Source organism: Micromys minutus (genome assembly GCF_963924665.1).
Source record: "Micromys minutus genome assembly, chromosome: 9".
Lineage (NCBI taxonomy): Eukaryota > Metazoa > Chordata > Mammalia > Rodentia > Muridae > Micromys > Micromys minutus.
The window spans coordinates 52,485,424-53,022,423 of NC_137978.1; the positions used below are offsets into that span (position 1 = coordinate 52,485,424).

At 49.6% G+C, this 537,000-nt stretch overlaps 11 protein-coding genes and 1 pseudogene across 14 annotated transcripts; 9 read left to right on the forward strand and 3 right to left on the reverse strand.

Moving 5' to 3' along the window:
* Nucleotides 1-49,931: 49,931 nt before the first annotated feature.
* CAPZB (capping actin protein of muscle Z-line subunit beta) lies at nucleotides 49,932-145,787 on the forward strand. 2 transcript variants are annotated; one of them, XM_080921938.1, is made up of 10 exons: nucleotides 49,932-50,050; nucleotides 95,876-95,965; nucleotides 112,966-113,087; nucleotides 117,344-117,457; nucleotides 134,458-134,599; nucleotides 134,942-135,058; nucleotides 141,041-141,106; nucleotides 141,758-141,834; nucleotides 142,862-142,973; nucleotides 144,990-145,787. In XM_080921938.1, the coding sequence occupies exons 1-9, from the start codon at nucleotides 50,048-50,050 to the stop codon at nucleotides 142,962-142,964; spliced, it is 834 nt and encodes a 277-aa protein (XP_080778064.1). In that variant the 5' UTR covers nucleotides 49,932-50,047; the 3' UTR covers nucleotides 142,965-142,973; nucleotides 144,990-145,787. The 2 variants fall into 2 exon arrangements, with proteins under 2 accessions (XP_080778064.1, XP_080778065.1); XM_080921939.1 differs by lacking the exon at nucleotides 142,862-142,973.
* A 6,007-nt stretch (nucleotides 145,788-151,794) lies between these two features.
* SLC66A1 (solute carrier family 66 member 1) lies at nucleotides 151,795-162,577 on the reverse strand. The gene is made up of 9 exons (XM_080921969.1): nucleotides 162,530-162,577; nucleotides 159,768-159,890; nucleotides 159,014-159,179; nucleotides 155,574-155,703; nucleotides 155,117-155,204; nucleotides 154,605-154,747; nucleotides 154,358-154,450; nucleotides 153,515-153,700; nucleotides 151,795-152,317 (listed from the first exon to the last, which is right to left on the reverse strand). The coding sequence occupies exons 3-9, from the start codon at nucleotides 159,175-159,177 to the stop codon at nucleotides 152,240-152,242; spliced, it is 882 nt and encodes a 293-aa protein (XP_080778095.1). The 5' UTR covers nucleotides 159,178-159,179; nucleotides 159,768-159,890; nucleotides 162,530-162,577; the 3' UTR covers nucleotides 151,795-152,239.
* Nucleotides 162,578-162,657: 80 nt separating this feature from the next.
* Nucleotides 162,658-170,493, forward strand: AKR7A2 (aldo-keto reductase family 7 member A2; the record flags this gene model as incomplete). The annotated part of the gene is made up of 7 exons (XM_080920583.1): nucleotides 162,658-162,979; nucleotides 166,131-166,318; nucleotides 166,484-166,588; nucleotides 168,363-168,459; nucleotides 168,626-168,725; nucleotides 169,263-169,392; nucleotides 169,754-170,493. 7 exons carry the CDS (start codon nucleotides 162,658-162,660, stop codon nucleotides 169,913-169,915), a joined length of 1,104 nt encoding a protein of 367 aa, XP_080776709.1. The 3' UTR covers nucleotides 169,916-170,493.
* A 4,902-nt stretch (nucleotides 170,494-175,395) lies between these two features.
* LOC308424687 (ubiquinol-cytochrome c reductase complex assembly factor 2-like) lies at nucleotides 175,396-175,806 on the forward strand (the record flags this gene model as incomplete). The annotated part of the gene is made up of 1 exon (XM_080921812.1): nucleotides 175,396-175,806. The coding sequence occupies one exon, from the start codon at nucleotides 175,396-175,398 to the stop codon at nucleotides 175,804-175,806; it is 411 nt and encodes a 136-aa protein (XP_080777938.1).
* Nucleotides 175,807-182,912: 7,106 nt separating this feature from the next.
* LOC308424339 (protein mago nashi homolog) lies at nucleotides 182,913-183,348 on the reverse strand (annotated as a pseudogene). The gene has a single exon. The product of its transcript is annotated as a protein mago nashi homolog (transcript).
* A 2,309-nt stretch (nucleotides 183,349-185,657) lies between these two features.
* Nucleotides 185,658-193,073, forward strand: LOC308424340 (aflatoxin B1 aldehyde reductase member 3; the record flags this gene model as incomplete). The annotated part of the gene is made up of 6 exons (XM_080921262.1): nucleotides 185,658-185,859; nucleotides 189,149-189,336; nucleotides 189,542-189,646; nucleotides 189,868-189,964; nucleotides 190,176-190,275; nucleotides 192,782-193,073. The coding sequence occupies 6 exons, from the start codon at nucleotides 185,658-185,660 to the stop codon at nucleotides 193,071-193,073; spliced, it is 984 nt and encodes a 327-aa protein (XP_080777388.1).
* Nucleotides 193,074-194,604: 1,531 nt separating this feature from the next.
* MRTO4 (MRT4 homolog, ribosome maturation factor) lies at nucleotides 194,605-199,549 on the reverse strand. Its single transcript, XM_080920958.1, has 8 exons — nucleotides 199,279-199,549; nucleotides 197,512-197,570; nucleotides 196,801-196,904; nucleotides 196,173-196,254; nucleotides 195,839-195,906; nucleotides 195,456-195,607; nucleotides 195,034-195,110; nucleotides 194,605-194,936 (listed from the first exon to the last, which is right to left on the reverse strand). Exons 1-8 carry the CDS (start codon nucleotides 199,304-199,306, stop codon nucleotides 194,778-194,780), a joined length of 729 nt encoding a protein of 242 aa, XP_080777084.1. The 5' UTR covers nucleotides 199,307-199,549; the 3' UTR covers nucleotides 194,605-194,777.
* A 47-nt stretch (nucleotides 199,550-199,596) lies between these two features.
* Nucleotides 199,597-222,739, forward strand: EMC1 (ER membrane protein complex subunit 1). The gene is made up of 23 exons (XM_080921058.1): nucleotides 199,597-199,732; nucleotides 201,030-201,154; nucleotides 201,676-201,741; nucleotides 201,943-202,036; nucleotides 203,562-203,690; nucleotides 204,989-205,115; nucleotides 205,637-205,786; nucleotides 206,100-206,267; nucleotides 206,397-206,468; nucleotides 206,793-206,855; nucleotides 208,308-208,430; nucleotides 209,177-209,273; nucleotides 209,556-209,678; nucleotides 211,112-211,311; nucleotides 211,445-211,594; nucleotides 212,299-212,460; nucleotides 212,997-213,116; nucleotides 213,453-213,590; nucleotides 214,551-214,724; nucleotides 215,221-215,431; nucleotides 217,107-217,191; nucleotides 218,511-218,640; nucleotides 218,774-222,739. Exons 1-23 carry the CDS (start codon nucleotides 199,635-199,637, stop codon nucleotides 218,951-218,953), a joined length of 2,985 nt encoding a protein of 994 aa, XP_080777184.1. The 5' UTR covers nucleotides 199,597-199,634; the 3' UTR covers nucleotides 218,954-222,739.
* Nucleotides 222,740-224,001: 1,262 nt separating this feature from the next.
* UBR4 (ubiquitin protein ligase E3 component n-recognin 4) lies at nucleotides 224,002-329,587 on the forward strand. The gene is made up of 106 exons (XM_080921716.1): nucleotides 224,002-224,225; nucleotides 231,386-231,483; nucleotides 233,040-233,143; nucleotides 233,970-234,099; nucleotides 234,197-234,336; nucleotides 234,937-235,039; nucleotides 235,173-235,314; nucleotides 235,448-235,572; nucleotides 236,980-237,104; nucleotides 237,834-237,893; nucleotides 237,975-238,165; nucleotides 240,618-240,717; nucleotides 240,825-240,962; nucleotides 241,337-241,454; nucleotides 242,264-242,451; nucleotides 243,514-243,673; nucleotides 243,752-243,837; nucleotides 246,768-246,937; nucleotides 248,071-248,353; nucleotides 248,919-249,054; nucleotides 249,251-249,330; nucleotides 250,076-250,204; nucleotides 250,828-251,010; nucleotides 251,142-251,264; nucleotides 251,351-251,580; nucleotides 253,270-253,391; nucleotides 254,274-254,371; nucleotides 255,045-255,202; nucleotides 255,671-255,880; nucleotides 257,183-257,284; nucleotides 257,517-257,617; nucleotides 257,852-258,050; nucleotides 258,913-259,101; nucleotides 259,532-259,595; nucleotides 260,867-261,058; nucleotides 261,569-261,639; nucleotides 261,720-261,867; nucleotides 262,223-262,450; nucleotides 262,945-263,115; nucleotides 264,420-264,602; nucleotides 265,345-265,503; nucleotides 265,822-265,974; nucleotides 266,309-266,536; nucleotides 267,265-267,422; nucleotides 268,920-269,091; nucleotides 269,416-269,617; nucleotides 270,526-270,689; nucleotides 271,171-271,387; nucleotides 272,568-272,784; nucleotides 274,611-274,674; nucleotides 274,978-275,112; nucleotides 275,966-276,140; nucleotides 277,066-277,206; nucleotides 278,058-278,179; nucleotides 278,992-279,103; nucleotides 281,625-281,755; nucleotides 281,865-282,042; nucleotides 282,429-282,533; nucleotides 283,918-284,055; nucleotides 284,602-284,776; nucleotides 285,801-285,897; nucleotides 286,454-286,561; nucleotides 287,189-287,305; nucleotides 288,203-288,412; nucleotides 289,639-289,788; nucleotides 291,210-291,437; nucleotides 292,092-292,170; nucleotides 292,535-292,780; nucleotides 293,391-293,559; nucleotides 293,898-294,042; nucleotides 294,694-294,779; nucleotides 295,942-296,029; nucleotides 296,276-296,469; nucleotides 298,512-298,751; nucleotides 299,068-299,206; nucleotides 299,747-299,872; nucleotides 299,960-300,088; nucleotides 300,862-301,205; nucleotides 302,600-302,690; nucleotides 302,935-303,019; nucleotides 303,202-303,329; nucleotides 304,113-304,242; nucleotides 304,331-304,488; nucleotides 304,764-304,873; nucleotides 305,304-305,445; nucleotides 305,738-305,819; nucleotides 306,075-306,248; nucleotides 307,965-308,086; nucleotides 308,762-308,959; nucleotides 309,540-309,620; nucleotides 310,406-310,493; nucleotides 310,916-311,043; nucleotides 311,962-312,069; nucleotides 312,447-312,566; nucleotides 313,173-313,363; nucleotides 313,679-313,852; nucleotides 314,139-314,238; nucleotides 316,507-316,725; nucleotides 317,442-317,555; nucleotides 319,194-319,336; nucleotides 319,706-319,831; nucleotides 320,953-321,147; nucleotides 323,191-323,415; nucleotides 325,984-326,074; nucleotides 326,714-326,876; nucleotides 329,216-329,587. Exons 1-106 carry the CDS (start codon nucleotides 224,050-224,052, stop codon nucleotides 329,278-329,280), a joined length of 15,546 nt encoding a protein of 5,181 aa, XP_080777842.1. The 5' UTR covers nucleotides 224,002-224,049; the 3' UTR covers nucleotides 329,281-329,587.
* An 86,906-nt stretch (nucleotides 329,588-416,493) lies between these two features.
* Nucleotides 416,494-454,560, forward strand: IFFO2 (intermediate filament family orphan 2). Of its 2 annotated transcripts, none has more exons than XM_080920949.1 (9): nucleotides 416,494-417,191; nucleotides 444,054-444,114; nucleotides 445,319-445,414; nucleotides 446,608-446,748; nucleotides 447,803-447,942; nucleotides 451,406-451,526; nucleotides 451,638-451,730; nucleotides 452,510-452,640; nucleotides 453,607-454,560. In XM_080920949.1, exons 1-9 carry the CDS (start codon nucleotides 416,542-416,544, stop codon nucleotides 453,710-453,712), a joined length of 1,539 nt encoding a protein of 512 aa, XP_080777075.1. In that variant the 5' UTR covers nucleotides 416,494-416,541; the 3' UTR covers nucleotides 453,713-454,560. The 2 variants fall into 2 exon arrangements, with proteins under 2 accessions (XP_080777075.1, XP_080777076.1); XM_080920950.1 differs by lacking the exon at nucleotides 416,494-417,191 and adding an exon at nucleotides 443,832-443,953.
* Nucleotides 454,561-460,060: 5,500 nt separating this feature from the next.
* On the forward strand, nucleotides 460,061-486,953 carry ALDH4A1 (aldehyde dehydrogenase 4 family member A1). Its single transcript, XM_080921003.1, has 15 exons — nucleotides 460,061-460,166; nucleotides 472,402-472,495; nucleotides 472,584-472,676; nucleotides 473,481-473,528; nucleotides 474,123-474,278; nucleotides 475,568-475,717; nucleotides 475,795-475,869; nucleotides 476,965-477,152; nucleotides 479,174-479,247; nucleotides 480,357-480,553; nucleotides 480,866-480,913; nucleotides 481,678-481,830; nucleotides 482,423-482,544; nucleotides 483,258-483,376; nucleotides 485,272-486,953. The coding sequence occupies exons 1-15, from the start codon at nucleotides 460,108-460,110 to the stop codon at nucleotides 485,382-485,384; spliced, it is 1,689 nt and encodes a 562-aa protein (XP_080777129.1). The 5' UTR covers nucleotides 460,061-460,107; the 3' UTR covers nucleotides 485,385-486,953.
* Nucleotides 486,954-490,351: 3,398 nt separating this feature from the next.
* Nucleotides 490,352-505,376, forward strand: TAS1R2 (taste 1 receptor member 2; the record flags this gene model as incomplete). The annotated part of the gene is made up of 6 exons (XM_080921455.1): nucleotides 490,352-490,542; nucleotides 492,576-492,876; nucleotides 495,529-496,305; nucleotides 497,664-497,873; nucleotides 503,031-503,154; nucleotides 504,448-505,376. The coding sequence occupies 6 exons, from the start codon at nucleotides 490,352-490,354 to the stop codon at nucleotides 505,374-505,376; spliced, it is 2,532 nt and encodes an 843-aa protein (XP_080777581.1).
* Nucleotides 505,377-537,000: the final 31,624 nt, after the last annotated feature.

Here is a 537,000-nt window from a genome sequence, read left to right on the forward strand (position 1 = left end):
TTCACAGCAATTGAACACTGACTGAGACAAGCATACAACAGACACAACAGGTAGATAAATATGCTGCCTTCGTGTGTTGATCCTGCCCAGAACCAGGGCCTTCAGCGGCACAACAGCAGTAATAAGCAAGGCAGGATCTTGGCTCCTAAATACCATTTTCTGGGCCTGTGTGCCTCTATGTCCCCAATTTTAGTGGATGCTGGAGTTCAAACCCAGGTGGGCTGGCACTCTCCCCACTGAGCTATGTCTACAACCAGATACCATTTTCTTTTTAAAATTTTTTAAAAATGATTTTATTTACTTTGTGTAAGCAAGTGTGCCTTTGCTGTCTTCAGACACACCAGGGCATCAGATCCCATTACAGATGGTTGTGAGCCACCATGTGGTTGCTGGGAATTGAACTCAGGACCTCCAGAAGAGCAGTCAGGGCTCTTAACCACTGAAACATCTCTCCACCCCCCAGATACCAATTTCTAAACTGTCTTTGAAGGCTCCTAAGTAAAGCACCATTAGCTTGAAGTGGTCAGACATACCTTTAATCCCAGCAGGGGTGTCTGGGACAGCCAGAACTACATGAGACCCATCTCAAAAATAAATAAATAAATAAGCACCATAGGTCTTTAGAAAAATGACTGAGACCCCCAACCTTTGCCAGGGGAGGATACAAAATAAGCCTAGAATATTTCAAGTCACAAAATAAGGTTATTTTCAAAGAAGGACAGCGACATGTCCAAAAAGCCTTTGTGTATGTGTGTCTGTGTGTCTGTGTCTCTCTATGTGTGTGTGTGTGTCTGTGTCTCTGTGTGTGTGTCTGTGTCTGTGTCTCTGTGTCTGTGTGTGTGTGCCTGTATCTCTGTGTCTCTGTATGTGTGTGTCTGTGTCTGTCTGTGTCTCTGTGTCTCTGTATGTGTGTGTCTGTGTCTGTCTGTGTCTTTGTGTCTGTATGTATGTCTGTGTGTGTGATGGAGTCTCACTATGTAGTCTGAGCTGCCCTCAAACTCACAGAGGTATATCTGCCTCTGCTTCCTGAGTGCTGGAATTAAAGGTGTTTGTCACCACACCAGGCAGTGAAGGTTTTTATTCTTGTGTATAAGCCCCTGTGAGTATAGGAGCATTGTGTGTCACACACACACACACACAGTCACACACACACACACACACACACACACACACACACACACACACACTCATGGGCAGAGGAGCACAGGAGCCCATGCAGAGGAGAGGCCAGGAGGTGTCTGATTCCCTGGATGCAGCATTACAAGTGGCTGCAAGCTGGCATGTGGGCGCTAGGAACCAAACCCTGGTATGTAGATTTATGTTAAGTCAATACATGATTGGACAGTGGAGAAGTAAGTAGAGAAAAGATAGGAAAACAGAAGAGGAACAGAGATTGAAGAAAACCAAAATGGAGCCAGGGAAAGCCGACTTAGATCCTGGTGGCAGTAATCAGACATAAGTAGACATAAATATTTAAAGGGATTCTACAGGTCTTTATCTCATATGGAAGGGCAGTTTGTATTTGATTGATGCAGATTTAAGGTTTATACACTGTTTTTAGTTGATTAAACAATACTAGTTAAAATAGATAACAAACTCATGGTTCTGAGTCAATAAAAAATGTTTTGAGATATTTCAGTTAAAGATGGCCAAGAGTATTCAAGCCTTAACAGCTTAAAAATGTTTTTTTACAGTCTTCAAAAATACATAAATATGTCAGAAATCCATAAATTATGACAGTTGATGTTACTTATCTTTTGTTGAGACATATCTGCTCCTTACAGTTCCCCTTTGGTAGAATTAATGAAGAAATTGAGCATTTCTACCTTAAGGTGAGGTATAGTTTGTGGCTAGGCAGCCACTGGGCAGAAACCGCCAATTTTGTCAACAGACTAATACTGTCTAGAAAGGGACACTTTGTGCAGAATAGTCAACTGATAATCTTTGCTGAGCCAAAATTATCAGCCCTTCAAGATTTCTGCATTTCAAAGTCTGTCAGTGATCCAGAAGGCTGAAGACTTACTCTCACATGTTGCTAACAGGGGACGGCTAGTGGAGATTTGTCTCTACAACCTGTCTCAGCTCTAGAAACCGTGTTAGGCTTCCTTTGTTTTTAGATATTTGGCCATTCTCAGATTTCTGACAGTTGAAGACTAATTTAGTTTTATAGCCTATCCAAGGCTAATTAACTTTGAGAAAACGTAGTCATTTAGAATATTTTCAAATAGTAATAGCTGTACACAGCTTACATTTAAAGGTAAAGGTTTTTTTGTTTTTTTTTTTAAGTAAACAAAAAGAGTGATGTGTAGATTTATATCTTAAGTCAATATATGATTGGACAGTGAAGAGGTAGGTGGAGAAAAGGTAAGAAAACAGAAAAGGAACAGAAATTGAAGAAAATCAAGATGGAGCTGGAGAAAGCAGACTTAGATCCTGGTGGCTGTAATCAAACATAGGTAGATATAAATATTTAAAGGGATTCTATAGGTCTTTATCTCATATGGTAGGGCAGTTTGTATCTTTGTCTATTGGATGTAATCTTACTTTGTAGAGGGTTTGTGAATTGAGAATCTATTGTATAAACCCATTTGAAAAGTTACAGGGCTTTGAAGTGATGTTTGTGATGGGCAGTGGAGGAGAGAAGACACTGGAGCGGTAATTCTACCCAGTAGGGCAGGTGGAGTGAACCCCATAGGAAGGGAATCGTGGGAAGAGGGTGGCATGGACCGGAGTCCATGGGTTCGACTCCATACTAAAGCGGTGCCCTTGGAGTGAGACCTCGGGAGCTGATAAAAGGTTAAACGTCGTTTTTAATATTTACTGCAACACTGGTACTCTGTAAGAGGGGCAAGCACTCTTGCTGAGCCAACTCTCCATACCCCAACACACCCCAGTTTGTTGTTGTTTGGGTTTGCTTTGTTTTGTTCTTTTAGATGAATCTCACATGATCTTGGCTAAGCTAGAACTCACAATACAGCCAAAGCTAGCCTAAATTCTGTTTTTTTTGTTTTGTTTTGTTTTTTGTTTTTGTCTCTTTGTTTCTTTCTTTGCTTTTGTTTGTTTGTTTGTTTCTTTCTTTCTTCCATTAGTTTTTTGAGACATTAGGTTTTTTGTTTGTTTGTTTGTTTTTTAACAGAATGCTTCTTAAGCAATTAGTTTATTGAGTAGAGATAATCTTTCTAAATGTGGAATCCAATGATGGAGAAACAAGTATTTTTTTTTTTTTTTTTTTTTTTTTTTTTTTGGGTCAGGCAACAACAGGCTGAGTATCTGCTTCTAAACTTCTCCTGGTTCACGACCAGAGAAGTTTTGTATTGGTACCTCAAGTCTTGTTTGTATGGTTGGTTGGTTAGTTGGTTGTTTGGTTGGTTGGTTTTTTTTTTTTTTTCCAGGCAGGGTCTTAATCGACAAAGGATGACCTTGAACTCCTGATTCTCAGCCCTCGGTCTCATGAGTGCTCAGGGTTAGAAAACTGTCTGCTTCTAAAGTCACCTGGTAACTGGGGACACTAATGGATGGGTAGCAGAGGGTCTGTCTGTCAATCACTGAAACTCTAGGCAAATCCACTTCCCCAGCCCTCGAATTCTTGAGGCAGAACCTAAGGCCTCAAGCATCCAGGCAAACACTTTACCACTGAGCTCAGTCCTTTTACAAACCTCAGTGTGTGCACTTGCATCCAAGTTTTCTAAAGGTCCCCCACTTTTTTTACATTCTCAAAGGAACCTAATGTACCAGGAAAGTTTAAAAACAAAACAAAACACCTTGGTCTTGAGCCGAATACAGGTCGTGGGCAGGATGCCAATCTCTCCAGCAGGGGGCAGTGGCACCTGTAGTCACTTTGACCTTGACCTTGGTTCTGAAGAACCTCCAAGGTTGAGCAAACCTGATCTAACCCCAGAGCTCCAAAAAAAACCAAAACAAAAACAACCCCCCCCCCACTAACCTTCCTTTGCTTCTCTCTCTGGAGTTGTCTTTAAAATTCCTTTTCTGACCCCCAGGGCCACATTAGAGTCCAAAGCCAGTGAACTCAATGCTTCCCCAAGGAAAACTTTGACCAAACCATGTCAGGACCTTAAGGAAGAGGGGGGAGGGGTAACACGGTTATGTCTCCCCCTGTGTGTTATTCAGGGCTCTGTAGGCACAGAACTGGTAGTATGAGTCTAAAGAGACAGGAGGAGGATTTATTAGAATGGCTTTACAGGCTGTGGTCCAGCTGGTCCTAAAATGGCTGCCTACTAAACAGAAGGACCAAGAATCCGGTAGTGGTTCGGTCCACAAGGCTGGATGTCTCAGCTGGTCTTCATCACGTGCCGGAATCCTGAAGAATTTGGCTCTCGTGTCTGTGAAGGAATGACCTTCTCAAAGAGACCAAAAGGAAGCAGGCAAAGAGAGGGACCCTTCTTCTTCCATGTCTTTAGGCTCCCAGCAGAAGATTAAATGTAGGCCTCCCCACTTGAAATGATTTAAGTAAGAAAAATTCCTTCCAGCTGCTTGGGTTCTAGTTCATTCCAGATGTAGTCAGGTTGACATCCATGAAGAGCCACCATACCCCAGAAAGGGAGTTTAGTAGGGCTAACTCTCCATCCTTTGTCCCTCCATAACACTTTTTCAGGCTGACAAGTGACGGGTCGTGCAAGTTAGGTTTTAGACAGACAGAGGGAGCGAGCTACACAGAGAAGTGGAGAGATTCTAAAGGGTCCGGAGAGGTGTAAATGCAAAAATCCTGGGGCTGCAGCCTTCTGAGCTCTTCAGAGACACAAGGTGACTGGAATGTAGCACACAAGTCAGTGTGAGGGAAACACACACAGCAGTCTTGGACGCCCTGGCCGAGACTCCACCTTTGCTCTGAGTGGGATGGGAAGACATTAGAAGTGTTGGAAGAATGGCAGGCTTCCATCTCTTTGTTTCTGAGAGACAAAGTTTCCTTGTGTCACCTTCCTGGCTGCCCTCGATTTGTAGCTCAGGCTGGCCTTGAAGTCACAGAGATCCACCTACCTCTGCCTTCCAAGGACTGGAATTATAAAGTCCTTGCACCACCACGCCCAGCTTCACGGGTTCATTTTATAAGACCCTTGCTCGGCGCCGGGAATGGAACCGCAGGCACAAGGCCGGAAGCAGAACCAGACAAACCGGAACTCTGAAAAAAAATAATGGAAAAGGAGGTAGGCAGGGGCCTTGGATCCCTAGAATAAGACTCAGCCCTCAGATAAAGGTACTTGACGGTTAGGTGTGCTGTTGTAAGACTTTAATTCCGTCAGAGCCACATGGATCTCTGTGAGTTTGAGGCTAGCCTGGCCTACAGAGTGAATTCCAGGCCAGCCAAAGTTATGTAGTGAGAGCCTGTCTCGAAATAAGCGAATACAAAGCACTTGCTGCCAAACCTGACATGAGTTTGATTCCTGGAACCCACATGGGAGAAGGGAGAGAAGTAACTCCCAAAAGCTGTCTTTGGACCTAAATAAACATTCCCTTCTTCAAACATACATAACTACACACACACACACATGCTACACTTAATAAGTAAATAAAATGTAAAAAAGAGACAGCTTTCTATATTTGTAGATTCAACACCTATGCATTTGCCCAATTATGGGTTAAGATAAATGTAAAAATATGAAGTTGGAGAGTGTGTGTCTAGTGTGTATAAGGCCCTGGGTTTGATTCCCAGAATGACAGTCTCAAAAAAAAAATTGTGCTTACACTGAACATGTATTCCTTGTTATTCCCTAAATAACACAGTATTAATGCTTACATTGTATGAGGCCAGCGAGATGGCTAGGTGGACCGGACCGAGGTGTTTGCCACCGAGCCTGTTGACCAGAGCTCAGTCTCCAGGATCCTAATAATAAAGAGCAAACCCTGATTTCCGTACGTTTCTCCTTTGTTCTCTTCGTGAGTGCTTTGGCATCTGGGTGTGTATGAATGTACACACACACACACACACACACACACACACACACACACACACATGCACACACACTAAAAAATAAGTAAGTGCAATAAAACTTGCACATAGTTTTTTTTTTTTTTAATTAACACTATAAGAAAATCTAGAACAGGAGGATGTAAACGGTTACCTGCTCATCCTGCAGCATTTGGGTAGCTGAAACTTTTATGAGTCATGGGACCCAGGGCGACTTTTTAAGCTCCCAGTTTTATCTCCAGCTGTGCCCTCTCCCTGCTCGCTCTGTTCATTCACTGGAATGTTGACTTAGCCTGGGCTCCTTAGAAATCACAGCCTGAGGCAAAGCTTCCAACCTACACTCTATTAGGGAAAGAGGGAGGAGGAAAGGCACTGGGGCAAGCGGCCGGGCAAAGCAAACAGAAGGTGGTCCTGGAGCCAGCCACGCTTGTGCGCAGGAAAACATAGCTGGGTTTTCATTCACACAAGGATATCTCCCGAGACGCCAGACAGAACCCCGGCACCTCTGCCTCCTAAGAAAGAGAAGGCACAGGGCTGGGGAGCTGGCTCAGTGCATAAGTGCTTGCTGCTCAGGCATGAAGTCTTAAGTTCAGAAGCCCAGAACCCATGTAAAGCCAGATGTGGTATCTCACTCTGTTCCCCAGTGTGTTTATAGCTTGGGAGGTGGGGATGGAGACTGGAAATCCCCAGATGCTCATGAGGCCACGCACCTAGTGCAATTAAAGACTGTCTTCCACAGGGAGGAAGTGGAAAACTGACTAAAGGTTGTCCTGTGACCCCTGCACACATGTGGCATGTAAATAGTTAAAAATGAAGAAAGAATGAAAGAAAGAAAAAAGAAAGAGGGAGTGGGAGGGAGAAAGGAAAGAAGGAAGGAAGGAAGGAGGGCTGGGAAAAGGCTCTGTGGGTAAAGCACCTTTTGATGGTACCAAAATGCAGAAATGTTCAAGTCCCTCATATAAAATGAATAGTGTTTGCTTATAACGTAACGTACACTTAACATCTACTAAAAGAGGGTGTGCTTTGATCTTAGGACTCCCAGGAGACTGACAGGAGATTCCGGAGTTTAAGGACAGTGTGGGTAGATAGTGTGACTGTCTCTACAAAAGGAAACAGAACGAGACACAGTTAGTTCTCTAGGTCAGTGAAAGCCTAGGGACTCAACCCCTGGAGTCAGCGTCAAGGGAGTAACCCTGGTGACACCGAGAGTGACTGGAACCAAATTGTCCAGAGGCAAATGTGGAAGGGAGAGAACTTGATCTGCAGTGGGTGAGGGACTGGTCTGGGTGGTGAGAGTAGAGCATTTTTCATTTACTCCTTTCGACAGGCTCTGTAGATCAGGCTGGTCTCAAACTTGCTATTGTATGTGTGGATAGACCGTGGACTCATCTGTCGCCTCACTGTTGGGCTGGTGTGCCAGCACCACCAAGTTGCACATATGTAGTGCTGGGGCTCGAACTTGAGGTTCACAAGCACTCTACCGGACTGACTTAAACCTACCCAGCCCCACATGACATCATTGTGAGCTTTCTCTCTATAAGGAAACAAAGAGAAGAGAGAGTGACTTGGGGAGAGGGGCAGAGTCATAGTGGGCATGTTTTGCATGGGAAAAAAAATAATCAAATGATCACGTGTTCGCTTGGGCATGACAGTGATTCAGGAGAAGAGACAGGTAGATCTCTTGAGTTCAAAGCCAGCCTGGACTACAGAGTGAGTTCCAGGGCTACACAGGAAAAACTCTGTCCCCCCAAAAAATGGGGGTGGGGAAGAACCGACTCAGCAGAGATGCTAGAAGAAATAAAGATGATAATAGTGATGATGATGGGGAAGACTGAGAAGAAGAAAGGTGGGGGGACGGGAGGAGAAAGAAGAATCACTGAGATCTGGGGTCTGAGGACCTGGAGGCAGGAGGTTTGTTTTGGAGGGAAAGGGAATTCTGGCCATCTGGAATCTCCTCTCCATGGCTGCCTGTGTCTCTGGGGCCCAACTTTGAAAGCTGAATACTTACTTTCTGATGTGGTTACAATCCCCGAGCCTGCAATATGTTCCCAAGAGTATTTCATTAAAAGGGAGTCTGGTATGCATCTGTGACTAATTAATGCTGATCAAAAACAATTAAACATTAAATGTCACCGCTGTTACCTGGTTCCTCACCAATAATTGCAAAAGGCTGAATGTAATTATCAAGTCTTGACCTCATGAGAACCAAATTCATGCTAAAATAACCAAAGACCAAAACGGAGCTAATGAAAGGGTGGGCTTTGTGGATTTAAAAATGTACCCTGGGGTGGGGACATAGACCACGGGCAAAGCTTTTACCTAGCTATGCATGAGGCCTGGGGCTCCATCCCCAACTCTACCAAACAACAATACCAAACACCCCCTCCAAACATTTAAACAAATGTACCTACATGAAACTATGAAATGCTAAGTAACAGGGCAGAGGTTTCCAGGGGTTCTCTTCCTCAGCCTCTGGCTCTACAAAGACTTCTCTTCCCCCCACAGAATGGAAGCTCTATTCATCAAAGCAGTAAACGAGGTCTTAGATTTATTTTTCTTTTGTGTGTGTTTCCTTGCATGTGTGGGCACCACCTTTGTGCAGTACCAGCAGAGGCCAGAAGAGGGCGTCAGATTCCCTGGAATCTGATGTTATAGGTGGTTGGGAGCCGTGTGGATGGTGGGAATAAGACCTGGGTCCTCTGTAACAACAGGCAGAATGCTAACCTCTGAGCCATCTCTCGGGTCCACATTAAGCACTTTTGACAGTTCCTTCTATGCTAAAGGGTCTTCAGTGGCTGCTCTGTAAGCTAGCCAGAGTGGTTTGATCAGGTCTTTAACAAGGATTTCATTTGGGTTAGCTCCATACTAATCTCCGTAAGAAACACCTTGAGATTATAAAATATGAAGAGAACAGAATAAAATAAACACAAAGGCCTGCACACAATAAACTCTGTCTTCAAGATCTAGGCCAAAGTCTAGACTTTTGTTCCTCAGAGAGTATCCACGTATTGCCGCAGTACAAAGAAACTTGGGGTTAGCTCCGGGGTCTAACTCAGTGGCAGAGGGCTTGACCTGCACGTCTGTGGTGCTGAGTTCAACATACCCCATGCAAAGGAGAACCTGAGGACTTTCTCTGTTCTACACAATACTCTTGCTCCTAGTCTATTTCCTTCTCCCATCCTACTGTTTGGTATTGTTTGGAGATTCATTTATTTTATTTATGAGTACAATAGAAGAGAGCATTGGATCCCATTACAGATGGTTGTGAGGCACCACGTGGTTGCTGGGAATTGAACTCAGGACCTCTGGAAGAGCAGTCAGTGCTTTTAACCGCCGAGCCATCTCTCCAGCCCCTTGTTTGTTTTTAAGACAAGATATCTCTCTGTAGCCCAGCATCTCAGGCTAGCCTCAGACTCATTTGGGTTTCCTGCCCCTGTATACTGGAATTACAACGGTGTGCTTTTCTTTTGCCTCTCCTCCTTCCTTTTTGTTTTGGAAAAGAGACTCGGGTGAGCCAGGCTAGCCTCAGACTTAGCTGCTATGTATCCTAGGCTAGCCCTGACCTTGACCAGCCTCTGATTGCTGGGATTATGGCCACTAACTATGCCTTTGTTTTAATTTCCTGTGCTGTTTGTTGTGGGGTGATGTTTTGGTAGTTCTGTATTTTGAACGGAGGCTCCACACAATAGACAAACACTGTAAGCTATAAAGCTATAAGACTAACTCTTCTGAAGTGGTTTGTTAGTTTGTTTTTAAAGAAGCAACAGTGGCTTCTCAAGGCTGCAGGCCAGCACCACCACCCTTATGGTCCTAGTGAGAGACAAATTTCATCCAGCGGATCTCACAGATAAGCTCCTCTCCAGGGGAACAGTGTGTCTGTGGGGGTGAGATTCAAGGACAAAGACTCAAAGCAATGGCCTGGAACTCTGTGGCTGCTGGGATCCAGAAAAATGAGTCATGCCCAGTAGACCAGCAAAGGGATGGGTGGAGGAGAGAGACTGTGTCTGTAGCCAAAACAAAGAGAGTTGAGAACCAAGAAATGTCTGCACAAGGAGTATCCGGGTGGAAAAACAAGGAGGTGGTCGGGAAGGGTTCCAGAGACAACCCGGGTGTGTGTGTGTGTGTGTGTGTGTGTGTGCTGTGACTTTGAATCATATCCTGGCCTGGGCTAGATATGTCACTCCTGGCCATTAAAGAGAAGTCAATGGGCTGGCAGCCCTACAGCTCTTCCTCAACCCCTCTCAAAAGTGAGGCATGGGGTCGGGAGTGTGGCTCAGTTAGTAGAGAGTGCTTGCCCAGTGCGCACCAAGCGCTGGGTTCGTTTCTCAGCCCTGTGTAAACTAGGGTGGTGGGAGCCAAGGCGGAAGGATCAAAGTTCAGAGTCATCCTCATTTATTTATTTTTTTTTTAAAGGGGGAGCAAAGTCACCCGAGAAATAGCTCAGCAGCTAAGCACATGCTCTCTTCTTCCAGAGTATAAAGACTATAAATATGACTATTTTCCATCTATAATCATAAAACTGGATATTTATAACAAGGGATTCAACTCTTTATGTGTTGCTTGCTTTGGTTTAGTTTTTTGAGACAGGGTTTCTCTGCATAGCCCTAGCTGTCCTGAAACCTTCTCTGTAGAGAAGGCTGACCCCGAACTCAAAAAGATACTCCTGCCTCTGCCTCTGCTGGGATTAAAGGTTTACACCTTCATGCCCCTCTTGCAATTCAAATCTTTTCTTTCTTTTCTAAAGATTCATTTATTATATACACTGAAGCTGTCTTCAGACACACCAGAAGAGAGCATCAGATCCCATTACAGATGGTTGTAATTGCTGGGATTTGAACTCAGGTCCTCTGGAAGAGTAGTCAGTGCTCTTAACCGCTGAGCCTTCTCTCCAGCCCTCAAATTTTTTCATTTCTACCACCTTGTGTGTAAATATTTTAATCACCTCTTTCACCCAACCCCCACCCTGGTTTACACAAAGACTCTCATGCACTTTTGGAACTGAAGTGAATTAACCACTTTCTCTACTCCTTTACTCCGCTCCAGTCCCTTTACAACCAGCCCAACCTCTAAAGACTGTGAGGTCGGACAGCAGCCAATGGGAAAAGACACAGCCATTACCTTCCTCAGAAAACAAAACAAGTATCCAAGTATTCTTGCTCTGCCAAACTCATGCTTTTGAACAAAAGAAAAGTCTGCTTTATGGAGAGGCACCTCAATTGGAGTAGTGATCTCTTTATGAACCAAATGTTTGGTGTTGGTGTAATAGAGGCTCCCACTATGTAGCCTTGAACTCATAGAGATCCACCTGCCTCTGCCAGCCCAAGCACTGGAATGAAAGGCTTACACTAGGGAGCTTGGCTCTGAACTTACTTCTAACTCAGAGGAACTGCGTTAAATCCCCAGGACTCATGTCAGGTGACTCACAACTACTGGTAACTCCAGCTGTTACACTGTTGCAAGGTAGAGACCCAAAGACCACTCAGCACAACCCATGGCGGAACAGAGAGTCTGGGGTAAGCTGGCTGGCCTCTCCTGGAGAAAAACACTTCTCACAGAAAAGCCTTGAATGTATTTTACAGGAGATTTTTAAAGGCAAAGAACGGAGGGGGGAAATGCTATTCTGGTTGGTAGTTGAAGGGACAAGTAAAGCAAGCAAGCAGTTTAACAGAAGCCAAAACAGATGGTTAGCTGAGGCATTTTGGCCTGAAGAGTTTCTAGAACAGGGTTGGGTCCTTTCTCATGGGACTTTTCAGGGTGGGAGTAGAAAAATTAGGGAGTTCAGTTTCAGTTTAAACCAAAGTGCTTCCAGTTGAGACAAGATGGAGGAACATCTGCCCTGTCATAGACATCTGCATACCCACAGAAGCACATGCATTCATTAATTATGTTAATTATACATCATTAAGGATAATAAAATCATTCTTAACTCTTAGAAAAAAGGAAAGAAAAAAGGGGAGAAGCATGAAGAGATGAAGATCTTCCTTGGAACTTTTCATTTGGGGGCCAATGAGCTAGCTCACTGTCTAAGCCTCCGGACAGCCTAAGTTTGATCCCTGAAGCCCTCCACAGAAGGAGAGAACTGACTTCCAAAAGTGGTCCCTGATTTCCACACAGGTCTTGGCATACTCATGTTTCCTTTCCCAAACTATATACATATATATGTGTGTGTGCGTGTATAATTTTTTTAAGAAAGATTTAGGCTCTACCCCACAGTTACCTGGCAATAGTCAGGTATGTCTGGCTCACTATAAAAGGGACTGCTTGTCCACCTCCTCTCTCGCTCTGTTCTCTTGCCCCTGCTCCCCGTCTCTCCTCACTTCCCTCCCATGGCCAGCCTCCTCTCTCTCTCTTTCTGTCTCCTCCCCCTGCCCCCGCCTTTTTCTCAACTCCCCTCCCTTTGTCCAGAATAAACTCTGTTCTATACTATACCATTGTGTGGCTGGTCCCTCAGGGGGAAGGGATTCCTCAGCATGGGCCCCAAGAGGAACCCCCTTCCCCTACACCATACTGCAACTCCACCAAACATACCCCTTCCTCTCTTTCTTTTTATAAAACACAACAATAAATACAGAGAGAGAGGAGAAAGAGAATTTATTAGAGGGGGTTATAGGCTGTAGTCCAGCTTGTCCAGTGGCTGTGTTAGCAAAGGAAAGTTCAAGAAGAATCCAGAAATTGTTCAGTTCATGAGGCTGGTCTTAAGTACATGCTGGAATCTCAAAGAAGTCACCTCTATTGCCAGTTCATGGACTTGCCAATGAAAGCCAGGGCAAGCAGACAAAGGGACAGAGCTTCCCTCTTCCGGGTCCTTTATACTGGCTCCCAGCAGAAGGTGTGGCCTAGATTAAAGGTGGATCTTCCCACCTCTAAAGATCCAGACAGAACTGGGTCTTCCCACACTCTTCACAGAAAGTTTCTTCCGCTCTTGGATAAAGCCTTAGTTGAAAAGAGTGCCACCAAAACTGTGACCAAAGGTGGCGTTAATGCTTCCAGAAAAGTCTCAGGAAAAATATTGGAAGCTACAGTAGTGGATGTGGGGTCAGGTGCCAAAGGGCAGCATGGGGAGAGTCAACCTGTCAGTGTAGGAGCTGGAGACAAAGGGTTTTAGTCAGGGTTTTACTGCTGTGGACAGACACCGTGACCAAGGCAACTCTTATAAGGACACCACTTAATTGGGGTTGGCTTACAGGGTCAAAGGTTCAGTTCATTATCATCAAGGTGGGACCATAGCAGCATCCAGGCAGGCATGGTGTAGGAAGAGCTGAGAGTTCTATATCTTCATCTGAAGGCTGCTAGTGGAAGACTGGCTTCCAGGCAGCTGGGGTGAGGTTCTTAAAGCCCACACCCACAGTGACACACCTACTCCAACAGGGCCACACCTTCTAATAGTGCCACTCCCTGGGCAGTGCATATACAACCCATCACACAAAGTTCTCCCAGAACATGGAAGTACCAAAGTAAGACTAGATGACAAGGATCATTTCTAATTTAGAGATGGTGACGTTCTTAGAAAGTATGTGGTTGAAATCACTGCGGGAAAGGCATCACACGAAGCAGGTGTTCTATGAAGTTCTGAACTCTTCCATTATATAAATAAGTTCCTGGCCTCACTTTTCTAATAAACCGATGGTACCCAAATCAACAGAGAAAGGTTCTTTCCACCTTAATTTTAATTAAGAAAAATTAACCCAGCACTAGGTAGAAGAGCTAGCCTGGTCTACAGATAGAGTTCCAGGACAGCCAAGGCTACCCAGAGAAACCCTGTGTCAAACAAATAATCCAGTTGTCAAATCTACAACCAAGAATAACCATCACACTAGTAAAATCTTTTCTCAGAAGAACGGTTTTAGATACAAACAGTATATGATTACCCAGGAAGCAAAAAACAGTGAATTATTACTGTCCAAAATACTGACAGGGAGACTACATATTTTTAATTTGTAGGCTACATATTTTTAATTTCTTTTTAATTGGCAAGAACGTTAATTGATCAAGTGTGAGGAGCTGAGTTTGAAACCTAGAGCTCACATTAAAAAAAAAAAAAGTCAGGAGCCTAGAGAGACTCTCAATGGCTAGGAGCCCTGGGTACTCTTCTCGAGGGCCCAGATTTGGTTCCCAGCGCCCACACAGATTCTAGTTCCATATATCCGACGCCCTCTTCTGGCCTCCATTGGTACTGCACACAAGTACATGGACATACATGAGCAGCCCTGTGGCTCTGCCGCTCTGCCTCTGAGTCTGAGGCTTGTGGACCGCCTGGGTCAGAGAGAAGGCGCATAGCAGAACGCGTTCTGAGAACCGGGCGTCGAGAACCGGGCGTCGCCTTCTTAAAATATTTAAGGCAAGGAAGGGTCTCTGTTGCCTTTGACTCTGAGACTCTTCCCTCCAGCACCGGCACTCCTACCTCTCAGATCTCTTAGGCTATCCTCTCTACACATCCTACCCTGACTATTCTATTTAACTGTAATGTTGCTTTTTCTAGCGCTCCTGAGACCCTCCCAGGGCTCCGACATATCCTCTATCTGTCCCTTGAAAGACCTTTCTTTATGCCGTTTGTCCGTCTCCAACTACGGATGTACAAACCATCGTGAATCTTTCCTTTTTACATTTATCCCCCCGTGTGTACACACACACACCCTTGATACATGGTACCCGTGTGGGAGTCAAAGGAAAACTTTTAAGTGTTAGTTCATTCTTCTCCCTTGTGGGTTCCAGGACTGAACTCAGGTCCTGAGGCTTCTGTTGAACCACCTCACCTGTCTCTATGTTCTGCTCACCGCTGTATTTCTGGCACCAAAACCAAACAAACAAACCAAAACCAAACAAACAAAAAACCAAAACCAAGTGGTAGTGCAGAAAAGATGCTTGGTAATGTAAGTTAAAACAAAACCCAAAAAGGGTCCCTCCAGGCATTTGGCATGTACCTTTAATCCCAACCCTTAGTAGGCAGAAGCAGGTGGATCTCTGTGAGTTTGAGGCCAGCCTGGTCTACGGAGTGAGTTCCAGGACAACCAGGGCTACATAGTGAGACCCTGTCTCAAGCAAACAAATGAATATTAATAAAATAAAATAAAATAAGAAAGCAGACATAGAGGTCTGAGCATGGTGTCATAGCTCTGTAACCAATCACCTGTGGTGTAGTGGCTTATTGTAACCCCAGATCTTGGGAGACCGGGGATCCCCCCTGGGCAAGCTGGTTAGACTGAGCAAATACAGGAACTCTGGGTTCAGATGCAAACATACACACAAAAATGTTATTAGGTCTTTTTTTTTTTTTTATGTGCCTGGGTGTTTTGTCTGCATGTGTGTCTCTGTACGGTGTCCATGCCTGGTGCCCTCACAGGTCGAAGAGGGTGTCAGAGCCCCTGGAACTGGAGTTACATGTGGTTGTGAGCTGCCATGTGGATGCGGGGAACCAATGCTCGCTCCTCTGGTAGAACAGCCAGCTCTCTTGACAGCCACCACCACCACATACAAATATTTTACAGAGCAAAAACCAAAATCAGCTCCCAAATCGGCTGTTAGCTGCTGCCGTGCCACCTGGAGCACCTTACTGTACCTCTCTGAGCTATCTGTCACAGGGAAGTCACTTACTGCATCTTACTGGAGTCTGAGAACTAAGCAAACTAGTTGGAAAAGGGCTTGGCAGCTACCTTGCGGGTATTTCATAATGCAAACGATGTAGGAAAATGATTCTCAACCTGAGGGTCGCCTCTCCCTCTTTGGCAACCCTCTAGATCCCAAAATACTTACGATTCCTAATAATAAGAAAATTACAGCTATAAAGTAGCAATGAAAATAATTTTATAATTATAAAGTAGCAATGAAAATAATTTTATGGTTGGGGGGCATTGCCACAAGATGAGAAACCGTATGAAAGGGTCACAGCATTAGGAGGGTTGAAAACCATTGGTCTGGAGGAAGTGTCTTCCTCTTGTTGGCACTGGGTCCTTGGAACTCCCTTTGGAGGGTGGGGCTTTGTTTGTTCTCTCCTCATGACCTGTCCTCAAAGAAGCTCCGAATCCATGCTGAGCCAGAGGCCTGCCAACCACAAGACCACTTTTTCTTGTCCACCATGAGGTGGAAAGAAGTTCACCGGAATAATTTACCCAGGGGCAGGGAAAGGAAAAAGCAGCGCACGGTGTTTTAACAGGGAGACGTACCACATCACAGACAGGAAAACCCCACTGTGGGACAAGAGCCTTTTCTGAACCCAAATGTCTTTTCTTCCAACATGCCTTTCCCCTTTCCCCACCCCCCCTTACCCACAAAACAGGCAAAAAAAAAAAAAAAAAGGAAGGAAGAAAAAAGACAGTTTGAAAAATAGATCATGTAGAAAAAAGGTGGTTGGGAGGGAGTGTTTGAGGTAGGCCTTCAGCCAAAGTATTCTTCTTCTTACACCAGCCGGCTTCCAGAGTCAAGATGGGGAAGGGCAGCCTGGAACACAAGCAACCCTTCCCCAGGGAAGGAGCTAGAATTTTGGATTACTAATGGAGACAGTTCGGCAGGGCAGCTTTGATCTCTTTCCCAGTGTGGGCCTGGAAACCAAGGCGAACGGCTCTTGGTTCTTCGGCAGTCCCCTGCAGCTGTCTTCCTACTGGGGCGTGTGCCTCCCATTCAGTCTGAGCTGATGCCCCGGCCTCTGTGCCCTTGTTCTCGGTGACCAGGATCCTGCTTTCCTGCCCTGATCTGAGCTGAGCTGGGGCCTGAACATCCGAAAGGGTGAAGCGAGTCACTCACCGGCCTTTGTTGAGAGCTTGTTTTTGCCAAGCTCCCCAGGGAAGAAGATTGTATTTCTTGATTATTTTTAAACCTGGATCTGTGGAATTTGATTTGGACAGATGACAAGATGACAAAATAGAAAGTCACGAGAGGTTAGTGGCTCTGGGCATCCTCCTGAGATGTGTTGCTCCCGAGGGCTTCCTGGAACCCGGGTAGCGTAGGCCATCAGAGGACAGGGCAACCGGTGTTCTGGGTCAGCTCTGCAAGGCATGCACCTCACATCTGCATTCCAAAGATCCGCTCTAGCTGATCTTTGGGTTTGCTGCAGGATCCAGCTGTGCACTTGGAGATCCAGCCAGACTTGGTCCTGGGTCATGCGGGGCTCATGGGTCAGACATGAAACTTGACAGTTGTGACACAGTTACTATAAAAGCTCAATAGAAAAGATGCAAAGATTTGAGGCAGGACTCTAACCTAGCAGAGAAGGATCCAGAAAGACTCCTATCTATGAAGCCAGGTGAATGAGTTGAGGCTGGGGCTGGGGAAATGGCTGTCAGTAAAGTGTTCGCCATGTAAGCCCGAAAACTTAAATTCAGTCCCCAGAACCCACGTCAAAGCTGGGGGTGGTGGCCTGCAGCTGGGATCCCAGCTCTGGGGATATAGAGATAAGAAAATCCCTGGGAATTACTGGTCAGCCTAGCTGAATACGTGAGCTCCAGGTTTAGGAAGAGACTAAAAAAATAAGCTGGAGAGGAAGTGAAGATGACACCCAAAGTCAAGTTCTTGGCCTCCAAATGCCTGTGCACAAACACTCAAACACACACACACACATACACATACACACACACATGCACACAACACATACACATACACACATACACACACACATATATACACACTTGCACACATACACACACATGTACACACATGCACAGGCATGCACACATACACACATACACATGTACACACACACACACACCCTACAACATTTTAACGGAACTGGTTATATACAGAAGTAGCCAGGCAGAAGCCCTCGGGAGCTGAAGGGTATCCCACAGTGCTAATCAGATAGACAGCATGGTGCACAGAGCTTGCAGGCACGTTTGCAACTGTCGATGTGCCCAACATCCACAGTCAGGGTTAACTGCCTTCCACGAGACACAGTGCACATATCCATGTACAAGAATCATGTGTGTTCCTGCTCATGTAGTCTACCTTCTACAAAGTACACTAGTACTTCAGAGAAAAGTGGAAAGCAGAAGGTGACCCTAACAGCAGAGACAGACAAACATTTTCTGGACTTTGAAAGATGTTCCTAGGGCTGGAGAGATGGCTCAGCGGTTAAGAGCACTGATTGCTCCTCCAGAGGTCCTGAGTTCAAATCCCAGAAAGAAAGATGTCCCTGATCAAATCACTTCCCCAAACCGTCTTCCTGCCTTAGTCTATGCACATACTAGGTAGGACTCTAACCGTGTGCCATCATGGAAACTTTGCTTGCTTGGTTGGTGCATGTACACGTGTGCCTGCCTTGGCCTCACGAGGTTAGAGAAGAACCTGCAGGATCTGGTTCTCTCCTTTCCTCTGAGCCAGAAATTAGTTTTGTTTGTTTGTTTTGACACAGGGTCTTACTATATAGCCCAGGCTGGCCTTGGAACTCTCCATGTAGCCCAGGCTGGCCTCAAACTCACAAAGATCGGCCTGCTTCTGCCTTCCAAGTACTTGGATTAAAGGAGTGTACCACCCCCTGGCTGGGAACAAATTTAAAGCTGACATACATACATACATAGTTTATATGCTGTTAAAGTTTGTCAAAACTGGAGGTGCAGCTCAAAGACAGGCTTATCATTGGACTGGAGAGATGGTTCAGTAGTTAAGAGCACTGACTGCTCTTCCAGAGGTCCTGAGTTCAATTCCTAGCAACCACATGGTGCACATGGTGGCTCAAAACTATCTGTAATGAGATACGGTGCCCTCTTCTGGTGTGTCTGAGGACAGCTACAACATATATATATATATATATATATATATTTTTTTTTTTTTAAAGATGAAAAACCAAGTACTGGCAAAAATATATTCATATCGTTTTATGCCAAAATGCTTTTTAAAATCTATACATGTATCTCTGTTTTTTAAAAATAAAGTTGTAAAATAATGAACAAGGAATTCTATATAAACTGGAAAAAAAGATGGGCTTAGCATGTATCAGGTAGAACTCATGCTTCAGCATATGAACGAACTAAAAAGAAAAAGAAAAAAAAAGCAGAATAACAGTTCAATCTCACTCAGAGCAAATTAACATTTGTTCATTACTGCAAATGTTCAGTAGGAATGCTGTTGGCTTATGTCATTAATAAACCAAAATAGGCTCAAGAAAAACAAAATGGTAATTCTTTTTTTAAAATATAATTTATTTTATGTGCACTGGTATTGTGCCTACATGTATGTCTAGGTGAAGGTGTCAGACCCCTGGAAGTAGAGTTACAGGCAGTTGTTAGCTGCTGAGAATTGAACCTGGGTTCTCTGAGGGAGGAGCCGATGCTTTTGAGACAGGGTTTCTCTGTATATCGCTGGCTGTCCTGGAAGTCAGTCTGTAGACCAGGCTAACTTGGAACTTAGAGATCTGCTTGTCTCTGCCTCCCGAGTGTTGGGATTAAAGACCTGTGCCACCAAGGTCTGTCTACAATTGGTAATTTCTACATGGTGTTTATTTATGAGTGTGCATACACGTGTGTGTGTGTGTGTGTGTGTGTGTGTGTACATGGGTGGGCATGCATGTGGAGGTCAGAGACAACTCGTGAGAACAATGTGGAGAGGGTCGAACTAACTCATGTTATTAGGCTTGACAGAAAGCACCTTAACAAGTGGAGTCTTCCCAGCCCTAACTTGTTCATTCACAGATCCAGCCGTCAACCTCCACCCCAACACATCCCCCACGCCCACATCCCTCCGCTCACCAGAGCCTGGCTGATAGAAATGTGTGCTTCCTGTTTACAAAGGGATATGAAATATGCCGGTTAGGTCTGCCCTGGTGTTTTGCTGACTCTTCCTGCTCTATGAGATAGATTTCACGTGGTGCTGGAGTTTTGTTTATCCTTGGAAGGAACGGCTTGACGAGGTTTAGAAACTCACAACCCTGTGAGACCGCATCCGTAAGAAGTTCCGTCTACATTGTTCCTCGGGTTTGATTTATTTACATCTTCTACAAATGGGTTTACTAAACACACGTCAGGCGGTTTCTTTCTTTTTAAGGTGAAGTCAGGACTAAGCAAAACTCAAAAGACAAAAGAAATCAGCTGAATGAAGAGGCAGGCTAGGAGAGGAAGCTGCCTGAACACAGGTCACTTCAAGTTTCAAATGGATGAGAGAGACATATAGAAATCTCGCTCAGACCTTCCATAGAAGACCGCTTTTGTCAGAGGACTTTAAAGGATCGTCTAGGGACTGAGTAGAGAGAGAGCTCAGTGGTGGTTAAGAATGTGTACTGAGGGCTGGAGAGATGGCTCAGTGGTTAAGAGCACTGACTACTCTTCCAGAGGTCCTGAGTTCAAATCTCAGCAGCCACATGGTGACTCACAACCATCTATAATAAGATCTGATGCCCTCTTTTGGTGTGTCTGAAGACAGCTACAGTGTGTACTCACATACATAAATAAAGAATTCTTTTTTAAAAAGCATAAAAATGTGCACACATTGGGGTGTATATCATATATCCAAGTAATATTTGATACATATATTGTATAATATTTTAGTCCTTGTAAACATATATGACATATCCTCATTTTCCTCTCTTATGTTGCCCAACCTAGGCTCAAACTTGTTTGGTAGCAAGAATGACCTTGAACTTCTCATCCTCCTGCCTCTGATTCCCAAGTGATTCTATTACAGACCCTTGTCAACATGACCGGTTTCTGTAACGCTGGGGCTCAAATCCAACACTTCCTACATGCTAGGCAAGCATTCTACCATATGGCTTAGCCATGTCCACTAAAGGTCTCCCATGATTTGGAGGCTTTGTTCCCAGGATGGTGTCACTGGGAGGCAGAACCTTTGAGAGGTGGAGCCAGGTGAGAGGTGTTTCAGTCACTAAGGCTGTCCACTAAGAACGTGGTGCCCAGAGACCCCACGGTGTCAGCTTGCAGGCTGCAGTGTTTGGCGTGTGGTAGAGGCAAATGTGCCTCTTCTTATGCAGCTTGCAGGGTGGTGATGGGTAATGACAGTTGGACGCCTCCAAGTCTCTTGGTACTATGTGGGCCACTTAACATCTCTCTCTTTTTTTTTTTTCCTACATTGGGGATCAAACCCAGGGTTATAGGCAAGCTACAAGTATCTGTGTGTCACACATCATTTTCAGTCATTGAAGGTTGAGATCATCCTGGACGTCAGAGTCCATTCATTCATATACATACACACACACATACACACACACACACACATACCCCACATATATATTTCCCAAGAGTAAAGATTTGTGCTCATTTAGCTCCTAGTGTGTGGCACAGAGTAGATATCACATAGATGTGCCCTAATCCAGCACTTCCTATGGAGGGATCAACTTTGGAATTTGGGGGCAAGAGCCAGCACATGGAACACACTGGACCAGAAGGGCAGGACAGGAGAGGAACATTCAGGGTGGGCAGAGAGCAGATACGTGGGCCAGGCAGATGATGGGAAGGCAGGCACGTGATTAAATCAAAGACCTATTAAACAGGGGAGGACACCTAATTTGTATTTTTATTCTTAAATTTTAAAATATATGTATATGTCTATGCGCAGGTGTATGTATGGTGACACAGGTACCCTCAGAGGCCTAAAAGCTGTGCCAAATCTCTGAAAGGTAGAGTTACAGGTGGCTGTGAGCTACCTGACTTGGCTCTGATCCTCTGGTAGAGAAGTAAGTGCCCTTGACTACTGGCTGCCTGTCCAGCCCCTAAACTCTCTATATTTTTTAATTTATTTTATTTTATGTGTATGGGTTTGTTATAGTTAGATTTTCTATTGCTGTGATGAAAACCATAACCCAAAAGGAAGTTAGGGAGGAAAGGCTTTATTTGGCTCACACTTCCAGATCATAGTTCATCGCTGGCTGAAGTCAGAACAAGAACTCAAGGAGGGCTAGAACCTGGAGGCAGGAGTTGAGGCCATGGAGGGATGCTGCTTGTTGGCTTGTTTTCCCTGGCTTGCTCAGCCTGATCTTTTATAGAATCAAGGACTACCAGCTCAGGGATGACATCACCCACAATGGGCTGGGCTCTCCCTTCTTGATCACTAGTTGAAAAAATTCCTTACAGCTGTATTTCATGGAAGCATTTCCTCAACTGAGGCTCCTTTCTCTGTGATGACTCCAGCTTGTGTCAAGTTGACACACAAGACAAGTCAGTACAACTGACCCCTTGTCAAATTGATACACAAACATCACTATTAAGCCAAAACCCTTTCTTTCTTATTCATTCCCAGATTTCACGTTAAAAACATAAATAACCTTAAAAGTCCCACAGTCTTTACATATTCAAACTCATTAAAAATTCGTTTCCATAGGCTAAGAGATGGCTAAGTGGTTAAGTGGTGTGCTCTTCTAGGACCTAAACAACCACACAATTTATTTATTTTATGTATGTGAGCAGATTGTTGCTGTCTTCAGACACACCAGAAGAGGGCATTGAATTTCATTATAGACGATTGTGAGCCACCATGTGGTTGCTGGGAATTGAACTCAGGACCTCTGGAAGAGCAGTCAGTGCTCTTAACCACTAAGCCATCTCTCTACCCCCTCTAATGTATTTTTAAAAGACCATTCTGAGCCAGATGTGGGGGGTCTGCCTATAGCTTTAGGACTTGAAAGATTGAGCTGGAGAGATCATCACAAGTTCAAGACCACCTTTGGCCACATATATGATTCATTCCAAGCTAACCAGAGCTACAGTGTAAGACTCTTGTAGAAAAATTAAGCATTACTGAGTCCCTGCAGGGGCCTGAATTCAAATGCAGAAAATGAGTCCCTGCAGGGGCCTGAATTCAAATGCAGAAATGAACAGAAATAAAAGCAGCCCCATTAGGTGGTGACAGCAACAGTTCTGTCCAGAAGGGACAGTAGCTAAGACTCAGGTGCTGTGAGGGACAGAGAAAAATCTGCATTCACCGTTCCTGGGCTCCTTGTGGGAAACTGGGAGTGGGCCTATTTTGGTGCCACTTTCCTCAAAATGGCAGATCCAATTTGCCTGCTCATGTTTCTGCCTGACTTTATGAAAGATGGGAGGAAGATAAATTAGACCCCAACCACTCCAGAAGTGACAATGACCAAGCCCTTGCAGGACTCTATACCAGACCTCCAAAGTCCGAGACCAGGACCACGGCTCCCTGTACTTGGTTTGTGATTGGAAACCTTGTATTCACTGAAGGTCTTCCCTCCTCTCCATCCCCAAGGCTACTTCCGAAGCCTGCTGGACAAGTGCTCCAGCATCTCTTAACCTCTCCATCCTCCAGCTCCATCCTCTGCAGGAAGGCCTTAGCGAACATCCCCCAATCTAGACCCAGTCTTGTCTCCTTGTCCGCAGAAGCCACTGCCTGTCACTTCCAGGATGGTTCCCCAGCTCCACACCACAGTCAGCAAGGCTTTCTCGACCTCTGACACCCTCAGCACATGCAACCTTCCTGGTTAACTTAAGCATAACTGGGTACTTCCTTTGCCATGGAAACCTTCCCTAGCTTCTTTCATGCAATTAAGTCTCCCTCTATCACCACCAGCTCCGGTACTTGGACTCCAAGCGCTCCGGGTGTTCTGTGCTCCGTACCTGCCAGGTAGGAAACCCTCTCCTGGCTGCTCTAATGGGTTTACCTGTATCCCCCCACCTACACACACACACACACACTCACATACACACACAAAAAGTAAATTAGAAGGCTGGAGTGATGTCCCGGTAGCTAAGAGTACTTGCTTCTCTACTAGAGGGCCGGAGTTTGGTTCCTAGCACCAAGGCTCAAGGGCCAGGACCTCTTTTGTGCCTTAGCTACAGAGACTGGCACAATAGAAGGGGCTCAAAAACTGTTGAACTCGGTCCTCACATCACCATTGCACCCTCAGGCTCACTAGATTGTGAATGCACTTATTATGAAATGAAGAGAACTCCCAGGTTAGACGGTGTTGCCTTGAGCGCAAAGGCCTATGGGAGGCGCTCTCCGCTCTGTACCGATGGAACGCGCAGCCTGACTGGGAGCAGACTCTAGGTTGTTTCCAAAGAAGGTGAAAGGATGAGCTACTGCGGAAACATCAGGGGAACTGTTAGTAAGGGAATATTCTCTCTGGATGGACACTCTTGAAACAGACAAGAAGACGCGTCCAAATATGAGCTACTGATTGGACAGCAGCCTGCTTGTTCCCTGACTTCTCCCTCCCTGTAGAGTGTGGATCTAAAAAATCAGGATGCAGCCAACCTGGGATCTTGAAGGAAGGGGTTTCTAGTCAATTATTAGCCATGACGTTGTCACAGACCGGCCCTCTGAACCATGCCAAAACAATATGGAAAATGGACGGAAAGAAGGCTCCATAGGGAAGTGTGTATAATGTAGAACTGGGTAACAGATCCTGGAGCAGGACAACTTAAAGTAGAATTTAACCAGGGTGTGGAGGTGTGTCTGTAGTCCCAGGTTTGAGAGGCTAGAGGATCAGCGGTTCAAGGTTCTCCTTTGCTACATAGTGAGTTCCTGGGTTTCAGGAGAAGCCAGGTTTTTTTTTGCTGGTTCTTGTTTGATTGTTTGTATGTTTTCAAGACAGGGTTTTTCTGTGTATCTCTGGCTGTACTGGAACTAACTTTGTAGTCCAGGCTGGCCTCGAACTCAGAGATCCGCCTGCCTCTGCTTTCCTGAGCACTGGGATTAAAGGTGTGCGTTGCTGGTGCAGCCACCACGGCCCCCGCTGAGAAACCAGTTTCAAAAGCGAAAACTATCATGGTGCCTGCCTTAAGCACAGCACTAGAGAGGCAGAAGGAGGTGGATCTCTGTGAGTTCAAGGCCAACCTGGTCTACAGAGTGAGTTCCAGAGCAGAGCAGCCAGGGCTGTTACACAAAGAAACCTTGTCTTGAAAAACACCCCCCCCAAAAAAACCCCAACCAAACAAAAACCCCTAAAACTAAACCTTGGCTTTAAAAAAAAGGAAGACCTTCAAGGGCCAGAGCCCACAGCAGAACTGAAACCTGTCTTGGCCTCTTTAAGCTGACCTGACAGAACTACGTCGGTCTGGATGGCTCATGACCAACCTCTATTTTTCAGGGACTGGGAGGCAGAAAGTCCAAGACAATGAAGTGAACAAGTCTGGTGTGAAGTCAGGGTCTACTTTCCGGCTCATAGATGGTGCGTTTCCCATGATGGGAATGGGTAGAGGGGTGGAGGCTCTCTGACCTCTTTAAATATTTTTAAAGTTTATTTTGTAAGTATGCGTGTTTTGCCCACCTGTCGTCTGTGTACCAAATGCATGCCTGGCATCCACAGAGGCCAGAAGAGGGCATCAGATATTTTAGAGCTAGAATTATAGTCTGATATACAGTAGTGAGGTGCCATGTGGGTGCTGGGAATCGAACTCAAATCCTCTGCAAGAAGAGCCAATGCTATAACCATTGAGCAATCCCTCCAGCTTCTAGTATCGGGATTTTTTTTTTTTTTTTTTTTTTTTTGAGACAGGGTCTCTATATATCCATTTCTGGCTGTCATGGAACTCACTGTGTAGACAGGCTTCCCCTCACAGATATTATTGGCATCTTAATGGTGTAGATCTGTTACTTCCTTGAGGACTCTCAGGCTTCACAGAGTTGACTTCTCCCTCACGGAGTTTTGGCCGGCGCTCCAAGAGGTCCCATTCTGGGCTCCTTTTGCACTCACTCTGCATGGAGTGTGTTCTGTCCTTCCTCCACAGCCAAAAGAGGAAGGGTCCACAGGGACAGGGGAGGAGGTGGGAATGGGGAAATTACTTCAGAGGTCTGGAAGCTTTTATGAGCGTGGGTCTCCCCCAGTCAGATGAGGAACCCATCAGCATCTCTCTGGAGGCTGCCGTGAAGGTGTTCTGGAATGGCTGCTGAGCCTGATGAGGTGCCAGAGCCGGGCCCTGTCAGCTAGCTGGCTCCCAGAGCGGGTCTGGTCCCCGCTGCTGTCCTGGGAGGAGGTCAGGTGTGGCTCATCACATAGAAACCTTGCTGATGGATAAACTTCATGTGTATTCAAGCCTTATTCTGTATCCCTGCAGCGATAGCAACCATTCAGGCTGTTCCTGTCATGGGGACACCTAGAAGCACTCTTATCTGAGTCCCTGCACATAGCCTGTCTTCAAGGAGTTACCGTGGGGGCCTGGAGAGATGGCTCAGTGGTTAGAGCACTGGGCTGCTGTTGCAGAGGACTTGGGTTCGATTCCCAGCACTCACATGGTGGCTCATAGCCTTCTGTAAATCTAGACCCAGAGGATTTCATGCCCTCTTCTGACCTCTGATGACACCAGACTAGCATGTAAGCATTTCTACACATGGAGGCAAACAGTTATACACATGAAATAAAACCAAATCTTTAAAAAGAAAAGTAGTTACCTTGTTCTCAGAGTAGGTAGGTTGGAACCCATTGGCTTGTGGTTACAGACAGGATCCTGATTCATGGGATTAAAGGCACGCACTACTACTGGCCAGTTGTAAAAAAATAATTTAAGTGCTTGCATGTCTGTGTTCCTGCACGTCTCTGTGTGCGCACAGACATGAATGCAGGTGTTTATTATGAAGAGCAGAGGTTTTGGGTCCCCACTGAACCGGAGTTGCAGACAGTTGTGAACCACCTAATTTGGCTGCAGGGAACCAAACCGGAGCCCTCAGAAAGAGTGTTACATGCTCTAAGGTGGTTGGGTGACAAACCTCACCAGTCACCCCCTGTGGATTTTATTACAAATTCTATTTACTTGGGACTGGAGGGGATAGCTCAGTAGTTAAGAGCATCAGCTGGTATTTTTGTTTGTTTGTTTTTTGTGGTTTATTTATTTTATGTATGAGTACACTGTAGCTGTCTTCAGACACACCAGAAGAGGGCATCAGATCCCATTACAGATGTTTGTGAGCCACCATGTGGTTGCTGGGAGTCAAACTCAGGACCTCTGGAAGGCCAGCCAGTGCTCTTGACCACTGAGCCATCTCTCTGGCCCCCTGCACCAGTTGTTCTTGCAGAAAACCTGTGTTTGGTTTCCAGCAATCACAGGTTGTGGCTCGTTGAGGCTTCTAAGCAGTTCCAGGGGATCCACTGCTTTTGTTTCCCTAGGCACCTTGCATGAGTGTGGTATGTGTGCATATGTGCAAGCTCACACTTGCTGGTACCAGTGCCTGCAGGGACTAGCTGTTTCCGATCCCGAGCTGGATTTGCAGGTGGCTGTGAGCTGCCTGGGTGCTGGGAATCTATCTCCGGTCCTCTGCAGGAGCAGTATGTGCAGTTAGCCACTGAGCCATCTCTTCAGTCCCTCGTGCCTTTAAGGTTAGGCAAAGAGGGGAGCAAGCGGCTGTAGGAAGAGATGGACACAGAGGGTGTCTTCGGAGAACACTTGGAAAACCTCTCCTGTCCGGCAAAGCACACACAAGTCAGTGTCAGAAACAAAAGAAAGAGTCTCGCTGTTAAAGTGATAATTTCAGAAAGTAAATGGATTAGGGTTGGAGTTCTGTGATCTTCATGTGGTACCCTGTTACCTGATGTAGCCCTGGCTATGTACCTGTTGACCCCATCTTCTAACTGCTGGGATTAGAGGTGCACGCCACCACGCCTGCTTACCGAGGTGTCAAGGATGGAACCCAGGGTTCACTTATGCTAGGAACACCCTACAAACCGAGCTACATCCTCGTCCCTCCTTATTTGTAGTTTTTTTTTTTTTTTTTTTTTTTTTTTTTTTTTTTTTTGGTTCTTGTTCGTTTGTTTAATTTTATTTTAGAGGTAGCAGCCTGCCCAGCTCTGGGATTATGGGACTACACCACCATGCCCAGCATTACTTTTTTACTTAGATAATGGAGGTGTTGGAAAACAGAAACTAGGAGGGCCAACTTCCTCTTCACTGATTTGAGCAGCCTTGCTTTCCCTGTCAAAACCCCGGGGTCTCCGAGGGAGTGACGATGGGATGACGTACTCTGTGCCATTCCTCCAGGTGTCTGTTGGTGGTAAGCTTCAGGTTTCCATGGCGCTGGAGCCACAGAGGTACCGTCTTAGCTGCTTTGTCCCTTGACAGATTGAGACATAACCCAAGGCTGGCCTGGAATTCATTATGTAGCTGGAAGTGACCTTGAACTTCTTATCCTCCTCCCTCCACCTCCTGAGCGCTGGGGTTACGAGTGTGCACTGCCGTGCCTAGTTTATGAAGTGTGATGGAAGGAACCAGGGCTTTGAGTATGCTGGGCAAACACTCTTCTAACTTAGCTATATCCCCAGCCCTTTGGTCCCTCTCTCTTACTGATTCCCACAGGAGGAGAAGTTCCTAACGTAATTGATGGGCTGGAGAAAGGGGACTGAGATGTTAAACTTGCCCTGACTTGGATGGGGTTTGTTCCTGCCAAACCTGTTGGAATTCGTTGCTGATGTCACAGCACTGAGAGACAATAGGGCCTTTCGGAGGTGTCTGGGTCACGGGGGCTGTCATGAATGGATTCTCATAATCCTCCCAGGAGCAAGTTATAAGAACAGGCTAGCTGACTTCTTTCCTCCTCTTTTCTACGCTGTACCATGGGTCGGGCCACCTTCTGGCTCTTACCATAAGAGGAGAAGCCAGAACGGAGCTCTAGGGCTTTTAGGTCTAGGGCCCCAAATAAACCTCTTTCCTTTACACCTTACATGACCTTGGCACAGCCACAGAATACAGACCCAAAGTTTTCTTTTCTTTAGTTCTCTTGCACAGCCTGCCTAGTGCCGTTAGCCCTGTAGGCATGCTTGACTTCTGAGGCCTGGGTCAGCCCCTGCCCAGCATGGTTTTGGCTTGAGTGGCTAAATCCGCCAACTGTAGGATGGGCAATTAGACACACATCCATAACCCACTTCTTCATATTTAACCTTACTGTCCAGGATTTCTTTTTTTTTTTTTCAGTTTCATTTCCTAGATTCCTCTGTCTGCTCTTCCTTTGCTGTTGGATTCAACCAGGAAGAAGGGGCGTGTTACTTACTGGGCTCCTCCCACACACCAGAACCTCCATAGGGAAGTACTGGATTATGACCTCTAAAGCGGTTATCGAATTAGAGGCCTGAACTTGTCAGCAATAGATATAAGACACAATTAATTTTCATCTAATAACAGAAGCGACACAGTTCAGACGCATGTCTTGCAAAGAAAGGATGGGAATCCCTAAAAACACCGCATTGTCAAAGTCGGAGGCTGAAATATTTACATGGGGCCTTGGTGATCTGTAAGTGGTGGTTTAGGGCACACGGCCTGTTCAGACCAAACAGCGTTCCTGATTTTTGGAAACTCATCAAGGAATCCATGTTTACTTAGACAACTTGGATCCCAATGGGCTCTGTATAGACTGGATTCAATCCAAGGAGAAGCCATGGCTATGAGACATTCTTTCTTTTCCCAGGACCATTGGAACACAGACTTTTCAGCTCTCAGGGGCCCTCGGGAGGCTATCCGATGGTCTGTTCAACTGTCCGGTTCCCAGGCTGGACTCTGAAGACCACAGGCTGTCTTAGAACCAAGTCCCCTCGGTGATCGACATAGTGATCAGTGCTGAACATGGGAGTCTCCTCCATTTCACTCCCAAAGATAACACAGGCATCTGGGTAAAGGGTTGGACTTGAATTAAACCGGAGCATCTCAAAAGAGATGGGTCAGCTGTAAGAAACAGACTGTAGAGACACTGAGGCCAAGTCTGAGTGTCCAGAAAATACAACTGACTTCTACCCAAAGAAAGGAAATAGCTCCAGTCTTACAGGAAAAACAATGGAGGTTCAAGTGTGAGCACACTCAAGGCATGGGGCAAGTGTGTGTGTGTGTGTGTGTGTGTGTGTGTGTGTATGAGTGCATGAGTGTGAGTATGTGTCTGCATGTGCATGTGCAAGTGCATGAGTCTGTGTGTGTCTGCGTGTGTGTGTGTGCATGTGTGTGTGTGTGAGTGCTTGAGTGTGAGTGTGTGTGTCTACATGTGCATGTGCACATGTGTATGTGTGTGCGTGTGTATGTGTGCAAGTACATGAGTGTGTGTGTCTGTGTACATGTGCATGTGTGTGCTCTCCTGGAGTTAACTCAGAAAAAGATCGGGGTGTGAGCCGGCACTGCTGGAGGTGAGGCCGTGAGCGAGCGGCTGGGCTTCTTCCTTCTGTCTTCTCTGGTTCTTCCGTGTCTCTGATGGTTCAGTCAGCATCCCTATCCACCTCATGGGTCAGGTCTGACCGATCGTGGATAGCCAGTCTTTCTGTACCACAGGCTGTTGAGGGTGACTGATCGGCACTGTTCTGGAGGCTTGGCATCACCCCGAGACTGGTCAGTAGAACAGAACAAACTCCAGTTTCCGTATCTGGAGCTTCAGGCTCAATGAGGCAACTTTGGGGACTCCTCTGAATCTCAGCATCTCCTTGGGACTATTGTGTAAAAGCTGCCTTGCATGGTTGTGAGGAAGAATGAGAATGTACAGTTTCTGCACGTGGGACTTCAGCCAAGGACTCACTGACATCATCTGACATTAAAACAAAACAAACAAACAAACAAACAAACAAAAAACTAACCTTCCTTCTTTCTCCACGGCCTGATTAAACTTGGCTTCTGTAAAACACTTTTCTTTTCCAGATAATAATGTCCCATTGTGTAGCCAAAATGGCTTGGATCTCACTGTATAAGCCGGGCTATCCCTGAACTCATGGCCCTCTTGTTTCAACAGCCTGCGTGCTGAGATCACAGATGCACGCTGCCATGCCCAGCTTGTGAAACACTAAGCATCTTTAGAATTACATGTATGTATCAAGTACACTGAAGCACACACATGAGGGATCAGAGAAGGGATGTAGTTCATCTCTAAGGTTTGAGCAGCAGCCAAAGGAAAGTCACCAGTTTGGGTTTGGTTAGAGATCTGAAGCAGTCCACACTGCCTGTGTGTGCAAAGCTATGTTCCTGAGAGGAGGTTAATTTATTAATTTCTATCACCTATCTATCTGTCTGTCTATCTGTCATAAATCTATCTGTCTATCTATCATCTAATATCTGTCTGTCTATCTATCATCTATCTATCTAATCTATCTATCTATCTAGTTATCTATCATCTATTTATTTGAGACAAGGTCTCACTCTGTAGACCAGACTGGCTTAGAACTCACAGAGATCTCCACTGCCTCTGCTTCCTGGGTGCTGGCCCTAAAGGCATGCACCATCACCCCTGACTTAATTTCATTTGAAATCTGTAAGGTGTGTGTGTGTGTGTGTGTGTGTGTGTGTATGAGAGAGAGAGAGAGAGAGAGAGAGAGAGAGAGAGAGAGAGAGAGAGAGAAAGAGAGAGAGATTCTTGGAAATCTCATTGCATGGTTATGAACACCCTCTTGAGTTTTCTCCCTGGTTTTCTTTCTTTCTTTTTAAAGATTTATTTATTTTATGTATATAATAAGTACACTGTTGCTGTCTCCAGACACACCAGAAGATGGCATTGGATCTCATTACAGATGGTTGTGAGCCACCCTGTGGTTGCTGGGAATTGAACTCAGGACCTCTTGAAGAGCAGTCAGTGCTCTTAACCACTGAACCATCTCTCCAGCCTCCTCTCCCTGGTTTTCACATAAGCGTGTTTCTACTTCACATGCATGCTGGGAAAGGCATTTCTTCTAAGGCTTGTAATCTTTATTTATCCCAACTTCTTTCCCTGTCAGCATCTTAAGAAATCCACTTATTATACTCTATAGAACTCACATAGACATCTTTATATTTCCGTGTGTGTTTGTGCGTGTTTGTGTTGAAACAGGATTTTATGTAGACCAGGTCAGCCCAACGCTCCCTAAGAAGACAGAGAAAGACCTTGAACTTCCGATCTTTCAGTCTCTGCTTCCCAAGTGCTGAGATAGTAGACCTACAGCACTAGGCTTGGTTTATGCTGAAGCTTGAACTCAGGGCTTCTTGCACACTAGGCCAATCAATGCTCTACCCAGGGAGCAACATCTTCATCCTCAATTTACATTTCCAATTGGATTGCTTTGGTCTGCTGGGATTGCAGGCAAGCACCGCGATGCCCGGCACCAGTTCATGATGTTTTGTTGTACTTGAACAGACTCAAACACTTGCTGGGGACCAAGGATGGTTCCACGTAACAGGGCCAGCATAGAATCCCATGGAAGTCGGATCCTCTAAGGGGCTGCTTTTACCCATAGGAAGATGATGTAGCTACATGTGCAAGAAAGAAAAATAAATACCAGGAGGAATACATGCAATTATTTATGTTATTTCAAATTATGTGTAGGTGTGAGTGTCTGCGTATGCCATGTGCTTGTGAATGCTCTCTCTTGAAGAGGACCAGAGGCATATGATTTCTGAGAGTTGGAGTTATAGACGGTTGTGAGCTGCCCAATGTGGGTGCTGGAAACATAGTTCCAGTCCTCTGGAAGAGCAGCAAGTGCTCTTAACCTCTGATCCATCTCTACCGCCTCCACAGAAACAGTGTAGCTTATGCCCAAATGTCAGAGAAGGGTCTGTGGTAACAGAAATTGTACACAGTACTCAGACAAGAATGTAATCTTCCTCTCTACCTGTATTGCTTGGTTGGGTCTCGGTGGGAAAGGATATGCCTAACCCCGCTGGGACTAGATGCAGCAGGAGTGGGGGGTGGAGAGATGATACCCAGGAGGGCACTCCTCTGTGGAAAAGAGGAGTGGGCAATAGAGGGAGGGTTTGTAAGGGTAAGAGGAGAGGCATGGGGGGCTGTTATTGGAATGTAAAGTGAATAAAAAAAATAAAATGTTAGAAAATAAAAAGAATATATTCTTCATCAAGAATATAAGTCCTGGGGCTGGTGGCTGCTGCCAATCCTGATGACCTGCTTATATTGCTGGGAGGCGTGTGATAGGAGGTGAGAACCAACTCCCACATATGCATGGTGGCACACGTTCACACATGGACGATTTATAAAACATTCTGTCTCTCTGCCTGGTCTGATGGCACAGGCCTAGAGTCACAACTATTTCCAAGGCGGTGGCTCTGATTCAAAACAAAAAGTTAAACCAGGTGTCGCGGTGAGTGCCTTTAGTCCTAGCACTTAGGGGCCAAAGGAGGGACGATCTCTATGGATTTGTAGTGAGTTCAGACAAACTGGAGCTATATACTGTGAGACCTTCTCCAGCACAAAGGTGGTTGTGGAGAGAGTGCTTAGCATGAGAGAGAGCCTTGGTTCAACTCCTACTGCTGGAAAGAGAGAGAAAGATCCTGACTGGGAACCTGCTCACCACTGTAGCTCTAGGTCTTGCTGAGTCCTAGTAGACGATCGGTGATCACCTATTGAATAAATTCTCCAGACCCGCTGGAGAGATCTCCATTGGAGGACAGGCAGGAGACTTTGGATTCCGTTCCTATTGGCTTACACAGAACCCTGCCTTTGTGTTCCGGCTCTTTAGTTTAAGAGTCTTGTTCGGTTTAGACAGGAGAGCGAAGGGTTAATGTTAGGAGAGGAAGTGATTCAGGGTCAGTGAAGAATTCAGGGTCAGGGAAGAAGTCAGCAAATCATGCCGTCTGAAGTCCCCCCCACCCCTTGGTATTAAAAAAAAGAAGAAGAAGAAATAACATAGCTAGTTCTGCGCTTCGGAATGGAGCTCGCTGAGTCAGGGATTCAAAGAGCCTAGCACGGGGCTGGGAGCAGCAAAGGGATCTGCAGCAGATGTAGATGCCCCAGAGACTCGGTGTGGCTCGAAGATGCTTCCCTTCATTACTGCTGCTGGCTCAGGAATAAAGGTCAGGGACAGGGAACCAAGTCCAGTTCCCTGGAGCCCAAGACCCAACCTCTTTTCCAGAGAACATGAACCTCCTTCCACCCTTGAACTCCACAGAAGGCTCAGCTGCGTGTCCCAAGCGGGGAGTGTGAGAAGGATCTCAACGCCTGTTCATCTGTTCGAACCCATTTATTTCTGTTCTCTTGGCTGAACTTTCTGAACCCTGAAGACACTGGGCTGGGGCCTTCGTTCTGTGATCTGCTGAGCCTTTGTTCAGCCTCACAGAAGGGAGGGAGGATTGGTTATTAAAAGAACATATTCTGCGTTCAGTATTTACCCCGTATGACATTGCCTTGAGCCCTAAAATACCTCCAGATCGCCAGGGTGGAAGTTTTTCCTTCCTGTTTCTGTTTTGTTTTGTTTCGTTTCATTTGGTTCTGTTGAGGCTGTTTATGGAGACCGTCGCCATGGGGACCATATCAGAGCAGGTCACATGGAACTCGGAATCCTCGGGTTATTAGTGGCTTTGCCTTTGTACCCGGAAGCATGACTTTTTCACCCCAAACCATGTCTTTCATTTCTTATAAGCACTTACAGTTTCAGCTCCAAGTCAACCACCCTCCTCCCTTTTTGATGGATTGCCAGATTTCCGACCACAGAGGTGGTCCACTCCAGGAAGAGGAGGGATGGGGAGACTTGGCTTGGGGCTCCTGACTGGAAACTATATTTACCAGAAACCGTCTTTCCTTCAGCTACAACTTGGGTCAAGGTTTCAGGGTGTTGAAAGATGCACTATATAAACTACAAATCTAAAGGACCATGGCTGTTTGGTCCACGGACATGAAGATGGAGTTCAACAAATAAACACAGCTGGCGTAGGTTGGGCTTTAGCAAATACTTATCGTCTCCCCGCCCCCCACAATCATCTTCTTGGCCAGGAAGTAGTGGTAGTAATAATTATTACTGTTGTAGCATTCTCAGACGCTGCTAGTGGAGCTGTGCTATCTGTCAAAGGGAGAAGAAAAAGGACCACATGTCTTTCTGTTGATACTGAATTATTCTCGTGCTTCCTAAGAAAATAATTAGGAATGAGGATGGAGGTCTGCGTGCAAAGATGCTCAATGGTGGAAAAAGACAGTGCAACTCTGGGAGGCATTTATTATATCCTACTATTAATAGTGGTTATATATGTGTGTGCACGCATGAACGCCTGAGTGTGCATGTGTGATATGTGTGCGTGGTGTGGTGAGTGTGTGTGGTGTGTATGTGTGTGTTTTGTGTTTGGTGTGGGTGATCTGTGTGGTGTATGTGTGTGTGTGTGGTGTTGTGTGTATGAGTATGTGGTGTATGTGTGTTTGTGTGTTGTATGTATGAGTGTGTGGTGTGTGTGTGTGTGTGTGTGTGGTGTGTGAGTGTGGTGGTGTGTGAATATGGTGTGTGTGGTGTATGTGTGTGTGTGGTGTATGTGTGTGTGTGGTGTGTATGTGTTGTGTGTATGAGTGTGTGGTGTATGTGTGTGTGTCTGGTGTGTATGAGTGTGTGGTGTATGTGTGTGTGTTGTGTGTATGAGTGTGTGGTGTATGTGTGTGTGTTGTGTGTATGAGTGTGTGGTGTATGTGTGTGTGTGCGTATGTGGTGTGTGAGTGTGGTGGTGTGTGAGTGTGGTGGTGTGTGAGTGTGGTGGTGTGTGAGTGTGGTGTGTGTGAGTGTGTGGTATATGTGTGTGTATGTGGTGTGTGAGTGTAGTGTGTGTGATATGGGTGATGTGTGTGGTGTATTATGTGGTGTGTGTGTGTGTGTGGTGTGTGAGTGTGGTGGTGTGTGAATGTGGTGTGTGTGGTGTGGGTGATGTGTGTAGTGTATATGTGTGTGTGGTGTGTGTGTGTGTTGTGTGTATGAGTGTGTGGTGTATGTGTGTGTGTGGTATGTGTATGAGTGTGTGGTGTATGTGTGTGTGTGTGGTGTGTGTATGAGTGTGTGGTGTATGTGTGTGTGTGTGGTGTGTGTATGAGTGTGTGGTGTATGTGTGTGTGTTGTGTGTATGAGTGTGTGGTGTATGTGTGTATGTGTGGTGTGTGTATGAGTGTGTGGTGTATGTGTGTGTGTGTATGTGGTGTGTGAGTGTGGTGGTATGTGAGTGTGTGGTATATGTGTGTGTGTGTATGTGGTGTGTGAGTGTGGTGTGTGTGATATGGGTGATGCGTGTGGTGTATGTATGTGTATGAGTGTTTGATGTGTGTGTGGTGTGTGAGTGTGGTATGGGTGATGTGTGTGGTGTATTATGTGGTGTGTGTGTGTGTGTGTGTGTGTGTGTGGTATGTGTGTGTGTGTGTGTGTGTGGTGTGGATAATGTATGTGGTATATGTGTGGTGTCAGTGTGTGTGAGTAATGAGGAGGTATGGGGGAGAGGGTGTGTCAGGAGACTCCTTTCACCGAATGTTCCAGAGACTGAATTCAGGTTGTCATGCGTGTAGAACCCATAGTTTTACAAGCTGAGCCAGTTCACCAAGCCCATGTTTTGTTCTTAATCAAGATAATTCCATAAATAATGATGCTGGGTGGTTGGAGAGATGGCTCAGTGGTTAAGAGCACTGTCTGCTCTTCCAGAGGTCCTGAGTTCAAATCCCAGCACCCACACGGTGGCTCACAACCATCTGTAATGAGATCTGATGCCCTTTTCCAGTTATGTCTTAAGACTATGTACAATGTATTTATATAAAACAAATAATCTTTAAAAAATGTTACTGGAAAACCATTAAACATTCTGCCCCAGGAGAATTCTTTATGTATAAAGTGTCCAGGATGTGTTATCAGTTATGAAAAAAAGCAACCTCAAAACCTGTATGAGCTTATTATGGAAAATTATGCATATATGTGTAATTTATGGTAAATTATGCATATATGTGATTTATGGTAAATTATGCATATGTGTATGACAGGAAAAGATTAGTTTACACTCTAAAAAGAAAGCAGCACTTGTTTCTAGGCTAATTTTCTTCTTTGTGTGTGTGTGTGCTCTCATCTTGCTATACGCTTCCTTTTCTGTTTGTTTGGGTGTTTTCGCTGTTGTTTGTGGCTCTGTGTATCCAATTTGGGGCCTTGTACACTTTAGGCCATTGCTATACCGATGAGCTACCTCTCTAGCTTCGAGCATTAATGGGCACGCACACACACACACACACACACACACACACACACACACACGTAGCTTTTTTTCCCCCCAAAGACAAAGTGTGTAGGCTTGGTAGGCCTGGAATTGGCTATGTAGACCAGGCTGGCTTCTGTCTCACAAAGAACCACCTGCTTAGCTCCTGAGTACTAAGATTACAGGTGCACATTTCCGGGCCTGGCTTTGCCCATATTATTGAATGATACATGGATGGTGTCTTATCCTCTTTGACGGATGAGGACACAAGGACATAGGAGGCTCAGCCATCTGGTCCTTTATACAGGGAGCAGGAGGATGTGGTTATTTAGGTGGGAGAGACATAGGGCAGACTGTATCTGTTACTTTTCTGACAGTGTGGTTAAAAAATACCAAGGCCAAATCAAGATACAAAGGGTAAGCATCCATCCTGGCTGAGACGGAATAGTAGCCAGGGACAGGAATGGTGGCAGGAATGGTGGAGGGCACAGGAAGCTGAGAGCTCACATCCTCAACCATGAACACCACACACAGAGAGCAAACTGGAAGGTAGTAGGGTAAGGTTATGAACTCTCCAATCCTGCTGCCAGTGACAGTCTTCCTTCAGCAACTGCTCCCAAAACAGCGCCACCAGCTGGGCTATCCGATGTCCATAGATCTGAGCCAATGATACAGAATTTATGAATTCAGCCGAAGGAGAAGGGCGAACACGCATCCTGGACATGGGACAAGATAGGTTTCATAAACATGGAGATAGCAAGCTGGAGAAAATGGATGTCATTTTTGCTACCTTCCGTTGAGTGCTTATGAATGACAGGGGCGTGGATCTCAGGCCTCACAGCGTTCTGGTTGACGTCACAGCCCGTGGGGCGTGGTGGAGGCTCTGCCACGGCAAGGGTACAGAGAGCAGAGTCCACAGGAACCTGGAGCCCAGTGATCCTGTTCTAAACACCTCTTTGTTTGGACTGAGGTGGAAGAGTGAAAGAAAACGTGCACTTGGGGAGCTGACAGGGCTCGGTCCAAAGCCTGGCCTACCAGGAACTGAGCTGTAGGGTCCCGGTCCATCCTCCCGACTCTACCTGCCAAGGTCAGAAGAATCGAACCGCTGCACTTTCATGGTGATCCCAATGACATTAAGCATTCCAAACACATCTTTATCCACCGGGAGCTATGAACGGGGGTTTTCAGCCATGCATCGGGAAGACTTTAGGTGCCGGAATAAACACTCCTCAACCCTGATGTATCTCCTCCTCCCCCAAGCATCACCTGATTGGATGATCCCTTCTCTGGTTACCATTGGAAGAGATACAGGCTTCTGCATCTTGGTGTCTTCCCTTGGATCCTCTGCATTCATTCATCTAATGAACATGGGTCAGGATTTAAGGGACATATTACAGCTGTGCTTTGAGATGGCACCCTGTCATTTCCCTCCCTTCACATTGGTTCAAAAAACAGTCACATGGCTTAGGAAGGACTCCCATGATTCCGAGGGAGGCTGGACAATATGGACACCGTGCTCAGAAAGAGGGAATGGGTAAAGTGGTCACGGAACTTGTGTTGACTTACCTGACTAGAACGTAGGTGGTATGGGGCACACAGTGAAGTGAAGATAAAGGCCAGTACGCTGCAGTGGTCAGCCTGGCGCCTAATGGAGAACCTTGGGCAACGTGTTCAACAGACATGTTTCATGCTGTGCTGGTCCTTCAAGGTCCTGGACCATGGGTATCTGATCCTGTCTGGCAGGGTTTTGTTTTGTTTTGTTTCTTTCTTGAAAGAATTATTTTCATTATTCTTTGAGGCTGGGAGGGGGGTGGGTGGGGGGAGGTGGTGGTGGTGGTGTAGTACCCGAGGAGACCACAAGAGGACACCAGATCTGCAGGAGGTGGTTAAGAGGTGGTTGTGAGCTTCCTGGCCTGAGTGCTGGGAACCAAACTCAGGTCCTCTGCAAGAGTAGCAAGCCCTCTAACTGCTGAGCTGTTTACCAACCCATCTAGCAGGTTTAAGTTGCTGAGGAACAACGTTAATGACGAAGGCTCAGTCACCATGTCACCCCCATCTCCCCCCCATGTGCTTAGATGTGTCTCTTGCATTTTGTTCTCAGTCTGCCCAGCTTCAGACTTGGTGGTTGTCTTAGCGTGTTTCTAAAGACTATTCTATTCTATACCATGGCCAAAGGTATGTTGGGAGAAGGGTTTTATTTCAGCTTCTAGCTCACACTCCATCACCGAGGGCATTCAGAGCAGGAACTCAAGGCAGGTACCTGGAGGCAGGAACTGAAACAGAAGTCATGAAGAACACTGCGTACTGCCTCACTCCTCCTGGCTTGCTCACTTTGCTTTCTTAAAGCACCCAGGGCTACCTGCCTAGGGATGGTACCACCCACAATGGGGTCAGACCTTCCCATACCAATCATTAATCATGAAGATGATCCAAGGATTTATCTACAAGCCAATGTGACAGGGGGTGGGCATTTTCTCATTTGAGGTTCTGTCTTCCCAGATGATCCCAGCCTGCGTCTGTGAAGTTGACAGGACAAACCAGAACAGTGGCTCAGTGGCTCATTTCACCTGCGGAGAACAGCTGGCCCGTTCATCACTCCTTCTCCATCTTTGCAAATATTTTCATGTGCCTCAGGTCGGCCTCAAACTCCCTATGGCTTTAAGCTTCTGTACTCATGCCTCTACCGCTTGAGTGCTGGGCTTCCAGGCATATACTGCTGTGCCTGATACACTGCTGAGAACCAAGCATGGGGCTTTATATGTGTTAGGCAAGCACTGTATCGATTTGGCTACATCCCCAGACCTTCATGTAACTATTTTTACTTCATTCTGGATCTTTGTAACAACAGTGATGTAGAGGACCACCATGAATGAAAACATTCTCAGGTCTAGTCTGGCCCTAGAAGTTGAAAACCTCAAGGAAGGCCAACTTACCATGTGTGCCCTGTTGGTTCTTTTGAACAAAAATTAGGCTGATATATTTCATATTTTTAATTTTTTTATTTAAGGGGTGTGTGTGTGTGTGTGTGTGTGTGTGGTGTGTTCATGCACACCATAGGATGATGCAGTGCCCATGGAGGCTAAAAGAGGACTTGAAATCAGCTGGAAATGGAGTTACAGAATGTTGTGGGGTTCTGGAAACTAAATGCTGAAGCCAGGGCTGGTGCTTTTATTTGGAGACAGAGAGGGTATTATTATATAGATCTGCTTGACCTAGAACCTGTCATGCAGATCAGGCTGGCTGGAAGTCAAGGAGATTGCCTACCCTGCCTTGTTTGGATTTTCTTGTTGTTGTTCTATGTCTTACGGAGAGAGCATCTTTCTCTGCTGCCCAGGTTGGCCTTGAACTCAAGCACTTTAGTGGTTCTCCAGCCTCAGCCACCAGCCGCTGGGACCATCCCTCCCACCCCATGCATCCCAGCCTTTCACTCAACTACATTCTCAGTTCAGTGCCTTTACTACCCAAGATGTTGGGTAAGGTCTGCATCTGGCTTTTCACTGGGACCATTGTAGTGTCTAATCTGAAGGAGGGATGGGAGGAGTTGGAGCTGACCGCAGTTTACATCCCGGATGACTGGAGTTTTTCTGGGTCACCATTTGACGGGCTCCATTTGTGGTACCAGATTGTATCTCAGGATCTAATGGTTAGGGGGTGACTCATAAGCCCTACCTCAAGGAGCTGTGGAGTCATGGGACAAATGCTAAGGGCAAAGAGAGAAGGTATACAAAGTGCATGGTTTCCATGGGAACACACAACAGGAGGCTCCAAGCCCAGATTTTGAGGGTGTGTTGCAGAATACCATCTGGAAAGACAGGGGCTACTTATCCCAAGCCCAAGGTGAGAGTCATCCTTGGGTATATTATAGTCCAGCCCAACCTGAGTGGCTGGCTGGCTGGCCAGCTTAATTCACTGAACTTGAATTCTCCCCAGATGTTCATATAAAAATTCCCAACAGCTGGCCTGCATGTGAGAAGCCTTTCTACATCTCTGATCAAGATCTCCCAGATGGACAGGATACAAACACTTCTGGTCCAGCAGAATGCAGCTGGGAGTTCTCCTAGGTACCTATTAAAAAATCAAAACAAAAAACCTCAGGATGACTGTGACAAACCTCAGAATGAAGGATCCTCTTGGCACCGCAGCCTCGGGCTGTGTCACACAGATGGGTGGCCAGTGCTCTGGCCTCCTCCCCTTCATGGCTACATGTTCTGTCAGGATGCTGAGTGGTGGGAAAGGCTGACCTAAGTCAAGGCGGCCTCTTTTACTACAAACCACGGTTTTCCCTCTTCAAAAGAAGTCAGCGTGTTCTCCCCTCCCCCTCCCCTCTAGCATCCAATCCTGCTTTATGTCCCAATAAAGAGACATTTCTGAGACTCAAAAGCCTCCTTTTAGTCTTTGGTATACTCATCTTTACAAAATCTGGGGCTGGAGAGATGATGGGTCAGCGGTTGAGAGTATTTGGTGCTCTCCCAGAGGACCTGAGTTCAGTTCCCGGCATTTCCATAGCAACTCACAGCTGCCTGGATCTGGAGGCACACAGGATCCGATGCCCACTTCTAAACTCTGTGAACACCCTCACTCACATGCATATACCCCCACATGGACACATATAATTTTTTTTTAATTCTAAAAAAATTTTTTTTTTTAATTCCAGGCTGGCCTTGAACTTGCCATGTATTTAAGGATACCCTTGAACTGGCCATCCTCCTGCCTCCACCTCTCCAGTGCTGGCATGGCAGGTACAGGCCATCTGCTTAGCTCTATTTGGTACTGAAGACTGGTCCCAGCAGCTTCATGCACAGCAGGCAGTTGGTACCCTTACCAACTGAACTCCACCTCCAGCCCCTCATTTTTATTTTTACCCAGAATTCCTGGAATTAGGTTTTTTTTTGTTTTTGTTTTTAATTCTTTCTGCTCTCCAGCATCCTTTCTTCCTTCTTTTGGTAAGAGTCCTCCAATTTCTTCAGGTTATAGGGCCCTCACCTTTGCCGTCCTGGGGTGAGCAGCTCACAGCTGAGGCTGCTGACTGACACTATGACCTGACCACGTATGAGGGGGGAAGGGGGCGGGGGGGGGGTGACTCAGTGAGAGGAGTAGGGACACTGCTGCAGAGCTCAAAGAGCCCCAGGGTTTAGTGGCTAAGTAAGCCGGTCTGCAAAGCATACCGTTGGGGGAACAAAGGCCAGAAGAGCCCTGCTGTGTCATAGCAAACCAGGAAGATTGCCTTCCAGAGGGAGGAGCCAAGGGTGTCAACTGTCCTGGGGAGAAAAAGGAGCAGGTGATGGTTGATGGGTGAGGGATGGATACTCTTGGAGTTGTTTCAGTGGGTGAGGGAAGAGAACCGGAGGTTAGGAAATGGGGAGAAAGTACTGACTGTTCTCCAGCTGGACAAGGCAGTGGACGGGAGCAGGTAGATAAGCTGGAGGAGGTGAGGGTGTCCTAAAAAAACTCTTAAAAAATATTACCGGTCAGTGGTGGTACATGCCTTTAATGCCAGCACTTGTGGTTGGGAGGCAGATGCAGGTGGATCTCCTGTGAGTTCAAGGCCAGCCTGGTCCACAGAGTGAGTTCCAGGACAGCCAAGGCTACACAGAGAAACCCTGTGTCAAAAACCAAACAAACAAATGTTCATGGGGACTTCAGAGATGGCTCAGTGAGTAAGGGCAATTACTGCTCTTACAGAGAACTCAGGTTCAACCCCAGTACCCACAAGGCAGCTCACAGACGTTTATAGCTCCAGTTCCAGGGCATCTGGTGCCTTCTTCTGACCTCAGTGGGCACCAGGCACATCCATATATATAGTCAAAACATTCAAAACATAACAATAAAATAAACCTAAAATAATTTTTTTAAATGTCAGCTAGGTGTGGTGACACAGGCATTTTACCAGCAGTCAGGAGGCAGAGGCAGGTGGATCTCTGAGTTTGAGGCCAGTTTGGTATGAACAGAGTTCCAGGCAATCAAGGGCTACCTAGTTAGGCCCTGCCCCTTTCCCCCAAAAAGGGTCAGAAGAGTCAGCCTAGGTCGCTGAGGCAGGAGAATCATGAGCTTGAGGCTAGCTTATACTATACCTGTTCTTTAAATTTTTATCTATCTATCTATCTATCTATCTATCTATCTATCTATCTATCTATCTATCTATCTATTTGACGCAGGGTTTCTCTGTGTAGCCTTGGTTATCGTGAAGGTCACTCTGTAGACCAGGCTGGCTTTGAACTCAGAGATCCATCTGCCTCTGCCTCCCCAGCACTGGAGTTAAAGGTGTGTATCTCCACCACTCTGTTTAAGGCTATAGCTGTCTTAAAATAATAATAAAAGCAGAGACTAGGGGGTGGGCTCAGTATTTCCTGAGCATTTATGAAACACTAGGTTTGCTATCTAGCACTACAGAAGATTATGCATACATACATACATACACACATATATACACATGCATATATAATGCACACATGCAAGCATACATGTATTCATATGTAGATACATGCATGCATGCACACATACATACATGCATACACACGTGCATATCTGAGCTACTTTAGTAACTTGTGAAGAACATGTATTAAACAGTTTTCTTCATGACTAAATGTCTGACAGAGGCAATTATGGGCAGAAGGATTTTGGGGTACAATCCTTCGTGGGGAAAGACTTGACAGCAAAAGCTAAGATGACGTCACTAGATGCAGAACCTGCCCTCAGGGGCCCACCTCCTGCAGCACCTTTAATGGAGGAGCAAGTGTTCAGACACGGGAGCCCGTAGCAGACATGCTGTTTTCATACTGATACCAGCCCATCCAGTGACCTCAGGAAGCAGGTCCAGGCCTGTGAATGGGAAGTGGCTCAGGAGCTAAGGAAGCCCCAGCTCCTGGATAACTGCACTCACTAACCCTGATGTGATTGAAGAAGGCAGGCTAGCCAGTGGGGCAGTTTTGAGTAGTGGATGCTCAGACATGTCCTGGACCAGTCAGTGAGCGGTCATCTCCACATGCAGTGGGGAAGGCTACTTTCCATCTTGTGATATACTCAAGGCCTCCTTCTCAACCTGCCTCAACTCAGGAGATGCCCATGGGCAACTACTGGGTGTAAAAGGCCACGATGAAGGAGGATGTTGTGTGCCAGTCTTCCGAGGATACTCAGAATCTTTCACTTGGTTCTGTGGACAGGTACAAAAAGAGCCAAGTCAGGACAGCCTGCTCATTTCTCCTACGGTGATGTGGAATAGAGACGTAGCTCAGCAGGTAGCGTACCTGACCAGCCTGCAAGAAACCCTGGATTCCACCGCCCTTCCCTCAACACACTAATCAAACCAGGGCTGGTGGAACACACTGCTGATTCCAACTCTCCAGAGATGGAGGCAGGAGGATCAGGAGTTCATGGTTAATCCTCATCCACTCAGTGAGTTTGAAGCCTGTAGGCTGTCTCTTGCAGCCTTTGTGCCCACATATGAGGTGACAGTGAGGAGTTGGGATTTGTCAACCTGCAGACTGGCCCAGTAATCTGTCCCATGAATAAAAGGATGAGCTGGCCAATCAGACGTGCTCTTGGGAACCTGAACTATGAAAGCCATAAAGCTATTCGTTAATGGAAGTGGGTGCAGAGGGTAAAGACCACCAGGAATGGGCCCCATACTTATTAAAGCATTGACCAGTCTGGCTAGAAACTAGCTGAGGAGCTCTGTTAGAAGAGGCAACAGAAACAGAGGAAATAGGGCCTTTGGTGAGAGATGTTGCAGAGGCAAAGCAACTTGGTCACCACACCTGACAACCTGACTCCAGTCTCCGGAGCCCACCCAGAGAACCTGCTCCCACAAGCCCATCGAGGTATGTTTGTACACCGGTTTCCCACACAGCTGAATAATCTGAAATGGTGCTCCATGCTAGAGATAGAGGATTTATCCCTGAACCCTTTGGGGGTTCTTGTGCCTCCTATTATAATAAACAACTTTAAATGTTACTTTGTGTGCACATGTCTGTGTGTGTGCGCTCATGTGTGGGTCAGGGTTGGTACGAGGTAACCTTCCACTATATATATTTTTAAGATTAAAGCCTTAAAATTTTATTACATTTTGCTGGGTGGTAGTGGCACATACCTTTAATTCCAGCACTCAAGAGGATCTCAGTGAATTCAAGGTCAACAGCGTTATTTCTAGGACAGACAGGGTTGCACAAAGAAACCCTGTCTACAAAAAAAAAAAAAAAATCACGTTTACATATGTATGCTACATGTGTGTGGATGCTTGCAGAAACCAGAAGAGGGTGTTGGATTCCCCTGGAGGAGTTCCAGATGTGTGAGAAGTACCTGACATGGGTCCTGTGGAAGAGGTGTTCTTCCTTGCCTCACGACCCCCACAGTGGGAACGGCTGGATTGGCATACACTTTTAGGAGAACTGTTTCCTCAGTTCTGAAGTTGTGTTGAGTCAGGACTTGGCTTCCTGTTCCACAGGCTTTCAGATGCCGCTGCAGAACCTGCTCCCCAGTGCTCTTGAGGCATGCAAGACATGTTCTTTTCCATAGAAAGTCCTGCGGCAGCTTCTGGCACTGGATGTGTAGCCAGTGTTTAACTGCGGTCCAAATCTGCATTCACTGAAGGCACGTTCTTGTGATTCTGAGGTGTGTGTCTTTTGTAGTCCAAGCATCTTGATCATATCCTTTTCCCAGTATGGACTCCTTGTTTGTATTTTTTTATTCTTGCAACCATGTGCAGTATGTGTGGGTTGTGGGGGGTCCCCACTATATTCTTCATGATCTTCATGTCTAGGTTGAAACACTTTATCTGGAGTTTTTTATCTGGTACATCTGTGGCAAATCCAGTCTGAACCCGTGAGATTCCTTACCTTCCTCCTCCCCCTGCCTCAGGTCTGTAGTTTGAGGCTTCTGATAGACTGAGCACAAACCCCTGGCCAGAGTTATTCTCTTTAGAGGGTCCACCAGGTGACCAGGAAGATGTAACACCAAGGGTGATAAAAGCTGACAGCATTCCAGACAGAACTACACAGTGGGAACCCATGACTGCTGGGTCCAGCCTCACTGTCCCTGCATGGAGGTGGTGTTCTTAACTGCTGAGCTATCTTTCTAGATCCTTTACCTTATATGAGACAGTCTCTTACTGTAACGGAGAACACTGACTTAGCTAAGCTGGCAGCAAGCAAGACCCTTTTCTTTCTTTCTTTCTTTTTTTCTTCTCAAGACAGGGTTTCTGTGTACAGCCCTGGCTGTCCTGGAACTTGCTCTATAGACCAAGATGGCCTCTAACTCAGAGACCTTCCTGCCTCTGTCTCTTGAGTGCTGGGATTAAAGGCCTGCAGAACCACAGCCTGGCTCCAGGAAGCCTTTTCTATGTCTCTCCAACACCCGCAACCCAGCTTTTTAAAATCATTATTATTTTTTTAATTAGACAATTTTATTTTTTAAAAAAACATAAATAAATGTACAGATTTTAAAAGCAATTTTTGCATAAAACTATAAGAATATATTTTTATCAGTACTTGATTTATTTTAAAGGTTTGATAGTATGCATTGAAAACTTACTAGTTACAATGAGCATAAAGTACATGTAAAACAAAATGTAACATGGAAATAGTCAAAGTTTTCTTGGTGTGTAAAGATTAAATATAATGAATTTTTAATACCAAGATGCAACCCAGATTTTATGTGGCTGCTGGAGATACAGACTCAGGTCCTCATGCAAGTGTGGCCAGCAATTTAGCCCAGAGCTGTCTTTCCCCTGTTCCCTTCCACCAGCTAGTATGAGGAACCTCTCAAAGGGTTTAAAGCAGGAAAGCACTGTGCTCACACTGGGGCTATGAATGTGGACTCTGGTCCTAGAGGATCTCAAAGTAAACTCACCTTTGGACATGTTACTTAGACCCTCTGACAATTACATAGCAGTCATTCTACAAGGTAGAAGCAAAGATGGGGAAACTACAGAGGGTACACTTTGGATAAGGCTTTCTGGCAATCTTTTCTTCCGGTGTGACTTATTTCATGCTTACCCCCTGGTGTTTGCTGCTTGGTTCTTTATGATCTCTTCTCTTTATACCCATCACCAAGTGTACGCATCTCAACATCTTGTGCTTTTAAATACCTTCATATACCACTCACTAGCGGCAGGTTTCCACCCAGTTCTTTACTGGGCTTCTCTATTGAAGTTTCCAGTAGGTATCTCGGAATAGAATTTAACTCAAACAAAGCAGCGCTCACCCCTCCTCACCCCATCATTATTCCTCTTGCAGTCTTGCCCAGTTCAATGGCAAATCTTTTCACTATGAACTCAAATCCTTAGCATATTCAACTCCTTCCTACGTGCCATGTTGCTCCAGTAATACAGCAGGGGACACGAGAATACAAGAGTTCCTTGCCTTTTCCAGGACCTTACATCTCTGCTGCATGACTTTGGAGAGGCTCCTTATTTTGGGGTGCCCTCTTATGAGGACCTGGAAAGGGCTTAAGGCAGTCCACCACAGGGAACGTGTGATATTGGTGCTGTAGTGTGTGCACATGTATGGTGAATGTGTGTGCATGTACATGTATGTGTATGAGTGTGCTGGCCTGTGATTTGCATATGGAGGGAAGAAATCTACATCAGGTTCTTTCTTCATTTTGTATTTCACTTGTGCATTATTGTTTTGAAACAAAGTCTTACTATTCATCCCTGGTGACCATGAACTCATAGACAGATCTGCCTACCTCTGCCTCCTCGGTACTGGGATTAAAAGTGCATGCCATATATGATAAGTTATTTCTCTACTGGTGAAATGAGCCAATCCAAGCCAGATTAAAGTATACATAAATAGAGGTTTATTAGGAAACTACCCTTGGTTACCCTTGGGTGGGCAAATTCTCTGGCTCAAGGAACAAGGGGGAGGGAGATATTGAGGAGGGGGGAGAGAAAGAACACACAGAGAGGGAAAGAAGAGAGAGGGAATGGGAGGAGACCAAAATGTCTGGAATATATAGGAAAGAGCCTCTGGGGGAAGGACAGCCCAGGCCCTAGGCTGGAAAGTTCAGGGTAGAGGACGGGGTCTGCCAGATAGGGACTGAGGGATCCTGGGAGAAGAACCTGGAGGCCAGGTCTGCTTTGGTATGTAAAATATGCACCTTAGCCCCTAGTCCCGGGTCTGAAACCCAACATCCTATACCTCCATCTACGTTATTTTTTTTTTTTGACACAGGGTCATTGAATTTGTTTTCTCTATAGTCCTGGCTGTCCTGGAGCTTGCTACGTAGGCTGGCCTTGAACTCCCAGAGATCCTCTGGTCTCTCTGCTTTCCAAGTGCACAAACCACTGCAGGCCTTCTCACTGAATCTGGAGTTTGCCATTTGGCTAGGCTGACTAGTCACCAAGCCCCAGAGATCCTCTTGCCTTTCACACAGCATCAGGAATCACAGATAACACACGACTGTACCTGGCTTTACACGCTGTGGATCCGAAAGGTCCCTATGCTTGTACGGCAAGCACTTTACCCACAATGCACCTGCCTTGACCCAAATATGGGTGCTTAAAAAACAAATCCTGTGTGTGTACAATGTTTTTTATGTCTGTTTGCATGCAGGAATGTGGAAAACAGAAGGTGATCGATCTCAGGTTCCTTAGTCATTGAAATAAAACTGGCTGAGACACACAAATAGCTTTCTGGGGATCTCCCCAGTCACCCTGTAGTCCAGCACACAGCAGGATCACTGCATTTTGGGAACCTGGGTCAGAGCTTCTTGCTGTTCATAGAGAATTCAGGCTGGTCACAGGGATCTCTGCCCTCATTGTCCTGTATGCTGATGAAAGACACATGGTCTGCTCCACCCCTATCAGTCTGATCAAACACTTCCTGAGTTAAAGCCTCCTTAGACCATCCTTCAAGTCCTCACCATACAGAGCTTGTCTACCTGCTCTATCCACTCTGGTTTTCCACATCTCGCCCCCAACACTTTCCTAGGTAGGTTAACTGTCTTAACTCAGGGCAGGGATACTTACCCGCAAGCAGGAGGCTCTACTCCTGGAAGTGAAATCACTCCCACAAACTCTATGCCAGCATGGGCTATTTTGCTCATAGTTGTAATCTCTACAACCTGCCTACACAATGCTTGGCCAATAGCTACACAATCAACACTTCCGGTATAATGACTTTCTAAGCACCACTCCCTTCTCTGAACTCTGGTAATACCGGTATTTGTCATTCTTGAGGGACTAACTTGGATGCTTTCTCTGCTGGTGGCTGTCCCTACAAGCTTTCACTTGACTGTGAGCTCAGAGGCCTAGGCCTAGGGCACAGTTTGCCTCAGATGAAGTTTTCTGATCTCCTCTCATGACCTGCTATGACTCTAAACGGAGGGGTGAGGAAGCCATGTAGGGGGTTATTATAAGCAAAATGTGCAATTCTAGGTCTCCTGAGTTCTAGATTGCAAAACAAAATTTATTCTTTTGAACAGCTAATTTCTGGTTGGGGCTGCAATTCAGTGGAGGAATATTAGCTTAGTATGCCTGAGACCCTATGTTCAATCTTCCGACCTGAAAACTAGGAGGGGTTTCTGAGTCAATATGGTTTGAGAGAGCGACTCATTAGGGGAACGGGGTGATTCTCTACAGATGATGTAAAAAAGTATATGCATTTATTGAACCCAAATACTCTAATCTTCTTACCCGGGCCTTTCCTACAACTACTACTCTGTCTGGTGGCTATGAAGTGCGGGCAGGGATCCTTATGGCTTATCCACCTGTCATCTTTTGGTACCTAAAAGCTGCCCGCTTGGTCGTGATAGCAGGTGTTCAGCAACAGGGGCGGCAGAGCCAGGATCCCCCCCTGCCGGTTCCGCGCTCGCTCTTTGGGGGCCGGGCTTCGTCCGGCACACCAGTTCCGGGTCCGGGTGGGGCAAGGAGGGCCGGTCCCTTCCTAGTTTCAGCGCCTTCCGCATCCTCCGCCCAGGGGAACCAGTGAACCGCTCCACCCTCAGCTACCCCGCGTCCTGCAGCTGCGAGAAGCGTGGCTGACAGTCAGAGGAGGGACACAAGCAGGCCCTGTCCCTCCGGAACACCGCAGCCCTGGTCGCGCAGGACCCTTGCGCCTGGCCCGCCTCTCCCGTGACAGGGCACGCCCACTCGACCACAGGGTCCGCCCCCGTCTCCGCCCCCCGCGCGGCGCTCCATACTTGGCGATCGCTGCGGCCCCGCGCGCTCATTGGTCGCGAGCTGGCGGCTGGGGGGCGGGCCGGGCTGGCCGGGGCGGGGAAGGAAGGTGGTGGCTGCCCGGCGCGGGGGGGGGTGGGGAGGGGGGGAGGGGGGCGCTGACCCGGATGTTCACTCTTGGGCACCCGGGGAAGTGGAAGCGCCGGGCCCTGCTGCGGGGGGAGAGCCACAGACGCCGGGACAGGGACCGTCGCCGCCGCCGCCACCATGGTAAAAGGACCCCCCTCACGGCTCTATCCCAGGACCCCCTCACTGCGGGAGCTCGCGTCCACTCCCTTACCGACCCGCCGGCCGGGGGAGGGTAGGGATCCGGGGTGGGGGAGGGGCGGGGTCCGGGACCCTGGGCCGACGCCACTCTTCGAGTCTGGAGTGGGCGGCGGGAGGCCCTGATAGCCTATGGCCTTGCTCTGGGCTCCATGTGGAACCCAGTTCTTCTCCCTGCATGTCTAGGCTAGTCTCGCTTATCCCAGGCTAGACCTTCCTTCCTTCAGGAGCCAGGCCAGGCACCCCTCTCGCAGGCCTTCAACCCATGGGCTGAACTCGAGCCCCTGCCTCGGTCCCAGGGCCCAAGCTAGGAACGTGGTTTTCGCTCCAATGGCCCAATCTAGGCCCTCTTTCCCCAAACTCTTCTTCTCTCTATGACCCCAGCCTGCACCCCGACAACCCCTTTCCAGTGAACTCAGCCTAGATTTGTTTCCTTCACCCTCGTGGAATCTTCTCTCCGTGGTCCTCAAGTCTGGCCTCTCTATTCCAGCTGTGTCCCCCTCCTGCATCTCCCTGCCCCCGGCCCTAGCCGTCCCCCCCCCCCCCGAATTCTCACGACTTAGTCTAGCCTGCGTCAGCCTTGCGTGGCTCTCACCCTCACCCTCCCATCTAGACCCTGCTTGCTCCGTGTCCTGCTCCTGACCCAGGTGTCCCCTCCCCTGTTCCTAGGAGGCTCTTTCTTGGCAGCCTCTGGCGAGCGGGGGAGAGCCCCAACCAGGGTGGGGGTGGTCCGGGTGCTGTGCCTTTCCTAGGCTTGCCCCTTTCTGGAGAGACCGCTTCGGTGTGAGTGAACAAGCCGTCGAGGGAGAGAAGGGAGGCATCTGTGTATCCGGAAGGCAGAGCAGGGCATTTCCCTTGGGAGGCCCTAGAGGCAGTGCAGCTAATCCAGCGGGGTCTTGAGGGGCTGCCTGACTTGGGAGCCGAGTGCTGACGGTGGGTAAGCCAAGTGGACAGGGGTGAACTCACAATCGCTCTTGTGAGGCCGCAGCCCTGGGGCTGGAGGACACCAAGCTCAGCAGCCTAACCGTACAGCCTGGACAGGATGCATTCCAGCAGGCGCAGCCTTCCTTTCCCCCTGAACTGTCAGCTTGTAAGGGTCGGAACTGCTGATTTTGGAGGTGCTGCCGATCAGGTGAGCGGCTCACGATGTTTGTTTTGGTAATGAAGCCAGGCACAACATACCTGAGGAGCCTTAGGTGTGCCGTTTCCCACTCCCCCATAGCCCTGTACCTTCTCATCTACCTGGATACCTGCAGAGCAGGCTTACCATCTAGGTGGAAGGGCCAGATTACTACCTCACATGGCCAAGGAAGCCTTCCTTGTAAGGTAGACTGAGAGGGAAGGCAACCCACCTGTTCCGCGCAGTACCTCATAGCCTTGCAGGCGTCTCCCGTCCTGCCTGGTAGGTGTTTAGGAGTGGATTTTGGACCCTAGATGGTTTTGAGGAGCCCTGTTCCTTGCTTAATCAAGGGTGCAGCAAACTGGATTGGGGGTGACTAAGTCTGATTGGCTGATAAACTTTCTGTCTATTGATCAAAAGCATAGGCAAGACTGTTTTTTCGTGTTCTTGTTCTTGGCTGAAAACTGGTCTGAACCCCTGATCTTAGTCTGCATGAGGAAGGACTTGTCCAGGACAGTTTTGGGTGAGATTTTTTTTTTTTTTAAGTAGATTGAAGTTTTCCTATGTGTGCCCCCAGCACTGAAGCAGGAGAGGGTGGTGGAGTGGCCAGATGGGAATTAGTCCCCACAGTCCTCTAGGCCTTCACTTTCTCCGTCAGGTAGGTGAAGAAAAGCGGGCATGCATTGGAACTTATTCGCAATGTCGATCAGTCTCTTTGGAGAGCACTCTTGGCCTGCGGTGGTAGCATGCCTGGCAGCCTCCAGACAGCCATCTTCCTTGTATACGGTTGTATATCTGATGGAATGACACTGTTCAAGAGCCAGAATGGTGGGGTGCTCCAGTGTGGCCAGGGAGGGCAAGTACTTACCTCTGCAGACTCCAAGTGGATCTCTTAGGAAATGGCCATTGTGGAACGGCAGTGTAGCCTGCGGGCCTGATCCCCGGCTCTCTGGGGACAGAGAATTTGGTCTTGTCTTTTCTGCCCCTGTCTATCTGGTCTTGAACAGTACCTAACTCGGAAAGATCTAGCTTGGAAGGCTGGGCGTGGTGCCACCTACCTGTAATCTCAGCTGTTTTAAGGACTTCAAGGCCAGAGATCGCTTGGTGTGATCTGGGATGTTTCTATGAGCGCAGCCACTCTGGGGTTGATACTCATTGACTTGTTTTTCATGTACCGCAGTCCCAAAAGTGACCTCTGACTACTATGCTGGAACAATCCGATGCCCTGATGTGGGTAGGTTGGACAAACCAGAAGTGGCTGAGTAGGGCTGTATCATCAGTAACCAAGTAATGAAGATGACCATGGTTTTGTTTGCAGCAGGCTTGGTGGTAGAGCAAGTGGCTAGCCAGCTCCAGGGTACCCACTGAGGGGAGAGATTTTTAAATGCAGTTGACTTTGGAGTGGAGTCCATGATTTTTCTTGGAGTCAAATTCACTGTCCCTGTTCAGAGTGGGGTTTATTTACATTCCCTTAGCAGACACTCTTTTGACTACTGTCCCTAAGTGCTTCACAGTGTCAGAGCACCAGCAGAGCTCTGGCTTCTGACTTCAAGGTTCTTACTCTGAGTTAAGATGCTGGTGCTCAGTGGTGGGGCTGGAACAGCGAGAGGCCAAGGAGGCGCCTTAGGACCTGCTCTGGCTCACAGATGGCACTGATGACAAGAGCTGGTAGGAGAGGTCGCTCCTGTTGTTAAAAGGGGAAATCACGGATTAGACTCTTCATGCATCTCAGTGGTCTCCTCCTGTGAATAAGATCCAGGGAGATGCCAGAGAGATGCTCGGGTTAAAGGTGACTATTCCCGAGCTTGGGGAACAGAGTTCAATTCCAGAACCTATATACATACATACATACATACATACATATATATGTATGTATAAAAAACCAAGTCTTCCTCTAGCCTGCATACTCAATATAGTCCCGTCTCCCTTTTCCCAATAAGTAAATAAATAAGCAAGCAAACAATATAACTTAAAAAAAAAACTGCATAGTTCAACTTAGAGACCCCACGTGTGTTTGTCCTGTTCAGTAAATCCAGCCAGTTTTATTTTTGATAAGTAACCTATGATTATTAGTTGAAGATTAAGAAAATGGCAAACATACCTTTGAAGGTAGGTTTTTCTATTTGTAATTTGGAAGTGCTATACTGTTAGGGAAGTGCTCACCTCGCAGCACTGACTGGGTACCTATCTGAAGCTGCAGGGTACCACTGCTTAGGTGTGTGTGCATCATGAGGCTGCTGTGTGCTGCCTGTGTGCCGAGGAGCCAGCAGAGACCCAGGCAGACATGGATGTGGGCCCTCTGGCTTCCACTGGTGAGGGGCCTAGAATAGAGCGTGGGAAGCCAGGCAGCGTCACACACCTATGACTCTAGCTACTCCGAAGTTCAGGTCCAGTCTGAGCAACATGATGGGAGAGATACCTAGTGACTCTTTTCTAATGATAAGGGAGACAGTACTTACTGTCAGTGCAGGCTCAGAAGTGTGAGCTGTAGAGAAAGAAGGGAGCATGCAGCCTGAGCTGGGTTCCATACTCTTGGCTTTTTAAGTGTTCTTGGTCTGGTGGAATGAAGTGTGTGTGTGTGTGTGTGTGTGTGTGTGTGTGTGTGTATCCTGTATCCTGAGATGCAACCTTGGGACATGGTGGACACCACTGTCACTGGCCCAGGGTTCGGAAAGTGACTGCTCAGCCTGTTTTTGTTTAAGGAGTATCTGAAGCCTAGAGGGTTAGGTGAACGGTGCGAATTGCAGGCCTGTAGCTTAGACCCTCTGTGAGACAGTGAGTGTCTCAAGTACTGACTGCAGGAATAGGGGCTTGCAGCGGGTCCTCGATGACGGCTGGGTGTGCAAGCCTGGGCTAGTGTACTGCACACTCACTGGCTTTGGGATCAGCTAGTGTAATGCTGTTCCAGGCATTTACAGACTGTTTCAGTGTAAGGAGGTGGAGATATTTATGGGGCTCTTGCCATGTGTCATCCACTCTGCCAGAAGCTGTTGATTTTTGCCTTGCAAAAGCTTGATGAGGAAGGTTCAGCCTGGGACCACAGACAACAGTGTATAAGAAGCTAGACTTAGAGCTAGATACATCGGTGCACCCCTTTACAAATCCCAGTGCTTGGGAGACAGAAGCAGGCAGATCTCTATGAATTCAAAGCCTTCCTGCTCTACATAGCAGGGCTCCAGGCCGGCTGGGATACATAGAGAGATCCTGTCTCAAAAATCACTTCCTCTCTAAAAAAAGAAAAGAAAGAAATCAGATGTCTTTATGGGTGGAATCCCCTTTTGATTGAGGGGGCAAGGCCAGGTGACCGAATGCAGGAGCTCTTCTTGTCTGCGCAGAGCCTTATCACCTGCACCATGCCCTGGCTGCCTGGTGCTCTGGAAGTCTTCCTTGGCACTGAGTAGGAAGGTAGTGAGAGCTGAGAGGTGGCTGCCTCTCCCTAGCTGCCTTCAGAGTGGGGCGTGTCTGGGTGGAGTCTTGATTGCCTTTCTGTGTGACCTAAGTGAGCACCCCTCCTTCCTTCTCCTCAGTTCCTTAATGTTCAGCGTGAGGGGAACATTTCATATTTCATATTCACCAGGAAAAGGAAATGGTTTTAAATGTATCTTGTGTGTGTGTGTGTGTGTGTGTGTGTGTGTGTGTGTGTGTCGAGGTGCTCCATAATCTGTGTGTGGAAGACAGAGGATAACTTTGGGAAATTGGTTCTCTCTTTCCATCATTGGCCCAGAAATGGCATTTAAAAAGCAGAGTTGTTGTATTTGTAAAAGATTTATTTATTTATTATATGTAAGTACACTGTAGCTGTCTTCAGACACACCAGTAGAAGGCATCAGATCATATTACAGATGGTTGTGAGCCGCTGTGTGGTTGCTGGGAATTGAACTCAGGACCTCTGGAAGAGCAGTCAGTGCTCTTAACCGCTGAGCCATCTCTCTAGCCCGAAATGGCATTTTTAATACACTTGCCACATAGTAAGTTGGGGCGATAGCTACTCTGTCATATTTTGTATACCCAAGTGTATGTGACACAGATGGAAGCTACAGTCCCTGTCCTCTCAGTCTGGAGAGGAAGAAAAGTGTGTTTAAGAAGTTATCCAGCTGAAAGGGAAACGTTCTCGGTAAGAACTCTGGAGGGCCATGTGTGCATGCTAGTCAGGTGTTCTCCTTCTTCCGGGAAGCCCTGTAGATATCCCAGTCCTCAGTCAGCTTGGGGGCTGGGCCTGAGGCCCAGGGAGACCTTGCCCAGCCAAAGAGGAAGGGGAGGCTTGGGTGGGGCACCATCAGCCTTAGAGTCCACTGCACCAAGTCCAAGGTCAGTGTGATGTCAGCAGGGTGGGTTTGAGTGACATGGAGAGGAAGTGTTCGCTGCCAAATGCCAGTGGCTAAGCTCAGGAGTTTGCATTTGGTCTGGACAGTGTGGAGCCAGTGACATTTCTCACAGGGCAGGTGGAAATTTGAGCAGGCTGGTGGAGCAATGGTGTTTTAGCTCGAGTCCTCTAGCCATGCTGTGTAGGGAGGTCCTGAAGATGGAAGAGGGAGGAAAAGAGGGGGTGGATGCCTCTGTAGGTGTCACCTGAGAGGTATCAGGGTCTGGCCAGGCTGGCTGTGGTCTGAAAAAGGCAGATAGGCACAGTTAGCTGGAGAGGTCTGCCATCTCTGGTTGATGGGCACATCTATCTGCTCCTCAGAGGTCACCATGCAGGCTCCTAATTGGGTGATTGGTCATTGACAGAACAGCTATTTCTGATCGGTTTAAATCTTAGATAATGAATGGGGCCCACAGAGCCTTGATAGACAGTTGACATGAGTGGACATTCTGCACGGTTAGCCCAGTGACGGCCAGCCTGACACCCTGACTACTGAGGTGTTCTCCAGTGTGGGACGCCCTATAAGAGCAGCAGGAGCTGCTTTAATACTCCATGCAGGGCTGTGAGACAGGCCCACACTACTCTCATGGTACGGATGAGGAAACCAGGGCCTGCCTAGGCTGTCCTGACTCTGGCCCTGTTCCATGTAGTCATTTTTATCTTCCTTTTTAAGGTTTATTTATTTTCTGTGTATGGGGTAGTTTTGCCTACAAGTGTGTCTGTGCACCACATGCATGCCTGGTTCCTGCGGAATTCAGAAGAGAGTGTCAGATCTGGAACTGGAGTTATGGGTGATTTGGAGCCATGTGGGTGCTGGCAACCAAACCTGGGTCCTCTGAAAGAGGAAGTCGTGCTCTGAACCATTGAGCTATCTCCCTCCAGTCTCCCCGACCCCCAGCCATTTTCCTTGTCATTTGTTCTGTGGACAGCTATTACGTCTACCCAAGTCTTAAGTTTCTGGGTGAGCTAGAGACACAGGTAGAAGCAGGGTGACGATAGTCACGTGGTGATGCTGGTGGGCCTTCCTGCCTTCCCTCTCCTGTGCTTCCCGCTGCCGCCCTGCTTCTGACACCTCTACCTTCCCTGTTTGGTCCAAAGCAGTGGACTAGTCATTAGCATCCTCCTGCCAGGGTGGTTACTGCCTGTGGCCTTGCCATGGAGAGGTTATTATGGGGATTGCCTGAGCGTGTATGGAAGCACATGTATGTAGGCAGTGCCTTGCATGGTTAAAGTGTGAGAGGCATGTTGGCTGCTGTTAAAAGATTATTTTTATGACCATGGGTAGCTGATGGCTGGCTGTTCACGTATCCTTCCAGCTGGTCTGGGCAGCAGCACCAACCCTTACGAGACTGCTGTAGTTGGAGTCGCTCACCCAAAGCTGGTAGCCTTAGGGACCAGCCCAGGTAAACCCCAGCTTGGTGAGAACTCCAGTCCAGTGCCTCTGGCCCCAGAGTTCTTACCACAGTGTGGGGCTCTGGCAGCTGTTCCCCCTGGCTCTGACCCCGAACTTCTGCTTAAACTGTTCCCTGAAACTTCCTCTTCTTGTGCTGAACTCATCAGGATCTTTTCCGAAACCATTATCTGACTGGCTGCTACTGTAGTGCTCATACATATAAAAAAAAAAAAAAAAAAAAAAAAAAGTGGGATTACATTTGCCAGGAACCATCTCTAATTTAAAATACAGCCTATGCCTCATGGCTAGGCTCTTCTCACCAGGTGTCCTCAGCTTGGGGAGCACAAATGGCGTGTGTAGTTGGTTCTTGACCAAAATGTTATTATGGTGTGTGGTTGTGGTCAAACTGTGAAAAATACCTTTGCCTGTACCAGCTCAGCTGGTACAAATGGCTCTTAAGCAGCTTCCAAGTAGCAGTGAGCTAGGGGAGTTTTCCTTGGAGCTGTGACTGGTAGGAGTTCAGGTCAGGCTTGTTCATATTGTCCTGTTGCTCAGGTTTCTCTGCTGGTGGCTTGGATCTTGTTGGGTCTTCTCTGCTTTTACATATTTAGTCTCCTCCTCTCTTGTACTTTGTACTTTCCTAAAGAGGGGAGGATCATGTATGTGCCCACCCTGTGGTGTCGCCTTGCCCTAGCAGGTTGGCCTCTCAGGGAGCCAATTCAGAATTTCTCCCTGTGCTGTGCACGTGTGCATAGATGAGAGACAACTCCTTCTACCTTTGTATGAATTCCAGGGATTGAACTCAGTTTGTAGGTCTTGCATGACAAGAACATTCCTTTACATGCTGAACCATCTCTCTGGCTAGTGTTGAGGATTCTGCTGTGAGCTTTCTTAGTGTACACCCTGCAGACAGCCCCTCTGGTGAAGTCGCATTTAGTCAGGAGCATTTTCACATGCATGCATGTGTAAACCATTGTTTCTGGCTGTCCTGAGATTTGAGGTGACAGCTTTGGGCTTGAGGTGTGCACTGAGGGTCCTAGAATTGGAGGTTGCAGGAAACTGCATGGTCAATTGTGTACCTACTCCTAGAGCTCTAGTTAGTCACAAGTGCCCCCTTCCTTCTGCCAGGTGGTGCCCACAATCTTGATAACCTGTTCTGTCAACCCCAGCCCTAGAACAATTTCCTCCAATTGCAGATAAAGAAGCAAAAGCTCAGAGAGAGTGGTAACCCGCTCAGGGGCCCCAGGGAGGTAGGAGCAGTTACCATGTGACTCCAGGTCCGTCCTACTCAAAAGCTCCTGCCAATTGGATTCTTCTGGGATGATTATTTTATAGATGAGAAACTGAAGCAGAATGATCTAGCCATTGTGACAGAGAAAGTTTGGGCTTAGTGTAGGAGGTAGACGTTTGTATTTTGGTTCAGGTTTTGAAATAACAGCTCTTAGGCTGGAGGTACCCTATCGTGTGGCTTTAGAAAGGAGCCTTCTAGCCCGGAAGCATTGGTGGTGGTTTAGCCTCCACCAGCAGGACCTGACCCAATACCAGGACAGGTCTTTTTGCAGAAATGCCAGCATCCATGGCTTTTAGAGTGACAAGAAAGCCAGCAGCAGATTGAGCCTTTATGACACTGCTTGTTGGGAACTGTTGGTGGGTAACCTCTGCAGGGTTCCTTATCTATTTCCTGTGATTCACATCCGGAGCCTTGGGCACTTGGTGATGTATATGGCTCTGGGCATGCCCCATTGACCATTTTTACTCGGCCTGCTAAGTTTGTTTATTATTTTTGGGAGGGAACCGATAAATCCCTTTGCTCCATTATGAGTGCTGCAACATTGTCCCTTTGTCCCTGGCATGTGTTGTGGCTCCATCAGTGTGTGTTGAATGACTGATTTGCCTATTAATGATGTGAACAGCTTCCCTAGATGAGGATAAACCATGTGAGTGCTGTTTTTTTTTGGTAGGTAAAGATGGATAGGTATAAAAATGGATAGGTGTAGGTGTGTGTGTGGTCTAGCATAGTATTACAGGTGGGGTGTGCAGTGTGAGAGCAGGACAGTTTGAGTGGAAGACCCTAGCGGTGTCTGGTTTTCTGTGGCTGGATTTCTCTCTCTCTTTTTCTCTCCTCTCCTTCCCTCGTTCCCTCCCCCAACACCCTTAGTTTTTTGAGACAGGGTTTCTCTGTGTAACAGTCCTGGCTGTCCTAGACTCACTTTGTAGAGTAGGCTGGCCTCAAACTCAAAGAGATTTGCCTGCCTTTGCCTCCTGAGCACTGGGATTAAAGGCCTGGGCCACCACTGCCCAGATTTCTTTGGATCTCTTAAACCCAACATTCATCTGGAAAGGAAGATCTGAGTGGGGATTGTCAGGTCAGGTCAGGCTGACAGTGTACCCCAGGGGGACACCTGTGATCCTGAGAGCAGCCAGTAGTGTGCTTGGTTGGCCTTTAGTTAGTTACAGGAGCTGCCTGCCATTCTTGGCGTTTCTCACCGATCCCAGGCATCCAAGGCTGTAAAAGGGCACTGGAGGTGGAAGGTCAGGATGAGGTCCTTGTCTGTCTTCTTATCTCTGAAATGGTGAGAGTAAAAGTTGCTGTTCACTAGTGTGATAGCGCATGTCTTTAACCTCTGCACTTGGGAGGCAGAGGCAGGAGGATCGCTGAGTTCCAGGCCAGCCAGGGCCACATGAGACTCTGACTCAAAAACAAACAAACCACCACCAACCAAAAAACCTCCACTAAAACCCAACAACAATAAACTGTTTCTATCCTGTTGTAGCTCAGTGGGAGAGTGCTTGTCTAGGGTAAGTGCCCTGGGTTTAGTCCCCAGCCGGGAGGGGGAGTGTTGGCAGCACTGTTTCCAAGGCATTTATGAGGATTGAAGGAGTCAGTGCAAAGCCAGGCGCATAGTCTGTTAACTCACTGCATGCTAGGAAGATCTCCAGGCTACAGATATCCATGAGCTTGTGTAACATGTTGTTAGACCCAAAAGGACCTTTGAGTGTGGAACCCCTTTGCTTGGTTTGTGTACTTGTCATGTAGTGTCACACCAACTCTCCAAACAGGCGGGCTGTAAACCTCACCAGCTCTGGGCATCACCAAGCATGTACTTGCACTGGTGAATGAGCTATTTATTTATTTATAAATGTTTATTTATTTATTGTATATGAGTACACACCAGAAGAGGGCATCTGATCTCATTACAGATGGTTGTGAGCCACCATGTGGTTGTGGGATTTGAACTCAGGACCTCTGGAAGAGCAGTGTTCTTAACCGGCTGAGCCATCTCTCCAGCCCAATGAATGAGCTATTTAAAATAGGGCTTTTGTTCTAGGTGGTAATATAGGGCACTCTGGGAAACTGGATTTTTTTTCCCTTCTCTGAACATGCGTGACCAACCTTGGTGAGCTGTACTTTGTGCTTTGAAGGAGCCAAGGAGTGATGCTTGTCAATGGTCCTTGTCGGCTCACCCTCGATACTAACCCTGTTTTCTGGCCCACTTTTTTCTCTTCTGAAGACGGCAAGTTTTCATGGGCACACTCAGCTTCTGCTCACCCATGCTGCATCAGTGAATTGTCACAGACTCACCGGACATCGCTGCTCCAGGAGCTTACTGTTTTGTTTGAGGGCACATGAGTCTCACTGTGTAGCGCTGGCTGACCAGGCTCACCTCCAACTCACAGAGATTCATCTGCCTCTGTCTCCCAAGTGCTGGGATTAAAGGCGTGAGCCACGACTCCATATGCCCAATTAAAGAGAAGGCAGGTTTTATTTCTGTGACTCTGTGCGCTTGCCACGAGATCACAAGAGGGCATCTGATCCCTTGGAGCTGGAGTTTGGGGTGTGTCTGAGCCGCCTGACATGGGTGCTGGGAACTGAATGTGGGTCCTCGGGAAGATGAGTTAGCATCAAGCTAAGCCACGTTTCCACCTCAGCATGTGTTTGATAGTAAAGCAGATAGTGCTGGGACTCAGGTAAGTAAGCAGGAAGCAAGACACAGGGAGGGAGATGAGAGAGGAAGGCAGCTTTGGGCTACTGATGGCGCCCCCCTCCAGATCTCCATCCTTCATGGCTGCTTATGTATCTGCGAGCTCAGACCCAGCACTTCGTTTCCGAGACCAGCTCCCCATCCGTAGACATGTGTCTATGTTGTCACAGGGTAGAGGATTAACAGGATAATTATATACAGTGCTGTCTCTCGGGCTTCACATATGGGCACTTGAAATAGGCTTTGTGTATCTGCAATGAGTTGACCATTTGTCATGTAAACTGTCACATTGGATTCGTTCTCAGAATCCCTGGACTATAAAACCCTGTAAAATTTCAGGGCAGAGTAAGGTGGGGAGGGCCCTGCATTCAGATTCCAGCGTTTGCTCTGGGGCCTCATCCTTACCAGCGTTGGGCCTCCCTCTGAGTGTTGCTTCCAGGCTGATTGTGCAAGGAGAGCACCAGGCTAGCCTTTGAGTCGTTCGTTACCGTATCTTGCCACACTTCGATCTGCAGATATGGAAATGGAGACTTGAAAGGTTATGAGATGCCTTGTGGAAGATCACATGGCTCGTGCAAGAACAAGGTGGTCTGAACATAAAATTATGTCCATGAGTACTTTATGTAATGTTTAAATCCTTACCTTATCTATTGGGGCATTTATCATTGTTTATGGTGAGAACGTTCAGAATTCTTTCTTCTAGCGCTGTCATTGTTTTTGAGGCAGGGGCTTGGCGGAGGCTCAGGTTGACCAAGCTGTACTCAAACTTCCTGTGTAGTCACAGATGACCCAAAACTTCAGTCTCCACGTAGAGCTCTGGGCACATGATACCATGTCTGGTTTCGTGTGGTGCTGGGGATCCAGTGCAGGACTTCCTGCACATCAGGCAGACACTCTACTAGCTGAAACACGTTCTCAGCCCCAGGAGAGATAGTTGTTGAAATTGTTGATCACTAGTTGCTAGGTCCCCAGGACGGGTCCTCCCACTGTATGACTAATTAGCAGAATGCAGACATAGAACTAAGGCTGACTCTTCATGTCCTGCACCATTTCTGTTAAATTTTAATTTATAAAAAACTTGAAATGGTCTTCTGTAGCCAGGACTAGCATTGAACTTGCTCTGTATCCAGGGATGGCCTTAAATGCCTGTTCTTTCCTCTGCCTCCCAGTTGCTGGGTTACAGGCACCGGACCCATCTTGGTCCTGCACGTTTGTATGACAAACTAGGCACTTTGTGGGGCTAGCTCTTACTCCAGTATCACTGAGGAGAGTAGTAGTGGGAGGAGAGACTGAGGTTTCTAAGCCTCAAGTGATAGGCTGTGGGTTGGGACAAGTGTGGGCGAGTGCTGATGGCACTGGCTGGCCCTTAGAGCTTCGCATGCACTGTTCTGCTGAGTTCCCAGAATTCTGTGCGTCTGAGCCTTTGCATTTAGGACATTCCATTGTAAGGTATATACACTGCTAATATCAGCTGAGGCAGGGCTTGGCCCAAATGCGCTGATTGCTCAAAGTAGAAATCCAGTGACGGCCTGATCTCAAACTAGGGTCTCTTTGACCTTTTGGTTCCTGATTTTTTTTTTTTTTTTTGTACTTGAGAAGTGTAGATAACAGTAACAGGGTGCTGGAGAAAGTGTGTGTGTGTGTGTGTGTGTGTGTGTGTGTGTGTGTGTGTATGATGCCTATTATAGACTTCAAAGTGTAGGGTGTGAAGACCACATAGTATTATGACATGTTCATGGCAGCCCTGGAGAAGGCATTGTAGCCAGTGTTCTATCAGAGGGGTCATGTGATTAAAAGGTCAGGTTTCTTGTCTTTACTGTGCTGTGGTGCAGTAGACAGACATCTCTCTGTCTGTTCTGTTTACCACCTTCCTTTAGGGAAGTCCCCAGGAGTGAAACTGTAGGGCAAAAAGGACCAGCACTTTTCTCCTATGCTTCTTCTGGTCCTGGAGCCCAGTGATGCCCTAGTGGCCTCTGTGTGGCTGCTGTTCTTTGGGGCCCTGTGGGCAACCTTGTTCTTCCCGCCTAGAGCAAGCTTCACTTCCTCCATGTGGCATGGTCTTGAGTTTAGATGGGCCCCTTGTTGCAGGGTCAGCCCTCATGGTTTCTCCTGTCTGGCTCTCTGCCAGAACTGTTGCTCGTTGACTTTTCTTTAAAATGGTTTCCTTTTGGGAGGATGGGTGATGGGGCTCTAACCCAGGGCCGTTTCTCATGCGTAGTCCACCGCTGAGCTTTGCCCTTTAGGCCTGGTCACAGTCTTTTTTATCATCTGCTTAGTATGTACATTGTGGTGGTGACTTGAGCAGGACGTCTCCCCCAAGTGTCTGGCATACCCTGTTGTTGGCTATTTGGGGAGCACTAGGAGGTGTGGCTTGCTGGAGGAAGCCAAATCACTGGAGCCCAGGTTTGAGGTTTCAGATTCTTTCCATACCCCGAGTTAGCTCGTGGTTCCAGATGTGAGCTGTCGGCTGCTGCTTCAGCTGCCCGGCACCTGCTCAGCCACCATAGACTCTAACCTTCTACAACCAGAAGCCCAAATAAACCCCCTTCTTTATAAGTTGCATTGGTTATGGGGTTTTATTACAGCAATAGGAAAGCAACTGACATACGCCGAGTATTTTTGTGGAAGATTCTTAGTGCTGCTAGTGAATTGATTGATAATGGCTGCTCAGGCCTATGGCTTCATGGCCTGTGTGCGTAGGGACTTCAACATTAGCAATGTTTTTAAATGGGCAACCCAGCAAAGCTTGCATAAGTGAGAAAATACACCACAGAAGCTATGAGAGGGGTCGTTTGTTCACAGCAGACGCTACAACAGAGACACAGCGCACGCTCTCGGGTCATTAGTTCCTAAATAATGCAACAACCATTTGCATGTAATGTCTGTTACAGTGTTACACGCAATCTAGAGTTGACGTAAACTGTACATGAGAGGCCCGGTGAGGCGACTCATACCTGTAATCCCAGTACTCAGGAGGCAGAGGCAGGGGCTCTGGGGCTCAAGGCCAGCTTTGAGCTATGTATCAAGTTCAGGACTGGACTGAGCCACACAAGACCCTGTCTCAAAAACAAAACAAAACAAAACAAAACAAAAAAACCCAAAAACACAGGACGAGGGGCTCGGTGACTAAGATCACTTACTGCTCTACCGGGATCAGATGGAGTTCAGGTCTCACTCAGATCCACACTGGGTGACTCATGAATGCCTTTGGATCTGACGCCCTCTTCTGGCCCCCGTGAGTATTGGAGAGCACATGCACAGACATACATATAGTGACATTTAAAAAAACAAAACCAAGTTTGAGGCCAGTGTGGTCTACATAGTGAGCTCCAGGACAGCAGGGCTCACAGAGAAACCCTGTCTGAAAAACAAAAACAACAATGAGACTGGATGCAGCGTCTGCGGTGCATGTGGCTACTTTGCTTAGTACTTTGTACAAAAGCAGCTTAAAGAACATTTATTTGGGCTAGGGCCCTACAGTGTTGGAGAGCAGAGAGCAGGGCAGGATGCATCTTAATCCACACAGGAAGCAGAGAGAGCTGTAAACGGTCAAAGGCGGCCCCGCAGTGATGTGTCTTCTCCAGCAAGGCTGCACCTTCTAAGAGTTTCACAACCTCCCAGACAGTACTGCCAGCCAAGTGTTCAGTACACGAGCCTGTGGGGGCTACTTCTCATTCACGCCACCGCAGGTGGGGAGGTGGGTGGTTCAGTACCCAACCCTTTTGGATACCAAAGGACCAACTGTACTGATTTTGGAGTTAAAAATAAGTTTCAAAGCAACTGTGTTGGTGCCTGGATGGAACCTGGCACCTGGTAGCTTAAGCAGCAGAGCAGTAGGGTTCAAGATCAGCCTTAGCTACTTGGTGAGTAGAGTAACCTGGGCTGGAAACAATAAAGCCACATGTGGTGGCACTGCCTATTATCCCAGCACTTGGGGGCAGAGGAACATTGCCAGTTCCAGGCCAGCCAGGGCCACATAGCCAGACATTGTGTGTGATTGGTGGTACCAGCTTCTCCATATTGTAGGACTCCGCTCACAGCATGTGTCGGAAGCCTGGCTTATGTACATCTTCCGGGGGATAGTTACAGTGCAGCTTTTAAAAAGCATTGGAAGCCATGTGTGATAATGCATGCTTTTCTCATCTCAGCCCTTGGAGGCAAGAACTTCAAGTTTAAGGCTAGCCTGGTCTGCGTAGCAAGTCTCTACCACAAATGTAATAAGATTTAAAGTCTTTCTATGTGTTTTATTTAAAGATGATTTTAATACACTTATTTCCTCTGGGGCTGGGTACAGCACACATGTGGAGATGTAGAGAGGTCAGATGTGCACCACATGCGTGCAGGTACTGTTGGAGGTCAGAAGAGGCACTGGGCCTCTGCAAGGTAGCAAGTACCCTTAGCTCAGGCTGTCCTGGAATTCTGTCTCGTCTCAGCCTCCCGAGCGTGGGCTGCAGGCCTGAGCCACTGCTCTGCTCTGCTCTTCTACACATGTCCTCTTATGTTTTGCAGGAGAAGCTTAACCCCTGTACATACTGGACATTTTCCAGCCAGTGAGCATGGGCCCGCTTTCTCCTTCCTCGAGAGGTGTGTGCTTCCTACTCTCAGAGCTGGTCTGGTTCGTCTGGAAATGCTGAGGCCCTGAGTATCCAGGATGGTTTTAAATGAAGGCTCCATTCTTGATAGGACAGAGTGGGTGGTTAGGAGGGCTCCTGGTGCTCTGCTGTCTCCTACCCCCACCCCCCACCTCCCCACCATGAATTCAGGCTTCACCCCAGCATCTGATATGGGTGTGCAAACAGATGTGGGGAGTTTAATGAGGGGCGCTTCATGAACCCAAATTGTATTTCAAACCAAAACAGTCCTGGTGATTTGGGCTCTCTGAACCAGAACTTCTGGCCTCACAGTATGGGAGGTAAAGAAAGCATCTAGCAGGCTAGAAAGGAGCTGTGTCATCTGTCCCTGCAGCAAAGAGCTGGATTGGATGGATGTCTTCCAGCGAGCTCAGCTGCTCGCCACAGGGGGCCTTCGCCACAGTACCTTGGGGCCACAGTCCTGGCAGTTAGGACTCAGAAATGGTTCCACTGACTTGGCTGATGGACGGGGCTTGGGCTTTTAGGTCTGAGCATGTTTAAGGTATGAAGATCGTTGCTAGATAAGCTTGTGAAGTGGAGGGGGCAGGGCATGTCTGTCCAGTGCTTGCTGGACCAGAGTCCTGTTACTGCGGGGTCAAAGGCTCAGCCCCTCTGTGGCTTCTCATTTCTGGTTTTGCTTTAGCCTGCTCCTGGAGCAAAACGTGGTAGGGATGTGTTTTTCTGCTTGGCCAGCCTCCAGTTCGATGCTTGCTGGATTTGTGTGCCCTTTCATCATTATCTAATGTTTTTCTTTAAATCTACTTTCGATTCTTCCTAAGTAGACCGACCCATCCATAAAATGGCCAGTGTGGCTCCCCTGTCAGATTTATCATAAAGAGGAAAAGCAGTGATGATCAAGCCCCACTCACTCACCGTTCTTGCTGTGAACCTCCCTCAGGCCCCTTGTCTTCTGGATCGCATCCCCAGAAATGCTGTAGGGTAACAAGGGCACTGTGTGAGGACCCTGAAGTCTGTGTGCTGTGTGTGCGTGAGGTCAAAGCATCCTCCTCTGTGCCCGCACCTCATTCTGCATCTTTGATATAAGAGCACTAGGATCCCTCCAGGCTCAAGAGTTGTAAGATGTCATTCACTTAGTGGATACCTCTGGTCACCTTGTCTCCTTGGAGGGCACTCTGGTGGTAAGGGAGCCCAGGATGCTGACCTCTATAAGCAGAAAGTGAGGAGGAAGGAAGTATTTTGTGTGCACTTCTTACTCCCACGTGGCTCTTCATGCTCCCCTCCAGGAAGCTTGCAGCTGATGAAGGTGATGGAGGGTTTTGATTCTCAACTCTCTGCACCTTCCTCCTTCCCACTGGGGGCAAGGATCACAGCTCTGTCTTCATGTCTGATGTTTCCTCCACACGTCCCCAGTTCTGAATGGGTGTGGCTAGTATTTCCTCTGCCCCTGCAACAAGGCTGTTCTTGGATGTGTGAACAACCTTGGCTCTCAAGCTATACTGTCTGCATTTAAATCCTGCCCCTTTCCTTTGAGTTTTGCATCTTCAGGCTTAGTGCCCTGGACCACTTCCTCCCATTACAGCCAGTCAGATGAGATGAAGTAGGGAATGCCTGTGCCTCACCTCGTGTGTAAGTCAGGCCTACAATCTCAGTAATGAGGGAGCAGGGTCACATAGCAGCTCTGAGACATAGTAAGTGCTCAGTAAATGGTATCTGTTCTTCTCTGTGGTGGTGTGAATTCAGGCAGTGCTGAATTCCAGGAGGAGAGGAAATAGGTGTTTTCTTTTCCTCACATTTGATTCTGGTTGGATCCAGAAGAAACTTCTACCTCACAAGCTGTTCATACCAGAAATTCAACAGGAAACCAGCGTGGACCATACTGCCCTGTTGTATGTGTGTGTACACACACACACACACACACACACACACACACACACACACACACACACACACACAAGGCTCTGCAGTTACAAATGTCAAAATTCAGTACATCATTCTAATCCATCTGGGCTCCTGTAGCAAAATACCTTAGACTGAATAGTTTATAAGCAATAGAAGCCCCCTGCTCTCGGTTCTGGAGGCTGGGAAGTCCAGAAGCAAAATTTGCTATTGTGGCTATTCATGCTCTTGCTGCTGCTGCTGCTGCTAGACGGGAGAGGCCAAAGGGTCTCCACTGCTTTCAGCATCTCAAGAGCTGCCTTCAGACTCATGATAACGGAGGGGACCTTGACTCCTGCCTCCACCTCCGAGGAATGGGTTATTGGTGCTCATAGTTGTGCCCTGGCTGCTCTGGGGAACATCCAAGTCAGGCTAAGATTTGTCTTAGGCACTTCTGGTAAAGTTGTTCAGTATCTTTTCTTACAGCATCTCTGAAAGGTACCGCACATCACCCCCACAATGGGTGTGACCTTGGTCTTGGAAGCTGTTGTTTGTGGCAGCAGGACTTGCTTCCTGGATTGAGTTCTGGGTAACTAGACCTTTGCTTGACAGACTGCAGGTGGAGCTGATGCTGTGCTGGCCTTGGTGGGGTCATAGGAGAGAGTTTTGACGTAAGCGTTTACATATAAAGGAACTTGACTTGCTTACTAATTAATAGGAAAGCATAACCTTGGTGCTAGAGAAATGATTCAGCAGTTAGGAGCCCTGGCTGCTCTTTCAGAGGACCCATTTGGATTCCTAGCACTCACATGGTGGCTCACAATCACCACCCTACAGTTTCAGGGGATCTGGTACCCTCTTCTGGCCCTTTTGGGCACTGCACATTTGTGCATAGACAAACATTCGACCAAAACACTCACACACATAAAACATTGATCTTTATTAAAAGTGATTGTAAGCCAAGCTTGAGGAGTGACACCATTTTGCTTGTTTACATTGAGACAAGATCCTCCTTTGTAGCGCTTGCCCCAGACCTGCCTTCCTCATCCGGCCAGGCTCTCTCGGTATTTGTTCTATTGAGAGCAAGTCTCACAGTGTGACGAAGGTGGTTCTCCTGCCTCACCCTGTTAGCAGCTGAGGCTAGAGGCTGATAAACTGGGTCTGGTTTTAGTTGTTTTAAAGTAGATGGCATAAACAAGCACCCCTCCCCCCACCCCAGTGTAGACTTTTTTCTCTCTCTTTCAGTGTAGACTTTTAGTCTAGTACATTTGTAACTTGCCTCCTTGCCAAGGCCCCTGGTAAATGCCATGTTGGAGAGTCAAAGAGCCCATCATCCTCACCCTCCTCAGATCTCAGTTTCCCTGTGTGTAATGGGAGTATTGGACTATGAGGGTTTTTACAAGTCCCCTTTAAGGTATCATTTTTAATGGCTGTGTCCCTAACAGGACCAATGGTCATAGTCTTGCTTATTGATTGCCCTGTGCATTGTACCTAGAATAGTGGAAGACAGGAGGTAAGAGTGTTCATTTGTTTGTAGTGACTTGCTTCCACCCACCCATCCTAGCTAGGTGCTGTCATTCTGATTTTATAGGTGAGGAAATTGAGATGCAGGGAGGTTAGGTAATTTCTTACCATTTTTCTACTGGCTATTTGTAGCGTTCAGTCCTTCCTGCCTTGCCAGTTAGTGCAAGGCTTATCCCCTGGTGAGTCTGTCTAAGCAACTACAGTTGATGGTTGAAAAAATAGATGCTGTTTGCTCCACATCTGAAACCCCAACTTTAAAAGGGAAGTCGCTACTTGCTTTACATCTGCTGAGGTTGGAGGCAGTGTTCTTTTGATTTAGGATTTAGGATCGACAGGCAGATGTCTGTCTGCACAAGCCCTCTCTCGGCATCTCCTTAAGCTTCCATTGCAAATAAGCATCCACTGCAAGCCTGCTTCCACTGCAGTGCCCTCTAGGGGCGCTGCTCAGTACAGGCTGGGGGAGTATGGGCTTCTGCCCGAAGCTCTAGGGAATGGTAGTGGGTGGGGAGAGAGAAGAGGCAGAACTGGCTCTGTCAGTATTCTCTGGTTGCCTGCCTGCCACAAAGGCTTTCATCCACTGTGAGACTGGATTGCTGGCTCAGAGTTAGAAAGTTAACCCTCCTACCTCTCCCAAGTGCCTTGCTCTCTCTGAGCCTGTGAAGATTCATTTCCTCATCTCCCAGCAGGTCCCGTGGATACTGTGGCATGCCAGGACCCCCAGGAGTGGATGCAGGAAAGCAAGCACTGCCTTGTAGCACAGCCTTGCAGTGAGGCTCACCATGCTGGCAACTTTCCTGGGGAGGCTTTGAAGAGAAAGTCAAATGCCTGGTCCCACTGCTCTTGGTTCAGCTTCCCAGAGATAAGTAGTTGGTTCACGCAGGCCAGTGAGACAGTAGATAGCGTGCAGATGCAGGCCTGGATGTACAAATAGACATGCAAGGTCTTTGTAGGCGGCGCTCCTTAATGGGCCTTTGGATCCAGATAGCCCTGGGCAGGAACAGGACTCCTCACTAGCCAATATCCACACAGCTCTGTCCAATGCTCAGCCCAGCTAGGAGTCCAGGAGGTGCCATTTCTCCCCCTCAACCCTTTACCTTTAGTAGGGTAGGACTTTTACACCTTAGAAACTGTCAGGGAGGGGCTGGAAGACTGAGGAAGACAGGAGGAGGTACTATTTCCAAGTGGGTTTCTCGTTTTCTCTCAAAGTACTGTAATCTCGGTTTTTCTGGCAAAAGCCGACTGATTGTTTATGAGCAACATATAAAGGTGTAACAGGGAAGGTGACAGTCTCCCTTTCCCTCCCCACTGTCAGAGGGATTGTCTGCAGGTATATATATATGTGCAACATTAGGGTGCTCAGGGCCCTCCGAAGAGGGTGTCAAGATTCCCTGGGACTGGAGTCAACAGGCAATTGTGAACTGCCATGTGACACTGAACCCCAGTCCTCTGCAAGAGCATCAAGTGCTTGTAACCACTGAGCCACCTCGCCAGTCCCCTTTCACAGCCCTTAATGCTGTCAAGTGGATTTTGAAAGTGTCGTGTCAGTTCATAGACCCCAGCTTTGTGTCATCTGCTGCCTCCTCCTCCACACTGGGTGTTTCTCTCAGCTTCTGGCTCCATAAGCGGCAAACTCTCCCTCATTTTTGGTTGGCAAGATGTATATTTTAATCTACTGTACTTATTGGCTATAGTCAGTGTTGCTTTCCCACCATTGAGCCACATGTGTTATATGCTTCAAATGTGGATGGCAGAGAGGGCCCAAGTGTACACGGTGGGTTACACAGCACCCTCTGCGTCCACTAGACAGGGAATTAGAGCTGCCTCATTTGTAGGAGTAAAGGCTGGAAGCCAAGTGCTGTGGGCTTGTCTGCAGTCCCCAGAGTCCTCTGTAATTTCCATGATGTCTTCCACTTTCAACTTTGCTTTTAAAGATTAGCTGTTTTCATACACACCAGACACCAGAAGAGGGCAGCAGATCCCATCACAGATGGTTGTGAGCCACCATGTGGTTGCTGAGAATTGAACTCAGGACCTCTAGAAGAGCAGTCAGTGCTCTTAACTGCTGAGCCAACTCTCCAGCCCTCAACTGCTTTTTAATTCAGTTGAAATTTGATCCATTATAGTGTGGCTGAGGGCCTAATTAGGCAGAAACCTCAGGAAATTAATAAAGAGTTCATGAGTTGTACACAGTGACTTTCCTTTAGGAGGGGGTCTCATCTCCTTTTTTTCCCATGACTCTCTTACCACACTTTAGTTCCAATAAGACTTGGCTAGAATGGCTGCTTTTCTGATGAGCCTCCTGCTGGGATGGGATGGGATGGGTTAAAAAGCCAGGCTTAGTATGTGCCTAGCTCTTGGGCCCCATCCATCCCTCAATCTACCCAGCAGTAGTGTCCTGGTGCTTATGCCGAATGCTGCTGAGAAAGTCCTATAGAAGGTCCTGTTGACATGAGTGTGGCTGTCATCAGTGTCTGTCCCATGACCTGGAGGAAGGGGGTGGCACATGCCAGCAGGCCCCTTGCTGAAACCATGCTGAGGCTCCACGTCGGCCTCTTTTCCTCTCCCAGTATAATTTCTGTGGTTTTGCGTTGGCTCATGGATTCCCAGGATCTGAGTGGTTCTGGCTTCAGATTCCTCTCTTTCCTTTCCCCAAATAGACCACGTGCATCAACCAAGTGGAACAGTCTGAGGGTTTCACGTGGCGAGGTGGATGGTCTGAAATGAACTCTGTAAGAGTCTTGCAGGAGGAGGGTGGTTCTATAGCCTGCCTGTGGGAATGGACTTGAAGGTTGAGTACCTGTGATAAAGAACCCAAGACTAGGGTCCTATTCCTCCTTTCTTCCTGGACTTGAACCCAGGCCTGTGTGTTAGGCGGGCACTCTGCCCGTGAGCTATGAGAACATTGTTGTCAGAAAGCTCTTGCTGCATGCCAGTCTGCATGAAACCAGAGAGCTGGTAGTTTTGGTTGGTTTGTTTTTGTTTTTAAGTTCCCAGTAGAACAGCTGGCCATGCTTTGGATGTACATCTGGTCTTCTCCTGAGAGTTTTATTAATATCCAGAGTTCATGTTGTCTTATGTTGCCTTTTTTTTTTTTTTTTTTTTTTTTTTTTTTTTAATCAGGCATTTGGGACTGGAAAGATGATTCCATGGGTAGAGGCACTTGCTGAGCAAGTCCGGCCACCTAAAGATTGATCCCGAGAACCTGTGGAAGGGTGGGAGGGGAGGTCTGACACTGCAGAGTTGCCCTCTGACCTCTGTGTATACATCTCCACAGTAAAACAAGCAACACTAATGACATGTAGTTTTCTTTCTAAGTGCAAAGGTGTCTCAGTGGCCCTGTGGCCACATCTCCTTGTGTCTGCCCACTTTCCTGTTTGGCATGGAAGAGTTAGGTTCCTTTCCTGGAAGAAAGCTCTCTAGTGTGATTGATACCTTTGGTGATAAGAATGCTTGCAAGCTGTTGCTTCTGGCCTTTCATCCATCACAGGGGCCAGGTGACGTTCCCTCTACTGGTAACTACACCCATTTTCCCAGCTTAGCACCCTGCTCATGGTACAGGCTTCGGGGCTGATGGTCATTCTGAATGATGTCATTCACCTTGTTGAATGAAAACAAGAACAGAACAGCCACATGCTCATCTGGGTCCTTCCAGAGTGCTGGCAGACCTACATTCCAAGGACACTGTCTTGGCCAGCACAGAGTCCATCTGAGTATCTTCCAGGCCAGGAAATTAGGATTCCAGGGCAAGTTGTATAGTTGGGAAAAATAAGAACCAATTCTCTTGTTGGTGCCGTATAAAGTTCCAGATGCTCCTCCCGTGTTCTCAGTATACTTGAGGCACTTGTCTCCCTCCCACCTCAATGTAGAGATGCCTCATGACCTCTTGGATGGACACCCTTATAAGAGGATAAGCTCCTCTGTACCACTCGGTTGGACTCACAGTTTGACCTAGGTTCCTATATCCTCACCCAGGATGCCTGTAGTTGCTCTGCAGCTTGGGAGCACTGCCAGTCCCTCTGGGCCCTTCCTTCCCTTCCCTTGTCTGGTGAATTCAGCTCTTCCTCTTACCAAGTGCCCATCTTTCCTCGGCACTGTGGTGTGTTCAGAGAGCTCAGCTTCTTGGGACACTGGGCACCATTTAAGCATAGCCTGGGCTCAGCAAGGGCTCAGGTGGCACTGTGCATAGGGAAGTCAAGTCTGGCCACAGTGGGTTCAGCGTGGAGTGAGCTATAGGCTCTAGCTCTGGAAATTGCTGTCTAGGCAGAAGGAATATGGCATCAGAACAGGAAAGAGCTCAGTGAGGGAATCCTAGGCAGATGATAAGGTAGGCAGGCCCTCCTTGTCCCCTGAGACCAAAGGCAGGTTTTTCTTTTTCTCAGGAGTTCTTGAAACTCATCAGCACTGAGAGCCAGCCAACTTTGAGTCTTAGGAAGCTTGCTCTGGCCAAGACACATGGAAGTAGGGAGGCTGGGTCAGGTGTGGCTCCATCAGGACATGGTTCCTGGTCAAGGCATTGGAGATGAAGAAAAATAACTAAATAGTTAGACTAATTATCCAGATGTTTCCTAATGCTATTACTGGTACATATTAATGCTTAATAAATACCCACTGATATTTGCAATGTAATTGCTCAGTTGAAGGTGATCAATTCCAAGTTTCATTTTAATATATATGTATTGAGGAGATGTCCCTTTCCAGTCATCAGAGATGAGAAGCCACAGGAGTAAGATGGTGTGGAGACTCGTTGTCTGCCCCCGATCCTTAGCCTTGTCACTGACTGGCCCTCCCAGGGCCACTGTTGAGCTAACCCAGGGAGAGCAGACCCAAGCCTTTTCGGGCCTAGCCACTGAGGCAGCACACATGGGTGGTGTCACAATTCTGCGTTTGCCACTGTGAGGTCCATCCCAGGGAAGCTCATGCATTTGTCAGTTAATGGGAGTGCTCATTTTCCCTCTGGGAGGCTCGTATGGTGTCTGCCTGTGATTTCTCCTACTTGCCTCCATAGTCTTCCCTTTCTCTGTCTCTCTTGCTTCTGCCCTTGGCCCCAACACCCTTGAGTCATGTCCCTGGGACTGAAACCCAAACAAATCCTAGGTATTTGAACAGTCCCCCCTTCCCAGCCCCCCAACTTAGCATGCTGAGTTGGATGGTATCCTTTAGGCCTTTCAGCAAAGCAGAAACAGCTGGTGGTAACAAGAGAACAGCCACAGCCCTCCCCGAGGCTGATGGTCCTGCAGTGTTGAGTATCTGTTGGTCAGTGATAACTTTTGCAAGCTTGGTAATTCAGCAGTTTCTCCTTGGCTACAGATGAGAGCAGCCCCCGCAGGCAGGAATGAGTCATGTAACAGCAAAGATGATTCTTACCAATAATAAACATCTTTCTGCCATTCCAGAGGCAAACATCAGTGGTCATGTCATTGGGGCCTGTCCAAAACAAGCGCTGTATTCATTTCTGTAGTTTAAATGCCTTCCTCAAGGTGCCTTTCCCTCACGCTGCCTTTCCCTTCTTTAGGGACACAAATTTCCTAATATCAGTATGAACATCAGCCTCAAAAGTGTGAAGGGATGAGAGTCGGGGTCTTCCTTCCCAGGACTCCTGAGCCAGCTTCTGCCCTTCTGGATTCTGTTTTCTCATCTGGGCAGAGAGTTCTCTTCGACAATGGTCTCCGTGGGCTCTTGGCTTGCACTGCCAGGGAGCAGCTTAGGGCCTTTGCATTCAGCTCCTGCAAACACACTGGCTGCATAATGCGCTTAGTTGGCATCATGTACTGCAGAGCCACACACTAAGGGGCTCCACAGTGAACTGTAAGGGAATTTCAAAGATAAACAGTTCTGCCTCATGGATGAGCCCCGGTGGGAAGAGGCCAGGATGCTCATGTTTGGTTCCCTGCCTTTCCTTGTGAGTGCAGGCACGTGCCATGGCTTTTGGTCAGAAGACAAGTTGGGGAAGCAGTTCTCTCCTTCCATTGTAGGTTCCAGGGACCTAGGGCAGGTGTTCAGGCTAGTGAGTGCTTTTACCTGCCGAGCCATCTCACCAGCCTAGTGGTCTGGTTTCTTAAGGCAGGGCACAGCAAGTGTGTCTTACTCCATGTTCTGGTGCTGTTTTGCATAGGGACATTGTCTCTCAGTTGTCAAGATTGCCACCTTTAGCATAGTGACATCATTGCCTTTACTTTTCTGGGCCTTGTTGGGGCTGAATTTTTGTCCAGTTGAAAAGAGCTGGGACCAGTGGCCCCATCTCTCTCTCCTGCCTAGATCAGACTGGAATTGAGCAGGTGAAAAGGCCTTGGTGTTCTGCTGTAGCTGGGCCCACAGGCAGCAGTGGTGTGTTGGGCACAGGTCCCTGCTTTGGGCTTTCTGACCACAGTAAAACAGGAAATGTGGGGCTGGGTGTGGTAGAACATGATTGGAATCCTAGCTCTCTGGAGACAGAGGGCATGAGGCACACAAGTTCCAGGTTAGCCTGGGGGACATAGCCAGGCCTTGTAACTTGGGCAGAGCCATTGTCTAGTATAGTGAGGCCTTGGGCTCATAACTGCTTCTAACTCGAGTTCCTTCCTACAACCAGTTCCTTCTAATCCACTGCCTTCTTACAACCTCCTTTATTACCAGGCAAAACACTCATACACATAAACAAATATTTTCTTAAAGAAGGAAAATATTAAAAAGAGGGAAGTGTGTGTGTGTGTGTGTGTGTGAAGTAATTGCCTTTTTTTTCCTTCTAAATTAAGCGCTAAAAGTTAAACTGGTTTAGAGTGTGAACTGAGACACCGGGACTCTGGCCTGTTCTGGCAGAGTCGGAGAGGGTTGTGAGTCTGTAGGATGCATGGATGAGAAACTGCATCTTTCCTCCTGTCCTGTCTTTCTCTCCTGCAGCTTGCACAGGCAGCAGGCTGGCGAAGGAGCTTGATCCCAGTTGTTGGGCAAACCTCATTTGAATCTCATGGGTTCAGCCTTTGACAGACCTTGTGACTCCAAGCAAGTCCCCAGCCTCTATTCCTTTGACTCTTTGTGTTTTCAGTATTGCCTGGGGTGGGCCCAGAGGTGATATCTGTCGTGAAGACTCATGTTTGGAACTCCCTGGAAAGGATGTCATTGTAGAGGGTGTCCCAGGAGTCATGCCAGTATGCCCTTCTGCCCCTAATCCTCATGAGCTGCAGTTTCAGCCTCGGCATTCCCACTGTGTGCCTGAGGGGGAGGAAGTGAGTTAAGTAATTTGGGAGTCTTACCAGACCTGCCCTAGTCTCATGACCAGCTGGCTCAAATGCCAGCAGAACTGCATGCTCACTGAGGCCTTAAAGATGAATGTTGTGGTCACACCCTGCTCTTAGAATAGTAGAGAAATTACAGACTTAGCAGTGCACCACAAGATAAAACTTGCCTCAAGCCACGGCTGGGCAAAGCATGTATTGTAGGGAGTTTCTCTGGCCTTTTATTTTTTATCTTGGTGGCTGTGTGTGTGTGTGTGTGTGTGTGTGTGTGTGTGTGTACACACGCTGTTTTAAATAAAGAAGAGGAGTTGCAGATAGTAGGGCAGGGTAGTTAACCTTGTGATTCTGGGAGGAGAGTCCAGCCCAGCCCCACCAAGTCCTAGCTGTAGAGTTTGGCAAGTTCTTAGCATCTCTGCCTCAGTCACCTGACCTCGGAAATGGAAGTGCTGCTACAGATCTTTCCTAGACAGTTAGACTGCTTGAGTGAGCTCACCCATGCAGTGCCCAGGATGCACCTGACCTGCTGAAAATCCCATCTGCTTCTCTTCCTATAGAACGGCCCAGTCATGAACGTATAGCGTGCTTTTTACAGAAGTGTGTGTACATGCATAATTGACATGTGGAGGTCAGAGGACAGTTTATAGACGCTGACTCTTCTACCATGTAGGTCCTGGGGCTCCAGCTCACGTCAGTCAGGCTTAGCAGCATGTGGCCTTACCCCTGAGCCATCTCAGCAGAGGCTCAACTGCTTTCTTTATGACTCCAGTTTTTCTCTTTTGTACTCTGCCGTTGTTGGTCATTTGGAAGACTAGCTTCTCCTGCTATGAATGTGCTGGCATGTGACACAGAGGCATTTTTTAACTTGAGACAGGCATGCAGGGCTTTGTCACTATTTCTCAGCTCCAGTCCTAGTGCCTTCCTTTGTTGACTGTCATCAGAATGTCCAAGAGGTCCCACTATTGTTCTTGTAGCCCTTAGGCTTCCAACTGTGGAGTGTGACCTTTTAGCCCTGCTCTGTGATACACAAGTATGGCTTGTGTGTGTCAGCCTCCAAGAGACTCCGAGGTCAGGCGTTTCTGTGGCCACAGAGCCGCTGGGGTTTCATCTGCAAACGAAAACCACCTGGCCAGCTGCGAAGGTCAGATGGGAGCCAGATGGGTGCCGGCAGGCAGGGCAGCCTGGGGCGATGGCCAGTGGTCTCTTTCCACTTCCCATAGCCTCCGCTGCCTTTGACCCCTGTTTCCTGGAATGCCAGGGTAGTCCAGGACTAGTCAGCTGCCAGTCCAGACATGTGAAGCAGAGCCAGGATGTGGTGACGGACACCCAGGTCTTGTGGGAGAAGGGCAACAGGTGAGTGAATGGCTTCCAGGGTCAGAACATCCATGACCAAAACAATGGAACTGGAGGAAAACTAAATAGCAGAGTTGTTTGGTGCAAGTTATCGAGCACCTGTTGCTGCAGAGCCTCCTTAGGGCATGGTGGCCCAGTGATAACTTGTTGCCAGGCTGGGTCATGTGCGGTGCAGTGGGGACGCTGGCATTATCATGGACAAGGGAAGGTGGGGCACCGCATCATTCTTTGGTCCACACAGTCGCAAGAACCAGGTCTGACTCGTGATTCGAAGAGGAGCAGATTTTCTCTGAGATTTGTGGATTAAAGGGGATAAGGGAGGCACCATGTTAATTTCTGTCTCCAGAACTCTTGGAAAGTAGAATGTGGGAGCTTCTAGTTCTCAGCCCTCTGCCTTCTGCTGCACTGAAGATTACTTAGCACACAGGACAGATGTGAGGTTAGTGAGAGAGCAGGCGATTAAATCTGTTTGTTTTAGAGAGCAGAACCGGGCATTGAACCCAGGCTCTTAAGCATCCTACTGATAGTCATTGATGTGACAAAGCATTGTGTTGGCTTGCAAGCTGCTGGGACAGTTTTGAGTAAGATTTATGAACTGAGCAGACAGAGGTCTACCTGGTCCTGGGCTTGGGGGGCATGTGCTTGTCAACTGAGGTCCCATGGCCGTGCCACTGCGTCCACACAACACTTGGAAGAAGATCCATGGAAAGTTCTGTTCCTGCTTCCCCAAGCCTCAAAGACAAGGTCCAAGGTTGTCTGGCCACATGTTAAATGCCTTCCCTCTCACTGAAGTTTGCAGAAGTTGTCAGTGCTCACAGCAAAGCTTCCTCATGAGGGCTGGAATCGGGACCATTGTAGTCAGCAGTGTGTCAGTTGTCATGTTTGGGACAGTGAGTTTGTGCTTTTGATAGAACACATATTCAGTGTTAGATTTTTATGTCTGGACTATAACCATCTGTAATGGGATCTGATGCCCTCTTCTGGTGTGTCTGAGCTAGATTTATGGTCCTTGTCCTTAATCCCAGCACTTGAGAGGCAGAAGCAGGAAGATTTCTGAGTTTGAGGTCAGCCTGTTCCATCTCAAACAAACAAAAGAATGTGTCTGGAGGAACTAAAGTCCCTCAGGTTGAGAAGACCCAGTTGACGGATGGGTTGTAGTGTTTGAGAGTCTAAGAAGTTCTGCTGTAAAATACTTGGGATTGAGATGTGTAAGGGGAGGAAAGAATGCCACCTTCCCTCCCAAGAAAAGGAGCTTTTCTTGGAGTCAGTCAGGGTTTTAACACTTTAAGCTCGGTTCTTTGTTCACCCTTGCCATCTACATCTGAGTGTTGACACTGCAGACCTAGTAATGGTTGCAGAAGCCCAGTCGCCTGCTTGTGTTGGAAGACCGGTCTCCACGTCTGCACAGCAGGGGCAGCTAACCTCTGTCCAGTGCCATCTTTGAGTAGAACATCGAAGGAAAAGAACATTCTAATAGCTTTTGACACTTAATTGCCAGATACCTCCTGAGAGAATCGTGCAGGCATCCAGCCTGTCTGGCCTCTAATCGCTAAGCTTTCTATGTGATGCATTAACATCCCTTGCTTCCTCAGCACACACTAATCTTAATGCTCGCTTTCACCCATTTCCTCCACTTTATTTGAGTACTTCCACAGCATCCACAGCACATCTTGACCCGGTGGCTTTACAGTTCCTGTTGAGGGAGAGCCAAGTGTTTTCGGTTCTCCAGTGCACAGTGTGTCCTGCCGAGCCGTGAATAGCTTAGGCATGTGACCCACCACTGCCGTCCTTTCCACTCATCTCTGCAGTGAAGCTGGCAGCTCCTGCCAAGCCAGCCTTCTCCAGGCCATGTGCCTATTGGCGCTGACCTGAGGATCTGGTGAGCCTCCCCGATGTACTGCGTATTCCTGCCCTGCTCTCGTGGCAACAGACTAAGCCCTGGTTGCCTTGCTCAAAGCCGCCACCGTTTCTGCCTCTAGTCAGAGAGGGTTGTGGTTTTGTTTTCTTTTTTTCTCTCATTCTTTCTTCCTTTCAGATGAAAATTCCCAGCATTCACTGTACAATGCCGTTCTGTAACATTTTAGTAACTGTGCAGGGTTGTATAACCATAACCACAGTCTAATCTTAGAATGCTTCCGTCGACATCTCTGTTCCCACCCTGCCCCAGGTCACCCAGGTCATTTCATATATGTGGACCAGCAGCATCTGTGAGCTAAGAATTGAACCTAAGACCTCACGAATGCTAGGCAAATGCTCTATCACCTAACTCTACCCGATTTATCAGAAAACATTTGCAAGGGACCAGGCTGTCACCCTGGCTATTCCCTTTGGGATGTGCGGATAAAGGATCTTGAGGGGTGGGAGGTTGCATTTTTTTCTTTTTTAAAAATGCTTGAGATTTATAGACTACATGGTCCATCCATGCACACAGACAATCAGGAAAAATTGGTAAGTGGGTGAACTTGTGCTTTACTTATGGAAAATGCAAAAAATAAAAAAGATTGCCAGGCCTGGTGGTGCATATCTGCAATTCTAGCTCTGGGAAGCTGAAGCAGGAGGATCACTTTGAAGGCCAGCCTGGGCTACACAGACGAACCATGTTGAAGGATAATTCACTCAGAATTACCCTTTATGGATAAAACCTCTTTTATATTTTGGGGTTTGTTGTTATTGTTTTTTGTTTTTGTTTTTTTTTTGTTTTTTGTTTTGTTTTTTGCAACAGCATCATCTAACTTCTTCTGGAAGCCTCCTGTTAAATTGCAAGTTGCAGTGTGTTATATTATCACTGTACCGTAACATACAATCAAGGTTGCCTCCACTTTGGGCTGTTAGAAATGTTGCTAAAGTGAACATGTTTTATGTCAGAGCCTCTTATGGGTCTTTATGGATTCCTGAGTCACAGGTCACAGGGTTGGTGTCCACCCCCTTAAATTGTTTTCCTTCCTAATTTGAAACTTGGTCACAAAATTACTCTGTAGCTATCTTGCCTGAATTCCATCTAGTCCATAAAATGGTTTGCATCCTGATTGGCTCCAGATCCCAGGAGGTACTAGGAAGAAAGAAATCGGAGCTTGACCTATGTAGAGATCTTTTTATGTGGAGCCTTGCATAGGACAGGGCACTGTCACAAAACCTTGCAGTCTACACAGCAGTTTGGCCCTTGGCAGTTTGTTTCCCTAATATAAAAGTACCTAACAGTGCCTGGCACTCAAAAGCTTCCAGAGCCACGTCCAAAGTGTTTAGTTTGGGCTTCCTCTGTTTTTGTTTGTTTCCAAGGTACCTGAGGAGGGATGAAATGGTCCCTGCAGTTTTATAGCTTGGTGGTGGCAGCCATTTGACATGCTACCTTGTCATCCACTGTGGTAGTTGCTCAGTGAGTGAAGCCTAGTGTGTGTCTTGTGCCCACTCCATACCCTCACCCTGTCAACAGGCTGTTGTTCCCTGTCTGCCATTGACACTCCTCTTTTGCTCCAGCCTCAGTTCAGTGCAGTGGTCCTGCATGCCCTCCACCCTTACTTGGAAGCAGGGTTTCTGAGCAAACTCTGGCATGCTCAGGGTGCTAGAGTGCTGTGAGTTCCTTCCCTGGATGCTCTGGTTGGGATACAAGCTGGGCAGGCAGGACATGCAGGAGTCAGAGCTGTGACCCACTTGCTGCTTTTAGCTTTGCTTGACTCTACAGCTGTTCTCTGATTTCGTTGTGTTTGAAAGTGTTGTGGATTTTTGTTTGTTTTGTTTTGAGGCCGGAGCTCACTGAAGCTCTGGGTAGCCTGAAATTAACAGAGATCTTTGCCTCCTGAGTGTTGGGATTGAAAGTATGTCACCACACATGGCCTTGAAAGTGTGACATTTAGCATCGTAGGCCGTCTTTGGGATGCAGTAGAGGAAGCTGGTGGAGTGGATGCAGACACTGCCCATGAGTCCCTCCTCCATCTGTTTGGTGCTTGTTGAAGCCTAGCTCTCACAACAGTCTTGGTGGCAGTCCCTTGCTGAGAATCCCGGCTTGTCATTTTGAGCAGTTGGCCTTAGTCTGGACTTAGAATCACCTTTTCACTGTAAAGAAAGGGTGGAGGGAGCTTCGAGGGTTGGATTGCAGAAGAGATGTTTGCTTGTTCTCACATCATCCCTGCCAGCATCCATTTCTGATGCCCTTGATCACAAAGATAACTTATTAATGTGCCTCCTGAATGAGTGTTTCTCAAGTACTTTCTAGGCAGCTCACTGAACTAGTCAGTAATGCATGTGTGTTTTCCTTTAGCTTGCACTCCCTGATCCTCCTTCTTCCCCCCCTCACCCCTGGATGTGCCCTGGCCTCATTTTCTGGGCTTCATGTCTGGATTAAAATCAGGAGTGACACTGGAAGAGCTGCAGCAGAAGTTCTGGGTGTTAGGACCTCATTCTTTCCCAAACAGATAGTCTGAGGAGATGGTTCAGGGTGCTCTTGCCTTGAAGTCATGAGGACCTGTAGCACATATCTGTAACCCATCGATGAGATTGAATAGATGGGAAATGGAGATGAGAGTCCCCAGAAGCTTGCAGGCCAGCTAACCTCGTGCAGTGACAAACGGAGGGAGACCAGTACCCAAGGTTGCCCTCTGACCTCTTCCTGCATGTGTATGTACACACGCACATGCACACTCACATTCACAGACACTTACTTCTAAGTGACAATTCTGTCAGGAACATGCTAAGTGGCACACAGTAAGTCCAGCAAGTTCCCAAGTCTGTTGTGCATGGAGCGCAGGTGGAGCTGGGAACAGCTGTGCTTCAGGTCTTTAGGTCTTAGAGAATGCTGTGTGGCAAAGAACTGGAGTAGGCTGGACTTGGGTCTGGCACAGCAGAGAACTGTTAGTGGGAGGAAGTACTATCAAGCGCCCAGTGCTTTGTGAACTGGCTGCCTATAAAAAGAGATGTCCCCTGGGTAGCTATCAGCAGGGACTGGAGTAGTCAGTGCTTAGGGGTTGTGTAGGGAGGGGACTCTGGAGTAACTAAAATGTGATTCTTTAAGAAACAAAGATCTTAACTCAAAATTCCTGCTACAGACTTTTCCCATTCCGTTCCAAGTGTGTGGCTGTGTTTTACAGGAATGGGGTGTCTGTGATGCTTTTAAAACTGTGATGGTATCCATAGGGATGGGACAGCCCTGCACTTCACCTCTTTCCCTTGGTTGTGGTGTCTATCTCTGGTGGACAGTTAAGGCCAGCAGGGTCCCATGGGATGCTGTTGAGGACTGGCCTCTATGCTCCATACTGCCTTGAACTTGCATGCTCTTGGAGGGAACTCACACAAGAATAAATCTGGCTGAAGAGCAAAGCTGTTTTCCATCATTGATTAGAAACGGATTCCTACACTGCCCCTTGCTCTGGAATTAATCCTGTGAGAATGAGCTAAGTCGTGTTTCTCAGCCAAAGGCCACAAGGGAAACAAGAAGAAAGTGAGCAAACCGTGCTGATGACTGTGACGGGCCTCCTGGGTCAGCCCTTGCTGGGGACTCAAGCCTGACACCTGTGTCCTTACTGTCTTGGGACTACTCCTAAGTTCCAGAGCTGAGGTGCAGACAGAGTCACTGCCATGGTCTGCACGCCTTGTACAGAGTCTCATGGGAGACAGTCTGTGCCCCTGCAACGTAGAAGGAAGAGATGTCAGTGTGGGAAGACTAGGAGGTCATCTTGGGAAACTTCCTCTTTTCCTTCAGCATGTTCTGGATGTCTTTGGTTCATTTCCTAATAGAATTTTCTCATTACAATCTGCCTTTCCACAGCTGAAGGAAACATCACATTACTGAGGTGCACAGGGGTACCCCCATTTCCTGCTTGAGCAGCAGCCACCTCAAGCACAGAGCTGTGCATGTTGTGTTTACAGAGCAGTGAGGTCACTAGGATGGCAGCAACACCTGCCTGTCCTGTGTCCTGTCAGGGCCTGCAGTCCCCGATTCTCCAGCTCTCCCAAAGTTACTCCAGCTGGCAGAGCAGTAACAAGGGCTTCCCTAAGCATTCCCACGGACCTTCAAATGAGTATGACCTTGGAGCCATGTGCCTCGGCCTCTCGCCTGCTGTGGGAGGTGGTTGGAGATGGGAACAAGAATCGGTGGATGGATTCTCTGTCTGGGGCTTTGTACAGAGCTGAGCATGTGTTGGCCATCCAAACACTGTTATTCTCTGGGGAGTCAGGGGTTAGGAGTGGAACGCCTTCTACCTATCCATGAGCAGAAAGCTGAGCAGAACATCCCCCTCCACCTCCCTGAACTTGGCCCTGTTCTATCTGGCACAGAATTTATAAGCTAAGTATCAAACGAACTTAGCAAAGCAAAGATGTTTTCTCTTTGTGTCATGAGTGAGTTTTGAAGCTGGCTTTGCTGAGGCCCCTGGGTAGCAGTTTATCTGGTTTCTCTGGGCTGGTGTGGGGATCCTGGATAGATGCCTTTCTAACACTGCAGTACTGGGACGTCTTGCTGTAACAGTAACCCTGCTGCCCCTGTGACTTGTCCCCTGATGTAGGGTTCCCTTCTCCACACCCAAGTCTCACCCTACAGAAGGTGCCCAGGCAGCTCAGGCATTCACCGGGCAGAGAGGTACACGCAGTCGAGGCACTGCGTATTCTCTTCCTTGGAAATGACTCCTGTGCTGGTTGGGCAAGTGTGTCTCCCAGTGCTCAGTGGGGTTGTGTGTAGCCCTGAGCTCATTGGAGTTTTTTGTGTATCCCAGTTCTCTGTGAGGTTGCATGCAGCCTGACAGCCATGTTTATCTGTGTTGTGACTGCTGGCCTGTGACAGGTGAGCTATATCCCCAACTAAGGTCGTTTACCATTAGTGAAAGCTGTCAGGGGCATTCATATCTGGATGGGAGGTTCTCTGCCGTGGGAAGTGCCATTCCAAGAAACCGAGTGTTGGCGTCTGTAGAGATTGGTTCTCCTGGCCTCTTTGTGGTTCCATTCTTACAGGTCCATGTAGATAGATGTATAGCCCAAGTCAGGAAACCAGTCCATCCTCCTTTGATCCGGCCTTGGAACCATCCTGGTCTCCCTGGGCAGAGTCTCAGATGAGCTGTGATGGAGAATTCAGCATTTTTCCTAGAGGTGGTCAGAGGTCTTCGGTTTGAAAAGTGAGACTTTTTAATCTTTTCATTGCCTTTCTGATTCCTGTTGACTCACATGTAAAGGTCATTGAACATTAAATGTCCCAGGTATGTATTAATCAGTCCCATTTCCTCTTAAAAGTAAAGCACAAAGCAGGAACATTGTTACCCTTACTTTCTAGGGAAGACTTTAGCTTGGAGCTTAGAGGCCTGCCCCAGGCCACGCACACAGATTTGGTGGGGTCCAAATCTGAATGCAGACCTCGCACATATGTCATTCCTTGCCCAGGGTACTGCCCACTTCCTCTGCAACTCAGTGGTACCAACCCAGATGTTGAATAACTTGCCAACCGAGAGATGGCAGGGTCTTAGGGCAGGGAGCATGGGCCTGTGGAACACTCAGGGCAGTGACTTTGGCTATGTGTTACAGTCCCAGCAAGGAGGTCAAGGCAGGTAGGCAGATCCTTTGGGATTGTGGGCTCACCTCCATAGACTACTTAGTAAGTCCTAGGCCAATGAAGGGCCTTGTCTAAATAATAAAATAAGAAAGGTTGTTTCCTAGCTCACACATGTACATTTGTGTACATGCATGTATAACTACACACACACACATACCAAGCTATAGCTGTAGTTTGCTGATGTCTCCTTGGCTGTGAGGTAGAGTCTCCTTCTGGCTGAGTGGAAGCTGTCCTGATGTCATCAGGGCTGCTGTAGGCAGTAGCCCGATGGTACTCACCAGCCCAGGGTTGGTGCCTCCCTGTCTACCTCTTTCTGCCCATTCATGGGTATTCGACCCTGTCCCTTAACAGCTTCCCTTGAAACCCTGCCCTCAGCATTCATTAGAGCTTCTAGTTTCTGCTGGTGGAGCTCACTAGCAAGGCATGTACCAGTTCAGAGGAGCTGTGTCTGCAGATGGAGGGGCATCAGGTCCTCTTGGAGAGACTGCTTTGGCTTAAAGAACCAAAATGATTAGCTTTGTGGCTGGTTTTTCAAGCCCTTGTTGGGGCCTCTTGTATGCCTTGAGGTAATGTTAACTGATAAACAGAGGGCAGCCGTGGCTTTAGAAACATTGGAGTCTGGCGCCAGACGGGATCAGCTGTAAGAGGGTCTTTGTGATTCCTGTTTCTCCTTGGAGATGGTTTTAGATGGTGTGGGTTTCTTTACAGGTGCTTCTTTGACATTGTGTTCCAGTCCCTGCACTGGTGATAGCATGGTTGTTTGTATTTAACAAATGAAAGAATTAAGGATCAGGAAAGTGACAGCCTTGTCCAGACCCCACTGCCAGGATCTGGCAGGAGTAGACTTGGCACCCTTTTCTGTCTTACTTTGGACAGATTTGCCAGGCTATCTAGGTCTTGAACAGCGAAACCAGGAAGTGTTGTTTCTTTGGGGGGGGGGGCATCTCTGCTCTGTAGGTCATGATATAACCAGAAGAGAGGAATACCAGGTCTTAGTTTAAATTTGCAAGCATGTCACATGTTGGTAGAGAATTGCATCCTAGGTGTCCACCAGCAGAACAGCTTTGTTGACACAGTGGAGTGGTGTGGGACAGGTTCTTGCAGGGTTCTGTTGTCTGCTGTTCTGTACCTGAGATTGACAGTTGAGTGTGGCACCCGGCCTTTGGGTGGGGACAAGCAGACAGCAATGCTCAGAAGTTGGATACAGTTTTCCTTCAAACATGGGCCTGGGAAGTAGGAAGAACTCAGCAAGTGCAGAGGTGCATCTGCCTGGAATGCCAGTGTTCCACAGTGTGCAGTATACCCAACGTCAGGAGGGAATTCAAAATGACCCGGCACAAAGGCACGCATGGCGGTTTGCACAGAGCAGCCTCGATCTGATCAGCACACATCGTGTGCATGTGTGCAAGCGTGGGTGTGAGTTAAAAGTTTAAAAATGTTTTAACATAGCCATGTGTCATCATCATTGTTGTTTTTCTTTTTGCTGTGCTGGGACTTGAACCCAGGGCTTCATGGGTTGGGAAAGCCGCTTTACCTCCAAGCTGCATTCTGGCCCACCCAGTGCTTATTTGATGCACAAGTACTGTGTTCCTTAGACCTAAATCAAGAAACAGCCCTGTTCTACTGTAGGTAAAATGCTTGGGTTAATGGAGCCCCCTCCCCCATTCTTCATATATTGCTGCTTTGGGGCCTGTTTGTGCTGTTGGCTGACGGGAGCTGATCTGTCAGATTCCCACCCCACTTTGGAAAGCTGTACAACTACTTTATTGGGGTAAATATTATGTAAAATGTATTATGTTAAAAAATATCCAAGTACTGCAAATTGCACTCAGGCTAGCTCATGAATGTGTTTAAGGGAAGGGTCTTGTCAGTTGGCTGCCCCTGCTGCAAAAGACTTCTCTCTGCCAGTGTATGTATGGACCTTTTTTCCAAACAGTGTTCTTCCAGGTGTGGAGTACAGGGACACTTGGATTAATTGTCTGGCCTTTGAGCAGAGACTCCTTGAGTTTCCCATACCATTGAAGTCGATGCAGACAGCACACATGCCATCTATTGAAGACATCTTGGGATTGCCCCTAATTATGTGTCTAGCTGCCAGTTGACGAAGTGGAGGGATTAGTTGCTGGTTACATGAAACCAGCCAGGATCATGCAGAGGCAGCAGCTGGAGACATCTGCGAACCATTAATGAACGGACCATAGGTGACGGCACCCTGTGGACTCTTCTGAAAGGGCCAGGAAACCATCAACCAGAGACACTGTCTCCAGAAAGCTTTAGTGTTTCTAAGAAATCACCTGTCAGTGGTGTGTGAGACTGTGGTTGTAATCCAAGGAGACAGATTGGTGGGGGAACTGCTCCCCCACCCCCTCCCCATCCGCCTGGGAGAAGACCCTAACTGTTGCTGATTGATTCTCTGAGCCGGCCCGCTGCTATAGGAAGTTAATGTTAGACTGGATACTGTTGGTTAGTGGCCTCTGTAGATGTTTGGGTGTGGAGGCTAGTCTCTGTCTCAGTGTCACTGTGCTCTGGCTTTAGGCCAACTGGCTTGAGCCTTCACTCACCTGTGAAACTGGCACCCTTCCCCAGGACATGGGCCTGGTCCTTGGTACTCAGCAACAGAAGTGCTGCTACCTCCTTCCCTTTTCTTTTGAAGTTGGTTTGCACATTGAGTTGGGTTTTGGTTTTTTGTTTTTGTTTTTTTATTTTAAGACAAAGTTGCTCTGTGTCCTGGAACCCACGCTGTAGACCAGGCTGGCCTGGGAATCATGGCATGTCTCTGCCTCCCGAGCCCTTGGATTAAAGGCACGTGCCACCATGCCTTGGGGAGCACTTCCTCTCCTCCTCCCCTCTCTGATCTCCTCCTGTGAGCCCAGGCTGTTGCATCATTCCTCTGGACAGAACTTCTGAGGTGCTGCCGGGAGGATGCCAGCCCAGCTTCTGCTTTCAGTCCACCTGCGAGCAGGTGGTGAGCACAGCGTTGGTGTTTGGGTCCTGGTTCACTTGCTGTGGAGTTGTCCATCTAGCGAGCTAGAAAGTTCCTGAGACCCCACTCAGTTTAACAGCTCTGTTTCCAAGACTAGACAGGTGATTGAGTTGATCTTGAGGGAAATTCTACTCCAAGTCAATGAGCTTGCTCATAAGCAGGCCCCAAAACATGCTGGCAGTGTGTGGCAGAGCCACCTGACCTGGGTGTTTCTCTTCTCTGCCACCCTTGTTGTCTTAAAGGCCGAGGCATAGAAAGCAGGCAGCCATCATCTGTAGGAGTACTGGAATGGGTCGTTTTAGGCACACAGAGCTCATGCCTGGCCCCCATCTGTGTTGAAGAGGAGGGTACAAGAAGGGCATCTGCCTTCTACAGAGGTAGAAGAGCCCAAAGTGGACCAGCTTGCTGCATGCAGAGTCTGGAGTCAAAAGGTACCAGCACAGCTGTGCCTCCTGGAGACGCTGGGAACTGTCCCTTTCACCAGCCATGCCCAGTGAATCCCAGTCTCCATGAAGAAACACCCTGAGTTCCACGGGTGGGAGCTGATACTGCAAACAGAAGCACAGCTAGAGTGACTCGTTCTGAGGCTTTGGGAAGGTCCATCGATGGTGGCTGTAGAACTAGACAGGAGCTGTGTGCAGGTTGCTAAGTTTCCGCTGGAACAAACATACTGGGAGAAGCACATGGAAATTCCCACTGTTGGGTCAGATGTCTAGGTGTCTTAGGACTCTTCTAAGCCTGTCACATTGGTGCAGTTTTGATAACCTCGGGTCGGCTTGGAAACATCTGGAACTAGGGAGATGGTTCCAGTGCTGTTCTCAGCTGCACCCTCTGTGGGACAGATGGATGAGAAGGCATCAGGGAGTAGGCTGCAAGGTGCTCCAGGGAGGACCTCTTGACGGCAACTGTGGAGTTAAGTCCGCCCCTGTCCTTCTGTCCCTCTTCTCACTGCAGTGGTACGGAACTGTTGCTCAGTGGCACACAAGGCAGGGGTCGTGTGGGGCAGATGCTGGCTTTCAAGTCTATGTGGAGTGACTAGGCACCTGAAGTGACACCCCCTCCTCCTCCCCAGAGACCCTTGGCAGCCCATATGGAAAGCCTGTGTCTAGTTAGAAACCAGGGAGTATAGGCCCTGGAGTGCCCAGAGCGTGTCCTGGCAGAGAAGCTCTGTCCTTATGCCCTGCTAAGAGCTCTGCAGTATGAGGAGGCACTGTTGAAATGACATTGCTTCTGCACCATGCTGCTCTCTTTAAAGGGTCCATTTTTCTGCCAAGGTAAAGCAGGGAATTATTTCTTGCACATGAGCTGGCAGGCCATTCAGGGACCTGAGTTCCTTCTTGAGACACTACCATCTTCTAGGGACATCTGCATGATCCCAGACGGTGCTAAATGATTCCTGGTTTGTCACGTGATGTTTGTTTGAGCCTGTTTTAAAAGATGTCACTGACCCATCCATGACAGCGTGCAGTAGACCCCAAAGTTTCAGGGGCATACTTTCTGCCCAAGCAGATGTTGTTTTGTCCTCTCAGTAGATTTTCCATGGAAACAAATGCCATCCTAAGGACACACTGTGTCTAGGCCACTGTCATCAGTGTGCCACCTAGGGGCAGTTAGTTTTTCAATAGACAAATCACTTTTCATTTTATTAAACCAAGAGGACCTGATGTGGAGGCTGGGCTTGCCCTCCATTCTCTCCCAAATAGCCCCCAGCACACAGTGTTCTGTGTTCTAAGGCAGAAAACAGATTCTGCTAAACAATTGCTTGCTGGGTCACAAGACTGTCCTGGAGGCCAGTCCTAGTCCAGTGAGACACCACAAGTCTGTGGTAAGTCAGCTCAGCCTCCAGGCGCCAGCAGCTTACCCCTGTGCAGTCTGTGAAGTGAGTATTCACTAAACCTCTCTGGAATGTAAACCAGCTCTGCAGGCTCTGTTTATATACAGATGCCACTGGAGTCCAGAGTCCAGATCGCCCAACCAGTTGGGAGGACCAGGCCCACTTCTACCTAGAAATACTAGTAGTGTGAGCTCCTGCTTCTCCCTGGAATTAGATATACCATGTTTCAAATGATGCTCAGACTGCATGTAATCTGCTTTTCAACCCCCTCCTGTCTCCTAGACAACACCTCACCCTCTTTGTTCTGCCCATTAACTGCTGACTCTGCAGTCCTCTGAGTATTCGTGAGGAGACCTCTTGCTGGTCTGTTCTACCCAAGGCTCATCTCCAGTGAGACTGCCCCCCAGTGGTCATTGCAAGAAACTTTGTGTGCTGCTGCCATCCACCAAGGTCACCCACGATTCCCTAGTGTCTCCAAAGTTCCTCCAGAGTAGTTTCTGTGGTCATCAGCTCAAGGACACCCTGGCCAGGCCATTCTGGCTCAGGGGCTTGTATTGGTGTAGTCACAGTGGGTGCCAGACATACTGCTAGGGCTTAGGGCCTGTCTGTCGTATAGGATCTGAGCTTCTTTTTCTGTGGAGAGAAGCTGCCAGCTTTATCTATCCTCAGACGTCACTCAAGGTAGGCTTGCTGTAAGATTGCCAAAGCTGACACAAGACACACCCCACGGCCGAGAAGAAAGGGCTGTGGACACATGTGAGTCCAGTAGGAAGGAGGCTGACCAGGCATGGTGGGTAGGGTAGAGTGCCGGGTTGTGGCTGACTTTGGGAAATCAGTCTCACAGACTCAGAGGGTGGTGACATTTCTCTGTGGACTCTCCAGGAGCTCTTAAACCTACACAGAGCAGTGGATTTTAAAGAATCCAGAGAAAGTAGCACAAAAACACAAGCCTTCCCCCTGACAAGAGACAAGAGCCACACTGATGGGGTGGTGGGCTCTAAGCCTGGTCCAGGCTAAGCAGGCTGCCTGTGAGAAGCTTGGGAATAACTGAGTACAGGTCACTCTTCCCACTCCAGACCGCATCTCATCCCCTCTGCTGACCTCAGGCCAGCAGGGCAAGGGTTCATCAGTCCTTCTCTTCCTTGTATACTGTGAGGGTGTGCTGTGACCCTGCAAGGTCCCCAGGGGCTGCCTCGGGTACAGAATTGCCCTCCCACAGTGTCCCTGGGTGTCCTCTGGATTTAGTAGTGGGCTTCATGTCCAGCTTTATCATTGCTGGGGGAGTGTGTGTGCAGCGTCCAGCTGGGGCTTATCACAGGCTGGGGTGTGCCCTGCACAGGAACTGATGATGCTCACTTTGCTCATGAGCTCCCTGGGGACTTTGTCTGTGTGTGTGTGTGTGTGTGTGTGTTTAGCAGGGCAGGTTTGGCTGTGTGCAGAGTAGTAATGACACTCAGGTTGTACAGCCCGTACTCCCGGGTTAGCTTGGCCTGTGGTGTTTGATTTGACTCTGCTAGTTCTCACTTATGTGGACATTATTTTACTTGTTGCCAGGTAATTTAGGCAGTTTTGTGACTTTTTTAAAGTGAGGAAGCTACCAGAGCTAGCACCCATATTCTTCTGTACCCTCCAGCTCCCCCCCCCCCAATTGATTTTCCCCTGCACTGTAAGCTCTGAAAAGACCAGGGACTTTGTATTCACTACTGAGCATCAAAAACAGAGTTTGTTACCTAGGTAACAATAAATAATTTTTGAGTGACTAATTGAACGGGCAGAAAGCTGTGAAAGGTGCGGTGGAATGGCCTTTCTTTGGCACTTAATTTTCATCCCATCCCATGAGCACCAGTGGGGTGGAAAGGAAAGCCCAGAAAGCTGGCTTTCTGAGGAGGGCACTTACAAGAAGCCATTTTAGTCAAGGGCTTGCAGTTTGCAAAATAAGAAGTAATTGAGGGGGCGCTGGAGAGATGGCTCAGCGGTTAAGAGCACTGACTGCTCTTCCAAAGGTCCTGAGTTCAATCCCAGCAACCACATGGTGGCTCACAACCATCTGTAATGGGATCTGATGCCCTCTTCTGGTGTGTCTGACAACTACAGTGTGCTCAAATACATAAAATAAACAAATAATAAAAAAAAAGAAGTAATTGAGGGAGGGCAGCCTAAGAAGATGGGCACGGAAACAAGGGTGAACCTGCATTTGCTGTGTCCCCACCATGCGTTCATGCTGTTTGCTCAGTTCTGTGAGAACTGGGATAATCTCATACCTCAGGGCAAATTCAGGGCCTGGCTCTCCATGTCCGCCTGGTGAATCCAGAAGGATGCTTTTATAGATAGGCAGGGCAGAAGGACCCCCACCTTGCATCTGCTCTTAGGAGGAGGAAGGAGGCGTCCATTTAGGAAGCATCTCAGAAGGCAAATAGGCCACAGATTGAAGTCACACAGACATCTCGCCACAGGAAGGGGTTCCTTCTCTGCTGCACCCCATCTTCACTTGCTCCTGTGGTATTTCTTTCTAGTACTTTATTTAGGGGGGTGGAAATCTGGCTCAGCAGTTAAGAGCACTTGTTGCTCTTCAGAGGACCTATGTTTGAGTTCCAGAACCCACAAGGTGACTCACACCTACCTGTAACTCCAGTTCTGTGGGATCTGATCCCCTCTTCTGGAACCAGGCATATGCAGAGACATACATGCAGGCATCCATATACAAATAAATATTAATATCTGTGTATGTGTGTATACATGTGTGCATATGTATACATATATGTATTATGTATGTCTGTCTGCTGACTACGTAAGCAACAGATTAACACAATTTGAAGCTTCACAGCATGTCTTGCAAGACCCAGACAACATTGTCTTCTGTCTCCTGTGCCTGTATAACTCTTCCCACAGTTATGAATTCTGTTTTCACTCTTAGGCTGTTGCACTAGTTTGAGGTGCACGTACATCCGTGTTTAGCAGACAAGTTCACCCATACTTGTTTCTGGACCTCATGAAGATAGGGGTGTCAACTGGGTTGTCCACAGGGTAATCTTCCCTACCACCCTGTTTTCTTAGTGTTCTTGATGCCGCTCCCTTTGGACCCCCAGGCTTGGTGTGACTCCTAGTGAGTGGCTTCGGTCCACTCCAATCTAATTTTAACTTTTTACGGGCTGTCAGTAGGCTTTCCCATTTTGCTTCACTTACGGGAAGCATTTAGTCATTTCCTAACCTAATGTGAGTTAAACGTCCTTAGCCCCAGAAATCTGTTGTGAAACATTTCTAGTTAGGATGGATTGGGACAGCACAGAGCCTGTGTGAGCTGAAGTGTGATGGGGTAGGACTGGCCTGCCAGCTGTGCAGACCAGCAGTCTGCAAGCAAGACCTCCTGTAGAGGCCCCCTTGGGGTTGAGTGGTGCACTGGGGTTTTGGAGTCTGAAAAGGCTGCCCAGAGATCAGAATGGTGCTCTTGCATGCTGGCTCCACCATCTCCACAAGTATTTTCGGGGTTACAGTTGTAAATGAGTATGGCTTACATATGTAAACCATTTCCTTTTCCCCAAACCCACAAGTTTTTAAGGCCTGAGTGGTCTTGGGTAAATGCATGCCTGGTGTTTCTGACTTGAGTCCTAGGAGCAAGCTCCCCTGTTATCTTCACAAAAATCCAAACCAAAACAGGCTCAGTTAGCCAGGCAATTGTGGGGAAGTCCTTTGTGTTGTTGGATGTTGCATGGCATTCCTGACCCCTAGTTATTAAGTCCTGGCAGCAACCCTTTCTCTCCCCTGCCATGACAGGCAAAGTGGTCTTATGCGCCCTGGAACAGCAGGTCACGTGGGAATGGCTAGTCCCATAGAGATCATCTCTGGGTAAGAAACACTAGTTCCAATTGAATCACTTAGAGTTTCCAGTCTTTGAGACCACTGTATTTACTGAACTCAGTCCTCTGGAAGAGCAGTCAGTGTACATAACAACCAGAGCCACCTCTCCAGCCCTGCCCAACCTCAACCCCTTATTTGGGGGCAGGGTCTCATGTGTCTCAGGATGGTCTTAATTTCACTACATAGGTGACAATGATAGTGAACTTGTGAGCTTCTTGTCTGCCTCCCAAGCGCTAAAATTGCAGGTGGTGCCACCATGCTTGATTTATTCTTCATATTGAACACAGGGTATGCAGGTACTCCCAGAAGTCAGAATTAGAGGGGTCCCCTGGAGCTGGAGTTAGGTTATTGTCATCCACCTGGTGTTGGTACTGGGAATTGAACTCTGGTCTCTGGAAGAGCAACACATGCTCTTAACCTCTGGGTCTCTCCAGCCCCTTAGACCAACGTTTCACATATGGGAGGTCTGAGTGATATTTACATAAGATGCTCCAATATTAAATGCATACTGCTGCTGTGTGCTGACACCCATATACATTATTACCCAAGTCACCACACCACTCTGAGAAGGTTAGAGTCCTTTCCCCCATCTCATGCACAACAGAGGCTGGTGGAGGTGAAGAAAATGGCCTAAGGCGCTATAAGAATGGAGATGCCCTTCTGTAGTCCGTGAGCTCTCTCTGCTCTACCCTGGACATGTGACACTAGCTTCCCATGCCAATGAGCCAAATCCATGCTACTATGGCCTTGACTGATATATCTTGCCATAAAAGTGCATGGTACAAGCGAGCAGTCTGTGGCCGTGGTGATTGAATGCCTCATTAAACAAGAGCAGCAGCAGGAGCTAGGGATGCTTTGTTTTCTTTAGAGTTTGTTCTCTGAGAATAAATGATCCTGTGCAGTGATCTTGAGCAAGGGACACTTTTTTTTAAGTAGTCTACCATGTATGTATGTGTGAAAATAGGATTGGCTTCAGATAGCTCTGTGCCACATCTGTGGTGGATATGAAGTAGACCCCTGCCCTATGCTTGCTGTGGTTAGTAGAGTTGAGATGGTTGTGGCTCATTACAGCCAAATGTGGCGTTCTCGGGATTCCCGTGTGTGTTCTGTGAGACTGTGGCTTCCTCATGTTGGGCTTTCAAAAGGTCCTGAGTTGGACCAGAGCAGGTATGAGATACAAATCAAAGCCTCTTGGTGTTGGGGATTCCCATGGCTGCCTGCCCTCAGAACACCCCACCCCAACCCTGTTCTCTCCATTTTCTCAGGCGCACTTTCCTCATGTAGTCCAGGTCTAACTATGCTGGGCCTGCTGTGCACCAAGTCCCCTTTGCTCTTCACTGCTCTTGCCCCACTCAGCCTCACCCCGCCCTTGATTATTTCCGTGTATGTATGTGTGGTGCATGGTGCACAGGGCCTTCCATGAATGGTAGTCAGGGGGGGATGAGGCAGCGCACAGTGTGTAAGTTTGGAAAGGTGCTCAGAGAGTCAGGCTAGCCCTGTACTGGGGCAGCTAGTATACAGTTCACTGTGCTGTATTTTACTGGCTATAGTGAGCCCTTCTTAAAGCTAATTCATTTATTTTGTGTTTGTGCACGTGTGCATATGCCAAGGTGCACGTGTGGAACTCAGAGGACAACTTGTCAGCAGCCAGTTCTTTTCTCCCACTGTGTCAGTCCTGAACTCGGGTGGCCATGTTTGGTGGCAAGTGCTTTTCCTTCTAGAAAGCTCTTGACTTTCAGTACTTCAGGTTTTGGACCAGTTTGCAAAGAGGCCTGGGAAGCTCTGTAGGTGCCGAATGGTGCACTTCAATCTCACCGTGCACTGTTGCCGTGGTTGCTTGCTTTCATCTCTGGCGGTGTTACCTGATGGTGTTCATCTTCAGCTCACAGCAGAGGTCACCGTAACTTTCTCCAAGAATCTGCTGGATAGGAGGGCTTGGTGGGCTGCTGTACTGCTTTCTCTCCGGGATCTCACACAGACAGGCTGCTCTGTAAAGAGGAACAGGCTGTCTGCACAGCATCCCTCCAGGCTGCAGGCCCATACAGGCCTAGCAGAGGGTCCTCCAAAGGGTCCTGAGCAGGCAGCATCTGAAGAAATGAAAGCCTTTCAAAGCTCTCAGTATTGGTGTAAGTACTTAGATGCTTTTCTTTTTCTCCACAGAGCGATCAGCAGCTGGACTGCGCCTTGGACCTGATGAGGCGCCTGCCTCCACAGCAGATTGAGAAAAACCTCAGCGATCTGATCGACCTGGTGTGTACCTACCTCATGTGTTCTCACTCAAGCCGAGGGAGGCGCACGGTCGCTCTCTTCTGGGCTCTTTGTGTGGAATTCAAAACACAGGAAACATTTTCTCTCCCAGGCCACACCCCACCCCTGGGCTCTGAGATTCTTCCTGCAGAGAAGATGAGTTTCATATGGTAGTCTTAACACTGAGCCCATGTGTATTGATAAAGTCCACAATATGCATTCATTATAAAATTAATTATTATGACCCCTTCCACGACTTACCTTGCTTCAGTTTCTAGAAACTTGAGTTTGGGCCACACCTCTGCAGGCAAGAATAAAGGTAACTGACCCAGGCGCCCACGCTGGGAGAGTTTCCTCAGCCAGCCCCAGACCACCAGTGTCCTTTCTAGTCTGAAAGGTTTAACAACAAAAAGTTTTATTACATCTGTTTTTTAAGTATTCAGCTCTTTTTTAAACTTTTTAAAAAATTTTAAACATACAAAATAATGGGCTTTAAGATGATGTTGCGTATGAACTGACACTGAGGTACAATTTGGAAAGAGCAAAGTACCCACTATTGCAACGGCCACAGGGATAATTGAAATCAGCCCCGGGAGGCCTTCCAACTCACCTAGATGATTTAATGGGGCTCTGGAGCCAAGTCTGTTTTTCCCATTGTGTCCGTGTCTTCCTGGAGGTGTAGCAGTGGGGCATCCCTGAAGGCAGGGGTTTCTGTTCATTTACTTTGATTCCATGGTTGGAGCTGAGAATATTCTCACCAGGAAAACAATGGATAGGAGGAGACTTCCATCAATCCTAGATAAAACTCTGCAGCAGCCTGAAGTCCCCAGTGCAACAATCTCTGTAGGGCTGAAGCTCCAGCTGTGCGCAGGTGTGTGAGACAAACACAGGCCTATAAGTGGGGTTGAGAACAGGAATTGGGGGGAGGGGACCCTCAGGATTGGGGCTGGGGTTGTTTCAGGAGCTTAGTAGCTCTTGAGAGAGCCAGCCACAGGCGGCTCATGCTGGACTTGAAGAGAAAGTGGGTATAAAAGATAATCTCAGGGGTCTCGTGAGCATATACACAGACACACATACATACACACATGCACGCACACAAGCATGTTATATCTGGATGGCAGCGACATCTAGGAAGCCAGAGAGACTTGAAGTTGGAGTGATTGTCCCATCCACCACTCTGTATGTTGTGTGCTCTGCCAGGTCCACTCTGGGAAGTGTTGACTTTTTCTTGGTCTGTGCCTGATCCTGTGTTAGATGAGGGAGGCCAAAGTTGGAGGTGTGACCAGGTCCCCCTCTGCTCAGCTATGAGAGTTGCCTTTTGAACTCTGTATGAAAATGTGCTTAGCTGACTGTCAGCTCAGTTATTACTGTAGTTTGGAAATAACCCTGCCATGGAAGCACGAAAGGGTGAGCACACATTTTTCTGACGGCTCTTGATGTTTAACGGGCTGTTTTGTTCTTATGGCAACTGAAGCATCGTGCTACAGCTGCAGCTCTCCCCTGGGGCCTCATCACTCATCTCTGAGATGTGTAGCTTTGCTGCAGATGCCAGTTTTCCTTAGGTCCAGGGAGGAACTGCAGCATGATGGGGAAGGAAGAAGAGGCTGAGAGCTGCGCCCCAGCAAATGCCGGGTCAGGGTTCTGCCTCAGGCCTCTTGTGCAGGCTGCGCAGACATAGGGCAGAGTGCCACAAACGACATCTGTCCTGGCACCGAAACTCACTTCCTCTTTTCCCTCTGTCTTCTACAAAACTGGACCAGGAAGGGGGAGAGAGGGACAGGGAGACCAGGGTTGGGGGTAGGAGCTAACAGTTGTTAACTGTGCCCAACAGTTAGGTTTGAATCGTAAAGACCTCCAAAGGAAAGGCTTGATTCTCTGTCTGTGGCACTGTTGGAAGGCAGTGGAACTTTTAAGAGGTGGAACTGAGTGGAAAGAAGTTAGCCTTTTGGGCAAGACAGTGGAGGAGGGGTGGGGACCCCGGGCCCCTTTTCTTTGGTTGTCTATGCATAAGGTGAGCAGCTTCACCCCACACTCCAAGTTCTGACCCAAGTGTCCCAGAGCCAACCAACCATGGAGAGAGAGAGAGAGAGAGAGAGAGAGAGAGAGAGAGAAAGAGAGAGAGAGAGAGGAGAGAGCTCTAAAACCACAAGCCAGAAGAAACATGTCCTAGCTCTAAGTTGTGGCAGGAATTTGGTCACAGTAATGGAAACCTTGCATACTTGTGTGTGCCTACATCTGAGCACAGAGTTTCCGTCTGATTTTTTATAATACCCCTTTGAAGGTCCACATGCCCAACCTACCTTTTTGAGAAACAGACTGCAGGGCGGTGGTGTGGCCCAGATAGCATCAAGAATGCTGGTCTTTCCTGCTCCATACTTGGCTCCTGGGTCACCTTTGAGTGGGCTTTTCCAGCAAGAGACTGAGCATAGCATGTCTTCATGTTGTGCCAGGTTTTCCTTGATTCCCTAATGTGACATTTAGGACATAGGAAAATTCTAGAAAATTTCTCTTTTTATTGCATTTTTTTAAAGAATTATTTATTATTTTATGTATATGAGTGCACTGTAGCTGTCCTCAAACATACAAGAAGAGAGCATTGGATCCCATTACAGATGGTTGTGAGCCACCCTGCGGTTGCTGGGATTTGAACTCAGGACCTCTAGAAGAGCAGTCAGTGCGCTTAACCACTAGCTATCCCTGTGACCCTGCTTGTTTTTGTTTTGTTTTGCTTTTGAGACAAGGTCTGGCTACATATCCTACTGTTGGCCTTGGATTTGACATCCTTCTACCTCAGCTCTCCTCCTACTGGGATCGGATGCAGCCATCAGCTGCCATGCCTAGGTGTAGTTTTAACTTGTTGCACTTTAAAGATCTTCTATGGGACATGAAGGACTTAGAGCCAGGCCTTTCAGGGTTAATTTCCACGGCTTCTCGGTGTGGCTTAAAAGGTGCCGCCTCTGTAGAGCCAGCCTTGGGATTCCCCTGGACCACAGACCCCTCTCAGAATGGGTTTGGGATTTGGGGTGCTTACTAATTTTTAATTGAAGCATGATGGATGTCAAGGTGTTAATGGGGCGCGACGTCTCAACAGATTAGGGTCCAGTGAAGCATGGCTCGTTAAAAGCATACCAACATTCTGCACAAGCCATACGTGAATGGAGGCCTGGCCTCTGTGTGTGTACTACATGTGTGTGGACACTTGGGCTGCCTTTTCTACTGATGACTTTAAACACGTGTTCTTACGTTTCAGTCTGTCATGCTCAGCATGACAGTTTTGTCTTTTTAAACTAAATTTGCAGAGTCCTCTCATTCTGCACACATTGTTCTGTGTCCTGTTGTGGCTCTGTCATTTGCAGTTTTAGTTTCTTCCCAAAGCTGTAAGTTCAGAAGACTCACACTACCCATGGCCATGTTACCGTGGTCTGGAGTCATGGGTGTCTTTAGTGGGGCTCACATAGGGATCGATCGCAGCTTTCCCGTGTGCTCACCTGCTCAAGCCAGTGAGGAAAGGAGCTGTTGGTGGGGATGTCAGGGTTTGTCTGTGCGCCCCCTCATTCACATATCAGAGCCAGCTTTCTGCAGAGGGGTTGCTCTGGTCCATGAAAGGTCTGGTTACAGAGTTTCATCAAAATGTGCTCTCTGCTTGGCAGCCAGTCCCCGAACCTCGGTTTGCCCTGCCCAGTCAGCACTGTCTTCTCCCCAGAATCACAGCCTTTGCTGCCTCGGGATTTGGTGCGTGCTTATTGTTGGGAATGACTGTCCTTTTGCAGATGGCCAAAATACCATTTTATTACATGCTAATTCCATTGTGCTAGAGGGAAACCGACTGATATTGGTTGCTAAGCTGTTTCAAAAATACCACACGCCCATGTGGACCAGGGATCATGTGACAGGAAGGTGCTCCTTTGACCTTCTATGGCCTCTCTCTGCACACTAGCGGCTAGATTTGGAACCTCTCTGCCGGGGTATATTTTGAGCCCTGCTGAGGAGGGAGTTTCTTTCTGCAGATTGGCACCCACCAGGCCATCCATCCATTGCCTTTTTAAGACTACGTCCAAAATAGCCATGGATCTGTTTTACCAGGGTGAGCAAGGAGGGCTAGTGTGCAGACATCAGTCACTATTGGGAGGTTTTGCTTTTGGTTTTGTTTTTTTCTTTTGTAATTCCTACCTATTTTCCTTCTTGTAGTAACTCAAGAGGCTTTGTTCTTAGGTGTTCCCAGACTTATGAAAAGGGAAGGCCTCACCTCTAATTCCAGTGTTAAGCTCAATTCTGCCTACTGGTGACAAAGGAGACCTGGCAACATAGGGTGCTTGGGGGTGGAAGACACTTGGCTCCTTCACTGTGGTCTTCCAAAATATGCACACGCTCATTTTCCATGGCCAAAGGTGTAATTATACCTGGCCATTTTGGTCTTCTGACCTGTCCTATCATGCCCCTGCAGACCTCGTGCCACTTGGATAATTTCTGGGAACTGTCCCAAGTGCAGTCACTGCTGGGTATGGCATGCAAAGATGCCCACCCTCTCAACCCCGTGGCCCTTTCTAGTTCTGGAGCGTGGCAGACTGCTTACTGTAAGGAGTATACTGAACGAACTTGGTTAGCAGGCTGGTAAGGCATCAGAACGCCTCTTCACCCACTGTCCACAGCCTGGCTAGCACACTTACAGAGCAAGGTGTGGTGGCTATGGTCCCAGGTGACAGATCCCTGAAGCTCTGTGGCAGGTAGTTTAGCAGCATCAGCTCCAGGTTCAATGAGAGGTGCTGCCTGAATGAAAGAGTAAGGTGGACAAGCACTTGGGCGACATAGGTGGGCCCACCTCTATGAATTCGGGGCCAGCCTGTGAGACTAGACAGAAAAGCCTTGTCTCAAAACAAACAAACAAACAAAGAACAACCCCCAAACCAACCCCCACTAAAAGAAAAGACAGAAAGCAGGTGAGAAAGACTTGACATTGGGTGTTAACAACGCTGGCCTCCATGTGCACATGTATGTGTGGGTGTTCCACCCCCACCACACACACACACACACACACACACTCACACACACACACACACACACACACACTCACACACACACACACAAGAACTTAACCTCTTGTGAGTTTAGCCTAGACGGTAAGAGCTGAGAGCCCACAGTGGTGCATCCAGTCCTAAACAGCTCTAGAATAGTAACAGTAGACTTCAGTGTGGTCAGTGGTCCAGAGAATTCCCCAGCCAGGCATTTCGTTCACTGTCATTTTAAGTCAACTACCCAGTGCACACTTGTGACTCTTGAGAGGGTCCCAGATTCAGATGGGAATTGATTTTTATTGTTCTCACATTTAGAATTTGACTCTATTCTTGGAGAAACAGAAGTCATGTCAGTAGAAGCTATGAGATGATAATTTTTTTATGGGCCTTGTCATGGGTAATCTTCACCGTGACCTTGCTTCATCTGAGGTTACTTTGTAAGGTATAGATGAGAAACTGAAGCATGGGGCGGTAAGGGCCTGCCTTCTGGAGTCCTGCCCTGTCCTGCAGTGGGCATGTCACAGCTGTGCTAACTCCCACTGTTCCCTTCCTTAAAGCTACCGAACAGTAGACAGCCAGCAGGCCAGGGACGGAACCGGTGATGCAAAGGCGGTGAAGGGAAACTGCCATGGTCCAAGTTCAGAAGCTTTGTTGGCAGCTTTGGGCAGCTGCAGTCTCTGCCAGGTTAGGGCCCGATGGTCTCATCCTCTCAGACTTGGTTCTGAGGCCCAGAAGCAGAGGAACCTCGCTGTGGGTACTCCTGTTGGGGTCTACTTCCAGCACTCCCTTCCTTAGCATAAGAGACACTGATTTCTCTCAGTCTGAGCCACAGTGCTCCCCTCTGTGGTAAATACACATAGAGCAGGCGCAGCCTCCAGCATTGAGTCCCCAGGGCTGCTATAGCGACGAGCGTGGCTGCCTAGGACTGGGAATGGGGTACCTCTAGCTTTGAGGTCTTGAACACACATACTTTGCCCCTCTGCGTTTCCTCCATTATAAGATGGGGCGGAGTAAGTGGAAGATTCAGGAATACACTTTCAAAGTACCAACGAGGGAGGCAGGGACGTTGATGCTGGCTTCACTGACCCAGAGCCTCAATTCTGCCCACCCAGAGGCTGTGCTCTTGCCTGGAGCCACCCTCTAGGCTGTGTTTTCACAGGTGCGCCCAACCCCAGCCTCAGGCTTCCACAGCAGGCAGCTCTTGATGACAGGGATTCAGCTTATTTAAGCTGGAGCTGGGGGGAAGGTTAGGCCTCCACTGAGGACCTTGGGTGGTCATGGGAACAGTCTACCCTCACTTGCCCTGACCTGAAAAGACAAAGCTTCCAAGTGGAAAGAAGCCCTCCACTCCAAATGGAGTTGAGGATCTGAGGGGGCAACCTGAAGCCTGTGTCCAGACATCTAGCTCTGTTCCTTAGCCTGCCCACTGCTCTTCATGGCTGCAGAGCGAGCACCTTTGTCCCAGTGCCCTGATTCTAGAAAGTGCTGGAGGTGGGGCAGGAGATGGGGTGGGCTACACCAGTTAAATGGTGGTTTGCAGACTCAGGTTGAACAAGGACGCACCACGCCATCCCACGGGTTATTTGTCTTGTCCTCCACCCCGGCCATCACCTGCAGAAGCCAAATCTTACAGATCCATTTCAGGATTTTCTCCTTCCAGATCATTGGAATCCAGATACCTAAGGCTGCCTCTGAGGGGTTTTCCTAGTCACCGAATGACCCTGTTTATAGCTTTCTCCCCTTCTTGTCCTAGTCTTCTTTTCTTGGAGGCTGTTGGAGCACCTCATCTGCTAACACCTACTCAGGTCCCTGACACAGAAAACACTCTATGGTGCCAGCAGCCAGGCATCACACCAAAGCTCCAAGCAGAGAGCTGGTTGATTTTGCACACTTCTTGAAAACAAACTTGTCCAGTTGGTGCCCCTCCCTGACCAGACAACCTGGGTTACTCTGCTTGCAGCTCAGGCTCCTGCAGAATTCTTAGCCAGGTGTTTCTAGGGTGCTGGTCTGTTTCAGTGTCTCAAATGTGAAGTAGGAAGTGTTTAGACACCTTAAAAGTGGGAGCCCCTGTTAAGCTAAGCCCTTGCCCTGCTCATGTGGCCTCAGTTTCTTCACAGGTGAGATGAGACATTGGACTTGGGCTGTAGCAGCTGCCTGTGTAGGTCCTGGGTCTCAATTCTTGTGCACTAACACCTAGTCCGGTCCTGGAATCTACTTTTCACTGGAGAACTATGGCAGTGTTCCACAAAGAACCTGTTCCGAGGGTTGTCTTCTGAAGGTGGGGACACAGGTGGTTTGTCCCAGACTCTCTCAGCTGACTGCTAACTTTCTGAGTTGGAATCAGCCCCAGCCCAAGTGACTCCAAAGCCAGTTGTCTGACACACAGCCATGCCCACAGCTGCTCCAGGAATAGCTGTTCCACTTCAGGTCACCAGCAGATGGCTGGCTCCGAATACAGATGTCACCATCAGAGAAAATGCCAGTAGGCAGCTGCTCAGTGTGTGTACAGTGTAGCCTTTACCTCCATGCTGCAAAGGTGTCTGGCCTCCATCATTAATGAAGAATGGCTAATGGGGATGGAGGCAGCCGTGGTACCCACACATGACCCTGAAGCCAGGTGCCAACACCAAGCAGCCATGCCAGTTGGGGCTGGGGTGGGCTCCAGACACACCAGGGCTTTGCACTGCTTTTGACAAGGTGTTTTGGGAGTTTGGGGCCCACCCTCCTATTGGGTCAGTGGCCCTCATCTGGCCAGACACACTGCTCTATGATCGTGCAGTTTTGTCCTGCCCCTTTGCTACATGTGTTTGTAGGCCTGTTGAGCTGGCAATTAAGGCTCATTAGAGACCCTGTCAGTCATAATGTGCACAGAGCCTGCCTGAGAGAGGCCTCCTGAAAGGCTGGGATGTTGAGCCCTAGGCCTCTGTGAAATTGGTCTCTGCAAATGATTCTGGATACTTGGTGTGCCACAGGAGAGGTGTGAGAGAGCTCTCTCCACACTGCAGACTGCCAGGTCCTGGTGGGCCTATTATTACCTTTTATGTAATTGAAACCTTTGCCTAAGAGCAAAATTGAAGTTACAGATGGTGGACAAGTATCAGATGGAGGCCCACAGTGGGGACCTGACAGCAGGCTGGTATAAGGAGTCTGAGTTGTCTTTAATCTCTGTCACCCCTCTTCCTGGAATGTATGGGAATACTTAATTACTATTGACTAGAAGTGAGAATAGCATTCCCAGTTGAGAACACAGCCCTCGGGAGATTTACACAAGGCTAGAAATGAGTATCCTTCACATAAGTTCCCCCGCCCCCAGTTTGAGGAGGGCTGTGTGGTAGATGTGTTCTAAACTCGAGTTCCTCCTGCCTTCCTATAGCAGAGATCCTCTCTGACCTTCCCACTTGCACACAGCTTAGAGTAATCACTGATAATTCATTGTATGCTGTGACCTCAAACCCCTCTGACGCCTGAGACACCCTAGGAGATAGTGGAGCTCATTCTTCCGAGTCGGGGTCTGATGTCCTTCATCCACTTCTACAAGGGAGTGTTAACAGGCCCGATCTTGGAGCATCTCCTGTGGGTAACCACAACTGTTCTGCTTGGAGGAGACCGCAGCTAGAGGACAGAGTTCTCAAATAGAAGATGCCTCTGAGTGACAGGCTTCATGCAGTCCACCTCGATGGGTGAGGTCAAGGAAAGCTTCTTGGAGACATTGAAGATGGGTAACAGTGGGAGGGAGCAAGCTGGTCAGAGACTGTGTGGGAGCAGATGCATGTCTATGCCTCAAACCTAGGAATTGAGTCTAGTGTTGGGTCTGGGTTCACTGTCCCTTGCCAGTCAGTAGCAGGCAGCAGGCACATGCTCAGTTTCAGATTGATGATCCACAGTTAGTCACAGCATGGAAACATGGTCTGGAGAGCCTACTGCTGTGGACCTGCTGGCCTGGGGAGGTCATGGTAGGTCAGGAGCATCGACCTGGCACATGGCACTTTTCTGTGCAATTTCATGTCATCTGCCTGTGCATGGGGATGCGTGACTGTCATGAATCCCAGCTCCTGGTTTTCCTAGACCCTCTTTCTCTTACTTAAAACAGCAGGAGAGTTCTTCAAGGTGCCTGTGGATGAATAGCACATCCTGGCAGTCCTCTGTGGCCTTTAAGGGATGGCCTGAGGCTGCTGAAGAGGTGGCAAGCACCATGCGTCATTCTCAGACGTGTATCTAAGAGAACTTGAAGTCAGTCTCACCAGAGCTCCACAGGCCTTGCAAATCCTCCCCCAGTTAAAGGCTCCTAACTGTGGGCAGGGCTCTTGTGTGTTAGTGTTTCAGATTCTATCTCTCAAATGCTTGCTGCTTAGCAAGGTCCTTTTCTGCTTGGGGCCACTTTCCCATCCACCTCCTGTTGGTTTTTATTCTGCTGTGCATAAGAAATTTAAGTTTTGGGAGTTGTAGAAAGGCTCTGGTTTTTGTTTATGCTTTTTTTTTTTTTTTTTTTTTTTTTTTTGGTCTTTTTTAAAATGTGAGCTTGTCATGACATTGGAAGGTGGCAAGGGGTGATCTGAGAACCTTCACTGTTTACGTTGATGCTTGAAGAGCTCTTTAGAGAGGGGATCAAGGGCCAGACTTTGGTTTGTCTGCACGCCAGGAAATATCTAGCGTGCTCAGCCCCCCTTTGGGCATAGATAGTTTAGGCAGCTACCAGGGAGCAGGTAAAGCAGAGGAGGAGGAGACAGAGGTGGCCAAGGCTGTGCTGGCTGCTGAACATAACTTATCTGCATGAAAACCCAGGTTTTGGCCTTGCCCTCACAAGACTTTCCTGTTCGAGATCTGCCTTTGGTGCCGTTGGAAACCAAAGAATGTAGCATCTAACCAGGAGGGTCTGGAGAACGTTCCCTTAACTTAGGTTCTACATTTTGATTGATAAGTTAAAAAACAAGAACAGAAAAGTGAGTTGGAGAAAGCTGGGCCTCTTCCAAAAACCAGACGCACAAAGTGTTTCCTCTCCAGGGCTGGCCGACTCCATCCTGGGTAGGGAGTGCTTAGATTGTCTCATAAACGGGCTTGGTTTGGGAGACTTGGTAAAAGTATAACATGCTCAGTCCCCATCCCCTGAATGTTTGAACTAGACCAGGAATGTGGGCTGGGCAGATTGGGGAGGCAGTTGTTGGAGGAATTTGGAGTTGGGATGCTTGAAGGAGCCAAGGCTTTGCCATCTCCCTACTTCCCTTTAAAGTCCATGTGAAAGGACGGCTCAGTTGTTAAGAGTTCTAGTTGTTCTTTCTTTTCAGAGGACCTGGGTTCAAGTCTCAGGACTCACATGGTAGTTCACAACTGCCTATAACTCCTATTCCAGGGAATTTGACGCCGTCTTCTGGCCTCTGCCATAAGTGTACAAACACTTATGAAGACAAAACATCCATACAAATTAAAAAGTACTTACCAGGAGTAGTGGCACATGTTTTTAACAGCACCTGTGAGGCAGCCTGGTCTACAGAGTGAGTTCCAGAACAGCCAAGGCTATACCGAGAGTGTGTCAAAGGAAAGCCAGTGTGCTGGGGATGTGGCTCTGTCCGTGGAGTACTTCCTAGATGGGATGCGTAGGATCTTGGTTCAGCCACCAGCACTTGGTAAGTTGGGTGTTGTGGTGTATGCCCATAGTCCCAGAATTCAGGACAAGAAGCAAGAGGCTCACATGTTCAAGATCATCCTTGGCTACATAGGAAATGTGGGGCTGACCTGGGCTACATGAGACCCTGTCTGTTTTGTAGTGGTTAGGTGCTAGCTGCTTGGCACTGCCATTGATGTCCTGTTGGAGCGTGGAGCTGGGAGACACTGGTCCTTCCTAGCTCACAGGGTATGTAATTTGTACTTGGTAGGGGCAGGGCCTCCACAGTTTGTAACTCACAGATACTGCTTTATACAGAGTGCTGTGAGCTTTTGATGAACTCTGAGAACCCTGTCCTGGGTGGCCATAGAGATAAGAAAATTATCTAAGCCATGAAATGTTCAAAGTCTAAAACAGAGCCAGAGCTCCTGATTGCCTGTGCTGGTAGAGCCCTAAGATAGAGAAAAGGGTGTGGGGCCACCACGCTTCCTGTCCCCGAGCCTGAAACACTAAGCTGCACCATGAGTGTAACTTACCAGCCTTGGAGAACTTAAGCCTCTTGATCCACTCACTTATGGTCTAAAGAGCCAGATCCCATGGCTTGTCCAGAGTTCTAATGCTGTGTCAGTGCTGGGCATCTCATCTCGGCATCTCATCTCCGGTTGCTCTGGGCCCTCAGTCACCAGGGCACTAGCCCACTATGGGAGCCATCCAGGGGCAAGCCTACCTTGTCAGCTGTCTCAAAGCCAGATTGGTGGCTCACTTAGCATTTTGAGTTGGGAGGGGACTTCTCACCCTTCACATGCACATATAATGGTATCAATAATGACCCTACAGGACAGGGTGTCCAAATGAGGTTTATGGTATGTCTTTCTGCTTAAGAGTCTAGTGCTCAGTGAAGAACAGAGGTGGGGCCTAGAGGAGCTGAGGCCACACCCTGTTGTGTGCTAGGGTTGAGCAGGGACCAGGTCCTGCTCCATGGGTAGTGGGTGCAAACAAACACTGCTACTCAATCCCTTCTCTGTCCTCCCAGCCTGACTGGGTTTGGACAGCTTGCTTTCCTGGCCTTCTGTGTCTTGCTGTGTGCCTTGCAAGGACCATTCTCACATTTGCCCTGGAGGTCTCTTGTTGCAGAGCTGTACGCCAACCCCCCTCCTGTTTGTTTGTTTGCTTGCTTGCTTGTTTTTACCATTCCTGCCATTCTTGTGTTGTCCCGACCCCCAGCCTCACCTCTGTCAGGTTTCTTTCCTGCCCCGCAGTCCTAAGATAGATGTCCTGTTGATATGCACCTTCCCATCTCTCGTCTGTCCCCATAGCTGGGCTGTGCTGTCTGTGGTGAGGGCAACCTCGCCACCTCACCCTGTGCCTGCGGCATATTTAGTATATGGAAAGAGTTTCTCGTAGGGTGCTGTAACCTCCAGTTCCTGGGTTAAGAGGCCAGCAATGGCAGAACAGTTTGGACCTGTGTTTGATGTCTCACTGTGTACTGTGTTCCGATGCTGACATGTCTACCTCTAGGAACACTCTTGTTGCTTTCATTGTTTTATTTTTTCAAAGCTTAATTTCGGGGCCTTGGGAAAAACAGAAGAATCAGGTTGTAAGCAGAGCCCCCTGCTGGCCATAGGGGTCTCTGGCACCACCCCCTTCGTCTGGAGTGGGGTGAGCCAAGACTCCCCAGCCACGGGCTCACCATCACTCATGCGCATGTGCACCCGAGTGGACAGGGCCTGCTTTCCATCCTTATCTCTCCAGTGGCGGGCTCTCAGCCAGCAGGCAGATCAAAAGATGGAATGTGTTCATTTGGCCATTTTTTAAAAAAAATCAAGGTCCAAAGGTTCACTTCTGAAAGGCAAGGGCGCCAGGGATTAGATTATCCTGAGAGTTGAACCACTCCAGCTTTTGTGCTTTTTTTTTTTTTTTTTTTTTTTTTTTAAGGGTTCATCTCAAGTTTCTTTTTCTGGTTGAACAATTTTTTTTCAACATTAATAACTAATGGAGAAGAAGAAGAGGCAAAGTGGAACCATATGACAGCACACACAGCCTTGCCCATGGCCGGAAGCTTCTGATTTGTGTCGCCTTTCATGCTATCAGCTGATGGGTTTGATAGCGGAAAAGTATGTGCGCCGGAGCAGCACTGTGATTTATCTCTCAGCCGAGCTGAACTGTGTCCCTGTGCCCTTCCTTAGGCTTGTGTGACTTGGGGCATCTTTTTTCTCAGGCCCCACGTGCCTCTTTAAAAGCAGGCCAGCAGGATGGCACAGTGGATAAAAGCATTGCCACCAAGCCTGAAGACCTGGGTTTGATTCCAGGGTTCCACATAGTGGGAGGAGAGAACCAACTCTCTCAAGTTCTCTGACCTCTGTGTCTGCGCTATGGCAGGGGCACTTTCCTCAAAAACATGTGTGTGAGTGAGTGAGTGAGTGAGTGAGTGAGTGAGTGAGTGGGTGGGTGGGTGGGTGGGTGAGTGGGTGAGTGAATGAGTGAGTGGGTAGGTGGATGTGTAAGTGAGTGGGTGGGTGGGTGGGTGGGTGGGTGGGTGAATGAGTGAGTGGGTAGGTGGATGTGTAAGTGAGTGGGTGGGTGGGTGGGTGGGTGAGTGAGTGAGTGGGTGGATGTGTGAGTGAGTGGGTGGGTGGGTGTGTAAGTAAGTGAGTGAGTGGGTGGGTGGGTGGGTGGCTGAGTGGGTGAATGAGTAAATGTAGTTTTAAAGAAAAAAATAGTCTCTATGAAAATCAGTCCTGGTGATAAAGGGAACAGACACTTTTTAATGGTTTATCATTACTATTGCCTGGTTTTTCTGTTGTCTCTGTGGGTCCCAAACTCAGTGAAGTCAAGAGATCCTTCTGTGTAGTTTGGACCACAGGCATGTGCCACTTTCCTGTCTCCTGTTAAAGCTTTCTTTGCTGTGCTTGAGCTGAACCCAAACCCAGGTGAGAATGTCCGGTAGTTCCTGCCGCTTAGCTAGTGGCTTCACTCTGAGCCCTCCATCCAGGCAGGGCCTGTCCCGGCAGTGGTGTAGTGTTACTATTCCAAGTCACTGGAAACTAACTTGAACCCTCAGTAACCTGGTTTGGCCAACACCGTTGATGTTAGATGGACGTTCCATACAAAAGCTAGTGATGGCGGGTAGGTCACGTGGGCAGTGAGGAGAGCAACCAAATGCAGGTTATGCTGACTTTGCTCCTCACCACCATGGCACAAAGTAGACTCAGGTGTTTTGACCTGGTCATTGAGTTCATTCATTGTGGCAAACTCAACAGGATTCTGAGACCCTGAGGAGTGGCACAGCCAGGGGTGTGAGCCATTGTTCTCCAGCATGCTCTCAGGAAAAAGACCCAAGCTTAGATTGAGAACCCTCTGTAGCCAATGGGACATGGTGCTTGCCTAGGGGTGCCTTTGTGGCTCCCTGGGCACAGCATTAACCCAGGAAAGTTGACAAGGGCAAGGAAGAATAGTCTCTTCTGGTGGTGTCAGGACAGCCAGCTCAGGAGCAGTCAGGGTCCTTGTACCATCCAGTGATGGAACTCTAAGAGAGCCTGGAGAGAAGTGGAAGTCCGGGATGGCTCTGAAGGAGACTTGGGATGTGACGGAGTTTTAGATTGAACAAATAAAGAGCTGTCCTGTGTAATATCTGAGGCATGGTCAGACTGAAATGGTCTTTCTTATGAATCTGATATTCACATTTAACTCAGCAGCCTACAGTCTGCACCACCAAACTCTCAGTGGGGAGGGTTTTATACAAACTAGCATGTTGAGGAGATAAACTAATAGGCCAATGTTGGGAAGGTGGAGGGAGGACAGGATGAGGGACAGGACTGACACATGGCACACACACACACACACACACACACACACACACACACACACACGGTACACCTGGGGCAGCTGCTCCCTGGCCACACTGTATAGTCTGTACTTGTTTCCAGTGACAAGCATAGTGTCCTTGCTCCAGACTAGATTGTCTTTAATCAGAAGAGGGACTCGTGCAAACAGAACTTGAAAATATGGCTCAACTTAAGAACTTGTCTTTCAGGGACCTGAGCAGTCAGAGCCAGCCAGCTGTGACCCATCCTAGGTACTTGTGTGCTCGGCACGTCCTGTGTCCTGCACGATCTCCATAGCTTTCCACAGCGTGCTGCCACGGTAGGGGCTTAGTTGAGTGTGTGTTCTTCTGTGGTTGGTTGGCTCTCATGGGCTTGCAGAAGTCCAGGATTGGCTCTTCAGGAGTGGCTAGTCTCTAGTTTGCCTGGTTCTGTTTTTCTGTCAGTTCTGTGACTCTTCAGGCTGGCATTGGGGATTTGGTTTGGTGGCGAGGTTATTTGTTTCTTTGGTTACTTGAGGCACTAAGAATTGAACCAAAGACCTCATGCACAGCAGGCAAGCACTCTACCACTGAACTATTTTCCCAGAAGTCTATCTTCTCATAACACAGGTCTTAAGTTATTCGAGTAGGCTTGAAACTCATTCTACAACCCAGACAGTCTTTGGTCTGAGGCTCCTCCTGCCTCAGCCTCCCAAGTATTTAGGCTTACAGAACTGTACCACCAGGCCTGGTCATACTTATGTGGAACTCATGGGTTCAAATCTTTCTCCTCCCTCAGCCTCCTAAGCATCTAGGATTACAAATGCACATAACTGTGTCAGCTAGAAATGGAACCTCTTCCCTGGCAGCTCCCATTGTCTTGCCAGCCTGGCTGGTGAAGGAGATCTGTCTTCCCAAGCATCCCTCAGCATCTGATGGCTGGCATTGCTGCTCAATATTAGCAGACATTAGTCCAGAGGACTAGGAGGCTCAAGACAGGACTTGACAATCTACAAGGAAACCCCAGCAGCAGCTCAGTGGCACGAGTGGGTCCTTGGTGGCAGGCAACAGCATGAAGGGTGGCACACAGGTGCCAGGGTCATTTTACTGGGCCCATAAAATACAGCTCGTGCCTCAAACCCAGCTAGGGTGTCCCAGGCGGAGGACTGTAGCTATAACTGAGCTGCAATGGGGGCTGGGAGGAGCTTTGTACTGTTACTGCTCACTGTCCTTAGGGACCAGAATGACATGGTAAAGGAGCTTCAGAGTCACCTAGCGCAGGATTCAATGTGAACCTTGGACAGCTTAATGACTCTGGGTCTCAACTCTAATCTATAAAAAAGGCAATGGTTACCCACTTCATGCCCTGGTATGAGCATTTAGGTAAAGAGCATACTTTGTGATACCTGCCTTAACATCCCAACAGGCATTTAGAGGTGACAGAGAGGGGTGTTGCCAAAGCGAACTTGGAAAATGACCTTGCTTGTTGGTTGGGTGAGTGCACAGGTACACGTGGACTGGGTTCTGAAAACAAGTGTGTCATGCTTTGGCTGGATGTGTGTCCCTCTCCTTGGGGCCCGATGTATGTGTAAGAGTTGGACCATCCCATGGAACAAGAGGTGCTTCAGTGCCAGGTGCCACTTTGTACACTGGGCTGTGATCTGCCCTAAGACAGTAGCATGCAGCATCAGAGCCTGGCTGTCCTAGTAGTGCTGGTGTTTAGGAGGGACACAAGGTCTGAGCTGCATGACACCCTCTGTTAGCAACCCCTTGTATGGTAAATGATGAGGCAGGGGTCCCTGTAAACTCAGGCCCAGAGATGAGAGAGTCAGGACATGGAAACAGTGTAGAAGTGACTCAAGCAGAAAGGCATCCACCTCTGCCAGGGCTGCCATCCCTTCCTGGAATATTCTCGTGAAGACTGATGTTTGTGTTGGGAGGCAGCTCTGGCCTGCTCCCTCAAAGGCTGTGGTGAGAATTGACAGCACCTGTGACTTGATCCAGCCCACCTGGGCCACAAAGCTGTTTCCCTGGCACCCTGTGCTGTGCAGATCAGGTAAAGCTGCAGGTGAGCTGACAGTACTCTGCTGTGCAAAGCACATGGACATCACCTCTATAGCAGATACAGCCAGCTATGAACAGCCTGGTAATGCTTGGCCAGAGGCCTGGAAAGAGCTGGAAACTCCACCCGGCATGGGAGCCTGTGGGAGTCCTCCAGAGCCCCGTTATTCTTTGAGTTCCTCACATTCCTGTGTATTTGAAGTGTTTGCCTTCTTCTCAAGGCCTGAGCTGGTATTTTGTCCACCAGAGACCAATACCCAGCACACACATCCTCCTACTCACAGACCACCCTGGTGGTCAGGTAATTAAAGCCACACCCGGGTTTGGAAAGAAGACTTCGTTGGAAGTCACGCTCCACAACAACTCACAACCAGGTTTCTTTATAGAGAGACATGGTTGGTGTTGTGCATATGTGGAGAGGAACAGACAGATTCTGAATTTTGGCAGGGCACTACAAGCCAGATGTTAACCTGGACCTGAATTGGGGGTTATTTTAATGACATTTCTCCCTGTCCTCTCTTTCTGCCAGGTCCCCAGTCTGTGTGAAGATCTCCTGTCTTCTGTTGACCAGCCCCTGAAAATTGCCAGAGACAAGGTGGTGGGCAAGGATTACCTTCTGTGTGACTACAACAGAGACGGGGACTCCTATAGGTGAGCTCCCGCACGCCACGCCCACCACACATCTGTCTGTCCTTCTTTGTCCTTCTCTCTGCTTCCATCTGACCCACTAGCAGGCATGTGTGGCCTTCCTTAAGCACCAGAGAGAGGGCCTTGGTGCCTTACAGTCTAATGGAAGAGCTGAACTGTTTGGGAGCCAGCTGCCCCAAGGGTGGCATGTCCTTCCTTCCCTTCTCCCTTCCTTTGCCATCACCATGTGGCCAAGTTGATATTGGTCCCCGCGTCTAGTAGCCGATGAGCATCTGTACTGTGATTCATTCAGCCAGTTCAGAGCTGCCTAGGGCCTTAGGGGGGTGGCCCAGAAGAATCTGTGGTCCAACTCCAGAATGACTTGGTGAAGGACATGGTCCTGGGTCTCACCATATATCCCATGCTGGCCTGGAACTCCCTATGTAGACCAGGCTGGCCTCAAATTCACAGAAGTCCTCATGCCTCTGTCTCCTAAGTGCTGGGATTAAAGACATGTGCCAACATACTTGGGATCATATTTTTTCAAAATTCCAAGTGTGAGAATCCCAGAACTTTCTGGGACTTCCCTAGGGATGAACACACTGGTTTTGGGCTTATTAGAGACCACAGTACCAGTGTTCTTTTTGGAGAAGGTTGCTGTTGGAGAAACAGAAAGTGACCAGGAAGAACAGTATGGGCTCTAAACCAGCACTGTTCCGACTAGGAACACTGAGACTTTGGCAATTCCTTGTCATCTCTGGTCTACAGAATAGAAATTGTAGTGATCATTCAGCCAGTAAAACATACAGAAGCATCCTGAGTGTTACCTGTGTTGCAGGTACTGCTCACAGCTCTTTTCCTGGAGTCTGTTGTGAGGAATGCAAACGGCTTGTAACGTTAGGCACAGGCATCAGGGATATAGATTGCAAACATATTGCTAAAGAGGACAGAGCAAGAGAGAAGGGCAGGGTGGGTAGCCAGTGAGAGCTTGGTCACAACTGTGCTCTAGAATGATTTTGTTGAGTCTGCACAGGTTAGGAACTTCCTTGGTCCCAAGCCCTGAGTGGAGACAAGCTCACTGGTGTCCAGAAGGCTATGAAGGCAAAAGAAAAGTCAGAGACACAGCAAGGCCTGTAGAATAGGGGCTTGAAGACCAGGCTGATGTTCTTACACACTGGAAGTATGGGGTGGCATAGAGCTTGTCCTTTGTTTGAAACTAAGAGAAAGAAAACTGGTTGTGGTGATGGCCCCTCCCACTTCCAGTGGAGGCCTCGATTGAGGGGAGACCTGGGTACAGATGGGTGGAGCTTGGAAGCAGAGTGACAGTTGGGAGGTGTGGTCACTGTCTGCAGAAGGAGTCGGAATGTGAAATGCCTGCTGGGTGAGTGTGGAAGTGCCATGTAGGTGTGACATGGAGATCTGAGAGCTGGGCATCCAGGCAGCACTGCAGGGCCCCACTGTGAAGCTGAGGCTCCAGCCAGGACAGAACTGGTCCCCAGCAGGTGTACGGGGCAGCCCTTGAGGAGACTTCTGTGATGGTGATAAGCAAGCGTGCAGCAGGCCAGGGAGCACATGGGCCACAGTGAAAGCCCTCACCAGGTGTGGGCTGGGTTAGGCTTCCTGAGAAAGACGCCATTGAGAGGACTGTCAGGGGCCACTGGCTCTGCTTTCTCTGACTTTAAACCTGAAAGCTCCAGGTAAGAAAGCTACTGTGCAGGAACGCAGGGAAGGATGGGAAGACCTCCAGCTGGTGCACCACTCCCTCAGGGGCTTCAGTTCTTCCAGGGCACCCTGTGGACCCCACCTCTACCCCGCTGGCACCAGAGGGCTCTGGGGATGGGAGCCTCACGGGGGAGCAGGGGGGTAAGGAGAAAGCTTGACTCCCTCTCCCCTTCTGCATCTGAAACTTCAAGGTCCTCTGATTTTTCTCCACACATTTCCATCCTGTGTTTGATCGTTTGCTTAAATAAGATCCTTATGGCGAGGCCGCTGCCAGCAGCGCTGCTTGAACCCTGTTAGCTGAAACAAGAAGCCTTCTGGGGAAATGAAAGGCCTGGCTTTTGAAATCCAAGCATTCCTGTCCATCTGTCTTTTCTCAAATGGCCTCCATTTAAGCTCTTAAATGTGTTCTGAGTGCCCCTTCCACTAGGAATATTCTGGGTAATGTTATGATTTTTCCCCTAGCTACAATTACCCTGGCTCCAGGCCTAACGGCTTGAAATGCCGTTGTAGTCTGTGAGGGAGGAGGAATGTATAACACACTTACAGACCTCTTATACTTCAGGCCCCGGTCCGCATGGTGATGGGTGCTGTGTCCTAGTGGGTTGCTTTGTTTTTAGTCTTGCTTTAAAAACTTTTAGCCGCATTTAGTGTGTGTGTGTGTGTGTGTGTGTGTGTGTGTGTGTGTGTGTGTGTTTTGCTTATGAAGGTTAGAACCTGAAGGAGTGGGTTTTGGAGATTGAACTCAGGTTGTCAGTCTTGGCAGCAAGCGCCTTTGCCTGAGTCACCTTGCAGACTCCAGGTTGCCTTTTGAAGAGAGTCATAGGCTGAGTCTTCTATGCCATATGAAGGAGATGGTGTGGGGAAGGGACTCTACTTACAAGTATGCCAGGAGGTTCTCAGAGGAAACAGAGTTGGGGAAGGTGGGGTGCAGGTCACAAGCCTGGGTTCTTGCCCACTATCCGACAGTGGAAGAGCCAAACCTCACTGACTTGTAAGTAGTGGTAACTGCCTGCACCTGTCAGCTGGCCTCGGCCATCTGAGGCAAGAAGCCTCCCCGTCCTCCCCCTCCTCCTGCCTTATGCTGTGGAGATAGTTTTATATCCCTGGCTGGACTCAGACTTGACCTTCCTGCACCTGTCTGACAATGGCCAGGACTACAGGCACGCACTGCCACCCCAGCTCCATTTCCTCCATTTCTGAAGGACCCTGCAGAGTTTGTCAGAGTGCCATGAAGACAGACTTCCTACAGGCCCTCTTTGTCAAAGACTCAAGCTAGTGCTAGTCTTGGGGTGTTGTTCCCCCAACTCTGTTGGGAGTGGTAGATGGGCTTGAACTTGGAAAGGAGGTTTCTTGTTTTATTTGGGAATTGAGCTAGGCACCCGACATGGAAAGGTTTCTAAAGGCCCTGCTCAGGCTGGAGAGATGGCTCAGCGGTTAGGAGCACTGGCTGTTCATCCAGAGGTCTTGAGTTCAGTTCCCAGCACCCACTGGGAAATGGTGGCTCACAGCCATCTGTAATGGGATTCAGTGCTCTCTTTTGGTGTGTCTGAAGATAGTGACAGTGTACTCATATAAATAAATAATTTTTTTTAAAGGCCCTGCTCTCTGTGGGTGGGTGGGTTTCTGTGGATAGGTGCATTTGTAGCCTGGGGCCCACAAGGGACTACACACAGCAGCTCAGCCCCGACTATAAGCTCGGGACCATCCCTGAGAACACTGCAGCCACCCCAGCACCAGCTTCCTTTTCACAGCTAGACTGAGGACCAGGAAGAAGCATCTGTGTGGACAGGTTGGGGGATGGGCAAGGGACAGCAAGCGTACTTTTCCTTCTTAACTTTAATCCCACATTGAAAGCGTATAAGGCTTAGTGACCCCTGGAAGAAAGGAATACAGAATGAATCCCTGTGGTAGGAACTCAGGGGTGTGTTCATCCTCACAGCATAAGGGCCTCTCTCTAGTTGATCACTTCTCCTCCCCCTCCATAGACTCCCTCACTTGCTGGAAAGGTCACTTTATTTCATATGTGTGGATGTTTTGCCTGCATGTATGTCTGTGTACCAGGTGCACGGCTGGTGCCTCTGGAGACCAGAGGAGGATGGTGGACCCATGGCACTGGAGTTCCAGGCCGTGAGCTGCCTAGTGGTGCTGGGAATCAAACCTGGGTCCTCTGGAAGAACAACAGCACTCTTAATGACTGAGCCACCTCTCCAGCCTTCCCCAACCTCACATGTTAGTTTTTTCTGAAGATGCAGCCTTGGGAACAAACAAGGAGACCTTCTTAAAACACCTCCCATTGCCTTCAGTGATGGAAAGTTCTGCTGCTGTGGCCAAGATGCCTGCCATTCTTTCTATCAGTTCCTCGAAATAGCAAATGGTAGCCTTGTTTTCCACAGGAGGAAATTGGGCTGCATTAGTCAGTCTGCCGGCTTCTGAACCTTTGCTTTGTAAGACTCTCCAAAAAGCCTCCTGGTGACTTGGCCCCTGAACTTCAGGCAGCTGAGCTCTGGAGCTAAGTGTCTCTGGAATGATTCATAGAGCCATCTCCTCCTTCCTTCCAGGTCACCGTGGAGTAACAAGTATGACCCTCCCTTGGAAGATGGGGCCATGCCATCTGCTCGGCTCAGAAAGCTGGAGGTAGAGGCCAACAATGCCTTCGACCAATACCGAGACCTGTGAGTGACCCTCTGCAAACAAGCTCTAGGGGCTTGGTTGGGGAGAACCTGTATGTGAGCCTGGGCTGAGCACTCTTCCTTGGCTCTGCTCCCTGGTTATCTAGCTTGCTAAAAGTTGGAGCTACCTGATGCAGACATGACCATGTTACTCTGTTACTGTTCACAGTTGTGGCAGGTAAGTGGGGAGAGCACCTACTGTGTGTATGACACAGGGTAGGTATTTTGCACCCTACTGCCTCATGTTCTCATTCTTTCAGTAACAGAAAGGTACTTTGAATGCCACAATGGCACAGTCAGTGTGCAGCACACACACAAAAAATAAGGAGTTTGTCCAGGGCAGGGGCAGAGCTGAGACTCAAACACAGCTGATCAATCACAAGTGCACAGTTAAAGGACAGTCTCTGTGAAGCTCAGGCTGACTGAATTTGTGATAGGTATGAGAACACACCACAGCTCTTCACTGTTAGAGCTGTGTTTGGACTGGAGCTCAGGGCCCAAGCTGGCTGTTCAGTTGCCAGGGCAGAGTGAACTGAGGTCTCAAGCATTCTTCACCCTTCCCTCCTTCTTTTCTTCCTTGGGTGCATGCATGTGTGTGATGTAGGCATGGGTGTATGTTTGCGTGTGCATGTACATGTGAGTGTGGATGCATGCACACATTGAAGGTCAGAGGTCAGTGCCAAGCATCCTCTGCTGTTGCTCTTCATCTTACTGAAGCAAGCTCACCTGTTCGGCAGCAAGAACCCATCCTATCCCATCCCCACCCACCCAAGTGCCAGAGTTGCAGGCCCACACCAGCATGCTCAGCTTTTTACGTGTGCTGGGCCCCCATGTTTTATCTCTATGAGAGTAACTCAGCGTTCCTGTTTCAGCTCCTTTGTGCTCTCATTTTGTCACCATGGCCCTGAGGTGGGTGGGATTTGACCCTGTATCTCTAGCATCGCTCAACCCTGGTCTAGCATAGAGGCAAGAAAATTGAAATGAGAAAAACAGCAGATTCGGATATCAACCCTAGGTTAGGCAGGAGAGGAGAGAGAGACGGGGAATCAAGATGGAGCTTGGGGAAGGTGATCTGGATCCAGGTGGACTTAATTGGCAATAGGTGCACATGAATATTTTAAGGAATTCTACAGGTCTTTTTATCTCTTATAAAAGGGCAGTTTGTATCTTTGTCCATTGGATTTAATCTTATTGTGTAGAGGGTTTGTAGATTGAGAATTTAATATATAAACCTACCATGAAAAGCTACCGAGATTTAGAGTCATGTTTGTGCCGGGCGGTGGGGTAAAAAAAAAAAAAAAAAAAAAAAAAAAAAACATGCTGGGGTGGTTGTATCCACCCGGGACAGAAGCAATGGGGTGGGTGGAGTGAACTGCCTGGGAAAGGAATCCTCTGGAGAGGGAGGCTCCATACTAGAGTGGCATCTGGAGTAAGACTGTGGGGGGGGGTCAATAAAGAGCTAGCCATCCTTTTAATATTTACTGCAACAGTGAGTATGGAGTAAGACAGTGGCACTAAGTCAAGTCACTAATCGGGGACCATGAGTGTAGCCGCCTACGGAAGTGAGTTGACATATTCAGACGTACAAGTAGTTCAGTAGCCAGAACATGGCCAGACTAAGGAGACAATATTATCCTGTTCTTTGCTTTCTGTTGCTGCCATAGAACACTGACTAAAGCCAACTTGGGAGGACGAGTTTATCTGTCTTGTGGGTTATAGTTAATCATTGAGGGAGAGGCAGAGACCTTGGAGACTCGCTGGCCACTGGCTCTACTTTCGTGGCTTGCTCAGTTGACTTTCTTACATAAGCCAGGACGTCTTCTGAAGGGTGGCACTTCCCGAAATGGCCTGAGTCCTCCCACTACCTCCACATTAATCTAGAAAATACCCCACAGGCCAGTCTGATGGAGGCAATTCCTCAGTTGAGGTTTCTTCTTCCCAGGTAACTATGTTGTGTCAAGTTGGTAAAACCTAATCAGGACAGATTCTCACCCAACCAACTCAAGTCCTTCGTTCATATATATGCATGTATGCAGGAAGCAGGTATGGGGAGTCGGTAAACAAGTAGGGGACAGCCAAGTAGTGACTCACTCACTGCCTTTCCAGGAGGCAACTCTAGAGCTGAAGACGAAGTCTAGGTAGGTGGAAGAGCTGTGGCACCAGTGTCCCCAGGCTGCCTGCCTGGACGTCACACACCTTGTCTCTGAAATGAGAAGCAGATTGAAAGCTTGTCATATTTCATAGCCTTTCATGGCTTTGTAAGTTTCTCACAGACACCTTAGAACTTTATGAAAGACAGCCGGGAGTGGGCAGTGCCTCTCTGAGTGTGTGTTAGGTCTCCACATGTGAGGAGCTGAGCTGCCTCAAGTGCTCCTGCAGAGCCCGTGGAGACCACCCAGCTTCATCAAGACCTTGGAGGCTGTTTAAGTCTGGTGGCAAGGATGGTTCTGAGTAGTCACAGGTATGAACATCTGGGTGTTTCTTCCTCAGTGAAGTGGTTCTGATGCATCGCCTTGGGCTGCCATTGAGGGCCAGGTCTAGATATGGACCACATTGTTATACCCTCTGCTCCCCTTGTCTCTAGCTCATATGCAAGGACACTGCTGAGAGGCTTGGTTGGCCACTGTGGTGGACATCTCTTCTGTCACTTATTAAGGCTCTAAGGAGGTAATACTTCCTGCTCCAGGTGCCTAAACCTCCAACTGTGCTGCTGGGCCAGAGAGGGGCAGCTGCTGACGCTCTTAGAGAACAGGGAGTCCCCCTGCCTGGCTGGGTACAGTGAGGGCAGCTTCTCCCCATGTGACTGGAGTTGAAGGTCACTGGAGGGAAAGTTTGAGGATTGTCATGGGGGTCCTACCATCCACTGTCAATCAGAGGCTAAGGAATTTCTCAAGAACATATGGGAGGACTTACATGAATGGCTCCACCCATTTCTGGGGCAGATATTAAGAAAAAATAATTATCTTTTTCTCATTTCTTAAGTACTCAGTCAACCCCCATTCTCAGCCTCTGGGTGTTGTTTATGTGATTGTCAATAGCCCTAGAGCCAGAGCCTCCTGCCAGGGCTTTGGGGACCTTTGTGTGGCACTGAGGGGTTTTCCACATTGTTGCCTGGGGTGCAGGGACAGCAGGCCATGCCTTTCTCGCCTCATTGCTGCTGCTTCCTATTACAAACCTGTGCCACAGGAAGACTTGGTTGTCACCCTGTGAATGGAGCTGTGGAGCCCCTCGGATACCTGCATTTGCCTTTTCTTCATGTTGACAAACAGACCAAACACACAGGTCCCTCTGGGAGGAGACATCCCACCCAATGCCAAACTGTCCCTAAGAGTCCAGGAAGTGGGCTAGCTTCAGGTCCACTGGAAGTACACATGTCTTCAAGCAAAGCCACCCCTTCCTGAAGGAAAAGGAACAGTTGGACATCTGGCACCTCTAAGCAGGCCAGGCCCATGCTGTTCCCAGGAAGGCTGAGTAACGGAAGCCACTGTGCCCTGGGTGGGGTATGTGAAAGCAGACCCATCTTCAACTTGTGACGGTCCCCAGTAGTTCAGAATTCTTGGATTATGGCAAGGTACAGAGTAGAGGCCACCTTCCTAGCATATGAGGAACGCAGGGGCCCCTGAACCTCAGGAGACTCTCCCTGATACTGGGAAGGCCATACTAACTAGACCTACTCATACGGGCTTCTCAGTACATTCCAGACAGAGTACAGGGACCTGGATGCCATGACTTTGCTGCCCATGAGACTGTGCGAACAGCATCAACACTGTGCATGTAGTCATGGTCACTCTGTAAGCCTGTGATCTTGTCTTTATTTCTAGAAGCTCCCCTTAGATGAGGGAAGAAGTGGGCAGGAAGTGTGTTGGGCTGCCTCAGACCAGACCAACCCTTTCAGAGACGGGGAATGCTCAGTGCCTCCCTGAGGGTTCTCCGCCATGAGATCCAAGGAGAAACTAGATTCTATCTTCAGGCCCCAGCTTTGATCCTGAGTCTGTAAAGACTTTGACTTTGTAGAGAGTTGGAGGTAATCATCCGCACATGGAGTCCGTCTGGGCGGAGTGGCGGCTGGGGCCAGGGTGGCTGCCTTGCAGGCCCTCTGGCTTATATCTCCCATGGGAATTTAGCACACATATGGGCTTGTGAACATTTCCCAATTAGGGATAAAGGGCTAGGGCCAGCAGTCCTCAAGGTGGACAGGGGCAAATAGGACCAGGGACTAAGCTGGGGCACGGCCTGACTGCCTTTGAAGTTCCTTAGTTCCCGTTTTCCCTGCTCCCTGCCCTCTCCCCACCGTACCTCTCCAGCCTTTCCTTCCCTCCACCATCCATTCCCTCCACCCTCATTTACTGCCTTTCTTTGCCATCCTAGGCCGAATAACCACAATAATTTTCCCCCTTCCTGGAGAGTACCCTTGACAGCAGAGCCCAAACAGCACCAGGCTTTAGATGCACTGGTTTGTGAAACTGCACGGAAAGCACCAGCCAGGTGTGCTGTGTGCAGTACCAGCTGCTCTAGGTTCTCTTCCCTTCTGTCACTTCCACCCTGGCCCTGGGATCTCTCTCCCCCAAACCCCAGGGAAGTTTCCTGTCTTTGCTGGTACAGCCAGCTCCATGGAGGGAATGCGTGAGAGCAAGCCAGCAGCGGCCATGCTCAGCCCTTCCAGTCCCAGATCTTGTCTAGCTCAGAATCAGAACTTCAGTGTGTGGCCTGAGACCTAACTCTCTGGGGAGGATCTTGAGCGTGAGTGCTCCAGTACAGGGTAATAGCTCCTCGCTGCTGGTGACAGGGCCTTCTCACCAGCCAGAGCCGCCACAGTAGGCTGATAGGAGCCCAACTTCATCACCTTTGTCTTTCAGGTTCTCAGGGAAGACAGGGACCTGCCCTACTCCAGCTCTCAGTTTGGATCTGGCCTGGCCTCTGGTTCTGCCCCAAACCAGATGTTCTAACTGAGAAGGGGTACTGGCACCACTGGCCTCCAGAGCTGATTACTCCCATCTGGACCAGACATCTTGCCCTGTACTCTGTGATTCCTGGCTCTTAGCTCAGAGCAGATAATACCTTCAAACATGCAGCTGCAATTTATTGGCCTTATAAGTTAATTTTAGGGGGTGTGCAATTGATTGAAATCAAAACTTAATGAAGGCCAGAGTCTGGGGGTCCTGGATCAGGGTGGAAAGGAGCCCTGTGTTCTTGCTTTGTCTGGGGTCTGAGAAGATCTTCAAAAGCTATAACTAGCTTTTCTAATCAACCCTGCTTTCCCGGAAGAACTTTACAGAGGAAACCAGGGCTGCCGTCCCTGTGGCAGTCCCAGAAGCCCACAGGCCTGCAGGAGTGTCGGGTGCTTGGTGGACGACCTTTCTGGGAACCCTAATTCCTGTTCTCAGGGTCTGACACTTGAGCAACCCTGGCCCAAGGAGGGTAGGAGGGAGGAAAATACATTTGTATGTGAAAGCTTGTCACCTTAGTGTCCTAAAACCCTGAAACTACATTTCCCTGGACTGTGTGCTATAAGGTACAGCCCTTCCCAGATGAAGGCACTCAGGGCCCACTCCTTTGGGACAGTTGGAAATCACAGGGAGAAGTTGCAGAGTTGGGAAACCATATCAGAGCTGAGGATGGTCTCCCCATCCTGAGGTTCAGACACCACTGTGAAGCCATCATCTCATTCCATGAGTCAGCACATGGAGGGCATGTTGTGGGGAGCTTGGCTCTTTTCTACCTTCCTCACTGAGTAGCTTGGGTGTAAAGTTGACTTTCTATGACACACACTTAGCTCCACTTGCAGCAGTTACCATGTAGAGATGCCTTCTGAGTGTCTGAGTGGTATAGGGCTATTTCAGTGGTGGCCTTGGCGCGGTGACAGCTATGCCATCAGTGCCACAGGCCAAACTGTGCTCAGCCAACACCCACATAGCAAGGCATCAAATAAATGTCTGGGAACTAGAGTTAATGATTCTTGTGAAATCTTCCCTTGGGGTACAATGAGGACACAGGCAGGCACTGATGGTTCCTATCATGGTAGCTGGAGAGGCTATTCAGCAGTCATTTATAGAGAACATCCCATGGTCTGGGCCAGGCTTTGTAGATTCAGCCAAGATAGAGTCAGACCCAGCCCTGCCTCACATGACTCCCACCCAGTAGGCCGAAGAAGCAGAAACAGGACTACAGACAGACAAATGGACAGATGTCTGTATCATCTTGTAAATACTGAAGATGAGTCACAGTGGATACTGAGGGAGTAAAGAGCAGGGACCATGCCGCAGAAGGTGGCTGACGACACAGCTGGGCTGATTATTAGGTCTTCCTTGCTTAGGTAGAGAGCTGGTTAAACAGGCCGGAGGCTGTGGTCCTCCAGAAAGCCTGCTGGTAAGACTAGCTTTGGCTGCTTGAATCCTTCATCTCTGGGACCAGCCTGCTATCCCCTAAAGAGGTGTAAACTGTAGTAATGGCTTGTACTGAAGCTACACATCCTGTATAAGATCCTGAAGTCTCAATAGCTGTTAAAGCAATGGCTCTCAACTTGTGGGTTATGGCCCCTTCTGCAAACCTCTGTCTCCAAAAACTTTTATATTATAATTCATGAACAGTAACAAAATTACAGTTATGAAGTAGCAACAAAAGTAGTTTTATGGAAGGCTGAGGGCTATTGTGGTGAATGGACATAGGTAGGTAGGGCTGGAGAGATGGCTCAGTGGTTAAGAGCACTGGCTGCTCTTCCAGAGGTCCTGAGTTCAACTCCCAGCAACCACATGGTGGTTCACAACCATGTGTAATGGGAACCGATGCCCTCTTCTGGTGTGTCTGAAGACAGCTGCAGTGTGCAGTGTATAGCTACAGTATACGTAGCTGTGAGTAGAGCTCTGTATTGGGTCCTTCGGCCCCTCCCAGCACATCCTTGAGCCATGGCATTGCATAGCTGTGAAGCAGGCAAGGCGGCCCACGATGTGCTCTGAGCAGTGGAGAAGGCATGGGCCTGACGTAAAGCAGTTTTAGACAGACTGCAGGGGGAGGTGCTTGGTCCCACAGGCACTGGCTCAAGGTGGGGTTCTGAAAGGTTCCATGGCTCTGGCTCTTCTCGGTCTGGCCAAGTGAGGTATAATTCAAGGCCATATGCTTTCCAGCACCAGGACTGCTGGCCCTGGACCTTGGTCTTGTGTTCAAAGCCCCCACAACAGGCTGAGGAAGAAGAGGGAACCAAATCAACATGAGGCAATAGAGAACATGCAAGAAAACTATAGAGCCGGTGAGACCAGCATGTAACAGTGGCCCTCTCCCTGTCACTTCACATAGGTCTGTGTCTTCGATTCCCAAAAAACATCCTGCCTCCTAGCACTGTCTCGGCTGTGTGAAGGGTGGGAGAGCTAAGGACCCAGCCCACTGCACTTGAGTTGTAACTGAATAGAGAAATGACTTAGTGAAGACCCTCTCCACCCTGAGAGTGAATTGAGCTTTCAGCTCTCTTGCGGATCTCTGACCTCCCCTCCACCCCCTCTCCATCCTGCTGCTGTCGGATGGGTATCGGCTTCGGTTCCCAGAGTCCCTGTAGAACTTAACGTTACACCCCCAGGAGACTAGTGTTAAAGAGCTCACTCCAGTTCCCATTGTCTGGTATTGTGAGACTGCAATCTGAGGATTGGTTGCCTTGGTGTATGTGCACTGTCAAGAGTTTCATCTACTTTAAGAAAAAATCAAATGGGAAACAGGAATATATGTAAGGGAGTTCATTTATGAACATGATCCTTCAGAGTCAGCATCAGGGACTTTGATTCCACCCAAATTCTGGGTCACACTCAGGTTTCTGCGGTTCTACATACTGGAATAAAACATCTCTGGAAGCCAGGCCTAGCTCCCCCACTGCCAAGGCTTTGTCTCTCCAGAGTGCCTCTGAGGCAGGCAGACAGGCAGACAGACAAATGGTTGCTTGGGTGAGGCAGGGGCTTTCCTTCCCGAATTCCTTGTAAGGATTTTAAGTGGCGTTCCCTGGCTTCTGAGCCACCAACGGGTTCCTTGCCTGCTCTTCTTTCCTGGTAGTTTTGATGTGTACATTTACATACAGCCTGAAGTTTGTGTGTCACTTTTGCCTGCAGGTAGGATGTTCCATGAGGCCAATCTGGTGTGGGCACAGAATGTAAGCCTTAAACCAACCATTCCAGACAACCACCCGCTGCCTACTTCCTAGCCTGTGGCTTATGCACATTTTCTACCTTTTTGGCACACAGTTTTGGTTTGCTTGGGGTTGTATATATGAGCTCACACATGCTTGTGTCCTCATAAGTGTGTAGGAAAGCTTGTGTGGAGGCCAGAGGTTGACATCGGATGTTTTCTTCTATTAATCTCCACCTTATTTTTTGAGACAGGTCTTTCATTAAACCCAAGCTCACTGATTAGCTAGTCCAGCTGGCCAGTGACCCCACACTACCATGGCCAGTTTTTATGGGGTTGTGGGAATCCCAGATCACGTGTTCATGCTTACCTAGCAGGCACTCAGTCCACTGAGCCACCTCTCTAGCCCAAAATGAGTTTTCCCCCTACAGAAAAAAAAAAAAAAAGGAGGTAATTTGGTAGTCCCAGAGCCTCGGTGTCACTCCAGGGAGCTGGCTGCATTTTTGTGAGGAGTGTCCCAACAGAGGCAGTGAGTGCAGCGTGGAGTATAGATGCCCCATCAGATCCCCAAGTCCCTCCAGTCACACTGCTATTTCCAGAGAGGTCTTCTTCATTTCCCTTCAAGTTAAAAAACAGAAGGCTGTAAAGAGAGGCCATAAAAGACCGCCGAGGCCCAGATGTGCACGTGCGAGCACTGGCTGGCATTAAAGTTGCACATGTCTAAGCTGATCGGTATGCTTGCTCAGGGGATCGTTGCACCTGTGTGTACTGGAAGGAATTTCCACAGAATACCTGCCCGATGTCCATGGGCAGACTGGGACATGTTCTATAAACTGGTAAAGAGCTGTTGATGCACAAGCAACAGTGACTAGGTTTCTGTATCGTATCTGAACTCAGCCATCCAAAGCCAAGGTTAATTTCTCTATTTTGTGTGTAGCCTAGACTAGCTCCCAGGACCATGGAGTTGGGATTTTGCTCACCTCAAACAGCACTTCATGTTTCTGAGGGAATGCCTCCTGCGCAGTTCAGAAGATATAGGAGGCCAAAGGGGAATAGTTTGCTGCTAACAGGCACTGAACTGAGGCCAGGACTGGTGATCTCTGTCACCTTCTGTCTCTAGATATCCTGTCCACCCTTAAACCGAGCTGGTGTAACCAGTCAGAGCAGCATCTATGACCCAGTCCTGGAGTCTTGGACATCTGCAAGTCTCTGAGCTTCACTCTAACACATGTGGGCAGCTCCTGGGTTCTCCTCTTGGCAGGAGTTTGTAACCAGATGGGCACACAGATAGGAAGCAGCCGGCTTCAGAACCTTTCCTGGCACACTCAGGCTCTTCTCAGTCCTGAGCGGAAGTTAAGTTGCTCTTACAGAAGGATGTGAGGGTAGTCCAAGAAGCCAACCACTGTTGGTAACTGAGGCTTGGCACTTTTAGTCTGGGAGGGACTTGAAGAAGTTACTGCCTGGGAGCTACAGCCTCTCAGTTCCTGGTAGGATGGTTCTGTTTTGTGGGTTTTTTCTCCCTACCACAAATTCTGTCATCAAGCAGGAAAGCCTTGTCCGTGTGACCTTGTCCCTGCCATGTCCACATGGTGATTAGAGTAAAAATGTCCCAGCAGCCATCTGTGACAGTCTTGTGCTGCTAGTTAGTGAGGTCTCAGAAGACCATGTCCATGACAGAAGGGTGAAGAAGGCAAGGGGAAAGTTTGAGAATCCAAGAGCAGCTGCCACTGCTGTTTGACAGTGTTACTAGTACTTGGTACCTGTGCAGCCAACCTCCCTTTGCACTGGACCTCTCAGAGGTCTTGATCTTGGTCTGTCGTCTTCTTGACAGAGGTGCCAGAGCATAGCCCCTGCATGTGGACCTCGCTTTCCTCTGCGTGGCCTTCTCCAGGCCCTCACTGTACTCTGTCTAGAAGGCCTGCTCACTCTCTGCCTTACTTCCTCTCATATGTTCTGAGTCACAGTGACCTCTGTGGGAGGGTGGCCCAGGGGTTGTGAGTGACAGCAGAATCTGAATCCACGTGCAGGATGGGAGGCAAGTCGCTGGCAGCAGGTGTCATTGGGGTGGCTGCAGGCTCAGCGAGTGCCTCGATGTGGACTGCTGAGCCGTGTACGGCTCTCCCGCCATAAGAAGGACCCTGGCGAGCTGCAGGGTGTTGGGCACATGGACGAGTGTTGGGAGGAGTGAGGACAGTGTGTGTGAGACAGGGTGGGGAGTGTGACATTTCTGTTCCAGGTGGTTCTCAAAGGCAGGGCTTTCAGCTGCACCCAGTATCCAAAACAGAAATGTTTGCCTTGGGAGGTATTAGGTGCCTTGTCCCTAGAACTGTGTGTAACAGAAGCTTTTGACAGATGGAAGATGTTATGACCCAGCTCAATCTCTACCTCTTAAGCTTTGTGCAGCCCCAGGTCCCAGGAGTAGGGCTGAGAGGCTTGTTCTTACCAGCTCCCTGATTTCCACATGAGGAAACAGTCTTTGGCACCATGTTGGTACCAATCAATATTCCTAGCTTGGTTTTGGCCTTATTTGGGGGGGGGGGGGGGGCGAGTGCGCACACGCTCGAGAGCTCGCACACCCATAGGCATCCTCATGAGAGGCCAGAGGAGTCCTCGGCTGTCTTCTCCCATTGCTCCTCACCTTATTCTCTCACTGAGCCTGAAGCTGGCCTTTCAGCAAGGGTAGCTGGCTAGTGAGTTCCCAGGGTCGGCCTGTCTCTCCCCAGCACTTAAGTTGACAGGCAAGCACACCTGTGGCTATGCCTAGCCTTTCTTTTTTGTTGATTGTTTTTTGAAACGGTCTTACTCTGATGCCTTGGCTAGACTGGGACTAACTCTGTAGAGCAGGCTGGCTTTGCCTGCCTTTGCTTCCCAAATGCTGGAGTTACACAGGTTTCCACTGCATCCAGCCTCAGCTTTGCTTTTCTCTCTCTCTCTCTCTCTCTCTCTCTCTCTCTCTCTCTCTCTCTCTCTCTCTCTCTCTCTTTAATACTTATAAAATATATAAACACACTGCAGCTATCTTCAGACACACCAGAAGAAGGCATCAGATCCCATTACAGATGGTTGTGAGCCACCATGTGGTTGCTGGGAACTGAACTCAGGACCTCTGGAAGAGCAGTCAGTGCTCTTAACTGCTGAGCCATCTCTCCAGCCCTGCTTTTCTTTTTTTAACTTACATTTTGTAATGTATTTATTTTGCATGGGTATACATATGGAAGTTGGAGGACAATTTGTGAGAGTCAGCTCTACCCTTCCTCCTTGTGAGCCCAGGGATTGAACTAAAGTTGTCAGGCTTCTCAACATGTGTCTCTACCTGCTAAGCCATGTCACTGACCAAACCCAACTTTTTATGTGGGTGCTGGCCACTCAAACTTAGATCTCTACGATTGCACACAAAGTTCTGTCACCACAGAGCTGCCTCCCAGCCCATACCTTTCCTTTCTTTCACACAGGGTCTTACCCAAGTTGCTTGAGAATCACTCAAACTCTAGACCCTCCTGCCTCAATATTCTGAGGGTTGGGCTTATGATGTGTGTAGCCATCCCGGATGCCTTAGCTTTATTTAATAACTCTAGCTTCAGAAGAAAATCCCCACTTAGCATCTTCGAGGATTCATTTCTTCCTCAAGCCTCTGACATAGCTGGGCCTGTAGGCCTGCGTCAGCATCGTGGTTATCTCAGATCTAAGTCTACTAGAGTCTCATGGCCTGATCTCAGACCTGTGGCAGTTGCCCAGGCAGAGGCCCTAGAAGCACAGTTAGTTTCTCAGATGGCGCTGGAAGGTCAGCTTCAGCAAGAGTGTCCTGGCCTTAGCCTTACTGTTTTTTTTAAAGGCTGTGGCCTGGGACTCAGTGCATGTGAAACCTTTATATTCAGACCTGGCCACTGTCCCAGGAGGCAGGATTGTGGGCCAGCTTCCAAAGCCACTCAAGGCCCATCTCCTCATTCCATCTGCAGCTCGGGCTGGCCAAGGCTGCAGATTGGGTGGGTCACAGTTACAGCTCAGGTTCCCAAAACAAGTTTCCATCCAAGGGCTCTGCACACCTCGGCATCAAACACTCCATAAAGTCCTCGGGGCCAGAATACTTCTTTTACTTCTCTGAAGTAGGTCATTTTAAGTGTAGTATGTTTTTGCTTTTTGGTTCCACCATGCAGACTATGTCGTGAATTCTGTCGGAGGTGTGCAGCTGGAAAGGGGTTTTCAGGGAGTAAACACCTGAAGACAAATCATGATCCAGCTTAAGGATTTTAAAGGAGGTGGAGAATAGGCTCATGTCAGTGCATAATTGTGACTGGTCTCGCTGGAAGTGGCCATCCCCTCTGAGGGTCTTGCCTGTGCCTCCTGCCTCATCCAGGTGCCCCTGGGTCCCAAGTCATTTAGTAGTTACTTTGTCATTCTCAAATGGAGGAACTATAGCTTCGTCCTCTGAAATCTTCATTCTAGCTACAAGACCACCCCACAGGTCTCTTCTCCTTTATAGACAGCAAGGGCACCAGGGCTTCTAATAAGGCCAAAATGGCTGGTGTGTCTGCTCCTCTGAGACCAGCAAAGATGATCACACACCACACACCACACACACACACACACACACACACACACACACACACACACACACACACACTGGTGATATGTCATTGAGTCTGCTGCTATGAGGCTTTCTGGGGCTCAGCTCTCTTCATGGCCCAACCTTGTCCATAGTGGCGTGTCTGGTTCTCCTGAGAGGTATAGTTCCTGTCTCCTGCTTTGAGCAGACCACTTGGCATTTGGGTTGTGTGTAGTGATTACACTCCCTGTTGCTTCCCCTTCCATGAGGGGAGAGGCCTGAGAAGACCTGTGCTTTCCTCTCTTAAGGAATGTTCTCCTGCCTGACTAGACACCTTGCTGTGGGAGCCCTGTGGTCTGTCCCTGCTGGACCCTTCTCAGTCCTTAGAGAGCTGAGGGTTTTGATGTCAGCACCTCAAGTTAGAGTTCAGAGTGGTATCAGCTGGAGCCCCTAACTTCTCAGTGCTTGGCCACATTGGATTCCAGTCTTGTTGACATGCAAGGCCTGAGGGCAGGCCTGGAGCCATGGCAGAGCCACCTCATTGAAATAACATGTTAGCATTTAACCAATATTAATACTATTTGACTCATTAAATGTACAAAGGCTAATCAAAGTGCTTCCATGTGTGCGCTGTTAGTTCTGGTGGGCAGCGCCTCCAATGGCTTCATGTGGTTTCAGACAACATTTTAGCACATTCTTAAAATACCCACAAAAGCCTTTATGTAAAAACTCATAAATGTGAACCACATAAAATTATTTGTTTCCGTGTTTCATGTCACCGTGATCAAAGTATAGTAGGTAAGAGTAAATTTTCAAAGCCTTGTTGAGGTTCTTCTTTAATTAATGCTTCACGCGCAGAGTGAGACCATAAACCGTACAATGAGGGAACAACTCTCTGAGTGCCTCGTACCCACCTCCCTTCTGACAGTGCATGCCAGCAAAGCTGAAGCTTCTGGATGGTTCCGGAATGGCCCTTCTAATCTCCCTGGTTTCGGTCCCTTTGTATTAGACCATCTCGTTGAGACTTGCAGCTGAGTGAGTTCCCTGAGGTCCCCCTTCTCAGTGTGTGGAATCAAGTCCGTTCTTGAATTGTTGGGGCTCTGTCTGAGGAACCGAGTCCCATCTTGTCCATCCTGTTCCCACACCCCAGTTCCTGGGGACAGGGAGTGTGGCCTCTGCTCTATGGCCAGTGGGGAACCTCCCAAGGGGACACCAGCCACTGTGGAGAAGGGCTGAGCATCAGCTGCCTGCTGAAAAAGCCACACTCGCTCGTCCTGGCATCGGCCTTTACAGTTACATAAACGCCTAGTTCAACAAAGACTGGAAGGAACTTCGGAAAAATTAGATTTGTGGGAAATGTCGATTTATGGTATTATGGGGTAATTTTTAAATTTATTTTTCTTGAAAAAAGTTTTCTAATTCAGGGAGGGGAGCCCACAAGGAGGTCACCCTTGGGCTTGCATTTCCACCTCCTTCAGTTCTAGAATTTGAAAGGCTAGTCCCAGCCAGTGTGTCCTTCAGGGAAGCTGAATTGGCTGAGAGACACTGCCCAGAGCAGAGAGCAGGCTTCTGGCTGGGGTACAGAGCTGAGACAGTCCGTTCCACCTTATAAATGCTTACAGAGCACTGAGGGTGCATCCCAGGGGAGTCACTGCAGGTCACCTGTGCTTTTGTACTGGTCACTGGATGGTGTTGACAAACGCTTTCAAGGTACCATGTCTGCTGGTCCCCTCCAGGGCAGCCTGAGCCAGCTCATGGAAATGGGCCTGTGACAAGAACAACACTACAGGAGGCTTTCCAAGCAGTGCACAGAGGAAGGATGGTGGTGGCCGGGACTCTGGGCCTGTGCTCTGCAGGGCCAAGTGGGCACAGCAGGAAAGGAAACATCCGGCAGAAGGACTTTTTACTCTGCTGTGGGCTGTGCCTCTCTCCTCGGCTTACAGCAGAGGCCCCAGAACTCGAGAACTTGAGTCAGAAAATCTCTTGCTGCCACCCAGTCTCACCCAGCAGGGTTATCCTAGAGGTGACTGGCCCATCTGTGCACATCCCAGAACATTGCAGAAAGCCCTAGTATGTGTCAGACAGCCTGTGAGACATGGCTCCTCAGGTCCTAAAGCACAGTAGTTTGTCTCCCTTGTGCCAGGGGGGACGACAGGGATGCCTGCAGAAGGTTTCTGAACAAGATAAAGTATCAGTGCCCTGGGCTGAGGTCCACGAGCCCCTTATTGGCCAGCATTCTGGATTTACCAAGTGATGGTCCTGAACACTCTCCTAGGTGCCCATCTGTGCCTGTGAGCCTCATAGGCTCTGCCCAGCACTTAACAGATGTCCACTGGGCAAGTCCGCTGTGTCCCAGCTGGCTGCTGGGCATCAATACCAGAAACTAATCCTCTTTCACAATAAAGGTGAAGACTGGGCCCAGTCCTCGGAGAGCCATGAGTGGAGGGCTAGGATTCAGGGGCAGAGTGGCGGCACCTCAGGGAGTTAGGAGTGGAAGGCAGAGCAGCCATTGCAACTGTACTGTGTGACCAAGGGGAGAGAGCGGTGTCCTTGGCAGGACAGGAACTCTGGTTTCGTCTCAGCCCTGCTCTGGTGTGTGTCTTGTTTGTGGGCGGTGGGGTGCAGGGGATGCATGTTTTCAAATCAGGGTCAAATTGTAGAAAAGGTATGACTTGGCCCTTGGTGCCTCCAAGATGCCCCTGTGGATGTCAAAGTCTTGGATGCCCGTGGCCCTCATACAAAATGACAGGGTAGTTACACAGGACCTACACACCTCCACTCCTGGATTTCAAGTCAGTCGAGGTTGCTTATAACACCACCTTTTGTTGCTATGAGACAGGGCCTTACTCTGGAGCTCTGTCTAGCCTGGAACTTAGTGTGTAGTCTGGCCTCAGACTTCGGGAATCTTGCTCAAAGTTTCTCAAATGCTGGGCTGGGCTGCCAGGCATGTGCAGCCGCGCCTCTGGGACTGCTTAGCACGGGAAAGCTCCGGTGTGAGTCAGCAACACACAGCCGTCTGAGCAAACCACGGGAAGAAGAAAGTCTGTGAACATTTGGTACACACAGCATCCTTGCTTTAAGCAGAGTAAGGATGTGGAGCTATAGGTAGGGAGCTGATCCCCAAAGACTCCTTTTTCTCCCCCTCATTCTCGAATGTTAGCATTTATCATGTGGCTTCTTTTTTATTGTATAACAATTTTTTGTGACCTAAACCACAGGTGCTTGTTAATTTTGAATATGCTTTAAGGATTTTAATATCAAAAGCAATAGTTTTCAAACCAGTATCCCAGCACTCAGGAGACCAAGGCAGGAAGATCTCAAATCCAAGAATAGCCTGGACTGACTTTTCTTGCCCAAAGCCACCCTCTCCACCTCAGATAATCATTTTTGGGTGTACACTCTCCTTTTTTACTTCACTGTCCCAGCTTCTAATCACCTTCCTTAGCATATTGTTCCTGACTGCGTGGGGTCTAGACAGAGCCAGTCAGAGCACTGCTGGCACCAGCCCATGTCTGCCTGAGGCCCACCATGAACCTGCTGTAGGGACTGAGGCTCCATCCCCATGGTGCCAGCCCCAAGCCCTAAGCTCCCCACTGTGCCTGTTTCACTAATGGGCTCCACCTGAGGTCAGACACTGGATTTCATGGTGAGGAAAATACTGGCCACAAGAGATGGGATTTTCTGGAGTTGTGCTGTTTTGTTATTAATGGAGTTTGAGGTCACAGCAGCTGGCCTCACAGATCTTAGCAGCCATCTGTCTGTCACCCTTGGATTAGGGACCCTAGCCGAATGGCCTCTGGTTCTTCCCCTTCCTGTTTGGTCAGATCTGTGGGCTTTTCAGTGTTGACTGAACCCAAGGAGGAAGTGTTGTCCCTCACACAGCCCTTCCTTTCTGTCAGGGTTCTAGAGCAAGGCACTCTGAATGTGTTGTGATGTGGAGCAGGTTATCAAGACAGCCTTCCTGAAAGATAGGAATGTTAAACAAGGTGGCAGTTGATTCCGGAAGCAACGTTTTCCAGTGATGACCAGCTCCGTGTGATAAGGAGGGATACACCGTGCTGAATCTTGTAACCAGGAGGAAGCTGAAGCTCAGAGAAGTTCAAGAGCTTGCCAGAGACAGAGCTCAGACTCAGAGACTGATTTTCCTGCCTTCTAAGATCTTGCGTTTCTACTCTGCGGCCCTAGGATGGTCAGGCCAAGTGAAAATGTCAGCTGGGATCTTGTGTGGAGGGTCCTTAATCCTAGACAGGTGTCTAGAGTGTCATCTAAGAGCATCATTGCTATAACAGTGTGGTACCCAGGCCAGAGGCCCAGAGCTTAGCTTGACTTGGCATCTAACGGTCCCTGTCTCTTGCAGGTATTTTGAAGGTGGTGTCTCATCAGTCTACCTCTGGGATCTCGATCATGGTTTTGCTGGAGTGATCCTCATAAAGAAGGCTGGAGACGGATCAAAGAAGATCAAAGGCTGCTGGGATTCCATCCACGTGGTGGAAGTGCAGGTACAGACAGCACCCCAGCTGGCGGCCGGTCCCCTAGTGCGGGTGCCTCACCCAACACTGCAGCTCGGATTCCCCAGATGCTTCTGCAAGGGACATGCTAGGATATGAGCCCCCACTAACTCCCAAACATGCCCAGAGCCTCGTGACTAAAGTCAGGGTGACATGATCGTTGTTGCTATAAGTCCCAGAGAACTGAAGACACAATGACAGTTCTGCCCTGTACAAACACGGAAATTTTATAAGAGGAATGGCCTTGGTGTTGGGCGGGACGGGTGGGTGGGACTCTGTGTCTCCCTCCTCAGCTCATGTTCTCAAGGTTACGTTCTCCACCTCGTCCCCCAGGAGAAGTCCAGTGGTCGTACTGCCCATTACAAGTTGACCTCCACGGTGATGCTATGGCTGCAAACCAACAAATCCGGCTCGGGCACCATGAACCTGGGAGGCAGCCTAACCAGACAGGTAGAACTTTCCATCCAGCCTCTCACCGGTGTCCACTGGTACCAGAAACAAACGAGCACATTGCCCTGATTAGAAAGAGCGTGTGTGCAGCTGCCAGTCCACCTGCTAAGGGTACAGTGGCACATCACTGCCAGCTGAGCTGCATGTGGCTGTACACCAGCTGTCTTTCAGGCCCACTGTAGTAGAACCGATTGCCAGCCTATCATCCACCAGGGCTTGGTGCCTTCCCTGCTCACGCTTGGCTGAGTTTGCTAGTGGGCAGGCTGTGGGCTCTGTGTGAGCTGCTCCCTGACCAGGTCTGAGCTCCCGCTTATTGGAAGCAGAGGGTTCTTGGTGGGAACTCGGGATCTGCCCATTCTCCAGCTTGGTGCGAGTGAAGATTGGCTGAGCCCTCCCCGCCTGTTGCTCACTTGTCCTTTGCTTGGGTGTCTCTAGCAGCCGTATTCTAAGGTGTCTTTTTCAGGCTGTGAGCAGAATGTACAACTTGAACTTCTGGCACTGCGTGCTCTGTCTCTCAGCATCTGTATTAGGGACTGCTAGATGCACCCAAGCAGCCTTCAGACCCCCGGCACTCCATCCAGAGTTCCGCGTTTATAACCTTGACAACTTCAGGCCCCCTTATATTATACCTGTCCATCTTAGGGGAGCACTTTATGCTACCTGTTCCGTGTGGCAGGGAGCCTTGTGCTCAGGGAACACAGAGGAGCAGACTAAACACAGCAGAAGTCCTCAGGAGGAGAAGCGCTTAGAAGCCCACTACACACAGCTCTTCCTTTTCTTGAATGTCTGGCTTCAAAAGACTCCCTTCTCAACAAGATTACTATCCTTGGGATTTGGAGGAGGCTCATTTCACAGTACCCAAACCAGCCCAGATAATTTTATTTTTGATAGCTCTTAAGAGAAGCACAATGGCAGAAAAGTTTCGGTTTATAACTTTCTTGGGTAGGTTTGTGTTCCTCAAACTGCACAGGTTCCTACAGACAGTTGAAAAACAGTGGTGTAAAAGCCAGTGCCAGCCTGCACATCTGGGGTCTACTGTGCAAAACCCTCATGACCTGTGCCTTTGTCAGAGTTAGAGGCCACAGGGAGCCCAGGTCCTCTGGACAGCTCATTCCTGCATGTGGACGTGCACCCTCCGTGTATCAGGCCCTTGACATAGGTGGGCCAGCCAAGTCCCTGGGCATCCAGCTTCGCCACAGCCACCCCCCTTCTCCCTGCTACCCAGTGAATGGGTGGGAACCCCTAAGTCCATCCGGACGCTACTTTCTGCCTTCCTTGCTGCTAGGAACTGTCTGTAATCACACCCGGTGTACAGTGACCTGCACACATATTTAGTCGTACGTCTTCCTAATGGTTTAAGTCAGCGCTGCCAGCCCATGGTCAGCATCTGGCTCAGTAGTGCCGTGCTCAGTACTCCTGCCAAGCCAAACTCAGCCTGCTGAGTGGCTGTCCTCAGCACACCTTGTCTTCATCTCCTCTGCTGCCTGGTGCTGCTTTCCTGAGGAAATCCGTGCTGCTGTCATCATCCTTAGGGCCAGAGCCATAACTCATCCACGGTGCATTAATGCTAAGGCTCGCCTCCATGTGAGTAGCTAGAAAGAGGAGGCTCCGATGATGGACAGATGTGCGACAACAAAGCAAACTCCCGAGTGGGCAGGGCAGCGGGGACAAGTGGCTCACCTCTGAATCCCACGTGAGGCCTGGACATTCTGTGTTTGCCTTGGGTGGCTGACTGGGATTCCAGGAAGGCTGTGTGGATCAGCATACAGCAGCAGACATGGCCGCATGGCCGTCTCTGTTGAGATCCTAGGCACTTAACAGGTGAGGGAACTGAGACCCACTTGTGCCGTTACATAACTGACTAGAACCAAAGTAGCAGATCCAGGATTTGAACCCACATGTGTCTAATACAATGCCCTTTCTCCCCTATGCTCTCTGGGTCTGCGAGTGATCACACACAGCAGTTTTGGCAATCAGTAGGCAGAGGGTTTCCTGTCACACATACCTACTCCCCGGTGTCTGGAAGGACGTTCACACCAGGCCCGTGTGTCAGGCACTGGCCCTGCACGTGGGTTTCGCACATTCCTCTATGAGCAGGTTCTTCCCCAGCAGCCTGACCCCTAGGTTTCCCTCATTTCCCAGTTTCCCAGGCCCCATGTACAGAAGGCCAGGACTGTTCTCAGGGGTCCCGTCCCAGGAGCAGTGCAGGTTTGCTCCTTGTCCTGTTTTCCTCACATGGCTTCTGGGAGTACATGGAGGGAGTCGAGAACCCTTCTTGGTGGCACCTGTCACTGTGATGAATGTCCCCGGCTGCTGCCCCAGCTGCTCAGGACACACTGCTGTGAGCATTGCCTCCCCTTTCACTGTGTTCCTTTGTTGCCTCCACTCAAAGCTGTCTCTTGGGAACATCTGTTAGATGGGAGGTGTCTTTTGGGGGTGGTGGGAATGGCAGCCCAGGCCTTCCTTGCATCCTCCTGCCATTTGTGTGGGGGTGGGGGATGTGGCAGAAGGTGCCCCTGACAGACTGCCACTGAGGCCACAGTGGGAAGGCCGGGAGCAAGTGAAAAGGTGTGGTATGCCCAATACTAGATAGGAAAAGGAAGCTGCCTGGAGAGGTCACTTGGCCTGTGACAGCAGAGACGGGGGAATGAGGCAGACCGTAAGCCTCTGGAAAGAGATCCAAAGACTCCCACTGGGGCAAGTCTACAGATGTTCGCTCAATTTTCTTTTCAGATCCTAAATATTCAGACACAAGGGTGCAGTATTGAATTGAGTGAGGAGACAGGGCTCACTGACCATTTCAAGAGGACCTTTCCCATCAGCCGCAGGCATTCCCAGGTCTTCAGGCAAGGCCTGGTAGCCAGCGGTCTTTGCCATGGCTCCTGATGGGAAAGGCCTCCCTGACCTTGGCTTGGAAGTTAGGACATGCAAGATATTTTTGTAAGAAGACGAACCCGTGGCCTTTACTTGCAGATGGTGGGGATGAAGGCTGGGGCAGACCTTTAGAGCCGGCCTGCCTTGGCAACTCACCTGCCAGCAGCAGGCTTCGGTGCCATCTGAGTGGTATGTCTAAGAAGAGTTGAGTCTTTGTCAAATGACCTAGGGCAAAAAACCTGACGTGAGACCACTACTCACAAGCCTGCCCTGGCTGTGGAAGGCAGGGTAAGAGACAAAAGGGCCAGGGGTGCTGGGCCTCTCCAGGAGGTGGAAAAGGTTGAACTGGATTCTTCCCAGAACTTCTGAGCCCTGAGTTGTGGTCTTTTTCTTGGCTTTCCAAGTAAACATATATAATATCCACCCACCAGAGAGGTTGTCTCAAAAAAACAAAACAAACAAACAAACAAAAAACTGCCTTCAGAATCCTTCAGAGCTCAAGTCTGTAGCCCTGTCCCCCCACAGCCATGTGAACAGACAAATCTTGTCCTTTCTAAAGGTCTGTGTGCTCTGTAGAGTTGATGGTCTAGTGAGAGCCCATGCCAGTCGGGCTCCGTGCTCAGCTTCCACATGCCCAGCTCACTCGGACTCCCCTTCTCCCTACGGTGCTGTGTGAGCATTGTCTCTGGCTAGGTGGCAGCCTCATGTCGATGGCATGAGCTGGGCACTTGGGCCACAGGACCCCGGGCACAGTGTGTGCTTTAACATGTGGCATGTGTACAGACACTGCATACGTGTTCATTAGCCTAGCATGCAGTGAAGGCGAGGACATGGATGCTGAGGTGAGCAAGGCCCTTTGCATCTGGACATAAGATAGAAGCAGCCACCTTGCTGCTGGCCAAACTCTAGAAAAGACACTTGTGACAGTGGGAAACACTGTCCACCCCCGTTTGAGGACCGCAGCCTCCAGATTCAAGCCCTTACTGTACTCGTATCTTACCCATCTCGGCCATAGAGAGGAGGAAAGGGTCTTGATGGAGGCAGACGAGCTGGGTCCTGACTCCAGACTCACTTGGAACCACCTTGTGGAACATCTGTGCCGCCACAGAACATAAAAATGTTTTCCTTCTGGCAGCTTCTTTTATGAGGGTGTAATAATATATGCATTACAAAAACAGTTCTGTTCCTGGTGGCTCGGCGTTACCGGCAAGCTGACCCCGGCCAGCTGTGGAGGGGGGGGGGGTAGTGGAGTGGGGGCAGGCAAGGGGCTATGGAAACTGCCTTTGTGGGCCAGGATCTTGAGCTTTGAGGCCCCCTGTGTGCTCCTAGGGAGTCCACCCCCTTACACACACACACTATTCCTTTGAGGGTCTAGTGGTTCTGGCCTTTTTCTGCTGGAAGGTGGCATTGGGACAAGTCACTGAGTTGCTCACGAGATTCTTACCTGCCCAGTGGTGAGAGCCCTTCACCCCTCCAGCTGTGCTCACCCCTCACTGTGCTCACCCTTGCTGCCACCATTCACTAAAATGTCCCTTGAGAGATTGAGAGACCCCAAAGCCTTCATCCCTTCCCTTGTAGAGGTAAGAATCTCCCTCTGCATTAAGCAGGGGACTGAGAGAGACTAGTCTGGGTCAGAACCCACACCGGAGTAGCTCCAAGCAGCCTCGAGGCTGGACACGGCAACCATTCCCATATGGGATGTTGGTTTCTGAGAACTCCTTTCAATAATGAATGGCACGGCCTGTCCTTTCTCTGAGGCGTGCTCCCCAGCTGTGTTCACTGCCCACACCAACCAGTTGTCTACAACAGTGATGTTCCACTAGCACCGTGCTGACCACACCCGAAACACTCTCACTTAGCTAGGTTTGTGAAAACACTTCACAGTCTAAGACTTCCTGGGTTCCCCTTGCCAGAGGATGCCCAGAAAAGTTCAGAGTCTAGACTAGGGAACCACACCACCAATGACTCTTACAGGCCGCCATCACCACCTCCTTTGGGCAGTTCTTAGCCAAATCTCCTGCCATTTCTGTTCTGCAAAGAGTCGTGTGGCTTTGGAAGTCCCTTGGGTCCAGACTATTATTCTACACTGGATTCTCAGCTTGAAGCATGGTGTTAAATGGCTACCCTACTGCTCCTCAGTGGTCCAGTGCTAACTATAGTGTAAGCAGATGCCTGTCTGGACAATTCCGTTAGAACCTATTGGGCCCATTCTGCTACTTGCAGTAACAGATTCCAGGCTGCTCAGCCCTGCGGAATCCTGGGATTACCCCTGCACACGACCTGGCTTTACCAGCTCTTCTCCTGAGTTGTCACACCTGATCTCTTAGTGGTCTTTGTCCCATCCAGGAGGAAGGAACTGGAATTACGAAGAATTACATACCACCATGTGGGTTCCAGGAATTGACTCCCAGTCCTCTGGAAGAGCAGCCCGTGTTTCTAAACCACTGAGCCATCTCTTCAGCCCCCATGTTTAGCTTTTAAAACACTTAGTATTCTCCTGGTTCCCTGTGAATCTGAAGATGGGCCGTTCTCGCTTTTCTCTGTTGCACCCTTGTCAGGGAGTTAATGCTCACCATAGGGAAAAACAGATCAGCAGCAGATCCTCTTACTTCCCTGCCGACTCCTCCGTTCATGCACTGAACTGGATGTTGGCCCCTGTGCTTTGTAATCCAGGAGTCTGACATTCTCCTGCACCACTAGCCCCTGGCCTTGGGGTGGTGAGGATGCTGGACAAGGGCTGAAGTCCCCCCTAGCCAGGCGTTAGCTGACAGGGTCCATGGCTGCCATTGCTGGGCTGGTCAAGATGTGGCAATGTTGGGATATAGGAGGATTCCAATGCCACACCAGGCCTCACCCAAATCTGAGTAGCAGTCTGTACCTGTCAGGATGTCTACTGACCGGGCTGTTTACAACCCAAAACTTCAGTCATTGGTGCTAGAAAAGTGGCCTTGTAACAACAGTTCCACAGAGCAACCAGCCGGCAGAGGACTGACACACAGGGACAGCCGCTTGGGGGCAGAGGGCTGAAGTGCAGTATTGGTGACTTGGTGGTGGCAGGCTGCTTTCTGGAGCTGCAGCTTTCTCTGACTAAACAGTGTGTCTTTGCAGATGGAGAAAGACGAAACTGTGAGTGACTGTTCCCCACACATAGCCAACATCGGGCGTCTGGTGGAGGTGAGTGGCTCCCGGTTCACCCTGCCTGGTGCAGCACAGGTTGGCCTGCTCCTCCGCTGCCTCCCTGTTGCAGCTGTTCCTGTCCTGCCTCCAGTTTTCTGAGTCTTCTTACGCCTTGGATGCAAGTGTAGCTGGGCTCCAGGCCCACCCACCCCAGAGCCTCTACAGCCTTGTTTCCCCTGATCGCTGTGTGTGAACAGTGATCTGAACTCAATGCAAACAGATCGTTGGAACACCAGGGGCCTTGTAGCAGCTTCACTGTGGCTGCTGCAGCCTTGCCTGTCACCACGTCCCGTTTGGAAGTAGGGGGTGTTGTTTGGACTAGAGATAATGTTCTCTGGTTTCACAGAACTGTTCACAGAGATGGTGGCCAGGCAGTGCTCTGGTGATGTGGTTAGACCAGCTCCCAGCACTGGTCAGAATTGGCCATCAGCCTCTAGGTGTTGGCTTCCTCTATGCCTAAGGATAAGAAAGACCCAAAACACAAATTATAGGTGGGGTTCTAGCAGTCTGGCACTGGCTCTCAGCACAAGGTAGTGGCCCCACAGCTCCACCCTGTGGCCAAGGCAGGGACTGCAGGCTGGATGGTGGCAGGTGGGTGTGGGCCTGGGTTCCCATTTGCTGGCTTCACTGACTCACCTCCCTTCCCAGGACATGGAAAACAAAATCAGAAGCACTCTGAATGAGATCTACTTTGGAAAAACAAAGGACATCGTCAACGGGCTGAGGTAATACCTCAAAAATGGGGCTTGATTCCCAGACTCCTTAGTGGTCTGAGGTCTTGGGCTTCCCAACTCCTCATCACAAGACATAGTCAGGGGCAGCTTTGCAGTTTGAAAGGCTCAGAAGTTGGCTCAGCACTTCCTATAACCTCTACCAGTTCTGGTCGCTGGGCTCAGACTACAGCAACCTTTGATGCCTTCACAGTGGAGTTGGCCACTGACCAGCTACAGAATGTGTGTGCTCAGACCCTTTGGAATTGGACTTGGGAGGCCCCATTACAGGTCGAAAGACACTGAAGAGAGCTGAGCAGCCTGGCCTGGGGTTCCATTTGGGAGGTCTGGGTTCTGCAGAAGCAGGCAGGACTCACTCTGGCCTCTGGTTCCATTGTAGTCTGAGTGGGAGGCAGAACCCAGTTGGGGACAAGGGAGGTGACTGAGGAGGGACCAAGATAGTATAGCACTGGCCTTGGAGTCATATGGCCAGGATCCCATCTAAGATCTTTCCTCTTTCCCAACTCCTTTCTCAGTGGCCTTGTCCCATCTGGGAGGCAGGGTGCCAACAGGGAATGGAGAGCTGATAGGGTTGGGAAGGGCTCTGCAGCCTGGCTCTGTTGTGAGTCTGTGGGGCCCAGGTTTCATTGCAGCCAACAGAAAGACAGGGTGTAACTTGTGAGTTTGCCCAGCAGGCTACTTTAGGTAAGATAGCCCCTCCCGTACCCAGTGGTCCTGAGTATCTGATCAGGCCTGACACGGGGGCCGTGGCACCAAATGCACCCCCTCCCACCAGGCCAGCCTCCACCATTCCCAGTAATGACAGAAACATGAGGATCATCTGAGCCTGTGTGAAGGCAGGTGCGAACCCCTAAAGACTGGGGCCGCTGCCAACATAGACCTCTGGCTTTGGTGTGCAGTCAGCCCCAGTGCCGTGGCGGCCTTTTTCTGTCTCTGCCTTTGCCCACGGCTGCCAGGCTCCTGTTCAGCATTGCTGTTGCTCTCTTGCTGCGGCTTCACCCTCTCTGAACACTCTCTGTAGATCTCTTGATGCTATCCCCGACAACCACAAGTTTAAGCAGTTGCAGAGAGAGCTTTCTCAAGTGCTGACCCAGCGCCAGGTCTACATCCAGCCTGATAACTGAGCCGACCAGGTACCCTGTGTGCAGGGCGCGAGGCCCGCCCGCCCACTAAACAGGACTCACCACCTGCCGAGACCCTGCCACTAACCTGTGTCCGCCCACAGCTGGTGGGCAGCCACATTAACGCATAGCCCCACATAGTGTGAACGTGTGTGTGGTGTGTGTGCTCTGCACTCTGGGCAAAGGCCAGGTTTGAGCTATTGCACCTGATGCTCAATCTGTGGCACTGTCACAGCCTCTCCAGCAGAGGGCGCTAGGTGCACGCACGCCACTGGCCCAAGGAGCAAGGGCTGTTTGCCCTGCCTTCTGCTGACTCGCCTCAGGTCTGATAGCACAGCTGGATCCTCCCACCTCCTCTACCTAGGATTTTGAGTTCCCGAGCTACATCTCAGAGCCCCTTGGGCCCCTGACTTGGAAGGCGTGGTTTCCCTCCAAGACTCTAAGAGTGATTGAACACTCCTCCCCAGGCCAGGCCAGCACACCTCCAGACTGGCCGCTGCTGGGCACTCAGTGCCCACACCCTCCCCTAAGGAGCGCAACTGCCCTCCAGCGGGCCTTGCTAATGGGAAGGAAAACAATCTTGCTTGTTGACAATGGCCAACAACCATGACTTGGCCTGTAAAATGCAGGTGTAGCCAGCATCTCAGGAGGGGCTTTAAAACAAGGCTCAGGACCCACAGGCCCCAGGGATGGACACCTAAGGCCCAGCCCAGACAAGGACCTGAGGGATTTACACCGAGGCTCCAAGCTGAGGACTCACCTGCCACTGTGGTCTGGATGACATCTCCAGGCCTCCCTGTGTCCCCACTGGAGAGAAACCTTTTAAGGGATACTCCTGCCATCCCTAGCAGACCAGCTGGAGGTGTCCTGAGGGGAGCCCTGATGCATGTGCCCCCTTCCCCACCCCCAGCTCTGCCTGAGCCTTCACACCACCCCTCACTGTTAGGCTAGCACTGGCCTCCGATGAGAGCTTGGGACCCTGAACGCCCAGAGGAGGCAAATGTACACTTGAGTGGCAGCGGCTCACACATCACCAGTGGTTTCTTGGCTCTGGTCCTGTCCTCACCATCTTGAAAATTCCTCAGGCATCCTCACGGGTTGCTTTCTGTCCCATTCTGTCTCATCTCCCCTCCCATTTCAGCACTTGAGGACGGACTTTCCAACAGTGCTCTCACCGTGTGAACTTGAGCTGCTTGTCAAGCATGTGCCCTGCCCCTTCCACTGCTTATGAGCTCTCAACAGTTGCTGCACATAGTTTACTTCGCTCTTAACTAACTGATGTGTTGTGAGAAGAACCATCGGGGGACCTTTCTCCAGCTCTGTTTCCTTGTCCGATCTGTAAATCAGGCTCACCGATGAGGATCCACCCTGACAGGGCTTCTGAGGATTGAGATGCATGTCCACAAAGCACTTGTAGCCGTCTCCAAGCCTTGGCGGCCTGGGCTTTGGTGCTTCCCTGCCAACCCAGTGTGCAACAACAGGGCCCTTTTAGAATGCAGACCTGCAGGGCTCTGCTGGGCTGGGTTTGCAGCCAGCAGCACTGACGTGAAGCACACACCCTTCTCTTGATCCCGGTGGTTCAGCCCTGCAAAGGCTGGTTCTGAAGCACTGGGTAGGGAAGAGGGGTTGCTATACCTGCTCCTTCAGGGCGAGGAGCCAGCCTCTGCTGCAGGTGAGGGGGTGAGGTGGATGCTTCATTAAAAGGTCCTCACTATCCAGAGCCTTCAACTCTCTGCCAGACACATGGGCGCAGGTGTGAGGTAGGCTCAGGCTGCATGGTTTCTGAAAGCTCCCAACAACTTGAGGCCTACATGCCATCCATGGACCTAGGGATCTAAAGGCCAGGTCACCCTCAGCCTGGGCAAAGATGACCTCTGTTCATGATGGCCAGCAAGGTACTGAGGTGCAGGCCCTGGGCTCCCTCCCCACTTCCCAGGATAGACTGCAGCCTGGCACCCCACAGTGGCCCCAGGCCACCTCCCTCTCATTGTTCCGCCTGCTGATGTCCTCTCTCCCCTCCCCCTGCAGGTCTGTGCAGACGTTTGCAGACAAATCAAAGCAAGAAGCGCTTAAGAATGACCTGGTGGAGGCCTTGAAGAGAAAGCAGCAGTGTTAAAGACCTCGGCTTCATGCTAACCGGACACGCCGTGCACTCATTAGGTTCCTTTCTTTAGAAAACTCGTTTTCTGCTCCTTCCCTCTTCCTTTCCCTCCCTGACAGGTCACATAACAGTTTGCATCGACCACGCCGCGCCATCTTCCCCCCAAAATAAAGTCCGATAACCACCTTCCTCTGGCTCCAAGGCCTGCTTCCCACGTTTCCATAGAGACCGTGTGGCTTTGTTCGCCTGCCCTCCTTTCCTTGCCCATTTATATTCACAGACGCACCGTCTGACCCGCTCCCTCCCTCCGTCTTTTTGTTACATTGGTGTAAAAAATGTAAAACAAAAAAATTTTATGAACTAACTGGTGTGTGAAAGAGAAGAAAAACTGGAGATCTGACCCGTGTGTGTTTGGGGGTTGCTTGGAGTTGGGGGCCAGGGGCCAGCTCTGGAGGAAGGACAGATGTCCTCAGCTGTCCTGCGCAGGTGCACCCTTGTCCCTAGGAGACCAGGGTGGGGTGGGGCTGGCGGCCGGCTGCTCTTCTGGCCAGGTGCTTTTCTGTCAATTTTTATGGAATGCAAAAGGAGTTTTTTGTTTTATTTTGTTTTTTTGTAAAGCTTAAACAAACAAAAAAAATCTACATCTTCTACTTGAGCCTCCATACTTAAAAAAAAAAAGAAAAAAAAGAACAAAAAAATAAATAAAAAGAAACTGGGACACAATCGATGCTGGCCTTGCGTTCTTGCTCACCTGCCTCTCTCAGACGTGCATGGCCTTCCCCGGGGACTGAAGGAGGGCCCAATGCCTGCCGAACCCTCCAGCCTAGCTACTCATCTCCCCTGGGTGTGACAGCCACATGCTTGCCACCCTGAGTCAGTCCTGATTTCTCTTATTTGGTCCTGTGTGAAGTACAGGACTCAATGGGACACCAAAGAGCAAGCAGGCCAGGTGTCATGACTCACACCTGTAATAGCAACATTGAAGCTGAGGCAGGAGGACTATGAGCTTGAGGCTGGCCTGGCCTAGCCTGGACTACATAGCCATGTTGTCCTAACTAGAAAAGAAAACCCGGTATGTCAGCATGCACTGTAAGTGCAGTACCAGGAAGGTAGTAACAAGAGGGTTGGCACAAATTCAAGGCCATCCTAGTCTTTACAGGAACTTCTAGGCCTGCTTGTCCTATGTAGTGAGACTGTCTCAGAATACTAAAATTAGAGACTGGGCCGGTGAGATGCTGCCTGGTGGGTAAGGGTGCTTTCCACCAAGCCTAATGGCTTGAGTTCTATCCCTGGATCACACACAGGAGAAAAATAAACACCAAGTAAGAGATGATGGGGTGACTGTTACCAAGCACTCCCCTAGCTCATGCTACCCTAGCAGTGTGTGAGCCTATGCAAACACACACACACACATACACACTGCTACTTTTAGTGCTGTGTAGTGGGGTGGGGAACAGCAGACAAGCACAAATCAATTAGTTTGTGGCTTTTGTTTACCTTAATAAAGTAATCTTTAAAGATCAGTGAAAAGGTGGGGCTTGCCCCAAAACCTTTCTGTGGGTGGGATAGACAGGCCTCTGTGTCTCCTGTATGCAGTGGGGACATGTCAAAGACTGCTTGTTGTAGCCTACTGCAAGGCCACTCCTCCGTTCCTTGTCACTGCACCAGCGGGAGAGCCATGGCAGAGCCCCTGGTCATTCTTAAGATGAAAAGGGAAGACCTGAGGGAGGGAGAGGACCCAGGCTGCAAACAGCTCTGGAGAAATCCCAAGGATCAAATGTTCAAGGCCCTTGGGGCTGGAGAGACAATTCCGAGGCTAAAAGCACTGGCTGCTCTCCTAAAGGACCCAGGTTTCACTCCCAGCTCCGACACAATGGGTGGCTCAGAGCTATCTTGTTCCTCTGGGCACTGGACATGAATGGGGTTGCCAGACATACAGGTAGGGAAGGCATTCTTGCATGTTGATTTAAAAGACCAAGGTTGGGCTGGAAAGATGGCTCAGTGGTTAAGAACACTGACTGCTCTTCCAGAGGTCTTGAATTCAAATCCCAGCAACCACATGATAGCTCACAACCATCTGTAATGAGATCTGATGCCCTCTTCTGGTATCTGAAGACAGCAACAGTGTACTCACATGCATGAAATAAATCTTTTTAAAAAGGTACCCTTTTGTCCCAGAAGGTAGGGTTGAATAGCTCTCTGGGTTTGTGGGTTCTCATCAGCTGGTAACATGTCCCACAGGCTCTCTAGCTGCCACCTGGGCATACACCTGGTGTCCCTTCACAGAACAAGAAACCCGTGGCAGAAGTCCTGTGTCAGGAGTCTATCTTGGTCTAAGGTCTAGCTGCACCTGTCTCTCCAGCTCTTGTACATAATGGCTCCAACCTCTGAGGCCCTAGACTTCCTGACTCAAGATTTCCTCACTCAATAGCCCAGTGGCTAAGGACTTCAAAGCAGGCCCTGTGCTGATACACACACACACACACACAATCTCAGCAGAGGGTGGAGTAGACTCAGAATTTTGATGCCCGGGACAAGACAATCTTTACCACGCCATCCCCACACAGCCTTGGTGCCACATGTGCGTGAAACGGCAGTGACAGACTGGTGATGTGCAGACTGAAAGAATTTACTGAGATGAAGGGACAGGAGAGCGTTTATTAGACACACAAGGAAAGATCAGCAGCAGGCAAGACAGAGAGAACTGTAGGAAACACCTGACAGGTTCCCATCACGGGGCCTACGCAAGCGGGCAGCTAATGCCACTGTGCAGGTGCTTGGGTCTTGTTTTCAAGACAGGGTTTCACTACGTAGCCCTGGCTGGTCTGGAACTCACTGTGTAGACCAGGCTGGCCTTGAACTCAGAGATCAGCCTGCCTCTTAGTGTTGGGATTGAGGGTATGGGCCACCACACCAGGCCAGTTGCTTAGCTCTCAATGGGTGTGACACCTGTGTAGGGCTACTTGGGGGTTAGGAAGACACATCATTCTACTGAGGGGCAAGCTTTACTATGGGTTGCTTCTCTTTGGGACCTGGATTTGCATGCAATGTAACATGCTTAAGTCACTAGAGAGCAAACACTGTTTTCTGAGCCTGCTCTACCCTGGCACTGTGGAGTAAATACACCAAGATAGATTGCAGAGCCGAGTATGGTGGTGCAAGCCTGGAATCCCAGCACTTGGGAGGTGGAGGCAGGAGCATCCTTGGCTACCTATAGACTTCAAGGTCAGCCCCAGGTACACAGATACTTGCCCAGAGGGCACGGAAAACTAGTTAGTGCTATTTTTTTCTTGCTCTATAAAGTTCTGTGTCTTCTTACTGTACTCCATTATAATATCTCTCTTTCACACTTTGAGAAAGGCTCTGCAAGTTGCCCAGGCTGGCCTTTCACTTGCTTTGTAGCCGAGGCTATCCTTCAGTGTATTCTTCCTGCCTTAGGCTTACCCTGTGCTGAGATCAGAGACCTGCGCCACCGAGTTTGGTTTTCTTTTCTGTTTCTTTTTTTTTTTTTTTTTTCTTTCTTATTGGGGGAAGGTAGTTGAGATCAGATCATCTAGAGCTGGAGTCACCAGCCGGTGTGAGCCGCCTGATGTGTGGGTGCTGGGAATTGAACTCTGATCCTCTGCAAGAACAAGGTGTTCTTACCCACCAAAACATCTTCAGCCCTGACCAAGCTTGGTTTCTAATAATTATTTTTATAAACCATAAAATGCAGACTATAAACATCTTATATAAATTGACAGAACTCTGAAATCTATTTACATTGATGTGTTTGTGCCTTATTTCAATGGACTATTTCTAGGATTCTGTTGTTTTTAAGACAGAAACTCATGTAGCCTGGGTTAGCCTCACAATATAGTTAAGGATAGCTTTGAACTCATCTTCTTGCCTCTGCCTCCTGAGTGCTGGGATTTCAAGCATGCTCCACCACACCATTTTGTGTCATCCTGGGGATTGAACCCAAGACCTCATGCATCCTAGGCAAGTCCTACATGTTACTTTGTGTCATTTAGAATGTCTCTTGGTAGATACTCCCCTGTCATTCTCTCTGCCTCTTTTGTGAAACTTCCCAATTTGGGAAAATGGGCTGGACAAATGTGCTCTGGGTTAAGTGTTACCCCTGCATAGATGCATCCCTCTGGGCCAATGATACCCTTCTTCAGCAGCTCACGACACAGTCCTTCTACATGGTTGGCCTTTGCACACTCTGGACTGTACACCCACAGGAATGTTGCAAGAAGTGACTGTATTCTCACTCTCTGTATGTACCTCCTTATTCAAATGTTAATACCGTACAGGTAACTCGATGACACCTTTCCAAATGGAGAGTCAAAGTCATTCTGTGCTTGCTAGTGACATGACAATCTCCACCTCTGCCAGAGCCTCCAGATACGGCGTCTTGGGTATTTTGTTAAGCATCTACTGTATCCTGGGAACAAAGTGGTGTACAGACAGATGCTTTTTGCCCAGCTGTCTGACTGGGGTGTGGAATTGGGGACAGCTGTGTCCTTAGAGCTGTTGGGCTGAGAGACAGGCTGGGAACTTACCACCTGAGCCCAGGGAACCTGTGGGGAAATCAGTCCCTGCCATGAGGTAGCAGCTTCGAGCCTTCCTGTTAGAGCTCACACCTGCTTACTTCCCTGGGAAGCCATGAAACTGATTTAGACAAGAATGACAGAGAAGGACTCGGGACTGCTCCTTCCTGGAGAATAAGAGACCTGGAAGCCATACTGTCCTAGTTGTGGGCGGAGGGAGCGAGAGAGATGGATCGATCCCCATGTCTGATAAATAACCAGAGAATCCTAGCCCAGCTAGGCCCAGCTCTTCTGCCTCCATCTTCTGCCCCTCGAAGCAAAGCCTTTGTAAATACTGTAGAGGGCCAGGCACCAGGAGAGGGACTTTCCCACAGAGCACCTCAGAGGAGCCACAGGCTTGATGACATAGACCTGTACGCATGCCCTGCACTCATATCAATGAGCTACAGTAAGACCCTGCCCCAAAACACCCACTTGCGGGCACATGGTCCAGCCTCCTCCCCGTCTCCCTATGAGGGAGACTCTCCTGGCACGCATACTTCCATTTCTGTGGCTGAGCCTGGTCGGAAACCAAAATGCCCACACACGAGGCTGAGGGAAGGCCCAAGGAACCTTTTGTATCCTCAGGCCGCATCAGGGTAAGCATCCTGCCACTCCTTGACCGGCAAAAAGCAGGAAGTGTGGGCAGAGGAGAAGACAGGGAAGCCAGCTGTAGAATTTCTAGCCCCCAGCAGCCAGGAGGCCATCATTTTACAGCAAGCAGGGTCCTGTGAGTCCAACTGGCTGTCCCCAAGGAGGTACAAGACAGTTACATCCCTTCAGATGGGGATGGGAATGTAGTCACCATTTTTCTTCATCCATGTGCCAGATGCCAGAACATAAAACTAAAGGTACAACTCATGCAGGCAGCACATGGAGGGGAGGGAGGGGGTCTGAGGTCAGTTTTTGGTGTTGTGGGAGAGGGAAACAGACTTAGGGAGCTGGCCCAAGTCACAAAGCTCACTGTAGCTAAGTCCGGGCTGGAGAGATGGCTCAGCGAGGTCCTGAGTTCAAATCCCAGCAACCACACGGTGGCTCACAGCCATCTGTAATGAGATCTGATGCCCTCTGCTGGTGTGTCTGAAGACAGCTGCAGTGCTATTCATGCACACTAAATATTTAAAAAAAAAAAAAAAAAAGGACCCTGAAGTTTGTGAACCCCTCACCTAGTAAAATAAGCAGGCCACCAGGATCTGCAAGCCCCCTACTCTGCCCCTACTTGAAGCACTGGAGTGAGCCTCCAGTACAGAAGAGGAATCAAGTTTTAGAGAAGCCGCAATCTTCCTGAGACTATGTCCTCTGTCAGACAGGCATTCCCACGGGCAAAGCACGACTCCCCCATGAAGGGGTGTCACCCCTCCTGGACAGATGCAGGAGAGCTCCTCAGGCAGGGCTGTTGTTTCATTTCCTCCTGCCTGTGCAGCTTCATGGGCCACACTGAAGCCCCAGCTCTTCAGGATTTGGAAAGGTGCCATCTGGACCTAGGAAAACTAGCATAGAGCCAAGTCCCAGGATGGTAAGGAGCTGCAAAGATCACCTAAAGCCAGCAGTGGGCTGGGAGCAGGGACCAGGAGCACCATATGCTGTAACTGGGCAGAAAAGCTAAAAAAGCACTCAGAGGTGGCTGCCCTGTTTGTCTCTGGCAGGTGGTCCCCGGCCCTGCATCTAACTTTCTGGACCTACAATAATGCATGAGTAAGCTGAGGCTGGCAGGAAAGGTGGCGTAACAAAGGCAGCTGAGCGAAATCTTCCTCCCTCCCTCTCTGCCCTCATCGCGCCTGGGCCCTGTCTCCTGCTGGCCTTGTCCTCCAGCTGTACTTCTGGTTTCCTTGTCTCTACCGTCTTCAGGAAGGCAGCAGCTGCCCATCTTCTCCACTTCAAAGGCGACCTTCACTGAGCTCCCTTATAGGAGACACTTGACCATACGCTTCGATTTGGGCTGCCTCACCCTACACAGCCTTAGCAAGGAGGGGGGGGGTCACATAATCATGTCAAGCCTCTGGTGATCCTCAACCAAATCCTGCCTTTAGCTATCTGCTTCTTCCAGAGCCTCAGGAAGAGAGCCCACTGGTTTCCCATTTGCCATATTCCACACCAGGGTAAGGTCTGCATACAGGAAGATAGAAAGATACAAGTTAGGACACCAATGGCCCAGGGAAGCTGCACATGGTGCAGGCTGGACTTTCAGGCTGGACTTGCCCTGGATCCCTGCCTAGACCCTAAGCACCATGGGAAGGAGCAGCAGAAACAGGCCCAGCTAGAAGGTACCATTTACTAGGTTGTGCCCAGTCAGAGGGATAACCCTGGGTCCCCTGGCTATGATGTAGTCAGGAGTACATAGTCAGATTGAGGTAGGTAGATGGGAGGTGGCCACACTGTCTTCTGGGGTCTCAGTTTTGGGTGCCCTAGAGGTTCCTCGGGCAGAGCTGTCTTATACCTGAGAGGTATGTCCCAGGATAGCACGAGCCAACTCCAGACCTGTCTGAAGGCAGGCATGGAGGGGAGGCAGCCAAGCCCAGAGTTCCAGGCCGCCTCCTCGGTCTAGTCCAGCAGAGGCAGTATCACCGCCTACACCTCATCCTTCCTGGAAGGAAGCTGTGGGGTCAGCTTGGGAGGAGAGGCTCTCTCTCTGAGGCAGCAGCATCGTCATGGCTCCTGTACACCAGGAACTGGATGGAGATCTGGGGACCAAGTTAAGGCACAGCAGGCACACTGGCTGGACCTGCTCCTGTCCCTCTCCCTGTTCCGCCTTGCTTTCCCACCACCCTAAGTGCCCTCCCTGATGACCAGGCTCTGCCATCAGGGACCTTGGAATAGGACCTCTTCCCCTCTACAACACTCAGAGGCTGAGCCATGTGGGCCCTCTAGACTTTAAGCCTTTCTCTCTCGCCGCATCCCACGGGGACTCACAATGTTGACACAAAGGACCATGTTTCTTCTTGCCAAGTGGGAGCCAAAACATATCTAGCTCAATCACTTGGCAAAACACTAACAGAGCACTGAGTACCAGACTGCATGGAGAAGCTGTGCAGACACGGGGACAGCTGGAAGCGGAGAAACCTGCAGGGTCTGACTGACGGTTTACCCTTGGCATCAGAGAGGAAGGGCGAATAGGAGGGAAGCCTACTCATGATTGTCTCCGGGATTTAGCTCTCCTTTTCAACCGATGGGTACACTCACTTTTCTGTGCCTCAGGGCCTTTGCACAGGCTGGGCCTGGACTCTGCTCCCTTGTGCCTGAATAACTTCTCCCCCAACCCAGGTGAGAGGACACTTGTTGAGGCCTCTGTTTCTCCCAATCAAGGACAGTCCAGAGGAGATTCACTCTACAGCACTGGGTGCCACTGAAGTTAAGTCACTACCCCCAAACCCAGCGCACATTCTGTCCTTGCTCACTGATGATGCTGGTCCTGGCTAGGTCCATCCATGATGGATGGGTGGGTGGGCGAATGAACAGACAGACGGATAGATGAATGAATGGGAGGGTGGGCAAGTGGGTGGGCTGACGGATGGGTGAATTCGTGAGAAGGAAGATGAATGAATGGACAGACAGACGGGCGGGTAGACAGATGAGGATGGAGGGATAAATGGAAGATGGATGAAATGTTGGATTGTAGATGAAGGATGGGTGGATAAAAGGATGTGTGTATGAAGAGGTGAGTGGATGGATGGATGGATGGTGGATGAGGTTGGGTGGGGAAATGAAGGATGGTTAAAGGCTAGATTGTAGATGGAAGGATACAAGGATGAACAGGTGAATGAGCTCATGGACAGGTGGAGGGGTGTGGAGGTAGGGGTGGGCTGGCAGGGACGTGCACACTGAAGCAGAGGTCACCTTACCCACACAACACTGCCATCATCAGACACTCTGAAGGATACAATGGTGTCAAGCAGCAGCACACCCAGGCTGCCCACGAGCCAGGGCAGGTGGTGCAGCAGGTAGCTGCCCTCACTCTGGCCCACCTCGGGGTTTTTGAGCAGCACGCTGAGCCCGTACAGAGTGTTCCCCAGCATCACCAGTGCAAACAGCGAGTAGGAAATGCCTTGGGTTGACTGCCGTAGGAACTGTGGGGGAAGAGGCTGAGTGAGACACCCCAAAGAGGGTTCCTGTCTACAATCTTAGCACTAGAGAGGCTGAGGCAGGAGGATCGTGAGTTCAAGGGCAAACCTAAGCTATACAGCCAGTTAGGAGTCAGTCTGGGCTACAGAGCGAGTCTCTGTCCCTAGAGGAGAGGGCGCTCATCACTCTGGTTTGTGACAGTCCATGTGCCCTCTATGATATATACTCCTAGCTGGTTTTTCATTATATGCCCAATGCTCACTATAGATCTGGCACTCAGAGCAGCCCTGTGCATGGCCAACTCCAAATCCCAACTCTAAGCACTTCCCCCAGGGCCACAGACATCACAGCTGTATGCCTGCTGCCCCCCCATCACAGCTGTATGCCTGCTGCCCCCCCATGCCCTCACAGACTCCTTCTCCTCACTTCCTGTTCACTCTAGTTTCTCAGCTCAGCAGTTCCCTTGCACCTGACCTCCAACGTTGCTGAGACACAGTCTCATGAACGTCTCCAGGAAAGGTGTCAAGGGGCTGATTTCCCAGAGACGGAAAGAGGTGCAGTCTGCTGGGTGACAACCCCCCATACCCCCCCATCCCCAAACCATACCACTCTTACCCTGGCAGCCCTCCTCCATGTGACCCCCACCCCTCCCGAGAACTCACATTGGTTCGGATCTGAGGCAGCCTTGAGAGCAGGTACAGCACGCTGGAGGCGGAGCCAATGACAAACCCGACGACCTCCTTCTTTGTGAAGGGCTGAGAGGGTGAAAGGGGGCGCTCAATATCTGGTGGGAGTTTTAGGGGGAGGTGGTCTCTCCAAGCAGAAGAGTAGCCCCCACAGCTTAACATCTATGTGACCGTGCAGGGGAAGGTGAGCCAGCCCACCCACACCCATCTCCTTCCTACCTACCTTATTGCCTGGTTCCACAGACAGGAGCGTCCGCCCCTGGAAGCCTTCCCTGGGGATAGCCACAGGATCCGTGCTACTCAACAGTGGTGTGATGCACACCATCCCCATGATGAACAAGAGCACAGAATTGATAGGGGCAGACACTGGATTGAGGCAGGAGAATAGCCAAGATTAGGTATCTGGGATGGGAGTCCCAACTTTGCTTCTCAGTAGCTGTGTGACCTTAGACAAGTGACCTAGCCTCTCTGAGCTCCAGTCCTGCATACAACAGTACCCTTCCCATAGGGATGCAAAAGAAAGACAGTCAGGGCAGGGGGGTCGGCACTCAGCCATGGGATCTGCTCCGTGACCCACACCCTCATTTCTGGCTCTGAACCAGAGAAAGGAGGAAGTTAGTGGAGTCTCCTCCTTGTGGCTTGATATATACATGTCTCCATCTCAGCCTACTTCACCTCAGGTCCCAGGCTTCGCAAGGGCAGCTGAGCCCGACCCAGGGTGACCCCCGGACTCACACGGAGAAGATCGCTTCTTGAACTTGTAATGGAAGTACAGTGTCAGCATGACCAGGTCGGCCAGGACGTAATACACAGCCGTGTAGGTCTGAGAGAGAAGCAGACCCAGGCACTGGCTGCAGTCCCAGACCATGATGAGACCGCCCCAGAACCCTCCACTACACCCCAAGTGGTGACCAGCTCTGGTCACCTCAGACTGACCCCAGTTCTGATGGCCACAGAATAATGTCCGTGCTTCCCAAGGAAAACCCCATTTGCTACTTTGAGGGCCCCACACTAGAAAATGAATTCGGGCCCACAACCCCTCAGAACCTGTGGTGTGATATGCTTATAGGAAAATCAGAATGGTATAGCCGCCATGGGGCGCAAGCTGACAGATTTGAAGACCCAGCCCTTCCTCCCCTAGCTATTCCTATGCGTCCTTTAAGCTGCCCTACTGTGCCTGGGCCCCACCCACCTGCAGGGGTAGCTGGTCTGCCAGAAAGGAGCCAATAAGGTTGCAGGAATCTCCACCTATCCAGCCCAGCAGGAACCACAGTGATAGGGCCTGGTCCATGTTGCCTGTCTTGCAGGCTTTGATGTACTGGCTGTGGAAAAGGAGGGGTTGAAAGCTCAGAGGCAATGGCCTAAGAAGGCTAATAAGACTTGGTGACAGTGTGACCAGAGTATGACTGGAGCCTCGGTGGGCAGGACACAGCCCAGGTGCTCACCCTCAGGTTGGAATCCTCAGAGGGTTTCTTTGATCTGGGGAGGAATTTTACCAGCGGGACCCCTCCTAGCCCAGGGAAACAGCATCTGTGTCTCTTTCCAGACAGATCCATCTCCCCCACTGTACCCTGGGATCTTCCAGAAGGAATGAAGGGTGTGTATAGGTTCTTGAAGCACGTGCTTAGCCTTGAGAAGCGTCTTGGCTTCTTTTTAAAAAATCTGGTTGGTAGGAGCTGAAAGCAGGGGTGGTGGCAGCCCAGGTGGGTCTGAGGACCGACCCAGCCCTGTTTTCAGGAGCCACTGATGGTAAGACATAGACCTATAGCCTGGTCACTCTCGGGCACAGCTGAGAAGGGTGACCAGATGCCTGTAGCTCTGTTTCACAGGCTTTTGGTCCCCAGACTGTTCCCCTGAAGGCCTGCACGCTGTGGCTGGGTTGTATGAAGCCAATGTGAGCCGCTGCTGCTAAGAGCCCGGGGTCTGGGGCAACGATTCCTTAAGTCCCAATACAAGGAAGGTTACATTTGTTAGCACACTGCATACTGGGGACAGATGGGCAGGCGCTCAGAGTCACCCTGGCCAGAGGTTTGTGAGGACTCCCGTTGTCTGTCTCCACACCTGGCTCTTTAGTCTGGCTCACCCGGGTCCTAGGTCGGAATCCAGAGCTTCATACATGCTAGGCTAGAGCTCTACCCCACCCCCAGCCCCTCAATGTTTTAAAGCAATAATTTATTACTGGGAACATGCATGTGGCACTGCATGCACACGCGTGGCAGTCAGGGGACAACTTTGTGAAGTCAGTTCTTTCCCACCCCCTATACGTATATTCTAGGGACCCAGCTCGGCCTGTCGGGCTGCCATGGCAAGTGTCATTTAGCCTGGTCTCAACTTTTTATTCTAACCATCTGTATACAGTCAAATAAACAGATGAGAAACTAAAACTCAGAAAGGGCTCGGGTGCAGAACAGCTGACAGATGCCTGCCTAGCAAGCATGAAGCCCAGGGTTCAATACCCGGCATTGCCTCAACCAGGCATTGCACACACATGCCACATGCATGCACATACACACACATCATATTCTGTTTTAAGAAGAAATTTAGAGGGCCCAGAGAGACGGCTCAGTGCTTAACAGCACTGGGTACTCCCGCAGAAGACCTGGCCCACCTGCATGGCTTACAGCTGCCTCTAACTCCAGTCCCAAGAGATCTGCTGCCCTCCTCTAGCCGCCACAGGCACCTGATGCATAGGCACACACACATGCAGGCTAAACATGCATACATAGAAAACAATGAGATGACTATTTGAAAATTAATTTAGAAAAAGGGAGAAACTCAGAGCCGGGTGCAGTGGCGCCAGACTTTGATCCCAGCACTCTGGAGGCAGAGGCAGGCAGATGCCTATAAATTTGAGGACGGCCTGGTCTACACAGTGAGTTTCAGGCTGAGGCAAGACAGTGAGACAGCCCCCCCCCCCCCGTCTCAAAAGGAATTACTTAACGATAAATAACTTGTTAAGGGAAGCTCATGAGACTAGAGAGGCATTTCCATGGTTGAGACTGCTTGTTGCTCAAGCAGAAGACCCAGAGCATGGAGGCCCACCAACACCCTCTATGGACACCAGGCACCTACATGTGGCGCACTTACATACTTACTTTCATACATGCAAGCATGTGGCACACTTACATACATGCAAGCTAAATAACTAAACAGGTGAGATAAACGTTTCCTTAAAAAGACAGCTAGTGGGTGGCGGCCACATGTGTCATCCCAGCAACTGAGAGGCAGGGGCCAAAAGGTCAGAACTTCAGGGTTACAAGGTCTCTCTGGATAGTCCCAGGTTGGCCTTGAACTCATGATCCTCCTGCCTCAGCCTCTACGGAGCTGTAAAGAGGGTGAGGGTGGGTAGGGAGTTGGTGCACAGGAACCACAGTATTGATGTGGAGGTCAGAGGGCCACCTTTACCTTTCTACCTTGTTTGACAGCTACACATGCCAGGCCAGTCGGGCCACACCGAGATTACAGACATATATTACTGTGTCCATCTTTATATGGGTTCAGGGATTCAAACTGAGATCCACACGCTTGCGTAGCAGGCTCTTTGCCCTGAGTGATCTGCCCCAGCAGACACACAAACATTTTTTTTTTTAAGATTTACTTTTAGTTTGTAAGTGTTTTTGCCTGCTTGTATGTATGTGCACCGTGTGCCTGGTGTAGAGGCCAGAAGGGGATTGCAGATCTCAAACTGGAATTCCGGGCAGTGACCATGTGAATCCTGGGAACTGAGCCAAGATCCTCTGCGAAAGCAGTAAATGCTCTTAACCACTGAGCCACTTCCCCAGCCCAAGAGCAATTTTTGTTGTTGGTGTTTATTTTCGGGTTTGGAGACGGGATTTATTTGTGTAGCCCTGGCTGTCCTAAAACACAATTTATAGACCAGGCTGGCCTTGAACCCAGAGATCTACCTGCTTCTGCTTCCCAAGTGCTGGGATCAAAGGCATGCACCAGCATGGCCAGCCCAATTTTTAAAATATTGACACCAGCCTTAGATGATAGAGCCCTTGGTGAATCCCTGAGGTCACTTCCGCCTGCCTCACCCTCTCACAATGCCCAGCCAGGCATGATGGTAGCTGTTCCTTTTCTCACACACCAGCTGCTTCCTGCCTAAGAGCTCATACTTTCAAGTTCTTCCTGCCTACAGCCCTTCATGCCTCTGCTGAGTGGCCAGGCGCTCTCCCTCGAGCTTCACGTAAGCAGACACTAGCTCCATGCCTGCTTTCCAGCTCGTACACATACTGGCTAAATGACACCCGAGGCCTAGAGCAAGGCCACCACCAGTAGGTGACGGAACCGCGTGTGAATACTACAGGCCCCTGTAGGCGCCCCATCTCTTGCCAGCTGGGCAATGAGGACCACAAAACTTGGGTTAAACTTTCCTGGCACTCAGACGGGAACCAGGAATACAGTGGTGCTCAATATATGGTAGCAAAGGGGCGGTGCTCAATACATGGTAGAAAAGGTTACTCAACATCATTCAACATGAGGTCTGGCCTGTGCTAGATCCCAGGCAGCCAGTCAAACTCTGGACTATGCAAACCCCGTGCAGTACATGAACTCCCACCAACGCCCGAAGCCCCGCCCCTCCCCCTTGCCCGCCCCCACCCCACTCCTGCCACACAGCCACATACTCACGGAAAGGTAGACGCAGCGAAGCAGAGGATGGAGACCAAGCCCAGGCCCACGCTGGCCTCATCCCAACCATCCTGGGCACATTCACCAAACACATCCCAGATCCACTGGATAGAGCCATTGGGGCAAACGGAATAGTTGCTGGCACCCAGTGTCCTCCAGACCATGGCTGCGGAAGGAGGGTCCCAGAAGAAAAGAAGGTGGAGATGTATAAACTCAGGCAAGGGGTGAGAGGCCGGCAAAGGTTTGTTCTCCACAAAGGTCCAGCCCACGCACAATCCTGTGACCGGCAGTTACTGGTCCTGTCTCACAGTGGGGATAGATAACAACAGACCCTACTTCATACAACTACTGTGTCCATGAAATGAGCTCATAAGTAAAGTGGGTGGGGCCTACAGGCCAACAGCATCTTTTGATGCACCTTGCAGACATTTAGGTGTATTTTTGTTTGGGAGGTCAGATCTAGAGTTTTCTGTGTGCTGCATAGGAGGTCAGCAACTGTCCTGTATCCCGGCTTTTTTTTTTTTTTTAACTTTGTAACTCAAAACAGGGTCTCACAAGTTGTCCAAGCTGATCATTGAACCTTCAATTCTCCTGCTTCAGACATCTGAGCGTTGGGATCACAGGTCTGCACCTGACAAGGACTCCGAGGACTCACTGGGGATAAGAAGGCGGCTCGTAGGGTTGCCCAGGTACCTGGGTAGAATGGCACAGCCCATGTTCCTCACAAAGCTTTAAAGACGTACAGGATACCTACCTGCAAGGAAGCCACAGCCCACGCCAGAGTATGGCTCGTTGAAGGAACAGGAAGAAAGGCGTCCTCTCAGTTCCTCGCCACCTTCACAGAGTTTCTATGTGGTGACTCTGAGTGCGTGACAACCTAGGGAGAACACGGCTTGGCTGGAGTCATCTCCAGTCTTGGCCCGTGTTCACACTCTGTGTCCTCCGCTTGAGTCTCATGGACCCTCCTGACATATTCTGGAGGAACCCAAGACCACAACAGGGAAGTCATCTGCCAGAGCCACCCAGCCAGAAAGCAAGACAGTCAAACGCCCATGGGAGAGGCTTCACGAAGAAGCTGCCATGGCCCAGGCTTCCCCTTTTGTCACAGAGCTAAGAGGGCGTTTCCTCACCCAGGCGAACCCACTACCCTACCTTAGTTCCCACTTATGTCAGGGAGGCCTGGACCCCTCACAAAGCTCTGGCTGGACCGGGACTGCTGAGCTTGCAGTGAGCAGGGCAGGGAGAGGAAGCAAGTCAGCTCCTTGTCCCAGGAAGCCCAGACTCGCTGTCCCAGTGTGACCAGCAACTAGAGCTGGGGGTGAGGGTGCCTCTGGTCACTGTCTGGCCAGCTCATTGTGGCAGCTCCAGTGTGGGACACAGGATGGCTGGAAGGTTCTTCCCTGGTCTTAGTGGCTGGTGTGGATGATATCAGCCCGGCCAATTTGGGGAACAACACCTGGGACCCACTGGACTCCTTCCCCCCACCTCCTCCTGTATTTTCTGAGTGGGCTTCCCCAATTCATCATACTTGCATACACTACCACCCCTCACAACCCCTAATACCCAGAAGGTAGGGAACACTGTCTCCATTTTACAAGTAGGGTTGAGAGGCTTCGGGCAAGCGAGTCAGCCTGTCTGACACTGTCTATAAACTGAGGCTCACAACATTCTTCTGGGCCAAACATAAAGCTATGAGCCTCATATCTGACCCAGTGGAAGTGATGGTCTGAAGATGAGAACCCAGTATCTTGACCACCGTGGAGCCTCTCCGCACCTGTGGAAGCAGGTGAGAGGGGACCCCGGGTTCAACAGCTCTCCCAGTGTCTTCAAAGACTCCTTGATACCAAAGTTCCATGCTCCAACGCTGAGCTCTATCCCCAACTATTAAGAAGAATTCTGACTCTCATGGTTCAGTCCAGAAAGGCAGACCAGGGAAACAATCTCCTAAATGCCAATTTTCTCTCCAACTCCAAGCAAAGCCAGGGAGGCGCTTCCCACCAAAGCAGACGTAGGTTCCATTTTGATACTGGATCAAGTTCAAAATCACAGAGGCAAGGTCCTAAGAACCCCAAGAATTACCCTCCTAACCTCTTCTCCTGCCCCAAGTCCTCAGAGTCCCAGGCACTGACACAGGCTCCGTCTTCCTCTAGGAAATCCTTCTCTACTGGATATCTGGTAGAGAAACCCCAACCCATTTCTAAACTGCCTTCTTCTAAAGGCCTTGCTGCTACCTCCTCCGTTCCCCTGAAATAAGATCCTGAGGAGGATGCGACTCTGTCCCTGTTAAACACTGTTCTTCAAGCAAATCCCCACCCCCCCCACCCCTCTCTCCCCTCGTCTATACTTCCCAGTTTCCTGGGTCTGGATGCACCAGCTGCACAACGAAAGCTCGGAAAATGTAAAAAAAAGGGGGGGGGGAACATGAAGAAGAGAAAAAAGAAAAAGGAGGAAAGAAAAAGACAGAGAAGAGGGGAAGAAGGAAGGTACACAAGAAGACATGTTAGGTTGAGCTGGCCCAGGACTGAGGCGTCCCTCTGGGTAAGTGCTGGGAGTTTCAGTGTTCTTATGCATAAAATGTATGCACAAAGGCCTCCTAAACTGACTGCAGGCAATGATAAAAACCCAGGCCAAACCTCCATTTTGCACGCTCTTCATGTGCTCTACCACTGAGCTACATCCCCCGGTACTATGAAGGATTGATTCGCATGGTTCACGAGCTGGCCAGGAAACCAGGTATCTCCTGCCACACCCAGCTCCTCTCCAACTCCAAGCAAAGCCAGGGAGGTACTTTCCATCAAAGCACATCTTGCACAGTCAACAGTAATCAGTTCTTGCCGTGAGCCCCCTCCTGGATCACAAAACCTGAAACTACACACTTCTTTTTTTTTTTTTTCTTTTCGGGGCGGGTGGGGATGGGGACGGTTCGAGACAGGGTTCCTCTGGGTAGTCCTGGCTGTCCTTTAATTAGCTCTATAGATCAGGTTGGCCTCGAACTCAGATATTCGCCTGCCTCTACCTCTCGTGGTGAGTCCTCACATTTCTAACCAACCCTCCTTGGAATCCTGCTGTGAGCTTATCGTGGAATGGGGCATTCTGGGCTCCCTACCTGCAGAGCTGGGGACAATGTGTCAAGAGAGCGCAAAGGCTCCGGGATCCTACCCATTCCAGGCCTCCAAACCAAGGCTCTAACTTCTTCCGGTGACTCTGCGGGTTCGGAGGGATAATGACAGGGCAGTAGCTGGGGCAAGCGCCGCGAGGCCCCCACCCAGAGCAGCGAAAACAAGGCCGCCCAGTCCAGAGAAGCCAAGAGGCCGGAAGACAGGGACCCGCAGGTGAGAAGTGGGACCGTCCCGGATCCTTGGCCAGGCCGGTCTGAGACCCAGGATCCCGCTCCCCAGGAGGGGACCAGCGCCGGGGACCGTACAGAGTGGAGGAGGGTGTAGGAAAGTCTTGTCTGGGTGCGCCTGCCGTCCCGACCCCCATCCCGGACCTGCCGCCAGCCCACTTCATCCTCACCAGCTCCAGATCCACAGCGGGTCTCAGCTTCAGGATCGGAGCCCGCCGGGGTCAGCTGACCTCTGCGACGCCCCGCCTCCAGCGCTGTGGGCGGAGCCTGAGGCTTCGGGCGCGCAAGCGCAGTCTCCATGCTGCGTGCAGTGTCCAGAGCTGTGGGACGCGCTGCTGTTCGCTGTGCGCGGCGCTCCGGGCCGTCGGTCGCGCGTCCTTTCGCCATGTCCCGGCCTCCGCCACCCCCTGCCGCCTCTGGCGGTCCTCTCCGGCCCGCTACGGTGCTGGGCACCATGGAGATGGGGCGCCGCATGGATGCGAGCGCTAGCGCCGCGACGGTACGCGCCTTCCTGGAGCGCGGCCACAGCGAGCTGGACACAGCCTTCATGTACTGCGACGGCCAGTCCGAGAGCATCCTGGGCGGCCTGGGGCTCGGGCTGGGCAGCGGCGGCTGCAAAGGTAACCGCTGCACCCGTCTCCCCCTCTCCCCGCCCCCCGCCCTGAGTAGAGCTGAGCCGGTGCCCGCACCCCGCGTGCACCGGCTAGGGTCTGCACCTAGGAGCTTCGTAAGCTCCAGTATCCTCATCTGCGTCCATCCCGAGCTCCCAAGGCAACTGGAGTCCTGAGCTAGTGAACCTAACTTTGTCCCGCCTCTCCTTAGAAACTTCTAGAGTTGCAGCTACGGGCGGGTGCGAGGAAGCTCCCTACCCTAATCTTTTTAGCCTGCTCTGGCCCTTTGCGTCCCTACCGCAATCCCTGCCCCCCCCAACCAACAGCCTTCCCTCCTACCCCTCACCCTCTGCCCCCCACCAGGCTTTGTGTTCGCGCCCTTCCCTCTTGCCCTCACGACCCCTGCGCTCCAGGAGCACGCTTATCATTCCGGTCTTTGGTCCCGATTAGACTTTGTCCCGTGCAGTTGACAGTATTTGTGGGTCTCGAGACCTGTGACAACTATGCCTAGAGCTCAGGTGGGGGCAGGGGTGGAAATAGGAGAGGGCATTTCGGCCTTCGTGCCCACTCTCTGTGCCAGATCTTACAACGGCAAACTCTGTAGCTCTGTTAGCTACGGTGGGAGAAGTGATTTCTCCACGGAGAGTTAAAAGTCGAGTTAAAAGTCTGACGAGGAAGACCGAAGCCGTGATTGCCGAGGAGTGCAGAAACGAGTAGCTTGTGGAGGCCCTGGGGAGATCATTAGGCAAAGTTCAGAGCACTGGGAATGCTCCCTACAGTGTAAGTGGCACTGTGCTGGGAGAAAAGTGCACCAGGGGCAGAAAGAAGTCTTAGCTGTTGGAAGATGGAGTTTCAGAGGTGCAAAGTGCACGTGTGGGACAAGGCGGTCAGTGGCGCGTGTCCCGGGTGGAAGGGGAGTGGAACTGCCCCTCATCTGCTTGAAGCTATTGGAGTCTCAGGAGGGTGCCTCATGCTTAAAGAGGCCTCACTTTTTCCGGTCCTGAGGTTCCTCCTCCCAGTTCCTACGCATTGGGCATCTGAGACTCAGAATGGGGTAGATTATGATAAGGGACCTTAGTGTGTTCGTATCTCTCGGAGCTGAAAGCTGTAGAACTCTCCTGGATGACTCTTGATAGTAACCGCCCCCCCCCCCCAGCCCTTCTTCTTTAGCCCATTTCTGCTTATTTCTTTGGGTCTGAGGACTCACTGGGCCAAAGTTCTCAGTGGCAAAAGTTTATAAAAAGAATGCCTTGGGGTTGGGTATTGTAGGGAAATGTTGTGGTCTTCTAGCCATTATCCTGTGAGATTAGAGAACTCCATCGGTCTGTCCCTCCGTCCGTCCATCAGTTCAGGGAGTTGATTCCTTCTCTGGTAAGAAACTGCTGAGCACTTAGGAGCAGCTCCAGTTCAGTTGAATGTACAGGCTTCTGAGAATCTGAGAGGGATTTTGGTTAAAATTGATGGCTTCCAAGGAACATATTCAGGCCCCTCTATCTCCTTCTTTAAAAAAAAAATTTAGATTTATTTTACCTGCATGTATGTATGTGCCTGCAGAGGCTAAGAGAGGGTACTGGATACCCTGGGACAGTAGTTACACATGATTGTAAGCCAACGTGTGTGGTTCTGGGAACATCTGGATACTCTGCAAGAACACTAAGTTCTCTAAACCACTGAGCCATCTCCCCAGCCCCTCTTGCCTAAATTCTTACATAGTCTTCAAGGGTCTCCCTGCTTTCAGGCCTGGCTCTTTCAGTTCCCTCTCCAGTCTTTATTTTATTTTATTTCTTATTTAATGTGAGTGCTGTGTGGCATGTACACCCGCATGCCAGAAGAGGGCATCAGATTTCATTACAGATGGTTGTGAGCCACCATGTGGTTGTTGGGAATTGAACTTAGGACCTCTGGAAGAGCAGCCAGTGCTCTGGAACTGCTGAGCCATCTTCCCAGCCCCACAGCATCCTGACAATACTAGTAACATCAAGTCCAATGTCTGAGCTGGTGTCTGAGCACCAGGGAATCTGTGTACTCATGCCTCAAGTCTCATTTTCCTGCCCTGCCATATATATATATATACACACACACACATATATATACATATACACACACACATATATACATATATATATATATATATACTCTTAATTAAAAATGTAGCCTTGTATGGCAAGCATCTTTATCTACCAAGACAACTTACTAGCCAACACAGAGTCTTTTAATGTCTTATTTAGGTACTTTCTCATTTAAAAAAAAAAAACTTTTAAAGGATATTATTATTATTATTATTATTGTTATTATTATTATTATTATTATTACTATATGTGGACAAGTGTTGTGCCTGCCTGTGTGTATATGTGCCTTGTACCCAAAGATGGTACTGGATCCCATGGAACTAACATAATGGACGGTTGTGAACTACCGTGTGGGTGCTGGGAACCCAGCATAGGCCCTCTGCAAGAACAAGTGCTTTTAGCTGCCGAGCCATCTCTACTGCCCCTTTTTTGTTCTCTTCATTAAACGTTATTTTTAAAATTCATTTGGTTCACATATAGCATGATTGTCGACGGGTAAGAAGTCAGATTTTAAAAACTCCCTAGAATTTTAAGACTCCTTTATTTATGTGTTTTATGTATGTGAGTGCTCTCGACCTGCATGTGTGTCTGAGGAAGGGGGCATTGGATCCCACTGCAGATGGCTGTGAGCCACCATGTGGTTGCTGGGACTTGAACTCGGGACCTCTGGGAGAATAGCCAGTGCTCTTAACCGCTGAGCCATCTCTCCTGCCTTCTACCTGGAATTTAAAAAAAGGAAAAGAGAGAAATGTAGTCCCCGTGCCTCCCATATGAGGACAGTTCCATTATTGTGACCTCATTTTACAAACTAGGAAATAGGAGCTAAGTTATGTAATTTAGCCAGGAGCATTCACATTTGCACAGCCAGTGAATAACTCTAATAAATCCTTTTCTCCCCTCTTTCTTCTATTTGTTTTGTTCTGAGACAGGATTTTTCTGTGTAGTCCTGGCCATCTTGGAACTCACTTTGTAGACCAGGCTGGCCTTGAATTTAAAGATCCTCTCACCTCTGCCTCCCGAGTCCTAGGATTAAAGTTGTGTGAGACCATGCCCAGCCTTCTAATAAATCTTAATCATTATCTTCCTGCCAGTGAAAATTGCCACCAAGGCCAACCCTTGGGATGGGAAGTCTCTGAAGCCTGACAGTGTCCGGTCCCAACTAGAGACGTCTCTGAAGCGGCTGCAGTGTCCCCGGGTGGACCTCTTCTACTTACACGCTCCTGACCACAGCACTCCTGTGGAGGAGACACTTCGTGCCTGCCACCAGCTGCATCAGGAGGTGAGGGAGGGCCCTGAGCGTGGAGAGATCACTATGCTTTCTTGCCCTGAGTCTGCCAAGACCATGAAGCTCTCTGGGCACAGACTCTGTCCCAGGTTCCTCACCAGGTCAGTCTTCTCTTCCTGGTTCCGTGGGCTGAACTGTGACAAGTGTTTTCCCCTGCAGGGCAAGTTTGTGGAGCTTGGCTTGTCCAACTATGCCTCCTGGGAGGTGGCTGAAATCTGTACCCTCTGTAAGAGCAATGGCTGGATCCTGCCAACTGTGTACCAGGTAAGGGGAACTTGCTGTGGTAGGGCCACCCAGGCCTCAGGGTTCAATTGATCCCTGAGTTTTCTTGTGCATTGGATACCAGCCCCCCTCCCTGTACCCTCCTCATAGCAGCCACTCCCCTCTTCAAAGCAGGTACTGCCCTGTCTCTCACCAGTGTAGCTGCTGCTCCTGTTTGCTCACTGTGTGAACACACATCCTGACTCTTCCTCTCATCCTGCACTTCAGCCTAGAACACACCTCCTCACCCTGAAAGAAGTACTCAGCTTTGCCTTAGAAGGCTCTTTCCTAGAAACCCCCTCACATCCACCCTCCCCAGGGGCCTCCAGTCTCTGAACCACGCCTTCATGAGAGAGTGTTCTGAATTAGTGGAATGATCAAAGAAAGAGGGTCAGGTCTGGGTCTAATCAGGCTCTGAGGCAGGGGAGCTCCCAATGAGCCTCGAACACCAAGCATCCAGAAACGTGTTTATTGATTGTTAACAAAAGGGTTTTGGGGGTAGAACACATTTCTCATACCAGAGCCCCTAATCTAATCTATGTTTCCCAAAGGAAAACGCCACACCCCTGCAGCCTTAGCCCTTATTGTGAACTGTTTGCAGTACTCAGTAACGGAAGACGCTCCTGGATTGCCAGGACCCTCTTGTGACCAAAGTCATACGCAGGCTGTAAAACGCCTTCAGAAAAAAACAACTGTACAGATAACAGAAGACAATCACTGTTTTCTACAGTGATTTCTTCATGGTCAGAAGGCTTCTAGAAAACAGTTCTTCTGATGTCTGCCCTAGATACACTGAAAAACAACGATTCTACTAGAACCCCGTTACCTCCGTGCGCTGAGCGCATCCTCGGGACGCACCTTCACCGCGGTCCCCTGTGGACTTTTGTTATTGTGGTTTATGTTGTGGTTCTGGTGAAGGCCTGGCTATACTAGCAGGTGCTATCACTGAGTGGCTGTCTGTGTTTGGATTCTATTATTACACCTCCTGGAAACAGCATTTGCTGAACTTTAAATAGTTGTAAATTCAGCATCCAGCCCATAGAGGAGGCCCGGAGATAGCCGTAGACTGATAATCCAGGCCGCCTTCCCCTCCCTGCACCCGACACCCTCTCCTGACCAGAGAGACTTTAGACATGACTGCAGCTGGATGGTGTCCGTCCAGAGTGTTCAGAGTAGAAGGCTGCGAAGCTGGGCATGGCGTCACACAGATGGGATCCAGCACTTGGAAGGCTGAGGCAGGAGGTTCACTAAGTTCAAGACGAGCCTGGGCTACAGAGCAAGACTGACTCATAAAACAAAAGCCAGGCTTACTAGGTAAAAATGCATGCTGTACAACCCCGGGGACCTGAATTCCCCGGAACTCACAGGCAGCCAGGTGTGCCTCTGTGCACCGGGGACCCAGTTCTCTGGAAGGCATGAGATGGAGATCATCCGGCTCCAGATTCAGTGAGAGACCCTGTCTCAAAGGAATAGAGCAGAACATTCCACATCCTCCTCTGGCCTCTGCACCCAGACACACAAAACTAAATACAATTTAAAAAGTGGAGGAAGGACCAGCAGGCCCAGGGTACAGGCTCTAAGTCCCAGCTACTGCGGAGGTTGAGGCAGGGGGGTCGATTTGAGTCTGAGAGTTTAACAACAGCCTGGCCAGTTTCACCAAGACCCATCTCTGAAAAAAAAAAGGCTTCCTAAACAGATTGTTTTTAAAAAGAGGAAGGCTAGATCCTGTCCCTTGATTTACCCACACTTTGCAACAGGCCCCTCTCCTTCCCTGCAGGGCATGTACAACGCCACCACCAGACAGGTGGAGACTGAGCTCCTCCCCTGCCTCAGACACTTCGGGCTGAGGTTCTACGCCTACAACCCTTTGGCTGGTATGGGCTGCCTGGGGTCTGGCCCTATGGGTGGGAGGGCATGCTGGGCCTGACTCTGCGGATTGCTGCCTTGTCTAGGCTCCCTCCTCTCCAGTTCATAGCTGGGTGGGATCTGGCAGCCTCTGGGAGGAGACTGGGCCAGGGTCTGACTGCAGCCTTCCCACAGGAGGCCTGCTGACCGGCAAGTACAGATACGAAGACAAGGATGGGAAACAGCCCATGGGCCGCTTCTTTGGGAATAACTGGGCCGAGACCTACAGGAAGCGGTAAGTTAAGGCTCTCTGCATCAGACGGGTAGGGCAGGAAGTCCCCGTAATCTTACGGGAAGTTCCTACCTATGCTTCTAGGGATGGAAACCACTACTGCCTCCCTTTTTCTGTTTCTTGATTCCTACAAGAAATAGCAAATTCTGGGGTTTCTTATTTCCTTCTTCCTACATAGGGAAATGAGGACGCCCCACTCCCACCCCCAGACCTTGTGGTCCTGAAAGCCTTCGCTACTCTGAGAAGTGCCCTGACAGGAGGGAAGGAAAGGACCTTGGGTAGAGGCTTTTGGACCCTGGGGCTGTACAGTATCTTCTTTGTTGCACTGGGTGAATGGTAGACAGGAGTTCCCACATCTAGCAATGGGCACCCCAGAAGCTCCTGATACCCTATAAGAAACTCAGCTTTCCCAGAGGGGTACAGCTTCTTCAATGCTACAGAATGGGGGTTGGGGGAGACAGTGGCTTGGTAGGCTCTCTGTCTTCAGTTCCCGGTGTGACTGAAGATTCTCAGCCCAAGCCACTCTCCCCACTCACGCAGCTTCTGGAAGGAACACCACTTTGAGGCCATCGCCCTGGTAGAAAAGGCCCTGCAGACCGCCTATGGCACCAGTGCCCCCAGCATGACCTCGGCCGCCCTGCGCTGGATGTACCACCACTCACAGCTCCAGGTAGCCCAGTGCCATGAACTCAGCTTCTGCCCCTTTGGGAGACCCAGGCTTGCCTTTCAGTGGTTTCTAGAGAAAACACCTCCTCAAGGGCTGGGGAGCTGATTCGGGAGCTGTGCACAGTGCTTGCTGGACAGGCATGAGACACTAGAGACAGGGTAGGCTTTTACTTACAGCTCCTCAGGGAAGAGACAAGAATAGAGTCACATATGTTCAGCCAGCAAAGACACCTTCAGTTCTTCCTGGGTGTTCAGGACAGATACACAAAGATCCCAGATCTTACCAGGGGACAGGCAAGGAGGGGCATGTAACAGGAGCCACCAGCTAGCAGAGTATGCTGAGATCTGGTTGTCTCCCCTTGCAGGGCACCCGAGGGGACGCAGTCATCTTGGGCATGTCCAGCCTGGAGCAGCTGGAGCAAAACTTGGCCGCCACTGAGGAAGGTCCCCTGGAGCCGGCTGTCGTGGATACCTTTAACCAAGCCTGGAACATGGTCGCCCACGAGTGTCCCAACTACTTCAGATAGATTGTCGTGACTCAGGATGCCGGGACTTTTCTACCCTGGCCCTTCTTACACAGTGCTGACCGAGTGTCTTCCCTGCTGGCCTCCATCCACTCCCGATTGTTTCCAGTCTGAATAAAGCAGGTGTCTGCCCTGGCTGCAGGTGGACTGAACCTCAGACTGTCTCCTCTGCTGCCCAACGCCCACTCCCTCCGCCCTGCCTGGGGACCCATGAGAAAGGGTAGAACCAGGAGCTAGGGCTTCAGAGAGCACAGATGGGGAGGGTCTCCTCACTATGTCCTGATACTGCCTCACCCTCACTCTTCTCCATGTGACAGAACGAGGCGGGCGTGGGTATGCACATCTGCTAATTCCAGCATTCGGGAAGCTGAGGGGAGGAGGTTTGCCCCACCTGTGAGGTCAGCACTGATCTATGTGAGGAATTCCAGGCCAGCCAGGGATGCTTAATGAGACCTCTCAAAAACAAACATAAATTTAAAAGGCATCTTTTTGAGTCTCTCCTTCTGAATCATCTTACTAAATCCTCAGAGGTAGAACAATTTAGATATAATATATAATATAGAAATGTAATTAAAAAGCCATCGTGAGTGTTGTGTTGTTAATGTTTATCAGAATTCTGTAGACTTGTTTCTGTTCCTTTGCGTTGAAAGAGGATCTCAAGGAAGTCCAGGTTGGCCTCATATTTGCTATGTAGCTGAGAATGACCTTGAACTTCTGGTCCTCTGTGTCCCAGGTATAGGGACAGACTTGTGCCTGGTTTAAGCACTGAGACTCAAACCCAGGGTTTCATATGTGCATGTTGGGTAATCTGACCCAGACTAAAGCTTTTCCCTTTTTTATCTTTTTTTTAATGGTTTATTTTTATTTTATGTACATTGCACCAGACCTAAAATTTTTGGATTCAAGTAGTTCTCCTGCTTGACCATCATACAGCTGGTACCACAGCCTGTGCTGTGCCTTGTGGAATTTTTTTTTTAAGAAGATTTATTTTTTTCATGTGCGTGAGTAAGCTGTAGCTGTCTTCAGACACACCAGAAGAGGGCATCAGATCCTGTTACAGATGGTTGTGAGCCATCATGTGGTTCCTGGGATTTGAACTCAGGACCTTTGGAACAGCAGTCAGTGCTCTAACCACTGAGCCATCTCTCCAGCCCATGGAATATAATCTCCAGAGTGGTTTCAGTCTTAGTGGAAGCCTCTAGACTTGTCATTGCTCAGTTTCTCAGCTTCGACTCTGGGCCTTGGTCCCACTTTTTTGCTGCTTTTAGGAGGTGGGTCTACTTAGGGAAGTGGGTCATTGGGGTTATGTTTCATCATATACTCAGATTCGCTGTCAGCCCAAAGCAAAGGCTGAAGCCAAAATTAGCCCTTGTGCTCTTCAGGGGTTTGTCTCTAACATGTGGTCATGGCCACTGAAAGCTAGCTAGTGCAAGCAAGTGTATCTCCTTTTTTCTCCCAAAATGCCTTGTGCAGATTTGAGGCACAAAGGGCTAGAGAAGAGAAATCCCACGGCCAGTAGTTGCCATTTGCCCAGTTCCATGGGAACTAGCATGGGGTTTGCCCAAGGTAGTGACTGCTGAGCTCCTGGCAGCAACCAGTACTTTGGCCCTGGGAAGCCGTAAGAGGCTCAGTGTGGGAGTCGAGACGAAGCCACCACTCTAAGGGACTGTCACAGGAGGAACCTTGTAGATAGGTCTGTTTATGCTCAGACACCATCCTGTGTCCCTGTACTCGAGATGCTGAGAAAAGACAATCATGAGTTTAAGGTTAGCTTGGGCTGCCTAGCCAAAACTCTAGTTCTCGTGTAAACTGCTAGGTTTGTTTTTAAATATGGTGGTGATGGTTTCGAGACCAGCTTAGACTTCATAGCTCTGGGCCATCCTGAGCTACAAGTGAGACCTTGTGTCACAAAAAGAAAGTCCAAACTACAAAAGAAGTTGGAGATCCAGCTCAACAGAAGTGAGACAAATAACAGACCCACCTCTACGTGGGACACAGAGTGGGTGCTAAGCACTGTGAAAACATTGCTGTACAAGCCGGGTTGGTGGCACACCCCTTCAATCCCAACACTCCAGAGGCAGGCAGATCTCTCTGAGGTCGAGGCTAGGCTAGACTACAGAGCTAAGGCCAGGGCAGTCTGTTAACACAGGGAAAGCCTATCTCAAAACAACTACAAAATCCCAGTGCTAAGTATTGGGACTTGGGCTGGAGAGATGATAGTTCAGTGCTTAAGAGCACTGACTGCTCTCCCAGAGGTTCTGAGTTCAATTTCCAGCAACCACATCTCAAACATCTATAACTCTAGTTCCAGGGTCTGACACCCTCTTTTGGCTTCAGCAGGTCCCAGACGTGTAGACGAAACTCATACACGTGAGATTTTTAATTGTATTTGTTTGTTTATGTAGGTTTTCTTTTTTTTTAATATTTATTTATTATATTTAAGTACACTGTAGCTGTCTTCAAACACACCAGAAGAGGGCAGCAGATCCCATTACAGATGGTTGTGAGCCACCATGTGGTTGCTGAGATTTGAACTCAGGACCTCTGGAAGAGCAGTCAGTGTTCTTAACCACTGAGCCATCTCTACAGCCCCTTATGTAGGTTTTCAAGACAGCATTTCTCTGTGTAACAGTCCTAGATGTCCTGGACCTTGCCTTGTAGACAAGGCTGGTCTAGAACTCATTAGATACACCTGCCTCTGCTTCCTGAGTGCTGGGACTAAAGGTGTACACACACCCAAAAATGTTTTTAATTTAAATATAATAGTATGAAAATAATTTATTTACATTGTAAACCCTCCTTTTGATGATTATTTTTCCTGTAAATAAAAGGTTTTAGGGATGAACACATTTATTCCCTAATTAGTAATGTTACATTCTTCCTGCTGCCTTGAGCAAAGGACTGTGGGTAACAGCCTACAGGAGCCTGTCGGTGGTGGCACATGGAGGGGTGAGGTGGGAATGAATGAGTAAGTGGAGGAGCACCCTCTTAGAGGCAAAAGGGAGGGGGATGAGATGGGGGGGCTCATGGAGAGGGGACCAGGAAGGGAGAGAACATTTGAGACATAAATAATTTTTAAAAAGAGACAGGGATAGTGTACTGGCTGGTTTTGTGTCAACTTGACACAGCTGTAGTTATCACAGAGAAAGGAGCCTCAGTTGAGGAAATGCCTCCATGAGATTCAGCTGTAAGGCATTTTCTCAACTAGTGATCAAGGGGGGAGGACCCAGCCCATTGTGGGTGGTGCCATCCCTGGGCTGGTAGACCTGGGTTCTATAAGAAAGCAAGCTGAGCAAGTCAAGGGAAGCAAGCCAGTAAGTGACATCCCTTCATGGCCTCTGCATTAGCTCCTGCTTCCTGACCTGCCTGAGTTCCAGTCCTGACTTCCTTTGGTAATGAACAGCGATATGAAAGTGTAAGCTGAATAAACCCTTTCTTTCCTCCCCAACTTGCTTCTTGGTCATGATGTTTTGTGCAGGAATAGAAATCCTGACTAAGACAAATTGGTACCAGCATAGTGGGGTATTCCTGTGACAGACAACCTGACCATGTTTTGGGGAGGACTGTGGAAGGACTTTGGAACTTTGAGCTAGAAGAGACACTGGGATTAAGAGCTCTATGGGACGTTCTGTAGGAGCTTGGAAGATAGTGTTGAGAACAGTGCAGAAGATGTAGGCCTGGCTTGTGAAATTTCAGAGGGAAGACTAAAGACTCTTATCAGGGCTGTTGCTGTTTTGATTGTGAAGATTATGTGGTTTTGGTTATCTGGGGCTGAAGAATCAGCTGTGATTAACAAGATACCAGAACTACTAAAGCAAAACCTTTGCATTACTGGGACTATTGATGCTGGTCAGCTGGAGCTAAGAAATTAGTGCTGATTAAGAAGAGACCAGCATCACTGAGGTGAAATCTGGGAAGTGTTTTCTGAGAGCACAAAGAGGCTGTGTTCCAGAGATAGCCAAGGTTGTGCCTCGTGCTGTGGCTGGACTTTGTAATGTTAGAGTCCCCCTGGTGGTACTGGTTTTGAAGGAAATGAAGGGAACATGAAAAGCAGCTGAGACTTGGCACTGTGAGAGGCCATGGAAGGCCATTGGTGAAGGTGCAGCCTCAGTTGCAATTAGTGCTCCAGGACTGACAGTAGTGTTTTGGAGATGTCAGTACCATGAGATAACCACCAAGAACAGCAGCGGCAGTGGAGAACAGACAGCTGGAGCCTAGAAGACAAGGTGTGTGCTACAAAGGGCAGAGCTGGAGAAGTGACCCAAGCCCTTGAAGGAGCCCAGAAGTTCATGAGTGGTTCCCAGGCATTGGATGGTTAAAGTTTGATTTTGCTTTTGACTGTGACTATGCCCTGATATTTTTCCCTCTTGAAGGAAGAAGTGGAGCCCATAGTTAAGCGACTTTGAATTGTAAAAAGACTTTGATTTTTAAAAGAGATTGGTTACTTTAAAGGGACTGCAATTTTAATATGTAAGAATTTGTAAAAACTGTGGCACTCAAGATTATTTAGATCTTGGAGATGAATAAGAAAGTAAGGGTTTTCCTAGGCAAATGGGTGGAACTAGAGAATATCATCCTGAGTGAGGTAACCAAGGCACAAAAGAACAGACATAATATGCAGTCACTAATAATTGGATACTAACCCCAGAAAGCTCTGAATACCAAGAAACAACTCACAGACCATGTGAAGCTCAAAAAGAAGGCAGGCCAAAATGTGGAAGCCTCAGCCCTTCTTAGAAAAATAAATAAATGTATAGCACTCTCTCAGAGTGGGGTACACTTAGACCTTAAATCATTAATAATTCAAGAGCTAAGAATGCAGCCTTGTGGCAATTCTTGGTATTTAAAAACCAAGAAAACTTTTAACTATTTTCATGTTATGTTTTGATTTATATGTACTTTATGCTCATTGTAACTAGTAAGATTTCAATGCATACTATAAAACCTTTTTAAAAAATCAAGTACTGACCGAAATATATTCATATAGTTTAATGCAAAATACTTTTAAAATCTGTACATGTATCTGTTTTTTATAATAAAGTTGTTTAAAAAAAAAAGTAAGGGTTGAGGCTCAAGTGTGTCAAGTTTACAAGGGGTCATTTATACTGGCTGGTTTTGTGTTAACTTGACACAAGCTGGAGTTATCACAGAGAATGGAACCTCAGGTGAAGAAATGCCTCCATGAGATCCAGCTGTAAGGCATTTTCTCAACTAGTGATCAAGGGGGTAGGGCCCAGCCCATTGTGGGTGGTGCCATCCCTGGGCTGGTAGACCTGGGATAAGAAAGCAGGCTGAGGGCTGGAGAGATGGCTCAGCAGTTAAGAGCACTGATCAGACTTCCTTTGGCGAGGAACAGCGATATGGAAGTGTGAGCTGAATAAACCCTTTCCTCCCCAACTTGCTTCTTGGTCATGATGTTTTGTGCAGCAATAGAAACCCTGACTTCGACTCCTCCCCCAGGGGCGGGGCAAATGGGGCCCAAGATGGCCGCTCTCTGCTACCGGCGTTTCTTTAAGCTCTGTGAGGAATGGCCAGTGGACCAGACCAAATGGGGCCGGGACTTGGGCGCTTACCTGCGGCAGCGAGTAGCACAGGCCTTTCAGGAGGGAGAGAACACCCAGATGGCAGAACCTGAGGCCTGTGATCAGATGTACGAGAGCTTAGCACGGCTGCAATCAAACCACTACAAGCACAAGTACCCTCGCCCCAGAGACAACAGCGTCAGTGGCGTGTCCATGGAAGAATACAAGCTGATCCTGTCCACAGACACTTTGGAGGAGTTTCAAGAGATGAATAAGAGCATGTGGAAGACACTGCAGGAGAAGTTTGCACCTACAAGGCCTGAGGAAAAGCATAAAGTCTGGACTCTGGTCCTGTCCTGGCCACGCACCTAACCAGTGTTAAAAAAAATAAAAAATAAAAAAAAATAAAAAGCACTGACTGCTCTTCCTGAGGTCCTGAGTTCAGCTCCCAGCAACCAACCACATAGTGGCTCACAATCATCTTTAATGAGATCTGATGCCCTCTTTTGGTGTGTCTGAAGACAGCTACAGCTACAGTGTACTTATATATAATAAATAAATAAATAAATTTTTTTTTTTTAAAAAAGACAACCACTAGAAAGATCTTGGCTGATTGTTCCTGCCCCTCAAGACACGGCCCAACCCAGGCTGTTTATAGCAGACATGTTACTGGAATCAGTAACTCCAAATGAAACTGCAACTATTTCCACCCACTAGAAGGGGAAGCCCTTACCTTGATAATATAGCTGATCACAGCAGCAATGGTGCTGATTCTGAGAAGCCAGTCTATGATTGATTCAGTTATCCTCAATGACTCTAATCAAGCCTACGAGGAGTGGCTGGGACTAAGCCAAAACAAAAGAAGCCAAAATAAAAAGTCTGTACTTAGTTTCAAACAAATAACTATCACTGGTCCAAACATTGCTTCTCGGGGTATATACACAGAATGCCCAGGCTTACTGCTTGAGTCAGTCAGCAGACATTCCTGTGCTGCCTTAGGAATTACATCAGCCCCAACTAAGAGCTTTTCTTGGGACATCAGGATGGCTCAGAGGGTTAAGACACTTTACACCAGCTAGTCATGGTGGTACGTGCCTTTACTCCCAGTGCTCATTCAGGAGGCCAAGGCAGGTTGATCCCTGTTTGTTCAAGGCCAGCTTGGTCTACACTTGGAGTTCCATGACAGCCGGAGCTACACAGAGAAACCTGTCTGCCCTCCCTCCCTCCCTCCCCAAAGAGACACTTTCCACAAAACTGAGAACTTGAATTCATGGTGGAAGGAGAGAACTGACTTCTGCAAGATATCTCTCTCTCTCTCTCTCTCTCTCTCTCTCTCTCTCTCTCTCTCTCTCACACACACACACACACACACACACACACACACACACACACACACATGAAATAAAGGACACCCTCCAGGCTCTAGTTACTGCAGAGATGCAGAGAGCAAAGTCTCCAAGTATAACCCCCTCTGCCCCCGACACTGAGAGCTTTAAGGGTCACTGCACTCAAGGGCTGAAGGGCCCAATACCCGAGGCCTGCACGTAGGCTAACACTAAAGATCCTCACTGCCTCTGCCTGCTGCCAGATACCGAACGAAATAAAAGATAGAAAAGACCATCTTTTGAAGAACTTGTGACTGATTCCCAGGGGATCTGGCCTTTAGAGATTGACAGACTCCTAGTCTTTAACTAAGCCTCTCAGAGTAACTGTACCACCATGCTGTTATCTGGCCTTAAAGGAGAAAATATAACATCCTGGGAGTGCGGCTCTGGTTGGGTGGATGCTCCCCAGAGGCTCCTTTCTTAAATATTTGTAACAGGTAAGAAGTACTCTCAGGGGCTGTAGAGATGGCTCAGCGGTTAAGAGCACTGACTGCTGTTCCAGAGGTCCTGAGTTCAATTCCCAGCAACCACATGGTGGCTCACGACCATCTGTAATGGGATCTAATGCCCTTATCTGGTGTGTCTGAGGACAGTGACAGTGTACTCATATGAATAAAATAAATATCTAAAAAATAAAGCATTTAAAAAACACCCTGTCTCAATAATGGAGAAAAGGAAATAATAGTGATTGGATTGCAGTGATTGAATAAAAATTCACCCCACTGGCTCATATATTGGAATGCTTAGTCATTGGGGAATGGCATTACTAGGAAGGGATTAGTAGCTATGGTTTTGCAGGAGTAGGTGGGCTTCTCTATCACTTCCAGTGGGGTTTTGAGATTTCAGATGTTCAAGCCAGGCCCAGTGGCTCACTCTTTATGCTGCCTTTGTATCCTGGTAGAAGCCAGGCAGGATAGGCTACGGCAAGCAAATGAGCTAGCCCTGTTTTATACATGGCTGCAAAGGGTATGCTCTGCGTAGGCATGGACCTCAGGGTCCTTGTCCCAGGATTGCTTCTTGCTGTTGATTTCCCTCACTAATCCGGCATGGTGTGGGGGAAACCCTCACTATCTCTAGATCCCTGCAGAATCAATATGAAGATATGCTTTCATGTAATAATGCTGTTTAGGCAAAATGAGGATTTCATGATTCTGATAATGATTTTTATAGAACTCCCCAATTGATTCAAGTAAGGGTAAACCCTCCTGCGATATAAAAAAATCTACAAACAGAGTTTTGTGAACCTTCATGTGTTCAAAGCAAACTGCACAAAAAAAAAAAAAAAAAAAAAAAAAAAAAAAAAAAAAGGCTTGGGACAGATTTATGACCAAGGGAAACATTCCTGCTAAGTTAGGAATGAGGCCACTAATCTCGGTAAATAAGTTCATCCACTAGGAGTGGGTTATTTATTATGCATGTAAGAACAGAAAATAAATGATTGACTCACTTGTTAATACAATACTTTAAAAAGGTAAGACACAAGACAAATGGCCTATCTCTTGGTAAAGCCTTATTAACCTAGGCTATAAAAACTATTGCTTTGAACTTATAATGAACTTGTGGAGCTAAAAAAAAAAAATAAGGAGTGTTCAGTTAGGTGTGAGTCTTAATGGGAAGACATGTAAACAATTTGCTGTAATTCCTTAAACCTTCCTGACCTGTGATATGAACTATTGCTTTGAACTTCCTATGAATTTATGGAATATACGAGTGCTTAGTAAATCATGTAGCCAATTCTCCTGCCGTACTGATTCTACCTGTTTATGATAATTGCTTTTGTGGCCTTGAGGTGAGAGACCTTTGTTCTAGAAGATATAAAAAGGCAAAGACTAAGTAATAAAGGTATGGGTTATTGGAGTTTCTCTCCATCTACCAACTAAGTGTATGTGTGTATATATGTCTGTCTGTATGTGCATATGTAGGTATGTATGTATGTTTTTGTATGTTAGTATGTATGTATTATGTATGTATGCATGTACACATGTGAAACAGATGAAACTGGCTTGTTGAAGCTCCCTTTCTGCTTCACCATTGAGCGTGTGTTTTTGAATATGTGATTGATTCTTTTTCTTTGTCTTTTTTGCCAGCCCCTTAAGAGTTAAAAGAGCTCAGAGTTTCTAGCTGGTCTCCAAGAATACCAACCCAAGTAACTAAGTTTCTTTTTCTAATAGCATGGTGCTACCAGCAGTAATTAACTGCCAGGTGCCTTCAACTCTGGCCCCAAAAGAGTAAAAAGGTTTTGGAATTTCTTGCCAGTTACAAGCAGTGTTGGTCTTGAGCCATCAGCTCTGGTTCCCTCCTCCTCTTTTCCATCCAATTGCCTGATGTGATCAATGAGGCCCCTTGGAATATCCAGTAGCTACCAGCTTTTGGCCTGTTGTACTCACTGTGTCCCACCTCAGTTTACACCTGGTGTTAAAGCTGGTCTTTGGGGCTGCAGAGATGGCTCAGTGGTTAAGAGCACTGACTGCTCTTCCAGCAGTCCTGAGTTCAATTCCAGAAAACACATGGTGGCTCAAAAACCATCTGTAATGAGATCTAGTGCTTTCTTATGGGGGTGTCTGAAGACAGTAGCAATACATTCACATACATTAGGAAAAAAAAAATCATAGTTAGTGAGATGGCTCAGTGGCTCAGTGGTTAGAACTCCATTCTCCTTCTGTGTCTCCTCTGTCTTTCTGTCTCAAGACTAGGTTTCTCTGTAGCCTTGGCTATTCTGGAACTTGCCCCTGTAGAACACACTGGCTTCACACTCATAGAGATTCACCTGCCAATGTCTCCCAAATGCTTGGATTAAGAGCACAAACCACCACCACCCATCTCAAGTTCTTTATTCTTTCAGCAATGCAACCGTGAATGTCTCAGCCATTCAGAACGCTCGCTGCTCTTGAAGGAGGCTGGACATTGGGTCCCAACAGCAACAATGAGGGTCTTACTACTGGCTCCTGGCTCCTCCTGCCTGTTATTCATATCACACACACATTCTCTCTCTCTCCCTCTCTCTCTCTCTCTCTCTCTCTCTCACACACACACACACACTCTCTCTCTCTCTCTCTCTCTCTCACACACACACACACACACACACACTCACTCACTCTCTTTCTCTCATATACACACACAACCCTTTTTTAAAAAAGAAAATTTATTTTTAGAAGATTTATTTATTTTATGTATGAGTGCTCTATCTGCATGTACACCTGCACACCAGAAGAGGGCATCAGATCCCATTGTAGGTTGTGAACCACGAGATGGTTGCTGGGAATTGAACTCAAGACCTCTGGAAGAGCAGTCTGTGCTCTTGACCAATGAGTCACCCCTCCAGTCCCCATAAAAACAAATCTTAAAAAAGAGAAAAGTAATGTTTTAATTATAAAAAGGAAATGCTTTAAATTTTTTCTCATTGTTATTCCTCAATGTCGTATAAAACTAGTATGTCTGTCTTTGGATTGGATTGTTTCTGGGTTTGAACTTAAATGTTGCTGTTTAAGCTGCTAACCTGAATTTGTATCTTCCAAAAATTGTGAAAATTTTGGCTTGGGGTTACCAAAGAATTTCCAGCATCTTCTCAAATGTCCCTGGAAATAAGTTCTGTCACTTTGTACCAAGCGTTTGTGCAAATCCACATTCTCAGCATTGGCACATAAAATCAAAACATTGATCAGTTCTGAAAAGCACTAAAGGGATGCTCAAGTTGAGAGCACCAAAGGGTCAACCGAGATTTTATTCTTTATGGGAAAGTTAACAAGTACATCTACCTCATTAGCCGGTCTTCTTCTGCAGCCCCGGCTGTCCTGGAACTCCCTCTGTAGACCAGGCTGGCCTTGACTCAGAAGTTCTCCTGTGTCTGCCTCCTGGGAGCTGGGATTAAAGGCGTGAGCCACCACCATCTGACTGGCATAGTCTTGAATAAATGGTATAATTGTTACCAAAGGAGTTCTTTTGCTTCACATTTATTTAGTCTGTGTGTGTATGTGTATGTATATGTGCCTGTGTCAGTGTGTATGTGTGCATGTATATATGGGTGTGAGTGTACATGTGTGCATGGTGTGTGTATGTGTATGTAAATGTATGCATGCCTGCTTGTGAGAATGTGTATGAATGTGAGCTTGTGTGTGTTTGTGTGCAAATATATGTGTGTGGGTTTGTGTCTGTGTTTGTAGATTTGTATGTTTGTGTGCATGCATACACACTTGTGTGAATGTGTATGTATGTGTATGAGAGTGTGGGTGTGTTAGAGAGTGTGTGTGAGAGAGAGAGAGTGTGTGTGTGAGTGTGTGTGTATGTGAGTACTGAAGCACACTTGCTCAAAGAGGCCAAGGACAACTTTCAGAAGTCACTTCTCTCTTGCTACCACATGGATCCTTAGGCTCAAACTCAGGTCCCACAAGGGTTCAGACTTTCCATCCACCAAAAATTACTCTTACAGTATGAAACACTTTTTGGTTTTGAGACAGGGTCTGTTAGAGTCTGCACGGCCTGCAACTTACTATGTGGCTGAGGAAAACTTTGAATTTCCAATTCTCAAGACTCTGTGTCCAAAGTTTTGGGTACAGGCTTGAAACACCATACCCAACTACAGTAACTTTTTTTTTTAAAAGATTTTGAAATTTATTTATTATGTAAGTACACTGTAGCTGTCTGCAGACACACCAGAAGAGGGCATCAGATCCCATTACAGATGGCTGTGAGCCACCATGTGGTTGCTGGGAACTGAACTCAGGACCTCTGGAAGAGCAGTCCTGCTCTTACCCACTGAGCCATCTCTCCAGCCCAATACAGTAAGTTCTTTAGGACTTATTATCAGTGAGTGTTTTCTTTATATTCCTGCTTTTCTATACCCATGTGACTGGAGCTGCATAAATATTTCTCTAACCAGTAGAAGTGGCAAATTGGAAAAGTTCAAAAGCCTTGTCCCAGGCAGGTCAGCTCTTGGACTATATTCCCCAAACCCTGTTTTTCATTGACTTGGGCACTTCCTTTCCTTAATGTTTTAGACTCAGAGACTCTCTGTGTAGCCCTGACTATCCTGAAACTTGCTCTGTAGGTCAGGCTGGCCTCAAACTCACAGAGATCTACCTGCCTCTGCCTCCCATGGTGGGCTGGGATTAAAGTGTAGACCACCACCGCCCAGCTACTAGAGCACTTTTTGTTGTATCAGTGATTTGAGTCAGTCTTACGTAGCCCACACTGTCCGGCAGCTGCATTGCTCAAACCTCTTGATCCTCTGCTTCTCCATCCCAAATGCTGGGTTGCAGGTGTGCCCTGTCACATCCGGCAACTGATACCCTGTGGGGACCAAACCTAGGCCTTTAAGTGAGTTAGGCAAGAGCTTTACAGTCTGAGCTACAGCCCCTCCCTCTATTTTTTGAAACAGAGTCTTGCTATATAGCCATGGTTGGCTTGGTTCTTACTGATAAGTTTATGATCAGATAAAGAAAAGGTATAGCCCGGGTTTCGGCACTAATGTTATGAAAACGGTCCAGAGACTGGAGAATGGGGATGTGTTCTATGGAGGTGTGGTGAGGTATGTGGGAGAAAGGGTGCCTCTGGTGGTCCCTTGTTGGGCATCCCTTCCCCCTGAGGGTTTAGCCACATGATGGTTTAGTACAGAATAGAGTTTCTGCAGGGCATGGGTAGGGGAGTTAAGGGCAGAGAAAGAGAAAGGAGAAGAGGCCAGTCATGAGCACATGGAGACAGAGGGGGATGGGAATGGGAAGAGGAGGGACAAAGGGGTAAAAGTACAGGAGGGCAGGAGAGGCCAAAGAGCAAGAGAGAGGAGGGTCCACCAGCCCCTTTTATAGTGTCAGGCAACTGTGGGGCGGAGCATCCCTGGCTGTTGCCAGGCAACTGTGGGGTGGAGTTTAGACAGAATGCTAACACCAAATTGTCCAGGCAGATCCTGTGGCAACCCTTTTGACTTAGCCTATGAAATGCTGAGTCACTATGATGTGGCTTTCTTTTTCTTTTTAAGATTTTTTTTATATCTATGAAATTTATATACAAAAGTTTCACATTCATAAAACCCTCAAAATTGTTGATTAAAAAAAACCCTTCCTTTAATTAAATATATAAATAACTTCAAAAACATTCCATTCAATTCGGTTTAATCTTGAAGTGTAGACCAGTGAGGCTCAACACTATCACTGCAAGTCTTGCACCAAATCGTAAAACACGCAGAGGCCTTCGGAATCCTTTGACTGATCGATAACAGTAGTAGAACCTATGTTTGATGTGATAAAGAAACATGATCATTCCCAGTTGCAATCTCAAATTCCTGCAGGTCAGGGGCCGGTCACAAAGTATCGTCCTCTTTTGTAATCTCACAGTCATCCATAATTCTCTTCAGTTCTTCCGTTACACTCTTGTGGTCATAGACCTCTTCTCTGATCATCACCTCATTTTTATAATTGCTGTGGTTAGCATATCTAAGCTTCCTGTCTGACTGAAACTCAAACTCCAGAAACTCATGCCCGAATTTGCCCTTGTTCCCGATGTAGTAGTGCAGGTAGAAATCACTGGTCCTCACCATTTTTTGCCATCAGTAAAACCCAATATTTAAGATTTAGTTTTACTCATATGAATGAGTACACTGTAGCTGTCTTCAGACACACCAGAAGAGGGCATCCGATTCCATACAGATGGTTGTGAGCCAACATGTCGTTGCTGGGATTTGAACTCAGGACCTCTGAAAGTGCAGTCAGTGCTCTTAACCACTGAGCCATCTTTCCAACTCCCCATGGCTATTTTTCAATTATTAATTTTTAATTGCTTAAATAATTTTTTAATTAATTAATCTATTTTTATTTTTGGCTCTGGAAAAAATGCTCTGACTCTGAAGCCCAGGCTAGACTGGAACTCACTGTATAGTCCAGGCTAGCCTCCAGCATGAAACAATCTTCTCAAATATGAGTCATCACATTTAATAAGTTCACCTGTTTTATGTGCAGCTGTGATGGTTTTGACAGTTGCAAACAGTCTGGCAGTCACCTCCACAATCCAGATACAGAAGATTCTCATCACTCAGCCAAAATCTTCATTACTTCCTCTCCCAGAGTTCCCCAGTAGGTTTTCTGGTGCTAGAGTATTATGGGATATTCACCATAAAAGGCTGCTTAGACATGGGTTTCAGTCAATCAAAAGCCTTTATTAGCTACACTGCATATTTATGATCAAGGTGGAGCACCAAGCGTTACTCAGGGCGAGATTTTGAACACAACCACCATATTCTGGGAGACATCTTTCACTTAGCAAGAACGGCTAGCCAGAGTAGGAACTATAGAAGCCAAAAAACAAAGTTAGTACATTTAGAAACTTTCCAAGAATAACAGACTTTGATGGGTTAGGTCTTTGTTTTTATTTTGGCAGGTGGTGCAGTCTATGTGCTGAGCATTACAGCCTGCATGGTACATCCACCATGGAGTCGGTTGTGCTAAGGTCTGGGGGCCTATTAAGGCCTCGGAGTCTGTTACAGAAGCAGGCCAAAGATTCAGGGTACTGAATCTTCTGAAAGAAACTGGCGTTCCAGATGGTTGTAAGCCCCCAAATGAGTTGGAAATTCAACCCAGGTCCTCTGGAAGAACAGCCAGTACTTTAACCGCTGAGCCATCTTGCCAGCTCTTTCGAGTTTTCTCTTCCTCCAGTGTTCTCTTTGTACCTGTCTTGTACGTATAGAATCATGGTGTCTGACTTCTTTCCCCAGCTGACATTCACCCGTTATCTGGAGTTCTCCGCTCAGTTCTTTGTCTCTTCCACACTTGGGGGACATTTGGATTGTTTCCATATTCCACCACTTACAACGGAACAACGATAAACTCTCCTTAAGTGCATGAGCACCACATAATCCTGGTGGGATTGTGCAAGCCCTAGCACTTAGTAGGTGTAGGCCAAAGAATCAGAAGTTCAAAGTCATCCTCAACTACATAATGGTTTATAACCAATGAGATAATATGTATATATATATATGCACACAAACAAACACATACATATGTATATATGTATATGCATATATGTATATATAATTTTAAAAAACAAAGAAACACTTGTATATGATCTTTTGTGTGAACATAGTATTTCATTTCCTTGAATTAAAAAAAAAAAACTAAACAGAAGAATAAATTGCTGAATCATTTTTATCTTACTCTGACCTTTGGTGTAATTATTCAAGGAGGTTCTGGTCCTTCTCTTTCCTCCCCAACCCTGGTGGAACCTCTCCCAAGTGTGTCAAGTTAATACTTTACCTGTGCCCAAACCTCAGCTCATCTATTTGTTCTTTCACAGACCAGGTCTCTTGCAGCCTAGGCTGACCTAACACTTGGTTTGTAGCCAAGGTGTTCTTTGAGTTCCTAATCTTCCTGACTCCACCTTCTTTTTCAAAGTGCATGGGTTACATTCCATGCCTGGAGTTAGTGTGTTCATTAAAACAGCAAAACAAAAACAAAATCTGCTGGGACAAAAACTGTAGCAGTCTTCCTCTATCAGTTTTCAGACTGTTGGAATTAAAGGCATGAAGTCACTCACCCCTAAACTTCTTATAGGAGGGGACAGAGATCTAGGACAGCTCAGGATCGAGGCAGAGAGTACAGACGGGGTGAGGGGTTCTAGGCTAGCCTTCATCAACTTAGCTCAAGGGGACCTACCACCTAGTACCAGGTGTCATGGGTGGAGAAGTCGCCTGCACCAGCCAGCACGGTCCCGCCCCACCTCTGCTCGCCCGTCCCTTGGGCGTGGCCACAAGCAGCTAGAAAAGTGTGGGAGCCTTCCACCCGCTAGAGCTGCCAACTGCTGGATCCAACATCCTCTCTACCCTCCACCTTCCGCCACTTCTTTACCATAGTCATCATGTCCGAGGCCCGGCCTGCCACTGTGCTGGGTGCCATGGAGATGGGGCGCCGCATGGATGTGACCTCCAGCGCCGCGTCGGTGCGCGCCTTCCTGCAGCGCGGTCACACGGAGATAGACACTGCTTTCGCATATGCGGAAGGTCAATCTGAGACCATCCTAGGAGGCCTGGGGCTCGGGCTGGGCCGCAGCGGCTGCAAAGGTAACTGTCACCCCTGAGTCCCCTTGTCCTCCTGGAGCTCTGATCTCCCCCTGTCCACCCAAGAGCTCCGAGAGCTGAAACTCTTCAGGTATAAAAACTCTTCAGGGACCTCTAGCTTTGCATTCCTTGCCAATCTCTTTCCACATCTTCTTCTGCAAAAATGACCTAAGAGCCTCTTCACAAGATGTGCCTAATTCTGGTCTTGCCTGGGACTTGTGGATACTATCTCTGGGCCCCTGGCTGTAGCTCAGCAGGCGTCCCTGACCTGTGGGACTCCTGAAACCTGCTTCCTTCTTTGCTAATCGCCCAGGATCCTGTTGGTCCTGAGCCTGTTTGTTAAGAGGGCGCCCTCCAGGGGCTGGAGAGATGGCTCAGCGGTTAAGTGCAGTCTCTGCTCTTCCAGAGGTCCTGAGTTCAAATCCCAGCAACAACATGGTGGCTCACAACCAGATCTGATGCCTCCTTCTGGTGTGTCTGACACACACCTCCTTCTGGTGTGTCTGAAGACAGCATATATCTTAAAAAAAAAAAAAAAAAGGAGGGCCATCTCCTTTACCAAGGTGGTGTGACCCTAGGAGCTAAGGGAACAGTGCCAGTAGTGGTGTGCCTGTCTTGAGCCCTTGACTCAGTTCTTTCCCTGCCTCAGTTTCTCAAGTGGCAGAACTACACTTTCCTGGGTGGTACTTTCATTATAGAACTCTTTCCCCTCAGCCACATCCCTCCCTCACAAATGCTACTATTGAATTTTGCTTCTTGATTCACAGCACAGTGGGAGCCAGAATAGTAGCAGATATGTGCACTCAGCGACTTGCTGGTTCCAGATCTCCGGGCTATCACCAAGGGAAAGTGATGGGTCGTTTCCTGTTTTGTGAAGAGTTCAGTATGCAGCTCAGGAGAGCCTAGGGCTTGCATGTAGCTCCTACCTTAGCCTCCCAGAGTGGCAGGGTTATACACATTACACAGTACCACGAGAACCTGGATCTGACTTGTGTTTGAGTTGTCTTTTTTGACCCTCCTTCCTTCCCCTGCTTGGGTTCAGGGCTGATTGGGCGAGAGCCAAAGCTGAGCTCTAAAGCTGATGTCTGAGCAGGAAGGGCAGGTCCAGTGGCAGAAAGGAAAAGTCCCAAGATGTGAGTCCTCAGGTCTCCAGGGCTTCCCTGACTGCTTTTGGGCTGCTGAACTGATTTTCAAATATGGAAAGGTCCTCTTGCCCATTCATCCATTCCCCCACCCACGCATCCATCCATCCATTCAATCTCCATCCATCCATCCATTTATCCATCCATCCATCCAATCTCCAACCATCCTCTGTCCATCTATCCACCCTCCCCACCCACTCATCCATCCATTCATCCTCCAACCATTCAACTGCGCTTCTCAGCAGGGGTAGGGTGAGGAGCAGAGACTCCCACAGACAGCCTAACACTGGCCTCTATTCACAAATGGCTGGCCCTGACTTTCCTTCTCACATGCCCTAGGCAAAGTCTTCTTGTCTCTGTCCCCAGTTCCTTTGGCACCTGCTCACCTTGTGATCAGACCTGCCCATCATTCACCCTGTATTAGGGTCATCTTTCAAAGTATCTTAAAATGACCACAGAGCTCTGGACTACAACCCTAAAGTCAAGACTCCACGTGGGGTACTCTCAGGACTCTTTTGCTTCTGGTCTGATGCCTTTTCTGTTTTCCTGTGTCCTCTGCCCCAAACCCAATGCTCTGGTACCCGAGGTGGCAGGGTGGCACCCCTGAGGGCCTTCTGTTCATGGATTTTCAAGCAAGGTTTATAGGCCTAATAAGCAAGTGTCACAGGAAGGGTGCTGGCCATTGCTAATGTCCCCTGTCAGCGAAGCCCTGACCAGCCCTCAGGATTTCTCCATCAGCTGTTGGTCACTCTCATTGTTACAGTCTGCAGACCTGAGAGCAGTTTAATCAAAGCCACAGCCCTTAATGGCACAACTGGAATTTGAACCCAATTCTATCTCTTCCTTGTCTGACTGTGTAGAGGTAAATATTGTACGGAGAATGGTTACTGGCACCATGCATGCTACCTTCTTACACTCTCTGGTCCCTGCTGTCTCTCTACCTCCATGGCTGGCCCCATGCATAAGCCACCCTCTTGTGGCTTTCTGCTGTGGTCTCTTCTCCTGTTCCCAGCACCTGCCTCCTGTGTTTACTGTCACAATTCCTAGTAACCCGACAGAACCAAACCCTTGAGGCTTGTAATTTATCAGTCAGATTTATATCAGTAAATTCTCACTCCATTAAATGTCCACACAATAAACTCAACAGCCAATTGATACAAACTGCCCACCTAGATAAGGCAAATTGTCCTGGATTAATCCATCTTTTATAGGATATTCATAGCTACCTGTGGCTATTTAAAGCCAAGGGGAGTGGTTCATCCTTCTTCTCCATCTCTGCTCCTATCTCTCCTTCTATTCAAAAACTCTGCCCCTGCCTTTTTTTTTTTTTCACTGCCCAATCACAGGCCCTGCCTTATCTTGTGCCTGCCCTCACCTGAATATAGACATCAATTCACATGCCTGTATATTTCTTATCTGTTCCCCATCTCTCTCCCTTTCTTCTTTCCCCTGTGTGCATTTTGATATAGTGTTTCACATGAGCCTAGATTTGTACTCTGTAGGCAAAAGTGACCTTGAGCTCCTAATTCCTGTGTCCATTTACTCAGGCTTGGGATCAGAGGCATGTACCATGGTGCCCTGCTGTCTTAGGGTTTTATTGCTGTGAACAGACACCATGACCAAGCAAATGTTATATATTTTTTTAAAGATTTATTTATTTATTACGTATAAGTACACTGTAGCTGTCTTCAGACACACCAGAAAAGGACATCAGTACCCAATACAGATGGTTGTGAGCCACCATGTGGTTGCTGAGAACTGACCTCAGGACTTCTGGAAAAGCAGTCAGTGCTCTTACCCACTGAGACATCTCTCCAGTTCCCTCAAGCAAATCTTATAAATGACAACGTTTAATTGGGGCTGGCTTACAAGTTTAGAGATTCAGTCCATTATCATCAAGGCAAGAGCATGGGAGAATTCAGGCAGGCATGGTGCAGGAGGAGCTGAGAGTTCTACCTCTGAAGCCAGGAACAGACTGAGCATCCCCAGACATGCTATGAGGAGCGTCTCCAAGCCCACCCCCAAAGTGACACACTTCCTCCAACAAGGCCAAGTATATGGAAACCATCAATCTCCTCAGCCCTCCTGTAACACTGGATACTCTGTTTGGTAAAGTGACTTCAACTTGCTTTTTTTTCCCTCCTGGCAAGTCAAAATTGCCACCAAGGCTGTTCCAATGTTTGGGAAGACACTGAAGCCTGACGATGTTCGGTTCCAGCTGGAGACGTCGCTAAAGAGGCTGCAGTGTCCCCGGGTGGACCTCTTCTACTTACACATACCAGACCACAGCACTCCTGTGGAGGAGACCCTGCAGGCCTGCCACCAGCTACATCAGGAGGTGAGGGAGGGCCGGATGCTCTCTGACCCTTTCATCTTGACCCTGCCAGGAGAGCAAGTGCTGGGAACACACACAGAGCTGGGCACAGACATTGCTCTAGGCTCCTCACACAGTCATCCTGCCCCCTTCCTGGTCTCCTGGGCTGAACTGGGCCATGATGGGGTCTCTCTCTGAGCTGGATTGTGATGGAGTCTCTCACCTATAGGGCAAGTTTGTGGAGCTTGGTCTGTCCAACTATGCCTCCTGGGAAGTGGCTGAGATTTGTACCCTCTGCAAGAAAAATGGCTGGATCGTGCCAACTGTGTACCAGGTGAGAGGGATGTGGTATGGGGGGACCATTCAGACTTGGGTCTGGATCTTTGGGTATAAACCACAGACAAGGTAGTTTTAAACTGCAACCCTACCACCACCACTGGGTGTATGCCCTGATTGTCAAGGTTCAGGATTAAGGACTAAACTGGGGTACTTTACAAAGGTACATTTTGGGTCCTTTTTTGGATGTGATCCCCTTTTCCAAATGTTTCCCTGCAGGGCATGTACAACGCCACCACCAGACAGGTGGAGACTGAGCTCCTCCCCTGCCTCAGACACTTCGGACTGAGGTTCTACGCCTACAACCCTTTGGCTGGTATGGGCTGCCTTGGGGACTGGCTCTACGGGTGGGAGGGCATGCCGGGCCTGACTCTGCGGATTGCTGCCCTGGTGGATTCCCAATCCAGGCCCCGGGATACAGGGAATTTTGAGAAGGGGGTGTCCCTCTGCTCCACAGTTCCTAGCCAGAAATGACTTGGCTGTCTCCGGGAGGAATCTCGGCCAGGTTCTAACTGGATTTCCCACAGGGGGCCTGCTGACTGGCAGATATAAATACCAGGATAAGGATGGGAAGAATCCAGAGAGCCGCTTCTTTGGGAATCAATATTCTCAGATATACATGGACCGGTGAGCTACCCTGTGTTCTGTGTCTGAAAGGAAGTGCTGTAGGTTTCCTTAGTTTGAGGTAGGATCCTTGAGTTTGCTTATCTGGGGACCTGCCCTTGTATGGTGTTCAGACCTACAACTCTGGATGTTAGCTGTCCTGAACATTTGAGGGACATTCTTGGCCTCTTCTATGAATCCTGTGATGTCTGTACTATTGCTATTCTATGTGTCTTTCTCGGGAGGAGTTTGCCCACTGACAATGGTGAGAGGACATCCCAAGTCAGACCAGGGGAGTCTGAGGCTCATCACTGTCTCAGACAGTCATAGTTGGGTAGCTGTTGGGGCCAATTTCATCTCTTCCCCTTCCCTCACCCCCCCTTTCTTCTTTGTCTTCATTCCTTCTTTTTTTCTCCTCCTCCTTTTCTTCCTACTTCTTTCTTCTCCAGCTTGAGTCAGGATCTCTTGTACCCTGTTGGCCTCAAACTTGCTTTGAACTCCTGACTCTCCTGCCCTCACATCAGCAGAGCTAGGATGGTTTTTGTTTTTGTTTTATGTTTTGTTTTGTTGAGACAGGGTTTTTCTGTCCTGGAACTCACTGTAGACAAGACTTGCCTTAAATTCAGAGATGCTGGGATTAAAGTGCCCCACCATTGCCTGGCCAATGAGCTAGGATTACCAGTGTCTGCCATCATACTCTGCTCCAAAAAAATTTTTTTTTAAAAAAGATTTATTTATTATATATAAGTACACTGTAACTGTCTTCAGACACACCAGAAGAGGACATCAGATCCCATTACAGATGGTTGTGAGCCACCATGTGGTTGCTGGGAAGTGAACTCAGGACCTCTGGAAGATCAGTTAGTGCTCTTAACCACTGATCCATCTCTCCAGCCCCCCAAACATTTTTTAAAAAGATGTATTTATTTTACACATATGAGTACATTGTAGCTTTCATGAGATATACTTGATGAAGGTATCTAATCCCATTATAGATGGTTTGAGTTACCATGTGGTTGCTGGGAATTGAATTTAGGACCTGTGGACGAGCAGGCAGTGCTCTTAACTGCTGAGCCATCCCTCCAAACCACTCTGGTCCAGAATTTAAGTTTCTTAGGATTTTGATCAGATAGTGAAGCTGAGGCAGAAAGATTACAAGGGCTAGGCATGCCTATAGCTTGGGGATGGAGTGTGCAAAGCCTTGGTTTCAATTCCCAGTATTGGAAAAACCATTTAAAATTTTTTTAAAAAGAGATTTATTTTTTTTTATTTACATGAGTACACTCTAGCTGTTTTCAGGCACACCAGAAAAGGGCATATGATCCCAATATAGATGGTTGTGAGCCACCATGTGGTTGCTGGGAATTGAACTCAGGACCTTTGGAAGATCATTCTGGGCCACCTCTTCCAGCCCCTATTTTAAAATTTGAAAACCCATCATCAGCTATTGTCTTTTTTTTTTTTTTAGTGACTTCTTTGTTTTTTTGTTTGTTCTTTGAGGCAGAGTTTGGCCCAGGCTAGCCTGCAACTTGTAATCCTCCTGGAGGTTGGATTAGAGGTGTGTGTCCCCATGGCCGGACATTGTGAAACTCTTACACTTTCTTCCCCTCTGTCACCTCAGTTGCCATGTCCCCAAGTTTCATCTCTGAGCACAGGCTGATACATTTGCTCTTTGTATTCTGTCTGGGATGGAAATGCATGGCAAGCAAGCTCCTGCACGAGGTTCCAGTGCGGCTTTTGTTGGAAAGGCCAAAGGTGTAAGCAGCAAGCAGTTTGTATTAGCCTTCCTTGTGTACCCTGCTTGACTCAAGCTCTATCTGCTGGGAGTGTGTTGCTTACTGCCAGAACAATTATTGAGTGTGCACAAGGCCTTGAATTTAATGCCTGGCAACTCACAGCAAAACAGCAACAAAAAAACCACTCCTCCTTGTAGCCTTCCCCAGTACAGTGTGTGACCCTCCTGCCTGGGAGTAGAAACCATGGCCTTGAACAGTTGTTCTCAAGCTCACACACTGTCAGAGCCCAGGCCTCTTTTCTGGAGAATCAAGGCCTGGTGGCCTTCACTATGGTCACCTCTTTGATCTCTGATTAGATCTTTGCCTGATGAAGTCACTGAGACAGGCTGGCAGGGAGTGTTCTCTCCCTTGGGAAGTGGATCAGTGAGTGTAGGGAACAGAGGAGCCTCAGCCAAGGCCACAGAAGCTGGATGGTGGCCAGGACTCGCTCCAGGCTTTTGTATGACTATGGCTCACAAGTATGGTGTTGTGGGCACCTAAGAGGGCATCAGATCCCATTATAGATGGCTGTGAGGTACCATGTAGTTGCTGGAAATTGAACTCAGGACCCTGGAAGAGTTGTCAGTGCTCTTAACTACTGAGCCATCTCTCCAGCCTGCAGACCTGTATGTTCTGATACTTAGGTTGTAGTGCTCTGAGGACATAGGCTAGCTACCTCAGAGATGCAGGGTTTGGGCCACCCTCGGGTGGCCCTCAAGATACTGACCGCAGTGTTGCTCTTCCCACTCATTCAGCTACTGGAAGGAGGAACACTTCAATGGCATCGCCTTGGTGGAGAAGGCTCTGAAGACTACCTATGGCACCATTGCTCCCAGTTTGACCTCAGCTGCCCTACGGTGGATGTACCACCACTCACAGCTCAAGGGCTCCCATGGGGATGCAGTCATCCTGGGCATGTCTAGTCTGGAACAAATGGAGCAGAACTTGGCCTTGGTTGAGGAAGGGCCCTTGGAGCCAGCTGTTGTGGAAGCCTTTGACCAAGCCTGGAACCTCGTTGCCCATGAGTGTCCCAACTACTTCCGCTAAGATACTTCTGACTTGGGGAGGTGCAGCTCACTGCCTGAGCTACCTGGTCCTGGGCTTGATCTGATTTGGGTGATTTTGTATTTAGGTAGGTCTCTGTCTTTTCCTTCCCTGCTGACTTTCTATACACTCAGTTGCCAGCTGGCTGAGACCCAATACCTCCTGTTGAATAAAAGTGTTACCTGTCACAGTTTGGTCTCCAGCTGACCTGGTGGCCTTATTCTCCTGAATGCCTGAGGCTTGCTTCTCTGTTCCTTTTGAGGGGATGTGGGAAGCAGTACCTGGTGTTTAGAGAGCAGAGGCACCATAGCCTGACCTCTGAGCAGGGCTTTGGCAGTGGTCAGTGCTTTCCTCAAAAGTTGCCAGGTTTAATGTGACACCAGCTGTGTGCTTTCCTCCGACCATGGAGTCCCACAGCAGTGGACAGCAGCTATGTGCTCTCTGCCCCAACTAAAGTCTCACTCACCTGAAACATCAGATTACACAGGTTGAAGGCTATGCAGTTTCCACAACCATCCTCTGTGCAGAGTGCACAGGCAAGGAGCTGAAAGACCTCCTGGTTACCCAAGGCTCTTCTCCAGTGCTTCTGCTGTCTCACTGGCCCTTTTGGTTGAGACAATGTGTCTGTGTAGCCCTGGTCTTCCTGAATTCTGCCTCCCAAGTGCTGGCATTAAGGTGTGAGCCATCATTACCTGGTCTTTTCTTGCCTCGAACTCCCTATGTATCAGGTCTCCTTGTCTCTAGCTTCTGATTTCTGGTATATACTGCCAAGCCTGCCCCTTTTCAGCCTCCTAGTTGATTGGTATGAATCTTTTAATTTTTAATAAAAGACAGGCTCTATGTAGTCATGGGTGGCCTCCAATTCAGATTGGCCTGCCTCCCTAGTAGTGGGCTATAGGGGTGTGCCATCATGTTGATTGGTCTCAAACTTTCAATCCTACCTCTGCTTCCCGAGGTGCTGGGACTCCAGGCATGATCACATTGGCTTGTCCCGGGTTTGAGGGGGCATGATCATAAAGACCTCAGGCCCATCTTATTTAGCCCTGCTGTTCACCCATCCTCCCAACTTCCCTCTAGGGTAGAGGTCAGGAACTTTGAGAATTTTCTGACCTACAGGCCCAACAACTTTCCTCAGTTTCTGTGTGTAGCTAGGGAGGGAACATACTGGCCTTAAGAATGGTTTATGATGCTTTACCACTGACTTATAATGGTATAGTTCTAGCCTTCTATGGAACACATTTCCTAGCCAGCCAGGTGTGGCAGAACTTGAGGGGCAGAGAGCTGCTGCAAGTTCAAGACCAACCTATGCCTGAGAGCCTGATTCAAAATCTACTAAGTCCACTCACTCCCATGCCTCAGTGCCAAGCCCGTGCTCCTCACATCAGTCTTAGCTCTGGCTTGTGCATCCTTGTGTGCATATTTATGTGTTAAGTGGTGAAGCTGTCCGGGAGTGCTCTCAGCTATCCGCAGCGCCGGCCTACCCAGCCCTAGGTTGGAGCAAAGCTGTAGGCCTTTTTACTAAAGAGTCTCCTGCTGTCTGCAGGGGGGATTTTATTCTTTATAGAAACAAAGTCAATCCTTAGCACCCTCCCTTGTCTTTATCCATAGAAAAATAAATAGCTGCTCCCTCCAGAGGGGTGACAGCAGTCCTTGGGGTCCAGCAGAGATGAAGGACTTGCTGGAAGGCCTTAGTCCTGGTTCTTAGAGTCAGCTGTCCTCCTCCTCCTCCTCCTCCTCAGACTCTCCCTCAGACTCAGGCGCACTCTCTGGCTGGTCATCCTCCATCTGCTGGAATCTTCCCGACTGGGCATCCCACATGTATTTGATGGTCACTTTGAATTCAGCCATCTCATACCCAAACAGCTTCTGGAAGAGGTAGAGGAAGGGAAGTGAGGAAGAGCAGCTGTCATCAGCATAGGGTCGTGGCAGCAGCCCCTCTCCCTGGTTACGGGCCCAGACTCACCAGGACACGGGCCTGCTCTGGGGTCAGCACATCACCCTCCTTGCATACTTCATAGTCAGACAGCAGGGTCACCACACCTGTGAAAGGGCAGCACCATGTTACCCCCCCAGCCCTAGGAAACATATAGCCACAGACCATCTTTCCTATAGCTCAGCGCCCAGAGCGACAGTGGCTGTCTCCTCCCTGTAGGAGTGCTCAGTTCTGCCTTCCCAGGACAAACTGTGAAGCAGCTGGTCTAGGGATGGGCAGGTACCCCTGAGCTGCTCTCGGCTCTGCACAGGTGCTTTGCCCACATGTATGCCTGTGGTATCATGTGAATACCTGGTGCCTGTGAGGCCTGATGTGGGTCCTGGGAATCAAACCCATGTCCTCTGGAAGAGCAGCCAGTACTCTTAACCCTAAGCACCTCTCCAGCTTCCTACCTTTCTTGAGGGCAGTGGGCAGACCCAGCTGCCTCAGCTGTGGCTCCATGGAATGAGGGAACTGCTTCAGCGGCCCTGGATCCAGGTTCACAGTTAAAGTTGCTTTGTTCCCAGCTCGAGCAAAATCCATTTCTGTATACTTTGTGAACCACCTAAGTTAGAGAAGGGTGAGGGTAAATTCCTGGAAACACCACCATTCAGCTGAAGCCTCCTTTGAGTGGCATGATGTCCCCAGCCATAACTGGCTGTGGACTGACAGGCAGAGGGGAAGACCACACTAGAGTGAATAACAGAACCCTGGTCACAGAAGCAGTTTCAGTAAGAGGCTTCAACCCCTCAGCATTCCCTGACCCATAACCTCTCCCTCCCTCAGAGACACTCACTCATTCACCTCCTCCTTTGTGCGGTTGGTAAAAAGGAGCCCAACTTCCCCTCTCAACTTCTTGCTGACCTGAAAAACACAAGTGAACGCCACTGCTTCTTCACTAGGGGCAACTTACCTACAGGAGACACTGGCATCACCTATGAACGTTTCTAGTCAGCAGAACTCCTAGTAAGCAGGGCAGGGTATAAAGGGCATATAACCCATGGGTCTGGAGATTAAGAACAGAGTTAGGCCAAGCTTGGTTCTCCTGAACTCACAGGCCAGTCACAGAGCAGAAGAGTAGGAGAGGCTGCAGCTGAGCCTCAGGCAGTGAGTGAGGGCCAGTGACCTACCTGATGTAGGTTGTCTTTGTATTCGTCAGATGGGCTTCGACCCAAGGCCACCATCATCACTTTGTTTTTGCCAAAGAACATCCTACCATGAAGGAGGAAGCTATGAGTCAATGCCCAGGAGTTCAGGGAGTGCAGAACCAGGCCATAGAGGTGTGGCCAGAGTCCCTTTTCTCCATGCAACCCACCCATGCGTCCCCAGGATTCTTGTTTACATTTTCTTATCCACAGAATCGGATCTTGCCAGCAGTTTGAGATAGCTCACTTGAGCCTCAAAAACCACCTATCCATGTTTGTCTGTGGGCAGGAGTGTGTTCAACAGTCCCTACTAGAGCTGGTAGAGCAGTACAGTGACCCCAGAGCTACCTGCACAAGTATTGTAACCCATCAGGTCCTAGAGCCTGCTTTGGGGTCAAATGTATGTGATAACACTTGACTAGAGTGCGCCAGATACCAGGGGCCACTTTCCCAAAACACTGAGTGACCAACAAATCCTGTCCCCAGTAGCTCAGGGAAAGGCCAACTCTTAACAGAAACCGTGCCCCTCAGCAGTGCAGCTGCAGACTCCAAGGTCAGCCTGCCACCGTGCTCTGGTGGGAGCAGCTCTCGCCTCTTTCCCACAGTGCCTCACCGACTGTGCTTCCAGGCATTGCGGATGTCCTTCAGCTTGCTGTTCCTCATGTTGGCCACAGAGAAGATGAAGAGGTACTTGTAGGTGTCCACACATTTCCGAAGCTGTGGGATAATTCACGAGGTTCTGGAGTTGAGGGGCAGCATGAGCTAGACAACTCTGGCCTCACACAAGAGAAGCGGCAAGAGGCCTTTAATCTTCCACTGGTGTGACTGACACCAAGGTCATCTACTATAGAAGGTGAGCAGGAACCCAAACCCTGTCGTCTTTCCATGACCAATATAGAGCAATAACCCGTTTTCCTATGTCCACTTAGTTGATCACATGTACCCACCCTGGGAAGGACCCTGCTAAATCAAAACACAAAGAGCCTCATCTTATCAATAAGGAGAGATACTTCATCCTCATTGCTTTGGTCAGGCTTCTGGTTGAAGCCTCTCTGTGGTAAAGCTCCATTTCCAAAGAGTGGGGAATCTGTGCACCTGGAGGCTGCTCTTACCTGGCCCAGAGCCAGCAGGCCAACTGCAGATGGATGGCCACAACCACCACTTGGTGACCTCCAGCCCTCTAACCCTGGGCAGCATTACATCGGTAGCATCACCTAGTCTTGGTCACAGGGATGCTGTGGACACTGCTAACAGTTCTATCCCAACTCTATTAACCAAACACATGGTGGGGGTGGGGGGTGGTGTGGGGGAAGCAAGCACTTACCTCTTCTATCAGGTTCTGCTTCAGTTCCAAACCTTTCTTGGCAGTTTTTGTTAAGGAAACTAAAACCAAGAAAAAGAGACGGTGGCAAGTGACAAATCTGGATGCTCCAGAGACCAATTCTACTCCCCCTTTAGAGGCTTGGCTAAACTAAGCAAGTGTGATGGAGACAGCAATGACACTGTTATTCCAGGTTGACAGAGCATTTGCTTACCTAGCATTCTTGGACCCAAAGATCCCTAAATACATCCCCTGCCATAAAGTGCTCTTAAGTTCCTCGGACTGACTGCTAGAATTATTGTTGTATGGCAACAGGACTTATTCCTGCTGACAGAGCACTGTGAGTGGGAGCACTGTGAGTGGGAGCCCGAACCTGCAGGTTGAGGTAGGGCTCTTTCCTGCTGTAGGGATGGTGCACAGGCCCCCATTGGCTAGGCTGGACCATGGTATGACAGAGACTACATCCTGTTGGGACCATACCTTTTCTAATCTATTATATACCACACTTCGTTTTTTGTGATCTGGACCCACTACAGTGATGCAGGGGATGGAGTAGATGGAACGCACAAGAACCTCTACTGAAAAGTAACTGAGGTCCTATTTGTACTCCTTCCAAGAGTTACTGGCACTTGCTTACATCTGACCGGGGCTCCCTCCAAACCCTAATGACTATAAGAACTTTCTAAAACATCAGCTATAACGCCCTGATATGGCCTTTCAACTCCCCTGCCTGCCACTCACAGTCCCTCAATACAAGGCTCAGAGCTAGTCATTCCCAGACTCTCCACACCTAGGATTCTGGTCTGACTTAGCATACTCCAGGTGGTCACTCATATTCTCCTGGCTGTCAGGGAAGCCAAAGGGGTCCTTTCAAAGGCCAGGTCTTTTCCTCTCAACCAGACTTCACCTTACTAGACACACTGGTTTCTTGTCCCACAATATTTTAACCACACCACAGACCCCTTTCATTTTGCGTTCCCTCTATTTAAAAACAACCTTCTCCTTTGTCTCCTAGGTGCTGAGACTTCTGACAACATTATGGAAAAAAGTATCACCTTCTCCATACTCCACTTTGAATACCTGGCACATTATACTTACTTGACAGGGATATAGGAGACAACCCCCCCCCCCAACACACACAAACTAAGGTGGTGAATCTGATGAAGCCGGACCCTTTTTGTTCAACTGTTTTGTTTTCTAACAACGACAAAAGTGCCATCCCGCTAGCTGTATGTAGTGGCTCAGTCTGGAATGCCAAGGCAGACAGACGGATAGTTCAAAGCCCCAGCATTATTAAAACAAACAAACCAACCAGGCAGTAGTCGAAACTAAAACCTCAGGATTCTGGAGAGAATGAAATCATCTTGGTTTATACACCAAATCTGAGCTACGTCGCAAGATACTATTTCAAACACATAGGGACGCGCGTACATGCCAGGAGACTTAGCTCTGGGCTCGGCGAGTAGTGCTTGCCTAGCAAGAGTGTACTGTGTCCCATCGTCAACTCAACATAAACTAGGTTTAGTGATGCATGCCTGTAATTCCAGCAATCGGGAGGTAGAAGCAGCAGGACCAGGAATTTCGGAGTTTGAGGCGAGTCTGGGATATCCGACTCTTGTCTCAGGAGCTGCCTGTACCCCCCGGACCAGTTTACAGCTCGGTGACCTGCCGACGCCAACTCGCTACCCCGGCCAGCCGACCTCCTCAGGGAGGCCCCGGGGTCTCACCCGCGCCTCCCCGTACCCCATAACGCAGGTCCTCCGAACCTACCTTTCTTGTCTCGCTTGGATTTGGGCATTGCGCTAAAGGCACGTGCGGCGGAAGACCCGGCAGCCTGTCAGGACCCGGGAGCCGCAGGGGCTTGTGGGGCGGCGCTCGGGGCTGCCCCTCGCGTGTGCCTGACCCGAACTGTGGCGGGCCCTCTCTTCCCTGCCTGAGCTCTTCCTAGAGCCTGGAAGGCCACTTCTCTGCCCAGGTTCTAGATCCCTCCAATCCCGGCGGCTTCCGAGTCCGGAGCACGCCACCAAGGCCCGCGCGAACCGGTTCCTCTCTATGGCTCTGCGGAGGGAGGGGCTTGAGGCCCGGTGCATGCTGGGCTGGCGGCGGGCGGTGCTTGGGCTCCAGTCATGGCGGCCGCTGTGGCGTCCGGGTTCTGGGTCTGTGCTGTGCTGTTGCTTGTCCCTGTGGCCGCGGTCTACGAAGACCAAGTGGGCAAGTTTGACTGGTGCGTACGGGTGATGCTTCTCTGGGAAGTTGGTGTTTGCTTTCTCAGCATCTGTCTCCCTCCTGCTAACCTGAAGGAGATTTGCCATGGAGCTGGAGGACCAAGCATATAACTTACGGGGGGGAGGGGTTGCTTTAAGGGAGAGGTGAATGAATGAATGTTGCACCCTGTGCAGAATGAAAGCGAGAGCGTCCCTTTTTCAGATATGAAGAGTTTGAAGACGTCAACCCAAGAGCATTATTTATGTTAGGCACGGAGGGAACTCTCAAGCCGATTTGTTTATGACTGTGCATGCTTCACCGTATTGGAGGCGGCCCTGCCACCTAGGCACGCCTTAAGGGCTTTGGTCAGAGGTCACTAGTTACCTCCTTTCCTGTCATGTCCGATTTCATGGCTGTCAGATTTGTGATCTCCTGGGTCCGAGGTCACTAGCACTCAGTGAGCTTTCGTCCTTCTAGAATTAACTGGTGTCACTTAGACCTCCTGTCTTACAAGTTCTGAAGTGACACTTTTTTTCTCTGAAGGACTGACTCTCTGGGCAAAGTGTGGCTTCTTCCTCTCCAAACTTATCAGTCCGACATTCAATCGCTCACCCCCTCCTTCAGACAGATCTTATTTCAGATTGAATAAATATTTGGTCATGTAACCGTTGTATGCTCCTGGGGAAATTGACAGACAACTATCAGTAGTTTTTTTTTTTTTTAAGGTGTTCATTTTGGGTCATGGTCTCAACAGTCATTAGCTTTTCTGGACTTTGGTGGCTCACAACCATCTGTAATGGGATTGGATGCCCTTTTCTGGTGTGTCTGAAGATAGGGACAGTGTACTCACATACATAAAATAAATAAATACATCCTAAAACAAAACAGAACAAAATCCCCAAAGCTCTTTAAAAACAGACCGAACAACACAGTGGTTTAAATGAGAGACACAGTCTAAATGCCAGGCTCCCTCAGTGTGCCTGAGACAGCAGTGTTTCCTCATTACAGCAATGCGCAAGCACCTGTGCCCCTGGAAGTCTATTTGTTGCAGCTAAAAATTAATTAGGCCTTGGACTCTTTGGGGTGTTGCGTCAGTAGGTAGGTGTTACATGTAGCGGGAAGATTATTATTATCTGTCACATTTGGTGGCAGTTCTCTCTTATCTTCTTTTTGCTCCTGAGTACATTGTGCAGAAATCTTGTGTGTGCTCGGAGCTCTTCATTAGCACACATTTCTTGTATACGATGAGGAAGATGTGCTGGTGTGAACTGGCCGTTTGTCTCTGTGCCCTGATGTTCCTCTTCACTGGCCCTCAGGAGACAGCAGTATGTTGGGAAGATCAAGTTTGCCTCCTTGGAGTTTTCCTCAGGATCCAAGAAGTTGGTTGTGGCCACAGAGAAGAATGTGATTGCGGCATTAAATTCTCGGACTGGAGAGATCTGTGAGTGGACTTTGGAGAATGGAGGCTTCGGGGCGGGAAGCTGACTGGATGAATCTGAGTGACCCACGCTTACCTCAGTCTTGAGGGCCCATAACACTGCAAAAGCTACATCTGTCCTGTTTTGCCGTAAAGGCTTAAATGACAACCCTTGAGTTATCCTGGCTGCTGGGCTTGTTAGTGAGAAGAGAGGATTGTTTTTAAGAGCTTAGTGAAGAGAATTAATAGACTGTTTTCTTAAGAATTGGGTGGATTTTGTTATCTTATTATTGTTCCTTCATGTATTTGATGGGGTGATAGTGGGCTGGAGGGGCAGAGACCCCAGATGGGGAAAGCAGTGTCTCTTGAGCCCCTTCTCCTTCTCCTCCTCCCTTACTGTCTAGTTAGTGGGTCTAGGTTACAGCAGTTAGTGTTACCCCTGTCATCTCCTAATTAAAGTTAGATAATGCTGTGCATGAAGGTCACAGTCCCTTCCTGGTCTCATTGAGTCACAGTCAGTCATAGCGATGTCTTTCTTATCTCAGTGTGGCGCCATGTTGACAAGGGCACAGCAGAAGGAGCTGTGGATGCCATGCTGGTCCATGGACAAGGTAAGTGGAGCCCTCCTGGTCTCCATTGTGGGCTCAGCTCCATCTCTCATTTCTTGGTTCTTTGCTTAGTATGGGTCTGATGGGGAAGGGAGGAGAGGTGCTTTAAGGAAACAAGGTGAGCTGGAGACGGGGTCATGAAGCAGCCCCTTATGAGGCAACTGAGCAAGTGTCAAGTATGGTCGTGGTCTTCATCTCTTCCAGATGCAATCACTGTGTCCAATGGAGGGCGCATCATGCGTTCTTGGGAGACTAACATCGGGGGCCTGAACTGGGAGATAACTCTGGACAGTGGCAGGTAGGGAAGAAGTGGTGCATCATGGTGGCTGAGGGAAGGGACCTGGATAGACAACAACTCTGGGCCATTGGGACTTTTTTTTTTTCTCCCCCAGAGACCACTGAAGAGTCATAGATGCCTAGCCTTTAAAATTTTTTTCTTATGTATATTTCGTATGTATATGTGCTGTGGCCACTTGTATATCTGTGGTCCACATGAGTGCAGTGTCTTTGGAGGCTAGAAGCGGGTATTGGATCCCCAGAACTAGATTACCAGCCAGCTGTGAGTCATATGGGTGCTGGGAATTGAATTTAGGTATGCTGGAAGATGGGCCAGTGCCTTCTCTATCCCAGTGGCTCCTCTTCCTCCCCTCCATCCTCACCCTTTTTTGAGGCAGAGCCTCTCTAGCTCTGGCTATCATGGAAATACATAGATCAGGCTGGCTTTGAACTCAAAAGAGATCCCTCTGCCTTTACCTCTCACGTGCTAGGATTTGTGTGCCACCACAGTTGGCTTAGATGCCCATTCTTGAGTTGCTTGCTGTAGCACAGGTGTGTTTATTCACTGAGCAAACAAGATTGTGGAAAAAGAGTTTAGAAGTGGTTTTCTATGAATTAGGAGGACTTCGCTAATTGATCACCTGTTAGATGCACAGCTTTGTACTAGACACGGTGTTTATTCTGTTCCTGAGCACTGTTGAATCTTAATATATAGGCTTTGCATGCTGTGCTATCTGTTGCTTATGTCTGTTTGCTTTGAGATAGATCTCATATAGCCCAGGCTGTCCTTAAAGTAGCTATGTAGATGAGGGTGACTTTGGACTTGAAATAATTTTAGTTGTTATTATGTATGTGTGTCTTGGGGTGATGTGTGTGGGAAGGAGAGTATGCATGCCACATGATGAAGAGGTTAGTGAACAGGTTTGGAGCCAGTTCTCTCTTTCTACCTTTGGTTGGTTCTGGGGATTGAACTTGGGTTGTCAGCCTTGCTCAGCAAATGCTTTACCTGCCAAGCCATCTTGACAGTCCTGGCCTTCACCTTCTGACACTCCTGCTTCTACCTTGCAAGGTCTGGGATTGCAGAGCTGTGCCAACATGCTTGAAACTCCATAGTTTAGTTCTCTGTGAGAGAAGAGCTTGGACCACTGCCTTATCTTTGCTGGGATTAATCTGTGGGCTTGTTGACTTTCACTTATGTGTCCTATGATAGCAGTTGAATTGATTAGCATTTGGTGGCCCACGGGTGATGAGAACACTGTAAATCTGAGATAGTTGGCATCAGGTTGAGGACACCCTTCTAAGCTTTCCATGATAGCCTTGGCTGATGGGGGCATGCTAGAGGATTGGTTGGGAGAGGAAGATGTAACCGGAAGGAGAGCAGTGCTCCTGAGTGGTTGCAAGGCAGATTCTCAAGAGACAGGATTAAGCGGAACTGGTACTGGGATCTAGGTACATTTGTTTTCTGACTCAGCAGACTCAGTGAGCAGCACCAGAGGCGGCAGTGGGGCAGCCACTCCAGCTGCAGTCCTCACCACACCTATGCTCAGTTTCCAGGCACTTGGACTGGTGGGCCTACAGGAGGCAGTGAGGTATATTGCAGTTCTGAAGAAGACGACTCTTACCCTCCATCACCTTTCCAGTGGGCATCTGAAGTGGGTGGAGCATCTGCCAGAAAGGTAAGGCTATCTCCTCCCAAGTGATGACTGCCTTGTCCCAGTACCTACAATACTCTATCTCCTTGAGGGTGCTTGGCCAAGCACCTTCCTGTTGGCACCACGTGGGAGTGGTGTGCTTGTGAACATGGGTCTGAGTGGAAAGGCTGTGGCTACATACTTGGAGTGTACTTGGAAGGGTGGAGAAAATTCAAACTGGGGCACTAGAGCTGCCACACGAGGGAGCTGCTCCTGCTCAGTGCGCAGGGCTCTCGGCTTTTCTGCCGCTCTTTCACAGTAGTCTGATACTTTCTTCATGGTAAGAGTTCCAACTACAGGGAGCGGCCGAGGGAGGCTCACAGTGGTTTCCAGAGGTTTTGGGGGTTAGAAGCATGAAAGCTAGGAAGAAACTGGTGGGCAGAGGTCAGGTACTGGCTTCAGCCACTTGCAATCATTTCCACAGTGAAATTGCTAAAGTTTAGGCTGGAGATGGGCTTGGCAGCAGAGCCTGCCTGGCACCCACAGGGCCCTGCATTTGCCTCCTTTTTTTTTTTTTTTTTTTTTTTTTTTTTTCTTTTAGGTTTTTTTGAGACAGGGTTTCTCTATAAAGCCCTGGCTATCCCTAGAACTCACTCTGTAGACCAGGCTGGCCTCAGACTTACATATCTTCCTGCCTCAGCCTCCCAAGTGCTAGGATTAAAGAACCATAGCTGCCTGGCCTTTGATTCTTAGCCTTCCTAAAAAAAAAAAAAAAAAAAAAAGGGTCAAAATCCTAATTGAGTATGATGGTGTGCCCCCCCCCCCCCACACACACACGCACGCACACACAATATTCTAGAGAACTAAGTAAACATCCATGAGTCTGGCCTACTGATGGGACCTACATCCACAACCTTACTCAGCCATTTGGTGTGGTGCTCCACATACAAGCAGGCGTGTCACATCGGCCACTTAGAAAAAGCTGGCCATCTGGTTTATATATGTGATAGCAGTTTGAGCATGTTGATGAGAAATTCAAATTAAAAACAAAAGTAAGGCTGGAGCAGGCTGGGTAGTGGGTGGGGCTGGGTAGTAGGGTAGTGGGGCTAGTGTTTGTGTGGTCCTGGGTTTGATCCTTCACACTGCAAACAGTGATAGCAAAGAACCTCCCCCCGCAGAGGGAAAAAAAAAGCAAAGCAAGGTTGTGTGAGCTAAACAACTCCACTTGGGACTTTTCAGCTAGTGACATCTCACTAGGAAATGGCAGCTTGATTTTGGAAGCCCTTGGGAAAGCTCAGGTCTAAGGGCTCAGCTGTGACCCTGTCCACTCTTCCCTCCCTTAGTGACAGCATCCTCTACCAGATGGTGTATTCCTATGGCTCTGGGGTAGTCTGGGCCCTTGGCATCGTTCCCTTCAGCCACGTGAACATCGTCAAGTTTAACGTGGAGGATGGAGAGATTGTTCAGCAGGTACAGAGGGCATCTGGCTCCTGTGGGTGGTAAGGAGTTGATGGAGGCCTTTTTTCCATGGGGGGGTCCAAGGAACTTGGTAGGGCAGCTGCAAAAGCAGCTTGAGTTTCTGATGCCCATCTGTTGCTGCTAGCTTGTCCTCAGCATGTGTTTAAAGCACTTTGTTAATATACGGTGCTCTTCTGGGCTTGCAGAAGAGCTACTTAGACCTAAGTACTGCCTCTTTAAGAGCTTCTAAGGGAGATATGAAAGAATGGGAGTACAACCTGGAAAAACCCCTGTGGCCCCTCAGGCTCTGGATCTCCTGGGGCTCACTGTATTGGCCAGGCTGGCTGGCTTCAAACTCACAGAGATTCATGGACCTCTGCCTTCCAAGTGCTGAGATTAAAGGTGTGTCACCATTGCTTGGCCAGGCATGTATTTTGAGTTTGAGCCTCTGTGGAATTCCAGCAGTTATTCTGCTGATTTGCTGAGAGGGACCATGATGATCTTCATGAGTCTGTTGTGAAATCTCTCCACAGGTCAGGGTTTGGACTCCATGGCTGCAGCACCTCACTGGGGCCTGTGGTGTGGTAGATGAGGCTGTCCTGGTATGCCCTGACCCCAGCTCACAGTCACTCCACACTTTGGCCCTGGAGACAGAGTGGGAACTGCGGAAGATTCCCCTGCAGGTGAGAGGCTGCTCTTTTGGTCTGAGATGTTACCTGCTGTAGGGTGGAGGAGGGCTGGCAGGATGCTTAGGGACAAGCAGTGTTTCCCAGTGACGTTGCTCATGCTTTCCTGAGCTATGACAGCAAAAGGGAGAAGGTCAGCCTATGGCTGACCTGTTGTCAGAAGCTACAAGCCGTGCTCCTTTTGAGGACCTTGAATAGGACCTTCTGGAGCCATCTGCCCTAGTTGAGAACTGCTCTGGCACAACACCCTGGTCAGATGGTCTAGGAGGGGGAGGGGTAAGTTTCTCACCATTCTTCTTGCCTCCCCTAGTCTCCTGACTTAGAATTTGGAAGTGGATTCCAGCCCCAAGTGCTGCCCACACAGCCCAGCCCAGTGGCTCCTTCTCGGGCCCAGTTCTTCCTGCAGTTGTCCCCGGGCCACTACGCTCTACTGCACTACCACCACGGTGCCGTGACTCTGCTCAAAAACTTCCCCCAGGTAACTGCCCGAAGAGCGGTTGCTAGGACCAGAGGGGTCTTCTGGGACAAAGCTGGTAGGAGGCAGAACTTCTGACACATTTGCCTTAAGTCCCAATGTCTGGGAGCTGCTATCTCACTTTCCTTACAGGCCACCCTTGTCAGCTTCGCCACTACAGGGGAGAAGACAGTGGCTGCAGTCATGACCTGTCGCACTGAAGTGGTGAGTCCCACGGGTGACAGCTCAGTCCCATGGGCATCCTGCTCTCTGTGGGAACCCTGACAGTCGGTGTCGGTCCATTCACCTGCTCACGGGTAGGAGGCCACAGACAGATGAGTTCTCAGCTCTCCAGCTTTCTACAGAGTCTCCTCCTCAATAGGAACAGGATCCCAATGTGGCTACCTTACTCTCCTCAGACTGTTATGCGCTCACAGGCTTGTGGGGAGGGCCATGAGAAGTAAGATTTTCTTTAAGACTGTGCCAAGAAGACAGAAATTTCTGGGAAGCAACCTTTTGGCTGAGGGTTCTCTCATCTCCTTTCTCTAGCAAAAACCTGGCAGTGCTGGAGATGGGTCTGTGGTGAGCACTTCTGAGACATCTGGTGCACAGGTAGGGTGTGGCATTAGCAGGCAGGTTGTCGCATTGCGTGGTGTGGCAAACCTGGGAATACAGAAGGCCACTCAAGAAAGCCAAGATCAACTGAGGCTAGCAGGTCCTCTCGAGATCTCAGCTTTAGGTGGGGTCCAAGTACTGTCAGCTAAATGGCCTGTCTTGTTCCTTCTTATGGCAATTCGAGGAGGTGTCCAGGAATCTCTTCTTCCTGACTTCCTTCTCTGAGTCTCAGGTTCCCCAGCCCTCTGGGGTCTCTAGCTGGTAGAGCCCAGCAGTGTTCTTTAGTGCATGGCAGGAGGCCTCATATCCCAAGCTTTCCCTTTCTTCATATCTGGAAAGACTCTGTTCCCTGTACACACTGGCTCCCTCCCAGGATGAGCATGGCCAGAGCTTTGGCACCCTTTCAAACACACACAGCACTTATTCACACCCGACCTTTTCATATACACAGCACTTGTTCACACCTGACCTTCTTATACACACAGCACTTATTCACACCCGACCTTCTCATACACACAGCACTGTTCACATTTGACCTTCTCAAACACACACACAGCACTTGTTCACACCTGACTTTCTCATACACACAGCACTTGTTCACACCTGACCTTCTCAAACACACACAGCACTTGTTCACACCTGACCTTCTCAAACACACACAGCACTTGTTCACACCCGACCTTCTCATACACACAGCACTTATTCACACCTAACCTTCTCAAACACACACAGCACTTGTTCACACCCGACCTTCTCATACACACAGCACTTATTCACACCTGACCTTCTCAAACACACACACAGCACTTGTTCACACCTGACCTTCTCATATACACAGCACTTATTCACACCTGACCTTCTCAAACACACACACAGCACTTGTTCACACCTGACCTTCTTATACACACAGCACTTATTCACACCTGACCTTCTCAAACACACACAGCACTTGTTCACACCTGACCTTCTCATATACACAACACTTATTCACACCTGACCTTCTCAAACACACACACAGCACTTGTTCACACCTGACCTTCTCATACACACAGCACTTATTCACACCTGACCTTCTCAAACACACACACAGCACTTGTTCACACCTGACCTTATTTTCCTTTTTTTTGGTCTTACATGACAGGGTTTTTCTGTTAGCCCTGGCTGCCCTGGAACTCATTCTGTAGACCAGGTTAGCCATTTGGCTCCCAAGTGCTGTGATTAAAGGATGCAGCCGCCCCCCCCCCCCCCTTCAGCTTCTGGTTCCCTTCTCAGATGCACACTAGTTGTGACGTAGTTCATTTACTCAGCAACCTTGCTTCTTCTGTAGGCTTTATTCTCTTGACTTTGCATATGTCTTCTTCTGGACTATTTCTTCTCTAGGGGGTTTATACTGTCTTTTGACATACTTTAGGGGACTTTATTGTTGGCCTGTGCTGTGTGTACCCCTAGGACTCTCTGGCTTGCTTCAACCAGACCTACACTATTAACTTGTACTTAGTGGAGACAGGTCGGCGGCTACTAGACACTTCAATTTCTTTCAGCCTGGAGCAGAAGGGCACTCGACCTGAGCAGGTAAGATAGCCTTGGCCTTCTACTCCGTTCTGTGGGCTTCATGTCCTTGGGGATGGGCTACATTGAACACTTGATCCCTTGGGGCAGGAGTTACAGACGGTTGTGAGCTGCCAGCTGGTAATAGGAATTGAACCTGGGCCCTCTGCAAGAACAATATGTGCTCTGACTCTCCAGCCCCACTGCTGCTGCTTTGCCCAACTCTTGGTGGATGCGAGGCCTTGCACTTAGCTTTTGTTTACATGTTAATTCATAGGGCTTCTTGGCAGCCTTGTGGATTGGTAGTTACTGACCTGGTTTGTAAATGTTTTGGTTGCTCAGGGCATTTTGAGCCATTGAGCTAGTAAGACATACTGCTGGGGTTCAGACTCCAGACTGACTCCCTAGATGTACTAATAATCTTACCCAGTGTTCTTCTGGGGACATTGACTTGTGTCCCGCAGCTTCTGGGATGGGGCCTCTTTGTTCCTAAAATTGGAAGTCCTGGCCTGGCCTTCTGCTCACCTTGTTGGGTCCAACTGAGGCATGAAGGGAGTCAAATACTTGCTGCCCTTCATGAGCACATTAGAGAGAGCTTCAGCTCATTGCTGGCTCTAAAGAGAATGTGCTTTCCTACTGATGTCCAGATAATCACTGTATTGTCTAGACATTGAGTCATGCTGTGGCCTGGACCTCAGCCGACTCCCAACCCTTTGAATCTTGGGGTCTGATACCTTGGAGTAATTTGGCTTCTTACTGTTTGCTCATAGCTGTACACCCAGGCATTCTTGAAGAAGGATGACTCGGTGGGCTACCGGGTCTTGGTGCAGACACAGGACCATCTGCAGCTGTTCCTGCAGCAGCTTGGTAAGTGCCTCATGCAGCCATGTGTGTCTCTGCCTGCTTTAAATTTCAGCCACTGTGGTGGAGGTGGGAGGAGGGGTGTGTTCAGGCTTGGGAAAGGTTCAAGCAAGTGTACCCTGCGAGTTTGCCGAGTTCCTTAGCGGTATGCACGGAGATATTGAAGCTTTCTCACTTGACTGTTGACCTCATCAGATCTTTTCCATAAGACTTGAACGCTGAGCTACCTCTAAGAGTTTCTTTGGGGCTGGTAGCTAAGCTGAGCTCTTACAAACTGATTCCTTGTAGCCGGGAAGGTGGTGTTATGGAGCCGAGAGGAGTCCCTGGCAGAAGTCGTGTGCCTGGAGATGGTGGATCTCCCCCTGACTGGGGCACAGGCTGAGCTGGAAGGAGAATTTGGCAAGAAGGCAGGTATGAATCAAGGGAGGCTGCTTCAGGGAGGGTTAGCTGGGTTTATGGACTTTACTGTGTCCCTGGCTTCTGGACTCAGCCAGATGTTCTGAAGGAATCCTGTGGCCATTTTCCAGTGCATCTCAGCCCCATGGCTTATGCAGCCACACTTTTGCTAAGTGCCTCTAGTGAAAGATACTGAGGCAAAACCGTCTTTGCTTAGTGTAATAGTAGGTATCATTGCCCAGATTCCTAACGTCAGGCTCCGTTTCACTCACCTTCACCCACTGTCACATGTGCCTAAAGAGACATGACTGGAGATAGCCCTATGCTCCCTGAGTCAGCAATAGCTCCATCCATGGTCATCTGATGAGCTTGATTCATGTCTCTCCAGTCCAGTCTTGTCCTCCCCGCCCTTCACCCATTCACCCAGATCCCGAAGGCAGCTGTTGAGGGCATCTTCTAGGTCAGGTACACTGCTAGGTGTGGTGCATTTTCTTAAACTGAGAATTAACTTAACTTTACTATCTGTTTCTGCTGCTGGACCCAGCGATTCAAGGTAAATCTTGTTTTTGCTGCCTGTTACACCTTGCTTGCCCACATGGCTGGCATTTGGTTATGTGTTTTTCTGACTTGCATCAGTGAAAAACACTGTGTATGTGTGGACTGTTCTGCTTGTGACTTGCCACTCTGTCTCTCTTTGAGTTGTGGTTGGTGGAAAAAAGATGAGCAAAGATTATTCCCTTAATGAGCACTTCCCACATACTAACATTAGCACTGTAGACCATAGGCCAAATGATCTGTTCTTTATATGCCAAATGTTCTGCCTCTGGCTCTGGGTTACATGACATCTAATGTCAAAGGCACAAAGGTTAAGCACATTTCTCAGGGTCGCACAGCAGTAGCCACTAGAGCTAGGATTTTAATTTATGCTGAGACCTTCCTCCTTACCATGGTATCCTGCATCTGTCAAGTCTCTAAGGCTGGTCACTTTCAGGGAGATGCCTCACCAGTGGAGTCAGGAACAGTGAAGAATGATGGCCTTAGGAACAGATTGCAGAAAGGGATGCTGGGAACAGGTTAGCAAAGTATAATGAAGTAGTGGGAGACAGAAGCATCATTCATGAGCACACCTGCTCCTGCTGCACCTGAGGCCCACACTTCTCTGCCTGCCTTTGGTTGTCCCAGCCTGGCTGCGTCCTGCATGGCTGATTCTTACCTCTTAGTCTCCTATTACAAGATTCTAGGTAGGAGAAGTCCTAAGAGCCTGGTAAGGAGGCTTTGGAAGATTCTGCATGGCTGTACCAGAGTGTGGGACTGCTGGCACCTTTGACTGCCTGGAGTGTGACTGACTGGAAGGCTCTTCAGGAGAGGGAGTGGTCCCTCCTGGGAAAGCACACATCTTTTGCTGGACTCCTAGTCTGATGAGTGCCCTACTTCCTCCCCGACACCAGATGGCTTGCTGGGGATGTTCCTGAAACGCCTGTCTTCCCAGCTCATCTTGCTCCAGGCCTGGACTTCCCACCTCTGGAAAATGTTCTATGATGCTCGGAAGCCCCGAAGCCAGATTAAGAATGAGATCAACATTGACACACTGGCTAGAGATGAGTTCAACCTGCAGAAAATGATGGTGATGGTAACAGCCTCAGGCAAGGTGAGCACATGAGCCTGAGGGAGCAAACCTTTGGCGCAGGCGCAGGCGCAGGCTTGCTCTGTTCCAGTTTGCAAGGATAGAATTGGTTCTTCAGTTTTTTTCTGTCACAAGTCAGTATTTGTTTTTCTTGTAGCTCTTTGGCATCGAGAGCAGCTCCGGCACCATTCTCTGGAAACAGTATCTGCCCAATGTTAAGCCAGACTCTTCGTTTAAGCTGATGGTCCAGAGGACTACTGCCCATTTCCCCCACCCACCCCAGTGCACGCTGCTGGTGAAGGACAAGGTGAGGCCAGCCACACGGACTGCAGCCATAGTGTGTTGCCTTTTGTGTATTTCACAACTGAAATTTCTCCCATGTTTTGGGCATTCAGTGAGAAGCTCTTGGGTTGGAAGTCTTGTTTTTGCCAGTTTCTGGCCTGGGTGGAGGAACCATCCAGCTATGATGTGGAACTGGCTAGGAACCAGATCCACCTTCACCAGCGCTTTTCCTTAGACTGTCCCTGGTAGCTGAGTGTCTTTTTTCTTTCTTCGAGAAAGCAGGCTATTATACAATCACAAAGCCATTTTGATTTCTGCCTCCAGAATTTGAATGGATTTTCATGGATCCGTTCTGTCTGTATTCTGAGGTAGGGATTGGTAGATATTCTTTTACACTCAGCAATCATTAGATGGTTGAGTTATGCTTGACTTGGTTTTGGGGGCACATGGTCTCGCTATGTAGCCCTGGCTAGCCTGAAGCTAGGTATGTAGCCAAGTGGCTTCACACTTGCAGAGATATGAGGATACTAGAATTAAAGGTATGTACCACTATCCCTGGCCTGGTATTTGGCTTTGATTTGCTCTTTGGCATGCTCAGTTCTTAGTTAGACTTGGAGCTGGAAGCAGTCCCAGCTTTTTTCCTCTTTACATTAACCTTGGGACCTGTCATCTTCATGAAGGTGTGTGCTCCCCGTGTGTTGGAATCTAACTGTCTTCTTCCCATTTCAGGAAACAGGAATGAGCTCTCTGTTTGTCTTCAACCCCATTTTTGGCAAGTGGAGCCAGGTAGCTCCCCCAGTGCTGAAGCGCCCTATCTTGCAGTCCTTGCTTCTCCCAGTCATGGATCAAGACTATGCCAAGGTGTTGCTGTTGGTGGATGATGAATATAAGGTACTTTGTCTTGTGGAGAATGGAGTCTTCTGTGTGGAGCTGGCCGTAGCCTGGGGTGTCAGACACAGGTGCTGGGACCAAGGTGGTGCATGTACCAGACAGCCTGTTTGTTGTCAGCTACCATCAGCACCTGGGTTCCTAAAGTGCTCACCACCACACCTGGCCATGGATTTTATTACTTGAATTATGTGTTCTTATGTGCACTTCAGGTGCAGGTAGCTACAGAGGCTGGAAGCATCAGATCCCCTAGAGCTGGAGTTATAGATGGTTATAAGTCTCCTGATATGGGTACTAGAAATTAAACTCATGTCTTCTGGAAGAACAGTACATGATTTTAACTACTGAACTAACTCTTCAGCCCCCAGCACTGAGGTTCTTAACAGAGCCATATTCAAGCCTTAAATAGATCCAGTGACTTGTTTTATGATTTACTGCTTCATGCTTAAAGCTTTCTTTAGTGGGCAAGCACTAATGGCTCTTGAGAAATGGGCTTCAAGGTTTCTGAACTTGACTTTAACTTTCGTGGGTTTTTCAAGGTCACAGCTTTCCCAGCTACTCGGAATGTCTTGCGACAGCTGCATGAACTTGCCCCCTCCATCTTCTTCTACTTGGTGGATGCAGAGCAGGGGCGACTCAGTGGGTATCGGCTTCGAAAGGTAGGGGAGGAGCAGCTCTGAGGTTTTTCTGTGGTTTGCTTAAAGAATGGCCCTAATGCCCAATTCAGATGCACCCATTTGTTGATGCGGGTGGGCAGCTGCTGTGTGGACATGGCCCTAAGTGCTTTGGAGTTGGTGCAGATCTGGTAGCCCAAGAAGGGTGTGTCATTCTTCTCTGAGGAGGGAGGTGGGCATGAGGCTTGAATTGAGCGTTGACTGAAGTGCAGTACACCAGAATGTGTGCTTTGGACAGTTTTTTCCAAAAGTGCCTGATGGAGGAGGCCTCTGACTGGCCCTGGCCTAGCTCCGTCTACAAGCACTCTTGCTCCTCCCTAGGATCTCACTACAGAACTGAGTTGGGAGCTGACCATCCCCCCAGAAGTGCAGCGGGTCGTCGAGGTGAAGGGGAAGCGCAGCAGTGAGCACGTGCACTCCCAGGGCCGGGTGATGGGGGATCGAAGTGTGCTCTACAAGGTATGGTGCAGCACCCAGGCACGGAAAGGCTGGGTTTTATTTATTAACATGTATTGTTTTTAGATTTTTTTGTTTTTTTGTTTTTTAAATGAGTCAGTCTCATTATGTAGCTCTGGTTGGCCTGGAACCCACTTTGTAGACCAGAATATCATTGAACGCACCCTGCCTCTAACTTCTGAGTGTTGGTATTTAAGTCATGGACTACTGTGCCCTACTTATTATTGATAAGTATTATATTTTATTATATTATTATGTTACATTATTGCACTGTTTATTTTGTATATATGAGATGGGGCATGTGCCATGGCATGTATGTGGAGTGCTGTATATGGGTTCAGGCTTCAGTAATGCCAGGAAAAGTACTCTCATCACGCTATGTGCCCAGCCTACACATATGTCCTTCCCCCTCGGGATCTGGGCATTGTTGAGCTATTGCCTTCTCTCTGTGGTGCTCATTAGCTGCTTGTTTTATTAATAGTACAGGTGTGACAACAGTCTTCTGGGGCTAAAGGTTAATTAGTCCTTTGGAAATTTCACATAGGTTTTGTGACATTTTGTGTGTTGCAAACTATAGCCCATATAGGAGGGTGGCACACTTAATTCTCACTCTGAGACTGAGGCAGGAGGATTATAAACTCAAGGGCAGTTTGGACTACGTAGTGACACTCAAGAAAAAAAAAGTGGTGGTGAGCTAGATGGCTCAGCAGACAAAGGCACTTGCATCTGTGTTTGATCCTCAGACCCCACATAGTGGAAGGAAAAGTTGGGTGCAGCATAGGGTTTCTGAGAGGACTAAGGGACACACTAGGCATTCATTGTGGCCCCAGTTCTTGGAGACCACATAGGGAGTTGTTTTGCTCAGCAGTGCTAGGTCATCTGCCAGGCTCCGTATTGGCTTCAGGCTCCAGGGCTCACAGGAGAACCAAGTACATGACATGTTTCCGTGGTTCCTCTCCCCAGAGTCTGAACCCCAACTTGCTGGCTGTGGTGACGGAGAGCACGGATGTCCACCATGAGCGCACCTTTATTGGCATCTTCCTCATTGACGGTGTCACTGGCCGTATTGTTCACTCCTCTGTGCAGAAGAAGGCGAGGGGCCCGGTCCATCTTGTGCATTCAGAGAACTGGGTGGTGGTAAGGACTCACGGCCAGGGACATAGAGCAGCTCAGGAGGTCCCTTTCAGAAACAGCAACTACTTTGTGCTTTCTTAAGATTCCAGCCCTGGTAGACAGCATGGGGTTAAACAGGATGGGGCCTGGGGTTTAAGGCTGAATGCTTGGGCTGTTCCGTTTTTCCATTGACTGAAGGTCCTTGAACAGATGTTGTGAGCTCTCTGGCTGCACTGTGAAATAAGGAGAGTGGTGACCTCCTCGGGGCTAACTCAGTACAGTGTACCTCATCAGCACCCAGAGCTTGGCTGCTGTTCCTAGAGAACAAAGGCTATTCCTGTGTCATGGACAACTTTGGACAACCTGGACAAAGCTGTTAGTAATGGAAGTTAATAAAACTGCAACAAGGAAAAAGCAGAGAGCAGCTGGGTCTTTCCCTCCCTGGTCTGTAGCTACCGTGAGTGGCATTCCCTTTCTAGGTCCGACACTAAACCCAAATTGCCTCCCCTTTTGCTCACAGTACCAGTACTGGAACTCTAAGGCTCGGCGCAATGAGCTGACGGCTCTGGAGCTCTACGAGGGCACTGAGCAGTACAATGCCACTGCCTTCAGCTCCTTAGACCGACCCCAGCTGCCACAGGTTCTCCAGCAGTCCTACATCTTCCCCTCCTCCATCAGTGCCATGGAGGCTACCATCACCGAGCGGGGCATCACCAGCCGGCACTTGCTCAGTGAGTGTTGGGAGGAGGGCTTCCATTGAAGTGAAGCTGTGCTGTGAGGATGCTCCGCTTTTGCTTGCTTAGTTCAGCTCTGCCTGCCTTTGCTTAGTCCTGGAGTCATGAACCACTTCCTTCTTTGGTGCTTTCTTCCATCCCCAATGTCATTTATTTCAGCTACATACATTTTTTAGGTTAGTATTCAAAGTAATGAGTTTCCCTCAGGCATTCTCATAGAGCTATGTCTTTGTTCTGTATGCCCTTCCCCTCTGCTGGCCACTTCCCTCCCTCTACAGAGTCCCTCTTCTACCTCCATACAGCATGACTTCCCCAGGCTCTCTCAGTTACCCACCATCTCTGCCTTTTCTTTTATGGTCCTCTTTCTACTTTTATGACTGCAACACACACACCCTACACACACACACACACACACACACACACACCACACAGACACATATATGAAAGTGTGGAACTTGTCTTTCTGCACCTGACTTCATGTCTTTGTTGTTGAGACAGGATCTCATATTGCCCAAGGCAGCCTCAAACTCTGAATCTTCTCACCTCCACCTCTTGAGTGCCCAGTATCCTGAGTTTTGGTTTGTTTGTTAGCGTCTCTACATAGCCCTAGTTGTCCTGAAATTCACTATGTAGACAGGCTGGTGTTGGACCCCAGTGACCTTCTCTGCCTCCCAAGTGCTGGGACTAAAAGTGTGCACCACTGTGCCCAGTCCTGATGACATGTTTTAACTTCCTAAGAATTTATTTTATGTATATGGGTATTCTGTGTACCACATCTATGCCTGGTGCTCAGGGAGGCCAGAAGAGAGCATTGGATTCACTGGAGTGGAAGTCACAGGTAGTCACAGGTAGTTGTGGACTGCCATGTGGAGTTGAGAATTGAGCCCTAGTCCTGGAAGGACACTAGTGCTCTAACCACTGTACTCTCTCCAGTGCTCCTCCAACCCCTTGCTATTTTTTTTCTTTTTTAAAAGATTTATTTATTTTATATATGTGACTACACTGTGACTGTCTTCAGACACACTAGAAAAGGGAATCAGATCCCATTACAGATGGTTGTGAGCCACCATGTGGTTCCTCGGATTTGAACTCAGGACCTCTGGAGGAGCAGTCAGTGTTCTTAACAACTGAGCCATCTCTCCAGCCCCCACCCCACATCATTCTTAACATAGCCTGTGCATACTTGTGTGGAAACGAGAGTTCACTCGGTGTAGTCTGGGATTAAGACTCAGTGGGAGACTGAAAGGCTCCTGGACCTGTTCAGGTTTACCCAAGACACTTGGGGCTCTGAGCTTCTACAGATACCTAGTGTTACTATTGTCAAGCAGGAGGGAGCTACCTCTAAACATTATGTGACCTTTGGCCACCATTATGAAATGCTGTTGTCTAATGCTTGCTCCTCTGCATTCCTGGCTGTATTACCCAGCAGCCTACATGGCCTCAGGCTAACTAGACAGTGTGAAGAACCCAGCATCTTCATGTCAGGCACTGTCACCCATGCCCATGTATATTAGTGCTTTACTGTTTCCAGGGGTTTCATTTTGTTTTTGATTATTTAACATGACCTTGGTGACATGCTTTTTATCTTAACTTTTAACTTTATTATAAATTTCTGTGTAACCGGCCTCATCCAGGATTTGGTAAATGTAAATCTTCATCTCTTCCCGTGCAGTTGGGCTGCCTTCTGGAGCAATCCTTTCCCTCCCCAAGGCCTTGCTGGACCCTCGGCGCCCAGAGATCCCAACAGAACAAAGCAGGTGAGACAATTGTGGGCATAAGACTCTGACTGTCGGGGGCTGGAGAGATGGCTCAGTCGTTAAGAGTACTAACTGCTCTTCCAGAGGTCCTGAGTTCAATTCCCAACAACCACATGGTAGCTTACAACCATCTGTAATAGGATCCAATGTCCTCTTCTGGTGTGTCTGAAGATAGCTACAGTGTGCTCATAAATAAATAAATAAATAAATAAATCTTTAAAAAAAAAAAAAAAAAAACACTCTGTCAGGACTGAATCCACGGAAAATGGTAGTGCTCAGTCTACCATGCTAGGGACCCTGCCTCTGAGAGCTGGTGTTTGGGTGGACAATGACATTAAATAACAAGCTAAGTGAATGGTGTTACTTACTGGTAAATGCTAAGGAGGAAAATGAGTCCAGAAAGCTGTGAGGGTGTCAGGGATGTGTGTGGAAGAATTTGATATCGGGTCCTGCATGGAAAGATCCTTGGGAAAGGTGATCTGAAAGTGGTTGGTTGGTCTAGGTTCTTGCTGTATGAGTATCTGAGAATGTTCCAGGCAGAGGAAACAGCACCACGGCTCAGAAGTCATGCCTGTTGAGTCTGAAGGCTGTACATCTGGAGTAGTGAAGGGTGAAGACGTAGGAAGGGAAGCTGGTGAGGAAGGGCAGCCTAGAATTCCTGAATCTCTGCCTGTCTCCTTCCTAGTACCCTGAAGTCTTTTCCCTTAGGGAAATCCAGAAGGGCAGGCAGTGGGAGGAACAGAAAATGGCTTGAAGCAAGAGACAGGGTGGAACTAGAAGAACCCCCACCCTTTCTGAGAATGAATCAGACTGAGGCAGTTGTGTGAAGAGCAGGAGTTGCCAGTGGTTCAGTGTGTTGGTTTAAAAATGGCCTGACTTTCTTCTGGTGTGCAGTGGTGGCCATGTGTGTGATGTTTTCTTTGTTTTTTTGAGACAGGATCTCATTGTAGCACAGGCTGGCCTGGAAATCACTGTAGCCCAAGCTGGTATAGAACTTTGAACTTGAGATAGTCCTCCTGTCTCAGCTTCCTAAGTGCTGGGAATAATGGGTGTATGCTTCTGCTTGGCTTGTATTATGTGTTCTTACCAAATTTGAACAACTTAGGAGTCTGGTGCTTAACCTTATTCTTCAACCAGCCTTCCTTACAGCCCTTCACTGTGCATTCAGCTGCTGTATTTGTAACAGTCTGACTGAAGTAGGCCTCAGAGGAGGTTCAGGGTTAGTGTGTGTCCTAGTACCTGGATCCCAGGAAGGATAGCGAACAGAGAGACCCTTTATAGCAGCTTTTAGACTCCCTGTTCCTACCTGTGTTTTGCAGAGAAGAGAACCTGATCCCGTACTCTCCAGATGTCCAGGTCCACGCAGAGCGATTCATAAACTATAACCAGACAGTCTCTCGGATGCGAGGCATCTACACAGCGCCCTCAGGCCTGGAGTCCACATGCTTGGTGAGTGATCCCATGTGGCATCTGCAGTGTTGGGATTGTGCTTGAGGATCCCCTCTCATTCCTGACTGAGTCTGAGGTGCTGTGGCTCACTGGCTGTCTTCACTCCCCAGTTCTCATTCTGGTTGTCTTTCAGGTTGTGGCTTACGGTCTGGATATTTACCAAACTCGTGTTTACCCATCCAAACAGTTTGATGTCCTGAAAGATGACTACGACTATGTGCTCATCAGCAGCGTCCTCTTTGGCCTGGTTTTTGCCACCATGATCACAAAGAGACTGGCACAGGTGAAACTCCTCAATCGAGCCTGGCGGTAAAACGAGAGCATCCTGCCAGAGTGGAGCCTCAGGAAGAGGGACAGCTAAAGAGATATGGCCATGGACTGTTGGATCCTTGAGGCTGGGTTGGGTTCCTGTCTCACTTAAGTCTGGGGGAAGATGCACCTCCATGTAGAACTGCTTTGGGAATATGGGGACACGCAGTCCTTGTGGGTCAGATGCCCATCTCAGAGGATCTCCATGCATTTGATCCACTGCTCTGTTCCTTACGTGCCCATCCATGGATGCTGTGGGGTTTTTTTTCTTTCCCTTTTTGTTTTTTCCTTTTATGAGACCTAGTTTCTCTCTTCTGAGGCTGTTTAAATTGACTTTAGTTAGTCTTCTGTGTCTCCAGTCTTACTAGAAATACTCTGACATCTTATTCTCTGCCTCTTGCTTTCAAACCTGATGGGTCAGCTCTGCCTTTAAGGTGTACTTGGCTGCCTGACTGATGGGGTGGGTGGGGGAGCCATTTTTAGCTGAGGTCTGAGAACTTCTTTCTGAAGTAAGAAGCTAAGGGATCTGTACTTACTAATTTTGGAGTGAGAAAACTAATTTTAACCATTCCACCATTTTTTTTTCTTCTTCAGCCTATTAAGGCCAAGCACATAACAGTAATTTGGTTTTTTACCCACAACCTGTAATTTTTCTCTTGAGCTATAGCAAGGCTAAAACCTTTAATCCTTTTCTTGTCTTTTTGGTTTGGTTTTGGTTTTTGGAGACAGGGTTTCTCTGTATAACCCTGGCTGTCCTGGAACTCTCTCTGTGGACCAGCCTGGTCTTGAACTCACAGATACCTGCTTGCCTCGGTCTCCTCAGTGCTGGGATCAAAGGTGTATGCCACCACCTGCCTTAGTGCTAAGACCTTTTAAAGCTACCAGATTGTCTGAGCCTTGGTGAGATCTTGAGGTATCTCATCATCCCTATAGGCCCCTCTAGACATCCTGTAGCCCAGCTGGAGGGAAGGGGTCTTTATTAAGCCTATATTTATTCTTAATTTAGGTTTTTCTTTTCTTTTTTGAGACAGAGTTTTGCCTAGTAGCCCAGGCTGGCCTCAAACTTGCAATCCTCCTGCCTTAGCCTCCCAGTGTTGGGGTTGCAGGTGTTTGCCATCATGCTTGGAAATGAGCTAGTTTTAAAGTTCATTGGTATAATTTTCTATGTAGCACTAGGCATAGAATCCAGGGTCTTTCATGCCAGGCAAGTTCTCTGCACTGAGCTCTCCATAAGGGCTGTTATTTTTCTAAAGTTGTTTTAAAATTTTACTAATTTAAGTTTTTGGGGGGCTGCAAGGAGGATGCTGGGACTCAGACCCAGGGTCTCATGTGTGTTGGTGCACACTCTACTTCTACTACTGAGCTAGAGCTTCAACACATCTAACCTTTATACTTATTTTATTGAGACAGGGTCTCACCATATAGCCCTGGCAGGGCTAGAACTAGCTATGTAGACCAGGGCTGGGCTTCTGTGTGGGGTGTGTGCACTCCTGTCTGGGCTTTTATGTGGTGTGTATGTTTACTCCTTTCTGAGTTTCTGTGTGGTGTGTGTGTACTTCTCTATGGGCTTCTGTGTGGGGTGTGTGCACTCCTGGCTGGGTTTCTGTGTGGTGTGTATGTGCATTCCTACTGGGTTTCTGTGTGGGGTGTGTGTGCATTTCTATCTGGGTTTCTGTGTGGTGTGTATATGTGTACTCCAGGCTGAACTTCTGTATGCTGCACAGAAAGAATCCCAAGTTTTACCTTGCTTGTGAACTTGGGGACTGACTGATGGTTCTTTTGATGGCTCAGAGGTTAAGAGCACTAACTGCTCTTCCTGAGTTCAATTCCCAGCAACCACATGGTGGCTCACACCCATCTGTAAAGGGATCTGACGCCCTCTTCTGGTGTGTCTGAAGACAGCTGCAGTGTACTCATATAATGAATAAATCTTAAAAGAGAAGGCAGGCAATAAGTCGGCCAGCGCTCCCTGGAAGAGAGCTGATGGTCAGCGGCTCTGGCCTCAGCTCTGCTTTGTATCTTCAGAATTCACTCTGAGGCTACTTTTGCATCCAAATTAATAAAAAAAAGAATAAAGCCAGATATGGTGGCCTACCCCTTTAAGGTGGAGGAGGGAGGGTCAGAAGTTGAAGTGTGTAACTGGGATGAAGGTCATACTCAGCTACATACTCAGCCCAGGGTATAAGAGACAGTGGTTAAGAGCACCTGCTGCTTTTCCAGTTCAGTTCCCAGTACCCACATTGGGTGCCTCACAAGCACCTGTAACTCCAGCTCCAGGAGATTCAGCATCCTCTCCTGTCCTCTTGAGTGTACACAAATGCACATAATAACTTTTTTAAAAAAATCAGGAGAAAATTGAGTTATTTAGGGCAACATGTGACATCCTTGTTAGAATCATTTTCTCTGGTTAGAGAGCATCTGATACTTCTAATGACAGGCCCCATACTGCTAGCATTGTGAAAAGTGACCTAGGAGAAGGCATTGGGACCCATTACATTTTTCTGCTCCAGTTTTTGTTTTATTATAAAGTCTCACCTGTGAATCTGCTGGCCTGAATGCACAGAGATGTGCATGGACTAAAGATACATGCCACTACACCCTGCCTGCTATGGTCTTGAGATAGAGTGGTTGGAATTCTGTGTAAAATAAGCGATTCTCACCACACTGTCCTGTTTTGGTTTACGATTTATTTTTATGGGTGTTTTTCTGCATCTGTGTGAATGCCTGGCACCCATGGAGGCCAGAAGATGCTGGATCCCTTGGAACTGGAGTTATGGATGATTGTGGACCACCATGTGGGTGTTGGGAACTGAACTGATCCCTATTTCAGGGTTCTGTTTCTTTCAGGAGGAACTGAAAAATGAGCCTCACCTCTTACAGCACCTGCTATTTCTACAGCACAGTTAGCCTGCAAGACTGTTCTTCCCACCTATGTGCCAGAATCTTAGAATGGCTAATGGTTGGGAAGTGACCCTTTATAGAACTCTTGGCATTTCACCTTTAACCTTTACCATTTTCCCAAAGCTGCTCAGAGCAGCTGATTGAAATAGCTAAGGCCTGAGTGAAGTCTTAACTTTCTCCCAAGTCTTCATTTTTCATTATTATTTGATATTGTCTCTCTGTATAGCTCTGGCTCTCCTGGAACTCCCTGTGTAGACCAAGCTGACTTTGAGTTCACCAAGCTCTGTCTACCTCTGTTTTGAGTCTTGAGATTAAAAGTGTGGGCCACCATGCCCGACTTCATATTATTTTTATTTTATGTGTATATTGTGTTTTACCTGTGTGTACCATGTGTCTGTTTGATGCCAATAGACCCAGGAGAGGGCATCAGGCCCCTGGAACTGGGTGCTGGAAACTGAGCCCTCTGAAAGAACCCTTTTTCTAACTCCCTTAGCATTTGGTTTTATTTATGTATGTGCCCCAGGCTTGGTGAGGGGAAAGGCCCAAAGAGGATGTGAGATGCCTTTGAGCTACAGTTATGGGCAGCTGTGAGTGTGGGTGCTGGGAACTGAACCTGGGGAGGGGTGTCTCTGGACACCCTTAACTGTGCAGCCATCTCTCCAGTCCTACAGTTAGTTTTAAAATTTCAGTTCCTTCCCCAGCCTCTCAGTTAAAAGTCCTTCATTTTTAATTCATAAAATATTTATTACTATTCTGGAATTCCTTACTTTTTTAGATTAGAATATTGTTGAAACTTGTGCTTCAACTGCATTTCAGTTTACCCAAACTTATGTTATTGTTTTGAGATAGTCTTGTATATTCCCTACAGGCTTGTAATTTGCTATGCAGACCACACTGGTCTTGAATTTGTGGTAATTTTCTGCCTCCCTAGTGATGGGATTATCACACATTTTAAATAGATTTGATTTATGTGATTATGTGTGTGTGTATGTATCTGGGAACGGAGGTTCCTATACTATAAAGTCCAGAAGAGGATGGCAGATCCCATGGAATTGGAGTTACAGCCATAGCAGCTAGACCTGAGTGGTGAGACTGGAACTGTTAAGTCATCGGTTGCACTCCTCAATCTAAACTTACAATATAGATGTTATTCCAAGAACAAACCCACACTACTAAATTATGTATTAGAAAAGTTGTTTATTACAAGTGTCTTCTTGACACCCAAAAGCCAGAAATAATTAGACTTGCTATTTTGCTGATGGCCGGATGCAGTGTAGCACACCTACAATCTCAGCACCTTGGGAGGCTGAAGCAAGAGGATTATGTAGTGTTCCATGTCAGTCTGGGCTACAGTGGGAACACTAGAATAAAATAAGACTACCCCCACTTTCAGACGGAACTGTGTGTCCACACCTGCAATTCCACCGGAGGTGAAGACAGATTGCTGAAATCAACGGCCAATCTGTACTAAATAGGGGCCTCTCAAAGACTGGCGATGGCTACTGACTAATGCCTACATCTGGAGCCCGAGGGAGGAAGGTTCGCAGATAATTTGATCTATAGAGACCAAATCTCAAAAAACTTAAATGTCCTCACAGGATTATTACTGAAGGGATTCTAACATATAAAGAAGTGACTGCAAAAATAGGAACTCATGAAGAAACTAATTACCAAGCGGAGGTGTGTTCAGAAAGCTTGCGACGTGGGAAGCGCTAGAATGGCTGCATATGCAGTACACTGGGCAGAGGAAGTGACTAACACTGAACAGGCTGTGGCCTCCTCTTGCTCCTGACTATCCTAGGATGGTGCCATTCCATTGCCCTGCGCAACTCTTCCGAATCCCAGTCACAAACTTACGATTTCCAGGAGGTTAAGGAACCATATTGCCGCTTAATGCGGGGACCGCGCATGCGCGGTAGTTAGCGCTTTTCGCGAGCATGCGCAGTGTTGCTCGCTGCCGTGACGCACGCGCAGAGGGCATCGCTCTTAGCCCTTTCCGGGCTCGCTCAATTCTGCGCAGGTGCACTACCTAGGGTTGAACCCGGAGAAGTCAGAGGCCCGCCAGCGCCTTACGTTTTTGTTTAGCGACCCGCGGCGCGCTTTCTGACGCGCACGAGTGCGTCACTTCCGCCCCCTCCCGGGAGGCGGCGCTGGGCCGGTGGCAAGCCCCCGGAGGGAGCCGCAGTAGTACGACGAAAGATGGCGACGAGCGGCGGCGAACAGGCGGCGGCAGCAGCTCCAGCGCCCGGAGCCCCGGCGACCGGGCAGGACACGACCCCGGGCTGGGAGGTGGCGGTGCGGCCCCTACTGTCTGCGTCCTACTCCGCCTTTGAGATGAAGGAGTTGCCGCAGCTGGTGGCCTCAGTCATCGAGAGGTACCGGGCGGCGGCGCCGGCGGGCGGCGCGGGGGGGGGAGGGGAGGACGTGCCGGGTCCTGAGTCCACTGTCAGGCAGCTTCCCGTCGGGAATCCACCTCACGCATGACTTCGGCACTCTCGGTCGCTGGGGACAAGAGCTCCTCTGGTTCCCACCCAGCTCTGGCGTAAAACATCCCTGACTTGATTTCCCCCTTCTGAGCAAAACTTTTATGGCTGCTCTTGCTGGAGGGCGTGGCCGGGCGCATTTGAGAAGTGGCTATTGAGATGCTAGGTGCTGCTTGGCCCGTGTCCCCTGTCTCCCCCGTCCGTCCCCCCCCTCCCATGTTATGGTCAGGGCGTGGATGAGTTTGCATTTCTCCTTGTCAGTAGAGCCGGAGATATACATTGGAGATCTACCACATAATTTAATAACGGTCTTTTCTTTGGTGCTGTGATCACTGGGGGCACATGCTGTTTCTGTGACTGAAGCCACTAGTTACCACCGAATGCTTTGATTTTACTTTGCACGGTAATTGGGTGTATCCGATATCTGAGTCCTTCTGTTTTTCAATAAAATGCTTTCAGATTCTTACTTATTGGACTGTTTGTTGGCTTGCTGTTAATGTGTTCATACCTTCTTATACAGATTGTTAGATTGCAAGAGTCGTATTTCTTCATGGGAACGTGGCAATCTCTATGTTTACCTTTTCCTTGCTACTGGGCTCAGAGCAGTCTTCGATGAGTTTAGTAGTAGATTCAGGCTTTTAAAGCCTGTTTTCTCACTTTCGTTTTCCTAGCCAAACCTTGCTGCAGTAACTCTCTGAAATTGCTAAGGGGGTCATTTTAGCTTGTTGGTCAGCAGGATATATCTAAACGTTACTTGGAAAGTTAAAAATTGCTGTGGTTTGGCATTATTATCTGTCACAATAATTGTCATTACCTGTGATGTTTTGGATGAATGAGCTTTAACAATTTCTTAGTAAAACAGTTGACTGGGTTTGATAACTTTTAAGATCTAACAAATAGATTTTCCTGCTTAGTTATGTTTATGATTGTTTTTAAGATGAAAACAAGTATCAAAATATATTATTCTCAAATTATCTAGCATCTTTTTATTTTACCATCTCTTTCTCCTTTAAAAAACAGTCCACGTGTATGTGTGTCATGTGTATTCGGATGCTTCAGGTACCCTGGATATGGAGTTAAGAACAATCATGAGCCACCTGACACTAGTGCTGGGATCTGATCTTGGGTTGGAAGAACAGGAAGTGCTTTTAACCACTGGACCATCTCTCTGCCCTATTCTAATCTAATAGTGTGTGAATGTGCGCACTCTAGAGGTCAGAGGACACGTCTTAGGAGTTGATTCTCTACTTTCATCTTAGTGTCTGAGAATTTTGAACTCAGTTATCAGGCTTGGGTGCCAACCACTTACCCTGTCTCCAGCCAGCTGCTTGGCCTCCTATTACAGTCTGTTTAAATTACTGCTAGTTTTCCTGAGTCATGCTTTCTACTTACAATCAACAATGTTCACTTCCTTGTAGACCTTTCTCTTTTGTGTTTATGGATATGAGCTGAGGTTATAATGTTATTTGTTGATAATGGACATCCCGTTTTCTTGGCTCTTGCATTTTAAACTTATAGTGGACCCTTGCAACCTGGCGAATGTAGACACAGAACTAGATTTGAATTTTGCTAAGTGCTAGTGACCCCTCCACATTCTGAGTTACCAGAGAGAACCAGGGGCTGTCTGTGTTTCTAGACAGGATTTTGGTTTTGGGAAAAGTAATGTGTGTTTAGTACTGTGTTTTATTGGAAATCAGGAGTTTTGAAGTTCACATTCTGGTTTCTATAGCTCAGTTAAGTTGAAATCCCATTTTGTGTATTCTTGGGAGAAATTTGATCATACAAAAAGAATACAGTTCTGGGTTATATGTTTTTCACTGTGTAAAACAGTGTTGTATTGAGTGTATAGAACATTGACCAACAGCCTTTAGATCTGTGGACTGTGGGCAGTCATGTGTGATATCCAAATTTGACCCCAAGTGTAGCATGTTTATAACTTCTTACATGCTTCCAAATGTACACATTGCAAAAGATTCAGCTATTTAAAGATGTTAAAACCAGCCACTCATAGGCAGCTAGCTGGGTTTAAGACTCTGGGCCCTGGTGTGCTGACTTGTCCTTAGAGCACACTAACAATATCAGTTTCTCAAATATTTTTTCTCCAAAAAAAAAAAAAAAAAAAAAAAAAAAAATGCAGCAGGGGACTCAAATGTAGAAGCATTCATTGCTCAGGGCCTTAGGCCACTCAGTATCGAGTCAGACTAAAGCCTCTATTCCTGCTGGGGAGACGTGGTTTCTGGCTGTTGTAAGCGTAGGGCCCAGGCTACACTGGGCTGCTGTTGTGCTTGTAGGATGGTTGTTCAGTCTCTGCACTTGCCTTGTTGGTTTGCTGGTTACAGCTGCCTTCCTTTTCTCCCTTGTTCCCTGTTTTTCTGCGGCAATGTTTATTAGCCTCATCGTCCCTACTCCTGTCTGACAGTCTGCTCACACATTAAATGCCTCTACTGAAACTTCTGGGTTTGATACTGCCCCTTGAGAGATTAATTTCTCCATTTTACCCCTTGTCTCAAGTCAGGCTTTATAATCACCTTTAAAAAAAAAGATGTATTTATTTGTTACATATAAGTACACGGTAGCTGTCTTCAGACACACCAGAAGAGGGCATCAGATCCCATTACAGATGGTTGTGAGCCACCATGTGGTTGCTGGGAATTGAACTCAGGACCTCTGGAAGAGCAGTCAGTGCTCTTAACCGCTGAGCCATCTCTCCAGTCCTATAATCACCTTTTTAGAACAGAATACATTGGGAATTCTTAGAGACTGATCTTAACTGTCTGATAAAATTGCTTGATGTTAAGGCCACTTTGTGAAGTGAAGGGAAGTAGATTATCATGGGTGAAGTGATGTATATCCTCAAAAGTGTCATTAGATTTTTGAAAGAAAATAATACCTGAGTTTAGTTGAGTGTGAGTGGCTTTTATTGCCCATAGCCTGCAAGTCTTTTAGTACAGACTGAAAACCTTTTAAGTGTTGTACCACCCAGAGATTTCCTTTCAGGACTCTGCCAGATGGAGTTGGGAACATAGCTGACACATAAGTCTACATAGATTTAAAAAACAACACCCTCACCTGCTTCCTAAGTGGCTCTGGCTTCTTTCACGATAAGCATCTTTGAAAAAAAAACCTCTATCTCCCAGGTATTCCTTGGACCTTTAGGGCCGAGCTGCTGCCTGGGACAGGGAGGTTGTTAGAACACTCCAACAGGTAGTGCAGATCCTTAATAGACGTCTTGAAGAGAGCCGGTGCTGTACTGTCGTCTTATACCTTCACATACTAGAGTGTCACAGTTGACAGTGACACTCCACAGACGGGAAAGCCCGTCTGCAGAAGGGAATGTGCTTGGAGATCAGTCCTGGTGTCTGCGCATCATGCTCATGCTGGTTGGTCAGCATGGGGGCAAAATAGAAATGGACAGAAAACTCAGATTCTTTGCTTAAATGAGTAGTATATCTGGAGATGTGTGTATGTGCACGTGTGCACTCACAAGCAACATGGCAGAGAGAACGTGATGCTATTTGTATCTAGGAGTTGAAGATGATGGGGGTTGTTGTCTTCCACAGTTTGAACTAGCTGTGCAGTGTGTTACCTAAGGGGGAAAAGTGAGGTGAACCCCATAGTCTGTCTTTTATTTTGCCTCTCTTCAGGTTCCCCTTCCTTCATTTCTTCCTTCCTTCCTTCCTTCCCTCCTTTCTGCTTTTTAAAGATTTATTATATATAAGTACACTGTCGCTGTCTTCAGACACACCAGAAGAGGGCATCAGATCTCATCGCAGGTGATTGTGAGCCACCATGTGGTTTCTGGGATTTGAACTCAGGACCTCTGGAAGAGCAGCCAGTGCTCTTAACCACTGAACCATCTCTCTCCAGTGTCCCCCCTCCCATCCTCCTTTCTCTTTTACTTAAACATCAGATTTGATTCTCTGACCTGGCGTCTTCTGTTTCTTCTCTTTCTATTTGAGATAGAAACTCTCATTGTCTTTGTCTAATGGTGTTTAAGGTGCAGTGGGGAGGATATGGTTGCAAAGTTTGTTAGAAATGGATGTTTCAGGCAAGGAGGGGGACATGCCTTCTAGTCTCCTTTATTTTCCTCTTGGTGGTGTGTGTCTGTGTTTAGTGTCTTCATTCTTCCTCCAACTGAGCCTTCTGCTCTTTGTTCCTTTTCTCTGGTTTCCTGGGGAATGGGTGATATCATTATTTGGTGACTTTTCTTCAAAAGCAAGAGATAGAGGAATCATGTCTACTCCACTTTCTAGCTCTTCAAAAGCTCTTATTCCTGATCTTACCTCTATTTGTCCTAAGTACTTTTATATAAAAAAGGTGTGTATGTGCATATATGATGTGTGTATGCATGTTGTATTTGTGTTCTGGCACATATGTGGCAGTCAGAAGACAACATTATGCAACTTTTTTTCCCCTTCTATCCTTATATGGGTTCCTGGACTCAGACTCAGGTTGCCAGGCTTTTTGTGGAGCCCTTAACCATTGAGCTGTCTTGCTAACCTACCATAAACAAATTGTAAGTGGAGGTGAATTCAGTACCATTTTTCTTCTACCAATACCCATCTTTCTGCTCCGCTTCCACCCCCAAGGCTGCTGTATACTTGGGGAAGGGGCAATGGGGGGAAGGCTGGATTTCTGATATTTCATAGTGGGATCTGTGACGCCCCAGGGTAAGACACACACACACACACACACACACACACACACACACACGCATATACACAGGTAGAGCTTGGAAGATAAATCAGTTAATAGAGTAGTTTCCTAACATCCATACAGACCACTCTCCAGCAGCACACAATATAGACATGTTGTAATCCTGGTGGCATATACTTGGCACATTTCTATAATTCTACTATCTGGGAGGTGGAGCAGGAGGATTAGAAGTTCAAGGTATTTTATTTTCACTATATGTCCAGTCTCCAGTCAGCCTGCAATATATTAGACCAGTAATTTTCAACCTGTTGGCCAAGACCCATTTTGGGGCTAGAGGTCAAATGACCCTTTCATAGGGGTTCTCTAAGACCAATGAAAAACATAGATATTTATATTATAGTTTGTAACAGTAGCAGGATTACAGCTATGAAGTAGCAATGAAATACTTTTATAGTTGGGGTCATTACAACATGAGAAACAGATTTTAAAGGGTTGCAGCATTATGGAAGGTTGAGAGTCCCTGTATTAGACTCTGTCTCAAAACATCAAGAAAGAGGCTGAGAAGAACAGCCATCTATCAACTCTCACCCTATGGCTCTGACTGACCGACGCAACTAAAGAAGTTTGTTCTTTTCCGAGTGTGCACGTATATTTGTTAACTTATTTCATCATCAGAATGGGAGTAAAGTGCAGAATAAGCCTATACTTTGGGCTCATAGTCTTTGTCTAAGATTGGTAAACTTGAAAAGAGCAGAGGTAAGCAGATCTGAACTTTCTAAGTAAAACAGTGAAGGGCAGTGACTCAGCAGACTACTTGGAATTATGGAGTAGGAAAACATGAATAAAGAAGACAGGGAATCTCGTGTGTGCTGTGAAGGTAAGGGTGTAGTGGGGAACCTTAGAGAGACATGAGTCCCTAGGTGGAGGAAGAACTGCTCCAAGCTGGAAGGTTTCTGTTTCCTTTGTCTTACCTGTCAAAACAAATAGAAGAGCGTGTGCCCTAGTGGGCAGGAAGGTCCTGGTACGTCATAGCTGCTCTAGGAAGATGGTTCTAATAAGGGCCTAATCTTTGATACACACTCATCTAATCCTTGATGACTCCCCAGACAGCAGAGCACTTTTAGTGCCAGACTCCTGAGTGTGGTTTGATGTAACTCATCGCTCACATTGACATTTTCCAAACACAGACATGGCGTTTTGGCTCTTGTATTCATTTGGCAAGAAGATAAGCCTGCTGGTGAATGGATCAACTCTGTTTACATTTCTCTTGCTGGGTGGATACTTCTTGCTGGAGATTAATTCACTGGGGAAACCATTTAACCATCTCTCTGCGGTTGGCATTTAATAAGATACATTTTGTCTTTTCTTTGCCCCATTTGTGCCTGGGTTGTACCTTAGCTTCTGATTTGATAAAGTGACTTAAATGTATCCAGTCTTTAGAGAGAGTTGGGCTCCAGATTTTCTCAGAAGAGGGCATTTCTTCCTCTAAAGACAGGGATGAGGTTTGAAGAGTTTACTATTCTGTTGCCATCTAGTGTTAGCTTTCTTGAAGGGGTCCTTAACTTGGAGGAGGCTGTGGCTCAGGTAAGGAGTGCTGACTGGGCCATTCATTCTTTCCAAGCCTCTGTGTTGTGTTGTTGTGTTGGTCTTCAGAATGGATTCCTTTCCTCCACTTCTGCTGCCAGTGGTATGAGTACTTTGGTTGTCACAATTTAAGTGTCTTTTTTTTTTTTTAAGTGACTTTTAGAGCAAGTGGTAAATTGTTTTGCACCATGGGTGAGCATACGTGTGCATGTGTGTGTGTGAGCACGTATGTTCATTCTAATGCTGCAGTAAGTGTTCTGCTGCTGAGCCATCCCTCAGCCATATTCTCATTTGCATTTCCTCACTAGTCTGTGGGGAATGTTGGGGATGGAACCCAGAGCCTGACACGTGCAACACAAGCATTCTGCTGTGGAGCTACACCTGCAGTTCCCTTCTAATTATATTTCTGAGACAGGGTTTCAGTATATAGATCTGACTGTTCTAGAACTTGATGTGTAAACCAGGATATCTTCTTGTCTCTGTTTCCTGATGTTGGGATTAAAGATGGGTGCCATCTTTAAAGAACTTCTAAATGAGTTTGAAGATGTTTTTTCTTCATTAGCTTCTGCTTCTTCCTAAACCTGGTTCCTTCAACAGGATATTTCAATTTAGCTCTCTTAAGCTTTTTGTTGTTTGTTTTTGTGTGGCTGGGGTTAAAGGCCCTGTGTCCCTGTGTCATCCCAGCCCCATGTTGAATATAGAGATGAATAGCCACTTTCTTTACTTCCTACCAAGTGGGGTGCTGAGAAGTGGAAGCAGCACGTGGGGCACACGGTGGGCACTGATTGCTGATGACCTTGTGTCCTCTCCAGCGAGTCGGAGATCCTGCACCACGAGAAGCAGTACGAGCCGTTCTATTCATCCTTTGTTGCACTGTCCACGCACTACATCACCACGGTCTGCAGCCTCAGTGAGTGCACCTGCTCTGCTCCCTGTGGGCGGGGAGGGGTAGGCTAGCCTAGGAATCTGTCCTTGAACAGTGTGTAACTCCCAGGCTGTTCACCTGTGAATGGAGATAGCTGGTGTTGTGTTGTGTGTGTCTGTCTGTCTGTCTCTGTGTCTGTCTGTCCCCAATCCTTTTTCTGCCCTAGGAGGGAGTATAGAGACCTCCTCACCTGGGCCATCCATAGGGACTTGAAAAACTGCTGGCTTTTTCACCTGCCTCATAGCTGTGGAATTAGCCCATTTTTCTATTAATCAAAAGCACTATATTAGTTTTAAAATATTTTATCCCCATTTCTATTTTAATTTATGTGATTCTATGCTTGCTTGCCCTTTTTGTTTTAGAGATTTATTTGCATTTTTAGTTTTGTGTGTATGTGTGTGTGTCTGTCTGTGCACGTGAGTGCATTTGTTTTTGATGGTCAGAAGAGGGTTTTAGATTCCTTGAAGCTAGAGATGGTTTTGGTGTGCATATGAATCTCATCTTCTTTGGTATAAAGAGATTGGTCCCCATTTGCCAATTTTTTCCACTCTCAAAGTGACCAAGTCCTATTTTACATCAGAATCTTCACATTTTTCCGTTCTGATGGACTCTAATTGCTTACTTAATAATTTGCTAAGCAGGTAAACTGAAAACAGTAAAATTGATTCTGAATAATCTTCCAGTTTAGGGTTGTTGTTATGAGCTCTGGCCAGCTTCTGGAAGCAACTGCAGGTCTTGCATAATGTCACTTAGTGCCTGTGACAAGGAGAGGTCATTCTCTAGTGGCCAATAGTATTAACTTATGAGGCAAACCTCCAGGACTTGACTGTCATTGTTTAACTCTAGGTAGTTTAGCTTGTGTCACAAAGATGAAAGGGAGGAAGAGGGTGCAGTGGTGTGTGTGTGAGGTGGATGGGTCAGGAATTTAGGATCCTTAGGCTACATAGGGAGTTAGAGGCCAGCCTGAAGGGTATATTGAGACTCTGTCTCACAAACAGAAGGAGAAGGGGTAGAGAGGGTGTGGTACTTAGGAGTACTTGCTGTTCTGACAGAGGACTGATCTGGGTTTGCTTCCCATCAGCTATGTGGTGTCTCACAGCCATACCTAACTTCAATTCTAGGGAATTTGATACCCTCTTCTGACCTCTGGCACTAGGCATCTGCATGGTACTCTGTGTGTGTGTGTGTGTGTGTGTGTGTGTGTGTGTGTGTGTGTGTACATAATATGTACAGGCAAAACACTCAGAAACAAAATAAATAACCCTAAAATACAGTGCGAGAGGATGATAATCTCTTACAGTGACCTAAGGATTAGACTGAGCTGATGCATATGAAGTGCAAGAAGCACAGTGTGTTTCCTGTTCAAGTTATGTTCATTTCTAGCAAACACTAGATCAGTGGACGTAGAGCATTTGGCCCTTGTCATCTAAGGGGTGATAGCTGCTGATAATGCTGAGCCTGCCAAGCTAGTGCTTGCTGTGTTGCCGTGTTGAGTGTGAGGCTGAGCTGTTGGCTGTTAAATGACTGTTCTTGCTTCCCAGTCCCCCGGAACCAGCTTCAGTCGGTGGCAGCTGCCTGTAAAGTCCTCATTGAGTTTTCCCTCCTGCGTCTGGAGAACCCGGACGAGGCATGTGCTGTGTCCCAGGTGAGAGCAGAATCTGTTTCTGCACTTATTTTAAGAAACAGTTGGAAGTTTGGGAACTGATGGATGGGTGTATCAGGCAGAAGCAGATAAACTTTTCTGAGGCTGGCAGGTACTAATTATTTGTGGGCCATACTCCATCTTATGCAGCTTGCCAGGAAAGGTCTATGTTTATATTGCAAACCTGGGGATTGGGGGAAGCATTGGGGAAGTGAGTGAATACCATTTACTGAACTTCATTTACAGGAACCAGCAGTGTATAGTTTGCCAGCCATAGACAGGCTAGAGTCTTTCCCAAGGATCGAGAGTTTTGGTATGTGTAAGCAGGGAGCAGAGAGAAAGATGTATGATTGATAGGGTTGCAGGAAGGAAAAGGACCTGGCTTTACCACTTTCTGCCTCTGGCTAGTTTTGCCATGCAGGAATAGAGGTGCCAAGCTACTGTGTTGTGCATTATTGAGACTCATCAGGAATCTGTTTTAAGGCCTTGTGTTTTTTTATAAACATTAACCACAGCCTCAAGTTGAAAACAGAAAGAAATGATACACTCTGAGCATCAGACTGATTTGGGTTAGATCTTAATGGCCATCAGTTTGGGATCTTTGCTTTGGTACTTTTCACTGAAATTGTTCTCCCCACCTCCACCCTCCCTTCTGGAGGCCCAAGGGATTGAACCTTGGGCCAGGTGCATGCTAGCCATTTGCTCCAGCCTCATGCCACTCCCAGCCTTTCACATGACAGTCACTTATAGGAACCTAAGACCCCATACTAGTTAGACTCCCCAAAGTATAGTTTTCTAAAAGACATATGTGACTATGTTTTATTTTCAGAAACACTTGATTCTGCTGATAAAAGGCCTGTGCACTGGCTGTAGCCGACTAGACAGAACAGAGATTATCACCTTTACAGCAATGATGAAATCCGCCAAGCTTCCACAGACAGTGAAGACGCTTTCAGATGGTGTGTGCCCTGCACACCATGACCACCTCTGTGGCCACTGCTGCCTTCTGTGGGACTCTCCTCATCCTCCCCTCCTTTCTGTTTCTGAATTTTATAGTGGAAGACCAGAAAGAGCTGGCCTCACCAGTGAGCCCTGAGCTAAGGCAGAAGGAAGTGCAGATGAACTTTTTGAACCAGCTGACCTCAGTTTTTAACCCTAGAACAGTACCGTCTCCTCCCATTAGTTCACAGGCTCTGGTGAGTTCTTCATGTGTCAAGATGATAGAACTGGGAAAAGATTGTGTTTTATGTTTTACTTAAAATATACAGCATACCATTTTGGTCAGGAACAGACCATATACATGATGGTGGATATATAAACCCTGGTTGTCTAGTGATCTGTGGACATCTTCGTTTGTGTGAGTTTATTCAGATACTTATACAATGACAGATTCATTCAGTGAGGCATTTCTTAGAATATATTTTCAGTTTAATGGCATTTCTGTGCATGACTTTGGTGGAAAAAAATCAAACAAAGCAAATTATACAAAGGGAAGTAGATGTGCACCCATCTTTGCATGGTCTGCACCATGGCATGCTGGTCGTTCTTTGTGCTTTCTCTGGGATGCATAGGAGCGCATGCTGCTCTCCTCTCAAGGTGCCACTCTGTGTGTTTGATGGAAAATAGACTCTGAGCTGTGTCTTGCTCTACTTTTTTTGTCATTTTGTCTGGACTGGTAGAGAGTTCCTTATGTGTAGCTGAATGTTCAGCATATCTAAGGAGCTGCCTTCTTGCTGTACCTAGTGGGTGCCCAGCAGCAGGCAAGTGGTCATGACAGTGCCTGTCTTCCTCTTCAGGTGGAAGGAGAAAATGATGAGCAGTCATCCACAGATCAGGCCTCTGCTGTCAAGACCAAGAATGTGTTCATAGCTCAGAATGTGGCTAGCCTTCAAGAGCTTGGTAAGAATCTGACTACTGTTAGAAAGCTGGTCTATCTTCTTACCAAAGTGTCTTGCCTGTGCTTCTTCTGTGTAGAGAAATACCAGGCTTCTGACAGTGGCCTGTTAGAGAGTGTGTCTCTTTGTTAATCCAGGGGGCTCCGAGAAGCTACTCCGAGTATGCCTGAACCTGCCCTATTTCCTGCGCTACATCAATCGCTTTCAGGATGCTGTGGTGGCCAATTCCTTCTTCATCATGCCTGCAACAGTAGCTGATGCCACCGCTGTTCGAAATGGGTAGGGTGCTCTTGACCTCGTACTTATCAGAAGGGATGTAACTGGCTAGTCTTTAACCATGCTGGTTTTCTTTATGAGACCACAGAAGGGAGTGTTTCTAAGGACCGTGCTGATGACCTCTGTTGTGTTCCAGTTTTCACTCACTGGTGATTGATGTAACCATGGCCTTGGATACTCTTTCTCTACCTGTGCTGGAACCCCTCAATCCTTCACGTTTGCAAGATGTGACAGTGCTCAGCCTCAGCTGTCTATATGCAGGTGAGAAGTTACTTTTTCAGTCCAACATGGATTTGATTTGAGGAAGACATGAGAATCCTGAGAACTCTGTTCTCCTTCCTTGACTCTTCAGAGACCATCTAATATCACGTGGGCCTAGGAAAGTCATTACAGGAATGGAAGTGATCTATTGTTTAACTGCTGGCCTTGAATCTCTGTGTGTGTGAACATACGTATATGGGTGTGTGCACATGTACAAGGGCTTGAATGTGTGCATGTGTATGTACAGTTGTGTGTGTCTGTGCACGTATGTGTGGGTGCATATGGAGATCAGAGGTGGACTTTGGGTGTTGTTCCTCAGGAGCTGTCCACAGTTCTTTCTGTTTTGAGACACTCACTTATAGCTCACCAAGTAGGCTGGCCAGCAAGCCCTAAGGATCCACATGTTGACCTCCTCAGTTCTGAGATTACCAACATGCCCCACTTGTGCCTGACTTTCTAAAATGGGTTCTAGGGCTGGAACTCAGGGCCTCATTTTTACACGGCAGTCATCTCTGCCAAAACTTGTCCTGTGTGCTTGTTTGAGTTCATGGTGTCTGAAGTTACCCAAGGCTGTTCTTATGTTGAGATGAACAGTATGTCTTCCTTGCCCACAAGGAGTGATGGGGAATGGACAGCTAAGTAGAATAACATGGACAGCATAAGAGGGGCTTTAAGAGATGCGGAGACTGTTTTGGGTGCAGATCAAGGAGAGGTTGAGTCTTGCTGTGAGATTGGATTTGAGGATGGCTTCATGGTCAGGGGCTGTGTGAAGAGTCATGAAGAGTGTTATTCATGTTTCCATGAAGTCCCTTTCCTAAAGGTTTTATTGGAAGTGGGGTCTGATAGTGCTTGTACGTGAGTGTGTGTGTGTGTGTGTGTGTGTGTGTGTGTGTGTGTGTTTTCATTCACCTTTGTGAGCACATGTAGAGGCCAATCAGTGTTGGGTATTTTCCTTTATTGCTATTTACCTTCCTAAAAAAAGATTTGTTTATTTTATGTGTATGATTATCTTGCCAATATATGTATATTATATACACACATATCTATAATACATGTATACATATATTTTATGTATATGTATATATATTATAGATATATATACATATGTACCAGTATACATATGCACCATGCACATGCCTGGTGCCGTGTATCTTCTGGTACTAGAGTCACAGGCAATTATGAGTTGTGTGAGGGTGCTAGGAATTGAACCTAGGTCCTCTGGAGGAGCAGCTAATGTGCTTAACCACTGAGCCATTTCTCCATCACCCCAGATTTATTTAGTGTGCATTTGTATGTATTTCTCCCAAGTGCTGAAGTTACACAGTTCTTTGTGGCTAGGTGTTCCCATCTTTCTGTCTTGGGTTTGAGGCATTCTCAGTATTAGACTCTGTGCCTGTTCTTTTCCAGGTGTGAGTGTAGCCACTTGCATGGCCATTCTTCATGTGGGTAGTGCCCAGCAAGTGCGGACAGGGTCTACGAGCTCCAAAGAAGATGACTATGAAAGTGACGCAGCTACAATTGTTCAGAAATGTGTAAGTCAAGTGTTTGGTGACATGGCAGCTGGACTGTTGAAATGTGCGAGTGTGGCTAGTTCCACTTTTTTTCTTAGCGTAGTTCCCATACACCCAGCCCGGTATCAGTCGGCTTTCCATGACAACTAATTCTTCCTATGCACTTATGGTGAAACAACATTTACAATATGGCCTGTCTGAAAGTACACCAGCATCCAGTGAGCCCTCAATGGCTTGTGGAGTAAATGTTAACTGTGTGTAGGGTGTCTGCAGTCTCCACACCCCTTCTCTGGACAGTGTTTCTAAGAGGGATTCGGCCAAGGTATTTGGCATATTTGTTTCCATACATGCTCCCCTTCCTGTTGTATTGGTCCTGTGGAAAACACAGCAAGTTTGTGGCAGCTGTAAGCCATGAAAGGTTGACATTTACTCCGTAAGCCATTGAGGGTACCAGATGCTGATGTACAGGCCATAGAAAATAGCGTTTGCCATGAGTGCGTAGGAAGAATTAGTTGTCATGGAAAGCCGACTGATGCAGGGCTGGGTGTGTGGGAACTCTAAGAAGGTGTCATGCACTGAGGGAGATAGATACAGGCAATGCCTCCTGAGGTGAGAAACTGGTGGCAGTAGATCACCAAGTAACCTGCAGACAGTTAACACTTCTTCCAGAAGAGCTGGCTCAGGTAGGGTTTAGATTTGAGATGAAGACCTGACCTGCTCAGACTGTATATCTGTTTGTTTCCCTGGCAGCTTGAGATCTATGACATGATTGGACAGGCCATCAGCAGCTCCCGCCGTGCTGGTGGTGAGGTAAGAGGCATCAGGGGTTCAGGTACCTTCTTTCTGATGTGGATTTCTGTGCTGATGTCTGTTTTTATTCCTTCTCAACAGCATTTCCAGAACTTCCAGCTGTTGGGTGCCTGGTGTCTGCTTAATAGTCTTTTCCTCATACTGAATCTCAGTCCCACAGCCTTGGCTGACAAAGGGAAAGAGAAGGACCCGTTGGCTGCCCTCCGAGTTAGAGACATCCTTTCTCGTACAAAGGAGGGAGTAGGCTCTCCTAAACTGGGGCCTGGCAAAGGGTATGTGTCTGCCTGGGAGCTCTGTTTCTGAATGCTGTGCTGTGTTTCCTGTTTCACAGGGGTGTTGAGCTGTTGACCCCATATTAGAGCTTGTTATTAGCTGCTATAGACAGTTGAGGGGCCTGTGCATACCGAGCACACTGTCCTGAGTACTAAAGCCAGCCAGCGTCTTTGTGTCAGCCTCTCCCCTTCCAGCCACGTGAATTTAATAGCAAAAGTAGTGATGGCCCTGCTCTCCTCGCTCCATTTTCTTGCACCAGCATCTGGATTTAATCCCATTTCCTCATCTGTTACAAGGAGAAAGAATGTCTGATGAGTGTGTTTAGAGTCTGTGGCAAGTTCAGATCAAAAGATGAGGTATGCTTTTTAGGGAGTGGCCACCAGTGAATGCAGTGTGTCATTCAAGCATTTCTTTAAACCGAGGCTTCGCTGGAGCCATACTTACTCTTTATCTTACGTACTTGCTGTGTTTTATTTGCTTAGTTTTAATTCTTTTAAAATTTATCTTGGGCTGGAGAGATGGCTCAGTGGTTAATAGCACTGACTGCTCTTCCAGAGGTCCTGAGTTCAATTCCCAGCAACCACATGGTGGCTCACAACCATCTGTAAAGGGATCCAGTGCCCCTTTCTGGTGTGTCAGACACACTAGCCACAGTGTACTCATATAAATACAATTTTTTTATAAAGTAAAATAAACAAATCTTAAATTATCTTATGTGGGAGTGTTTTGCTTGCATACATAGACGTGTACCACGCACAGGCCTAGTAACCACAGAAGTCAGAAACATGCATCAGATCCCCTGGAATTGAAATTATGGATGGTTGCAATTCCCTGTGTGGATGCTGGGGACCAAAGCTCAATCTTCTGTAAAAGCAGCAAGTGCTTTTACCAATTGAGCCATTTTTTTTTTTTTTTTTTTTTTTAAAAGATCTATTTATCACATATAAGTACACTGTAGCTGTCTTCAGACACACCAGAAGAGGGCATCAGATCCCATTACAGATGGTTGTGAGCCACCATGTGGTTGCTGGGAACTGAACTCAGGACCTCTGGAAGAGCAGTCAATGCTCTTAACCACTGAGCCATCTCTAGCCCTGAGCCATCTCTTTATTTATATGGGTGTTATGCCCATATATGCATTCATGTGTGTGCGTTTGTATGTATTTTTGTATGTATGTATACCATACACACTCCTGGAGGCTAGAAAAGAGCTTCAGATTCCCTGGATCTTAATTGCTAAGCCACCTTTCACTTCTGCCCCCTTCATCTCCTTGTTTTTTGTTTGTTTTGTTTTGAGATAGGGTTTCTAATAGCCTAGCTGACCTCATACTTGATATGCCGCTGATGGCCCTTCTGCGTTTCCCAGAATCTGCTATCACACCCATCTTGGTTTTTATTTTCTTTCTTTTTTTTTTTTTTTTTTTTTTTTTTTTAAAGATTTATTTATTATATATGAGTACACTTTAGCTGTCTTCAGACATACCAGAAGAGAGCATCAGATCCCATTACAGAAGGTTGCGAGCCACCATGTGGTTGCTGGAATTTGAACTCAGGACCTCTGGAAGAGCAGTCAGTGCTCTTAACCATGGAGCCATCTCTCCAGCCCGGTTTTTATTTTCTAAGGGAAGAAATAGCAGGCAACAAGTCCATTATGGATTGTTACAAGTATTGTGAAGAAAAGAGGCCAGAGCAAGAGGCTGGTAGGAGCCATGTTGTGTTTTGATAGGAATTGTTCAGGATGAGGTGGAAGTAGAAGTATTTAGCATCAGTGGGACTCAGTGTATCCTTATACTGTTTGGTGTGGAGCCAGGGAACTAGCTCAGCTAGGTGTGTTGTACAGTCAGGAGGACCTATGCCCAGATTTTAAGAACCCAAGTGCCCATGTAAATCTAGCACTAAAGAGGTAGAAACTCTCTTCTGAGGAACAATATCCAGGTATGACCTTTGCATGTTGCATGGTGTGTGTGTGTAGGAGTGATATGTGCATGTGCAGTGGTATATGCAGTGGTATGTGGAGGTCAGAATAAAGCTTGATTCATTGTGTGGTTCCTGGGGATAAAACTCAAGATTATTAGGCTTGGCAGAAAGCACCTTTACCTTTTAAAGCCATCTTGCCGACCCTCAAAAAAATACTTTTTTAAAAAGTTTAATCATCATTTTTGATCAACAGCTTTGAACTGATGTGACATGGTTTTATTTGGAAGTTCTTGCCCTGAGGCTTGTTGATCCTGTGACAGTCTATACATGGGTTTGGGGAGTGAGCTGCATTGCTAGGGTGGTGTGTGTGTGTGTGCCCGTGTGTCCATGTGTCTGTGTAGTATTCTGTTCTCAGAGGGAAGGTTTTGATCTGTAAAGGGGTCTAGGATTCCAGATTGGCAGGATAATGACCATTTCTGAGGTTGTGATTCATTGCTAGTGGTTTTAAGGGCTGTGCTTCTGTTATTTGTATAGGCATCAGGGATTTGGGGTACTCTCGGTGATACTGGCAAATCATGCCATCAAGCTGCTGACATCTCTCTTTCAAGACCTGCAGGTGGAGGCACTGCACAAGGTGAGGAGGCTCTGGAATCCTTGGGTTGGTGGGGCTACTTGAGCATCATGAAGGTTGTTTTTTGCCAGAGTAATAGGACTAATATGCTTTGATTTTGTTTTCATCAGGGCTGGGAGACAGATGGTCCCCCTGCCGTCCTGAGTATTATGGCCCAGAGCACCTCCACCCAAAGGATTCAACGGTTGATTGACTCTGTCCCACTGACAAACCTGCTCTTGACTTTACTTTCAACTTCATACAGAAAGGTGGGTGGGAGCAGGCCGTTCATGAATTGGAGTAAGGCTGAAGTAGACCATGATGTTTGTGAATGCAGACTGGTTTTGGAAAGGAATCCTCCCTAGACTCCTCTCCTTCTCTTCTTGTCTCCCCTTCTTAAGGTCTCTGTTCCCTAAGCTGGGCTTGCTTACACAGCTGTACACAGCTGATCTCTTGCTTCAGCCCCCTTTGGATTACAGGCACGGGATGTCACTGTACCCAGCTTGACAGAGTAGTTTGTGGAACTGTGGAAGTGGTTACTGATGACTATTTTAGCTGTCTGCTGTCCTTGGTAGTTCGTGGTGACACATCTGAAGCAGAAGCGTGGTGGGCTCACAAGCTCTGTGCTCTTGTGTTCCCCTAGGCATGCGTCCTGCAGCGGCAGAGGAAGGGCTCCATGAGCAGCGATGCCAGCGCCTCCACTGACTCCAACACCTACTATGAGGATGACTTCAGTAGCACAGAGGAGGACAGCAGCCAAGGTATCCAGAGATAGCCCTCGGTTCCTTGTGCTTCTTTGTCTTTTCTGCCCGTGCCTTTATGTGTTCTCAAAATGATGTGCTGCAGAGCAGCTTGAGGGGCAGGGAGTGGTAGGAAAGGGCTTGCCTAGCATGCATGAAGCTCCGGGTTTGATCCCCTCTACACCATAAACCAGGTGTGGCAGGAAGAGAGGCAGGTGCTCAGAGGTCATTATTGATGTACTTTACTGAATTGGAGGCCAGCCTGGGCTAAAGAGTAAGTTGAGTGTCAAGGCTAAATGCTAATGACGGCTTTCAGTCAGCCCCATGCAGCTTCACATTTCTGCCAGAACCAAGATGTTCATGCTCACTCCTTTGTTGACCTCTGCTTGGACCTCTGTCCTCCCTGCACAGGTCAGAAGGCCATGCGGCAGGGGTTTGCTTTAACCATGGAGCTGAAGGCCTGTAGAGGAGATGGTCTCAGGTTTTTTGTTTGTTTGTTTGTTTGTTTTCATGCTCAAGTTTGTGGAACAGTGTGAAACACCATATTGGGTGTGCAGCTGATGAGACTAGTTTGCTAAATGTTTGGCCCCTTCCAGGCAGGCAGATAAGAGGAAATGCTGTTGTTGAACCCCTTAAGAAATCAGTTTTACTGCATTGTAACCTGTGTATAATAAGATGGAAGCACTTATGTGCAGATGTCTTTAAAGATTGACAGGTCAGCTCCTGTCCTCAGCATTAGGATGTCCTGTGCTCCTTGACTTGAGCAGTTATAGAAAAAAGGTTCATACGCGTAAAAATTGCTATTTTTGTGGCGTGCTCTTTCTCTTCAGATGATGACAGTGAACCTATTTTGGGGCAATGGTTTGAGGAGACCATCTCTCCCAGTAAAGAAAAAGCTGCGCCTCCACCTCCTCCACCGCCCCCTCCCCTGGAGAGCTCTCCTCGGGTTAAAAGCCCCAATAAGCAGGCCTCTGGTGAGAAGGGCAATATCTTGGCCAGTCGCAAAGATCCTGAGTTGGTAAGAGTGGGTTTCTGAGGTTCAGTGGGAGGGAAATTACTTGGGTAGAGTGAGTGGTTAAGGTGAGAGACAGACGTCATCTGAGCTAAAGTGTTTTTAAGTTGGATAACCGCAGGACTTCCAGTGCTAATCATGTCATTAAATTGCATGCTTCCAGTACTGACAGTTACTAGCACAGTCTCTAGGAATAAAGAAGAAGTTGATTCGAATCTCACTGATTCTGGGCCAGAATCTGAGTATCTCCTTGTTGGGGAGTGACTGTACTTGCCCTGACTGAAGGGCATCATGAAAGAGTGTTTTCAAAGTCTCTAACGTAGGTTTGGTGCATCATGTTTATTTATTGATCCAAACAGTATTTATTGATTATCTTCTGTATTTCAGCCCCTATTCTGATAATTTGCCAGAGTAATGAGTCAGGCACAATTCTTTAATGTAGCCTTATATAACTTCATGTCAAGGTTATGGACATGAAAATGTATATTTTTTTCTATTTTTTAATTATTTATTTTATGTATATGAGTACATGGTCGCCCTCTTCAGACACACCAGAAGAGGGCATTGAATCTAATTACAGATGGCATGTGGTTGCTGGGAATTGAACTCTCTGGACCTCTGGAACGGCAGTCAGTGCTCTTAACCACTGAACCGTCTTTCTAGTCCTAATATAATCATTTAAAAAATAGTTTTTACAATAATGACAAACTAACAATAGAGAGAGAAGGAAGAATATCTGTATGTACAGTAATTACTGTATAATAACCAATATATAATAATCACTGATGTAGGGTCAGTCTCCAGTATGTTACTGGTAACATCTTGAGGGACATGGATGGGGTCAGTTCAGAGGTCCTGCCTCACACAGTGTTTTCTGAGGTCATCCGCAACGAGTGAGTCTGTCTTTCTGTGCAGCTGAGTTTCATTATGGGCATTCCCACTGGAAGAATTAAGTGATGGTCTTCACTGTTGGAAACTTACGGGCTTGTGTAATTCTAATTGAATTCAGGGTTAGCAGAAGCTTTATAAGCCATGACACTGCTCTGAGTCGTTTTCTATTCTTTTTAGTTTTTAGGTCTGGCTTCCAACATTCTGAATTTTATCACATCTTCCATGCTGAACTCTCGGAACAATTTCATCCGGAACTATCTGAGCGTCTCTCTTTCAGAGCACCACATGGCCACCCTGGCCAGCATCATTAAGGAGGTGGACAAAGATGGACTCAAGGGTCAGTGGAAGGGCTGGGTGCTGCTGCAGGGCACTTACAGATCCAAGTTCCCGAGTAACCGTCTCCCTCTGTCCAAAGGGTCATCAGATGAGGACTTTGCTGCTGCTCTCTATCACTTCAATCACTCCCTGGTGACTTCTGATCTACAGTCCCCGAACCTGCAGGTTGGTGTGCACTGGCTGCCCAGGAGGGAGCACTTGACACTTTCTCTGGAATGTGGTGGCTGTGTCCTTACTCTGCTAGGCAGGCTGTGCTCAGGTATTCTGTGTTCCCCCGTGCAGAGGTTAGGATCTCTGGAAGAAAAAAAATGTTCTTTCCCCCACGTCATGAAGATTAAAGGAAGAAACCAGATAAATTCCCAGTGTTTCTTAGACTGGTCTCGGTAGACCAGGAGGTGGTACTCACCAAAAGCTATTTACAAAATACGGTTGATAAATGTTCACCTGTCATGGGGGAGTACAAAGTAAAAGGCACTTTTCAAGGAGCATTCAGATCACAGGCACAAGCTCTTTTTTACAAACTATCATCAAAACTTAGTCCAGGACCTTGAATGTGAGCGTGTAACCGCACAATTTTCCCCACCAAAGAAAGTGGTGGTCTTAATCCTAAGTCCTCATTTTTTAAGGTTCATATGTGTCATAATCACCAAATTAAACCCACCTTTCGCTTCCAGTGAGCGGCATTCTGTGCTGGTGTGCTTGACTTTTCACTGATTTACTCACAGTGTCTGTGGCCAGGGTTGGCCTGCAGTGGGTGTTTCGGGAGCCTTTGCTTACACTGCTCTCTGATAGTGCTGTGCTCGTGCTGTGCTGCTTGGTTCATCTGTCTCCACTGAGGAGGCTGTGCAGGCTCTGAGCATTCCAGATGTTGCTATGATCTTTACTTGAGTTACCTGTTCTGTGGAGGAGACTGGTTCTCCTGGGGCTGTCCCTTGGAGTAGAATTGCCAGGTCTTAAGGGCTGAGCGGCAGCCCATCAGGCCACACTGCTGTTTTCACGCTAACCAACGAGATGTCATGTCATCTGGACTCACATCCTTTTCTCATGTTTGGTAGTATTCATGTTTTGATAACTTGGTTTGTCTTCATCAAGACTAGACTTCTCTGTAGTTGTAATTGACTTGGAACTTAATACAGTCTAGTCTGGTCTTAATGCTTAGAAGGCTGAGCAGGTGGGTTGTAAATTCAAGTCTATCCTTGGCAACATATTGAGGTTCTAATCTCAGAAATCCAAACAAAACAATTGTTTCTGCAGAAAGCAGATGCACTGTATTTTAGGGGTTTGTCAATTTCTCCCAAAGGGATAAAATCCAGGAAGGTATTGGAAAAAGTTAAAATTTCAGAATCCTAAACTGTTTAGCTATTTCTCAAAGTTTGCTTCTCTTGTTTAAAAAGATAGTTGTGAAGTTTATTAATACTTGCCTACTGTTAAGTGAGACATTTTGTTTTGGCAGGAAGGAAATATTGGTTGATATTTAGTGTTTAGTGTGTGGCCTGCAGAGGCCTTCCCAGATGGTCTGGGTTCAGCCCTTCCCCAGATTGAAGTTTATTGAGGGAAGCTTCAGAATTGATACTGTCTCGTCCTGCTTGAACTTGTCCAGAGAAGAGAGATGAAATGCATTTCTCTGGGGACCTGAGTCCCTAGGCCTTTGGTAGGGATGCTTCCCTCAGCAGTTGAGAGGGACTGCGGGCTCGCGCACACTGCTGGCAGCAGGCGAAGGGAATCCCAGGCCTCTTGTCATTCCCTCTGTTTTGTAAACACCTCTGCTGTGACTGTGGGAGGTAAGGACGCCTGGCCTCACTTGTCTGCCACCCAATCCCTCTGGGCTTTGCTTCTTTGGAGTAGCATATGGAACATTTTTGTTCAGGGGTCAGATTAAAAGTAGGGAGCTGTGTCTTGACTTGGTCTCCAGCTGCCAGGACATTAAAGGACTCCTCTTCTTGTGAGACCCATAACCTGTTGTTCCTCAGGGGAGAAATGAAAGCCTTACTGATGACGTTGTGTTACCTTAGCTCGTGGGCTTTCTCACTGGAGGGCTATGGAAAAGCTATGCTGGATGCAGCCCCTTTGGTGCTTTCGTAGTGTGGATCAGGCAGCCTGCTAAGGTCAAGTAAGGTCATCCAGGCAGGGCTCCCTTTCAGACTGTCCTCATGCAATCGATGCTTTTGGAATAAAACTGGCTTCCCTGATTTAGCCTGCATACAGTCTTCTACGTTCTTCATTAGTGATGAACATCCCCTCTGACTGCCTGGCATGCTCACTGGGAAAGTGTATGCATGGCTGTTGGTGCCATGCTTGTCCTGGGGTGACTGCCTGGTGCTTAAAGATCCTTGTAGTTGGAATGATGGATGCTAAATTCCAAGGAGTTGCATTTAGTCTGTCAGACTCAGAGATTTCTTCTAGCATGATTTGTGTCTTCCAAAGCCATATGGGAAATCATGCCTTTGTGCGGTTTTGGTACAAGACCAGGCACGTTTGGAGTGGCATGGCCGTACATCTGCTCACTGTGTTTGCACTTAGTTGGCCAGGAGGGGTACTCAGCTGGGAGCAAGAATGGCCCTGCTGAGAAAGACATGCTGGCTCTCCCAGGTGCGTTTCTCTACTTACCTTGCTTTACTGCTTGTCAGATACACAAGCCCACCCCCCAGGGTGGACCTGTCTGAGTAACTAGCCGTGAATGAAGTCCACAGCCAGGGGTGCTGGCACATGCCTTTAATCCCCATGAGCCTACGACCAGCAGGCTGGCAAAGCAAAACAACACTCAATCCACTGGCTGCTGGGACATTTGTTGAATTTCCTTTTGGAAGCACCAACTGTTTGCTTTCCAGCCTTTTTGAAAGCATCTGACTCCACTATTTCAGAGCCCCTGTTGGTTTTTAGCGCCTGTTGTAGGCTCTGATTCAGCTGCAGGTGTGATTAGGGTTCATCTTATTTTTCTAATTTATTGAACAACAGGATTTTCCTCCAGATCTCTTTTAGACACACACTGCCAAGTCCGTTATTCATTATTTGAAAAAGGAGTGTAGGTAATGTACGTAACCTTTTGACTTGTTTTGTGTCTCTTTTCTAATGGCCCACTGTGTCTTTTCTTTCAGAATACACTGCTACAGCAGCTGGGAGTTGCTCCTTTCTCCGAAGGCCCTTGGCCCCTGTACATTCACCCCCAAGGCCTCTCTGTGCTTTCCCGACTCCTGCTTATCTGGCAGCATAAAGCTGGGGCACAAGGTGACCCTGACGTCCCTGAATGCCTGAAAGTGTGGGACAGGTAAGGCCCTAACACAAGGTCTATAGGTGATTGAGTACCGTTTTCAGGGGTCTGACTGGCTGGTTGGCAATCTGGCTGTGAGAAGCTGTTTTGTGTGTTTAGGAGAGGTAATGGGGGAGTTTGGCAAATGTGCTGTTAAACAGAAGAGATGCCTTCTGTAGCCAGATTTAGTGATCTGTAGGGAGATTTACTGATCACTGTCCTTCAGAACCCAGATTCCAAAGATGACCAGTTTCCTGAAAGAGAAAGGCTGAGCTGCCTTTCGGTTAGTATGCTTCCTACAGGAGCCCATGTACAGTGGCTTGCTGCCATTTTTGGATACATTTTAAAGAACTTGTTTCCTTGGGGGAAGCTAAGCTTTAATCACCTAAATCCCCCTTAGATGGACTTTTTTTTTTTTTTTTTTTTTTTTGCCAGTTTTGTTTACATGGTTAGGCTTCAAAGCAGTTTGTTTTCCTAAAAGGCTTTGCTCTTCTACCCCACAGCCCAGGATCAAATAGCTGTAATGTTGGATTTTCAAGATCATAGTCCTCTTTGAATGCCAGAGGGCCACTGTGGTCTTCATGGCACAGTCTTGAAGAAGCCTCTGGGAGCTAGGGATGGAAGAAGGGCTCCCTTATTAAAGCACAAAGCTCTTTCCTAAAGCCAAAGGACATGCAGACAGTTGGCTGTGCTCACTTCTTTTTGTATAAAGCTCTCTGACAAGTTCTTGAATATTATAGCATCTCCTTTCCCTCTCCCTTTCCTCCTGGGTCCCACTGTGACCCTACCTGGTTTAGAACTCTGTCTCATTCTGTCTCCCCACCCTCTCTCTCTCTCTCTCTCTCTCTGTGTGTACTCGAGTGTGTGTTGCCGATCACTTGTGTCACACCATTCTTGTAGTGGTCAGAGGACAACTTGTAAAGTTGGTTCTTTCTTAACAATGTGAGGCCTGGGGTTGGAACAAGGGATGACAGGCTTGGTGGCAAGTGTCTTAACCCCACTGAGCCATCTTGCTGGCCCACATCTGGCTTTTTGGCTTCTCCACACCAGTTTTGTTCTTTAACTTGTTCTCCTTGCAGCACTGGATGTTGACGTCTTGGGGCTCTTCTGGGGTTTCTCCACCAGATATGCTTCCCTTTTCTCTGCTCAAGGTTTTTGACTACGATGAAGCAGAGCGCACTTCAGGGGACAGTGCCCAGTGAGACGGAAGATCTGAATGTGGAGCACCTGCAGCTGCTGCTGCTCATCTTCCACAGCTTCTCTGAGAAGGGCCGCCGCTCCATCTTGACCACATTGGTGCAGAGCATCCAGGAGCTGAGTGTCAACATGGAGGTGCAGATGCGCTGTGCGCCACTGATCCTGGCCCGCCTCCTCCTGATTTTTGACTACCTACTTCATCAGTACTCCAAAGCCCCTGTGTATCTGTTTGAGCAGGTAAAGATTTACATCCTGTCCTTTCTCTTCTGCCCAGAGCTCCATTTCTTCCTGGCAGGAAGGTTTTATTATGGCTTTGGAGGCTTTATGGCTATGGCTAAAGGCCTTTGGGATTGGCCTTTCTACTTGGCCTGAAGTGGTCATTGGGGACTACCTAATGGCTGCTGATTGGTGGCTGTTCTCTTGTTCTCATGTTTACTTGCACATGTTCTTTCTCATCCACCCTGCATTTCCAGTGTCCTCAGCCTTGCCCCCTCCCTGGGTATTAGTGCCTGAGGAAGGGTCCTGCAGTAGTGTGCTCATGGTAGCCTTCTGTGAATACGCACAAGAGGATGAGAAGGTGGTTAAGAGGTGCTGTGCTCAGCAGTTCTCAAGCTAGTTCACGGAGTACTGTTCCCCTGATACACTATCAAAAATTTGCTTTCCAAAAGAAATAGAAAAATCTTCAAAATTTCATCTTTATTTGCTGCTGCAAGTTTTGGTATTGCTAGATATGTTATTATCCTTGGTGTGAAAAGCATACTGCTGATTGTATATCCTTAAGTCAAACGTCTGCGTTTCAAAGGTGCAGCACAACCTGCTAAGCCCCCCTTTCGGGTGGGCAAGTGGATCCCAAGACAGCAGCAGCCGCCGAGCCAACACTCCTCTGTATAATGGGTTCAAGGAAGTAGAAGAAAATTGGTCCAAACATTTCTCATCAGGTCAGAAAGAAGATTTCAGCAAAAGGGTGATGCCACACTGGTCTTTGTTGGTGGAGGCGTGGTGACTCTGGGAGGTGCTCTGGCCCCATGACTCAGTCCCCTCCTGTGGGTGGTTCATCGCCTGCTACTTTAGGAAAGTTTTAGACATTGACTTTCACATGCCTCACGCTTGCTTAATAAGGTCATCATTTTCCAGATGCAGCCCCACAGCCCAGGTTCTACTGCGTCCTGTCCGCGGAGGCCTCTGAGGAGGATTTGAACCGGCTGGATTCTGAGGTACTAGGAATTTTTCTTTTTCTTTCTGTTCCTTTTTTCTTTCTTCTCTTCTTCCTTTTCCCCTCCTAAGAGTTAGGATCTTTCCATGTTATTAAGGTAACTTCAAATGCCTGAGGGAGGTTAAGCAATCATCCTGCCTCAGCTTCCTGAGTAAATGGGGTTATAAGGTGTGCCATGTCTTGCCCTGTTCAAGACTTGAAAGCCATTTTTTTACACGTGGGTCAGACACCCTCCACCCTCCACATGTTTGGCAGACACCCCCAGATGCTTAGGTATGGGCAACAACTTTCTGTTATGAGGAAATTTGACCTGTGCTAGTTTTTCAGTATCTAAAACGAAAACATCAGAAACTTAACAGATCATTTAATAAAAATGGTTGCCTTCCTCTGTCATGCTAAAGCTTGCAGTGGTATGCTTGTATTAATATACAGACTTAAGTGTGAAGCCCACAACTGGCTGTCTTCTGTAAGAAGGGACCAATTAAGGATGAATCACAGTGTTTTTATAGTCAGGCGGCTTAAGTTTTTATGCAGGGCCAAATGTTTAAATATGAAAAGAATTGTCTTTTTTTTTTTTTTTTTTTTTTTTTTAATTTTCTGAGGCAGGGTGTCACTGTGCAGTTCACTGGCCTGGAACTCACAGAGATTCTCCTCCTGAGTCCCCCCTCCCCCACCCCAGTGCTGGGATCAGAAGTGTGTATTATCACACCCAGACCTGTATTGTTTTTGCTCTTTCTTGATATTAGGCATGTGAAGTTCTTTTCTCCAAGCTTGTCAAGTATGATGAACTTTATTCCTCACTGACTACCCTACTTGCGGCTGGATCTCAGCTTGATACAGTCAGGAGGAAGGAAAATAAGAATGTGACAGCCCTGGTAAGATGGTGGATACTGTGAGGGGCTGGGTATGTGTGTGTGGTGACCCATCATTCTATTGAAGTTCCCTCTGGGCCTGACCTATGTATTCAGTATTTGTTTGCAAAAATTGATAGGTTCTGTAGCATTTCTATGTAGTTTTCATGGTTCTGTCAGCTATAATTTTATGTTTTGGTTTAAGTTGAGAGAAATGTGACTCTGAGGGTTAATAGCTGCCCAAGTGTCGCCATCTGATTGTTGTGTCATGGTAGAAGCCTCACCCTTGAGCTTTTATGGGAGTGCGTGTGGATTTCTCAAATTCTCAGAACAGTTCTGAACAGTTCTGGCTGTTTGCTAAAGAGCTGGCTGACTGTGGTCCTCCCCGCTTATGTCCTCTCCTTGGTTAGATGGTAAAGTACTGGGGAGTCAGCTGTCCTTGCAACTTCTAAGTGTGCAGAGAGGAACAGAGTGTCCTAGTGTATCTGCCTGTTTGACTTAGTGTTTGTCATGCTAAGATGCTCTAATGGGCCTCTCAGTTCATAGTAGACACAGGTTCTGCTTGGAAGGCTGCCTTTGGAACACTTGTTACATTAGGGAGATCTGAGCAGGCCACATGCTTCCAACTGCTCTGTTCACTTCCTCAGGAGGCCTGCGCCCTGCAGTATTACTTCTTGATTCTCTGGAGGATCTTGGGAATTTTGCCACCTTCAAAGGCTTACATGAACCAGCTGGCCATGAACTCCCCTGAGATGAGTGAATGCGACATCTTACACACTCTGCGATGGTCGTCCCGCCTCCGGATCAGTTCCTATGTCAACTGGATAAAGGTGACAAAGGGGAGCTCAGCTTGCTTTGAGGGACTTTCATAGGCGACTCGCTTTGTACCACGGGGACAATGATGAAAGCTTTGGATTTTCCAGGTTGTTTTCCTAAACTCTCTTTCTTGTTGTCCAAATAGGATCACCTTGTCAAACAAGGCATGAAGCCTGAGCATGCGGGCTCTCTCATAGAACTGGCCACCAACAAGTGTAGTTCAGTGAAGTATGATGTTGAGATTGTAGAGGAGTACTTTGCCCGACAGGTATGCTATCAGTCTGATTGTAATGACAACTGGGCTTTGCCGGAGCCTTTCATCACAACTCATTAATGCCTTGGGTGTTTTTAAAGATCTCATCATTCTGCTCCATCGACTGCACCACTGTTCTCCAGCTGCATGAGATCCCTAGTCTGCAGTCTATCTACACCCTGGATGCTGCTGTCTCCAAGGTCCAGGTCTCTCTGGATGAGCACTTTTCTAAGATGGCTGCAGAGACTGATCCTCATAAATCATCTGAGATCACCAAGAACCTTCTTCCAGCTACACTGCAGCTCATTGACACCTACGCCTCGTTCACTAGGTATGGAGACTAGCGCTCTCTGAAAGATGCCTGGGTCTATGTATGTCCTTTTTTTATGTGTGAGCTTTGCTTTTTCCCTTTGGTGCAGGGTGTGAAAGGGTGACAACTAGAGAAGTTTCAGTCAACTCATGATTCCCAGGATGTTTAATTTTTATAATTTCATCAGGTCCTTGTAGATGTCCAGCTCTCAGCTACAGAGAGGATAGGACTTTTTCTGAGTGTCCGTTCTCAGCGGGAATGAAGCCCTTGCAGGACTTCTATTTTATGGACCCAGATCTAGAACCAGTTGTTAATGCTGTGTGAAGCAGTCTTAGTCTGTGGCTTCCTCTGGAGTTTGTGGCAGTCCTGTGGCTTCCCAGATGTGGGCTTACTGAGAGACAAATAGTCCTTAATGGGCTAGAGGCTATTTTAAGTTCTTCTCTTTCTTCAGCAAACATCGCAAATTACACATTCTATAAAACTTGCTCAGTACTGGATATTTAAAAATCTAAAGTTCATTTTCAGTATATACAAATTGAGATTTCTGGTTTTTCCTAAATTGGAACTGGGAGAGTCTGTCTTCAGTACTTGGAGTAAAAGAAGGAACAGTCAGGCCTAGAGGCCTACACTGGCAATCTTAGCACTTAGGGCACAAAACAGGAGGACTGGTAGCTGACTCAGCTACATGAGACCTTGATTCTACACTTGTCTGTCCCCAGAAGTGGGGACTTGTGAGCAAGTCCAAGTAGGCTAGCAAAGCTGGCCTCAACACAACAGTCTGGCAGTGTGGGGGAACGGCTTTTCCTTGCAGTAGGTCCTGCTTGGCCATCTCATTGAAGATCTGGTCTCTGGGATCTCATTGCTTAACCTCTGTTCTTAGGTGATTATTCACTGATAGGGACCTGGATTGTTGTAATTTAAGTAATCCTGTCTCTTAGTGTCTAACGCCTTGTAGATTGAGGGCTGTTGCTGGAGGCAGTTATATTGAACATGAGGCGTAACTAGATAACAAATGCCCTACTGTGTGCCAGGCATCGTTCTTGATGTTGGGACAGTGCAGCAGTCACAACTAAGCATGGGTCTGCCCTCTGCAGAACCTAGGCTTTGATCTTCCCCCTGGGTTGGTGCTTCCCCAGTCTGAACTGCTGTTGGATTTTCTGTGGCTAATAAATTGGGAAATGTTATTAACACTAAACAGGCTTTGTTTTCTGTTGTTCATTTTTACATTCAACTGTCTGTCTGTCTAACCATTTATCCATCTATCTTGTTTTTCAAGAAATAGTTTCTCTGTAGCCTTGGCTGCCATAGAACTCACTCTGTAGACCAGGCTAGCCTTGAACTCTGAGATCTCCCTGTCTCCCAAGTGATGGAATTAAAGGCGTGTGCCACTGTCATCTGGCTTATTGTTTAAAATATAGTCTGTGTGTGTGTCTGCCTGTCTGTCTGTCTCCTTTGCTGACCTTCCAAGCAGGGGAAGGAGGATAGGCATATTCAGTATCCTTTAGATTTGTTACTCCTGGAGTCATGTTTTGGGAACTTTTCTGAGGGTGTGCTGTTTGGGAAATAGTTGCTTGAGAAGGAGCTGGTACTGCGACTTGTTCTTAAATAGATTGGAAACAGATGGTGCCTCTTAAACTTCTCTAAGATTAATTTCTCCTGAGCATGGTGGGGCCTTATTCCTTCAGTGTTTCCTTCCTCTTGTCCCTTCAGAGCCTATCTGCTTCAGAGCCTCAATGAAGAGGGATCCACAGAGAAGCCCTCACAGGAGAAGCTACACGGCTTTGCAGCTGTCTTGGCTATCGGCTCTAATAGGTGCAAGGCAAACACGCTGGGTAAGTGACCACAAGTGCCTTTGGGCGATGATGGTAGTAGTTCTTCACTCCCTGCCTGCCTACTAGCCTCACCAGAGCCACCTTGACTGTCAGGCATTTTCGTGGGCATCTGATTGGCTCTTCTAGTAACTCTGAGTACTTTCTCCAGTTTACTCACAGAGAAACTGAGGTTTAGGACAAGTTTATTAGTCATGACTCCTATGCAATCAATGAAACCGAAATCTAAGCCAAGAGCAGCTAGTTCCTGAGGACAATGCTGCTTGCAGTTCCTGTGCTTGTTCAGTGGAGTTCTTTGACGTGCAGAATTTAGTAACAGTCTCTTTGCCCAGGAGTGATTTGGCAAAAAAAAAAAAAAAAAAATAGGGTGGAGAATCAGAGCTCCTGAGCAGGATTGCAGTTCAACTCAGAAATTCCCCATTATACTTTACAGTCATGTGTGTCCACAGTGTCTCCTTAAATACCCTTAACTTTTAGAGTCTCACTGCTGTTTCCCTGAATGCTGTGCATGGGGATTCATGATCCCTGCTCTCAGGATTTGTCTTCTGGGGGTTGGGGAGGAGCTCAAAGCAATACTTCCTCTGAGACTGGGGATGGAGACAACAGGGTCGGTGGTGATTGGAGCCTGACATGCTAAGATGCTTCCTCCTTTGTTTTCGGTTGTCATCTTTACTTGTGAGATTAGACCGTGACTGGTGGGAATGAGAGCCTCACCACTGTGATTGTTAGCTGCTGGGTAATTATTAGCTGTGTCTTGGACATAGTTCTGCTGCTGGAATAGCCGTCTAAGCTGTCTTAGTAATGATTCTGACATTTGGGCTGCTTTAAGTACTCCATCATCCCTCCTTTCTTGTGATGATTGCTCATCCTTACTGTCGCCTGCAGGTCCAACTCTGGTGCAGAATTTACCGTCATCAGTGCAGTCTGTCTGTGAATCCTGGAATAACATCAGTACCAATGAGTTTCCCAACATTGGCTCCTGGGTGAGTCCCTGTGGGTTCCAGAGCACAGACCACTGTATTTCTCTGAGTCTTGCCTCTGTCACCTGTGAAACTCTGGTTACATGTGATGTGCTGTCATGGGTTGTGCTACATGTGTGTCACTGTGTCAGACTCTGCTCTCTGCCTTGAGTTTGTGTAGCAGACCCTAAGACCTTAGGCTTTCTGGGCTGTCAGGTGCTGTGGAGTTCTTGTGTCTGTCCCACTCACACTACGTCTGCAGACAGATAATTCTATCTTTAAAGTTCTTTAAAGTTCTGTAGAGGAGCAAGGTATATTCTGTCTTCTCTTGGCTTCACAACTGTGGCTTATTGCTAGCACTCAGCAGTGTTCCAAAGGATACTTACAGCCCTAGTAGTGGGGACCAAATGCATTGCAAAGTCCAGATCCTTCTTAGCTATTGTAGACAAGAGGAGTTTTATTGTCACATGTTCGGATGTTTGTTGTATTTAACTATTAACCTGTTCTAATGAAATTTGGCTGCCTCCTCCCCTTAGCTCAGTGTCCTCAGGAGCCTGTGGACAGTGGAGTGGAGGGTACTGTTTGCAAACCTTAGTGAGGTCCTAGCTTATGGTGCATTTTAAAAAAATTTGTGTCAGTGGATTTTGTCCAGGGTTGATGGTCTGTCTGTCCATTCCACCCGGTTCTCTCCTTTCAGCGCAATGCATTTGCCAATGACACCGTCCCATCGGAGAGTTACATCAGTGCTGTGCAGGCTGCTCATCTGGGGACTCTGTGTGGCCAGAGTCTGCCCCTGGCGGCTTCCCTGAAACACACCCTCCTCTCCCTGGTCAGGCTGACTGGGGATCTGATTGTGTGAGTACTAGAGCCTGGAGCCCAGGCCCCTGTGTCCACCATGCATGGCTGTGTTGTCTTGTAGTTGAAGGAGTAGAGTTGAGGTGACAGTAATTTTACTCCAGAGTGTTTGCTAGAATCAAGGGGTAGGGCCCACTACCAGACAGACAGTTGGGTCTCAGGGAAATCATGCTGCATTGCCTTCAAGGTGGTCCAGATTCCTAACTGCTCTAGAGTTCTCAAGGGCGGATCTCTGATCTTAGTTTCTTTTATTCTTATTATGTAAATGTATTTTAATAGTTTGCTATTTTGATAAGTGAATTGTTATATGGGAATGATTTTGTTTCTGACAGTAAAAAGAATATGAAATAAAAAATAGCCATCAAGGAGGGAAAAGACTAAACTGGAGGCTCTCCCCAGTTGGCCAGCCCTGGCCTTGTAGCATTTCAAGACATATCCCCTCATTTGCTTGGATCTCCCTGGCTGCAGGTGGTCAGATGAGATGAACCCAGCGCAGGTCATCCGGACTCTGCTGCCACTTCTCTTGGAGTCAAGCACTGAGAGCGTTGCTGAGATCAGCAGTAACTCCCTGGAACGCATATTGGGACCTGCGGAGTCTGATGAGTTCCTGGCTCGTGTGTATGAGAAGCTGATCACGGGGTGTTACAACATTCTGGCCAACCATGCAGATCCCAACAGGTGAGACGTTGAAAGAGCTGCTGTAGCTGTTGGCAAGATGCACCACTCCTACCGCCATGATGGTGATGACAGCTCCTTGGTACTGGGCTTCTAGGCATCCTGGGATCTGATTCTTAGGAATTCTAACTGTTGAGACTGGAATGTTAAATGTTCATATTGGGAATATTAGATAAAAGAAGTGAGAGAGGTGGTAGGGATGGGGTGTTCAGGCACCAGTGAAACTCATGCTCATGTTTTGCGACTATCAAAATGATCTGCTGCATTAGGCTATGCTGTGGGGGATACGGAGGGCTCTCCTAGGAACTGTGCAGGGAAGGCCCAAGCACTGGCACTTGCTACCTCCTCTCTGATGATGACCTGCCTGCCTGCCTGCCTACCTGCCTTTTCTTTTTCTCTTTTCCTCCTGCTTTGTAGCCAGGCTGCTTTGGACTTGGGCACTTCTTGCCTCAGCCTCTGGCATTACCAGACTGTCACCATCCCTCTTTTAAAAAATACTTTTCCATGTGTGTATGTGCATATCCACATGTACATTGGTGTCGTGTGGGAGCCCAAGGCCAACACTGAGAGTCTAACTTGTTCATTCTCCACTGTATCCCACCTTAGCCAGTAAGCCAGGGGCTCTTGGGTGAACCGAATTCAGGTTTTCAACTTGGGCTAGTCAGCCAGATTCCTCCTGAGGATCCAGCCTTTGTCTCCAGCATCTTTTGCTGCAACACTTACCCAGTATCTGTGTGGATGTTGGGAGTCTGAACTGTGGTCTTCACTGAGCATTTCCCTAGCCCCTTCTTTTGATTTTCAAACATAGGCACTTGAGGTGACTTCTCTCTGCAGGAGTGATTGACCCAGACTCTCCCTCCTCTGGAAACAGTCATACACTAATCACAGCTGATGCCTAACTTCAGACGCCTTTCCTCAATTTATTCGTTTTTATTTGTCCTTTCCATTTTTGAGACCAGGTCTGTCAGAGTCTAGGCTGGCCTGGAACTTGTGATGCGCTACTTCTGCTTCCCAAGTGCTGGGATTGCAGGCGTGTGAACTCACACCCAGCTTATCTCTCTTCTTTATTTTCCCAGGAAATAAGCTAGTAAGACAAAATTGAGATCTTGCGGTTCTTGGATTAAGCATTTATTGAATGTGTACTGTATGCCAGTGTCTATGTTAAACTCAGACAAAACTAGATGTTTGCCTCAATGTTTAGTCATCAGTATGTTCTTCAGAGGTACTGGGAGGGCTCTGAACTGTGGTCTTGTTCCTTGGTGGGCTGGATGACTCCATCCACTGAACTGTGGTCTTGGTCTTCAGTGGCCTGGATGAGTCCATCCTGGAGGAATGTTTGCAGTATCTGGAGAAGCAGCTGGAGAGCAGCCAGGCCCGGAAGGCCATGGAGGAGTTCTTCTCTGATGGGTGAGCACTGTTTCCGTTGACTCACTGGTCATAGGGGCTGAATGTGCCGACTCAGCTGCCTCGGACCAAGGAAACCTGCTTGAGTGTCTGTCTCCTGGGGAGGGCTGTATCCAAGAGCAGCTTGTGTGGGACCCCCAAGTGACTGTTTTCCCCAGGGGTGAGACTGTGAAGCAGAAGCAGGACTTCTAAGTGAGGGTTAATGTGGTTGTCTCGTTTCCCCCTCGCCTTGCAGTGGGGAGCTTGTGCAGATCATGATGGCCACGGCCAATGAGGACCTCTCTGCTAAATTCTGTAACCGAGTCTTGAAATTCTTCACCAAACTCTTCCAGCTGAGTGAGTGACAGCTTTTGGTAATCTTCTTATGGGAACTTTGATGTCTGGCTAATACTGTGCCTGGCTTCTGCCTGCATTTACCCAAAGCATGACAGTGCTAACAAGTGTAGAGAATCCTTCAGAGAAAGTTGGGAAAGATGCTGAAACTCTGAGGCCTTTTCTCTTCTGGCTGTTTGCTCCTTCTGTGGAGGTCCCTGCCCTCCTCACTGACAGAGGCCTCTTGTCTTGTTCTAGCTGAGAAGAGCCCTAACCCGAGCCTCCTTCACCTCTGTGGCTCTCTTGCCCAGCTTGCCTGTGTGGAGCCGGTGCGCCTGCAGGCCTGGCTCACCCGCATGACAACATCACCCCCAAAGGATTCTGACCAGCTGGAGGTCATTCAGGAGAACCGGCAGCTGCTACAGTTACTGACTACGTACATTGTTCGGGAAAACAGGTAGGAGGTCTGGGTGTGTTGTCTTTAAAACCCAGAACTCTGCATAGCTGCTGTGGCTGCCTTCCCTTTGGGCGTCACACACCTGTCCCCCCTGATTCCAGCACTGCAGCTCGGTTCCTTGAGATTTCCCATGGCCTGTCACTCAACCTCACTAGATGTCTTGTGCTGTAGTGGTTCAAGTCCCATTCTAAAATTGCTGTGTTTATTTATGTGTAATGCTTAATTTATAGCACTAAGTAGTTTTAATTAATTAAATTTGTACTTTACCAGTTTTATGCATGTTTATAATGTATTCTGATTACTCTTTCTCACACATTTTTAAAAATATTCATTCATTCATTCATTCATTCATTCATTCAGTTATTTATTTATTTATAGACAAGGTCTCTCTGTATCCCAGTGTGTCCTAGAACTCACTATGTAGAAGAGGCTGGCTTTGAGCTCACAGGGATCTGCATTCCTCTAAAGAGCCTTTGTTTATATTTCTTTTTGCTGTGGGGTGGGTGGGGGTGTTTGCCCGCCTGGTGCCTTACCACTTGTGTACTTGTTGCCTGTGGGAGCCAGAAAACGCGCTGGGGCCTGTGAGACAGGACTGATGGGTGGCCATGAGCTGCCGTGTGGGACTCAAACCCAGGCTCTCTGGGATAGCAGTGGGTGCTCTCACTGCTGAGTCATTTGTCCAACATTCCCACAGTGTCTCTCATCTCCTCCCTGACCTTTCATCAACTCCTACTCCTACCCCTGCCACACACAGCCATCTGTGTCACTGTGAGTTTTGAACTGACCGTTTGTAGCCTGGTGTCTCAATTGCTCTTAAAAATGAAAGACTATACTTAGAATACCTTTTTTTTTTCTAAACTAGCCAAGTTGGAGAAGGTGTGTGTGCTGTGCTTCTGGGCACTCTGACCCCCATGGCAACAGAGATGCTGGCGAATGGTGATGGGACTGGCTTCCCTGAGCTCATGGTTGTGATGGCCACTCTAGCCAGTGCCGGACAAGGAGCTGGCCACCTTCAGCTTCACAATGCTGCTGTGGACTGGCTGGGCAGATGGTAAGAGGGACTTTACCTGCACTAGTGTTCTGAACTTAGAGGAAGGAAGGGTCATTGCAGCGTACTTCTGTCATAAGTCAGTTAGTAAACCTAAAATTCTTTTGTTAAGGACTAACTAGTGATGTGGTAGCCCCTACTCTGTTTATTTAATCCTACCTGCACACATGCACATACACATGCATCCCTTTGAGACTGTCTCACGTAGTCTCAAAGTCAAAGTCCTTATCTTAGCTTCCCCAGTTGTCTTTATTACTTATAGTGAAGTTTCCTGTTAAGTCCTGGGAATGTTACTGTTGGTCCTAAGACCAGACCAATCCAAGCCATGTCAGCTCCAGGTGGGTTCCCTTCACAGTATCACAAGTTGATTGGAGGCCTGTGAAGGCCTTTGAAGCCGCAGATAATTGTGACTTCTCTTTTTCCTTTGGGACAGCAAGAAGTACCTGTCACAGAAGAATGTGGTGGAGAAACTGAATGCCAATGTTATGCATGGAAAGGTAAGGAAAATGAGGACAGCTGAAGCCAGGGGCTGGGGAAGAGAGAGAAGTCTCTGCAGTAGCTCTGTGTCTCCCTGGCCTCAGTGCTTTTTGTCCTGGTAAAGCAGACCTCCTTAGGCCTATGCAAGTCTAAGGTGGTGATGCTCTGACAAGGACTCAGCAGACCTCCTTCCTGGGCACGAGGAGTTGTTGCTGCCTGAGATGCTTCTGTGTTGCTTCTGTGAGTCAGTCTTCTGGGGGTCAAGGGTGGCATCCTCAGCCCTGCTGTTCAGTGTTATAGAGTTCTGGTCTGTGCCAAGAGGCTTGAGGATGACAGGAGTCTTAGGTCAGACTCTTTCTTTGACTCCTCACCCACAAGCCTAGCAGGGTGGTTAGATTGAGGGCAGGCTCTGGTTTCAAAACCCAGTAAGTACTGACTCCTCTCCCTCTTTTTTTTTTTTTTTTTTAAACTAATTATTGTCCATTTGGCACTAAATTGTCAGAGTGAAGGGGCTCCTGGGAACTTAGAAATCTAAGCCTGAGTGGTTGCTGGTATTTTAATGCAACCATTTAAAAATTTATTTCATTTTTAAACTTAGGGGTTAGGGGGACCTGAGACAGGGTCTCTGTAGGTGGTCCTGGCTGCCCTGGAGCTTATGGCCTTGAGCTCAGAAATTCACCTGCTTCTGCCTCTAGAGTGCTAGGATTAAAGGTGTGTGACACCATGTCCAGCTTTCTATTTGTGAAGTGTGTGTGTGTGTGTGTGTGTGTGTGTGTGTGTGTGCGCGCGCGCATGTGTGTGTGCACGCGCGTACACTCAACGCTCATGAGAGTGCTTAGCCCATTAGATCCCCTGGAGCTGGACTTACAGGTAGTTCAGGGCCACATGGTGTGGGTGCTGGCAGCGGAACCTGGGTCCTCTGTAAGCAGCTTGGGTTCTGAACTACCGAGTGCCTCTATAGCATCTGTCCACTGGGTTTTTTGAGAGAAATGCAGAACTGTCTGCTGTAGTTTGCAGGTCTCTGGCAGGAAAAATGCCGAGAGACCCTTTCAAGCCTGTCTTGACCTGAAGGGCCTCGTCTTCCGTCTGTATGTTTTCCATTCTTCAAATTCACTCAGACTTCCGCTGAAGAGTGAGCAAGTTCACAGGAGTTCATTTTAGCTCTCTGAGCATCTGTGTGCAGGCCTGTGGTAGGAGCTGGGACTGTATGATGTGCCATCTTCCCTCTCTGCCTTGATACTGAAGAAAGTGCTTGACACAGGAATCAAAGCTTCCTTGTCTTCTCTTGCAGCATGTGATGGTCTTGGAATGCACATGTCATATTATGTCTTACCTGGCTGACGTCACAAATGCTCTGAGCCAGAGTAATGGTCAAGGGTCAAGCCATCTGTCAGTCGATGGGGAAGAGCGTGCCATTGAGGTGGATTCAGACTGGGTGGAAGAGTTAGCAGTGGAGGAGGAAGACTCCCAGGCTGAGGACTCTGTAAGTGCTACGTAGGGGGGAATGGCCGTCCAGCCTGTCCAATGCACTTGAGACTGGTACTCTCCTCCCTCGGTGGGCTTGAGGACCTGGAGTCTGCTGCTTTCTTCCTGCTCACAAGGCTAATGCAAGAGTCTGCTGGTGTGCTTCTCTAGGCCTGCAGAGCAGGCGCCAGAGCTAGTCTCTAACTAAAGCAGCTTCTCAATAAGTATATGCTTTCTTCTCTCTGAAGTTACCTGTTCTGCTTCATCCCATACAAGTTTAGGGAGGGAATGTGGGGGACTCTAGGAAGTATTAGAGGTTTTTGTTGTCTGTCTCCCCTGACCCCTTTCTTATTAACAAAACCAGAATAGCACTGGCAACTGTAGGAGGCTTTCAGACAGCTGGCTATTTCAGATCAGTGCTGGTTCCCATTAGACACTGGTTGTCTCTATGGAGTGTTGGAGCAGGTTTTTATGGGACCCTGTATGGAGAGAGACATTTATGATTAAAAAGACCTATTAATCTTTGAAGGATGAAGATTCTCTTTGCAATAAACTGTGCACCTTCACCATCACCCAGAAGGAATTTATGAACCAGCATTGGTGAGTTCTTTTAAAGTGAGGATTGCTGGGCCTCCAGTGTTGTTACATGGGACGTATTGCTGATTTTTGTTCCTCTGTAGGTACCACTGTCATACCTGTAAGATGGTGGATGGGGTGGGTGTGTGCACAGTATGTGCGAAGGTGTGCCACAAGGATCATGAGATTTCCTATGCCAAGTATGGTTCCTTTTTCTGTGACTGTGGAGCCAAGGAAGATGGCAGTTGCTTGGTGAGTGATGGGACCTACACAGTGTCACATAGACAACTTGTTAGTAATGCAGGATTATCTAAGGCAGACTAAAAATTCCCACCTCTGCTCTGTGTGACCAAGCATTCAATGTCATTGTGTTATTGGCGATGAATCCCGAGCACTTCACTTAGCACATTAAAAGCAGCATCCTGGTCACATAGTCAGGCCTGACACTCTGAGTGGTCAGTGGAGATGGATATTGGGTGGGAGCCCCATGGATCTGGTTTTGGATCATGGGCGCATGTGTATCCAGGCCCTCCTGCTTCCAATAGCTCTGCAGTATGTCACCTGACTGTAGCAAGAAAGTAGGGACACTGACATTTTCTGTTTCTAGGCACTGGTGAAGCGAACTCCTAGCAGTGGCATGAGCTCTACCATGAAGGAGTCAGCGTTTCAGAGCGAGCCTAGGGTTTCAGAGAGTCTGGTGCGCCATGCTAGCACCTCACCTGCTGACAAGGCCAAGGTCACCATCAGTGATGGAAAGGTTACTGATGAAGAAAAGCCCAAGAAGAGCAGCCTGTGCCGCACAGTTGAGGGGTGCCGTGAGGAGCTGCAGAATCAGGTGGGGCTTCTGAATGGGCACTGGTGGACAGGACAGAGTCCAGCAGGTCTGATCAGTGGTCTGAGCCTTCCTTGGTAGCCCAGTTTGTTTGTTTGTTTGTTTTTTTTTTCATATTCATGCAGCATGCATGCAAGTAGCATGTGTTGCCCATCTCTAGGGAAGGATTTAGAGGTAGTGGGGGTGATACTTTGTAGCACAGTTTCTTGGCCAGGAGTTCTTATCTGGGGCCAGAATGTAGAACCTATTATTGAATGGTTGTGTTTCTATTTCCCCATTCTGTATGCATAGGAGAGAGAGTGCCTTGGATGACTTAGGGTGCCTGTGGGCCTTGGCTTAGAAACAGTCCTCTCAACTGACTCATCAGAGCTAGGATTCTGGAGAGGGAAACACGCCCTGCTCCAGACAGTGACTGTCAAGATTGTTGCATGTGATCCATGATTTTTCCTTCTTTTTTATTTTTATTTTTTTCACTTGTGTATTTCGATTTCTCTCAGGCCAATTTCTCCTTCGCTCCTCTCGTGTTAGACATGCTCAATTTCCTCATGGATGCCATTCAGACCAACTTTCAGCAGGCTTCAGCTGTGGGGAGCAGCAGCCGGGCACAGCAGGCCCTCAGTGAACTGCACACAGTGGACAAGGTTATGGAGATGACGGACCAGCTTATGGTATGTCAGGGTCTCGAGGGTTAGTAACTGCACAACCTGTGTGTCGTGTGTCCCAGTATTTGTCACAGCAACTGAGGAGTAGACTTACAAGTCAGTGGATTATAGGCCATGCAGAACCTAGAATCCGTGGTCCACAGTCTTTCTCAGCTGTTCTTGGAGCAGTGTAGTAATTTATAGATGACCGATAAATGTGGGGATTTAGGGAGCAAGTCCTCTTTTTATTAAAGCATGTGAATGTGTATGAACTCTTAAGATGTGAGGAACTCCATTTTGTGGGCACTATAACGGAAATTTCTTTGTATAAAATCAAAAGCTCTTTTTTGTGTCTTCTTTCCTAAGGCTCAGTAGCTTGCAAGATAGTTTTATCCTTTGTTGACTTCCAGCATGACTTGAAGATGGCTTTCCTTCAGTTACTCTTACAGCTCCGAGTATAGCCTGTCAGTCATGTGACTCCTGAGCTGCAGGGAGAAGTAGAGGCAGTTCCCAGAGGGGAAGGGATAGACAGGAGTATGGTCTTGGTAGAATTCAGAAGGGGCCTAGGAGAGAGCAAGTGTGCCTGTAAGTTGGACTCAGAGTGCTGAGTCTTACTGGAAACCCCTGCAAGGAGGACTACCTGGCAGTGTGTGGGCAGAAGGTAAAGACAGTGCAGGGCTGACTCCCCAGGCTGTGAGCTCTGGCCAGTACACATGTTGACAGATACACAGAGCAGGGTGTTTAATATTTTAAATACTGACATCAAAATTAAAGATGGAAGTTGATGATCCACTAAGTTGCCAGGTCACTTTTGCCAGGTGCATGAAGGGAAAATATTTGGTATCGTTACTATCATTTTATAAGTGAAAATATATTTTAACATTTGAAAACAGCCAGTACTTAATTTACTCTCATGAGAACTTGACCCTGCTGTTGTAACCAGACTGAAGCAGTAGACGTAAAACAGCTGAGGACAGTGGACTGCAGGCTGAAGTCCATCACTTGTTTGGAGCTCTGGCTGCCCTGAACTCGTTATATAGATGATGCTAACCCGGTACTCACAGACATCCGTCTGCCTTTGCCTCCCAAGAGTTGGGATAAAAGGCTTCTGCTACCACGCCCTTCTACTTCTCCTTTGTTGTTAGTAATTTTATTATTTGAGAATTATGTGCATGCATATAATTTGTTTTGATCAGATTCACAAAGCTCTGTCTCCCAGATTAAATCTGCTGAATGCCTAAGGGGTGCACTGCTGCTCAGGCGACAGTGGATGAGTCCATCCAGTCCTACTTGCCTTCTCCAGTACTTTCTCTGCTTCTCCCTCCTGCCAGGTTCCCACCTTAGGCTCACAGGAAGGTGCCTTTGAGAATGTTCGGATGAATTACAGTGGAGACCAGGGCCAGACTATACGGCAACTGATCAGTGCCCACGTGCTCAGGAGGGTGGCTATGTGTGTGCTTTCTTCCCCCCATGGGCGCCGCCAGCATTTGGCTGTTAGCCACGAGAAGGGCAAGGTAGGTCCCATGATTCCTTCCCATTTATTTTAGGATCTGACTATGTGCATCTTGGCCCTATGAAGGGAAATACCCACTCGTTACTTCTGCATTCAAGACTGATCTCATTAAACCTTTTGGCTTGGACCTGAGTCTCTTGGTTATCCCTAGAATTGAGATGACTTGGGAAAAGCTCTTGGGAAAGGCTCTGTGATTGGCTGGTGTTCAGGACAACTTAGTTCCCATTTGTGCCCATTTTTGGATGTGGAAAGGTATCAACTGAGAGGCAAAAATCTTAGGAAGTCAGTGTTCCTTGCTTAGGAATTCCTGCTCTTCAGGGACTCAAATGTTCAGTTGTAGAATATTGGGTATCTTCTCTGTTCTTGCTTCTTATCAGGACTGCTATCTTACCTTAACTGACAGTGTGGACGGTCCTTAAAGCAGCTGATGCAGAAAGTGCTTTATGGGACACTTGAGGGCAGTGGGGCATAGGACTAAAGTATGTTATAAGGAGATTCTGCACAGAACAGTTGGTTTTATTACTTGGCTTTTTTTGCCCTCATTGGGAGAAAGGGATGAATGACTTTGGGGAGAAGTAGAGACTGAATGTCCATCTACAAGTTTTCTAAGAGACTAAATCCCACAAAGCAAGGCAGTGACTTACACCCCTCCCAAGGGAGCCTCCTTAACTGCCTACCCTAGACTCCACAAGGTCAGGGACTTGTCTGGGTCTGGGTCTCAGCAGGTGGCGCTTCCTTTGCAGATCACAGTGCTGCAGCTCTCCGCACTCCTGAAGCAAGCAGATTCCAGTAAGAGGAAGTTGACTCTAACCCGCCTGGCTTCTGCTCCCGTTCCCTTCACAGTGCTGAGTCTTACTGGAAACCCCTGCAAGGAGGACTACCTGGCAGTGTGTGGGCTGAAGGTAAAGACAGTGCAGGGCTGACTCTCCAAGCTGTGAGCTCTGGCCAAGTCTTTCCTGGCCTCAGCTTCACCTTCTCTTCACTGATAGCTGAAGGCATGAAAAGTTAATAGAATGTAGACGTCTTTCTCTGCACTCACTCCATGTCTTCTGATTGCTCTGATCTTTGTGTGTTCTGGAAACATGAGTGTCTAGGCAATCTGAATGCAAGCTGGAGGCCAGGGATGGCTGTTAGGAAAAGGGGACATGTAGAAACTCAGAATGAACTAGCTCACTGTACCAGTCACAATTTAACTATTGTGTTCTTAAACCTGTGCCTAGGACTGCCATGTGCTCACCTTCAGCAGCTCGGGCTCTGTCTCCGATCACCTAGTGTTACATCCCCAGTTGGCAACAGGGAACTTCATCATCAAAGCTGTGTGGCTCCCTGGTTCACAGACTGAGCTAGCCATTGTCACTGCAGACTTCGTCAAGGTAAGTAATGCTGGTTTACTTTCATTCTTTCTTGAACAAGAGTTACAAACTAGTATCTGTTATATTGCTGAGTAGGTTGACACCATGTGTCTGTAGGAATTAGATCTGTACACATTTGTGACTACTTGTTATACATATGTGTATCTTTTTCTACTCATTCTTGAAAAAGTTATTTTTATGTGCACTGTAATGCTAAAGGCCTTACTAGTGGGGATTGTTGGCCGAAGGGTGAATGGCCTTCAGTCTGAAGTTGTGGCTGTTAGAATTCCCTGGTATATGTTGGGGGTGGGACTGAAACAGATCACTCTTATTTCTCCCTCTTGTCACCCTGCAGATTTATGACCTATCAATTGATGCCTTGAGTCCCACCTTCTACTTCCTCCTGCCAAGCTCAAAGATAAGAGATGTCACCTTCCTTTTCAATGAGGAAGGCAAGAACATCATTGTCATCATGTCCTCTGCTGGGTACATGTACACACAGCTCATGGAGGAGGCCAGCAGTGCCCAGCAGGGGCCCTTCTATGTCACTAATGTGCTGGAAATAAATCACGAGGACCTGAAGGTTAGAGTCAGTTTTTCTTTTCTTTTTTCTTTTTTTTTTTTTTTGCTTCTCAGCATATGTTAACAGAGTTAATAATGTCTCAGTATTTATGTGTGTTTGTTTGCATGTATGTTTGTGCACTGTGCACATGCATCCAGTGTTAGAAACCAGAAGAGAGGATCAGATCTTCTGGAATAGGACTCACCATGTGGGTCTAGGAATTGAACCCAGGTCCCAAGCTGTCACTCTAGCTCACAAAACTGTATAATAATAGCCACTGTGACCAGTTTCAGCTCGTGCACAATAAGGAACCAGCTCTGAACAGAAATCCCCATTAGTTTATATAGTTTCATACCCTCAAGTTACACTTTGAGCAATTAAACATGCTTTACAGAGACATAAATCCCAAGGCTTGCTTGTTTGAACAAATGAGATTTGTAGTATAGGATAGTCAGTTCTCCTGAGACAGATCAGGAGCTTTTCCCAGGTGTCTGTTGACCAGGGCCATCCTGCCTACCTGGCAGAGTTGTGTTCTCTTGGGAGAGGCATTTGTCTTTGTGACTTTTAGCCACAATAGTCTTCTCTAACTGCCCATCAGAGCCATACTCCTTTAGCTAAAATTTAATTTGGTATAAGAGTATTTTGTAAGTGCATTTATTGGTTAGTCTTCTTATACCATCTGTGTATCATGTTCACTCATCATCGTGGAAGTCTCATGCCTGGTGATATACATGTCTTTGCTCCTACAGGACAGTAACAGCCAGGTAGCAGGTGGTGGTGTGTCTGTGTACTATTCACACGTGCTGCAGATGCTTTTCTTCAGCTACAGTCAGGGCAAGTCCTTTGCAGCCACCGTCAGCAGGAGCACTCTGGAGGTGTTGCAGCTCTTCCCCATCAACATCAAAAGGTGAGAGCGAGCAGTAGAGTAGTGCCTCGTTCAGCGGGGCTCTCTGCCCTCCCTTCTCCCCCCCACTGCTGCTTCCCATACTGCTTGTACATGCCAGCTTCCATCTTTAAAGACAAATAGCCACCATGGTTGGCAAGCTTGCTTGCTTGATTTTTACCATGAAGACCCCAGGCTGTATGAGGTAGCCTTTGCAGGGGCAGAGGGGTTTGCTGTTACACAGAGAGAAAACCTGTAGGCAGGGTTTTGACCGTGACCAAGTTTGGAGGAGACAGTGTAGTTGAGCACTCACCCTGTCCTTTCAGTTTGCCTCCATGAGAAGCTCGCACTACCCTCTCCCCTCCAGTCCTGGTGGAATGGCTAGAATTGGGGCAAGTATGTACATTCACCAGTTTTCCTGATGCTAGAGATGGGACGAAGAGGTTCAGAATCTCTCCTACTCCTTAATAATCACTGAAGAGCTATTTCAGATCTGTAAAAAGTAACCTGGTTTTGAAGGACATTAAATAGACAGGAGAACCATATAGGGCACCATGCCTTCCTCCAGCTTATGAAACACTATAGCTTTGTGTAGTGATAGACTTGAAAGGTCACCTATTCCTAGCAGCAAAGTTTCAGTGAGTTCTTGGGGTCACACATTGCAGGCAGGGATGGTGGCATGCACATCTCAGTATACTAACTAACCCATGACACATCTAAACCTGGTCAGGGGATCTGTTTTGAGTTATATAGGACAGTTTTGTATTTTTTTTAAACTTTGTATTGATTATGAGTTTCACATCATGTACCCTAATTCTACTCATCTCCCTACCCTTTCTGCCCTTTCCCCTTGCAACCTGCTCTCCTCAAAGAAAACAATAAGGGAAAAAACCAAAACAAATGTAACAAAAACATCTCCCTGCGAAAGCTTCAGTGTATCCCATAGAACACCCTTTGGTCCACACATCTTTACTTGCAAATGTTCATTGCAATGAATCATTGATCTGCCTCCTGATGCCTCTGGTTTCTGGTACACTATCAATACTGGATCCTCACAGGGTCTCCTCTCAGATATCCTGCTGTGGCCTTGTGTCATGAAGACCCTGCAAGCTTTGCATCTGCAGGACCAGCCCCTTCATACGCTCCAGCAGTTCATAGGTGGGGTAGATGTTTGGGTGGGCCAGCCCAAAGCCCTGGATCTGAGCCTGGGTGATAGCTGGGTTGGTCAGAATTCCAGCTTTCCTGCACCCTTACCACAAGGACAAGTTCACCAGGAGTGCCCCAGGCTAACTCACCCAATACTGTAGCCTGCAGGAGGCAGGGCCAGCGATCCTGCTTTCTTGTCCTGGTGTAATTCCAGTTCTGCTGTGCTGCCCAGGTGACAGGCAGTGAGGAGGAGGGGGGCTGGACATCTGTCCGTCGCTCATGCCCTTGTGACCAGCTCAGCTGTATTAGGACAGTCTTTTAAGGAAAGAACTAGACAATGGGGAGTGACACCGTATCCACTTTTGGTGTCTGCAGCTCCAATGGTGGCAGTAAGACTTCTCCTGCCCTTTGCCAGTGGTCCGAGGTGATGAACCACCCTGGCTTGGTGTGTTGTGTTCAGCAAACTACTGGCGTGCCTCTGGTGGTAATGGTGAAACCAGACACTTTCCTCATCCAGGAGATTAAGACACTTCCTGCGAAAGCAAAGGTCAGTACCCTTTCCCCAGGGTTTCTATCTTTAGAATCTGGGCCATCTCTGACAATGGAAAAAGATTTTTCCCCATCTCTGTGTGGTGGCACAAGTCCATAATTCTAGCCTGGGCTGAAGCAGTAGGCTTAAGAGTTTGGAGGCCAGCCCAAGCTCCATGTTGAGCCCCCATCTCAAGAAACAGGTGAAAACTGTCTTTCTTTCTAGCTGCCGCCTTTGCTGCCCTTAGTATGTGAGCCCTGTGGAGCCTGAGGGTTTACCACCTTTCTCCTGAGCCACATGTGTGAGAACTAATTCCCTACCGACTCTGTCCTCTCCTCCTAGATCCAAGACATGGTTGCTATTAGGCACACTGCCTGCAATGAGCAGCAACGTACAACCATGATTCTGCTGTGTGAGGATGGCAGCCTGCGAATTTACATGGCCAATGTGGAGAACACCTCTTACTGGCTCCAGCCATCTCTGCAGCCTAGCAGTGTCATCAGCATCATGAAACCTGTGCGAAAGCGGAAAACAGCTACGATCAGTAAGGCCCCTTCAGAGCCCCATGGGTATGGGCTCAGCCATCTCCTAGACAGTGACAGAGTAGGTTCTATGCTGCTTAGAAGAACTGGCTTTTCTACTTTGTACTTGGTGAGGTCAGAGGTCAGTCCTAGCCATTTTTTTCCTGAAACAGGCCCACTTGGCAACCACTGTTTGTTGCCCACTTTGAGCCAACAGTTACTGGTGTCCCATAATGAATGTCGTCTTCAGCTTTTGGTCAGCAGTAGGGCGGGTGGAGTGTACCACCAGGGAAGGGAACCGTGCGGAGAGTACGGCTTGCGGACTGAGTGACAGAGTCCTTGCGCATGGCTCCATATTAAGTGGTGCCCTCGGAGTGAGACTGCGGGGGCCAAGAAGAGATGAGCTAGCCATGAAATAGTTACAGCAACAAGCTTTGGCTTTTCTTTGGTGTTAGGGAAGGTGGCTTCCCTGTGCATTTGATCTAGCTGGAGTAGATCTCTTCAGTTGAACAGTTTCCAGCAGAATAGTGTGGCCATCAAAGGTTTGCTGCTGGCTGGGAGAGGACTCTTTGAAGAAGAGGAATGGTTCTGGCTAAGTGAAGTGCATTGCAGTCACTGTCACAGTTCCTTACATTTGTCCTAGAGTTTCTGTGGTTGAGGTGATGATGTAGCTTATTGTACCATAAAGAAGTAGATTCTGTTGTGTTGTAAACTGCAGTCCACACGGATACCAGGCTTATAGAGTGGTTCGTAAAGTTAGGGGTGCTATGCTGGAGAGCTGACCTTGAGCAGTCATCCTGATGGGCAGTGATGGAGTCCCCTTTGGTAGGGCAGAGTGTAAGCAGGGGGCTTAGTCATCAGCTTTGGAGTCAGAGCCGAAGTGCTGGGAATGCACATTAATGCTTTCTGGCAATCTGGTACTTTCCCACAGCAGCCCGCACGTCCAGCCAGGTGACCTTCCCCATTGACTTTTTTGAACATAACCAGCAGCTGACGGATGTGGAGTTTGGTGGTAATGACCTCCTGCAAGTCTACAATGCACAGCAGATAAAGCACAGGCTGAACTCCACTGGCATGTACGTGGCTAACACCAAGGTGAGCAGCACACGGGGCAGGCTCACTTTGTGGGCAGTGTTGTTGGACAAATTGTGCCTGTCTCTTCGGTAGGAGGGTTGAACCCAGGGCCTTGCTGCACATGCAAGGCAAGGACTGCCACCATTGAGAGGTCGGGCTCGCTCCACTTCTTCTTTAGAATCAGATATAGAATATGTACTGGGAAGGGCTCACTTCTGGTCAAATGATCCTTGAATAAATCAACCTTCTTTCATGCGCTGAAGGTTTGAGTCCCTCAAGCTAAATTCCTACCATTGTTAGAAGGACTATTGAGTACAGGGCACCATTTGATAGTTTCACAGTTGGGGTGGGGGGCCGTGCAGGGTTGAGCCTGGCCTCTCCCTCTCATATCTGTCATAACATGAATAGGATGGAGTTCAAAGAAATTAGGTCTTACCCAGGTAGCCATTGAGGGGATGTGGGAGAAAAGTCTGGAGATTTTCTGACTGCTCTTTTCCCGCAGCCTGGCGGCTTCACCATTGAAATCAGTAATAACAGCAGCACCATGGTGATGACGGGCATGCGGATCCAGATCGGGACACAGGCAATTGAGCGGGCTCCGTCCTACATCGAGATCTTTGGCAGAACCATGCAGCTTAACCTGAGCCGCTCCCGCTGGTTTGACTTCCCCTTCACCAGAGAGGAGGCCCTGCAGGCTGACAGGAAGCTGAACCTCTTCAGTGAGTCAGCCACCCAGGGCAGGCTGGAGCCTTCTCCTGTAACTAGGACAGATGACCACTAGGTGTCCCTCCACTGCTAGGGAGGGATTCCCTGCTGGACTTAGTCTCCCTTTATTAGAGGGGTAAGAGGCAGTCTGCCAGGAAAGGAGTCTGCTTTGTTTCCTTTCTAATGGTCCTGGGAATTGAACCCAGGATTCTTTGAATGTTAGGCAAATGCTCTACCACTGAGCTATATCACCAGCCATCTTTTAGTTCTTTTTCATTTTGAAACAGGGTACCCTATTCTATAAGCCAGCCGGGGGGGTCCTCCTGCCTTAGCCTATGAGTACCTGGGATTACAGGTCAGTGCCATTAGACCTATTAAAAAGAATAGGTGTGTGGGTAGGGAGAAACAGGCATAGTTAAATGTTCTCTTAGCTTCATCAATGGAGCTCTTCCATGTCAGAGGAGGCAAGACTGATTGATGAAATCAGGAGACATATGCCCTGTCAACTGAGCTATATATCCCTGGCTAAAAGCTTTTTGCATTTTTCTTTCACTCATTCATTCATTCATTCATTCATTCATTCATTCATTCATAGACAGGGTCTTGTATATTCCAGTCTGTTCTTGAACTCATTATATAGCTTGAGGCTGATCTTGAACTTCTGATCTTCCTGCCTCTGCTTCCCGAGTTCTGGAATTAGAGGCATGTGTCACAATGCCAGTTTATGTGGTGTTAGGGGTGGAACCCAGCCAGCACTCTGCTAAGTGAGCTGAATCGCTGGTTCCAGGCTTTCTTCATATGTTGCTGAGCCCGGGTGCTCTTTGTCAACTACTGGCCACTTAGCTGAAGTCCTTTCTGGTTGCTGTTCGTATGGATGGTGATGACCTGTACTTCGAACAAAGAAAGTGCTTAGAGTTCATTGGGAATAGGAGATGGGAGATGGAACACAAGTGGGCTCCAGAGGATCCTTATAGTGATAGTTAGGGTCTCCCCCAAGTAGGAGACATCAGACTGTGGTCCATCCAACTGTCCTGTGTATTCAGCAGTGGACGAACCACAAGTGTCTCAGCAGACACAGCTTCCAGAGGCGAATGTGGTTTGCACCTGTACCTGGTTGCTCTGTGTCTTGCCTTGGAAGGGTTCTGTGAGTTCTTAGTAAATATGCGTCCTAAAGACTTCTCTTGCTTATTGCAGTCGGTGCCTCCGTGGATCCAGCCGGCGTCACCATGATAGATGCTGTAAAAATTTACGGCAAGACTAAAGAGCAGTTTGGCTGGCCTGATGAACCCCCAGAAGACTTTCCTTCTGCCTCCGTCAGCAGCGTCTGCCCTCCTAACCTGAACCAGAGCAATGGCACTGGAGACAGTGACTCAGCCGCTCCAGCTACAACCAGTGGCACTGTCCTGGAGAGGTACCAGTGTTGGCAGGGTTTGGTTCTTAATCGTTTGCACTGGCTGTAGAGCTGCCTCTGTCTTGAGTCTCCCAAGCTAGTCTATTGCCAAATTCTCAGTCCCTGGAACATGCAGTTTCTCCCTAATATGCACACAGAACCCGGGAAATGGGCTCAGAGGTGTCTGATGCTGGGTCTCTGTCCAGGCAGAAGCTTGGTCATTTACTTAATATTTGGGATAGCTATAGGCTGTGGTCTAGAAAGCGCCTACACCCGTGCTCTAGATTAGGATCCAGACTGAAGCAAGGCAAACATCCTCTGTGCCAGTTGATCATCTTCTCCTCTTTCTCTGTGGAAGTTGCTACTCTGCGGTAGTAACACCATCAGCAAGAGAGGCTGCTTCGGCGTCTTGCAGGAAACTGCAGTGTCCTTAGACCTCCCTACGGTGGCATTCGGAAGCACGTGCTTGGCTTCTTTGTGCTAGCTAACTGCTGGTTTGCCATGGTAGATGAAGCAGGTCCTGATGTAAGAGTGAGCTTCTTACATTGTAAGCCCTGAGACAGTCGTGCTTGGAGTCACTGCACCCCACCAGCAGTCTCCCCATTTCTGCCTTCCTCCCTGTCCCCATTCATATATCGTTTGCTTAGAATGTGTTTCTAGGTTTCTCTGAGCTTCACATTTTTTTTTTCCTTTTTTTTTTTCCCTTTGCTTCTCCCCCAAGTTCTGAAACTGAGTCCCTAACCAAGCTGGATCGGTTAGTATGCCCCGTTTCTTTTCTCTGCACGAGTGCGTGTGTGTCAGAGAGCAGCGTCCGCATTGTGGCTTTGCGCTGATTCGCTTCTGTTCCAAGTCCTGCTACTCTCTGTTCTGGTCATTGCATGGCTGCAGAGTTCTCCATGTGTAAACCGGAGCCTACCCTGGACTGTGAGCGCACCCTTAGTGTTGGCCACATCAGCCTTTTTGACTCTGTCTTCCTTAATCCATCCTTGCTGCACATTGTGTACAGTGGATGCGAAGGGATGGGGTAGAGGGGCAAAATGCCCCTGACAGTTCATAAACCCTTGGGGCCTAGTCCACTTCCCTTTATCCTAACGCTACCTCCATCTTCCCTTGGTGCCTTCCTTTCCCCCTGCCCCTTTTCACTCTGGCTACATTCTCAGTGCTTTCCTTTCCTGTCCAGACCCCAGCTGTCAGGATGCCACTTAAATCTACAGCAGTAAGCCCAGAGCATGTTATCTGATACGATAGATACTGTTTAATGGCTAGACTTCCTGCTTCTTCCCTAATGGAGGAGTTCCGTGTTCTAAATATGCTTTGTACTATCCTTTGAATGTTCCAGTGGCATGCATCTAAAAATTGTTTGTTTACTCCTGTACTTAGAGCCATAGGGAATGCCTGTGTGCATTTCCTGGCTGTATAAGCAGAAGTATAACCTTAACATTGCCAGTGTACACAGATGGCTTTCACTTCTCCCTTGTGCCTCCCTTTGCCCACTGATCTCTGAGCACCTGGGCACTGCTGCATCAAGACGTAAGCCCACCTCAGGATCCCTGCCACAGGCAGCAGAAGGAAGCACATTTATCCTCTTTGAGGAAGAAAAGCCCCGCCGTCTTTGAGTGGCGGATTATGAACATGGCCTCAGGTTGATCTCCGAGCAGGAGCCAGGTTTCTTCTGGCTTGCAACACAGGCAGCGATATGCACGGCGCCTGTGGCAGGTCTTACTGTGCTTTGATTTTTATGTTTGCCATTCAGTAGCTGTCCCCAAGGTCCTCACCACAGCTTGCTGGGCTGACACAAGGCAGAGAGAACAGTGCTTGTGCTCAAGCCAGGCTTTCTGTCTCCCCAGGCTGGTTGTGAGCTCTTTGGAAGCCCTGGAAAGCTGCTTTGCTGTTGGCCCAATCATTGAGAAGGCAAGTCATTCTTCAAACGCATGGGAGCTTTCTGGAGAGGCAGGAAGTAGGGTTGTTGACTGAGGCCTACTGCCTTGAAGCTGAAGAATTCTGATGGCACAGTCGTGATGTGTGAAGCATCCCTGAGCTGCTGCACCTGTGTTGTGGGAGGGTTAAAGTGTAGAAATCTTCTTTTCTGCTCTTTGTAGTCAGTGGTGGCTAACCCAGCTCGGCTGGCCTGGAAGGCAGGAGGGAAGGGCAGATAGAGAGCATTCTGCAGTGCCTTGAGGTGCTGAGTGATAACCATGCTGTGTTTCATATCAGGAGAGAAACAAGCACGCAGCCCAGGAGCTGGCCACTTTGTTGCTCTCCCTGCCAGCACCTGCCAGTGTCCAACAGCAATCAAAGAGCCTCCTGGCCAGCCTGCACAGCAGCCGCTCAGCCTACCACAGCCACAAGGTAACTGCTCCCTCCCTGGGAGACTTAGTGACAGGGAATTGAATAAGTCGGCTTTCTGTCTGTAAAGTAAGGACCCAGTGGAGTAAGTGGGAGGAAAGCTCACACTGAGATTAGAGTCCCAGGGTTCTCCTGAGGTGTATGGGTGCTACCCTAGACTGAGAAAGTCATCCAGTGGGCCACTGGCATGTTGCTTTATTTTTCTGTCCCTCTTGGGATTAGCAAGTCTTTAAAAAGGAGAGCGAGTGTGGGCGGCTGATTCTTGTGTGGGAGTGAGAGGGTCCGATAGCTAATGTAATAGCTGGTGTTCCGAGCCCTAAGCTATGGCCTGAGGCGGGAGGCCTACAAGTGTGGCAGGTGGTTGCTGTATGGGGGTTATTGTTGGGCTTAGGGGTTCTACAAAAGCCAGTATCTACAGAAGGAGGTAAGTTGGGCCATATGGCACCATGGGAAACATGGCGGATCAGACCAGTAGGAAGATAGGTGCTGGAGCACTGCCAAGCCCATCTTTTGTGACTCTGTCTCTTAATAGCAAGGAATGAGTTCAACTTGCCAAGGAAAGGTTGTTTTCGAAGCATTATCCCTGGGTGGAGGACCTGCTGTGAGGGATGGATGAGTCTGCTGCAGTCCTCGTGCCTGAGTGGATGCTAGCTTCCTGTTAGACTGAGACTGTTATGTGGCTGCTGACTTTTACAGACTGTTCATTTTATATCATTTAAGGCAGTTAAGCAGTGGACAGCTTGAAGGTTGGGTTTGATAGCTGGTTGACAGTTCTTGAGAGGAATAGCCAGCCCTCTGCTTTAGCGCCCTGCCTTTGCTTATAAGGTTGACTTTCTGTGAGCCGGCTGTTTTATAGGACCAGGCCTTGCTGAGCAAAGCTGTGCAGTGTCTCAGCACATCCAGCAAAGAGGGCAAGGACTTGGACCCTGAGGTGTTCCAGCGCCTGGTGATCACAGCCCGCTCTATTGCCGTCACGCGTCCCAACAACCTTGTGCACTTTACGGAGTCAAAGCTGCCCCAGATGGAAACAGGTGAACTTGGCCTCCGTGGCCGTGGTCCTGGCACCTGCTCACTGCACCTCTTTGCTCTCCGTCACGCTCCTCCTATTCCTGTTGGCTCTGGTGGCAGATGGTTGCTCCCCGTTTGTTTGTTTGTTTGTGCAACTTTGTGGGGCCTCTGAAGAAGCCTAGTTTTAACTAAATTGAGCATCTTTGAATTTAGTTGTGCTCTAAACCTCAGCTGCTCTGTTGTGAGGTTGTTAGGGTGAAGCTAAGTTTGGTTCCACCCTGTTGCCACAACAGAAATGTGACAGGGAGTGGGTTTTTTTTTTTTTTTTTTTTTTTTTTTTTTTTAAATCATTTTGTTAGGGATGCAGGTCAAGCCTTTGGGTGAAGCTAAGCTTAGTTTTACTCTAGTACCTGCAGGGCGGGTGCTGGTGCTGCATGCTGCTGCCTGCTCTGGCAGCAAAGCTTGGTCAGTGTTCATCGTCTCTCCTCACATTGGCTGCCCGGGCTCAGTGCCAAGTCTAATTTGCCATGATCAGAAAGAGCTTGTTGCTGTGTCTGCAGTTCCCCATCACCTGCCTGTTCCTGTATGCCATTGCCTTCCTGTTTGTCCTCCTAATGGTGCAATCCTAGAATCATTCTAGAGGAATCTCAGACGTTCCTGTAGGTTTAGTCTAGCAGTTGGAACAGGCATCTTTGACTCTGCTGTAAAGATCCTGAATGCTCCCCTTTCTACCTAACTCTAACACACAATGTTTTCTGTGATGTTCCTTTCCCAGACTGTTTTTCTCCCAGATGTGCCTGCTGGAATCTAGGGATAGTTGGCATATTGATTGGGGCCCCACTTGAAACTCCCTCCGCAGGCAAGCTTCCTTGACCTGAGTTAACCTTAAAACAAATTGAGTTCTGTCTTAGATTCTCCATCGTTAATGGTTTCCTTTCTCCTGCGTAGAAGGAGCGGATGAGGGGAAAGAGCCGCAGAAGCAGGTGGAAGGAGATGGCTGTAGTTTCATCACTCAGCTTGTAAACCACTTCTGGAAACTTCATGCATCCAAGCCCAAGAATGCCTTCCTGGCACCTGCCTGCCTGCCAGGTATCACGTTAGCAGGGGTACTTGGATCTTGATACAGTGAAGTAGGTATAAGCTCTTCAGCACCATGACCTTTTCTTCCATAGAAGTACAGAGAGGTGTCTGTAAGCTCAGTGCAGTGGTGTGTGTGTGTGTGTGTGTGTGTGTGTGTGTGAGAGAGAGAGAGAGACAGAGAGAGAGAGAGACAGAGAGAGAGAGAGACAGAGAGAGAGGGGCTTCCTTCAGTTGGGATGGGATTGCCTGGTTCACACTGGGGGTGCTGGAGGGTGACGATGACAACGACAGTGGTAACCATGATGATGCTGGCTCTGTAGTTGATATTTAAAAACAGTGTATCTGAAAGACTTGCTTGAGAGTCCGTATAAAAATAGGAAACTGGAACCAGCCAGGAAAGTGTTTTCATTCATTTTTTCGATGCCGTTGTCTTAGTCCTCTCATGGGTCACACTCCTGAGAGTTAGGGAAGATGGACAGCCCCACAGCCAGAGAGAAGAGTAGATGCCCATTGGCCTATCAGAGACTGGCTTTGTCAACAGGTTTGGGGAAGATAGGGGTGTTGTTATCTGCCCACCTCAAGGTTCCCTGCCTTGTCCATGGCTGTCTACAATGCTTCCTGCTTCTCTGGTGCAGGTTCTGCAAGGGCTTTTAAGGACACTTAGCGAATTGGAAGACTTAATAAAAACACTCCAACTGCAGCTCACAGGCTGCACCACAGTATTATGGGTTTCCTTTGCTGTGTGTTTGTCTCGACACCTACTAGGTGATACTGAGATTTTTTGCTTTTGTCTCAGGCTTTCAAAGGTCTAGAGTTGTTTTTGTCAACAGATTTTCAGGTGAACCTTTTCTTCCATTTAGGCCTTACTCATATTGAAGCTACGGTTAATGCGCTGGTAGACATTATCCATGGTTATTGTACCTGCGAGCTGGACTGTATCAACACAGCATCCAAGATCTACATGCAGATGCTGCTGTGTCCTGTACGTATCAACACAGCCTTGGGTGCCTCGGGTCAGCCTGGGAGTGTATAGAAAATAGCTGAATGAGTACTGAAAGAAAGTAGACTTAAAATCCAATGAGAGGGGCTAGAGAGGTGGCTCAGTGGTTAAGTGGGTGCTCTTCCAGAGGACATGGTTCAGTTCCTAGCAACCACATGGTAAGTAACAACTGCCTGTAACTCTAGTTCCAGGGCATCTGACACTGTTCTTGCCTCCTTGGGCCCAGTATGGGGGCAGTGCACAGATGTACAGTGCAAACAAAGAGACACACACATAAAGTAAATCTTTTAAAAATGTGATGGGAATCAGTAATTGCAAGAACAAAGCCGTGAGATGAAGTTTGGGAAGGGAGGACCTGCTCCTTGTTCAGTGATTTCTTCCCATTCATGGTCTGGAGCCTGCTGGAGAATTAATGTTGAGTATCAGTTACACGAGTGTGCAAAGGCTGTTAGTGTGCCTGTTACAGAAGATGAGTGTTAAAAGTGCTGGTTATGGCATGCAGCAGAGAGGAAGGTGAGCGCTTGGTTATGTGATGAGAAGTTAGAGCCAAAGTGGCTTCAGGGTCCAGTGGCCTTCAGATAAAAGTGACCTCAGCAGATAAAAGACAGGAAGCTGGTGACCGTCTTACTGTGCCAAGTCTGGAGAGGCTGGACTTCTCCATCGTGCTGCATTTTCAGGAGGATACAGGTGAAAGTAGACAGACTTCTCCCTGTGTCAGTGGTTGGCAAGAGAAGAAGGTGGAGTCCTGGTTGACAGTGGAGTGACTAAGCTTGACGCCTTCCTTTCCAACCCAGGACCCTGCTGTGAGCTTCTCCTGTAAACAAGCTCTAATTCGAGTCCTGAGGCCCAGGAACAAGCGGAGACATGTGACATTGCCCTCCTCCCCTCGAAGCAACACTCCAATGGGTAATTTAAAGTTTGGATTTAGGCTTTATCTGGGTGGGTCAGTGGCCCAGAGATGAGCTGCTGCTTTGAGATATGCTGCTGATGTTGACCAGAGTCTTTCTAGTTTTTTGTTCTTTTAATATTCTATACAGTAGGGTAGTGCATAAAATGCATGCAAGTAGAATAAAGTCAAAGTTACGGGAATGGGACGGTGCTGTGGATGTCCAGGGTACAGCAGAGCCTGTGTAACAGCCATAGGAAAAAAAATGTAAAGACAACATAAAATTCACTGTTGAGGATAGGTGTCATAGTCAGGGTTTCTATTTCTGCACAAAACATCATGACCGAGAAGCAAGTTGGGGAGGAAAGGGTTTATTCAGCTGACACTTTCACATTGCTGTTCATCACCAAAGGAAGTCAGGACTGGAACCCAAGCAGGTCAGGAAGCAGGAACTGATGCAGAGGCCATGGAGGGATGCTACTTACTGGCTTGCTTCCCCTGGCTTGCTCAGCTGGCTTTTCTTATAGAACCCAGGTCAACCAGCCCAGGGATGGCACCACCCACAATGGGCTGGGCCCTCCCCCCTTGATCACTAGTTGAGAAAATGCCTTACAGCTGGATCTCATGGAGGCATTTCCTCAACTGATGCTCCTTTCTCAGTGATAACACCAGCTTGTGTCAAGTTGACACACAAAACCAGCCAGTACAACGGGGGTTGGGGTGAAGTGTGGTGGGGGAGTGGCCTAGGATGGGATGGAATATTCACTGAATTTGAGACTAGCCTGGGTTATGTGACAAGACCTTGTGTCCAAAATAAAAAGCCAAAGTCTTGGAGGTGATTGTTAATAATTTTTAGAAATGCATGGCTGTTGGGAGTGGTGGAGTGCCTGTGTTCTTGGCACTTGGGAAGATTAATAAAGTGAGAGGAGGGTCAAGTGTTCAAGGTCTGCCTAGGCTGTCAACTAGGGCCTTGTCTCCCAAATCTAAAAGACAGTTTAAAGTCTCACAGTGAGAGCTAGTAAGAAGGCTCAGTAAGTTAAGGTGCTCACCACCAAGCCTGACAGCTTGAGTTTGAACTGATCTGTGAGACCCATGTGGCTGGGGAGTCATGTTAGAAGCCCTTTGACCTCTACCATGTGCTCTGCCCCCCAAAATAAATAATATATGTGAAAAAGTCACAATGGCTAAACAAAAGTTATTTTTTATTAGAACAAAACTGCTTTTCCTAGCACAGCATTATCATGAAGGGTCCAGTTTGTTTATAAGTAGAATCCTGGCGGACATCCCAGCAATAGGTCAGGTACCGACTTACAGACTTTCCTCATGAGGTACTTGCTTGGCACTTGGCACACTTGTGAAGAGTAAAGAGAAGTAAGTGACAAGTTTGGAGATGATGTAATACACTGCTGTTTTAACACAGGGTCTGTGTAAACGCTTACGGAGATGCTTTGCATTTTGTGGTGCCATCCTTGAAATCCGGTGTATCCTGGGGTGGGGGGAGCTTTTCTCCACTTAAACTAGGGAGGTCTCAGGTGCCCAGTAGATTCTTGTAGCTGGTACGGATTATGGAACAGTCATGTCTTCTTTTTCAGTGCTGGAAATTGAATTTAGGCCTCATGCGTGTTAGACAAGTGCCCTACCACTGAGTGGTGTCACAGCCCATGGTGCATACCTTGAGGAATGTAAATGACTTTGTAACTTTCAGACACCTTTCTGGAATAACATTCATTACCTGGGAAGCTAGAAGGTTGCTTGCTTGTTAAAAGTGCTGTGTAAGTGTGAGGATCTGAGTTCAGATTGCCAGCACTGGGAAGAGCAAATAAGCAGGTGCTGGGCTGACTGGCCATCAGTCAGCCTGAGTCAGTGAGTGACAGAGAAAGATAATCGATAATACCTACCTCATCTCCGCAGACGTGCATCACACACGCACTCACATGCACTCACACACACACACACACACACACACACACTCACCCTAAGGGGGAAAGCTGTTATTTCTAAGAAAGGACTTGCTTTAGCAACACAGCAAGTAGAAGACAGTCTCCATCCTTCTCTAACAGTCTGGGATCCAGTGGGATGTGTCACAGTTGCTTCAGCTTCCAGTTTATGGCCTCACATTTCAATCCTGGTTCTGGTTCTGGTTTATCTCATAGTGATTGTATAGTTTAAAAGTCTTACAGGCCTAGCTTGTTGGAGAAATGAAATCTAGGCTATAGTGGCGTGGTGACTATTGACAGACACTTTGAGTTCTTTTCCTGTCCTGGCAAAGGTCTTCTGAGAATGGAGCTTGCAGGGCCTGTGGGTATTCCGCTTCTCCGTCTTGTTGAAATCTAAGGCTTTTATCTGTTCTGGACTGCAAGTCTCTTCCTGTTGAGTGGGATGCTGCAGAAAACAAGAGAAGTAGGCTTTCAGCCTAGCTCCTACAAGTTTGCCCTTGCTTTGCTGGGTGCCAGCTGGGGACTGTCTTTAGACTCTTGCTGTGCGACAGTCACATGTCAAAGGAGTAAATACCTTTAGGTTACTGAGGTCTCTTTGTCTCAGGAGATAAGGATGATGATGATGACGATGATGCAGATGAGAAAATGCAGTCATCGGGCATCCCTGATGGAGGTCACATTCGTCAGGAAAGCCAGGAACAGAGTGAGGTGGACCACGGAGATTTTGAGATGGTGGTGAGTCTGGCAGCAGGAGAGGGAAGGAAGAGCCTCCACATTCCGTCTAGTTTCTACTTAGCAGTCGTACTGTTTGCTGTGGGACACTGATGGGGTTTTCTCTCTGCAGTCTGAGTCCATGGTCCTGGAAACAGCTGAAAATGTCAACAATGGCAACCCCTCTCCCCTGGAGGCCCTGCTGGCAGGTGCTGAGGGCTTTCCTCCCATGCTGGACATCCCACCCGATGCAGACGACGAGACCATGGTTGAACTAGCCATTGCCCTGAGCCTGCAGCAGGACCAGCAAGGTAGAAGGCAATGCCAGGAACACAGCAAACTTGCACAGGAGAAAGGGCGTGACAGTTGCTGGTACCCCACTGACTTAGCTTATCCCCAGTTGGGGGAGAGGTTGATCTGGGTGAGAGCTGCTCAGAGGTACAGGTGGAGAGTGAGGGATGGCTGACACTTCTAGGCCAAAAGCCAGTCTCATAGTTACTTCTGGCTTGATTTTTTTTTTTTTTTTTTTTTTGGAATGGGTGCCTCTTGAATCTGTAACTGAACTTGGTAGGTGGCCAGCAGTGGCCAGAGAGGTCACGTGCTGGTGTTTAGACTCCTCTAACAACAACAGATGGCCAAAGCAATACTGTGGGTGGGGCGGAGGGAAACCTGTGTTCACTCTCCACTTGTTTCCCAGGCAGCAGCAGCAGTGCCCTGGGCCTGCAGAGCCTGGGACTGTCCGGCCAGGCACCCAGCTCTTCCTCTCTGGACGCAGGAACCCTCTCTGACACCACAGCATCAGGTAACTGTCCACAGCAAGGAGCTTGGCTCAGGGTCCCAAGACCCTGCAGCCCTGTTCAGTGCTGTGAGAGTGTGACGGGCAGCTGCTTTGACAGGCCATCCTGGACTTCCTGCTTCTGCTGTAGCTTGGCATTGGCGCTTGTGGCTTCGCTTCCTCACACTTTGCATGCTGCCTGGCTTTGGCTGATACCCAAGGAGAGGTCCAGGGAGCATCCTGTTAGCTGATGGTCCATAAGAGCAGCTAAAAAGCATTCTGCTATGTTAGACAAGAAATAAAGCTAACCCTTTAGCTCTTAGCCTTCATTTGCAACTTAGTTGAAGCTGCAAGCAGCCAGCAGAGACCTGTGAGCTTGGAGAAGAGTTTCTGTGGCCAGTTCAGGCTGTAGGAAACCTTCACTTATAATGTCTTTGTTTGAAGTCTCTTTCCTAGGCTGATAAAATTCCAGGTAGAGAGTAGGACCAAACTGTGGGTGGGAGAAGTCCTTGAACATCCACACAGCTGAGAAGGGGTGAAGCCTTGCTCAGACTGTCACATCCCCCCTACACTTGCTTATTTTGTTTTGGGAGGGCTAGCCTACCTAGATAAGAAAAGGCCAGACTGCCTGCCCCTGCCTGCTGCCATGGCTTCTCGCTCTCTGAGGTCTCTTCAGTTGCTCTTCAGCCTTCAAAGTTGTGGTTGTGGTTGTGGTTGTGGTTGTCCTGTGCTGGTCATGTCTGTCATGCTCGCTGGCTGTCTTGGCTGTCCTCCTTCCCTGTGGATCTCAGCCAACATTTTCCTCCTGTCTCAGCTCAGCCCTGATCCTGGATGCTGTGGCTGTCTCTGGGGGATTTCCTTGCTTCATTATTAGCATCTGATGAGGATGATGACGAGGTGTGAAATTTTCTAAAGAGCTCTCCTCTGGGCCATATGATTTTTAAAAATTGAAAGCAAAACCAAAATGACAAAAATCAAAGTTGACTTAAGAGCTCATGCTACGTGATTTCAATAACTGCAGATGGATTGCTGAACAAACCTCATTGAATTCTGTGCTCTGAATGCAATGGCTAGTGTGGATCTCAGTAGGTGTCAGTAACACCTAGACAATGGTGACCGTGAAGCATTTAGTGCGAAGACTCATTGTCCATGTCACAGAATCTTACTGAATCTGCACATGCTGTAACAGCGAAGGAAATGCCCAGTGCTCTGGGCTTTCCCTTGGGTCTGAGTGCTGTTGGCAGTATGCCCTGGAGAGTGTCTGTCCCCTTTGTTTATTAATCGCAAAGCAGGTCTTGCCTTCTTCTTCGCCCTCAGGACACTCAGACTGCCTTATGTCCTCTGCAGTGCGCTGTGATGCTTTTGTCCCCATGAGGGGTCTGTGCCTGTAACAGCTCTGTTATTCTCTCAGCTCCAGCCTCAGATGATGAGGGCAGCACTGCAGCAACCGATGGCTCCACCCTGCGGACCTCGCCAGCCGACCATGGCGGTAGTGTGGGCTCAGAGAGCGGGGGAAGTGCAGTGGACTCGGTGGCTGGCGAGCACAGTGGTAATGTGCCTGGGTGTCTTGATCTCTTTGGGTTTAGGGTTGTGGACAAGGTAGGAATCCCTGCCTGGTCTTGTGATTGGTTTCTACAGAGAGGAGTTGTGGGGAATCTGTAGTTCGGTAGAGTTCATTTGAAATTGACCACGGAATGTCAAGTGTCGGAATTCAAATCCAGTGACTAATCTGGAAAAATTGCTCGGTATCTTTCAGTTCAAAAAGAACAGTGATATTATTTATAGCCTTAAATGGTGATTAAAAATAATTGTGGTATGACCTTGAAGCCCATATTCCGATGGTTTTTACTACCTGCCTCCTGAGGGAATGAACCGTTAAGCAAGTCATTTCCCCAGTACAGCTACTGTGAGGTTTGCATACACCAGCAGTCTCTTAGCTGAGGCTAGGCCAGTTTTGTAGGTTGCACAGGTGAAAACTGAAAGAGCTCTGTGGGCTCAAGACCACACCAGCCAAAACCAGTTGAAGCCTAACATTTTTCCCATCAAGACCAACCTTGGGAGTTGATGTGTACTTGTTAAATCATTTTCCCTCCAGTGTCTGGCCGGAGCAGTGCATATGGTGATGCCACAGCTGAGGGACACCCGGCTGGACCAGGGAGCGTCAGCTCTAGCACAGGCGCCATCAGCACCACTACTGGGCACCAGGAGGGAGATGGCTCTGAGGGAGAAGGAGAAGGAGAAGCTGAAGGAGATGTGCACACTAGCAACAGGTTAGGACCAGCCTGTCACTATCACCTGCTTGAAGGAGTTTTCAAAACTGGGGATGGAGTGTTGCGTGCTGAGTGTGATCCCAAGTATCAAAGGAAATGAAAGCTGGCCGCTTACCCCCATGTACTGCTGACAGCAAGGTATTGTGACTCTCAGCTGTCTTACTGTACTGTGGGGACAGCTGATCACAAGTTAGCCCTTCATATATTTGGACTTGCTTTGTTAGTGTTTCTTGAGATCTAGAATTATCCTTTGGAATGTCTTTGTTATGATTCTATTTTGGCCTCATGCTTCAGTCCCCACAACTCCCCCAGAAGAGTTTGTATAAGATTTATTTCTTACACAGATTTTAAAAAATTATTTATTTATTTTATGTATATGAGTACACTGTAGCCGTCTTTAGACACACCAGAAGGGGGTATCAGATCACATTATAGATGGTTGTGAGCCACCATGTGGTTGCTGGGAATTAACTCAGGACCTCTGGAAGAGCAGTCAGTGCTCTTAACCACTGAGCCATCTCTCCAGCCCCTCTAGCACAGATTTTAAGAAAAGTTCACCAATATAGGTTGATCTGCATTTGGATTTTTGTTAAGCAAAGATTTTTTTTTTTAATATAGATTCATTTTTTTTGTGTGTGATAGAAAATTATTTTTGTTTTTTTATAAATCAATTTTGACATTTTGTGTTTTATATGGAAGGTTCATTATGTTGAAGATGTCAGTTTGGGACATAGAGTTGTTTATAATACTTTTAAAATAGTAGTAATTATTAATTTGCTCTTATTAGAGAGGATCTCACTAAGTACCCACAGCTCTGAAGCTCACTCAGAGCCCAGGCTGGTCTTGATCTCAGATCCCCTGCCTCAGTTTCCTGGGTGCAGGGATGTAACAGTGTGGCTAGCTTTATTGCCTGTTTCTCAGTGTCTGCTCTTCATTGGCCTTGGTGGCGGGAGGTAGGAGTGTGCTCTGCTGCGTCTTGTCTGTATGTCACTCCATGTCTCCTGTACATTCCTTGGCCTTGCAGGCTACACATGGTTCGTCTGATGCTGTTGGAAAGATTACTGCAGACACTGCCCCAGTTGCGGAATGTTGGGGGTGTCCGGGCCATCCCATACATGCAGGTATCCTCATTTCTCCTGATCAACTCTGTTCTGGGGGGTGGGCAATGTACTTCTTTTTCAGGGTCCTCAGGGCTGATGTTAAATTAAGGTCACAGTAGTATGGCATACAGGCTGAGCTACAAGTTGCAACCCTTTAGTTTATAACTGTGGCAAAGGGATGCCCATGGTCATACAGCTAGGTAATTGACAGAGCTTGGAGGTTTTAAAAGAGTTCTGACACCCTGTGGGTTTGTGTTCTTTCCCCTTACTGAGTAATAGATACATGCTGTGCTTTTTAATTCCTAGATGGGCACAATGTCCTCTTTCACACTACTATGATGGGCTTGTTACTCGGTTGTATATAAAAATGTTTTGTGAAGCTTTTCAATGGTGTTCCAAATGGCTCAGATGAGTTTTACAACTCTGGGCACTTAAGCTACGATAGTCCTGGAGTCTGGAATGCCCTCCCGCATCTCAGGCTAGAGCAGAGAGTCAGAGGTCAGGATTGCTTCATGACACACACGCTCAGCCCTTCTGCCTTCGGAAGTGGACTCTCTGTTCCTTCTCTGCCTTCTAGGTGATTCTCATGCTCACTACAGATCTGGATGGAGAAGATGAGAAAGACAAGGGAGCACTGGACAACCTGCTCGCACAGCTCATTGCTGAACTGGGCATGGACAAAAAGGTAAGCTGGAGAAGAGTGCTGTGTGGAGAGCAGAGGTTAGCTGGGGTCAGCTGTGGGTGGGACAGCAGTGTGAGGGCATTAGTCAGGAGTCATTCTTAGACTCCTCCTTCCTTAAAGGAGCTTCCTCTGGGTTCAAGTTTTATTCCTGGTGCTGGGACAAAAGTAGTATCAAGGGGGAAGAGTTTATTCGGCTTGCAGTTGAAGTTATAGTCCATCGCTGCAGGAAAGCAAGGTGGGGATTTGACGTGGCAGAGGAGAGGACGAATACAGCTCCCTGTTCTTATAGTCCTGAGCATAAATCCCACTTCAGCCCAAGTATCCCTGCATCCATTAAAGCAATCAAATCACTCGTGCAGGACAGTCTGATCCATAAGTCTCTCACCGAGTCTCTCCTCAGGTGGCTCAGGTTATGTCAGGTAGACGTTAGAGGAGTACAGATGACAAGGTGTGTGCCCTTGTCATATTCCATGGCCTCTGAGTGCAGTGGCCTCCGTTGCACCAGGTATAGCCCACAGCCCTACTGGAGCCTTTTTCCTCTTCAGGCTGAAAGGCGTGTATGGGGGTGGTAGCAGTCTTGTTGGAGCTTAGAGGAAGCATGGGTGTCTGGGCTTCTGCTTCTGCCTGCAGGATGTCTCCAAGAAGAACGAGCGCAGTGCCTTGAATGAAGTCCATTTGGTCGTGATGAGACTCCTGAGTGTCTTCATGTCCCGCACCAAGTCTGGATCCAAATCTTCCATCTGTGAGGTATTAGTGCTTTGAGCTTATGGTTTTGAGGTGAGGTAAGATAATGGAGTGGTTAGTGCATGGCTGAGGACAGAGGTAATCCACTGTTAGAATAAAACCATTGTCAACTAGGGAAGTACCAGTCTGTCCTTCTTCAGGTGCAGAACTTCTCCCTTTTTTTAGAATACCTGCCAAGCCCAGGTCCGTACTGACAAACCCGCCAATGGAGGGGTTAAAGAAAGGGCTTGCAGGTTCCACTGTTGAAAAGCAAGGGCCTATACCGAAAAGCACAGAGTAGCTAAGAGGATCTCCAGTGTCTGTTGCTATGAGGTATGGTAATAGAGTAGAGAGAAAGCCAGTGTGTGTGGGGAAATGAGATTAGCACAAAGCAGAGACGGTGGAAATCGGGGTTGAACTGCATCCAATCTTAATGAGCTTATGAGCTGTGGGGTTTGCTGGGATTTCCAAGGCTCTCCTAATGGTCTTATGTACAGTAGCTTTGCTTTTTGCCTGCTTCTTATGCATGCAGTCACCCACCATCTCCCCAGGAGACTAGTTTTTAGGAAGAGCCCCTACTGGGAGGGTGAGGTTGCCCAAGGAGGACCTAGAGTGGAACTTTTTCTCTCTCCTTCAAATGAAGTTCTTGCTTCAGGGGAAGGAGAAAGCTTTGCCTCCCTGGCACAGAGGTATAGCAAGGTGGTCAGGTTAAGAGTTAGTATTTGTTTTCTCTTGGATATAGTTGTTGCAAAGATCTGGGGAGAGTAATTAAGCCATCTGAGAAACTTGTAATACAACAACAGACTGGTGAGCGCATGTCTGCCAGGGCTGTTAAGATAGCCATGTGGTGAGTGTGTCGCCTGTCTGACTCAGTTCAGTTTTTACAACTCGGCCTTACCTGCTCTGTGTTTTCTCTCTCAGTCGTCTTCCCTCATCTCCAGTGCCACGGCAGCAGCCCTGCTGAGCTCTGGGGCTGTGGACTATTGCCTCCATGTGCTCAAGTCTCTGCTGGAATACTGGAAGAGCCAGCAGAATGATGAGGAGCCTGTGGCCACCAGCCAGTTGCTGAAACCACACACAACTTCATCTCCGCCAGATATGAGCCCATTCTTTCTCCGCCAGTATGTGAAGGTGAGGCCTCTCTAGTCAGAGGCAGCTCTTGACTCTCCTCAGAGCTGTGTGCTCTGCTTTTGATAAGTAAAGTTAGGAAGACTAGTGTTAGGAGCTGCACAGGACATGGGTTCTAATCTCATCATGACCTCACAAATGGCCATTCCTCCCAGCTTGCTCTGGAGGGTTTCTCATTCCTGCCTCTTTGTTGTGAGCCTGAGGCAGAGAGTGAGATCAGTCACTTTCTCTCATGTGAAACTTCTTGGGAAATATGAGAGTTTACATGAGACAAGGTAACAGCAGCAGTGGTCACGTGCCCTCTCTAGCTCTTCAGAGGCTGTGAACATGCTGGGCAGATGAGCCCAGGAAAAGAAGATCTCCTGTACTCTTACTTACTAGCCGGGGTGCATGGTGGTTTCCTAACCAGTCTCAGTAGGCCTCAGGTACTGTGCCTGGAGAATTAGGGTGAAATCTTAGCTGTTCCACAGGGTCATGAGCACTGCCATCTGTAACTGTGGGGTTACAGATGGTTGTGATCTGCCGTGTAGGTGATGGGAATTAAACACAGACCCTCCGTAAGAGCGGCCAGTGCTCGTAATCATCAAGCAGCCGCCTCTCTGGGATCATAATGGCTCTGGAAAAAACTTTTTAGTAGGGGCTGAGGAGATGGTTCAGCAGTTAAGAGCTTTGGAGAGATGACTCAGTAGCTAAAAATACTTGTTACTCTTGGAGATGACCTTTGTTCAATTTCCAGCACACACTTGATGGCTCACACCTATCTGTATCTCCATTCTGGGGGATCCAACAGGCATATTTATTGTGCACATATATGCGTGCATGCAAAAAATTTATGCAACAGAGTAAAATAAATCTAGAAAGGTTCTGTTATAATTGAAAAATTTGTTATATGGATGTGCACGTATGTACCCCTGCATTCTTCTCTCTCTCCCTCTCCTGTGTGTGTGGGGTGTGGGGGTTTCAGAGAGCTTTTGAAAGTCAGATTTCCTTCCACCATGCTGATCCCAGGGATCAGACTCCGGTCATCAAGCTGGGTGGCAAGCGCCTTTATCTGCTGAGCAGCCATTTTCTTGCCTAACTGCCAGAGTTTTTCAAGACCATATGCTCCATCACCATTGTTACTCTTTCATGTCCCAAGTTTGGCTCCAGCTTTGGAAGACGTCCTAATGCTTAGTGATTGACTAGCCTGACTAGTGAGCCCAGGTTCTTATGAAGATGTTCTTCTCTAGGGTCACGCTGCTGATGTGTTTGAAGCCTATACCCAGCTGCTCACAGAAATGGTACTGAGGCTTCCCTACCAAATCAAAAAGATCGCAGATACCAGCTCTCGAATTCCTCCTCCTGTCTTTGATCACTCCTGGTTTTACTTTCTCTCTGAGGTGAGTGATGCTCTGAGCAGTGTCTACTCAGGAGAGGTGGGTTCTACCTTCCCCTCCATGGGTTGCTTCCTTCCTAACTCTAACTCAGTGTCTTCACAGAGCCCTCTATGCACTCAGGTCCTGCTTGTGCCCTTGTGGAGTGTATTGTGTAGTGACACTGGGGATCCTGTGTCAAAACAGCTGTTGGCTCTTGTTTTTGTGTCTGTATGTGTCCCTGTAGGCTTGGCAGCCACTTAGTCTTTTAGGACAGTCAGGAACATAGAACATACACTGCTTCCCTTCCCACACTGGTCAGTGAGAAACTGGTGACTGGTCAGATAGCTCCCTGAGAAACAAGCAGACCAAAGGGGAGCACAGTGGCCACACAGAGGCACCGACCAGCAGCCTAGCAGGACAGGAGGCCCAGCACTGTGCTCACAGCTCTCTGGGAAGAACTACTGCTATTCCTGGTACCTTGGAGCTCTCAGGAGATGCATTGTAGACATGGGTGTGAAAGGACGCTGCTAAGGAGAGCCCTCTCTAGCTCTTCTTTGAATGGCTGTTACTGGGGTCTTGGGCATCATGAGGGCCTGAGACAGCCCATGCCTCCTGCCTTCAGCTTCCCTCGAGGACACGCAGTGACAGACACTAAGAAGAAAGATGTCAGCACCGAGAGGCATTTGGGGTTGCCCAGTTTTGGCCAGGCCTCACAGTGAGGATAGCAAATGGTTTGGAGTGAAAGCAATAGTTTAACCAGCACCATAGCCCACTATCAACTCTGGGAAGGAAGGCAGAGTGCCTGTTACTAGCTCCTTAGCTGAAGAGTAGAGTTGGAAGTTTCACCCTGGGCTAATGTGAAGACTGGCCTCTTTGTAGATTCCTAACTACTTGAGAAGAGGAGCATGGATATTGGATTGTCCCCCAGTTACTTTTTCTTTCTGTGTTACTCCCTCCTGGACTCGTTAAGGAACTTTCAGGCTGGGAGTTGACCCACTTGGCCGTTAGTATCCATGTGTGCTGCACCCGCAGATATAACCAACTAGATCAAGCACATACAACACCAAAAAAGACCTCTGTGCTGAATGTTTATAGGTCTTTCTTGCCAGTGTTCCTTGAACAGCACAGTATAATCACTTAAAAACATCTCCACCATAGTACATGTTGGGGGAAATCTAGAAATTATTTAATGCTAGAAGGCGTGCGTACGGTATCTGCAAATACAACACCGTCTTACATAAAGGATCAGCACCTGAAGCCTGTGGGAATCCACCCCTACCCCGTTCCCTATGGATGAATGTGACTTGGCTTATGCTCTCTTAAAGTTTTTAGTAACCATTTGTTTAAAAATACAAACAACCCCCCCAAAACAACCAGGGTGTTGTAGCTGCAGGTGGTGGTTATAGTCCCTGAATAATATGAGCTGTGTTGTTTACTCCCTCAAGTACCTAATGATCCAGCAGACCCCTTTTGTCCGTCGTCAAGTCCGAAAACTTCTGCTCTTCATCTGTGGATCAAAGGAGAAATACCGACAGCTCCGAGACCTGCACACCCTGGACTCCCATGTGCGTGGGATCAAGAAGCTGCTGGAGGAGCAGGGCATCTTCCTCCGGGCCAGTGTGGTTACAGCCAGTTCTGGCTCTGCTTTGCAGTATGACACGCTCATCAGCCTGGTATGAGGGTTGGGATGATAGGGCCAGGGGCAGGCATGTGGTATGGTTTGGCCAAGGAGGTCCTAGCACGGGGCAGTGCAGGGTTTGTAAATATTTTAGAGAATGCTGTGTCTGGGGTCAAGTACCAGGTAAATCACTGGCACCGAGGTGTTGACTTGAGGCTTCCTCACCTGTGAAATGGGTCAATTGTCATACATAAGATTACCTTGGATCTTGTCCTCAAGTACTGAAGAAGCTCGAGCATAAGCGTGCTCTGTACCTAAGGAGAGTAAATGGGATGTTTCACATCCGGGCCTCATCTCTGTTAAGGACAGCCTGGCTTGCTTGTTTCATGTCCTTGTTCTTATAGTGAAGAAAAAGTGGGTTGTAGCTTCTAGGGGCGTGGTCTTCCTTTGCCACAGTAAGTTGCCTGCAGCTTTCCAGAAAACTGAAGGCAGGGTGCCTGGGGGAACGGGAGGAGGTAGCAGGGTGGAAACAGACAGAGACATTGTGTTTAAACTGCAGGTGTGTGGGCCCTGTTCCAGGTCCACCAGCCAACCAAGAGGACACCTGCCTCACATTGAAGACCAGGGTTACTTTGTGGTCTCAAGCCTGACACACAGAGCAGCCTGTTATTTCTAGGCATCGCTTACCTGTGATTGGCTTCTGTTTCAGATGGAGCATCTGAAGGCCTGTGCAGAGATTGCTGCCCAGCGAACCATCAACTGGCAGAAGTTCTGCATCAAAGATGACTGTAAGCAGTCCTCCCTGGGTTGCCACTGTCATGTCTGTGGTGAGCTGTCTGTATTAAGCTGTGAACTGGCCCTGGAGATACAGTTGCTAACAGAACACAAGTCATAACTTCACTGACGAGTGTTGCTTGTCAAAACTTGGGCAGAGAAGTGCAGAGCAGGCCTCCCAGACTGTAGTAATAAAGTCATACAGAACAGGAGTATAGAATTTATTTACTTGAGACTTTGGGGCTGGATCCCCTCAGTGTGGTCACCCCATGCCTTTGTGAATTGGGGAGAAAGCCTTGTCCCATCCCACAGCCGCACGCCCATGTGGGAAGTAGTTCAGTGATTCCAGAGCCGACTCTACCTTTCTCCTCCTCACAGCGGTCCTGTACTTCCTCCTGCAAGTGAGTTTTCTGGTAGATGAGGGGGTGTCCCCTGTGCTGCTGCAGCTGCTGTCCTGTGCTCTGTGCGGCAGCAAAGTGCTCGCAGCCCTGGCGGCCTCCACAGGCTCCTCCAGTGTGGCTTCCTCCTCGGCCCCTCCTGCAACCAGTTCTGGACAAGCTACAACTCAGTCCAAATCTTCCACCAAAAAGAGCAAGAAAGAAGAAAAGGAAAAAGAGAAAGAGGGTGAGGTCCTATGCTAGGTGCTGAACCCTCTCAGTGCATTGTGTCATTGCAGATGCTGAAAAGGTCTACCCTAGTGTGTCCAAATTCTCTTTAATGTCTCCTGGTCACATTTTCAGTCATGGTGAAAGGGACATTATATTGACTGTGGCTTTCTGTGATAGAGACAGGAAAGACCAGGGTGCACTTGACCATACTCAGTCCTAGTGCTGCCTAGTCCCCCGAGTACACTGAGGTGCTGAGCAACCCTTCCCCTTTGCCTTCTTTACTTTTCATAGTCCTCGAACACCTGAGACAGATGGTCAGAGGTGAAAGAAACACTGAATTAGCCATCTCTGAGGAGGACAGAGACAGGACAGCTTTCACTATTGAGACCTGCTGTAGCTATTGGCTCAGTGCCAGTCTTACTGCCCTGTCCTTCATGGTGGTGGTGGGGGAGGTGAGGCTATGCTTGGACCCTCTATGGACAAACCATTTGTGCCCCTAAGTAACTGGAAATTGGCAAATCCCAACGATTTAGAACATCCTTTTAGAACAGATAGATTTACTTCCAATCCACCTGGTTGTAAGACCCTGGGCCCTTGGGTGAGTCAGTCCTACCCTGATGTTGCAGGTGAGAGCTCGGGTAGCCAGGAGGACCAGCTGTGCACAGCTCTCGTGAACCAGCTGAACAGATTTGCAGACAAGGAGACGCTGATCCAGTTTCTGCGCTGTTTCCTGTTGGAGTCCAACTCTTCCTCAGTGCGCTGGCAGGCCCACTGCCTGACACTGCACATCTACAGGTGGGCCCACTATACTGGTGTCTGTGCCGATTTCTCTCAAGTCCTGGAGGTTTCTTTGTTGAGCTATCTGCTTTGTAGCTACTAGGCTAATGCCCTTGTGGGGACAGTTTTCACTCAGAAGGGTGTGGTCAGGAACTCCTAAAATGACAGTTGGCTAAAGAATAAGTTGCTCTGGAGTAAGATGGGATGCCAACAGTAAAAGATACAGCAGTGTTCCATTTGCTAGGCAGCCGCTAGACCTCGCGCCATGACTGCATGGGAAGCAGTGCAGACAGTGTCAGGCCTTGGTGATGTCTCACTCATTGCTGCCTGCTAACCTAGCTGCCATTTACCTACAGAAACTCCAACAAGGCTCAGCAGGAGCTCTTGCTAGATCTCATGTGGTCTATCTGGCCAGAACTCCCAGCGTATGGTCGGAAGGCTGCCCAGTTTGTGGACCTACTGGGCTATTTCTCCCTGAAAACTGCACAGACAGAGAAAAAGGTAAAAGAGAAGCCCTACCTCACTTCCTATCCCCCATGTGGAATCTTTTCTCTTGAGTGAAGAACATTATCCTGGTCATCTCCACACATGAAATGTCGATTGAATCTATCTAGTGCTAGTAGCATGTGTGACACGGTGTTACAGTGCTGTTACTGTTGAGTACCGTTTGCCTTTCTTCAGTCTAAATGTAGTAGAGGTGCACAGCAGGCGGCTGGCTCAGCCTGGGAAGGAAGGGCTGCTTGGGAGCCAGGAATAGGCTGCAACTAGGTAATCACTGCTGACTTCTCCCTAAAGTGAGGTAATCTTTCTCCAAGTGACAAAGGCTGCCTTGTTCAGGGACTATGGATGCTTGTGAAGAAGGTAGACTGTTAACCATTGTGAGTTAGACCAGCAGCTGGAGAGACAAAAGCAAATCTTTTTCCAATTGGATGGATGGATGGATGGATGGATGGATGGATGGATGGATGGATCAATTGATTAATATGAGTATATGGGGGGGTGCATATGGAGATCACAGGAGAGCTTGCTTGAGTCAGTTCTTTCCTACCACGTGGGCCTGAGTATCCAGCTCCGGTCACTAGGTTTAGTGGCAACACCTCTTGTAAGCTCAGGATTCAGGTTTTTAACCAATTTTTTTGAATTCTATTTCAGTTGAAGGAGTATTCACAGAAGGCTGTGGAGATTCTGAGGACTCAAAACCACATTCTCACCAATCATCCCAACTCCAACATTTACAAGTGAGCTGTGTTTGCTTTCTGTGGTTAGAAGAGCAGTCTTGGAGTAGTGGTTGTGCATGACTGAGTGCTCACAAACTCAGTGGTCCCTTAGGTGTCACCCAGACTGTGAGCCTACAGCTATCTCCTGTGTGACCAAGGCTCTGGAAGTTAGATAGGTGTGATCACCAAATGCAGAATGTGACCGGAGATAGTGAGAGGGCTGACTTTAAACCTTAACCTAACCAGATAAAGCAAGTCCCCACAAATGTCTTCCTCTCTTATTAAAAGAAAAAGGACCCTTGTGTGTGCGCTTGTGACGTCTAGGGGCTTGCATGCCGTGCATACATGTGGAGGTCAGAGGTCAGCCCTGTGGAGTCAGTTCCCTCCCCTCCCCTTTCTGTGGGTTCCAGGGATTGAACTCAGATGGCCACACTTGCTCAGCAAGCTCCCCTCTCCTCTGACCCATCTTGTCTGCCTCAGGGGAAAAAATATTTAAAAGAGGACATTGCTTAAGTTTGTGGTTTATTGTTACATTGGCTTAGTATTGGCTTTTTAAATGTGCATTTGTGTGTGGTATGTCTGTGTTCTTGTCTGTGGGCACATGTGTACAGCATGTAGGCGCCCTGAGGTTCTTAGATTCTCTCCATCGTATCCGATGAGACAGGGCCTCCAACTGAACTCAGTGCTCGCTGATGTGGTGCCAGTTTGCTTTGGCTGCCCTGTCTCTGCTCCCCACGTGCTGGAATTGTAGATAAGGTACCATACACATCCAACATTGATGTTGGCTCTAGGGATCTGAACTCATGCCTACACGGCAGGTACCATGTCCTGACCCATTTCCCCGGTTTCTTAAATAGTGAGTTATAGAAAACAACTTTTGAGTATTTGTATAGCATAAGATTTATATATTTTAAACATAATTTAGGAACTTTATTTTAAAAAAAAGAATAAATTTAATCATGACTCTTCTGAGTGAGGTTTTAATTCCTTTCTGGATTTGTACATCCGCTTAGAAGTAGGAAGCACCTGAGTCGATTATTTGACCTTTCTTCCTGTGTCTACTATGCCCATCTGAGCTGCAGTCCTTTCTCTTACACTCACAGGGATTTGGGGGAGTGGGAGATGGCTCTGGCATGGTCCTAGAAGGAGACTTTGCTGATGCTGAAACTGCTTTCTTCCCTAGTACCTTGTCCGGCTTGGTGGAGTTTGATGGCTATTATCTGGAGAGCGACCCCTGCCTGGTGTGCAATAACCCTGAAGTGCCGTTCTGTGTAAGTAATAATTGAAGCAGGGCCATCCTGAGGTTTTCAGGTCCTCTGGTTCCCATTTCCAAAGACTGGTGCTATTATGAGGAGTTTCCAGTAGTTGCTGCCTGGCACTGTGGATTCTCACCCAGCGCACTGGGTGCCTTGAGTAGAAACCTCATCTGTGGGTGGAGAGGCGGTTGTGCTGATGAGCGCTGAAGAAAGTGGATGGACGGACACTCATTGTGTTGTTTTGTGTGCTCTCGTATTTAGTATATCAAGCTGTCTTCCATCAAAGTGGACACGCGGTACACCACCACCCAGCAGGTGGTAAAGCTAATTGGCAGTCACACCATCAGCAAAGTGACAGTGAAAATTGGAGACCTGAAACGGACCAAGATGGTGCGGACGATCAACCTGTACTACAACAACCGAACTGTGCAGGCCATTGTGGAGTTGAAAAATAAGTACGGGCTTTGCAGGTGTCCCTGAGTATAGCTGTGTCCTGCAGGGTTCAGACAGACGCACCTAAGGGCTCTGTGTTTTCTCAGTCGCAACAGTGTTGGCACATGGACAACAGGGAGGAGGCAAGAAAGGTTCCTCTCAGCCTGCCCAGGTGGGGGCATTGAAGAGGGCCTCCAGCTTCTCTTGCCTTGTGCAAACCTTACGAATTGGAAAGTGGTTGGCATTTGGGGAAAGGCAGCCATGCATCTGCTCACAGAGAGAAAGTATTCCTCTGCATTTTCTCCACTGCATTTTCATTCCTGCAGGTGCCTGTCCTTCCTATCTGTCCCAGCATCTGGGTTAGGCATGTCGTTGACTCCCCAGGGAACAAGCAGTTGCCAAAGTCTCAGGTGTTCTTGCTGAGCAGAGGTAGATGTGACTGGTCTGTCAAGGCTCAAGTGCTGTTGTGTCCGCAGAAGGAGCAGTCAGCTCGCAGTGACCAGTGAGTGACTCGGCTCTCTACCAAGAAACCTGCTCTTGGAGAAGGAGTAAGCCTTAAAGAGCTGCTACCTGTCAGGATAGACTTTCTCCCCAGAGGCATTCGGTTGGTTTTCTATATTGCCGAGTAAGCATAGCTACTGGTAGAGTGGATCGGATCCATCTCTGCCTAGACCTTAAAGATTTATTTATTACATATAAGTACACTGTAGCTGTCTTCAGACACACCAGAAGAGGGCATCAGATCCCATCACAGAAGGTTGTGAGCCACCATGTGGTTGCTGGGATTTGAACTCAGGACCTCTGGAAAAACAGTCAGTGCTCTTAACTGCTGAGCCATCTCTCCAGCTGCCTAGACCTTTAAGTGCTTCATTTCAGTCTCTGTGATATAAGAGAAGTTTCTGCCCTTAGGATATTTCTCAGAGTTAAAATAGTCAATGTGTGTGTAGACCTGGGAGCAGAACCTCAGACCTCATAAGGGCCTGATTGATGAGGCATAGCTCCTATTTCCTGTTGTAAGCAGCCTGTGCTGTTCTCTTGTCCACAGAGCATGCTCATGCATCCACAGCAAGACCCTCTTTCTCGTTGTCTCTTGACCACACTCATATTTCTTCCCAAGACAGCCATCAAGATGAGCAGTCTGCTGGCCACTGCCACCGGCCATCTTAGTGGGCTTTTTATATGGCAACACTTTAGGAGTCCTGTTCTTGATGAGGTGCTGCTGTTTCTCTAGAATCTCAAGTTACTATAACAATTTAAAGAATTTCTGTTTCATTTTATATACTTTTTAAGATTATAGTATAATTATATCATTTTCCCCTTTCCTCCCTCTCACTCCTCCCAGGTAGCTCCCCTCCCCTATTCAAATTCATGGCCTTTTTTTCTTTCATTGTTGTTTCATGTCCATGTGTGCAGGTTTGTATTCCTAAATATATAAATACAGTTCATCTAGTCCATATAATGTTACTTGAGTATAAATGATGTCAGGGCTACCACTTGGTACTGGATAAACAGTTGTCTGTGAGCTCTTCCCTGGGGAGGACTGTCCCTCTGCTCTCAGCATCTCTTAGCTCCCCGTTGTTTGTGTCTATAGATGAAGCCTTGAGCTCTCTCTCAGTCACATTAGCATGTCTGTTGCTATTGTCTTATTCAGGTCCTATTTAGGCAGCAGTGTTGGTAAAGCTATATGCTGGTAGTTTCGTCTCTGACTCCTCTAAGAGACAAAAATCTTACAGTGAACTTCCTTTTCCTCTGCTGTTAGGATTCTTGTGCATTGATCCCAAGCAGGTTGTGTCGTAGGTGTACAGTTGGACTGGGCTCTCTGCTGTTCGGTCAATTGTGGTTTTCTGTACTGGTCTCTGTTGTGAGAAGTTTCTTTGATGGTGGGATGAGAACTCACTAACCTGCCTAGACCCTGGAGAAGCAGCTGCCTGCCTTCCTTTCCCCCTCTTTTCAGGGAATTGTTTTTCTTTGAATAGTCACTTAATTGCCTTAGGAAACTAGGCGTCTGTCTTTACTGAGGGTCACATGGGAGGCTCTTCTCCGTAGCTTTTGTTGTCTTTCCTAGGCCAGCTCGCTGGCACAAAGCCAAGAAAGTTCAGCTGACGCCTGGACAGACAGAAGTCAAGATAGACCTGCCTCTGCCCATTGTGGCCTCTAACCTGATGATCGAGTTTGCAGACTTCTATGAGAACTACCAGGCCTCCACAGAGACCCTTCAATGTCCTCGATGCAGTGCCTCTGTTCCTGCCAACCCAGGCGTCTGTGGCAACTGTGGAGAGAATGTATACCAGTGTCACAAGTGCAGGTGACTTGTCCTACAGGCCTGGGCAAGCACATTCTGTGCTCTTCTGTAGCAGTTTCAGGATGGGCAAGGTCCCTGTCTGGTGTCCTGTGGTTTAGAGGATTATAGAAGTGGTCTGTGGGTGGGAGGAAGAGGAGGAAGCAGAAGAGTGTGTATGTGCGTGTTTGCTCTACTTACTGGGCTGCCCATACCCTCTTCTGTTGGTTGTTATTCCTTTGGTAATTGCTGCCGTTGTTCCAAAATATAGAGTGGACACAGCCTCTCCTCCTTCTCACCCTAACCCTTGGTTCCCACTGACCTGGGCACTTTGGTTTTTCAGGTCCATCAACTATGATGAAAAGGATCCCTTCCTCTGCAATGCCTGTGGCTTCTGCAAATATGCCCGCTTTGACTTCATGCTTTATGCCAAGCCTTGTTGCGCGGTGGATCCCATCGAGAATGAAGAAGATCGGAAGAAGGTAAGCCTGCATCTGTCCTAGGCCCCCAGCACTGCTTGGCTCTGAACTTTGGAGGAGAGCTGTGAGCAAACTGAGCCTTCAGCTCCCAGTTAATGAGCCTCAGAGAAAAGCAACAACCATGGGCCTGGCTTTTGGGTAGAGCCCACAGTGACCAAAGATGTGCTATACTCAAGCATAGGAATTAGAGAAGTGTTGCTAGTGCAAAATGAGCATCTCAAGGAGCAGACCAATCAGATTCAGAAGGACAGAAGGATCTGGGTGACACCTTTATCCCACAGTCAGCCTCAGCAGGGTGGAGTAGGAGGGCCGAGAAGAGGGACACCTGTTCAGTACAACAAAAGGACAAAGTGTCTCACAGCACTTGTGCTTTTAAGACTGATGTGCCACCTCCTAGGGTTGTTCTGAAGGACAGTATGGAGCCATGTGCCTGGTCTAAATGGAAGACATGTTTCATAGGTTGCTATCAGTTAGGGCCATGGAGGGAAATTCAAGCTGTAAAATCTTACTTACCTCCTTCAACTGCCTGTCTTTTTGGTTTAGGCTGTTTCCAACATCAACACACTTCTAGACAAAGCTGACCGTGTGTACCATCAGCTCATGGGACATCGGCCCCAGCTGGAGAGCCTGCTCTGCAAAGTGAATGAAGCAGCTCCAGAAAAGCCACAGGTGCTCCCAGACGGGAAGGTATTTGGGTGAAGAGTGGAAGGCCGCCCTCCTTAGTGAGGTCTGACACTTGACATCTTGGGATTGCAGGAAGACTCAGGAACAGCGGGAGGCATCAGCTCCACTTCAGCCAGTGTGAATCGCTACATCCTGCAGCTGGCCCAAGAGTATTGTGGAGACTGTAAGAACTCATTTGATGAGCTCTCCAAAATCATCCAGGTAGGAAATGGGAGTAGCTTGTAGTAGGTACTTTATGCTTTCAGGGCATCCTTTCCCCATCCAGGCTCCCTGTCCAGCCCAATTTGCCCCATGGCCCTGCAGCTAGATCATTGGCTCCTCCTGCCCTAAGGTGATGGCCATTGTTCAGATCTGTTTGCAGTCAGAAACAGCATGATAGAGGTGGGATGGACATTAGTAAACAGCAAATCTTTGCTTAATGAGGGATTCTAGGTTTTTAAAAGTAATGCAAAGATTCTGCCCCTTTTTGGATGCCATGTATGCCGTGTTTATAGGCTCACTCCAGCTGTAGTGAGCCGTGTTTTCCTTTAATGTGCCCACATGGTTTCTATGGGTAGGATGCCGGCCAGCAGCAGAGGCCCAACATTGTAGAAGAGCAGCCAGCCGGCCTTGCCCACCAAGTTGCTGATGACTTTTGCTCAGAAATCTGATTCCCTAACCCTTTAAAAAAATAGTGTTTGTGGCAAGTGAGGAGTTGTATCCTGGGATTGTTGTGATTTCCAGTTCTGACCTCGGTCAAGACTTTTGCTCAGAAATCTGATTCCCTAACCCTTTAAAAAAATAGTGTTTGTGGCAAGTGAGGAGTTGTATCCTGGGATTGTTGTGATTTCCAGTTCTGACCTCGGTCAAGCCAGTCATTCAAAGCTCCAGTTCCCCCCTGTTAAATGAGAATAAAAGACATAAGTGGTAGGGTTATCAAGAAGAATAAATTATATCGTACACATTTCTCATTTATTTATTTATTCCATTCTTAGAAAGTCTTTGCTTCACGCAAAGAGCTGTTGGAGTATGATCTACAGCAAAGAGAAGCAGCCACCAAGTCATCCCGGACATCCGTGCAGCCCACATTTACTGCCAGCCAGTACCGTGCTTTGTCTGTCTTAGGCTGTGGCCACACCTCCTCCACCAAGTGCTATGGCTGTGCCTCAGCTGTCACGGAGCATTGTATCACACTGCTGAGGGCCTTGGCCACCAATCCAGCCCTGAGGCACATCCTCGTCTCCCAGGGCCTCATCCGAGAGCTCTTTGATTACAACCTCCGCAGAGGTGCTGCAGCCATTCGTGAGGAGGTCCGCCAGCTCATGTGCCTCCTGACTAGGTCAGAGTTTGTTCCTTATGCTGGAGTGGGGGCAGCAGTGATGCCGGCTAGCACTAGTGGGTGCAGGGTTGAGCCAAGTGGTTGGCTGGCTTATCCCAGAGGATGTGAGGGAGATGGGAGGCATGTAGAAGTGGGAAGCACCTCTATCAGTTCCTGTGAGTGGTCTGTCCATGAGCTCTGACAGCTCAGGTGGTGTGTGCTGAGGGAATATCCTGAGTCTTACTGGGGGAAGAGAAGAGAGTGAAGGAACTCTTAGATTCAAGAATATCCTGGGGGTGGGGCCCTCAAGAAGCAGCAGAGGGGTATAGGGATGAGTGCTTAGACTCTGGTCAGAAGGACCAGCTCAGGATCTGGCACTATGCACCATGTGCCTTGGACAAAAGGCTCATCCGAAAAATTCCAGTAATAGTACATGCCTTAAAGATGGGGAGTGACTGTGGTAAATTTTCAGTAATTAGGCTGGGGAGATGGCTCAGGCTATGAGTACATATACTCCACTTACAGGGAAAAACTGAAGTTCATCACCTAGCCACCCACAACTCCAGTTTCAGGGGATCCAGCATCCTCTTCTGGCCTCTTTGGACACTGTACATATGTTGCAGAAACCCTCACAGTTGTGTGTGTGTGTGTGTGTGTGTGTGTGTGTGTGTGTGTGTACTTAGAGGATTTTCTTCCCAGTTCCCTTTTGCAAGCTGTGCTGTTGAGTCCTGAGCACTAAGCACTCACTGCACACGCGGTGGCTTACGTTCTACATGGGGATTGTTGAGATGAGCAGTGAGGTCACTCTGCTAGGACAGGGCTGGCTCATGTATGGCTTCATGTATAGAATGGCTTCTCTGAGGTGTGGCCCATGAGCACAGGCTTTCTAGAAGCAAGACTGTGGCTGCATGTGAAGAAGCAGCTACTGGAGATGCTGAGTGGATAGGCCTAGAAAGTTGCGGGGGGGGGGGGGGGGGGTCGGGTCCTTACAGGGGGCATAAAGAGGGGAGAGGAGTGGGTAGCACCCGGAACAAAGCAGATCCTTAGGGTCTTGGATGCCATTTGAGGGTACATTTTGTTGCTAGGAAGGCACATAGCTGGGAAGTGAGGTGCTGTACAGAAGTGACATGGAGCTGCACTGAGTGTGGACTCCGGTTTTAGAGACGGACACCAGCAGATGCTGGGGCCCTGCTGCCTGCAATGTGGATGTCCATGTTAATGCTATTATTCTTCCTTCTGTCCCTGTCTCTTGGAAAGGACACTGTGGTAGTAGTCCCCTCCCATCAGAGACCCCTTAAGATCAAAGACATAGTCTTGTTCCTGGGAAGAAAGTAGAAAAGTCTAGACCTATAGTTGAGAAGATGGGTCTCACAGCTTACATTGTGACTAACGGAACTCCTGCTTTGCTTCCTCAGAGACAACCCAGAGGCCACCCAGCAAATGAACGACCTGATCATTGGTAAAGTCTCTACTGCACTGAAGGGCCACTGGGCGAATCCTGACCTGGTAAGCAGACCAGCTCCTGTCTGACCTGTTCTCCAGGCCAGTGTTGGAGATGGAGGTGGGAGAGAATGGCCTGCTTGCAGTGTTCATGCCCCAGATAAACTTGTAGTACAGGGTCTCCCATGTCTTCTTGTCCTGGTAGGACACCCATGACTGCAGATTTTAGTGGGGTCCTATAATCAGAGCTCACTCTGGCCCCTGGACTTTTAAGACCCCACTGATTCTCCTTGTCCTGCTGGCCTTCCAGGCTAGCAGCCTTCAGTATGAGATGCTGCTGCTGACAGATTCCATCTCCAAGGAGGACAGTTGCTGGGAACTCCGCTTACGATGTGGTGAGCTTGGGACCATCGGGTGGGCACTTTTCAGTAAACAGGAAGGTACATCTCCTATACACGGGTGAGGGGTGGGAGCCCTTTGGGCAGCCTTGCTGGGGTAGGTGGCCCATGTGTATCCTTGGGCAGCCTTGCTGTGGCAAGTGGCTCCTGTGTACTGACTGACTCCTATCCACCCCCAGCACTCAGTCTTTTCCTCATGGCTGTGAACATCAAGACACCAGTGGTTGTTGAGAACATTACCCTCATGTGTCTGCGGATCTTGCAGAAGCTGATTAAACCACCTGCCCCAACCAGCAAGAAAAACAAGGTGCTGTGACATTGAGGGCTGGAAGGAATGGTGGGACTGGGGGAGACATATGGCCTCTTGAGTGCTGGGCCCTGCTTCCTCAGAGTCAGCTCACTGACTGAGGTGAGCGCCAGGCTTTAGTTTACTTTAGTGTATGTAGTACTAGTCTTGGCTTTTATACAGCAGAGGTGGGTTGGGATTTGGGGGTTGTGTGGAATAATGTAAACTCAACAGCATAAAAGCCTAGAGCAGAGTGAGACCTTTAAATAGATGGCCATGACTCCCACGGGCATTGTGTCCTCTCCTACATGTGCACATGCTCTACATACATGGGTAGAAACCCACGGTGCTAAAACATGCTTGGTGTCTAATATGGCTCTCCTGGTTACTGACCCCGAAGACTTTGGGCAAGATAATTATGTTCTCAGTTTCCTCATCTCTCAAGTGGAAAGCAGTGTCCACCTGGAACATTATTTAAAATAAATGACAGAGTAGACTCCTTGGATCTAAAGATGCTCTGACTTAATTAGTGCCTAGGACAGGACCTTGTATGGTTCCAGCTTCCAAGCTGCTCAGTGGTCTTTACCAAGTGGCAGTAAAACTCCACTTTCAAGTCTGTGCTCTCAGTGTCTATGTGGAGATGATGACACTCTTCATGTGGGTGCAGATAGGGTTAACAAGAGCCCCTGTTGGGCCATCAAAGCTGCATGGTGTTTTTCATGTCACCCCTAGAGTGTTAGTGCCATCCCAAGGTGGGGCCCTCTGTGCTAGCAAATGCTCACCCTGTGCTGCTCCCTCATCCAGGACGTGCCTGTGGAGGCCCTCACCACGGTGAAACCGTACTGCAATGAGATCCATGCCCAGGCTCAGCTGTGGCTCAAGAGAGATCCCAAGGCATCTTATGAAGCCTGGAAGAAGTGCCTGCCTATCCGAGGTGTGCCTCTTCCTTCCTGCCACTCCCAGCAGCCCCTGCTTCCGCTGGGTTTTTACACTTACCCCTGCCTGCCATCTTTGCCTTGCAGGGGTAGATGGCAACGGGAAATCCCCCAGCAAGTCAGAACTCCACCGACTCTACCTGACTGAGAAGTACGTGTGGAGGTGGAAACAGTTCCTGAGCCGGCGGGGGAAGAGGACCACCCCACTTGACCTCAAGCTGGGCCACAACAACTGGCTTCGGCAGGTAACGGCCTCTGGGGTCCCTTGCAAGTGCCCTCTGTTTTTCGTTTCCTGCCTGTCACTTCCTTTCAAGTAGAAGTTCTTAAGTGCAGCCACCAACTGGGACAGGTCACAACAGAACTGTCCTTTGCTCCCTGACATCCCACCCTGTTCCCTCACAGGAGCAAACTAGTGCATGGCCTGTAACTAGGGGCAGTGTATTAGCTGGTGCTGTGGGCCTAAAAAAAAAAACCAGGGTGTCCTCTGAGCCAGCCCCATTTCTTCTCCCATGTCTGGCAGGTGCTCTTTACCCCAGCAACACAAGCAGCACGGCAGGCAGCCTGTACCATCGTGGAAGCTCTTGCTACTGTCCCCAGCCGCAAGCAGCAAGTCCTTGACCTCCTCACCAGGTACCATGTGGGATGGGTGGGGACAGTGGCTAGAATAATTGAATGCCTTTCCCTTGCTCTGGACTGAATACAGAATTGAGGGCTGGGAAGCACCCTGAGTGGTATAGAACCACCTCGACCTGGCCACAGAAACCAGACAGCGCTTTATGGTATTAGTGTAAAGCAGCAATGGGTATTTGGTGAGTGCCTCTGAACACAGACGTAATTGTCACTCATTGTCCTCCGCAGTCCTCAGGCAGTGAGCACGGAGAGACAGGTGTTTCAGAGGGTTGTCAGCCATTCCCTGAAGTGTTGTGAATCCTTTCAGTGAGGGAAGTGTGGGGTTTCTCAGGTGGCCTCCATCCACCTGTAGGAGGAGGAGAGGCTAAACAGTAGATACAAAGGAGGGAGTTAGTGCTCTCTAAGGGCGTCCCATCTCTGTCCGGTGCAGTTACCTGGACGAGCTGAGTGTTGCTGGGGAGTGTGCTGCAGAGTACCTGGCTCTCTACCAGAAGCTCATCGCCTCCTGCCACTGGAAAGTCTACCTAGCTGCTCGGGGAGTCCTGCCCTACGTAGGCAGCCTCATCACCAAGGTGACCGTCCACCCCCACTTCTCCTTTCTCTACTTCTGATGGATCTTCCTTGCTGAGAAGACACATCTGTGAAAATTAGTTTCCAGACTTCGCTGTAACTGGGATGGCTCTGGCAGTCTGTTGAGCTGCTTTGGGGTAAACAGTCCCTCAGCAGTTCTTTAGCCTCTTTGGCCTCTTGGAAAGGCATTTTTCAGGGATGAGAATGGATGTGTGGCTTTTGAGCGCCTCTGATGGGGACTGCGTCCTGGGGTGGTGGATGTGGCCCCATCACACTGCTTGTCACCCTGTTTAGGAAATCGCCCGCCTGCTGGCCTTGGAGGAGGCCACCCTGAGTACAGATCTGCAGCAGGGATATGCCCTCAAGAGTCTCACAGGTAGAGAGCCACTCAGCCCTTCCTTCCCTTGAGTGTCTTGGGGATGCATGAAGCCTGAGCTCCTGCCCCTGGGGCTAGTGGACGTCTCTCTCTGGGACTTCCTCCTACTAGATGGGTCTGCACTTTTGAGCTCTTCACTGCCAGTCATTTGGCTCATTGGGCATCTCTTTGCTTTTTGATTTTCTTGTTTCTTTTGGATAGCACAGGCCTTCTGTGTCCTGCAGATCTTAACGGCAGTTTTTCCTGTCCCCGCAGGCCTCCTCTCCTCCTTTGTAGAGGTGGAATCCATCAAGAGGCATTTTAAGAGCCGCTTGGTGGGCACTGTGTTGAATGGGTACCTGTGCTTGCGGAAGCTAGTGCTGCAGAGGACCAAGCTCATCGATGAGACGCAGGACATGCTGTTGGAGATGCTGGAGGACATGACCACAGGTAAGCCCACCTGGAAGCCTGGAATTGGTGAGATGCACATAAGTGTTGTTTCTTAGCACCACAGCACCGAAAGGTGACGGCTCTCAGGTTTGGGAGAGAAGCCCAACTCGAGCGTGGTGGTGCTTGGTGCTAGTCCTGGAGCTGGGCCATGGGTGTTTTTCCTGTGTTGAGCTCCTAGAGAAGGGAGGGGTGGAGATCTCAGGTGGTGTCTCCAGTCATCATGTTCTCATTGACTCTCGTCAGTGGCCTTGCTGTGTTCTCCATAGGTTTTTCTTGTGGAGCACCACCCTGTTCTTATCTGTGTCTCTCTTCTGCATCATTCATCCTGTTTATCTGCTGTTGTTCTTACAGCTCTAGATTTTGTAGCCAAGGTAAAATTCACGTTTATGAAGCATATTTGTGCCTGATCAGTCACTCTAAAGTTTAAAGTTCCTGGGCCCATTGGTGTTTGCTGTTCTGGTTCCTAGATGGAGTTCTCAAACTGGTATTTTAAGATTGGAGTTGTGACTTCCTATTTCGAAAGTTTATTATAGAAACTCTTTAGAAGCAAGGAATGATAACACCTGCCTGTTATCCCAGCACTTGGGAGGTTGAGGCAAGAGGATTGGCCTGTGCTACAGACAAAACCAAGAGAGGAGCCGGAAAGATGGTTTATTGCTCAAAAGCACTTGCTGTTCTTGCAGGACCCAGCTTTGGTTCTAGAATATGTTAGACAGCTCAAGGTCACTCTCAAGGGATCCAGCATCCTCTTTCTGTCCTCCAAAGATGCCCGAACTTCAAACACACACACACACGCAGATCCACACATAGATATTAGTGAAATTCAGTTAAAGCAAAGAGGAGAATAAACATCCTTTAGGCCCCATGCAAGCTGGTGTTCACCATGGGGGTTTGTGACTGCTGCCTCTGTAAGGGCCTCTAGACTGTCCCTGGCATGCCTTCATCCAACTTCCTCAGACTCTGAAGGGAGTGTGGAGTTTGAGTGCCACATGTAGGAGGGGATAGCTTTTAACCCTTGCTTTTTCCTCCCCCATTACCTTTATTAAAAGGAAGGACTGTTTGGCTTCATTTGTGTTTGTAGAGAAGGGAACATGGTTCTAGTTGACCTTCACAAGAAAACTAGATGTGCTGCTGAGGGAGCAGATGTGTAATGGTCAGAAGGGTGCAGGCTGCTTCCTGCTGGCTCCTCATCTCCGCTGACTGAGGGCTCTGTATCCAGCATTCAGCTCCTGACAGGCCATGGAAATTAAAACTGCAGACCCAAACTGTTATGGGCTCTGCTTCTCTGGAGCCCTGAATTCTTTCCTTTTGTGGGCTTTTATTCTTCACTAGCGTAATAGTTCACTGATAATTTGTTTGAACTTGTTTTCAAGTGGCGGGAGTGAAAAGATAAGCTAGCCAACTTCATCTGTCTGACTGACTACCCAAAAGGGAAGTCCTGTGTTGCTTTTGAGAGCCTGTTTTGGCAAAGGGATGCTAGGTCACAGGGGTATAGATCTTCTCCTTAAGAAAAGTCATGCTCTCAGACCAAAACAAGCACATGGCTTGATTTGGGGTGCAGGGCTTCTCATTGAGTGTCGTTGATGTTATTGTATAGAGCATTCAGAAACCTAGCAGGCAGGAGGCACCTGCCAGAGAAGGTGCTTCATTGTCTCAGCTCAGCTCATGCAGGTGAGACTCTTCCCTAACTCCTTTGACCACTTTGCTTTCTGGCAGGTACAGAGTCGGAAACCAAGGCCTTCATGGCTGTGTGCATTGAGACAGCCAAGCGCTACAATCTGGATGACTACCGGACTCCTGTGTTCATCTTTGAGAGGCTGTGCAGCATCATCTACCCTGTAAGCAGTGTGCTTGCTCCCCACGGGTGTCAGCTTCAGCGACTTGCCCACATGGTGGATAACTTAGTGTCTTTATCACCAGATCCACTGACAGAAGCAGCTTCCTAATTTCCCTCCTCTAACGAGGGAAGCCAGTGGTCTTTCTACATGAAGGCCAAGATGAGCCGTTCTTAAAGTTAAACCTCTCCTCCCATTGCAGGGGCGGCAGCAGTTCCTCGGTAGAGTAGGGTGTATTGCCATCCTCCTCTTCTGCACCTTGGCTTCTTCTTCATGCTTGTCCTTCCTGTGGTCTAGCTCAGAGACCTTTCTCATTGTTGAGGGAAACAACAGCATCCTTGGTTACTGAGGAAAGAGCATCAGGGTTGGCCTTCCAGAGCATGTCACAGAGAGAAAGAAGCCCCTCCTCTAAGTTTCCAGTGAATCTTGCCTGGCCTCAGACTGGTCCACATCTCACCAGACAACTAATATCTTGTCTCCCTGGTCGTTAGGCACTCTCCCGTTAGTCTGTGAAGAGCACGTGATCTTTAGGCTGCTCAAATGGTGTTTTGAGTGATTTCCATGGTCTCTGGCCACCGACCAGTCAACATGTTTAGCATGTGGGCAATGTTCATTCTGGTACCCACAGAACCGCTCAATGCTGCTCTCATTCCACATGTTCCTCTTTCTATCCTTTAGGAGGAAAATGAAGTCACTGAGTTCTTCGTGACCCTGGAGAAGGACCCCCAGCAAGAGGACTTTCTACAGGGCAGGATGCCCGGAAACCCATATAGCAGCAATGAACCAGGCATTGGGCCTCTTATGAGGGACATAAAGAACAAGATCTGCCAGGACTGTGACCTGGTGGCTCTTCTGGAGGATGACAGTGGAATGGAGGTAAGAGGCAGGCTGCGTTGGTCACTTACCAGGAGCACAGCTTTGAGCCACTGATTAACCTTGTAGGAAGTTAGTCTGTAAAGTCTCTAGTGGTTCCCGCCTTCCTTCCTCCCCTGATCTGATGGAAGGACGAGGGGCTCTGACCAGTCTTCACATGGAACAGCAGGGTGCTTGATGGTTGTATGGAGCTGTGGTAGTCTTTTGTCACCATTCCTTCTGACAGCGTTTTCTAGAGATTGCAGATTAATGGAGCCCCAGGAGTCATGGTGTTTTGACACCAGTACATGGGTCATAGCCCCTGCTAATGCCCAGAGCCTTGCAGCTTCTGACAGACAACTTGGGTCTGTTGTTACCACCTGTATGATTAAAGGCAAAGGTGATTTTTTTTTTTTTTCTGGTGCTCTAGATGAAAGGAGTCCATGTTGAGTTAAACGTTTGTCCCCCAATGTTATGCACAATATGCTGGGTGCTGTGCATGGACACGCATTTTCCTAGAGGGTGAGCGTCGACAGAGGTCTGTGATGAGCCGCAAGGGTAACCAGTGAGCCTTACTTGTCATCATCTCTCCTCCATTTTTCAGCTCCTAGTGAACAATAAGATTATCAGTCTGGACCTTCCTGTGGCTGAGGTTTACAAGAAGGTGTGGTGTACGACCAACGAGGTGAGTGTGTTCTTTCTCTCTCCAGCTGTGGGTGGGCTGCCTTTCTGCCCTCAGAACTAAGTACGGTCGCTGTAACTTTACTCCTTTCCTGGAGAAGTCTCATCCTGTCACAGAGGCATGCATGACCTTGTGCCTCTGCTTTTCTCTGAGGCTGGACTTCTTGGGTCCCCAGCTTGGTGCCTGGCACACGCAGACTCTCCCAACAGCTCCTTCCTGTCCATTGCAGACTTTGTGTGTGTGTTAGGCTGCTGACTGGGACGAGCTCTCTCTGTAATGAAGACTCTGGTCTGTCTGTGGGCAAAAAGTGACGCACCTGTTCTGGGTTCCTGAAATTTGTACCACATTCTTTGGTTCAGATATAGTTGTTTGTCTTGTGTCCTGTGGATTATGGTCCCCTGTGGGCAGAGAGAGCTCTTCCTGAGATCAGCATGGTCTTAGAATTGGGCCTTTACTTTGAACCTAGTCAAGTATGCTGTTGAAACAAAAGAATCAGGAAATAAATAGATGTTGGACCGCTTGCTTGCCCAGTCCTCTAATGGAATCAAAAAGGATTGTGTGTCTGTAGTGCTTTTCACAAAGCCTGGCCTGCAGCAGGCACTGAACAGAGTGAGTTTCTTCCACTCTGAATTATAGCCTTTGAGTTTCATAAGACTTCCAGTCCCTGTCTTGTTAGAGAAATGGAGGCTCATTTCACCAAGGCATTGAACAAGTCCAAGAGTGAAGAAGTCTTACAGTTTTTTCTAGGCCTGTTCTTGAGTCTATCTTTGCAACTTCTCTCTATTTAGGGAGAGCCCATGAGGATTGTTTATCGAATGCGGGGACTACTGGGCGATGCCACCGAGGAGTTTATTGAGTCCCTGGACTCCACCACAGGTACAGCCCTCTGCACATATGAAGCTGTATATTGGACTTCAGGCCAGAGCAGACATGTCCCAGCATCACAGACATGTCTGCATCACAGGTGTAGGGGAAAAGGGCAGACATCTGGACTGATTCAGATGCCTGCTGGGATGAGAGCACTCAGGCTGTCAAGAGAAAGATGCAGTTAGCAGGCTTGTGTTCAGATCTCTCTCTGTCTTGACTCTGCTCCATTGACAGTGGTGTTTGCTTATACTTTGCTCTAACAGCAGAAAATGTAGGTGACTTAAACTTTGAGCAAGGCCCCTATGGGAGTGAGTGCAGATAGGTTGTAGTAACAACCTTAATTCGAGCTAAGGAAAGGGCTGTGTGCTCTGATCTAGGCACTTAACTCACATTTTGATCTTCTGCTCCTCTTGGTCTGCCTTTTCTCCCAGATGAAGAAGAAGATGAAGAAGAGGTGTACAGGATGGCTGGTGTGATGGCCCAGTGTGGGGGTCTGCAGTGCATGCTGAACAGACTGGCAGGAGTCAAAGACTTTAAACAGGGACGCCACCTTCTAACGGTGAGTGTGGGTCTCCGCGAAACTTTGGTCATTGAGCTACTCAACGCTAGAGGGCAGTGTGGTACAGCAGAGACAGTGCTAGTGCTGGCTTCCCCAAACCTTGTACATCTAAGTCTCACTGTTCTTTGCCTGGCCTTCAGGAACCATGACTGTTTCTCCCCCATAATCGATTTTGTGCCAGTCATTGTTGGTTTATGGTTGCCTTTAAAATCAGTCTTGTAATGTGACTCAGTTCTCCGTCATGAGCTGTTGTTTGGAGGGTCATCTGTCTCTCTAGTCGGAATTTCAGAGTCACCACAGAGATTTCACTAAAATCTTTTGTGGGCTGTACAAGGACAAACACTCTTGTGTCGTTCAAATGGCCTATCTGGTTTTGGCCTCCATAGGCTATGTGTGTTGGGATGTTCTGTCTGCTGCTACTTCAGAGACTTGTTATGCTAGGTTTCCCCAGGACAGTGGGACACCATCTGATTTATTAAGAACCACTATCACTTCCATTATGTAGGGGAACAGAGAACTCAGGAATTTTTCCATTTAAGATGCTGACCTGGTATGAGAGCTCAGGGCCTCCTCTCCTTGCTCTTCAGGAGGAGTGCCTGCTGACTGAGAACAGTGGTTCTCAGCCTGTGGGTCTCGACCCCTTTGGGAATCACATTCCAGCTTTCCTGCATATCAGATACTTACCCTACAGTTCATTATTATAGTAGCAAGATTACAGTTATAGAGGAGCAATAACAACAAAAAAACTACGTGTGGGGTCAGCACAGCATGAGGAGCTGTATTAAAGGGTCACAGCATAGGAAAGTGGAGAAGCACTGGCCTAGACCCTCCACTTTGTGTGGACATGTCGTCAGCACTTGTGCTTGTACACCGTCGCTCGTGGGTGCTTCATGGGTCTCTGGGCTGGCCTCTCCACAGGTGCTGCTGAAGCTGTTTAGTTACTGTGTGAAGGTGAAAGTCAATCGGCAACAGTTGGTCAAGCTGGAAATGAACACTTTGAATGTCATGCTGGGGACTTTAAACTTGGTAAGGAGTGTGGGCTACAGACGATGAAGAGGGAACTTTGGTTCACCTGTGAGGTTGCAGTTCCAGGCCTGGTCCTCCAGCTGGCTTTCCAGATGGCTCCCACGAATATTCTTCAGAGCTTCCTGACCCTTTGCTGAGTGTAGACTCAAGACTAGGAGCAGGAATTCTGTAGAACAGAATCAACACTGCAAAATGTAGTGTCTCTCAGGGCACCCAGGAATGAGACCACTGTCTTCTCCTCTCACACACATGTACACACATATACACGCACGCATACACACACGCACAGCCCCTGGCCTTTGGACCATGGAAAGTAATGGAGCTCACCAGTGAGTGACTCTGATCTTGTCCTAAGAGTCCCTGCATCTCCCCTTCAGGCTCTGGTAGCTGAGCAAGAGAGCAAGGACAGTGGAGGAGCAGCTGTGGCTGAGCAGGTGCTAAGCATCATGGAGATCATTCTAGATGAGTCCAACGCAGAGCCCCTGAGTGAGGACAAGGTGAGTGTGGTCTCGTCCTTCTGCCTGCAGACACTGGGAACCTGCAGTGGGCTTATCTGAAGCTAACTGAGCTCAGCCCAGAATGGCTGAACCCTCTCATGTTAGAAATGGCCAGTTTGTACTTAGGGTGATGTCATTGCGCCTAGCCTGAAGCCTTTGCATTCAGGAAAATGTAGCTGCCAAGGATACTCCATCAGTTTGAAGGTGCTCACTAATGGAAGCCGGCATGACCTGGCTAAGTAGGCAGTGTCGTTGTTCAGCCCTTCACTCTGCAGTTGACCTGACTTGTGACTGATGCAGTCAGGCCTAGGGTTCAAATCAGTCTGCAGTGCAGTCTCCCCTGTCTGCACCTGGAACTTCTGCCTCCTGGGGTTGCTGGTTTGGCCAGACCTGTGCTCCCAGGAGTAGATAGCCTCCTCTGTTCTCCTGGGGAAGGAGGGTGTTGTATTGCTGTAGTCTGGCACCCAAGAGCCATCACAGTAGCTGGGAAGTTCATCAAGGGAACCCAGGCTGCTTATTCCCCTGCAAGCAGTCTGTCTAGTGAGAGTGACTAACTTTTGGGAGTCATTTCTTGGCAATCCTGACTCCCACCCTCTTCCGTTGCAGGGCAACCTCCTCCTCACAGGTGACAAGGATCAACTGGTGATGCTTTTGGACCAGATCAACAGCACCTTTGTTCGTTCCAACCCTAGTGTACTGCAGGGCTTGCTGCGTATCATCCCATACCTGTCCTTTGGAGAGGTGGAGAAGATGCAGATCCTGGTGGAGCGGTTCAAGCCATACTGCAGCTTTGATAAGTAGGAACTTAGAGTTTGATACAATGAGCCTCCGGGGAGAGCCCACAGAAATCCCAAGCTAGTCTTGCTGAGCAGAGCTGCCTAGTTTTGTTGAGTGTCTATGTCCACGATCTGGCATGTCTGAGCTTTGTTTAGCTGGGGAGGCAGTCACCAAATCCTAGTGTAAAGCAGTAGGAGGAAGGGTATGAGAGGGGAAAGGGCCTGAAGATACAAAAGAACAATGGAAGCTTTGGTCCTGTGGGCTGTTCACCTTGTTGTTAACCAAGAGGGTAACTGAGCTTTGCCTTTGTGCTGAGACTCTTTATGCTCTCCTAGGTATGATGAAGACCATAGTGGGGATGACAAAGTCTTCCTGGATTGCTTCTGCAAAATTGCAGCCGGTATCAAGAACAACAGCAATGGTCATCAGCTGAAGGATCTCATCCTGCAGAAGGGAATCACCCAGAATGCCCTGGACTACATGAAGAAGCACATTCCCAGTGCCAAGAAGTAAGGCACCCTCTAGGCACACGGCTGTTTTCCCAGCATCTTAGTGTAGTGCTTCTTTCTGTGCCCCATGCCCCTCCCCCTTTGGGGACATGTCCAGCCACTGTGGAATCCTGAGGCTTTTCTGCTTCTGTCCAAATGCTTGTTTTTATTTGGCTTCTGAGCTGGGTTTACCCTTAGTGGTTCCTTATTACATTCTTGAAAAGGATCCTATTCAAACCAGCCATAATCAGCAGCAGGTTCCCAGCACTGCTTCCTGGTTGCTGACGCACCCTTGTCTGTCTTGTAGTTTGGATGCTGACATCTGGAAAAAGTTTTTGTCTCGCCCTGCTCTGCCATTTATTTTGAGGCTTCTTCGGGGTCTGGCCATGCAGCACCCTGCCACCCAGGTGAGTGACCAGCATGTCTGTGGACCTCACTCTGCAGGCAACAGGCATGATGGGTAACAGGAGGGAGTCGTGAACAGTGTTTGTGTAGAGCCAGCAGGTCACCCATAGTGCATGAGGCTCATCTAGTTCCCTGTGTGTGCTCCATGGTGAGTTCCACACACAGGGCCTCGCCTGTAGCAGTGAATTTGGAGAGCTCTGCATGACAGTTGAGATTGCTGCCGGTTCAGTCACTGGGAAGTCTGAAATGCCATCACCACCATTTCCTACACTGCCTCAGGCAGCTGGCCTTCTGAGTTAGATTCCAGAATCATACAAGGGTGGAAGGAGCTGGATCAGATAGTGTCCTCTCCCCTCCACTCACAAACACGTGCTCACATGGACCTGTCACACACACCAATTACAAGGTGCTGCAAACTCCTCTGGAGCAGCAGGCCCACTTCACATTTCTAGCAGCAGGTGAGTGGCCCGTTCTCTGCCTTTTCAATGCACTTCCTGTCTTTTTTTACCCCAGTCATGTTGCTGAGTGTGGTGTCCTAGCTGTGGTTTTGACTTGCATTTCCCTGCTGGTTAATGATGCTGCACAGCTTTTCTAGTCTTGTCTGACCTTTTACATGAAGTGGCTTTGTATCTTCCATTTTCTAGGTGGATGCTATATGGTTTAATGCTGCCTTTTGAGAGTCCAGAGTTAATTGTTTTGCTTTTATAAAGTTTCCCATTGAGTATAGTTCTGTGTTGTCATCTGACAGCCTGTTCTGGTAACTACTCCCAAAGTATAGGGACACAGTGAAGGTCTTACTCAGATCTGCTGGTAGATAGCCACAGTTGATGGCCTCTGTAGTAAGATTTTGCATACATTGTCTCTACTCCTTACAACAGCTGTACTTTACATTGGAGACTGAGGAACAGAGCTGTGATTTGGCCAAGGGCTACATGTGATAGCTATTCACATACCTTACTGTGTAGCCCTAGCTGACCAGGTCTTCCCCATGAAGCCCAGGCTAGCCTCAAACTCCTAGCAGTTCTCCTGCCTCAGCCTCTGACTCCAGGTGTGCACTGCTATACTCAGCATAGGAGTGTGGCTCTCCGCACAAGGGCAGCGCTTGCTACATGTGCTACCAAGAGGTTGGACGGGGTGATGGACGGGTGCTGGGCTCTGTGATGATTGGCCAGTGGCTGCTTGGAGGGGGGGTCGCTTGGCAGCTTCAGAACTCTGTCCAGTCCTTTGGTTGAGTGATGAGGGGAATTGGCAGTGCCATCAGAGGAGACAGAGAGACTGAGGGTGCAGAGAGGAAGGTTGCAAAAGTCCTGCCGGTGTGTGTGTGCTGCCCTCCCTGCTTGTGTATGAGCTTCACACATATCTCCATGTACGCACATGCATGCTCACAGTGAACACTTAGGATGTTGAGTTTGGGGTGTGGGTGCCTGTGGAAAAGTTTGCAAAGTCTTAAATATGGGCTCACTCAGCATTTAGGAACAGAGGCATGAGATAACATGCAGTTTGCTGAGGCGTGAGTTCCTCTAGTGAGGGTGGATTTACGAGTTAGTGAGTGATCTGAGGCACCAGCTTAAGCTTTCACCTCCGAGGTTGGGCCTGCTGCTTTCAGTTTTCACCACACATAGGGTAACTCCACCACTAACGGATGTCAAGTAGGGCTTTAAGTGATGCTGTGAGACCACCCGCCAAACTGACCTGGAGGCCTTTCTCCTCTGCACCTGCCTCAGCTCCCACCACATAGTGCCACAGGGCCCTAAAAGAACGGGCTTGATAGTTAGTTAGCTTTTGTCATCTCTACCCCCACGGGCTCTAGTATCTTGTAGGCTGGGAGAACTGGCACCAGGTTTGATGGCTGCAGATGCTCATATGCAGAACTTGAGGAGTTCCTGTGAATCCAGGGCTTCTGTCCCATACAAGTCCTGCCGGGTGCTTCATGCACTGTCTACCTTCCATCTTTACAGCTGCCTTGACATTCCTCTCCACACCCCCCACACCCCTATTTTATTTGTGAAATTCGAGAATTAATGTGTGAAAGAACTAATCTGAGGTTACTGGAAAGCCAAACTCCCAGGCACTCTGACCTCTGTGAAGCCAGTGACACAAGACAAGCTTGTGCACTTGGGCGCAGTGTATTGACTGGGCCTGTGTGGCAGGCTCCGTCCATAACTGGACAGGTTATACACATTGGTGATGATCAGAGGTTTTGACCAAGCCTTAGTGGAAGGTCACCTCCATGACTACACACCTACATCTCACGGGTTCTCTCTTGATAGGTTCTGATTGGAACGGACTCCATCACAAGCCTGCATAAGCTGGAGCAGGTATCTAGTGACGAGGGCATTGGGACCCTGGCTGAGAACCTGCTGGAGGCCCTGAGAGAACACCCGGATGTGAACAAGAAGATTGACGCAGCCCGCAGGGAGACTCGGGCAGAGAAGAAGCGCATGGCCATGGCCATGAGGCAGAAGGCTCTGGGAACTCTGGGCATGACGGTAAAGTCCCCACCATGGACAGAGGGCCACCACAGGCAGAACTGGGCTTGACGGTGTGTGAGAGTTCATGGAAGAAGACCTGAATTAGCTATGCTACTGCTGTGCCACACCGGGGGCTGGGGAGGGGGCACTTGGGGTAAAGTGGCCTGGCAGGTTCACGCAGATGGTAAAAATGGAGATAGTGACTGCTGCGCATCCAACACTGCAAGGCCTCACAAGTCGATGTACTTGACACCACTATACCCATTTCCAGATAAAATAAAGCATACTGCCACCACAGGTAGCTACTAAGTGCTGAACAGGATTTTGCACAGGATCTGGTCAACACAAAGGGCTCTGCTGTCCTACTATGAAGGAAGTGGTGACCCTGGAAGACCCTTGTCTTAACAAGCAAACTTGTGTGTCAGCAGTTGGACATTTGCTGGGGACAGTAAATGATCAGAGCATGGCAGCTGGCACAGAAGGGGCTTTTGGTAGCAACCAGCAACATAGCAGCATGCCAGCTTTCTGCTTTGGCGGCTCCTGAACAAATGTAGGGCTCCCCTAACAGAAGGCAGTGGAGAGGGCAGGTATGTGGCTTAGTGGTTTGCCACTTGCCTAGCCTACTAGCGCAGCACAGCAGAAGGCCTCTTCTCCACACAGCACTCCTATGTCTGTGTCTGATCATCCCAAGCCAGGGTGAGGGCATATGACATGCTGCCTGTGTTCTTCTCCAGACAAACGAAAAGGGTCAGGTGGTGACCAAGACTGCGCTCCTGAAGCAGATGGAAGAGCTGATTGAGGAGCCGGGACTCACGTGCTGCATCTGCAGGGAGGGGTACAAGTTCCAGGTGCGCATCCTGGGCAGTGGGTGGCTGCACATGCTCAGGCTGTGCTCTCACAGCCTGTCTGTGTCTACACGTCTGTCTCCTGCAAGCCGTTTTGTACTGACATAGGCTTGTGCTTTGGGAGATGACATAGGACCAGCTACTGGTCTTGAAGGCAGGAAGGCCAACTGATCTGAGCATGAACATTGTTAGCACCTGGAACAACCAGGGCACTCAAGCAGAGCTTTGGGTAGACCATGAAGTCATGTCTTTAAACCCTATTAAAGGCCCCAGTTGATGTGTAAGAACACAGAGGGCACATGGCAAAGTCAGGGTCCAGCTGAGGTTCTGATGCAGGTCACACTGCAGTGCTTTTGTTCAGGATGCCTAATATCGACTTGAGCCCCACTCTTTAAGTGTGTCCAATGAGGTGACACCTGGAAGGAGCAGTGCACAGGTAGCCTCCTTGCTCCTGGGCAGGGGAAGGGAAAGTGTCTTGTTTGGTTGATACAGCTGCCTGAAAGTTTTGAGAAGCAAGCAGCCATGGAGGTGCTATGTTCTTGCCTTCTAGATAGATGATGCACACACAGAGGAAGGTCTAGGCTTGGGGCTGGGAGTGTGGGTGAGTGGTAGGCTGCCTGCCTAGCATGCTTCAAGGCACAAGCTCCCACTCCTAGAGCAACACATCTGCACACAGGTTTAGTTAGCTCGTGGTTCTGGAGGTTCAAGAGTGGGATATTGGGATCTGCTGGGTCTCTGTAACCCTACAGTGGGATCTCATGGTACCCCAGCTCCTCTCAGTACTGCCCCCAAGAAATTGGGCCTCATATGAGTATGTAACAGCAAAAGATGCTCACACCAGAGTGACCGCTTTCCCCATCTGAATGGGGCACTCCATCCTCCGTGTCCTGTCGGCTCCTTGTGTAAAAGTAACTTTTATTTTCCTTACATAACTGTCATCTCGGAGACTCACTGCCTCAGTCTAATAACCTAGGCCTAGTCCAGGAAGCTTCTCGCCTCCGTACAGTCTAATCTAGACCTAGAATGTTTTTAGCCTCTTTGACTTACTGCTGTATAGGCTCACCCCTTTCTAGTTCTTTCTGAAGTCTGATTCAACTCCTTAACACACTGATTCAGTCTGGCTTCTCTCTCTGCCTCTCCTGAGTTGCTCTGCTTGACCTAGAAACTTACTCTACTCTTCTGGTTTCTCGTTCTCTGGCTCATTCTGTCTTCACCTGTGTCTAGATTGTTCTGTCTTCAACCTGTCTCTGTACAGCTCTTCTTTGTTCCTCTCTGTACTGCTCTCTCTTAAGTAGCTTCCCTTTCCTCTCTCCCTTCATGAGAGTTGGACATATCTTGTTCTGTCAAATCTTTCTCTGATTTGTCACCTTGTCTGCTACTCAATTAGATCACTTTCAAACATGGGGGCTTCCAAACTAATGCTGTCTTCACTGTTTGGAATAAAAGGTTTGTACTCAGGGTATATCTGTACTTCAGCCAGAGGGATTAAAGGTGTGTGCTAAGGGCTGAGCCACACCACAACTAGAAATAGTGCTTTTCAGTAAATAAGACAATCTCAGGGTTCACAATGAGACCAAATATTCTGCCACATCCTTAGCGGGGAATTTCTCCTCACTCCTCCTCTCTGTGCTGGTCTTGCAGCCCACGAAGGTCTTAGGCATTTACACTTTTACCAAGCGGGTAGCCTTGGAGGAGATGGAGAACAAGCCCCGGAAACAGCAGGGCTACAGCACTGTGTCCCATTTCAACATTGTGCACTACGACTGTCACCTGGCTGCCGTCAGGTAGGCTTTGGCTCTTGCAAAACTCTCAGATGAGTGGGCCCGCAGCTCAGGGCCTGGGCTGGGTGGGGGCTGACGTTACTGACTATGGGGCTTTAAGGCTTCAAGCCTGCTTTTCTGGTCTCCAAGCACTAGGGTGTCTACCTTAACCTTCATAGCTTCATGTTAGGCTTTGAATGTTTAGCCTCAGCCAAGTCTAATGGAAGCCATCTTCTTGCTTGAGCTAATGCAGCCTTGACCTATGGCGCTTACAAATGGCTAGTTATCTCCTAGGAACAGGGCTAGTGTTGGCAAGCCCCTGCACTCAGTGCCTCATTACTGGGTTAATTCCAGCAGTTGCTTGTCCCTGCTCTCCTCCCTGTCCCCATCCAGGTTGGCTAGAGGCCGGGAAGAGTGGGAGAGTGCTGCCCTGCAGAACGCCAACACGAAGTGCAATGGGCTCCTTCCGGTCTGGGGACCCCATGTCCCTGAATCGGCTTTTGCCACTTGTTTAGCAAGGTGAGTGTTGAGTGTTTTCATAGCAGAAAGGGGCAGTCTCCAGGAGATGGGAAGAAACCAGCTCGGCCTGGCCCCCAGTGACACTGGGCAGCTCACTGGGCATCCATGTCTGTCTGCGTTTGCTGGCCACAGAGCTCTTCTGAGCAGATGGGGCTGACTAAAGTGAGCTGCTGAGTGAAACCAGTGTCCTCCATTTCTTGGGTACCATGTAAAATTTCTCATTAGCTCTCCTCCTGGACCCCTGACTTAGTCCTTAGGGTCAGAATTTCCCAGAGTCCACTTCTATGGCCTATGGCTCTGGTGTTTAAATTATGAAAGCAGCTGAGGGTTGGGTAGTTCCTTCTAAGGCCTCTCTGTCTTGTCTGGGGTTCTCGTGTGTTTGGGAAACCTTGCGGAATCCTTAGTACACCAGACCCCTGACAGTTGTGACAGTGCTGATGGAAAGCACACTCAGCTGTGTGCAAGCTGGAGCAAGGGTGGAGTCACTTCCCTAGGGCCACCCAGTTAATAAAAAGCAGAACCAATTGTGCATTGGTTCAGGGAGGAAAAACCAACATATTGTAGGATGAAAGATCATTAAGGATAAATCATTTTGTCACCAGAATGAGTTTCACATTTCTCCAAAATGTCACCACTTATGGCTATGACATCTGTCAGTTAAGAAATGAGCCCCCAGCCGGGTGGCAGTGGCACATGCCTTTAATCCCAGCACTCAGGAGGCAGAGGCAAGCAGTTTTCTATGATTTTGGGGCCAACCTGGTCTACAGTATCTTCCAGGACAACCAAGGCTACACATAGAGAAACCCTGTCTTGAAAAAAGAAAAGGCTGGAGAGATGGCTCAGTGGTTAAGAGCACTGACTGATCTTCCAGAGGTCCTGAGTTCAATTCTCAGCAACCACATGGTGGCTCACAACCATCTGTAATGGGATCCGAGGTGCATTTTTAGTGTGTGTGAAGACACACACTAAAATATTGAGAGCTTCGCATGCAGCCACAGCAGCCATGTTCTGGGCTCTGTCCTCCTGAGAGTCCCCATTTGACCTCTGCAGTTAGCAGGCTGAGGTGTCCAGAAAGAGAGGGACACTGTCTTCCGTGTCATGGTGACTCTGTTTCTTCCTAGGCACAACACTTACCTCCAGGAGTGTACTGGCCAGCGGGAGCCCACCTACCAGCTCAACATCCATGACATCAAACTCCTCTTCCTGCGCTTCGCCATGGAGCAGTCATTTAGTGCAGATACCGGAGGTGGCGGCCGGGAGAGCAACATCCACCTGATCCCGTACATCATTCACACTGTGCTTTACGTCCTGAACACGTCAGTACCTTGTAGCCCAAGCCACCTCCTTGGTTCACACTCCCTGCACCTCTGCTTAGCTAGATCTCCCAGCCTTTACCGAGGAGGAGCTGTCAATCCACAGTTGAGGGTTGCAGAATATAGCAATGATACTAACTTCCTTCCCAAAGCTGTCGCTTCCCACTTAGGGCACTTGGGCCTAGTCTTGGGCTGATCTTCAGAGGGGGCAGGTAAGGAGAAGTTGCTGCTTCCACTCTCCAAATGAGGGAGCATAGGTGAGAGCCTCATCGAATCCTTAGTCAGGGCACAGCCTGCACAGCTGCAGGTTTCCAGTGTGTCTAAAGGCTGTGTGAGTGGAACACTGCCTTCTGAGCCCGTCAGTAATGTTCCCAGCAAGGATGAGAGAGAGGAGTGTTGAATATTGAGAAAGCAACTGAACATGAATGTAGCCAGGAAGAAAGAGCTGTTTGTATCTGTGGGGCTAGAAATGGCTTTAAAGAGGACTCTGAGGGGCAGAAGCCATCCCACCCACAGCCGGCTTAGAAGCAAGTTAAGATACTTCTGTGCCTGTAGTCTTGAGTTTTATTTGACTGGAGGCAAACCAGACCCTTCTCCCAGAGATTCGCAGCTCTCGTGGGTAGAACTGGTAGCCATGGGAAGACATGTGGCTACTATTCTATTGAGGTGCCAGGGTGACAGATAGTCTCTTCCTTTCCCTGTCAACAGTTTGTTTTCCTTTCTGTACTTCTCCTTGTAAGATAAAGTCTGACCTTGAGACTGCAGGCTTCATTGTTAAATCTCCGGGCAGGGCTCATGACATCATCTGCAAATGCCCTGACTATCAGAACAGACACCTGGCATTGCCAACAGCACAGGCCTTCTACTGTCTGAATCCCGCTGCAGGCCTCAGTGCTAATTGCCAGTGTTCTTAGAGCCCTGACAAAGGCTGAGGGTTTTGCAGAGACATGTCTCTTGGCAGTCGAGAGCTAGAATGGACTGCTCAGGCAGAGAGCCGTGCAGAAAACACTTCCCAGGATTGACCCCGCCAGATGAAACTGGTGACTTCAGGTGTCAGCTCTGTTGTAGTTGCCTTGGCCAAGCAGGGATAACCCTGAAGCCACCTCAGCCACAGGCTGCTTCCTTCGCTAGCCCTTGGGCAGTGGCATGAGCTTGTGATAAGGCACTTAGACCTCTGATGGGACATTCACTCACAAAAGCAAGTTTGCTGCCCAAGTGAGCAAATCCGAGCCTGAGCAGAACCTGCCATGGCTGAGCTTCCCCACATGGATGGAGATACAGGCTTCCAGCCATGTCTGGGCATGCCCATCTTACAGGAGCAAAAAAACGCAAGGTATTTTTGAACCATCTTCCTATATCTTATAGCCTGTGACTATGGCCATGCTGCCTGCTATCTGGACACTGGGTTTCTTGGTGTTGTTTCGTCTTCTCTTCATAGGCTAACATCTGAAACTTACAGGGACACTGCTGGAGATTCCTAGCCACTGGCAAGACTTTGTCATGAGAGAGGAGTAGGGCTTATGACAGATTCTAGAGCTAGGCTGGGGCCTCAGTCTAGTCTTTGCTTGGTGTGGCACTTAGATTGAGAGAGAATCCACCTGAGCACCGAGAGTGATGCTTGGCAGTCAGCGTGTGTGGTCCTCAGCTGACAGTTCAGGCAAGCAACAGCTGCCCACCAGAAAGAAAGTGCTGGTGACAGGGAGAGAGGGTTGGTCATGAGCAAACAACCCAAACAGGGAGCCTGGGTACCAGGGACACATGCAAGGCAGACCATGTTGACATAACGGGATGTGTGAAGAAGGCGGGCGTTGCCTGTGCTAGGGACCCACTCCTCAACTTTATCTCTTAACTGGCTCAGTGACTTCCCTGGGCTTCTAGAAAAATTAGGACAAGTCTATATTGGAGAGTTGGTAATCATGCCTTCCCAACAGTCACAGACCTGAAAGGAGGAGGCGGAAGGCAGTTCAACAAGCTCAGAAGCTTGCCTGGTGACATCCTGGTTGACCCCATCCGTTCCCTGCTACCATTAGAATTCTTCTCTTCCAGGACCCGAGCAACATCCCGGGAGGAGAAGAACCTCCAAGGCTTCTTGGAGCAGCCCAGAGAGAAGTGGACAGAGAGTGCCTTCGATGTAGACGGCCCCCACTACTTCACCATCCTAGCCCTGCATGTCCTCCCCCCTGAGCAGTGGAAAGCCACTCGAGTGGAGATCTTACGCAGGCTGCTGGTGACCTCACATGCCCGGGCCGTCGCTCCAGGAGGAGCTACCAGGTCAGTACGTGCTTTGGGAAGTTGCTGATTCAGTGCCTTCCAGTGTGTTCCCAGTCCTGAGTGTCTGTGGGAGGTCTACTCCTTTGACCTGGCAGTTGATCTGGCTCCAGCCTGTCACCTCAAGTGTCTAGTCTGGTGGTTGACAGTTGCTTGAGCCCCTCTGGGTTTCATGTTCAGTCACTGAAAAGGTGAATCTGTTTAAATTTCAGAGCGGGAAAACAGTGAGGCCTAGAGAGATAGGATGAGGCACTTTCGTAAACCAGTGAGGCTAAGCTAGGGAGCCTGACTTTCTGGCTCTTGCTGGCTTTGGTGCAAACTACGGAGGTTTCAGTGTGACTATACCTGGAGATTTCTTTTCCAGTGACTAAAAGCTTGTCCTTCCTTCCTGCCCCACATCCCTCAAGCCTTCTAGACCCTCTTTGCAATCGTGCACCTCAACAGAGGAGCACAGACAGGAAGTGGTCCTTGTTTTCCTGACTTTGCATTGAAGTTTGGGTTAGATGGGGGCTCTGAAAGAACCATCTGCAAGTGAGATCCCAGCCTGCCTTCCAAACTCCTGTGGTCATAGCTCGCAGAGTACATGTAGCCAGTACTTGGGCAATGGTGATCCTGAATAGACCCTAGCCCACCCTGGGGAGCAGAAGTGTAGCATGTGGCCTAGTACCTTGCTTCTGCCAATTGAGTGCCAGGTGCCCCTGTGTAGTCCTGTCATAGCCTCTGAGCTCATTAGCTTAGACTTAGGGATCATGTCCACACATAGAGGCCAGTAAGGGAGCAGAGGAGGTTCCCTTCCAGCCATGGGGATGGCATGCCCTGTGGGACAGTAGCACCTGATGAGTTAGTTCACTTGGGGTCTCTACCTCTATTAGCTCTAGCACCTGTTCCCAGAATGACCAAGTTGCTATTGTCTTGTTAAATTTGGCCAAGAGAAGCCTGTTTGGGCCAAGTGGGAAGAAATGAGTGTTAGATTCCTGCCCCCATTCCAAACACTTCATCGCCTGGCCGTCCCAGGAGCCCTAGTGTTAATAGTTAACCAGCTGCTTGAAGTCAAGTTAGGTCTTCAGATGCCCGGATTGTTAAGTGAGACAGGAATTGCATTCTTGATCCACAGGACGGCTGTTTATCAGGCAGGCTCCTGCGGCAGAGTAGAGCCTAAACCATCTGAGCTGTGCTTTCAGCTGAGAGTGGAACTCATTCCTGTCCCAGCAGTTGAGGAAAAGCTCATTTGGTCATGGCTTAATTAGGAAATCCAGCTTAATCTGTGTTTAGGCATTACCATTTTCTCTGTAGTTTAGTCACCTTTCCTAATTAGCTGTAAATAATTAAGCTGGGCAGGGTCACCCAAGACTTATGCTTAGCAAAGCAGAGAAGGCCAAGCCTGGCTGTGGTCCAGGCTCAGAGCCTGCTCTTGCTAGACAGATTAGAAAAGGTGCTGAGAGTTTGCCCAGGATTGGGACACCCTGGAAGGAGAGCTCTTTGAGCCAAGGGCAGTAGAGGGTGTCTCTCATTCTAGAGGTGGGTGGCATTACTGGCAATAGATTTTGTCTGCAGTCTTGTACACTCTGGGGTAGGAGGCCATAACAGATACACAAAACTACAGCTTTAAAGGCTGGAACATAGCGTGCGTGCGCGCTCTCGAGCACACACACACACACACACACACACACACACACACACACACTATAGTTCAAGAGAAGCTAATGCCTTCTGATTTTCAACATTGAGTGAAGTGGATTCAGCAGATACTTTAGCCTAGAAGTTGACTAGGCTTCTACTGGCCCTGAACTAAACAAGTAGTTGATGCTGAATGAACACTCTTCTACCAGAGTATTGTGAGATGTGGGGCTTGATCTTAAGTCAGGTCTAGGCTTACCTGTCCTTCACTTTCCACAGCTGCAAATGTTACCCACCCCGCCTTGTGTTGGAGCATTCTGAACCTTAGAGTCCAATGAGATGGTTCCTCATAAGGGGTGGGGCAGGAGGGCTGTCTGCCATAGGCAGTGGACCTTGACAGAGGCACCCCCAGTGTTCCCAGGCACTAGCTGGCCTTTAAGCCTGTGTCAAGTCACGTGCAGGTGACACTTGTTAGAGATGAAGGAGTGTGTGGGTAGCTCCAGGATTACTCTAGGATTTGAGAGCTATTGAGTAGTTGCATGGGCAGTCATGGACGTCACGTTGCTCAACACTGGTTTTCTACCAGCTTGCTGGTTTTCTGCAGAGCCTATGTTTGGCTGATTCGGCTCTCTGGTAGATTACTTCTGGTGCCAGGGAAAACCTGAGTTGGAACCTTTTTTTTCCTACTTCATTGTTAGGTGCTGTTTCATTCGGGAGCTTGTGAGGGGCTAGCGCAAGGGAGCACTCAATCCTTGTGCTTGAGTAGAGCATTTGAGTGCCATGTTTAGGTGCGTTCCTTGTTGTGGTACCCCAGTCTGACAGTGCTGGACTGTCGGTGGAGTTGATGCAGCAGCCCTGGGAGCCAGGCCACATGCCTTCAGTCCCCAGATTCTCTGTTCATCTCTGCAGGGTCCTCCAGGGTCCTCACGGACAGGCTTTGCTTTGCTTTTCCAGGTTGACAGACAAGGTGGTGAAGGACTATTCTGCCTACCGTTCTTCCCTGCTCTTCTGGGCTCTCGTGGATCTCATTTATAACATGTTTAAGGTAAGGAGCTTCAGGGCCCAGCCAGCTTCTGGCTGTGAGATGTGTGCACCTTGTCCAAACCCCCTTGGTGGCCACATCTCGAGGCTCCTTACTGACTTTGGGTTCTTTGTCCTTGAAAGTCTCCACTTGTAGAGAGGTGAACACCCTCAGCTCAGAACTGCACTTCCAGCTGTCAGCAGCTGAGGCCACTTTGTCATGCACCCTCCAAACAGAAAACTCTAGGCTCTAAGCACACTCCTGCCCTTGTTCTTGTTTAACACTCCACTCCATATGAATCAACCAGCCCTACATGGCCCACTGTCTACCTGGATCCACACCTGTTGGGGGAAGGGTAGTGAGGCCTTTGATCATCAGTGGAGTGGTCTAGTCAGAGCTCATCAGTCATCCTGGTTTCAGAAATGCAGGCGTGGGGCCATTCCATGCTGAAAACTATGGGATCATGTAGAACATTGTGTAAACAAAGTGGGCCTCAAGAGAGCAAGGTCAGTGAACCCTGCAGACAGGACCTCTTTGCTTCCAGAGGGTCTGTTATATGTTGGGTGGGCTCTCCATAGCGCTGAGATGGTCTAGCTGACTAGACACAGAAAGCCAGCTCCATTCAGTTATTCACCTGGCCCCATGTCCCACTGATTCTTGTAGAAGGTGCCCACTAGTAACACTGAGGGTGGCTGGTCCTGCTCTCTGGCCGAGTACATCCGCCACAATGATATGCCCATCTACGAAGCTGCCGACAGAGCCCTGAAAACCTTCCAGGAGGAGTTCATGCCAGTGGAGACCTTCTCAGAGTTCCTCGATGCAGCAGGTCAGTGCAGTTTTCTCTTGTAGAGATTCTCTGGGGCAAAGCCCAAGTCTGCCTCAGTGAACTGGCCATTACCTTCATCTTCACAGAGCACCACCTCCAGTCATAGGAAAGGTGTTCATTCAAGCAGCCCCTTGCCAGGTGTAGTGGGACTTGCGTCTGTGTGAGTTCCAGGATAGCCAGGACTACACAGGAAAGAAAACCCTGTTGTCATCCCCACCCCCCCAAAAAAAGAAAGCACCCACAGATGAGAAATCGACAATGCAGCATGCACTTGCTGGTGCCTCAAGGTTCGATGGCTGGCATGTGAGTCCAGGGTTCTGGGCTACTCTGCTTAGCCTCATTCTGTTGTGCTGTTAATAGACACTCTGCAGGTTTAAGCAGGTGTGGGTAGAGTGTGGAAGCTCCTGGTTCTGACTTTTAGTCAGAATTAGCAGGAGAAAGGGCACTCCTGCCTTCCTTGCCTCCCAGCCCGGGGCAGTAGGTGGAGAGGCAGTCATTGGGGAGCACCTGGAGCATGCACAGCCAGGGACATGGGAGCAGGTGTGCCTCAGCTCCCAGCCCCTCTAGGCCATGCTCCCTCTGTACGGATTGGTCACTCAGATAACACTTACTTGGATTTCATAGATAAAAAAGTGATGGGGGCAGGGTGTGACCTGGCTCAGACTTGGAAAGACCAAGCCAAGATTACAGACTCCAGCTCCTGGGTCCCAAGGCACTGTGTGCCACAGCCTCCACTAGCACTGCCTTAGAGGGGCACAGAGCACCAAAGCAGTTGTAACTGGGCCTGCCCAGCTTGTGTTTGTCAGCTGGCTCCCTGCTTCTCAGTATCTGGTGTTCACTGTGGGAATTGTATAGAGATGGAGAGGGAAATCCCCAGGCCCTGTTGCCAAGTGAATGCTGCTGTTAACATTCCCGCTTATCTTATCTTTGTATCCTCTGGGAAGGAGACCTGAGGGTCTGAGAGCCTGTCTGCCCAGCACTGGGGAGACTCAGGCTGTGTTTCATGGCCCAGTGGGTGCTCTGCCCTGGGATGGTGTCTCTCAGTCTGCCTTGCTGTCTTGAGCTGCCTTAGCCTCCCTTGCTCACCTCTGTTTACTTCATAGCTCCTTATTCTCCCTGACTGTGTCTTCCCAGCCTCCCTGTTTAGGCAGCAGGCTCACGGTTTCCCTCAGAATTGGTTCTGAGCAAGAGCACAGAGCTTGTCTGTGTCCTCAGTGCCAAGTTCTGTGCTCATCACATGAGGTGGCCGAAATGACCATGGAAGTCAAAGCTCACTAGAAGAGGTAGCCAGGGTGAAGGACTCACCCGCCACAGGCCTCACCCCCAAATGGGCCCTAGCAGTAGGGCCTCCAGCGTCTTTTGCAAGGCCAGGCTTTTAGATAAAACACCTTCCAGAGCCAAGAGAAACAGCTTGGCTGGATTGCATCTCATTTCTGCAGGTGCTTGGCTGTGACTCGTTTGGATGCTTATGTTTAAGTCGAGGCTTCAGTGTTTAGGTCAGGTGTGTGGCCGGGCACTCTGTGTAAGAGTGCACTGGGCTCTTCCAGGAAGGCCAGCCTCGGCTAGTTCCCATGGCAGGAGGGATCCCTGTTGTCTTTTTCTGAAAGCTGAAGAAATGGAACCCTGAGCTCTGGCAGCTTGCTTAGGAATCCAGGCCTGTGGTGGGGACAGAAGCCCAGAAGAATCAAAAAGGCCTGCTCTGCTCTGTCCTCCAGCCTTCAGCGGTTGCCTTTCTTTGGCTAGTTTAAATGACAAAGGCTGAGGATGGCTCAGCCATGCAATGAGGGTCTGAGTTCTGATCCCCAGCACCCCATAAAGGCAGGTGGCGGTGTAACTCTAGCATTGGAAAACTGCCAGTGGTAAGATCCCCGAGCTAAGCTTACTGGCCAGCCAGTCTAGCCAAGCAGCAAGCTTAGGTTCAGTGAGAGCCCAATCTTAGAAAAGGTAAGGGCAGTGGAGAAAGACACACAAGTCACCGCTCTGGGGTAGGGGAGTATGGCTCAGCTGGAAGAGTACTTGCATGAAGCACTGGGTTCTGTCCCCAACACCACGAGTCAGGCACAGTAGCACAGAAGTTCAGAGGTCGTCAGCCATATAGTGAGTTTGAGGCCAGTCTGGGATGAGTTCCAGTATTTTATAACCGGGACAGGTTGAGACCCTCCATTCCTCCACACTGTCTCTGGCAGCACCCACTTCTGAACAGATTGTTAGTCACACACACAGTGACCACCTGCCCGCCATTGCTGGAATCCATCGGAACATGCTGGCACAGTATGTTCTGTGTGCGAACAAGGCTTCTGTGACTTGGTGGGGCCACTCACACTGTCTCTGCTTTCCAGGTCTTCTGTCAGAAATCACCGATCCTGAGAGCTTCCTAAAGGACCTGTTGAACTCTGTCCCCTGACCATCCCCATGGAAATGATGTTGCGGTGACGAGATTGAAGCTAACTTGCATTCTCCCCTCATTCATCTGTCCGTGTGCACTCATTTCCCCCACGGATGCTGCATTAGCACCCCTTCCTCCCTCAGTTTTCTTGGAGTGGCTTGGGGTTTGTAGGCTTCCTGTTCTATTGCGTGTGTGTGTGTGTGCTGCGCTGGCTATAAAGTTGTCTGTACCCAAGCCATTGAAGGACCTATACGTACCTAGGAGCTGTGAGCTGTTCCGGCCAGCTTGAGTGTGCACATCTGAAATAAATGAATGACTTAGTACACATTGAAAGGGTCCAGCTGCTGCTTGCCCAGTGCTTTCCAGTGAACTCACAGCCTTGTGATGGCATACCAGGAAGACTGTTGGAGTTGGGTTGCATTCTCTGGGGTCTGATGGGTTTTTGTCCCTAGCCAAAAGTGGGCTCAACAGAGTAGGCCCTGGTCAGCATCTACTTCAAAAGCCTTGAAAATATTTCAGTCTCCTGCTAGCTGCCAGGCAGAGAGGAGAGGCTGCAGGGAAGGGTCAGAACAGTGGGAATAGCCGTGTCCACTGCTGGCCTGCCCACCGGTCCAGGGAAGAGCCTGTGCACTGATCCAGCACCCAAGTCCCGCTGGACCTCAGTTGACAGTTGAAGTGCCTCTCAACTTATTCTCTAGACCTCTGAGACCCGCTCCCACTTCCTGGCTCCCAAGAGCCTTTCTCAAGAGACTTAAGCAAGAGGCTGACCCAGTCACAGCCTGTGGGGAAGAAGAGCTAGCTAACTCCCATCTCTTTGTTCCAGAGGGCCAGTCAACCAAAGATTTTGGTGACATCAGCCCCTCTGAATGTCTGGTTCACAAGGTTTGGTCCCTGGGCCAGACCATCTGGGTCTGTGGTGCCTCTGGTCCCCTTTGGATGACTTCTACAGACAAATCTAACAGAGAGACAAAGGCAATTTGCTGAGTCCTGTTCCAAAGCCCTGGCAGACCAGAGCACAAACAACTGAGAGTTGAGTTAGCCCTGGAACGACCAGAACAGGCCTCCCTCCCTGATGCTACCTGGGGCTGAGGAGCCTGCCTGCCTGCCTGCCTGCCTGCCTGCCTGCCTGCCCGCCCGCCCGCCCGCCCGCCCGCCCTGGAGGAAAGACATCTCTCCTGGGAAGAGGGCTTCTTTTCCCAGCTGCTTAGATTGTACAGCTCTTTCTCATGTAACTCGGGTTCAGCAAGGAAGTTGGAGGGGTTCCCCTGACACATACTTGTCTGTCCTGCTGGACTCCAGAGAGGTAGTTCAGACATTGAGGGAGGGTCAGTTACTTGAGATCAACTAGAGCAGCTTCATGTGGGACAGAGGCTGCCAGTGCAGAGGGGACTGCCATAGCCCACGCCCTGTTCATGGTCATATCTCATTAATGCAGCACTATCAGAAGACTAGCCACAGCCACAGAGCGTGAGGCCCTTTAGAAGGTTCCTCCTGCTTATTATTACCTCTTGCAAAGGTCTGCTCTGTACCTCTGGAGAAGGACCCACTATAGCTGAGCTTTTGGGTTTGAGTAAGCTCACAACATAGCAACAGCAGATAAATAGCAAACATGAAACCAGGCACTCACAGTTTTCCACTGAGACAACTGGGGTACAAACAAAACATCTTGGGGTTCAGGGCTCATGGCCATGCGGCGGAAACTGCCTCGGGGAAGTTCCACTGAGGCAACTGGGAAGCCAGGCATAGGAGAGCGTTCTCACAGATGAGCATCTGGCTCTTCTCCCTGGGCATTTTTAACATGGGCTCAACAGTAATGACCTCTGTTGGAAGTAGTTTCTCTTGAAGCTCTCAAAAGACTTTTAACACCCTCAGCTGCTTGCTGTGTGCCTTCCGAAGACAGCTGACGGACATGCTCGTGTCTGCAGTGGAGCTGCCACCCTCTCCTCGTTCTGCTCACTTGAGTAGCACGCCATCCCCTAGCGATAGAGTACCCAGGACAAGTCCTCCAAGGGTCTTGATTCCACTGTCCAGCTCTTCTCCGTGTGTCTAAAGAGCACTTCCCAGTGTTCTGCACCATCCCAGAGGAGCTGCTGACAAGGCAGCTCTGCAGGACCATGCTGGGCCTTGGCTGTGTCTGAACTGTAGTGGAAAACAGGCTGGGCAGTGAACATCCTACCCATGCCTGCGACCCCTCGGCGGGAGCACTGGAGGACAGCACTCGAGCCCTGGTGCTCAGCCGGTCGTGCCTGGTGATGGTGAAGGCTGAAGTCTTTCCACAGAAAGGCCATTGGCCCTTCTCACACTACTCAAACCACTGGTGCTGCCGTCCTCATGTCCCTCCCGGCCTCCAGCTCTCCAAGTACAGGATCCTATTTGGGAGGAGGGGGAGGCTGTGTGTCCAAATCCCACTAGGCCCCCTCCCCACTCCATCCTTTCCCAGGTATGCGTGTGGTGGGGCCAGGCTCTGCCTTCATTCTGTGTTTGAGTTGGATGGTGGTAGTGCCTCTCAGAGGAAGTGCTGTGCCGAGCCCAAGCAGGCCTTTCAAGTGTGCTGGGTTCTCAGAGGGAGACAGCCCCCCTTATCACAGCCTTGGGGTGCCTCCACTACCGGACCTTTTCCCCATCTCAAATAGCCCCTCTCACTGATTTTAGGGTCATTTATTTGTCTGAAGTTACCAGGACACTAATACTTTAAAGTTGGAGCCATCCCAGTGAGGAGGGGGGTATGGGGGGACATCCCATAGGAGCCTACCTGGAGACGCATCATGGGAGGGAAGAGCTAAGAGAGAACTAGTTTGGTGTCTAATCCCCTGGTGAGACAGGGTATACAGGTGGGTCTGGGTAACCTGAGCCCTTGGTTTCCCAAGGGTAATGGTTACCTCCGTGGGCCCCTGTAGGGTGGGATTCCTGCTCTGTTTATGTGAGGACCCCTTCCCCTTCATTGTGACATTTGACAGGCACTGTCACTACAGCAACACAGGCTGTAAAGGAATCCTGGAACAGCCCTAGGAATCGGCTCCCCCACTGTCTCAGACCCGCTCCTGCATGTGCGCATGCTCAGCTCAGCGCTTGGTTTCCTTTCATTCTTTCCTCTGCTGGTCTGCTTCCTGCCTCAGGTGGAGCCTCTCCCTTTCCTGACCAATGTTTGGCTGCCATTCATCCTTTGGCCTCCCCAACAAGCCCAGAGAGGCAAGACTAGGGACCAGACATGTGCAGACCCCGGGCCACGTCTGCTGCTCAGCCTGTCAACACTGCCCTCCAGGCCCCTTGGGCCAGGCCAGAAGTCCCCTGTACCAGCAGCTTGTGTCCTTTTGTTTTGACACTTTTTTTCTAGGGGTGGGGATAGTGGATGGAGGGGAAAGGGACTAAGTGCCACCCCCTTATCGCTGGGCACGTATGACTGTCCCTGTGAACAGCAGGGTGCAGAAATGAGCCAGTGCTCTCCTATAAATCAACTGGCACGTGACGTCCCGTATCCTCTGTTCAACTGTATTACCCTGGGCTCCCAGGCCCAGTTCACATTGCTCACACCCTCCCATGACCCCAAGGGGCTGTGGGAGACCCTGACTTCCTGCAGCAGATAGGGCGGTCTTCTTCCGAAGCTTCCTGGGACAGCCAGAGGTGACAGATGAGATCCCAGGAAACATCTGGGGAAAAGTGACCACCACCTCATGGGATGAGACAGGGGGCGTCTGTGCTTGCTGCTCTCTGGGCCTCATTCAGAGACTCCCTCGTGTTTGTGGTGCGCAGTCTCTCCAGCAGCCTACCTTTGCTGTCCTTATTAGTCTCCACGCCAAGTCTGTCCCTGCTGGACATCCTGTCAGGCTGTTTGGGGAACCCCACAGTACTCTGAGCACCTGACTCTGCAAGAGCACTGTTTCTAGCATGACCTCTAACCTTAAGAGTCGGTTGCTTTTCCTGTTTCAAGGAGGAGCCCGGGGTTCAGAGAAGCCAGCTCACTTGCCCAAGGCTGCACAGCTTACCGGTGACATTCAGCTCTTGGGAGCCAGTCTGAGCCCTGCTCATGTACCTGGGTTGACTGGCTGGACACAGAGGCAGCTCGTTCCAGGTCCTGCCGGGTCAGGAGCCTGGCAGGCAGGTGGGGCAGCCACAGCCAAAGGTTGGCTGACATTGCTGCTGGGAACCAGGCCTCTGGCTGGAGAACAGGTGACAGGCCAGGCCCTGGGAGCCGGCTGAGAGCTGGGATGACAACTTCTGGGTGGATGAGACGACGGGGTGAACCCTAATCAGTCAGCCTCGGCCTCAGCCCTTTGTGTGGCAGTAATCTGCTTGTCTCTGTCCTAGTCTGTCGCCCAACAATGCTGCTTTCTCCCACCGCTCTAGAAGCCATTGTCACCAAGCTGGTCACCCTCCCAGTCAGTCTTGCCTCAAAAGGGAACTAACCCATGGGCGTGTCCAAACCACTGGCAGACAGGCCCCTCATTGCCACTTCTGCCTCAGTGGCTCCCACCCTGGGTCGTGTGCAAGGATTTGTTCAGCAACCAGTGAGCAGTTCTTTTAGGCCCATGTTTGCTGTAGGAGACACTACTGGTTCCGTGAAAGCAGGAGCAGGAGCCTTGGGGAAGTCAGGGAGCCAAGTGAAATCTGAACCTCAGGTGTTGATATAAGTACCTCAAATCTCCCCGGCTGGGGCCCATTAGGATCATGATTCTTCCCCTGGAGAAATTCTCTGCAGCCACTCGCCAGCCCCAGGGGCTTAGAGCAGTCGAGCCTGCCTGGAAGCCAGGGTGAGCCTGGGTATGGTGGACAGGCCCGAAGTGTCAAGGTGAGTAGGCGGTGGGAGAGCATATGACCCTTCAGTGGCCAACTGAGACCCCAAGACCTCTCTTCATTTGTTCTAGTATACACACACACACTCAGCCTCCCTGTCCCCGAATACTTCCAATCAAACCCATGTGGGCCCTGTAGGGCTGGAAGAGAAAGACTGAAATCAGACCTCAGGTCAGGGTTGTGTGTCCTCAGATCAAGACCCTTCTGGGCCTGTTATTTTGTGTATGAGCTGAGTATGCCTTGGGGGCTTTGGTTTGAATGACTTCACGTTGGGAAGGGCTTGGCTTCTGAGAAAAGCCCAGTCCAGAGCCGGAATCCTGCAGTGGCAGGAGCTGTGTAGAAGAGAGACTTCTCTTACAGTAGCATCCACCAGCAGTGTCAAATGTACTGTGTTGGGGAGACCCCTGTGACCACTGCTTTTCCACTAGTAGGACTGAGGAAATGTCATAGGCTTCAGGGTATGTCCCTGAGGTGGGAGGAGAGGCTTTTGTGGGGCCACTGAGTCACCAGGTCGCTGGATTACTCTGTGGGGCTGCCAGGGAGTTGGCGTCCATCGGGCTCCACGGTGACCAGAGGGTACCTGGGGAGTGGCAGAGGCAGTATGATCATCTCCAGGGCTGAGCTCTGACTTTTCCCAGCCGGGGAAGCTGAGCAGGGCTGCGCTTACTCCAGGGAACCTGTGGACTCCTGTGTGTGGCTGTTTGCATCTTAGTAACTCCAGAGGGAACGAGGGCCCTCCCTGACTTTCTAAAGGTGCAAGGGCCTTTAGAAAAAAGGAACCCATGCACTCAAGAGGCAGGGGCAGGCACATCTCTGAATTTGAGGCCAGCCTAGTCTACAGAGAGAGTTCCAGGACAGCCAGGGCTACATAGAGAAACTCTCTCTTGAAAAAACAAAGGAGAAAAAGAGGATGGGGGGACCTGGGACAGCAGTGGGGGAGACGCGCATCAGAACCCAGCTTCATCAGAAAGCTGATGGCCATACTGTTCAGAGGACCCAGATCAGCACAGAGGCCCAGTGCTTTGTCACAGTAACTGGTTGATGAGAAGTTTTAAGGGGCACTTCATCTAACCAGCTCCACTGTTGTCCCATTTTATAGATGAGGAAACCAAGGCCACCCTGTCAGAGCTGGGACCTAACTTCATATTTCCACTCTGGCCACCATCCATGAGCATCTTTTCTTTGCTGTCTGATCTCCATCTTCAGTCCCAGCTCCATGCCGGATGACCACAAGTGATGTTTTGTGGTCCCATGGGGCATCTGCTTCAGAAGGACTGACTGGTACCGGGCAGTGGCAGCCTATGAGTGCATTTACACTTTAGGTGTTCAGATGGAAACCAAGTGTGCAGCAGATACTACATGTGGCCCTCGAAGCCCAGAAGAGCTACTTGGCTCATTTTGGGAAAAGGCTGTCCAGCTAGGCATAGTGGTATAGGCTCATCCCAGCATTTAGGAGGCTGAAACAGGAGATTCAAAAGTTCTAGGGCAGCCAAGTCTACATTGTCCCAAACAACAACAGAAAGGAAAGAAATGACCAAGATTGGCCAGGGAAACACCAGTGGGTTATAGAAGAGTTGTGTCCCCTTTTCTCAGTAGCTGGAGAGAGAAACTGCCCGGGTTGGGAATGGGGCAACTAGGGGCTCAAAGATGAGCTTGGGTAAGTGAACCCCAGCCCTGTAGCTACGCCTCTGAAGTGCATGGGGCTATAGCTCCCTCAGAGTTTCTGCAAGCCTTCTTAAGGACAGCGTGTAATATAGTGACAGTCACAGCTGCAGCCGGGAGAGCCAGCCAGGGCTGACAGCTTTGCATCTGACTTGAGTCCTCACAACAAGCTTAGCAGCTGCTTTGTCCGGGTGGGGAGACTGACATAGTGACGTTGGAGCAGTCATCTGAAGTCACCCGGCTAGGCAGTAGATTTAAGAGAAGGCCTTAGCAGGCTGACTCCAAGGCTCCCCCCATAAGTCCTGGTTGTTGTAGTTTCCAGGGCTGGGCCCAGGGAGCCAGGAGCACAGTAGCCACAGATGGCTGTTGTGGCTGAGGAGCCAGCTGCCGGGAGGCCAGAGCATCACACAGTAGCCTGCATCATCAAGGGACTTGCCCTCAGCCCAGCCTTGAGTCCAGAGGCAATGTGGAGCTGAGTGTGCCTGGCCCAGCAGATAGGGAGCCTGGTTCTCCTCATCACCCATGAGCCTGCCCCGCCTGAGCATTCCTGCTGCATTCTGTACCCCTTCTAGCAACTCTTAGCCACATAAGCCCCCTCACCATCAATGTACCAAACACAGGCCTTCACCAATCCAGTCTTTGTCAGGAGACGGGGCATGACTCTAGTTGACTGTGATGGTTGGTCCTTGCTGGGACAGACAGAAGCAGGCACCCTACCACCCTGGCTCTCTGTTCATGAGAAGGGCAGCAACCATGTCTGCATCCTAGCTCTTGTCATTCATCAGGTCCCCCGTATGAGCATCAGACATTCTTAACTGCTGAGCCATCTCTCCCGCCCAGAGAGGGCAATTTACAGGGAAGCTTTGGAGTCACGCAACCAGCCAGCCAGTCATCACGCTGTGTACTGTGACAGAGCGCCTCTCTAGAGATCTCTTCCTCAAAGAGATAGTAACACCTAAAACAGCCCGCACGAGATCAGTGCATGTGGCCTGTCATGAGCCCTGTATGTCTCTAGGTGTGAATGGTGACCCCCCCCAGGGCTGACCTGCAGGACATCCCCGACCCCCACACACAACCACACAGGCTACCTGCAGACAAGAGATAACCTGCAAATAGCATCAGGAGTCCTGGCAAGGCAGGGGGAAGATGTAAGGAGTGAAGCCAGATGACCGAGGGGGTGAGGGGAACAGCCTGTGGCTTCAGGGGAAGGAGAACCCTAACTGAATAGAGCAGGAGGGGACTTCTTCAAGGAGGTGGCACTGGGGCTGTGCTCCTTGGTTGAGAGAACACAAGTGAGACAGGAGAACAGGGCAGACATGAAGGAGGAGGTTCTGGGGGAGCCACACCCAGAGAACCCAGCCATGTGTCTTGCAACATGGAAGGCATCGCCTGGGACCTCCTGCTAATCCTGGGGGAAGGTGGCTGGGTGGGGTACAGGGCACCTTCAACATAGGACTGCAGAAGAAGGGGGAGGTGTCTTAAATTAAGTCAGTTCAACATACACTAAAGGTCTAGGTGTAGAAGGGTAAGGTGACATTCCTCCTTGAGACCAGGCTGAGTGAGCCTAGGACACCACACACATGCACACACTCATGCTCCGTGCTTTCTTCCCCAGGGAGCTTGGCCTGCCTCTCAGAGGTACATGTCATCTCATAATGGCAGTGAGAAGGACTGGCACTAAGGACAAGGTCGATGGTGACAGGCCATAGCGGGCCCTTCTGACTCTCACCCTGTGCTAACTCCTCAGAGTAGTGTTCTGTGATGGCAGAGAAGGAAACCGAGGCCCAAGAAACGGGAACATTGACCCCAGGGGCTCAGGGCGGGCAAGGGCTGTGCATGCTCAGCTTTCTCTGATGTCTGGGCCAGCCAGTGTCTTTTAAAGCTAAGCACTTATTAACTTTTACTTATTTTTGCATTAATTTTGTGTGGAGGTGTGCGTGTGCCACGGCCTGGGCAAAGGTTGGGGAGAGACTAGCAGGCATCGGCTGTAGGTCAGAGCGGCCCTTCACCTAGAAATCAGGTTAAGGAGCCCAGGAGACTGGGGGAAATGTGATGGTGAACATCTGTGCACCTCTGGACCACTATAGACCCCAAGGCCTTAACAAATGTCGGTGACGCAGAAACATGACCATATTTGAGTTAGCTGTCAGCAACCTCTAATGAGCCCATTTGGACCCTGCTATAGATAAGACGTGGGTGTCCCTGTCCTTAGCCCACACAATCTGGGACACACAATCCTGCAACTGGGGTCCTTCCTACCCCAAGCCCCAGCAACCTGCTCACATGCAGACATCACGTCCTCTGGGTACCCCAAAAGAGGTTCCTCCTCAACTGAGCTATGGCAGATTCCCTCAGGACCTGCAGGTGACCGTGTGCAACAGTTACGGCCCCTGGTGTCCCTTCAAGTCTGAAGGTGGCTCCTTTCCTTAGCCCCTTACTGTTATCTCTCTCTCTCTCTCTCTCTCTCTCTCTCTCTCCCTCCCTCCCTCCCTCCCTCCTCCCTCCCTCTCTCTCCTTCTCTCTCTCTCCCTCCCAACCTCTCTCTTTCTCCTTCTCTCTCTCTCTCCTTCCCTCCCTCCCTCTCTCTCTCCTCTCTCTCCCTCCCTCCCTCCTTCCTCTGTCCCCCTCTCCTTCTCTCTCTCCTTCTCTCTCTCCTCTCTCTCTTTTTCTCTCTCTCTCCTCTCTCTCTCTCCCTCCCTCTTTCCCTCCCTCTCTCTCCTTCTCTCTCTCTTCTTCTCTCTCTCCCTCCCTCTTTCCCTCCCTCTCTCTCCTTCTCTCTCTCTTCTTCTCTCTCTCCCTCCCTCCCTCCTTCCTCCGTCCCCCTCTCTCCTTCTCTCTCTCCTTCTTCTTCTCTCTCTCCTTCTCTCTCTCTCCCTCTCTCCCTCTCTCTTTCTCTCTCTCTATCTCCCTCCGTCACCCCCTCTCTCCTCTCTCTTTCCTTCTCTCTCTCTCCTTTCTCTCTCTCTCTCTCTCTCTCCTTTCTCTCTCTCTGTCTCTCTCTCTCTCCTTTCTCTCTCTCTCTGTCTCTCTCTCTCTCTCTCTCTCTCTCTCTCTCTCTCTCTCTCTCTCCTCTCATATTCCTCTCCCTTCCTCTTCCCCTCCCCACGGTCAGCTCCTCTCCACCTTGTCCTCAGAAGTCTCGTGTAGTGAATCTCAGGTCCCCAGCCAGGCCTGAGGGGGTGGGGGAGCTGGGGTCTATGGCACAGCACGAGACCCATTCCCAGCCTTCATTCCTGTCCTGCCACAGTGACACACTGTTCCATCACCCTCAGCACAGCTCGTCCCTGGGCCACAGGCATGGCATCATCCACTCAGACGAGCTCCATTTGCCAGGGCGGTGCCCCAGGGTCAGCCTGGCACATGTCTGGGCACCTGAGCCCAGGCAAGTTGAGATGGGAGGGTGGGGGCTCAGTCTCTTGGTGATTGTCTCAGCCTGTGCAGGGTGTCATGGTCCTCCCTAACTCTGGATCCTTGGACAGGAATTGTTTTGAGGCCCTTCCTCCAAAACCCAGAGTCAAGGAAAGCCAAGTTTTAGAAAAAAGGAAGTAGAGAATTTACCCTGGGCCCAGGCTGGGCAGGGACTTAGGCAGGTACCCCTAAAGGGCCATGAGGCTACCTGGCCTATAAGAAGGGGTTTCAGCTCCTTTTTTCCCCCAGGAAGCTGAGCCTGGCGCACCACAGGGCCTTTGCTTGTGCTGTCTGCTGCCTGAACATCCTCCCTCAGGTTGTGAGAGCTCCTTCAGGCCCTGTGGGACTCTGAGTGTGAGTCATACTGTCCAAGGGGCCTCTCCAGGGTGTAAGCACCCCATACTGTCCTCTGTCCTGCCTAATGTCCTGTCATGCTCCAGAGCCACCACATTGCCTGCAGACAGCAATCCTGTCTCTCCTCCCATGCCATGGACATAGCTGGCCCAGCCACAGTCCTTCTAGCTAGGAGACAACTACCTCTCTTTTGCTCAGTGTTTGTGTTTAACATTTATTTGGTGTGTGCATGTGCACGCTCAAGTGCGCCACGGCATAGGTGTGAAGGTCGGGGGAACAAGTGTGCAAATTGGTTCTCTCCTTCCACCATGTAGGTCCCAGGGCTTTAACTCAGGTCACTAGGCTCAGCATTTTGCACAGGCCCATCTTTCCAGGGCCAAGGTTAGGGTTAGGGTTCTGAGGCCAAGGTCCTGCCTCTGGTTTCAGGCTGGGCAGAGATCTTGAACCCCCCTGGAGGTCCAGCCTGGTGGACACTGCCTCTGCTTGCCTTCCTGTAACCCCACACTGAGGCGGGTCCCGAGACTCTGCTCCCACCTGTGGAACTTAGAGGCACCAGGCTGTTCCCACTTCAAGGAGTGGCGTCACCTGTGGAGCCAGGCCGGGAGCTCCATTCAGAGCTCAATGAGGGGCTGACTCACAGCTGGGCTTCTCCCAGCTCCAGTCTGTTGCTGTGGCCACAGGAATCTGGCTTCCCTGGGGCTCCCACGAGGCCATGCTGGTGGCTCGGTCCCTGTACACGTGCAGACCTAATGAATATCCCAGCCCAGCCACCCCGCCTTAAGATGAAGCGCTGGCAGGTGAACGAATTCCCGGCTGGGGAAGCCGCCCTCAGCCACAGGCAGTCCTGGCAGCGGCGTCTGCTGACTGAGGGATTTGGCTGTCATTGCTGCTGGCTTCCGCCTGTGGGACTCAGATGGGCTGGGGCCACCAATGTTGGTCATGGAATCTATAAGAGACAACGAAGCCACAAAGGGCTGAGGCCAGAAGACACACAGGGCATTCTGGTTACAATAGAAAGGAGAAGACGTGGGGGGGAGGTCCCAGGAACAGGAGGACATGGGTTCCAGGGGTCCAGGGTATGGGTCCCAAACTACCTTCATTGTAATCATCCTTGAATCTGGGCTCTAGGGTCCAATGGCGTGTGATCTAGAGTCAAATATCCAGGGATCCCCAGGGAGTACTCAGGGGCAACAGGAACCTCCTGGGCCAAGTGTCCTCAAAGAAAGGCAGACTGGTGTGAGCTGGGGGCAGTTGCCTGGCGCCTCTGCCCCCACCATGGATGCTGTGGACTGGAGTCAAGGCTGAGTCTAAAAAGCGCCAACCATAAAGGGAGTTTCTGAGCCTCACCTGGGACAGGTTCACAGGGCTCAGTTTTGCCCAGTCTAGGCAAACTGTAAAGTACCCTGGGCAAACAGAGCTGGGGACCTGGGGTTAGGCTCAGTCGGTCAGTTGGTGCCTTGGATTTGAACCCCAGCACCACATAACACACCAGGCATGGCGGTCCACAAGTTTCATTTTAATACCTCAAGGGGGGTAGGAGGTGGATCAGAAGTTGAGTGTCGTCTTCAGCATGGCTTTGTCGTCCCCAGCACCTACATGGTGGCTCACAAGAATGCATAACTCCAGTTTCAGGTGATCTGATGCCCTCTTCTGACTTCTGTGTGCCTCAGGTATGCCCGCAGAAATTCACATACATACATGCGAGCAAAATAAAAAGTCATCCTTGGTCATATAGCCAATTCAAGGTGACCCTGGACTACCTGAGACCTCGCTTCGAAGTTAAGTAAATAAATAAATGCACAAATAAGACAGAGCCAGTTTGTGTTAGAGCACGTGCTGCAATCCCAAGTTCACCCGTGGAGGCCTGAGGGCCCTGCAGGGCAGGAGACAAGGGCTCCTGACAGGCCCGTCCCATGCCCAGACGGACCTGTCTAAAGCCAAACTCCTTCCAATCTCTGTATGTTCCAGCCAGGAAATCACTCCGAAGCCTGGCCATCTCAGTTCTTAGGGAGTTCATTGATGAAGAAGGAGGTCTGGTCACGGCTTGTGTCTATCTTGGCCAAGCCAAGTCGAAGGAGGTGTCTGTAGTACATAAGTAGCGCACAATGAACAGAGCTGTCATTGGATGAGGTGATCAGATAGAGGGGAGGCCTGGCAGGGAGTGCCAGGCCTGAGGGGAGGAGAGAGAGAGAAAGACGGGCAAAGAGAAAGAGGAAGGAGACAGAAAGGAGGTGTTGAACAAGGTAGGCATAGATGTTAAAGATCAAAGCAGACTTTAGACCCAGCACTCAGGAGGCAGAGGCAGCAGATCTCTGTGAGTTCAAGGCCAGCCTGGTCTATAGGGTACACAGAGAAACCCTGTCACACAACAACAGACAACCAAACAACAATGTCCAGATATTTCCACGAGAAGAAACTTAAATGATGTAAGGGGGGTGGAATGAGTCCTCTCTGTGGGCTTGGAATTTGGGGAGCCTGTGTTAGCTCATGGTACTAGGATCAGAGAGGGGTGGGTGAATTCCCGGGTACCCAAATGCCTTCTATAAAATAGGACAATTGTGCTATGTAGTCCGAGCTGGCCTTGAACTCACAGCCATTCTGCCCCAACCTCCCAAGGGCTGGGGTGGCCTCTTCATAAACTTTTGACATGTCCGAGGTGTTTATAGTACCTAAGACAAGTGCTGTATAAATAATTCACACCGCCTTCTCCAGAGCGGACAGGAAAAGCCCGTGCGTGTTTCAGTATGAACAGAGTTTGGCTTTTTTTTCTTCTGAATAGTTTCCATCTGAGGTTGGTTGAATATGAGAACATGGAAATAAAGAGGCAGGTGTGTAATGTGTTTGTGATGTGTGGGTGTGTGTATGTGTGTATATTTATGTGTGTGAGAGTGTGTGTATGTATGTATGTATGTATGTGTGTGTGTATGTGATGTTTGTATATGTGTTGGCCATGTGTCTGTGTGTGGTGTATGTGTGTATGTGTTTGGTATGTGTATGTGTGTGATGTATGTGTGTATGTGTTGGGGGTGCGTATGTGTGTGATGTATGTGGGGCTGTATGTATGTGTATATGTGAGGGGGCTTGGGTGTGGTGTGTGAGTGTTCTGTATGTGTGATGTGTGAGACTGTATGTGTGTGGTATGTATGTGTGATGTGTGTATTATGTGTGCATGGTGTCTGTGTATGTGTTTGTGTGTGATGTGTATATGTGGGTGTGGGTTGGGTGTAGTGTGTGTGGGGGAGTGTTATGTGTGTGTATGGTATGTGAAGCTGTGTGTGGGAGGTGTGTATTGCATACACACACACACACACACACACACACACACACACATACACACCACACAAATGCTCTCAGCTGCTTGTTTTCATAGTCTGTTCTTCATTAAAGGGAACCAGCTTCTGGGACTGAGGCCGGTGCTAGGTTTGATTCTCACTCAGGGAATAAGAAAGCCCAGAATGCCTTTGTCTGACAGAAGGAAATGTTAACATGTCCCAGCAGTCACTTGAAGTGGCAATCACTCGCCAAATCTGCAGCTGTTTTATCATTCTAAACAACACCTGGCCCCACCAAACTGTCCAAAAGCAAAACATGATGTCATCCAATTGCAGTCCCGGCACTGGGGGGGGGGGGGGGGCAAGACAAAAAGATTTGGAATTCCAGGCTCACCTGGGCTTCACAGTGAGGACCTGTCTCAAAACACAAAGAAACAAAATTGCAGGTTCTTGAGATACCTTGGCAGTTACAAATGCTTGCTGCTCCTGAAGAGGATGTGGGTTCGGTTCCCAGGGCCAGGCCAGGAGCTCACAGCTGCCTTTGGCTCCAGCTCCAGGGAATCTGATGCCTCTGGTGTCTGTGGACACACACACAATTTAAAAATTTTAGCTGGGAGGTGGTGGCATACATCTATAATCCCAGCACTCGGGAGGCAGAGGCAGACGGATCTCTGTGAGTTTAAGGCCAGCCTGGTCTACACAGTGAGTCCAGGATAGACAGGGCTGGTTACACTGAGAAACCCTGTCTCGAAACAACAACTAACAAATGCTATGGCTCAAGAAAAAAAAAAAAAATGTCTGTTAAGCTTGTGACAATGATTGTAACCTGTTAAATACAGTAAACCCCCTGCTGTTCTCACTGACCCAGGAGTGGCAAGTTTGGTGACGGTGGGGACAGTTTTATTACACTTTGTGTGTGAGTAGCCTCTTGCACACTCATGCCTGTGCTGGGATGGACGAGTGGAGGTCGAGGACAATTTGCAGGAATCAGCTCGTGCCTTCCAACATGTAGGTCCTAGGGCTCGAACTCAGGTTGCCAGGCTTGGCAGCAAGCTCTTTACCTTGCTAAACCCTCTCACTGGCCCCAGGAGTATTTCCTCACTCTCTAAGGATTTCTCGAGGAAGAGAAACTTGGAGCTGGGAATGTGGCTCAGGAGATGAGAGCTCACTCGGTATGTCAGAGGCAGGAGCCCAGTCCCAGTTGCTAAAACAAACAAAGCTAATGCGGCCACCACCTAAACAACCAAAGCTGATGTCATCACTAGGAAACCAAACCGGAGTGTCACTTGGGATGGCCCTGCCATATGGCATCACCTGAATCTGATAAAGTTGGTCCACAGTCTTCCATTGGCAAGATGCTATGGAATGTCACCCTCCCGGCCAGTCAGAGTTGCAGTGACGACCCTTAGGAGCGTGCAGAAGATCCTGGTCATGGCCCTACATCCTCATAACACCGCATAGCATGTCACCAACTGAGCCACGTACCCAGCCCCTCCTCCTTCTGTGTGTGGTGTGTTACATTCGTGTGTGTACCTCTGTGTACGTGTGTGGGGTATGTTATATGTATACGTGTGCACCTGCGCAGAGGCCAGAGGAAGACAATGGAAGTCCTCCGTCTCTTGGGTGCCTTCTTTCCTTGAAACAGTATCTCTCACTAAACCTGGATTCGCCATTTTTTTTTTTTTTTTTTGGGTAGGCTGGCCAGCCAGCGAGACCCCAAAATCTGCCCATCTTAGCCCCACACAGTGCTGAGGTTACACGTGTAGCAGCCAGATTTTTACACAGGTGCCGGGGTCCCTGTGTTTGTGAAGTAAGCATCCTTTTCCACCTAACCACTTCTTAGCCTCTTTTTAAAAGACTGGATCTGGAAGGGTAGTGATGACGCATGCCTTTAATCTCAGCACTCGGGAGGCGGAGGTAGGCGATTTCGGAGTTCGAGACTAGCCTGGTCTACAGAGCAAGTTCCAGGGCAGCCAGGGCTACACGAAGGAACCCTGATTCTAAACATAAACAAACAAAAAGGACTGAGTCTCACGTAGTCTAGGCTTGTCTTGAATATCCACACACCCCCTTCCCAGCTGCACGTCACTGTGCCCCAGATGGTGAAGATCTGATGGAGGAGGCACGAAAGTCTATGTAATCAATTTTCAGGACTCATTGACATGCTGGGGCAGGATGGGTCAGTGATACAGTTTGGAGTCACCCATGCTCCTGTACATAGCCCAATAAACTCAATGATTTGAACAAGTACAAGTATGTTCATGTCTCCAGGAAATGTAAGAAACACAGTACGGGCTGGACGGAGAGGTACCAAGGCCTGACCAAAGCTGGCGACATCATGCCACAGAGGACACTGGATTAGGACCTTCAGGACAGAGGGATAGTTGCATAAGGTCTGGGCAGTGGCATTGGGTGGCGTTAAGACATTCATGTGAATCCCTGGCTGGGTGGCTTGACCATGTTTGGCTAGCAAAATATCCTTGTTCATAGATAACAAATAAAAAATATTTGGAGATGCTGTTGCACTGGGTTAGTTAACTTTTCAAAGATTTTGGGAGGAAATAAGTTTCATATATATACATTTTCTTTAGGTTTGCAATTGCTTCCGAATGTAAGAATAGCATAAAACCATAAAGATTTGCTGTAATTTTACAACTACCTGTAACTCTAGCCCCAGGGAAATCAGACGTCTTCTTCTGGCCTCTACGGGCATTGTACACACATGGCGCACAAACACACACATGTCCAAGCATAGACCACAACCAGAATGTTTAGAAATGAAGCCAGGTGTGGGGGTGTGTACCTATAATCCCTGGCACTCCAGAGGTAGGCAGAGGAAGGAATGATGGTGAGTTCAAGGCCAGCCTTGAGACTGTCTCAGCAAAGACACAAGTCCAAAACCAAAAGCAAGTGTAGCTTCTAGCAGTTCCGTACATAGCACACACTCACTGGCTAGGCTACACACACAACATCTTCCCTTCTTGTTGATCTCTGCCATATTTTTTTTAAAACACTCAAAAGGCACCTCCTCCAGGAAGTCCTTCATAAAACTGTGATGAGACTTAGTGACTTCCTGGTCCAGGCCTCTGACTTTGCTTATAGCTCAGGAAGTAAAGGAAAATGTTGAACGGATGACATCCTTCCTCCACCTCCACCCTAACCCTCACAGCATCCTCTGGTGGGGTGCACACCCCCTTCCTTGGAACAGGTACCTTCTTAGAAATCACCGCCTATTTAGGTCCAGCCTATTCCCACCATCCTGCCTCCGAATCTCAGTGGATCAGGTTCATCGGGTCGTTCTGTGCCTTGGCTGGGTGGTTCTCAGTCAGGCACAGGGAAAGGGACCTTTCTTATCTTCGACAGTTCCAGAGAACGTGATTTCAAAAGCACAGAGGCATCACTGCCAGGTGTGGGCTGGGCCGCCTCACACCAAACGTGTGTTTGCCCTCAATTGCTCACTCGGTTAGTCACGGGGCACAGCTGCAGCCTGTGAGGTGGGGACAGCAGGGTGAGCAAATGTAGAGCATGTGTCCCATGTCAGCAAAGAGAGCCACCACCACAGTGCCTTTCAAGCTCAGAGGATGTGAGGAGCAGCAGATATACCCACGTCCCCATTCTACAGCTGGACAAACAGAGGTGCACCCCGCCTCAGCCCCTCGCCCGAAGCGTTCTGTCGTATTTGGAAGAGTTATTTTATCCACACGTGTGAATGTATGCATGTATGAATATGCACTGTGTTTACGCCCGATGTCCACAGAGGTCACGAGAGGGGCATTGGACGCTCCAGAGCTAGATGGCTTTGAGCTGTCCCTCTGCTGGAGCAACTCCCACAGAGCGGGGTTCCACTGAACCATCTCTCCAGCCCTAACTCAGCATCCCCTTTGAAAAGGTCTGCGCTGTTGACTGTCCTCATAGCTGCTTCTAGGGACTGCAAGGCCCACCCTCACCTCACTTATTGAGTGTGTGGGTAGATATGCAGAGGCCACAGCACACACGTGGGGGGTCATAAGACAACTTTGAGGAGTGAGTTCTCTCTTCCTAACCTGTGCATTCTGGAATCAAACTCAGGTTGTCAGGCTTGGCAGTGATTGCCTTTGTCTGCTGAGCCTTCTTATGGACCCAGTGTCTTGTCTTTTCCTTCCTTCCTTCCTTCCTTCTTTTCTTCCTTCCTTCCTTTCTTTCTTCCTTCCTTCCTTCCTTCCTTCCCTTCTTTCCTTCCTTCCTTCCTTCCTTCCTTCCCTTCTTTCCTTTCTTCCTCCCTTCCCTCCTTTCCTCCCTCCCTCCTTTTTTCCTTCCTTACTTCTCCTCTTCTTCTTTTCCTCTTCCTTCTTCCCTTCCCTTTCCCTTTCCTCCTTCTCCTCTTCTCCTTCTTCTATTTTCTTTCTTTCTTTTTCTTTTTTTTTTTTTAAGATAGGGTCTCTCTATGTAGCCCTGGCTGTCCTGGAACTCTCTATGTAGATCAGGCTGGCCTTGAACTCACAGAGATCTGTCTGCCTCTGCCTCCTAAGGTGTGCAGGACCATGTCTGGCCATCAGACCCAACATCTTGTGGTTGCTGTTGTTGTTGAAACATGATCATATCTAAAGTCAGATTTAATCTACAGCTAGGCAGGACTGAATTTCTAATCCTCCTGCCTCCACCTTCTGTACCATCAACTTGGTTTATTCAGTGCTAAGGTTCAAACCCAGGACATCCTGCATACTAGACAAGCACTCTACCCATGGAACGATACTGCTGACCTTCCCCCATTTTTTGAGACAAATTTGCACTCTTGCAAGTGTAGACCACCACTCTCAGCTGATGTTCTCAAGTCTCGGGTACTTTCGTTCAGTCCCTTGATATAATGTCATCCTATGGAGCCAGGACAGTCTTGAACACTCTCTTTTCCTGCCTTAGGTTTTTGAATACAGACTTACAGACGTGTTCCTGTGCCCGGCCACAGTAGGTGCTTTAAGATGACAGAAATCAAACCCAGTGGGACAGCTGTCATCCTGGCACTTAGTAGTTGGAACAGGAGGATCAGAAGTTCAAAGCTCTGTAGAGTTCCAGGCCTGCCTGGACTACACAAGACCCTGTCTCAAAACAAACAAGAGCTGGGGAGAGGGCAGGGGGCAAGTTATGGTACCTGAGGATCTGAGGCTCAATCCCCCAGCACCCACATAACATGGCTGGTTGATTGTGCACCTATAACTCTGGTACTCTGTGGACTGCTGGAGCTTCTGGCCACGAGCCTAGCTCCAGGACCAGTGAGACAGGGTGTGGAATATGGCAGAATGAGAATTTTAAATAGGACATCCTATATTCTCTATTATCTTCCACATATGTACACACAGACACATATGTACACATAGACACAGACACACACACAGACACAGACACACATACACAGACACACACACACACAGACACACACACACATAGACACAGACACACAGACACACACATAGACACACACACACAGACACACACACAGACACACACATAGACACACACACACTCACACACACACACAGAGACACACACACAGACACATAGACACAGACACACACTCACACACACACACAGACACACAGACACACACACATAGACACAGACACACAGACACACACATAGACACACACACACAGACACACACATAGACACACACACACACAGACACACAGAGACACACACACAGACACATAGACACAGACACACACTCACACACACACATAGACACAGACACATACACAGGCACACAGACACAGACACATAGATACACACACACACACAGACACACATAGATACACATACTCACACAGAGACACACAGAGATACACACACAGACACACACAGACTATCTCTCACAAACAGACAAATGCAGTTAGTTCCCTGCCCAGGTTCTGGGGAAGCCTTAAGGTAAACTCCCCTTGCTTTTGGTAACTCCCCAGACAGATGGAGCAACTTGACCTCTGGCCCACTGCTTCTGAAGGACCCAGTTTCTTAGACAACCCCGTTTCCTGTCATTCTTGTCTAGGTCGTATTGAAACCCTGCCTTGAGGGGCTCTTCATGGCTTTGGTGAGGCTGGAGTTGATATACCCCGGTCCTCACTTGGCCTTCAAAATCACCCTGCAAACTGGTCAAGAGCACTGGCTTTTGGACTCAGTGCCCCAGAGGTAGACCAGTAGGCCTTGGGCAGGAGCTATCCAGTGATGGCTTTGGGGCCACCCATCCTGCTCCCCTAAACTCTACCCTAGCTCCCTGCTGCCACCCTGGGCCTGGTACTGTGGGCAGAGGTTTGTGGCAACTCCTGTGGACCAGGTGGCCTCACTACTTAGGTATGCAATTAGCAGCCCCAGAACAATGCCCAGGTTTTAATGGCTGCCCTCTGAGCCCAGTAATTTGTTGCCTCTTTCACTGGAATAACAGCTGGGCCTTGGCACAGGGGGAGGTGCTCTTTCCTGCTCTCTGGCTTTCCCAAGCACCTGCTGGCATTCAAAGAGCTGTGGGAGATCAAGGGGAAGAGCTGTGGGAGATCAGGGGATACCCCCATGGTCTCTGGGTTGAGGAGGAGTGGCTGCTGGTAGGAGGCCCTAAAGGAACTAGGCTGTAGCTAGGTGGGGGGGGGTGATAATGGTATTCAGGGCAAACACCATCCCTACATATGTAGGATTCAGTCTACTGGAGACCAGTAAGAAGAGAAACCATTGTCCCTGGTGACAATGGAGTGATGGACAAGAATGTCCCGTCTCAGTCAGTGGGAATGCTTGTCAGAGCTGGATCCCTGCAGGGTGAATGGAGGTGGGCCAGGAAGCAGAGGTGTGGCACATGAGCAGAGAGAAAGAGAGAGAGTTCTGCGCTAGGGTGGAGACAGCATGAACAGGAAGCCCTTTCCGCCTTCAGTGTGCATTCACCCTGTCTGAAGAGGGAGGCTCAGTGGGCTAGAATTTTCCAGAGGTGGGCACAGTCCTGTCTGACATCTTTGTTCTTCTTGTAATATGGCCTCCATGTCCCCCACCCCAAGCCAATACCGAGGCCATGTGCCCTATATTTACACCTGGCTAGAGCCTTTTATACAAAGGATGATTTGTGTGTAACACACAACTTTGTGTATGATGCCCCATGCCCTATAAGCTCAGATCATAAAATTCTACTTCTCTCTCTCTCTCTCTCTCTCTCTCTCTCTCTCTCTCTCTCTCTCTCTCGCTCTCCCTCCCCCCCCCCTCACTCACTTATTTTTGCATTGCTGGGACTCTAACCCAGGATCTCGCACACCCACACCATGCAAGCTCTCAGCTACTGAGCCATGTCCCTGCTCTAGATTTTCCTTTGTATGTTTGATGTGTGCATGTGCCCGTGTGCACACATGTGCAGGTCAGATAGGACATAGGGTTTCTCACAGAGCCAAGAACTTACTGTGTCAGTTAACTGGCTGTCCAGGAAGTCCTCCAGTTCTTCTGCCTCTGCCCACCACAGATCTGGATCATACCCTGAACCTACTTTTTATGTAGGTGCTAAGAATCCAGACCCAAGCCCTCACTGAACCATCTTCTTAGCCCATAAAAGCCTTCCTGTCTTTCTGGGATTGTCCATCTTGGAACCTCATCATCATGCTGTGAGAAAGCCCAGAGTCCTTGACAGAAGCCAGAGTGGGGGTTCGCATTCCAAGACCTCTCAGGACATGAGTTAAGGCTCTACATGACCTCAGCTCCCAGCCTTTAGTCACCCCAGGCTTCAAGTCTTCCTGCCAAAGCTCCCGATGTGTCCTGATCCCCCCCAAAGCCCAAGTCAAGTCCTATGAAGAGGTTTGTTGGCTAGCTGCAGAAACCAGAGTGGCTGCTGGGTTTGGACTTCAGCAATGACATCACAGTGTGAGGGGTCAGACAGCCAGGAAATGCCAGGAGTGGGCAGCACGAGGGGATATGAGGTAGCTGATGGCCAACTTGATCCAGCATCACCTGTAAAACAAACCTCTGGATTCACCTATGAGGGATTTTCTAGACTGGGTTAACTGAGGTAGGAGCCCCATCCTGAATGTGGGCAGCACCATCCCCTGGGGTCATGGGCTGACTAAAAAAGAAAGGGAGCTGAGCACCAGCATCTACTTCTCTCTCTGCTTCCTGATTGTGGATGAATGTGACCAGCTGCCTCACGATTCTGCGTCTATCCTGTTTTCCCCACCCCCGCCGTGACAGACTGTGCGCCCTCAAACCATGAGCCCGCATAAACCTTCCCCCTCATGTTGCTCCTGTCGGGCATCTTGTTACAACAGGAGAAAAGTAACAAATATGGAAGGTATGTGCTGACAGCAGGCATCAGACGAACAGACAGAACGTGAAACCTGGCATGATGAAACTCCAAGTTCTTTGTGCACCCAGCATCCAGCCTTGTAGGACTCTGTCACATTGTCCTTGAGGAGGATTCAGCCTCTGACAGGACCTTCCTGGTGACAGAACACTCAGACATGCCACTACAATGTCCTGGCCTCTGTCTCCCACAGACCCTAATTCAAATCTACCTTCCAGAATCATCCATGATAGATGTGGTTCTCTGAATTCCTACCAAGTCATCTCTCTGTCTTAGTTCTTCAAGGAAAGATGGTGGTGACTATTCTAGGGGTTCACCAACACGATGAAGGGTGTTGGAGTGTTCTGTAGGTCATAACAGGATGAAGGGTGTTCTGTAGTTCACAGAACTTAGAACTCTCCTGGTCTGATTGTAGTTGCAGGTCTGCCTAGGCAGCAGAGTAGATGTGGGCTTGGCTTGAATCTCCCAGAACCTCGATGTCACCTCAGTGTCAAAGCTTCAGTAAGTGGAATCTTTGCCATGGGTCAAGGATCAGTAGACACTAAGCCACACAGCAGGGTATGCCTTGCCCCACGAACCCACCTCTCCTGGACAGATTGACTGCCTAAGGATATGGATATAGTTTCTTACACAGTGCATAGCAAACAAAGCCAACTTCTCTCTGTTCCTTGTTACTTTGAAACAGCTCGGCCTTGGTCTAAACTGTTCCAGGAGACAGGTAACTAAGAGGTAGTAGTGGGAGGGGGACTGTCCTCTGCATTAAAGGTGGCTCTGCTAGAGGGTTGTCACTCTCGCCCATAGTGGGGTTGACTCTGACTTTGTTTCCGTCCCCACTGTTGTCCGGTCAGGTGTGAGGTCAGTCACCAGCTGAGGGAGTTTAAGGGGTCACAGCTCTTTCTCTTCACAGAACCCTCTGTTACCCCCGGGACCTGGGTGTGGGTTTCCTGAGTGCTACCTGCTTCCTCAGCCAACTGAGATCATGTGCCAGGAACTGTATAGGGTGTTCACGAAGAAACAGGTCTGGCAGAGGTGAAGATACTTTAAAGAGATACGTGTGTCTCTCAGTCTGAATATCAGGTCATTCAAACCATGGACTCCAAAGAAATGACGAATTCCCCAGTAATCTTATGCTGGGAGACAGAAAAGGCAAGAGCCAGAAGGGGACTTTGTCTTCTAGAAATAAATCCACACAGCCTGAACAACCTGTTGGATGACTATAGGACAAGGACGAGGACGAGGCTCAGACAATGATCATTGAGAACAAACAAAAGAAACTTAGTCTAAGTACTAAACCAAATTCAAGGTCCTAGGCCCTAGGGGAGGCAGAGACTCCAGTTGTCCAGGCCCAGTGTCTCCAGGACAACTTCTCCATCTTGCTGGCAGGACCAAACAAGTTCATGTTCCCAGGCCTAGGAACAAATATCTATTCCATTTCTCCAAATGTTTTCTTGATTGTCTGTTAACCAGTAGAGGATAAAGAAATGGCTGCTATCTAAACCAAGATGTAAAATTATATAACCAATTGCCTGTTAGGCCCTAATTAACTACATGCACTGACCCACACTCCATTGTCCCCATTGTCACTCTGAGCGCCAGACCTAATGTCTAGGAGAATGAATTAAGGACTTAAGCCAGGTGCCCTGGGTGCTCCCTTGCTTAACCTATAATGTCAAAATACAACTGGGTAACACTGAAGCTCACCCCAGCTCACCCCTTGCTTTGTGTTCACGTCCGCTAAAAATGCAATACAGATCCGGAAGTGGACGCCCACTGAACGCTCAGAAAATAAAGCTTTCATTTTAAGCTTCATATCTGAAGTGAATTTCCTGGGTTTCCACCCCAAACCCAACATGATGAGCTGGTGGGCGGGACCACACCTTGACTGGCACTGACATCTGTACCCTTGACTCTATTTCAACTGATCTCACCTCTGGAGCACAAAGATGAACTTGAGGAGTTTACTGAATCCCTTTGTTCCTCTCCCCAGTGTACTCACATTGACTACATTTTTTTTTTTTTTTTTTTTTGGAAGGTGGGGTTTCAAGGCAGGGTTTCTCTGTGTAGCCCAGACTGTCCTGGAACTCACTCTGTAGAGCTGGCTAGACTTGAACTCAGAGATATACCTCTTTAGTGCTGGGATTAAAGGTGTGTGCCACAACCACTGGGCTAATTTGGCTCTTTTTATTGGCTTATTGAGGGTTGGCACTAGACCTGACCAGGAGTGCACAGGTAGTAACCTCCCAAGTTGGATAACAACATGTTTTTCTGGGTTACTCTCCCTGCTAGACAGGAAAGGGATACTGAATCTTCTGGGGTTTTGTTAAATAGCTATTTCTTCCTAATTGAAACATTCTAGAGGGAGATATGAGGCTCTTAAGATTCAGAAAATAAAGGAAACACACAAGGCCCAGAAGGCTCCTGAAACTTACACAATTTACAGAGCATGATTTGGAGTCACCATGTTCCTGTAAGTAATCCCAGTAAATTCACTGGGTCACTAAGTGGCACCTGGGTAGATTCATTTCTGAGTGGAGGTCTGTTGTTGGTGCCCCATCTGGTATAAAACAGATATTTATCCATATCTCCTCAGAGAAAGAAAGTCATAACAGGTCCATGGACAGGAGGCACAGGATGGAGCAGTCACTCCATACATAGCATTTCTACTTTGTGATCTCATCCACTCACTGAAGTTCCAGGGAAAATTGTTCTTTTCTCTTGTATGCTTAGCCCCAGGGGTGTCTGCCTGATCACCCAGACCACACAGCTGGGAGGCAATCTGTTGACGGGGAACCAGGGTCTGGTGTAGTGATGTACCCATGCCCTCCCTTTCCTGAGCACCACCCCACTTTGCAGCAACATCTGTCCCTACTTTATGTCTCAAGTTCAGTCAGTAGTAACTGCACCCTTCTAGCCACAGGGAATGGTTCAGGGGTCCATGTGTGACCTCAGTAGGACTAACTTATTAGGACTCAGAAAGGGTCTGGGTATACTGATGCTGTAACCCAGAGCAGTCTCGGTGTTGGTCATTCTGCAAAAGACTGGTGAGGGCGAGAAGAAATGCAGACTCGTGGCTTTTAAAGATTTATTTCATTCATGTGAATACACTGTCACTGTCTTCAGACACACCAGAAGAGGGCATCGGATCTCATTACAGATGGTTGTGAGCCACCACGTGGTTGCTAGGATTTGACCTCAGGACCTCTGGAAGAGCAGTCGGTGATCTTAACCGCTGAGCTATCTCTAGAACAGCTGAATCCAGTTGTGCCTGAAGCTGGATTGTTCTTGGATCTTCAACTAAAACCAAAACTCCAGTTGTGTCAGTTGAGTCAAATCATCGTTTACGGAAGCATTTGCGAGAGGAGGCCCACGTCAGGTGTCATTTCTTGGACACCAGCCATTTTGCTTTTTGAGATAGTCTCTCGCCGATGCCCAGGATGTGCTAAGTCAGGTGCTCTGGCTGGTCATGGAGCCCCTTGCGATTTGTCTGTCCCCACCTCCCCTGCAATGGGAGTACAAGCATTTGCCACCACACTCAGCTTGTATGTGGGTGCCGTGAATTAGACTCAGGGCTTCATGCTTGCAAACCAAGCACTATTGGCTGAGCCATCTCCCCAGCCTCCTCAGCCTCCTTGAGGCAGACCTCTAGCTCACTGTGGGGAGAGCATCCTCTAACGAGCCTGGGTCTCTGCTCTCAGCTGGGACCATGGTCACACCCGTTCTCAGAGTCCTTTGATGTGCAAAACTGGTTTATCATCTACTTTTAAAGATGCCAGTATTTGGACTCAGACAGGGTGTCTGCACCTCATTCCCGTCAAGGCTTTGTCCCCAGAACTGGAGTCATAGCCTTTCCCACCTAGGCCATCCTCTGAGCCACCCACTGTCCCAGAGAGCCATCACCCCGAGGCCTGATCATACACCTGCACGGGCCTCTATGCCAAGCTATGAGGAAGATGAAGGGTGAGTTCCCTTCTCAGCCTCCGCTGGAGGTGGCACAGAGAAACTGCCTCCTGGGAGTTGTGACCCGAGAGTGCCCTAGGCTTTGAGAGGTCAGCCAGGGGCTCTTCCCACACTCTCTCACCCCAGCCCGGTGAGAGGCGGCAGCAGCAGCAGCAGATAACAGTCTGTGTACCCACTGGGGCTAAGCACTTCAGTGACGTCCTTACCCCAGTTCCCACAGCCACCTCAGGGCCTGGGTTTGAATCCCAGGTCTGCTACATGCTAGCTGTGTGCACTTGGGCAAGTTACCCGACCCTCTGTGCCTCAGCCCCCGCTCCTGTAAGCTGGGATGTTGAACAATAGATGTTGGAATGAGAGTCAGTACATATGTCTGGACCGGAGTAATTGTTGTACACGAACTGTTATTAGTTTCAGCTCATAGGAGGAAAATCAAAGGCTCGAAGCTGGCCTTGGGACCCAGTGATAAGATGCAGGGGACTGCCCAGATAAAGCATCTGCATTGCTCAGTAGGGTGACTGACAGCTGTCCAGTGGCCGTGACATCACAGTCCTGGTATACACTTGTGACACACATGTAGTGCCTGAAAGACTTTGTCAGCTGCAGGCAAAGTTGATGCGTGCGCGCACGCGCACACACACACACACACACAAATATATGTGCATGTACCCTGTGAGTACACACAAGGACACATGTCCTGTACATACATGTGCACACACATGTTTGGGTTCATGTAGAGGACAGAGGAATACCTTGGCTGTTGTTCCTTAGCCTGCTTTTGAGACAAGGCCTCTAACTGGCCTGGGACACTCCACTTTGACTAGGCTGGCTGACCATGGGCCCCAGGGCTACCTCTGCCTCTGTGGGGCTGGGGTTATGCGCAGAGGCACAGCCTGGATTAGGTGGTTCAGGCACGGAACACTGAATCTTACGTTTGAACTGCAGTTGTTTTCCTGATACGCCATCTTCGCACCTCGGGGTTTTAATTTAACTAAAGTGATTGTTTATTTTCTATGTGTTTGAGTGCCATGAGTGTGTGTGTCTGTCTGTCTGTTTGTCTGTCTGCAGAGGGTAGCGGATGCCCTGGAAGTGGAGTTACAGGAAGTAGTTAGTGAGCCTCATGACATGGTTGCTGGGAATTGAACCTGGGACCTCTGGAAGAGCAGTAAGTGTTCTTAACCACTGAGATATCAACCCCCCCCCCCCGATTTTTTTAAAAGAGTCTTTAGCCCAGGCTCACTTTAAACTCATGGTGATTTTCTTGCTTCATCCAGCCTCATGAGCGCTGGGATCACAGCCCAGGCTAGTTTTCCGGGGTATCTACAGCTTCCAGTCCATGGTGTTGGATGGGACCAACCCTTCTCTATCCTGACCCTGCTGTCTGGTGGTGGGATGAGTGGGTGGCTGTCACAGGGTGGCCTCGTGAGTCTTCTATGGCCTCCTCCAATAAGTGGGTGCTGCTGTGAGGGGCAAACTGTAACCTAATAGCATGAGAACTCCAAAGACCCCGGGCCACTAGGACTCTGTTCCGCCTCTTCCCAGTCCTGTCTAAGTCCCTCCCTGCCTCCCCACTCACCATCCACCCACTCCTCTGCCCAGAGACTTCCAGAGAGGCTGTGTGCCTAATTCCTTAGTCGGCTTGAGGTATACGCCTGCCAAACATCTTTAGCCCGGGGAAAAACCTGTTTCTTTTCTGGAGATCCCCTAATTCAGGCTTCTTCATCTCTGCAGCTTTCTAACTCTGTACTCCAGCCCGCTCTTCCAAGCCTACCTCATGTCTAACTTGCATCCATCACTCTACTAGGTCAGTCTTCTGTGCTGTTGGCTCTGTCAAAGTTTTCCCAAAATCTAGCTAGGTATGGGGGTTCTGTGTAAACAGTATAGACATTTCTGGAATAACTAGGTTCTTAGCATACCTTCTGCTTTCCAGATCATGAGTACTTTAAGAATTCTTTCAGATGTATTTTATTCTGTGCGTATGAGTGTTTTGGCCTGCATGTGTGTGCACCACATGTGTGCAGTACCCATGGAGGCCAGAAGAGGGCGACAGATCCTCTGGAGCTGGAATTACAGTTATTTGTGAGCTGCCTTTTAGGTGCTGGGAACCAAACCCAGGTCCTCTGGAAGAGCAGCCAGTTCTCTTAACCACAGAGCCATCTCCCCACTCCTGGTTCACAAGCACGTTTGCATTTGATCCTAAGTGACAGGCTACCAAAGGCCCGTGTCAGGGAGCTGTGGCTTCTATCTTCCCTGCCTCAGGGAACTGTCTAGTGTATGCATTTCCAAGTATTTCCAGGGTAGACAGAGGAGACATTGCTGATGAGTGTCCCAAGGGAGACCCAGCTCTGATGTCATCCTTGGTCCCCCATCCTTTGTTGGTGGGTGGGGATAGTGAGGCTGTGTCCCTGTTCTCTGGGAACCTCTTGGGATACTGTGGGAACTGAAGGTCAGAGGGCAGCTCCATGATGCCTCAGCAAACCCAGCTTTGATTATTCTGGGTTGTCTGTCTTGGCAGAGGTGAGCTACCCAATGGGCAAACCTGCTTGTCTTTGGCCTGGATGTCTTGGATGGTTGGCCACTGCACTGTCTCTGTACTTAGTAAAGGAAGGAATGAACAGGGGCAGTCCCTGGGTTACATTCTCAGAGCAACGATCCCAATTCAGTGTTCTGGGGAAGCCCCCAAGTCTCCCCTACCTCCTTTCTCTTGGTCCCCATGTTCCTGTGCCAGCGCACACGCTTGTGGGGTGTGACCAGTCCATTGACCCGGGAAGACTCGAGACCCTCTAGAGAATGACCGAGTAGTGTGCTTCTCAGCTGGAATGGTTGTCCCAAGGACGAGGTGGCCAGGTAGCCTCTATTTACCTCAGAGGACCCTCTCCCCTCCCCCACTGCAGAAAGCCGCACCTAGAAAGAGAAATCCATGAGGATCTTGAGATCCAGGGTGGAGGGTGACCTGCAGCTGCTTCACAGCCCTGACGTCGAGACAAGCCAGAATCCCTATAGAACCCTGCACAAAACCTCTCCTGGGCTCCTACTTCCCATTTCCGCTTTGAGAGCCACAGGAACTTCATCCCTTACTGTTACTGAGATGTGCGGGATGCCAGGCTTCCTGGCTGGTCTGAGCCGCTCCAGGGGGCTGGGAGGTGTGTTGATGGTACCTCAGAGCCCATGTCAGGAATATGCCCAAAACAGCCTCTCGGACTACCAAGGAGTGTTATTGACTGTTGTCAAGAGTGCTCTCTCTCTCTCTCTCTCTCTCTCTCTCTCTCTCTCTGTGTGTGTGTGTGTGTGTGTGTGTGTGTGTCTGTGTCTGTGTGTATGTGTGTGTGTGTGTGTCTCTGTGTGTGTGTATGTGTGTGTGTCTGTGTGTGTGTGTCTGTGTATGTGTGTGTGTCTGTGTGTATGTGTGTGTGTGTCTGTGTATGTGTGTGTGTCTGTGTGTATGTGTGTGTGTGTCTGTGTGTATGTGTGTGTGTGTCTGTGTCTGTGTGTATGTGTGTGTGTGTCTGTGTGTATGTGTGTGTGTCTGTGTGTATGTGTGTGTGTGTCTGTGTCTGTGTGTATGTGTGTGTGTGTCTGTGTGTATGTGTGTGTCTGTCTGTGTCTGTGTGTATGTGTGTGTGTGTGTGTCTGTGTCTGTGTGTATGTGTGTGTGTGTGTGTGTGTGTGTGTGTGTGCCAAGAGGCAGAGGCCAGGGACTGAGAAGTGGCAAGAGTCCCTTGCCCACCTTCTAGCCTGAGATGCTTGTTAGATTCATGGATTTGGTCATGCCACCTCTGGCCAGGCCCTCCTCACTAATTTTTAAATGTTCCATCTCCAAAGAGTGTCCCTTCCCAGAAAGATTTTGCACACACCCCTCTTCTGGGCTAGGCCCTAAATAAGGTACAGAGGCCAAATATTCAACCCAATGACCCCACCTCTGGGAAGACACCAGGCAGCCAGGAAGAAAGACCCAGGTGAGGTACCCAGCACACCTCAAAGATAGGAAGGAGGTAAGAAAGGGAAGCCTGGGCAATGTTCCCAGGAGGTACAGCTGACCCTACCCTCCTCCCGGGTGTCAAAAACATCTGGTCTCTTTATCATCAACAACAACAACAACAAAACGCTCCTTTTATTTCCTTACTTTTGTGTGTTGAGGGAGAAGATACACGCTCCTGAGATCAGAATATGGAAATCAGTTCTCCCTCCGCTCCCCAATATGGGTCTCAAGGACTGCACTCAGGTCATCCGGCTTGGTGGCTCTTACTTGCTCCTAGATCACTTTCTGTGTTCATAGCTTTGCCATGAACAACAGCTGCTCGCATCATCATTGGCGCTGGCCTGAAAAGTGGAAGCTAAGGTCAGGTAGAGGGATTACCTGCAGGCCTCAATTATCTTGGCTTTGTTTTTTTATCGGCTGATCTGGCCCTGGTTTTGTTGCCCGGGAGTTACTGTATTATCCAAACACAACTGTTGGCAGGAGGGCTCCCCTAGAAACAGGCCCCCTTCCTGCCTCCACCCCTGTCTCTCCCAGCCAACAGGTTACCAGAGGGTAAATTAACCCATCCCCTTCCTGAGCTGTAGGAACAAGACCCTCCCAGAAGACTCCACCTAGGTGGCCTGCCAGCCTCCCAGAGGGGTTGTTGTCTAGCTTTTCAAAGAATCAATACAAGGAAACTGCAAGTTCCCTGCAGGGAACCAAAGTCTGTTCTGTGGGGGAAGGTAATGAACCCTTCAGGAGAGCATCAACTCTAGCAGGTACAAAACTGGACCAAACCAAGCAGAAGCAAAGAGCCTAGGAGGTGGCTAAGACTCAAGGCTCCTAGGGACCCCCAACCCTTGCTTCACACACTCCCATGTTGAACCTGGGGCTCAGCTAAAGCTAGGGGCTTTGGGGTTTGGTGAGGCCTCCACCCAAGAGTCCTGATATGAGAGCCACGGTGGGGATATTTTATCCCAAGCACGTCCTTGAGGCCAGACAACAAGGAGTCAGATCAGAGCCCCAGGGTCACAACCTGGGGTCACAGGCTAGACTAACTCCTGGTGAATGCTTAGCTTAACCCCATGATGGGCCGTGGTGATGGAGAAGCACAGGACCTGAGGCAGGGGGTTTCCTGGGAGAACTCAAACCCTCAGCAGTGGGACCTGGGCAAAATGCACATGCGGATTCCTTACTCAGAAGCAAGCACAGACACAGACAGAAAACCAAACTTGACCCTTCTGAGCCCTATGTGACTGCCACCGTCACACACCCATGCAGCTGGCTGCCTTTAGCTTGCTTGGTAGGGGCCAGAGGTGACAGTGTGTGCCTAAGCAAAGCACCGCCATTGGGCAGCTTAAATAAAAGAATTCTGCACTCCTCGTGGGTAGGTTAGAGCTAAGATCCAGACTTTGGTAGGTTGGTGCCATCAAAAGCCAAAAGTACATGGCTCTGGCCCTTCTCTTGGCTTCTGGCTGCCAAGAGCACCCTCCTGCCCTGGTTATCACACAGGCTTCATGTGGCCTTTGCTTGGGACATGCTGCATCCAGACTTCCCTGCTTTTAGCAGAATCCAAGTTGTCTTGGGTTAGGGTTCTACCCATGATCGATTGATCTGTCTGTCTATCTATCTATCTATCTATCTATCTATCTATCTATCTATCTATCTATCTATTTTTGTATCTCCCTATAAGAGAAGGTCTCACACAACCCAGGCCTGACCTTGAAGTCACTATGTTGCTATGGGTAACTTTGAACTCTTGATCCTCCTGTGTCCCCCTCCCTAGTACCCGGATGACAGTGGCAATAACACACGGTTACTCCATGCTGGGAGACACAACCCAGGGCTTTAAGTCTGCCAGGCAAGCACTCTGCCAACAGAGTCACATCCCACACCATGGCCTGATCTCTTTATAGAGGGATCTTTCCATCACTACCTTAGGCCACTATGGGGGTGATCTGGACAGTAGGACCCCATCAGACCTTTCTCAGAGACACACCCCTCACAAAAACCCTGTGGACGGTTCCCTTTCTGTTTTTACCTCCGCAGAGTGGATGCTAACAGACACTCTATCTGCATTAGCTCCTTCTCTCGGGCTAGTAGACCTGCCGCAGAGGCCTCTTGTATGCTGGGACCCCTTCTGCCTGAGTTGGGGCGAACCCTCAGGACCTGACAGCTGGTAGACAGGTCATATACTGCTTTAAGGACTGGGGGTGTCCAAGGTGTTTTGAGAGAGGGACTGCCCGAGGTCACAGTGAGTGGTGGCCGATGGCTGCCACCAGTAACCAGCTGGTAACTCAGCTCCACCTCTGAACCACCCCTGTTGGTTCTCAGTGGGGGCTCCATTGGGCAATCACTGCCTGAGAGTGACAGCTGACAGGGTCTCTTTCTCCACAAGGATGGCACTGAGAGAGCTGTGACATCTCTCTGCTTGGTGGCATTAGTTATCACTCGTGGTGGGACTGAGAAGGGTTGGGTCGCCAGCAGGCACTTTGCAGTTCTCCTGTGGCTTGGGACAGTTGGAGTTCCATGACCGACTGATAAACAAAGAGTTCAGCAGGCAGGACTGGGGGAAACGAGCGTGCCAGCCTCACCTCGGTCCGGGATCTTGGTAACAGCACAGCCCAGATCTGCTTGGGAGACACTGAGGCCTCATGAATGCTCTCCCTGATACCCATAAAGGGACAAGCGTGCTTGAGACCCGATAGGTGGCCCCTATAGGAGAGGTAGGCTGGGTCTTGGCATTCCACCTAGCACACACCTGGGGCTCCTGTTTTGGCTCGGCCTGGGATGGCGTCATCTTCATTTTTTCCGAATGAGCACTAACTGCCTCCGAGAAGCAGGGCCAGCTCCAGGCTCTGGCTTGCTCCCTCCTGTGGCTTGTCCTTTTTTTTTCCCCCTCTCTCTTAATGAGTGATGTGCTTAAGAACCTGGTGAGAGAACCGTGGTGCCCTTAGAAGGTCAAGGCGTTGTCACGGCCCTGACTCAACACTTCGGTCTTTGGGCCCCAAGCATGCACCTTGCTTGTTAACAGCGGTCCCAGGTGCCACCCCTTCTGGGAGGGTGGACCCCTGCCCCCCACCCATCATGTTTGGGAGGCTGACTCAGCGATGAGGTCACCCTTGGCTTGGGACTCAGACAAGCGCCTTCTTGCCTGGCCTGTTGGGTTCTCACTGGCACCCAGCTCCACCTGGGCTGGCACCCTGCACATGTGGTCAATGAGCGGAGGCAGGTACCTGCCCGTCTGCTGGCCTGGTTTCCTTTCCATGTGTTCTTAACCCATCCCTAGAGTCCAAAGACTGATATTTGGCCAGACTTTGTGAAGGCACACCCTGATCAGAGGAGGGAGCCTTCCATTCCTGGGAGGCGGGGGGTGGGGGGTCTGGAAGACTCTCAGAAAGTGAATTCTTGGTTGAGCTTTTAATGGCACAAGGGAAGCTGCTAAGGATGGAGAGATCTGTCCATCACGGGGACCAGAGACCTAAAGATACTTTCAGGGAGCAAGAAGAGAGACTGAGGCAGAGAGCAGGGCCAGGCAGCGGAAGTCTCTGCACCACAGCCCAGGCCTCAGACCAGGATGCGGGAGCCCTAGGAAGGTTTGGATCAGAGTGTTGTAGTTGGCCTTCATTTCTAGGATCTCACCGCAGACAGCAGGGTTGGGAAGCTGGACAGGGGTGAAGGCAGATGGGAGGGAGCCATGACACTCCTTCAGGGCAGGAAGGGGACTGTGGCAGGACAAGGGACTGAGTGTAGAAGATGACTTCAGCAAGCTCAGGGCCTCAACCACAGAAAAGACCTTTCTTAGCTGACAGTGTCTCTGTCCTTTTTCTGACCTTAACGTCACTCCATAGATTCCTGACCATCTATGTCACCCCTTAGATGCTACAATTCAAAAGTATGGCCAACCAGCACAGAGGATCACAGAGACCTTTTCCTTCAGCTTTTACCGTTGCCGTGTGAGGCTGTTTCCGATCCCGGACTTGCAAAGTCTTATCCACAGCAGCCCAGCAGCCCATAGTTTCCAGAGCATCATGGGAGTGGGCCTGGTATCAGGTCCAGAGCACCCCACTTCCCACGGTGAGCCTTAACAGGCTCCCAGACTCTCTGTGCGACCAGCTCTTTCTTGTTATGTCAGGAGAGACATAATGAGTCTGCCCTTGGGGACCCAGCACTGTGTTACTGTGGTGACCAAAAACCCTTGCTTTTCTTGCCTGCCAGTCACCCTGGCTGCTGGAGGTAGCCTTGGATATAGGGCTCCACCTTCAGCTCCCTTTCAGGTGTCTGGCCCACGGTGGCCTTCTTCATGTGGATCAGCTGTATGTGACAGGCCACTGAGTTCCGACCTCTTCGTCACTTTATGCCTTTGGTTAGATCATTCCTGAGGGGCTGGGGTCGAGGCAGGCTGTGGTCCCTGCTCATCAGTACCGATAGCACACCACCCCCCCCCCACTACCAGGAACTGAATCCCTGTGCACACTCTAGGAGCTTGGGAGCTACTAGGGTGGCCACTGATGTCATGTCCTGTCTGTAGACACATGTTCTAGATCTATTTCCAGGGGCTTGGATCCAGGGCCCACGTGTGAATAAACAGAGACATTGGAGAGCATCATCCTGAGCTGTCGAGGTGTTCCTAGAGGGGATTTTGGGGAAGAAACACACTGGTACAGACCGTGGGCATCCTGGAGGATGCTTGCTTTCTTCTGAGACACTGGGGGCAGAAAGCCAGCGATCAGGAAGGCTCTTCTCTCTTCTCTGTCTCGGTTAGCCTGTAAGACTCCTGGACCACAAGTAACTTGGGCTGAGAACAACTTTAGCCTCTTTCTTCTGTTCTCTCGATCCCTCTTCCTTCCTCCCCTTCTCCTTTCTTGAGGCCGGGTCTCATGCAGCCCTGACCTCAAACTTGTATGGAGGCTGGGCCGGAACTAGTGCACCGTGTCCAGTTTGTGTGGTGCTGAGTTAGAGCCGGGGCTTTGTGTGGGCTAGGCAAGCAACCTACCAACTGAGCTGCATCTCAGCCTCTTTTTTCTTCCTCCCCTCCTCCCCTCTCCCCTCCCTTCCCTTCTCTTCCTTCCCTTTTTCTCCTTCATGCTGTACTTCATGCTGTACTCAGATCTTAAGCATAGACAAGGATTTATTCTAGACACGGCTCCTACCGCTCAGCCACACAGTCCCAGCTTAGATTTTTATGTTTGGGGGTGGGGGTCATAAGAACAAATGAATGAAAAAACAGAAACAAACTGACGGACCAACCAACTAACAATCACTCGAGGAATGAGCTCAGCAACCGAGCAACCTACAAGGCCCTGGGGCTTTTACCGTCGGGTCTGGAAAAGGAACCAGGTCTTCAGCATGCATTGCTGGTACTTATCACCGCAAACATGGTCAAAGCAGCGGAGAGAGTGTCCTTTGAAAGGTGCCCATCTCCTTCTCCTTAGCAAACAGGGCTCCAGGAATCTTGTCTCTCTAGGTCTGTCTCACAGGCTGGGGGTATGGTTCAGTTGACAGAGTGCTTGCCTAGACTATACGAGAGTCTGCGTTGATCCCAAGCATGGTGAAAAAAAGACAAAGAAAAGAAAACAAACCAACAACCACACAAAACAAACAAACGACAAACACAAAAACCCTTTGCCACCCGTGGGTTGAGTACTGTGCAAGACTCTCTCTTTTCCCTCCTTCTCCTTTCCTCCCTTCCTCTCTTTCTCCCCCTTCCTCCCTTCCTCCCCTACCATCTGGGAAATGTGGGGATGAATGAGGGGCCAGGTACCAAGTGCAGGCCAAGGAACTATGTTCAACCCTGGTCATAAAAATCCCAGGAGGGTCCAAGTACCAATGCCAGGCACATGGACAGCGTCTGTGGGACAGGAGGGACGAGGCAAGGTGGATGGATAGAGATGGGAAGGCTGTTGCAATCCTGCAGGCCCACACCTCCCTGCCCAGACTGCCAAACCAGCAGAAGGAATTGGGAAACAATTCCTGTGTGGGGCTGGGGTGGGAAGATGGAGGGACATCCCTTCCTTCCTCTTAGTCACAGGATTTAACTTTCAGTACATCTTTCAAGCATGAGTCATGGCCGAGATAATCCCGACTTTCCTAGCATCCAGGACAACTGAGGCAGAGAGCCAGGGAAGCAGGCAGGCACTGACCTCAGACCTACTGCCAGCCCCCTCCCAGGGCTGAGACGCCATCAGGCCTGGGTCATTTGTGCCCTGTATCTCTGGGGTTCGAGGAAAGCGCATCGTGGTTAAATCCTAGCTGTCTTGCTGTCTGACCTTGGGGAGGTCACTGTACCCCACCTTGTCCTAAACTGGGAAATGGAATGAGTTTATATGTGTACATAAGGTTCGGATGTATAGTTAATGTTCATAAACCATGCAGTAGGGGGCTGTGCAAACAGCTTAGTGAGCAAAAACACTTTCTGCCCAAGCCTGATGACTTGAGTTCGGATCCCCAGGACCTGTGTGAAAGCTGGATGTTGGAAACCATGTCTGTAATCCCAGCACTCCCTTGACAAGATGGGAGGCAGAGTCTCATGAGCATCTCCTGGAAGCTTATAAACCAGATAGCCTGGAGTATACGGCATGGTTTAAAGACAAGGTGGGAGCCAGCCCTGGGATTGTCCTCTGAACTCTACACCACTGCGCCTTCATATGCAAACATAAACAAAAACAAATGAGTGTGCTTAAAAAAAAAAAAAAAAAAAAAAGACTAGCATTTATACCAGGCAGCCAATAAAACTATATTGCCCCCTTTCTAGGTATACCAGGAAGCCACGCGAGCCTGGCTCTGCCCTTCAGGGTTGCTGAGGTAGCCGGGACAAAGTCACACCCTTTGCAATAGACAATTAGATTCACTCACAGTCAATATCGCATAACACGGCAAGACTCTGCCCTGCCCTTGGGAACATAGTTTATACCCCACACCCCTGTGGCTTCCTGATGTAGCTAGTTAGCTATGCTCTGGCCATACGGGGTTTCTGGACTCTTCATTAGGCATATCGAGTGTTACTGAGGGTCTTTGACCAGAACCCTGCTCTTCCTGCTACCCCGGCGGTCCTCCTGCTGTTTGAGAGCCAGGCATATGGGTCACCCTGGCTACTCTCCGAGTTGGACTGGAGCAGCCCAACCTAATGCTCGAACCACTTCAGATGCACTCTGAACTACCCTGGAAAATATCAGGAAACTCTCCAGGGAGAAATCATTTGATTCACTTTAATTTAAGGGGGCAGGAGCAGAGAGTTGGCTCAGTGGGCACAAAGGGGCTTGCTGCCAAGCCTGACAATATGTGAGTTTGATCCCTGGACCCACATGTTAGAAGAAGGGAACCAAACTCCTCCAAGTTGTCTTTTACCTCCTTGTGTACGCTGTGGCCCACATAGGTATGTGCATGAAAGTGCACACACAAACTTAAAAAAAGTAGTAATAATTTACAAAGACAACCGCCTGGCCCTTTGGTGGGCAGGGAGAGAAAGAAAATGTTCAAGAACTTGAAGCCGGCTCCCAGTGTTTCTATGGTCTCAGCTCAGGAGCCTGGCCCGCTCTAATACCCTATCTCCCTGTCTGAGACGGGGCTGATGGCCCCCCGTGTGCTGTTCTCAGTGTTCGGGGTCTTGGAGCCTAGTCATTGCTTTGCAGTTACTGGGTCATGTGCCTTCCGTGGACCAGGCGGCTGTATCCATGGTAACTCCTCTTTTGCCCAGTCTTGCCTGGAAAGTTGACAGCTGTAGTGGGTGAATGTCAGAGCAGACGTGAACTAGGTCACAGCCGCCAGCCTGTCCCTTAGTTCTCTACGCCGCGATGACTCTCCCTTCACATTCCGTGAAAGGTACTCGTCAAGCCCTCTATTCAGTGACCATCGATTAACTCCCACCACGGTGACGACACCATGCCACAGCCAAAACACCAACACCCCCAAATTTCCCTCCTGTCCCTTTGTGGTCTGTCCCCACCCTTGGATGCTTCTGATCTGATGCTGTCTCCAAAGTTTCCTTTTCCTAGAGTTCATGTAAGTAAATTCTCACAACCTGCATCTTTGGATCCCTTTCTCTTAAGATGATGGTTTTGTGGTCCACCCACACATAAGTTTCTGCCCTTTTTCTTCCCCCTGATGCCCAGAGGCCTCCCATTGTCACATTGTATCTGATTTTGTTCAACATTGTTCCAAGTTGTATCAACCTATTGATATATGGCCAGGGCTGTGGGTTTGTGAAAACCCTTCTGGGATGTGTTTTCAGTCCCCTCAGGTAGAGGTGTTGGAAGCACTCCTAGTTCTCAAAGCCAAAAATCTCAGACTCTGAGACTTTGAGACAGTTACTATGATGATGCTGTTAAGTGGAAAATTCCACTCCTGTGACGGGTCCCTGTCTAAACAAAGGCTCACGGAAAACATGGCAGGAAGTTAGCTCAGCGCTGGTGTAGAAGAAGGTAGATGTAAAATGTGAGCACCTGCGGCTGAGGCAGGTCCTCTGCTAGAGATGTTTCCCTGGTAGCCTGCAAGTGCTTAAAAAAAAGTAAATCTCAAAAAAACACATGAAGTTCTGAGCATTTCAGAGGAGAGAGGCCTCCGCTTGCATTAGGGAGTGTTAGGAGCTCACTTTAGGAAGGCCTCCTGGCTGTCTTGTCTTTCTGAGTGGCTCTGGCACTATTTCCATTCACAGTGGGAAGGGCACCTGCGTTCACCTCTCCCTCTGCTGAGTTGCTTGGTGCAGCCGTTTTCCTTCTGGTTTTTGTCTTAGCCTTTCTGACAGCTGTGTTCAGGAAAAGGACGATGACAGACATCCCTGCCCCGGCTTGGAATTCTCCATTAAAAGTGATGTCGGCTGTAAGTTCTCAAGGATGCCCTTTCCTGGGTGAGGGACTTAGTTCCTTGAGCTCCTGGTGTATGGAGGGTTTTAACTGAGAGGGCGTTGAGTTTGTTGAATGATCTCTTCTTTTCCTTTGCTTTCCTTTCCTTTTCTTTCATTTGTTGTTTTGGTGAGGTTGTTTTGTGACCTTCCCCTTTAGCTGATAATGCGCCAGGGTTTTACTAACAATTTTTTTTAGCGTTTTAAAAATATTTCTCTACTGAATTTTATGTGGAGGGATAGATGTCTGCGGGTGTGTTTGTGCACCGCCTACAAGGACATCTGTGAGCTGCCACCTAGGTGCTGGGAACTGAACCCGTATCCTCTGGAAGAGCTGCCACTGATCTCTGAGCCATCTTTCTGAGCCCTCGGTATCATAGTTTTGACACATAAATCTAGACACACATGTACACACATATGGTGACACCCAGTTAATTAACAAGTTGTCCTATTGGTTCTGAGACAGGGTGTCATGGAGCCCAGTCCAGACTGCCTCCTAATCCTCCTGCCTCTGCCTCCCGAGTGCTGGGATTAAAGGCGTGCCCCCCATGCAGCATAGTTTTAAAACATTCATTCTTTATTATTATCATCATCATTACTGGTAGTATTTATGTGTGTAAGTGCTTCGCCAGCATGTATGCACACCACATGTATGCGCACCACATGTTTGGCTGCACACCCAGAGTGGCCAGAAGAATGTACTGGATTCCCTGAAGTTACAGACATGTGGGTGCTGGGAATTGAACCTGGTTCTTCCTGAAGAACAGCCAATGCTCTTAAGTACTGAGCCATCTTTCCAGCCCCTGTTAAAATTATATCTCTCGGAATCTGACTTGGGTCTTGTTTATATCTTCCATCCTCTACATAACTTGTTCAGGCTTGCCAGGCAATGGCGGTGCACACCCATAATCCGGGCAGAGACAGGAGGAAGGTGAGTTCAGGCTAGCTTGAGAGACATGAGACCATGCTTCAAAAAATAAAACCCAAACTAAAACACACACACACAAACACACTCTCTCTCTCTCTCTCTCTCTCTCTCTCTCTCTCTCTCCCTCTCTCTCTCCTCCCTCTCGCTTTTAAATCAGTCGATATTGTTATAATAATTGAATAGTCTGCTCACTGTAATGTCTGTGTCTGCTAACTGCTGCATTGTGCAGGACTGGGAAGGGTTGCCTTGTGGAGTTTTGTCTCTTTAGATGCTAGATGTTTTATCTTCCCAAATCTTAGTCCATTTTCTGCTGCTACAGTAAAACACCGGAGTCTGGGTTCTTCATAATGAAAAAGAGGATTATTTGGGTTTATGATTTCTGGAAGCCCCAAATAGCATGGTGCCCACATCCTGGTACGTAGTCCCCTGGCTGTGCCATGTGGTGGGAAAGATGAGCTAAGGGAACCGGCTGTCTGCAGAAGGAGTGCGTGTGAATGGGCAGCAAGAACGCCTTGAGGGAGTGGCTAGCTTTACTTCCCTCTCCCACCGGCTCTCGGGGACTTTTGCTAAGTTTCCAGTACATCTTACAGCTGCCACAGTAGACCAAACCTCCAGGGCAGGAATCCTGGGGGACACATGAACCTCAACATACAATTCTGGTCCCCCCCACCCCCAGCTCTGAACGTGGCTAACCTACATAGAAAGAAACTGAATCATTTTGCTTTCCTATATGTGTGTGTTCGGACTGGGGGGGGCGGTTATCTCTAATAGCCCAGGCTAGACTCAAACTCACTCTGTAGCTGAGGCTGGACTTGAACTTCTGATCCTCTTGCCTCCACCTCCCGAGTGCTGGGACTACAGGTGTGCACAGCTGTGCCTGGTTTATTCCGTGCTGAGGACTAACCCCAGGCCTCATGCATTCTTGGCAAGCACTCTAACGAGTCATACCCTCAGATCCAGTCCCCATTCCTGCAGAATGGAAGCCAAGGGAAAGGGCAACAAGAGCCTGTCTCCTTTCATGTATTAACCACAACATATTACTTCCGTTAATGCTCGCGGTAATTACACTGGGACGTGCTTGTCTGTTATGCTTCTGTTCATGAAAACTGTATGTATCATAAAATCGTGTTAAATTAGAATTCACTTTGACTGCTTGCCAAGGTTCTGTGTAAGCGCTTTAGGAATGGTCCTCATTCGACACCTTCGAGCTGAGAACGTCAGAGCTCACCTGAGCCGAGGCCAGAGCAATTGCTCAGTACTTAGAGCACTGGCTGCTCTTTCAGGGGACCAGCGTTCAATTCCCAGCACTCGCAGAGTGGCTCACAACCATCCAAACTCCAGATCCAGGGGGTCCAGTGTCCTCTCTTGACCTGCTGTGAACTCGAAGCGTGCAGATGATAGATACACAGGTGCACACACACACAGGCAGATCACCCACATATGTAAAATGATGAAACATGTCAAACAAACAACTCCCTCAGATGGAGAAAGTGCCACTCTGCCCAGCCATTGGCCAGTCCGAAATGACAGAATCGAATAAAACTGACTTCAAGGTGACCAGAGGCCAGAGTATCTCCCGGGGATATATATGTCTTAGCCCGGGATATTATGGCCACCCATGTTTGTGGGTGATGTCTGTCACACTCACTGAAAAATGTCTCCTCCTTCACTGGCAACCAGCTGCTTATGTTCAGGGGTCTCAGAAGATGAGGGAGGCGCTAAGCATCCCAGCTGCTCCTGATTTCCAGCCCCCGTGTGGTGGCTCAGCCAGGGCTTTTTGGACACTGTCCTAACTGTGGTTTTTGAAGGAAACCGGACTTTGGATACACATTGCAATCTAGACTGGACGGAGCCCTTCACACAGGACCCTGCTTGATGTCATGACTGAGTTCCCTCCTATGCCTCTGTCTTTGCCTGTTTTTGCTCTGGTGTTATCTTCTCCCTCGTGGCCATAGGTCAACGAATGTGCCTCTGTCGGATCTCAGGCTTGTCACTGTGGCCTCAGGTGAGCTTCGACTTCAAGATTCCCTTCAAGAAGCCTGGGCTCCAAGTCACCCCCAACTTTATTAAACTTGACTTTGTACAGTGAGTACCAGAGAGATAGGCAGAGCCCAGGCCTGCCTGCCATATTCAAACAGAACCTTAGAAGCTGCAGTCTTAGCAAATTCCCAGGCAGAACCTAGTTTGTAGGTTCTGGGACCTAACAGACCTGCCTTATGGCTGCCAGGACAGAAGGACAGGTATGTGACGACTGCCCAGATCTGGACGCTAGCTGATGCCATTACATGAAAAAGGGTGGCTGAGGGCTCAGGGATCTACTCCCTTATCATTTATCTCTGCTTGGCTTGGTGTGACTCAGGACCCTAGGATGAGAGAAGAAGCCAGCTAGGAGGAAGTCCTTGGGTGGTGGCAGTTGGTGCCTAAGGACAGGATCAGGGGACCCTTGCTGGCACCCCGAAGAGGCTAGTTATAAAAGGAGCCAGGCTCTCCAACCCCTGCTCTGTGCCCCTGTTTCTGCAATAAGCTTTTCCTCTGTATGTTTCCCTGGTGATAGTTGCCTGTTTCCACCATCCCGAGTTCTCCAAGCTCGGTGACCCATGAGCTGCTGGGTGAGTCTCTGGTCTCTGCTTCCTGCCTCCTTGTAGGAGTTCTGGGATTAGGACAAGTACCACACGGCGTTAGGGTGTTTGTTTGTGGTTTTCTTTTCAAGACAGGGTCTCTCTCTCTGTGTGGCTCTGGCCATCCCAGAACTCTCTATAGACCAGGCTGGCCTTGAACTCAGAGATCTGCCTGCCTCTGCCTCCTGAGTGCTGGGATTAAAGGTGGGTGCTATCACCGAGGTTTTTGTGGGTTTTTTTTTTTTGTTTGTTTGTTTTGTTTTTATTACTGACTCCAGAGGTTTGTGCAGTGGGTGCTTTTACCAGCAGAGCTGTTCCCACTGGCCCCACACCAAATATGTTAACCTCATCATCCACACATCTTTCTCCGGTCTCTGCCGAGCTTTGCATCTCTGTTTCTTGGTTGGACTTATTATTCTGATTGTTACTTACATGAACGACTCTCCTGTCAAGGTCTTGTACCAAAGCTACTGTCGGAACCAAAGATGAAACTTTTAGGGAAGGCATCTAAAACGAGGAGATAATTAGGCCAAAGGATGTGAACTTTTCAACATCTCCTGGCAGCTCTTGTCAAGTTTGTTCCATTTTAGGAAAAGGGGGTCACCAGTAAAGCCCTCCAGATGCAACGTCTGTGGCCTTCCAGAAGCATTTAGCCACAGGCAAAGCTGACAAAGCCCCCAGCCCCAGTTGCAGGTGTATGTTAATATTTCTCCTCTCCCCTCTCCTGCCCTCCCCTTTCCTCCCCCTTTTCTTTTGCTTCCTCTCCCCTCTCTTTTCCTTTTCCCTTCTTCTCCCCTCCCCTCCCCCCTTTTCACCTCTCCTTTTCCCTTTCCCTCCCCTCCAGTCTTCTCTCTTCTCTTCTCCTTCCCCTTCTTTTCTCCCCCTTTCCCCTCCCCTTCTTTTCCCCCCACTTCCCTTCCTTCCCTTTCTGACTGGGACTTTGCTATGTTACCCAGGCTCTGAACTCACAATCCTCCTGCCTCAGCCTCCTGAGTGCTGCCATCCCAGGCATGCACCCCACTACCAGCCAGCCCCTTCGGTTCTCTCTGCATCTTGCTATGCAGCAGTAAGTGTGGATGCCCAGATCCTCCCTGGGGCTGCCCATCTCCGTCTCTTTGGTCTGATGGCATCCTCAGAGGAATGTCTTGAATCAGTGACAGCCTGGTTCTGGCTTCCTTTAACAGGTCTCTAATGGTTCTATTGCCCTATGGGTTTCTAATGGAGTGTGAGCCTGGTATTTCCTGGTGACCTTTATTCAACCCAAGGCTTGGCTGCATCACTCCTGTCAACTGAGGCAGGTTCTAATGGAGCATGAAGTGGCTAAGTGTGTGGTTGGCCCTTGTTTAAAGTGACTCTCTTTCTAAGGGAGGGGTTGCCTGCACCACCCAGCACCTAGACAGCCCGGGCTTACCTAGGCCACCACTGTTCCCCACAGACCTGCTTGCACCTGTCTCCTAAGACTGTGAATGACACCAGAGGGGCTCTCCGGGACGCTGGGGGCTGCAGCGAAGCCCCGCATCCCTGAGAGCTCACGTTGCCCCATTTCACAGCCCGGAACACTAAGGCTGTGAGCAGAGAGGGAGCTCACCCAGATCGGGATCTACGGTGACATGCAAGTCAGCTCTGCAGCTTCCAGAGCCCTGCTGCCTGGTCACGGTCAGTCCCGGAGCTGACAAGAGCATGAGTCCAGCCTAGAACGTTTCCTGTGCTGTGACTGGCTCCCTTGTATGCAGCGTCCACAATGTCTTACATCATCAACACTACCCCGGATGCCTCTGGTAACCTGGGCGGAGCACCGCTGGGCACCAGATAGGAGCCAGAGATGCTTAGGGATGCTGCGTTTCCCCTGCCACCCTCCCCCCCCCCATCTCCTTAATTCTGTGCTCTGAGGGGATGGCATGGGATGCATAATTCTAGTTTCAATAAATAAGTTGAGGACAGGGAACTGCTTCTATCTTCATCCTTCTAATTAAGCTTTTTGTCAGAGTCACTTGAGTTTTCTAAATCACCTTTCCACTAAATCCATATGGCTCAAACTTAGCATTCATGAAAGACAGCATACACAGCAATGAAAGCTCCACAGGAGACGTAGCAAGCACCACTTGCTCTCCTTCATATTCCTCCTTCCCCCACTCACCCTCCTCCCTACTCACCCTCCTCCCCACTCACCCTCCTCCTAACTCACCCTTCTCCCCACTCACCCACCTCCCTACTCACCCTCCTCCCCACTCACCCTCCTCCTCACTCACCCTTCTCCCTACTCACACTCCTCCCCACTCACCCTCCTCCTCACTCACCCTTCTCCCTACTCACCCTCCTCCCCACTCACCCCTCTTCCCCACTCACCCTCCTCCTCACTCACCCTCCTCCCCACCCACCCTCCTCCCCACTCACCCTCCTCCCCACTCACCCTCCTCCCCACCCACCCTCCTCCCCACTCACCCTCTTCCTCACTCACCCTCCTCCCCACTCACCCCTCTTCCCCACTCACCCTCCTCCCCACTCACCCTCTTCCTCACTCACCCTCCTCCCCACTCACCCTCCTCCTCACTCACCCTCCTCCCCACTCACCCTCCTTCCCACTCACCCTCCTCCCCACTCACCCCTCTTCCCCACTCTCCCCTCTTCCCCATTCACCCTTCTCTTCACTTGCCCTCCTCCCCACCCACCCTCCTCCCCACTCACCCTCCTCCCCACTCACCCTCCTCCCCACTCACCCTCCTCCCCACTCACCCTCCTCCCCACTCACCCTCTTCCTCACTCACCCTCCTCCCCACTCACCCTCTTCCTCACTCACCCTCCTCCCCACTCACCCCTCTTTCCCACTCACCCCTCTTCCCCATTCACCCTCCTCCCCACCCACCCTCCTCCCCACTCACCCTCTTCCTCACTCACCCTCCTCCCCACTCACCCCTCTTCCCCACTCACCCCTCTTCCCCATTCACCCTTCTCTTCACTTGCCCTCTTGCCCACTTATCTTCCTCCCCACTCAATCCTCTCCATTTGCCCCACAACTCATCCATCCCTACTTATCCTCTCCTTCCCCTCCCCCTCCTCTCCTCCCCCCCTTCTCTTTGCTTTATGTATTCCCAGAGTGGTCAGTACTGATATACGTATTTCTAGGAACAATTGGCCAGCATCCTTGATGCCTGATACAAGGTCAAGTGACAGTCACAGCTGGCAGAGGCCTGCCATTAGGCATATTCTTAGTCTGAGAGAGGAGCTGGTTTGAGGACTTGCATTTTCTCCTGCCCCGGAAGTGAAAGGATGTGGCTTGTCACATGTCCTGCCCAGGGGTGCCAGGCCTTGTGGAAGTGAATTCTGAGTATAGCCAGACACAGGCTGGCCTCCTGTAGTAAGGCTGCCCCATGACTTGTACTGAAGTATTTTTAAGTCACATAAACCAACCCGTGTCAGAGTTCGTAAGATCTCAGCAAACAACTGTCAGATAGACATACTCCAGATGTATGTGAGGACCCGTGGCCTTTTGTCCACACCATAACTGGGTATGACAGTGTCGCAGCTCCAAATTAGCTAAAGTAGTGCCACTTCATGATGCTTGCCCTTGAAGCCACTGGTCCACACTGGCCAGCTACTGGCTCTGTGTCCTGCTGCCGGCCACAGCCCTGCCGTGACTGTGCTGAGCAGAGGGCTTTTCTCACTGACCTGCGAGGAGCCTGGGGCTCTGGGGCTTAGCTCTCATCCGGCCACCTTCCCACACCCCACCAGCTCTGCTCTGGGACATCCTACCCGCTCAGCCTGCTTCCCACTAGCCACAACCTCTACTGCAGACTTGCAATTCAGTGCTGGGACCCGAACTCAGGCTCTCGCACACGCTAGGCAAGTGCTGAGCACCGAGACCCAGTTCCGGCCTCTGCTGCTGAGCCCAGTTCTCGGCTCAGCACCAATCTCAACGGCTTTATTCTTTGTTTATGGGCACAACGGACTCGAAAAAGTCTGAGAGTGCACTATCCACCAGAATATGTACCTTAAAAAAACCTTTATTATTCTCTCTCTCTCTCTCTCTCTCTCTCTTTCTCTCTCTCACAATTCTCTCTCTCTTGCTCTGTCTCTGTTGCTCTGTCTCTGTCTCTGTCTCTGTCTCTCTCTGAGTCTCTCTGTCTCTTTCTTTCTGTCTGTCCATCTCTATCTGTGTGTGTGCTGTGTGCACATATGTACGTGTGCCACTGTATGTGTGTGCCTGTGATGACCATGTGTAAATGTGAGCATGTGCACACACTGTTCCATTATGGCGCCTGATACGTACGAGCCTTTTGCTAAGTGCTGGGGGTTAGAGGGCTCAGGCTTTTGCATTCCCCAGGCTCCTTTCCACCGCGGTGACTTCACAAGAGAGACATACCCAACACATGGCCTGCGTGGGTCAAGGCTCGGCAGCCGGAGAGGGGCAGAGTCAGACAGGATCCAAACTTGGCTGGGCTTGTGACTCAGCCAAGGACCTTTGCACTTCTCTGGGTTGCCTGTTCCCCTTCACGCTCGGCAGATTAAACAGAAGCAGAAAGTTCAAAGGAAATTGACCTCAAGGCGGTGTTTACCAAAAAGATGATGTCACCTCTACTGTGGAGAAAGGCTTTGCTGAAAAGAGCTAAAGAGATGCCTTTGCTATGAATGAAGCAGAGCTGGGGCGGGGTCAGTAAGCAGTTTTCCCTTTATAAGGCCTTCACTGGCCCCCTCTGGCGTGACTTGTACCATGCTCAGTCCTGGGACAGGATAAGTGGGACAAGCTGTGACCGGACGCTGGGCTTAGCCTGTTGCATGTCCACCCCTCCCTGCCCCTCCTGGAACATGCTCTGTCCTGCACACAGCCTGCTTCTCTATCGTCACTAGGTACCAAGGCTATGTTAACAGCCCCCACCGACCATGACACCAGTGTGTCTGGCTGCCGGCCGCTGCAGGGGACACTTGGCTCCTGCAAGATCCTAGCACCCATGACTGTCACCCAGGTCCCAAGCCCCCTCAGCCACCACCAGCCCCTAGCCGCCACTCTCTTTCTTCTGTCCCTCCCCCTCTGTGTCATTTGCCTTTGAAGTGCTGAGGGAGACTAACCACAGTTGGCAATGTCCCTCTGTGGAAACACAGGGGTGAGGGCCTCCCTGTTCTGTACTGCTTGGTCACCTGTAAAAGCTGCCAAGGGGGTTATAAGGCTTAGCGGGAGGCTCTGCCTGGCTCCGGCTGGGCCTTCCAGTCTGTGTCTGCTGTCTGTCCCGCCCTGTATCTTCTTTCCAGTGCCCCTACCTGCGAGTCACTAGTGTGAGAACATCAACCCCTTCGGACTGGCTATTCTTACCCACCAGCCCAAACCTTCACAATGTGGGCTGGGTGTAGATTCTGACAGTACTCCCTGAGCAGCCTGCCTTGCCTCCTTACTGTTCCTCTAGAAGCCGACTTATGACCCACCCAGTTCAGAGCTAGAGGGGACTCTGCTGGTTTTCAAGGTACAGGAACGTGCCCCCCCATAGCCCAGCAGCCATCTGTAGGTGTGATTGGTTCACTGTGACCCCAGCCTGCCAGAGACTCTCCTGTGGGGGAGAGGGTCTATAAGGGAGAGCCTCGGAAAAGTATGAGGGAATTGAGATCACCTCAAGAATTCTTTGTGGCCACCCTAGGTTGACAGTAGTAGCTGGGGTGACGTCACATGGCGGGTCTGTCATGTACGTTCTGTTTTGTAGACCTGGATAAGGTCCTAGCTGCACTTGGGAAGGGAAAGGAAGTATGAACTCAGATGCCAGGAGCCTGACCCTGGCAGTAACTTGCTGTGTAGCCTTGGGTAAGTTGCTTGCCCCCTCTGAGTCTCAGGTTCCCGATGTATGAGGCAGAGGGTTGGACTGGACAGCCTCTATTCCTACCAGCTCAGACTTCACAGTCCTGGTACTCAAGGCTCAGGGGATCTATGGAGGAACATGGAAGAGAAGAGGATTCGGTTGGTACTGGTAAAGGAATCAGCACCCGCTAAAACTTGGGAAGAGGCAGGAGATGAACGTAGCTGGGGCATGTTGGTCAGAGCCGCTGCTGATGACGGCAGACTGAGCTTGGTATCAGGACGCCAGGCCGGGGCGTTCATTCACCGGATTCCTCCCTGTCTGTTCATCCATTTGTGTCTTGGTTCCTGCTTTTGGTGTTCATTCTTTTACTGTGAGGCGTGGTTCCTGGGAGTGTAAACCCCAAAGCCGCTTTGCTTGGGTTTCAATCTTGGCTCTGCCCCATTTTTTGCTGTGTGATCTCAGCAAGTACCTGCCTGGTGGGCCATTCTTTGTCCGGGGCTTGCAGCAGAGCCTGGACAGATACAAAGTGATACATATGTGTTCGTTGTTATTTGCTTTTCGGCCTAGATACTGGTTAGTTTTGTTAGTGATGGTTTGAGCCAGTTTGACACAAACAAGAGTCACATTGGGAAGAGGAACCTCCACTGAGGAATTACTTCCTTTGGATTGACCTGTGGCATGTCTGTTTTGGTTGATGTGAGAGTGTCCAGCACACTGTGGGCAACGTCATCTCTGGGCAGGTGGTCCCAGATTATATAATAAAGTAGGGTGAGCGAGACTGTAGGGAGCAAGCAAGTAAACAGCATCCCTCCGTAGTCCCTGCTTCAAGCTCTTGCCTTGACCTTCTGCCCTGGCTCCCCGGATGATGGACTGGACCCTAAGCTAAAATGAACCCTTTCCTCTCCGAGTTGGCTTTGGTTAGTGTTTGATTCCAGCAACAGAAAGCAAACTAGGACACCAGTCACATGGAGTGACAAGAGACCTGAAGAACAACCCCAGCCTTGAGTTGCTGAGTCACAAAGGGCTAAACCAGTGGTCACCATGGTGGCGTAGGCATGCACAGGATACTCTGTGAATCCAGACACAGACTGGTATATCGGGGGAGGCTTCCTTGCAGAAGCTATAATTGATCTGAGTCTCATAAACTGGGAGGCAGGATAAGGATGAATTAGCAGAGCCTTTAACCACGTGTACAGAGGCTTGGTGTGGCTTGTTAAAGGCAGGGCAGGTGGTAGATCACACTGGGGAAGGAACAGAGTGTAGACCACAGTGGACATGCCAGGGCTGATAAAGAGGTAGCAATGTCAACTGGGTTCTAAGACACACTTGAATCACCAAGCAAGCTCCCACCACAGAGGGATGTACTTATCACTCAGACACGAGTCCTACCACCACACGGATCCTCTGTGTACGTGATAAGACACACGGAACAGAAAACGGAGAGCTGGGGACAGAGGAGGTGTCTAAGACCCTGCTACCTTTCCTTCGTCACCACTGACTCTTCCTGTGTGTCCCTGGGTCGATGGACTGCCCCGCCTTTTGGTGGCTTGGCTCTGCACTCAAACAGAGAAGCCTCATTTTTGTTGTTGTTGTTGTTGTTTCACACTCACATTTCTATGTGTTTGTTTCTGTGTGTGTGTGCGGGTGCACGTAGAAGAGGCACGCTTGTGGTGGGCAGCGGGCAACTTGTGGGAGTTGTGTCTCTCCTCGCATCCCGTCATGTGGCTCTAGGGACTGAACTCAGGTCATCAGTCTTGATGACGAGTACCTTTACCGCTGTTTAAGCCATCTCTCCGACTCTGAGAGATTTTCTGACCTTTTAGGAAACGGAGGGAGACGCCAGAGGCAGCACCAAAAGCTCAGGGTGATCTTTCCAGACGGGGATGAAGGTGGGCTGAGCACATGCTCTGGCTCAAGGAGTCACCAGGCGTGGGAGTGACCCAGGGGATGGGTGACACACAAGCCTACTTCTTACCTAAACCATTACAGCCTGTTCCTCTCAGGGCAGGTGACACACTGCACTGGCCTGGAGTCCCTTATGACAAATGGCTGTCTCAAAAGGTGTGAGGACTCCAGGTCACTGTAGGAGCCACCCTGCCATCCCTCGGCAGCCGTGGGAACCATGGACAGTAATGTACAAAGTCTTGCTCTCCACTCCTTGATTCATGAGAGCAGGTGGGTCTCCTCATCTTGCTACAGAATCAGGGCTCAGATTTGGGCCTTTGAAAATGACCAGGGGCTTGTTTTACAGCCTTTGAATGTCGCATGGATTCTTGAGGTGTTCACCTTGGCAGGAGGGCGGGGTGTTCCCTGTGACATCAAGATCCAGCTGAGGGACGCTGTTCAAGCGTTGGCTTCTTCCTGCGTCCTCAGTGATGAGTGTAGAAATTTCCAGAATGGGTGATGGCTTCGCTAGCTTCTCTCTTCAGGTGTGTCGTCTTTACTCTCCTGTGGAGCTCGTCTGTCAGGCTCAGATGCGTCAGGAGTGTCTCCATTCACTGACCCCTTTCTCCCTGATAAATGTCCCTTTCTCTGAAGTCAAGGGGACATTAATACAGTCTCGCTTTCTTTTCATGAGTATTTTGGCCACATCAGGTATTTGCCCGTTTAACTTTTCTGTGTCTTTATATTTAGAATAATTTTCTTGGGGCTGGCAGATGGCTCATGGGTTAAGACCACTTGTGGCTCTTGTAGAGGACCTGGGTTCAGGCTCTAGTGCCCACACTGGCTCACAACCATCCATATTTCCAGTTCAAAGGCATCCAACACCTTCCGACCTCCTCAGGCACCAGGCGTGCACATGGTACATATGCATGCAGGCAAGACATTCATACGCATAAAATGAGTAAACCTTAAAAAATAATTTTCTTAGCTTTAGGATTTATTTTTTGAGACAGCTCTAACTAGACTAGAACTCTTTGTGATCCCCCTGCCTCAGTCTCCCACATGCTAAAATTATAGGCATGCACCACACACCTACATAAACTATACAACTAGGTTTTCCCCTCCTTTAATTCAGTCTAATAAACTCTGCCTTTAAATAGGACTGCGCTTGCAATATACAGGGTCTTTGTGTGTGGCTGGTTTGTTGAGGTAGGGCCTTTTGTAGTTCAGGCTAGCCTGGAACCTGATATGTAGCTGAGAATGATCTTGAACTCCAGGTCCTCCTGTCTCAGCCTCCCCAGTGCTGGGATTGCAGGCATGTGGCACTACGTCTAGTTTTATGTGGCCCTAGGACCAAACCCACAGCTTCAGACATGCTGTGCAAAGCTCTCTACCAACATCCCCAGTTCAACAGTGTACATTTGGCGTTGTCACTGGTCTGTCTGGGTTTGACTCTCTAGCTTGATGTCTGCTGTCCCGTTATCTCTTCTTTGTCCCCTTTCTTTTCTTTGTTGGGTGTCTTTGGGTTAATTATTAAAAACACCATGCCAGGTTTGGTGATTCAGGCCTGGAACCCTGGTAATTGGCTGTCGTTAGCAGAAGGCTCAAGGAATGCAGGGTCATCTTAAGTTGCACAGTAAGTTCAAAGTCAGCCTGGACTGTCTGAGACTGTTTCAAACAAATTCTATTTAGTTTTGATTTAAGAAAAAAATATTACAGCGACGAATGTCTTTAATCCCAGCACTCGGAGGCATAGGCAGTTGGATCTCTGAGTTCAAGGTCAGTCTGGTCTCCAGAGTGAGTTTCAGGACAGCCAGGACTACACAGAGAAACCCTGTCTCAAAACAAAACAAACAAATTAATTTGGTGCTTGCTTTAGGGCTTAGTCATGACAATGAGGTGATCCGGCAGGTTTGTGATCCAAGGGGTGAAATGATACCACTTAGTGTTCCCACACCACTTTCTCAGATAGAAGGAGGTGGAGCCGGGGGAAGAGGGGAGGAGAAGGAAGGAGAGGAGCAGGAAGAGGAGTGGGAGGATGAAGAAAGGGGAAGGGGGGCAGAGGGAGGAAGACTAGGGAAGAGGAGAGCAAACATCCAGTGATTCTAAACATTTAGCAAAATGTTTCTCGTGACCCACACTACTTTGAAACAGTTCGCTTTGTCTAAACTGTTGTAGAACAAACTCATTGCCACAGATGGTAATGTAGGAGGCTTAGGCTCAGGAGCAGCAGGATGCTAATACATTGAGAACTTTAGAAAAGTGGACACAGTTCTGGAAACACATAACCTACTAAAATTAAGCCACCGAGGTTTTAAAATCTCAACAGCAGGCCATTAACAAAAAGCACGGTTAAATCAATGTCAAAAAAAAAAATTGTCTCTAACAGAAGGTAGACATACTAATCCCAGCACCTGTGGGACTGAGGCAGAAGAATTGCAGTGATTTGAAGGCAGCTCAAGCTACAGAATGAGTTCCAGGCTAGCTTCAGAACATAATGAAAGTCTTTCTACAAGAAATTACCTTGCAGTAATCCAGGGCTACCCTGTATCTGTTCTTCCAATGCGTTTTGCTTTTAGATACATTGTAACCCTCTGCTGAGCACTGTTATTACTTTGGCTTGAAATACTTCAGATTTTAGAGTTTAAAAACTCTGGGCTTGCCCAACATTACCTCAAGTTTACTATCTTTGACAGGAGTTAGTCTTTTGTATCCTTTTCTGACTTTCTGCTCCAGATCACGTTCATTGCTTGGACAATTTCTTTCCTCATTTCTGACAGGCAGGTTTGCTGGTCACAGACATGCTTTTTGTTTGTTTGTTTGTTTGTTTGTTTGTTTTGTGACAGGTTCTCTGTGCGTAGCCCCATCTTTACTGGAACTCACTACTATGTAGACCAGGCTTGGGAAACTCACAGAGGTCTGCCCGTCTCTGTGTCAGAATTTAAGGTGTTCGACACCACACCACGCCCCAGTTTTTGTTTTTTTCTGGAAATGGCTTTTATTCCCATTTATTGTTGGACCTTGGACACTGTCCACAGTGTATTTCTTGCAGCATTTTGGAGCAGTCTCATCTTCCCCTGGCTTCCATAGTTTCTGATGAGGAGCCTGATGAGAAGTAAAGATGAATTTCACCTTCCATTTCTTTCTTCATTATGGCGATCATCTTTTCCTTTAAATCCTTCAACACCGTAGTAATGGCTTCATGTATCTCTATGGACCATCTCTCCCATCCCTGGATCCCCTCCTCCTTGTGTTCCTTGTGGCAAAGGATCATTCTTTCTGGTTCCTGGCATGTGTAGAACTTCTGACTGGGTGATCCATGGACTTCTCCATGCTGACTCTGTCTACCATGTCATCGCCCTTTAGTACTGGCCTTTATGTTCACAGGTACCTAAGTTGCCAGCCAGCCTGCTTGCCTCATTTGAAACCTGGCTTCAAATTCTACAGTGCCTTACCTGGACTGGTCCTCACTCTGGGGACCACTAAGTTTGCACCTAAGGCACAAGCTCCATGGGGTCTCCATAGTAGGTCCTCAACAGTAGATAGTTTAGACTCCTTAATGTCCTGTCCCTGTGGGACCTGGGAAGGGCTCATTTACAGCTTTACTGTTGCTCTTTGAGCAGTCTCATGGAGTCCCATCCTATACTCTAAAAAAAAAAAAAAAAAAAAAAAAAAGATGCTCTTCTTTGTAGCTTCCTCCTTTCTAGAACTTTCCACACATTTCCTAGTAGAGTTCCAACCTTCTTACCCTCAGTCCAGTAATAGCACCGTGTTTAGCACAGGATGCCTCCCAACCCTAATCTGGAATAGGACCCTATCGAGGAACCATGGCTTTTTTTTTTTAAAAGAACATCTGCTTTTCTATTTATTTATATTACCTTTAAAACTTTATTATTTATTTAGTGTGCATGTGTATGGTAGTGTGTGAATGGGGACACATACCATGACACTCATAAAGTCAAAGAACAGCTTTCGATGGAGTTGATTCTCTCCATTCTCAGTGTGGGTCCCAGGGATAGAACTCGGATCATCAGTCTTGGCGGCAAGCACCTTTAGCCTCTGAGCCAAGTCAGCAGCCTGGATTTTCAGTGTTTAGAAACAGATGTTTTACCTACTTTGTTCATTTTTCTGACTCCAAACTTGCGTTCTTTCTGCCTCAGCTATCTGTTTGTCTTTTTGTTTTTCTTATTTGTTTTTTGTATTGATTGATTGATTGATTGATTGATCGTATTTTTAAGGCATAGTTTCACTATATAGCTCCGGCTATCATGAAACTCACTGTATAGACCAGACTAGCCTTGAATTCCCAGAGATCTATCAGAGAACCACCTGTGTTGCCTCTTGAATGCTAGGATTAAAGGTGTGTGCAATCATGCCTCGCTCTGCCTCAGCTTTTCGAGTGCTGGGAAAGGGTATAGATGTTTGTTACTCCATCACAAACTGAGGCAAAAAGGTCAGGAGTTGCTACAGGGGTGAAGCTTTAATGGCAAACCAGGTATGACCACACACACCTTTCATCCTTGCAGGAGGGAGTCAGAAGCAGGCAGATCTCTATGACCTATAGACCAAGCAAGGTTACAAAGTGAGAAACTGCCTCAAAACAAAACCAGAGATAAAGAGAACACACACACACACACACACACACACGAGTTCAAGAGTGTGATTAGGCAGAGGTCTCTGTTTTAGTGGCATCTGACAGCCTGGGTTATAACAGGCCCTTGGAAAGTTAAGCTGAATTTCCTGTGTATCCTGGCAGTGACCTAAAGTGACGCCCGGTGTGGCTATGGGGTGGTGTTTCAGGCAGAAGCCGGGGAGACTGGCTTCTCTCCCCTGTGTGGTCACTGTCGGCAGAGTCCCAGGTAGAACCAGTGAGTACTCTCTCTGTACTCCTTATAAGGCAGAGAATGGGGTTTGGCTAAAGAACCCACCTGTCCTGACTTGCCAAATGCATTCTCCTGACACCAAGCTCTCAAGGCCTTCATCTCTCAAGGCCCCACAGCAGGGCTACAACACGGTGGTCCTCCAGAGAGGCTGGCCCCACCCAGGACGGGAGTTCAGACCTTCTCTCTCTACATCTCTGCTTCTCTTCTGACTGCCCACTTTCCTTCCTCTCTCTCTCTCTTCCTCTCCCCACTTCTTTCTTCTCTTTCTCTTTCTCTTAATCTACTTGTTTTCCTTCTTTCTCTCCAACCCTTCCTCTTTCTCTGTGCCCCCGACACCACCCCACCCCTTAACAAGGTTTCCCTATATGGTTCATGCTGATCTCGAACTCAGCATGCTCCAACCCCAGCACCCTCCTTCACAATGGGACAACAGCCACAGGCCACCAGACCTGGGTTGTCCAGAAGTGCAACAAGGGGAAGATGTGGCCATGCTTGGATACAAGCCCCAACTTTGTCACTTTGATCAGCTGACTCGCTCTCCCCATCTGGAATCCAGTTGAGTGCAAAATGAAACTTCAGACAACAGGATGGTAATCTAAGGTCTTTCCTGCTCTAAGGGGCAGGGTCTGGCTCTGCTGATGGTGGACTTAGAGTCTGTTCCAGAGCCCATGAAGGTTAGGTCTTCTCCATGAAATTTCATACTAGAACGAGGCCTGGCTCCTTGTGACAGCCTGAGGCCATTTTCTTCTGTTCCAGATGGTTGAGTGCATAGCTGAATCTGTACATGTCCTCACAATAGACAGGCTGAAAATGTCTTTCTTGCTAGTTTTCACCCAAACTAAAATAAGTTCATCTTTCTGTTTCTGTCTATATATCATGTCATTTGGGAAAATAAATGTTTGGCCCCAGGACCAAGCCCAGTAGCCAGGGACTCGGGGTGACACTAGGAGTTTAGATGTTTCTGGACACTGGCTTTCTATGGCTCCGTGAGCCCAGCTTTCTGCTATTTCTAATGGTCACTATTAACGTGGTTCTGTGGTCCTAAAGTATCCGTGACCTCCATCAGCATGGATGGGATGGGTGTTGCTCCGATCCAGCTCCTTGTCTGTGCAGAAGATCCCACACCTGCTCCTAGCTCATTGTTCCCAGGGTCATTAACCAGAGTGATTCACTTTAAGGAGCCAAAGGGAAACGGGCTGGAATGGCTTCCTAGCCGCCCTCTGTCTGAAAGGGTGAATTGTCCCCTGTCTGAGAAGGGCCTTTGTGTTATGTCTTCTCAGGGCCTGGCGGGCTGGGCTGGGCCAGGCCGTGGTGGGGCCCAGATACCATAGCTCTGTGCCCACTCTAGCGTGAGCTTTGTCTTCCCAGACCAGTACCAGGCTTCCGTGAGGATGCTGTGGGCCACCAGGAACGGTGAGCAAGAAGACAGGCGAGGCCCTTTGACTGTCCCCAGGATTCTGGGGCCAGCCCTCCCTGAGCCCATATTTTACAACTATGGGTGACACCCCTGATTTGTCTAGTCCTTTACACCAGACATCTACTGAGGTCATTGGAATGTCTTTGTTACTGTTTCATTTCCCTCTAAACCAGGGCTTGGAGGCTGCGTCCTGGCTACACAGCCTGAGGATTTGGGCAGACCCTTACTAGTCCAGTGAGGACCCGTGGCTGTTAGCGTCTGTTCTCAGGAGCAAGGTTTGGATGCAGCTTAACAGTGTAGCACTCACCAGGCTGAGTTCAATTTCCAGTACACGCACACACAGACACTCTCACACCCACACTATATATACTATTCATACACGCTCATATACACATTTACACACCACACACACACACCACATACACACACATACCACACACATATATCACACACACATATATACACACACTCATACATACACATACACACTATACATACTATTCAAACACACTCATTCACACACTCACACACATATATACACACTAATACATACACATACACACTATACATACTATTTATACACACTCATTCACACACTCACACACATATACACACACACTCATATACACACACACATACACACAAACCATACTCTCACATACACACTCATACACACATTCACACACACACCACAGTTACACACACATACACACACACACTCATACACACATACACATTATACATACTACTCATACACATTCATACACACATTCACATACACATCACACTCATACACACACATACACAAACTCACACACACACACCATACTCTAACATATACACTCATACATACATACACACTCATATACACACACACCAAAAGACCAATCCCCAGGGCTGGCTATGGGAGAAATGACTTGTAGAGAGGAAACCACGACACCGTCTCCTACTTCCTGTGTGACCTTGGACATTTTTTCTTCTCTGTGCTGAAGCCCATTTATAGCTACCACAGAGGGACACCCCAAGGTATGGAAATGGAAGCGGTGAACATCTTGTCCCCTTCCCAGGAGCCCATAGTGTGTGTGTATGAACGAGTTGTGTTTCAGATGACTCTTCAGAAAGCTTCCCTGCCACAGACTTCCCGGAGAAATGTTTAATGTCTGCTTCTCACGGCAGGAACTGAGACAGGAGAATGTAATCTGAGACGCTCACCACACCCATTCATCTGCATTAGATCATTCATTCATTCATTCATCCATTCATTCATTCGCTCATCCAAGCTCAGTCTATTTGCCAGCCGAAATTCCAAGTTGGAATTAGAAATCCCATCCTGAGCAGCTACGGCTGGAGCATGGCTCAGTGACTTAGAACACATACTGTTCTTACCAATGACCCAGGACTGAGTTCCAACATGCGCATCATCAGGCTGCTCACAACTGCCCGTAACTCCAGCTCCAGGGAATCCCATGGCCTCTTCTGGCCTCTGTGGTACCGTACACACATGCGTGCACACACACCACACTTAAAAACAACACATTTCACCCTGAGAGGGAGAGGTTTTATGGGATCTAGACTCTGAGAGTGGGAGCAGGAAGGAGGTGGGCCCAGCCTGGCTGGCTTACCCTGAGCACCTCTGGAGCAAACAATTCGTGTCTGGGTCAACAGCAAACCTGAGACTCTGAATCAGCTTATGTTGCTGTGCCACCTTAGGCAGATGATTTAGCTTCTCTGAAACTGCTCACTGGTGGGGCGGAAATGTGACGGAGGCCCCCTTGCAAAGGTTGCTGTAGGACTGCAAGCTAACCCAGGGCGGACAAATTCACGTGTGTTCCAGACACGGTGTTTCTAGGGTGGGGTCTAAGGCTACAGGTGTTGAGTGACCTGTTTTGAGTCCTTGATTTGACACCTGTTGGCTGAGGGACCTTGAGTCCTTCCTGACTCCATTTCTTAGTCTGTCAACAGGACTCGTAGCATTGTGAAGGTTAAATTGTTTAAGAGAATAAAAAAGACATTTAAGAGAATAAAAAAAAATCATTGTTTTTTTAAAACTTGAGAATAAATGTAGATTATGGGACTGGAGAGATGGCTCAGCGGTTAAGAGCACTGGCTGCTCTTCCAGAGGTTCTGAGTTTGATTCCCAGTACCTATATGGTGGCTCACAACCACCTGTGACTCCAGTTCTGGGGAATCGAACTCCATCTTTTTTGGGTCTTCATGGGTGCCCACAGAGATACGGTACAAGGCAGGCATGCAGACAAAACACCTGTACACTTTATTTATTTATTTAGTTAGTTTTTATTTATTGATTAATTGATTGTAATTTTTCAAGACTGTTTCTCTATGTAGCCCTGGATGTCCTAGAATTTGAACTCAAGACCAAGCTGGCCTCAAAATCAGAAATCTGCTTGCCTCTGCCTCCCACTGCTGGGATTAGAGGCATGACTACATTTTTTTTTAAAAAAATCTAGCCATCAGTAAAGTTATGTCAACCCACCTGTAACTCCAGTGTTTCAGGAGGCTGAAAAATAAAATCACTGGAACCTAGAGGCTTGAGGCTAGCCTGGGCAACATATCAAGAATCTACCCCAAACAAGCAACAATGTCGACCATCCAGTACAAGGCCTGGCACTTGGTAGGCAGGATGCATGCACACTGGTAATATAAAATACTCTGCTACCTGAGGCAGCATTTATAAACTTCTCTGGAGATGTTTGGCCCTAGAGAAGGGAGCAAGATAAGCTTTTATTTCATACACACGTATATCCAAAAATCTTGTCCTGGGGCTGGGGAGATGGTTCAGCAGTTAAGAGCACTGGTTTCTCTTCCAGAGGTCTGAATTCAATTCCCAGCAACCACATGATGGCTCACAACCATCTGTAATAGGAGCTGATGCCCTTTTCTGGCCTGCAGGTGTATGTGCAGACAGAGCAGTCATATACTCAAAATAAATAAATAAAGCTTTAAAAAGGAATCTTGTCCTTTTGAAATTTCTATTCCAGCCTGCTAATATTTATGTGGTAATGTCTTACCTGTGGTTTACAGATCCATGGATCTGTCTATTGGCGAGAGGGTAAATTGATTAAGGACCTCTCTCTGGCTGGAAGACTGCCCCACCCCATAGAGGTCAGGTGGAATTCTGTGACCTTAGACAAAGATTCTGATGGTGTGGTAGATGGGACCTTGTTAGGGAGGTTGGGATTTCTTTATATGGAATGGGTCTGGTGTCCTGCACCTGCAACTCAGTTGATCCACCAGAAATTCTGGATTCCGGAGACTCTGAAGGAGGTGCCCTCCGCACCTTGGGTTTCCCGGGAGGGCTTGGTCTGTTTGCCACCGTGTTATTGGGTTTCCATGGGGCTGCTGGGCCTGGTGATCTGATCTCCACTGCAGCACCCCTGCCCCGGGGCTGTCCAGAGGCAGGAAGAGGCTATGCCTGCAGCCTGCCATCCAGGGAGAGACAAAAGTGGGAAAGCCTGCAGCTTGCTTTCTAGGGCGAGGCAGAAGAGGGAGAGGTTTGTCTTCCTCTAGGGGGTGGGGTCATTAAACTGGGAATGGAAACTTCTGCAGACCCAAGGGTTAAGTTTGGGATGCAAATGATTGGTGCTGCTTGCTCATAGAGCAGGCTTCAGTTCCCTGTGTTTACTAAATCTCAGTGTGTCAGCCTCCCAGGAAGCCTGAGAGTTACATAGTCATGGTACTCTGGTTTTCATAGCATTTATTCATACTCTTATTCATTCACTCATTTGTCTGTCCATCCATCCATCCATCCATCCATCCATCCATCCATCTATCCATGTATCCATCCATCCATGTATTTGTCCACCCATGTATCCATCCCTCCATCTGTCCATCCATCTGTCCATCCATCCATCTATCCACCATGTATCCGTCCACCCATGTATCCATCCATCCATCCATCCCTCCATCTGTCCATCCATCCATCCATCCATCTATCCATCATGTATCCGTCCACCCATGTATCCATCCATCCATCCATCCTCCATCTGTCCATCCATCTGTCCGTCCATCCATCCATCCACCTGTCTGTCCATCCATCCATTTGTCCGTCCGTCCGTCTGTCCGTCCATCCACCCATCCATGTATCCATCCATCCAGTCAAGAGTTTACTGAGATTGACATATTGCAACCAGACTTAGCATTTTGGGGGATTTGACAACTTTTAGCCATCCACGGGCTGCGGCATCTGTTTACTTATAACCCAACTGCCAGATGGCAGTGTCACAAACACTGTGCCGACATGTGTGGTGTGAGTTCTTCTGCTTGTGGGTGTTGGCGTAGTAAACACCTTTAATGAGAATTGAGAACCTTTGCTCTGGACAGTGTAAAAAGCCCACTCGTGGGGCATTTTGTTATGATTTTAAGACGTTCACTGATCCCCCAGATGTCCCCAGTTCCTAAACCAGAGACCCCTGCTGACACAGCGCACCAGAAGCTGAAGGAAGGACTGGCTTGTTAGTATTTTCTGCTCTAGGAATTCAGGAAGTGCTTCCTGGAAGCAGTCACACCTACTCATTCAGCAAGCATGCCTTGAGCACCTACTGCATGCCATCCATTGGGGCATCGCTGATAAGAATGGAAACATTCTTACTCTTGGAGCTTATGTTTGGCAGGAGATAAGCATGCTGTGGAACTGTGTGGAGGTGGCAGGGAAGGTTTTGGGAAGGTCAAGCTAAAGTGTCACGCAGGGGTGCTGGGGCTGATGGGAAGACAGAAAGCTTAATGAGTGGCTGGGATGGAGAAGGAGACATGGGCAATGGCCATTTTTTTTCTAAATTATCATTATCCCTCTCTCTTTCTCCTCCCCCTTCTCTCCCGCTGTCTTTCCATGTAGCCCAGGCTAGCCCTGAACTCACCACACATAGCCAAGGATGACCTTGAACTTTTCATCCTCCTGCCTCTAACTCCCAAGTGCTAGAATTGCAGGCGTACACCACCACACCCAGTTTATTCAGTGTCGAGGATGAAACCCAAGGCATGTAGGCAAACACTACCCGCTGAGCCACAGCCTAAATGGTTTTCCTAGTTTGGAATTTTAAACACACACAAACAGAAGCCATGCGAGCACCATCTACGATTTAGTCCTTTTCCTGACAATATTTAGTAGATGTAGGGCTGCCAATCAATTATCAATAATGCTGGGGATGGAGTATCTGACCTTACTGCAAAGTGAATGCTCTACCACCACGCTCTGTCTCCAGCGGAATTAATTTATTTCTAATTGCTACCTGGTGCCTGGCTTGTGAACATCTAAACGCAAAGTTAAAAAAAAAAGACTTTAAAATTTGATAATTATTAATGTGATAATTATTAATTTGATAATTATTAATGATAATGGTGCACGAGTGCACGCATGAAGGTGCCACATCATGCACATGGAGGCTAGTTCTCTCCTTCCACCTTCGTGTGGAATCCAGGAATCGAACTCAGGATATCGGGCTTACTTGCCAAGCGCCTTTACCGACTGAGCCACGTTCTAGCTCCCAATTTAGTTTTTTTCCAATTTTGCCCTGGGTTAAACTGATATGTGTTCCCAGAAATTATGCTATGAGTTTTGAATTTGCTTCTAGGCTATGAGTATGCTGCTGGGGCCAGGCTTATGGTTGAGGACAATGGGGGTGCTGTGGTGCCACCAGCTTTTAGACACAGGTATTCACCACTGAAGGAGGCCACCACATCCTGGTCTCAGCCACTCAGTCGGGAAGGAGTGATTGACAAGTGGGAGGGCAGGCAGGACTTGAGAAATTGTCACTTGGCTCTCAAAAGTCCCCAGGCTGATTTTTTTATTCCCACTGGCCGCATCTGAAAGTTCCTTTGTCTTTAAACCTCTGCCAAGAGTTGATCTTGTCAGCCTTTTAAAGTTTTGACCGATGTTTTGGGTGTAAAGTGGCAACTTGTTTTAATTTGCATTTGCACGATTGCCTGGGAGCAGACAACGAATTTAATGTTTATTGGATCTGGGTGTTGTTTCTCTTGTGAACTGTCTGTTCACATTCCTTGCCCAATTTCCTTCTCTTCTACAAGGCTGCCTTTTTCTAATTGACCTGTGGGAGTTGTTTATAGATTTGAGTTAGTAAGTCATTATCTTCATAATGTTACAAATGTCTTCTCCCACACTGTTTATCAATGCTGTAAAGTGGGAGGTGGGACAAGATCCCATTTACAGAGCTAAAGATCCCTCTGGTGAGGCATAAGGAATGGATGGAGGTGGGGAAACCAGTTAGGAGGCCATCTTGGTGGTCCAAGGAGTATGACGTCCTAGACAAGGGTGGCCAGAGAGGGGTGAGAGGGGACTGCGCGGTGTGGGTGTGGGTTGGAGGTGGAGCCCACGGGGATGGAATGGGAGTGGGTGAGGATAGGCATCGGATGATTCCGGGTTCTGGCCTGAGTAACTGGGTGGATGGCTGTGCCATTGGCTAAGACGGAAACTGACAGGCAGAGAAACAGGTTCAGGCTGGGAGTGGAGGGAAGGAGACAGGCTGTTTTCATCACGGTGAGTTGGCGATAGCCAGAAGCTATCCGAACCTTCATGTCAAGGGGGCAGCTCAAGGATTCAGGCAGGGATGGTCTAGACATTGGAGTCCTTGACATGTGGCTGAACTTTCAAGTCTCCAAACAGGGTAAGATCAGGAGGTCTCTGGTTACTTGTAGGACAAGCCAGCACTGAGTTTGACAGCGGCCAATATTTGCCTCCGGCCTGTGGGGCACTCATCAGAGAGGTTGCTGCTCTCTGAGCTGGGTTCCTAGAACTTAGATGGCAGTGGTAGAGAATTAACTCCTGAGAACTGTGACACAAATTCACACACATATGCACACACAAACATACACACACCACACATACACACCATACACACACCACACATACACCCACCACACACACATACACACCCACATACACACCCCCCCACTCACATACACCATACATTAGAGAGGAGGGAGGGAGTTTTTACAAAAGATTTTCTTTAAATGTAACTCCTCAGGGAGTAGAAATTTGATTGATAGGCCCTTAGTATTTGAATAAAGATGAGGCTAACTGGGCTATGAGCTGGGAGTTGGGGAGTTAGGTGTTATGGGGAAGAGAAAGGCAGCATTATGAAAACCAAGAAAGAAGAAAGATCTAAGGAGGCAGGATGGTCAGCCATGTTGAATGTTGCTAACAAGTTACACAAGACAGGGGCAGAAAGATGACCCTGGATTTGGAAGCCCAGAGGTCATGATGGCCTAGACTAGAACAACTGAACTTCGAAAGATAGAGGGATGGGGGTGGGGTCCTGCTTATGAAGTAGGAGACATGGGAGGGGCGATGGACAGAAGATGAGAAGCCCGGTTGGTCCAGAGGCCAGAGAGTTAGAGCAGGGGCCACGGAGAGAGGCTGAGTTGTGAGGGGACAGACAGTTATAGGCAGAGAGCAAGGGAGGGGAGGAGCCAGTCACTCGGTGACAGAGAGGCAGCATGGTGGCTCCAGAGCAGGAGCTGAGTTACCGGAGTCACCCACTGGGTCTCAGTGTGAGTCAAGGTCCCCGAAACCAGAGTTGTAACTTAGAGTCAGGTATGCTGCCGCAAACCTGTAAACTTAGGATGTGAGATGTGGAAACAGGAGGATCAAGAGTTCAAGGTCATCCGGGTGGTGTTGGCGCATGCCTTTGATCCCCGGATTTGTAGAATATCAGGATGGTTTTAGATTGCTTCATTGCACTTTATGTATCGATTTTGTGCGTGCATGTGCCTCAGCACACACATGGATGTCGGAGGACACTTTGGGGAGTCCGTTCTTTCCCAACATGTAGGTCCTAGGCTCAAACTCAGGTTGTCAGAGTTAGTGGCAAGCACCCCATGGAGCCATCTTGCTGGCCCAGAATATTTTTAAGAAGAATCCCTGTGAGCTGGACGAGGTGCACATCTTTAGTCTCAGCACTTGGGAAGCAGAGGCAGGCAGATCTTTGTGAGTTCGAGGCCAGCCTGGTCTACAGAGCAAGTTCCAGGACAGCCAAGGCTATGAAGAGAAACCCTGTCTTATAAAACCAAAACCAAACCAAACCAAACCAAACCAAACCAGCAAGGGATCCCTATAAGACATGCCCCCAAGCCAACGCTGTCCAGTAGAAATGGTAAATCGCTATGAACGAAAGGCTCTAACTGACTATAAACAGAAACAGGTGGAATCAGTGCTGAATTTAACTTAACCCCCCTCGGTTTCAAAACACATGCTCAATGTGTAACCACCATAAAAATATCAGTATGAAACATGATACCTTCTTTTTCATATTTAGGTTTTGAGATCTATATTTGGAGCGGGAGAGTTTGCTCACTGGTTAAGAAGAACACATTCTGTTCTTGCAGAGGACCCAGGTTTGATTACCAGCACCCAAATCAGGTAACTCACAACCTCCTAGAACTCCAGGTCCATGCTACTCAGCGCCCCCTGCTGGCTTCGACAGGCACTTTGTACACGGGTGGTGCGCATAACTCCACCTCACTGCCTGCCCTGCTCTCAGTACAAAGGGTGTAGGACGCCATCTAGAAAAGGCTGACAAGCAAGTGAGTTTTCCAGAGATGACCCACCGTTTTCCACGGCTGCGATGGATGAGCTCTGAGATGCAGGGTCCTCAGAACCTTCATCCCAGTTTTGCTTCTCGATGCTGCTACGATTCTCCTGATACTATTACATAGTCTAGTGATTCCTGGGCATCTGCCCACCCTATTGGGCAGATTTCCTGCAGGTCATCATAAAGATGAACCTTCATGAATTGATGATAGATGAATTAATTATAGCATTCATGATTTGACTCAAGTAATTTTAGGAAGAAACACTAAGGAGATGGTTCAAGTTGTTTTGCCAGAAAGATATAATGAAGTTAGAATCAGGAATAGAAAGTCCTTCCTCCTCATAATAACAGGTGAAGGGTGCATAATAAGGAATACAGTGAGCTTTCTTTTCTTGAAAAAAAGATTTATTTATTCATTTAATGTATATGGGTGCACTGTAGCTGTCTTCAGACACACCAGAAGAGGGAATTAGATTTCATTACAGATGGTTGTGAGCCACCATGTGGTTGCTGGGAATTGAACTCAGGACATTGGGAAGAGCAGTCAGTGCTCTTAACTGCGGAGCCATCTTTCCGGCCCCCTCAATAAGCTTTCATAAATTGCACCAAGAAGAGGAATAGGCTTGGGACAAATTTGTGATCAAGGAAAACCATTCATTCTAGGTCAAGTCCAAGGATGAGGCCACAGATATGCGCTGTGGTAAAGCCAGGCCAGTGAAACTGTTGTCTTGAACTTATAATGAGCTTATAGAACGTAACACAGCTTTGAACTTACTATGGACAGCCTTCTGTAACTCCCCTTTTGTGTAACATTTTATCTATGAGGTAATTTGAGGAACTTTTGCCTAAGAAGGTATAAATGGTCAAAAAGAGAAAATAAATTGTGGCATTTAGGACTCTGCCCCATCCATCAAAAGTATATATGTATGTCTTTTTAAATATATGTATACATATACACATGTGTGTAGGTGTATGTGTGTGTATGTAAGTATGCATGGTCATGTGGGGAATGGATGAAACAGGTGGTCAGGCCTGATCAAAGTGTGTGTGTGTGTGTGTGTGTGTGTGTGTGTGCTCTTGACTTTTTTCTTTTTTTTTTTTTCTTTTCTTTTCTCTCTGACTCACGAAGACTTAAGGAATTCCAAGCCTCTCTCCTGACTAGCAAGGAGCCCTTGAGGCAGAGAGAAAAGAGCTCAAGTAGTCACCAAACCCAGACAATATTGTGAATGCCAAGAAGTGCATGCTGACAGGAGCTTGATATAGCTGTCTCCTGAGAGGCTCTGCCAGAGCCTGAAAAATACAAAGTCAGATGCTCTCAACCAACCACTGGACTGAAAACTGGGTTCCCAATAGAGGAGTTGGAGAAAGGACTGAAGGAGTTAAATGTGTTTTCTACCCCATAGGAAAAACAACAGTACCAACCAACCAGGTCCCCCAGAGCTCCCAGAGACTAAACCACTAACCAAAGAGCACACACGGAGGAACTATGTACACAGGCTCCAGCAGCATGTGTAGCAGAGGACGGCCTTATCAGGCATCATGAGAGGAGAGGTCCTTGGTCCTGTGAAGGCTTGATGCTACAGTGTAGAGGAATGCCAGGGCAGGGAGGTGGGAGTGGGTAAAGAAACACTCTTACAGAGGAAATGGGAGATGGGATGGGGAATTCCAGAGGGGAAACTGGGAAAGGGGATATCATTTGAAATATAAATAAAGAAAATATCCAATAAAAATAAATAAAGAAAATAACTTCTTTTCTTAATCCCTTGCTGCTATCAGAAAGAGTTAATTGCCAGAAGCCGGATGTTTTGGGCCACAGAAAGCAAAGACATAAAGAAGAGAAAAATTCCCAAAAGTAGACAACTTTTGCCCCGACAATTGCAACTTTTCCCCTCCCCCACAATCAGTGCTGCCACCTCCCACCTTCCTCGGAGAACTGGATGCTGAGCTGGACCTCGGCAGAAGGGAGTGCGGTCCCAGATGTGGTGCTTTGGGAAGCTGAGGCCCAGAATGTGTCTGTATTTTTCCTGCCCACCCTAAGTCCCAGTCTGCAAAAGGCCCAACCTGTTAAGAATCCCAATCTTGCTTAGACTCAAAGTCTTCTTCAGACTGAAAATTGAGCATTCCTGTTATGTTCACCTTGTCTGTGACCAGTCCGTTTTCAAAGAGTCTGAAAGGCTCTGGGGAGCATTAAGTGAGCATCTACTGAGTACTAGGTACAACATCTGGCTTAGTGAAGGTGGCCCAGCTACTAAACCTCTGACCCAGGCCAGCGAACACAATTATCAGGCATGAGGACCAGCACACAGCTGTCAGACAGGGCTGTGGGAGTAGATCATACACCTGGCTGTGGAAACCAGCGGCCTCTCGTGCCATCTGAGCCTCCCAAGTGCTGGATAGGACCTTGGGAAAATTCATGAGGAGCCCACGCTTGGCATCGGGAGTGAGGCTGTGGCCTGTGGGTGTGGGGGTGTTTGGGTAACAGCCCAAAGGCTTGGAAGGGTTGTTTGTGCTGTTGATGTTTGGAACAGAGAGGAGCTATTGTTGGGTGAAGTCGTGGCTTGTTGGTGTGAAGTTGGCGAAGAACAGTGGGGTGTGGACTGGCTGGGGTGTCGGTATCATTTGCTAACATTCCTTCTTGGCAGCAACAGTCACCTCTGTCTGTCTGTCTGGCAGGTTGTCTCATACATACATTTGAACACACACGACAACCTATATGCTGCAAGTTGCAGACTCGGTGCAAAATGAAGATATAGAATCCTTGGCTCTAAAGTTAAGTTTGGGGGGCCAGGGAGATGGCTCAGTCAAAGAGCTTGAGGACCTGGAACATCACTGGGCTGGCAGTTCAGTTCCTAGTCAGCAAGTTCCACACCAGGGAGAGACCCCGTGTCGGACACCAGTGTGGACTGAGGAACAACACGTGTTGTTGAAACTTGGCTCTACATGTATGGGCACATGCATACATGTGCATGCATATGTGTGCATGCACACACGCACCACCTCCCAAGCTCAGTTTCCAGATGACATTGCAGAAATGCCAGCCAAGCTCAGGAGCCTTCTGAGCTTGGGTCATATGGCTGCTCTATTCCAAAGCTCAGGAAGTGACCCTCGGCATACACGTCATGAGGTTCCTGCTGTTGGCCTTGGTCTGCCCTCCATCCTGAACTCGATTATCTTTACCCTCTCTGCTAAGGCCAAACACTTCGCTAGCTGGCTCGCCCCTGCCAAGTGCTTTCCAGACTTATCTCACGCCGTCTCAACATCCGGATGTGGGAACTGGCCGGCTGTTGTACCTGCTTTGCATATGAGGAAATGAAGCTGCGGAGGAGGACCCGAGACTTGAACTCACATTGTCAGAGTCCAAGCTTTGGGCTTTGCATTTGCCCCCACACACTCCTAGCAGAAACCACCTTGTTCTTCTCAGCCAACGTAATTTTCTCTGAAGTGTTTGATGGTGAACAAGATTGATTAATGGTGTATAACTTTACTTATGTCTGGTACTCACCATGAGGACTCCTGACCTCTCCAAAAGAGTTCCTGGGTACCTCTGTTTGTTTCTTGAGTTGGAACAGGCTTTCCTTCAGCTTCCTCTCTGGGTATCACCCATGGGGGGTGTAGCAAGGGCTTCTGAGATGTGGGCTCACCAGGAGAAGAGACAACAGTTTGAAGGGGATACTGAGGCTGATCTGTTCCACCATCTCCAGGCCGCCACTGCCCTGAGACCTCTTTCTATGATAAACACTCTCTTGCTTCCTCCACGTCTTCCTACACCTCTGTCTTTTCTTCCCAGTCGCTAGACTGCCTTTCCTTATCTGATATTAAATCATCCACCTATCTACCCATCATCTATCAGTCTATCTATCTGTCTATTCATCATCCATTATCCATCCATCCATTATTCATCCATCCATCCATCATCCACCATCCATCCATCATCCATCATCCATCCATCATCATCCATCATCATCCATCATCCACCATCCATCCATCATCTATCATCTATCCATCATCCACACTGTTGAACATCTAAGCCATAATAGGATCGGGGGTTTGCTGCTGGAGATACAGAAAACAATTAGGACATGTTCAATTGTAGCCCACTTCAAGGATGGGGGGATGATGGGCTGGAAACCACACAGAGTCTTGGCTGTTATGTTCTACAAAGGCCAAGGGTAGAAAACAAAAACAAGAAGGGGAGGTTCATCTTAAGGTGTGTTTAAGGCAAGGCCTGCAGGATACATAGAGTCAGAGTGAAAGAGGGGTTATATAACCTCTTCCCAAGAGGGGTTATTCTGGGTAAGAGGGATCCGCCCATGACCAGCATGCAGTAGAGAGGGACCTAGGGTGCCTGAGCTGGAGTCACAGGCAATGAAGGGAGCAGGGTAGACTGGGCTGTCCTTTTCTGGAGGAGTGGATAGCTGCTGAGTGCCTAAGTGATGTGGGGTGGGGATGGCTTCTGGGGCAGCCCCAGTCGGCTCCTTACTGGGCTTTAGTTATGTCAATGCTAGGGCACAAGTTCAACATTGGTTTCTTGTTTGTCCATGAAGGACCCAGTCAATCACAGATGGTAAAAGAATAACTAGGGGGCCCTTTGGTAACTCTGTTTCCTTAGAATTATAACACACACACACACACACACTCACACATACACACACACGCACATGCAGACGCACACCACACACACACACACACACATCTGTACACACACACACCCATACATACACACTCACACTCACACCTGCAAACCACACACACACACCACATACACATGCATACACACACACACCCCCACATACCCATACACATACACACACTCACACACACACACACACACCCATACACACATACACACACACTCACACATACACACACACTCACACACACACAACACACAGAGAGATACTCACACGTGCACTTACACACACAAATCAAAACCTCTTAAACGTTTGATATCATATGTTGGCAAAGGAACTGGGCAGACTGTGTTAAGTGCTGCTCATGAGAAATCAAGTGGGGTCAGCCACTTAAACGTAAGATGGGTGTGACTTGGGGACTCAGCTTCTCAGGATCTCCCCCAGAGAGGTGACGGTAGACCGTGTACGTGACTGCAGAGGATTAATCAGCAAACGACTGGCCTAAGCAGATGACAGTTGGGGATTGCTTGGAAAACTGTGTCGGCACATACAGTGGCTTCCAGGGACCAAAGGAGGTCTCATTACACTGTTACATAAAAATCTCCTGGTTCTTTGGTGAAGAAAAAGCGTGCAAGACTCATCCGGACAGCACAGGCATTATGACATAAATGATGTCCAAAGCAGGCAGCCCAGGTACAGCTGCGGACCGCTTTTAAAAAAGATTTATTTTCATTTTACGTGCGGGAGTGTCTGGCCTCCAAGTGTGTGTACCACGTGCCTGCAGGACCCACTCCCGGCTGCATCGACAGTTGCAGGTGGTTGTGAGTTGCTATATGGGTGCCCAACTGAACCCACAGCGTCTGTAAGAGCAGCCAGTGCTCTTCCCTGCTGAGCCATCTCTCCAGCCCCCAAAGCAAACTGCGCACTTCTAAAAGCATACATGCAGCCACGCACAGAGGACAGGGAAGGGGCTTCAGGAGGAAGCGTGTCAATTCTTCCCAGTGGTCACTCACGGGAGGGCAACTGGCTGGTGGTGGCAGTGACTGTTACTGATGGTGGTGGCTTTGGGAATCCTGGTGGACCATTTCTCTATGCAGCTGCCATTTTGCATTATTTATATGGTTTAAAAAAATTAAAGATTGTCAGGTGGTGGTGGTGGGATATGCCTTGATCCCAGAATTTGGGAGGCAGGGGCAGGTAGCACTCTGAGTTTTGAGGCCAGCCTGGTCTAGCTATAGACCAGGACAGCCAGCGTTACATAGGGAAACCCGTCTCAAAAAACAAAACAGAACAAGGTTAAAGATCCGGGGCAGGGAAGGGGAGATGCAGCTCCATGGTAGAGCACCCGCCTAGCTTGTATGAGGTCCTGGGTACCATCCCTAGCACCACACATACAAAAGTCAAAACTGAGATTAATATACAATAGTTTAACCTAACTGGTGTATCTTACCTGTATTTGTGTGTAGCTTTAACATAAATCCTTTGAAAATGGAGCTATGCAAAAATTGATGGGGAAACAGTGTCCGTCTCTCCATCCATCACCCATTTCTATCCACCACCCATCCATCTACTCACCCACCCACCCATCTGTTTGTTTTTCTACCATCCGTCATCTAGCACACATACATACATAATACATCATACATACATCATACATGCATACACACATACATCATACACACATATATCATACATACATACACACATCGATCATACATATATCATTCATACATACATCATACACATATACATCACACATACATGCATCATACACATGCATACATACATCATACATACATGCATCATACATACATATACACATACATCATACACATGCATACATACACTATACACACATCATACATGCATATGCACATCAATCATACATACATACATACATACATCATACACATACACACATACATCATACATACATATATCATACATACATACACACATCGATCATACATATATCATTCATACATACATCATACACATATACATCACACATACATACATCATACACATGCATACATACACTATACACACATCATACATGCATATGCACACCAATCATACATACATACATCATAATACATCATACATGCATACGCACATCAATCATACGTACATACACACATACATCATACACATACACACATACATCACACATACATACATCATACACATGCATACATACATCATACATACATGCATCATACATACATACACACATACATCATACACATGCATACATACACTATACACACATCATACATGCATATGCACACCAATCATACATACATACATCATAATACATCATACATGCATACACACATCAATCATACATACATACACACATACATCATACACATACACACATACATCATACATACATACCTCATACATACACACATATACATCATACATACATTTGTATATATTCCACCCACCCACCAGCAATACTCATTGAGCATCTAAGATGTCCTAGGCACAGAGTTTGGGTGCTGGAGATACAAGAAGAATTGGAAGAGAAGTACTTCCCCTCGAGAGCTTCAAGGACGGCAGGAAGATGGATGGCTGTGAAACTACACTGAACTCTGATAAGCCCTATGGAGGCAAAGAATGAAGAAGCAGAGGAAGAGACGAAGGCTCATCTGAGGCTGTGTTTGAGCCGAGGCCCGCAGGATGCACTTGGGAGGTGGAGGCAGGAGGATCAGGAGTTCAAGGTCATCCACAGCTACACAGCCAGCAGGAGGCCAACCAGGGCTACTCGAGATCTGTTTCAAAACACAGCAAAACAAATTAAAACACAGCAGATGGGAGCATCCACCATACCACACCCCAGATATAACCACTTCGAAAGTCTTACTGCATCTATTTCCAAGTTTTTTATGCTTAAGATGTAAAAGGACACTGATTCAGACACACATTTTTCTTACGTTTCCTTGTGGCTATTTTTCCGCATCATTATTCTTACTTTTAGTACATTTATATATTTGTGTGTGCATGCACACGTGTGAAGATCAGAGCCCAATTTGCAGGAGTCGGCTCTCTCCTACTGTGTGGGCCGGAGGATGGAACTCTACCTACTGCACCATCTTGCCAATTATGCTCTCAATGGCTGAATTGTGTTAGTAGACGTCTTGGACTCAACCACTGTATATTGAAATCTCCCGAGACTGATATATAAGCTCTTTCCTAATTTTTCTTATTATACAACCTTGTAAGTGCATCTTTACACGTTTGTCTCACTGCTTAAGAATGTTTTATTAGGAATCTGCACCGGGCTAAAGCAATTTGAAGGTTTTCTGATGTTCTGTGTCTAGTTGTATTGTACCAATGAGAAGCTCCTTGCAGACTGAACAGGGCAGAATGTTCTCACACATCCCATTTGCCTCAGGCTTTTCTGGAAGACCTTCCATCCACCTGGAGGAACTGTTCTCCAGAACACTGGAGCTATTTCCCGTCATGGGAGGATCTCAGAAGAAGAGATGGATCTCTGTTTACAGTTGGGTATACTGATACCCAAATGTTCTCCCAGCCTTGCGGGCAGGAAGACCATTAGTTCAAAGCCTGTCTGGGCTATGGAGTGAGTTCTAGACTAGCCAGGCAATTTAGTGTGAGCCTGCCTCCCGATGAAAGTTAAGGGGTGGGAATGTGGCTCACTAGTAGGCCGGTTCCTAGCATGCACCAGACCTTAGGTCCAATTCTTATGGTGTTCTGGGTGGGGGCGAAAGGAGGGAGGGGCGTAAGGGGTATTCGTCTTCATTGGTTTTTAGAAGTAGAGAGCTGCCCAGGTGGCCCCTCATCCTCAGCCTTCCAAGTAACCTTTTGAGGGTCTTTCTGGAACTGGATTTGAGGTTCCAGGAGCAGCAGAGCAAACCACAGAACCAGTGTCAAGGTTAACCTCTCGATGTTGTCTGTAAATATCAGAACCTCTAGGTAAATCTCTGAAGGCTTGGCCCTCAGTAAGTCAGTGAGTGTCTTTCCCTAGAGGACACATATGGTCACAGTGTGGATTTGACACAACTTCCAAGTTACTGGACACTTCTGAGGGGGAGGATGGAGTCAGGGCATACGAGAAGACTCATAAAGAGTCCAACATACTGTCTAGAGTTGTTTGGTGCTGGATCAGCCCTACCCAGGGTTCAGACCTCCATATGGTCTGAGGGTAGACCTGGGCTGCACCTCCAGAGAATTCCTCACTCTCCTTCTTCTCCTGCTCCCCCTTCCCCCTTTCCGCTCCCCACTTTTCCACTTGTCCTCTCTTCTCACTCCTTCCCTAGTCTCCTTTTCCCTTGGAGATAGTGTCTTTGTAGCTTAGTGGCCTCACACTCACCGTGCAATTGAAGACAACCCTGAGCATCCCACCCTCCTGCCTGTGCGTCCCAGGGTCACAGGCATGCACCACCATGCCCAGTTTATTCTGTGCTAGGGATGGAGCCAAGGGCTTTGTGTACCAGACAGGCACTCCCTACACCGACTGAACAAACTCCCCAGACTCTTGCTGTGTTTTCTGCTACCACTAGGAGCTAATACATGTGGTGATGTAATAAATCCTTGATCGTGTCTCTCACTCCCACTGTCAATCTCTCAGGGCAGCAGAGATCTTTTCAGTATGATTTTTTTCCCCCACACCCACTACCAGCATCTCCCACCAAACCTTTGTTGTCCCGGTAAGAACTGGCTCCTGCCATGGGACAGTTTGGATCTAGTCTCGAAGGACAACAGAGCCCTTGCATCAAGTAATGAGTTTATCTCTACAGGTGCTACACTTATGGAATTGGGGTTTGTTTATATGCATCTGCGAGGCTGTCTCTTTCCCACTAATTGCTCCGATCACAGCATCTTAAGCGTTCTGTTGGGTTCCTCACCACCACCACAGTCTCACCTTACCAGGTCCCTTGCTGAAGGTTTGTTGGCTGGTTAAAAACCATACATGGGTCAGAGGTCAGCATCCAAGAGCCAGGGCTTTTCTTCAATCATGTTCATTCTAAGGATCCAACACGGGTTATTAGTCTGGCTGCAAGCTCCTTTACCTGCTAGGGCTGTATCTCTAGCCCCACACCCCCAGGCATTGATTTTTAATTTTCAACTTAGACAGTTTTTATTCTCTGAGGTTCATGGTCTTATTAGTTTCTCGCTGTGTGTTCGGTTTGGTTTGTTGCTTCAGTGTTTAAGCGGACGGTAACTTGAGAAAATGTGCTACCCTTTGGTGGATGTTTTGCTGGGAAAGAAAGCAGCATCATTCCTGGTGGATAACAGTGTCCAATGCCCAGAGGCTGGGCTAGCCTTGGAAAAAGGCGGAGTCCACTCATGGCTACAGAGAGAGGGTGGTATATGGTCACCCCGGAGGAGGCAGCAGGTGAGAACTGTCTCTTTTGGATACTTCTGCTTATCCAGAGAATAGAAGGGAGGCTTAGTCAGGGCGAAGGAGGAGGAGGAAGGGGCTGTGAATTGTGAGAGATTGGTGGTGTTCCCTGGTCACTTTGGAGTGTGAATTTGGGAATCCTGCCTGCAGCAAGGCCCAGAGGAGACCTTGAGACTGAGAGCCAGGACAGGAATCCCAGCATAGCTGCAGCTTTCTAGACACAGGTTAGACCAGCTTGTTCCTCCTGTTCCAAACTCCCTTGTAAGACATCTCAAGCCCTCGAGGATCCCGGCTCTCGGGGTCTTCAATTCTGCCCCCTCCACCCATAACCCAGAGTACGCTTTGGTTTCTTCTATCTCTCTGACACGGCTCTTACTGCCCCTGGGGCCCGGAACACGCTTCTCACCCTGCAGCTCCCACAGAGATGCCTTCGAGTTCTGTCTTCTCATCTCTCACAGCACCCATGTGATGTCAAGAGGCACTCCCAATTTCTCCTCGTTCAGCAAGTGTGGACTCATCTGCCCATTGCCTGTCCCCAGTTCTCTCTGTACCCCTGTGTCATGCACCAAGCAGGTGCTGAAGCAAGGCCCTTCAAGATGACTTCTAGAAAGCTGGGCCAGGCCAGCAGCTGTCACCCAGAGGTCTGATCATGGAGTCACTGGCCTGAGGGAAGAGATGCAAACAGTAGCCAGGAAGCTGGCCAAAAATGTAGATCAGGGGAGAGCAGGCCACATTCCCAGGAGGAGATGAGAAGGAGGATGGTGCACCTAGATCACTGCATGTCTGGAGACCACCAGGAACTTCCAGGGTGGGTCAACATGATGACCCAGGCCTATATGATGGAGTAGTTATTGGGAGGCACAGGCTTAGGAGGGAGGAATGCAGGAAGCAGTGAGGTGCGTTTTGGTGATAATTGTCTGGGAATCCTAGGTTTTTTTAGTTTCATTTCCTGTTACTATGGCAAAATACTTCGATGAAGGCAGCTTAAGAGAAAAGGGGGATTGCTTCAGGTCACAACGCCAGGTCACAGTCTATCACTTCAGGAAGCCAAGGCAGCAAGAAGTTGAAAATGCTGGTCACATCACATCTGCAGTCAGGAAGAGAGAAAGAACGAATACATGAATGCTTTGTGCTCAGTTGCTTTCTCTCTCTCTCTTTTATGGAGTCCGAGACCCAAGCCTAGGGAATGGTGATGCCCACTGTTACCGCAGGGCCATTCCACATCAATCAACATAATCAATACAATTCCCCATAGACATGCCCTCACATCAGTTATGATAAAAGCAGGCTGGAGCTGAAAACTGGCTTTAAACTTCTTAGTGGGCAATCAAAATGTGCTCCGCAGAGGCTGCCAGGAACCCCCAAGCTAGTCAAACACACTCAGCCATCTTGTTTAGAGCTTGGGATGCTACCACAGGCAGACTCCAGCAAAGGATCTCGGTCTGTTGTCTCTATTGCCAAGGGACAAGAAGGTGTTGAACACAGATTAAAACCAGAGGGAAACTCTCCTTTTCAGATGCAGGGCAAGTATACAGGGGTGTGAACAAGGCGTCTCACATGGGAGCCAGAGTTACTGAATGCTGTACCCACAATTCTAAGATCACTTTGTGGTCAGTCCCCAGTAGCCCCAGTGTAGATGTGATGCCGGCAGAGCCTATGGTGACGGCAGTAGAAGCTTTGGCATCCTGAACTCTAAACAAGATGGCTGAGTGTGTTTGACCAGCCTCAGGGTACCTGTCGGCCTCTGCTGAGATCATCTTGATTGGTTACTGAGGAGTTCACAGCCAGTGCAGACCACTGCTGTTGCTAGCATGATCCTGCTCAGGGAAGAAGAGACGGCTCAGTGCGTAAAGGCTTGTGGTATGTGCCTTAGGACCTGAGTTCAGGTTCCTGGAACCTACCTGGGCACCTCTGTGACCTCAGCACTCCGGCAATGTGATGGGAGATGAAAGAGGAGTTTGTGGTGCATCTCTTGCGGCAGCTAGCCTGATGTATGCAACAGGAAGTGAGAGGTCCTGTGTTAAACAAGTTGCCGGGTGACAAATGACATGCAGCTGACCTCTCTACATGCCCGCACACCTGCACTCATGCATACACATACACACAATGCATGCACATGCACGCACACATACACATATACATGCACACGTGCACACACACAAACACGTAGGTAAGATTCATAATGATTATCAGAGCTACTAAGACTGCAATATCCTGCAGCTTCAGACATCCTTTAACAACGTCAAAAATACTAATACAGCGAGAGTGAGTCAAGGCCCTGAAAAGTCACGCTAGGTCAGGTGGAGAAGAGCAATTCTGTGTGATCCCAGCTGCCTCTTCCAGGTGGCTTCAGGAGGCTCACGTGACCCAGACCCAAAAGTCAGACTGTTGGGAAATTTTAGGTCCCTAGTGAAAGGGTGCTTAGGGATGCTTGTGGCACCGTGGTGGCCTCATCTGAAAATGGCGGCAGTGACAGTCTATACACTAGGGACTGAGCCAGAGGGCTCCTTGGTCTGGCTCCAGTGATTCACCTCTTACCCGGAGGGTATCTCAGATCTTGACCCCAATTGTGACAGAGTGACAGATGTCAGCTGCTCCCTATCAACAAGAAAGTTCCTGATGAGGGGATTAGAGCTTGTCTACAAGGAGGTGACATCTGGGCCTTACGTATAGTTTATTTTAGGTATATGAACATTTTGCTTGTATGTGTATGTATGAATGTATGTATGTATGTATGTATGTATGTATGTATACCACATGCAAGCCAGATGTCTGCTGAGACCAGAGGAGTGCATTGGATGCCCTGGAACTGGACTTACCGACAGTTGTGAGCTACCATGTGGGTGCTGGGACATGGACCTGGGACCTCTGGAAGAACACTAAACGCTTTTGACTTCTGAGCCATCTCTCCAGCTCCACTACATGCGTTTTGTTGAAAATAGCAGTAAAATTTTGCAAAAAGGCTTGTGGGACTTGGGAGGTAGGACTTTAGCTACCCCAGCACTGCCCCTCCCCCATTGCTGGGGCTTTGTCTGGCTTGGGCTTACGCAGGTCTTGCTCATATTTTCACAACCACTGTCACAGCCACTCTGGGTTCCTCTGTGCAACTGCCCCGCCGTGTTCAGAAGAACACTGGCGCCCTATAGGAAGGAACACACGTTCTTTTGAAACTTTGGCTCTTTTTTCCCCCTATAATTTATTTTTTACTCACTTTACATCCTGATCAGGCTCTTACGACCTCCCCCGCCTCTACCTTGTGAAATGGTCCTTGAGTTGTAGAAGCGGGGAGGGATGTAACATAAATGTCCTGTTTGGGGCTGAGCATTCTCTAGTCTCCTGCACTCCACCCCGTGACCAGCTGTGGGTCCCTGTGTGAATGGTCACCCCTTGAAAAAAGAAGTGTCTTTGTTGAGGGTTGAGACACACGGTGACCTCACACGGTGACCTAGAGACACAACTATATAAGCCATTAAGTCTGGCTGGTGGGTGGGGGCTGGTGTGGACTGAGATGGCCTCTGAACTGTCTGCAGTTACAAAACTGCCACTGGGGAGGTCACCAGTCTGACTCAGGGACTCCTGGATGCTGAGTGATTTCCAGGTTTGTGCTGAGGACAGCAGGAGACCTCTCTGTCACTGAGGCCTGGATAAACTCAGGGTGTCACTCCTCATGACTCCAGCGGGGCTGGGACACAAGAATAGGGAGGGCTTCTGACCCACCCTTTTCTAGTCACCTCCCCGAGGTGTCCCTGTGGCTGGGGACGGCTGGGGACGTGTTGCAGCAATTTTAGTACCACAGAGCTGCTAGGACCCGTCTTTCGCTCCTCTGAAGGCTTTCCCTGAGGCATGACACAACACTTGTAAACCCGGAGCCTGAGGGAAGGTCAACTGCGCATGCACCCAGCTGCCTTCTCAGGGAAGAAGGGCAACCAGTGGAGAAGAAGGAGGGAGGGCCCAGCATAGTGTGGACCATCTCTCCTGCTGTCCCTGGATACCCACTCCTTGTGTTCCTGCAGGGAGCAGCAGTCCCCTGCCTCACTTCACGGCACTTATGCAGGACCTGCCTCCATATTTGGACCTTTGCTGTCTGAGTCCCAAAATGAAGGACCATCTCCTGGTTGCCTAGGCTCTCTTCTCACCATCAGTTTCTTCATCTTTAAAATGGGCACGAGGGTCCTGTCCTTAACCTCATAAGGAGGGAATGTCGCATGACGCCTCGCAGGCGCTGAGGGCGGCCAAACTCGCTGCTGTTGTAACGGACGTGGACTCACCATTTAAGCTTCTCCAAGGGTCGGGGTCCATCTCTGTGGCTGTGCTGCCTTCTGATGACATTAGTACTGGGATAGGAAACCTCGCCTTTCCTGAGAGGGCTGCTGGCTTTCCAGTAACCTGGTTGTGACTCTGGTGTTGCCTCCAAGAGACAGTATACAGCATCAGCTCAAAACCCCAGACATGGCATTGTGTTCCTATTCTGGTTTTGGTTTGGTTTAGTTTTGTGTGTGTATGTGTGTGTGTGCATGTGTGTAGCGTGTGTGTATATGTATGTATGTGTGTGTGTGTGGTGTGTGGTGTATGTGTGTATGGTGTGTGCGTGAGGTATGTATATGTTTGTGAGTGCATGCATGTGTGCATGTGCATGTGTGTGTGTGTGGTGTGTATGTGTGTGCACATGTTTATCTGAGTGTGAGCACATGTAGGTGTGGGTGCATGTGCATGTGTGTACGTGTGCATATGTGTGTGTGGTGTGTATGTGTGTGCACATGTTCATTTGAGTGTGACCACGTGTATGTGCGGGTGCATGTACATGTATGTTTAAAGGCTAGAAGTCACTGGAGGGTGTTTTCCTTGATTCTTCGTATCATCATCATCATTTGGTAAATGTTTTTTTATTTTGCTTTTATTTTACTCGTATGAATATTTTACCTGCGTTTCTGTCGGGATGCCATGTGTGTACCTGTTCTCACAGATGCCCTAAAAGTGTGTCAGATCTATTAAGACTAGAGTTTCAGCTGGTCGTAGGCCTTCATATGAATTCAAGAAACTGAACCCTGATCCCCTGTAAGGCAGCAAGTGCTCTTAACCTCTGGTTCATCTCTCTAGCACCTTCTCCTTCGTTTCTGATACAGGCTCTCTCAGAAGCTTGTTGAAACTGGCCAGTTTGGTCTGTGTGTTCCTAGACCCCCGTCTTACTGTCCTGGGGTTGCACATGTGTGCTACAGTGCCTGGTGTTTACCTGGGTGATGGGGTTCTCATGCTGTGTGACTGACAACTTCATTGTTGGAACCCTACTCTCAGCCCCAATCTCTACTTCATCGGTGGGAAAACTGGGTCTCCAAGAGCCCTGGTATTCTTCCCTCCAACCCCCAAGGGGAAAACCACCTCACAGAAGCACTGGGCTTCGAGTGAGTTAGCACACACGTGTGTCCTCCAGACGGGACTTCGGGGTGCTAGGAAGAATCTGGAAAAGGAATGACCAAGGATGAGATGGTGACCTGGCTTTACCTTCCCAAAGGAGCTGTGGGTCACATGGAGATGTGCGAGATGAGGGAGGCCTTATGTTGATGGACACATGACATCGTCCAGAGGATCAGAGAGAGGAGCGGTCTTCTATGAGCATGCTCACACACCGATGGTACTGTGCATGGTGGAGTTAGAACGCCGTCTGCCAGTGTCTGTCACTGTGTTCACTTCTGCAGCGTGTCCACTTCTGGGGCTGTATAGTACCTAAGTTGACCAAGCCATCTTTGAGGGGGTCTGTAGCAGCACCCAGCATTCCCAATCTAAAGAGCAACCCAGGTGCCCACCTGCGACAGGGTGCCTGAATCCACCCTGGTGTGTCTAAACCATGTGACATCACACAGCCGAGAAACGGAACGCTGTTATGTAATCCTGTGTGGGCAAATCGCACATACTGGCTAAGAGAAATAGACTGAGGACACCATGTACGTGAAATTCTAGAAAGGACTGCAAAGGAATCAAGGGTGGAAAAAGTACTCACACCTTGGGAACAGGAGACTGATAGGGAACAAGAAGGCACTCTCGTGTGTGGGATGTGGTTCAGTGAATAAATGCACATTTTATAAATTCATTGAGATGTACACTTAGTACCTGTGCATTTACCAAATGTAAGTTATACTTCTGGGCAGAGTCAAAATAGGAAGCAAGACAGACTTCCAAAGAACAGAAGTTATGGAAAGCAAGAGCCAGCCAAAAAGGCTGAGAACTGAGTTCTGGAGGAGGGGTCACATGTGCAAAGGTCCAGCATCAGGAGAACATGGTGGTGTTGATCTGGGCTCCGGGTTCATTGATGATGCCACCATCCATTTGCGAATTTTTCCTCCTCCTCCTCCTCCTCCTCTTCTTCCTCCTCCTTCTCCTCCTTCTTCTCTTCCTCCTCCTCCTTCTTCTTTTCCTCCTTCTCTTCCTCCTCCTCCTCCTCTTTCTCTTCCTCCTCCTTCTCTTCCTCCTCCTTCTCCTTCTCTTCCTCCTCCTCCTCCTTCTCTTCCTCCTCCTCCTCCTCCTCCTCCTCCTCCTTCTTCTCTTCTTCCTCCTCCTCTTTCTCCTCCTCCTCCTTTTCCTCCTCCTTCTTCTCCTCCTTCTCTTCCTCCTCCTCCTCCTCCTCCTTTTCCTCCTCCTTCTCCTCCTCCTTCTCTTCCTCCTCCTTCTCCTTCTCTTCCTCCTCCTCCTCTTTCTCTTCCTCCTCCTCCTCCTCATTCTCTTCCTCCTCCTCCTCTTTCTCCTCCTCCTCCTTTTCCTCCTCCTTCTCCTCCTCCTTCTCTTCCTCCTCCTCCTCCTTTTCCTCCTCCTTCTCCTCCTCCTTCTCTTCCTCCTCCTCCTCCTCCTTCTCTTCCTCCTCCTCCTCTTTCTCCTCCTCCTCCTTTTTTTTCTCATCCTCTTCCTCCTCCTCTTCTATCTTTTTGTTTGTTTGTTTTGTTGTTATTGGTTTTTTGCTTTTGTTTAGTTTTGTTTTGTTTCTGAGACAAGGTATCTCTGTGTAGCCCTGGCTGCCCTGGAATTCACTTTGTAGACTAGGCTGGCCTGGAACTTAGAGCTCTGCCTGCCTCTGCTTCCCAAGTGCTGGGACTAAGGGTGTGTAGCACCACTGCCCCGCCCATCCCTCGCTTCTCTGTGCCTCTTCTTACTCATTGGAAGGTTGCAGAAAACACAACTCATTTCTTTACCCCTTAATAATATTATAGAAGGGGCTGTTAATATGGCCTAGCCAGGAAAGGTGCCTGCCACTAAGCCTAAAGTCCTGAGTTCCATCAATGGGACCCACATCGTAGAAGGAGAGAATTGATTCTTACAGTTGTCCTCTGACTGACACATGTGTGCAGTGGTACATGGACCCACGCTTCCTGCCCCTATACACACTAAACAAAAATGTAGACAAGAAGAGAAAGGTGTTACTGAAGGGGAAATAGTCAGAACAGGAAGGGCTGACTGGAAGATTGGGCTCGATTCAAAGCTGAGCTGTTCTGTGCACTGTGTCGTTGGTTAAGTTTATTCCTCCTATGGGTCTTGTTTCTCCACCTCCAGGGATGGCCTCTGATAGATGATGTTTTCACAAGAATCGGGGGATGGGGAAAGGAAACATTCAACATGATGCCTGCCCTGTTTGGGGAGCAAGTGTACCCCTGTGTGAATGAGCATTTACATGGACATGGCCATCTTAAGGACATCAGTGCTCCCAACCCACAGGAGTGGCAAGGCCTTCTGGAGGCAGGTACATAGGAATGGCAAAGCCTTCTCCTGGTTCACAGTTGACCATAGACATTGTGATTGACCACTTCCTCCTCAGGAATGACTGCATCCTGAGGATGCTCTCCACAGAGAGTCCAGCTAACATTAGCTAACAGGTCTCTGCCCACCCCTTTCTACCATCTGATTATAATAAGCACAGAGTTTCAGATGCCGCAACTCCATCTGAGCCCACGGCCCTTGGCCCACCCTATCCTAGCTTTCCTGTCTGTGTGACTGTGTGTCTGTGTGTCTGCAGTTTCTCCATTCCCCATCGTCAGAGTGAGGTCAGTCCCGTGGGAGTCACGAATAGAGGCTCATCGCAGGGCCCTCAAGTCCTATGACCCTCCATGAAGTGATTCAAGATGGCCTCCTGTGGACCAGGCACAGAGTTCACCACTGCCCAGGACAAGATAGGAAGAATGCTGACTCATGACAATTAGCACATCACAGCAACCCTATAAGTTGTCACCACCCCACTTTATAGAGGAGAAAACTGAGGCATAGAGATGTTGAATAACTTAACCAAAACCACACCGTTAATCATCTGTGGTGCCTGTTCCCAGCCACACTCAGCTTAGCATCCTCCATTGGGAAGGTTCCTGAGGCTACCGGGGGCCCTCTCAAGACTGCTGACCAAGATCAACCCTGTCAGCACAGCCAGCAGGACACTCAGCGCTCTGACTTTAGTGGAGCCCACACCCCTCTCTAGGAAGGTGAACTCACCCAGAATAATTGTAGACTGAGCAACAGCTGAGTGTAGCCTAGAGGTCCTGGGAAAGACGAGGTTCACGCAACGTGCCGCTGAGCCCTGATGAACTCAGCTCACCTTTTCTGCCATGATTTTTTTTGTTTGTTTTTTTTTGGTTTTGGTTTTCTGTTGTTCTTGTTGCTGTGGTTGATATTGTTTCTTGGGGGAGGGGGAGCCATGGGGGAATCTCAAGGATGGAGCCTGTGCAAGTTAGGGATAAGTTTTCATTTGGTACTGTGAGGACTCATGGCCACTCCCTCCCCAAGGAGACTTGGTGCCATGACAGTTTGCTACACTCTTCCAATTGCACTGGAGAAGAAGCCTGGTTAGAATGTTCTGGAAACTGAAGCCTGGGAGGATGAGAGGCAGTAGGCTGAATTTAGCCACCAGAGGGGGTGCTGGGTAGAGTTGTAGGAGATGCTTCTCCGTACTTGATGGCCTTTTCCTGTTTGCTTAAGCAAAGCAACCCCCAAACCAGTGCAGAGTGACAGTAATACCCACCGGTAGCCATTGCTGTCAGGGTGGCCAGGAACTGTGGCTTCAAAACATCCAGTTCTATGTGGGCTGCAGCTTGTGGCAGTTGATCTTGGGTTTGGACACTGAATGTGTGCATCAAGGAAAACCCCCGAGTTCTAGGCAAACTGGAAGGCTGTTGGTCCCCTGCCTGGTGGGCTGTTTGGTATTTCTCTGTCTCTCACCTTAGGCACAAAGAACAGAGTACGCATGACGCACTGCTGGGTTATTACTCTGTGGAGAGTGAACAGCATCCTAGATCTGTCCTTTGTAGAAATTCCAACTGTGTGGCCTCTCCTCAGCAACCTCCTTCATCACCAGGAGCACACCCCCAACACCTTCCCCAGCTCCCACCCCAGACTCTGCTCAAGCAGGAGTCCATCCAGAGTCATGGGATGTCTGAGCTCCTCTGGGCTCGGGACAGAGCTGTCACTTCCCAAGCCGGTTTCAGACTCCACTGGGGCAACTTGGCAGAGCTGTCCCTTCCCAGGAGGGCTTCGTACCCCATTAGGGCAACTTAGCAGGAAGGATCTTTTCTGGAAAAGTCTGTAGGGAGCTACTTTAGACGTGCGGCTCCTCAACCCCTTCTGTGGGCTTCTCAGACATCTGGTGAGCACCATAGTTCCTGCTTAGTATGGTTTACGGGAATGCATCGTAAGGGCTGCATATGGTGGTGCATGTCTTTAATTCCAGCATTCCAGATGCACAACAGATAGATCTCTGGGAGTTCAAGGCCAGCCTGGTCTACATGGAGAGACCCTGCTGTGTCAACCAACAAACAAAAGAATGCATTTCCATATAACTGTTGGAAGCGCTTACCCAGCTTGCACAGGGCATTGATGCATAAACAACGCCCGATGTCCTATGCCTGTAATTTTAGCACTTGGGCGGTGGAGGCTGGAAGACCACAAGTTCAAGGCCAGCCTAGGCTATGTGATACCCTGTCTTGAAAATGAACAAACAAAAAGCATCTCTCCCCCCCCCCCTTTTGCACTCTGAAAAAATTTATGCAATGAAAACAGTTTAAAATGCAAGTCATCAAAGTAGTCAAAAAGCAAATCTGCAGCATCATGGTATATATATATATACATATATATTTTATATATTTTTTATTAGCATGTTAAAGAATGGGGCTTAGGAGATGGCCCAGTGGGTAGAGCCCTGGTCCTGTGAGGTCCTGAGTTCAGATCCCCATATAAAACAGATCAGTGGCAAGCATCTACAGTTCCAGTATTTCTATAACAAGACAGGGGCAGACAGGAGAATCACCAGAACCTCCAGAGCCAGCCAGCCTGGCATACAGAGTAACAAGAGATCCTGTCTCAAGGGAGGTGCAAGGTGAGGACTGAGGTTGTGGCATGTGTGTGCTTGTACAACACACACACACACACACACACATGATTTTTTTTTTTTAAATGAGACTTAGGGTTGGGGGTGCAGCTTAAGTAGTAGAGGGCTTGCCTAACAATTGGGATGTCCCGAGTTCCATCCCAAACATTAAAAACAAGCAAACAAATATAGTAGTAAGCCAAATCGGACTTTTAGAATGTTAGCATCTTAGGTCTCAGGATATTTACAGCAACTATGGTGACACGGAAATATTTGATGTCTAGGGGTGACAGGATCAAAGGAGATGTTGACTAGCATTCAAAGACCAGCAGCCATAAAGGGCAGAACGTGGGTCTACCCCTGTGTTGCAGCCCTCTCAAAACTCCTTTCTCAGTCCATGTGGGAGACCAAGAGCCACCACTTCAAGGCAAAGGGTTTTCCACTCTTTGGGGTGGACAATGACAGCATCAAAGACCACATGATCTAAAAGTTAAGAGCAGTGACAGGGTAGGCTTGGGTTCCGAGGAGAAAGATCACCAGAAGAGAATGCCGAAGCACAGAGCTAAGTCCATTTGGCAGGAAGGGAGGAAAGGCAACATGACCCAACCTGAAACACTGCAGTAGCATCAGAGCCCCACCCCAGAGCACCATGCTCTTTCTCCTCTGTCACAAGGAACACCAAGGCATTGTCCTGTGAGACAGGGTACCTGCCCACAAGCTTACACACAAGCAGACAAGATGGATACGTAGATACAAGACAGAATGGCAGTGAGAAAAAAAAAATGTGGCTGGAAGAATCTAGACCACACCACATATTTGGTTAAGAGCTGACAGGGTAAGCCACAGGCATTCAAGGTAGGGTCCTTAGGAAGTTTGTGGTGAGGACCAAAGCAGTTTGGAAGGCTTGGTAGAGTAAGCTTTGAGATGGTGGTACCACTCAGGTCTCAGTGACCTTCTCTGTAAAATGAGGATAACACTTAGTAGGTGCCTACTGTGTGCTAATGCTTGTAATGGGTGCAGAAGACACTTGGAGATTGCAGGAAACATTTGCTTTAGGGTGGTAGGTGTGAAGAACACAGGGTGGATGGACGGGTGGGTTCTCCAAATAGATGGTCGTCCACACTGCAGCAAGGCGCTTGGGAGAAATGATGGATAGACCCTCTAAGCTCTGGGCTCAGCTCCAGTGCAGACTGTGACAATGTGTTGATAGGAGAGGTGGTTAGTCAGGGTTGAGGACAGGCATGTTGGGAGGCTCATTGCTAGCTCTTCCCCAGCCTATCTCACATCCCTGTTTCTGAGTTTGCCATGAGGCTGCAAGAAGTCCTGGACCTGCTTGGTAGGGGACAGGAAGGCGACCAAGGCTTCCAGAGGCTGGAGTAGGGGAGCTGATTTGCATGCATCTTCGCACACTATGGTTGCCAGACCTTTTACAGGCCACAGTCACCTGCATGCCTGAAAATCTGGGGCAGGGAAATTTGGGGCGCTGAGAGAGGGGAGGCAGGTAGTTAAGTCCGCCTGGCAGACTTAGTGGTGGAGAGCTCCCCAGGAAGGGAAGTGAACAGATTCAAGCCGTCCGCCTTTTCAAGAGGCTGCAGCGCCTGGCTCTGCCCCGTTCCGGGGTGCAGTTTCGCAAGCAGACTGTGTTGGATCATCTGAACCCCGCTAGGCCTGCAGCGCCGCACGCAGGCGAGGGTTTTCTGGGCCGTTGCTGGGCGGAGCCTGAGCTGTAGCCGAAAGGCGCCTCGCAGACGATTGGCGCAGCTTGTGGGTGGGCGGAGTCCAAGGGCCGGAGGGCGTGGCCGTGATTGGAGGACTAGGAGCGGAATCTCAGCTGGTGAAATCGCTGCAATGGGTGGAGGGGCGTGGCCTATGTCCGCAGAGGGCGGTCCAGACTAGGGGGCCAGGCCTTCGCCTATAGAAGGCAGAGCGGGGCAGGGGCGTGGCCTTAGCCTGCAGAGAATGGCCAGGCAGGGGGTGTGGTCTGTGTCTGCAAAGGGCGGGACCCGGGGGCGTGGTCTATGCCTGCAGAGGGCGGTGCTCGTCGCAGAGGGGGCAGCGCCGGCTGAGAGTCCTCTGCGAGCCGCTGCTGCGGCCGGTCCACAGCAGCTCTGACAGTCGCGGCGCAGGCATCGGACCCCTCAGCAGCCTCACGCAGCCACCGCGACCTCCCGCTCGTCCCACCATCTCTCCCGACGCCGCGGAGCCGTATCTGGCGCGCACCTAACACCACCCCGGCCGCGCTGGAGCCCGCGCCCGCCCTGGCCCGGCCGCGCCGGGAGCCCGGCCCCGAGCTGGAGCCGCATCTGGAGCCGCGGGCCCGGGGCCCTGAGCCACGCAGCCGGCGCATGGTCAACTCGCTGCTGTTCGGGGAGATGGCATTGGCCTTCGGCTGCCCGCCGGGGGGCGGCGGCTGCGCAGGCGGTGGCGGTGGTGGCGGGGCCGGGCCCGGGCCCTCACCCGTAACGGCGGCGCTGCGGGACGATCTGGGCTCCAACATCCACCTTCTCAAGGGGCTCAACGTGCGTTTCCGCTGCTTCTTGGCCAAGGTGCACGAGCTGGAGCGGCGCAATCGGCTCCTGGAGAAACAGCTGGAACAGCAGCAGAGCGAGCGCGATCGGCGGCTGCGCTACAAGACCTTCTCCCGCGAGCAGGCCGTGCAGACCGGGCCCGAGCTGCTGCGGCCGCCGGCTGCGGGCAGCGGGCAGGCCCTCGGCGCGGCCACCGGCATCAACGCCAACGCGATGGCCCTGGGCGGCCTGCCCCCCGGCGGCGGCTCGCACCCGCAGCACTACGGTCGCCTGCCCGGGACCATATGGAGCTACACTCAGGTGCGGCGCACGGGAGGCGGCGGCGTGGAAACGGTGCAGGGCCCCGGCGTGTCATGGGTGCACCCGGACGGCGTAGGCGTGCAGATTGACACCATCACGCCAGAGATCCGCGCTCTCTACAACGTGCTGGCCAAGGTGAAGCGCGAGCGTGACGAGTACAAACGGAGGTGAGTGGACGCGCCCCTCCTCCGCCGTTCTCTGGACCGGCAGCAGGGCCGGGCATGTGGGCTTCGAACTGCGGGAGGACTAGGTCATCTAAATCCAGGAGCGCAGGGTGCGCGGGATACCTGGGCGCCGACCCCTGGGGCCAGGCACATTGTTTCCCAGGGACGTAATAACCAGAGGACTTGTGGTGATCTCATTTTGTCCACATGACAATGCGGGTGTGGGGCAGCCTTGTCCCCATACTGCAGATGAGGAAACCGAGGCGAAGGTACCGATCAAGTAACTTGCCCAAGGCGGCTTGGCTAATCCGCAGTGAAAGTCAAGAAGATTCAATCCATTGATGGGAGTCATGGGTGGTGTGTCTCCTATCTTAGGTATTTCCCGTGATGTTGATTGTAGATTCCCTTTCCCAAAGCAGGTGTAAAGAAAAAAATCTCAACTAGCTCATTGTCTTTTTTGTTGTTGTCCTTGAATTTAATGAGCTCACGTGGGAAGATGGATGGGTCTGCCCCGGGGTCGGCTAACTTGTTCCAGGTCTATAAGGCCCAGATCTCTGGGCTGCAGAATCAGCCTTTTAGAAATCCATCCTCTTCTTCGACTCTCCCAAGTCTCATGGTTTATTGAATAGTCCCACGAATTCAGCCTAAGGAACCCAGCCCCCCAGGGAAGAGATACTGATGGGTGAGAATATTGGGTGGACCCAGATCATGGGGTCCCGCTGAAGGTCTTGAGCAGACTGCCTGTAAGATGGCCAGTGTGTTCTGATACAAGGGGGGGAGGGAGGGTCTGCATTTAGGTCTCAGGTCTGTGTGGGGGAGGGGCCTTCTTGGTCTCAAGTTCCAATCTCAGACATGTGTAATTTTGGTTTGGTTGTTCTTACTCATAAGGGAGTGTGGTCATGTCTTCTGTTCCTACAGTCCCTATCTCTCTCTCCCTCTCTCTGGAGGGCCTGGGTCTTCGTTCTTACTACCCTCTACGGGGGGGGGGGGGGCTAATGAGGGAGGAAGTCAGGTACTAGCTGCCATCACCTACAGGAGAGATTGTTAGTCACTTGCAAACCTATTTGCTCCTCAGGGAAATCTGGACTGCAAGGAGCAGCCAGTGCTCCGGAGGAGCGGGATGAAGCCCGGGTCCGGTATAAACTCATCAGGTGGATATTCTTACTGGGGAAGGCAGGGTGCAGAAGCGCCTGGAGCCTCCAGTGCTGGTGCAGGGCCTGGGTTGCTAGGGGAATACTTTTCCCCCCAGGCTTTGGGAATGTCCCGTGCCATTTCTAGGGAGGCCACTCTGCCCTTGGTGTTCATCCCCATCAGGATGGGTTAGGAAAGGAGACACTTGCTCTGGATGGTGAAACTGGAGGAGGGTTGGGCTGGCCCTCCTGTCTGCCACCCTTAACTGTGTAGTCATGACATAGGCTTGTGCTGCGTTTGTTTAATTGTGTGTGTACTTTTTGGCCCTAGCTACGAAGGTGATAGAAAGCCTGTGCCCAGGCTTCGAGGGCGATGGATTATCATTGAGCAACGAGCCGTTCAGGTTGCACCCAGGGTGTGGGCTGTGATGTCAGCTTCTGGCACTATCCTGGAATGAGCCGGCCCTGCTGAGACAGGTGGGGTTCCGGCATCTCTCTTCCCGCCTTTCTGGGAGGTTCCTGGACACCTTCCTTCCTTCTCTGAAGTTGCTTCAAAGCTTTGGATTTTTCCAAAGTTGGTATTCTGCCTTGTTCAGGCCTTGGTTTCCCTACCTGTAAAGCAATGGGGTTGGACAACAGCTGTGTTCCTTGAAGCCCTGGGCCTTCTTGGTGATACTTCAGGAAAATCTCCTTGGGTGATTAATAAAAAGATACAGTGAGGGCCTGTGAGATGGCTCAGCAGATAAAGGTGATTGCCGCCAAACCTAATGATCATGGTTCTAGCCTCGGGACCTACACGGAAGATGAGGAGAGCCTGTTCTTACAAGTTTTCCTCTGACTTCCACACATTTGCAGTGGAACGAAGGCACACAAAACACTCATGCACACATACATAAATGTAATTTTTAGAAAAAAAAAGCCCAGTACATCAAAACCTTAGCCCAGTCATGAAAGCGCTCTCGCTTTTACAACCAGCCCTCCAGCATGCTAACTTTGAAATAACTGGCTTCCAGTTAAAACCTCTCTCTTTAGAGACCAAGCAGGCTGGGTACACAGTTGTCCACCCACCCGGGCGGAATAAGATATTTCTGATTTGCTGCTCATGGCCTCATGGTTCGAATCCATTGAAGCTAGAACAGGTTAACTTATGTGCTCCAGTCCACACTATAAATCCACGCAGCAGAGCGTTCTGTTCTCACTTTCTCAGTATGGAGTCTCCCCTACGAGTGTTCTTTCTGGAAGAAAGTAGAAAGACAGTTGACTTTTTTTAAAAAAAGAAAGGTTAAAAGGAAAATATCTGGGCTAGGGGCCACTGAGGCTTGTCCGCACTTACCTAAGGGGATACTGGGTTACAATAAGTAACTATTTCTGAGGGTTGCAATAAGAAGTAACTGTGTCTGAGCTGCCAGCCTACCCCTGGTCCTTTGACTGCTAAAAGGTCACAGTTCAAGAGATGAGACCAAGGTGTTTGGCTGCCTGGTCTCTAGACCACGAAAGGCATCATGGCTTCCCGGAGATGTCTGGTGTAGAACCCCGTGTTCGGCACTGGAGGGACGGGCTCTGGGGTTCTCTACATCGATCCAGAGGACCTCAGAGGCTCCTGCTTGCTTCACTAAATGGTAAGCGGGCTGTATGGCCAGATCTAGAACCTGCAGGTGTTGGTGGTCCTGCCTCATGACTCGTCCCTAGCCTGGAGTTTCCTGGTTTCGCCGAGCTAGAACAAGCCACCCAATTTAAGTATAGCAATTATTTTTAGAAAATGTAGAGCAATGTGCCCTTCCCCAGGGTCCGGTTTTAGGACACTTGCATTGCCTCCCAAATTCCTTCCTGTCCATTTGCAGACAGCTTGCCTCCGGAGAGGCCACCAACCTGTTGGTGTCTCTACCCATCTGATTTTTCTGGATAACTCAGAAGCTGGATCCCATGATATGTGATCTTCCGTACCTGACTTCTTTGACAGAGACAGCTGTGTTTTAGGGGCTGTGTCGTTGTACTTGCGTGTATCTGTAGAATATCCCTACCTACTGCTAAGTCACACATACAGAGGGTTATGAGTTTGTCTGTTCCTTCACATTACGTCATGTTGGGTTCCAAGTTTTATGTCACCCGAGTGCTGTCTGACATGGTTTACCATCAGCAACACCCAGCTGGTTCTTTGTACACACCACCCAGAGCAGAGCGTCTGTCCCCAGAGTGCCCCCGCCCGGGCTCTGCTCACCGCTTCTTTGGTTTCTCTTTGGCCCAACCTGCTCTTTATGGCGTGGGAAGTGTGGTCACCAAGACTGTATGGAGACAAAGTTGTGAAGCGTTGATCTGGAAACCAAAACAAACATTGCTTTCTGTCACCACCCAGTCCACCAAAGATCTCTTGTTCTGAGTCTGCAAGTCGGGGTCTTTCCCCAGGGAGAATCCTGTCAAAATATCTGAACTTTAAATACATGGGTTTTCTGAATTAGCCTCTGAGGGACCTGGACTCCCTTGGGTGATCCCTGGGTCTGTGTCATGGCTCATCTTTTTGCCTTTTCAAATGGCTTCGTGTTTACTGTGCTTTCTATACGTTCTGGGCTGCCATCTCCAATTTGGATGACCAGAGTCTGTACCATGGTGTGTTTCCAGGATAGCCTCTTTCATTTATTGGAGGAGGGTGGGTCACTTTATGGTTGTCAAGCAAAAGTTTTATGTAGGTCTCACTGGCTATTGTGAGGGAAGTTGTCGTGACTGTTCCAGGAAGTAGCAATTACTGGTACAGGCAGCCCAGCTGCCTGCTGTGCAGGGTGACTTTCTAGTGTCCCAGGTTCAAAGCGCCTAGCCCCGTAGGCCCTCTGTGATTATGGGCTGGCCGGCTTCCTATCCTTGCTGCAGATAGACAGTCAGAGCCTATGTTCTCCTGGCTGGCTTTGTCCTTGGTGTTTGGAGTGAGTGGAGGGTATCAGAGCATCTGAGGGACCCTTATGGTCTTTTATCTTGGTGGATTTCAAGTGGGTCCCTTAGGTCCCCTGAACTCATAGTGAGACGCCCCGTGGATGAGTCTGGGGACAGTGGGAGGCTGAGTCCCAGGAATTTGATTCATGCCAACCACAGTCTTTTTTCCCCCATGATTCTAAAGGAGAGTCTGCATAGAAACAGGTTAGCTATTGATAAAAGAAATCAATTCAACGGTGTGCCTTCGTGTCAGAGCTGGGGAAGAAAACTGAGGCCTGGGCATGGAGGGGGAAGCTGCCATCCACAGCTGGCCTCAGGAAGCCCTTTAATGGACACGGTTCGTCATCCTAACTCTGATGTGATGCCCACATCTGTCTCCAGCAGGGTCTTCCACCTCTTGCTGCTGCTGTTCGAGGAATCTTTTTAAAAAGCTCATTCCTAGAATAGGAGGGGCTTCTGTCACAGCTATTTCTGACTGTGAGACGGAAGGGGCTGGGCTCTTCGCTAAAACGGAGGGCTCCAAAAAGGGACGTTAAAATGGGCAGCTGGAGTGACCCTGCATTTCCCAGCATGCCCCAGGGAGGCCCTCCAGCAGGTGGGTACTGGCTGCTTAGTGACCCAAGCTCCAAAGACTGTCTCAGAAGATTGTCCCCAGGCCTCTGACTTTTTTAAATTTCTGAAGCCCTCAATAACAGGGTCCTTAAATAGGAGGGGTTTTAATTTTCCAGCGAGGCGTCTTAGGACGGTGAGAAAGTGTTCGGATCCTCACTCTGCCGTTCTGCCCGAGCTCTTAACCTCTCCCAGCTTGCCCCACTGTATAGAGGGGTTCTGGGAAAGAATAATTTAGTTCTTCAGTGAAGGCCTCCACAGTCTGGGAAGGTCTGAGGATGTTCTTTATTGTAGCCCACAGAGTCTGTCCCCTTAATTTATAGGGCTTTCTGGGCACAGCCCTGAGCTGCCCAACAAATCCATTTCAGGACACGTTGCCTCTGTCTGTGTCCCATGGAAGGCGCCAGAGATGGTGCTGGGGTGGAGGGAAGCCCGGCCTCCTCTTTGTCCTGCTGAAGGGCAGTTTTGGCCATTCTGGGAGTGATTTGTGCCTCCGGAACTCTCGATTCCCCACACCAGCCCTTTGTTTTAAAGGGACCCAACCCATACTCCCTCCTTCTGGGATCTCAGTTCACTGGAGAACGGGGTTACTGAATCTCTTGGCCAGCTAGGCATCTCCCTGGGGACAGATTTGGGAAAGACTCTCAGAGCCAGAGGGAGGGGAGGGAGGAAGGTCCCAGAAAAGAAGGGAAACTGGGGGACAGCTGACTCCAAAATTCCTTCCTTCCCAGAGGAATGCAGGCGAGGCTTTCTGCTGGCCCCACCGGATGCATGCCTACCCACCCCCACCCCATCCTTACCCCCACCCCCAGCCACTGTGCACAGTCACATGCACCCGTGCACAAAACACACTCATACATGTTTGCAATCACCTAGTCTCTGTCTTTGGGTCTGCAGCGTGAGTCTCCACCCGTCCTGTCAGGTCACTGTTGAAGGACGCAGAAGGGTAAAGCAGAATCTAGCAGACTCTCTTGCAAGCATCCTTTGCTGAGACTTGGACTCCGTGGCTTCCAGCAGAGCTGATCGCAACCCTGCTGGGCATCAGATCCCGGAGGGTGAGACTTTGCGGTGCAGTCTTTTGTTGGCACTGGGGACAAGAAGCCAGACTGGCATTCTGTGTAGTTTGGTGTCACAGATGGCTGGAGTCCTGGGACTGAACTACCCTTGGTTCCCCCTGCACTCAGTAGTCAATGTGTGAGCCCACAGTGTCCCCGAGTCTGCACTTCCTTCTACCCGGTAGCCCCCACACTCTGAACCCTAACAGGCCAGGATGTGTCTGCTCCCCAGTGCTCTAGGGCTCCGGCGCTCCAAGCTTCCTCGTGTTCACAATTCTCAGTCAGACCGACCAGAGTCCTCGCTGAGTAAATATTTGTGCAGCCAGGGAGCACTGTAGTCTGGCTGCTGTATGCTACCAGGCACCCAGGAGACAAGGAGGTCAGGTGACACAGACTGAGCATCTAGGGGTCTGGCATGCTGGGAGGAAGGGTCAGCATCTGGAGTCAGAAGGCCCGGCTTCAGTCCCGACACAGCCACTCTGAGCTGGCATGATGCCCAGGCCTAGCACAATAGTGAAAAGCTGTGCGAGTCTGGGCAAGGTGCTGAGCCTCTCCCAGTCTCAGTTTCCCCATCAATAGAATGGGAAGGCTGCCCATTGTGGTGCCACACATCTGTCATCCCAGGGCTAAGGAGGCTGATGCAGGAGGATCTCCATGTGTTTGAGGACAGCTTGTTCTATAGGTAGTGGGTTCCAGAACAGCCAGGACTACAGTGTGAGCTTGGTTCAAAAAGCCAGAATCAGTCAGTTGGATCAACTGGGGAAGGCTAAGCTCTGTGCCAGGATGTGGGAGGAGCCAGTGGGGTCACATGGCTACAGAAGGGCACATAAAGAGCTACGTGGGAAGAGTTTGCAGGGTGGTGTGGGGGCTGGGCTGGCTCTTCGTGGCCTACTTGGGAACTGGGCAGTAGTTTAGGAGTCATGCATACTTCTGGGTACAGCATTCTGGGAGGTTTAGGGAAGGTCTGGGGCCACTTGGGAGGCTCGGCTGGTGAGCATTTGGTTAGTCGTGTCAGGGACCGATGCTTGCTTCCTAGGCAGGGTGTGATTTCTTATACGGTCCCTGGTACAAGAGGGGAACTGTCACCTAGCATAGACTCCGCAGAAGCACCTGGCTGAGTCCCCTCCATGGTGGTATGGGACACTTGATCCCGTGGAGTCCAGCCCCTGTGCAGACCTTCCCTTCCCAGGTTGGCCACGTGGGAGGTGGGGGTGGCTTGCCTATACCCGAGACTTTCTGTGCTCCTTGTGACTTTCCATGTCCGGATTTGATGAGGTTCTTTTTTTTTTTTTTTTGTCTCACACCTCAGTCTATCTCTCTGTCAGCACTTGGGAGGCTGAGACAGGAGGATTGTGGAGAGTTTGAGGCCAGTTTGGGCTACAAAGTGAATTCAACAGAGCTCATTGCCAGCCTGGATTCAGGGTGGTAAGATGACTTAACTAGGTGTGTAAACTTTCCCCTGGTCTCCTGGGAGCTCCACTAGACCCTCCAGACCACGATGTGAACTCAGTCCAGATAAAGCCTGCCTGAGGTGAGGAGGTGGGAGCAGGGGCTTCTCCAGTGCCTGCCACAGTATTGTAGCAGGATAGGAGAAGATGCTCCACTGTCATTTGCAGCAGTGGCTTCTTAGGTAGCAAGTCAGTCATTGGCAGCATCAGGCAGCTGAGATTTTGAGCTGTCCTACAGCCCCCCCCCATTTGGGGGAGGGGACAAGCTCCAGTCGAGGGGCTTATGAGAGGGGGCTCTCTCTGGATTGCCTGTGAGATGCTTGCTCACGGCTCCCTAAGTAACAGTTTAGTGGGAAGGCGCAGGGGCTTCTCAGTGCAGGTTAAAGGTAGGTGGACCAGAGGGTGTGTCTCACGTTCTCAGTAAATACCCCTGTTGTCTCTAGTCTCCTAGCGGGGACCTGATAATGGCTTGAAAACGTGTTATATGTTCACAACATGCAGGAAGGAGCTGGGACGTTTGAGGGCAACATGGGGGCTGGGAACCCCTCCCCCCTCAAGGTTTTGCTTCTGGTCACACTGCGAACTTTGCTGGGGCATCAAGAAGTGGTCACCGGCTCCTCTTGTCTCTTTCTGGGGACCATGAGCCTGGTGAGTGGGATTGTGAGAAGTTAGAGTGAGTTCTGTCTTTCCCCATGTACCACACACTACATACATACCCGAGAACCAGGGAGCAGGCAGCTTCCGCTCCTGGAGGTCAGTGTCTGGGGCTGACCCTGCCATGTGCCAAGTGCCTGTCAAACAATGCCAGTGCATAGGAACCTGACAAGCATTTCTTAGTTCATTTCACAAATATTTATATGGCATTCACCTGTTAGCAGGCTGCATTCAGAGAGGGTCGCTCCAATCCTGTGTGTGTGGGGTGGGGTGTGAGCACAGACCTCAGCCCACTTTAGAGGTGCCAAAACCGAGTCATTGAGGGAAGAGCGATTCATTGAGTCAGCCCTCCGATCCACTTTTTTACACCATGATCAGAGAAAGGAGCTCACGGCAAACAGCTCTCCTGTTCCAAACCTCAGCTTTCCCTTCTGTGCAAGGGGTGAGCAATCTGACCTCAGGAGGTGTGTGTGTAGATAGCTGTAGTGATGCCTTGGGGTATGCCTGTGTGAATCACTTGAGGCGTGAGGTCCTACACAGGGCCTCCTGACATCAGTGCCCCTGGCCCCTGATACGCCAAGCTCTGTGACACACCTCTTGCCCTTGCCATCACACGCCTGCCCTGGATCCTGAGCACAGCCAACTCAGAGCTAGATGGTAGCTGCTGGGGCAGGGCGTCAGCAGAGCCCATCTGGGGACGAAGAGCCTGCGAGTGCTTGGAGAGTCTTTGTCTCTCTGAGTCTCTACTTCTTTCCTTGTGGCTGGTCATGCACGCTGGGTAGACTGTGTGAGGAGCTCAGGGCCCCAGAGCCATCATCCCCTCGAAGGTGCTCTGCGTCCTCAGCCAAAATGAACAAGGTGGGACCTGGAGTGACAGTTGTGCGTTGTCCCCAAGTGAGACCGCCCGAGAGATTGTGTGCTCTGCACACTCATTTCGAGGGCTCCGACTTTGGGTTTGCCCAGCCTCGGCCTTGCCCACCTGTCGCTTGGTGGGAAGAGGCTCCGGCAGTGGATGCGCTGCCTTCTACCCTCTCAACGGGTCGTTTTTATTTTTCAACTTATTCCAGGCAGTTCTTGGTTCCCTGCCACCTCTTAGCTATGTTGGAGGAGAGGCAAGATCTCTGCTGGTCTTAGTAGACCTTGTGAAATCCCCTGGTAATCAGGCTTCTCCCTGAGCAGGGACAACACAGCTTCCCAGGGCCCACTGGGAACCCCCTTTCTGCTCTGGCCCACTGCAAAACTGGGGAAAAGGTCACCTTGGCAGAGTTAGGGCAAAGTGCAAAGTTTTGCAAAGTCAAGAGCAGAAGGTCCTCGGCCTTGGGCACTGGCATCCCCAGGCCCAGGATCTCAGGAATTACCCAGAGGAGGCAGCACTCCGGTGGCATTTGAAGACGCAGTGGGAGAGACTGCAGAGAAAAGGGCTCTAGGATGTGCTGAGGTCTGGAAGGGAGGCTGCCGCCAGGGCTGCAAGCTGAGGCTGCTCCTTGGTCTTTTATTTTTCCAAGCTGTTCTAGGTTTCAGTCCTCGTGTGGTTTTTGGTGCTCTTTTTTTCCCAAGTCTCCTCTGCTCTTTCCAGTCCCGAGCTCCTGTCTCCATTCTTTGTGGCTTGTGGTCCTGCTCCTTCCCTGTCTGAGGCATCACTCCCTGGGTGAGGACAGGGCTTTTGTTCTGTACTCTTTAACCCGATGCCAGGCCTGACGGGCAGCTCTTGCTGCTGAGGAGTGTGTGCGTGTGCGTGCGTGCGGAGGTGTGTGTGTGCGCAGGAGTGTGTGCACACACATGTGCATGTGTGCAGTTGTGCCTGCTCAAGCTTGTGGTCAGAGCCTCTATGTACGTCCCGAGCCCTCTGGGTCAGCACTTCTTGTGCAGTGATGGGATAGAGGATGTTGGCTGCTAGGTCTTAGAGGCTGTGGCTAGCCTTTGGGGGCCTAAGCTCATGTGCAGTGGGGGTGGAACTTTGCCTCTCGTGATGCCCGTATCGACTGGCGCAGTCCACGAGGCTCAGGGTGCTCTTCGTGGTCTTGTTACTCACCTCATCCCTCCTTTGCCAACCTCACTGTGGAACGATGGTGTCTGCTGTCTTTAAGGTCAGGGTCTTATGTAGCCCGTGAACTCTCTATGCGACCGCCAGTGACAATGACCTTGAACTATTGATCCTCCTGCAATCACCTCTCTGGTGCTGAGATGGCAGGCACGCACCCCCATATCTGCCTTATGCATTGCTGGGAATCGAACTCAGGACCTCGTGCATGTTGGGCAAATACCAACTGAGCTACGTTCCCAGTGGGCCCTGACACCTGCTGTCTTTTAAGAAAGACCAGAGAGTTGTCTTTTAGTGTTTCCTCTTTGCCCCACTTGTGTCCCTGTGGAAGAATAGCTACCTTGGGGTCACACAGGGAGGGGCCAGATGCAGGGCTCCCATAAAGTCCATGAGTTAAGGCTCAGGGAAGCTGATGTAAGGCTTGAAGTCAGAGTTTTAAAAATACCCGGCAGATGGAGGCATTGATGGGGTATGGGTGGGTGAGGGTTGGGGGGTCAGGGCTGAGATAAAAGGGGTGCCGTGGCCTCCCTGGGCCCTTGAGCAGATGTTCAGGTTGAAGGTACTGCTGGTGGGACTTGCTCTCTCTACCCACAGAGGAGACATTGCTTAGACCTAAGGACACAGAGACTCAACCTCACTGTGGGGTCTTGGGCTATTGACCCATCCCCCATCCTGACCTGCAGGTCACATGTACAGTCGCATTGTTTGTCCGTGCCTCAGTTTCCTCTAGAATGAAGTCAGGTGGAGAGACCAACAGGGCCCCAGGCCAGGGTAGGCACCAGAGTTGTACTTGAGATGTTGGTTGAACTTTCTGACCCTACAAAATCATTTCCCCTGAGGCCCCTCTTTCTGCCTGGGGTGCCCCATGGGGGTGCTTTTGCATTTGTGGACACCCGCCTCCCTCTGAATATATTACTTTTTTTTTTTTTTAGCAGTTGGGCTACAAGTGTCTTTAGGGAGACTTTAAGGACAACTGAAAATGGCAGGACTTCCCTGGCCAGGGGCAGCGGAGGTGTCAGCCCTGCAGGCTGTGACCAGCAGAGCCCACCTTCACCCAGTGCCAAGTTCAAGGCCCTCCAACTTGCAGGTGGTCCCTTCCCGAGCCTTACGGCACAATTAAACTGTGGGGACTTAGAGACACCACACTCTTCTGTCTTTTTGGGGGGTCACATTGTCTCCATGAGTTGGCTTTTCAGGCAGAGTGGGAGCCCCACTTAGACTTGGGCCACTGGGGTCCACCCCTCTGTCCCCCTCACCCTTGCAGCCTCTGTCTTTCTGTCTGGGAAGCGGGAATGTCCCCTTGGACATAGGTTGTCACGGGGTTTTGTGAACAGAATGTGTGACAGATGCTAAGCGGTGCTGGCCCTTAGCAATGCTCTGCCCTTGGCCCTCCCCAGCCCCCACACAATGGGAACTGGCCTACTTCCTCCTGCTCCCAAGGCAGAGCAGCCTTTTGTGTTCTGACATTTCCTCCCCTTAGCGTGGTCAGTGAAGAGGAAGCCATGTCCTTTCTCCTCTCCAGAACTCTGTCGGCAGGCTGACCAGGAGAGGGGCATGGCTTGACATCCAGGACATAGGCTGTGGCTGCCAGGTGGCAGAAATGGGGGAGTGTCTCTGTCCCTGCCTCCCCTGGGATCTTGGAATGTCGAAGTCTCTTCTCTGTGTGTTGTGGAAGTGGCCCTGTTTGCTCTGAGGGCAGCGAGCTGTTGACTCTGTTCATTCTACCAGACTGGGAAATGGGCTCATGTTCCTTGTCCTCTCCTTGGGATTGAGAGTCAGGAGTCCAATTACAGGGTTCCATCTGGGCCCCAGGGGACAGGCGGGTGGCCTCCTGGGACCTCATGGAAGGCCTGTCCCAGGCCTTGGCAGAGGGGTGACATTGAAGGTTGGCTTAGAGTTGTTTTCCAGCGCTGACGTCAGGGCTGTGGTTTAGAGTTTCCTCCCAGACAAAGGCTGCTTTGTAGCTTTGGGTGAGCTGAGCCCAGGAATCTCAGTCCAGGTGGGAGGCTAGGTGGAGGAGAGGCAGGGCTGGGGCCAGGAGCACTCAGAGACCTGGCTGCCCTGAGACCCAACACCACTTTGTTTCCCAGGAGCCACCATTTGCCCCTTCAGATGAAGTCTCTTCACTATTATCATGCTACTAGGAGGGAGCTGGTCTCTTGACCCATTGCACAGATGGAAAAACTGAGCCTTGGAAATGTAACAACTGAGTCCTTGTCTTAGCCAGGGTATAGCCGAGTTGGCAGTGGGCCTGTGGGCTTGAGTAAACCATATCTCCCCTCCAGCTTTAGCAGCCTGTTTAAAAAAGTCGGGGACCCTAGGAGAAGAACAGTGCAGGCAGAACTCAGCTTTTATCAGGGACAGGTCTGACTTCCCTTCCTGAGAATCTGGACTGGGGTGTGTGTGACCTGTGTTCTTCTGTGTGGGAAGAATACCCACACATGTGTACATGGTAGAGAAGGCTCCTGGATGGTCTGTAGTCACAGGAAATAATTCCAGGGAGGCCTGTGATAGGTGTAAGTAGCCATCCCAGGGGACACCTAGGACCTTTTTCTCTTTTTCAGGATCTATCATCCACCCACCCAGTTTTCCATCTTTCTAGCTATCATTTATTTTTTCATCAATCTATCTAACCATCCACTTTTGCACCCGTCATCCATCCATCCATTCATTCATCCATCCATCCATCCATCCATCCATCCATCTGTCCATCCATCTGTCTGTCCATCCATCCATCCACCCATCCATCTATCCATCTATTCATCTATCCATCTATCCATCCATCCATCATCCATCCATCCATCATCCATCCATCCATCTTTTTCAGCTTGAGCTTTGGAAACAGTTCTGTGTTTGGGGGCTTTCCCAATGCCTGTCAAAGCAGAGCAAGAAGAAGTCTTACTAGTTATTGGATCCCCCACCCCTTTTCCCAGAGAGGGGCCAGTGACTGTCTGAGCTGCACAGTAAGTTCATGGCAGAGACAGCATTTAAATCAGCCCCCTGTCTCCCCTTTCTGCTGGGGTGACAGACAGCTGTTGCCCTTAGATGGCAGCTGCCCTAACTTATCCCCTCCCCCCTCCACTCCTTTGCTGTGTGGGCTCTGTTTTGAGACACATTAGAGATAGCAGGATATATCCTTGGGCTAAATGTCAGATTAGTTTACCAGCTCCAAGCTGCCTTCCTCAACCTGAGCATCAGTTACTAGAACTCCCGAGGGCCATCTTTTCCTTGCTGGATCAGTTTGGGAGTTGCCCCGTGAAAATCCTGCTCTCCGTTTATGCTGCTCCTCTGGGCCTGCCTCTCCCGGTGCCTCCCGTCAGCCTTTCCCACTGGAATGAGCTTCCTGATCTCTAGACTTAGTCCTGAATGCTTCGTTCCCGTTGTGGTTTTCTACGAAGAGAGGTCATTGAGAATCACTGCCCTGGGGTTCAAGGCAGCTCCATGCCCTGCTCACCCCTTTGCCGCTGACCTGAGGAGAGTCTGTGGAGGGTCTGCCTGGGCTTCAGAATCCTGCTGGAGTCCTAGAAAGGTGGCATACACCTTCCTCCGGACTCACGAATCCCTCTAAAATAGAACTCCCTGGTCCAGGCCCACCCTTCTTAGTGGGGGAAACTGAGGCCCAGAGAGTTTGTACCCTGTGCCTATGGCTGCTCAGCCAACAAAACAGAGCTGGCAGCCAGCATTCACCAGTGGTCACGTTTCTGTTGGGACAGGGCCTGGACCTCCCAGCTTGAGGTGAGGCCTGGGAGGAGGTGGTGGTAGAAAGCTGTTCTGGACTGGTATCTCAGGAAGGAAGAAAGCAGCGCCTTGTGCCTTCTTAGATCACCTTCTGTCTGTGTTGAGGGCCTGAGACTCCACTCCAGACCCTCACTGGGCCCCAGGGAGGCTCCTCAGTTCCTCACCCCAGGTGGATGGCCAGAAGGTGAAAGTGCACTGGTAAGTAAGTGGTCAGGGGATGTGCTCTTGTGTCAGGGCAGGAAGGGGTTAAGGAGGTCCGCCTGCCAGACCTGGGTTCCCAGCTGGTGTCTTGGCCCCCCCCAGGTCAGCCATGCCATCTGGCTGACAGATGCCTTCCTGTGTCCCATCTGTCCCCAGGCAAAGTCACCAGGAGGAGACCCGCCTGCTGCCTTTGTGAGCTTGTGGGCAAGTCGACTTGCCCACTGTCTGTCCCTGTGAGTCTAGGCCGCTTGGGAAGGGCCCATGGCCAGTGGGCTGGCCTTTGGCCACGCTCCCTGATTCCTGGGGTCTCTATTGTATGGTGAGAGAGTCTGAGCTCTCGTTAAAGATAGACTGAGAGAGGTGCAGGGGCAGACCCAGGGTCACACAGTAGGTCGGTGTGGGCAAGGCAGGACATGTACTCTTTCTAGGCTCTTGATCATATGCTTATTCACCTAGCTAACGTCACTTGAGGGCCTACTGTGTGCCTGGTAATTGGAACTCAGGGAATAGGAACGATGAGAACAAAGGTTCCAAGGGAGGAAGGGGACACTGTACCCTGGCACACAATTGGGGCAGGATGCTGTGACAGCTCTTCCAGCAGCCAGCAACATCGTCACAAGCCAGTGTTGTTACCCCATTTTACAGATAAGGCAACTGAGGCTCAAAAAATGAATTTAGTTTTGCTAGATCACTGGCTAAGGGGTGACTGAGTTGGGTCATCCTTGCCAGCTTGTCTGATGTCAAAGCATTTGGGGTAGAGGTAGGAGACACACAGACATGGTCTCATCCCTACCGTGACATGGATTCCTTATTTTTCTGCATTGGAGCATCTCCCTTTGGACATCTGGTTGAATCTAAGCTGGGGGTCACTAAACTGGAGGGTCAGTCTCAGAACGAGTCTCATGGTAGGTGGGGATAGCTCAGTCGGTAATGTGCTTGCCTTATCAACATAGTGAACTAGAAGTCCAAGCCCCGGAACCCACATAAAAAGTGGAACACAGAGGTATGTGCCTGTGATCTTAGAACTAGAAAGCAACAGGCAAGGAGTCCTTAGAATTTGCTGGCCCAGCCAACCAACCCTAAGTGGTCAGCTCCAGGTTCAGTGAGAGATGCTAGCTCTAAAGAAAAAGGCAAAAGAGAAGAGAGAGGTGAGCAGGGAAGAATGACCCCAGGCTTCCACACATGTGCATGTATTCCCTACAGATGGACATACACACATACACACACACACATACATACTCATACATACATATACACATACATACACACATGTACATACTCACACATACATACACATACATACTCACAATACATACTCATACATACATATATACATACATACACACATGTACATACACACATACATACACACATACATACACACATACATACATACATACATGCACACATACATACACACATACATACATACACACATACATACACACATACATACATACATACATACATACACACATACATACACACATACATACATACACACATACACACATACATACATACACACATACATACACACATACATACATACACACATACATACACACATACATACACACATACATACATACACACATACACACATACATACATACACACATACATACACACATACATACATACACACATACATACACACATACATACATACACAACACACATACACACACATGTAAACTGGGTGGAAAAGGGGAGCTATTGTGCTGCACAGCGGGGTTGGTACCCTTGCAGGCTTGCCATACCCAGCACACGGGGGACTTTTTGAGCTGTAGAGGTTGCTACACAGAGCCACACAGGCCTGGCAGACCAGAGTGGGGCCCTTAGCACTCTGTATTTGAAATGTTACTTAGTGAACCACCTGATGCCATTTCTGATCTTGGGGAAACTGAGGCACCCACTCCTCATCCTTCTCCCTTCTGGTAAATCACCTGGCTCAAGAAATCTAGTGTGGGCCTTGGGATCAGAGAGACCCAGGTTCAGCTCCAGCCTCAGCCCTGTCACAGGAATCAGCTGGCTGAGGACATGTGCCTGAGACCCACTCACGTCCACTCCAGTGCTGTGACCCCGGCAGTTGCTTTACTTCTTGGCCTTCATCTTCTTGTCTTTAGAGCGAGCACAGGTTAGCAGTTCCTGCCTCATAAAGTACCTGTGAGCCTCAGTTCCCCCAGGAGCCTGATGCCAATAAAGACACAGGAGACTCCAAAAAGATACTGTGCCAGGGACCATGACATCACAGAAGGGTCCCCGAGACTCCTTGCTCCAATTCATCCTCTCCGTCCCGAGGGAACTGACCATGTAAAGGACACCTGGGTCTCAGAGAGAGGTGACAGCCACCCTGTGTGTTGAGGTAGAGGTGCCTGTTACCCACCTCTGTCCTCCCCTCCGGTTCACGCCAAGTGCCAAGGTTACCATGGCAACCCAAGTTCGCTAATAAGAAACAAGTCTCCCTCCCCAATGAGCGGTGTTCAGTCACTCAACTCCTCCCCCTGTTGGGCTAACCCAGTCTAATTACCAGTCCCAACACAGCCTAGAGCCTGCCTCTTCCCAGCCAATTAGAGCGATGACCGTAAGGCGTGCGCAGGCACTCCCTGCTGCAACCCCTGTGTGGTTGTGTCAACCCACGGGTAATTGGTAGGTTCTCTCTGTCTCCCACCTTCCTCCTGGAGAAGCCTCTAAAGTCTTTTTCCCCTTGTCAGTGGCATGGCCCAAAGCACACCTAACCTGGCACATCCTGCCAACTTCTGAGCTTCCCCCTGAAGAACAGCCCGGACACTGCGTGTCCCTTCGGACATATTGGCATCCCCTGTTCCAGGCTTTTGTTCTGACCTGTCTGGAGAGTCACTGTGTGCTTAGCCATTCTCATTTAATCCAGGCAGGGTCTCTCCCATTTTACAGATTGGAAGACTGAGGCTTGAGCAGGGGACTGAACTCCAAGATGCAAAGCCTGGTGGGAACCTGTTCTTGCCTGGCTTCGGACCCGTCATTTGTCCAGGACTTAGATGACAGTAAACTCAGGGTCTGAGGCAGTGACATGGCTCTGATGGGACATTACCTGAGCTCCTGTCTCAGTCAGCCTGCTGCCACTCAGCCACTGGCAATAAACAGTGAGCAACCCAAGGTGCACATTAACTTTCCAGAATAGCCGAGAGGGCTGCTTTTCTGAAGGCTGTAAACACATCTGGGTGGAGCCCACACCCTGCCGGGCACAGGCCCTCAGATCCTCCTGCTTCTGAGCCTGGGGATCCAGAGACAGTGGTGCCCAGACCCTCTGCGGCTGGCTCCTGACACTGGGAACAGGGAATGGAAAGCCACTGAGGGCTTGGCCAAGCAAAGGCACAGAGGCTGTATCCTGCTGATAGACTGATGTGGCCCAGCATTTCCACAGCTGGTAGGCCCAGGCCTCAAGGTGGACAGGGTAGAGTGGCAGAGCTGTCCTGGGCTGTGGACACTGGGACAACTGGTGGCAGATCATGCCCAAGGCCACAGGGACTCAGAACCTTGATCAAACCTCTCGGGAATGGGCCCGGAGGCCATGGCTCATAGACCCTTTATTGATCCAGTGAACACTTCTGTGATGGCTGTGGGCTGGGCTCTAGGTTGGACACTGAGTTGCAGCTGAGACCTTGAGACAGGCCTGAGAGTTTAAAGCCTGAGCTAAGTAGATGTGCAGGTAACAGAAATCCTATGAGCCCAGTGCCTCAGAACCGTGTTCATAAGGAGGAGCTTGGCCCTGACCTAGGAGGCAGAAGAGTCTTCTAGAGAAGGCGGGATATAAGCTGAGTCCGGAGCTGGTATTAGATAAAAAACAGAAATGATAAAGGTGTGTGTGTGTGTGTGTGTGTGTGTGTGTGTGTGTGTGTGTAAACTTCTAGACCAGCAGTTCTCAATTTGTGGATCATGGCCCCTTTGGACCTTGAACTACCCTTTCATGGTGGTTGCTTATCAGATACTTATATTACAATTAATAACAATAGCAAAATTACAAAGTATCAACGAAATAATTTTGTGGTTGGGTTCCTTGCAGCATGAGGAACTGTGTTATTAAAGGGTTGCAGCATTAGGAAGGCTGAGAACCACTGTTCTTGACAGAGACAAACTCAAATGCAAAGGCAGAGGGGGAGTGGGAGCTGGGACAGGAATGGGGATCTTGCTTTTTCTCAGCTTCCTGAGCACCCGGAAGTGGCGGGTGCCGCACCCACCAGTGTGTTAACAGACCCCTGTTCTTTAGGAAGGAGGATTTGGGTGGGGTTGTTGAGTTATTATTTTCTGTTTGGCTCCCCTGGTTTTTTGTTTTGTTTTTCTCCTTCCATTCTAAGTCATTTTTAAAAATTCTCACAGTTTCAAATGGTGGAGGGAATGGGCAGGTTTTTTTTTTTCTTTCCGTAGAATTGAAGTGGTTCTGAATGACTATATTTGACATAGTTCAAAAGTAAAAAGATTCAGATGGAGGGAGAGTGTATCGGTCCGTTTTCCATGGCTAAAACAAAACACCCGAGACTAGGAAACTTAAAAAGATTGGTTTAGCCTGAAGTTTTGGAGAATGAAAAGCCAAGCAGCACGACTCTAGGCTGTGTCACACTGTGGTGGAAGTCTTGGAGGGAGCTGAATTGAGAAGAACCATTGTCTAGTGAGCCGGAGGGGGGGGGGAGCGGGGAGCGGGGAGGAGCCAGGGAGTGGGGAGGAGCCAGGCTCACCATTCTTAATCAACCTCTTGAGAGAACTAACCCAGGCCCCTGAGAACCTTAATCCCTTTGCAGAGAGGCCTGGGAATAGGAAGGAAGTCATTAGCTTGGGAACCAGGTGACCTGGAATAATGAAGTTTGAATCCTCTTCCGTCCACCTTGAAGGCTAGTGTGTTCTGTTCCCTCACTGTCCCCTGCTGGTTACTTTAGATAGAAATAGCAGTGGACTGGGGCATTGTTTTAGGAAGGTTCTGGGCCCTGAGTAGTGAGTTCATGGGCAGAGAACATTCCCTGGCTGAAGAGCCCTTCTTCAAGTCAGTGACCTTGACTCTGTGTGCACACCTGAGTATCTCCCAGGCCTCGCCCCCGGCACTGTAGCCCTGAACCTTTTCTGAGCAGAGTGCTAGGGCACAAGGGTAGGAGTTTGTGGAGCCAGGCGTATCAGTGTTATCACTGAGGCTAAGGAGTTGCATGGCCCTGGGCACAGTGTTAGCCAGTGCTTTGGCCCAAGCCTCAGTATTCTCACCTGTAAAGTGGGGCGATGATGCCTGGCTCGGTGGCGTGAGGAGGACATGAGTTAGTAAAAGACTCGATGCATGTTAAGTATTGTGTGGACAAAACAAGTCTCTCCCATCTCATGGAATCTCAGTGTCTGACCACATGGGTAGCGAATGGAAATTTGTAGACATAGCAGCAGCATATGAAGGGGAAGACAAGGAGACATTGGAAGGATCCTAGTCCTGGAAGGGGTTGGAAGTGGTACCCCAGAAACCTCACCGTGGCCACGGTGGCCCTGGTTGGGCGAGACCTCAAAGGACCAGGCAGAGCCCACTAGTGTTTGGAGTGCGTGGTGGGTGTGGCAGGCACATGCAGGTGTTTGTCCGCAGAACACTGGAAGGCATTAGCACCTGGCTTCTTTTCCCCTGCTGCCCATCCCTGTGTGCTTCTGGTCCCCTGCCCAGGTGAGGGACAGCTAGCTCATTGTCGTGGCCATCACCAGTGACTATGGGGCTGGGAACTTGGGGAGTCACATAGTCTGGGTACCATCTGGCCTGTACCAGTGTTGCTGGAGTGTCGTGAGAGGGTCCTGAGGCAGGGGGTGAGGAGTGGTCTGCACTCCAGGCCCTGTTCTGGGCTCTCTTCATACAGTATGTTCTGGCATAATTGCACGCAACTGTGGACACCTATGGAGGGTAGGTGACTTGCTCAAGGCGGTGTAGCTGCATTAGGTTAGATCTGTCCGGGACTTTCAAGCTCTAGGACCTCTCCTCCTCTCTCCATAGACTTGTTGATTTAACCTTCAGGGCTCACATCCCAGCTGACTCTGAGACTTTGGCGCTTATCACATAACCATGTGGTTGTCCTAGGTGTTTGTCTAGGGACCGCAGAAATTGGTTGCTGCTTGCTCTGGTGGTTGACGAGATTTAACCTAAGTTGGCCTCCTTTTGTGGCTGGGAGGTAAGATATTTTCCTGTGATCACACAGCTGGATAGAGGCAGACCCAGGGCTTAGTGAACGTCCGCCTCGAGGTGGTGGGGGGAGCTCAGAGGAGTGAGGGCCAGCTAGGGCTGTCATGTTTGTTCTTGGTCACTGGAGGACAGGTGATGGCCACAGTCGTTGGCTCTGTGGCTAGTGGCGTTGGAACTGTTTGAGAAGAAGGAGACAAAGGATTGAGCCTCTGTACGCTTCCACTATATCCCTAGCTTGCGACTGGGCAGAGAAAGTTCAGGGGCACTCTTTGAGGAGGGTTGGCAGCCAAGTCGGGAAGGATCTAGGACTGTATTCCCCACAGCAGGGGCATAGCCAGGGAGTTGCTATTCTAGAGAGGTTTCCCTCCCCCTTCCCCCACCTGCACCTGGTACAGGGTCCCATATAGCCCAAATTGGCTTTGCATTCCTTCGGAGTCTGAGACTGCTTTGAACTGATCCCCCTGCCTCCACCCTGGAGTGCTGGAATTCCAGGTGTGCACCGCCCAGCCTGGTTTACGTGGGGCTGGAGAGAGAACCAGGTTCTCACAGTTGCTAAGTAATGCTGCCTACGGAGCCGTGTAGAAGGATTCTCAATGGTGCTATTGTACACCAGTGGGCCCAGAGTCGAGAAGAGACTTGCCCAGACTACGCACAGACGGTGCTCAAGGTTCTCCTGACTCCTCATTCTATACTCTTTCCCCCTTGTGGCTTGCACCCCAGCCTACCCTCTGCCCAGGAGCCCTGCAAGATGAGTCAGATTGTGAATAGGTTTCTCTGTGTGGTGGCTCAGCAGTGTGCTGGTGCAGAACTGTTGTGCGTGTGGAGGGTTCCTTAAAATCCAGCCCCATTACCAGCCTTGCTGCCTGGGCTCTGGCCTGCTCCAGCTATTACCGCCTGTAATGGGATCGGCTGCCTGGGTTAAGTGTTCACATTAAATTAATACCTCCTCCGTGGAGACAATCAGTTGGCATTTAATTTGTGCTTCCTTCCGAGCGTCGGAGTGCAGCTGGGCAGCCCTAATGGGCATGTGTGTGTGGCAGCGTCCCCAAGAGGTGGTAAGGTGGGGCGGTACCCAGAAGGCCGAGGCAGGTACAGGTGGGTGGGAGCAAAGGAATGCATGCAGGGCTCCCTTTTGGCGGTCATTTGAGGTCCCTGGCTGTCACCTTCACTGTCACCTGTGCTTACAGTCCGGGTAGAAGAAACGGGGGGGGGGGGGGGGAGCAGTGGAGGAAGTGTGCTTCATGGGTTTGTGGTTCAGCCTTTAGCTTCCTGAGGCATGGGATGGTGGTGCTGGGTTGTCAAGGTGCCCTACCCACCCCTCCCCCAACCCTGTTCCCTCATTATTTCTGTATCCTGTTGCAAACCCAGAGGGGCTGCAGTACAGGACAGAGGTGGTGTAGAATGAAGGTCTGAACTCAGTCAAGGTTACCGAGCCCGTTCGGAGGGTGCAGGGAAGCCGGTGAGCATCTGGGTCCTCCCAGGAGAACCAGCCCTGGGTTGTGTGGTCCAACCTGGCTGGTCTCTGCTGAAGCTCCTGTCTAGCACAGAAGGGCATTTGGCTGGGTCTCCACTCTGCAGGAAGCCCTCTGTCCGTCCATGCCTGGCCCCGCCACAGGGTAGCAGGATGAATTCCCCTTTGTGACTAGGTTGGAGCAGAGAAGGCCTAGGTAGACCATGGGGGAGGAAGCTGTCCACCCCCACCCAGGCCCACTCTTGGCCAGGAATGAAGTTTTCCGTTGATGGCTCCAGCCCAGCCTCACCTGCGCCCTTTTCCAATCACCTGAATGAGTCGGCCTGGGTGTGCCCGCTGCCAGGCGGGACCATTCTTGTTCTTCCCCTTCCCCCCCCTCCCGCACCCCGAGGCTCCCGCCCAGCGTCCTTGCCTGCCTGGCCTGCTCTTGGAGCCAGACTGAGCTGAAATTCTGGATTCTATGGTCTGCATGTCTCGGGGCTGGGGTTTGAGGTCTTCGCCCTCCTCTTCTTGAAGAGTAGTTCCCACAACTGTCCTCAGAAATGGGGAGATGTTTATCCACCTCGTTGGTAGGAAATCACTGCAAAGGTCGATGAACTCGCCCAGGATTTCACAGCGGGGGGGGGGGGGATGTGGGAGCAGGCGTTGGAATGTTACCAGACTTGGAGTCTCAGACCTGAAGAAGCCAAGTTCGTCCACCCATCCTTGAGAAGCTAATGAAAACAGCCAAATTAATAGTGTGAGGAAGGAAGATGTATTCAGTGTGGTCACATTGGGAAGAGGGACAAAGTTGTCCCCACCCCAGTCACACTTGGGGACTCGCAGTGAGGCGAAGTGTTAAATAACCATGGGTTAGAGCATCTATCCAGCCTTGGACAGTGTGGTTCTGCCCACCACTGACCTATCACTGTCTGGCTTCACTCTCAACGGTGAAAACTGTGTGGAATCCTGTCCCAGGAGACAAGGTTCCTTTCTGGCTGTGGCCTTTTTCCTTGCGCCATTATGAGACTCCTGGGGGGAAATTCCATTTCTCGAGGTCCATTGTTTCCATGGTCTGATAGTCAAGTGGAGGGATGGAGGGATACGTGTCTCCCCTTTAGGAAGTCTTCATTTCTGCTGATGCTGCTTCTGTCGGCTCAGCCTGGGGTCTCCAGGACGGACTCCCCATTGGTCCTAGGCTGTCTACAGGGCTCTAATTATTGCAGGGGCTGCACCCACTTTCTTCTCGGGCCTCTGAGCTTTTCTCTGACTTCACAGGATATGAAAGACCCGTGAGTCAGCCCCTCTGTCAGCGGCATCAGATTGGGTTTCCGTTTCTCCGTAGCTAGACTTCGTGGGCTTCTTCCTGCCCCTGTGTGTCATTTTTGAGCTCATGCAGGAGGCAGAGCCACTGGCTGCTAGGATGGGGCTGGCTTTAAAACCACCCTTCCCCCCTTCCCGTGGTCATCTGAGATTTCTCATGTCACGTGGTCCTAGTACCGGCTCCTCAGGAATGCTGAGAGGCCACATCTGGCCGTGATGAGGCTGCCGTCTCCCCCTCCTGCTGCCTGTCGCCCACACGTGCCTCTTCCGCTGAGGTGGTGGTGGGGCCTGGCTCTCGAGGCTGGCCGGGCTCCTTTGTGGAGTCATTTCCTCTCAGTGCATTGATTGTCTAATGTCCCTGCCCCCCTCCTGGCCTTGAAAGGCTGTAAGTAGTGGAAGGGGAAGGTTTCTATTCCACAGGCTTCCGGTCCTGGATATGCTTTCGCCCCTCCCCCAGGAGGGATGCCTGAGTCTACGTGGACATAGAGAGAGCCTGGCTGTTCTGGGAATTTGGTTGTGGATCCTCAGACTGGGAAACAAAGATAAGACGTCGGGGCAGAGCTTAGGCCGAAGGAAGGGGCCTGAGTGTGGATCATTTCATTCACATACACACACACACACACACACACCCACCCCGTTCATCTCTCCCATTCATCCACCCCCATTCACTCCCTTTGCCATTCATCCACCCCCCATTCACCTTTTTACCCACCCATCCATCCACCTATTCATCTTCTCGTTCACCCATCCGGCCCATCCCCTGCCATTCAATCAGGGTCAGCAAGATGGCTCAGCAGGGAGAGGTGCTTGCCACCAAGCCTGAGTTCAATCCCAGCACCCCACTTGGTGGAAAGAGAATAGATTTCCATTCCCATCATTAAATAGCCCACTTCCAGCAAGAAGGGGATAACAAGGCTGGCTTCCAGCTTTGCACTCAGTCCCTCCCTCCCTCCCTCCCTCTCTCTCTCTCTCTCTCTCTCTGGCTTCATTTAGCCAGGTGAGGCTGCCCTCAGACCCTGGCATGGTGGTAGAGGTGACCTCACTCGGAGGTTCATCGCTGATCGCTGTCCCTGGCTTCATGGACTTGTAACCCTTAGGTGATAGCCCTGAGCTGTGCACAAGATGTCCAGGCCACCTGGGAAGACATCCTAGTCACTCGGTCTGCCTTAAATCTGTGGTGTTCGGACAGAGAACCATTGTGGAGCTTAAAGCAGATGCAGCAGAGCCAAACATGGCACTTGAGTTGGCCTAGGAGAAGGGAGAAGGTTCCAGAAGGCAGAAGACGAGGAAGAGGAGGAGGAGGAGGGAACAGCCTAACCCTTGCCTGGAGGCTAAACATACTTCCTCATCTTCACCCTAGAGCAGTCATTGGGGGATTAAAGGCACCTCACACAGGGAAACACCCTCCTCTCCAGTTCTTGCATCCCCCACACCACACTGAAGAGAAGTTGGATGGACTGAGTGTCGGAACAATGTAGAACCAACCACCCTTCTGCCCCGAAGGTGGTCTCTTGAAGGTGACCCCAGCCACCTGGTCTAGCAACACCCTGACAGAAGTCTAGGGACATGCTTTCAGGAAAGCCATCAAGCCCTGCCTGCCCCAAAGCTTTAAAGTGACTGTCCCCTCCTGCTGCTCTGTTCCCAGAGTTTGCAGGTCCCCTCTCCAGCTAAGCCTCCCTCAGTGGGCAGCTTTGGACCACACCTCACCTCAGTCAGCATCTCTGGTGCCGAGATTTCAGTGGAGCTGGGTCAAGGGGAAGATATACCACCTGCCTGTCCCCTGATAACCCAGGCAGCCAGTGGCTGAAGGGCAGAGACTTTCTGCACTGTCAATGTGGAAGCCAGCTGTGCCAGGTTTTCCTGCTGCCACCCCTGGGAGGGACGTCTCTCTGGGGCAGTGGTCTCAATCTGTGCAGCCAGCTGCTGCCCACATCCAGGGTCCGTTTTTCGTCTCCTACGGGACAGAGAGCCCACTGCGCACCCATGTCAGCTTTGGAAATAAAAGACCCATGAAATTACTCGTGCAAACTCATCCTTGAGGTGGAGCCTGGGAAATATGACGGGAACAGGTGCAGGGTCTAGGGTGAGAGGGACGGGAGCGGGGGAGACACTGGATAGCGTGGAAACACAAAGTGTCCTCTGCAGGCTGGGAGCTATCTGCCTCGTGCAGACTCACCGGGTTGGGTCTTTTGTGGGGGCAAGATGGCCGGGTGATTCGCCTACAGGATCTAGGCTGAGTGAGATTGGGGTCCCAGCTCCCTTACTATCAGCTGTGTGACTTTAGAAAAGTTGTATCATCTTTCCGAATGCCAACTCCGTCATCGCAAAGGAGTTCTGGATGAAAACTCGAGAGGCTTAGTAATTCAAGCGAAAGCCGACGTGTGTCTGATGGAATGCGTCTTGTATGTGAGAGCCGGCTAGAGACGTGCTTGGGTTGACGGCAAGCTTGACCTCTGACTACATGGATAGTCGAAGGAAAGGTTAGGGTTTGCTGCATTCCAGGGGGACCTGGGGGACCAGTGGTGTACTGCTCTCTCTTCAGGTTTTGCTTGGTTGCTTCTGTGGTTGGCGTGAGAGGGCCTGGCCCCAGAAGCTGGGGTGCAGCCAGGACCGCACACTTAGTGTCCCTTGCGGCTGCCCTGCCCTCCTCCACCAGAGCGGTGTGGCCAGGAGTGATGATTCAGCCTGGACCTGTGTCCTGGGCCTTCTCCCCTGAGGAAGCCCCAAATGTCCTAGGCTGCTACTAGGGCACCCCTTCCCTTCACAATGGTCCTACCCTCCTCAATGAAAGATGGTCCAATTCTGGTTACTGTGTAACCCTGAGCAAATGTAGCCTCTCAGTTTGCCTCTCTGTATCGGGCTGGAGCTGGGGGTGGGTGTGTGGAGTGTGTGGGGTGGGGGTGTCATCTCTCTGTGTCCTCTGTAGTTCCAGACTGGAGCTCAGGACAGATATGGGCTGTGCTATGCAGTCTGTTAAAAGGGAAGTGGACACATGTCCTCTGGGAGCCTGGCAGTGAAGGCTTGTGTGGCGGAGAGGAGGAATTTTCCTCCATGTGTGCAAACAGTATCCATTTTCTCTTGTTTCCAAAAGCTGATGATGTAACCAGCCCTTCATCCAGTCCTCCCATCTGGCCTATTTTTAGCCTGGCCCCACAGCTTCTTAGACTTCAGACTTCCTTGTTCGGTGGAAGAAAGAAGCCTGTCTGTTTGTCCCGAGGTGGAGGAGGGCAGGCATAGGCTGTCAGCTTCTCTGGGCAGGGAGCAGACCTTAATGGGGTGCTCAACCTTGGAGGCTGTATCCTGGTTGCCCCTGTCCTTACCACACATTGGTAAGGGTCTGTCAGCCACACTTTATCTACGGAGGTATGGGGAAAATGGCGGTATGCATCCTCACACTGCTAGAGGCCTGAGTTGCCTATGTACACCTCTATAGGGAGACGCTGGTGCCTCACCTTTGTTAGTATCCCCCGGATTGGCACAGCTTCCTGGAGCAGCCCCTCCCTAATTGTGCGGTTAACGTTGGGGTACACCTCCGATCCTGTGTGCTTAGTTCCTGTCTTTTCCTCTTTGTCTCAGCCAATGTTGGGGGGTAGTGTCCTCTACCCGGTCTGGTATAGGAGGAAAGAGTGCAGCAGCGATTCTTGCCTATGGATTAGGTCTGTGCGTCTGCGTGGGATATTTAACCACTGAGCTCTGGCGCCCCGCGTCTGTAAGACTGTAATACCCGAACAGGCCTGTAGGGTGTGCTGCAGAACACACAGCCTTCGTAATACAGTGTTTAGCATGGAAAGCTTGCTTCGTGGGGTACAGAGAAGAGTCCCAAAGCCTGGCTCTGGTTCTCCTACCTTGCAGCAACAGCTGGACCAGCAGTTTGCATGGAGGAGACACGTGTCCCCCATGGTACCATGCTTGTGCCTCGAAGGTAGTAGCATTTGCCGCCGTCTGACCCGTGATTAGCCGCAGTCCACTGTCACGTTGCGCCTCCTACTTCTAGGCTGAGAAGCTCCTTAAGGGCAGACAAGGTTTTCGGGGGCATCTCTCTGTCCTGTGTGGGTGGTGAGGGTGGGGAGCTGACTGGCAACAGGAGGTCCTCTGACCATTTGTTCTGTTTGGCTGTTGCAGATGGGAGGAAGAGCTGGCCAAAAGTATGAACCTTCAGACCATGGTGGACACACTGCAGGAGGTAAGATTCCACCGGGTTCCCAGCAGGCTAACTGGGGCCCTGGTGGGGAAAGCTGGGCAGAGAGGCCTAGCACAGCCTCTGCCCGTTGCTCTCTGCCGCCTCAGCCAAGCACTGTGGGGCAGAAGAGCGAGGGACCTGGCAAGTCTGGGTCTCGGGAGGCAGAGGCAGGTGGATCTCTGTGAGTTCCAGGCCCTGCTCTACAGAGCGAGTTCCAGGACAGCCAAGGTTACACGGAGAAACTGTGTCTCGAAAAACCAAATAAATAAATAAATAAAATTACTTTATTGTCTTATTTATTTTCCACTTTCTAAGAAAGTGAGAGGCACAGGTCAGTTGGCAGAATGCTTGCTTAGCACACACAAAGAAAGTCCTGGATTCCCAGAGTAAGCGGGGTTTAGGGTGTACCTGTAACCCCAACATTTGAGATGTGCAGGAAGATACTTGAGGAGACCAAAACATTAGTTTAAGGTTGAGTGGCACACATCTTTAATCTCAGTACTTGGGAGGCAGAGGCAGGTAGATCTCTGAGTTTGAGGCCAGCCTGGTCTACAGAGCAAGTTCCAGGACAGCCTGGGTTACGCAGAGAAACCATATCTCACCAACCAAAAAACAACAACAATAACAGCAAAAGAAATTTAAAGTCATGCTCAGTTACGTGAGGAGTTTAGTCCCCCCAACCCCCCAATTATTAAGAAGAGGCAAATGTCCTCTTTTACAATAAAGGTTTTTTGTTTTTGTTTTTGGTTTTTTTTTTTTAACATATTCACTGTCAGATGTTGGAAAAGTCGATGAGATCACAAAGGATCAAAATGGTGCACAGTTCTGCCTTCTGGTGTATCATCAGTTTTACGTGTGCCCTCCCAGCCTTTTCTGCACAGACACGCCCACATCCTAACACACACCTTGAGATGCTGGTGTTAGACTGACAGACGCGAAGTTTCAGGCCAAGGCAGCTCAGACATTGGCACCTGGTGGACTGGGGTTGACCTTGTATGTTTTTAAAAGGCTGGTCTTAAGTTCATACTCCTGCCCATTTTTCTTTGCCATAAGTGACCCCCTGAAATGTCACCAGGACTCAGCAGACAGAGTGGTTGAGGGAGACAGTTGCTTAGCTTAATTAGACATCTAGTGTCCGGGGCTCTGGGCCTGGGTGTCCATCCTCTCGTCCCTCCAAAGCTTTCGTATCTCCGTCGTCCGTCTGCAGGCGGCGCAAGAAGCCGAGGCCATCCAGGAGGAGATGAACGAGAAGATTGAACGGCTCAAGGCCGAGCTGGTGGTGTTCAAAGGGCTCATGAGTGACGTAAGTGGTGTAGCATCATGGTCTCCCTTTACCCATCATGCAACGCTTCACCCACTCCGAGGCTCGAGCTCGGCTTATAGTTACAGTCGTGGCTGGCTGGTTTGTTCTGATGAGGGGACGCATCGGGGACCAGGAGCCTCCTCGCCTTCCCGACATTGCTTCCCTGTGTCTGAATAGAGTTGCTTTAACCTGCTGCTTAACCCATTGCCGCCCTCGGGGGCCCTCGACATCTGTTTGTGTTGCTTGACGTAGGTGACCGAATAGTCTCGGCTGTGCCAACCCCAGAGACTTCAGGCTCAGGGGACCCATCCTCCTGTCGGGTGTCCTGGATAAGTGGGGAAGGGCTGCTATGTGCATCTTCTTAGCCATGTGGGGGCTCCTCTGAGTGATCAACCGTGGGTAGAGGCAGCATAGGCTTCCTTGACTCTGGGACCTGAGTTCCTCGCCACCAGGAAGTGGGTGGTCTGCCGGGAGAGCCCACCGAAAGGAGAAGAAGCCTGAATTTAGTGACTCAGCTTGACCTAGCACCTGGCTTTCTGGGGTATGCTGTTGAGAGCCGTTGGAAGAAGTCGTAGGGCCTAGATGGAGGGCACCTGGCTTCCCCTACACTTGGGTGCAGAGGGACCCTTGCTCTTTCTGTGTGACCCCTACTGTCTGTCATCTGTGACAGGATGAGAGAGAGGAGGAGGAGGGAGAGGGAAAAGGAAGAGAATGCTGCTGAGGCAGGCATGCTGTAGAGAGGAGTGGGGAATAAGGATGGGAAGACAAGGGGAGTCTGTGTGTGTGTGTGTGTGTGTGTGTGTGTGTGTATGTGCCCTCACACAGGCACATGTAAGTGCTAGGGAACTAAACCCACGGCCTTGGCCTAACGAGCGGCACCGCAGCCTCAGAAAGATGTTTTCCGACAGTCACAATGGTCTTGCTTGTCCTTCATTCAAACTGAACCAACATCGCCGCGCCCTGCAGCTGAGTGGGGACAGCACACATGGCCTCACACTTTCCCTCCTGAAAGTCCCCATGTCCCTTCCCACCCTGAGCAGTGCCCACCAACCCCCACCCTCAGGAAAGGCTCATCACCCTCTCCACCCAACTTCAGGCCCTACGTGAGCCCTAGGGTTCGCCCCACTCCTCGGATGGCCCCCCTCACGCTTGCTCCGTCCCTCGCTCATGTAACCCTGCTGTCCTTCCTGCAGCCCATGACAGACCTGGACACAAAGATCCAAGAAAAGGCTATGAAGGTGGACATGGACATCTGCCGCCGAATCGACATCACAGCTAAGCTGTGTGATGTCGCACAGCAGCGGAACTCGGAAGACGTGTCCAAGATCTTCCAGGTGACCAGGGCCGGCCCCGCTCACCTGTCTCCGCCCCAAACTTCTTAGAGCAGCCCTGACCTCCACCACACCCCGTCAGCTCCTCTTTCCTTCCACATCTCACCCACCCACCCACCCACCGGATCCTGAGAGTCACCTGACACCCCCCCTCAGGGAACCATGACTTGGGGATTTGTAGTTGTAGCTGAGAAGACTCAGGCCTGGGAGGACCGGCTGAGAAAGCACGTGACCCTCCTGGTCCTCCCAGATGTATTCTCTGGTCCCATCGCTTCTCATGGCACCCCTTTCTCTGAGATTCCACATCGTTCCCATGGTGGGGGAAGTCCTGACCATGAGACGGGAAGCCCTGACAAAATTGGGTGCCAATGGGCAGTTCTGGAGAGGGACGGGGTGTGGTCCTGTTAACGGAGGGTGCGTGTCCTTCTCGGAAGTCTTGGGTCACAGTTTGGCTTGTGCTTTAGCCCAGGGCAGTGCAGTGTGTTGTTGCTTTCTGTGTGTGACTCTGGACATTGATGCGGGAGGTTGGGGCCTCCCCCAGGGCTTTCTCCATCTCATGCTTTCTTGCTGGGGACTGATCGTCAGGGGAGCTACGCAGCCCTCACTTGCACCGGCCTTTCCTGCTGGGAGCAGAGCTTGGTGAATCCTCCATGCCTCTGCACGTGAGAGGAAGGTTCGGGAAGCATGCAGCTCTTTTGACCTTTGTCAGGGTTTCTTGGTCTTTTGGGCTGGCTTTGAGACATCCCAGCTGATGGTGCCTTCGTCTGGCCTATCCTTGTTCCAAACCATGGGGCTGCTTTTCTGGTGATGGGTGAGCTGGCCCAGTCACTAGGCAGGACTTGGTCCCTGTGTCTGTGTTCTTCACCCTGCATGCCGCACACCTCACGCTTCCTGCTAATGCTGCCTGCTTCGTAGAGGACCTATGCAACTCCCCGAGGTGGTGGCTGGTCCCAGCCATAGTCCGTCCACTCCTCGGGACAGTGATTCCCTCCCAGACTTACCCTCACTCTTCACCCCAGCCAAGTACCCTCGTTACCTCCGTCTCTTCCTTGCCCAGGTGGTTCCTAAGAAGAAAGATCGGAAGGTGGCTTCGGATGATGACGTCTCCGAGCAGGATGGCGAGGTGAATCGGTTCTCGGACGAGGAGGTCGGCTCCATGAATATTACGGATGAAATGAAGCGCATGTTTAACCAGCTGTGAGTACCCAAGATGACCAGCCAGTACCCCAGGGTGGGATGGGGTAGGGACACTGGGTAAGTCAGGGGCAGGGCTGGGAGTCCCATGCTCTCGGGCACTTGGACTCTAAAAGCTCAGCTCTGTTCCGGCTCTAATGGTCAGGCCACTGGAAGCACTTCAGGGGCACACAGTAGGGCAGAGCCAGGCTCACATGCGTGACTCAGTGCTAAGTCCCCTTAGCCACCTTCCTGTCTGCTGGATCGTTGGCTTTAGACAGGCCCTCAGGACGAGTCGGGTGGAGTTGGGAGTTCTTCCCCTCAGACCTCCCTTCAGACAGACCCGAGACGAGGCTGGACATTTGCCAGATCATGCCGAGGACACGCCTCATCCCTTGGTTCATCTTTCAGCCTGAGTATCTCTCCAGATCTTAGGTTCTCATTTGAGAGAGCGGCTCCCTTAGCTCAGGCTAGCCTCAAGCTTGTAGTCTAGAAAGACCTTGAACTCCTGATCTTCCAGCCTCCACCCCTTGAGTACTAGGACCCAAGCCTGATTTATGTAGTGCTGGGGAATCAAACCCAGCCCCCCACCACACCCCCATATGTGATAGGCCTGCACTCTCAACTGAGATGCATCCTTAGGCTTTTGAAAATAAATGTGACTTGGGTCCAGGATTTCCCAGCGTTGCGCTGGGAATTCCTGAGCCTGAATCATTCTTTGATGTGCAGACACCCCCAAATCTCCTTCATTTTGTTGAATAAAAGGGCTCCTCTGAAGAAATCAATTATCTCTGTTATCATGAAGTCCCCAGGGAAGCGTTAATCTGGTCTGAAAGGAGGTACTGAGGAAAGGTACCTATCCAGAGAGCTGAGTCGGGGGGCGCCTTGGGCGTGGGCGCCCTCTTGGGTGTGCAGAGAGCATTCAGTTGTGAGTAATGGAGAAGTGATCTCTCATGTGGTGGGAGCGGAGCGCTGACAGGGTTCAGTGTCTAATTAGATTTGTCTGGCTTTAAAGTTGCCTAAGTTAAAAAAAATTTTTTTTCTTTGATCATCCCCTAGCCCTATCCGGTTGCTCTAGTTGGTGTTAGAAACTGATTCGGTGGTTTTTTTTTTTTTTTTTTTTTTTTTTTAAGTTTCCACCTGGTGTTTCCAAGCCCATAGCCCAGCCTGGTGGTTGCTTCTACCCCACCCCCACCCCAAGCCAGTTTTACTGAAGCCTTTGAATGACACAATCGTGTAGAATTCTGTTTTGTTTCCATCCAAATCAGTAGCTTGGGCTTCAGACCAAGGCTGAGAGGATGATTTTCAACATCTTTCCAGAGTCCCGGGGTGAGGGTGGGGGCTCTTTCCGGTTCTGCTCCCATCCATCTTCCTGTCTGTTCTGGCTGGCCATCCCTTAGTGGGGCTTTCCTTCAGATCTCAGACGCTGGAGAGGAAGTGCAGTCAGTAGTGGACTATGTGATGTGCTGACGGATGGACCCCAGAGGCTCAGAATCGCCTCCTCCAGTAAAACCCTTCTAAGTTTATTTCCTGACTCATGGGCGCTACCTAGAGGCTACTACAAGAATTGCTATTGGATAAGGGAATAAGCCTGGCCTACCTCTAGGGGGCGCTCTAGAAAGCTTTTTTGTGTTTGTTTGTTTTGAATTAAGTAGAGCAGAGCTCTAAAAGAGCCAGGAAAGAATGAAGAATGGGGAGGCACAGACTATGGGAGAATCCCGGAATGGAAGTGACACTGATGTGATGTAACTCAGAGCTCGAGGGCTGGAGAGATGGCTCAGCTGTTAAAAGCACTGGCAGCTCTTCCAGAGGACCTGGGTTCAATTCCCAGCACACACATGGCAGGTCCCAACTGTCTATAACTCCACTTCCGGATTATGATCTGGATACCCTTACATACAGGGTACAAGCAGGCAGAATACTAATACCCATAAAATAAAAATAAGTAAATAATTATTTAAAAAATAAACCTATCATAAAAAAAAAAAAAAAAAAAAAAAAAAAAAGCAAACCAAACGAAAACCTCAGAGCCTGGCATGGTGGCACAAGCCTGTAGTCTCAGGAATTCTTTGTGTGATTTGTTGTTGTTGTTGTTGTTTTGATTAATGGTTTCTCTGTAGCCCTGGCTGGCCTAGAACTTGCTATGTAGACCAGGCTGGCCTGGAACTCTCAAGAGATCCACCTGCCTCTGCCTCCTGAGTTCTGGGATTAAAGGCCTGTGCCACCACATCCAGCAGATGGAATAGTTTTTAAGGGGCCCCCAGTTGGAGTAATCTGTGCATCTTGGGAACCATTCCTGGGCAAACCCACAGGTTTTGCTTGTCCAATTCTAGCCAACAGGAAAGACTCTAAAGTTATTTGTATTTTTAATTAAAATCCAGTGTTAGCATTATATTTATTTAAAAGGACACCCAGTCTTCCCCGGGTCTCAGTCTGCTGACCTGCAAAGTGAAACTAATAAACATACTACTCTCCAGGTTTGTGGCTGGTCTTAACTGGCTTCCAAAGCTGTAGGGAACCAGCAGGTCTGTGTTGCAGCCCTGCCTCTGCAGTGGTGGCTTTGGGCAGGCGTGTTTACTCTTGAGCTGTGCTCTCATCTTCCAGAAGTCAGGACTATGGCTGCATGTGCTCAACATGGGGTTGAAGCAAGTATTTTTCTTTTGACTAGAAGCATGTCTGGTCAAAGGACACACACATACACACACACACACACACACAGAGAGAGAGAGAGAGAGAGAGAGAGAGAGAGATTTAATTTTTTTGAGATTTATTTATTTTATGTAAGCAAGTACACAGTAGCTATCTTCGAGTATTGGACCCCATTACAGATGGTTGTGAGACACCATGTGTTTGCTGGGATTTGAACTCAGGACCTCCAGAGAGCAGCCATTGCTCTTAACCTCGGAGCCATCTTTCCAGTCCCTTTGAGGAGATTAGAAAAAAAAAAATGTTATTGATGTGCATGAGTATTTTGCCTGCATCTGTCTGTGCTCCATGTTCGTGGAGTGCCTGTGGAGTCCAGGGGAGGGTGTTGGGACCCCTGGAACCAGTGTTAACAGTGTTGGGAAGGGATCTCCAGGCCTCTGCAAGAACAGTAAGTGCCATGGCCTAACCATCTCCCCAGCCCTCTGAAGATTTTTGAGACAAGGTTTTCTACCATAGCTCAAGCTGATTGGAACTTACTGTATAGCCCAGGCTGGCCTTGAACTTGACCTTCCTGTCTTATGCCCCTCAATTCTGAGGTTGCACATAAGCACACACTCTTAATCTAAAACTAGACTTCTAATTGCACATACACACTCTGCATTCCGAAAGACTAAAGCTCTTTTGGGTAAGACAATTGACCCTTTGCCTAGCACCCATCTTTATGAGATCTATATCTATATATGAGCTCCATACTCACTGGGGAAGTTGCCCCTTTCTCTCCTCTGTATGTACCCCAGGGGCCTGGCTTCTGTTCAGTCATGCCCTCTGATGTCACCCATAGGCGGGAGACCTTTGATTTCGATGACGACTGTGACAGTCTGACGTGGGAAGAGAATGAAGACACATTGCTGCTATGGGAGGATTTTACCAACTGTAACCCAACCATTGACCTGCAGGGCGAGGTGAGCACAAGACCTGCTTTCTCTGGGGGTGCTTCTTTCACAGGATACCTCATCCTTGCCTTCCCTTGCAGCCTCTGATCCCCAGCTAAACTATCCCTTCTGTCTCTCCAGCAAGAAGAAAACTTGGGCAACTTGATCCATGAGACCGAATCCTTCTTCAAGACAAGAGACAAGGAATACCAGGAGACAATTGGCCAGATTGAGGTAAGCACTCAAGCCAAGGGGCCTGCTATGGAGTCTCCCAGGGACTGCAGAGTTTAGATCCTAGATGATCAAGTGCTCATGGAAATGCAGGCTTACAAAATGGGGCAAGTCAGGTCTAGGAATCAGAATCCTGGGATTGCAAACCCGTTCTATTAGGGTGTTGGTTTCCTAATCTGTAAACTCCTCTAAGGAGGCTGAGGCAGGAGAGTGCGAATAATAGGCTTATCCGATGCCTAGCATTATTTGGCGTCCCTCAGAAGTCAGCTGAGATCATCCTTACTTCCTCCTCTGCTTTAGGGACCAGGTACCCATGCAAAGGAGGAATCATGTCCAGAGAGGCCAGGTCACTTGCCCAGTTTCCCAGTCAGGAGGCAACGTTCACACCAGTGTGCTTGGTCACTGCTATACAAGAATTAGTGCTCTTCCTGTGTTGGAGAAAAGTCAAGAGTCCTCTCTCCTGCCTCCAGGTGTCACAGTACAGACCCAGAGACACAAACAGTTTCCTTTTCCAGTCCATAGCAGGTTCCCCAGAGATTCTGAGTCCATGGAAGTCCATGGAATCAGATGGGGCTTAGCTGGACAGACCTCTCTGGGGTTGCAAAGGGACCATTCCCCTTTGTCCAGAAGTATGTCTAAAGAATACTGGCCGGTGTGCAGAGAATAAGGAAGGTTGACACCACAAGACAGGGCCTGGATTGCGCCGCCAGCAAGGGATAGAGGAAGGCAGTAACCTGAGGTGAAAGGTTCCCCTCAAGATCTTTGTCATTGACTCCTTCCAGCTGGAGCTGGCCACAGCCAAGAGCGACATGAACCGACACCTACATGAGTATATGGAGATGTGCAGTATGAAGCGAGGCCTGGACGTGCAGATGGAGACATGCCGTCGGCTCATCAAAGGTTCTGCAGACAGGTGCGGCTGTGCGCATGCGCCCCAGGGCTTCCATGGTGGGTGGGGGCTTTTCCCCGGGGCTGCCCCGTGCAGCTTCGCTACACTTTCTCTCTGTCCTCCCATCCACCCGTCTGTCCGCCCCTTCAAGCCCCCAGCACAAGCATGCCTACTATGTGCTAGTGACTAATATAACCTAATCTCACAGAGCTTCTGAAAAAACAAACCAAACAATACCAACACCACAAACAAACAAACAAACAAACAAAAATCCGACCGGTTGAACAGATAGTTGTCAAAGGCCCTCTGTGTGCAAGACCCTCTGAGTTAGAGTTCTGTTGCTGTGACCAAAAACAAGTTGGGGAGGAAAGGGTTTTCTTGGCTTACATTTCCACATCATAGTCCATTTGCTCAGCCTGCTTTTGCATAACATCCAGGACCACCTGTCCAGGGGTGGCATCACCCGCAGTAGGCTGAGATCTCTCTGACGTCAATTATTAAGACTGAAGGCAAGTCTGATGGAGGCATTTTCTTAACTGAGGTTTCTTCTTCCCAGTTACCTGGGGTTTTTAATGGGCACCACTTTGTGCTCAGACCAGAGATGATGGAAAGTTACAGAATGAGGACCCACACCCCCCCATCCCCCATACACACTCCCAAAGAGAAGCCAACATGCTACAGTAAGCAGTGGCTAGGACAGAGGTCCCAAGGAACGCCAAGAGCTCGTGAAACCTGCAGGGACTGGGGCAGAATGTAGCTTTGTAGGGATCTTACGGCGTGAGCTCCTCAGGGTAGATTCCACTTAGTTCTTGCTTTGTCGTTGCTGAGAGTGGAATCCAGAGCCTAGTGCATACTAGACAAATGCTTTGCTCACCCCCGACCCTTAGGATAGGTTTTTAACAGGTGTGACTGCTTGGAACTCCTGGTCCTGGGCTTTTAGGGCCCCCAGGCTGCTTTCTGAAAGCCTCCCGTTTCTTCCCCCGTATGCAGGAATTCACCATCCCCCAGCTCTGTGGCCAGCAGTGACTCAGGAAGTACAGATGAGATCCAGGACGACCTGGAGCGGGAGGCAGATGTGGAGCCCATGGTCAGCTGATGACGGAGGCCCGCGGCTCCTGGTGGTCGTGGTGATGGGGCCCAGCCTCCTCTCCCCACTGAGCCATGAGGGCTCCTCGACTTGGGCTCCAGTCCTCAACACACAGACTTCTGTCCTCCCTTCTCTGGAGGCCCAGCGGGACCGCTGCTTCCTTCCTTCCTCCACCACCCACCCATGGAATGGTGCTGTCGATTTTTCTATTGTCTCCTCCCCCCCACACACCACAAACGCAGACTTCTGTGCGTCGATGCAGTGCAACTGTGCCTTCTCCCTTAAGCTGAGCCACTTTGAGCTCCAAAGAATTCTTCCTAGCAGGTGTTTTTTTTATACAAAACTGTAAGGAGAGGGTGGGGCCTGGGGGGCGTGGTATCTTTTGGTTTTCTTCCTCCCACCTACTCCTCTGATTGGTCATGAGCTTTGCTCCCTCCCTCTGTCCTAAGATGACTTGCGAGGATCTGCCTTCCCCGGGAAGAGGACTATTACCTCCAGATCTGGGTGGGGGAGGAGTTCTCAGTACTTTCTCACCCACCGAGAGAGCAGTGAATGGAAGTGGAGGGAGGGAAGACCAATTTTTTTTTTTCTTCTTCTTCTTTTGGATCTAGTGGCGATGTGTGGGGGAAAGGCACTGTGGGGGAAGGTAGAGCCTCACTGTGTTTAAACTATGCAAAACAAAACAAAACAAAACAAAACAAAAACAAAAAAACAAAAACTAAAAGCAGCTTGCCTTATATCATTGGGGAAGGCAGGCCCTCTCTTAGACTTCCATGATCTGGGAGGGAGGCCAAGCTTGGCATGAGACCCTCATAGTCTCTGAGGGTGAGCGGTGGATTTGGGGGTAAGACCAGTCAGATTGCTGGTGAGGCCTCTCTGCATTCTGCAAGCCGGCCCACTGGCCTGTTGGCTTTCTTGGGGACCTCTGTGGGGTGGGGTGGGGTGGGTGGTGGTCTTTTATTTTCCTGATGACTTGATGTTCTTTCCCGCCTCTCCAGTCACCTGCCAGGTTCCACGGTTGTAATTTCTCTGTGAGAAAGTATGAATGGGTAAGGCCTGGTACCTACGCTCACCTCCATGGCACCGTGGTTGTCCCTCTGGCTGGGGGAAAAAAAAATACCCTGTGAGGGAAGAGGAGGTCAGGTGGTGAGGCTGCTGGCCGTGGTAGTGGCTGGAGAGAGGCCTCAAGTGAGGACCGTCCTCATTCATAACATGCTTTTCATAGCGTCTGGACGCTGAGCCAGTGATCCCCCAAGGCTCCCCCGGGCCTGAGTTAGGGGACCATAAGACAGAGCATCCGTCTAGTCTCATCTGGGAACTCGCCTAGCAACGATCAGATTTTGTTTTTATTTTCTCACTTTTGTGTCCTCTGTAGTGATTTTGCTGGCCAATGTTGTTTTTCTTGGCCCAGCGGCTCCCCCTGGAGGTCAAAGGAACAAAATGTCCCCAGGGATCAGAACCAAAATGTCCCCAGGGATCAGAACCCACGGTCCTCTGAGGACCGTGTTAAAGGGCGGAGGACTCAGGAGCCGCAGTGGTACGGAGGTGCCCTTCTGGTTCTCTCTGAGTCGTCCCATCATCTGTTTTGTATTTAGAATCAGTGTACATAGTAGGTTTATGTGTGGACAGAGAGGGGAGAGAATGTGTTGATGACTAATGTAATTTATCAGAATTTGGTGGCCTTTCTCCTGTGTGTTTTCCATGGCGTGGGGGAGGGGCTTCCCACTGGTCCACATGCGGCCTGTGGGGGTTCATGTATCATCTCTTGAAGGCCAAACAGGCTCTCCTGGCAGGTACCTGGAGGGACAATGGTTTGAGAAGAGACAGCTCCGTCCTCACCCCCTCCCCTTTCTTACCAACCCTTTTTTTTTTTTTTAAAGGTTACAGGGTTCATTCACTTCTGGTTATTATTATTGTGTGACATTGATATTGTTTTGTTTTAATTTTAACCAAAGGGTATCAGAGCCAGATGGGCCTGGACCTTAGCTGCTGTAAAGATTTCCGTTTCTATGAGGGCAGAAAGATGGCTGTCTTCATGGGTCTCCTTAGCTGAGGCTGGGGAAGGTGTCCATCCAGCGGTGAAGCAGTGGGGCCTAGGACTCGGGCAGGCAGAGTAGACGCCGGCCCTGAATCGTTCTTCAAGGTGGTGGTGGTGGTGGTGGGCTGACACATATCTCTAAACTCAGTAAACAACAGTGTAAACTTGTGGGGTGATGAATGTCACTGTGGAAGTTAGTGTTCTGTGGTGTTACTTTGCTTTCCCAACTGTATACATAGGTCATTTGTCTGGGGCGTATGAGAAAGGCAGGTTCCTGTGGGTTCCTTCCTGCTGACTTTGAAAGTCTGCTTTCCCCTTCAGGGTGAGGCTCTGAGGCAGGAGGATGAGGGGAGAGGAGCAAGGGTGTGGTAGGCATGTATCCTGGCTGGGTCCGGGCTCTGAGCCTGACCTCCTCTTTGTGTCTGTTTGGTTTGGTTTGGTTGTTCATTTCTTAGTTCGTTGCCAGTGGGTCCTTTGAGCCCACAGCTTGCCCAGAAAGACCCCGCCGCTCACTGGGGCAGCGCCTGCCCAGCCTGGACGAACTGGTCCATCTTTGTAAACATGTACATACTTCCTTTTGACGTTTCTATTCCTGAGCCCCGTGTCATATTGACACTGGTGGTTCCAGGCTTCTCAGATGGGCTCCCTGTGTTGCCCTTGGTCATGCTCCTAGTTTGGAGGTCACATGCACAGGCCCAGCAGGGAGACAGTAATCTTTCAGGTCCCTGGTTGGTCGTGAAATACACACACACACACACACACACACACACACACACACACACACACACTTTCTCTCCATAGCAGTGCGTCTGGAATTCATGTCCATGTTTGGACTCTGTTTGAACTCAGATGTCCTATGGAGAGTCAAACCATTTTGTATACATGGTCGGGAGGAGAGGAGATGGGTTAAGGGATAAGATAAGGTGTAACTTAAGATAAATGTATTCTATTTATAAAGCAAGAGACTGTATTTTTATGAAAGGCAAAGGTTTTTAATCTAGGGTAGGCAGTCACGGTGGCCCAGCATTTTGCTGTGGCTGAGATACCGCCATGCTCATGGGCTCCGATGTGTGATCATCAGTAACCCCTCTCCTCAGCTCGCCTCCCACTGTCATTGGACATCTGCACACAGACCTTTCCCAGACCTCAGCTCCTCAGAAGTCTTGGAAGGGAACTGGGGCGGGGAGGGCAGGTGGACTGCAGGAAACTGAGGTGGGGGAGAGGTGCTTCAGAGGAGGGTTAGTTACCCCAACTCCTTTCTGACCAGACCTGCTCCCATCCAGCTGTGTGGGGAGACTAGGAAGGAAGCTCTGTGGGGCTGGGGGAACACAGGACTTCTCTGGGGCTTAGGGCCTTACTATGTCTGAAGTTGTCAGGCAGCTGGAGCAGCACAGAAGGGACCCAGGATGTCAGAGCTCAGCCCTGTCTGTGTCTACTCCAGGCCAAGGTCGGATAAAGGACCGGGACATTGTAGGATTTCCTCAGACCTGGGTCCTCTCTCTGGGACTGACCTAGGGGGAGGAGTGGGGAGGGGTCTGGGCAAAGCCATATACTCTCTCTGGGAGGGGATTTCCAGGTTCAGTGTGGGCTGTGTGTGAGTCTCAGGCAAACTCCTCACCTTTCCAGTTCCTTCCCAAGCCCTGGAAGAAATGTGGTGAATTCCCCACCATGACATGACCCCTTTCGCACATTGTAGCATCTACCTGGTTTTTAGTCACGCCCTACCCACCGTTGCTGTGTCTGTCAGCTGGGTCTGAAAATCACCGGGAGGGGTTTGTACTCATAAGACTACTGACCCTACCAGAAAACCAACCTGTTTACTGTACTGTTGTAAAGACTGTATCCTTTATATCCTGTATATTGGCTTCTTTGGAATAAAGTGAAATGTCTCAGAACACATGGTGTTCGCTTCTTTGTGTCCTTGTGGTTGTGGGAAGGGTAAGAAGACTAGAGCAAACTTATTAACCAATCGGTGACAAGATAGGGGACTACCTATTTGTGGCTCACATGCCAGGTGGTGGTGGCTCACAGATCAGAACGCAGATCTCTGTAAGTGCAAGGACAGCCCTGCTCTACAAAGCCAGTTCAGTTCCAGGACAGCCAGAAACCCTGTCTTGAGAAACCAAATAACAATAAACAAACAAACAAATAAAAAAACCTCCCTCCCAGGAGGAAATAAGGCAAGACGAGGCCCAGAGAGACCCCAGGTTAATTAGCACTGCGGGGTCTGAAGTTGGGGTCTCACCAGCTACAAAGCCCCCATTTCAGACCTTCCCCCAGAATGTCTACAAGCAGCACCTGCTGGACTCTGGGTTTGATACTGTCTACTGTTACAGTTGCTTTCAACGCGGGGGCCACATCCAAAGGTGACATCACTCTGCTGTGATGCCTCTTCCAAGGGTGGAAAGAAACCACCACTTGGTCTTTCTTATACATGCCGTTCCCCTTTCCTCGTCAGGTCTCCCAAAGTGTCGTAAATGGTGTAGTTTGCAGGAAAGGGAGAAGACTACAGTGACGGGTGTTCAAGGTGGAGATTATTGTCCTGTTTTACAGAAGAGAGAACTAAGGTCCACAGAACCTGTACTGGGTAGTTTTTATGTCAGCTTAACATAAGCTGGTAGCATCTGAAAGGAGGGACCCAAAATTGAGGAAATGCCTCCAAAAGATCAGGCTGTGGGCAAGTCTGTGGGCCATTTCCTTTTCTTTCCTCTTCTATGTATTATTGTTGTTATGATTACCAATGTTATGGCAGTCCGTTTGAGACAAGGCTTCTCTGTATAGACTGGAACTCACTCCGTAGAACAGGCTAGCCTCGAACCCAGAGATTAGAACAGGCTAGTCTCGAACCCAGAGATTGGCCTGCATCCTGCCTCCTAAGTGCTGGATGTAAGGGCACACACTACCCCTGTCCAGCTACTTGGGCATTTTCTTAATTAGTGATTGATGTGGGAGGACGCAGATCATTCTAGGTGGTCTACCAGCAAGGCTGAGCAAGCCAGTAAGCAGCACTCCTCCATGGCCTCTGCTTCAGCCCCTGCCTCCAGGTTCCTATCTCAACAACGCGCTGAGAATTTACACATGTAAACCTCTAGTTCCCACTTGCTTTTTTTTTTTTTTTTTTGTCATAATATTTTGAGGCTAATTTGCCCGGTGTGGTATCAAACTAGAGTTGGACAGAAGGGACCCCCAAAGTAAATACCCTGGTTACACTGTCAGAGACATAGATACACAGTATTAGAATAAGGTAGGAAGAGGGACTGAGGCCTTTAATCCTAGCCATTGGATCTCTGTGAGTTCAAGGCCAACCTGGTCTACAGAGTGAGTTCCGGGACAGCCCAGGCTATACAGAGAAAACGTGTCTCGAAAAGTAAAACCAAACCAAACCAAAAATAAAATAATAAATAAAAACCAAATAGAATAAAGTAAAACCCATACCAGTATCTCAGGAATACAGTGGTTCTCTCGGGAATCATCCTAAGAGCAGGTCTCAGAAGCTGTTTCCGTTACATTTGAGTATACGTCAAACAACCTCTCATGCAGAAAACTGAAAATTTTTATCCGGGGCAGAGGAACAGAGAGTCAGAGGCAGGAACAACTGGCGTTTGTGGCCAGAGGCTTTTAAGAAATGAAAAAGGAAGCAGAAAAATAAATAAATAAAACGAAGAGCGCTAAGCACAGGCCCGCTAGGATTTTATCTCATACTGATTTCAATCTGGAAGGAAGCAGGCCAGGGAAGCAGGCTTGGCTCTAAGCCAGGCTGGGAGGCGGAGCGCAGATCAGGCTCCATCCAGGGTGGCAGCCCCCTGGGTGGCGGCGGGGAGCTGGCCTTAGTGTGGCCCCTGCGGGCCCGTGGGTGTCCAGCCTTCCAGCCACCAAGGGCGGGGGACCCTGGCAGCACCTGTCGCTTAGACCTGGTCCTCCGGCCCCTTCTACCACGGAGCACGTGCTCTGTGCAGGATCTATCATTGGCTCTGCAACTCACCAGCCCTGCCTAAGAAGGCCGCAACTTGCCGGTCCTGCTGATTGGCCCGGAGGCTTTCACGCATGACTGTGATTGGTCGGTGAGGCTCACGCCCTCTCTCTCCTTGGGTCATACCATACGGAGAGGAGGCGAGGAGAAGAGAGCATAATTTTAGGGCTTTCCTGCCGCACCCTCTTGACCCGCAGCCCACAGTAGCCTTTTTGATGTTAAATAAGGATAATGTTTATTCACAGGAGGGGGTACCCGCGGAGGGACCCCGAAGCAAGTGGACCTGGAGATGCTGCGTCTCCCGCAGAGGTGGTGCGCTCCGGGCTTGTCTAGTCCAGCCCCATCGGGCTGACTCCGAGCTTCCCAGGGCCGCGCAGGACTCTTAGCTCCTCCGCGATGTTGCCGCTGCCGTTGCTGCGCCGATCCCTGTTGTCCCACACCTGGAGGGGCGCTGGGTGAGTGGACCCCCCCTACGGTCTGAACCGTAAGAGCCACGGGCAAATTCACCCTGCGGGTGCTCCGAACTGCAGCCACCCTCTCCAGGGTCCCCATGGCTCCCTTAAGCGCGGGGTCTCGTCCGGCAGAGCCACTCTCCCATGGAGACCCTGGGGCCCCTTACCGGGTCTCTCTAGAGCACTGGTTCTCAATCTTCCTAATGCTGCGATCCTTTAAGACAGTTCCTAATGGTGTGGTGACCCCCTCAACCCGGAGTATCATGCCACCGCATAACCGTGTTTTGTTACTATTATGAATCGTAGTGTAAATATCTAATATGCAGAAGAGCTGAATTACGATCCCCTGTGAAAGGGTCGCTCGGGGTGGCAACCTACAGGTTGAGAACCACTGTCCTAGATGGTCAGTTTTCCTTAGCCAAGGAACTCCTGGGTAGGGTGTGGCGCCCGGACTGGTGCTCACACCCCCTTCCTTCACTCTCCTAATGCTGGATAGTCCAAATCTTGCTGATTCTCCCAGACCTTGGACATCCCCGCCTTCACATTCTGGAACCACCCGACACTCCCAGGAACCTCTTTGTTCCACTCCCTTTCTGTTCAAATTGGGCTTTTGTCTTGCGGTGGGTGCCATAATTACTTTTATAACGTGGATGCCGCTCTGCGTGGCATGGGACTTATTTTGATGAGACTCTGCATAAGTTCTTTCAGACAAGTTCCTCTAGAAAACACTCTGGAGGCAGGGGCAAGCAGATTGCTGAGTTCAAGTCCAGCCTGGTCTACAGAGCAAGTTCTAGCAGAGTCGGGAATACACAGAGAAGCCTTGTCTCAAAAACCAACCAACCAACCAACAAACAAACAAACACAAACAAATGTTTTGTTAGCACCTGATAGGCAAGGGGCAGGCTGAGCTCTGAGGGTTCAAGGCCAGGCCAGCTTGGTCTCTGTTGAGTGCAAGGCTGGCCAGAGTTTGGACCCTGTCTGCCGCTTTGGTTTAGATATCTCTCTGGGGTGTAGACAGTCCTTACAGGTAATAAAGAGACGGACACACTCTAGGGCAGAGAGCTGCTTGCTGTTCAGCCAGAACCTTGGCTCCCTTAGTGATGTGTTCCAAGATCCTGCCCCAGTGGGGCTCAGGACCTGTTGGGCTTCCGTATTATTCCCCATTTCTGTCCGCTTTCCCCGCCCCCCCCATTTCTGTCCGCTTTCCCCGCCCCCCATTTCTGTCCGCTTTCCCCGCCCCCCCATTTGTTATTATTTGCCTGCTCTGTGTCCTGCGACCCACCATATCTACCTCCACTGAGATGTGACCTTTCTGAGTTAATCAGTGAGCCTTTCCCTGCCCCCACGGGATGGCACGGATGAGTTTCAACCCTCCGGCACCATGTGGAGGAGGCGTGTCCTTCTCTTCAGAAAAGAGCCTGCGGCTCTGCAGTTTCTTCCTGCTCTGAGACCACCCACAGCCGACCAGATGGAGGTTCAGATAGACAGAGCTCCTCATAGTCTCAAGTTTGCCTGGTATCTCTCTAGGTGTCAGTGAGCTCCAAGCTTCGCTGCAGTCAAGGGGATCTGGTTGGGTGCAGGGGACAATCAGTGAGTGGAACTTTCAACTTAACACGTGCCCTCTCCTCTCTTTTGTAAAACAGTCCCTGTTAGGAAGTAGTTTCGAATAGCGTGTATCATTTAGCGAGCTAACCAGTATGAGGGGCCCCATGCTGAGCCCAGGAGCTTGTTCTGGGGAGCCCTCTGTCTGTTGAGACAGAAGTAACTGGAGTTACAGTTGGTCTGGATGCAGATCCCCGCCCCTCAGTGTCCAGGCCCCCTGAGCTGGTGGGGAGAGGATTTTGCAACCGGTTCTCTGGCAGGGTGCCCTGAGAGGTTTCTCAACATCAGCGGCATCCATTCATCTTTGGGGCAGGTCTGCAGAATGCTTAAGAGAGCTTCCAGTCTGTGTCTCTGGTCCCGGTGGCTTCTTCAGTCACGACGGGAATGGTATCTCCGGATAGATGTCTTCTCGCTGGTTGAGAGGCACAGCCCTATGACAGCTTCAGTCATTTGGTCCCTTGTTCTTTGTAAGACTTATTTATTTGTGGAGAAAGGGTTTCTCTATACAGCTCTGGCTGCCCTGCTGACCTCAATCTACCCAACTCTGGGATTAAAGATGGATGCCTTCTCTACAAACCTTGTTTTTTCAAGACGGGGTTTCTTTCTCTGTGTAGCCATGGCTGTCCTGGAGGTCCTTTCACAGACCAGGCTGGCCTTGAACTCACAGATCCACCTGCCTCTGCCTCCCGAGCACTGGGACTAAAGGCGTGCATGTGCGAGCCACCAAACCCGGCTTCATCCTGTGTTCCTGATGGATTTGTGGGCTCACATTTAATCCTTGTTTCGATGGCAGCTTTGGGTCTTTTTAATTCAAGAGAATGACCTATGAAAGGTAATGAAGCATGAGTTATTTCCTGTTGCAACGTAGCAGATGAAAGGGTGTCTGAGCTGTTGAGGCAAGCGCAGCTCTCAAATACAGACCTCGAAATCCACCCTGCCTTCTCCACTGCTCTTGTCTCCTGGGTCATTTGGGGTGGTTTTAGTTTTAATAATTAAATGAAGGTAATTTGGCAGAATTCTGATCTCTCCCTAAGGCATGCTACTCTAGGTCTATCAGCCTGGGAAACTTGGTACCGACCCCCGATGGCATGGCTTCAAAGCTCCCTGGGAGGGATGATTTGACAAGAATTGGCGTGACTGAGTTATATTTGAAATAAAGACCTGCACAACGTCTTGTAAATCTCTTGATTTCTGGAGCTGAGTGTGTGAATGGTGAGTGTGTGTGTGTGTGTGTGTGTGTGTGTATGTGTGTGTGCATATGTGTGTATGTGTATGTGTGTATGTGTGTGTATGTCTGTGTGTGAGTGTGTGTATGTGTATATGTGTGTGTATGTGTATATGTGTGTGTATGTGTGCATGTGTGTGTGTATGTCTGTGTGTGTGTGAGTGTGTGTATGTGTATATGTGTGTATGTGTATGTGTGTGCATGTGTGTATATGTGTGTGCATGTGTGTGTCTGTGTGTGTATGTGTGTGTCTTTGTGTGCATGTGTGTGTGTATGTCTGTGTGTATGTCTGTGTGTGTGTGTATGTGTATATGTGTGTATGTGTATGTGTGTGCATGTGTGTATATGTGTGTGCATGTGTGTGTCTGTGTGTGTATGTGTGTGTCTTTGTGTGTGTGTATGTGTGTGTGTGTGTGTGTGTCGCTGCACATGTGGGGGTCAGAGATAGACAACCTTGGTTACTGGTCATCTTCTTCCACCTTGTGTGAAACACGGTTTCATATATATTTTGTTGTTGTTGGCTACAAGGTCAGCCAGGCAAACTGGCCCGTGCGTTTCCTGCTGCGTTTGTGCATCTGTGCTGCTATGCCCAGCTTTCCAGGGGTTCTGGGGATTCAAACTCAGGTCCTCCCACTTGTATGCCAAGCACTTTTCCACTGAGCTGTCTCCCTGGCTCTCAGTTTTACTCAATTAAAAAGCTGACTTTTAGGCCGGAGAGATGGCTCAGGCGTTAAGGCTCTCGTGGAAGACCTAAGTTCAGTTCCCAGCACCCATGCTGGATAACTCATAGCTCCTGCTCCAGAGCTTCCAGTAAGCTCTTCTGATCTCCATAGGCATTGTACTTATGTGTGCAAACTACACACAAACACACACACACACACTCTCTCTCTCTCTCTCTCTCACTAAGCTACTTCCCTGGGCCCCACCTCTTCCCAAAAATTTGCTTTTTACATGAATTATCTTCCTCAGCCCCTTAGCAGCCTTCAGTATAGAAGCTTGCTCTCCCCATTTCACAGGTTAAACAGCCGAGGCCCACAGAAATGGAGGAAAACTGATCTGCCTGGATCCGTTCTGCCTTGCCCTTGCCCTCTGCCTTTTTCTATGTTAACTTCCTCATCCATGGCCTTAGTAATATGACACTTCCCTGCCTGGATCCTTTGACATGTGAGAGATACGTGTTTCTATGTCACTTTACATCTGTGGGTGTGTACATGGGTGCACAATGTGGTGCTGGGGATGGGACTCCTATGTGAGCACTCTACCTCCGAGCTGCCTTCCCTGCCCTTACACGAAAACTCAGTAAGCAGAGGAGCTTGCCAGCTCAGTCCTTGGCTTATAACGGATGCTCATTTCTCCCCTTACTTGCCTTTGCTCCAGAAGGTGAGGCTTCCTGTGTATCCTGGGGTTGCTTCCAGCCACGCCCTCCCTCTGGTGCCCTGCGCCGTTGTGTCCTCAAGCTCTGGGCCTTCCCATTGTCTGGGTACCTCTCAGAGTCCTGCAGGAGTGTTCCCGACCTCACCCAGCGCTCTGCCTCTGTGTTGTTATCTGTGTAATAGGCATAATCCTAGCAGCCTCGTCATGGGCGATGACAAGGGTCAGATGTGAGGGCGTGGTGCTTGCCATGACCTCTGAATACCTCAAAGGACCAGGTGGGGCCCCAGGTCCTCCTGTTTCTGACCACTGTTCAAGTCCACACACATCGGCACCCAGAAACACTCGGCATCTGGCACACAGTAGGTGTTGAACTGTTGCTGTAAAAATGGCCCAGAGCAGGGTGCAGCTTGAATCCTGGCACCACCTCTGAGCAGCTCTGTGGCTCTGTGCAGGTGGCTTGGCTTCTTGGTGTAACTTCAAGTCACAAGGTGTGCACCACTGTGTTTCTTTTTCTTTTTTTCTTTGCAGTTCTGGGAGCTTGTGTGTGTAAGACAGGTACTTACTGTGGGACTGAATGTCCAGCCCCCTTTCTTTTTAAACATCTATTTTGAGACAGTCTTATCTTACTAAGTTGCCCAGGCTGGCCTTGAACTTGCAATCTCTCTGCCCCAGCCTCTGAGATTACAAGCTTTCAGCACTAGGCCTTGCTTACTGGGGGTTTGCATGAGTTCATGGGTGCTGAGTGTTTCGACACGTGCTTAGGACCCAGAAAACTGAGGCTTGCTGTAATATGGTGACCCATCTCTCTCCCACAGTCGGCTGCCTTGGGTGGCCAGCCCTGACAGAGATACTAAAGATGGACAGCAAGAGAGTCCTCCAGGTTGGGTCTGGTGGTGCACACCTTTAATTCTAGGACTTTGGAAGCAGAAGCAGGCGGGTCTCTGAGTCTGAGGCCAGTCTGTACAGAGTACACAGTGAAGACAGGGCTGCAGTGCTGGTGACTGTCATCTGAGTGCACTACTGTGACTGTCATCTGAGTGCAGTGCTGGTGACTGTCATCTGAGTGCAGTGCTGTGACTGTCATCTGAGTGCAGTGCTGGTGACTGTCATCTGAGTGCAGTGCTGGTGACTGTCATCTGAGTGCAGTGCTGGTGACTGTCATCTGAGTGCAGTGCTGGTGACTGTCATCTGAGTTCAGTGCGGTGACTGTCATCTGAGTGCTGTGCTGGTGACTGTCATCTGAGTGCAGTGTTGGTGACTGTCTGAGTGCAGTGTTGGTGACTATCATCTGAGTTCAGTTCTGGTGACTGTCATCTGAGTGCAATGTTGGTGACTGTTATCTGAGGCGCTTTCCTCTCCTCCTCCATATAGGAAGTGAGGGGTTCCTTTGCACTGTGTGGTCGAGGGATGGACCTGTCCCATCATCCAGGCTGGCCCAAGATCACTGAGATATCCTCTGATTACAGACTGTGTCTTCTCAATCTATAAGTTTGCACCATTGCAGATGAACTACAAAGGAGTAATGCGATCTCTGAGCATTGGCTTACTTATCCATAAAATGGGGTCACAGTGCAACCTAGTGCATCAGGAGGGTGCCTGCGCCACACATGCTTGGCTTTCACTGACAACTTGACCCAACCTAAGAACACCTGGGAAGAGAGTCTCAGTGAGAGACACTGTCCACTTTGGGTTGGCCTGTGGGCACGTCTGTAGGGGAATGTTTTAATTGAGTTAATTCTGAAAAGACCCAGCCCACAGTCGGTGGCGTCATTCCCTAGGCAGGGCTCCCGACCTGAGCACAAGCACTTGAACATGTATGTTCTCTTCTCTGCGCTTGGCTGTGGATGTGACCAGGTGTCTTAAGCTCCTGCCTCTGACGTCCCCACAGTGACAGACCTGGATTGTGAGCTAACAGAAACCTTTTTGTCCCCAAGTTGCTTTTGTCTGAGTATTTTATCACAGTTAGAAATGACACATGGCGGGAGGGGCTGGAGAGATGGCTCAGAGGTTACGAGCACTGTCTGCTCTGCTCTTCCAGAGGTCCTGAGTTCTATTCCCAGCAACCACATGGTGGCTCACAACCATCTATAATGGCATCTGAGGCCCTCTTCTGGTGTGTCTGAAGACAGTGGCAGTGTCCTCACATACATGGAATAAATAAATTAAAAAGCAGTGCTGGTGACTGTCATCTGAGTGCAGTGCTGGTGACTGTCATCTGAGTTCAGTGCGGTGACTGTCATCTGAGTGCTGTGCTGGTGACTGTCATCTGAGTGCAGTGTTGGTGACTGTCTGAGTGCAGTGTTGGTGACTATCATCTGAGTTCAGTTCTGGTGACTGTCATCTGAGTGCAGTGTTGGTGACTGTTATCTGAGGCGCTTTCCTCTCCTCCTCCATATAGGAAGTGAGGGGTTCCTTTGCACTGTGTGGTCGAGGGATGGACCTGTCCCATCATCCAGGCTGGCCCAAGATCACTGAGATATCCTCTGATTACAGACTGTGTCTTCTCAATCTATAAGTTTGCACCATTGCAGATGAACTACAAAGGAGTAATGCGATCTCTGAGCATTGGCTTACTTATCCATAAAATGGGGTCACAGTGCAACCTAGTGCATCAGGAGGGTGCCTGCGCCACACATGCTTGGCTTTCACTGACAACTTGACCCAACCTAAGAACACCTGGGAAGAGAGTCTCAGTGAGAGACACTGTCCACTTTGGGTTGGCCTGTGGGCACGTCTGTAGGGGAATGTTTTAATTGAGTTAATTCTGAAAAGACCCAGCCCACAGTCGGTGGCGTCATTCCCTAGGCAGGGCTCCCGACCTGAGCACAAGCACTTGAACATGTATGTTCTCTTCTCTGCGCTTGGCTGTGGATGTGACCAGGTGTCTTAAGCTCCTGCCTCTGACGTCCCCACAGTGACAGACCTGGATTGTGAGCTAACAGAAACCTTTTTGTCCCCAAGTTGCTTTTGTCTGAGTATTTTATCACAGTTAGAAATGACACATGGCGGGAGGGGCTGGAGAGATGGCTCAGAGGTTACGAGCACTGTCTGCTCTGCTCTTCCAGAGGTCCTGAGTTCTATTCCCAGCAACCACATGGTGGCTCACAACCATCTATAATGGCATCTGAGGCCCTCTTCTGGTGTGTCTGAAGACAGTGGCAGTGTCCTCACATACATGGAATAAATAAATTAAAAAGAAACGACACATGCACAGTGTCAGTTCCTTGCTCCGTTCAGTGCTTGGCACCCTAAGAGCTCAGGGGTTGATCTGCACTGTCTTCCAGGGCATCAAGGTGAAGCTCACGTGGGCCGCCCCGCCCTGGGCTGTACTTTCCCCTCCCCAGGAGGCTCCACTGCTACCCTAATTACACCTAATTGTGCGATAAGGGGGATTTGTCTTATCAGGCTCCAGATTGCAGTTGGGAAACCCGAGGCTAAAGGGAGCAAAGATAGCCTTCACTTTCTTCTTGACCTGTGGCTCAGTGAGCAAGAGGTCCATGCCACAAGCCCAGTCCTGGGGGGGGGGGGGTCTGCGGTCGGTCGGCTCTCACACCTTCACACCTCGTGCGCATTGTTGCTCCCTCCTAAGCTTTCTCCCTGTGTGGTGCTCATGTCCTGGGCTGCTCGGAGGAGACACCGGCTGCTTCCGGGAGCTTGCTGATTGCTCTGGGATCTGGGTGCTCTCGATCCGACATGACTCCCCCTGCTTGGCTTTGGGATGATGGAAAGGACTCTCCTCAGACCCGGGGGGTCGGGGGTCTCACCTGTGAGGGGCATCCAAGCGTGGGGGTAGGTCTGAGGAGAGGATGGGGCAGCTTTGCTTCCTCAGGGGATGTGTGATAGCGAAAGACTCCTGAAGATGAGTCTGTTGTAGAAGAAGTGGTTTTAAGTTGAGTCTCCCTCGATCCTGGTTTTCATGTTAAAATCTGGGTTTTGCAGGCCAAGCCTGACAACCTGGGTTTGGCTCTCAGGATCCAGGTGGTAGAAGGAAAGACCGGGCTCATAAAACTTGCTTTTTGGTCTTCACGTGTACACTGTGACACATTAGAAGGAAACCGTAGTCCACCGTGCCGTGTAGACAGTCACGGACCTCACTCGTCCAGTAGTGGTCCTGTGCAGATGTAATGGAGTGCTGGGGAATGTGGCTCATTTGATGGCTACTTGTCTGACACGCCTGGAGCCCCAAGTTCCATCCTCGGCACTGCACAAACCCGGTTTGGAGGAGCCCATCTGTAATCCCAGCCAGCACTTGAAGAAGTTCGACGTCATCCTCCTCTACATAGTGAGTTTGGAGCTAACCTGGGCAAAGTGCCATGAGCCCCTGTCTCGAAAATAAAATAGTTTGCTGCTTGCAAAACAGTGCAGATATTGTCGTGTGGCAGTGTTGTGCCTGCCCCTTTTGCAGCATCCCCTGGTTGAAAATGATCCCTCTGAACCGGCTTGCGTCCCTGAGGTTTCTGTGTGGGCGTGCTCTGGTGCATTCCTCATGACTAATGTTTTGGTGTGGATTTCCCAGAACAGGTCCTCGGTTCTGGAGAGTCAGGATGCGTAGCTTTGGTTACGGCGTAAGCAGCCTGGAGATAGCGGAGACATGGCTGTTATGTTTACTCAGATGAATGCTGAGGGCACTTTGAACCTTGGACAGGGTAGAGTCAAGCCCGCTCCCGCCCCATCTCCTCCCCTCAAGAGTGCTGAGTTTTCTGACTCAGGCTCTTCCAGGAATTCATGACAGCTCCTGCCACTAGGTGGGGAAAGGGAATGTGGTCTCTGAAGCTTGCAAGGAAGAGCAGCTTTCTGGTTCAGGCCCTGGCCCTAGAGTCCTTAGGGGGTTGTCCCAGGTTGCCAGGAAACGGGAGTTGGGTGCAGACCTTGCCGGTGCTTCCCCTCCACAGCTGGAACGTTGAAATCTGGGATGAGCTCGGAAATGTGTGGAGCATAAACTACCTGGGTGGGTTAAATCTGTGTTGTTACTGTGGGCTAAACATGCTGACTGCATGGGTGGATGAATGAATGAATGAATGAATGAATGAATGAATGAGGAAAACTATCCACCTACAAAGACCTTCAAGAATCCTCCTAGAGTAGTGTGGTTCTTAACCTACAGGTCACTCACAACCGCTTTGGCAAACCTCCATCTCCAGAAATACTTACGTTACGATTCACAGCAGTAGTGAAAACCATAGTTACAAAAGAAGCAATAAAAGAGTCACAGCATTCGAAAGTTGAAAACCACTGTGCTGGAAGCCTAAGTCTTGTGGGATGATCTGCCTCAATCTTTGTCTAAGCCACTGGAAGGGTGCCTGTTAAATCAGGACAGATCACTAGCCAAAAAGAGGAAAAGCTGGTTGGGAGAAAGACCTGTTGTTTTTGGAACCACTTGACTCAGGCTCAAGTTGACTTTTGAACTGACCTCTTCAGGGGCCCCGGGATGTTCCAGGACCAGGGAAAAACCCCTGTGAGCCTCAGGTCACAGTGGCCTCTACCCTCTACCCTGGGGGGGGGGGAGGAGAGGGAGGTCTCTGGGACTTCTGCTTCTAGCATTGCTTTGAGGAATGGAGGGGGGATGTCAGGGAAGAGAGACGCTGTGTGGGTGGGGTATGTGCTGACTTTTTTCCCACCAGAGGTGGGTCTGTCCTGAATAAGATCCTGGTTGAGGGTGGTCTTCGGAAACTCCTGAGCTTTGGTAAGTCTCTCTGGAGCCAGTGGTCTAGGAGTGCCTGTCCTGACCTGTTCATACACAGCTGGAGGCTACCGTCGAAGGTGCCCTGTAGTGTTTTTGTGCTGAGGAGGCAGGTTCCAGGCTTCCCAGATAAACTGCTTGAGAGGGACCTTGGCTGGCCGAGAGTGTTGGCTTTGATTTATGTACTCCAGCAATGTCGCAGAGTCTAACATAGCGGGTTGTAGGCTTTTACCTTCTCACTGTCAGTACCTAGGAACTTCAAACGCCTTTCTTCCTGTTTCCAGGCCGACAGGAAGAAGGGACATGGTGGGTTTCTCTGGCTTTGCCTTCTTTTAGCTGTCGGATCTCCACAGTAACCTAATGGGAGTCTCACCATTCGGTTCTGGGGCAGAAGGCTATTGGGAGGCAGGACTGGGTCTTTGGCCAGAGAACAGTGGGACCAAAGAATGTGATTTGGCCTCTGGGTGTGACAGTGGAGGGACAGTGGACACCTCCCCTCACCACCTGCTTAGTTTTCTTCCTCTTGAAGATCTTGTCAGCAAATGTCCCTCTATCCTCAACTCTATCTGCTTCTTTTGGCCATTACCCCACCCCTCTGCTCTTCTCTCCCCCTGGAATGTGCCCTCTGGGCACACCCATCTTACATGGGTTTGTTTTCTTCTCCCCCCCTGGTCTCCCTGACTAAACTTTCAGGGGCCCCTTTCCCGCAGCCTGAGGGCTCTGCCCTGATGAGTGTGGTTGGGCTGGTGGAGGCCCAGCCTACAGCTTTTCTCCCAGAGAGCTCTTCATTTTGTCCAAGCGACCCCTGTGTCCCCACAAAGAGGGACACTGAGAGAGGGGTCACTTCTCTGCCTAACTGTAGCATCACAAAATCAAGAGAGCACTCCTGGTTTTCTGAACTGTCTCCTCCATCACCCAGCTAGAGCCTCAGGCACGTGGTGACCTCCCCGGCATCTTGCACATGGTGTCTGACTTTGTCACACCAGTGGATCTCAACCTTTCTAAAGCTGTGACCCTTTAATACTTCCTCATAGTGTGGTAACTCTCCAAACATAATTTCTTTTTTCTTTTTTTTGGAGTACACTGTAGCTGTCCTCAAACACACCAGAAGAAGGCATCAGACCCCATTACAGATGGTTGTGAGCCGCCATGTGGTTGCTGGGATTTGAACTCAGGACCTCTGGAAGAGCAGCCAGTGCTCTTAACTGCTGAGCCACTTCTCCAGCACCCCCAAACATAATTTTATGGCTACTTCAGAACTGCAATTTTGCTACTATTATAAATCGTAAAATATCTGATATGCCGGATATCAGACATGTGACCCCCCCCAACTCGGTCCTGACTCACATGCTGAGACCTGCGGGTCTAATTTCAGCCTTTAGGGAGTCATTTTCATTATGAAATGGTCAGCTGACTCGCTCCGTGGGGAGCAGCTGTCTGGACAGCTGTGGAGGCCTGCTCTGGGGGTTAGTCTTGCCAACATTAAGGTGTCTTCTGTGCTGTCCTCATTTACAGAACAAACTGAGGCCCTCAGGGACACCCCACATCTGGTAAGCAGAAGGGCGGGGCCTTTAGCTCTGGAATGATAGGGCCAGGCTGCTGGTGCCGTCCATCTGTCCATCCGGTTAGCACTCCTAGACAAGAAAGGAGATGAGGCCACTCTCTCTAGCCAGGTCTCAGGAACAGGACATTCATTGGTTCTCTGAACCAAACCCTGCCTGCTGCTGCACCCAGCACCCGGGCCAGCCCTCATTTGATGCCTTGCCCACTTGAATGCCAGCTCTCTGCTGAGGGCTCACACGGAGAGACTCGGCTCTCACAGGCTACCTGTAGAGAAAGCCTGACCCTGTGGAGTTAATTTCAGAGAAGAGAGAGAGACAGAGACAGACAGACAGACAGACAGACAGACAGGCAATGGTCTTAGACACATATAAAATGGCTTCAGGGGGTTGGTGGCTTCTTCTCATTCAGTGTCTGTAGAAATAGACTCAGCAGACGATGCGCCCGAAGACAGACACACAAGGGTAGAGTTTTGATTTCTTTTTATCTTTTATTTATTTTTTGAATTTTTATTTTATGTATAGGAATACACTGTAGCTGCCTTCAGAAGAGGGCAGATGGTTGTGAGCTACCATGTGGTTGTTGGGATTTGAACTCAGGACCTCAGGAAGAGCAGTCAGTGCTCTTAACCGCTGAATCATCTCTCCAGCCCCCGAGTTAACGATTTCTAAGTCTTAGACCCAAAGCCAATTATCTCCCCAAGCCCTGGACTTGCTTTGAGCCAGCCCAGAGCCTCCTGTGGAGACACGGGGACTGACATAGTGTCTGCTAACCCCCCATGCTTGTCCCATTCCCAGGCTGCGGTGGAAGCATGTCGCCTCTCTGAAGGTGGCCAATGAGCCCATCTTAGCGTTCACTCAGGGCAGCCCCGAGCGGGATGCACTGCAGAAGGTAAGGTAGGGGGTGTCCCCGGGGTGTGAGGGGCATGGAACAAAGAGAGGCAGGAAGTTCCCATTCACATTTCTGTCACTTTCCCCAGGCTCTGAAAGACCTGAAGGGTCAGACCGAAGCCATCCCCTGTGTCATTGGGGACGAGGAGGTGTGGACCTCTGATGTGCATTACCAGCTGTCGGTAGGTCTGACAAGGGCAGGGCTCAGCCTCACCTTGCACACAGACCTCTCCCTGGAGCTGTAGTCTCTGTCTGTAAGGGTCATTGTCCCCTCCCAGATTTGAAATTCCATCAGTGCCTAAAAGTTCTGGAATCAGAGGATGCCATCCCTGGTCCATTCCTGAGTCATGTCCACAGCAAGGAGCCTGGGAAGGGTGTGCGTGTCCCTGGTGGCCTCTTCCTGTTGGTCAGTTGTCAGCCCTCTGAAAGCAGCATGACCGGCAGCAACAGCAGGGAGCTCGGGCGTCACAGTCAGAGGCGGGAAGAGAGGGGCTAGTCTTTTTTGCTAATGAGTCTACTCAGATCGAACCCCAAGAGCACTGTGTACTGGATCCAGTTTGGAAGAACTAGCCTACTTTTCTCTTCATGCTCCCACTAGCTTTGTGAGCACATTAGCTCTGAGCACAAGGCACCCGTAGAGGTCAGAGGACAACTTTGTAGGGTCGGTTCTCTCCATCCACCTTTATGTGGGTTCCGGGGATCGGAGTCACATCGCTAAGCTTGAGTGTCAAGCGCCTTTACCCACCGAGCCGTCTCACTGGCCTGTTGGGAGAACTTTTCAATGTGGTGGGGTGCACAGCTCTTAGGCGTGGAGAGCCAGTGAGGGGGAGGGAGCCGCCACGGCCTGGTTCGGGAGGCGGGTGAGCTGGGTGGGATTCAGGCAAGCCCAAGGGACCACAGAAGCTGGTAACAAACCCAGCAGAGTGTAGTGCTCTGTGGTCTTGGCCTTATTTATAAACTGTGACACCCCTCCCCTCTTTTTTCAGCCTTTTAACCATGGACACAAGGTGGCCAAGTTCTGTTACGCCGACAAGGTGAGTCCCCAGCCACCCACCCTTCTCCCGACACTGGAGTCTTTGGGCTGAGTCTGCAACAGAACCAGACATGTACAGGTTAACTCTACCCTAGCCAAACCCGAGCTGTATCGATCAGAGCAACATCAGCACCAAATATTCCCCTTAATGAGCTCGCCGCTTGAAGCTGACCCCGGGGGAGGGGAGGTCGTTCAGAGATCGAGATAGATTCTGTAAGACGGTCAAGGGCAGGCTAGACACGTAGTTGGAAAGGCAGGCTGAGAATGAGAGAGAGAGTCCGTGGGAGGGGCTGATGGCTGGTGCCACCTGGTGGTGACGGCTGGTGGACTCTGGGTCACCTGTAGCTGGGATGTGTGTCAAGCTGTGGTTCTGACCCCAAGACTAGAGTGTGGGTCCCGAGGGTGTGGTGCCTTCTTAGTTAGACCATGGGAGAGAGTGGGCAGGAGCCTCAGACCTCAGAATGACAACAGGACAGGCAGTCTGTAGTGGCATGGGCAGGACTGGGGGAGCCTTCTGCTGGTAGCTGGTGCCCTTCCGGTCCCCCTCTGTGCCTGCTGTATAAGACAGAAGGCCACCCTTTACCTCTGTCTCTAGGCCTTGCTCAACAAAGCCATCGAAGCTGCCGTGGCTGCCAGGAAAGAGTGGGACCTAAAGCCCGTGGCAGACCGGGCCCAGATCTTCCTGAAGGCGGCGGATATGCTGAGCGGGCCCCGAAGGGCCGAAGTCCTTGCCAAGACCATGGTGGGACAGGTGAGGGTTGACAGGCCAGCCAGGTTATCTTGCTCTGTTCCTGTCACCAGACATTAGCTGGGTGGTGTCGGGATGTAGCATAGGTTACCAGACTCTGCTGATTATAGTGTTATGGTGAGCCAGTGTGTCCTGCCCTGGCCTGTCACCTCCCCTTCAGTCCCGCCGTCCTACTCTGGGCCACGCCTTTGTCATTTTAGGATCATTAGTTGTAGTACTAGTGGCCAGCCTCCTGACGGCAATGCTACCTACAAAGGTGTCAGGCTGCATGCACAGCCAGACTGGGACACATGGGGCTCACAAGCTGCAGGCCGGAACCTGTGCTTAATTCTGCCTTTAGCTCAGCCAGGTCCCTGCATCCCCCTCGGTGTGGGGGCTCTCAACCAACTGCAAGCTTGCTCCAGACTCAGGGACCACTGGGATCTCTCCCAGATTCTCACCCCATTACCTCGGGCCCCTCTACCCTCCCTCTGTCATGTTTCCCATGCTGAAGTGAGCTCAGACCTCCTCTGGCTCTGCCCAGTGTCCCCCGCCTAGAAGGGACTCTGACTATCTGGCTCTATTCCGTCCTCTAAGGGGCTTTCTGGCCCAGAAGGGCCACTTTGCTCCAGTCTGGAGCCCTGTGTTGTCGGTTTGATTTAAAGCTCAGCCTGCAGCGGGCAGTTAAGTGTGTATTTACTGCCCATGCGAGATGTGGCTCGCTTGATCTTCGTCTTTAGGTTTTCAAATGACAAATGGGGTCTGAGAAGTGGTTTTGTCGACCGAGCAGTGCACTGCACTGAGGAAGGAGCAGTGGAGAGAGAGGTTAAGTCTGCTCGAGAAATTCCTAAGAATTAACAGACACCAAAACCCCAGGCTGCCCGCCTGCTCGCCTGGCTCCGTGCTGAGAGCGCCCTCTGCTGTGTGGAAGTGGAATAACAGCTCCTCGCCTTCCTTTCAGCGTTGAACTTGAGATTTGAGAGACGTTGTCAGGGAGCTGAGTGTGTGGGCTGTCACACTGGGGTCCCTTTTTATTTGGTTTGAGAGTCAAGGGATTCTAGGAAGCACTCTGCAGGTCTTAGCCTCCTGGGCTACACGTTCTAACAGTATGCCAAAGGATTATGAGCCGCATACCTCTGTAAGATGCTCAGCAGGTACATTAGTCTGACAGGAGGTTTGGATGCCTAGGAATCAGGTTCTTTCCCTCCCATTCCTGGGGCCAACATGGCGAGCCCCCTGGAGGTTTTCATTCCCTTCTTCAGGCTAGCTCTGGCCTGTCTGGTGTCATTGACCCTGGGCTGTCGTCCTAACAGGGCAAGACTGTGATCCAAGCAGAGATTGATGCTGCAGCCGAACTCATCGACTTCTTCAGGTTCAACGCCAAGTTTGCCATGGAACTGGAGGGGGAGCAACCCATCAGCGTGCCTCCCAGCACCAACCACGTGGTGTACCGGGGCCTGGAGGTACGGCAGGGCAGGCGGTGAGCCACGGGGCCTCCTGGGACCGTCGAGCTCCACCTCACCATCTCCTTCTTCCCCAGGGCTTCGTGGCAGCCATCTCTCCCTTCAACTTCACCGCGATCGGAGGCAACCTGGCAGGCGCGCCGGCCTTAATGGTGAGGACTGAGGACAACGGCCAGTTAGTTATGCCCCGGATCTCAAAGGGGCCCAGATGGGAGAAGTACAAATGGAAGGAAGCAGATGGGGCTGTGGATGTGACTGGGTTCCAGCTCTTGGTTTATCTTACAGCCTGGTCCATTTGTGGGAGACTGAGGCAGAACCCAAGCTCGGAGGCAGTTTCCTTCTCCGTTGAGCAGGAGCAATGGTGTGTGTGTGTGTGTGTGTGTGTGTGTGTGTGTGTATGAGAGAGAGAGAGAGAGAGAGAGAGAGAGAGAGAGCATTCATACCATCAAAGATTGAGATGTGCTAGATGCTAAGCAGGTCTAGTCAAGAGTGAGCCATAGATCCGATGGCTGCTGCTGCTGGTGACCTGGAGGGCTCGTAGGTCTGGCAGCCTTTGACACTGCGTGCTGATGATGTCAATTAATTAAAAAAGCAAGAAGAGAGGTGGCTGCCCCTGTGCCTCTTTGCCAGGTGACACCTGAACTGCACACAGCGGGGACTCGGAGAGGAACAGATAGGGATTCAGAGGCTCTGACATGAAAGCCACAAGGTCTACTGCCATTGCTGAGTGCTGGCACTTGTACCCGTGGGAACCCCCAGGCTGACGTGGGGGATCCAACAGCCTTCCAGGAAGAGAGCCGGTGTTGGCCCGGCAGCCTGGACCTTAGACATGGCGTGTGTGTTCTGTGTGCATGCACAGGGACCGCCTCGTGTGTCATGGAACGTGCCCTCCTGGTGCTTACGGTGGTGCGCGGGCTCTGACCCAGCACACGTGCACGTAGTCTGTGAGTACTTGTCCAGCCACACCCAGGAATGGCCCAGAACGCTGGGAACAGTTGTAGCCTGGAGTGAAGGCAAGACTCAGCCTGGGCTTGCAAGGAAAGGGAACCCAGGCCAGAGTCAGAGGTGAAGGCTGGGCCTTCCATGGTTGAGCCCTCTGGAAAACAGTGCAGACACTGTTTTCAGTGAGCTTAGGTGGGGTCTGAAGTGGGTTCCGGTAGGGGTGATCATGCTGTGCAGTGGGGTACATCCTTGGTAAGGTTGGTGTCCCGCCACCTTATGAGTCATGTTTGACACCTTTATGACAGGGCAATGTGGTTCTGTGGAAGCCTAGTGACACTGCCATGCTGGCTAGCTACGCCGTCTACCGCATCCTCCGGGAGGCCGGCTTGCCCCCCAACATAATCCAGTTTGTGCCAGCTGATGGGCCAACATTTGGGGACACAGTCACCAGCTCAGAGCACCTCTGTGGCATCAACTTTACCGGCAGTGTGCCGTAAGTCTGGGAAGGGTGGGGTAGGGCATGGGACGTGGGGATGTGAGCTGACGCTTGGGGCTGTGAACCCAAACCCAGCGGTCACACGCTGACCTTCCCCAGCCACCTGCCAAACGAGAGTGGAGGGCCCGTCTCTTGGTGAATATTCGAATAGACAGAAGAGGAAAGTGGAGAGCGTTGTGTGGGTTGGAAACACGGCCCGTGGCTAATGGCAGCCTTCCACCACGGAGGGCATGAACGAACGGGTGAGGTGGGAACAGGAGATACTGGGCCTGCTTCTTGGAGAAGGCACCCCGGTGAAAGGTTGGCTAGGCAGAGGTGAAGAGGTGGGAACGGGATTATGGGAGGAGGACGCTAAGGGGGCCTGCGGCAGGTGAAGCCTGTGATGTGTTGTAGGGCATGTCCCCTGGGCCTGGAGGGCGGAGTGGAGGGTCAGACAGTCTGCGCCAGGCATCAGCACACAGACTCAGCAAGTGTCTACCTACCGCTGAGGCACAGGGCTCTGTGTCAGGGCTGGGAATGAGTAAGCTATGAGGTCAAGGTCTTGCTCACCATCCTGCACCCCACCTCCTGGAGTCCCCCCTTTCCGATTCAGCCCAGCGGCTCCTAGGAGCCTTCCGAATCCGCAGAGGTGTCTGGGCTGCATGCTGAGGGTGGCGGGAGACACAGAAGGTTCTAGGGAACGGCGTAAGCACTGTCCAGTTTCAGGCTGCGTTTGCCCATTGGATCTAGGAGAGGCTGGCTTTATTTTCTTGGGTTCCTAACAGCCATGGCCCAGCCATGTCTAATTGGTCTAATTGGGAGTGTTTTCTTTCTTAGATTTATATGGTGCATGTTCCGGCCCCCCTGGGCCTGCATGTCTCATGGGGTACCATTAGCTAGAGGTGAACAGCCATTGTAGCTCCCCCAGTCCCACTCCGTTCCTGGGTCTGCGTATCCCAGGTTAGCCCACCACTGCCCCCCCCCCCCATCTGTACTCTGGATCTGGCCAGGGCTGCTCCAGAAGGTCAGGAAGTTGTGATCTCCAGGGATTGGGATAGTAGCCAAGGGTCATGTAGAGATCACAGAACTTAGGGCAGAGTACAGTAAGCTGGCGACAGTCTGCAGCTGGGGTCTGGACCCAGGACATTCAGGCCTCTGCAGAAAGGACATTATTCAGGGGGATTGGCGATGTCAGGGCGCACAGGTTTGGGGGCAGTGGAGTCCTGTGTAGGTCATTGAGGAGCCGTCTGGGTGTGGGGGTAAAGTTGACTGGGACATCCTGGTGTCTCATTTAGCATCTGCAGCCCTTACTGTGTGGTACCTGCAGTGGCTTCTCTGCACCTTCCGTGCCCGGGTCGGTTGCCGGTGTGGGTGGTGTAGCTTGAGGAATGCTGACAGGGCCTTTTCTCCAGAGGCCTGCTCTACCAGTGCCCGGGTCTCTGCCTGTTAGCAGGCAGAGTGGGCCCGGCCCCCTCTTTGCCACGCTCTGGCAAGCTGCTATGCCGAAGGTAGCAAAGTCATAAATTACCGTTAGCTGCTGTGTCGGGTGATTAGCATTTTTATTGTTTTGTGGTGTTGAGGTTGGTCACAGTGAAGCCCACCCCCCCAGGAGGCTGTGTCTTAGGGGCGGCAGGTGGGGTGGTCAGGCCAGGCCCTGGGCCAGGATGCCCCCACATTGCCACAGGGGTGTGTGTAGCGCTTGTGAGGGACTACAGTGTGCCCAGCCTGAGCCAAAGTTCCGGCTCACACAGGAATCCCCACAGCGGAGCTCATCCTTGTTAGTAGGTGAGGTGCAGAATCGAGGCTCAATGACATTAAGTCATGTGCCCAAGGTCACACAGCCCTGTGTCAGAGCTAGGACCAGCACCATCTGTTTTCACATCTGGGCCTTCTAGGTGCCACCCCACCCCCATCACAGCTGCCACCACCCAATTACTTCCTCCTGGCACGACCATGACCCCAGCTCACCGCCTCCGGCATTTCCCCCCAGGTCTTTTAGCTCCTGAGGCTTTTTGACACTCTCTGCTCCTTGATCCTAGCACCTTCAAACACCTGTGGAAGCAGGTGGCCCAGAATCTGGACCGGTTCCGGACCTTCCCACGCCTGGCCGGAGGTAAGCCCCGCCCCCTTGACGCTTCCAGGGACCCCCATTTCCTGGGCCATTATGAGCAACCAGGAGATCAAGAAGGGTGACGGAGATCTTGGGATGCTGGGAGCCAACACCGGGGACTTCTCTATCAGCCTGTGCAGTGACACCCCCTCCCCCATGCCCCAGGATCCACGTGTGAACACAGAACATGTAATCATTAGACTCCTGTTGGTAGCAAACATGCCTGGGGGCTGTTGTGTGGTTGGCAGGGGAGGAAGGAGCCAGTTTGTGGGTGTGGAGAGAGACAGGAGAGGAGGACGGTGGCTGAGAGGACAGCCTGTCACTGATGTCACGGACAGTGGTAACTCTCCCTCTGAGAAACCATTCTCTGATCACAAAGGGCTTCTCAGCGCTTTTAATACTCCGTTTCTTACTCTGAGAGCATAACCAGCCATGCAGTGTTTCCCAAACTCCCTGGGCCACGGAACCCCATTTTGCATAGAACCCCATTTTGCGCAGTCCCCTGTTGAACACACATTGCTGAGACTTCGGAAAAACTCCTGCCTGGAGTGCATTTAATGGTTCAGCCTTCTAACCCCTGATGTGAGGTGGGGCCCATGGGAAGGAGCTTCCTGAGTTAGCTGGCCTCTGATGTGTGCCTGGGTTGCCCGTAGCAACTGAGCTTCCCAGCCCATCTTGTGACGGGTAGCCTCTCTTTCCCAGGGACATGGCTCAACCTGGAGCCAGTGGCTGTATCAAGGTTCCTCAGTTTAATCATCTTTGAGATGGGGGCAGGGCAATGGAAGTGGTCCTCGAGACCTGGGGAGACAGTCCAGGTGCTTCCTGGAATGGGTGGGCACTTAGGAGCTTGGTTCACTGAGCTCGGCCCTCGAGTCGCCATTTGTTTTTTTGTGTGACGGTGAGTTGGTACCAATGCCCTCTGTTCTCCCGTTCCCTCCCCCAGCCTCGCCTTCCCGGCTGGGGAGGGGAGTGGAGCGGGCCTGGCCTGTGGCTTCCCCAGGATGCTCCCTGTTTCAGTTCTCTCGTGATCTGCTGTTGAGCGCGGGGCTGTGGACTGGTGCGGGTGGTGGTTTGGGCCGCACCCAGTCATGTCCACACCCCGTGCCCTGCAGAGTGTGGCGGGAAGAACTTCCATTTCGTGCACAGCTCAGCCGACGTGGACAGCGTGGTGAGCGGGACGCTGCGCTCGGCCTTCGAGTACGGCGGTCAGAAGTGCTCAGCCTGCTCGCGCCTCTACGTGCCACAGTCGCTGTGGCCACAGATCAAAGGGCAACTGCTGGAGGAGCACAGCAGGATCAAAGTGGGCGACGTGAGTTGCGCCCGGGCTCACACAGCAGGTGGCTGATGGGATTGGAGGAGACTCGCTCTCTCCAGCTCTTTGAGTGCCTCCCTGCGGCTCTCCAGCTCTCTGAGGCTGGGTCCTATCCCTAGGGGCTCTGCGCATGCGGAGTGGGGTGGGGTGCACATACGGAAAGGGATTCCTTCTTCTCTGCCCTACAGTGTTTCTCTCTCTCTCTCTCTCTCTCTCTCTCTCTCTCTCTCTCTCTCTCTCTCTCTCTCTCTCTCTCTCTCTCTCTCTCTCTCTCTCTCTCTCATATCTTTCTCTCTCTCTTGTCCTCAGCCTGCAGAGGACTTTGGGACCTTCTTCTCCGCGGTGATTGACGCCAAGGTAGGGGGCGAGATGCAGTGCATTCTGGGAGAGGGGTGCTGGGCACAGATCTAGGACAGAGAGGGACAGGCTGATCGGTGTTGCTTGTAACTAGACATGTGCCTTCCTGGCCTGGAAGAGGGCCGGATCATCTGTGGTGGAAAATCGCTGTTGTCTGTACACCCTCAAGCCAAGCTCAGTGAGCCCCTGAAGTGCGTATGTGTGCACACACTCTTGTATGCACACGTACAGGCAGGCCCACACGTGTGCACTTGAGAGCACAGCTCTGGGACCGTGGTGTAGATGGCCTTGAAAATACACCTCTAACCACATGCATGTCATCATAGCTAACTGTGTGCTTAAATGTAGGCACATAGCTATGTATGCAGCTTTCTGTGTGTTTATCTCGGAATGTGTTTGTAAACAAGGACAACTGTGGGTGTGACCACACACGTGCATGCACACCTGCTTCCATACATATACCCGGATTCCAAAAGCACAGCGTACTCACTCCTACGCACACCATAGACATGCATGCACATATCACACATACACCACACACACATGGCATTGGCACACGCACATACCACACATACATTCAGACACATACTATATACATATATACATACATACTCCTACTCTGTTTTTCCACCATGGTTTAGCCAGGCCTTCTGTGTTTCCAACCCCGCCCCCTCTCACCTTTAGGCAGAGGTATTTCGGGGTGAGTGCGGGGTGCTGTGGGGCAGGGGGTGGCTGTCTCTGACGCTCCTGCTCACCTGCCCTAGGCCTTCGCCCGCATTAAGAAATGGCTGGAGCATGCTCGGTCCTCACCCAGCCTCAGCATCCTGGCCGGGGGCCAGTGTAACGAGTCGGTGGGTTACTATGTGGAGCCGTGTATCATTGAGAGCCAGGACCCACTGGAGCCCATCATGAAGGAGGTGACTGCAGCGGGCTGTCCCCATGGTGTCATGCTGCCTTCTGATGCGGTCTGGTTTCATGGCTCACGGAGGGTGGAGGGGGGGTGGGGGAGGAGAGGAGTCGCTGGCAGGGCAGGAATGGCTCACAGCTGGAGTGAGTTCAGGAGCTCAGACCTGTCCAAGGCTCTGTCCTTGTCACTGTTGGTGCTGGCTGTGGCCTACCTAGCACCCAGTTGCCATAGTTGTAGCCCCTGTGGGATACGGCAGCTGTGGGCTCACTGGCTCCCTATGGTCTGGCCGTGGCTGGTGCCTGAGATGGAATGGGGGTGCAGGACCAGAGAAAGCACACGCTTAGTGGGAGAGGGGCCCTGAGGAAAAAGGATGCCTTAGCGTTCACTGTGAAGTGAACCTCCTGCGCTCCCCAGGGCCTGGCTGCTTTATGTTTCAGGTGCGGACGTGGCAGGGAGGTTAGAAGGTTCTGGATCTTCTCCCAAATGATCAGGAAGCCTGGAGGAATCAGCCTCTCTTTGCTCAGGGCTGCTGTGTGGGCGAGGATGGCCAGACGGGGGCATCGCAGGGACTCACCCCTCTCTCCTCTCCTCTCCTCTCCCAGGAGATCTTCGGCCCTGTGCTCACAGTGTATGTGTACCCGGATGATAAATACAGAGAGACGCTGCAGCTAGTCGACAGCACCACCAGCTACGGCCTCACGGGGGCAGTGTTCGCCCAGGATAAGTGAGTGACCCTCAGCCCTGAGAGCAAAGCTGGTGCGCCAGCCTGGCCGGTTCAGCGCAGACCTCACCTCCTGAGGCAGTTCCTGCTAATCCCTCCTCTGCTTTCCCTCAGAGCTTTCCCTCAGGCCTCTCAGTTTAGACCTAAGCGGGCACAAGGCAGTCTGGCTTGTTAGATACATAGCTGTCAGGAACCCCTGGTGACCACTGTGTCTGAATCTCCAGGGACATGCGGAGGATGGGGCGCGGGATCGACCTGTTGGGGACCCCACTGGGCTAGGTGACCACCCTGCCCTGTGCTACAGTGGAGATGGATCTGATGTGGGCCCTGCCACCCTAACTTCGAATTTTTATATTTTTCTTCCTCCTTGGGCCTGTAGCCACTGTGTCTCAGAGAGAGGGGGTTGGAACCCAGAAGAAAGCATAGGCTCTGGGTATTTGCTTTGCTTCAGTAAAACGGATGAGTTAGACTAGGGACCGTCCCCCCATCACCACGCCGGTTGTGACCTGATGTCCTGTGCTCTCCGACCCAGGCCTCCCACTGAGCTGTCCTCCTTCTCAGGGGAAAAGCTGAGCCTCAGGGCCCACTGTAGCAGCTGGCCAGTATCCAGTTCCTAGGATGGCCACTTGCTTAGAGGGAGCCAGTGTGGGCTGTACGGGGGATTGCAGGCCAGACTTGAGGCTGGCAGCTCCTGTGATCACTGTCCTGTCTCCTAGAGCGATTGTCCAGGAGGCCACGAGGGTGCTGAGGAACGCTGCTGGCAACTTCTACATCAACGACAAGTCTACTGGATCTGTGGTGGGCCAGCAGCCCTTCGGGGGTGCCCGGGCCTCAGGTGAGTGGGAGTCCAGTCCTGGTCAGAGGCCGTATGTAGGTCATAACTTTGAGGGTATGAGTCGGAACAGAACAGTTCACCAAGGGGTGTATGGATGTTCAAACAGTCTTCTCAGAAGCTTCGGGAGCTAGGAGGCTGTGTTCCTGTTGTACAGGGGAGGAAACAGAGGCACAGGGGAGGGCTGTGGATGTTAGCTTCAGTGCTCACTGGTCCACCTCCAGGCTCAAGGTCATCTGAGTCTAATGCTCTGTAGCTCAGGTGACGCTTGGGCTCAGGAGAGACAGTGAATTGTCAGCAGCTACTTCCTGCCAGCCACAGCCAGGGCTAGAACAGGTTAATGGGGAAGGTTATGTTTCTATCTGTTCGTGCAGCATGGAGCGTTTAAGTCACCTAATTTGTCTCCTCAAATATCTGTGCATGAGCATGCGTGCGGTTCCTGCATTTGGACTGAAGCCTCCCCCTCCCTTTGTATCTATTAATACTTGCTTTCTGTGTTTTGTCGCTCTGATATCAGTTGCCTGTGTATTTACTGCTGTTATTTTCTATTCCCGGCTTAACGGCTTCCTCATTTATAACCGCTCCCTCCCTCTCGCCTCCCCGTCCAGTTTTAGTTTAGAGTCTATTCTGTCTGTTGTGAGCGATTCCAATGTCTTTGAGATTTCATTTCTATCTCTTCCTGGGTCTTCGGGGGGTTAAGTGAGTTTCTATTAAACATTATATCATTGGGTCTTGCTTAGTTATTTACTTAAAAATAAGCATTGGAGGGCATTGGGTGTGATGACACGGGCCTTTAATGCAGCTCTTGGAGGGCAGAAGCAGGTAGATCTCTGTGAGCTCAAGGCCATCCTGGTCTACATAGAGAGTTCCAGGCCAGCCAAGGCTGCACAGTGAGACCCTTTCTCAAGCTTTGACTTAGTTAATGAGCATGTGTATGCATGAACATGTGTGTGCATGTGTGCACTGCAGTGTACACATGGAGTCACAGAACAAGTTGTCAGAGTTTGGTCTCCCTTCCCACCATGTGAGCACCTTTACCTGTTAAATCATCTTAACAGCCCAGGGTCTTGCTTTTTTGTTTTTTTTTTGTTTTTTGAGACAGGGTCTCATTATGTAGTCCTGGCTGGCCTGGAACTTGCTCTGTAGACCAGTCTGGCCTTGAACTCACAGAGATCCACTTGCCTCCACCTCCCAAGTGCTGGGATTAAAGGTGTGCACATTTTTTTTTGGTAATTAAAAAATGATGTATATGCATATGAGTAACAGGCCACGGTGTGTAGTTACCTGAAGAATCCAGAAGATGGTGTCAGATCCCCTGGAGCTGCTGGAGGTTGTGAGCCACCTTATGCAGATGCTCTGGAAGACCAGGAAGAGCTCTTAACTGCAGAGTTGCCTCTCCAGACTGGGTCTGGGTTTTTTTTTTTAAAATCCATTCACTCACTATGACTTTTAATTACAGGAATTTAACCCATTTACATTTATGCTGATTATTGATAGCTAAGGCTTGATTCTTAGTTTTATTATCATTCTTTCTTTGTCTCTTACCTACTTCCCGTGGTCAAGTGGCACACTCAGAAATTGTGTTCTAATTCTTGGGCTGTCTGTCTCTGCTTTTCTAAAGATCAGCCTGGCGGGGCAGTGTTGGTTTTGGTTGGTTGGTGCTTTGCTACTTTTCTACTGTGAACCTCAGCCTCTTACCTGCCCTCCGGCCATGCACACTTGGCCCTGAGGCTGAGAATGTGTTTAGGTGCTATGTCTCCTAGCCTCTCAGCCGGGGCGTGTTGAAGACAGAGCCACCATTCACCCCTTTAGCTGCCAGCCCTGTGCTATTCCATTCACACTCTACCCGCCACCTCTGTCCCGCTGCCGAGGACCATTGCGTGCTCTCTTTCCCACAGGAACCAATGACAAGCCAGGAGGCCCCCACTACGTCTTACGTTGGACATCACCCCAGGTCATCAAGGAGACGCATAAGCCCCTGGGGGACTGGAGATACTCCTACATGCAGTGAGCCCTGCTCAGCACCTCTGTTGTCAACCCATCTGTCCATCCCGGTGACTGACACCTCTGCACTGACCCCCAGCCCCACCCCCAGCAGCACCCCCTGGACTCTCTACAGCTGAGCTGGACCTTTCCTTGGGATCAGGGGCCCAGGCTCTGGCTGTGGGTCATATTGGGGAAGATCAGCCAGTCCACCCAGAAGTCTCATCCACTGTGGAACACCCTGGTACCCTGCCAGTTCTTTACCTGTCTGCCTTTCTCGCCTCATGGTGACTCAGAGGCCCTTGGGACAGAGGGATATTTTCAGGATCCTGTCGGGGGAAGCTCAAGTGTCCGGTAACCTCACCACTCAAAGACTCCTGACTTTAGCCTTGTCCCCGCCACATGTCCAGTGAGATGGTGGCAGGACACTGCTGGCTTTGCTACTCGGTCTGTGCTAGCTCTCCCTGCAGGTGCTGTGTCCAGCCACATGCCTTAGTCCCATGTGCCTTCCTCCAGGGTGCCTGTGCGTCCCTGAGCCTTCGTCCCTCCTGGCTACCTGCTGGGTGTGACCAGGGGTGGTCATTCATACAGGCTAAACCTGGGATGCCTCGAGGTGGACCCCTCCATTCCATACTCTCGTGGGATGCAGCCAGCCCAGTGGAGGCCAGCATGTGCTCCTGCTTGTGTCCTGGATAATCAGATGTTTCTAGTGACTTGAGAGCATGCGGGGTTACCTTTCCAGGACATTTGCCAGGGGTCCCCATGGAACTGGTAGAGCCGTCACCAAGGGCTACCCCCATCGCTGGCAGGTACCAGTACCAGGCCGGCTCTGTGTTCTGCTTTCTTTTAGGGTCCATGTTGCTTCCCAGGGAGCAAGATTAGACTGAAATGTCCGGGTTCTGTTGGTTCTGTTCCGTGAGGGGGTGGGGCATCTAATACCACAGGAGAGAATGCCAGATGTCTACTCGAAGTGGCGGTGGAGGGAGGTGAGGGATGGACGGACTGGCTTCTTCTCATTCCTAATCTAATGAACTGCCAGTGTCTGGTCACATGGTTCTGTGTGATGCCGTGGGAGGGAGTAGTGACGCTGGAGCCCAATGACTGGGTTTAGAGATGGCTTTCTGTCCCCTCCCAAGGTGGTCACCAAAAGACCATGTAAATTCTCCAGCCTTCCATGTCTAAAATGGTGACAATCCCCTCGTGTACACGGAGGATCATGGAGCTAATCCCTGTGGATTTCAGACAAATGGTCAGAAATATCACCTGTTTATTCCCAACACTGTGCTGTGGTGGCTGATCTTAGGTGTCAGCTTTGCTGGGCCACGGTCCCCAGAGACCTGGTCAACCATTCTGGAAGTTTCTATGAAAGTGCCTTGAATGAGAGTAAAGTTTAAATAAGTGGGCTCTTACATTTTTATTGTGTGTGGTTTTTGCATGTATGTACATGTTTGTATATGTGCCCAAAGCGGCCAGAACGGGTGGATTGGAATAGCTGAGGCTGGCGTTACAGGCGTGTTTGAGCTGTGTGACGTGGTAGCTTACATCTAAATTCTAGTTGCCTGATAAAGCAGCAAGTGCTCTATCCGACGTTCTAGCTCCAGCGTGCATGGTCTTGCTATGTAGCCCAGGTTAGCCTTGAATCTGGTGGCTCAGCCATCTGTGTACCAGGTTTACCAGCCAGTGTCTCCAGGCCTGACTTTAAGCAGACCTTTTGTGCTGTGAGCGGGCTTTATCGGTTGAATGTTTAAATAGAACCATGGATGAGCTCGCTTGGGTGGGGAAGTTGCCAGCAGATGCCCCCACCCCCCACTCGGAGATGGTTCTTTCTGGTTTTCTGGCCTGCCCCTCCATCCTCCCTGCTGTCCCTCTCTTTAATCCCACCTCCCCTTTACAATCCATGGATTCCGTGTCCCCTGGGGAACCTCGGCTAATACACACGTCAAGGACTCTCTGTCTCCTCACTCTTAGCCCCACTAGCAGGTGTAGCCTCAGTCCCTTTGTACCGATGAGGAATCAGATCTTACACAACACTTCTCAGGAGAGCCGGGTGGCTGGGATGTGAACCCTCATGTACTCCTGTGTCCGCGTGGGGAGACCTATTCAAGTGGCCCCTGGAACTGATTCCTGCAGAAGGAGGCCCATCAACAGAGCCCTGGGCTCAAGCTCATCGGCCGCAGTAACTCCCTTATAGTCCGTGGTGATGCTGGTGCCCTGGCTGCGCCTCGCAGAAGGGAAGGATGACATTTATGGCTCTGTTTTTTGAACAAATGGTGCCCGTCACTCACAGGCATATCAAGTAGCTTTTCCAGTGCTGAAGATGGACCCTGAGCTCTTGCCCATGACAGGCAAGCATTGTACCACTGAGCCACACCCCAGCCCTCTGGAAGCTCCTTTCTGCCGCTGATCACACCAGGACAGAGGTGGTGGTGGGCAGTGTGGGAGGCAGATTTGAACCCAAGTCTGGGTGCCTGTACCCTGTGTTCTTGTCAGACTGCCCCATAAGATCACCGGCTTCTGGGTTCCTAAGTCACTGCCATTAAATGACCCTCCCATGATGTCTCTCTTTTTAACTGGAGGAGGAGGGTTTGAGGCTTCCGGCTCTCAAGGGCTCCCTGGTTGGGTTCCTGAGGCTTCTTTGGATGGTCATCAGTGTCGGTCCCCATATCTTCGGTTACCCACAGAGCCCCTTCATTTCCCTGCCGTGACCAGGGGCCCAGCCTCAGTCCTGAGCCGGAACAGAAATCATTTGACTGTGGCCGGACGCCCCCGCGGCCGCCGCTGCACACACTGTCACTCGAGCGTAGGATCTAAGGAAATGAGGGACCATCTGCTGCCTCCTGGACGCTGAAGCGTCAGCAGGATGGGGCAGAGGAAATGGCAGGGTACACACCTGCTCCTGGCCAGCCCTGTCTTCATTTCCCAGTACAGGCATCAGCCCAGCGTGCTTAGATTCTCAGCCAGGCTGGCCTAGAGCAAGGCTGTGTGTCCAGCACTGGTCTAAAAGCTTTAGAGAATTTGACTTGGCTGGCAAGATGAATCAGGGTAAAGGCATTTGCCACCAAGCCTAATGACCTGAGTTGGATTCCTGGGACCCACATGGTAGGTGCAAGAGCCCGTTCCTTCAGCTTTGACCTCGGTCCACTCATCCTGGCACATGTGAATGTACACGCACAACACGCACACGATAAATGTAGTAAAAATCCGATTCCACCCTTAATAGAAGCTTATAAGGCATAGCCTGTTCTGCCCATTTCCCTGATGAGGACCCTGAAGGACAGGTGGGTTGCCAGGATACCAGTGTAAGAGGAGGTGATGTCCTGAGCTTCAGTTTACATCCCTGGATGCTGGGCCTGGGGATGCAACTACAGTGTCTTGTCCAGGCTGACCGGTGGTGGAGTCTTGATCCCTGAAGTCTGACTCTTCTCAGTGGCTGGGGGGGGGGGGGAAGGGCAGGTGAGACACTAAGAAGCAGAGTTCTGGGGTGTCAGCTTTGAGTGGGGTGCTTGGTGACTAAGGATCATCCAACCCCCAGCCACAGTATGATCTCCGTTCCACAGCAGCCTGTAATGGCAGCGGGGCTGCTGCATCTGCCTTTCACAGATGAGAGACACCCAGGCTCTTGGGACACACCAGTTTGCTGAGGAGTGGGGAGTAATGCCCTCTCATCCAGAAGGCACCTAGAGAGTCTGCAGATACCTAAAACCCTCCTCATTACCACCTCAGATTTCCTTTCCTCTCTTCTCTCTCTCTCTCTTTCTCTCTCTCTCTCTCTCTCTCTCTCTCCCTCCCTCCCTCCCTCCCTCCCTCCCTCCCTCCCTCCCTCCCTCCATCTTTCTTTCTCTTTCTTTCTTTCTTTCTTTCTTTCTTTCTTTCTTTCTTTCTTTCTTTCTTTCTTTTCTTTTTGAGACAAGGTAGCCCAGGCTGTCCCCTTTCCTCAGCTTCCTTTTGGTTGCTGCAATAAAATACTGAACAAAAGCAATGTTTCTTTGCAGCTTGTAGGTTGTGTATCTCGGATGGGAGTTAGGGCAGCGCCCTGGACGCTGTGGAGGAATGCTGCCTATTGGCTTGCTCTCCACGGCTGGCTTAGTTTGCTCAGACCATTCCAGAACCACCTGCTCAGGGGCAGCACCTCTACAGTGAGCCAGGCCCTCCCGTATCAATCAAGAAAAAAAAAAATGCCCTGGAGATTCACCCATAGGAGGCAATTTCACATCTGAGGCCCCTCTTCCCAGATGACAGTGACAAGTTGACAAAAATAACCGGCACCCTGTATAGCCAAGGCTCCACCTCGTGAGGGTTGGGATGCCAGCCCTACGTCAGCACACCGTCTTGAGATGTCTCAACATCCCATGAGGCTGAGGTGGAGACGGAGCCTGTGGGGTATCAGTGCAGACCTCCCCAACACTCTGAACAAAGGTAGACTACATTACAGGCTCTGCCCTGAGGAGGTCCACGGCCCAGCATCCTAAGCCAGCTCAGAGCCCAGTGTGTGCGGGAGGAAGGGAGGGGAGGAGACCAGAGGGGTCTCAAAGGCACAGCGAGAAAGATGGTTGGGAAAGGAGCCTGGGATGCCCCAGTCCCCTCTACCCATCCGGGCTGCGTGCTAGCTGGTATGCCTATTTCTTGTATGCCAAGGGAGACACCAAACCAATGGACCAGGCTAGGTTCACTGTGCCCGTGTCTGTCTCCTCTGCCTTCCTTGTTTTGCATGTCCACTATGGCTGACTGTCACCTCCACAGTCAGTGGCCATGCAGGCATAGGCTGGGTGCAGCCATGTTGTAAAGATGCATTGTTTTCCGGTGGCAGGCAGGTCCTACCGGGCCCCACAAATAGATCCTGCTCCAGACACTGTTCCCTACCCAGAACCCTGAGGGATGTCCGCCTGTCCCCTGGGCAGGATCGTCACTATGTAAATGTCTGTGCAAATGCCTCAGTGTGGGGTGACCAGCTCCACAGTGAGGCCGGCCATCTTCTAAGGCTGTGACTTCGCTGGCATGGGGCCCCAGGCAAGGACAGTCCACCTGCTCTTTCTCCTGCTGCATGCTCTGCAGAAGCCAGTCAAGCTGGTAGAGAACTCCGAATTCCACCTGGCTGGGGACTACCTCCTGGGTGGCCTCTTCACTCTCCATGCCAACGTGAAGAGCATCTCCCACCTCAGCTACCGGCAGGTGCCCAAGTGCAATGAGTGAGTTCACAATGAAGTTTGCAAGTGGTGGTGGAGGGGCGGAGCAGAGAGTTAGGACCCTGGAAACTGCAGTCCTAAGAGGCCAGGCCAGGGCCCAGAAAGCATCTCCTCAGTCACTGCCAAATTCTCAATCCTAGATCTAGCCTGGTAGCCCTCAGTGACCCCTGCATGATCGGTGCACCAACCCCCAGTCTAGATCCAGCCGGCCAGCCCTCGGTGACCCCTACCCCCACCCCCGCACAATCTGTTGAAATTTTTAGCTGTTGTTTGCAACTCGGAGACCTGGTTTGTCCCGCTGTTACATCCCTGGAAAGATGGGGTGTTTAAACTCACAGGGTCACCATCAAAGGCATCCTCAGCCACTTTGACAAATGGCAGAGCCCCCACCCCCAATAAGATCATGTCTTGAGCCTTGTCTAGACAGCAGGCTCTGCCTTGCCAGGGAGAGGGTGGTGTTTGGGTAGTGAGCTCTGACACTGGACACTAGAGGGGAGCTTCGAAGTTCCCAAGGTTGTGGCTGTGGAGACAGGGAGTGTGTCTGGGCTTGGGGAGTCCCCTTTCCACTTCTGTGAGCCATCTGGGGTGACAGCACCACTTAGAGACTGAGCTCCCTGGTCTCGCTCCGGTGGAGGAACATTCTGAGTGATGGGGAAGAGGGAGATGGAGGCAGGAGGGAGAGAGAGAGGGAGGGAGGGAGGGAGAGAGAGAGGGAGGGAGGGAGGGAGGGAGAGAGGGAGGGAGAGAGGGAGAGAGGGAGGGAGGGAGAGAGGGAGAGAGGGAGGGAGAGAGGGAGAGAGGGAGGGAGGGAGGGAGAGAGGGAGAGAGGGAGGGAGGGAGGGAGGGAGGGAGAGAGGGAGGGAGGAGGGAGAGAGAGAGGGCACTAACTAAGGGTTGACTGTGACTGTGGGAATTCACCACTTAGACAATGAGGAGGAGGATGCTATGTAGACCCGAGGCTGGGGAGGCTGGTGCTCTGATGCCTGTGGTGAAGAGGAGGTCTGTAACTGTTGAGTACCAGTGGCAGAGATGCGGTGATATCACTAGCAATGCTGACTGCAGTGGTAACATGGTCATCAACATGGGTGTGGGGATGATGGTGGTGATGGGGATAGTGGCTGTAGCGGTTACAGTGACAGTGGTGATGAGGATGATGGGAGTGATGGTAGTCATGGTGATGATGGTGGTTGTGATGCTGTAGGAGGGGTTCTGGTCATAATATTAGTGATGATAGTTTGGGCAGTAATGCTGGTGATGGTGTAGTGGTGGTGATGGTGGTGATGGTGGTGCTGATGGTGATGTTGGTGGTGATGGTGTAGTGGTAGTGATTGTGGTGATGGTGGTGCTGATGGTGATGTTGGTGGTGATGGTGTAGTGGTAGTGATGGTGGTGATGGTGGTGCTGATGGTGCTGATGGTGATGTTGGTGGTGATGGTGTAGTGGTAGTGATGGTGGTGATGGTGGTGCTGATGGTGATGTTGGTGGTGATGGTGTAGTGGTAGTGATTGTGGTGATGGTGGTGCTGATGGTGATGTTGGTGGTGATGGTGTAGTGGTAGTGATGGTGGTGATGGTGGTGCTGATGGTGCTGATGGTGATGTTTGTGGTGATGGTGTAGTGGTAGTGATGGTGGTGCTGATGGTGATGTTGGTGGTAATGGTGGTGCTGATGGTGATGTTGGTGGTGATGGTGGTGCTGATGGTGATGTTGGTGGTGATGATGTCATTGTTGTCAATGATGATCACAAACATATGGTAATTATGGCAGTGGTGGCGCTGGGATAGTGGGACATGACAGTGACAGTGGGGATGGCAGTGATGGAGGAGGTCACTGTGGGTGTGAGTGGACAATGGTAGGGATCACGGGGACCACAGTGCAGTCATAGGGACAGTGGTGACAGGAATGCAGTAGGTGCCAGGTGCTTCTAGGCTGTTTCTTGGCAGAGTTTCTCGTGTGGGGAGCAGAGCAGCGGGTCCGTCCTATTCACCCCCACCCTGCTCCCTGTGGACAGGCCCCTCACCGTGTGTGGCCCCGCAGGTACAGCATGAAGGTGCTGGGCTACAATCTCATGCAGGCCATGCGCTTCGCTGTGGAGGAGATCAACACGTGCAGCTCTCTGCTCCCAGGCGTGCTGCTCGGCTACGAGATGGTGGACGTCTGCTACCTCTCCAACAACATCCAGCCTGGGCTCTACTTCCTGGCACAAAATGATGACTTCCTGCCCATCCTCCAAGACTACAGCGAGTATATGCCCCACGTGGTGGCCGTCATTGGCCCAGACAACTCTGAGTCCGCCATCACCGTGTCCAGCATTCTCTCGCATTTTCTCATCCCACAGGTGATGCCTGGGAGATGTGACCGGGGAGAGTCAGAGGGGCAGCTGTACCGAGGGTGGGATGCTCTTCCTTCCTGTCAGGCATGGCGGGAACATGCGCAGGGGCAGACTGCCCTTCAGGCTTAGGCCTGACTTACTGGGACGCCTGTGACAACTCTCTCCACCCATCTGAGTCTCAGTTTCCCCATTTGTGAAGTAGGCTGATGAAACTCCATCCCAGGACCGACTGTCTGTGGGTTAAAGTGGTCAACCCAAAAGAGTTTTCAGCACACAGTAGGTGGTTTGCAATGCTGTCATTACCACAAAATGCATCTTTCTCTGGAATGGGGACTAAAGAGCAGGCAGTATTAGCTTGTGCAGTTGTCTAGCACAGGGCCTGACTCATAGTAGGTTCTCAAGGAGTGCCACTAGGGCCTGAGGAGATGGCTCAGATGATAAAGTGTACAGGCATGGGGAACTGAGTTTGGGTCTCCAGCACCCACATAAAAAACCTGGACCAGTAGTGGGGGAGAAGTGTTGGAGACAGGGGGATTCCCTGAGCTCACTGGCCAGCTAGTCTTGCCAAACTGGTACTTCCAGGTTCAGAGAGAGGCCTTATCTCTAGAAATATGGCAGTGAGTGACTGAGGAAGATGCCTAATGTTGACTTCTGGCCTTCATGTGTGTATAGACATGTGAACCTCTACACACATGTTCACACATGCACAACATGTGTACATATACACACATACCCTAAAGTGTTAATCATCTGCTATTATCTTTTAAATTGGGGAGGTAAGGGAATGGGGCAAGAGACAGGGTCTCTCTACGTAGCCTAGGCTGTCCTGGAACTCGCTCCATAGACCAGGCTGACACTTTGAACTCACAGAGATCCACCTGCCTCTGCCTCCCGAGTGCTGGGATTAAAGGGATGGACGGCCACTCCTGCCACCTTTAAAATATTTTTGAATTACACTTTCACTTATTAGGAGAGAGTACCAGTATGTGTCATGGCACACGTATGAAGGTCAGAAAATGGTTGGTGGGAATCGATTCTCTCCTTCCACCAAGTGGATCCTGGAAGATTGAACTCCTCCTCAGACTTGACAGCAAGTGCCTTGACCTCCTCCGCCATCTTGCGAGGCTCTGACAGCTTTGGATCTGTCACCAGCCACATGGGTCAAAGTGCCCAGTCCAGCACAGTTATAAAATGTTAATTATAAATCGGATTATCGCATAGTAGGCCGGCAATGGTCAGTCCCATTCTAGGTGCACAATGATGCTTAAGGACAACTACATAGAAACTACTTGACAAGGTACCGTGAGTGTGAGCGTGGGTTCTATAACTTAGGAGCCTGGGATCTGGCTTGGTCTCTGACTGGGATAGCACAGAGATCGGCAATAGCTGTGACGTGTCCCCACACTAGGACAGTGTCATAAGATTTCAGTTGCTGTGAAGAGACACCAGGACTATCGCAACTCTTATAAAGGACAAGGCTTCATTGGGGCTGGCTTACAGGTTCAGAGGTTCAGTCTGTTATTGTCATGGAAGGAAGCATGGCAGCATCCAGGCCGACCTGGTGCCAGTGCAGGAGCTGAGCATTCTACATGTTGATCTACAGTCAGCAGCAGGAGACTGTGCCACACTGGGCATAGCTTGAGCATACAAGACTTCAAAGCCCGCCTCCACAGTCACATGGCCACACCCCCTAGTAGTGCTATTCCCTATGGACCAAACATTCAAACACACGAGTCTAGAGTTCATGAGGGCCATACCTATTCAAACCACCACGGATGGAAGTTAGGGAGGGAGAGTCTGGGATAAACACTCTGGGGGGATTTGGGTGAAGTCTGCCTCTATAGCAAAAGGTGGGTGAGGTCTGCCGAAGATACCAAAAAAGGTCACGGGTCATTAACAATCCACTCTCAGTCTTCTGGATATCTTCCCCATTGAGGAGACGCTCCGGCCTGATTAAAATTCTTGGTTTCCTTATTGGCCTTTGGACAAAAAGACCTTTATTGCCTCCAGCACCAATGGACAGGTGGGAAGATGGTGGGTAGACTCAGGAAAGAACCAGAGTCTGGGGTTGGGAAAGTCAAGCTTGAGATGGAAGGTTGACATTCCCAAATCCGAGCTTGATGTTCAGAAGGGAGGTTGGGGCCAGGGTTGGACACAGTAGGGTTGCAGGCCTAGAAATGGTGTTTGTGTGAGGTGCTACATGAGGCTTGTAAGGAAGATGGCGTGGTGGGAGAGAAATAGGGCTGGGAGCCTCGTTTTTGGGATAGGCTGAAGCTATAGGTCAAAAATATATATATAGGTCAAGGCAGAGGGCGTGTGGCTGACAAGGAGGCTAGAATGCTGGGGGGGGGGCTGGGAAGGAGAGAGGATGAAGCCATGCTCTGGATGTGCCAGAGAAGCTCAGTAGGGCTGCTAAGTATCGGGAAGAGACATATATTACCACCTAGCCAGGGTGTGGCACATAACAGGGTTCCTGTCAGGGGCACTAGTTGAAGAAGGGACTGATGTGGATCACCCAGCCAGGGCGTGGCACATAGTAGGGCCTCACATTGGCTAAGGTGGCCATGATGGTGACAGTACAGACACAGCCCTGGGCATGTACGTGTCACCAGGGCAATGATGTCAGAGGAGCTCCCTTCTAACACCTCCCTCTGGCAGATCACGTACAGCGCCATCTCTGACAAGCTGAGGGACAAGCGGCGTTTCCCAGCCATGCTGCGCACGGTGCCCAGCGCCACCCACCACATCGAGGCCATGGTGCAGCTGATGATTCACTTCCGGTGGAACTGGATCGTGGTGCTTGTGAGCAATGACGATTATGGCCGGGAGAACAGCCACCTGCTGAGCCAGCGTCTGACCAACACTGGCGACATCTGCATTGCCTTCCAGGAGGTTCTGCCCGTACCCGAACCCAACCAGGTCATGAGGGCCGAGGATCAGGGCCAACTGGACAACATCCTGGACAAGCTGCGGCGGACCTCGGCCCGCGTCGTGGTGGTGTTCTCGCCAGAGCTGAGCCTGCACACCTTCTTCCTTGAGGTGCTGCGAGGGAACTTCACAGGTTTTGTGTGGATTGCTTCTGAGTCCTGGGCTATCGACCCGGAGCTACATAACCTCACAGAGCTGCGCCACACGGGCACTTTCCTGGGCGTCACCATCCAGAGGGTGTCCATTCCTGGCTTCAGCCAGTTCCGAGTACGGCATGACAAACCAGGGCATTCCATGTCTAACAAGACCAACCTGCGGGCCACCTGCAACCAGGACTGTGACGCCTGCTTGAACACCACTGAGTCCTTCAACCACATCCTTATGCTTTCTGGGGAGCGCGTGGTCTACAGCGTGTACTCGGCGGTCTACGCGGTGGCCCACGCCCTCCACAGACTCCTCAACTGCGACCAGGACCGCTGCACCAAGCAAATGGTCTATCCATGGCAGGTGAGGACTCTACCATTGCCATGCTCGGGTCTGGGCAAAGGGTACAGGAAGCCACAGGGCATCCCCTAACTCCAGATGTCCAGCAAGCATCCCCAGCACCCGTGTAAGAGGCTGGATTTGGCTGTGTGTGCCTAGAAACCCAGCGCTGGGGCAGGGAGAGCTGGGAGGTTCATTGGTGTTGATGGCAGACAACGGAGCTTCAGGTTCAGTGAGAGATTCTGTCTCCAGGGAATAGGATGGGAAGTGGGAGAGAAGGATTTGGTCCTCTTCTGGGTTCTGTGCGAATACACAAGCATGCTATCTATACACACACACACACACACACACACACAGAGCAGCCCCACTCTGTTATATTTTAGTTGTGTGTCACCACCCCATAGCCTCAGAACCTCCAGTTCCTATGTTTTGAAAGGCGCAGTCCTTTGAAAGGCGTTTGGCTGGCAGCTGCGTGCCCGCTCTTGAGTGCTGAGACGCTGGTAGCCTGTGGCATTGCTCAGGGTGGTGCTATGGCGCTTGTCATGGGTTCACTAGGATGCACCCTCGTGGTTGATCTTGCACACTTGGGGAAACTGAGGCACAGGGAGCCAAAGTCACAAAGCCACCTAAGAACAGAGCTAGGACTGCAGTCCAGCCTCGGGCTGCTCGGTTAGGAGCACTTCTAGCTGACACTATGGTTTAGGGGGGTAGGAATGATGGGTGGGGGGCAGTTCCAGCAGATGCTTGCAGTTAAGAGCGCTCCTGAGAAATGCCCCAGGTGATCCCCAGAAGGAGAGAGAAGAAAGCATTATTCTTAGCTACTCTTCTAGGTTTTTTTTTTTTATTCCTTTTTTCTTAATGTCTTATATGAGTATTTGCCCACATGTGATGTCTGTGCACCACATGTGTGCAGTGCCCGGGTCAGAAGAGGGTGTCGGATTCCCTGGTACTGGGATGACAGGTGGGATGCTGTGTGGGTGCTGGGATTTGAACTCAGGACCTCCGGAAGAGCAGCCAGTCCTCTTAACCACTGAGCCATCTCTCCAGCTCCTGTTCTAAGTTTCTAATGTGGTTCCAGAACCCAGAAGAATTCCATTGCTTCCATTTTGCAGAAGAGAAACTGGAAGTTTCTTCTGTCAAGAAACTAGAAGTCCAGAGAGGCTGAGCAGCAGGGCTAAAGCTGCCCAGGGCTAGAGTGGCCGGGCTGAGGACTAGCTCCAGGCACATCGGGTTCCAGAGTCACCACCTGACAGTTCCGTGTCCCCAGTGCATCCATTAGACAGGTGTTGAGGCTGGTGTGGGGGTGGGGCGTGTGGTTAGACTCTCAAATGTCTGTTCCCGTCTGATGACGGCTCTGTTGTCCTTCTTTCTGACCCCTCCAGCTACTCAGGGAGATCTGGCATGTCAACTTCACGCTTCTGGGCAACCAGCTCTTCTTCGACGAACAAGGGGACATGCCGATGCTCTTGGACATCATTCAGTGGCAGTGGGAACTAGGCCAGAACCCCTTCCAAAGCATCGCCTCCTACTCCCCCACCAAGAAGAGGCTGACCTACATTAACAATGTGACCTGGTACACCCCCAACAACACGGTCAGCTTGGAGGGTGACGCCTGGGGGCTTGTCCAGAAGGGGCTCCAGAGATATATCAGAAATAGCTGGAGGGGCCTCCGTTTGGGTTGGGGGGTCTAGAGTCATGTCCTTCTTTGTTAACTGAGAGCTATGAAGTTTGAGGTGCCCCAGCTCCAGGAGATGGGGAGTCGGGGGCTTCTGTTCACAGTCCTGCACTGAAGCGCATGTGGCTCCCGGATCAGTCTGAGGTGGTGGGTTAGGCACGTTCCCAGATTTTCACCACCAAGTGACGGATAAGAAGCAGCTTCACGGATACAGGGTGTATTTCTGCTCAGAGTTTGAGGATACAGTCTGTCATGGCGGGAGGAGCCTAAGGTGACAGACATCATTGCATCCACAGACAGGAAGCAGAGAGACAGGGGCTGGCTCTCAGTTCACTGTCCCCTTTGTATTCAGGCCAGAATCCCAGCCCATGGGATGATGCCACCCACATCCATGATGGATCTTCCCTCTGCTAAAAATTTCTAGAAACACCCTCTCAGACATACCCTGAGGTCCATCTCTACAGATCCTAAATGTCATCAAGTTGATAGGATTATCTAACATCACAGGGGTGGAGGCTACTGCTCTCCCCATTGCATAGGCTAGAACACTGGAGGCACAGAGAGGTTGTGTAATCTCCTCAACCCCACACAGCTTTCCTATGGTAAAGGCTTTCTCTACATAGCTTTCTGGCTACATATATCACCATTGAGGAGTCTGTAGTGAATCAGGATGACATCTCTCTGTTTTCTTGGGCTCGAACCACAGACGTTCTTTGTCTCAGGTTCCTGCAGGCAGAAGCTAAGGGGGAGGGGAGACTGGTCCCTGCAGAGGCCAGGGACCTGCTTGGCCACTTTGCTGCTGTTTGGCAGCTTGCCGGCACACCCTGGCTCTCCTTGGCTTGTGGATGCTCCGCTCTGATCTTTGCCTTCATCTTTCTGTGGTCTTGGCAGCATCCACATATCCCCTTTGTGTAAGAACACAAGTTCTCTCAGATGAGGGACCCTTCTTTCCTTTCATTATATATGCATTGACCCTACAGTACGTCAGGTCGTATAGTTAGGACGTAGGCATTAAGACCTACAGGGTCTTACTCAGTCTACGTTCCCACCGAAATGCACAGCCTGAGGTAAGAGTCCTGTGTGGTACCAGTACCAAGCCTGGGAAATGGGAGAGCTTGAAACAGGGAAGTAAAAGCCAGTCCAAGGGAATGTCCTCAAGCCAGACACTGCTGTGACCCACAGTAGCACCATCTTCCTGTTATCTTCCAAGGATCTGCCTCAGAGCTGTGTCCCAAGGGAGAGACGTGCGCAGCATGGGTTGTCTGAATCCTATTCTCTGGTGCCCACAGGTTGCTCTGTGGAACGCTAAGCCCTTAGATTTCCAGGTCCCATGTGGCTGGGTGCCTCTCAGCATCTAAGGGACATCTTACACCACAGCCCCGTGGCAGAGAGTGAAAGGCTCGGCCTGCTAGTGACAGCTGCATGAGATAGATTGTCCTGCCTGAGTCTGGAGGCCACAGTCTTTAGGATATTAGGCAGCTCTGTTCGTGCAAAAGGGGCATTTGGTGGGCAAGTGACAGGCAGTGACCATGTCTCCCTTCCACCCATGCTCTGGGTGACTCCCTGGAAGGATGGTAACCTCCATACCTAAGGTCCCCAGCCCTCAGCTGCCCGATTGAAAATGTCCCTAAGACAGAGGCATAGTAGGGCTGTTCTTGGGTGCGCAGCTGTCTACCCTGCACACCCCATCCAGATTCTTGTGAGAACCCAAGTCCCCACTTTTGTGATCCTCTTGTTCACTGGTGGGAAGACCTCAGGGGAACCAGCTGTTTCACTGTGGATTTGTCTCCCCAGTAGGGACCAGAATTCCACCGTCATGACTCTGAGATTGCTGTTCTTACAGTCTAGTGAACACCAGTGATTTTAGGTCCCTTTTTATTCATTTGTTTGTGTGTTCTATGGTGATGGGAATCAAGCCCAGGGTCTAACACATGCTAAACAAGACCTCTACCAGCTGGCTATATTCTCTTCCTCCTTTACCTCTCTCTACTTCCTTCTCTTTTCCTTGTTGACAGAGTCTCTAACCCAAGCTGGTCCAAAACACATTTTTTAATTGAGCATGAAATTGAATATCTGATCTTCCTGCCTCCACTTCCTAAGCCCTTGGGTCACAGAGGGATGAGTTCAAACCCAGGGCTTCTTGCGTGCTGGCCAATCACTCTGCTGAGTTACATTTTCAGTCCTCTTCTTTGGTTTTCTTCTGAAGACCAGGATGGACCTTCTGCAAGAGCAGCCAGTGCTCTTAACCTTTGTGTGGTCTCTCCAGCCCTTCTGTTATTTACCTAAGTTGGTTTTTCTGTGTTTGGAGAACATGACCAGCCTGATTATGATCCTTTTAATTTAGACCAAGCTTGCATCATAGACTAGCATGAAATTGTCCTGGGGATGCTCACGTGCACTCAGTGGGTAAGATGCTGTGCTCTGCTGCTACAGAGAGCAGAGTGTCCTGTTAGAGTGTCCTGTTAGAGCGTCCTGCTAGAGCGTCCTGCTAGAGCGTCCTGCTAGAGTGTACTGTTAGAGTGTCCTGTTAGAGTGTCCTGTTAGAGTGTCCTGTTAGAGTGTCCTGCTAGAGCATCCTGTTAGAGTGTCCTGTTAGAGCGTCCTATTAGAGCGTCCTGTTAGAAGTTCCTCTTAGAGCGTCCTGCTAGAGTGTCTGTTAGAGCATACTCTTAGAGTCTCTGTTAGAGTGTCCTCCTAGAGTGTCCCATTGGAGCACATTATTGATTAAGTTTTCCACTTTTTTTTTTTTTTTTTTTTTTTTTTTTTGGTGGATCCTCTGTTTAGTTCTACATAGTCATTGAAAATATAATGTGAATCTTTCTACCTGTTATTATTGAATATTACACATTCTCTGTTTTCCTTCTGTTTTTTTTTTAGCTTTATGTAGTTTAAGTCTCTCTTGTTAGGGGCGTATGTGTTTATGCAAGTACCTTTGTAGAACGTTCTATGTAGCCCTGAATACCCTGTGTATGCTCCCACTGCAGCTTTGGGGGATCCGTTCTCTGGGGATCTGAGTTCCTGATTCCCACCAGTTCTCACTCTGTTCTCCCTGTCTTCTCACCGTGGGGACTCCAGGCTGTCCCTGGCCAAGCTGGAGGCCAGCCATCCCCAGTGAGGCTCTGCACCGTGGCACTTTTGCTTTGCCATCCTTTGTCTAATGCATGAAGATACCGATTTCACTATAGTGGGGCTCTGCATTACCAACTTCACTGCTGTACCCCAGTGTCTGGCGTCGGTTTGTGCCCCAAGTTTCTCTGAGTGTGCAGGTGCGACACGTGTGTGTGCAGGTGAATGCGTGTGTATGCCCATGTGGAGACCAGAGATTAACCTCTGCAGCTGCCTGGCTTCTTTTCAGACAGGGTCTCAGACCAGTACCTAGGATTTGCCAGTTTAGCCAGGCTGGCTGGGGAGCAGTCTCATGTATCCTCTGGCCTCCAACTACACGGCACTGGCACCGACAGGCATGAACTGCCACTCCTGGCTCTTGACCTGAACTCTGGAGACGGAATCTGGAGCCTCACGCTTTTGTGGGAAGCACGCTGCCAATGGAGTTGTTTCTCCAGAGTCGCCATCTGTGTATGAGTGCACAAAAGCCACTGTGAGTCTCAGGGGTGCAAGGCAGGCCTGACTTGGCTACTCAGGAGCTGGTAAGAGATCGTGAGTTCAGAGGTGGGGGACACCTGGCAGCGTGTGGTGGACCATGGCTCCGGATAAAGGGCATACGTGTGTCTGTGCTGAGAGCTGTGTGCCTGTGCCTGCACAGTGCATGTTCATATTCTTGGCAGGGAAGTCCCCATAAGGCACAGGGAGCCCAGTAGTAGATTAGATGTTTAATTCCTTTAAATTGATGATGGTGGTGATGGTGATGATGATGATGTGTGTATGAGAGAGAGAGAACATGCCTGCCATGGGGCACGTATGGAGGTTAAAGAACAACTCTGTGAAGTCATTTCTCTCCTCCCTCCTTTACACGGGGCTCTGGGGATTGAACTCAGGGCATCAGGCTTGGCTGCAGACACCTTTAACTAGCTGAGGTATCTGAGCCCGTGGATGTTTACTCTTGGCTGATGAGTCATTCAAGCTTCTCTATGAAGTGCTAGGGAGGTGACAAGTTATCTAGATATGTCATTTGATGGCCAGGGACACTGAAGACCTGTGTGTGTGTGTGTGTGTGTGTGTGTGTGTGTGTGTGTGTGTAGGGAGAGGAGAATAAAAAACCAAAAAGGACTTGAGAGAGGCAAAAAGAGATGGGCTCTGGTGTTCAGGGGTCCTTTCCTGGCTCCCGGCTCTGAGCCTTAGACCCTCCTTATGTATGCCCATAGGAGACCATTGTTCTTGATCACAAAAATGATGTCCATAGGATGTAGTGGCTTCTCACCTACCCCAGAGCTGTGGCTGCCCAAGGCACTGCCCCATGTCCTGCCTCCACCATGGTTTTATCCACACATGGTTCCTTCATTGGGCTCAGATGGTATTTCCTTCTCATCCTCGGTCCTAATGTCTCCTCTGTGTACAGCACATCCCTTCATCCCATGCCTGGCAACCTTTGTGTGCTGGGCTCCTCTGCGGTAGAGACAGTGGGCACGGGCACTGCCCTCGGGTTCTAGCTCGCCTGAGACCCCCTGTCTTCAGAAGGACATACCAACCAAGGAGTCTTAGCTGCAGGTGACAGGGAAACACGGTAACAGAATGCAGGTGACAGTTCAGGTAAGGATGGATCCAGGATCTCTCGATAGCGTTCAACCCCTCCCCCCACCAGGGTCAGGTTTTTCTTTGGCCACAATGTCCTCTTTGTGATAAGGTGGCTGCCAGGACCCAGGGGGACTGCACTGTTTTCAGCATCCTCATGAAGTCTCTGTCTTCACCCTTGGGTGCCTCTACCAGAGGATGGGGGATTGGGTTAGGTAAGCTACAGACAGACAGACAAAACGGAGAGATCCTGTTCTAACAGCAGTTCAGACAGGGCCAGGCGACCCTCACCTGAGGAGCATTTTGCTGGGTGTCTGAGAGAGAGCAGGGGCCTCCCAGAGGGTGAGAAAAGAGGGCTCAGAGTTTCTTGCCTTCCTCCCTCCAGGTCCCTGTGTCCACGTGTTCCAAGAGCTGCCAGCCTGGGCAAATGAAAAAGCCCGTGGGCCTCCACCCCTGCTGCTTTGAGTGCTTGGATTGTCCGCCCGGCACCTACCTCAACCGCTCCGCAGGTATGGCTCCCAGCACCCCCACTCCGCGCTTCATTAGCAGACCGCACCACTCAGTGTCCCCACCCTGTCCTGGAGTTTTCAGGGGTCCCTTTACTTCGCCAGGGTCTCCGTGGGCTTCCCGGGGGATGCAAGTTTCCAAAGGCTAGAGACCAGGCCTGGTGCCTCTTGTGGCTTCTCATGAAGGGAAACCCCCCAGTACAGGTTTCTGTGTGGTACTTTGGGATCAGTCCTTACCCTGTGTGCCGAGCAGGTCACCCACTGGGCCACCTCCCCAGTCCCCATTGACTGAATTCTTGGTTGACAGCCATTCACTTTCTAGACCCCTGGCTCCAGTATTTAGACCCACATTAGTGCTGAACACACTTCAGGGTTGCATGAAAAGCTCTCGCATGGCCTCACTGATTAAAACTTAATCGGTGATTTCACCTCTGAATAGAAACACTTGCTGTGTACCCAGCAGCAAGCAGGGCCCCGGCTAAGGGCTGATCAAGTATGTGGAAAGCTTCTGGTGGCCTGTCAGAACTGTCAGTGGTCTGAGGTAGGGGCCAGACTTTACTGGTCTCTGGGACTCTCCCTCTCTGGTCTACCACAGTATCTGACTCTCAGTGTTCTCTTTGGGGTTTGGGAGGCACCTTGCAAGGACATGGATTTGATCCCCAGAATTCATATGAAATAGAGCCAAACATGGTGGAACCAGTGTTGGGGAGGCTGAGACACATGGCTCCCTGGGGCTCGCTGGCTTGTCAGTTTAGCTAACCTATCGAGTTCCAGACAAGAGAGGTAGTCTCAGAAAGAAAGGAAGGAAGGCAGGCAGGAAGGAAGGAAGGAAGGAAGGATGGATGGCATTTGAGGAACAGTACCGATATTGTTCCTCAATATAGTAGTCCTCTGGGCTACACCCATGTACACACACATGCATATGCACGCATGTGCACACACACCATGTAAACACACACACACACAAACCCCCAACTCCACTGAAGATGTGGTCTCTTCCCCTAGAGGATGATATCTCGGTAGAAAGGCCTCGAAATTGGTGGGTTCTGAGCAAGAAGACCTGGGTTTGAATGCTGATTTGGTTACTTACTGGCTTTGTGACTTTGAAAAAAAAAAAGACTTGACATAGCTGGTCCTCATTTGTCTGTGATCAGGTGGCAGGGAAGCTTGATTGTGGCATGGTAGGAGTTCCTTTAGCCTCTCTCTGCCTCGGGGCTCAGGCCCAGAGAATACAGGGGAGTGAGGAGGGCTCGCATGTGGGGTCCCACTGACTGGAGTTGCTGTGGCCTCTTGCAGATGAGTTTAACTGTCTGCCCTGCCCGGGTTCCATGTGGTCCTACAAGAACGACATAGCTTGCTTCCAGCGGCAGCTGGTCTTCCTGGAGTGGAGTGAAGTGCCCACTATCGTGGTGGCCATCTTGGCCATCCTAGGCTTCCTCAGTACGCTGGCCATCTTGCTCATCTTCTGGAGACATTTCCAGACACCCATCGTGCGCTCGGCTGGTGGCCCCATGTGCTTCCTGATGCTGGTGCCGCTGCTGCTGGCGTTTGGGATGGTGCCTGTGTACGTGGGGCCCCCCACGGTCTTCTCGTGTTTCTGCCGCCAGGCCTTCTTCACCGTCTGCTTCTCTGTCTGTCTGTCCTGCATCACCGTGCGCTCCTTCCAGATTGTGTGTGTCTTCAAGATGGCCAGACGCCTGCCAAGTGCCTACAGTTTCTGGATGCGTTACCACGGGCCCTATGTCTTCGTGGCCTTCATCACGGCCATCAAGGTGGCCCTGGTGGCGGGCAACATGCTGGCCACCACCATCAACCCCATTGGCCGGACCGACCCCGATAACCCCAACATCATGATCCTGTCTTGCCACCCGAACTACCGCAACGGGCTCCTGTTCAACACCAGCATGGACTTACTGCTGTCTGTGCTGGGTTTCAGCTTTGCTTACATGGGCAAGGAACTGCCCACCAACTACAACGAAGCCAAATTTATCACTCTCAGCATGACCTTCTCCTTCACTTCCTCCATCTCCCTCTGCACCTTCATGTCTGTCCACGATGGAGTCTTGGTCACCATCATGGACCTCCTGGTCACTGTGCTCAACTTCCTGGCCATCGGCTTGGGATATTTTGGCCCCAAGTGTTACATGATCCTCTTCTACCCAGAGCGCAACACCTCAGCCTATTTCAATAGCATGATCCAGGGCTACACCATGAGGAAGAGCTAGCCCTGCCCACCGACCTCAGCGGCAGAGCCCCCAGCCACGCTACTGGTGTTCCTCTGCCGTTCTCTTCAGCGTAGCTATTTTTACCCACACAACGCTTGAAAATACCAATACTGCACTCTTCCCGCCCTGAGCCGTTTCACTGGCCCCCACCCGCTTACAGAAGAAACCACCAAGGTGACCTATGGGGCTCCAAGGATGGCCTACCACTGCCATCTGGTGGTCACAGTGAGCACCTGCAGGCTGTGGCCCCTGCCTTTCAGCCTGCTCATGCCTAGTGTCTGAGGCCGACCGGTGAGTCCACCAGGCTCCCCAGATGTCCGTGTATCTACGTTCCATTCTAGTTCCTGGGACGCACAGACTGGGGATCCTGCGTTCTAATGGTCAGAGGGGCATCATGGGCCCGTCATTGTTGTTTATGAATAAACTTACCCCCGGTGAAATCAATGTCCCTTCTTGATTTCGGAGGTTTCCTGAGGAAGGGCATGGACTCAGTTTGGGCATTCATGGCCTGATGCGTGTGTGTGTGTGTGTGTGTGTGTGTGTGTGTGTGTGTGAGAGAGAGAGAGAGAGAGAGAGAGAGAGAGAGAGAGAGAGGAGGGAGGGGAGAGGAGAAGGGGGAGGGAGAAGGAGAGAGGGGGAGGGACTAGGATAGGGGAGGGGGAGGGGGAGGAGACACTAACACAACAAGAATCCATGATAAAACCCAATAGGGTTAAAATGTATACAGCAGGTGCTCAATAAATACAAAATCACTATAAATCCACATGCCTCTGAAACCATCAGGGCAATGTAAAGTTGTGCTTTGTGTGTGTCTGTGTGCACACGTATGTGCAGGTATACCTATACATGTGTGTACATGCATGTGGAGGCCAGAGGAAAACATTAGATGTTATTTTTATCAGAAACCATAGGGTGGCAGTGGGATGAAGTCTCTAATGAGCCTGGCACTGGCTGGTGGGCTAGGCTGGAGCCCCAAGCATCAGCCTGTTATATCTACAGGCCTAGGCTACCATGCCTGGTGTGGAGGTTTGGATGGGAACAGCTCCCATGCGCATATATAATTGAATGCCTGACCGTCAGCTGGTGGAACTGTTTGGGAAGGGTTAGGGGGTGTGGCCTTGGAGGAGGTGTGTCACAGGGAGTGGGCTTTGAGGTTTCAGAAGCCTAGGCCACTCTGACAGCATTCTCTGTCTTTGCTTGTGGTCTCAGCTACTGCTCCCGTGTCAGGTCTGCCTGCTGCTGCTTTATTCTTCACAGTGGAGGTCATAAACTCTGCTCCTCACCAGAATCTTTAAAAAATTTTTATTTATTTATATTGGTGTTCTGTCTATATGTATGTCTGTGTGACAGTGTCAGATCCCTTGGACCAGAATTACGGACAGACAGCTGGGAATTGAACCCAGGTCCTCTGGAAGAGCAGCCACTGCTTCAGAATTCTGCCTAGTACACCCCATCTCATCGTCCTCTGACCTTGCGTATCCGGGGCTCAGGTCTGATCCCTTTTTTGTGAGCTCGAGGAGATAGCACTCTAGTGTGAGGTTCTGAGCTGTTCTTCAGAGAGTCTGAGCGACCAGCTCAGAGGCACCCAGATCTCAGACAAGAGTTCAGGCATCAGAGTTGCGGTTTGGGGCAGGACAGGGTTACAAACTTCCTGAAGGTTCCCCAGTGGAGGACGCGGGGGGCGGGGCGGGGAGAGCGGAAAAAGCTTTTCGAATCTCCTCTGGGAGCGATCAGTTTCCCAGGAGTTGGGAGGTGGAGCCCTGTGAGGATGTGAGGACCGCTGGAAGATGGGGAAGCAGACGATGAAGGACGACCATCCTTGCACCCCTAGCTCCATGTCCAGCTGCTTCTTTCCACAGTCCTCAGCGTGGGTCTCATGAAGGGCTAGAGATGGTTAGAGGAAGAGACCGAATTAGGTAACATTTTTCAGACGAACCAATCTGTTTATAAAATGACAAGAGGACATTTCTTACAAGAGTCTACCTGGCCTGAGGCTGAATAGCCCCGCTGTAGACATCTGCAGACAGGAGAGCTGAGGGCCCGGCAGCTGCTTGGACCAAGAAGGACCAATGCCGCAGCCCCAGTCTGAGGCCAAAGTGCCTGGCGAATGTGGGTCCGCATCCAAGTTCAAAGGGTAAAGGAGCTGGAGTTGTAACAGAAGCGCTCGCTCAAGGATGATCTTATTCGTCCTTGCCAGGCCCACTGGGAGAGTCTTCCCTGTTCAGTATGCCGTCCCACCTGCCAATCATCTTAAGACACGCCCAGAGCTGTGGCCACCTGCCAATCATCTTAGGAAACGCCCAGAGCCGTGCTTTACCAACTTTTCTTCCATGCTTGCTCCCTTCCTTCCTTTCTCCTTTTTCTCATCTTTTTCCTTTCATCTCTCTCGCCCCGCCCCCCTTTTTGTGAAACAATGGGGTTTCTCTGTGTAGTCCAGTCTCTCCTGGAACTTACTTTGTAGACCAGGCTGGCCCCAAACTCATGGAGATCCACCTGCCTCTGCCTTCCGAGTGCTGCGGTGCAATCAGACCAACCAACAGAAGCTTTCAGCAGACATTAAGGATGTGGGTTTTTTTCTGGAAGTAAGGTCTTTATCGATGTCCTTTCTCCAGACTTCCCAGGGGAGCCTGGAACCAACACACAGATGCTGAGCCCTTAGCTTTTGTAGGACTTGGTCCTGACCATGGCTGTGTCCTTCTGTCCCCCTTGCCTGAGGGACCAGATTTTAGGAGCACGGGGAGTTTTAATCTCTTAATTCTTTCTCTTTATATTCATCTATGCCTTGGCTTAATTTTCTTTCTAAAGAGCTAATGGCCTCATTTCTGGGTTCTGTTGGAAGACCACCATTAGTGGAGAAAATCCCGGAACCTCACTGAGCTCAGAGGATCCCTACTGCACGCCTGTGGAACTGTTACCATGGAGGAGTCTGACTCGTTTCTTCCCCAGAGGTTATTGAGGACACCTTCTACTGTTAGACAACTATTGTGTGTTGTGTCTACATGTGTGTGTGTCTATATGTGGTTGGTGTGTGTGTGTGATGTATGTGGTAGCTTGTATGTATGTGTGTTGTATGTAGATGTGTGTATGCATGTGTGTGGTATATGTGTGTAGGTGTATATGTGGTGTGTATGGTGTATGTGGTGTGCGTGTGTGTGAGAGAGATGTAGAATGTGTGGTATTTGATGTGTGTGTGTGTGTGTTCTGTATACGGGTGCATAGATGTGTTTGTCCACAAGCATCTGGAAGCCAGAGGACCACCTTCCATGTTGTTCCATCATGTTTTCTTTTGAGCCCTGGCTTCTCACTGGTTGGCACCCATCCAGTAGGCCAGGCTGGCCCATGGACTCTAGGGATCCTCTTGTCTCTGCTTCCCCAGTGTTGGGATACAAGTGAGTCTGAAGTTTTACACACGCTCAGCTCCTGGAGCTTGCAGGGTGAGCCTGTTACCAGCTGGTCCCCACAGACTAGACAGTTCTCAGTAGGTTGAATGGGAGCCCATTTCTCTGGGATTCCTATTTAGGGACACTGGCTGTGTTCTTTGGGACCACGTGTAAGCTTTCTCAAGGTGCCTCTTCCTCTGTGATAACAGATGGAGCCTTCTTTGAAGACATGCCCACTCCAGTACCTTCTATGACTTCCACTGATCTCCCAGCAGCCCCTTCTCTCCCCAAACACCCAGCAACCCCTGCTTTCAGAGCCAGAACTCTGTGGGTGGCACCCTATTCTGGGGGGTTGGTGGGGGAAAAATGACATTTTTTTTTTTGTCCAGTGGTTGGTTCAGAGGTGGGCACATGACCTGGGCTGGGTCTAATCAGAGGGACTCTCAGGATTTGTGCTGGGACAAGGGATACAGTAGAAAGGCAACAGGAATAGCTGGGTCAGTTTTCTGGTGGGCGAGGCTTACAATTCCCCTTCTTTTTATGTCCTTGTGGCAGACTCACCTTGTACCCTTCTCGATGGCCACACCGACTCCTTCCCAGCCCCCAGTCTGCTGCTCTCTTGAGGCTTTTGCACTGACTTCTCTCAGAACGCCCCTCTTGATAGCCCCGTGGCTTGGTCCCTTGTTTATTTTCTCCCTCCTGAATGGCGGCTGTCCTTCATGCATCACAGGATGAGGGATTATTCCACTCCCTCTCTGTGTTCACCTGCCCCGGGATACAATAAACACAAGAACACAGGGGTCTCTGACTGTCTGACACCTAAGAGGACACCCTGGCCAGAACAAATCCTTGCAAGTGTTGTCGGGAGTGACAACAGGTGGGACTGGGCTGTGGGGTCAAGACCAGCCAACCCAGTAGCTGCTCTGGAAGTCTGGAAGAAATGTCCAGAAAGAAAAGAAAGAAGAGTTCACCAGGGCTGGAGAGATGGCTCAGCAGTTAGGAGCACTGACTACTCTTCCAGAGGTCCTGAGTTCAAATCCCAGAAACCACATGGTGGCTCACAACCATCTGAATTGAGATCTGATGCCCTCTTCTGGTGTGTCTGAAGACAGCAACAGTGCATTCATATACATTAAATAAACAAATAAATAAATAGAGTTTACCTGTGAGAGGGGGATTGTAGACATTCATTCATTCATTCATTGAACAAGTGCCAAATGAGGACTACCAAGGATTCAGGGTCTGGTCAGTGTCAAGGACAACTGTCACCTCAGAAGACAATCCCTGCTCCCAGCAGACAGCCCACACAGCCATTTATCCCAGCACCAGCCACTAGTGTGGGAGGATTCGGGGAGTCATAAAAGCACCGGAGGGGACCCTTCGGCAGCCCAAGGAAGGCTGCTGATATGTTGACAGCTGGCACCAGGCAAAGGGCAGACTAGGTAGTGGCTCTGAGCTGATTTCTTGAGTTTGCTTCCCAGGACCCCAGGAAGTGGCTAAAGAGCTCCACCTGTACACGCACGCACGCATGCACACACGCATGCACGAGCAGACAGGTGGGTGGCCGAAGGAAGGGGTGTTCTAGGAAGTGAGCCAGCCTGAGCCAAGACCCTGTGGTAGGAAGACCCAGAAACCCAGAGAGCAAAGGGTTAGGGAGCTGAACCCGGGAGAGCCAAAGGTAAGGGAGGAGACGGAGGGGAAAGAGATAGAAACGTGACATAGGTGGGGGTCGGGGGGAGCAGGAGAGACAGACAGGGTGGAAGGAAGGAATGCGGAGGGGAGAGGCAGATGTGGGCAGCCAAGTAGACAGTGGGATGACAACGCTGGGCATATACCACAGGACAGCTGAGGTCTTCACCAGCACACCTGCTTTCGGGGAGTCCGTGACAAGTGTGGTTCAGTCTTTGTCCTGAGACAGGGCCCAAGGGTCTTTGGGAGGAAGGGGGCAGACCTGCGGGGATAGAGCTCAAGGGATGAATGAGGCTGGGAGACCCTTGAGGAATGGGCTACTAGGTCTGACGGAGCCAGTGATGATCATGGGGGTGGGGCCACATCAGTTCTGTGGACCAAAAGGCTGCAGGGGTTGAGTTAGGGTTCTGGCTACTGGCTATCTAGGATGGTTTTAGTGTGGTTTGGGCTATCCCAAGCCTCCGGCATGCTTGACACCCAATCTAGGATGCCGATGAATGCTCAAGAATTTCTGCTGCCCCTCAGTGCACCACTGCCATAGAGAGAGGTAGAGAACCTGGGACCCCACAGGCCCACACCATCCAGTATAATCCATCTCTTGTGCTGCCCAGTTCTCGGGGTATAAGCATCTCTCACCTCTGGTCTTCAATCCTAGGATGGGAACACCCAGTTGGAATGCCTAGGATGACGAAACAAAGGCTCCTCTTCTGCGATCAGGGAGTTGGCTGGCCATCCTCCTTCCAGTGATGATGTATGGGCCATCTGCTTCCACTTAGCAGCTCCAGGCGCCTAATTGGCAGATCAAAAAACTCTGATGTTCCACGTTAGATAAGTTGTTAAGGCTCACTGTGGACACTGACAGCCTCTGGATGCGTTCCAAGCCCCATCCGACCACCACAGGAGCCGGGTGCTAATACGATCCAGGCTTTGTGTACAGAAGTGAGAGGGCTGGGAACAGCACTGATGGGCCTAGGCAGATGCAGCCATGGCTGACTTGCAGGGCTCTGCCTATGTGGCCATAGCTTCATCTTCTGGGAAACCAGAAAACAGTCCTGCTACACCTGAAGGAACAAATTGTCTCAGGTCCTTGTGTGTCAGAAAACAGTGGGACGGGGCATGGTTCTTACCTGCCAGAGTTAGCTCTGAAGTCACTGTCACAGAAGCCTCAGGATAAAGTCACAGTGTTGCTCCTTGGAGTCACCATGTCCTTTCACATAGTCACAGTGTCACTTCACATAGTCAGTGTCACCTCATAGTCACAGTGTCCTCTCACATAGTCACAGTGTCACCTCATAGTCACAGTGTTTTCTCACAGTCACAGTGTCCCCTCATAGTGTCACAGTGTCCCCTCACAGAGTCACCGTGACACCTCATAGTCACAGTGTCCCCTTACATAGTCACAATGTTCTCTCACAGTGTCACAGTGTCACCTCATAGTCACAGTGTTCCCTCACAGAGTCAGTGTCCCCTCACATAGTCACAGTGTCCCCTCACAGTGTCACAGTGTCCCCTCACAGAGTCACAGTGTCCCCTCACATAGTCACAGTGTACCCTCACAGAGTCACAGTGTCCCTTTACAGTGTCACAGTGTCCCCTCACAGAGTCACAGTGTTCCTTTACAGTGTCACAGTGTCCCCTCACAGAGTCACATTGTCACCTCACAGTGTCACATTGTCCCCTCACAGAGTCATAGTATTCCCTCACAGAGTCACAGTGTCCCCCTCACAGAGTCAGTGTCCCCTCACAGAGTCACAGCATCCCCTCACAGTGTCACAGTGTCCCCTCACATAGTCACAGCGTCCCCTTACAGAGTCACATTGTCCCCTCACATAGTCACAGTGTCCCCTCACAGAGTCACAGTGTCATCTCACAGAGTCACATTGTCCCCTCACAGAGTCACAATGTCCCCTCACAGAGTCACATTGTCACCTCACAGAGTCACAGCGTCTCCTCACAGAGTCACTGTGTCATCTCACAGAGTCACATTGTCACCTCACAGAATCACAGTGTCTTTTCACAAAGTCATGGTGTTCTTTTTATTTTTTTTAATTAGATATTTTTTTTAATTTACATCTCAAATCTTATCCCCTTTTCCAGATTCCCCTCCATAAACCCCCATCCCCTCTCTCCTGCTTCTATGTGGGTGCTCTGGCGTCCACTCACCACCCCCTCCTGCCTCTCCGCCCTGTCACACTTGGGCATCAAGCTTTGGCAGGACCAAGGGCTTCTTCTCCCATTGATGCCCAACAAGGCCATCCTCTGCTACATGTGCAGCTGGAGCAATGGGTCCGTCCGTGTGAACTCTTTGGATAGTGGTTTAGTCCCTGGGAGCTCTGATTGGTATTGTTCTTATGAGGTTGCAAATCCCTTCAGTCCTTTCTTTAACTCCTCCATTGGGGACCCCATTCTCAGCCCAGTGGTTGGCTGTGAGCATCTGTATTTGTCAGGCTATGGCAGAGCCTCTCAGGAGACAGCGACATCAGGCTCCCAAGTTGTTCTTTTATAGTCACAATGTTCTCCTTCAGGAAAGAGTCACACTGTCACCTTCTTTCTCCAAGCTTCGTTTCAGAGTCAAGTTAACTCTGATCTAGAACTCTCGGCTCCTCATACACCATGTCTGTCTGCGTTCTGCCGTAATTCCCACCATGATGATAGTGGGCGGAACCTCTGAAACTGTGAGCCAGCCCCAATGAAGTGTTTGCCTTTAGACGGGTTGCCATGGTCATGGTGTCTCTTCACAGCCATGAAACCGTAACTAAGACAGAAGTCCTGCCTGTGGCTTCTCTCCTGAGGCCTCACGAGATCCCAGGATCGGATTCTGATGGTCAAGTCTCCGTGCAGACATCTCTCTCTGCTGAGCCTTCTGGCTACCGCAAACACTATTTTTAAAGTTGCAGAACTGAGCAGTTGACAAGCATGAAGGCGCACAGCCTGTGAGATCACACACTGTTTGGCCCGTTGCTATGGCCGGTCTCTATGGAGACTCCTGTTACTCAGTCACCTTCATTGTCCGATCAGTTGTCACGGCGTCCCAATCTTGGTGTCCAAGCCTGTCTGACTAAATAAAGTGAACCAAACATGATGCTTGGGGTGTGGCGTCTGATGGCCTTTGTCATGATTCCTGTGACCCAGGAGCTGTGGTCACCCCCGAGGCAGCTCTGAGCTCAGGTGACAGGGTACATGTGTTAGCATGTGCTCACATGTTTGCCTCTCTTGTCCTGTCATCCTCAGTGTTATCCTTTGACGACCATGTCACATATACATGACTGTATGTTACTGTATGTCATGAAATTCCATTGTGTGTGTTTGTGAGTATGTTCCTGTGTGCATGGCACATGTGTGGAAGTTAGAGGATAAACTTGGGTTTAGGTTCTCAGCTAACCCCCTGGCCCCGCCCCCCATATTTTCTTTGAGACAATGTCGCTAATTGGCTCGAGTCATTACTTCCTGTTGCTATGATGAAACGCTGTGACCTAGAATGACTTACAGAAGAGTTTATTTGGGCTTCATTTCTTAAAGGGAAGTCCACAATGGCGGCGGAGGGGTGGTGGCGGAGAGCTCACATCTTCAACTGCAAACACAAAGCAGAGACTGAACAGGAAGTAGGGAAGGCTGTGACTCTTGAAGCCCAACTCTGGTGATGTGCATCCTCCAACACGGCTGGACCACCTCCTTAAACAGCTCCACTAAACTGGGGACTCTCCAAAAGTGTCCAGGTTCAGTGTCACCCACATGGGGTTCTCTGCCCTCTGGTACAGTCCCTCCCAGATCCTCCTCAGTGATGCTGGGTAGTGGATCATGGTGGAGATGCTAGTGGTGTGTTTAAGTCAGCTAGGTGGCCACCACTGTAGGGACATGACAGAGATGGTCATGGATACGTTGAGTAGGGTGTTGTTATCAGTGAAGTCAAAGTGGTGCTAGTGAGGACAATAATGGTGCTGATGGTGATGATGGTGGTGATGGTAATTGATGGGGGTTGTGATGGTTTATATATGCTTGGCCCAGAGAGTGGCACTACTTGAAGGTGTGGCCTTGTTGGAGTGGGTGTGGCCTTGTTGGAGTGGGTGTGTCACTGTGGGCATGGGCTTTAAGACCCTAGTTCTAACTGCCTGGAAGTCAGTCTTTCACTAGCAGCCTCAGATGAAGATGTAGAACTCTCAGCTCCTCCTGCACCATGCCTGCCTGCATGCCACCATATTTCTGATGATAATGGACTAAATCTCTGAACCCGTAACTCAGCCCCAATTAAATTTTGTCCTTTATAGGAGTTGCCTTGGTCATGGTGTCTGTTCACAGCAGTCAAACCCTGAGACAGTCAGTGGTGGTGGTGACACCGAAATATGACTTTTAATTTTTCCAATACTTATCTTCTCTTCACTGAAGTGGAAACTTAAGGTTTCTTTGGAAAGTCGGTCGGATGGTGTCTTGTGGGGCAAACATGTTTTGTTAAAGTGGACACAGGTGAAAGGCTGAGGCAGACTAGTGAAGGAAGGTTTAGCTGAAGCAGACACAGGCCAGAGGATGCTCTGCTAAAATAAGCACGTGAAAGGACACATGATGAAGGATTCTTTGCTAACAACACGCATGTAGTGATCCACCTTACACTGTGTAGTTGAGCTACAGCTGTTGGGACTCCACAGAGAGAAAACACCCCAAAAAACAAAAACCAAAGCTGGTGGTGTGCTGCAGTTTCTTGTCGCTCTGTGGACTCGGGCTGATTGGCATAGTGATGTCAGCTGAGACAGACTCGCGTGCTGAGGCAAGACCTGTGGAGGACACGCGATGTTTGGAGAGAGTATAAAAGGACTGAACAGACAGCGAAAGAGCTTGGCTTGCTGGTACAGCTGTGCAACGCTTGTGGGTTTCGTGTGTTCATTGATCGTCAATTTGCTGAGAGAGGCATAGCGCAGAACTTCTCCCGGTGTTCCTGCTGGTCTCTCCTGCTGACTAGTGCCAAGGCTGAGGGCTGACTGTCTCTGTTCTGCAGTGCCACTGCTGCTGTTTTCTGTTTGCTCTCCCGACCCTACCGAACTGGACTGTGGTGTATCCGTGAAGTGTTTGTGAGTGGATCGGGCTGCCGCTGCTGACCTGTGAACTGAACTGCCGATTTCCAGACAACACGGATGGGAGTTGTTCCAAAGAACCTTTCTAAACAGGTCCATTCCCCCCATCCTTTCTTTCCCACTACCTCTAGTGGGTGGTGGGCTACAAGGGAGGTTAAAGCATTTAAGAATCACCATTAAAAATAAGTTTGGGAAAATCTAAAGTTACACTTCGCAATTTCATACATGCATACAATGTGATTTGACCCTATTCACCGGCATTGTCGTCCTATGTGCCTCCCACTCCTGCTCTTTCCCCTTTTCCTAGCCCACCCCCTCCTACTTACTTAACCAAAAGAAAGAAGGGATCCAAATTAGGGGGAGAGGAGAGTTTTGGGCTGGGATAGGGCTCATCCCAGCTCCTCTTCAGCCTCAGTGATCCATCTGTCACTGGGGTGGTGTATTTGGTTACCTTCCTTATTGTTAGGCCACAATACCCGGTAAAATGTGACTTAAGGGAGGAGGGCTTATTTGGTTCACGGTTCAGTCCATGAGGTGCAGTCCATCATGGCGAAGGTGCGGCGGCAGGAGAATGAGGGAGGCGCCTGGCTACTGACATCTGCAGTCAGGACCCAGTGAGAGATGGTGCTTGACTAATTTCCCCTATACTCAGTCCAGGATCCCTGCCCACAGGATGGCGCCGCCCACAGGATGGCGCCGCCCACAGGATGGCGCCGCCCATAGGGTGGTCTTCTCAGGTCACTTAAATGTCTCTAGAGGTACATCCAGGAGGATGTTTGCATGATTTTCAAACCGGTCACGTTGATAACGAGGACAAACCCTTCCAGGCTTGCTGGACTAGCGTGCCTCTGCAGTGTTCATCGGGAGCCCTGAACATGGGTATCTGCCTCTGCGGGTTCACTTGTTACTTGCCCCAAGTCACTTCACCCAACTGCCAGTCTCTTAAGCTGTGCCAGTCGTTCCTCGCCCATGGAAAGGGTTGTATTCATCCCGAGAATGTGAAACAGAATTAGAATCTAAGAAATGTGTTTTGAGTGAAATCCCACGACCTCCTTTCCCAGTCAGCACTGGACTCGAGGCCTCAGTTTCCCCAGCTACGAAGGGTGGGCAATCCTTGATTTAGGTAGAGCTCTTCCCAGGTTGCTCTAAAGACAATACCCATTAGAGGCCACGAGGCTGGGATGTTCCTCAACCCACACTGGTTCTCAGGGTCATGCCTTGACCTCTGGAGTCCTGGGAAACGGACCCCACGTGTTTCCTAAAGGGCAGTTCCAGAAGCGGACAGCAGATGGCGATGTTGGCCTCATTCTTGGGCCTCTCAGGTTCCTTAAGCTTCAGGGACTGGAGGGCTGGGACAGACAGACACACAGACACACACTCATACACCCACACAGGACACGGAGACACGTAAAAGGGCACACAAGCTTTTGTCTTTTAAAGTGTCATGCAAATGTACAGCCTAGTTCGGTTCTCATCCCTCATGTGTGTTTTTACATGTCACTGTGGTGTCACGGCCTCTGTCAAACTTGACATTCGTGGGCGAGAGAAGCCAAGAGTAGAGATAAGCAAAGGGCAGCTGTGTTGGTTTGGTAGAATGTGTGGGCACGTGGGTGCCTGCTTTAGTGCTTGTGTGCATGGGAGGCTAAGGAAGTGTGAGGGGGTGGGGGTGGAAGCACAGCCGTGTAGGGGACAGTTGTCACTATTGCTAAGGGTGACTCTAGTACATCTGTGTGCTGTGTGCACCTGACACACTTGTTACACAGATAGGGAAACTGAGGCTCTGGATGGAGAAGGATTTGCTGGTTTCATAGGGACGAGAGTGTGTCTCAGGTGGAAGTCCCCACTGTGTGTCCTGCCCATGGAGGACGGTGCTGGCTGAGGATCATTCTACATAAGGCCGGGTGAGCAGCGGCTGGCGTGTGAGACGCAGGGAAAGTGACTCTGGTCTGAGGGCTGAGGCCCGTGGGATGAGGTGGGACAGAGCACAGTTGTGGGGACAGCACCTTCCTTCCAGAAAGAGCCACGGGTGGGAGGCCAAGCAAGGTCAGGGTCCTCCTCAAGGTATTTGACCTCAGGATAGCAGGAAGTGTGTGTGATACTTATGTGTATTGTGTGGTGTGTGCATGGTATGTTGAGTGTATGTTCTGTATGTGTGTGTTTTGTGTGTGCAGTATGTGTGTGGTGTGTTGTATATGTGGTATATGTATGTGTGTAATATATATATGTGTTGTGTGTGTTGTGTTGAGTGTGTGGTATATGTGTGTGTTGCATATGTGTTGTGGTGTATTGAGTGTGCGGTATATGTGTGTGTATTGTGTGAGTGGTGTATTGAGTGTGTGATATATGTATGTGTGTTGTGGGTATATGTGTGTTGTTTTGTGTGTGTGGTGTACGTATGTATGCTGTGTTGAGTGGTGTGTGTGTGCGCGTGCGCACACTGCATGGGCTAAGAAATGTCAGCAGAAATGGTGCATATTTGATCTGAGCCGGATGGATCCCAAGATGTAAGGCCAGCATAGAGACACATGCCTCTCAACATGCCAATCAGGAGACTAAGGCAGGAGGGTCTTGAGTTCAAGGCCATCCCCTACATGGAGAGAGAGCCCATCTCAAAGAAGGACGCAAACAAACAAAGGGCCTGGATGTAGCTACAAGAATATTCTGTGTGGGGCTCAGCAGTCAAGAGCACTGACTGCTCTTCCAGAGGTCCTGAGTTCAAATCCCAGCAACCACATGGTGGCTCACAACCATCTGTAATGGGATCTGCTGCCCTCTTCTGTGTCTGAAGACAGCGACAGTGTACTTACATAAAATAATTAAATAAATCTTTAAAGAAAAAAGACTGTTCCGTGTGTGTGTGTGTGTGTGTGTGTGTGTGTTTGAGTATGTGTGGTGTGTGTGTGAGATGAATCTGCAGACGATGTCCAGCGTGTAGCAGGCATGTGAAAAGCTTGGCTACATGAAGAAGATAGTTTGAACTCTGGGTCCCTGTACAAGATCCCTCTGGCCTGTCCCTTCTGTGTATTCCTGTCCCCAGGCTACTTCTGTGGCCTCTTTGTCCCTGCAGTGCTTGGCAGGGGCTGTCTAGACTCAAGGCTGAAAGCCGGTCTCCCCTATGGGATAGATGACGTCAATCAAGCTGTGTTTTTGAAAGCCTTCATGGCCGCTTCGCAGAGCCTGACAGGCGATGGGGACCCATGGGATGTGCACAGCCCAGGACAGGTCATCAGAGCGGTGAGCACTGACCATTCATCTGGACTAACCCTGTGCAGACCCTCGCCTCATCTTCCAGGATGTCTTCCCTCTTGCTCCAAGGAGTCCTACTTACCTACCTTCCCCCACTACATCCGCTCTTTCTCCAGCCTCCTTCTGAGCTGCATCAGAAGGTTCCCAGCATTCCTTGCGGCCTCCTCTGCATGTTAGAATGTGCTCTGGGGCAACCTAGCATCTCTGGTACATCATTCCTTCCTCCGTGCCCTCCTGTTCTCTGAGGGGCACAGGAGCAAGAGCCCCAGCGTTGTGATGACGGGGTGCTGTGACCCCGTTCCTACCGCTGCTCCTAGCCCCGCCCCTAGCTCTGCCCCCCAACCCTTCATGGACAACAGTTCCTGCTGGGGGAGGGGTTACTGTTCTTTTCATCCTCCACTCCAATCTCTGTCTAACCTTTCTCTCCACAACTGCGCTCACACAGTGTCTGGTGGCTGCTCAGAGAGACTTGCGGACGATCACAGGTTTGACATTTCAGCATCTGTGTGTCTCTGTACTCCGCAGGCAGTGGCCCAGGCAATCAATTCTCCCGGTTCGATCACCAAGCACCATCTATCCAGAGCATTGCCTCGGTCCCATCATCCTCAGAGATCGTACTTTAGGCCCCACACGGGGCTGCTGTTACCGTGTCGTCTAGGACGTGCATCGGGCCTGCTTCCTACTGCAATCCCCCACGAGGCCCAGAGGACCTCGGCTTCTGGTCGCTTCATCTTCCCTGGGCCCTCTTGTACCAGCCATACCGGTTTGCTCCTAGAACCTCAGGACCTTTGCACATGCCTTTCACCAGTGCTTCCCAGTAGCAGCACCAGCATATCCCCTCTCCTGCCCTAGGCGCTGTGGCGTTGTATTCAGGTCTCAGCTGAGCTCTCTCTTGGAAGTCCGAGTGGGAGCTGGATTGGAGGAGAAGCAGGAAGTCACAGGAAGCTGGGGTACACGTGGGGGGGTCAACCACTCACTCCATCCATGAGATTGGGGTACACGTGGGAATCTGCCATGTACAGTGTGTGGTTGATGACCTTGCGGCTGTGGCCACCGCCGAAGGTGACATGTGTGCAGGGGACAGCAGGGCCTTTGATGCTTTCCTTGCTACAGAGAGAGTTGACTGAGTCAAGGAACACTGGTGACACACGCTCACAGGGTTTAGGGATTCCGTTGTCTGTCAGCCCCCCCCCCCAGCCATAGTGGGCTTTGCCCCCCTTCCATTCCTTCCCTCCCCCCAGCCCTTGGCCTTTCTTTCTTTCTTCCTTTTTGTTTTCAGGGGCCTCGTGCATCCCAGGCTAGCCCCAAACTTACCATGACCTTGAACTTCTGATCTCTTTGCCTCTACCTGCAGAGTGTTTAGTATGCACATCGGCCACCACACCCCATGCAGTGCTGGGGGCAGCACCCAGGGCTCCGCGCTTGCCAGACGAGCACTCTACCAACTACACTATAGAAATATATGCCCAACCCTCGGCCTATGCTTTGGGCCACCCGATTTTGAGCAAATACGGGCATAAAAGGAACCGTGAAGAAAGAATTCACACACACAGAGTTAAACAAAGAGACCTGTGGTCAGGTGTGGTCCGTGTTTACCCGAGAACAATGCTACAGGTCAGTGGAGGGAGACACATGGGGCCAAATACCCGGAGAGGTGCCAAGGGTGGGGGCCTCTGGGTGACCCTGTTCTCAGAACATAGTGGGCTCAGCATGGATGTCCTAAGGTATGACCTGGCTTCACAAGATAAATCTGTCTTAGGTCTCAGTCCCTGGTCTAGCCTCAGCTCACCCCACCTTCTGTATGTCCCTGGACTGGCTCCATTCCAAGAAACACCCAAGGGCTCCTCTCTCTAAGGCGTTTGATTCCTTCCCACCATTTAGGTGAGGCCAAAAAGTAAATCTGGACGTTGGTAGCAAGTAGGTGACAGCCTCACAGAGGACACCTGGGAGGTTGGAAGCTGGCATGTGTCACTGAGGAATGAGGAGTATTTGGGGGCACTTCCTGATCACCTGCTATGCTTTCCACCTTCCTGTTTGCATGTTACAGTACACCTGTCTCCCACCTGGGCCTGTTACCATGCACCTGCCTCCCACCTGGGCCTGTTACCATGCACCTGCCTCCCACCTGGGCCTGTATCTCTGGGAGCATGGCTAGCTGAAGGCATGGAGCCCCAATAAGACGTATCTATTTTGCAGCCTCTGAACCAGTGCTTCCCATTCTGATATCCGTGTACAGGAAGTGAGTGGCAAACAGAGAAGGTATTGCCTTCCCCAAAGTCACACAGCTAGAGGAGGCAGAGAAGCAGTTCCAGAAAGACAAGGAAGGATGGTTGCTATGTGACCCCAACCATGACTGGCGTTGACCTCAATGGAGTAGCCAGAAACTGAGCAGCTGAGAGCAGGAAAGTGGGGAGAAAATAAACCATTGTAAGCAGATGTGCCAGTGCAGTTAAGCCTGTTCACTTCACAGCCAGAAGTCTTGGGTTTGAATCCTAGCCATGCCACGTGGTAGCTGTGTGACCTTAGGCTACCTGCTCACCCTCTCTGAGCCTCAGCTTCCTGTCTGCAGAATGGAGTTGATGATGGGGTTGATGCTTCTTGTGAGGATTTAGTGAGCGTGTGCAAGGGTGCCTACTGGGATGCGCTCCCTATCAGACTGTTGGAATGGGGATGACTGCTTTGCAGGCAAAGGAAGGAAGACGGGAGGGAAGGCCGACGCAGCCAGGGTCTGTGCCCAGCCTGGCTGGCTCCATGCCTGCCCAGCCATCTTGGCAGAGGAGTGAGGACAGGATTGGAGGTCTGTGTGTGTTGGGGTGGGGGAAGCAGCCAGCCTGACATAAGGCCCTCAAGAATGTGATCTGTTTCCTCCCAGGCCCCTGGGAGCCTGGTAATCCTGGATGTGGGGAGACAGCTGCTTGGCCAGCCCATGGGGGGGGGATGGGCTCAGGGGATACCCCTCCTTCTTGCCTTTTTCTGCAGGGATGGGGCTGTGGCTATTAACCCTGGCTGTCCCGGAGCTAGGAGGTGAGGGAGGGAGCAGTCAGAGTGGTTGGAAGTTGGACATGTCTGTCATGGGTCCTGTGTAACCGATGTGGCCAGCTGGGCTCCCCAGGGAGCTGCCCAGTGCCTACACTCCTGAGCACGGCAGGGGAGGGCGGCTTTGCCTTTTCACTTTATTTATTTGTGTTGGTGTGTGTGTGTGTGTGTGTATGTTTAACGCACAACATTTGCAGATCAGAGGAGAACTCCCAGGAGTGTTTTCTCCTTCAACAGTGTGAATCCTAAGGACTGAACCCAGGTCCTCAGGCTTGGTGGCTGTCGTCTTTACTTGATGAGCCATCTTGCTGGCTCAGGGAGGGGGGACTTTTTTAGCAGGGTCACAATTGCTAGGGGCCTCGAACACTAATCCCTTTGCTACACAAAAGGGGACACTGAGGCCCACATGGGGATGGTCACTGGCTCAAGGTCACTCAAAGCTGTCCTGAGTTCAAATCTTCCTGTCTACAGAGCTAGAGGCTCCCAGATGACCAAAATGCACCTGTCCTTGCCGTCTCCAGATGGTGTGTTGTCCACGTGGCTGGGCTCATAACACAGCATCCTCTACACAGGGACATGTGTCACCTACACGGAGTCACTTGCTACTTCTAGTTACTCTGAAGCATGTAGCTGCCAGTGTTGGGACTCTGGACCTCACACTTCAGACCTTACGTCTGCTGTTTCAGGGTTCTGCAGCTCTATAGAATCCATGCACTTGGATGTCTTCACCTTAAATATGAGATCTGAGTTTCGGCGGCATTTCTCTCGGACACACAGCAATGATGCGTGTGTTTTTCAGAGACGATAACTCTGGGATCCTAACACACACTCTTTCTAAAGCCTAAGGTCTCCCACTGGCTTTGTGAGAGTCATCCGAGTTCCGTCCTGCACCCCCCCCCCACGCACTCAGAAGTGAGCTGAGCTTGTCTCTACGACTCCTAGATCGTGGCTCTGTCTCTGCCAGGAAGCTGGCTGCCATTTCTTACCTTGATGTCTGTGGCCTTCTTGCTGGACAATGTCTCCATTTGTGTGCTTGCTTCTCTCCACTCTGCATCTTGCCTCAGGGGTCTGTCACTTAGCAACTTAAGACCCTCTTCTAATGGCTCCACCACTTGGAGCAGAACCAGGAGACTTCTGGGCCAACCTGTAAAGTCTCCACTGACCTGTCCCTCTACCAGAGCTCTGGTTTCATCCCCTTATTTTAGGCATTCACTACTTCTCTGGTCATTTCAGACATAGAACTCCCCCTCCCACCAACCCCAGGACCTTTGCACATGCTGTTGCCTCTTCTTCCTGGAGCAGTTTACCCTACCTGTATATACTTGTCTCCCAGTACCTGAGCCAGCCCTGGCTGAGCATCCCTGCAGTCTGCGTCTCATTGCTGCTCTTCACATGACGATGACCTCTGACCTCTACGCACGTACACATGACCCCCACGATGAAGACATTTTTTACGGCGCTCAGTGGCATCTGCGAGCATTGAGTTCATTTTTACCCCCCCAGGGTTTATGGTCTGCCTCTGCAGCCTAAGATGAGAACATTCTGAGGCTGAGGACTCTCTACCACTGCCCAAGTGCTCAGTCCTAAAACAAGCCAGAGGTGCTCAGGACAGATGCTCAGCAAGGAAGTGATGAGCTAAGCATGTGACCAAGGACGCTGAAGGCTGTTTCCCTGGCAGCAGCTGACTCTGCCATCTGACCTCCTTCCCTTCTTACTGTCATAAGCAGAGGACGCCGGAGCCCAGACTCCCGGTGCCCTGTGGCTCCTGCTTCCGTTCTTGCTTATTTAGGATGAGCTCACTGTGTTTCCTGACCTGTCCCTGCACCCTGGAGCCCTGTGCAGACTGTAGGTGGAGGCGGAGGCACCGTACCATGCCTGTCCGCACCCATTCGGATGTGGTCTCTGCAGAAGAATGCTAATGCATGGGGCGATGCAGACAGACAGAGGGCCGGGAAGATGTCTCAGTGGGAAAAGCTCGCTGGGCAAGCGTGAGGACCTGCGTTTGGATTCTCGGCATCAGCTGGGATGGCAGTGAGCATCTGTAACCTTAGCAGTGGGGATGGTGATGGGAGGAGCTCATTGGCCAGCTGACAGGCCAATCACCGAGCTCCAATTTCAGTGAGAGACTCTCCTCCTCAGCATGCATGCACAGTACGTGCACTCTGAGGTGCTTAAAACCCAAGCCGGTGAGCCTGTCAGTGAGTATCAGGGCTGCACGGGCCAGAGGACCTGATCAATCCCTGGGACCCACATAAAGGTGAAGGAGAGAACCTGTCTCGGGAAGCTGCCCTCTGACCTCTACCTGTGAACTCTGGCACTTGCTCACCTTGCATCAGACACTCATCCGAAACAAAACAAAACAAAAAAAACAAACAAACAGAAAACAGGCTGGAGAGGTGGCTCAGTGGTTAAGAGCACTGACTGCTCTTCCAGAGGTCCTGAGTTCAATTCCCAGCAACCACATGGTGGCTCACAACCATCTGTAATGGGATCCAATGCCCTCTTCTGGTGTGTCTGAAAACAGCTATAGTGCACTAATAAATATAAAATAAATAAATCTTAAAAATAAAACCATACACACACACACAAAGCTGGGTGGTAGTGGTGGCTCATGCCTTTAATCCCAGCACTTAGGAGACAGAGGAAGGTAGAAACTCTGAGTTCAAGGCCAGCCTTGTCTACAGAGAGTTCCAGGCTAGTCGACTACACAGAGAAACCTTTTCTCGAAAAACCAACCAACCAAACCATACCAAACCAAACAAAAATGAGAGCCTGCGGTTCTGTAGCCATTCTTTCCAACTAAAACACCCCCTCCTGGAAGAGGATGGGGACTCCTAAGATTCTTGAAGCCCAGAAAGTTCTGAGACTCCCCAGTCCCGCCCAACCCAGCTCAGGTCAGCCTCACTAAGCCCCACCCAGCCCACCCTAGCCCCGCCCCGCCCACCCTAGCCCCGCCCCGCCCACCCTAACCCCGCCCAGCTCACCCTAGCCCCGCCCAGCTCACCCTAGCCCCGCCCAGCCCTGCCCAACCCAAGGCTGCTTGGTTATCAACTGTTCTGTAGGCAGAGGCTCTTTCGTGGAGCTGCCTAGAACTTGTGCAGGAAGCTGAGGACTTCAGACTTCCTGGTTGTCACCCTGCTGTGGGGTGGGATTTGTCAATAATGCAACTGTCTGTGGGGCACCCACACTCCCGTAAGCCACTCCAATAAAGTCATAGGTTCAGGAAACTGCATTTGGGTGGGTTTGTTTCTTTCGTCCGGGGTTGGAGGAGAGATGACCTACAGGATGATCGGATGCGGGTGAAGTTGACATTTGTCTCCCAGGAAAAGTCATAGGACACCTGTGATGAGGGAGGTAGGCAGTAGACACTAATGCCAGCCCCACGTGGTCGTCACTGTGATAATGCCAGCCCCATGTGGTTGTCCCTGTGCGTGGCAGGGCGGAGGTTTTGCTGATGATGTCTCATTGCTCCAAGACACAACAGTTGTTCGTCAGAAGGTAAGGCGAATTTCCAGAAACGCCCATTTTACAGATGAGGAAGGTTAAGTGGAAAATGGAGACTGGAGAACCTGAAGGCACCAGATCTCAGGTGGCTGAGCTGGATTCAGGTCCGGGTCTGGATGGTTTCAGAATCCATGTCTGAAAGATTAGTGATAGGGATGGGGGTTGGGTCACTCATGGGCTCAGAGTAGTTTTCCTGGGGACATGGAGTGACAGGAGGAGAAAGGAAAGGCAACGGGAGAGGAAGTTGTGTGGTTTAAGACTGACAGACCCTGTGTCTGTCCCTGCATCATGGTGGCAGTGAGTGGATAAAGGGAATGGGTTGAGGGTGAATCTCAGCAGGCTTCTGGGTGAGACGGTGTACAGCGAGAGACATGGGAATTGCTGACTGGGCTTACCTGCTCATGGCACAGAGGTTCAGAGATGGCAAGGGGCTTGCCCGAGGTCACACAGCAGGCTTGCTCTGTGTCAAGAACCAATCTACTTCTTTCAAGCTCCCTGCTCTGCTCTGTGCCTTTCAAGGACATCTTTGTCTCCTCAGGGAGCGTCTCCCTTTCACCTTGAAGGACAGGGCCTTTTCCAAGTCTAGCCCTAAACTCCTGAAGTGCGTGTGTGTGGGGGGGGGGGCAGCTGGGAAAAGCAGGGGGGGGTGGGGCCAGACCAGGATAGTGGGTAGATTGGGGGGGGGGTTCTGAGTGGCCAAACAAATCCTGCCATTTCTGACCAGAGATAAGAACTTGAGTGTGAACCCCACAGCTGTGGTATGACACCCCCAGGCCCTTGATAAAGAGCAGTATGAGGCATCTGAGGGGACGGGTCTGCCCACGTGGTATTAGCCACAAGTAATAAAGAAGAAGAGCCCTGCTGAGCTGCTCAAGGTCGTGACCAGGGTAAATCCCTGGGGAGAGAGGCGAGGCTGTGCAGGAAGCCTGGAAGCCCTGGATCTGAACTTGACACCCGGGTCAGACTGCTGTGTGACCTCTGGCAAGCCCCTCACCCTCTCTGAGCCTCTCTCTGTACCATGAGCAGGTGTCGTGGTTAACAGTTCTAGTTTTCCAGGCTTTGGGGGACAGGAGGCAGATCTTTCACCCCAGCAGAAGGTAAGAGTGAGCCCCAGCTCACCCTTCTTGGATCCTGGGAACAAGGAGGGTTCTAATCTGCTGTTGACATTCCTTGGGGTCTTGGGGGCCATGTGGGGGGCTTGGGTTTCCCTTGGTCTGTGTGATCCCTCTGGCCCCTCACAGCACTTGCTTTAAGTCACTCTGGGGGGATTAAGGACCTGAGCTGGGGATGGGAGGAGGGAAGTGCAGAGAAAAGAGAGTGGAGGGGAGGGGCTGAGAGACAGCTGCGGGGTGAGGCTTCTCTGCCCTCAAAGTCCCTTTGTGGGAGACATGGCGGCACACAGTCAGTCTCGATCCATAGACCAGAAAGCAGCCTCTCTCTGAGCCGTGGGTCCCAGCCCTCTCCTGTGAACTTCTGAGCCCAGTCAGATTATGATGGAGGCTAGGCTGCGAGGCAAACAATGGGGTTGGTCAGTGTGGCATAGGAGGGGGTCCTGGGAGCTTACAGACAGTCTGCATATGGCTCTCCTCTGTGTGCCTTGATTTCCCAGACACTGGCTGAGGGTGTGTGTACAGGTATCCAGGAGCTGTTGCTGACCAGGGGTGAAGAAAGAATCTGATTGGTTCCCCTCCCCCCCACCTCAAGGTCAAAGCCAAAGGCTACAGGCTCCAATAGGAAACAAGAATTCCTAAGACTCAGTCTCCCCACAGCACATCATCAAGATGGGAGTTAAATGAGATATTATATTAGAGAGTCCCTAACATAGGCTGGTACACCAGCATCATTCATTCATTCATTCAAATAGAATGGAACCACAGTCCCAAGTGGTCTTCCAGAGTCTGACTGGCTCTAGACCAGGTCCAATATGAAGAGTTCTAGACTCATGCCTCACTGAACCATGCCAGGACTCACCTAGTAGTAGGGGGCAGTCCCAAAATGACCATTTTGGAGATGAGGCCTGGGTTGGTGGAGGGGTGTGATTAGAACCCAGTTCAGCCTGGGCAAAGCTCAAGCCCTGGCCAGGTTCTGGCCCTCAGCCCTGCACACCCCGAGTGGGTACAGGGATTGCAGGGTTGTACTTTTTGGGAAGCCCCACGCAGATAGGGCCTGACACACAGCCAGCGCTCATGAAGTATTAGAGGCTGCCCAGCTGGTCCCCTGAGAGCTCTGAAGAGGATTTTCAGTCTCTAAGTTCAGTCTAGAAGTGAACCCGACCCTCTCAGCCTATGCTGAGGCCCAAATCTCTCAGCCTCCCCACTGCCCAGCCTCCTCCAGGGCTTGTGGCAAGATGGGTCCATGGAGAGTTCCAGAAGGCTCCGGATAGAATAACAGGACTGAGGCTCGAAAACCTGATCTCCATCCAACCCTTCTTCCCAAGGTTCCCCAAGTAGGTCTATCAATCAGCGGGGAGACAAGATCGTATTTTATAGCCCAGCCAGGCTGGGGTGGCAGGAAACCCAAGCCCATCCTTGCCTGGGGTCCTGCCTGCTTACAAGGATCAAGGTGACTGGCAGAGCCTTAACTCTTTGTGGTCCTGTTCACCAGTTGTGGGAACAGCCTTATTCTAGTAGCCCTGCCCTATGGGTGTGCTAGGGATGATAGAGAGACAGATACAGATTGTTAGACATAGGTGTCTGTGCCCAAAAGCTTGAGGAAGGGCAGGGAGCTCAAAGGAACATCTGGCCCAAACCTGAGATGTTTTGCTCTGGACCAAGATCAGCCTGTTTGTGGCTGGGTGTCCCTCTCTGGGCCTCTGACCTCTCCCTGAAAATTCCAGTCCTTCTGGCTTAGTAAACACAAGAGGAAGAACTTTTGCCTCTCTTTCAGGGCTTGTTCTTCCTCCTCCACCTCCGTCCCCGATCCCCGGGACCCAGTACCCAGATAGGATTTTCCACGACTCAAGATGGTCCAGGCATTAGGCTGGAGTTCATGTCCTGCCGTCACCCCTGCTCCTGGCTTTGCACATGGACCCGTGGGCCTTCCTGGGGCTCAGAATCTCCTCAAGGCTAATGTGAGTGAGCAAGGGTTTCCTCTGCCTTAAAGCTCAGGGCTTGTGCTGAAGGGCAGAGATACCCAGAGTCGGCTTGAAGCCGGGATCCCAGTTGCGCCGGCCAGGGTGTCTTCAGGAAGATGCTGAGGCTAGAGAGAGCAGCTGCAAGGTGGTGGGCTCATTTAGTACCAGGAAGGGGGTGGCAGTGGGGGGAGGTTCCGCTGGTTCCCTCGGCTGTGGGGTGAGCCAGTTCTCTGGTAGAAGGTAACTCACATTCAGCAACTGGGTCACCTCGGAGCCTCAATTTGACCATCTCTTGGCTGAGGAGAAAAATACAACGCGCCCAAACTAATAATGTCTTGAGGCTTAAATTTAGTAATGAGCATAATCAATGGAGCCCATGTGGCATCAGGCCAGGCCAGGCTTAGCTAGCTTCCCATGACTAAGGGTCTCCTGTTAGTCCCCTCTTGGTGACAGTGCAGGTGGAGGCTTTATCAGGACTTGTGCTCCAGGGTCTCTGGCTTCCACCCCCTGGATGGCAAGGATCATCTTGAAATAGCTTCCTGGGGTGAAGGAAACTCTGGGCACACAGGTGTCACACAAACAGATGGATGTGTTGGGTTGACGGACGAATGTTAGAAGATCAACTTCCTAAGACCCCATCAGTGTGATGGGCAGACCAGCCTGGGACGCCTCAGGTTGGGATGGGACTCTACCCAGTGGATGGAGCATGGTTCCTTCTTTAGCCTCAAAGGTCTTATCACCTCTTCCGGCAGCTTCTCGGGGGTTCCTTGAGCTAAGACTCTTATCCACTCTCCTCTGAACTCCTGGGACAGGGAGAGGGAAGACCTAATTTCTGGGGGCTAGGATGCCAAGCCTCAGTTTCCTTACTGGTAAGTAGGTGTTGTCCTAAATATCTCAGAGAACAGGCCACTGGGAAGCACCTAGTTAGACCAAAAGACTTAGCTTTGACATTACTCTAGTGAAGTTGGCCATTCCTCCAGTCCTACTGTGTGCTAACCCTCCCTGTTTCTCCTCTGCAGAGCACATCCTACACACTGCCCTGATGCCTCTTGCCTCTGCTGTCTCTCCAGCTTGAAGACAAGCCCCCTAGGGAAGAGCCAGCCTACTGGTGCACAGCTGTTCTACCCAGTGTCTGCACTCAGTAGGTCTTCCATCACTGAGTGTGGCTGGACAGAAGGCAGGCCTGGTGCGCTGTTCACGAGCTGTGATAGAGTTTCCCATTTGCTAAAGCAGCATTTCTCAACCTGTGGGTCTCGACCCCTTTCCAGGTTGAATGACCCTTTCATAGGGTTCACCTGAGATCATCGGAAAACACAGATATTTGCATCATGGTAGCAAAGGTACAGCTATGAAGTGACAATGAAATCATTTTAAGATTGGGGGGTCAGCACAACACAAACTTTATTAAAGGGTCACGGCATTGGGAAGGTTAAGAGGTGCTGATCTAGAGGGCGCTGTACCCATATCCCTGCAGGGAAAAGCAAGTCTGATTGAATATTGAGCTAAGTGCTGGCGAAGCTGCCCCTGAGCTGAGGAACAGCCTGGCTCCCGACAACTCTTGCTCTCTTCTGCCTCTGCCTCAGTGGTCTTGCCCAGGGCCTTGTTTCTAGCAAATGGAGCTGGATACCCCACGTGGCAGATGCTCCGCTGCGGCCTGGGGAGCCACTCTTGGCTCCAGCAGCGTGCCAAGTGCCAGATGCTGGGCACATAGGTGGAAGATGAGACCCACGTGGCCTGTGCACACAGCCTGGGGAGAGAGAGAGTCAACTTTTCTCATTCTCTTCTTTCTTCCTAAGAACCAAACCCCAACACAACAATCTCCCACGATTTGGAAAAATGGCTCTCATCCCATGTCTAGCTCTGGAACAATTTTATGGCCTTGTCCAGGCAGGGATGTGACTCCCAGGAACAAGAGCTGGGTTCCCAGCCTCAGCCTGGAGGATGGGGGTAGGCCTATCCATCTTCCCAGCTGGCGGCTCTATGTGGGAAAAGGCCTCTGGGGCAGGGAGGGGGTTGGGGACACCTGCTGTGGTCACTCTTCCTAAGCCAGGCTCTGGGTTTCCAGGCTCTCTGCAGAGGTGGTGACTGGCTGGGGACAGACTGGGACCCTCTGCCATAGGCACACACTGATCCTGGCTGACATCACCCAGGGCTGGTGAGGCAGAGAGAGATCACTGAAGGCCACGCTGGCTCCCTACCCACTCCCCACTCCGAGAAGAGACCCTCCTCCCAGGCCCAAAGAGGGAGTAGCCAGCCCTGACCTCAGAAGGCATCAGGCTAACATTAGTGACAATGTGGATTGTAGCCCTAGTGGCGAGAGGAAGAGCATTTTCCTGGCCTGAGGAAAAATATGGACGAAGCCTGGAAGGACGTTATCTATCTGGGAAAATGTGTAGGCTGCAGGGCAGACTTGTGAGGAGAGGGAAGCTTGGGGGGGGGGGCTCCATCATTGGATGGAGCCTTGCATGGGGACAGCAAGGGACAATTATTGCAGCAGAGGGACTGTCAGAGGGACTGTCATATATATCCACAGGCTGCGAGGGCCTTTGCGTCTCGGGTAGAGGAAAGATGGTGAGGCTGAGCACATAGACAAGGCTGGATTGACTTCTGAGGGCTCAGAGGCAAGGCAGGGCAGACTAGGACCCTCACAGGCTTGTCCAGCCCCGATATTCCGAGTGGTGTCCTTGGAGCAGACATCTTTCCTCCCCGAGCCTTAGTTTCCCCTCCCTTGTAAGATATAGAGGCACAAAGTGTGGATTAATCTCATAACATCCCATCCTACTGAGCAGCTCTGTTCTTCACAATGGTGGGAGCGTCTCTGAGACTTGGTAACCCTTTATGTAAAATGCCGGACATCCCATGCTGTCAATGACCCCAGGTCACCTAGAGTTTGTAGCCAAGGACCTGGCACACAGTGGCCGGCCGGTGACTGAACTGTGTCCGTCTGGAGCCCTCCCTTGTTTCCACGCCCTCTCTTCATGATGGATCTATCTGGCAGGCTTGGTGCTGTGGAATGAGGGAGCTTTCGTTGGCTCGGCAGATGGAGGGAGCCACTCAGGTTTCAGGATCCAAGGACCTGTAGAGCTCTGAGGAATTTTCCCAGGCTGGGTGTGGGCAGCTGGAAGCCATCCGTCCCAGGGAAGGCAGAGCATCAGGGGTCCTGCCAAGGTCTTTTGCTGGGAAAGGAGAACTCAGGAGGGGGGTAGACTTCTCCCATCCAGCCTGGAAAGATGAAACCCGGCTGCCAGGGCAGCTGTTGGTAATGGTGCCAAAACACCAACTAACCTGGGCCCTGGGGCTGTGAGGGTTGTGTGTGGGGGGGTGTCTTTGGGGCTCTGAGAAGGATGAGGGCCCTGCCTGGCTTCAGCTACCCTCTAACCTGGGTAGGAGCCTGAGGATACTACTGTCGGTTCTCCTGGCTACTTTGGAGTCTGGGGAACGGCCGAGTTCAAATCAGTTTCAAGGCCCATGTGATCTGCTTTGCAAGATCAGGGATGTGATCTGAGAAGCGCCTGAATGCAGTAGGTGCTCAGTAAACGGTAGTTTTGTTTCTGGAGGGAGCTGTGTAGACTAATGATGGAGAAGAAATGTAATAGGGGCCTAGGAATGGTGGTCCCAGCATCCGGGAGGAGGAGACTCAGAAAAGTAACCAGTTTGGAGGTGAGCCTGGGCAACAGAGTAAGTTCCGGGCCAGACTGGGCTACCTGAGACCTTCTCACACACAAATGGTACAGATAGAACTTTACTGCTGGAGCTCACTAGAGCATTCTAGAACCTGCTTCTCCACGGGCCATGCATGGCCAGGGCATGAAGTCATGTGGTGTGCCTTAGCTGATGGTATTCTGTCCATGGATGCTAACAGCATGTGAGACTATGCTCTAGGGCCTGGGCTTCTGACTGAGGGCATGCTTTCTGTCTGTCCTGGTTAACGGTGACATCTGTGTGTCCCTCTGTGCCATGCTTGTCTGATGGCAGGTACACTAACACCACAGACTGTCTGCCATTTGGGGATAGATGAATTTCCTGTCCCTGCAGTATAAAGAAAGATCAGCTTGGGTGGGTCAGCAATGGGAGGGGAAGGAATGGGGGGAGGTGCTAGACTTTGAGCTCACCCACAGCCTGACTAGTGCTTTTATTTTGAGACAGGGCTTCTCTGTGTAACCCTGGCTGTCCTAGAACTCACTCTGTAGACCAGGCTAGCCTTAAACTCAAAGATCTACCTGCCTCTGCCTCCTAAGTACTTGGGGTCACAGGACCTGCTGACAGCCCCTGTCTTCATAAATATTAAGTGACTGTTGTAGCAACACTGGGGCTTCGCTAAGCAGAGGTGATAGGGTGTGTCGGGTGTGTCAAGCCTAGTGTGAAGAACGTACGGGGCATCAGGTAGCTGTTGGGGTGGCTGATCTTGACTGTGCTACTGTTAGGTAGAGGTCAAGGGCACAGCCTGTTGGTAGGGTGGAGGCTGGGCTGGTCCCCGCTCTCCACTGTCTTCTGTGAGGGTTGTTCCAGGCAACAACAAGGGATGGAACAGAGGCCTTGCCTCACCGCCTTGTGTGTGTGTGTGTGTGTGTGTGTGTGTGTGTGTTTGGTGTGTATGTGTGTGTGTGTGTGTTTGGTGTGTGTGTGTGTGTGTGTTTGGTGTGTGTGTGTGTGTTTGGTGTGTGTGTGTGTGTGTGTGTGTGTTTGGTGTGTGTGTGTGTGTTTGGTGTGTGTGTGTGTGTTTGGTGTGTGTGTGTGTGTGTGTTTGGTGTGTGTGTGTGTGTGTGTTTGGTATGTGTGTGTGTGTTTGGTGTGTGTGTGTGTGTTTGGTGTGTGTGTGTGTGTTTGGTGTGTGTGTGTGTGTGTGTGTGTGTGTGTGTGTGAGGAACCTAGTGTCCATCCGTCAGCCATGGAACTGCCTTGAGGAGTTCTAGAATTCTCATGGAACCTAAAGGCCCTTGAGAACACCCTCTGTGGCTGTTCTCCGGCTGGATTCTCCAGGGCCATGGGCTTCCAACCGAGGCAGCTGGTAGGGGCAGGAGACAGGGAGCCTTTGGCCCGGCTACATAGTCCTGGTTGTGTGTCTGCTCAATGAAGCTTCATAGCCTTTCTGGTCTAGAACTTTCCCTGGTCCCACCCTCAGTGGCTTCCCCTGCTCTTAGAGAGCCAAGCACTGGTGAACTGCGGCCCAGGCTGGTCTTGCTACCTTTAGGTCTGTGCTCCTTGGTTAATGGACTCCCTGTCCCTACCCTGTGTGATTGTTTCCTGGGTCTAGAGTGTCTCCTCTCATCTGCTCTCCAGGGAAGCCTTCTTGAAGAGAGGTTCCTCTCCCGGAGGCCCTGCTTTGCCCTTGAGTCCCTGGCCTTCCTTGGGCTCTGTCTCAGCTCTGCTGCACACAGATATCAGCCCAGGGGGACAATGGGAAGATGATTCAGAAGGTGTCGTGATAACTGTTGGGCAAACAAGGAGTGTCACTGTCTCAGGGTTACATGGCACCAAGATGTCCCTTGCCTAAGGTGTTGTTCCCCAGGACCTAACTTCTTTTCCTCGGGCATAATTCTGCCTCTTGGCCATCCTCAAGTACATGTCTTGATCAGTGTTCTTCCTGGGTCCGTGTGCATGGGAAGGCAGCAGCAACCTCACACCCTGGGGAACAGGAAGTCATCCCTAGCTCTGACTACTTGGCTGGGATGCCTCTCCTCTAAGCCCCAGCCTGGGAAAGGCTCCTTTGGCCCCAGTGCGGCACTCCAAAGTCGTGGCACTGCCAAGGGTTTCTGCTGGGTACTGTGTCTACAGTCTCAATTGTTGGACATCTCTGTCTGCCCCAGCTGCATCCCAGTTGTGGTGAGGACCCAGCTGCAAGAGGGGGGAGGTAGGGAAGTTTGGGAGAAGAGGTGGCCTGCAGCCAGAGAGGGGGATGAGGAACAGCCTGCTTCTGGGAAACAGCCTTGAAAATTGATTCTCTGTGGAAAGCCAGTGGGCCGGGCAGGGTCTTTTGGGGTGTTTTGAACTTATGAACTATGCTGTGTTCCCCTGGGTCATCTGGGGCTGCCTTTCCCAGAAGCGCAGGGTTCTGATTCCATTGGGGTACACCAGGTTCTTGAAAGTTCACTGCCACACAAGTCAGGGCCAGAGACACTGTCGCATTGATCTTTCTATTGCTGTGATAAACACCACAACCAGAAGTAACTTGGGGAGAAAGGGTTTGTGTGTCTCAGGTCCCATGCTGCATTGATGAGGGAAGTCAAGACAGGGATTCCAGGTAGGAATCTAGAGGCAGGAACGGACAGTCACAGAAGCCATGAACGGGTACTGCTTGCTGGCTGTTCCCATGGCTTGTTCAGCCTGCTTTCTTAGAGCACCCAGAACCAACCCTCTGCTGAGGGATGGCACCTCCCACAGTGGGCTGACTCCTCCCACATCAATCATCAACCAAGAAGATGCCCAATAGTCTTGCCTGCAGGTCAATTTAATGGAGGCCCTTTCTCAGTTGAGGGTCTAGATGACTCTAACTTGTATCAAGTTGGCAACAAAACAAACCAAGCAACCAAGCAAACAAACAAACAAAAAAAATCAGGACAGACACAAAGGACATTCTGTGAAGGACTGAGATGTGGTTCACAGTGTCACAGATATGCTCCTGTCAAGACCAAGTACCCAGTGTGCGTGTTTGCACTAGAATGTGTGCCCGTGTGTGTGTGTGTGTGTGTGTGTGTGTGTGTGTACATGTACACATGTGCCTATGTATATGTGTGCATGTGTACATGTGCCTGTGTGTGCATGTATGCATGCATGTGCCTGTGTGTGTGTGTACATGTGCTTTTGTGTGCATATGTGCATGCATGTGCCTGTGTGTATGTGCTTGTGTGTGCATGTATGCATGCATGTGCCTGTGTGTGTGCATGTGCCTATGTGTGCATGTGTGTACATGCATATGCCTCTGTGTGGGTGTGTGCATGTCTGTGCATGCATGTGTCTGTGTGTGTGTGCATGTGTGCATGTGTGTTTGTGCATATGTGTGTGTGGAGACCAGATACCAGCATCAAGTGTCTTTCACTGTTGGAGACTGGCTTTCTTGCTGAGCCTGAAACAGCTCACAGCTGGCCAGTGAGCTTCCGGGATCTGCCTGTCTCCATTTGTCCCGCCCCCCATAAGCACTGGGGCTGCAGGTACATGTTGCCATGGCCAGCTTTTACACGAGGATCTGGGGCTTGGCGTTCAGGTCCTCATGCTTGTGTGCAGCACTGTGCCGACTGAACCTTCTCTCCACATCATACCCAAGGCCCACTTTGCCCACGTTTGCCATTGCTCCTGCAGAGCATTCTGATGACAGGCTAGAACGCAGCATTCATGCCACCATGACTTTTTTTTTTTTTTTTTTAGCAGCCCCAAGAAGCGGGAGCTTTGCTCACTCCCATTTTGCAGATGGGAGAAACCAACACACCAAGGCTAGCATCTTACTCAAGGGCTCCTCAATGGTGGGGGCAGCCTGGAGCTTTGCTTTGCTGTCTAGACGGGAGTCCCACACAAAAAAACCTCTGGAGATGCCTTCCCTGGACCTCCCAGCTAGCAGGGAATGTCAAGGAGACAGAAATTGTAGACTCGAGGCACGGCAAGCTCCAGAATAAACAGACAGCTACTTAGGAGTGCCCTGGTTTCCAGGCTCAGGTGGTAAAGGCTGCCACAGAAGTATGTGGAGTACCTGGTTTGATGGTAAAGTGTGCATGTTAGAGCCACAGAGGTATAAAGAAACCACACTCCCCCCCAGTTGCCAACAACTAAAACAAATGGTGAGGGGTGGGGGCTGAAAGCCAGGTGTTTAGGTGGCAGAGACTCAGACTCTTCCTGTGGATGAAGGATGGGTGACTGTGGACGACTGTAGGATTAAAGGAAGTTGATGTTGGAGACGACCCTTCTATGAGGACTGTCATTAGGGGTCTCATGGTAGCATAGACTTTTGAATTTTGTTCCGTTTAAATTTTTGTTCTTTTGGGGCTGAAGAGTTGGCTCAGTGGTTAAGAGCACTGGCTGTTCTTCTAGAGGTCCTGTGACTGTGTACTCGGACCCATAAAATAAATTGACAATTCTTTTTAAAAAATGTGTATTCGTTTATTTATTTACTTTATATGTGTGAGTACACTTTTGCTGTCTTCAGACCCACCAGAAGAGGAGATCAGATCCATTACAGATGATTGTGAGCCACCATGTGGGTGCTGGGAATTGAACTCAGAACCTCTGGAAGAACAGTGTTCTCAACTGCTCAACTGCTGAGCCATCTCTCCAGTCCAAGTGTTTTTTTTTTTTTTTTTTTTTTTTTGGTAAGGATTGATTTATTTGCAAGTATGACTGTGCACCAAGGACATGCAATGCCTTCAGAAGCCAGAAGAGGGTGTGAGGTAATCTGAAACTGGAATAACAGATGGTTGTATGCTGGGAATCGAACCCAGGTCCTCTGGGCTATAATGAAAGCCCTGGGGAAAGAGGATAATTTCTGTTTGCCTAGATCCTGGGGTGGGAAGGCAAGTTGTCACAGGGGGAGGGATCTCATACCAAAGGTTATGAGGTAGGCAAAGGAGACACTGGATGGCAAAGGTCTGTGGGACCCTGGGGATGGGGCCTCTGCTGGTTAGTTTTTATGACAACTAGATGTGAGC

Excerpts from the sequence above, each read along its gene's own strand:
- CAPZB (XM_080921938.1), top strand. Across the intron at positions 134,600-134,941 it reads TCCACGTGGTGGAAGTGCAG|GAGAAGTCCAGTGGTCGTAC; the intron begins GTACAGACAGCA and ends CTCGTCCCCCAG. Across the intron at positions 135,059-141,040 it reads GAGGCAGCCTAACCAGACAG|ATGGAGAAAGACGAAACTGT; the intron begins GTAGAACTTTCC and ends GTGTCTTTGCAG.
- SLC66A1 (XM_080921969.1), bottom strand. The coding sequence starts at position 159,177 with ATGGTCTGGAGGACACTGGGTGCCAGCAACTATTCCGTTTGCCCCAAT. Across the intron at positions 155,205-155,573 it reads CAGACCAGCTACCCCTGCAG|ACCTACACGGCTGTGTATTA; the intron begins GTGGGTGGGGCC and ends CTTCTCTCTCAG. Across the intron at positions 154,451-154,604 it reads CTGTGGAACCAGGCAATAAG|CCCTTCACAAAGAAGGAGGT; the intron begins GTAGGTAGGAAG and ends TCACCCTCTCAG.
- MRTO4 (XM_080920958.1), bottom strand. The coding sequence starts at position 199,306 with ATGCCCAAATCCAAGCGAGACAAGAAAG. Across the intron at positions 197,571-199,278 it reads ATCCAAGCGAGACAAGAAAG|TTTCCTTAACAAAAACTGCC; the intron begins GTAGGTTCGGAG and ends TCTTGGTTTTAG. Across the intron at positions 194,937-195,033 it reads CAGAGCAGGCCCGTGTCCTG|AAGCTGTTTGGGTATGAGAT; the intron begins GTGAGTCTGGGC and ends TACCTCTTCCAG.
- EMC1 (XM_080921058.1), top strand. The coding sequence starts at position 199,635 with ATGGCGGCCGCTGTGGCGTCCGGGTTCTGGGTCTGTGCTGTGCTGTTG. Across the intron at positions 201,155-201,675 it reads TTCTCGGACTGGAGAGATCT|TGTGGCGCCATGTTGACAAG; the intron begins GTGAGTGGACTT and ends TTCTTATCTCAG. Across the intron at positions 202,037-203,561 it reads ATAACTCTGGACAGTGGCAG|TTTCCAGGCACTTGGACTGG; the intron begins GTAGGGAAGAAG and ends ACCTATGCTCAG.
- UBR4 (XM_080921716.1), top strand. The coding sequence starts at position 224,050 with ATGGCGACGAGCGGCGGCGAACAGGCGGCGGCAGCAGCTCCAGCGCCC. Across the intron at positions 234,337-234,936 it reads CCATTAGTTCACAGGCTCTG|GTGGAAGGAGAAAATGATGA; the intron begins GTGAGTTCTTCA and ends CTTCCTCTTCAG. Across the intron at positions 299,873-299,959 it reads CAGCTCCAGAAAAGCCACAG|GAAGACTCAGGAACAGCGGG; the intron begins GTGCTCCCAGAC and ends TTGGGATTGCAG.
- IFFO2 (XM_080920949.1), top strand. The coding sequence starts at position 416,542 with ATGGTCAACTCGCTGCTGTTCGGGGAGATGGCATTGGCCTTCGGCTGC. Across the intron at positions 444,115-445,318 it reads TGGTGGACACACTGCAGGAG|GCGGCGCAAGAAGCCGAGGC; the intron begins GTAAGATTCCAC and ends GTCCGTCTGCAG. Across the intron at positions 451,527-451,637 it reads CCATTGACCTGCAGGGCGAG|CAAGAAGAAAACTTGGGCAA; the intron begins GTGAGCACAAGA and ends CTGTCTCTCCAG.
- ALDH4A1 (XM_080921003.1), top strand. The coding sequence starts at position 460,108 with ATGTTGCCGCTGCCGTTGCTGCGCCGATCCCTGTTGTCCCACACCTGG. Across the intron at positions 479,248-480,356 it reads CTTCCCACGCCTGGCCGGAG|AGTGTGGCGGGAAGAACTTC; the intron begins GTAAGCCCCGCC and ends CGTGCCCTGCAG. Across the intron at positions 480,914-481,677 it reads CCGCGGTGATTGACGCCAAG|GCCTTCGCCCGCATTAAGAA; the intron begins GTAGGGGGCGAG and ends CACCTGCCCTAG.